General features: G+C 44.6%; 2 protein-coding genes and 2 long non-coding RNA genes across 9 annotated transcripts; 3 read left to right on the top strand and 1 right to left on the bottom strand.

The window, feature by feature from the left end:
- Positions 1–102,942: 102,942 nt before the first annotated feature.
- HSDL1 (hydroxysteroid dehydrogenase like 1) lies at positions 102,943–496,056 on the top strand. Of its 6 annotated transcripts, XM_033941274.1 has the most exons (7): positions 102,979–102,996; positions 158,859–159,087; positions 221,753–221,880; positions 222,013–222,198; positions 333,262–333,489; positions 462,629–462,682; positions 495,214–496,039. In XM_033941274.1, exons 2-7 carry the CDS (start codon positions 158,868–158,870, stop codon positions 495,301–495,303), a joined length of 906 nt encoding a protein of 301 aa, XP_033797165.1. In that variant the 5' UTR covers positions 102,979–102,996; positions 158,859–158,867; the 3' UTR covers positions 495,304–496,039. The 6 variants fall into 6 exon arrangements, with proteins under 6 accessions (XP_033797162.1, XP_033797165.1, XP_033797161.1 ...); XM_033941271.1 differs by having other exon boundaries at positions 102,943–102,996; positions 221,753–222,198; positions 462,629–462,772; positions 495,214–496,056; XM_033941270.1 differs by having other exon boundaries at positions 221,753–222,198.
- LOC117359100 lies at positions 159,768–177,039 on the bottom strand. Its single transcript, XR_004539154.1, has 4 exons — positions 176,875–177,039; positions 175,524–175,624; positions 175,342–175,432; positions 159,768–160,619 (listed from the first exon to the last, which is right to left on the bottom strand). It is a non-coding gene; the product is annotated as an uncharacterized LOC117359100 (long non-coding RNA).
- LOC117359098 lies at positions 360,237–362,500 on the top strand. The gene is made up of 2 exons (XM_033941276.1): positions 360,237–360,486; positions 361,470–362,500. Exons 1-2 carry the CDS (start codon positions 360,298–360,300, stop codon positions 362,025–362,027), a joined length of 747 nt encoding a protein of 248 aa, XP_033797167.1. The 5' UTR covers positions 360,237–360,297; the 3' UTR covers positions 362,028–362,500.
- LOC117359101 lies at positions 373,349–374,745 on the top strand. Its single transcript, XR_004539155.1, has 3 exons — positions 373,349–373,512; positions 374,048–374,283; positions 374,383–374,745. It is a non-coding gene; the product is annotated as an uncharacterized LOC117359101 (long non-coding RNA).
- Positions 496,057–569,281: the final 73,225 nt, after the last annotated feature.

Genomic DNA, 569,281 nt, shown 5'->3' with positions numbered 1-569,281 from the left:
CTTGTTTCCGGAATGGCCTGCTTTGCATCTGTAATTGACTACTGAAAATCATGAGTGTATGAACAAGTCTGATCTTCATTTGGAGTGTTATTTCCTTGCCTCTGAATACTTTGTCAAGAGCCTTCATTGAAGAGCGACAAAGTGCTATTCCGTGGAGTATTTCATCCCTGCTAGTTGTTTTCTTTGTTTACAAAGAGCTCAGGAGATTGAAATCTTGTACAACCTTTACAATTCCTGTACAATTCTGTCACCTTCAAGCTCAAAATCTTAACTCCCCTTTTATCAAGCTGTGCTAGTTTTTAGCACGGGCTGATGAGGTAAGTGCTCCAACGCTCACAGGAATTCTATGAGTGTTGTTGGACCATTTACCATGCCTGTTTGCGCTAAAAACCTCTAGCACAGCTAAAAGAGGCCCTAATGAGCATTGGTTGCATTTGCAACACTGGACTTGCTACTGCGGCTTTGTAAAAGAGCTTGTACAAATATGCATTTAGATTAATGTCTGTGTGCCTAAGTGCAAATTCCACCAGCACTCTGCCCAAACTCACCCCTGTACATACATACTGGCATGCCATGGCATGTACTTTTATGCATATAAACAGTTTATAAAATTACCATTTTAAGAGCCGGTTTTAACATGTGAAGGGCTAATTGTGAAACATTGGGCCTCGATATGCAGAGAGATTTAAGCGGCCAGAACTGGCTCCTATGAATGTGTGCAACCTACTTATTGATTCCTGCGCTTCTATAGCTCCTATTTATTACTTTATAATTACTTTACTTTATATTTACTGGAGGCCACATTACCGTTAAAGATGTTGCTAAGAGCAGAGTCAGTTCAGCGGATGGCACTAGGATGGTCTCGGGGCTCAAGGATCTATCATATGAAGAGAGGCTCTGAACAATGTGCGGTAGCGGCAAATAAGGCAAAATGAATGTTGGGCATGATTAAAGAAAGGAATCTCGAGTAGATCGGGAGAAAGTGATAATGCCGCTTTATAGGGCAATGGTCAGACCCCCACTTGGAATACTGCGTCCAACATTGGTCTCCCTACCTAAAAAAGGTATAAAACTGCTGGAGAGGGTGCAGAGACGAGCAACTAAACTAGTGAAGGGGTATGGAGAAACTGGAATATGAGGATCGACCTTAAACACTGGGATTGTTCTCCCTTGAGAAAAGGAGACTGCGTGGGGATATGATCGAGACCTTCAAAATACTGAAAGGAATCGACAAATAGAGCAGAGAAGATTATTTACATTGTCCAATTTGACACGGACAAGAGGACATGAAATGAAGCTAAGGGGGGACAAGTTCAGGACTATATCAGGAAGTTCTGCTTCACACAGAGAGTGGTTGACATCTGGAATACTCTCCCAGGGGAGATTTATTGCGGAATCGACAGTCCTAGGCTTCAAAGCAAACTAGATGCATATCTCCTTGAGAGAGGCATATAAAGATAGGGTTGGCTATAAAATAAACTTGTTAGTTCATAAAGTTTGTAAAGGTTGGTCTATTTTTAGGATTATCTTTTAATACAACTGTTTTCTTGATTTTTTTGCAGTAGCTTGTTACGCATGAAAACTGGCCCTGAAGCAGTAGACAAAAAACTTTAGGTCTACGAAACGCTGGCCACGTTGGTATCGTATGATATACGTGCGCTGCTTAAAAAATGCTAATAAAGAATTAAAAATGAAAAAATGAAAGCTAAGTACTTTCTCTATAAAAACGTTATTGTTAAGCACTTATACTTTTATCTGAATAACGATTGAGAAGTGCATAAGCTCTGTCAGTTGGGTCTTTAATGAATGAGTGTAGACACATAAGATAGTACATCAGAGGAATTATAATTATTTTTAATATGAGGATATAGGATGGTGCTTTACTAGAAAGAATAAATATAAAGAAATAAATTAGATTAAACAGTTATATTCTCTTTAAAATACTTATAGCATATTTAAAATATAGGATAGAACACACTTTGGAAGGTGACGATGATTGGAGCAAAGGAGCATGTGACCACGTTGAACTTTTCGGTCTATGAAAAACGACTGTGCGTGGGCTCCGTTACTGAGGTCTCTTCCTAAATATAGCTTAATATTCTGTGTCATACACCTTTCTCTTTTTAGATATACGGGATTATTTAGACAATAGATGGCTATAAAATAAGCCAGGTGTATACCTAGCAGGGCCTCCGCCGTGTGCGGATCGCCGGACTTGATGGACGAAGGTCTGATCCGGAGATGGCGCTTCTTATGTTCTTATGTTCTAAACTGCGGCTCTACTCTCTCGAGGAACGTAGGGAGAGGGGAGACATGATTGAGACATTTAAATACATCACCGGACGTATCGAGGTGGAAGAAGATATTTTCCTTCTCCAAGGACCCTCAGCCACAATGAGGGCATCGCTTAAACTCAGGGGCGGGAAATTTCATGGGGACACCAGAAAGTATTTCTTCACAAAAGAGTGGTTGATCATTGGAACAAACTTCCAATACAGGTAATCGAGGCCAACAGCGTGGCCAGATTTTAAAGGTTAATGGGATGCCCATGTGGGATCCTTAAGAGGTGGATGTTAAGGCTGGGTCAATTAGGAGAGGGATCTCCAGGAGAGCAGACTCAGGGGGGGTGGGTCTGTGGCAGTGGGCAGACTTGATGGGCTATGGCCCTTATCTGCCGTCATTTTTTCTATGTTTCTACTGATACCAGCTCCTATTATTACTTTATAAATATGAGTATTTTACCTCACCAAGAAAACAATTTAAAAAATATATAAATTTCTTTTCTTCTCACTACTTCCAGAATTAGTTGGGCTGCATTAGTGACTTTGAACATTTACATGACCATGGTAACTGAACATTGGGAAACATTTTTGACTTTTTGCTCTATTTCAAGTTGATATATTTGCAGTGTGCTCAGAGCACAACCGCTACCAGTTCCAGATTAGAAAATGACGCAAGGAAAAAAATTATCCTTGTCCCCATGAACTCTGTTCCTGATCCATGCTTTGAATAGTTATGATTTTATGTTGAAATCATTTTATTAAAGTATGTTTAAATCATTTTTATTGAGCATAACAAAAGCAAATGGAACAAGTGCAATAATCAGTAGCACACAAAATATAAAGCAACATAAAACAACACATCGCCAGCTCAAACATTTTTTTCAATAGCAACCACTCCACCCACTCAACGCCCAATAACACAAAGAAGAGGAGAGAGAGAAAGAAAAGAAAAAAAACCAACACCACAAAAAAGGGACATGAAATCATAATTGATTGTGGAACCTCTCATGGCTCTTAAAAGTTCAAAAGTACTCCAAGCAGTTGGGGAGAAGGAATTCAAAAAGGGACTCCAAATATGCACAAACTTCCGTCCTGGTACAGTATCCAAGTTTCTGAGTTGTGTGCGCTCCATTTTCAATAACAGGGTCACATGTTCACTCCATTGTTGAAGAGTAGGAGCATCATGCTCCAGCCATAACTACAAGATAGTCTTTTTTTCCCTTGAGTACTGCTCGTTGAAGAAAGGTGGCTAGCCTTTGGGTATGGGAACTTGTAGAGAAAAGTCATCAAACAGGATAAAAGCCTCCAAATTTATATTCATTATAATACTAGCAATGGAATATTTTGAATTCTGCTTTGCTTAATATATTTAAAGCAGTAATTATTTTATTAGTATTACTAATCCTAGTTTCTTTTGTCTAATGCATTTTAACTAGTACTGACAGGTATCTATTATTTATGAGATGGTTTATGAATTTAATTTTTATGAATGCATGGACCTGTCAGTATATTTAATTCTGTTATGATATCAACTGAGGTTTAATTTTATTTATTTGGTAAGTTTATATATTATCTAGGGTAGTTATAGAGGTTCCTGAGGTATTTCCTTTTTTACGGATGTAATTTATTATTTTAAACAATTAATTAATTGAAGTAATAATTTTACATCAAATGTACATTGAATGTGATACTACTTTAATGTCATGAATTATTTTATTTTACTGTTAGAGGGGCTAAATATTGTATACTGTTCATTTGAATATTCAATGCTTAATAACATTATTGGAATTGTATGATAGTTAAATAATTGGAAATCATAAGAACATAAGAAGTTGCCTCCACTGGGTCAGACCAGAGGTCCATCTCGCCCAGCGGTCCGCTCCCGCGGTTGGCCCATCAGGTCCACGACCTGGTGAAGTGGTTTCTGACCACTTCTATAACCTACCTCAAGTTCTATCTGTACCCCTCTATCCCCTTATCCTCCAGGAACCTATCCAAACCTTCCATTGAACCCCTGTACCGAGTTCTGGCTTATCACTTCCTCCGGAAGCGCGTTCCATGTGTCTACCACCCTCTGTGTAAAAAAGAACTTCCTAGCATTTGTTTTAAACCTTTCCCCTTTCAATTTCTCTGAGTGACCCCTAGTGCTTGTGGCTCCCCACAGTTTGAAGAATCTGTTCTTATTTACTTTCTCTATGCCCTTTAGGATTTTGAAGGTTTCTATCAATTGTCCCCTCTAAGTCTCCTCTTCTCCAGGGAGAACAGCCCCAGCATTTTTAACCTGTCAGCGTATGAAAAATTTTCCATACCTCTTATCAGTTTAGTCGCCCCTCCTCTGCACTCCCTCGAGTACCACCATGTCCTTCTTGAGGTATGGCGACCAGTATTGAACACAGTACTCCAGGTGCGGGCGCACCATTGCGCGATTACAGCGGCATGATGACCTCCTTCGTCCTGGTCGTGATACCTTTTTTGATGATGCCCAGCATTCTGTTTGCTTTCTTTGAAGCTGTCGCACACTGCGCCGATGGTTTCAGTGATGTGTCGACCATCACCCCCAGGTCCCTTTCAAGGTTACTCACCCCTGGCAGTGTTCCCCCCATTTTGTAGCTGAACATCGGGTTCTTTTTCCCTACATGCATGACCTTGCATTTCTCTACGTTAAAATTCATTTGCCACTTTTTTGCCCAGTCTTCCAGTCTCGTTAGGTCCCTTTGCAGGTCTTCACAGTCTTCCGTGTTTCTAACCCTGCTGTAGAGTTTGGTGTCATCAGCAAATTTGATAACCTCACATTTTGACCCTGTCTCCAGATCGTTAATAAATATATTGAAACAGTAGAGGTCCCAGCACTGACCCCTGTGGAACTCCGCTCATGACCCATTGCCAGTCTGAGTATTGGCCCTTTACCTCCAACCCTCTGTTTCCTGACTGCCAACCAGTGTTTGATCCAATCGATAAATATCCCCTTGCACCCCGTGGTTCCCACAGCTTTTTAAGTAGCCGCTCGTGAGGTACCTTGTCGAAGGCTTTTTGGAAGTCTAGGTAAATAATGTCTATGGATTCCCCTTATCCATCTGGCTGTTTATTCCCTCAAAGAAGTACAGCAAGTTAAATAGGGAGAATTAATTTTGGGGAAGTTTTAGGGTGCCTGGGGAGGATGGTAGTTGCTAGTCAGTATGCATGCACCCAAGTTTTTTGAGATACTTAATGGGATGGGATAGAGGAGGGATTTAGGATTCTGGCTGTGTGTAGGACAATTAATTATAATTTTGGCAAAAAGAATGTTATATTTCCATTTGTTAGTACCCATATATAAAAGGGAATGGCTTTAAAATTATACTCTTTAAACGTAAATGGACTCAATCACCCTATCAAAAGGAAAAAGGTTCTGCATGCAGATATCTAGTTTATTCAGGAAACTCATCTATCCATTGTAGAAGCGGCTGAATTGGAGGGAAGATGCGTAAATATTGTTTTTCTGCTCCAGCAGTAGGTAAAAAGGCAGGTGTGGCAATCCTGATTAATTTTGATAATTTTAGAGCTGATCCTATGCAGTGTTCCCTCTAAGCGGGCGGGTGTTGTGAGCAAACTTTTTTCACCGTGAGCCAAAAATATCGGGCGCCAGCAAGTTATGAGCCAACTCGCCCGATTCTCCTCTCGCCGCCCTGCCATCTGCCGTACGCCTCTTCCGATCGTGCGCTGTGACGAGAAACGTGTGCGCTGCGATGTAATATTTTGTGCGCCAGCGCACGCCAGCGCAGCTTAGCGGGAACACTGGTTCAAATGGTTTTATTTATTTCCCCAAATTTATTTTTGTTATACGCATTGAAAATATTTGATATTGCGTTTTAAATCAAAATCTCAATAAACTTGAAACGAGTGCCCGTGAGATTTGTGGGAGGGTTAAATACTCAAAACTTAGAAGTTTTTGCTACGCCAGCTTTCTGGTATCTTTACATACAGTGGCGTACCTAGCATATGTAACATCCGGGGCCCATCATTTTTTGGCACCCCCCCCCATCTGTAAGAAAAACATGATTTTTAGTAACAAACCACACGTCACACATGAGTACCTAGGAAAAGGCAGCATCTTACATATTGCAGTGAGCAGTACATCAATACACCCATTGTAAAACTAAACAAGCCAGACCAGCACAGATCAATCCTACACCGTCAATCCTAACAGAAAAACCATGTCTTTCGAACACACAGAACACAGAAAACACCTTCGCCTAGTAAGGAATATGTAATCACAAACTAACCCCTCCCTCTTTTACAAAACTGTAGTGTGGATTTTAGCTACGGAGGTAACAGCTCTGATGCTCATAAAATTCTGAGCATCAGAGCTGCTACCACCAAGGCTGGTGCTAAAAACGCTTCACAGTTTTGTAAAAGGGGGGATAAAATAAAAATACATAGACAAAGGTTAAATTGAACCAGCAAGAAGCTGGACTCTGCATACAATGCTTCACAGAAACAGTGACACATGTCTCCTAAAGCAATAAATAAATAGAAATTTTTTTCTACCTTTGTCTTCTGTGGTTTCTCCTTTCCTCATCTTCTTGTAACTCTCTTCCTTCCATCCACTGTCTGCCGTCTCTCTTCCCCTATTATGGCATCTTCTCTCCTTCTATGCCCCTTCCAGAAACTGTATGCCTCCCCCTTCCATCTCTCCTTTCACCCCATTGGTCTGGCATCTCTCTCCTCCCCTTCCCTCTCCCACCCCTCTCCTCATAGTTGGTATCTCCCTTCCCTGATTCTCTGGCATCTCTCTCCTTTCCTTTTTCTTCCATCTTTCGCTCCCCCTCCATGCTCTCACATCTCCCCCTTCCTTTTCCCTTAGACTGGCATACCTTCCTCCTACGCTCCAAGCCCTGGCATCTCCTTTAATTCCCTCCCTCATCTTCCTTCTCCCTCCAGCTGGGACCGCAACACTCTTCCCTGCAGCTCTGTCACTTCCCCACAATTGCCATGCTTCGGTTCCTCTTCTTCCTTCCTTCCTCCCCCCCTCCCCCGAGGGACCCTGCGGCACCATCAACTCTTACTCCCTCTAATGTCGGCCCTGCAGCTCCCGACTTCCTCGCACCTTCTCCCCTCCCCCTTTGGATCGCTATTATTTTAAATGTTATAGCCGCGGAGCTGTATCCATCAGTGGAGATGTCTAACTCGGCCTGCCCCGGAACTCTTACTGCAGCAGACGCCGTCTAGGCAGGAAAGGAAGTCACTGTTGCAGTAAGAGTTCCGGGGCAGGCCGAGGTTAGACATCTCCACTGATGGATACAGCTCCGCGGCTATAACATTTAAAATAATAGCGATCTCAAAGGGGGGAGGGGAGAAGGTGCGAGGAAGTCTGGAGCTGCAGGGCGACATTAGAGGGAGTAAGAGTGATGGTGCCGCAGGGTCCCGCGGGGGGGGGGGGGGGGGGGAGGAAGGAAGAAGGGGAACCGAAGCATGGCAATTGTGGGGAAGTGCAATCCCCCAATGCGTCCCCTTACCTTACCGACGCGTGTGTGCGCTGTGAAGAGAAACTTTGCGCTGCGATTGTAATATTTTGTGCGCGAGCGCAGGCCAACGCAGCTTAGCGGGAACAACTGATCTATGTTATATGACTTCAGGAAATGAAAGATACCCGACGCTTCTCAATCAGGCATATTTCTTTAAAAAAAAACTCCAACAAACAATTCTGTCACTGGCTATGACCTAATTGTAGCCTGAAATTTCAATGCTGTCATGGATCAAATGTAGATAAACAACCGAGTAGACAATTAAATAATAGGTCTGGACAATTTGGTACATATATGTAGATTAAAGGATATATGACAGATTTTTCATTTCAATGCTCGCGAATTTTCATTTTTGCTATCAAGTTCATAAATCATTCTCAAGGGAGGGGGAGATATTTGATGTGAGTTAGAATTTTGATGATATGTTAAGTGATGTTATAAGTATAAATGTATTGTATTATATGTTACACTTATTGTGAGCTTTAAAATGAATAAGATAATTTAAAACCAAAAAAATCATGTCTTCATACAAACAGAACACAGAAACACCTTCGCCTAGTATGGAATATGTATTCACAAACTAACCTCTCCCCCTTTTACCAAAACTGTAGCATGGTTTTTAGCCATTGTGGTAACAGCTCAGATGCTCATAGAATTCTGAGCATCAGAGCTGTTACCACCATGGCCAGCGCTAGAAAATGCTCTACAGTTTTTGTAAAATGGGGGGGGGGGATACAAATAGAAATACGTAGACAAAGGTTAAATTGAACCACCAAGAAGCTGGACTCTGCATACAATGCAAACCCACAGAAACAGTGATGAACCGTCCCCTAAAGCACAAAAAATAAATATAATTTTTTTCTACCTTTGTCTTCTCTGGTTTCTGCTCTCCTCATCTTTTTGTCATTTTCTTTCATCTGTCCATCTATGCCACTTCCAGAAACTGTAATCTTCCCCTTCTATCCCCATTTGGTCCTGGTATTCATCTTCTTCCCTTCCGCCATCAATGATCTGGCATCTCTCTCCTTCCCTCTTCTTCCCTTCCTCTCCCATGATCTGGCATTTCACTGTCTCCTCTCTTCCCCCACTTCCATCAGCATCTGCCCCCTTTCTCTCCAATTGCTCAATTCAATCCAATTCCCTCCAGTATCCTTCCCCCTTTCCATGCACACCAATTCCATCAGCATCAGCCCCCTTTCTTTCCCTCCAACTCAATTCCTTCCAGTAATCTTCCCCCTTTCCCTGCACATCAATTTCATCAACATCAGCCTCCTTTCTTTCCCTTTAACCCAATTCCATCCAGTATCCTTTCCCCTTATGTCTTCCCCCTTTCCCTGCATACCAATTCCATCAGCATCAGCCCCCTTTCTTTCCCTCCAACCCAATTCCATCCAGTATCCTTCCCCCTTATGTCTTCCCTCTTTCCGTGCACACCAATTCCATTAACATCTGCCCCCTTTCTCTCCCTCCACCACACTTTCCACACAGCAATGGAAATGCACCCCGCCAGCAACAGCAACGGGCCCCCCTAAGGCAACAGGCTCCCACCCAGCATCAATGATGACAACACGGCCCCCTGGCATCGATGGATGGTAATATGGCCTCTCCCTGGCATCAGCGTTAAGGTGGCTGGCTTAGCTCCATGAAGATCCTGCGATGAATGTGTCTGCCGGTCCATCCCCCTCTGACGTCACTTTCTTCCGGCAGACGCATTCATTGAGGGACCTTCTTGGAGCTGCGTGGCCATGTTGCCCTTTGATGCGGTAGTTGGCTGGTAACCAATGTAGACAGACGGGAGGCCAAAATTTTTGCCAAGCACCTTTAATTCAGAATTAATTAATGAGATTGGCCTATATGAGTCAACCAAAGCCGGATCCTTATCAGGCTTGGGATCAACACAATGTAGCCTGATTAATTTTTGATAATTTAGAACTGATACCTATGTTAATATGACTTCAGGAAAAGATACCCTGACGCTTCTCAATCAGGCAGATTTCTTTAAAAATTTTTATGAATTGCACGGACCTGTCATAATTTCTAGCGTGAGCTAGAAAAGTCCTGTACAGATACTACCCTAGTAAAATAAGCCTCTAAGGTTTAACAATATGATCTTGCAAAATTTTATAAAACTTGGAGGGAAAGACCATCCTGGTACCAGAGTTTTGGAACATAGGGGGATTCCTGTCAGATCTCTCTGAGAAGTAATGGGTTCATGAAGAAAATTGGCTATTCTCCTCTGAGAAATGTGGTAAGTGAAGTGACTGCAGATAAGATTCTAATTGGACTGCCTCTTGGAATAAAATGAAAATGCCAGGAAAAATCTCCATTAATGCGGCTCCCTATGTGTTACAAAAAACCCCTGATATAAAAGCCCCTTTCAAAAAGTGAGGGCCCTGCCAAGGATGTACTAAGCGAGCCAGCAGTCGACCAGAACGGTTACCATATTTTATAAAAGTGATGTCTAAAAAATTGAGTGGACCTCATTGTATGCTCATGAATCTTAACCTGAAGGGCCACTCTAGCCACCTGAAGGAATCATGATCCATCTGGGCTCCAGATGCAAACCCATTGAAGCTACACACTTCAATATTCCTATGCAGATACAACAGTTCCCTGGAACTGTTCTTTCCGTAGCCCAGCCACATACTCAATGGTTCCCATGGACTGCCTTAGCGGTTTCCCACAGCAATAGAGTAGAAGCATTATCCAACAAAAATTGTCTCCCAAAGCTTAACAATATGAGCCCGAAAATGTTGATCCCAATACAAAAACCGAGGAAATTTCCATGCCTCCAGCAGATAGAGATAGACTGAAAAGCGACAATCGCCGGGCCCGGACAGAATCCACCCAAGGGTTCTAAAAGAGCTAAGAACGAAATAGCAGAAACACTCCGACAAATTTGTGACCTATCCTTGAAAACCTGGGGAGATCCCGGAGGACTGGAAAATAGCTAACGTCACATCTATTTTTAAAAATGGATCAAGGGGTGACCCCGGGAACCTAACAGGCCGGTAAGCTTGACTTCAGTTCCGGGCAAGATGGATGGAAGCACTGATAAAGGACAGCATCTGTGAGCAATAGAACAAACGGACAACTGAAAGAGAGCCAACATGGCTTTTGCAAGGGAAGGTCGTGCCAAACAAACTTACTGCACTTCTTTGAAGAAATAAACAGCAAGATGGACAAAGGGGAACCCATAGACATCAATTTACCTGACTCTCCAAAAAAGCCTTTGACAAGGTACCCCATGAGCGACTACTTAGGAAACTGCAAAACCATGGGGTGGAAGGGGATATATACAGATGGATTAAACACTGGTTGGCAGGCAGAAAACAAAGGGTTGGAGTGAAGGGACAATACTCGGACTGGCGGAGGGTCACGAGCGGTGTTCCACAGGAGTCGGTGCTCGGACCGCTGCTGTTCAATGTGTTTATAGTCAAATATATTTTATTGAGCAAATAAGAATGAAACAGTACAAGCAACAAAGTACAAAACCAGCTCAACAGATTTTGAAATGACCCCAAAAGAACCCCCCCCACGCCCAACCCAAACCCCCTCCCCCCACCTTCCCACCCCCGGGTCCTCCTTCCAATGCACAGGAACTAATGATCAAAAGAGAATCAATACATTAAACAAAGAAAAAGGAAAATACAAAAGAAGAATCAGCAGTTAAGTATCCGGCTACGAGCCAGAGGGATCAAGGTAGTCCAAAAAGGTTCCCAAGTACTCTGAAAAGAGCGGCCCTGGCGAGAAGACAGATCTTTCACATCCCTCCTCTCCCACATCAGGAGAGAAATCATGCGACATCTCCACAGGGAATAGTCTGGAGCTTCAGCCTCAAGCCATTTCAACAATATGCATTTCAGAGCAATCAGGACAGTCCACTTGAGGAAAGTTGCAACTCCTTTAGAACGAGGGAAATAATGAGGAACAGTCCCAAACAAAAGCAGAGGTGAGCTGCGAATGGTGATGTGCCAAAGGTTCTCTACAAAAGTAAAGATAGCAGTCCAGAAAAGCTGAACCATAGGGCAGGTCCAAAACATGTGTCCCAATCCCACTTCTGGAGCCTGGCAACATAGGCAGGCAGCGTTAAGACGAAAATGGGACAAATAAGCCCGTTTAGGAGAGATGTATAAACGAAAAATCAATTTAAAATGTTGTTCCCAAAAGGTAGTAAATTTACGAAAAGCAGGCAGTCTACGGACAGCCTGGAGGAGTACATCAGAGGGCAATTCAACAGCAAGATCGCAAGACCAAGCATCTCGCAACCGAGAATGGTCAAACAAAGGGGACTCATCTTTCAAGTGGCGATGATGGAACTTGAGAGGGACTGGAAGTTGGGAACCGATGGTAAAGGCCGTGGACAACAGCTCATGACAGGAGGAGTGTAAAGAACAAGATGGTAAAGAGGAAATGTAATGGTGAATTTGCATATAAGCAAAATAGTCTTGAGGCGGGAGATCAAAGTCCTCTCGCAACTGTGCAAAGGATTTAATGGCTCCATCATCATCGACCAAATGAAATAAATAATGAATACCCCTTGTTCCCCACTGAGCAAAACTCGGCCCATCAATCCCAGGCAAGAAAGAACTATTAAAGCGGATAGGCAGTAAGGGAGAAACAGAAGGAGAGAGAGCATGAAATTTACAGACCCAATGCCAAACCTTCCTCAAGGGTAGGTGCAGTATTTTCACAGAGAGAGAGAGTCAGATTCAGGGGAAGAAATAGAGTGAAGATAGGCGCTAAAATGAGTAGAGCAAAAACAGGAAAGTTCCAAAGAAGTGTTAGTGAACACTGAAGTACCCCTGAAAAGGTCATTAATATGACGCATGCCACAACCAATGTTCAAGTATTTGAGATTCAATAAGCCCAAGCCACCCCGGTACCAAGGAGTCGCTGCCCGTTTGTAAGACAGACGAGGTCTCCGCCCTGCCCAAAGGAATCTCTGCACCAAACGTTCCAAGCGGCGTTCATCTCGGGACGTCAAATACAGAGGGAGGACCTGAAAAACATAAAGCCAACACGGGAATAGGAGCATATTATATACCCAAAAGAGGAGGGATTCCCAAAGTTGTAATTTATTCTGAAGGGCCTGGAACAGCGGTGCGACATTCAAGCTATACAAATGGGACAAATCCAGGGGAATAGTAACCCCCAAGTATCTCAAAGTGGAGTCGGCCCAGCGAAGTGGAAAATCACCCCTCCACGCAGCTCGTAACTCCGGTGGAGAAGGCAGGGCCAAGGACTTATCCAAATTGAGAGTCAAACCGAAATGAAAGCCAAACTCAGTGATGAGGTCTAAGGCCGCCGGAAGAGAATCTTCGGGTCGTGTAAGAATCAGGAACATGTCATCTGCATATGCCAGAGTCTTAAGTTCATGAGCCCCAATAGACAGTCCCCGGACCTCCACGAACCCACGAAGAGTACATAATAGGGATTCCAAGGAAAGGAGAAACAGAAGGGGGGAAAGAGGACAACCCTGCCGGGTGCCACGAAGAATAGGAAAAGAGTCCGATCGGGTCCCATTGACTAACAGAGAAGCGTGTGGATTAGAATAGAGAGTACGCACGGCATCCAAGAAGAAACCCCCCAACTCAACATGTTCCAGAGAATGAAACAAAAATGACCAATGAATGCTATCAAACGTCTTAGATGCATCAAGGCTAACAAAAAGAGTCGGAATCTTACAAGATTGGCAATGGGCGAGTGCAAGAAGAACCTTTCTGACATTACTGACAGACTGACGACCCCGGACAAAACCAACCTGGTCCTCATGAATAAGCTGAGGCAGAAGAGGAGCAAGACGATCCGCCAACATACGTGCCAAGAGTTTCAGGTCTACATTAATCAAAGAGATGGGGCGGTAAGATCCCGGCTGATCAGCCTCTTTACCAGGTTTCAACAGTAAAGTGATAAGAGCCTCATTCGCGATGCGTGGAAAGGAGCCACGAAGAATGGCTGCATTAAAATAAGCCAACAAAGGGCCGTAAAGAGTAGGAGATAGAAGCCGGTAAAAATCACCCGAAAAACCATCCGGGCCCGGGGCCCGATCTGAGCGGAGCACCTTAATGGCAATCTTCAGTTCCGCCGCCCGAAACGGACAATGAAGAGAAGACACCACCTCCGCCGGCAGACGAGGGAGACCAGAAGATTGAAGATAGTCCGTCATCATCTCCGAAGAGGCGTCATCAGGAGCTTCGTAAAGTCGATGAAAGAAATCAAAAAGTACCACCACCCTACCACTCCGAGACCGGAGAGATAAGATTGGCTTCCTACCAGTCGCAGCCGTGACCAAACGGGCCATAAGGCGGCCGGGCTTGTTCCCATAATGATGAAAGCGATAAATTATAGAAGGCCCTGCATTTTTGGGAACGAGAATGAATGAGGGAATTGAGGGCTGCTTGAGTGGAGAGATAACATTCACGAGTCTCCCGCGATGGATGGAGGGAAAAGGATCGCTTCGCCGAGCGTAAGGAACGTTCCAAAGTAACAATCCCTCGATTAATACGTCTTTTGCGAGCACACAGGAAGGAGATGATCTGGCCCCAAAGCCTCCCAAAACAAAAGGGGGTCATCTAAATGAGCAGCATTGTTGGCGGCATAGTCATCCCATTGAGTCTGCAAAAAGGTCCGAAATTCCTCATCCTGGACAAGATAAAATGGAAACCGCCAGGACGACATCCAGAGATACGTAGTATCTAGGAAAATATCTACCAAGATTGGGGCATGATCGGAGATGGACAAGGGACCAATCTCGGCCGCTTGAACAGAAGAGAACAGCGATGAAGACACAAAAATATAATCGAGTCGAGGCCAGGTACCATGGGCACGAGAAAGATGAGTATAGTCATGAACTTCAGGGTGAAAGAGACGCCATGGGTCTACAAGAGAAAGAGTATCACAAAAGTCAGAAAGGAGACGACCTTTGGCACCTAAAGAGGAAGCAGGGGATCCAGATTTATCCAAGTCGGAACGTGCCACTAAATTAAAATCACCCAGGAGAAGAGGATCCCCAGGAAAACGAGAACTTGCCAATGTTGCGGCTTGGTGCGCAACATTGGCCGCAACATTGGTAAGAAGCCGTTGTACAAAGGCTGACTCATCCGAATTAGGACCGTAGACCACCATAAGAAGATAAGAAGAGGCCCCCAAGGTAAACCATCAGGCGCCTTGTCCAGAACACAGACCCCAAGAGGCGATGATTTCCGAACCAACACAGCAATGCCACCATGGCAACCCTGGGAGGAAGCAAAATAAACTTCCCCCACCCAAGAACGACGCAATTTAAGGTGTTCCTCGTCTGTCAAGCGAGTCTCCTGTAAGCAAGCAATATCTGAATGACCGCGCTGTAAGGCAGCCAATATTTTGGACCACTTTATAGGGGACGTAATGCCGCCAACATTCCAAGAAGTGAGCCTAAAAGGGGTACTCAGGTCAGAAAATCAAAGAGAAGATACTGAAAGGAGACAGAGAAAAGCGTGAAAACTACCCCAAGGGCCCAGCCCCCCCCCCCAGAGTAGTGACAAGTAGCGGCATGAACCAACAAAAGAACAATAAGAAATTGCAATACTAAAAATAGAATAAACATACGGAAGGAGGACCCCCCACCCTCACCAACCCACCCCACCCCACCCTGAACCCCCCCCCGAACCAAACCCCCTAAGAACCCTACCAGATTGGAAAACCCAGTCCCACAAACGTGGAACAGAGATAGAGTCACGCAAAGACGCAGTCAGGGCCCCAAATCCCTCAATCCCAACCACACCACAGTCAAGCAGATCGCCACAGCCAACCTCCATACACACCGAGAGAAGCCATAGTAGAGCGAAGTCAAGAAGCAAAATGACCCCAGGGCACGGGGAGCAACTCAGCCCAATAGCCATCCGACATAAAAGGGGTCACCAAGGGGCCTCCCAGGGTGGCATACAACCCAGGCAGACACAGTGCAACCAGTCCCGCATGCGCATATGCCTAAAGAAAAGCTAACTCCAAGGTCACAAACACACAAACGCTCCCCCCACCACCCAATCCCAGCAATGCGCACCCATGCAGCACCCCAATCAAAATCTCAACCCCCACAAGTATACCCCAACCCAGACAAACCCTCGAACCAGACAGAATGCCAACTCCACACCATAGCCAAAGCACCCTTGCAACCCCCTAGGAAACACCTGTAACCAACAAGGAGATCCTGAAAAGAGTCAGGAAAATCTGAACAGGAACTGGAAAATTACAGAACATCAAATCCAGGTGTACAAACATAATGATAAACAAACTTTAGGGGAGAGCATAGAGAAGCAGCCGAAATGGGCCACAAAGCAGCCCAAACGCAGGGTGCTAGAAGTCCAAAGGACTAATAAAGCTGGAGCAAAAAGCTCGAAGATTCTAGCACTGGCCGAAGACAGAACAAAGCCACTCCACAAAGGGATATCAACGCTGTACAACCAACTCTGCTACAGGACTCAGGTGGCTGATGATGGTCCCGCCTCTCCCGGTAACAAATCTAGGTAGGCCTGGGCATCCTCCGCCATAGTATACAGTTGCCAACCGGTGGGAGTCCAAATCTTCAGTTGTGCCGGGTAGAGGAGGCTGGAACCGCTGCTTTCTATCAAAGAGAGCCGAGCACACACGGAGAAGCGCCTCCGACGTTCCTGTAGTGCAGGGGAGTAATTCTTGAACAGGCGCACAGGGGTTCCCTCATAAGAGAGGAGTGTTCCGCTTCTGACGGTACTAGCTGCATGAGTTCAGATTTCACAGCCGAATTATGAATTTTAAGAATGGTAACTCGGGCTCGTTCGCGGGTCTTCGTTGGCGCCGGCACAGGCAGTGAGCACGGTCGAGCCTCAAAGGCCCAACCCCGGCTGGAAGGGGTGGCCAACGCCAACTGGAGCCAAAACTCCAATGTAGAAAGGAGACGAGAGTCTGGAACAGCCTCAGGTAGACCAAACAGACGTATGTTATCTCTCCTCGAGCGGTTTTCAAGGTCTTCAAGTTTATCATCTTGTCTCTGGAGTTGGGCATGCAGGGAGGCCAGATCCGCAGCAGACGAGGAACACGTGTCTTCTACCCCCGAGACGCAGTGTTCCAGCTCACCCGTTGCGTCTAGTTGTTTCCCCCAAGATGGACTCAAGGTGAGGTAAGTTGGCTGGAGGAAGATCAAATCTGGAGTCCAACACTCGCACCACCGAAGCCGACAGTGCAGCGATTGTGGGCCTCCGACAGGGGGAGCGCGGAACCCAAGTCACCCTGCCGCCATCTTAGCCTCGGGCCGCGCCGACCTAGTCTCCCTGTCTTTCACAGAGCGGCTCGATTTAGTGCTTGATTTAGGGCTGGGTGTCTGCAGAAAACATTCCATACACAACCCCGAAGGTCCAGTAAAGTACAGGGCTAGCAAAGATTAGTAGATACGACACTGAGGGATTCGGGGCCTCGGAGCACGAGTGAAGCACATCTCACTCGGCTCAGCACATCACGTGACTCCGTTCAATGTGTTTATAAACGACCTGGAAACGGGGACGAAGTGTGAAGTTATAAAATTTGCAGATGATACCAAACTCTGCAGCAGGGTTAGAACCGCAGAGGAATGCAAAGACCTACAAAGGGACCTAAACAAACTGGAAGAGTGGGCAAACAAATGGCAAATGCGATTTAATATAGAGAAATGCAAGGTCGTGCATATAGGGAAAAAGAACCCGATGTTCAGCTACAAAATGGGGGGAATCGGTGCTAGGGGAAAGCAACCTTGAAAAGGACTTGGGTGTGCTAGTGGATACAACAATGAAATCAACGGCACAATGTGCAGCAGCCTCAAAGAAAGCAAATAGAATGTTGGGTATTATTAAGAAGGGTATCACAACCAGGACGAAGGAAGTCATCATGCCGCTGTATCGAGCGATAGTGCGCCCGCACCTGGAGTACTGTGTCCAGTATTGGTCGCCGTACCTCAAGAAGGACATGGCGATGCTTGAGAGGGTCCAGAGAAGAGCGACGAAAATGATAAAAGGCATGGAAAACCTTTCATATGCAGACAGGTTAGAAAGGCTGGGGCTTTTCTCCTTGGAAAAGCAGAGACTCAGAGGAGACATGATAGTGACTTTCAAGATCATGAGAGGTATCGAGAAGGTAGACAGAGATAGATTCTTCAGACTAATGGGAATCACAAGTATAAGGGGACACTCGGAGAAGCTGAAAGGGGACAGGTTTAGAACCAATGCTAGGAAGTTCTTTTTCACTCAGAGGGTGGTGGACACGTGGAACGCACTGCCGGAGGCTGTGATAGGACAGAGTACACTACAGGGTTTTAAAGAAGGATTGGATAAATTCCTGAAAGATAGGGGGATTGAGGGATACAGATAGAGGTAGAGATGGGATATAGAGAGAGTATAGATAGAGACCAAGGGGATTCAAGGGTTCAGACAATGATCACCGTACAGATCATGGGCCTGAAGGGCCACCGCAGGTGCGGACTGCTGGGCGCGATGGACCTCTGGTCTGACCTAGCAGAGGCAACTTCTTTTGTTCTCATGTTCTTACTACCAAATTGCATACCCAGATCAACGCATGGTCCGAGAGAGTGGGAGACTCTATCAAAGCTCTAGTCACACATGGGAGAAAGGAAGTGGTCACCAAGATGTAATCAATTCTAGACATAGGATGAGCCCGAGCCACATGAGTGAAATCCCTATCCAATAGATAATACAATCTCCAAACATCCACGAGATCCAAAACACTAAAAAATTGCTGGATACCTCTCACAGATCTAGCATCTCCAGATGATCCATAGCCAGGTCAAAGACCATGTTAAGGTCGCCCAAAGGTCTATCAAGACCATTTTAAGGTCGTCCAAAGGTATATCAGGGAAAGTAACTGTTGAAAAAATCTAAAGCAAAAGACATTCGGTGCATAAACAGTAGCCAGCACCAACTCCTGTCCATGGATATCAACATGAAGAAACTTGGCTGCAACAGGAATTGCTGTGTAACTGCTGAGCTCCTCCCTTGGGCATACAAACTGAATATTTATTACACTCTGATTCCCTTCAGACTGACTTTTTTAAATCTCTGATGGTCTCAGGAAAACAACAAAGCTTGGAATCTGCATTTGCTTCTCAGGGGAAAAGCAAAAGATTGAAACCAACTCTCTGACTCCTTCAAAAGTGCCTTTACCAGGTACAACTTGAACAACTGGTGGAAGGAATGAAAAATGTGCAAATGATGTTGCAGGCTAACTCTCAAAAGTTACAGGGATAACTCTTAAAGTTAACCTCACTTCAGGAAGAACTGACAAATTTAAATAAACAAATACAAATATCCAATTCCAGATTGGATAGTTCGAGCAGTGAATTTCAGCCTGTGAGACACAGCTGTCCAGTCTCTGCTGGATCATAAATCTATCATTTACCTTAACAAAACTGGAAGATTTGGAAAATCGGGAAAGAAGAGAATAATATCAGAATTCTGGGACTTCCTGAAAATATATGAGGGGCAAGGTTTCCTGAAGGACTTTATTCCCAAAGTGCTGTCTGTGAAGTTTTCCTTCCATCTCTAGAATTTGAGAGGCTTATAGAATCCCTTCCAAGAAAAATAACACTGCTACTGACCCAGACCTGTAATTTTTAAGTTACTGAGATTCACACAAGTATTTTAAAAGTAGCCAAGGAGAAAAAAGAGCATAAAGTGGCAGGATTCTAAACAGTTTTTTTCCTGATTATGCCAAGGCCACAGCTGACAAAATAAACAATTTTGGCACTTTGCCCCAGCTGAAACAAATGGGGGGGAGGGGGGGTTTGTATGGATTATTTTTCCTGCAAAGATGAAGGTCACTCACTGCAACAAAACAATATACAAAAGGATCCATTAAAGTTACATTAGTCAACATGAAGATGGAATGTCCTAAGAATAAGACCAGAGATGTGACTTTCAATAATTACTTATTTTCCTTCTTTTTTATTTTAAGTTGGCAATATTTGTTTTATATAAGTTGATTGGGGGGTTATTTGTTTGGGGTTTTTTGCTGTTTTGGTCTTAAATGGCTTAGTCAGTTGCAACTTGAATTAAGTTATTTTTACTCTCTGAATACTAAAGAACTGGACTGAACACTCTAAAGAATGACTGATTATCAGAAAGAGGCTTGGAATGCTGGGAGGTTATACCACTTACCTCTGCTATCCCTCAAACTGTTTTGTCTTGCTGCTGGATCGGTTGGTGTTCTGCTCTCCTCTGCAGGAGATTTTCATGGATTCGGATGTTCCTGGCTCAGAGATTTTTGCCCCGTGTTTTTCTATATGTTGGTGCTCTCCTTTTTTTAGGGCTGAATCTGAACACTGTGTAGACAAAACCCAGACTTAGCACAGATGATCGGGAACGATCTTCTCTTTCCTGGAATCCGTCAGCTCCAGGAGCAGCTACAGCTTCAGCTACCACGGTTTCTGCAGCAGATACCTAACCTGGAGGCTCTTTCAATACAAATCCAGCAGGGACTTTCAGGCGCAGCCTCAGCCACAGTCATTTTGGTTGCCTGGAACGCTCCCTCCACCGGGAAGCACAAACCCTGAGAGTCCACCATCTTCCACCTTCGTGCCAGAAGGGGGCAGCAGCTCTCAGCAGCATCAACTCATGCAGCAGATAATTCGGATGCTGCCATAGTGATTCTCAGGTGCAGAATCCAGAAGTACGTTCCAACAGCAGCTGATCATATGAACACCATGGCTTTAATCAACCAGGAGGCCAACCTGCAGGACCTGATAGCCACTGGTGGTGACATCAATGCAGCCATTGAGAGACTGCTAGGCTCTCAGCCTTCCTAAAGCCATAATCTGCCTCACTGGATATGCACACAACCACTTCAATCCATCTGCCAGCAGCCATTGCTTCAGCCCTTGTTGCCATATCTCTTAAGTTAAGACTGCAGTCCTGTGGGGCATCAACAGGACCAGTGGTGCTGCTCATATCACAATGATGAAGTGGAATATTTGTTACATAATGCCTGTAAAACTCTGGCAACCAAGATGAACAGAGTAGAGTTGTGGGAGGATTATTGGAGAACACATTTGGTGGTCAAGTTTAAACCAATATGGTGAAGTTGACAACTCATTGCTATTCATTTGCTGCAGCTGCATATTCAGATGTCTACCCGTATATCTGACTTGCTATGTTAAATGATTAATTTAGGCAAGAGAAGCTTATGGAAGTATGAATGGAAGAAATGGGTGGTAGTGGTAATTGGAAGGTTGGAAAATTGAATGGATAATAGGTGTACAGTTGATAGGGGCGAGTATGGATGAGGATTAACTGATTGAATGAGTAAGAGGGTTGATTATTGTCTGATTTTAATATTTTTAGTTTCCTGTACTTATATAAATTTAATAGATTTCAATTAATTAATATCAGTTTTGTTTGTACTGTCAATTTATATATTCAAGTAGGAAGGGGTGGAAAAGGATAGGGAAAAGAGATAAGAGAGAGGGAAGGAAAAACAAAACAAAACGGATAAGGGGAAAGAGGAAAAAGGGGGGGAAAAGTAAATTTTAGTAGTTCTAATTATAATTTATTTATATAAAACTGACATAATTTACTTATCTATTTTTTAAGGAAGGGGAAATAAAGAGGAGAAAGAAGGTGAAGGAAAAAGGGAAGGGGAAAGGAAAAATAAAAAATAATAAAAGTATAGTTTGGTTAGTTCCTTATGTTTTAGTGAGGTTCTACTTTTATTTATTCAAGAAGTTTGACTTATTAATTAAGGTTGATATGGGGTTGCTTAGGAATATCCTTTTTCATAGGGGCATTTTGAGCCTGTAAAGATTTAGCTACTTAAGAAGTTAATTTACATTAAATATACATTGAAGATGGTACTTAAAGATTACAATGGAATATTGTTAAACAAATCATTTTATTTATATTATATACTGTTCAGCTGTTTTGTTTTTTTAGGTTTAAAAGTATTTAAAGTGTAATTCTGACAGATAATTATAATTGAATTAATTTTATGTGTCAAATGGGGGGATTACTTGTGGTGATTTTAGTGTGCCTAGGGTCAGTTGGTGGTTGCTAGTCTTTATGGGTGCATCCAAGTTTATGCAATACTTATTGGATTGGGATTGGGGAGGGTGGAGGGGGATTTTGTTTGGATTCCTGGATGTGGGGAAAATTATTGGAATTTTCTATGTTCAAATGGAAATTAAAAGTTGGGGTTTTTTTCATATTCATACATCTTTATTGACATTTCAAACTTTTATAATGTATACAATTGAAGAATCAGAAAAACTGTATGAAAATACATTTGTATCATCACAATTATTACATTAAACAATTTTTATCCCCTTCTTATCCTAGTTAAATTAAAAGTTTATTTGGTAGTAGGTCACTATCACTTAACATGGCTTTAAAAATATTTTCACTGAATGTCAACTGGCTCAATCATCCAATTAAGAGGAAAGAAGGCTGGGGTGAATAAAAGATGTTCAGCTGCATTTAATGTAGTTTCAGCAGATCCTACATGAGCTCGGGAAAAGGTACTCTGAAGCTTTTTAATATTTATGCCCCTAATTCAAATCAGGCTGAATTTTTCAAAACTTTTCAACAGTTGATTCTCCCACTGACTTCTTCTAATTTGTTAGTAGCTGGGGACTTTAATGCTGTTATGGATCCATTGTTGGACAAACAACTTAATAAGCTAATAAAATCCATGGGTTTAGATAATTTAGTACAGTCCTGTGGTTTGAAAGATATTTGGTGAATTCTTCATTTTAATGCTCGGGAATTTTCTTTTTGCTCCCATGTACATAAATCCTTGTCAAGAATAGATTACATTTTTATTTCAGACCCATTAATTCAACAGGTTACAAAAGCCAGCATAGACCCAATTATTTTATCAGATCATGCAGGAGTTTGGATTGAATTTAAATTTGCTGAACAAGATTGTAATAGAGCTGTTTGGAGATTCAATAATACATTGCTTGCAGATTCAGACTTTCTTGAGGAATTTCAATTAAAAATAAATGAATATTTTCAACTTAATACCTCAGAGGAAATCTCTTTAGAAACATTATGAGATGCTTTCAAAGCCACTATGAGGGCAAATCATTTTGTATTCGGCACACATTAGGAAACAGCTTAAAATGGAATTTTCTGTGTTGGAACAAAATATTACGGATTTGGAGTCACAATTGGCCTCGAAATGGAAACAAATTACTTTACAGGCCCTCTTAAAAGCTAAATATAAATATAATGAGATTTCCTCTCAACTGGCTAGGAAAGATTTGTTTTCTCAGCAGGCTCTGTATTATGGAAACTCGAATAAAGTGGGAAGATTATTGGCTAATTATCTCAAAGCCACAAAAAAGAAAAGTAAAGATTGCTGCTATAAAAGATGAGAAGGGTGAAACTCATTCTCAAATTGAAATATTTTAAAACATTTTTTGAAATATTATAAAGCTTTATATTCTTCTGAGCTTTATTCAAATAAAGAACTTGAGGGTTTAGAGTTTTTAAAGTTATAAAGGGGCCAAAAAATCCCCGAGCATATAAAGGGAGATTTTGAGGAACCTATATCATTGAAAGAACTTCAGACATGCATTGAAGTCCCTTTAGAGTTGGATCCGTTCAAGGTGGTGATGGGTTCACTGTGGAGTTTTACAAATCATTCCAAATTATATTATTTCCTCATCTTTTAAATTTATCTCAGGTCAAACTAACTACCAGGTTGTATTTCGGGGTTACTATGGCAGAATCTTTAACTATTGTTTTACCGAAGCCCAAATAAAGATCCCATGTTGGTTTCAAATTACAGGATTAATGTAGATGGAAAACTTCTGGCTAAGTTATTGGCTTTATGCTTGGCCAAATGGGTTTCATTGCTCATAGACATTTATCAAACAACACAAGACTGGCTTTTCATATGTTCAATTTAACAAAAGTTATGGAAGTTCGGCCTTCTCTGTATCTTTGGATGCTAGAGAAGGCCTTTGATTGTGTGAATGGACCTTTATATATCAAGCAATGGATTGGTTTGGTATTGGTTCAGGATTTTATACAAATGATTCAAACCTTGTATAGTTCCCCTTCTGCCAGATTACATATTAATGATACTTTTTCAGAACGTTTTTCGATCTGGAGAGGGGAGTTAGGACAAGGATGTCCATTATCTCCTTTGCTTTTTGATATTGTTTTGGAACCCTTGTTATTGGCTTTCAAACAGGCAAGGGAGATTCAGGGTATTCCTTATGCAGGACGGGAATATAAGGTCTCTGCTTATGCAGATGACATTTTGCTTTATTTGAGGAATCCTGGATCTACCATCCCACATATACTAGGTTTAATGACCCGATTTAGCCAAATTTTCTGGATATTAAAATAAATTGGAGTAAATCGGATGTTCTTCTTCTAAATGTACACTGTCAAAAGGATTTATTTGACTCATTCCCTTTTCTTTAGAAAGAAGATGGTATAAATATTTAGGCATTTGGATTCAAAAAACATTGGAAGACCGATGAATGTACATGAAAATTCTTTATTGCTAAAGGTATCAGGAATGTGTGGTAATGGAACCCCTCTACATCTGTCTTGGTGGGGGAGAGTTAAATGCTGATTTTGCCTGTGGTTTGCTACAAATGGGTATTTTGCCAGTTTATTTTTTCAGGGGTCCTTTTATTAAGAATATTTGACTGTATTCTCACTACATTTATTTGGCTGGCTAAAACTGCTCGAGTTGCTTTATGTATCTTTACAAAAAACCAATTGTGGCAGGTGGGGTAAATTTCCCAAATTTTTATATGTACCATCAGGCCTATATACTGCGTCAGGGTATGTATTGGTATCCTTCCTGAGCTCATGGAACATCTCTCTGATTGGCTTTACTTAGAATGGCAACTCCTGTCTCCATTGAGATTTCTGTCATATTTTAAGTATCAAGTTACCTAGGATTTATACGGACAATAGAATTTTAGTTTCCACATGACAAACATTAAAATTTATTAATAACCTAACACCTATTCCGATTCATCAATCCACTGTGTCAGTCCTTATGGTTGAACTCCAAGATTCAAATTGGCAGGTTTAAGATCATCTGGAAGCATTGGATGCAGGCAGGTACACGTACACTGGATGATGTGTTATCAAATGGGAGGACTGCTTGAATTTTCACAATTGCAAACTATCATTTGGCATTGCAAAGTCTCAAAACTATAAGTGGTTGCAGTTGAAGCAGGCCATTCATAAGGGGTTCCATGATTGGCAAAGCTAGAAAAACTCAGGGCTCCTTTTACTAAGCCGCATTAGGGCTTTAGAATGCGGAATAGCGTGCACTACATTGCTGTGTGTGCTAGACCTAACGCCAGCATTGAGCTGCATTAGTTCTAGAAGCATAGCTCGTGGTAATTTTCCTGTGTGTGCTAAAAAACGCTATCGCACCTTAGTAAAAGAAGCCCTCAGTATAGCTTGCTGGGCATTTGCTTCCAGACAGATTACCTAGCACCTTTATGTTAATTTATTTACATAGTTTACAGGTATAATTTATGTTTACGGCAGAGACGTTTCAATACTCATCTCTCTAACTGAACGCACTTCAGAAGTGTTAAATTATATAGCTTTTATTCATAAACAAGTGGAAAATTGGACATCTACATTTAGACTGAAATTAAATCCGGGCAAATCAAAATTTATTTCTAGCTAGTCCTAATGAAAAAATTACTGAAAACAACTTTACTTCTAAATGGTCAATCTTATTCGATATCTCATATGCTGAAAATTTTAGAGGCTATTTTTAGATCGGTCCTTATCTTTTAAGGCCCTTACAGATTCTCTGGTTAAGAGATGTTTTATTGTCCTCTGGAAACTGTGTACTATTAGGAAATATTTTTGATTTTATATCATTTAAAATCCTGGTTCAATCTTCAATCCTTTCAATATTGGATTATTGTAATGTTATTTATCTGGGATTGTATAAATAACTACTAGCCGACTAAAACTCATACAAAATACAGCTATTCGTTTTCATTTTTAATCTGAAAAAACACGTTCATATCAGTGTATATAATCAAAAGCTTCACTTGCTACCATTTGAGGCTAGAGTGCTATTTAATTTGGTCTGCATTTGTTTTAAGTTTTATTTGGCTTAGCACTGGCTTACCTTGTTTCTCATTTTAGTTTTTTTTATTTCTATATGTAACCAGGGTTATAAAGTTTAAAAGTTACTTGAGTGTGAAAAACAGGGTTTTAAAGAAGATTTTAAAGGGGCTTTAAAAGCAAAGAAAATCTGGAATATAAGACCCATGGGTTTTTTCCTATTTTGAGAAGTTTGGCTTGTGTATCTTGTTTGTTTTTTTAAATTCTTTATTCATTTTTATAACTTACATCAAGTACATCAAAAAGTAACATCATTTTGACTTAAATACATCACTTAAAATTCTACAATTCTTCATATTAAATAGAATTATCCCTTTCCCTCCCATCCCTTTAATACTTCATAACGCATATACCATATAATAAAGTCCCCCCTCTCCCCACCCTATTCTTTCATTTGTACAAATCAGGGAAATAATACCTATTCATTGAAATAATTTGTTAATGGCCCCCACACATCTTGAAATTTATTAAAATTCCCTTTCTGAATAGCTAATGTTCTTTCCATTTTATAAATATGACACACTGAATTCCACCAAAAACTATAGTTTAATCTTTTCCAATTATATGTTATTTGTTGTATGGCAACTCCAGATAAAATAAGTAAGAGTGTATTAGTTTTGGAAGATATTTGGCTCTTAACATGCCAAATAATACTGTATCATACAATAGCTTGCAGACTCTCTCTTCCTGAAACCAACCTACTACTCTAACTAAAACCAAATCAATAAGAAAAACCTATCCTAAATACCAATGGATACCTAACATACTTTCTAAACTAGAAAAAAAAACCCAGATTAATTGATGTTCCCTATACATTTCCCTCCCCAAAATTTCCTATATATAATCACAAAACTCATCCTTCTTCTAAACATTTCATGCATATAAATCTTTCCCAAAATCCCAAAAATCTTTACAGAAATATTTCCCAGAAAAAGATTTCCAAGGCAGTTTCACAACTTTGCTTCACTAATAGTCTCTCACAACATTCCACAGAAATCTGTCACAGGACATTCATTAACTTCTCCAGAAATCAGCACCACAGACTTATTATAAACACAGAGACTGAAAATTTCTCCAGAAATCAGAACCAGATTTGTTACTACAGAGAATCTCTCAAAACACTTCCCAGAAGATTCTCACAGACTATTTTCTAGCATCAAATAGTTTCACAGATAAAAACAACGCTTCACATTCAGCCAGAAAGAAATGTTTTCAACCTTGGATAAATACCAGAATCTATATAATCCAACCTCAACTTCAACTAAAACTTCCAATTCCTATTCAAAATTCAATAAAATCAGCTATAATTACCTTCGAAAAAAGCCTCCCAAGCTGTCAAATCTGACAGAATGTTCAAGCATGCTGATCTCTGAGTCTGCACTAGGACAGCAAACCTGATGCAGGAATTCAGGCAACAATAATACCAAAACACTGCACCAATACAAATAGATACGTTTCCTTTGCGATTATGCCATGTACTAAGTATCAAAATGCCTAGATTATATAAGAGAATAGATTATTTGTAGACACATGGAAAACAATAAGATATGTGAGTAATCTATCACATATTCCAATTCACAAATCAACAAAATCAAACTATATGGCTGAACTCCAAGATTTCAAATTGGCAGATGTAAGGTCATCTGGAAGCATTGGATGATTGCAGGAATACGTTGTATTAGAAGATATTATTTCTAATGGTAAGCTACTTGAGTTTTCACAGTTGCAACATAAATATGGGCCTTTAGATTCAGGGGTCTCAAAGTCCCTCCTTGAGGGCGCAATCCAGTTGATGTTTTCAGGATTTCCCCAATGAATATGCATGAGAACAATGTGCATGCACTGCTTTCAATGCATATTCATTGGGGAAATCCTGAAAACCCGACTGGATTGCGGCCCTCAAGGAGGGATTTGAGATCCCTGTCTTAGATGGATGCAACTGAAGCAGGCCATTCAGTTGGGGTTCCCTGAATGGAGAAATCTTAATAATTAATACAGTTTAGAGTTCTTATGCTTTCAGGTGGATTTCCTGGGACATCAGACCGCTCAGTGGTATAAATTAATATCTGGATTTATGAATAAAAAACCAAAGACTGGTTTTAAAGACATTTGGAGCATTGAGATTAAGCATCAAATTACTGCGTCTCAAAGGCCACAAATTTGGTCTTGGAGGATGAGATGCACAATGTCTGCTTCTATGAGACAAACATGTTTTTTTCCTGTTGCATAGAGCATTCTGGACCCCTGCTTGTTTACAAAAATTAGATTGCTCTAAGTCTGATAGATTTTGGCATTGTCATCTTGAAGCAGGGACTTTAGATCATTTATTGCTCTTTTGTCCATTTATTATGGATTTTTGGAAATCAATTTGGGGCCATATTAATAGCTTATTAGAAAATCATGTGGCGTAAGAAGCCGCACCAAGCCGCACCAATGTTGCGCACCAATGTTGTACCCTTTCACAGAAAGGACAGAAAGCCTCAAATACCCTAATTTGGAAAAAAAGAACTGTACAGAGGGGAAGTAGAATTTCATTGTCTAGATTTGATATACAGCATTTGTTTATTAAATTTTATTTCTATTTTAAATTTTGAATCCTTAGTGCTTCTTTATATCTATTTTTTTTATGGTTTAACATTTTTATTTCCAGGTTATATTACATTTTATTATTACATTCATTATTATTTTTTTTATGTAATTCACTCCTTCTCCTAGGGAAAGGTATCAATTTAACCCTCGGTGTTCATGACTACAAAACAAATCTTATTTCAAGAGGGATACTTTTTACCTCAGTCTGAGAAGGAGGGGGTTACACTAAGAAAAATATTTGTAGATCTGGTTGGTTTTATTTTCCTTCAGCATGTCGTTACAAAAAAATTTTTAGATAGGACCTTAGCATTCCAAGCAGGATTAATGAATTCATGTTTGAATCTTCTTGTTTCTCCATTTCTTACTTACTATCAATTTTGAAAAGATCTTAAAATCCACTTATTTAAACAATATAATAGTGGCATACCAAGGGGGGGGGGGGGTGGGGGGAGGGCGGTCCGCCCTGGGTGCACGGCTTGGGGGGGATGCACAGCCGGCCAGGTCTGGGTCCTTCTGCCCTTCCTTTCCCCCGGCCGCACCGCTACAATCCTACCTCCCCCTGCCGACAAGAAGTCTTTCCGATGTCAATTCTGACATCGGAGAGGATGTTCCGGGCCAGCCAGGCAGTGATTGGCTGGCCCGGAACGTCCTCTCTGACATCAGAATTGACGTCGGAAAGACTTCTTGTCGGCGGGGGAGGTAGGATTGTAGCGGCACGGCCGGGGGAAAGGAAGGGGAGAGGCGCTTTTTTTCCGCGGCAGGGAGGGCAGGATGTAGGCAGGCAAGCTGGCTTTAGCGCGGCAGGAAGGGAGGGAGATAGGTAGACAGGCAGGCTGGCTTTGGAGGTGGCCAAAATCTGGAAGGTAGTGGGGGGGCATAAGGAGGCACTGGGGGCACTAAGGACACGGGACGGAGGCACTGGGGGTACTATGGACAGGAAGGAGGCATTGGGGGCACTAAGGACACAGGACAGAGGCACTGGGGGCACTATGGACACAGGAAGGAGGCACTGGGGGCACTATGGACACGGGAAGGAAGCACTGGGGCACTATGGACATGGGAAGAAGGCACTGGGGGCACTAAGATTTTGGCCTCAACACTGATTAATGATGATAGGAATCTGACTTCAAAATCACTATTACGATTTGAGCTATATGTAGCAAATCAGGCACTGGGGGCACTAAGGACATGGGAAGAAAGGAGGGAGGGCATAGAAAGGGACAATTGTTGGGCCTGAGTGCAGAAAGAAAGAAATAAAAGAAAGGATACACAGTCAATTAATAGATGTCCCCTTTTGATGAAAAAAATAAATGGTCATGTTACCTATGACTTACTTTCTCTGCAGCAGAGTCGGCAGCCGCGCTGAGGTGCAGGAAGGTCCCGCGCTGACTCTTCTGCCGGCTCTGCTCCGGAAGAAGTAAGTTACGTCAGAGGGAGTGGACCCGGTAGATGCAGTCATTGCGGGACTTTGCCACAACTCCCTGCATCTGCCGGGTCCACCCCCTCCGACGTAACTTACTTCTTCTGGAGCAGAGTCAGCAGACGAGTCATCGTGGGAATTTCCAGTATGTGGCTGCTGAGTCTGCTACAGAGCAAGTACATCGGAGTGGGGGAGAATGGCAGCCGGCATTACATTAGTGATTTTTATTCCGCTTGTACCTTGCAGTTCAAAGCGGATTACATAAGAAGAGAACTGGACATTTCCAGGAGGGTACATGACATTGGAGAATACAGATTGAGGGTATAGACTTAATAACAGAATGAGTGTATAGACATAATAACATTGGAAGATAAATCAGGTTACATTACATTACATAGCAAGTTGTCTGTTTCCATACGTTGGTAGATAGTCGGTTTCGGTAGGATGATTTAGGTTTCAGGTAGCTTTCTTGGCATTTATTTTTTAATTAAATTTTTTTGTTGTTGTTGTTTTGTTTTTCATTTTTTATTGGTCGATTGAGGGTATGGTGCCAGGGAGTGCACCGAGCCTGGTCAGTGTAAGTGGAAGAGGAGAGGGAGATTAGGAAGATTGTATATACTTTTTGAATAGCAGCGTTTTGATTTCTTTACGGAATGCTTTGAAGTCAGATGTTGAGGTTAACAATCTGGTGATGGAGGATTCGAGTTTTGCTGCATGCGTTGCTATGAGGTTATCATAAAGCTTTTTACGATGAGTGCCTTTGAGTGGTGGGTATGAGAATGGTGTTAGTGTTCTTCTTGTTCTGGGTGGAAGGTTACGGTTTAGGCAATCGTTTAGATAGGCAGGTGCAGTACCGTTGATTACTTTGAAGAGTAGACAGTATAGTTTAAATTGAATTCTGGCTCGAATCGGTAGCCAATGTGAGTCTAGGTAGGCATTGGTGATGTGGTCAAATTTTCCGAGGGAGTAGATTAGTCTGAGAGCTGTGTTCTGAACGGTCTGTAGTTTTTTGATCATGTTTGTAGGGCATGGTAGATATAGGATATTGCAGTAGTCCACAAGACCTAATACCAGGGATTGTACAATGATCCTGTGGTGTTCTTTGTCAAAGAATTTCCTTATTTTTCTTAAGTTGCGCATTGTGAAGAATGCTTTTTGGGTAGTTTTGTTGATTTGGGTCTGCATAGTGCAGCATCTGTCTATCAGTACTCCCAGGATTTTGAGGGAGGTCTGGATTGGGTATTTGGTTGCTTTAATTTCCAGGTCTGTTATGGATGGTTTTTTGTCCATTTCAAGCATTAAGAATTTGGTTTTATCTGAGTTTAGTTTTAGTTTGTGGTTTGTCATCCATTTTTCTACTTCATCCAGTATTGTTTCCAGGTGTCCTGTTGAGGTGTGGTCTTGGGTTTCGAAGGGGAGGAGAATAGTTATGTCGTCTGCGTAGCTGAATGATGTTACATTTAGGTTGTCTAGAGTGGTACCAAGGGAGGAGATGAAGAGATTGAATAGAATGGGTGATAGTGGGACTCCGCATGGATTTGACCATGGGTTAGATTTCGTATCATTTGTCTTAACTCTGTACGTTCTTGTTTTAAGGAATCCTTGGAACCAGTTGTAAACCACCCCTGAGATCCCTATTGCATCTAGTATCTGGAGTAGTATGGTATGATCAACTAGATCGAAGGCGGCAGAAAGATCTAGTTGGATAATTAGGATCCTGTGTCCTTTACTGAGGTATTGTCGGCTATGTCTAGTAGTGTTACTAGTAGTGTTTCCGTGCTGTGGTAAGATCTAAATCCTGATTGAGAGGAGTGAAGTATATTATGGTCAGCTAGGTAGTTGGTGAGGTATTGAGCCACAAGTCCTTCAATTAGCTTGACATATAATGGGATCGAAGCGATAGGTCTATAGTTGGTAGGTGTGTCTATAGGACCTTTTTGGTCTTTCAGTAGGGGTGTGATTATAATCTCTCCAAGTTCTTGTGGGAATTGGCCTTCTATGAGAGTGCTTTGTATCAATTGCTTGAGGCTGGTTTAGAATTTAGGGGAGGCATTTGTAAGTAGATACGATGGGCAGTAGTTCAAGTCGCATGAGGTGTGGCTGTATTTTTTGTATAGTCGGTTCAAATCAGGCCATTGTAGAGTTAGGAAGGCGGTCCATGTTCTGTCTGCAGTTATGGCTTCTTCCGTTGTGGGGGTTGTTATTATCTACAATCATCGTGGGACTTTGCTGCATGAAGGGAGAGAAAGGAGCAGGATTGCTGGAATGGAAGAGTGGTGGAGGGAAAGAAAGGGGGCAGGGTGGCATGGAAGGGTGGTGCTGATAGAACTGATGTACAGAGAAAGGGTAGAGACATAAGGGGGGAAGGATATTGGAGGGAGAGAAAGGGGCAGATGCTGATTGAAGAGGGTTGGATGGCGAGAGAAAGGGCAGACATTGGATGGAAGTGGGGAGCCTATGCTGGATGGAAGTGCAGATGGGAGGAAATAAGAAAACAAGAATTGTCACTGCTGAGTCAGACCAGTGGTCCATCATGTCCAGCAGTCCACTCATACGGCGGCCCTCTGGTCTAAGACCAGCACCCTAACTGAGACTAGCTCTACCAGCGCATGTTCTTGTTCAACAGAAACTTGTCTAACTTTGTCTTGAATCCTTGGAGGGTATTTCCCCTCTGGAAGAGCGTTCCAGCTTTCCACCACTCTCTGGGTGAAGAAGAACTTCCTTACGTTTGTACGGAATCTATCCCCCTTCAAGTTCAGAGAGTGCCCTCTTGTTCTCCCTACCTTGGAGAGGGTGAACAACCTGTCCTTATCTACTAAGTCTATCCCCTTCAGTACCTTGAATGTTTCGATCATGTCCCCTATCAATCTCCTCTGTTCGAGGGAGAAGAGGCCCAGTTTCTCTAATCTTTCGCTGTACGGCAGCTCCTCCAGCCCCTTAACCATCTTAGTCGCTCTTCTCTGGACCCTTTCGAGTAGTACCGTGTCCTTCTTCATGTACGGCGACCAGGTGAGGGCGTACCATGGCCCGGTACAGCAGCATGATAACCTTCTCTGATCTGTTCGTGATCCCCTTCTTTATCATTCCTAGCATTCTGTTTGCCCTTTTTGCTGCTGCTGCACATTGTGTGGACGGCTTCATCGACTTGTCGATCAGAACTCCCAAGTCCCTTTCCTGGGAGGTCTCTCCAAGTACCGCCCCGGACATCCTGTATTCGTGCATGAGATTTTTGTTACCAACATGCATCACTTTACACTTATCCATGTTGAACCTCATCTGCCCATTCCTTGAGCTTGATTATGTCACGTTGCAGATCTTCGCATTCCCCCTGCATCTTTACTACTTTGAATAACTTCGTATCATCCGCAAATTTAATCACCTCGCTCGTCATACCTAAGTCCAGAGCACCAAGCCCTGCGGCACCCCACTGGTGGAGAGATAAGGGAGCAAATGCAGGAAGGAAATGGGAGGAAAGAGGGGAGCAGACACTGGATGGAAGTGGACAGAGAGAGGAGAAGTTGGAATGGTTGGAGAAAGAGGGTACATGATGGAAGGAGGGGATAAATAAAAGGAGGGCACATGATGGGGAGAAAAGGATTGAGTTAGGGAAACACTGGAGGGGTGAGGGAAAGAGGTGGAAAGCTTTAGGTAGACAGTAAAAAAGGACATTGATCACGTAATCTAGACAGATGCAGAAAATAAACTGAAAAGGAAAATGAGGGAAAAAAGGGAAAGGGATTGCAGAGAAGAGGTGTGGGAGAGGGAAGGAGAGGAAAGAGATGCCAGACCAATGGGGTGAAAGGAGAGATGGAAGGGGGAGGCATACAGTTTCTGGAAGGGGCATAGGAGAGAAGATGCCATATAGGAGAAGAGAGACGGCAGACAGTGGATGGAAGATGAGGAAAGCAGAAACCACAGAAGACAAAGGTAGAAAAAATGTTCTATTTTCTATTTATTGCTTTAGGAGACATGTGTCACTGTTTCTGTGGTGCACTATATGCAGAGTCCAGTTTCTTACTGGTTCAATTTAACCTTTGTCTATGTATTTCTATTTTATCCCCCCTTTTACAAAACTGTGGAGCATTTTTTTAGCGCCAGCCATGGTAGCAGCTCTGATGCTCGGAATTCTATGAGTGTCAGAGCTGTTACCACCATGGCTAAAATCCACACTACAGTTTTGTAAAAGGGGGAGGGGTTAGCTTGTGATGACATATTCCATACTAGGCAAAGGTGTTTTCTGTGTATTCGAAAGATATGGTTTTTTGTTAGGATTGACTGCAGGATTGATCTGTACTAGTCTGGCTTGTTTAGTTTTATAATGGGTGTATTGATGTACTGCTCACTGCATATGTAAGATGTTGCCTTTTCCTAGGTGGCTTGTTACTAAAAATCATGTTTTTCGTACAGATGGGGGGGGGGGTCAAAAAATGATGGGCCCCGGGTGTCAGATATACTAGGTACGCCATTGCAATATAATATGCATTATTGATTTTTAAATTATCATGTAGTTATAATGTACTTTTAGGGCTCCTTTTACTAAGGTGCGCTAGCGTTTTTAGCGCATGCACAAGATTAGCGCGCACTAGCTGAAAAATTACCACCTGCTTAAAAGGAACCGGTAGTGGCTAGCGCGTGCAGCATTTTAGCGCACGCTATTCCGCATGTTAAGGCCCTTATGCACCTTTGTGAAAGGAGCCTTTAATCTTTTTATCTATACTTATTTTAGTTTATATTGTGTTTTTCTTATTCATTAGTTTTAATGCTTGTATTAGTTACTTAGAATTTTATTATGTATGATGTTATCAGTGGCGTACCTAGCATATGTGAACCAACACTTTCAATTGTCGACTGCTGTAATGTTAGGACATGAAAAGATAACGTTTTGCTGAAACACAGTGGAGCAGGTGTCACCTCGCTTTTCAATCAAAAAGAAGGAAAAAGCCTCAGAAAAGGCCCTCCCACCACCACAAAACGTGGTTAGACGGTAACCTCACAGGCAAAACCTTCAAAAATGAATTGATGCGAGCAAAGAAACTTATGCTTCACATGTGTATTAGTATAGATAGAGGATTAAAGCCACTTATCTTTAACTGATCGGCACACCGACGGAGGCCAGCGTTTCACCGACTAGCTGCATCAGGGTGTGACCCGACCGATCAGTCTGCAAAACAAAAAGAAAAAACAAAAGGAACTTGAACAGTTTCTCATTATGTTTTAGCTTCTTAGTGTTTAAATATTACCTTGTACCTTAGAAGAGCGGAAAAATCCGCTTCTGCTGAGTCCAAAAAGATGGCTTACATGGGGCGGCTCTGAACTTCTGAAATTTAAATACCCCCGGTAGGAACGTCACTACCGGAAGTGCATCAGAGAAAAGATTGGCAGCTGAGAGATGACAGATGACAACAAACCAGCAAAAACCAAAAAACAGTGATGAAATAGAACTGAAAGAAATGAAAACAAAATAAAAGCAAAAACCAAACATTCTTTATGAATGTGTTTTATCATTTAACACATTTTTAAGTTTTAATTTTTAATTTTAAATATTCGATGTTTTTATATGTTTTTTTGTGTTTTTTGTTATTTTTTGCTTTTTACCTCCATTTCTTGTGTTTTAATTTTTAGGCTTTTTAACACCTCCATTTCGTGTGTTACAATTTACAGCTTTTTTTACTGGTTGAAAAGACATAGTGAACCCAAAAAAAAAAGAGGGGGGGTCAAATGAAACGGATCTAATAAAAAGCATTCCATTCCAGTCTCTGATTTAATCCTGCAGGTTCTTCGCTATTTAACAAGTGGATCCAAAACTGTTCAGCTCGTAACAATTGAGTCGCTCGATTTGAAATGTCTTCCTTGACCTGATCGATGGCAAAGCAACGTAAATCCTCAAAATTGTGGTCATTTTCAAGACAATGTACAACAAGGGGAGCTTGCAGCTTGTTATTATAGAGACAACTTTTATGTTCAGTGATACGTCTCCTCAAAGACCGCGTGGTCTGCCCCACATATACTTTAAAACAGGGGCAGTAGATGACATATACCACGAACGTGGAAGAACAAGTGGTCAAATGCTTAGCAACTTGTATCTTACAATATTCTCCCAAGATGAATGTTGTCACCAGGATTCTGAGGAAACATTGGGAACTCATGACAGCACATTCAACACACACAAAGACTCATCTCAGGATTGCATTTACCAGACAAAAGAATCTGAAAGAACTTTTGAGTCCTGCAGACATAACTACAATTTCTCCTCAAGATGGCAGTTCTACCACGGACAAGTCAACTGGTCATTTTAAATGTGGTAAATGTTTGACTTGTGCTATTACTAGTGAGTTCAATGACAACTTTGTACATCCAGGCACAAAGAAACTATACAAACTTAAGCATTTGACCACTTTAAAACAGGGGCAGTAGATGACATATACCACGAACGTGGAAGAACAAGTGGTCAAATGCTTAAGTTTGTATAGTTTCTTTGTGCCTGGATGTACAAAGTTGTCATTGAACTCACTAGTAATAGCACAAGTCAAACATTTACCACATTTAAAATGACCAGTTGACTTGTCCGTGGTAGAACTGCCATCTTGAGGAGAAATTGTAGTTATGTCTGCAGGACTCAAAAGTTCTTTCAGATTCTTTTGTCTGGTAAATGCAATCCTGAGATGAGTCTCTGTGTGTGTTGAATGTGCTGTCATGAGTTCCCAATGTTTCCTCAGAATCCTGGTGACAACATTCATCTTGGGAGAATATTGTAAGATACAAGTTGCTAAGCATTTGACCACTTGTTCTTCCACGTTCGTGGTATATGTCATCTACTGCCCCTGTTTTAAAGTATATGTGGGGCAGACCACGCGGTCTTTGAGGAGACGTATCACTGAACATAAAAGTTGTCTCTATAATAACAAGCTGCAAGCTCCCCTTGTTGTACATTGTCTTGAAAATGACCACAATTTTGAGGATTTACGTTGCTTTGCCATCGATCAGGTCAAGGAAGACATTTCAAATCGAGCGACTCAATTGTTACGAGCTAAACAGTTTTGGATCCACTTGTTAAATAGCGAAGAACCTGCAGGATTAAATCAGAGACTGGAATGGAATGCTTTTTTATTAGATCCGTTTCATTTGACCCCCCCCCCTCTTTTTTTGGGTTCACTATGTCTTTTCAACCAGTAAAAAAAGCTGTAAATTGTAACACACGAAATGGAGGTGTTAAAAAGCCTAAAAATTAAAACACAAGAAATGGAGGTAAAAAGCAAAAAATAACAAAAAACACAAAAAAACATATAAAAACATCGAATATTTAAAATTAAAAATTAAAACTTAAAAATGTGTTAAATGATAAAACACATTCATAAAGAATGTTTGGTTTTTGCTTTTATTTTGTTTTCATTTCTTTCAGTTCTATTTCATCACTGTTTTTTGGTTTTTGCTGGTTTGTTGTCATCTGTCATCTCTCAGCTGCCAATCTTTTCTCTGATGCACTTCCGGTAGTGACGTTCCTACCGGGGGTATTTAAATTTCAGAAGTTCAGAGCCGCCCCATGTAAGCCATCTTTTTGGACTCAGCAGAAGCGGATTTTTCCGCTCTTCTAAGGTACAAGGTAATATTTAAACACTAAGAAGCTAAAACATAATGAGAAACTGTTCAAGTTCCTTTTGTTTTTTCTTTTTGTTTTGCAGACTGATCGGTCGGGTCACACCCTGATGCAGCTAGTCGGTGAAACGCTGGCCTCTGTCGGTGTGCCGATCAGTTAAAGATAAGTGGCTTTATTCCTCTATCTATACTAATACACATGTGAAGCATAAGTTTCTTTGCTCGCATCAATTCATTTTTGAAGGTTTTGCCTGTGAGGTTACCGTCTAACGACCTTGACATCCACGTTTTGTGGTGGTGGGAGGGCCTTTTCTGAGGCTTTTTCCTTCTTTTTGATTGAAAAGCGAGGTGACACCTGCTCCACTGTGTTTCAGCAAAACGTTATCTTTTCATGTCCTAACATTACAGCAGTCGACAATTGAAAGTGTTGGTTCACATACATTGGTTTTTCAATATATCTGTGTTTTCATAGCTAGTACCTAGCATATGTGACACCCGGAGCCCATCATTTTTTGACACCCCCATCTATATGAAAAATATGATTTTTAGTAACAATCCACATATCGCACAAGAGTGTACCTAGGAAAAGGCAGCATCTTAAACACTACAGTGAGCACTAGAACCAAAACTAAACCAGCAGATCCTGCAGTCAATGCCAACTGAAAACTATGTCCTTTTCATACACAAAGAACAATACATACACCCAATATGGAATAATCACAAACTACAAAATAGAAATATGTGGACAAAACCAAACCAGACTCTGCATACAATACACCATAAAAACAGTAACACATGTCCTCTAATACTGTGCAAAATATAAAGACAGTAGATACATAACAATCACCACTTTACAAATTAACAAATAAAAATAAAACAAATAATGAGGAATAGAAATCCGTAATGTAATGAGAAATAAGAAAATACCATTTTATTGGACTAATCCATTTTTCAATTAGCTTTCAGAGGCCAAATCTTTCTTCAGAACAGTACTGTTATGGCATCCTGTCCTGACCTGAGGAAAAGGGTTTAGTCCAAAAAAATTGCCTTATTTCCATTTCCTATTTATAAAATTTTATCAGTACAGTTACAATACTACTTGATTCTAAGTAAAGCAACAAAAAAATCTTTCTACCTTTTGTCGTTTCTGCTTTAATCATCTTCTCTTTGCTCTCTTCTTTCTATACAGCGTTTGTCCTCTCTCCCTTCCATGCAACCTCTGCCCTCTCTTTGCCCCTTCCACCCAGCTTGTGCCCTCTCTCTCTCTCTACCTCTTCCATCTACTGTCCATCCTCTCTCTGCCCCTTGAATCCACTTGGGGCACGCTGCTCTCGACGTTCATAGGCTCCCTGCGCTAAAAACAGCTATTGCAGTTTAGTAAAAGGGGGCCATAGTGCAAAATATAGACAGCATATATAAATTATCAAAACAGACACATTTTGATCACTAAATTGAAAATAAAATCATTTTTCCTACCTTTGGTAATTTCATCAATCTCTGGTTGCACTTTATTCTTCTGACTGTGCATCCAATATTTCTTCCCTTCTTTCAGCCTCATGTATGCTTCCTCCCCTCCAGACCTCATTCCCTCCAACTTTTTCTTTGTTTCACCCTGCCCCTTCTTTCTTTCTCTCTCCATGCCCCCTTTCTTTCTGTATGTCTTTCTCTCTCTCTCTCTGTGCCCCATTTCTTTCTTTCACCCTGCCCCTTCTTTCTTTCTCTCCATGCGCCCTTTCTTTCTGTATGTCTCTCTCTCTCTCTCTGTGCCCCATTTCTTTCTTTCTTTCACTCTGCCTCCCCCTTTCTTTTTCTCTCCATGCCCCCTTTCTTTCTGTATGTCTTTCTCTCTTTCTGTATGTCTCTCTCTCTCTGTGCCCCATTTCTTTCTTTCTTTCTTTCACCCTGCCTCCTTCTTTCTTTCTCCCTCTCCGTGCCCCATTTTTTCTTTTTCTTTGTTTCACCCTGCCCCCTTTCTTTCTGGTTCCCTGTTCCCCCCTTTCTATCTTTCTTTCTCCCTGCCCTCCCCTCCCTTCCCCATGCCACCACCATTGGGAAAATGATGCCACAGCTGCCATCAGGAACAGGCCGGTGCCGAGTTTGCCCTGCTTCTCTTCCCCGCGGGGCCGACCAACTCTCGCCGCCCGACGTCAATTCTAACATCGGAAAGGACATTCCGGGTCAGCCAGGCAGTGATTGGCTGGCCCAGAACATCCTCTCCGTCAGAATTAACGTCAGGCAGTGATAGTTGGTTGGCCCCACGGGGAAAGAGAAGCAGGGCGAACTCGGCACCAGCCTGTTCCCAATGGTGGCAGTGGCACTCAAGCAGCTAAAGAGCCGCAGTTTGCCGGCCTAGGGAGAACACTGGGGGTGGCCAGCTGTGCACCCCCTTGGGGCATGCACCCGGGGCAGACCGCCCCACCGCCCCTCCCCACCGTCCCTCCCCCTTGGTACACCACTGGATGTTATTATTATATTGCATACTGAGTACTAGTGCTGCCCGATTCAGGAAAAAAATTTTGATTCGATTCAGCCTATTGAATCTAATTTTCGATTCAATTTTCCTGCCCAATTGGGTTTTTTTTTTTTTTTTTTTCAAACATCCTGGTGGGTTTATTTTATAACCTCTTCACCCCTTTTATACTTTTCACCCCCTTTACCCTCTCCTACCCACACTGGTATTGTGGTGAAAACAAAATAAACAAACAAAAAAGACTTTTCCTCTTACTGTTAAATCCTAGACCATGTTTGCGGTCTAACACCAACTCTGGCAGGATACACATTTCAAATCTGACATGTTATAATCACAAAACAGAAAATAAAATGATTTTTTCTACCTTTTGTTGTCTGGTCATTATTCAAATCATATTGGTCCCAGGCTCTGGTTGTCTTCTGAAAACTTGCTTGCTAGGGTCTCCTTCTTTTTTCTTTCTCCGTGCTAACCATCCATCTTCCATTTCTGTCCTCCCCTTCTGTTTCCCTTCCCTCCCTGGAGGTCTGGCATCTTCCATTTTTTTCAGCTGCAGCAATGGACTCCACCATCCCCAGATTCACCATCTTTCCTTTTCTCAACTACCCTTTCATCCAGCATCTCTCCCTGCTTCCCCACCACCCCAGGGTCAACCAGCTCTCCCTTTCTCTTCCCAACTACCCTCCTATCCAGTATCTCTATCCCCCCTCGGGCTAACTTAAAACATCTCCAGGGGGCCCCACAGTCCAGGCATCTCTTCCCCTTCTGTCCCTCTCCCTCTGTTCCCCTCACCTTCCCAGTCTCTTTTCACTCTTGTTGTTCAGAGGGGCCCCAACGTGGTAGTCATTCTCACAAGCTGCCAGATCTACCCTCTCCCTGACTCAACTTCCTATTTCTGCCTGGATAGATCACAGTAGAGGTAAAGCTTCGGGGCAGCGCTGGCAGCTTGTGAGAATGGCTGTCCCGCTGGGGCCTCTCCAAACAAGTCTGGGATGGGAGGCAGAGAGATAGACGGGGAAGATATGCCCGGATAGACCGCACATTAGCCTTGGTCATGTGAGGTCCCCAAATTATTGGGGGTACTCATGCACCCACAGAGCTGGTGCCTATGTTGCCAGGTACTTGTAACCTGGGTTGGCCATTATTGGCAACAGGATACTGGGCTTGAGGGACCAGTATGGCAACTCCTATGTTTATGGCATGTAATAAGAAAGTATCAGAGCTTCCAAGTTAACCAGCTGCAGGGGGGAGATTGTAAACCAGTCCTGTCAGCTCGGGTTTAGAAATCCCTCCTCTCTGCTCTTCAGCCCATTAGCTTTGACGTCACGGCCATGCTAGAGCCTACATTCGCCCCTTCTCTTTGATCTTGTCCATGTGTTTGCAGCCCCAGACTCTAGCTTCCTTCGTGGCAGTGTAGACGTTTCCTCGCGTGCAGACACGAATGGAAGGAGTTTGGAGCAGAAGCTGAAGTTTGTCCATGAGCAGATCTGAGCCTTCCCCAGGCGTCTGCTTTCAATGAGCGGGAGGGATGGTTGGTGCGGATTTCGCCACGTCTCTACTACTACTACTACTATTTATAGTGCTGAAACACAGAGATAAAAACTTTAGGTTAGCGGCATGGGGAAGAGGGTTGAGCCCCAAATCAGCGATGCCGATTTTTTAAAAAATACAAATCGATTTGAATCGATTCACCTACAGTGAATCGGTGAATCGAATCGAATCATGAATCGGGCAGCACTACTGAGTACCTATTGTGTAAACCGCTATGAACTGCTGGTTAGGCGGTATAAAAAAATAAATAAATACATTATTAATCCTAGGGCATCAGTGTTATTATTATTCCTAGGGCATCAGGCCACCAAGTGGTACAAATTAATATCAGAATGTTTGAATAAGAAATCAAAAACAGGCTTAAAAGATATTTGGAGCATTGAGATTAAGCAGCAAATTTCTGCATCTCAATGGCCACAATTTGGACTTGGAGGATGAGATGTAAAGCGTCAGCATCTATGAGACAAACATGGTTTTTTTTGTTGCATAGAAGTTTTTGGATCCCTGTTAGATTACAAAAATTAGATAGTTCTAAGCAGGGCCGCCATCAGAAATTTCTGGGCCCCTTACTGAGCAATCCTATTGGGCCCCCCATGCACCCCTTTCCCCCCCCCCGACACGCCCTTCTTCCATGGGCCGAATACACACATACTTTTCTGCTAATGCTCCACTTAAGCCAGTCCCGTAAAATCTTCTCACGTCCATTGGGTGATTTGGCATAGAGGAGATATTCATAAAAAGATCGTCCGTCAAGATCTTTACTCATAGATTGTGCCATTTGCTTTAAATCATCTTCCATCATTAATCCAAATTGCACAATTCTTTCTCTGTCTTTGTCCTGAATGGCATCTGGCCACATTGCTGGATCCTTCCAGTCAACAAATTTATGAGCAGGCGCGGAGAACTCATTTTTAAACAAATGTAGTTTATCCTTGTACTCCTTATGTAATTTTAATCATCTATGGATATGTTTGTATGTTTATTGTTCAAATGGTTTTATTTATTTCCCCAAATTTATTTTTGTTATACGCATTGAAAATATTTGATATTGCGTTTAAATCAAAATCTCAATAAACTTGAAACTTGAAACGAGTGCCCGTGAGATTGTGGGAGGGTTAAATACTCAAAACTTAGAAGAATAACAATTTACTTAAAGTTTTTGCTACGCCAGCTTTCTGGTATCTTTACATACAGTGGCGTACGTAGCATATGTAACACATTTTTTGGCACCCCCCCATCTGTAAGAAAAACATGATTTTTAGTAACAAACCACAAGTCACACATGAGTACCTAGGAAAAGGCAGCATCTTACATATTGCAGTGAGCAGTACATCAATACACCCATTGTAAAACTAAACAAGCCAGACCAGCACAGATCAATCCTACACCGTCAATCCTAACAGAAAACCATGTCTTTCGAACACACAGAACACAGAAAACACCTTCGCCTAGTATGGAATATGTCATCACAAACTAACCCCTCACTCTTTTACAAAACTGTAGTGTGGATTTTAGCCACAGTGGTAACAGCCCTGACGCTCATAGAATTCTGAGCATCAGAGCTGCTACCACCACGGCTGGTGCTAAAAAACGCTCCAGTTTTGTAAAAGGGGGGATAAAATAGAAATACACAGTTTCAACGCTCTAGTTCAGAGGTGCCAAAACTTTTTGAGCTTGTGAGCTACTTTAAAATGACCAAGTCAAAATGATCTACCAACAATAAAATTAAAAAACACAAAGCACACTATACGCTGAGAAAATGTTAATTATCATTCCTATTCTGGGTGTTTTTCAAAGAGGTCAAGGCAGATGACTCTATGCATTGTCACCTCAGTAACAACCATACAAAAATAGACAAATTTACCCTCCATCCATTTTATTAAACCACAATAGCAGTTTTTAGCGCAGGGAGCTGCGCTGAATGCCCAGCGCTGCTCTTGACGCTCATAGGCTCCCTGCGCTAAAAACTACTATTGCGGTTTAGTAAAAGGGAACCATATTGTAAAATATAGACAACAGATATAAATTCAGAACTGTGCATAGTAAGTGAAGGGAAGTTTTCATCTCTGGGAATTTACCCAGTTAACTATTAAGTTATTTGGGCAAATTCCTTTGAAAACTGTGGTAATACTGCCTCCACTTTGCTAAATTTAAAATAAAATCATTTTTCCTACCTTGTCTGGTGATTTCATGAGTCTCTGGTTGCACTTTCTTCTTCTTCTCTCCTCCACACCTCATTCCCTCCCCCAACTTTTAATTCCTCTCTCCCTGACCTTTCTTTCTGTTTCTCTTCTTTCCTTCTGTTTCCCTGCCTGCCCCTTTTCTTTCTTTCTCCCTCCCGTTCCCCAAGCCGCTGCCATCGGGGAACAGGACCCACCAATGGATAACAGGCCCCGATGCCGACGCATGCTCTCCCTGCTTCGGGCCGATCAGTCTTCCTCTCCCCGACGTCAATTCTGCCATCGGAGAGGAAGTTCCGCCCAGCCAGGCAGCGATTGGCTGGCCCGAACTTCCTCTCCAACTGCAGAATTGACGTCGGGGAGAGGAAGACTGATCGGCCCGATAGATTAGATCGCCAAGACAAAGTGAGTCCTGGGTGATCGACTCACTTTGCCTTGGTGAGCTACTGGCGCCCCTGCCTTAGAACACTGCCTAGGACCCTGGGGGAGCCCGGGCCCCCTGTCAGCTCCGGGCCCCTGAATGCAGGACTGGTAGTACTGCCCTGATGGCGGCCCTGGTTCTAAGTCAAATAGATGCTGGCACTGTCATCTTGATATAGGGACACTGGATCATCTGCTTTTCTTTTGTCCCTTAAATTTTGGCAATCCATTTGGAGTCAAATCAATAGAATACTGGAAAATCCAGTGGCATTGACATATGATACAATGCTGTTTGGCATGTTAATGAGGACCAAGAGTCCAATAACTTTCCATAACAACAAATTACTTTTCATAATGACGGGAGTCACTATACAACTTATTTTGAAAAACTGGAAAAATTGGGATAGATTAAACTATAGTTTTTGTAAAGATTGATTATTGGATTTAGCCCTATGATTATATGTATCCAGGATGGGTGGGTGGGAGAGGGGGTTTGTAATTAAATAATTATTGGATTGCAAGGTTGTTTATCTTGTTCATTTGCATTATATTAAACTAGTATTTTAGCCCTTTACATTAACGGGTGCTAGCTGTCTGTCTTTCTTTCCCCCCCACTTCCCTGTGCAGCAGCCACAGCAGCATTCCCTCCCCCTCCATGTCCCTGTGCAGCAGTATTTCCCCCCCACCCTACTTCCCTGTACAGCAGCATTTTGATCCCCTCCCCACTTCCCTGTGCAGCAGCCACTGCAGCAGCATTCCCTTCCCCCACACCACTTCCCTGTGCAGCAGTAGCATTTCCCTTACCCCCCTTCCCTTCCTGCGGTCCCGCCCCACACACACACAGTACCCTGTGCAGCAGCAGCATTTTCCGGCCTTCCCTATGCAGAAGCAGCATTTCCCCCCCACACACACACACACTTCCCTGTGCAGCAGCAGCATTTCTCGGCCTTCCCTGTGCAGAAGCAGCATTTCCCCACCACACACACACTTCCCTGTGCAGCATCAGCATTTCCCCCACACACACACTTGCCTGTGAAGCAGCAGTATTTCCCGGCCTTCCCTGTGCAGCATCAGCATTTTCCGCTGCCCCCTTCCCAGCCGCCGCATTGAAACTAATAGAAAAGCGCTGCACCACGCTACTGCTGGCTTCGGCATCTTCTATCCACTGCGGCTAACCCTAGCTGAAACAGGAAGTAGTCAGAGAGGGCGGGCCACAGTGGACAGAAGACGGCGAGGCCAGCGTTAGCGCGGTGCAGCGCTTTTCTCCTAATTTAAAGGCGGGTGAGCCGACCAGGAGGAGGCTTTGGCGGTGGTGGTTTGGGCGGTGAGTGAGGGCGGGAGGGGGGAGTCGGCGGCTGTGCTGTCTCTCCGAGTTGTCTGGCCGCCACAGCCGCACTCCTGCTTGCCAAGGACCTACTGATCACAGATCAGAGATCACGGAAGCACGCAGGTAAGTGCGCATGCGCGGCTAGAGTTTTATTATAAAGGATGTTTTTACACTTTTAGGAAGGGTGGGTGGGGATGGGGAGGGGGTTATGTATTTATTGTATCAGAAGGAATTGAGTGCTGTCTATTGAGTTAATTGATCAATAATATGTTGCACTTTATGCTGGTTTTAAAATGAATAATGATAAAAAAAAGAAATAAGTATCTCCCCCCTGTATCCTTGACCACTTTATGCACAGTATATGGGAGATTCTTGCTAAATAAGATAGCCACCCCCATACTATGGGTTGTGCCCATGGAATAGTAGACTTTCTTAACCCAGCCCCTGCTTAATTTGTCATGTTCTGCATCTGACAAATGTGTCTGTTGGAGACAGGCAACACACATCCCTTGTTTCCTCAAAGCCTGCAAAATCTTAGACTGTTTGACCGGCGAGTTTATGCCTGCCATATTCCACGAGCACAACCGCAGAAAAGAATCACCCATAGTCAGCATGGTACAGGAACAAGAGCAGAAACAAAAGTATCCAGACAGAGGTCCACTGCCCAGCCTTCAGTGGACCTCCCTGAAACACAATCTCAAGAAAGAGACCCCAAGTACCCCACCAGAACAGTAACCAAAACCCAACACTGGAGTGCTGTACTCTCCCTAACCCAATTCCCCCTCTAAAGAAGGTTCCTCCTTCCCCCCCGCACACTCCCCACCCTCCCCCAAGAAACCCACCAAACCCACTTCACAGAGCACGTCACTATCCTTATCCTATAGTAACATTACCTTACATATACCCAGCATACCAGCAAAAATACCCAAACCTCCAAACATACAGCCAACCCCACCACTCAAACAGAGAACTAGGCAGACACATATCCAGTCAACACCACCCCTAAGGCCCACTACCCCATTAAACACCACCACGCAGCCCCACACACCATACCACCCGGCTCCTAAGGGGTTGCATCAGAGTCCACCGTGGCACCCCGCTGCCTCCCACTCTCTGCAGGGGGGACCACAATGATTCTCAAAGTGATCACAAAGAACAATGCGGTACCTAGAGAGTCAAAGGTCTGTGTGCGGCCCTCCCTCTGGATTCACAATTTGGCCGGGTAAAGTAAAGCAAACTTCACTTTGTGAGCAAACAAGGCTGAGCATATTGGAGTGAATTCCCTGCGATGCGCAGCCACTGTTGTGGAGTAAACCTGGAAGCATAGAATAGTCTTGCGCTGAGGATTGAAGGCACTGAGCCCCCCAACCCGACAGCCTGGGATGTTTGGTGACTTTGAGCCAGTCCAGCAAAGACCGAGGCATGCCTTTGAAAAGATTAATCTCAATGAGCCAAAAATTATATTGAGCTATACTTGAGGAGCCTACTAGATACTACAATTGGAGCCTTGAGATACCAGGAACCACTGGAACAAAAGTGACTGCTGTAGCATTCTCATGTGAAAGCAAGCCAAAGTTCCCAGTGGAGTCGCCACCATAGATCCTAGAACCTGTACAGAATCCTGTTGCCTCAGTCTCTGGGAAGAATCACATTCCTCTCCTAAGTGAACAACATCCCCTGATATTCCAATTAGTACAGGAGAAAAGAGCTCTTTGGAAATTTGAAGATTCACATCCAAAGAATTGAAGAAAAGAAGTTCAAATAAAAAAAATCACCCGTTTGTGTCTGACAAATTGACCTGGCTGGAAGACATCCGAATCAAGCAGTTGTCTAAGAAAGAAAGTACAGTGGTACCTCGGTTTACGAGTGCACCGGTTTGCGAGTATTTTGCAAGACGAGCAAAACATTTGCAAAATCGGTGCCTCGGAAACTGAGCATGGCTCAATTTACGAGCACCCCGCCCGCAATCTGGCACCCCCCCTTGCGATCCGGCACCCCTCTGCCTCGAACCGGCACCCCCACCCGCCACGATCCAACCCCCCCGACACGATTGGGCACCCCCCCGCCACGATCTGACTCCCCCGACATGATTGGGCACCCCCAGCCACGATCCAACCCCCCCTGACACAATTGGGCACACCCCCCGCCGCTTCTTACCCTCATCTGGGCACTCTTGAAAATCGGCAATGCTCAAGGCCTGCGAGTTCACGTTCACGTTCAGAACGTGAACTTGTAGGCCTTGAGCATGATCAGATGCTCAAGGCCCAGCAGACGAGGAGGCCGATTTTCAAGAGTGCCCAGATGAGGGTAAGAAGCGGCGGGGGGGTGCCCAATTGTGTCGGGGGGGATGTCGGATCGTGGCAGGGGGGTGCCCAATCGTGGCGGGGGGGGGGGGTCGGATCGTGGCGGGGGGGTGCCCAATCGTGGCGGGGGGATCGGATAGTGGCGGGGGGGTGCCGGTTCGTGGCGGGGGTGCCGGATCGCAGGGGGGGTGCCTGATCGCAGGGGGGGGCCTTCGAGGGGAGCAATGCCGGTACTCGGGGGGGGGGGGGGAACGCATCAAAGCGAGTTTCCATTATTTCCTATGGGGAAACTCGCTTTGATAAACGAGCATTTTGGATTACGGGCATGCTCCTGGAACGGATTATGCTCGTAATCCAAGGTACCACTGTACCTGAAACTCCTGTTTGCGCCAAAACGCCACTACTGCCCTCATTTTCAAAAATATTCATGGAGCCGTGGCTAGGCTAAATGGCATCTGCCAAAACTGATAGCGCTGCTCGATGAGAGCTAAGCGAAGATAGTACAAATTCAGTGTCCATAGGGAAATTGTAAATTTTCTCACAGTATTAAGAGGAGACTCAGTACTCATTCATTCTTCTGGAGTGAAGCATGGTCAGGCTACCATTTCAGGAGTTTCAGACCATTCTTCCGGAATGATGATAAAGGTCTTTTAGGACAGTGTTATGACAGTGGTATTTCTCTACAGCCAGGAAAGTGCATGATATTACTCAGTTGGTGAGTAAAGTAATGGTTCTACTTCAATGGGTGGAATCTCATCTTCCTCTTCATTTTACAGGACAGGAAAAGGGTTTAGATAGACTTTCTCACCACAAAATCTGAGCAAGGACTGTCGTATGTTAAAATGTACAGCGCTGTGTACGCCTTTCAGCGCTTTAGAAATAGTAAATAATAATAATAATAATAATAACAGTTTATATACCGCAATACCGTGAAGTTCTATGCGGTTTACAAAAGATTACAAGAGGTACAAAATGAGTGGCCTGAAGAGAGAAGAGAGTGCGAAATAGGTCAAGAAAACCGTTGTTGAGAGTGGAGTGCAGGTCAGTTGTCTAGGTACTTCAGGAATAGGTATGTTTTTAGGCGCTTCCTGAATTCCTCGTAATTGGAGGACGAGAGCAATTGTTTTAGGTCTTTGCCCCATAATGCTGCTTGATGTGAGAGAAGGTGTTCGTAGTGTTTTTTTTAATTTTCAACCTCTGACTGGGGGGGAAACGAAATTCAGGTGTGAGATTCTCTTGTGTTTGTTGGTGGAAAAGGTTGTTATGTATTTAGAGGTTAGACCATATAGTACTTTGAAGCAGATGCAGGTGAACTTAAACTTTACGCGTGCAACTGCCGGTAATAAGGAGTTACGTGATCTTACTTCTTTAACCCGAAGATAAGTCTGACTGCTGCATTTTGCACAAGCTGCAGACATCGCATGTTCTTTTGGGAAATTGTTAAATAGGCAATGTTGCAGTAGTCGAATTGACTTAGTACAAGGGATTGTACCAGGATTCTGAATGTTGACGTATCAAAATATGATTTAACGGATCTCAGTTTCCAGAGAGTGAAAACACCCCTACTGATTAAGGAATCCACCTGGTCTTTCATGGTTAGGCACTGATCTAGAGTTACACCCAGTATTTTCATGGTGGACTGAATAGGGTAACTAAGGTCGTTGATGCTTAGTGGGATTTTGGTGTCAAACGGGTTAGGGGAAGCAATGAAGAATTTTGTTTTTTCTGAATTTAGTTTGAGCTTGAAGTCTGTCATCCATTGTTCCATCACATTTATTGCTTCTGTTGTCTTGGGAATGGTTTCCAAGATAGAGTTAGCAAATGGGATGATGAGCGTAAAGTCATCTGCGTAACTGAATAGTTTTATCCCTAGCTGGGTGCATGCCCAGTGAGGACATGTAGACATTGAAAAGCAATGGGGATAGCGGTGACCCTTGTGGCACACTGGAAGAATTGCTCCAGGTATTGGAGAGATCGTAGTTGGGATGTAAGGAAGCCCCGAAACCAGTTTAACACCTCATCCCTGATGCCAATGGCATCCAGGCATTGAAGCAATTTCTCATGGTCTACCAGATCGAAAGCAGAGCTCATAATCGAATTGCATTGAGGCCTTGCTAAACAATAATCGCAGACAGTCTAAGATAGCCATGATTACTGTCTCCGTACTGAATAAAGGTCTAAAGCCGGATTGAGTTTCATGGAGGAGAGAGAACTGGTTGAGATATTCCATCAGTTGGGTGTGAACCAATCCCTCCATGATTTTTACAATAAGTGGGATGGATGCTATAGGTCTGTAGTTGGTTATTAGCGTTGATGGTTCTTTTCTATTTTTTAGGATTGGGGTTATAATAATAACCCCAATCCTAAAAAATAGAAAAGATGTGACCGTTGTTAGTGAGGAACTTCCCATTTTTTTAGGTTATGGGCTAGGTAGTGTAGCAATGATAATTTAAATTCTAATGGCGCTGCTTTCATAATTTCTGGGGGGCATGAGTCCAGGATGCAGTAAGATTTAGAGTATTTGTTGTATAGTTTGGTGTAGTTATTCCAGTCTAAGTCTTGAAAGGAACTCCAGATCATATCTGCTGGTATTTCGTTTCCTTGAGTGTTAGCTATTTTGTGGTTGCTGGGGACGTTTTTTAAACAATTGTTTCTTAGGTTTTTAATTTTTGAATCAAAATGCAGCGCTAGGTCATTTGCCGAGGGTAGTTTAGAGTTGTGCATGGGTATGGTGTAACGAGTAGTGTCAAATAGATTTGTGATCAGGTTGAACAGCTCCTTTGTACTGATTCCTTGAGAACTATTGCAAGATAAGTTGATTTTAGTAGAGTAGAATGCTTTACGTTTGTCTTTTATTAGTTGTTTGTAGGTTTTTATGTTGGCTCTCCATTTGTTATGGTCTGCCAATTCTCCTGTTTTTTTCCAGGTTCTTTCTAGTCGTCTAGCTAGTTGTTTTGATTTTAGAAGTTCGGTGTCAAAACCATTTGTTATATTTATTTGCATTGCTTTTGCTGTTACGTTTAGGGGCTATTTTGTCTAGCATTGATGTGCTGGTTGTTGTCCAGTGATCCCAGAAATCGACTCCTTCTGCAATTCGTATTGAGACCAGTAGTCTTCTGGATTAATGTACCCTCTTGTGTGATGCTCTCTTTTTATCATCGGACGTGTTTTAGATTTTCGGTGAGACCAGATTAATTTGAAATAGTAAGTGAAATGGTCAGACCAGATGTTGTGACACCAGGAACCTACAGGTAGAGAGATTGCAGGGTTAAGGATTTCCTTTGTAGACATAGCTACCATATCTAAATGATGGCCTTTTTCGTGTGTTTGTGTGAGTACAGGGAGGTAAGTAGTTGAGTAAGGAAAGAAAGTTTTTAAATTCTTTTGTGTCTGCATTGTTCTCTTCATCTTGGTGTATGTTTACGTCTCCTGCTATGATATTGTAGGAAGGCCCAATTGAATTGTGTAGGACAAATTCACAGAAGTCCTCTTTGGCTTTGGGCCAGCTTTTTGGTGGGACATAGAATAGTATGCAAGATAGGGATTCTTCTAGTTGATTGTTACTGATTTTACAGGCTAAGATCTCTAGTTTGTCGGTCGATTTGGAATCCACTAGTTCGAATTCAAATCCCTCTTTAAGAATAATTGCTAATCCTCCACCTTTTTTATCTGCGCGGTTTAGCGTAAGGATTTTAAAATTGTCAGGTAGGAGATCAATTATTATTGGATCATCTTCAGGCAATAGCCATGTTTCAGTTAGGAAGAGGCAGGCTATTTGCTTGCTTATGATCCAATCTTTAATTAGGAAGGCCTTATTCCGGACAGATCTTGTATTAAGATATGCACAGGGGATAGATGTGGTTGTGATAGTTTCGGTGGAGGTGGTGGTTCTGATGGGTTTTACTTCCCTTGTTCTTTTTTTAAAGGTTCGTTGGTGTCTTTTTTTATTTGAGATAACATTAATGTGATTTATGGTGTCTACCTGTGGGTTAATGATATGCGTGTCTGATAGGTCGGGGTAGTAGATTGATTGTAGTTGTGGGTAGAGTGAGTTAACATTTTTGATGCTACCATTTATTAGAAAGAATAATAGGATTAGTGGGAGATTCATGATTGTGGGATAGTGTGTTTCTTCCTGACGAGATTGTTTGGTATCGCTAAGATTTTTGGATTATACTTTGTAAGGCTGTTGGGCGGATTGATATGTTTCTTTAAGATGACCGAGGTGTATATTGTTCTTAGGATGTCCCAGTAGGTGGGCCGGGTGGATATAGTTCTTATGATGTCCTAATTACAAGCATCAATAATTGTACATTAATAATTGTGCATTCATCTAACATAGTAAATAGTAGTAGTAGTGCATTCATCTAACATAGTAAATAATAGTAGTAGTAAAATCTTCTACATCCTAGAAATTGGGAACTATTTGCTCAGGGATTCCAGCTCTTTGTATAAAGGTGAGATCTCCTAGAACTAGACTTCATGGCCTGATCTCAAAATTCAAAGCTTCCTAGCTTCTTCAGAAGATGCAGGGAGTGGCGTTGTTTCTTTCTCACCTCTGGTTTCTCTTTTTAAGTGTTTTCATCTGGCTGATGATTGGATGGATTTGCCATCTCAAGCTCGCTTTCAGGGCACAGTAATTAGAGAATTTCCAGATTGGCTGTGGCATCCTTACTATGCAGATCTAATGAGTCTTTCAACGGCTGAACTGTTGAGATTCCTGGTATCTCCAGATTTACACACCTAGAGTCTGATCAACATGGATATTCGTCCAATTATGATATTAAGACCTAGCTTTTGAAAAGTCATGGCTGATGTGTAAGGTTTATGCGAAGTAGGTTATTTCTTCTCTTCTCCAAGTGATACAGACGTCTTCACCTGTGCTTTATGCTTCCATTTGGAGGTTTTTCCTTTCTTGGGTACTTCTCAACATTGACACTCTTCCAGAGTTCTATGATTTATATTCTTTCTTTTTTAGCACAAGCGTATTGCCAAGGGCTTAGCATTCAATTCCCTTCAGCTTCAAGTGGCAATCTTAGCTTGTTATAAGGGCTAGGTATCTCGCTCTTTGCTTACTTCTCAGCTTCATGTAGTTCAGTTCCTAAAAGGAGTACAGTATATTCGTACACCTCTTAACCTTTTCCTATCGTAATAAATTTTACGTTATGCTGGTTCCAATCGTAATTATTTTAGCAAAGTTTTGTATTATTCACCGTTATCATTTACGGCTATTGTAAACATAATGTAAATAAGTCATAAGTCTGTAAATTCAAATATTTTGTATTCCTGGCTCTTTATTAGTCCATACAGACTGTTTATCCAATGTCTATGTCATTTTTGGAATGTCCCGTCATCCGGGACACACAATATGAAAAGGTTAAGATGATAGAGACTTTTAAAAGGATTCGACATAATAGAGCAAGAAACATCGTTATTCACATTGTCAAATGTGACTCGGACAAGAGGTCATGGATTGAAGCTGAGGGGCACCAGGCCCAGGACAAATATCAGGAAATTCTGCTTCGCACAACGAGTGGTGGACGCTTGGAACGCACTCCCAGAGGAGGTTGTGATGGAGACCACCATTCCGGGATTCAAGGGCAAGTTGGATGCACACCTTCTCGCAAATCACATTGAGGGATACGAGTAAACAAGGTTTCTCAACAGGGAACACCTGGCTTGGCCTCCGCTGGTGCGGGTCGCCGGACTGGATGGACCTAGGGTCTGATCCGGCGAAGCCATTTCTTATATTCTTATGTTCTCTGTCCGGAGTACAGTCTTAAGGTACTTCTTCACAGTTTACAGAAGGTTTCATTTCAACCTTGTCTTTTGAGACTCTAAAAGGCTGTGACGTTGAACACGGTGTTTCTTGTGGCCATGGCTTTAGCTCGGCGGTTTTCTGAGTTGCAGGCCTTGTACAGCAGGGATTCTTATTTCTGATTTACAAATTCTGGGGTGTCCGTTCGGACAGTACCACAATTTCTTTCTAAGGTGGTGTCATCCTTTCTTTTATGCCGCTCTCAATTTTCCTTCCTTCTTCTTGGGAGGAGGAATGGGGAGGCGAGCTTTTCATCACTGCATTTTTTAAAAGTGCGTACAATTCTTCGCAATCTGTAGGTTTCTAATGACTTTTAGTCATTTAGATCACCTCTTTTTCAAGGGATGTGACAAACGTATGGTAACGTCCAAAGTCTCCATCGCTCGAAGGGTCCAGGAGGACATTCTTTACGCTTACTTGGCGGAAGAACTTCATGACCATTCAGCCAGAGCAATGGCGGCTTCTTGGACATAGTACACAGGTTTTTTCCTTGGAGTTTTGTCATGCGGCTATTTGGTCTTCCAAGAATACTTTATCTCAGCATTACCAGTTGGATGTGGGGGTGCATGTGGAGGCAGTGTTTAGTGCTTCGGTTGTTGCGGAGGCGGCGTTTGCTTCCCACCCAGATTGAGGATTGCTTTGCTACATCCCATTGGTCTCTGGATTCATCTGCTGCTGTTGCTAAGGAATGAAAAATTATGTTCTTACCTGTTAATTTTCTTTCCTTTAGAGGCACCCTTTCTGGATATTGACTGTCGGCTTTTTCTTTTCCAACTTTCGAAGTCTGTTATTATTGATAGTTGTATTCTGTATTATTACCTTTTGACATTTGTTATGGGAAAGAAGTTTTTTATATGCTAAGCATATTGGGCAAGGAGCAATACTGAAGATGCAGGAGGTGTGCCAGCCAATAGGACCACTTGTTAATCAGTTTCTCTATCTCCACCTGCTGGTACATGTGTGCTATCCCATTGGTCTCTGGATTCATCTGCTGCATCTAAAAGAAAGATAATTAACAGGTAAGAACATAATTTTTCCTTCTCCTTCACTTGCCCCTTTAGACAGTTCTTGTTTTAATTCATACCATTAATCAATCAAAAAGCTTTTACTCTCCAGGTCCTGTAATCCAACCTGAAAGCACTACTAGGCCTACTGCTTAATTAAATTGATGTAGCAAATCCCTCCCATGAGCCCATTCAGGTTGCAAGAATATTAATTGATTTGCTACAGTTAAATTCACTGTGGCAATATATGATGACATGAGAAAAACAATTATTAAAGCAGTTACCATCCCCGTTTATAACTTCCTCAGCAATAGCTGGAATTTAACTGTCTGAGCATATGAGTTATGTCCAAGTTTCCAAGTTTATTCGACATATGATATACCGTTTATTAAGGAATACCTAAACGGTTTACAATATTAATTAAAGTATAAAATACGTTTAAAATTTAAAATAATTAGGGTTTTACGAAACAAAAGAATGGGAGAGAGAGGGTAGCAGAATAAAAATACATTGAGATAAAAATTATAGAAAACAGGAGGGAAGAGGAGGGAGGGGATTGCTTCAGGAAAGCATTTGTTGTTCTCTGCCAGAGCGGATTATGTTTACTGTGAATAAGATCTCATCTCAAGTCATGTAAGCATCCTTGAAGAGGAAGGTTTTTAATTTGGATATGAATTTGTCCAAGATGGGTTCAGATCTGTCTGATGGGAGGGCATTCCATAAAGAGGGGACAGTGACTGAAAAAATGATTTTGCGGGTTGTGTCATAGAATATTTCTCATATGGATGGAATTGCTAATAAATTTTGATTGTTGGATCAGAGAGCACGGGGAGAGGTGTAAGGGATTAGATATTTATCAATGAAGGCTGGGGTATTAGAGTCCTCATTTTCTGATGCTTGCCTGATACTGGCTTTTGTATTACAGGTAGAAGTGTTTTCCCCAAGGGTCTTAGGCCCCAATTAAGGCTAGCGATTGTCACTAAACCTATTTTTACACCCATCCGATTCACTATACGGCCCACTGCGTATTTTCCAATCTGATCCGACCCAACCCAACACATGCACATGAGTAAAACCCCATGTAAAATAGCCTGCCATATTTTTCAGCATGGTGGGGGGAGCGTCGGGTAGCAGGAGGGACTGGGCATCTTTCCTGCCATTTGTGGGTCACCGGGGGGGGGGGGGACATTTATTTTTACAGGTCTGTGTTTTTAATTCTTTTTTTTCCATGGCACAGATATTTTACATGTATTAAACATGCAAAATATCTGCCCCCCAAAAAAGAATAAAAACCAGGCAGACCTGTAAAAAATGCCCCCCCTCCGACAAACGCGCCTCCCTTGGTGACCCACAAATGGCAGGAAAATTGCCCACTCTCTCCTGCCACCCGACGCTCCCCCCACCATATGCTGAAAAATATGGCAGGCAGGATGCCCAGTCCTTCCTGCCATCAGCACCATCGTCCACTTCCTCCCCTGCCCACACCTGGCCCCCGAGCTGAAAAATATGGCAGGAGGGATGCCCACTCCCTCCTGCCATTGGCCCCTCTCCTTTTCCCCAAAACAAATGGTAGGAGGTATGCCCACTCCCTCCTGCCACTGGACAGCGGATGCCCCCTCCCCTCCCCCTCCCCATACCTTTAAGTTGGGAGCAGGAGGGGTGATCAGTCCCTCCTGCTCCTCCGGCCTCCTTCGACGCAATGCGGGCCTTAGGCCCCACCCCGGTGCATCATGTGAGGCACAGGGAGAGGTCTAAGGCCCTGATTGGCAGAGGCCTTGGGAGGGGTCTTCGGCACCTGAGCCAATCAGGGATTTCCTTGCGTTGGAGGAGGCTAGAGGAGCAGGAGGGACTGAGCACTCCTCCTGCTCCCAACCTAAAGGTACAGGGGGACAGCGGTGGGGAATGACCCAACCATGGGGGATCCCGGCAGGAGGGAGTGGGCATCTCTCCTGTTATAAATTCAGTGGGTGGGCGGGGGGATCAGTGGAAGTTCTGTGGAGGGGAGTGGGCCGATGGCAGGAGGGAGTGGGCATCCCTCCTGCCATAAGTTCAGCGGGTGAGCAACAGAAGTCCTGACAGTAGTGACAGGAGGCTGCTTCCCGTCACTACTGTCAGGGCTCTGCACCGACTCAATCGTTCACTGAGAAATTGAGTCGGGGAGTTTGCATGCAAATGATTTGCACCTCTGTGCAAATCATTTGCATGTATACTCGATAGTAAATCAATCGCTATTTAAAAATCGGCCAACAGCAATTGAATTGCTATCTTTAGCGAATCTGGGCCTTAGTTGCTTGTTCTAGCTCTGCTGCTCTCCTAGCATACAGCTCAGGTGGTTAAGGATGCCTCCTGATTGGTTGAGGTTTCTTCTGAGCTACAAGTCTGTTCAAACTGGTTTTCTGCTTGTGTTTTGGTGTAAGCTTAATGTCCTGACCCATAGGTTTGCCTTTGTCTGACCTACTAAGCTCTCCCTGTGCTGGCTTAGGGGACATTAGCCACTTGCCTAGGAACATATAAATGGGCAGAGGTCTATCATTGTCAGGGACATGTGCTTGAACATCACCTGTTTCCTCAGCAGCTGTGAGTCATAGGGTCTTCCCTGTGACAATACATGTAATGATGCTTTGGATGTTTGGAAGGGAAACTAGGCTATCTATTGATTAAGTTCAAGTTCAATTTATTTGATATACTGCTAATAAAACCAAGGTAAATCATTACATTACGTAAAATACAAAATCCCTGGTTGCTCAAAAGACAATTAAGATCTCTTGAAAAGAAATTGCGTCAAAATAAATATCGCCTACAAATTTAAAACTTTAAAAAGAACACGCTTTCTACTTCAAGATGAAAATTAATTGCACTAAAAGAAATTACTATTCTACCAAAATCTTAAAAGCAAAAAATCCTTCTATTCTCTACTCTATTTTGAAATCTATTGCCATCTATCAGAACAAGACATTAGCCTTAAAAACGGCCCAACAGCTCAAGACCTTGCTGACTATTTTTGCAAAAAAATTAGCGATATACGGAAAAAATTTGACCAAACTTCATCTGGAGATCCTACTAATACTCTAAATGACTGCCACTTATCTCTCGCTAAATGTTCCACTTTTAACCGTCCTTCATTAGCTGATATTGAGCGTCTTTTTCAAAGAGTCAATTTAAAAAGGTTCCCGAACAGAGATCATTCCTCCATCCATCTTTAAAAAAAAAATTTTCTTGTTTCGGTCCTTTTATACACTCTCTTATCCTAAATAGCCTTAACTCTGGTTCATTACCATTGTCATGGAAAACTGCCACAATTTTTCCAATAATAAAGAATCATAAATCCAGCCTTGAGGATGCCTCAAACTATCACCCCATTGCTAATATTCTAGTTTCTTCAAGCAAGTCTGCATCGGGGCTCCGTCAGAGGATGTCACCCATATGTGAGAATAGCTGCCTGCTGTCCCTGGTGTTACGGTAAGTAACTGTGCTTTTCTGTTAGTTTAGCTAAACTAACAGAAAAGCACAGTTACTTACCGTAACACCAGGGACAGCAGGCAGCTATTCTCACATATGGGTGACATCCTCTGACGGAGCCCCGATGCAGACTTGCTTGAAGAAACTAGAAGTTTCGAGTCACCCGCACTGCGCATGCGCGAGTGCCTTCTCGCCCAGCACAGGGCGCGTCTCCTCAGTTCAGATAGCTAGCAGAGAAGCCAACCAGGGGAGATAGGTGGGTTGTGAGAATAGCTGCCTGCTGTCCCTGGATAACACCTGTTACGGTAAGTAACTGTGCTTTATTCCAGGAACAGCAGGCAGGTATTCTCACATATGGGTGACCTCCAAGCTAACCAGAATGAGATGGTGGGAGTGTTGGCAATTTAGGAGAATAAATTTTGTAATACTGTTTGGCCAAACTGTCCATCCTGTCTGGAGAAAGTATCCAGACAATAGTGATAAGTGAAGGTATGAACCGACGACCAAGTAGCAGCCTTGCAAATTTCCTCAATAGGTGTAGATCTGAGGAAAGCTACTGAAGCTGCCATTGCTCTGACTTTATGGGCTGTGACTTTACTGTGAAGTGGTAATCCAGTCTGGGCATAGCAGAATGAGATACAAGCCGCCATCCAGTTGGAGATGGTGCGCTTAGAAATTGGATGTCCCAACTTATTGGGGTTGAAAGAAACAAAAGTTGAGGAGCAGTTCTGTGCGGTTTGGTGCGTTCTAAGTAGAAGGCTAAAGCACATTTACAGTCCTGAGTATGAAGAGCAGATTCTCCATGGTGAGAATGAGGCTTAGGAAAAAATACTGGAAGGACGATGGATTGGTTGAGATGAAATTCTGAGACCACTTTAGGTAGGAATTTCGGATGAGTACGAAGAACTACTTTGTCATGATGGAACACCGTTAATGGTGGGTCAGTGACTAAAGCTTGCAACTCACTGACTCGTTGAGCAGAAGTGAGAGCAATGAGAAATACCACTTTCCAAGTGAGATACTTCAGATGAGCCTTATCCATTGGTTCAAATAGAGGCTTCATGAGTTGAGTAAGGACAACATTGAGGTCCCAAACCACAGGAGGTGGTTTGAGAGGAGGTTTGACATTGAAAAGTCCTTTCATGAATCTGGAAACCACCGGATGAGCAGAGAGGGGTTTCCCTTCAATAGGCTGGTGGAAAGCCGCAATTGCACTGAGATGGACTCCTATAGATGTAGACTTGAGGCCAGAATTGGATAGGTGCAACAGGTAGTCCAAAACAGAAGATAAGGAGGAATGCTGAGGCTCCTTATGATGAGAAAAACACCATGTAGAAAATCTAGTCCATTTTTGGTGATAGCATTGTCTAGTTGTAAGCTTTCTAGAAGCTTCTAAAATGTCCCTTACAGATTGAGAAAACTGAAGAGGGGTTATGTTGAGAGGTACCAGGCTGTCAGGTGTAGAGACTGCAAGTTGGGATGAAGTAGGGATCCTTGACTCTGTGTAAGCAGAGAAGGAAAAACTGGTAGAAGGTATGGCTCCCTGCTGCTGAGTTGAAGTAGAAGGGAGTACCAGAGTTGTCTTGGCAACCGAGGAGCGATTAGAATCATGGTGGCATGATCGTTCAGAGTCTTGAGAATGAGAGGAAATGGAGGGAATGCGTAGAGGAAGAGATTCGTCCATTCCAGAAGAAAAGCATCTGCCTTGAGGCGGTGAGGAGAGTATATCCTGGAGCAGAATTGAGGCAATTTGTGGTTGTGGGGAGCTGCAAAGAGGTCTATTTGTGGAGTGCCGCACTGTAAAAAAATGTGAAGAGGCGAGGAATGGAGAGTCCATTCGTGAGGTTGCAGGAGACGAATCAAGTTGTCTGCCAAGCAATTCTTTGCCCCTTGAATGTAGATAGCTTTGAGGAAGGTGTTGTGGCAGATGGCCCAGTCCCAAACCTCCAGAGCTTCTTGACAAAGGGAGGCATTTCCTGTCCCTCCCTGCTTGTTGACATAATACATGGCGACCTGGTTGTCCGTGCGGACGAGGACTACTGTGTCGTGAAGTAGATGTTGAAAAGCATGGAGAGCTCTGAGTTCCAACTGATTGATATGACACCGACGATCTGTGCTGGTCCAGAGGCCTTGAGTATGGAGACCATCGAGATGAGCGCCCCAAGCTTAGGTCAAAGAGTCTGTTATGAGGACCTTCTGATGCGAAGGCGTTTGAAAAAGCAAGCCTCTGGAAAGATTGGAAGAAAGCATCCACCAACGGAGAGACTGCTTCAAAGAAGGAGTGACTAATGTGGCGAGAAAAAGGATCACAAACCTGCGTCCATTGAGAGGCAAGGGTCCACTGAGGAATTCTGAGGTGAAGTCTGGCAAAAGGAGTCACGTGTACTGTGGAGGCCATGTGACCCAGAAATACCATCATGTGTCTCGCTGAGATGGACGAGCGGGAAGAAACAGTGGGACAGAGTTGAAGAAGAGCTTCCAGACATTGTTGCGGAAGAAATGCTCTGAGTTGGGCAGTGTCTAGAACAGTTCCAATGAATTATAGATTCTGTGAGGGCTGAAGTTGGGATTTGGGAAAGTTGATTTCGAATCCCAAACTTTGTAGGAACCACGTAGTCCGTTGGGTCGCTACAATAACCCCTTGAGATGTGGAATCTTTGATGAGCCAGTTGTTGAGGTAAGGAAATACCTGAAGACCATGATTTCTTAGAGCTGCTGCTACCACTACCAGGCACTTGGTGAACACTCTGGGAGACGAGGCCAGGCCAAAGGGCAGAACTCTGTATTGATAATGCAGATTCCCCACCCAAAATCTGAGGTATTGACGGGAGGCCGGATGAATGGGAATGTGAGTGTAGGTCTCCTTGAGATCCAGAGAGCATAACCAGTCATTCTGCTCGAGAAGGGGATAAAGGGATGCCAGGGACAACATTCAAAACTTTTCTTTGACTAGAAATTTGTTGAGAGCCTGAGATCCAGAATGGGTCATAGATTGCCTGTCTTCTTCGGAACAAGGAAGTAACGGGAGTAAAACCCCATGTTCTGCTGTTCCAAGGGAACCAGTTCGATGGCATGGAGATGAAGCAGAGCTTGAGCTTCCTGAAGACGGATTGGAAGGATACTCTTTTGGAGGAAGCTCTGGTGGAACATGAGTGAAATGGAGAGAGTATCCTTCCTTGATGATGGTAAGCACCCAGATATCGGATGTAATTAATGTCCGTCGGTTGTAAAAATGATGGAGATGACCTCCTATAGGGGGAAAAGGGGACAGAGACAGAACAGTGGAGGTTATGCTCTGTTTTAAACAGTCAAAAAGGCTGAGAAGCCTTAGGTGCAGCAAAAGGTTGAGATTTCTGTTGCATTTGAAGTTGCTGTTTTTTCAGAGGAGGGCAAGTATAAGGAGCTGGCTTTGAAGCAAAACGCCTTTGATAGATAACATCAGGGCGTGCAGGCTTGGCAGGAGCTGGCTTTGGTTTAGGTCTGACGACTGAAGCAAATGATTTTTCATGGTCAGATAATTTTTTAGTGGCTACCTCGATTGACTCATCAAAGAGGTCGTTGCCTTGACAAGGAATGTTAGCCAGGTGGTCTTGAAGGTTAGGGTCCATGTCAATGGTACGAAGCCTTGCAAGACGACGCATAGCAAAAGAGCAAGCAGCCTAACTCAAAAGCATTGTAAGATGATTGCAGGAGATGGAGATGTAACTGAGAGAAAGAAGCAATGACTTCTTGAAACTCAAAATGCATCCATATAAGCCAAAAACTTTGGTAGAATAGAAAGAAGAAATTCAAAATAAGTGATGAAATAAAAATTATAATTGAGGACTTTAGAGGACATCATAGTATTCTGGTAGATGCGACATCCAAATTTGTCCATAGTTTTCCTCTCCCTTCCAGGAGGGACTGCGACATAGACCTTGGAAGGATGGGATCTCTTCAAGGAAGATTCAACTAGCAGGGATTGATGAGATAACTGTGAGTTGTCAAATCCCTTGCGATGCACAGTCTTATACCTCGAGCCCAATTTTCCTGAAACTGCTGGTATGGAAAAGGGAGTCTCCATGCATCGAGTAAAAGTCTGGTTCAAAAGCTTATGAAGCGGAAGCTTGAGACACTCTGCCGGAGGCTGAGGAAGGTGCATGACTTCGAGATATTCCTTAGAATAACCTATCAAATTGTACATCCAAGTCTACAGCCATCTGTTGCAGGAAAGACGAGAAAGATAGCTGATCTGGCAATGCTTTGTCTCGAGAAGGACTCGAGGACGTTGAGGCAGCATGTGTCGAAGAAGCTTCGGCATGGAAAAAAGCCTCATAGGAACCCGGTGACTTGGACGAGGCAATCGAGACCGGAATATCCTCGAGGTCCGGCATCGGAGACCTCGAATGAGGAGTCGGTGGTCTGGTCGAGGTTGGAGTAGAATAAGGCTTCGAGGAAGATGGTTTATCCTGTGAAGAACGATGCCTGGAAGAATGCCTCGATGAAGGCCTCGAACGGTGGTGAGAACTGTGTCTAGAGCCAGATCTCGAGGATCAATGAGATTTCGCCTCGGAGACGGAAGCAGCCGATGCCAATGTATGAATAGGGCTAGAGGCCATAGATCGAAGCTCCAGAGGCTTGGAGGAGGAACCTCGATGCACTCGCAAAGACTCTACTCCTTGCTGAAAGTGTGAGGATTCCTGTCGATGCATTCACAAAGAATCTACTCCTTGCTTTTCGTGCTTGGATGCCAGACCAGACACTCGCAGAGACTCTGCTCCCTGCAAAGAGTGCGACTTCGACTAGGAAATAGGAAGCGGCTCGACCTCGCGGGAGTCTGCTGAATGCCCAGGCTTGTGAGGCGTCCGCATCGGGGTTCCGTTGGATGACGTCACCCATATGTGAGAATACCTGCCTGCTTGTCCTGGGATAAGAATATTATTTGATCAATTATCAGACTTTGTCGAATCAACCAATGCTCTACATCCAAACCAGACAGGGTTTAGGAAAAACCACAACACAGAGTACTCATTTATTGGTCTAACCACAAATGTACTTTACCACCTAGACCATCATAACTCTGTCAACCTCTTTTCCTTAGATTTGTTAGCCTCATTTGACACTATTGATCATGCCTTACTTCTTGATAGACTAAAATCCATAGGTGTCTGTGATCAAATATTTGATTGGTTCAGCTCTTTTCTTTCTAATCGATCAACCATAGTTACCTTTAATGACACCGTATCAAAACCTTATACTCTTAATTATGGTATTCCTCAAGGATCCATCCTATCTCCATTATTGTTTCATATTTTTTGTCACCCCTATTAAGTCTATGTCAGTCTATAGGCTTCACTACCTTCACATACGCCGATGACATTCAACTTTCGCACCCTCTAAATCCAGAAAACAAAGAGGAAATACTTGAGATTAACAAAAAACATGAGATGATTAAAGACTGATTCCAACATGCTAGCTCTAAATATACAGAAAACAAAAGCTTTACTTTTTCCATGGAAAAAGGGAATAAGCTTGAGTGTTCCTTTCACCCTTGATAACATTCACCTGGATTTAGTAACATCTTTAAAAATACTGGGTGTCATCATTGATGATAAATTTTCTTACCACGAACATATAAGCAATACCGTCAAATTTTGTTTTTATAGACTACGAATGATTCGCTCGATGTCTAAGTTTCTTGAGCCAAAATCACTAAATATATTAATTCACTCTTTAATTATTGTGAAACTTGATTACTATAATTCATTATTAATAAATATCACACAAAAAGAAAAGGTGCGCTTTCAGATAATCCAGAATACAGCCGTTAAACTCATTTATAATGGAAAAAATATGATCATGTCACTCCTTTTCTGATTAAATCACACTGGCTCCCAATTAACCACCGTATCACTTTTAAAATTTTATTATTAGTATTTAAAACTCTTTCCACCAATGAACCACAATTTATTAATAAACGTCTTATCCCTTATAGTCCCCTCTCTGAAAGTTATCGGAACTCGACGACAAGATATGTTTTCAGTGATGGCTCCGCAACTTTGGAACACTCTGCCTCAGCATGTAAGAGAGGAAAATGATCTTAGCCTTTTTAAAAGTAAATTAAAAGAGTTTCCTTTTTAAAATGCTTTTAATCTTTAAATTATGTTCAAATTTTATACTAGTTTTCCTTCAGGTTTCTACTTTTCCCTCCCTAATGTTATATCCATTTAAGGTTCTTTTCTGTACTTTAAAGCATTGAAGTTCTATCCCTCCTTACCTGGTGTATTGATTAGTCTGTAAGTCTGTCAGTCTAACCCATCATTTTTAAATTTTAAATGGTATGTCCAAATATATGTTTTATTAATGTTGTAACTTGCTTAGTAAATCTAAATAAGCGACTCATCAAATTAAAATAAAACTTGAAACCTGACCACAATACCTTCCAGATCGATGCAGTCCATCACAATGAAATACAAGAGAAATATTATCTTCCTTACTTTCCTAAGAATTTTACAAAAAGAGATGTCTTTAATAGTTTTTTGAAATGCATACAATAAAATATAAAATATAATAATAAAAATGAGTAAAAAATAAAAGGTAGGAAACAAAATAAGACAAAACATAGACCGAGGGTAACTGGTTAAGGAACATAAGGAGAAAAAGGGATAGGTAGGTTACAATAAAAATAAAAGGCTTGGGGGAGGGGAGGAGAAGAACAATACGGTAGTGAAAGGAAACATTTTCTATCTGCCCACATGAGTCAAGAAAACTAGAATGGAAAGGTTTTGGTGTTGCAACAGATGGTTCATTGCATCAAACATTCAAAGGGTATGTTCAAAAGCAGCTAGGAGCTAAATTAGCTGCAGAGTCTGCCAAAAGTATGATCTGAAGGTTAAAAATGCTTAGATAAAGTTGATAGAGAACTTGCTAAAAGATGGAAGTCTACCCCATATGTTGTAGAAAGATTTGTCTGGGGGAACATTTCTGTGAAAACAGTGCACAGAAACCACCTGCCACAGACTGTGTTTTCACCGGCAGACACGCAGAAAAGTGGGAAAGATTTGGAGCCATGAAACTTACTAGATATTCCACACTTCATATCTGTTGTAGTTCCTTCCTATTTCTCCTACTGTAAACCGCGTCGAGCTCTACGAACGTAGAGATGATGCGATATACAAACCTAAGGATTAGATTAGATTAGATATTAGAAACAGACAGGGCACCAGGGCCAGATGACAGTTCAGAGTCCGAAGAGGTCCCAGAGTGTCAGCAAAGGTTATCACATGACCTTCTCACAGAAAAAAGCTGGGACATTTTCCTGATCACTGAGACTTCGCTGAAAGATGGAGTTAGGCTATCATGCTCTAATTAACGTGACCATTTATTTTTTTCATCCCACCCTCAATTTCTTCCATTCATTTTTCAAGGGGAATAATCAAAAGAAACGTCTAAGTCCATTTTGGCCTAAGTCGCAAGTTGCCCAAAGTCCGACATGAGAAAAAGGTCCATTTTCGAAAAATACATCCAACATATTTTTTTTTTGAAAATCATTTAACTGTACATCCAACCAGCTGATCGTCCAGACCGCTAAGTCATCCATCTTTAATGTTTATTTTATTTTTATTTTTCCTCTAACTCTACTTTTCACTTCTCTATTACCTTCCAGGTACTTTAGTTAGATTGTGAGCCTTCGGGACAGTAAGGGAATTTTTCAAGTACCTTTCTTATTTCTAATCTTAATGTATATTTTCTGTAAACCGCTTAGAACCTAATGGATGTAGCGGTATATAAGAAATAAATTACATTACATTACATTACATCTTTATACCCCATTTTTGTCCAAAAATTTGTGCAAGTCACAAACGCCACCTTTTGGGCGTGGGACGGGCCAGAAAAGTGATGGACTGGACACCCAGACATGGCAGCAAAATAGTGGGGTACCTTACAGGGCACTGCTGTGAACTTCACAAAAAGGGTACCACAGAAACATCTAACTACAGCTCCCTTATAGGTCACGGTGAGCCCCCCAAAACACCCCCAGAACCTACTAGATTCACCTATCTACCACCCCAATAGCCTTTATGGCTGCAGGAGCCACTTATATGGCAGTACAAAAGGGTTTGGGGGGGTTTTAGGGGGGTGCACATTTTTCGCCATGAATGCAGTGATTAGAGTGGCTTATGGGCCTGGGTCCTCCTCTCCATGGTTCACTAACCCACCCCCAAGACTACTTAAGCCACCTCTGTGCAGCTCTACTACGCTTTCCTATGCCAGGCTGCCAGGTTCTGATGTTCTGGAGGCAGATATGTAAAGTTGTTATTACGATTTTTAGGGGGGGGTCAGTGATCACTGGGGAAGTGTGTGGGGGTCTGTACTTTGAGTCTGAAGTGTTTATCTTATCACTTTGGATACCTTCTGTGGACTTAGACTTGGTTTTAGATGGCCTAAGTCACATTGTCCAAGTTCCCTCTAGGCAGTGTTGTAAAACCTTCGGTTATACATGTAGTACGACTAAGTATAGGATGGCCCACTTCCCACCCAAATCCCGCCCTCACCACTCCTCCTAAAATGCCTCTTTCAGCTCTGGTCGTTCAGCAGCACTGTGAAGGCCTAAGTCATTTTTAAATATGTCTAAAACCCTGTTCGATTATCGTCACTTGAACGAATTTTGTTACTGATCGTCCAAGTGCCTATTTAGGCCAGTTTTTAGACGTTTGTTTCGATTATGAGCCCCATTACATCTTATTTTCTTTCTCAAGGGACCCTCGGCCACAAGAGGGCACCCGCTCAAACTCAGGGGCGGAAAATTTCATGGCGACACCAGAAAGTATTTCTTCACAGAGAGAGTGGTTGATCATTGGAACAAGCTTCCAGTGCAGGTGATCGAGGCAGACAGCGTGCCAGACTTTAAGAATAAATGGGATACCCATGCGGGATCCCTACGAGGGTCAAGATAAGGAAATTGGGTCATTAGGGCATAGACAGGGGGTGGGTAAGCAGAGTGGGCAGACTTGATGGGCTGTAGCCCTTTTCTGCCGTCATCTTCTATGTTTCTATGTTTCTATTAATTCATAATGGTTACCATAAAATTTAAAAAAACACAAAGCACACTATATGCAGAGAAAATATTAATTATCATTTATATTTGGGGAGGTTTAAAAGATGTCAAGGCAGATGACTTTATAATATGCAGTGTCACCTCAGTAATTATAGAAAAATAGACAAATATAGTGATAAATATAGACAGCAGATATAAATTCTCAAAACTGACACATTTTAATCACTAAACTGAAAATAAAATCATTTTTCCTACCTTTGCTGTCTGGTGATTACATGAGTCTCTGGTTGTGTTTCCTTCTGACTGTGCATCCTTTCTTTCTGCACTCAGGCCCAACAATTGTCCCTTTCTATTCCCTCCCGCCTTCCTTCCTATGTCCTTAGTGCCCCTTCCTATGTCCTTAGTGGCCCCAGATCCTGTGTCAGTTCTCCGTTGTACCTTGGTCCCCCTCACTGCCTTCCAGCCTTTGTCCCACCCCTCACCCGAAGCCAACCAACCTACCTCCCTCCCTGCCGCGCTAAAGCCAGCCTGCCTCCCTCCCTCCAGCACCGAAGCCTGCCCCCCAGCACCGAAGCCTGCCCCCCAGACCGGCCCCCGCTGCTGCTTGCTGCCCGCTGAAGCCTGGCCTACCGCCGCTTCAAACTTCCTCCCCCCGGTCCGCCAACGCTGCCGCCTGCTGCAACTAAAGAAAAGGAAGGTCCAGGCGCCGGCCCACAAACCTTCTTCCCAACATCAATTCTGATGTCAGAGGAAGTTCTGGGCCAGCCAGGCAGCGAAATACATCGGGAGCTTCCCCAGCTAACTTCAATAGTGACAGCTGCAAGGGAGGGAGTTGGAGCCGGCGTGGGAGACCAACTCCGCCTCACAGCTCTTGCAGCGCAAATTTTCAAAGATCTCAATCTTCAGGGCAGCTCCACTGCTATCGGGAGCTGCCCCAGCTGATTTCAATGGCGGCAGCCGCAAGGGAGTCAGTTGGAGCTGGCGTGGAAGACAAACTCCGCCCCTCAACAGCCCTGCGGCGCTACTCTCCAAAGATTCTCCAACACCCTCCAACCAGCCTACAGGACAATCACTCTCTCCTTAGCCCCCGAGAAGAACAGAAACCCATAACAAGCAGAAGGAAAAGAAAGAACTCCCCCCAATCACCCACAATCATACTACCAGTCACCCTTATCCCAAAATGATACCCACAACACAAAAACACACACAAGCTCTCCTGCTCATTACCCTGCTCCTAACCAACTGGAGGGCGACTGCAAACATCTCCCCAATACCAATCATATCAAACACTAATGGAATCCTCCACCCAACCAGATGAACCACAATCGACAGAAACACAAACTACCAGTTCTACACTTACCACCCCACCTCACAAAAAGCAAGCAGACCACAGATACACAATCCCCACTCAAGATCACTCATCTACCTGAAAACAACTCACAGCGCTCCAATAAAATACTCCACCCTCAAATGTGCATACTTAAACATCAGGGTCATAGGCCCCAGGACAGAACTGGATAGAAGGAGAAAACCTAGACTGCCTTTTCCTCACAGAAACCTGGCTCACTTCTGAATTAGACCCCAGAATAACGGAAGTATGCCCAAAAGGATACAAGATAATAGTGGTCTGCAGAGAAAACAAAAAAGGCGGAATTGCCATCATAGCCAGAAGCACCACAGACCTAAAAATGCAAGACAAAATAACTATCCCTTACATGGATTTACTAGCATGTCAACTCTTAGGCAACTCAACTCAAAGGAACCCTAACCAGCATACTATGTTACATATCACCAGGAAACTGGAACACAGCAAAACCAAAATTTGAAGACTTTATTTACCGAAACTCACTAACAACAACGTATAATTTAATCCTAGGAGACCTAAACCTCCACCTTGAAAACCAAAACTCCAAACAAGTAGAAATCTTACTATCATACCTTGAAGCCTTAGCATACAAGATGCTAGACCCTCAAACATAAGAACATAAGAACATAAGCAGTGCCTCTGCCGGGTCAGACCACAGGTCCATCCCGCCCAGCAGTCCGCTCCCGCGGCGGCCCAAACAGGTCACGACCTGTCTGTATCACCAGAAGGGGCTCCCTTGCCACCTTGGTTTCTCATTTAAGTCCTGTCTTCCTATCGAAGTCCTAACCCTCCGGTCTTGCACATGCACGACCTGGTTTGGTTTCTATACTCATTACCTGGTTAGCTTTCTATACTTGTGTTACATCCCAGCTCCTCCCTCAGTATCCCATGATCCCTTTATCCTTCAGGAATCCGTCCAATCCCTGTTTGAATCCCTGTACCGTACTCTGCCTGATCACTTCCTCCGGTAGCGCATTCCAAGTGTCCACGACCCTTTGGGTGAAAAAAAACTTCCTTGCGTTTGTTTTGAACCTATCTCCCTTCAGTTTCTCCGAATGCCCCCTCGTACCTGTTGTCCCCTTCAGTCTGAAGAATCTGTCCCTATCCACCCTCTCTATGCCCCTCATGATCTTGAAGGTCTCTATCATATCTCCCCTGAGCCTCCTCTTTTCCAGAGAGAAGAGCCCCAGCCTATCCAACCTCTTGGCGTATGGGCAGTGTTCCAGCCCTTTTACCATTTCCGTTGCTCTCCTTTGGACTCTTTCAAGTACCGCCATGTCCTTCTTGAGGTGCGGCGACCAATACTGAACGCAGTATTCCAGATGTGGACGCACCATCGCTCGATACAATGGCATGATGACTTCCCGTGTTCTGGTTGTTATGCCCTTCTTTATGATGCCAAGCATCCTGTTGGCTTTTTTCGAGGCTGCTGCGCACTGTGCAGATGGCTTCAGTGATGCATCCACCAGCACACCCAAGTCTCTCTCAAGTCTGCTGTCTCCCAACAATACCCCCCCCCAATTTGTAGTTGAACAACGGGTTCTTTTTCCCTATATGCATGACCTTGCATTTGTCCACGTTAAAGCGCATTTGCCATTTGTTTGCCCAGCCTTCTAGCTTGTCCAGGTCTCTTTGTAGGTCCTCACACTCCTCCCTGGTCTTAACTCTGCCGCACAGTTTGGTATCGTCTGCAAATTTTATAACCTCGCACTTTGCCTCCTTTTCCAGGTCATTGATAAATATGTTAAAGAGTAACGGCCCCAGCACCGACCCCTGTGGTACACCGCTTGTGACTCCCTGCCAGTCAGAATATTGACCCTTTACTCCGACCCTCTGCAGTCTGCCCGACAACCAGTGCTTGATCCATCTGTGCACATCCCCTCCCACCCCGTGGTTCCACAGCTTCTTAAGCAGCCTTTCATGTGGCACCTTGTCGAAAGCCTTTTGAAAATCGAGGTAAATGATGTCTATGGGTTCCCCATTGTCCACCCGACTGCTTATTCCCTCAAAGAAGTACAGAAGGTTCGTTAGGCACGACCTTCCCTTACAGAATCCGTGCTGGCTTGTTCTCAATAGGTCATTCTTCTCGATGTGCTCGCAAATGCCGTCCTTGATCATAGCTTCCACCATCTTCCCTATAATTGAAGTCAGGCTCACCGGCCTGTAGTTCCCAGGGTCACCCCTCGATCCCTTCTTGAAGATAGGTGTGACATTCGCCAATTTCCAGTCCTCTGGTACCTCACCAGTTTTCAAGGATAGGTTGCAAACATGCTGGATTGTGCCCGCTATTTCTTGTCTTAGTTCCTTCAGAACCCTTGGGTGGATCCCGTCCGGGCCCGGTGATTTGCCGCATTTTAGCCTGTCTATCTGTTTGAGGACATCCTCCTTACTTACCTCTATGTGATCCAATTTTTCAGCCTGTTCCCCACTCATGAGCTCCTCTGAGTCCGGTATATTAGATGTGTCTTCGCTCGTGAAAACCGACGAGAAGAACGTGTTCTACCTCTCAGCTACCTCTTTATCCTCCTTAATCACTCCCTTCCTATCCCCATCGTCCAACGGCCCCACCTCCTCTCTCGCTGGTCGCTTTCCCTTAACGTAACTGAAGAATGCCTTGAAGTTTTTCGCCTCTCTGGCCAGCCCCTCTTCGTATTCCCTTCGCTTTTCTAACCTCCCGGTGGCATTCCTTTTGGCATTTCCTGTGCGTCTGGTGATTTTTCTCCGTTGGGTCCTTTTTCCATCTCCGGAAGGATACCTTTTTGTCCTTTATCGCCCTCTTTACTTCTGTTGACATCCAAACCGGGTCCTTTGATCGATTGTTCTTGCAGCCTTTCCTGAAACTGGGGACATACATTCTCTGCGCTTCCTGCAGGGTGTCCCTGAATAGGGTCCAGGCGCTTCCCACAGTCTCCATCCTAAAGATTTTTCTGAGATTCCTCCCCACCATTTCCCTCATAGCAACATAGTTCCCTTTCTTGAAATTCAGTGCAGTTGTTGCGGTCCTCCTTACTATGGGTGTCTCTCTTTCTATTGTGAATCTGATCGTGTTGTGATCACTATTGCCTAGTGGTCCTCCCACTTCTATCCCTCTAGCAGGCCCCCCTAATCCGTTTAGGATGAGGTCAAGAGTAGCACCCCCTCGCGTCGGTTCTTTGACTAGTTGCTCCATGAAGCAGTCCTTCACAGTTTCTACAAATCCTGTCTCCCTAGTGCAGTTGGAGTGACCCGTACTCCAGTCTATTCCCGGGTAGTTGAAGTCCCCCATCACTGTTACACTTCCAGTCCTGCATTCCTGTCTCAATTCTGCTTCCAAGTCGTGTCCGACTCCTTCTGGCGCACCAGGTGGTCGATAGTACAGCCCCAGTTTTATGCCCGCACCCTTGTTTCCGGGTAATTTGATCCATAGTGATTCCAGCCCCTCTGCCTTTGTTGCCATATCCATCCTGACCAAGTGGATAGAGTCCTTTATATATAGTGCTATGCCTCCTCCCTTCTTGTGGGTCCTGTCCCTCCTGTAAAGCTTGTACCCCGGCAGCACCACATCCCATTTATTTTCCTCTGTCCACCAGGTTTCTACAATTCCAATTATATCCAGGTCCTCCCCCTTGGCCACGACTTCTAGTTCACCCATCTTGGCCATGAGGCTTCTTGCGTTTGCGTATAAGCACCTCAGGTTCCGTCGTTTTTCATCCACCTTTGCATTTACCTGGGCCACTTGCTCTTGGAATTCGGGCATTTTTTCCGTTCCCTGTGCTTCTGCTTTGCCCTCAGCCTTTACCCTCTTAGCTTTCAGCTTCTCCACATCCCCGCCACCCCACTTCCCCGCTTTTCCTCTGGGTTTTCTAGCCCTACCGGCCCCCTCCTGGGCTATGATCCCTTGAGCCTCTGTTTGATCCCCCTCGCCTTGTGGCACCTCTATATTGCCCTCAGCTTTTGCCCTCGTGCCACCCAGTCCCCTTGTGTCTCCCAGTCCCCTTGTGTCTCCATGCCCCTTAGTCTCCTCCCAGCAAGCTCCCCTTACCTGGTGTTTCCCTCGCTGTCTGATCGTAAGATCCACCGGTCTCTCTACTTCCTCCTTGCAGTCAGCCCGTTCAGCATCTGTTCTGGATACTGTTGTCCGAAGCGTCAACATCAGATCGGCTGTCGGCTTTCCCCCTCTCCTCAGTTTAAAGCCCTCTCGATCTCCTTCCTCACATTGGCTGCCAGTAGTCTAGTTCCCGCTGTGCTCAGGTGCAGGCCGTCCCGCCGGTAGAGCTTACTCTTTCCCCAGAAGGACGTCCAGTTCCTCACAAAGTGGAAGCCCTCCTCCTGGCACCATCTCCTCAACCATGCGTTCACAGCCTGGAGGTCTGCCTGCCTCTTTGCATCTGCTCTCGGTACAGGCAGGATCTCTGAGAATGCTATCCTCCGGGTACTCCGCTTCAGCTTTCGTCCCAAGACCCTGAACTGGTCAGTCAGTGTGGCCATGCTGAAGTTCCTCCGGCTCACATCATTCGTTCCGACGTGGATTATCACCGCAGTCTCCTCTGTCTCTGCTCCGTCCAGGATCCTCTCGATCCTATCAGTGATGTCTCGTGTCTTGGCCCCCGGGAGACAAGTCACTAGCCGGTCCTCCCTTCCTCCAGCTACGTGACTATCCACCTCTCTCAAGATCGAGTCTCCCACCACAATAGCAGACTTCCCTCTCCTCAGCAACCTCTTCTGTCTCAGGTCCGTGTCCTCGGTGTAGTGCGGTGTCTCTCCCTCGGGGTCCCGGTGAGTCATGGTCTCCTCCTCTTGCGTGGTTCCTCCGCTAGGTCCTTCCCCGGTGTCACCTTGTGAGTCCTGGGTCTCATCTGCTGACATCCGTGACACACATGAAAAAGTACATCAGCTCGTCATTGCAGCCTACATGTCCCAACAACCCATACAACCAGAGATTCATACATCAAATGGAAACTGGTACCGTTCCCTCTGGTCAGACCACTATACATACTCCTTCAACATCGACTGGACCAAAAACAAAAGCAAACCAATCACACAAAAAATAACCTACACGTCACGCAAGCACATCGACCCCACCAAATTCTGGACAAGAATAGACACCATAACTCAAGACTATGACCCCAAAAATCTCATCTCACAATGGAGCCACCTAAGCAAATCTACCCTAGATGAGTTAGCCCCTGAACAAACAAAAACCAGATTTCAGAGAAAATCAGACAAATGGGTCAATAACGAACTACTCCTACTCAAAAGACAATGCAAACAACTAGAACGAAAATGGAGAAAAAGCAATCAATTACCACAAAAACAGAATGGAGAAAACTTAACCAAAAATACAAACAAAATCTGAAAGAAAAAAAGAAAGACATACTACACAAAGCAAATAGGAGAAAAATCCCAAGACACCAAAAAACTATTCCAATTACTAAACAGTCTCACAGACACCAAACCCTACCTGACCAATGATAACATCCCCCACCATCAGCCCCCTCTTAGCGACATTCTTCAAAAACAAAATTGCAAACATCAGGTCCACCTTCAAAGAAACACCTTTGCACCTGCATGAGATCAAAACATTCCCCACAGATAAAGAATCAGTTGCAGCAGACAGAACTTGGTCCTACTTCTCACTGATACAATGGGCAGACCTCAACAAACTCTATAACAAATACAGCCATGCAGCATGCGACCTCAACCATTGAAATCCGCAAGTATGCTATTTCGCACCCAGATTTTACAATGGATCCAGACTCTACTCACAGAAGGCCTCAGTGAAATCATCATCACCCCAATCCTAAAAGACACCAAAGGAACAATAGACCAACCATCCAACTACAGACCCATAGCCTCAATACCGCTCTATGTCAAGCTAATGGAAGGCCTCGTAGCCAAAGCCCTAACCTCATACCTAGAAAACCACAACTTACTCTACCCTACACAGTCCAGATTCAGAACCAACTACAGCACAGAAACCCTCCTAGGTTCTCTCATGGATACCGCTAGATAACACCTCTTCACAGGCAAAAAAATGCTGATTATTCACAGCTTTTGATCTGGTGGACCATGACATCCTTCTACAAATACTAGACTCGATAGGAATCACTGGCAAGGTACTATCATGGTTTAAATGATTTCTACAATCCAGAACCTACAGAGTCAAAACAAACAATGAAAAATCTGAACCATGGTCCAACCCATGCGGAGTACTCCAAAGATCACCTCTGTCACCCACACTATTCAACCTATACATTGCCTCCTTCAGCTTCCACCTAGATAAACTAGACTTAACCTCTTACAGCTATGCAGACGACATTACCATCCTCCTTCCTTTTGACCAACCAATACCCTCCATGGCAGACACAATACACAGAACACTCGAAATAATAGCAACATGGATGAAAGAACACAAACTAAAACTAAATCCAGAAAAAACAAACTTCATTCTACTAGAAAACAGCAAAACCACAACCATAAGAAACCTAGTCATAAACTCTATCTCATACCCCATTCAACCCACTTTAAAACTCCTGGGAGTGCTGATAGACAGACTCTGTACCATGCAGCCACAAATCAATAAAACACTAAAAAAATAATTTGCAGTTATGAGAAACCTAAGGCAAGTTCGAAAATTCTTCGACCGAAAAGTTTCAACTCGTGGTACAATCCTAGTCCTAGGACTAATAGATTATTGCAACATACTATATCTCCCATGCCCAGCAAACATGATAAAACAACTTCAAACAATACAAAACACAGCCCTAAGACTTATCTACTCGCTGAAGAAATACGACTATATCACAGAGGCATACCTCGAAACACACTGGCTCCTAGTCCAAGCAAGAGTACTCTTCAAATTCTACTGCCTACTATTTAAAGCCATAAATGGAGACTAATTCAATCCTCCTCAACCAGACACAGGAGAACCCACACACCATTCACGTAACCGCCGACAAAAAACGTCAAACGAAAGAAACTGTATGACAACCTCCTAACTATTAAAGCTGCAAAACTGGACCACCAACTCTCCAACCTACTAATCACGACCACAGACTTCAAAACCTTCAAAAAAGAAACAAAAACCCTACGATTCAAAAAATACATTAAACTAAACTAACACAACCAGACTTGACCCAAGCATCACCTGTAACACTCCCTGATCCTTCCCATCTTAATAAAGTTTCAGACTACTTCTTATGTATCTCCAATCGACCCTATACCTGTAAACTGTAATAATGTAATCCGCCTTGAACTGCGAGGTAATGGCGGAATAGAAATCACTAATGTAATGTAATGAATTGGATAAAAATTTGATAATGAGATTATAGTTTAAGAATAGAACTATGAAATTTTGTGATGATCTCGTATCAATATTTCCTGATGTTGCTAGAGCAACACAGTATCGAAGAAAATAATTTCTTAAATTAAAATCTCAGGTATTAGCTTTGAATGCTGTATTTTTCATAAAGTTTCCTTGCAAGTGCATTATTACCAGTAAATTGCAACAAAAAGAATTTATATTTTGGGATCTTTTGCACCTGCAACAATTTTTAAGTAAACAGGAACAAAACAAGGCTGAAAAATAAATGCTGATCTTTTAAAGTAAATACAGCACATATGAAGACCTAGCTCAGGTTTATTCTGTTAAATATTTTTCTTTGCAATATTATGTAAAATGTTTAGTAACTCCTCCATTATGGTGGGCTAGAAAGATTATATTGTGAGGAAAGGGTTTATTTGATTGTTATATGACTTTGTTATATTTATTCTTTACTGATCTGTTTGAAAAATTATAATTTAAAAAAAAAAAAGACCAAACAAGGAGACAACCAATGCCTTAATACTGAACTCGACAGCAAAACACTCTCAGAATACTTCACTGACAAAGTAGACAAAATACGGCCTCACCTCGACTCCACCATGCTACAGACATCATCCCCTCTTGACTCAGACAAGATAATTAAAACTACAACTGGGAACCTTATTCACTGCCACTGAAAAGTTCTCAGTCCAACCAAGAAGAGAATATGGAACCATGAAACTTACAAGTTATTCCATACTTTTCTTGACACTTTTTTTTTTCAATGACATGAAGTGTGGAATATCCTGTAAGTTTCATGGCTTCACATCTTTCTGGACTGGACTGCTGGCATTCAGGACATCACCAAAATACTAGACACTATTTGCCCTTCTGGCTCTAACCTTGAATCTTGTGGTCAGAAAAACAAAACTTAACAGTGGCTAATTTTCTGTTCTGCTGGCCACTGGCTTCCCATTCTGAAGGCTGGTACGTATACACACTTCAGTGTTACTTGTTTTCTCCATCAGCAAGACACACTGTTAGGCATTTATGCAGAGACACATGTAGCATGTTGTCAGATCCAGCACAGGGGTGCTCCGCTTTGTAATGAAAGAGCCCATCATGTGGGCCGGCATCGTGAGGATCGCGCTCATAGCAGCGTGGTGATTGCTAAGTTGCTGAATTATGTGCATAAGTAAGAGATCCTATGTGGCTTTAAGGAAAAATGAGACTCTTTGCTATACAAAGGCTCTCTGGTTAAAATATTTCAAGATTTCCCCCAGTGCTGCAAGACTGTTGTTGAAAATTTCACCTGATTTGTGCAACGCTTGCGGACAAACAAATCAGATTTATGTTTATTTATCCTGCTCTTTTGAAGGTGTTTGATGCTGGTAAATGGGTGACATGATTCTGTGGAGGCTGTCCGACTTTCTTAAATTATTTAAATGCTACAGAGTTCCAGAATGTTGGTGAGCCTAGCAGGATGTCCCCCAGGCCTCAACTGCACTTAATACTGCAAATTAATCTTCTGGATCCTAACAGCAATTCATTTAAGATATATGGGCCCAAATTCACTAAGCAAACCGATCGTGTACCGATCGGTTTGCGAGCCCTTTGCGACCAAATTTCCCTCCAATCCCATTCACTAAAGCCTGTAGCGATCCTCCCATGCAAATTAGCAAAACCCCATGCAAAATAGCCAAGCGATTGATTCACTAACAATTGCTTGGCTATTTTGAATTGAGTTTTACTATTAGCAAACCCAATTGCTGAGTTACTGTCAGGTCTGCAGATTTTTTGTTTTGGTTTTTTTATTTATCAAGTTTTCATTAACATCTACTTGTACAGAAAGATAAAGTTAAAAAGAAAAAATATTTTACCTGCAATTGGGGATTAATAATCGGAAGGAGCCATATATGCACGGAAGAGGAGAGGGACCTTGGGGTGATAGTGTCCAAGTTTCAAGTTTCAAGTTTATTAAATATTTGATTAATCGCCTATCACAATTACTAAGCGATGTACAAATAATAACATAAATTTCTAAAATGTACAAAAAATAAGAGATAAACATTAACAACAATATAAAAATCATTAAAAACAGACAAATTAACACAAGGTAATTAAAACTATAACAAGGAAAACAATGGGGTAGAGGGGGAAGAAATACAATTTATGATAGGAAAGAGAAAACGATTAAAGGTAAAATCCAAAAGGAATGGGAAAACAAATAAATTATTGGAAATAAAAATGCACAAAAGAATAAATAGAGAGCAGATAGAAAGAGCAATTAACGTTTCAATTAAATATTGAAAGCATCTTTAAAAAGAAAGCTCTTAAGTTGGCTCTTGAATTTATCCAAATTTTTCTCCTCTCTTAAATAAAGTGGGAGTGAATTCCATGTCTGTGGTGCTGTAACAGTAAAAATGTATTGTCTTCGAGTATTTATGATTTTAAGAGTAGGAATGACCAATAAAAGTTGTTCATTAGATCTTAAAATTTTAGAAGTATATGGAATTAAAGCTTTGTAAATAAAAGCTGGGGTTTTGTATAGTAACGATTTAAATGTGAGTAAGGATAACTTATATAAGATTCGGTGTGCAACTGGGAGCCAATGTGCCTTTTGGAGTAATGGAGAGACATGATCGAACTTCTTGGCCCCCATAATTAATTTAATAAGAACATAAGAACATAAGAACTGCCTTCTCCGGATCAGACCTTCGGTCCATCAAGTCCGGCGATCCGCACACGCGGAGGCCCTGCCAGGTGTACACCTGGCATAATTTATAGTCTACCATATCCTTATATGCCTCTCTTAAGGAGATATGCATCTAGTTTGCTCTTGAAGCCTAGGACGGTCGATTCCGCCATAATCTCCTCTGGGAGGGCATTCCAGGTGTCAACCACTCTCTGAGTGAAGCAGAACTTCCTGACATTAGTCCTGAACCTGTCCCCCCTTAGCTTCATTACATGTCCTCTAGTCCGTGTCAAATTGGACAATGTAAATAATCTTCTCTGCTCTATTTTGTCGATTCCTTTCAGTATTTTGAAGGTCTCGATCATATCCCCACGCAGTCTCCTTTTCTCAAGGGAGAACAATCCTAGTGTTATAAGTCTGTCCTCGTATTCCAGTTTCTCCATACCCTTCACCAGTTTGTTGCTCGTCTCTGCACCCTCTCCAGCAGTTTTATATCCTTCTTTAGGTAGGGAGACCAATGTTGGACGCAGTATTCCAAGTGTGGTCTGACCATTGCCCTATAATGCGGCATTATAACTTTCATCCGATCTACTCGAGATTCCTTTCTTTATCATGCCCAACATTCTATTTGCCCTTCTTTGCCGCTGCCGCGCATTGTGCCGACGGCTTCAGTGTCCCTATCTATCAGTACACCCAGGTCCTTTTCTTGTTCACTCTTCCCCAGAGTTGCACCTGACAATGTATAACTCGTATTCCTTATTCTTATTGCCTAAATGCATTACCTTGCATTTCTCCACATTGAACTTCATCTGCCATTTCTCCGCCCATGTTTCTAAACCGACACAAGTCGCTCTGGAGTTTCTCTCTATCCTCCTGCGATCTGATTGCCCGGCATAGTTTTGTATCGTCTGCAAACTTGATGATCTCACTGGATGTTCCTTCCTCCAGGTCATTGATATAAATATTAAAAGGATCGGCCCAAGTACCGAGCCCTGGGGTACACCACTAGTCACTTTCTCCCAGTCGGAGAACTTCCCATTTATGCCCACTCTCTGCTTTCGGTTTTCCAGCCATTTGCCTATCCATCTTTGTATATCCCCCTCTATGCCATGGCTTTGTAGTTTCCTGAGAAGTCTTTCGTGTGGAACTTTGTCGAACGCTTTCTGGAAGTCCAAGTATATTATGTCCACCGGCTTCCCACTATCAATTTGCTCGTTTACAGTCTCAAAAAATTGGAGTAAATTCGTCAAACATGAATCCATGTTGACTGGGTTTCATCAAGTCGTGTGCGTCCAAGTGCCGGACTATGCTATCCTTGATCAGTGCTTCAACCATCTTGCCAGGGACAAACGTAAGACTCACAGGTCTATAGTTGCCCGGTTCCCCTCTCGATCCTTTTTTGAAAATTGGGGTGACGTTCGCTATCCTCCAGTCATCCGGTATCTGTCCAGTTCTGATTGTCAGGTTTGCAAGTTTTTGCAATAACTCTCCGATTTCAACCTTCAGTTCCTTTAAGACTCTCGGATGAATCCCATCCGGTCCAGGGGATTTGTCACTTTTAAGTTTGTCGATCTGATAGTATATCTGGTCTAAGTCCACTTCAACTGTGGTGAGGCTGTCTTCTATTTCTCCTGCAAACACTTTCTCCGCTTCAGGTATTGTTGAGGTGTCCTCCTTCGTAAAAACGGACGCAAAGAAGGAATTTAGTTTGTCTGCGATTTGTTTATCTTCCTTGATGTACCCTTTTCTTCCCTGGTCATCCAGGGGTCCCACTGCCTCTTTTGCAGGTTTTTTCCCTTTCACGTATCTAAAGAAGGGCTTGAAGTTTTTGGCCTCCTGGGCTATTTTTTCCTCATATTCCTGTTTTTGCATCCCTCACCGCCTTGTGACATTTCTTCTGATCATCTTTATGTTTGTTCCAGGCTTCGGTTGTCTTTATGCATTTCCATTTTTTGAAAGAGTCCTTCTTTTCTTTTATGGCTTCCTTCACCTGTATGGTAAGCCATGCCGGTTCTCTTTTGCTCTTTGTTCTCCGATCTTTGGAAATCCTCCGAATGTAGAGATCTTGTGCTTCTGTGATAGTATTTTTCAGTAGGGTCCATGCCTGATCAACCGTTTCAAGTTTGTCCACCATCTTCTCGAGTCGTTTTTCTACCATGGCTCTCATGCTATCGTATTTACCCTTTTTAAAGTTCAAGGTGGTGGTTAAGGTTTTGGCATGTTTCCCTTTCCCGATGTCAAGTTTAAAGTTGATTACATTGTGATCACTCGTTCCCAGTGGAACCATGACTTCCACTTCTGTTATCGGTCCCGTGAGGCCATTTAGGACCAAGTCCAAGGTGGCGTTGCCTCTTGTCGGCTCTTTTACCATTTGTTCCAGGAAGCAATCCCTAGCACCTCCAGGAACTTGGCCTCCTTGCCGCAGTTGGAGGTTGCTAGTTTCCAGTCTATCCCTGGGAAATTGAAGTCTCCCAATATAATTATATTGCCTGTCTTGCATTCTTGTTTGATTTCCTCCATTATTTCTGAGTCAGTTTCCTCCGCCTGTCCTGGTGGACGATAGTAAAGGCCAATTTTCGTATCTGCGCCATATTGACCAGGAATTTTGATCCAGAGTGACTCAAGCTTCTCTTTCATTTCTGTTGTAACCATTTCAACAGAATCTATTCCCTCCTTAACATATAGAGCAATACCTCCACCTTTCTGCCCTACTCGATCTCTTCTATACAGTTTGTATCCCTGTAGTACTGTGTCCCATTTGTTTTCTTCATTCCACCATGTTTCTGTTATGCCAATGATATCCAATATGTCATGTCTTGCTATTGTCTCTAGTTCCCCCATTTTGTTACCTAGACTTCTAGCATTCGTATACATACATCTAAGTTCCCTTCGTGTTACCTTTTTGGACCTTCTACTCTTGGCCGTCCCTGTAGTTTCAATTACGGTATCCTTTACTGCTCCTGTGTTGTCACCCTTGTTTGCTGTGTGGTCGTCCCCTCCTATGTCTGAGTTGTCCCTTCCTGCTTTTTCTCCCTTATTGGCTGTGAGGTCGTCTTCTCTTGTGTAGGAGTAGTTGTCCTTTGCTTCTTCGTCGGGGCATCCTGCTATCCGTGCCATCTACCGGTGGTCGACTGTCGGCTTTCCCCTATCTTTCAGTTTAAAGCCTTCTCGATTGCCTTCTTCATGTTGCCTGCCAAAACTCTTGCTCCTTCCTTGTTGAGGTGTAGTCCATCCCTTCTGTAGTACTTGCTTTTTCCCCAGAACGCCGTCCAGTTGCGCACGAAGTCGAAGCCTTCTTCTTCGCACCATCGTCTCATCCAGGCGTTGATTACTTGCAATTCCCCTTGTCTCTTTCCATCCGCTCTTGGTACTGGGAGGATCTCGGAGAAGGCCACCTTCACCTCCCTGATCTTCAGTTGTCTTCCGAGTGAGCGGAGCTGGCCCTTCAGCTCTTCCCTGTCATACTTCCGCCCGCTCACATCATTTGTTCCCACGTGGATAAGTACAGCGGTGTCCTCTCCTCCTGCGCCATCTATGATCCTGGAGATCCTGTAGGTCACATCCTTCACTCTTGCTCCAGGCAGACAGGTGACGACTCTGTCCTCTCTTCCTCCTGCGGTGTGGCTGTCCACATGTCGTATAATGGAGTCGCCTACGATGATCCCCATCTTCTTTATTCGGGAGTTCCTTGGGGGGCGTAGGTCCACGTCCTTTGAGTAGGGCCAGTCTTCTTCCTCCAATGATACTCTTGAAATTGTTTCCTGTTCTTTGGGTGGGGCGATGTCTTCCTGTGCTCTCACTATTCCTCCTGGTGTGCGGTTGTCTCCTACCTCGTCTTCGGTTTCTTCTGTGTTTGCATGGGTGTCTTCTCTCCTCACATCGGTTTCCTGAGTACAGTTTTCCAGCCCTGGGATCTCTACGTGGTGCTGATGAGCTTCCTCTATGAACATTTCTAGTTCCTTGACCTCGTCGTTTGGGCTGTACTCCACTAGAATCTTCTCCTGTGCTCGGATTCTGTCTTCGAGTTCCATCACTGTTCCTTCCAATAGTCTTACCTGACATTTCAAGCTATCCATCTCCATGCACCAATTTCAAATGTATGCCTGGATCCCCGAAGGGAGGTAGTCATACATATTGCAGCCGATACAGAAGACCGGAAAGCTCACCTTCTGACTTCCTTGGGCTTCCATTTCTTGCTTCCCTTGTGTGTGCTTGTGTCCCTTGCCTGCTGCTTCCTTATGTTGCTTGCCTTGCTGTCTCTTTTGTGTGTGCTGTCTCCGCTCTACCTCACCTTGATTGTATGTGTGGGTTTGTTCCCTTGGCGTCTGTCTCTTCCTTACCTTCTGTGTTTGTCGCTTCCTTACCGTTCAGTCCTCCTCGGTGTTCTTGATAGTAGATACTCGTCCCTTGCAAGGCCCTTCGCAAAGGCGCTCTCGCTAAGGCGAGCGCCTTTACCACTCGCCTTCGCCGCGCGCCGAACGGCTGAGCGCCATTGGCTCCGCCCCCTTTTAAGGGGAAGCTACTCGGATGACGTCGGGGGTGGGCGGAGCTAACTCTCGCCGCTGCCCCAGTCGATCCTGCCTCCTCTGCTCCTGCTTTTCTTCTCCGGTTGTGTTAGTTTCCTGTTTTTGCTCCCCTGTTCTTCTCCTCTCGCTTCTCTGCCTCCTCTCTGCCTTCTACAGAGCCAAACAGCTGAGCGCCGTTGGCTCCGCCCCTTTTAAGGGGAAGCTACTCGGATGACGTCGGGGGTGGGCGGAGCTAACTCTCGCCGCTGCCCCAGTCGATCCTGCCTCCTCTGCTCCTGCTTTTCTTCTCCGGTTGTGTTAGTTTCCTGTTTTTGCTCCCCTGTTCTTCTCCTCTCGCTTCTCTGCCTCCTCTCTGCCTTCTACAGAGCCAAACGGCCAAATGGAAGCATTTTGGATAATCTGCATTCTTCTAATTTCTTTTTGAGCCATTCCCTTGAATAAAGCATTACAATAGTCAATTTTCGAAATAATCAATGAATGAATTAGTATATTTAATGATTTAGGACAAAGATCTAAAGGCGAAAAAACCAGTGCGACAAGGCGGTGGCTGCTGCCAGAAGGATGCTGGGCTGTATAAAAAGAGGCATAACCAGTACAACAAAGGTGTTGTTGCCCCTGTACAGGACGTTGGTGAGGCTCCACTTGGAGTATTGTGTTCAGTTTTGGAGACCGTATCTGGTGAAGGACACAAAAAGGCTTGAAGCGGTCCAGAGGAGGGCGACGAAAATGATAGGTTTGCGACAAAAGATGTACAAGAAGAGACTGGAAGCCCTGAATATGTATACCTTAAAGCAGCAGTTTCAAACTCGCGGCCCCCCAGGTATTATTTTGTAGCCCGCGGTCACTCTAAGCAAAGTAACAACTCAGATATGTTGCGGCACACTGGGCAGGAAGAGGCGCTCCGGCGTCAGCTGTCTTGCAATTTCCTTCCTTCTGCTTCTGGGACTCCTGCTTTCCTCTTCTCCTCCAACCAGTAGCCCACCTCCCTCTCCGCGTCGGCCAATCGGCGCCCCGCTTCCGGCGTGTGCGGTAAAGAGGGTCGGCGGCCACCATTGGAGACTCCAGTGGAGCAGCATCTGTGCCAGCGTGTGGTTTGTTTGTGTGGGAAAGGAGAGAGCGCGATAGCGGGCCTCATTCTGGGTGAGCATTAAGGGCAAGTCCCCTCCGAAGATGACGGGAACTCTGGATACATATGAATTCTTCTCTCCTCACCCCACCAGCAGCTTAGTGTGATTTTAACTTAGCCACACAGCTGCCGCTAACAGTAGTTTACACACGGTTTCATCAGGAAGCCTCGGGGCCTTTGCTAGGCCGGCTCACCTCACATCATTGAAGTGGGCCAGCCTAGCAAAGGACCCGAGGCTGCTTGATGAAACCACATGTAAATTACTACTAGCGGTAGCTGTGTGGCTAAGTTAAAATCACACAGTGAGCTGCCACTAGGCTAGAGAAGAGAGGGGTATTGCTGGAGAGGGAAGGAGGGAAGGGAGAAGGGGTACTTCTAGACATGGGGAGAGGGAGAAGTGCTGCTGGATGGAAATGAAGGAGAGTTACTGCTGGACAAGGGGAGGAGGGAAGGGAGAAGAGGTACTGCTGGATAGGGGGGAGGTCAAAGGAAGGGAGAAAAGGTGCTGCTGGACCTGGCAGAAAGGAAAAGTGCTACACATTGGAGGGGAGGGTGTGATGGTGCAAGGGGAGAGAGCATGTTGGGCTCGGGGAGGGATGCCACTTAAGGAAAGAGGCAAGACAGAGAGAGAAAGCGTGCAAGAAGTAGGAAGTGTTGGACTCATGGAGAGGGCAAGATGGATGGGGAGGGCTGAAAGGAGGGAAGAAGAAATGTTACACTACGGAAGGGGGAGAGGGTAGAGAGTGAAAAATTGGACTCAAGGAGGGAGAGAGAGAGAGATGTTGGTTGGGGAGGGAAGGAGGACCAGAAGAGAAGCATGCAGGAGGAAGAGAGAAAACAAATGCTGGACTGGTGGAGAGGGAGAAATGTTGGACTGGGAGGGGGGCCAGAAAGGAGGAAGGGAAGGGACATGGACTGCAGGGAGCAGAAAGGAGGAAGGGAAAGAGAAATGTTACACAAGGAGGGAAAGAGAGAGATGTCAGATCATGGAAATAGAGAGGGAAGGAGATAGGAAGACATGGAAAATTACATTTTGAGAAGAAAGCAGAAAATTGAATGTTAAGTTAATGCCAAAGATGGATGCAAGGCAGAAAGTGAAGACAGAGAGAAAAAGAGTCATTGGACAAGAAGGCCCTGGAAACATAGTTAAAAGCAAAGAAAAATAAAGTAAACAGACAACAAAGGTAGGGAAAATGATTTTATTTTCAATATAGTGATTGAAATGTGTCAGTTTTGAGAAAGGAAAGATGTTAAACTTTAACTGTGAGGGTCGCAGAAAAAATAGTTAATGTCTTATTAAAGAAATGACAATTTTGCATGAGGTAAAACTCTTATAAATCTTTCATTTAACAGTTAAAGGGAATATTTATAAACTATAATGAGTTACCTCATGCAAAGTTGTCATTTCTTTAATAAGACATTAACTATTTTTTCTGCGGCCCTCCATGTACCTATATATCCAAAATGTGGTCCTGCAAAGGGTTTGAGTTTGAGACCACTGCCTTAGAGGAAAGGAGGGACAGGGGAGATATGACTCAGACGACCTGGAGACGGGGACAAAATGTGAGGTTATCAAATTTGCTGATGACACCAAACTCTGCAGCAGGGTTAGAAGCACAGAAGACTGTGAAGACCTGCAAAGGGACCTAACGAGACTGGAAGAATGGGCAAAAAAGTGGCAAATGAGTTTTAATGTAGAGAAATGCAAGGTCATGCATGTAGGGAAAAAGAACCCGATGTTCAGCTACAAAATGGGGGGAATATTGCTAGGGGTGAGCAACCTTGAAAGAGACCTGGGGGTGATGGTGGACACAACATTGAAACCATCGGCGCAGTGTGCGACAGCCTCAAAGAAAGCAAACAGAATGCTGGGCATCATCAAAAAGGGTATCACAACCAGGACGAAGGAAGTCATCATGCCATTGTATTGCACAATGGTGCGCCCGCACCTGGAGTACTGTGTCCAATACTGGTCACCGTACCTCAAGAAGGACATGGCAGTAGTCGAGGGAGTCCAGAGAAGAGCGACTAAACTGATAAGAGGTATGGAAAATTTTTTATACGCTGACAGGTTAAAAATGCTGGGGCTGTTCTCCCTGGAAAAGAGGAGACTTAGAGGGGACATGATAGAAACCTTCAAAATCCTAAAGGGCATAGAGAAAGTGGATAAGGACAGATTCTTCAAACTGTGGGGAACCACAAGCACTAGGGGGTCACTCGGAGAAATTGAAAGGGGACAGGTTTAGAACCAATGCTAGGAAGTTCTTTTTTACACAGAGGGTGGTGGACACATGGAACGTGCTTCCGGAGGGTGTGATAGGCTAGAGCACTTTACAGGGGTTCAAGGAAGGTTTGGATAGGTTCCTGGAGGATAAGGGGATTGAAGGGTACAGATAAAACTAGAGGTAGGTTATAGAAGTGGTCAGAAACCACTTCACAGGTCACAGACCTGATGGGCCGCCGCGGGAGCGGACCACTGGGCGGGATAGACCTCTGGTCTGACCCAGTGGAGGCAACTTCTTATGTTCTTTCTTATGTTCAAATACTTGAAAGGTATTAATGTAGAACATAATCTTTTCCAGAGAAAGGAAAATGGTAAAACCAGAGGACATAATTTGAGGTTGAGGGGTAGTAGACTCAAGAGCAATGTAAGGAAATTCTTTATGGAGAGGGTAGTGGATGCCTGGAATGCGCTCCCGAGAGAGGTGACGGAGTTCAAAAAGAGTGGGATGAACCCAGAGGATCTAGAATCAGAAAATAATAGTAAATATTGAAGAACTAAGGCCAGTACTGGGCAGGCTTGCATATGGCAGTTTGGTGGAGGATGGCTGGGAGGGTGTAGATCAGTAGTCTAAACTCAAACCCTTTGCAGGGCCACATTTTGAATTTGTAAGTACTTGGAAGGCCTCAGAAAAAACATTTAATGTTTTATTAAGGAAATGACAATTTTGCATGAGGTACAAAAACTCTATAGTTTATAAATCTACTCCCCCCCGCATGTTTCCCCCTTCTTTGCAGCGTCCTCCAGCTTCCCTCCCTGGCCTTCCGATCTTAGTTTTAGCTAATTACTGCAGCCTGCAGAGGATCGCCAATGGTGTAACGTTCCTTGCAAGCTGCCATCAGCTTCCACAGCACGTTCCCTCTGCCGCAGTCCCCCCCCCCTCTTCTGACTTCAGGGGCAGGATCACGGCAGAGGGAACGTGCTGCTGAGAATGACGGCAGCCTGCAAGGATCGCTACAGCACCAGTGATCTTCTCTGCAGGCTGCGGTAATCATCTGAAGGTAAGAGTGGGAGGCTAGGGGGGGGGGGGAAAGCCAGAAGATGCTGCAAAGAATGGGCAGCACTAATACAGACAGTGGGCCTGGCGGGGTGCATGTGGTCCCCGGGCTGTGAGTTTGAGACCACTGGTGTAGATGAACTGGAGTGAGCTTTGACGGAGACTTCAGTAGTTGGAACCTAAGAACAGTACCGGGCAGAGCTTTGGATTTTTGCCCAGAAATAGATAAGAAGAAGAAAAAAAAAAAACCCAACAAATTTTTAGATTGAATCAGGTTGGGCAGAGTAGATGTACCATTCAGGTCTTTATCTGCCGTCATCTATTATATTACTACATAAAGCACAGTTACTTACCGTAACAGGTGTTATCCAGGGACAGCAGGCAGATATTCTTAACTGATGGGTGACGGCACCGACGGAGCCCGGTACGGACAATTTTAGAGTGATTGCACTCTAAGAACTTAGAAAGTTCTAGATATGCCGCACCACACATGCGCGAGTGCCCTCCCGCCCGACGTAGGCGCGCGGTCCCCAGTTAAGATAAGCCAGCTAAGAAGCCAACCCGGGGAGGAGGGAGGGTCTTAAAAATATCTACCTGCTGTCCCTGGATAACACCTGTTACAGTAAGTAACTGTGCTTTATCCCAGGACAAGCAGGCAGCATATTCTTAACTGATGGGTGACCTCCAAGCTAACAAAGAGGGATGGAGGGATTGTTGGCTATTAAGAAAATAAATGTTGTAAAACAGACTGACCAAAGTGCTCATCCTTTCTGGAAAATGCATCCAGACAATAATGAGACGTAAAGGTATGAACTGAGGACCAAGTAGCAGCCTTGCAGATTTCCTCAATAGGTATAGATTTGAGGAAAGCCACAGATTCTGCCATAGCTCTAACCTTATGAGCTGTGACAGAACCCTCCAGTGCCAGTCCGGTCTGAGCGTAACAGAACGAGATGCAGGCAGTAAACCAGTTAGAAAGCGTTCATTTAGACACAGGATGACCCAACTTATTGGGATCAAATGATTGAAAAAGTTAGGGAGATGATCTGTGAGGCTTGGTGCGCTCTAAACAGTAAGCTAAAGCACGCTTACAGTCCAGAGTATGCAAAGCCTGTTCTCCAGGATGAGAATGAGGTTTAGGAAAAAATACAGGTAAAACGATGGATTGGTTAATGTGAAAGTCAGAAACAACTTTAGGATGGGTACTGTGGCCGGGCCCGTCCCCGAGTAGGTGGGAAACACCGGCCCGGACCACAAGCAAGAATTTTAGTACGCCTTTTATATGGTGGTGAAAGGAAGACCCGGATACCGGATTCCTTGAAAAACAGTACCAGGTTTATTAGTGTCCCAAAGTACAAAGAAAAGAAAACAGAAGCAAAAAGAAAACATTCACCTTGGTTGGTTACAGTCCTTTGGGTGCCTCCTGCACACTATTATATTACAGTCCAGGTGTTTTACTGAGGAGCTGGATTGCACCTCCTTATCAAAAGCAAAAATACTATAACATCAAAATATTATATCAGTTCAATGCCTTCCTTGGCTCGAATCCCCACTGGGATTTATTGATCTCCCTGGATCTTAACACCTTCTGGCTTTTCTAGCTGAGCACGGCTTGCGTCAAGCCTTTTCCCCTCTCAGCTCTCTTTATCTTCTTAACACATTTTTATCACCTCATTAGCTTTGCCAGCACTGCTCGGGCTTTCGGGTGAAACAAATAAACAATGGGAGAACGTTCTTCTTGAGATTAGCTGAGGACTTTCAAATACCGTATTCCCCCAGGTCCATGTCCTCTTCACTTATATTATCACTCAGGACACTGCACATTTCCCATTCACCCTCATGGGAACTCTGGCTTAACGTTTCCTCATTTCTCCCAGGCTGTGCTTCCCATCCCCCTCTCTGCAAGTCTGCCAAAATACCTGCAGCCTTTCCCTGGGGATAATTTCCCAGCCTTTCTCTCTGGGGTTTAAGCTGCCAGTCACTGTACCTCCCAAGTGCTGTACCACCTTTCCTTAGGTGCTGGCCTCCTGCCATACGCTCATGCTAGGATTTAGGCACCCTCTGTGACCTGGAAACTCCTTGAGTGATTTGGCTTCTCTCATCAGAGACAGCTGTGTCCTCCTTCTCTCTATCTCTCCTCCTTCCTTCTCCTCCTCCTAAGTTTGCCAACTTACTTTGCCTATAAGGCAAACTCCCGGGCCTGACTCCACCCCTCTCTAAATTGGTCTCAGGTTTCTCCCTGACCTCTGGAAAGGAGTGATAGGGGCAATTCGTGGTTTTCAGAGCCTTCCCTAATTGGCTCTTCAGCTGTGCTGGGACCTGCCTTGGCTTGTATTCTTTTGGCTGAGCCAGCTGTCCTGGCTCCATGCCGGGTTTTACAGAGCCCTGTGCTGCATTCTGGGGAGTTTTAGCAGTAGTTTTCACTGTGAGAGGAGCTTCCCTGTCACAGTACGCAGAACCACCTTATCATGATGAAAAATAGTGAAAGGCGGGTCTGCCACTAGTGCATGCAACTCACTGACCCTCCTGGCAGAGGTAAGAGCAATAAGAAAAACCACTTTCCAAGTGAAGAATTTTAAATGAGTTGTGGCCATTGGTTCAAATGGAGATTTCATCAAAGAAGACAGAACTACATTAAGGTCCCAAATAACAGGAGGAGGCTTAAGAGGTGGTTTCACATTAAAAAGTCCCCTCATAAATCTAGAAACTAAAGGATGAGCAGTGAGGGATTTACCCTGAACCTGCTCATGAAAGGCATTAATCGCGCTAAGATGAACTCTGATGGAAGTAGATTTGAGACCAGAATTAGACAAGGATAATAGATAATCCAACACCAGTTCTACAGGTAAAGAAGTTGGATTATGACGATGAAGTGAACACCAGGAAGAAAACTGAGTCCACTTTTGTTGATAACATTGCAGAGTGGCCGGCTTCCTGGAAGCCTCAATAATTTGACGAACAGGTTGAGACAGAAATGTTTGAGTCGAGCTCAGCCTGAGAGAAACCAAGCTATCAGGTGTAGAGATTGGAGGTTGGGATGTAGAAGGGATTGCTGATTCTGAGTAAGCAGAGTAGGAGACACTGGAAGAAGTATGGGATCTCTAACACTGAGTTGCAGAAGAAGGGAGAACCAATGTTGCCTGGGCCATCGTGGAGCAATGAGAATCATGGTGGTTGTTTCCCTTTTGAGTTTGAACAGAGTTCTCAATATGAGAGGTAGAGGAAGAAAGGCATAGAGAAACCGATCTGTCCAATCTAGGAGAAATGCATCTGCTGCCAGACGTTGAGGTGAGTATAGTCTGAAGCAAAATTGGGATAACTGATGAATGTGAGGAGCCGCAAAAAGGTCCACCTGAGGAGTGCCCCATTGTGCAAATATGGACTGAAGAACTACAGGATCTAGCGTCCATTTGTGAGGTTGAAGAATTCTGCTGAGGTTGTCTGCCAATTAATTCAGATCGCCCTGAATATAGATCACTTTTAAGAACAGATTGCGAGCTGTCGCCCAAGACCAAATCCTTTGGGCTTCCTGACACAACAGAAACGAGCCCATCCCTCCTTGTTTGTTTGATGTAATACATTGCTACTTGATTGTCTGTGCAAAGAAGAAGAACCTGTGGACAGAGAAGATGCTGAAACGCCTTGAGTGCATAAAACATCGCTCTGAGTTCTAGGAAATTGATGTGATGTTTTCGTTCCTGAATAGTCCAAAGGCCCTGAGTTTGCAAATGGTTCATGTGTGCTCCCCAGGCATATGGGGAAGCATCTGTGGTAATAATCATGTGATGAGGCGGCAGGTGAAACAGAAGACCTCTGGAAAGATTGGATGAGTTCAACCACCATGTAGAGATTGCCAAAGAGACGATGTCACAGATATGTGTCGTGAACAATGATCTGTCACCTGGGACCACTGAGTGGCTAAGGTCCACTGAGGAATACGTAGGTGAAGACGTGCTAGTGGGGTCACATGGCCTAACAAAACCATCATCTGTCTGGCCGAGATGGTATTTAGTTGTAACACCTGCTGACATAGATGAAGGATAGTCTGAAGACGGTTGAGTGGAAGGAACGTTCTCATGAGATTGGTGTCTAGAATCGCTCCTATGAACTGAAGTCGTTGAGTGGGAATGAGATGTGACTTCGGAAAATTGATCACAAAACCTAGAATTTGAAGAAAATAAATGGTCTGACTTGTGGCCTGAGCTACTTCTTGAGACGAAGGAGCTTTGATCAACCAATCGTCTAGGTAAGGAAAAACCTGGAGACTGTGAGACCGTAGAAAAGCAGCTACCACAACTAGGCACTTTGTAAATACCCTGGGAGAAGATGCTATACCGAAGGGAAGAACCTTGTATTGGTAATGACAGTGATTGATTAGAAACCTGAGATGCCATCTGGAATTTAGGTGAACAGGGATATGGAACAGGGACAGGAAAGGATAAAGAAGCAGCAGGCTTCGGGGGCAAGAAAGAGGCCCAAGGGAGACTAACAGACCCACCAATACAAAAAGCGACAGAAGAAGTAGACAGGAAAGAGCCAAACACAGGAGAGAGCACACATAAGACAAGGGAGAGGACATCTAGTGGACTCCGAAGAAAGAGAAATGGAAGTAGCAGGAACCCGGAGGAGCTTCCCAGTGTACTGCACAGAGTGTCATATGTATGACTACCTTCCCTCGGGAAGGCAGACATACATATGCAGTCGGTGTCAGGAACTGGAAAGCCTGAAGAAGGAAGTTGGTAGACTTCAGTGCAGGGTTCAAGAGCTGGAGGGACTCCACATCTCAGAAGCACCTTTCAAGACAACGGAGGACCCCGCAGGAGAAAGCCACATCGAGGAGCAAGTAAGGGAGCTCGAAAGATTCATCGAGGAGGCCTACAGGCAGGCAAAAGAGCAGGATCATCAGCAGCACTGGAGCGAGGAAGCTACAGCTACACAAGATGGAGGACATGGGCCAACAGATGGAAGACAGGGGCCAACAGATGCCGAGGATGAAGGATCGCATGGAAGAGTCGTGCAAGCAGAGACGACGAAGACTGGCGGGTGCCCCGGAAGAGAAGGACTAAACCACACCGAGGATACAGACTTGAGACCTGTGAGGAAACTGAAGAAGGGGAAATCTGCAGTCGTCGTGGGGGACTCAATCATGAGAGAAGTGGACAGTCACGTAGCAGGAGGGAGAGAGGATCGGCTAGTGACCTGTCTCCCAGGAGCAAGAACAAAGGACATCACCGACAGAATCGAGAGGATCCTGGACGGAGCAGAAACAGAAGAGACAGCAGTGATAATCCACGTGGGAACAAATGATGTCAACAGGAGAAATTACAGCAGGACTACACTAATTGAACAGTTCAAGATCCTGGGAAGGAAACTGAAGCTGAGGACACAGAAGATAGCATTCTCAGAGATTCTGCCAGTACCGAGGGCAGACGTGAAGAGGCAGACCGAGCTACAAGCAATAAACGCATGGTTGAGGAGATGGTGCGAAGAAGAAGGATTCCTTTTTGTAAGGAACTGGACAACTTTTTGGGGGAAGAACAAGCTCTTCAGGAGGGACGGACTACACCTGAGCAAGGCAGGAACGAGACTGCTAGCAAACAACGTCAAGAGAGAAATTGAGCAGGCTTTAAACTGAGAAGAAGGGGAAAGCCGATAGTTGACCTGACGTCGACGGTTCGGACAAGAGTATCCAAAGAAGATACTGAGAGGGAAAAATGCTGGGAACAGGCAAGAGACGAACAACAGAAGCTGTTGACCAACAAAAAGGACAAACAGATAAAATTAGAGGAACAGGAGAGATCAGGAAATCAGGATGCAGACGAAAAAGATACACCAAAAAATAAGGAACAAAGGAACAGAAAAGATACACCAAAAAATGAGGAAGAAGGGAACAGAAATGAGGGACCGGCAGCCCAAATAGGGGATGGTATGGGGAGCAAAACACATGTAAAACCAGCAGAGAAAAGAAAAGACCAGGACTTAAATTGCTTGAACGCTAATGCAAGGAGCCTAAAGTCCAAAATGGGAGAATTAGAAGCCATAGCCATAAAAGAAAACCTAGACATCATTGGAATCACGGAAACATGGTGGAACGAGGATAACCAATGGGACGTAGTGCTGCCAGGGTACAAACTCTATAGAAGAGACAGGACCAACAAGAAGGGTGGAGGAATAGCACTATACATAAAAGACACCATTCCCTCGTCCGGAGTGGATATAGAACCAAAGGCGGAAGGACTGGAGTCATTATGGGTCAAATTACCAGGAAAAGGTGGCCTTGACATAAGATTGGGTCTATACTATCGTCCACCTGGACAAACGGAAGCAAACGACAAAGATCTGGCAGCAGAATTGAGGCGGGAAGGCAACAACAGGAATGTGACAGTAATGGGAGATTTCAACTACCCCGGGATAAACTGGAGTATTGGAATTTCAAACTGTGCGAGGGAAACAGAATTCTTAGAGGCTGTGAGGGACTGCTTTATGGATCAGCTTGTCAAGGAACCAACAAGAGGAGATGCCACTCTTGACCTAATCCTCAACGGAATAGGGGGACCTGCAAAAGAAGTGGAAGTAGTAGGACCACTAGGAAACAGTGATCACAACATGATCCAGTACAAATTAGGAGTAAGTACAACAAAAGGGAAAAGAACCACAGTGACAACGTTCAACTTCAAGAAAGGGAACTATGATGCAATGAGAGCAATGGTAAGAAAAAAACTTAGAAACAGCTCAAGGAAAACAGAAACTGTAGAGCAAGCCTGGTCTCTATTCAAGGGCATAGTGCAAGAAGCACAACATATGTACATCCCCATATTTAGAAAAGGGTGCAAAAAAAACCGAACAAAAGACCCCGCATGGATAAACAATGAGGTGAAGAAAGCGATAGGAGACAAAAAAAAATCATTCCAGAAATGGAAAAAGAACCAAACTGGGGAAAACTGGAATGAACACAGGAAATGCCAAAGAGAATGTCACCAAGTGGTTAGGAGAGCGAAAAGAGAATACGAAGTGAGATTGGCCAGGGAGGCAAAAAACTTCAAATCATTCTTTAGATATGTTAAGGGGAAGAAACCGGCGAGGGAGGAAGTAGGACCGTTGGATGACGGAGATAAAAAGGGAGTGATAAAGGAGCAAAAAGAGGTAGCTGACAGGTTAAACAAATTCTTCTCGTCAGTCTTCACAAGCGAGGACACATCCAATGTACCGGAACCCGACGTGATCTTCCATGGTGATCAAGAAGAATAACTGTCGGCAATAGAGGTGGGCCATGAGGATGTCCTCCAACAGATAGATAGATTGAAAAGCGACAAATCACCAGGCCCAGACGGAATCCACCCTAGGGTACTAAAAGAACTAAGAAATGAGATAGCGGGAATACTCCAACGAGTTTGCAACCTATCCTTGAAAACTGGAGAGATTCCGGAGGACTGGAAGATAGCAAATGTTACACCTATCTTTAAAAAGGGGTCAATAGGAGACCCGGGAAACTATAGGCCGGTAAGTTTGACATCGGTTCCAGGCAAGATGGTAGAAGCACTGATAAAGGACAGCATCTGTGAGCACATCGAAAAAAATGGGCTGATGAAAGCGAGCCAACATGGCTTCTGCAAGGGAAGATCGTGCCAAACAAACTTACTGCACTTCTTTGAGGGGGTAAACAGCCAGTTGGACAAAGGGGAACCTGTAGACATCATTTACCTTGACTTCCAAAAGGCCTTTGACAAGGTACCCCATGAGCGGTTACTTAGGAAGCTGTGGAACCACGGGGTGGAAGGGGACGTACACAGATGGGTCAAACACTGGTTGGCAGGCAGGAGACAGAGGGTTGGAGTGAAGGGTCACTACTCGGACTGGAGGAAAGTCACGAGCGGAGTTCCGCAGGGGTCTGTACTTGGACCGCTGCTGTTCAATGTATTTATTAATGACCTGGAAACGGGGACGAAATGTGAAGTTATAAAATTTGCGGATGACACTAAACTCTGTAGAAGGGTCAGAACTACGGAAGAGTGTGAGGACCTACAAAGGGACCTAAGCAAACTGGAGGAGTGGGCGAATAAATGGCAGATGAAATTCAATGTAGGGAAATGCAAGGTCATGCATATAGGGAGAAAGAACCCGATGTTCAGCTACCTAATGGGGGGATTAGTATTAGAGGGAAGTAACCTTGAAAGAGATTTGGGTGTACTGGTGGATACAACAATGAAGTCAACGGCGCAATGCGCAGCAGCCGCAAAGAAGGCAAACAGAATGTTGGGTATTATTAAAAATGGTATTACAACCAGAACAAAAGAAGTCATCCTGCCGTTGTATCGGGCAATGGTGCGCCCGCACCTGGATTACTGTGTTCAGTATTGGTCACCGCACCTTAAGGATATGGCAATACTTGAGAGGGTCCAGAGGAGAGCGACACGAATGATTAAGGGCATGGAAAACCTTTCATACACAGAAAGACTGGAGAAGCTGGAGCTCTTCTCCCTGGAAAAGCGGAGACTCAGAGGAGACATGATAGAGACCTACAAGATCATGAAGGGCATAGAGAGAGTGGAGAGAGACAGATTCTTCAAACTTTCAAAACATAAAAGAACAAGAGGGCATTCGGAAAAATTGGAAGGGGATAGATTCAAAACAAATGCTAGGAAGTTTTTCTTTACTCAGCGGGTGGTGGACACTTGGAATGCGCTTCCAGAGGATGTAATAGGGCAGAGTACGGTACTGGGGTTTAAGAAAGGATTGGACAATTTCTTGTTGGAAAAGGGGATAGAGGGGTATAGATAGAGGATTATTATGCAGGTCCTGGACCTGTTGGGCCGCCGCGTGAGCGGACTGCTGGACACGATGGACCTCAGGTCTGACCCAGCAGAGGCATTGCTTATGTATCTTATGTATCTTATGTAGTATATGCTTCTTTTGAGATCTAGGGAACATAGCCAGTCTCCGTGATTGAGAAGAGGATAAAGGTGGCCAAGGAGAGCATTCTGAATTTTTCCTTGACCAATTTTTCCTTGAGATTTCTGAGATCTAAAATGGGCCTGAGATCTCCGGTCTTTTTGGGAATTAGAAAGTACCGGGAATAAAATCCTTTTCCTCTCTGTGCTAAAGGAACTTCCTTGATAGCATTTAGAAGAAGAAGAGATTGTACCTCCCGTACCAAAAGAGAGGTCTGATCTGGGTTTAAAGAAGACTCTTTTGGAGGGCTGTCTGATGGAAGAGTCTGAAAATTTAGGGAATAACCGTGACGAATGATGGTGAGAACCCAACTGTCTGAGGTGATAAGCTCCTACCGTTTGAGAAAAAATTGAAGACGTCTGCCTAAGGGCTGGGGAAGAGGAGACGAACTGGGAAGACTGGTTATGTTCTGTAGAAGCATGTCAAAACGGTTGAGCAGCTGGTTTAACTGGTTGTTGTTGCTGCTGTTGAGGACCCTGATGCTGCTGCTGCTGCTGTCTTTGCCTACGAGGCTGAAAGTGAGAAGTTTGAAGAGGACGAGCAGTATAACACCTCTGATAAGAACTGTTGTTTAAAAGAACGAGAAGGTGGAGGTTTCTTTTTTTTTTTTTTTTTTTATTTATCATTTTAATACATCCTATACAAGATGTTTAAGAAATACAGAAATATATAATTCTCTTAGTCATTTTACATACCAAGAATTGAAATTTAAACATCCATATAAATCATATAATACAGTCCACAACTTGAGGAGAAGAGACAAGATGAAAGTAACACCCCTCGGGAAAGGGGAATATACAAAGGAAACAAAAAACTTTAAGAAATGGAGCAGTCAGATCTTACCTATCCAAAATAAAATTAACCGCAATATTATTAACCTGTATCATCCGGTCTGTGTAGAGATACCTTTACCTTCAAGGAAAAAACCTAATTGGGCAGGTTCAAAGAAAATATATTTACTTCCCTGATAAGAAATAAAACATTTACAAGGAAATCGCAACTGAAAACTTGCCCCCAAAGCAATCACCTTTGATCTATATAACAGAAATTCTTTCCTTCTGGACTGCGTCCACCTCGAAACATCAGGAAATATATATATCCTTTCCCCCAAATAGGAAATCTGCTTTAAATTGAAATATAATTTCGGTTTCTTTTTATTCTTAAGTAAAGTATCCCATCTAGTCTCATGGGCCGATAATTTCTGGGTAGTGGTATCCAGAGATTCTCCAAAAAGCTCATCTCCTAGGCAAGGCGCATTGGCTAATCGGTCCTGGTGATTCACATCTAGCTCAGACACCCTAAGCCAGGCTAAGCGTCTCATGGCAACAGCCATAGCATTGGCTCTGGAAGTTAGTTCAAAGGTGTCATATATAGAACGTACCAAAAATTTTCTAAGTTGAAACAAACTAGAAGTATATTGTTGCAATAGAGGAATCTTACGCTCTGGAAGATATTTTTGAAGCGAATTAAATGTTTAAGATAGAATGAAAAATGAAATGCATAATTACCAGAAAGATTGGCTAACATAGCATTTTGGTATAAACTTATCCATGGCCTTCCCTTCTCTGCCAGGAGGGACAGAAGCATATACACTAGCGCCCGCAGACTTTTTTTAAAAATTATTCATTTTCACATCAAAGATCAAAAACACTTTGATAAAGGAAACTAAATATACTCAAAGAAATTAATATCAAATCATAAATTCCTAGTACAATGATCATAGTCCATATTGGGAGAGAATAAAGCCATACACAATCAAGGGGAGTTGAATTACATAAGAACATAAGCAATGCCTCTGCTGGGTCAGACCTGAGGTCCATCGTGCCCAGCAGTCCGCTCACGCGGCGGCCCAACAGGTCCAGGACCTGTGCAGTAATCCTCTATCTATACCCCTCTATCCCCTTTTCCAACAGGAAATTGTCCAATCCTTTCTTAAACCCCAGTTCCGTACTATTACGTCCTCTGGAAGCGCATTCCAGGTGTCCACCACCCGCTGAGTAAAGAAAAACTTCCTAGCATTTGTTTTGAATCTATCCCCTTCCAATTTTTCCGAATGCCCTCTTGTTCTTATATGTTTTGAAAATTTGAAGAATCTATCTCTCTCTACTTTCTCTATGCCCTTCATGATCTTGTAGGTCTCTATCATGTCTCCTCTGAGTCTCCGCTTTTCCAGGGAGAAGAGCTCCAGCCTCTCCAATCTTTCAGTGTATGAAAGGTTTTCCATGCCCTTAATCATTCGTGTCGCTCTCCTCTGGACCCTCTCAAGTATTGCCATATCCTTCTTAAGGTACGGTGACCAATACTGAACACAGTACTCCAGGTGCGGGCGCACCATTGCCCGATACAACGGCAGGATGACTTCTTTTGTTCTGGTCGTAATACCATTTTTAATAATACCCAACATTCTGTTTGCCTTCTTCGCGGCTGCTGCGCATTGCGCCGTTGACTTCATTGTTGTATCCATCAGTACACCCAAATCTCTTTCAAGGTTACTTCCCTCTAATACTAATCCCCCCATTTGGTAGCTGAACATCGGGTTCTTTCTCCCTATATGCATGACCTTGCATTTCCCTACATTGAATTTCATCTGCCAATTATTCGCCCACTCCTCCAGTTTGTTTAGGTCCCTTTGTAGGTCCTCACACTCTTCTAACCCTTCTACAGAGTTTAGTGTCATCCGCAAATTTTATAACTTCACATTTCGTCCCCGTTTCCAGGTCATTAATAAATATATTGAACCGCAGCGGTCCAAGTACAGACCCCTGCGGAACTCTGCTCGTGACTTTCCTCCAGCCCGAGTAGTGACCCTTCACTCCAACCCTGTCTCCTGCCTGCCAACCAGTGTTTGACCCATCTGTGTACGTCCCCTTCCACCCCGTGGTTCCACAGCTTCCTAAGTAGCCGCTCATGGGGTACCTTGTCAAAGGCCTTTTGGAAGTCAAGGTAAATGATGTCTACAGGTTCCCCTTTGTCCAACTGGCTGTTTACCCCCTCAAAGAAGTGCAGTAAGTTTGTTTGGCACGATCTTCCCTTGCAGAAGCCATGTTGGCTCGCTTTCATCAGCCCATTTTTTTCGATGTGCTCACAGATGTTGTCCTTTATCAGTGCTTCTACCATCTTGCCTGGAACCGATGTCAAACTTACCGGCCTATAGTTTCCCGGGTCTCCTCTTGACCCCTTTTTAAAGATAGGTGTAACATTTGCTTTCAAAAATTCTTTTGGTTAATTACATTAAGGCCTGAGTAGTTGGAATTACAGAGGGGTCGGGAGCCTTAATGGCAGCCTTTTCTTCCAAAAAAAATTGCAGTTGTTCTGGCTCATAGAAAATGTACTTATTCGCCTGATAAGTAATACAGCATTTACAAGGAAACCTAAGTTGAAAAGTTGCTCCCAGAGCCAAAACTGGCTGATGAAATAAAATTTTTTTGCGTCTAAGCTGCGTCCACTTTGAAACATCAGGAAAAAATGCAATTTTGTGATTGTAGAATTCAACACTTTCAGTTCTATAAAAAAGACAAAGAAGAGCTTCTTTATCTTGTAAGAAAACGAAAGTCACTAACAAAGTAGCTCTCGCTGAAATTTCAATCCGTGAGGATTCCAACATCCCAGTGAGATCTAATTCTCCGGGGTGTGTAGTTAACTTATCCTTTTCCTCTTCCACTATGTTAAGGTAATATAATTTTTGCAATGGTGGCATATTAGACTCTGAAAATTTTAGAACTGAAGTCAGAAAAGAATGAAAGAGATAATATTCTGGATACAGGAAAATTAAGAAATCTCAGGTTCAAATTTCTATTAGCATTTTCTAAATTTTCAATTTTCCTGATCAATAAGTTTTTGTCTTTCATTTGAAAGATTGTTGCAAGTTTTATTTCAGAGACTGTTTTCTCTATATGATCCAATCTAGTTGATGTTGAATTTTTCCTTTACAACTTTTAATTTGAACAGCAGTTTGTTAAGTTGAAGAAATAAATTGGGAGCATACCTGATGAAGGCTCTCCATGGCTCCCCACAGCGCCTCCATATCCACCACTTCTGGCTTGATCAGGGGTTTCAGAGGCTGAAGTGGAGAAAGTACTCCATTTCCCACGCTCGTCACTCCCTGAACGCCTCCTCCTCCCTCTGCCGTTTGTTGGTAACCCGGCATAGCTCGAACAACCTCCAGGGTCAAAGATAGCACTTTCGGCTCCGACGGAGATTCATTCCCCGTCTCCCGTTGCCTCACGGGACTGCCTGACATCGTCCCGGGACGGGGGAGTGGGAATCACAGGGCCAAGCGGGCTCAGTGAAAAATCACTGCCCAGCTCCAAGGCCTGCCCCCCTCGGAGAGCGGATTCGCCCAGTCCAAAAGGTACAGCAAAAGCTGTTATTGCTGTCTGGCGTGTAACTGAAGAGGCAGAGGAAGCCGGGAGATCGCTCCTCTGTTTCCCCCTGCATTTCGGCATTCCTTCGCTGTAAAAGCTAGTAAGAAAATCTCAAAAGAATAGGAGCAAAGACGCCGAGAGAAGGGGAGTCTCTTACAGAACGTCTGTCCCTGACGCCATCTTGGCTCTACTCCCAGACTTTTTTTAAAATAGACTCAACTAAAAGAGATTCATGGGGAAGTTGAGGTTTGTCAAATCCTGGAATAGGAATAAAGTGCATCCAGCTTACGTGGAGCCCCAGGAATAGTCAAAGGAGTTTCTAGATTTTTATAGAAAGTTTCCCTCAGAATGTCATGAAGGGGTAACTTTAGAAACTCTTTGGGAGGTTGATCAAAGTCTAAAGCATCTAAAAATGCTTTTGACTTCTTTGAATCAGATTGCAACGGGATAGAGTGTCTCAGACATTTCTCTCAAAAATTTAGAGAAAGAAGTTTGTTCTGGTTTACTAACAGGTTCTTGTAAGGATGGATCTTCATCAGAAGATATGTCATCCTCTGAAACCAGAGGATCTTCAGAATCATCCCAGAGATCTGGATCACGCACCGGAGGTAAACGATCCCGAGACTCTGGTGTCGATGATTCAAAGTGAGCAGACTTTCTGAGTGACTTACCCGACCGTACTGAACCGGTACCGGGAGAAGTGTGTGAAGACGGGTGCCGGGAAGAATCTAACATCGGCATGGGAGCAGTGGACACTGAAGCAATCCTATGAAATGAAACAACCCTAGGAGTAGGTTCCACTAAATGAGACTCAGATACCCTCGGTTCAACTGATAATTCTGGCATGGACATCAAAGAGGTAGAATGATGCGGAACCGAAAGCGCTGCAGCCGATAAAATAGGCTCAACAGCAATCGGCACCGCAGGCTCAGACCGGACCGGCACTGAAACGGTCGGTGTCAAGAGCGCAGGAAGCAGTTGTTGTAACTGTTCTTTCAATTGGACTTGCAATATAGCTGCATATTCGATCATCCAATGAAGGCACCGGTACCGCTCGTTTCTTAGAAGGTACCTTCAGTGCCGCTCTGCGCTCCAGAGATGAGGAGGCCGATGATGAGGCACTCACCTCAATGGGAGCCGAGCGTTTCTGAGGACACCTCAAGGTCTGCAGGACTTGGTTCACTGCTGGTTTGACCTGAAGGCCTGCAGGGATAGGGGAAGGCTTTTTAGCCGGCTTACCTGCTAGGAGCGACAGCGAAGAAGATCCTTGCGGTGTCGATTGTGACGGTGCAGATTTTGATGTGGCAGTCGACGTCTGAGCAGATGTCGATGCACTTTCCATCTTGAAGTTGACGGTTTTTTTAAGGTACGTTTTTGAAGAGAAGCACAACGGTTGCAAGACGAAGCCCTATGATCAGGACCCAAACACTGGAGACACCAATTGTGAGGGTCTGTTTGAGAAATAGGGCGTGCACACCGCTGACACATCTTAAAACCCGATTGAGGGGGCATGAAGGGAAAAACGGCCGCCGCAAAATCGAAAGAGGAGGATTCGATGTTGCCAACAGGCCCAACCGAATAATAACTAAAAAAAAAAAACAAGAACAGAAGAAAAAAACTAGAAAAATAACGCATCGAGCGGGAAGGCAAGAAAGATTTCAATAGCCGTTGAAAAAACGTGACTTCTTAGCTCTACAGAAACTAAGAAACTGGGAACTGCGCACCTACGTCGGGCGGGAGGGCACTCTCGCATGCGTGGTGCGGCATATCTAGAACTTTCTAAGTTCTTAGAGTGCAATCACTCTAAAATTGTCCGTACCGGGTTCCGTCGGTGTCATCACCCATCAGTTAAGAATATGCTGCCTGCTTGTCCTGGGATAATATTCTCTTTGTCCTGTGACAAGTATTATCTTCTATGAACTTGAAGTATCATAACTCTTTACCGTTACTGTAATATACTCCTATCCTGAAATGTAATTCAACTGGAACTGTCCAGATATCTTCTATAATGTAATCCGCCTAGAACCGCAAGGCACAGGCGGAATAGAAATCCCTAATGTAATGTAATGTAATAATGTTCTCTTTTCACATTTCTCACAATAGTTAGACGCACAGTACTTGCACCCCGGGCCTAGTATTCTGTTCTTCAGTATGTGTCTTCAATCTCTCACAGTATCCGGCATCTCTTTTCCTTCTCTCTCCAGATTCGGTTTTCCCCAAACTTCCGTTCCGCTCTTTAATTCTCTGTTAACTTGCAGAAAGCCCTCCCGTCACTAGAGGGAAGTAATGAGTGAGCAGCACTTACCTGCTTTTGCACCTCTTTCCTTGCTGTTTTGCGTAGGTATTCGGATCCGCAGGCTCAAGTATCTCAGCAGATCCATATGGTTCATATTTCAAAAACTGAAAATTAAACGGGAGGGGAAAGAAAAACTTGCAGCCGCCGCACAAGGTAGACCTTGGTTTAGCATGGGGATGTAATGTATTTCAGCGCTGTACCGGTGATTTCGGGATTTGGAAGGGTTGGGGATGTTGGAGAAGAAAGAGATGCGATTAGCTTGGGAAAGATCAGGCAATGACAACCTGGCTGTGATTTGAAAAACTAGAATAACAAGCGCAGGACCCGAGTTCTCTGCCTGTGTTCACAAACACTATGTTATCCCTGCACTTGCATTCTCGTACAAGAGATTAACATGTGAGAGCAGACCCAATTACACTTTTAATCAGTAAGACCCTTTATTTATAAGACGTTAGTCCACTGTGACTGGAATAAGGTAGGTAGATGGGAGAGATAAAAGCAGATCTGGGGCTGGCCTTCCGCAGCCTTTCTTGCTTCTGGAACCTTGTAGAACTTCTCCCTCCCTTATGTGCTTTCTGAGCGGAGCAAACCAGCCAGGACACCTTTCCTCCCACACGTGTTTTTTTTTAAATGTTCGCCGGCGCCAGCAGCATCTTCCACCGCGCAGGTCTGGGCTCCCTTCTGAAATCATGTTCTGGTCGTGGGAGCAAGACCTGACGTCATAAGAGAGTTGCGGCCGCCTATTTTCGCTAGCAACATGGGGATGGGAGAGGCAAAGCAAGGAGGAGCTCAAGGCGGTGATGACGAACGCCAACCTCCCTCCTTACTGCGGCTGAGATTTCTCTTCTGTTTCCCCTTTTCTTACTCCCTCTGTCGTCCGGGTAATATCTTGCGTCTTCCTGCTGGAAACTGGGAAATAAAGAAGAAAGGAAACTAATACTCCCTTTTATTAAACTAGCTAGCAGTTTTTAGCATGGGAAGCTGTGCTGAATGCTCCCCACTGCTCGCGACGCTCATAAGAGTTCCTATGAGCATCCGGAGCAGCGCGAGGCTTTCAGCATGGCTCCCCGCGCTAAAACTGCTGCAGTTTAATAAAAGGAGGCCTAAGGGCTCCTTTTACAAAGGTGAGCTAGGGCCTTAACAATTGGAATAGCGAGCGCCAAATTGCACGCACTAGCCGCTACAACGTCCTTTTGAGCAGGTGGTAGATTTCCAGCTAGCGATAAAACCATTATAGCCCTAAGTGTTTTAAAGGAAAGAAAGGAAACTAAAACAGGAAAGACCAAGGGAAAAAAGGCACAGAAACTAGATCAGAGAATTAGAAAAGAGGAGCAAACATGCTGAGCTATAACAAAGCCAGAGGTACTAAAAGTTGGAAATACATTACTAGTAAATGACTGTAGAAAAAAAGACCCTCACTGTCCATCCAGTCTGCCCAACAAGATTATCAGAGCCTTGCCCACCACTCTTATGTAGGCCATGTTTAAATGCTGGTTGTGGAGTTGCCACCATGCCAACAATGATGGGGATGCTATGTGGTGTATTGTTATCAGTAGTCAATTTACCAGCCAAGATGCCTTCCCCCTGGTCTCCAAAACTTCACAGTTACCCTACTGCCAGAGTTTGGAATAATAAAATGATCAACAAACACCCTCATCTGCCTCTCACCGCAAAACCATAAAAGTCTGTCTGGCATCAGGCTCCATTCCCCCATGATAAAAGTGATAATTTAAAATATTCTGCAGCCAAGTTCAGTTTCAGGAACAGAAAGTATGTTTTTTTTTTACATAGTAGCCTAAGTCAATAGGGAAGGAGTATCCTTTATAGAACAGTGCATAGCACCAGGATCTATAAGAACATAACATAACATAAGAAGTTCCATCTCCTGATCAGACCTTTGGTCTATCAAGTCCGGTGATCCGCACACGCGGAGGCCCAGGCAGGTGTACACCTGGGGTAATTTTTAGTCACCCATATCCCTCTATGCCTCTCGTAAGGAGATGTGCATCTGGTTTGCTTTTAAATCCTAGGACAGTCGATTCCGCTATAACCTCCTCTGGGAGAGCATTCCAGGTGTCAACCACTCTTTGTGTGAAGCAGAACTTCCTGATATTTGTCCTGGACTTGTCCCCCTTTAGCTTCATTCCGTGTCCTCTTGTTCGTGTCAAATTGGACATTGTAAATAATTTTTTTTCCTGCTCTATTTTGTCGATTCCTTTCAGTATTTTGAAGGTCTCGATCATATCCCCTCGCAGTCTCCTTTTCTCAAGGGAGAACAATCCCAGTCTCTTAAGTTGTTCCTCGTATTCCAGTTTCTCCATACCTTTTACTAGCTTCGTTGCTCGTCTCTGCGTCTCTCCAGCAGTTTTATATCCTTTTTTAGGTTGGGAGACCAATGTTGGACACAGTATTCCAAGTAAAGCGGCATTATAACCCTCTCCGATCTACTCATGATTCCCTTTTATATCCTGCCTAACATTCTATTTGCTTTCTTTGACGCCACCGCACATTGTGCCGATGGTTTCAGGGTCCTAACTATCAGTACGCACAGGTCCTTTTCTTGTTTGCTCTTACCCAGAGTTGCTCCTGACATTCTATACTTGTGTTCCTTGTTCTTTCTGCCTAAATGCATTACTTTGCACTTTTCCACATTAAACTTCATCTGCCATTTCTCTGCCCATTTCTCTAATTGCACTCTGCCAAGCCCTGCACTATTACAACTGCTCCTCTAGCAGCCCGACATTTCTTATTTTATCTTAAGTTTTAACGCACCTGTTATTGTGTACTGCTCTGCTAGCTGTCTTCATATATTTGCTCCCTAAGGAGACCGACGACGACGACTCCGCCCACAAATCTTCTCCGGTAGCCTCCCCTTTAAAATCACCTTCTTTGCGGCGCACGCCTTTCGGCTGCTCCTTGTGCACGCTCCTTCATGCAGCTACTTCATAGTTCATTTCTAAACTTCCCCGACAAAGTTCCAAAGAACTTAACAGGTATACTTTTACTTCTGCTTTTAACTATCTTCATAACCTACGGTCTCAATCACGGTCCCTCTTTACCCACCTACCCCCCCCCTCTGTTTTCCCTTCCAAACCATAATACTAATCCTATGGCTTCCATCCCGGTCATATGGGGCCGTCGCCCCCCTCCCTAAACCCTTCCCCCAACTCTTTCAGGCAGTCGATCTAGATATTATACTGCTTTTCCTATTTCCTTAGTTTCTACCATCCATCCTTCTTCACCACAATACTCATCCATAATTAATGTAGATCTTCTAAACGTGCGCTCCATTAAAAATAAACACCACTTAATTCATGATTTAATCCATCAACACAACCTTCACATTCTCTGCTTAACTGAGATTTGGCTAACTCAGGGTGAAGAGGCCTATTTGACCCAAGCCTGCCCCAATAAAAGGGAGATTCCAACTTTGCTTACACAAAAAGGAAGGAGGCCTCGCAGTAATCTATCACACTACTATTAACCTCCACTCTGATCCTCTCTCCAATTACAATAACCATCTGGTTGAAACTCTTCAATTTTCTATAAAAAAAACTCCCCATCTCTTAATTTTCTTCTGACCTACCTACCCCCCCAGCCACTAAATCTTCTCTATCCAAGTTTCAAGTTTAATAAAATCTTTGATTAATCGCTTAACCACATTTCTAAGCGATGAACATTATAAAAAATTACAATCATTGGGGAACAGTACAGTACGTTAACAATTTTACATCCAAACGGACTAAAAGACATACTTAACAAACAGTAAACACAAGGAGAACAGAGGGTGAAATACAAATTTCTTAAAGAAAAGTAAGACAATCAGGGTAAAAAACGAAAGGCAGGGAAAACAAAACAAACAAAAAAAACCCCACAATAAAATAAGAATTTTTAACCAGCAGATTGTTAACTAATTATCAAAAGCATCCTTAAAAAGAAAAGTTTTAAGATTACTCTTAAATTTCTCCAGATTACGTTCTTCCCTTAAGTAAATAGGGAGAGAATTCCAAATTTGAGGAGCAGTGACTGAAAAAATGAATTGCCGTCTTGTATTAACAACCCTAAGAGACAGGATCGTCAGTAGATTTTGTTAATTGGATCTCAGTGTTCTATTTGGAATATACGGAATTAATAATTTATAAATAAAAGCTGGAGTTTTATAAAATAGGGATTTAAAAGTAAGTAAGCATAATTTATATGTTATCCGGTGAGCTATAGGTAGCCAATGCGCTTTCCTAAGAAGAGGAGTTACATGGTCAAATTTCCTAGTTTTAGTTATAAGTTTAATGGAGGCATTTTGAATAATTTGTAAACGTTTTATTTCAGTCAGAGAAATGCCCTTAAAAAGGGCATTATAATAATCAAGTTTAGAGATCACCAAAGAATGAATGAGAATATTAAGAGATTTAGAACATAAGAATTGTGAAAGTGAACGAATTTGACGCAGCCTGTAAAAGGTAGTTTTAACAATATTACTAATGTGATCATGGAAGGTCAATTTATGATCAAAGATCACCCCTAAGATTTTTGTACTGTTAACGGATTGTAGGGGGATTTTTTTTTATAGAAATAGGAGAAACAAGTTTAGTACTATCTTTCCATGGAAAAAGCATCACATTAGTTTTGTTAATATTAAGTGCCAATCTGTTGGTGTCCAACCAGTGATATATTTGATCGAGTTTTCCATTAATTTTTGAAATATCTGAGAAGTTATTAGCATCCAATGGGTGTAAGAGCTGAATATCATCAGCATAGGCAAATACGTGGAAACCTACAGATTGGCATAAGGTCAGTAATGGTGCAAGAAAAATATTGAATAACAGAGGAAAGAATAGATCCTTGAGGGACACCATACGTAGTTTGTGAGGTTTCTGACATTGAGTCTTTAAAAAAAACAGTAGAGGTTCGGTCTGTGAAGTATGATACAAACCAAGAGAGAACTTGGTCTGTAATTCCGATCGATTGAAGTCTATTAAGTAGAAGTTGGTGATCGACCGTATCAAAGGCTGCAGAAAGATCAATCGAGATTAATAATACCGATTGATGGTGATCCAAAAAATATTGTTTGGATGTGGTCATACTAATTAATGAATGTTCTGTACTGTGGTGATGTCTAAAACCGGTTTGATTTGGGTGTAACACGTTGGTTTTTTCAACAAATTCCGAAATTTGATTAAAAACTACTTTTTCCGTCAGTTTTGCTAAGAAGGGATATTAGCTATTGGTCTATAATTAGATGGTTCTTCAGGACTAATTTTTTGATCTTTAATAACAGGTCGGATGATTGATTTTTTCCATGCTTTTGGCATGAGGTTGTGACTTAGGCTTTCTTTAACTAGTGTATGAATAAAGGGGCCGAAAATCTCAAAGTAACGTTTGAAGATGAAAGGAGGGATGGCGTCTGCCTTTGTGCCCTTAATATTAATGGACTTAAGGGTGGATTCTATTTCTTTAAGATTTGGTAATTTGAATTTAGAGCATTTTGAAAATAATGATTGTGAAAAATTTTGGTCTTGTTCAGTTGTTAAATGTTGATTATTCGAGAAAGTATTTCTGATCTTATTAATTTTATCTATAAAATAATCTGCAAGTATCTGGGCAGTAGGTAAGGATTCAGCGTTTTTGGATTGTTGTTTATTTATCCACTCTTATTACTACTATTTCTGACTTCAACATTTCTTACCCTAATTCTATTATTCTTGGGGATTTCAACATACATTTCAACCTTCCTAACCATCATAGCACAGCTAAATTTCTGACTCTAATTTCTGACCTATCCCTAACCCCCCTTTTTTCCATGCCCACCCACTCTGCCGGACATACTATTGACATGATCTTCAGTCCAACAATCATTAGTCATCTTTTTCAAAACTTTCAAACACATCTTCTCCCCTGGTCTGACCACGTTCTTATTAACTTCCAAATATCTTCTCTCACTCAACCTCTCCCCCCTCAACAGAACACTTATATCACCAGAAACATCAATAAAATTACTCTGCCATATATTCAGAATTCATTCAAACTGAAACCACAAGATTTCATTAATCTTACAACAGATGAACAATATTCGCTTTGGAACACTTCAACAAAATCTCTAATAGACCTTCTTGCTCCCCCCTACAACCAAAAAAGAAACCATGGTTTAACGACAAACTTATCCTTCTCCATCGACAACTTAGTTCTATTGAGCACAAATGGCGTACTACCCGATCACATTATTCTCTAATATTATATAAAGAAAGGGCCACTCTTTACAAAATCGCCATACAAGCAGCCAAAAAAGAATACTACTCAAAATCCATAATCACAGCTCATAACTCCTCCGCACTCTTCAGTATAGTTCAATCATTATCCCCTTACTCCAAAAAGAAACCACCCTCACTATCCACACAACCATCAGCTTCTGAGCTTGCACTCTTTTTCGATAACAAAACTGAGATCCGTTCTCACCTTGGACAATCCATCCATACCCCCCCCCCCCAAGATACCTCGGATGAGTCAACTCTTCTACCTTTCAGTACCTGCACCAACTTCAAACTTCCGTCTCTGGACAACCTTCTCAAAGTTCTTCAATCTATAAATACACCAAATAACCCCACAGAGAGTATTCCCCTTCTGCTTCTGAAAATTTTTTTTTACCTTCTTCGGACTTTTCTCTTGGAAATGGTAACAAAAAGTCTCTCAGACAATTGTGTTCCTAAAGCTTGGAAATCTGCTCTTGTTCTTCCAGAATTAAAGAACCAAAACTCAGACCCAACATTGTCAGCAAATTTCCGTCCTATAGCCAACCTCCCTCTTATCTCTAAACTAACAGAGAAAATCATCTATTATCCCAGGACAAGCAGGCAGCATATTCTTAACGTATGGGTAACGTCACCGACGGAGCCCCGGTACGGACCTTTTTAACTAGAAAGTTCTAGTTGGCCGCACCGCGCATGCGCGAGTGCCTTCCCGCCCGACGGAGGAGTGCGTGGTCCCCAGTTTCTTCGTTTCCGCGGAGCGAAGAAGTCGCATGTATTTCAACGGCCGTTGAAATTATTTAGTTTGCCTTCCCACTCGCGTATTTTTTCCAAATTTATTCTTTATCCCAGGACAAGCAGGCATGATATTCTCACATGTGGGTGACGTCATCTACGGAGCCCCAGCGCGGACAGCTTTTCAAGCAAACTTGCTAGAAGTTTCAAGTTTGCACACTGCACCACGCATGTGCTAGCCTTCCTGCCACTAGAGGGCGCATCCCCACCTCGTGGTCCTCAGTTCTTTTTCATCCGCGGAGCCAGAAGCCCTGTGGAGAATTTGTGCTAATTGTGCCTTCTGTCGCCGCGGCTGTGTAGGGTTTTTCGCACGGTCGCTGCGTTTTTTCGTCTCTTTCTTACTTTGTTTCTTTCTTTTTCAAAAAAAAAAAAAAAAAAAAAAGTCTAAAATCTTTCGTATCCGTTACTACCGGGGGCTCCCGGTAGCCGTGGCCGAGGAACCTCGCTTGTTCCCGGCTCTCTTGTGGGCCCATGTCCCGGCCCGTAACGGGCTTTAAAAAGTGCGGGCGCTGTGAAAGACTCCTTTCGATTACTGACCCGCACAGGTGCTGTTTGCGGTGTTTGGGGCCCCAACACCCGACGGCATCCTGCGATAAGTGTGCCACCTTTCAGAAGCGGGCACTTAAACGCCGCAAGGCCCGCATGGCGGAACTTTTCTCTGTGGAGTCCCCGCCGGGGAAGGCCTCGAGTTCGGCCTCGGCTTCGGCCCCGGCCTTGACCTCGGCCTCGACATCGGTCTCGGCCTCAGCTTCGGGACCGTCGGCTTCGCCTCGGGCCTCGGTGCCTTCGAAGCAGCTGCCCTCTTCCAAGGCCTCGGGTAAGTCTCCGCTTCCCTCCTCAGCTCCATCCAAGAAGCCATCCTCGGGCTCGTCGGCGGGTGGGCCCGCCTCAGTGAAGCCCAAGTTGCCAGCGTCCGCTGCCCCGAGGGAATACTCGAGACCGAGGTCGCCCTCTGAGGAGCAGCGGCAGGTCTTGCCGCAGGGGATGTCAATCCCCGTGTTCCAGGAATTGCTCCGGGCGTTAATCGCCTCGGAGCTCACCGGGGCCATTGACCAGCTGCACCAGGCTTCGGCCTCGGCAGCTTCGGCTTCGGAGGCTTCGGCCCCGGTGGCCCCGCAGTTGGCGACCTCGGTCTCGGGTACCGGGGCCTCGGCTCCCGAGGCGCCCACGGCCTCGACCTCGGTGGTTCCCTCGGACCCGGCTTCGCGAGATCCGCCGGAGCGTAGTGTGCGCCCGAAGGACAAGGGGCGCCGAGTACGAAGACTTTCGTCTTCGTCCTCGGGGTCCTCGAGGGGTTCATCTCCCTCGGGCAGGTCTCGAGCGAGGCGCAGGCCGAGGAAGGCTAAGCGGTCTCGGACCTCGCCTCGGCGGCGTGGTCGCTCGTCACCGGCCGGGGGCGGTGCCTTGCAAGTTCGGGATTTGCGTGTCGATAACCCCATTTTGTTCCGGTCTCCGGCCAGGGAGAGCTCTCGGGCTTCCTCGCCCGGGCCGAAGGGGCGGGCCTCGGTGCCTCGGACCCCGGGGGGATCCCCGAGGGGTTCCTCCAGGCGCACCCGGTCTCCGACTCCGTCGAGGTCGCAGGACTGTGCCTCGTTGGGGTCGGGGTCGGGTAGGGAGCCCAGGTACTCCAACCAGGCCTCTCCCTTCGGCTCTGCCGGGAAGTCTCGGTCTCCCTCTCCTCCTGCTAAACCCTCATCCTTTACGAGGTTTGTGCAGGATATGGCTGCGGCTTTGGGTGTTGACTTGTCTGAAGGGTCCATTTACACCAAGGAGTTTTTGGAGGAGCAGGATCTTCCTGCCCCCCCCAGGGAGTCGCCGCGCCTTCCAATTAACAAGGTCCTCTGTCAGACCTTTCTGAGGAATCTTGAGGCTCCATTGACGGTCGCTGTGGTCCCCGCTAAAATGGAGTCTAAGTATCGCACCCTTCCCATCAAGGGGTTTGAGAAGGGCCAACTTTCCCATACTTCGCTCCTGGTGGAATCGGCAGTCAAGAAATCTCAGCCTTCCCGGGTCTCGGCGACGGTCCCGCCTAGTAGGGAGGGCCGGACCCTTGACAAATTTGGGCGCCGTCTCTATGCGAACTCTCTGATGGCTACCAGGGTCCTGAACTATGCCTTCTCGTACTCTTCCTTCCTCCGTACGATGGTGAAGGACCTCCCCTCCTTTCGTGAGGTGATGCCTGAGTCGCATAGGGACCGGTTCGCCACCTTTAGTTCCAACCTGACCCAGCTGCGCCTATATTTATTCCACGCGGTTTATGATGCATTTGAACTCGCCTCGAGGGTGTCCGCCTGTGCAGTGGCCATGCGCCAGCTGGCGTGGCTTCGTACCCTCGAAATGGAGTCCAATTTGCAGGAACGCCTGGCTAATTTGCCTTGCGTTGGCGTGGAATTGTTTGATGACACTTTGGATGCGGCGACGGAGCGACTTTCCAAACAGGAACGCTCCCTGGCCTCCCTGGTGAAGCCGAAGCCTAAGGCGCCTGCCCAGCGTCCCTTCAGGCAGCCTCCGAGGAGATACCCTCAGAAGTCCACACCGGCCTTCTCCTGACCGCCCCCTCGAAGACAGCCCCAGCAGAGTAGAGGCGGCCCCTCTAAACCTGCCGCGCAGGGGGCCGCCAAGGCCGCGCCGTCCTTTTGACGGGATAGGCGGTTGGGGGCGGGCCCTCACCGCAATATCGAGCCACCCCCTCCCCATCGGGGGTCGGCTGACGGCCTTTGCCGGGGCATGGTCGGCGATCACGTCGGACGCATGGGTGCTCCGGATAATCTCAGACGGCTATTCACTAAACTTCTCCTGTCCGCCTCCGGACTTGCCCCCCGGGGCTTGCCCTCCCAATCGGAACCAGCTGGCCCTTCTCCTGGAGGAAGCCAGGGCCTTGTTGAGTCTCAGAGCGGTCGAGGTGGTACCTCGAGATCAGATGGGCCTGGGGTTTTACTCCCGTTACTTTTTGGTCCCAAAAAAGACCGGGGACTTGCGCCCCATTTTGGACCTCCGGAAGCTCAACAAGTTCCTGGTCCGGGAGAAGTTCCGTATGTTATCGCTTCCGGTTCTCTACCCTCTTTTGGAGGAGGGGGATTGGATGTGCTCCCTGGACTTGAAGGAAGCTTACACCCATGTTCCGGTGCATCCCGCTTACCGCAGGTTCTTGCGTTTTCAGGTCGGGGATTTGCACCTGCAGTATCGGGTTCTTCCCTTCGGGCTGGCATCCTCCCCTCGGGTATTCACCAAGTGTATGGTGGTGGTGGCGGCGGCCCTGCGCTCGCGGGGTTTACAGGTCTTTCCCTATCTGGACGATTGGCTGATCAAAGCCCCGTCCAGGGAGGGGGTTATCTTAGCGACCCGACAGACTATCAGTCTTTTACAGGACCTGGGGTTCGAAGTGAACTTCCCAAAGTCCCAATTGCGTCCGGCGCAGTCTCTCCAGTTCATTGGAGCCGTGCTGGACACGGTTCGCCTTCGCGCTTTTCTCCCCCCGCCCCGGCGGGAGACTCTGCTTCGGTGGAGTCGCCATTGTCGAGGGCAATCGCAGGTGTCGGCCCAGCACATGATGGTTTTGCTGGGTCACATGGCGTCGACGGTTCACGTCACGCCGTTCGCTCGCTTGCACCTGAGAATCGCGCAATGGACTCTGGCGTCGCAGTGGCGCCAGGATCGCGATCCGGTGTCTTCCCGGATACCAGTAACTCCTTGTTTACGTCGATCGCTCCGTTGGTGGACCGACTCTTCCACTTTGTCAGGGGGTTTGCTGTTTCGCGTTCCTCCTCACACCAAGGTCTTGACGACGGACTCTTCCGAGTACGCGTGGGGAGCGCACCTGGACGGTCTGAGGACGCAGGGTCTGTGGTCGGTCCAGGACCGTCGGTGCCACATCAATGTGCTGGAGCTTCGCGCCATTTTTCTGGCTGCGCGAGCTTTTGTCCACCTGCTGCACGACCAGGTAGTACTCGTGCGGACGGACAATCAGGTAGCGATGTACTATGTCAACAAACAGGGGGGTACGGGCTCTTGGCCTCTATGCCGAGAGGCTCTCCGTCTTTGGGACTGGGCAATTTCCCAGAATATATTCCTACGGGCGGTCTACATTCAGGGAGAGCAGAACCAGCTGGCAGACAGACTCAGTCGTCTTCTCCAGCCGCACGAATGGTCTCTGAACTCCCGAGTACTTCGCGAGGTTTTCGACCGCTGGGGAACTCCTCAAGTGGACCTGTTTGCCTCTCCGGAGAATCGCAAGTTACCTCTCTATTGCTCTCGGATCTACACTCCGGATCGTCTCGAAGCGGATGCCTTCCTCCTCGAATGGGAGGGGAGGTTCCTTTATGCGTTTCCGCCGTTCCCTCTGATTTTGAGAACGCTGGTTCTTCTCAGATCGACCGGAGCCTCCATGATCCTCATTGCACCTCGGTGGCCAAGGCAGCCCTGGTTCTCCCTACTTCTTCAACTCAGTACCAGGGAACCTCTGCTTCTACCGGTGTTTCCCTCTCTGCTGTCTCAGAGTCGGGGTTCGCTGTTGCATCCCAATCTTCAGTCTTTACATCTGACTGCTTGGTTTCTCTCCCTCTGACTTCGTTTCCGGTCTCTCGGGCCGTGAGGGACGTTTTGGAGGCCTCGCGTAAGGTCTCGACTCGGCTTTGCTATACTCAGAAATGGACCAGGTTTACATCCTGGTGTTCTTTGAATAGTCTGCGACCAGATTCGGTGCCTGTGGCTTCGATTCTGGAATATCTTTTGCATTTGTCTGAGTCTGGCCTGAAAACGACTTCCATTCGGGTGCATCTCAGTGCCATTGCAGCATTCCATCGGCATCTTGAGGGTCGTTCTCTCTCTCTTCATCCTCTGGTGACACGTTTCATGAAGGGGCTAGTGAATATCCATCCTCCTCTGAAACCTCCTCCGGTGGTGTGGGATCTTAATGTGGTCTTGGCTCAGCTTATGAAGCCTCCCTTTGAACCCATCGACAAGTCGCATCTTAAGTTTCTTACTTGGAAAGTAGTCTTTTTGATTGCACTCACATCTGCTCGCCGAATCAGTGAGTTACAGTCTTTGGTTGCGGATCCTCCTTTCACGGTCTTTCATCATGATAAGGTGGTTCTTCGCACCCATCCCAAATTTTTACCTAAGGTTGTGTCTGATTTCCACCTCAATCAGTCTATTGTCCTTCCGGTGTTTTTTCCGAAGCCCCATTCTCATCCTGGTGAGGCGGCGCTTCATACCCTTGACTGTAAGAGGGCGTTGGCCTTTTATCTCCAACGCTCCAAGTCTTATCGGAAGGTTCCTCAATTATTTTTGTCCTTTGATCCTAATCGTTTGGGACACCCGGTTTCAAAGCGCACCTTGTCCAACTGGTTAGCTGCTTGCATTTCTTTTTGCTACGCTCAGGCTGGTCTCCCGCTTGCGGGTCGCGTTACGGGTCATAAAGTCCGGGCGATGGCAGCTTCGGTGGCTTTCCTCCGATCTACACCTATGGAGGAGATTTGTAAAGCTGCCACTTGGTCTTCGGTTCATACGTTCACCTCCCACTACTGTCTGGATACTTTGTCCAGAAGCGACGGCCGGTTTGGCCAGTCGGTGTTACGTAATTTGTTTTCATAGTTGCCATCCTCCCACCTGCCCTTTTTTGGTTGGCTTGGAGGTCACCCACATGTGAGAATATCATGCCTGCTTGTCCTGGGATAAAGCACAGTTACTTACCGTAACAGGTGTTATCCAGGGACAGCAGGCATATATTCTCACAACCCGCCCACCTCCCCGGGGATGGCTTTCTTTGCTATGTTATGGAACTGAGGACCACGAGGTGGGGATGCGCCCTCTAGTGGCAGGAAGGCTAGCACATGCGTGGTGCAGTGTGCAAACTTGAAACTTCTAGCAAGTTTGCTTGAAAAGCTGTCCGCGCTGGGGCTCCGTAGATGACGTCACCCACATGTGAGAATATATGCCTGCTGTCCCTGGATAACACCTGTTACGGTAAGTAACTGTGCTTTTTTTCCCTTTGGATTACTTTATTTTTCCTTTAAAAAAAAAAAAAAAAACCAAACTCGTCGGCTTTGATTTTGCGGAGGCCGTGTTTCCCTTCATGCCCCCTCAACCGGGTTTTAAGAAGTGCCAGCGGTGTGCACGCCCGATCTCTCTCACAGACCCGCACAATTGGTGCCTCCAGTGTCTGGGTCCAGAGCATCGGGCTGACACCTGCACCCGCTGTGCTTCGCTTAAAAAGCGCACTTTGAAAAATAGGCAGATCCAGCAAAATATTTTGTTTGGTACCGGATCTGCCATGGAACCTGCCGCGACGTCGACGGCACCCCAAAAGTCGGCACCGACGACGTCGACACCACTGGACCCTTCCTTGGGGTCGTTGGGCCCAGGTTAGCCGGCTAAGAAGCCTTCCACTTCCCTCGAGCGCCCTCCTGCCACGGTTGCAACACCGGCCCTTCCGACACCGCACCGGCCCCGCAAACGCTCTGCTCCGATCTCGGTGAGTACCTCATCATCGGCCTCCTCATCGCCGGAGCATAGAGCGGCACCTATGGTACCGAAGAAGAAAAAAACGGTATCGGTGCCTCCCCTGGATGACCGCATCTCAGCCATACTCCAAACACAGTTACAGGAGCAGCTGCAACAACAACTCCAACAACTGTTGCCGGCGTTGCTAGCACCGCACCTTCCGGTACAGGACCGGTCCGAGCCTCGCACTGTCCCATCGGTGTCGACCCCCTCGGTACCGATTAATACCTCCATGCCGGTGCTCTTGGCCGAAACACCTATAGTGCATACCCGTGCTACTGCCGACCCTGTCCGGTCCCAGGAACGACATCGGTCTTCCTCACCCGGTACCGCCTCGGTGCGCTCAGGCAAATCTCTCTCAAAGACCTGCCATGCCGAGCCCTCCACGCCGATGTCCAAACGTACGCACCCCGACATTAGGGACCCAGACTTGTGGGAAGACTCCCCTCACGGTACCGAAGAGGACGCTTCGTCAACCGACGAAGAACCCTCCATGACCGACACCGTCTCCAAACCAGAGCAATCCTCTTTCTCTAAATTCCTTAGGGAGATGTCAGCAGCTCTTTCCATCCCCTTAGAGTCCGACTCTAAGAAGTCTCAGGCTTTCCTCGATGCCCTAGACTTTGAGCAACCTCCCAAGGAATTTCTAAAGTTACCCGTCCAGGACATCTTATGGGAAACTTTCTATAAGAACTGGGAGACTCCCCTCACTGTTCCCGGAGCCCCTCGTAAATTGGATAGCTTGTACCGGGTTATCCCAATCCCAGGGTTTGACAAACCTCAATTGCCCCACGAGTCCCTCCTGGTGGAATCTACTTTGAAAAAATCTCAGGGTTCCAGTGTATATGCCTCCACCCCTCCTGGCAGAGAGGGAAAAACCATGGATAAATTTGGTAAGCGCCTTTTCCAAAATGCCATGCTAGCCAATAGAGCCAACAACTACACCTTCCACTTCTCCTTCTACATGAAGCATCTGGTGCAACAGCTCTCCTCCTTACAGAAATATCTTCCTGAACGTAAGGCCCCTCTGTTCCAGCAACAAATTTCCAGCCTCCTCCAACTCAGGAAATTTATGGTTCGCTCCATCTACGACTCATTTGAGCTGACCTCTCGCGCATCTGTTTGGCATGGCTGAGAGTCTCTGACCTAGACATTAACCACCAGGACCGCCTGGCTAACGCACCTTGTCTGGGCGATGAACTCTTCGGAGAGTCCCTGGACTCAACAACCCAGAAACTCTCAGCACATGAGACCAGATGGGACACTCTGATCAAACCTAAAAAGAAGACTCCACCTGCTCGTCCCTACAGACAACAGTCTTCTTACCAGCGTAGGTTCTCGGCCAGACCTCTCAACCCGCCTCAACAACAGTCTCGCCATCCTCGCCACCAACATCAGACTCAGGCTCGCCCACAGACTCAACCTGCCAAGCCTCCTCCTTCATCTAAGCCGTCTCAACCCTTTTGACTCTTTTCTCCAGAGCATAGCCATTCTCCCACCATCGCTGCCTCTCCCTCAACCTATCGGAGGACGTCTTCAGCTTTTCCTCAGCCGTTGGGAGGTCATCACTTCGGACCAGTGGGTCCTCAACATCATTCGCCACGGCTACTCTCTCAACTTCCAGACTCTTCCACCAGACCATCCTCCCGTAGAGTCTGCTTCTCACTCCTCCCAAACCCCCCTCCTCCTGAGGGAGGTCCAATCCTTCCTTCTCAATGCCATCGAAGAGGTGCCCTCAAACCAAAGGGGTCAGGGATTCTACTCCCGCTACTTCCTGGTTCCCAAAAAAACAGGAGACCTTCGTCCCATCCTCGATCTCAGGGACCTCAACAAGTGTCTAGTCAAAGAGAAGTTCAGAATGCTCTCCCTAGCCACGCTTTATCCTCTTCTCTCCCACCACGACTGGCTATGCTCCCTAGACCTCAAGGAGGCCTACACTCACATCCCAATCCATCCGACTTCACGTCGCTATCTACGGTTCCAGATACAGCACCATCACTATCAGTACAAAGTGCTACCCTTTGGCCTCGCATCATCACCCAGAGTGTTCACAAGTGCCTTATTGTGGTGGCGGCCTTCCTCAGGTCTCACGACTTTCAGGTGTTCCCCTACTTGGACGATTGGCTGGTGAAAGCACCTACGTCTCCGCTTGTACTACAAGCCACTCATCACACCATCTCGTTCCTCCATCTCTTGGGTTTCGAGATCAACTACCCCAAGTCGCATCTGCTTCCCACACAGCGACTTCAGTTCATTGGAGCAGTTCTCGATACCACTCTAATGAGGGCATTTCTCCCCTCCGACCGCCATCGAACTCTGCTCCACCTCTGCCGTCAGGTGCTCCTTCATCACTCCATCCCAGCTCGACAGATGATGATCCTCCTGGGCCACATGGCCTCGACGGTCCATGTACTTCCTCTGGCGCGACTCCACCTCAGGACACCTCAGTGGACTCTGGCCAACCAATGGTCACAGACCACCGATCCTCTTTCTCATCCCATCTCTGTGACATCGTCTCTTCGGCAATCTCTTCAATGGTGGTTGAACTCCTCCAATCTTTCCAGGGGTCTACTCTTTCATCTACCCTCTCACTCCATGATCATAACCACAGATGCCTCCCCTTATGCGTGGGGAGCCCACCTGGGAGATCTTCGCACCCAGGGACTCTGGACCCCTCAGGAGCGTCAGCATCACATCAATTTCCTGGAACTCAGAGCCATGTTCTATGCTCTCAAAGCCTTCCAGCACCTTCTCTACCCTCAGGTCCTTCTCCTGTGCACAGACAACCAAGTCGCCATGTACTACATAAACAAGCAAGGCGGCACCGGATCTCCCCTCCTCTGTCAGGAGGCCATCCGCATCTGGACCTGGGCCATGGCCCACAGTCTCTTCCTCAAGGCTGTCTATATCCAGGGCGAACAGAATTCCCTGGCCGACAATCTCAGCCGCATCCTTCAACCTCACGAGTGGACCCTGGACCCTCCCACGCTCCGCTCCATCTTTGCTCGCTGGGGCACTCCGCAAGTGGACCTCTTTGCAGCTCCTCACAACCATCAGCTGCCCCAGTTCTGTTCCAGACTCTTCTCCCCTCATCGTCTAGCCCCGGATGCATTCCTGCTCGACTGGGCGGATCGGTTCCTATATGCCTTTCCTCCGCTACCTCTGATGTTGCGGACGTTGTCCAAACTCCGCAGGGACAGAGCCACCATGATTCTCATCGCTCCTCGGTGGCCTCGCCAACACTGGTTCTCCCTCCTGCTTCAGCTCAACTCCAGGGAGCCCATTCCTCTTCCTGTGTTTCCTACTCTACTTACACAGGAGCATCAGTCTCTACTACATCCCAATCTGTCCTCGCTCCACCTGACAGCTTGGTTTCTCTCGGGCTGACCTCTCCAGAGAATCTGTCTCAGCCTGTCCGTCGTATTTTGGATGCTTCCAGGAAACCGGCCACCCTCCAATGTTACCATCAGAAGTGGACCCGGTTCTCCTCTTGGTGTCTCCTTTATCATCACGATCCCACCTCATTGGCGGTGGAAACTGTACTGGACTATTTGCTCTCTCTCTCCGACGCTGGCCTCAAGTCGACCTCAATCAGAGTCCACCTTAGTGCCATCACTGCGTTTCATGAGCCTATCCTCGGAAAACCTCTTACGGCTCATCCCCTGATTTCCCGGTTCATGAGAGGCCTCTTCAATGTCAAACCACCTCTGAAGCCTCCTCCAATCGTCTGGGACCTGAATGTGGTTTTATCAGCCCTCATGAAACCTCCGTTTGAGCCTCTTGCCACAACTTCACTCAAATTTCTTACATGGAAGGTGCTTTTCCTCATTGCCATCACCTCTGCCAGGAGGGTTAGTGAGCTGCATGCACTGGTTGCCGACCCACCTTTCACTGTTTTTCACCATGACAAGGTGGTTCTGCGTACCCATCCTAAATTTCTGCCTAAGGTGGTCTCGGACTTCCACCTCAACCAGTCCATTGTATTGCCTGTCTTCTTCCCTAAGCCCCATTCCCATCCTGGGGAACAGGCGTTACACACGCTGGATTGTAAGCGTGCCCTTGCATACTACCTTGACCGTACCAGGGCTCACCGCTCGTCTCCTCAGCTCTTTCTGACCTTTGATCCTAACCGTCTAGGTCGTCCTGTCTCTAAACGGACGCTTTCCAACTGGCTTGCTGCCTGCATTGTGTTCTGTTATGCTCGGGCCGGTCTCTCACTGGAAGGTGCTGTCACAGCCCACAGGGTCAGAGCTATGGCTGCTTCTGTGGCTTTCCTCCGCTCCACGCCCATCGAGGAAATCTGCAAGGCTGCCACTTGGTCCTCAGTTCACACGTTCACTACTCACTACTGTCTGGATGCCTTCTCCAGACGGGATGGACACTTCGGCCAATCTGTGTTACAAAATTTATTTTCCTAATGGCCAACCATCCCTCCTCCCTCTCTGTTAGCTTGGAGGTCACCCATACGTTAAGAATATGCTGCCTGCTTGTCCTGGGATAAAGCATAGTTACTTACCGTAACAGGTGTTATCCAGGGACAGCAGGCAGATATTCTTACGTCCCACCCTCCTCCCCGGGTTGGCTTCTTAGCTGGCTTATCTTAACTAGGGACCACGCACTCCTCTGTCGGGCGGGAAGGCACTCGCGCATGCGCGGTGTGGCCAACTAGAACTTTCTAGTTAAAAAGGTCCGTACCGGGGCTCCGTCGGTGACGTCACCCATACGTTAAGAATATCTGCCTGCTGTCCCTGGATAACACCTGTTACAGTAAGTAACTGTGCTTAATCAACTTGCCAAATTTATTGAAAAAACCAATGCCCTGCATCCACACCAAACTGGCTTTCACTCTTCTTACTCCACTGAACTATCACTATTAGGTCTTATTTCAACTGTAAACTATTTTCTAAACCACCAAAAATCTGTTCTTATTTCTTTAGACCTGTCCGCAGCTTTCGACACTATTGACCACTTTCTCCTTATCAACCGACTCTGAGACTGCAGTCTCACAGGTTCCGCTCTTTTATAGTTTATCTCATATTTTAACGAACGAAGTTTCAGAGTTCATTCGAAGAAGGAAACCTCTCTTCCTATAGCTCAAACCTACGGGGTCCCACAGGGTTCTATTCTATCTCCCCTGCTATTTAATATCTTCATGTCTCTCCTTCTTACTCTAGCCCAGTCTATAGGCTTCACAATCTATGCTTATGCGGATGACATTCAATTACTCCACCCAGTTGATACCTCAAACACCATGGAAATTCAAGCAATCAACAATAAACTAGACAAAATAAGCGACTGGCTCTACGCAAATAACTCTCCCTACCAAATAACTCTCCCTACCAAATAACTCTCCCTACCAAATAACTTTTCCCTACCAAAAAGAATGAAACAATTATTGGAAAGATTCTCATTAAAACTCATCCGGTAAAAATGGAAACCAAAATAAAATTACTTGGGGTTACCATAGACAAGGATCTAACCTTTCACGATCAAATCAATTCAGTAGTAAAAAACCTGTTTCTATAAACTTCGGCTTATAAGTTCCCCATCCTCTATCCTTGACACTGCAGCAATTATTATTCTAATTCATTCTCTAGTCATCTCTCATCTTGATTATTGCAACTCTCTTTACAACGGAATCACGGAATCCCTCAAAAAGAACTACGACGGCTATAACATACAAAACATGGCCATAAAACTTATATACAAGTTAGGGAAATATGATCATGTCACCCCTCTTCTAAAAGAAGCTCACTGGCTGCCCTTAACTCATCGCATTACATACAAAACAATCATGCTAGTTTTCAAAATCAAACTTTCCCATCAACCTCCCTTTCTACATAAACTTCTTATCCCTTTTTGCCCCTCACGGTCCCTTGGATTGGCTGACCAGAACTTGCTTTCCGTTCCTTCTATTAAGGAATTTTTCTACACCAGGAAAACCAACTTTTCTGTAGTTACCCCTACTTTATGGAACGCACTGCCATCTCAAATCCGCCACGAGAAATCAATCGATAAATTTAAGACTAAATTAAAAACATTCTTATTTCAAGATGCGTTCTCTTGCTCTTGAATATTACCTATTCTTAAACACGCCAACCGCTTTCAAGAAGCGATCCCATTCCTAATGTTTTATCCTTTCCCTCTTCATTTCCTTTCTTTTTTTTTTTTTTTTGAAACTCTTAACAACGTAACTTTTCCCTTTCCTGCTTTTTCTCTAACCATCACTATCTAGTGTATCTTGTTAAAATCTGAATGTTCACGCCCCCACTCTAAATATTACTTTTATTAGTATTACTTTTATCTTATTTTAATTTGTAAAACAGCTAGATACCTGTTGATGGTCGGTATATTAAAATTTAATAAAACTTGAAACTTGACACAAGTCGCTCTAGAGTTCCTCACTATCCTTCTGCGATCTGATTGCCCGGCATAGCTTTGTGTCGTCTGCAGACTTGATGATCTCACTTTGGGAGTGAGGATGTACACCAACAAAACTATGCTCCCTTTTGAGTTGTGTGCTAAAAGATTGTACACAGATCTTTATATTGCAAGATGTGTGTGCAAATCCAAATTGTTGCCAATTAGCACCAATAATTGATAGCATCCAATTAGTGGTGCTAACTGATTTGTTAGTCAATTTATTTGCATGTCATTTAATCGAATGCATAATTTCTAGATTTCTGAATTTTGTTAGTTGATTCCAAGGCATTAAATTTCCTTTCTGTGGGATGTGCTTACTAGCTGTAATTATTTGTATTAAGAATCTGAAAAAAATAAACTTCAACATGAACAAATTTAATATTTGAGTAACTATGTTATGGGAAAATTGCCTGAAGTGTGGCAATGATCCTGTTCTTCCTCACCCCCCTAAAAAAAAATCAAAAAAAAAATAAAAATCTGGTAACTTTAATAGTTTGTTAATGTCCTGGGTATCTTTTTGCAGGATATTTTTGTTGGGCAGATTTAGGTGACAGATGTATTATAGTTTTGGGTGGTAAAGTAAAACTTTTTAGTTTTACTTTGCATCAGTTGCACTTATATTTTTATGAGTTTATTTTTTTTGTACTGTAGCCTTTACTGCATGGGGGCCCTCACAATTGCTTGTCATCAACAGCAGATGAATCCAGAGACTGGTGGATTTATGTCCATCAACCAGCAGGGAGAGATAGAGAGCACTGAATTGACCTCGGGTATATCTTGAATGCACATCCTCCTGGCCAATTAGTATACACTTCTCCCTCCGTATTTACTGTGGTAGGGGATTAACAGACCCGCGAATAACTTTTTCATATGTTATTCGCTATTTTCTATTAGAAACCATTGTGAATTTGATGAAACCGCGAATAACATGGTGGGAGACCTGGCCTGTTCCTGAAGGAGAGGCAAAACACGGTGAAGAAAGTGCTGGGAATCAGTGATTTTCTCTGTAAACGCTTGAAATCAGTGATTTCACTATGCAAGCTGATGTAATTTGGGGGGAGAAATCAGCAAGCTAAAAACGTGAATAATCAAAACCGCGAATACGGAGGGAGAAGTGTACTCTATCTCCAGCAGGTTGAGGATGTTTTTTTTCACAGATGGATTCTACAGTGGATTTCAGCCAGGCTTGGCTGCAGCTACCAGCACCAGTTTCCTAGATCTGAAAAATGGCTGCTATTGTTCTGGTTCCTGGTTTTTGGCTCCTGAGGATGGAAGGATATTTGTTCCTGTTGCTGCGGCTTCAGTAGAGCCTAGGGGTGTTGGCCATACTGAGCCAACTTTAGGGGCAACACCTGGACCCACCCAGGTTGGAGGGTCCTTAACCATAAGAAAAAAAGCCCGACCACGGATGCCGGCACAGCACTAACACATCTTCCTTTGCCTTCAGGTAGTGCAGGAACACGTGAGTACTTAGACCTCAGTAAAGAGATATGTTCCTTGGGCTTTAGGCCTCAGTTGAGAGAAATGTTCCTGGGGCTTTAGGCCTCAGTTAATTAAAAAAAAGATTCTGGTGGCTTATGCCTAGGATGGGACGTGGCCCTGTAGCTCAGGCCTCAGTGGAGGTTGATTTCTGGGGCTGGCCTCAGTTGAGAGCTCTTCCTGTGGCCTCAGAGGTTAAGATCTTCCTGGGGCTTTAGGCCTCGGATGCTAAGATCTTCCTGTGGTTTTAGACCTCAGAGGTGTGATCTTTCTGTGGCTTTAGGCATCAGTAGTGAGATCTGGTGGCTTGGGGCCTCAGAGGTAGGTTATTCCTGTGGCTTAGGCCTCAGAGGTATGATATTCTTGCGACTTAGGCCTCAACAAGAAAAATATTCCTGCGGCTGAGGCCTCAGTTCACACGCTATTTATACTGCTTATGGCCTCTGCTGAGACATATTCCTTTGGCTTGGGGCTCAGTAGATGAAGATTCCTGTGGCTCAGTTGAGAATTATTCCTCTGGCTTAGGCCTCAGAGGTAAAGTCTGCCTGTGGCTGAGGCCGCAGATGAGGAATATTCCTGTGCCTTAGGCCTCGGAGGTGAGATCTTCCAGTGGCTTAGGCCGCATATGAGTCGGTTTCATGTGACTCAGGCCTCAGTGAAGAAATGCTCCTGTGACTTGGTCCTCAGTTCAGCAATATTCCAGGGGTCTCTGGCCTCAGTGGCAGGAGGATTCCTGAGGACTCCGGCCTCAGGGGAAGGAAGATTCCTGGGGCTCAGGCTTCGATTGAGGAATATTCCAGTGGCTCAGGCCGTAGTGGAAGGCCGATTCCTGTGGCTCAGACCACAGTGGAAGGCCGATTCCTGTGGCCCTGGTCGATGTTGAGCTGCGGGATATGAGCTGTATGGTGCCTACCTTGGGGGGGGGGAGGTTTGGGCTCCCAGGTCCCTTTTCCCCTCTCCCCCTGAAGAAGGTGGATACTTCAAATCCATAAGCTCATTTGGGCTATGGGCGTGGAGTTACAGGGATTACTGCTCTTCAGGGAGTATTTTTACTCCTTTCCTGCAAAGGGAAGGGGAAGCTGCTTCAGCTGTAATAGCAGATACCCACGGGCTTGCAGCCAGGTCGGGCAGCAGCGGGCGATAGGAGGCCCTAATGGCGGTTGTTTGAGGTCCTTCCCTCCCGCTGCGGATCGGAGGTCACTGCAGTTGCAGCTGATGTTGTCGCTGCTGTCAGTATTTCTACTCTTGGAGGAGGGACGCCGCTTCCGGCAGTACTGCCTTTGCCACCGCTAACCGGCCGACCCTAGTTGCTGCCACACGGACGGTGGGTTAACCTTGGCTGGGGAGCCATTTCACTTGTGGTCTGGTGTATCTTGTTTGGTCCCAGCCGGATCGCAGTTAAGCTATGGCTGATTGCGGGCTAGTTGATAGCTCTCGCAATTGCTCTGAGTTATTCTTTCCACTCCTGGGTTCACTCATGGCGGTTGAATAAGCTACTTCGTGTCTGAGGCTGTTACTTTTTCTCCTTGGAACGCTGGGACAGGCACTTGTCACTTCGTGGCCTGGGTACAGAGTAGTGTCTGATTTCAAGGGGATACCTTGCCTCTCCTCTGGCATTCTTGACTGGAGTCAACAGTGTGGCGTCTTGTGTCCTAGGGACTTGGTACTTGAGAGGGCTTCAGTCAGATGGGGAATCTTTATTTATCATGAGTCCAGGTTGACTGCCCTAGAACCTTCCAAGGTAAGTAGGTTTACGATGAGGCTCATGGGGTTTGCCATCAGCCAAGGACCATAGCCAGACATGTTGGTTGCATTCCACAAGAGGTTATTTGAAGCCTGGTGATTGCATTAGCAGGCTGCTTTGCACTCATATTATTAGTGGAGGAACACTATAGCTGGGGTTTTCTACAGCATGGTGCTCTTAGGCAAGGATTGCTCCTGCTCACTTGGGCTAGAGCAGGGGTGGGCAACTCCAATCCTCGAGGGCCAGAATCCAGTCGGGTTTTCAGGATTTCCCCAATGAATATTGTGGTATGCAGCCTATGCCTGCTAGGAGTGTCCCCAGAGCAGTGCACAGGTCTAACACAGGCTCTACTCGTATAGCCCGATTTAAACCACAATTTGAGTCAGTTGATGACTTTCCTTCCTTGAACTGTAGAGGGAGCAGGGAAGCAGAAATGCAAGTTTCCCATCCCCCACAGAATCCTAGGATAATTGCCCGGAAATCATTTCCACCTGAGGGTTTGGGGCGGGGCTGTAGGCTGCTTTCCCTAAGAACTAAACTGTTAGAGAGACAGAAGCAGGAGGAACAGCCAGAGGACAGGCCATAGCGCTCAGGGCTGAGAGCTCTGGATAACAGTCAACCTCCAGAATCTATGGAGCTTGCAGAAGCTGGTGAGGAAGTGCCTCTTAGTATGCTGGAGGAGTCTCAGGATATGGAGCTTGATCCTGAGACAAATGCTGAGTTGCCAGATGAGGTCCTACCCATGGAAGTATGCTGTATGAAAAGCAAGTAACTGCTTACGCTTGTGTGAGTACCTGAAGTCTGACTTGTCCAGATTGCTTACAAATATTTGATAACCCTGTGATATCTGAAGAGGGGAGAAACGCTTATAAGAACTGTGCAAGGACTTATTTTTGGTATTTGTATTTCTTGAAGTTTACCGTATTTTTTCTTTTCCCTGGTGAGGGAAGTGGACTGTTTCAGTCACTGGCAGTGGGGTTTGCCCCGTGTTCATTGTGGTGGGATAGAGGGCCTGTTATTGGCAGAATTGTTACCACACGGAGCACACTGTCTGACCAGCACTTCAGCTGCTAAGAAGGTCAGCGCGATTACACTGACTCAGGCTGAGTTTGTACAGCCCTGAAGTTTGTTTTGGTTTTTGAGATTTTTTTCTTTTTTTGCTTAGTTCATGGACTGTGGATTGAAAGTGGACTTTGCTCTGCTCAAAGAAAGATTTCCTTTGTTGAATACATTTGGACTATTTTTACCTATTTTGGGACTATTTGCCTGTACAGAAACCATCCTGACAAGGTTCCTGTTTATTTTTGATTTGAGAAAAATAAATGTCAAGTATTTTTGTGGAAGTACTTACCTGGTGTGGTGGTGTTTCTTGCTCTGAATGTTTCTTCATTTTTTTTCCTTGTGCAGTCCGCAGCGACTCACAAGAGTTCTTTTCTTGTACCGGTGACCCAAGACCCATTGCCTTGAGGTTGCCGGTTACAATATGCATTGAAAGCAGTGCATGCAAATTGATCTCATACATATTCATTGGGGAAATCCTGAAAACCTGACAGGATTCCAGCCCTCGAGGACCGGAATTGCCCACCTGGGCTAGAGGGGTTACCGTCTGTATGTTCATAGGATATGTACTCTCTGGGTGTCGTATCTCCTTAGACATGTGCTGCAGTGCATGTTTTCAGTTCACTTGTTTATTTCCCTCTCTATGTTTGGGCTGCTTTTGTAAATCCCACTAGTCTCTGGATTCATCTGCTGTTGATGACAAGGAAGGTAAAATTATGTGCTTACCTGATAATTTTCTTTCCTTTAGTCACAGTAGACGAATCCAGAGCCCCCCACCATGGTGCGGGATTTGTCGCTCTCAAGAGCAGTTTGGGCTTACCTTTAGACTGAAGTTGCAGTCTCAATTTTGATGTATCAATGATTCAGGTAGCGCATGTGACGGAAGAAGTTCCATAGGTGTCCTATGTCTCATATGTTTAATGCGGTTGATGTGATTTATGTGATTTTCTTTTATATGATTTATTTCTATTGCTTTGAGAAGACCTATACTGATTGGCCAGGAGGATGTGCATCCAAGATATATCTGAGGTCAATTCAGTGCTCTCTATCTCCCCCTGATGGTTGATGGATGTCAGTGTTCTCCCTAGTGTCTTTCAGCCAGGTGCTCCGCCCGGCTAATTTAGGTGAGCCCCCGGCTGCCTTCCTCCAATGACATGCTTCCCCTCAGGAGTAAGTAACTTTTTTTTTTCCACAACGCAGACTTTTGGGATAAGGAAACCTGCTCACCTGCCTACCGCAGCACGTCCTACTGCTGCTCCCTAATACATGCCCCCAGCTCAGATAGCATTGTGAAAAAAACACCCAACCTACATCCGTATGCAAATATACACAACCTTAGCCCGCCCTCCGCATTACATACACGCTACTCAGCTGGAGCAAACAAAGCGTTTTTGTTTGGTTTTAACCTTTCTCTGCAACCCGGCAGAGGATGGTATGCTGCGGGGATGGGTAATTTGCTGAGCAGCGCTCCCGTCCCCTTCCCTATATCCAACCCTCGTTGCTGCATGCGTGCCTCGCTGGCCGGTTTCTAACTAGACTAAGCAGAAAAGAATCCTCTAGCATGCTCAAACCCGCGGATATTCCATCACCAACTGTCCGCCTCTTCCCCTACCTCATCAGCCACGCAAAGACAGAAAGAAAGCTCTATGTCCTGCCTCCCCACCCCCGTTCAAAACAAACAAACTGCTCTCTTGGCATGCTGCTACTACTTTCTTGCCTGCCCGAACCTCCAGGGACCTAACAAAGCCTCTGAGAGAAACAGGAAGGAAACTTAAAAGCCACGCTCTCTTCTTGAGATAGATGCACAAATGAAACCCATACGGCCTAAAGAATGTCTATAAATAAATAAATATTGTAAATAGCTGTAAATAAAATGTTGAAAAGCGTGTAAAAATGGAAATTTGGCACCGCAGATTCTATTCTAAACTAGTAAAATTGTTTGGCCTTCTAGAGTAGAGAGAGAAGCATCTGGCGCGCTAAATGAGAAGAGTCTTCAAAATGCTTCCTGCAGTCACCTCTTCTTGCCCTCCCTTTTCCCTCTAACCCGCACCTCTGCTATGATGGAACCCGGCAACCGCCTTCCCCTTTCTTTGCCAAAGCACCAGCAGCTGCTGCAGGTGCCCTTCAACGCTGATGGAGGGCGAGGGTTCACTCCAGGAATAAGTAACATTTTGAAAAAAAAGTTCCATGCCGGCATTTTCTCTTATGTTACATCCCCTTCCCTCAGGGTGTCTCTCCCACATTCCCTTTGCATGACAAGGTGAGCAGTTATTGCAACACAATAAAGGGCCCTGCTTCGGGGTCTGTACGGCTGACTTGCCTATGTGGTATGGTGCCAACACTGCTCAATTCCCCCAAAGGCCTGCATGTTTCCCCTGGTCTCACCTTTAAAAGGTAATTACGGCAGCCTGCAGAGGATCGCCATGCTGTAGTGAACCTAGCAGACTGCTGGTGGCCTCCTTAGCACGTTCTCTCTGCTGTGGACTCGCCCCCTGATGTCAGAGGAAGGGCAGGACCGCAGCAGAGGGAACGTACTGCAGAGGCCGCTGGCATCCCGCTAGGTTCGCTACAGCACCAGTGATCCTCTGCAGGCTGCCATAATTACTTTTAAAGATTGGTCCTCGACAAGCGACGGTCAAAGCGCAGAAGATGACCTCTCTTGCTGGGTGCGGGAAGCAGCAGAGGTAAGCTCCGCCCATCACGAGGGCCCTGGCGGGATTGCCATAGAGATACTGGATCTGGACACCGCAGGGGGAGAGACAGAAAAAGACCTTGAGGAGTGGTGGGAATTAGACTTGAACCAAAAGACAAGGCAGATGTTAGACTAGAGGGGATAGAGAGGGGAAACATCCTGAACCGAGGAGAGAGAGAGATGCCAGGCCCTGGGGAGGGGGAAGACAAAGCGAGTGAGAGAGAAAGAAAGGCCTGGAACAAAGGTGTGAGGACTCAAAATGTTAGCAGAAGGAAGATAGAGAGATAAACCTGAAACAAAGGGGAGGCAGAAGAGAGGAGGGGGGGGGCAGATGTTGGACTTTGGAGTGTATAGAGGGAAAAAGAGAGAAAAAGACTGCAGAGAGGTGGAAAGATTCTGGACCAGGGAGGAAGGAAGGAAGGAGAGAGAGAGGCAGAGAAAGACCTGGAAGAAAGGAGAACAAATGCTGGACATAGGGGGTGGGGGTATAAGCAGAAGAAAGACAGAGAGAGGCCTAGACCAAAGGGGAAAGACAGGAGGCAGGTGCAGCCAGAAGAGACAGAGGGGGAGAGACCCTGAGGAAGAACAGAGAGATGCAAGATCATAACAGAGGAGGGAGAGGAAGACATGTTGCCAATAAGGGTGGAGGAGAGAGGAAGAAAAGTTGGACACATGGAGGTACAGAGAGAGATGTTGGTTGGGGAAAGAAATGAGGTCTGGAGGAGAGGAAGCATGCAGGAGGCAGAAAGAAAAAAATGTTGGATGCACAGTCAGAAGGAAGTCCAACCAGAAACTAATTAAATTACCAGACAACAAAGGTAGGAAAAATGATTTTCAATTTAGTGACCAAAACGCATTACTTTTTTTTCAAGGGTGGCTTAAATGCAACTGGAACACTGCCCCTAAGTGTCAAACATTAAAAAAGGAAGTCATATTGAGCATTGGAAAATAATTAATAATAAGTAACTAATAAAAATAATGCACATTTAATTTTCCCCACCAAATTGCCCTGCCCTGCCCCACCCAGCTACTTTATCCCAGGACAAGCAGGCATGATATTCTCACATGTGGGTGACGTCATCTACGGAGCCCCGATGCGGACAGCATCTCAAGCAAACTTGATTGAAGAATCAAGCTTGCTGTGCTGCACCACGCATGTGTGCCTCCTGCTCCACTAGAGGGCGCATCCCCTCCTCGTGGTCTCCAGTTCGTTTTTTCCGCAGTGCTAAGAAGCCACGTTTTTTCTTAGCTCTGCCCCAAGTGCCTTCTTACACCGCAATTTTTTATTTTTTCTTTCTTCAAAGTCGCTGTGCGTATTGTTTTTCTTTTTTCATGCTCATCGCGCTTAACGCGCTTTTTTCTCGCGATCCAGGGGCTCCCGGGTCATCGCAGCCGCGTGGCCTGATTGGCCGCGGTCGCCTGAAATTCCTATGTCCCGGCCCGTTTCGGGCTTTAAAAAGTGCACCGGGTGCGAGCGTCTTCTATCACTCACAGACCCGCATTGCTGGTGCATCCTCTGCCTGGGGGCCGACCATCCAACAGAAACTTGTCCCCGATGCGCAACCTTCCTACACCGGGCGCTCCGCCGCCGACGGGCCCGCATGGCTGAACTATTTGCTGCCGATCAACCCTCGACCTCGGCCTCGAGATCGGCCCCGGCCTCGATCTCGGCCTAGGGGACCTCGGCCCCACCTCGGGACTCGACGTCGAAGACCCCGAGCTCCCAGAAGTCTTCGGCTCCGGATAAGTCCCCTCTTCCTCAGGTTCCATTCCTCCGAAGAAGCCAACCTCGGGGACAATGGCCGGACAGGGGGGGAGTTCCCTACCCACAGCCCCGGCAAAACCCCCGAAGACCTCGGGACGTGCCTCCACCACTCGGGAATGCTCTGAATCGAGATCGCCCCCGGTGGAGTGCACCGCGGCCTCGGACATGCCGTCGATGCTGTCCGTGCCGGTATTCCAGGAACTGCTCCGAGCAATGATCACAACGGAGCTCTCCGTTGCCATGGCTCACCTTCAACCGGCCTCGACCTCGCGTGCGCCGGACCAGCCTGAGCGACGCGTCGAGACCCCTCGGGGCAAAGCGCGCCGTTTTCGCCGCCTCTCGTCTTTCTCGGACTCCTCTCCGAGGCACTCGAAGCGCACATCCCCGACGGAGCTCCGTGGGGCGAAACAAAGATCGAAGCTCCTCTCTAAAAAGGCCCGAAGTTCCCCTCCGGCCCGAGGCCGCTCCCCCTCGATTCGATCGGGGGGACCGCTACGGGTTACCGAGCTGTCTCTCACTAACCCACAGCTCTTACTGACTCCCCCTCGGTCCGGGGCTCCGGTCCGAGGCTCCAGGCTTTCGCCGAGGGAGTCCGGGGAGGGGTCCCCGATCCAACATCGATCGGTACCCCGAACTCCGGCGTCGTCCCCGAGGGGCTCCTCGAGGCGACGCAGGTCCTCGACCCCGGAGCGCTTCCATAGCATGTCCCCGGTGTCGGATCGAGGGTCCGAACGAGAACCTCGCTATTCGAGGGAGGCTTCTCCTTCCTTCTCGGCGAGACGGAGGTCTCGGTCACCGTCCCCACAAGGGGCCACGGGATCCCACCGACCTTCCTTCACGAGGTTCGTCCAGGATATGGGACGTGCCCTTGACTTGGACTTACAATCTGACTCGAGGTACTCCAAGGAATACCTGGCGGAGCTGGATAAGCCTTCCCCGCCCCGAGAGTCCCTCCGGCTGCCGTTGAACCCGGTACTCCGGCAGACCCTCATCAGGAACCTCGAGACTCCCTACATGGTGACGGCGGTCCCATCTAAAATGGAGTCTAAGTACCGAACAGTACCTTGCCTGGGGTTTGAGCAGCAACAGCTGTCTCACCAATCCCTACTGGTGGAGTCTTCTCTGAAGAAAGCTCACCCCTCTAGGGTGTCCGCGGCAGTCCCTCCTGGACGCGAAGGCCGGACACTAGACAAATTCGGACGCCGTTTGTATCAGAACTCTATGATGGCATCTAGGGTCCTGAACTACACCTTCACTTTTTCCTCCTACCTGAAACACCTCATTGGGCTACTGGCCTCTTTCTCGGGGGATCTACCTGCCCCTCGTCAAGCAGCGTTTGGCCTCCTCCTCGAGGATTTTTCCAGCCTCTGACTACACTTGTTCCATGCCGCTTACGATGGCTTTGAACTATCCTCCAGGGTCACAGCCTTCGCGGTGGCCATGCGCCGGCTGGCGTGGCTACGGCTCGTCGACATGGACCCTAACCTGCAAGATCGGTTAGCGAACCTCCCTTGCGTCGGGAAAGAACTGTTCGACGACACCATCGAGGCAGCTACAAAACGAATGTCAGAGCACGAACGTTCCTTCGCGTCTCTTGTACGGCAAAAACCTAAACCACAGGCCTCTCGCCCTTTCCGGGGATTGCCTCGCCGCTATCCCCAGAAATCTACCCTGGCCTTTTCCAGACCGCCGGCGCGACACCTCCAGGCTCACTCTAGGGCTCCACCAAAATCACAGCCCACTGCGCCTGCGAAGCCGTCTCCGTCCTTTTGACGGGATGAGTGGACGGGGGCGGACCCCCTCCGCACCTCCACCTGGCCTCCTTCCCATCGGGGGCCGCCTACGAGCCTACTACCCTCGCTGGGAAGCCATAACGTCGGACTCAAGGGTCCTTGGCGTGATCTTATCGGGATACTCGCTCAACTTTCGAGAGGTTCCTCCCGACAGCCCGCCGAGTGTGTGTCCTCCCAATCGAGCGCAGTTGTCCCTCTTCCTCTTCGAGGCACAGGACCTCCTTCGCCTGCGGGCGGTGGAACCGGTCCCCCAAAACCAAAGGGGCCAAGGATTTTACTCCCGATACTTCCTGGTACCGAAGAAGACGGGAGACCTGCGCCCGATCCTGGACTTGAGACGCCTGAACAAATTTCTGAAACGGGAAAAGTTTCGGATGCTTTCCCTTCTGATTCTTTACCCCCTGATCAAAGAGGGCGATTGGCTCTGCTCCCTCGATCTGAAGGAGGCCTACACTCATGTTCCGGTGCACCCTGCTTGTCGTAGATTCCTGCGCTTCCAGGTGGGAGATCTCCACCTACAATACCGGGTCCTCCCCTTTGGCCTATCCTCGTCTCCCCGAGTCTTCACGAAGTGCCTCGTAGTGGTCGCGGCTGCCCTGCGCTCCCAGGGCCTGCAAGTGTTCCCCTACCTGGACGATTGGTTGATCAAAGCCCCGACCAGGGAGGGGATTATCTCAGCGACCCGACAGACTATTACTTCTCTTCAGTGTCTGGGCTTCGAGATAAACTTTCCAAAATCCCAGCTATGCCCCTCTCAGTCCTTACAATTCATCGGGGCCGTGCTGGACACGGTCCGTCTTCGTTTCTTCCTCCCTCCGCAACGCCGGGAGGGGTTGGTAAATCTGAGCCGACAAGTCTCGAGATCGACCACGGTCTCGGCGCGACAAATGATGACGCTCCTCGGCCATATGGCCTCCACAGTCCACGTTACCCCGCTTGCCCACCTTCATCTGCGGTTACCACAGTGGACTTTGGCATCACAATGGCGTCAGGATCGGGACCCGATCAACCGCCACTTGACAGTGACTCCTTCCTTGCAAAGATCGCTCCATTGGTGGGCCGACTCTTCGAATCTTTCCAAGGGTTTGTTCTTTCTCGCCCCTCCACACCATAAGGTCCTAACCAAGGACTCGTCGGAGTACGCTTGGGGGGCTCACGTAGACGGTCTCCGCACTCAAGGCCTGTGGCCCACGGAAGACCGTCGCTGCCACATCAACGTGCTGGAGCTTCGGGCCATTTACCTCGCCGCGGTGGCCTTCCGACACCTGCTTCACGACCGGGTGGTTCTCGTCCGCACGGACAACCAGGGGCCATGTACTACGTAAACAAGCAAGGAGGGACGGGGTCTTGGTCCCTCTGCCTAGAGGCTTTGCGGCTCTGGGAGTGGGCGGTCTCCCAAAACATCTCCCTTCGAGCGGTTTACATCCAGGGAGAACAAAACTGCCTGGCGGACAGGCTCAGCCGCCTCCTCCAGCCACACGAGTGGTCCCTGCATTCTCAGATGCTGCAACAGGTGTTCGACACGTGGGGGACTCCACAGATAGATCTGTTTGCCTCCCCCGACAATCAAAACTGCCTCTCTTCTGTTCGAGGATATACTCCCCGGACCGTCTCGAGGCCGATGCCTTCCTCCTAGATTGGGAGGGGAAGTTCTTCTATGCGTTCCCACCGTTTCCTCTGATTCTGAGGACGCTGATTCATCTAAAATCGGTGAGGGCCACTCTGATCTTGATCGCTCCTCGATGGCCCCGCCAACCTTGGTTTTCCCTACTACTTCAACTCAGTGTCAGGGAACCTCTACCTCTGCCTGTCTTTCCCTCTCTGCTATCTCAGAGTCGGGGTTCACTGTTACATCCCAATCTTCAGTCTCTTCATCTGACTGCTTGGTTTCTTTCCCCTTGACTTCCTTCCCCGTATCTCAGTCAGTCAGGGAAGTGTTGGAGGCTTCCCGGAAAGTCTCGACTAGACTCTGCTATTCTCAAAAGTGGACTAGATTCTCATCCTGGTGCTCCACTCACCACCAGGACCCAGTGTCGGTCCCTGTGTCTTTGGTTCTGGAGTATTTGCTTCATTTATTTCACTCTGGCCTGAAGACCAATTCCATTCGAGTGCACCTTAGTGCGATTGCTGCCTTTCACCAAACCCTGGAAGGGAAGGCTCTTTCACTCCATCCCTTGGTTTCTCGTTTCATGAAGGGTCTTGTGAATGTTCACCCTCCCCTCAAACCTCCTCCTGTGGTTTGGGATCTTAATGTGGTCCTGGCTCAACTGATGAAACCCCCCTTTGAGCCTATGGATAAGTGTCATCTTAAATTTCTCACTTGGAAAGTGATCTTCCTATTCGCCCTCACGTCGGCTCGAAGAGTTAGTGAGCTGCAGGCCTTGGTGGCGGACCCACCTTTCACTGTATTCCATCATGACAAGGTGGTTCTACGCACTCACCCTAAGTTTCTACCTAAGGTGGTGTCTGATTTTCATCTCAATCAGTCCATTATTCTACCGGTGTTTTTTCCCAAGCCCCACTCTCATCCTGGAGAGGTGGCACTCCACACTCTTGATTGCAAAAGGGCGTTGGCTTTTTACCTTCAACACACTCAGTCTCATCGGAAAGTCCCCCAATTGTTTTTGTCCTTTGACCCTAACAGATTGGGGCACCCAGTTTCCAAGCGCACCCTGTCCAACTGGTTGGCTGCTTGTATTTCTTTCTGCTACGCTCAGGCTGGTCTCGCGCTGCATGGTCGTGTTACGGGACACAAAGTCCGAGCTATGGCAGCCTCGATAGCTTTCCTCAGGTCTACGCCGATTGAGGATATCTGCAAGGCTGCCACGTGGTCTTCGGTTCATACTTTCACCTCTCACTACTGCCTGGATACACTGTCCAGGAGCGATGGCCGGTTCGGCCAATCGGTGTTACGTAATCTGTTTTCTTAAAATTGCCAACTTCCCTCCACTCCTTCGTTATTAGCTTGGAGGTCACCCACATGTGAGAATATCATGCCTGCTTGTCCTGGGATAAAGCACAGTTACTTACCGTAACAGGTGTTATCCAGGGACAGCAGGCATATATTCTCACAACCTGCCCACCTCCCCGGGGTTGGCTTCTTTGCTGGATATGTGAACTGGAGACCACGAGGAGGGGATGCGCCCTCTAGTGGAGCAGGAGGCACACATGCATGGTGTAGCACAGCAAGCTTGAATCTTCAATCAAGTTTGCTTGAGATGCTGATCGCATTGGGGCTCCGTAGATGACGTCACCCACATGTGAGAATATATGCCTGCTGTCCCTGGATAACACCTGTTACGGTAAGTAATTGTGCTTTTTCATGCCATCAGGCTGGAAACAATTTCTGGGGAGAACACTGGACGTAATCCCACTAGTCTCTGGATTCATCTTCTGTGCCTAAAGGAAAGAAAATTATCAGGTAAGGACATAATTTTATCTTTTCCTGCTTAGTGCTGTGTACTGGTGGTGAGGGGAGGGTTACAGCTTCAGGGAGGTAACACTGTAACATGTAGGTTTAAGTCTTCAAGTTTTTTTTAGGGATCTAGCTCCAGACCAGTTAATAGTGTTGCCGGATTTGAATCGATTTGTTTTTGCAAAAAATCTAACTCACAGATTCGTCAGCTCTTAACGAAACTTTGCTCCAAAAAGCTGCAATTTCCTGAAACCAGAACGCCCCAGTATTACTATAATAACCTGTCCACAACTTCTGCCTCGACTTTCTAGTACAGTACTGTCAAGAGAGAGAGGGCGGATCATGTGCTGCCTCATGTGACTAAAGACCGCCTGACATTTGGTGGGCGGAGGGGAAAAGTATGGCACTGTTGGTATCCTAAGACGAAGCTCTAAAGAAATACAGAAGAACTTAGGAGCGCGAGCCATTACTCAGCCACAGCTGAAACTGGTAGAGTAGAGCGTGAGGTAGTGACGCCACCTTTGCAACTCTCGCTCTATCTGCTTTCAGCTCCCCAGAAGAAGAGACTTATTGTCGCATCTGCGCACGTACTACTCTATCATAGCTGTACAGCTCCTTGGGAAAATGAATGGCCCAGGCGAGCCAGATGCGACCCCCAGAGATCCAACTTGGAAATGGGCTTGGTCGGTGGAAGAGGTCCACAAAACCAGTCAGAATTGGTCCTTAGCGGCTGATGCTGGGGTGAACCTGTGAGATCTGGGCCCAAAGGGTGAGTCTCGGGGCACTGAGATTTGGGAGACCCTAAGGGGAGTCGTGTCTTATGTGCAAGGGTCAGAAATATTTACTTTGTATTAGTGTGAGACCAGCGTAATAAGGTCAGTGGTCTGTGATACCAAACTAAGTAATTACATTACATTAGTGATTTCTATTCCGCCATTACCTTGTGTTTCAATTATTAGGATTTTATATACCGCCTATCAAGGTTATCTAAGCGGGTTTTACAATCAGGTACTCAAGCATTTTCCCTCTCTGTCCCGGTGGGCTCACAATCTATCTAAAGTACCTGGGGCTATGGAGGATTAAGTGACTTGCCCAGGGTCACAAGGAGCAGCGCAGGGTTTGAACCCACAACCCCAGAGTACTGAGGCTGTAGATCCAACCACTGCGCCACACACTCCCCTCAAGGCGGATTACTTAAGAATTGTTATGATATTAAGAAGTACATAAGGAATAGTATGAACATTTTCTAATTTGCTAAGGAGTAGATAGTATTGCAGGTGAAGCTTGGGACATGTCTGGTTGTGTTATATTGGTTTTATGTATTTTTTGAAGAGTAGGGTTTTTGTTTCTTTTTTGAAGGTTTTGTAATATGTGGTGAAATTAGCAGATTGGTAAGTTGTCTGTCCAGTTTCACTGCTCTGGTGGCCAGTAGGTTGTCATACAGTTTTCTTCATTGACATTTTTGGTTGGCGGTGTGTGAATAGTGTGTGGGTTCTGTGTTTGGTTGAGGTGGATTGAATGTCGATTGTTCCAGTAGGTTGGTTTATAACTTTAAATAGTAGGCAGTGGAATTTGAAGTGTACTCTGGTTTGTATTGGGAGCCATTGTGAGTCTTGGTATGTCTCTGTGATGTGGTCATATTTTTTCAGTGAATAGATAAGTCTTAGGGCTGTGTTTTGTATTGTTTGTAGTTTTATCGTGGTTGCTGGGCAGGGGAGATATAGTATGTTGCAGTAGTCTATTAGGCCTGGGATTAGTGATTGTACCACGAGTTGGAATTGTTTTCTGTCGAAGAATTTTCGAACTTCTCTTAGGTTTCTCATAATTGCGAATGATGTTTTTATTATTTTTTTGATTTGTGGTTGCATGGTTTTAGCGTGGGTTGAATGGGGATGAGATCGAGTTTATTACTAGGTTTGTCAAGGTTGGGGTTTTGCTGTTTTCTAGGAGGATGAAGTTTGATTTGTCAGGGTTAAGCTTTAGTTTGTATTCTTTCATCTATGTTGCTACTGTTTCAAGTGTTCTGTGTATTGTGCCTACCACGGAGGGCGTTGGTTGGTCGAAGGGGAGGAGAATGGTGATGTCATCTGCATAGCTGTAGGAGGTTAGGCCTAGTTTGTCTAGGTAGGAGCTGAGGGAAGCAATGTATAGCTTGAAGAGTGTGGGAGACAGAGGTGATCCTTGGGGTACTCCGCAGGGGTTGGACTCTTTTTATTGGACTAACTTAACATTTTTGATTAGCTTTTGAAGGCAATACTTTTTTCTTTAGATCAGATGTGGTTTCTAATGCTGAACGTCTTTACTCTTTGCTCTCCCAAAATGATGGGGCAAATTATACCAATGGTAATGTTATAGGGCAGCACTTGTCAATCTTTGTAGGTGTGTCCCCCAGTAATGCAAAAAAAAAATAAAAATGATGTGCTTCTATGAAAGCCCATATCAGGTCTTGACGCTAAATGTGAGATTTGTGACCCTTTTCTGGTCTCTACCTACAACTTGGGAAGCTCTGGACTGGAGATTGTAGGAAATTTATTGGACAAATTAGCATCAAAGCTAAGGCTAGGGACAGCCAAGGTTTACGATTTAAAAGCAATCTCAGAAAGATCAGTCTTTATGCAAACTATAATTATGGCTAGAGATAGTACAATGCACTAACTTTGGAACATTATTCTACGCTAGTATTGAATTTCTGTAGTCAGCATTTACGAAAAAAGCCAGTCACCAAGGTTAAAATAAAACTGGATACTGGCTGGTGTTGAATAGCTGGTTTTATTGCAATAAATGGTTAGCTGTCTGAATATGGCTGCTAAGCATATACTATTTGGCTATGGCCCATGGGCCACTCAGGCACAGTGCAGATAGTACTGCAGTAGTATGAGGAAATATTTAATAGCACTATCTGGTTAATGTTGCTCAATAGGATACTTGAAGGAAACTCTTGTACAGTCTTATATGTAGATCAGCACTACTATTACTGTAATTATTTGATTTATTTTGGGAAGTCATATTGGCAGCAGTGCCTGATTGATAAGTTCAGCATAAGCATCTGCAACATTTTTATGGGGGGAGGGGGCAGGGGAAGATGGTAGATAGAGCAATGCCTCCCATCCCACCGTAAACTACACTTTTGAGCTTGGTGGAGGGGGAAGATGTACTTGGGGGAGATCATGGAGAGGGAGAGATGGACTTGAGGGAGAGGGAGAGATGGACTTGGAGGAGAAGGAAAGATAGAACTGGGGGAGTTGGTGGACTGGAGAGGGAGAGATGGGGAGAAGATGGATAGGAGAGATGAACTTGGGGAAGGGGAGATGAACTTGGAGATCATGGAGAGGAGATGGGGGAGGGATAAAAGAAATAATGGCTCTAAAAACAGGAGAGGAGAGAGATGGCGGGCAATGGGATTTAGGGCAGGAAGGAACAGAAAGGGAGAGAAGTTGGACCAAGGGATGGTGTAGAGGGGGGATAGAGATACTGGATAGGAGGGTAGTTAGAGAAAGGGAGAGCTGGTGGACCCTGGAGTGGTAGAGAAGGAGGGAGATATGCTGGACGAAAGGGTGGTTGAGAAAAGTATAGATGGTGGCTCTGGGGATGGTGGGGTCCATCGCTGCAGCTATGGGAATAGAGATGAAATAAAAGGAAAGATGCCAGACCTCCGGGAGAGGGAAGAGAAATGGAAGGGGAGGACAGAGATGGAAGATGGATCAAGTTTATTATGGATTTGATTAATCGCTTATTCAGAATTCTAAGCGATGTACAAAAACAGTAAAATTACAAGTTTCTGGGGGAAACAAACCAAATAAATACGACTAACCTGACAAAACATATAATACAATAGGAAAAAATGGGGGAAAAAATACAAGTTATTGATAGTAAATAAGACGAGTAAGGGAAAAAACAATAGGAGGGGGGAGAGCAGTGGATTTTTAAAAAAATTGGGAACTAAGATTTAATTAAGGTTCCTAATCTAGATTTCTAGCTGTCAAATGCATCTTTAAAAAGAAAGCATTTTAACTTGCTCTTAAATCTGTCTAAATTGCGTTCTTCCTGTATGTAAATAGGGAGGGAATTCCATATTTGGGGGACTGTGACAGAAAAGATGAATTGCCGCCCTATATTAATGTTTTTGAGTGAGAGAACTATTAATAGATGTTGGTCGGTAGACCTGAGTAATCTTGTAGAATTATGGGGAATCAGTATCAGTAATCTATGAATAAAGGTGGGAGTTTTATAAAGAAGAGATTTGAAAGTCAGCAGACTTAATTTATATGTTATGCGGTGAGCAACTGGGAGCCAAATGCGCTTTCTTAAGGAGAGGTGTCAATGGTTGAATTTCTTGGCTTTCCTTATGAGTTTAATTGAAGCATTTTGAATGATCTGTAATCGTCTGATTTCTTTTTGGGAAATTCCTTTAAATAGCGCATTGCAGTAGTCAATTTTTGAAATCACCAGAGAATGAATAAGTGTGTTAAGTGACTTAGGGCATAAGAATTTAGAAACTGAACAAATTTGACGTAGTCTAAAGAAGGTAGATTTAACAATGCTACTAATATGTTCATGATAAGTTAGTTTGTAATTGAAAATAACCCCTAGGATCTTAATGCTACTAATCGACTGCAGGATGGAACCCTTGATAGTAATTGGGAACATGAGCTTATGACCATCTTTCCAGGGGAAGAGCATAACATTTGATTTATTAACATTGAGAGCTAATCTATTAGCATCAAGCCATTGGTGAATCTGTTCGAGTTTCTTATTCATTGCTGTTGTTTCAAGAGGGTTATTGGAGTCTAACGGGTATAAAAGCTGAATATCATCAGCGTAAGCGAATACGTTAAAACCAATGGATTGGCAGAGAGTCATCAGGGGTGCAAGAAAAATATTACCATAGATGGTTACCACAGAGAAAGAAGAAAACGACAAATGGGCAAGAGACCCTGGCAAGCGAGTTATCAGAAGACGTTTGTTGCAGAGCCTGGGACCAACATGATTTGAATAATGACCAGACAACAAAAGGTAGAAAAAATAATTTTATTTTCTGTTTTGTGATTACAGATTTGAAATTTGTATCCTGCCAGAGCTGGTTTTAGACCGCGAACGTGAGCTAGGATTTAACAGAGAGAGGAAGTCTTTTTTGTTTGTTTATTTTGTTTACACCACAGCGCCAGTGTGGGTAGGAGAGGGCAAAGGGGGTGGAGTGGGTGAAGAGGCTATAAAATAAACTCACCAGTATGTTTGAAAAAAAACACCCAATTGGGCAGGAGAATCAAATTGAAAAATCGATTCGATAGGCTGAATTGAATTGAAATATTTTTTCCTGAATCGGGCAGGACTAGTCGTTAACATTGGAATCCCCTCCTTCACACCTTCACTTCCTATAACTCAGTTCAGGCCAGGACCAAAGACATTTACTAAAATTGTTCAAGGGTCAAGTCTGTCAAAATGACTGATGGAGTAAAAAAGTAGGAGAAAACAGGGTGATTCGTCAGTTGAGCGCAGGACAAAAGTACTCCGACAAAGACACGCCGACAAATGCGCGCAGGACATATACTGGTCCCACAGCTTTAAATCCATAATGTTAGCGCTGTGAGAGGGTGTGTGTGTGGGAACCCCCCTACATGTATAAGTCCTCGTGCTCCCTTTGGGGGGGGTGTGAGGAGGGAACCCTCCACTATAATGAAAAGCTCCCAACCACCGAAAACTGAATGGAAAACAGAAGTTTTAAGTGTACTTGGGGGAGGGGTTCCCCCTCCAAACCCCGCCCCCAGTGGGAGCGTAAGGACTTCTACATGTACTGGGGGGCTTCCCTCCCATACCCCCCTCACAGCACTAACATTATGGGTTTAAAGTGGCGGGACTGGTGGCACGCATACGTTCTGCGCTCAATTGTTGGAGCAGTTTTGTCGGCGCGCTAATGTCTGGCGCGCTTTAGTTACAGAACCGAAAACAGATACCCTCCTCCTACTAGAACACCATTTCTTTCACCATTTGGTCACTGTAGAAATACCCTTGAGAAGCCTGGCTTTCTTTGTCTCAGGTTTAAAGGATGTCTCCTGTTTTCCAAGATCAGACATAACATAAGAATAGCCATATTGGGTCAGATCAATGGCCCATCTAGCATAGTAACATAGTAAATGACGGCAGATGAAGACCCGAGTGGTCCAACCAGTCTGCACAACCATACATGCTCCATAAATTCATTTACTTTAACTTTAAATGATCCCTTTTCTTAGATATTTCTGAGCCAGAAACCCAGAGCCCTGCCCAGTAGTGTGCTTAGGTTCCATCTACTGGAGTCTCCATCGAAGCTCACTCCAGCCCATCATAACCATCCCAGCCATCCTCAACTGAATGCCCATATAAGCCTGCCCAGTACTTGCCTTAGTTCCTTCAATGTATGCCCGTTATTTTCTGATTAGAGATCCTCTGTGTTCATCCCACGCTTGTTTGAACTCTGTCATCGTCTTCTTCTCCATCACTTCCTTGGGAGTGAATTCTACGCATCAACCACCCTCTCCGTAAAGAAGAATTTCCTAACATTACTCTTGAATCTACCACCCCTCAGCCTCAAATTATGCCCTTTGGTTTTACCATTTTCCTTTCTCTGGAATAGATTTTGTTCTACGTTAATACCTTTGAAATATTAGTTGTACGTTAATACCTTTGAACGTCTGAATCATATCCTCCTGTCCCTTCTTTCCTCCTACCATTTTCGTCGCCTTCCTCTGGACTGCTTCAAGTATTTTTATGTCCTTCGCCAGATACGGTCTCCAAAATTGAACACAATACTCCAAGTGGGGTCTCACCATCGACCTATACAGGGGCATCAACACCTTCTTTCTTCTATTGGTCACGCCTCTCTCTATACAGCCTAGTATCCTTCTAGCAACAGCCACCACCTTGTCACACGGTTTCTTCACCTTTAGATCTTCAGACACTATCACCCCAAGGTTCCTCTCCCCATCCGTGCATATCAGCCTCTCACCTCCCAGCACATATGGCTTCTTCCGATTTCTAATCCCCAAATGCATTACTCTGCACTTTTTTGCATTGAATTTTAGTTAAACTAAACTAAACCTTAAGGTTGTATGCCGCATCATCTTCATAAAGATAGAGCTCGGCATGGTTTATAGGTAAATTCAATAAATGAGGAAAGGATATAATAAGAAATTAGAGGTTATGAAGAGGATAGCTAGCTTTACATTTTAAATAGATAACTTTATATTTTGGAGAAAAGCCAGGTTTTCAGATGCTTTCGGAATAATTGGAATGAGCCTAGATTCAGCAGTGGGGCAGGGAGGTTATTCCAAATCTCAGTGAATTTGAAGAAAAGGGATTTCCCTAATTTACCTGCATACATGACGCCTTTTAACGAGGGGAAAGATAGTATGAGTTTGTGGGCGGAACTGGTAATGTCAGGTCTCGAAGAATTCCAGGATAGTGGAATTAGGGGAGGAAGGATGCCATGTAGGATCTTGAATATTAGGCAGGTACATTTAAAGTGAATCTTAGAAATCACCGGAAGCCAGTGAAGTTTTGACAGAAGCGGGGAAACATGGTCAAATTTGCTTTTTGCGAAGATCAACCTAGTCGCAGTGTTCTGGATCCACTGAAGTCTTTGAAGATTTTTATTGGTTAGACTTAGATAGATGGAATTATAATAGTCTAGTCTGGAAAGAATGATTGATTGTACAAGGACAGCAAAATGTTGTTGGCGGAAGCAGAATCTCACTTTACATGTGAAGACTAAAAAACATTTTTTTACCAGAGAGTTGAAATGATCATTAAAGGAAAGTATAGAGTCAATAATGATGCCCAAAACTTTGCTTGAGAATTCGATCTGCAGTGTGGGACCAGAAGGTAATGGAATGAGCGTGGGTAACTGATCTAATTTTGGGCCAAACCAGAATAGTTTTGTTTTGGACTCATTCAGCTTCATTTGTACAGAGAAGGCCCAGGATTGGAGTTTCGTTATGCAAGCTGTTATATTTTCGGTGAGGTTAGTGAGGTTCGAATCTCGAGAAGGACAAGGATGTCATCTGCATATGTAAATAGAGTTTCAAAGGGAGATAGATGGAAGAATTTCAAAGAAGACATATAAATGTTGAAAAGAATAGGAGACAGAGGTAATTCCTGGGGAACACCACATAGCAGACTCCAAGGAGAAGACATGGTTCCCCATTCATGTTAACAGTGTAAGAGCGGTATCGTAAAAATTTTGAGAGCCAATCTAAGACTGTGGAATCAATACCTATCTCAGAAAGTTGGTAAATTAGGATATCGTGGTGGATAACATCAAAGGCCACAGATAGATCGAATTGTAGTAGGATAGCAAACTTATTACAAGACTAGCTTTATAGCCCGTTACATTAACGGGTGCTAGAATATATGTGTGTTTGTCTTTATTTCTTTCTCTCTCTGTCTCCTTAGCCACTTTTTCCTGTCCATTCTCCCTTATTTTTACCTCCCCTGTGTCCACCACCACCCCTTCACTGCTCCCCTTATCCAGCAGCAGCCCTTCTCACTTTGTTTTACCTCCCCCCTGTCCATCAGCACCTCTTCCTGCTCCCCCTGTCCAGCAGTAAGCCTCCCTTCATTTTTCCCCCGTGTCCATCATCACCTCTTCCTGCTCCCTCTGTCCAGCAGTAGGCCTCCCTTCATTTCCCCCCCTGTCCATCAGCACCTCTTCCTGCTCCCCCTGTCCAACAATAGGCCTCCATTCCTTCCCCCGTCCATCATCACCTCTTCCTGCTCCCTCTGTCCAGCAGTAGGCCTCCCTTCATTTCCCCCCCTGTCCATCAGCACCTCATCCTGTTCCCCATATCCAGCAGTAGGCCTCCCTTCATTTCCTCCCCCCCCCGTGTCCATCAGCACCTCTTCCTGCTCCCCCTGTCCAACAATAGGCCTCCATTCCTTCCCCCCCGTCCATCAGCACTTCTTCCTGCTCCCCCTGTCCAGCAGTAGGCCTTCCTTCATTCCCCCCCTGTCCATCAGCACCTCTTCCTGCTCCCCCTGTCCAGCAGTAGGCCTCCCTTCATTTTCCCCCCTGTCCATCAGCACCTCTTCCTGTTCCCCCTGTCAAGCAATAAGCCTCGCTTCCTTTCCCCCCCGTCCATCATCACCTCTTCCTGCTCTCTCTGTCCAGCAATAGGCCTCCCTTCATTTCCCCCACCCCTGTCCATCAGCACTCCTTCCTGCTCCCCCTGTCCACGGGAGTTAGTACAGGGCTGGTGTCTGCCATTCTCCCCAGAGTCCTTGCGCCCCCCCCCTTCCCTTCCCACGGACCTGACTACCTACCCGGCGATTCAAGCAGCGTGTGCACCAGTCTTCTTCACATGCTGCTTCGGGTCCTTCTACTTCCCTGATTTACTGTGGCATGCCCCTGATGACATCATCAGAGATGCGGCAGAGCAAATCAGGGAAGTAGAAGGGCCCGAAGCAGCGTGTGAAGACTGGTGCACACGCTGCTTGAATCGCCAAAGTATTCGGGTCAGCGGGAAGGGGGGTGAGCGGAAAAGGACAAGGAATCCTGTGGTCTGTAGTGGAGGGTGGGCCGGCTCCATTTCAGCCGCAGGGAAGGTTCACTGCCCCAGCTCCTTACCCGTCCGCAGCCTGGGCCAGGCCTCCCGCACTTTCTCAGCGGCCCGGCTCGCTCGGTTGTTTTTTTTTTACTCCGCTTCCTGCATTCGCTGCTCTCAGTGACGCAATAAGCGCGCATGTGCACTTGTCTTGCCACATCCCAACAGAAAAGGGATCAGGGAACACGCGAGACAATTGCGCATGCGCGGCTAGCATTTTATTATTTAAGATTGAACTTGTTGGATCTTTGAGATTAAAGAGGCCAGCAGGGATTCAGTGCTGAAATTGGGTCTAAAGCCATATTGGCAAGGTAATAGAATAGAGAATCTCTCTAAGTAAGATGAGAACCGAGTGGATATAATAGCCTTGAGCATTTTGGTCAGGCGAGGAATATTTGCTATAGGACAATAGCTGGAAGGGGAGGATGGGTCTAGATCAGCTTTTTTCAGAAGTGGGGTTAGGGCAATGTGTCCCATTTGTACAGAAAATAGGCCAGATAGTAAGGCTGAGTTGATAAGTCTGGTAAGAGATGAACTAGCTTGCGCGGGAATTTTCTCGTAAAGGCACATTTGCAGGATCTTAATTTGTGGCACAGTTTAGAGACCTGGGCTTTGGATACATGCTCAAAGACTGTCCAGGATCTGTCTACTGAGATAGGGTTACTGTCGCTGGGTACCAGAGAATTGTAAGTGACTGTTGATGGAAAATAACTTCTTATAGTAGCAACCTTTTCATTGAAGAATTTTGCTAGGTCGTCCGCTGCTAGAGAGGAGGGGAGAATAGAGGAGTCATTTTTAGAGGTTAAGGAGTGCTAGATGTTAAACAATGTGCTGCTCTGGTTATTGGATCTGGTGATTTTGACAACGTAAAAATTCTTCCTTGCTTTTTTTAATACTGTATTGCAGAACAGAGTTCTTCAACCACCGGTCCGTGGATTGGTGCCGGTCCACAGAAATTTCCACTTACATCGGGGCCCAGACAGTGCTCTTCAGCTGCCGGTCCATGGTACGATCGATGCGGCGTTGTCTTCGGGCCAGCTTTCTCTTCCCCAGTGATGCAGTGCAGAAAGCCGTGGGCATCCTGCGCCTGAACAGGAAACTTTCTCTCTGAATCGCATCGTCAGAGGGAAGGCTTCCAGATGAGGTGAGGGATGTTGCCCACGGCTTTGTGCACTGCAGCACTGAGGAAGAGTGAGCCAGCCCGAAGATAACACCGGGGGGCAGGCCAGAAGGCAAGGCACACACTTACAGATTGACTTTACTCATATTCCTCATGCCACCAGGACCCGACAGGATTATGCCCTTTTTATTGTTGACATGTTCTCCTGATGGCCTGAAGTTTTTCCCACCACAGAAGGCAGGCCTCGGAACAGGCCTCTGAAGAGAGGAGTTGGACCCATTGGGGGATGCTGGAGCTGACACTAGAGGGAGAGGTACTGGACCTATGTAGAGAGGGGAATGTAGCTGAAAGGATGAGAGAGGTGCCAGACCTGCAGCTGGGAGCTGAAGGGGGGGGGAGAGGTACTGGATTCATGGCTCAGAGCTAGAGCTAGAGGGAAAGGAGAGAGATGTTGGACCCATGGGAGGGGGGGCTAGAGGGAAGGGAGAGAAGTGCTGGATTTTTGCGGAGTATTGAGGGAAGAGAGAGAGGTACTGGACCACTTTGGGGGGAGGGGGCTGGAGGGAAGGGTAAGCTAGGTGTTCAAGCCAGAGAAGTGCTAGACCTGCAGAGAGAAGAGAAGGCAAAGAAAGATTCTGAACCAAGGGGCTGAAGGGAGTGAAATATTTAAAACAATGGAGGGGTGGAGGGAGGGAGGAAAAAGAGGGTGAGAAACACATTGATGTAAGGGTGTAAGAGGGGAGAAGCTGGACACAGGGAGATATACAAAAAGAAGGGAGATGGTGGGCATGGATGGGACACAAAGAGGAACGTTGCTTGGGGGTGGTATATGGGGTGGTAATGGGGCAGTGCCAGACATAGGAGGGTATAATGACACAGAGGAAAGATGGCTAGACATGAAGGAGAAGAGGAATGCAGAAGAGATGTTGAACTGGGGGGGGCATAGGGACACAAAGGATTGACACTGGGCATGGAGGGGACACAGAATAATATTTATGATGAAGGCAGGGAGATAGGCGGAGGGGATAGAGACACAGAATAATGTTTATGATAAAGGCAGGGAGATGGGCACAGGGAAACACTAGAAAGGAAAGTATAGCTGAAAGAGACTGGGAGATGCTGAACATGGGGAAAAACATACACACAGAGAAGGAAGATGAATGGTGAGCATGAAGAAAGATGACATGTCAAATGGTCAAGAGACTCTAGCGAGTGAGTTGAGAGTACAGAAGGAAACAGAAACCAGAGCCTGAGACTAATGTGATTTGAAGAATAAACAACAAAAGGTAAAAGGCCCAAATGAAAAGCCCACTTTTTTGAAACTGCTTTCAACTTTTAACTCCCACTCACTGCTGTCAAATACCTATACCCACTGTATCATTTTCTTTACTATTACCTCTCCTACCCTGAAATGTCCTGTCTAAATTAGATTGTAAGCTCTTCTGAGCAGGGACTGTCTATTGTATGCTAAAATGTACAACGCTGCATACACCTTTCAGCGCTATAGAAATAATAAATAGTAGTAGTAATATACTCGAATATAAACCAAGGTAACCTTTTTCCCCCAAAAAAGAAGAAAAAAAGTTTGACTCAAATATAAACTGGGGGGGGGGGGTTAATATTCAAGTGCAGTGCCTTGCTAGGCTCTGCTCCCTGTTCCCCCTCCCTCCTTGCCCTGTCAGTTTCTGCACCCAATTCCCCTCCTTCCCTGGTTCTGTACCATCCTCCCACCTTCCCAATGCCTTGCAGCCCTCCACTGGGTCTGCTGTAAGTCCTGGTGGGCCAGCAGTGGGCCAGAACAGCAGAGTTCCCTTCCGCCTCCTTTCCCAGCTGATTCTAAGAATTTTTATCCCCCTCCCACCTCCCCCACGTACCTTTAAAATCCCAGGTGGTCCAGTAGTGAACCACGGCAGGAGCAACCTTTCTTCACTCCTACTTGTGCAGAGCTACTAGCTTATTAGCTGCTGTGAGTTCATGGCAGCCAATCAGCTAGCAACTGTGCATCAGGTCTCACAGGAGACCCGGCAGAGGCCTGAAACAGGTTCAGGAAGGGAGCAGGTCAGCGCTGATCTGAATATAAATAGAGACCCCCATTTTTGGACCATTTTTTGGCCCAAAAATCTCAGTTTATATTTGAGTATATACGGTATATCAGATTTGAAATATGTATCCTGTTAGAGCTGGTGTTAGACATAACTGGGGTATATCAAATATCAGAAAGTAATAAGAGAACTAGGCATCAATTGAAATACTCAACACTATTTTCATATGCCCACAATAATCTGTAAATAGTGGTAGTGATCGTACAATGAAGTTACCAACAAGGGCCTCAAAGTCCATAAGGAGCATTCACTCTATACTGGAGACATTGTCTCCCTTAATAAGTTTGAATTATTCTCATTGGCTCCTCTAGTGGAAAAAACATGAGAAGAAAAAAAAACTCCAAATCTGGAGAAAACACTTCTCAGGTTAAAAAACCACTTAGCTTAACTAATATCAAATCCTAACAACTAGTCACAGAATACACATAAAGAGTCTTGGACCTTCTAAACAAAATAGAGTAGATCTTTGTTTTAATGTAAATAAGTTCAAAGACATCCAGTATGACTTAGCTCGCACTGCAACGGTTCCTTCACACCAACGAAACTAGTCAGTCAGTAATTGTACTTCAAGCGGTCCAAAAAATTTTGAAGCAATCATCAAAGATCCACTGTCTCTGAAATCTCAACAAGAAGCTCTGTCCAAAGCCCTTGTTTCGCACTTGCTGAGTCAGGAGAAAAGGTCTCTCTGAAAAGGAAAGCAAATTCACTGACTTTATGAATGGATGAACACACAGGGTCCAATTATATTCTTTTTCACATTTAAAGGGAACTACCAATCTCACATTGAATTATCAGGAAGCAGGCAATTGATGGTATAAACCCTTAAAAAAGTATATTCCAAAAGCAGCACAATCATTATTATTTTTTTAAAAAGCCTTCCATTCAATAGCATTATTCAAACCTAAAGGCTCTAACAGTCGTCAATTCAAAAATCAATCTGTTCATTTCTAAGCAACTGCTTGCGGATATCACCTCCTCTCATTGAAGTTTGCAGTTGTTTTAAAATAATGCATCATAAATTATCAAAAATGTGCCCATGCTTTAAACAATGTTTCACTAGCGGAGCTTCTTCCTTTCTTGTTTTAATACAGGATCTATGCTCAGTCATTCTAACTTGGAAGGGATATGAGGTTTGACCTATATAGATGAGGAAGAACAGGTAGTATTAGAGGAAGGATAGGTAGTATTAACTAATAGTTCTCTCTTATAATTGACAAGATTTCAGAGAGAGTGGATCTTTGATGATTGCTTCAAAATTCTTTTTAACTGCTTGGAGTATAATTACTGACTGACTAGTTTCGTTGGCGTGAAGGAACCGCTGGAATGCGAGCTAAGTGATACTGGATGTCTTTGAACTTATTTACGTTAAGACATAAAGATCTACTCTATTTTGTTTAGTAGATCCAAGACTCTTTATGTGTATTCTGTGACTAGTTGTTTTCAGCAATGTCACTCACAAACATATTGAACAGGATCGGCCCCAGCACCGAACCCTGAGGGACTCCACTACTCACCTTTCCTTCCTCTGAGCGACTTCCATTAACCATCACCCTCTGGCGTCTGTCCGACAGCCAGTTTCTAACCCAGTTCACCACTTTGGGTCCTAACTTCAGCCCTTCAAGTTTGTTCAATGAGGAACCGTATCAAAGGCTTTGCTGAAATCTAAGTAAATTGCATCTAACATATGTCCTCGATCCAGTTCTCTGGTCACCCAATTAAAAAATTCAATCAGGTTTGTTTGGCATGATTTACCTTTTGTAAAGCCATGTTGCCTCAGAGCCTTTAACCCATTAGATTCTAGGAAGTTCACTATGCTTTCTTTCAGCAACACTTCCATTATTTTTCCAAGAGAGGCTTAACTGCCTGTAGTTTCCCGCTTCATCCCTGTGACCACTTTTGTGAATAGGGACCACATCCGCTCTCCTCCAATCTCCAGGAACCACTCCCATCTCCAGAGATTTGTTGAATAAGTCTTTAATAGGACCCACCAGAACCTCTCTGAGCTTGCTCAGTATCCTGGGATGGATCCCGTCCGGTCCCATCACTTTGTCCACCTTCTGTTTTTCAAGTTGTTCATAAACACTTTCCTCCGTGAACAGTGCAGGGAATCTACTCCATTTTCTTGCGTTATTTTGCCAGACAATCTCGGACAATCTCGTTCCTTCTCCAGGAGTTGCGGTTGCCAGCCTTTATGCCTTCGGGTTCAAGCAAATGTGACAGGGTGTTAGAGTCACTGGATATGCGCAGGCTTTTGCAACCTGGTACTTAGATATCATGAATGAGTTTCATTTGTCCGTCATCTGTTAATGCTGTAGTTGCAACACGTATGGTCAGACCGACTTCAAAAGCCACCATTTCCAGATGGATCGGCATGGATATTTCATCTGTCTATATTAGAGATGGGCAGCAGCCTCTTTCGGTAAAGGCTTACTCCACAGGAGACGTTGCTTCCTTGTGGGCAATCTTCAGCAGTTTCCTCAGAAGAGATATGTAGAGCTGCCACTTGGTCCTCTTTACATACCTGAACGAAGTTTTACAGGATAGATGAGACAGCCAAGCCTTTGGCTATTCAGTTCTGGCAGCAAGCTCATCAGTCCCACCCTGAATTTGAGAGACTGCTCAGTTACATCCCACTTGTCCAGGAATAGAGTAATATTGTACAAGAAGGAAAGATTAGTTATCCCAGGACAAGCAGGCAGGTATTCTCACTAGTGGGTGATGTCATCCGACAGAGCCCCGATACGGACATCTTGCAAGCATGTCTTGCTTGAAGAAACTCAGAAGTTTTGAGATGCCCGCACCGCGCATGCGCCAGTGCCTTCCCGCCCGATGTACCGGGCGTGTCTCCTCAGTTCTTTTCTTTCCGCGGAGCTGAGAAGTTTCTCTTCATTCTGCGCTGACTGAATTTCAGTATATTTGCCTTCTTTATACCGCGTTTTTTGTTTCTTTGAATTTATTTCAATTTTAATTTATATTTTCTAAAAAAAAAAAAAAAAAAAAAAGTTAAAATTATTTCTTCCGGCGGTTCGGCCGGGCCGGCCTCGTGGCTTCGGCCTAGCGCCTTCGACCTTGCAGCGTCGATTTTCCGGCCTATGTCGCCATCACCGGCTAAGAGTGCAGCAAGTGCCAGCGTGCGATTTCGTTGACGGACCCGCATCGACGCTGTCTTCAGTGTCTTGGTCCAGAACACGTTCCGAAATCGTGCCGGCCTTGTTCCACGCTCACTGCGCGCTCGTTTAAACGGCTCTGCTTGCTCTGGGAGTCGATGTTTAAGATGGAGACTGCCAAGGAGCCGTCTGCTTCAACTTCTGCTGATGTTTCGCCGGTCCGTTCGAAACCTGCATCGACGACTCCTGCATCGGGCATTGTGAAGCCGGCATCGTTCACACCGACTTCAGCATCGAGTTCGACACCGGTGCCTGTCTCCGTCTCCTCGGTTCAGGTACCGCCTTCCACTGTCCCTCCGGTGGTCATTAAAGTGCCTAAAGCTAGCAAGCAGAAGCACTTGGCCACGAAGGAGCGCGAAGACCGTGCTGGAGGACCCCCTTTCGGTGCGGATCCCTCCATATCGGCTTCGCTGCGATCCCTGCTGGAAGCTCAGTTTGTCGAGCTTATGCAGTCTATGGGACCCCGGCTTATCGCCTCTATTCAGGGTGACGTCCCGGTCCCGGGGGGCGGACCGCCCCCTCCCCCTCCTCCTCGTCGTTCGATCTCACTGCTCGACGAGGAGGATCGGCGGAGAGTGGCGGAAGCCTCCAGGCGGGCTTCCCTTGGTGATATGCCGCCTTTGGAGCCCATCACGCCTCCTCGACATCAGGGTACTAGGTCGGCCCCTGATAATCGGAGTCCTGGGCATACTGCATCGCAGGAAGAGTTCTTCCGCACTCCATACCAGACCTGGGTGGCGCTGCGTGAGTCCGCCTCTTTGCCACCTCTGCGATCCACTGCATCTAGTCCTATCCATTCCTTAGAGGCTTCGGGGGATCGTGCGATGCATAGAAGATCTCGTTCCCCATCCCGTCACCGGGAGGGGCATCGTTCTCGACACTCCTCTCGACACTCCTCACGTCATTCGGAGGTGTCTCCGCAAAAGAAGATACAGCGTCTGGGATACTCCTCGTCGGATTTATCCCCGCCTGAGGGACCGGAGTATGAGGAACCATCTACCTCCTATTCTCCGTGCCGCTCCCAGCTCTCCCTGGACCCGGAGGCTTCCACTTCTTCTAGTCCGTCTCGCCGGCCGGCGCTGGCGGACCAACTGTCCTTTTCCTCCTTCCTCCGACAAATGGCGGATGACTTGGATGTGACTTTGGACACTGGTTCTCGATATTCTAAAGAGTATCTGGACACCATGCATTTGCCTCATCCTCCGGCGGAGACGCTCCGGCTTCCTCTGCATAAACTGCTGGACCAGACTTTCATGCGTTGTTTTGAGACACCATATTCCATCCCTGCAGTTCCCAGTAAGTTGGATGCTCGATACCGCATCGTCCACCACAAGGGGTTCGAGGGAGCACAACTATCTCATCAGTCCCTTCTGGTCGAGTCCTCCCTCAAGCGATCTCATCCCTCCCAAGTCTACGCCTCAGTACCACCGGGCCGAGAAGGGAGAACGATGGATAAGTTTGGTAGACGTATCTACCAGAACTCGATGATGGCGACTCGGGTGCTCAATTACAATTTCTTCTTCTCTTCATATTTGGATTTCTTCTTGCCGGTGCTCCGCAAGTTCATCCCTTTTATCGATGCTCAGGCTCGATTCGAGTTTGAAGAGGTAGTGGCGACCCTTTCCCAGTTACGCCTACAGCTGATGCAATCCTCCTACGATGCCTTGTGCGGGGGCGGATCTGTTCGATGAGTCTATCGAGACTGTTACTAAGAAGCTTTCTGATCATGAGAAGTCCTTCCAGTCTATCCTACGGCCTAAACCCAAGCCTCAACAGTCTCGCCCCACTAGGCCGCCTTTGATTTACCAGCGGCGGTATCAGCCGAGGCAAGCTCCTCCTGCGAGACAACCTGCGAAGAGACAGCCTCCCCAGAAGACTCAGCAGAAGCCTCAGATGCCGGCTGCACCCAAGGCTACTCAGCCTTTTTGACTCTATCCCAGGGAGCATAACCAACCTCGTTCTGTCTCCCCCCGTTTTTCCCATTGGGGGTCGTCTCCATCATTTTTGTCATCGATGGGAGACCATCACCACGGACCTTTGGGTCCTTACCATCGTAAGAGAGGGATACTCTCTTAATTTCCAACGGGTCCCTCCGGACCACCCGCCAAGAGATTATCCTTCAAACTTGACGCAGACCGCTCTTCTCCTTCAGGAGGCTCAGGCTCTGCTTCGGCTTCGGGCCGTCGAGCCGGTTCCTTTAGATCAGCAAAACCGGGGTACTTCCTTGTCCCGAAGAAGACGGGCGATCTGCGTCCCATTTTGGACCTTCGAGTCCTCAACAAGTTTTTGGTCAAGGAGCGGTTCCGTATGCTGACCCTTGCTTCTCTCTATCCCCTCCTCGAGCAGAACGATTGGTTATGCTCTCTGGATCTCAAGGAGGCCTACACTCACATCCCCATTCATCCGGCCTCCCGCAAGTTCCTCAGATTTCGGGTGGGACATCTGCATCTGCAGTATCGAGTGCTTCCATTCGGCCTTTCCTCGTCTCCCAGAGTCTTCACGAAGTGTCTGGTGGTGGTGGCCGCTGCACTCCGGAACATGGGTCTTCAGGTGTTTCCATACCTCGACGACTGGCTCATCAAGGCCCCGTCAGCTCCAGAGGTCATTTCGGCGACCTTGACTACCATTTGTTTCCTACAAAGCTTGGGCTTCGAGATCAACTTTCCCAAGTCACATCTTCAGCCCACCCAGTCTCTCCCCTTTATCGGGGCGGTCCTGGATACCATTCAGCTTCGAGCATTCCTTCCTCCTCAACGCATGGATGCTCTCCTTCTACTCTGCCAGTCGGTGTCTTCTCTCCAATCCATCTCAGCGAGACACATGATGGTCCTCTTGGGCCACATGGCATCTACAGTTCATGTGACGCCTTTTGCCAGACTACATCTCAGAATTCCTCAATGGACCCTGGCATCTCAGTGGACTCAGGTGTCCGACCCGTTATCCCGTCACATTGTAGTCACTCCTGCTCTACGGCAGTCTCTTCTCTGGTGGATGACCTCTTCGAATCTATCCAGAGGTTTGCTGTTTCACACTCCTCCCCACCAGAAAGTTCTCACGACCGATTCTTCGAACTATGCCTGGGGGGCTCATCTGGATGGTCTTCGCACTGAGGGGTTCTGGACCAGTGCGGAACGACTCCATCAAATCAATCTTCTGGAGCTCAGAGCCATCTTCAATGCTCTCCAAGCTTTTCAGCATCTGCTTCACGACATGGTGGTCCTTATTCGCACAGACAATCAGGTCGCCATGTATTATGTCAACAAACAAGGGGGCACGGGCTCGGCCCCTCTTTGCCAGGAAGCTCTTCGAGTCTGGGATTGGGCTGTTCGCCACAACGTCTTCCTCAAAGCTATCTACATTCAGGGGAAGGACAACGTCTTGGCAGACAAATTGAGTCGTCTTCTCCAGCCTCACGAATGGACCCTCCATTCCGACCCTCTTCATCAGATCTTTGCACGGTGGGGGACGCCTCAGATAGACCTCTTTGCGGCCCCCCACAACTTCAAACTGCCTCAGTTTTGCTCCAGGATCTACACTCCTCATCGCCTCGAGGCAGATGCCTTTCTACTGGATTGGGGGAATCGCTTCCTGTATGCGTTTCCTCCATTTCCTCTCATCCAAAAGACTCTGGTCCAGTTGAGATCAGACCATGCCACCATGATTCTGATTGCTCCTCGGTGGCCCAGACAACCTTGGTACTCCCTTCTACTTCAACTCAGCAGCAGGGAGCCAGTACTTCTTCCAGTGTTTCCTTCACTACTTACTCAACATCAAGGTTCACTACTTCATCCCAACCTGCAGTCTCTCCACCTGACAGCTTGGTTCCTCTCAACGTAACTCCTCACCAGTTCTCCCAAGCAGTGAGGGAGGTCTTGGAGGCTTCCAGGAAGCCTGCTACCCGACAATGCTATTCCCAAAAATGGACTAGATTCTCTTCCTGGTGTATTTCCAATGCCACGGAGCCTCAGCGAGCTTCCCTATCCTCTGTGTTAGACTATCTTCTACACCTGTCTCAGTCTGGTCTCAAGTCTACCTCTATACGAGTCCACCTGAGTGCTATTGCGGCTTTCCATCAGCCTCTACATGGGAAACCTTTGTCTGCTCATCCTGTGGTTTCCAGATTTATGAAAGGACTTTTTCATGTCAACCCTCCTATCAAACCTCCTCCTGTGGTTTGGGATCTCAATGTTGTCCTGTCTCATCTCATGAAGCCTCCGTTTGAACCTCTCAACAGGGCTCCACTTAAGTATCTCACCTGGAAGGTGGTTTTTCTGGTGGCCCTCACGTCTGCTCGCAGGGTCAGTGAGCTTCAGGCCTTGGTGGCGGACCCACCTTTCACAGTATTCCATCATGACAAGGTGGTCCTCCGCACTCATCCGAAATTCCTGCCTAAAGTGGTCTCTGAATTTTACCTCAACCAATCCATTGTGCTTCCAGTGTTCTTTCCAAAGCCTCATTCTCATCCTGGAGAATCAGCTCTTCATACTCTGGACTGTAAACGTGCTTTGGCTTTCTACTTGGATCGCACCAAACCACACAGAACTGCTCCTCAACTTTTCGTCTCCTTTGATCCAAACAAGTTGGGACGACCTGTATCGAAGCGCACCATCTCCAACTGGATGGCGGCTTGTATCTCTTCCTGCTATGCCCAGGCTGGATTATCCTTTCCTTGTAAGGTCACAGCCCATAAGGTCAGAGCAATGGCAGCCTCTGTTGCCTTCCTCAGATCGACACCGATTGAGGAGATTTGTAAGGCTGCCACTTGGTCCTCGGTTCATACATTCACCTCTCATTATTGTCTGGATACTTTCTCCAGACGGGATGGACAGTTTGGCCAAACAGTGTTACAAAATTTGTTCTCTTAAATTGCCATCTCTCCCACCATTCCATTGGGGTTAGCTTGGAGGTCACTCACTAGTGAGAATACCTGCCTGCTTGTCCTGGGATAAAGCAATGTTACTTACCGTAACAGTTGTTATCCAGGGACAGCAGGCAGCTATTCTCACGTCCCACCCACCTCCCCTGGGTTGGCTTCTCAGGCTAGCTACCTGAACTGAGGAGACACGCCCGGTACATCGGGCGGGAAGGCACTGGCGCATGCGCGGTGCGGGCATCTCGAAACTTCTGAGTTTCTTCAAGCAAGACATGCTTGCAAGATGTCCGTATCGGGGCTCTGTCGGATGACATCACCCACTAGTGAGAATAGCTGCCTGCTGTCCCTGGATAACAACTATTACGGTAAGTAACATTGCTGTTCTTACTTTTGCTAATCTTTCTTGTAAATCTGCATTGTATTCCTGGAACCTGCCCTGCGAGCTACTAATTTGATGATGGCTTGCCTCAATAAGTACTGGTAAGTTGTACTTCAGATTCTTTGACCAGCCTTTCCAAGATTAACATCTGTCATTATTGTGTACTTTATCCTGGGATCTTTTGTTAATATGCCCCACACTGTTCAGATTTTATGGTTTATAATGTTTAAGAAACCTGTTTGATTGTTCATGATTGATATGCAGTTTTATGCTATGAGCAGATTAGACTTGTTTCATGGGGAGTATCCCTTTTCTATGTCTGCTTTTGTACCAACTGGAAGTCAGAGGGCAGTCCTGAGATAAGAGGGAAGCATCAAAAATGTGTAAATGAAGCTTCTTACAGGAGATCTTGTGAGATGGGATAGACTACCCACTTGTCCAGGAATTACAAGAAAGAAGGTAATAATTTAATCTTTTCAAATCATTTGGCTTGGTTTTATTCAGTGGGTCACATGTGACTGTATATATTGCTTTTATGTTGTTTGGACGCTTACTAAACTACAAACTGATACATCCATTCTCCTGTTCCACAATTTTTGTTGTTTCTCTGCTTTATTTATCTTGTTGAACCCTTTGGAGTCATTGGCATACTATATCAAGGCCTAAATGGAAAGTGTTTGTAAAAACTTGGATATCTCAAGGATTTTTAAGCTGCTACCTTTTATTGTCTATATTGCTAACACTTAAGTGTTTGTCACCAATGGTTTTTTTTTCTCTTTCAGAGAACTGCTATGGCTGCAGTGGATAGTTTCTACCTCTTGTATCATGAGATATCCCGCTCCTGCAGTAGTTATATGGAGACTCTGGCTTTGGTTGGGGCCTGGTACACAGCAAAAAAGAGCATTAGCCTCATATGCGACTGTTATAGTCTGATCCGGCTGCATTTCATCCCTCGGTTGGTTAGCAAGACAGATCTCTCCAAACAGTATGGAAAATGGGCTATAATTACTGGTATGAGCCATCTGAGCTTGAATGACTGTCTAAAATGTAATTTTGTTAAGAAATTTAGGTTTATTATATTGATTGTCAATATTTTAGAAACACACTCATATGTAGACATTAATATTTGTACATATATATAGCATAGAGCAATAGTTTTCAATCCAATCCTTAGGGGCCACTTGGCCAGTTGGGTTTTCAGGATATCCATATTCTAGTGCAGTGTATCTCAAACTGTGTACCGAGGCACACTATTATGCCTCCTGAGATTCCAAGTGTGCCATGGCACACTGAAGAGAAAGAGAAGTGCCTGCCAGCTGACTTCCCTACACGGTACAGCGCCAGTGCTGCCCAATTCGCCGAAGGCTTGCATGTTTTCCCCTTCTCTCTAACATCCTCCGGCTTCCCCCCCTGACCTCCCGGTATCACCTTTAAAGCTAAAATGATTTTATTTTCAATATAGTGATTGAAATGTGTCAGTTTTGAGAATTTATATCTGCTGTGTATATTGTATGTATGTGAAAAATGAATGGAAAATATTGCATTACAGTTAGTAAAGGGAATGGGATCTGGGGAAGAGCTTGGGTGGGCCTAGGGAGGTCTGGTTGGGGTACTCAGTTGATATTTGTTAGACTTAAGAGGTACTTAGCTTGAAGTAGTTGAGAAATACTGCTGTAGGCAATCAGCTGGCACCAGTGCCTCTCCTCTCCGGCCCTCTTCCCTGCTGGCATCCCCTACTGGCGTCTCAGGGCCCATCTGAAGGGCTTCTGCACATACGTGGATGTTGATGTGATGATGTCACGCATATGACTGATGTAATTACGGTGACGTCCGTGCACTTCTGGGTGCCTCAAGCCGTGGCCACTACTTCGGCTTGAGAAAGTTTGAGAGACACTGTTCTAGTGCAATAGGTCTGTCATTCTGGACGGACAGGTAATATCCCAGTGCCCGCAAGTCATATAGAAGGAATCCACTTCGGTTTTTGTCTTGAATCCCTCCTACTTCACCAGATGACTCTGCTGTTCGCTTCAGTTTTTTCCTTCTGCACATAAGCCAGAAGGAGTGTTTCTGATCGGCTCTGCTTATTTCTATTTTTGATGTTTGTTTGTTTCATGGTCTTTTTGCTTCATTTTGGTGCTAAGAGCTTCCCTAGTCGAGGATACAGCGCTGCCTGCATGGAGGAGAAGCAGACTGAGGTTTGCAGCTGACAAGCCGATCCCTTGTGGTACCTGTTGGCCAGCCTACAGAAGCCTTTTTGTAGCTTAGGACCAGTCCCCTTGTAGCATTGCTCACCTACTGAGTTGCGGGGGATTGAGTGCAGGCTTTTAGGCTCAGTGGGGTCTCATAGCTGCCAGCTCTGTTTCACCTCCTCAATTTTCACATCTGCGGGGTCTGGAGGCTCAGTCAGATACCAGTCAGATTGGCAGTCCAAAGATTCAGTGCTGGAAGGACATTCAGTTTTGAGGCAGCGATTTCTTCTCCCAGATACAACTACCGTATTTTTCACTCCATAAGATACACTTGACCATAAGACGCACCTACCTCTAGAGGAGGAAAAACCAAGAAAAAAAAATTCTGAACCAAATCATAATTCAATGCGATTTACAAATAATGATAAAATTGGGGTAAAAAAGAAAAACACATTAATCAAACCAGATGGTTAAAACAACTTTAGACCAACCAAACACATAAGGTAAAAAATAAAAAATAAAGGGTTAAATGCAATTTATAAACAAATAAAAAGTGTGAGGTGATGACACAATAGGAAAAGGATACATGCTCAATTTTCACCTATCAGCATTACTAGTAATAATAATAATAATAACTTAGTACTCTAACACACATCCTGAATATATAAAATTTGCATAACTCAGTTAAAAGCATCCTTAAATAGCCAGCTTTTCAGGAGACTTTTAAACTTACTAAGTAATTTTTCTTCCTTATATTGATTGGGAGCAAATTCCAGATTTGAAGGGCCGTGACGAAAAAGATCATGTCTCTCCTTGAATAAATGAGTCTCGGTGAAGGGACTGAGAGGAGAGATTTCTCTTCCAATCTTAAAGATTTTGTAGGAATATAAGGGATTAGAAGCCTTTCTAAAAATGCAGGAGCTTTATTCGTTAATATATTTTTTTTTAAACATATTTTTATTGAAAGTGAAAAAGGTCACAACCAGATACAATACAAAGTCTACATCAGAAATGTAAAACACAACAACATTAACACCCCCAACCGAACCCAGCCAGGGTCTCATACGGACAAGAGAGCAAAATGGAGCAAAGCTTGGTTGTGACCTTTTTCACTTTCAATAGAAATATGTGAAAAAAAAAAAGTAATGCTATTTTATATGTACCGTATTTTCACTCATATACCGCGCACCCATGTAAAACGCGCACATGGGTATAGCGCGCGGGAAACTGTAATTTATGTAAAGAAATTTTTATATACCGCGCACACCCGTATACTGCGCATGCCACCCTGACTCTCCCGTCGCCGCCCAACTCTCCTCTGGCTGCCCCGACTCTCCTTTCGCCCGCCCCCGACTCTCCTCTGGCCGCCCCAAGTCTCCTTTCCTCCTTGAAGTCCTGTCCCCCCTTGAAGTCCTTTCTCGGGCGGGACCGCCAGAAGAGGAAGCAGTGCAGATGCAGGGCTCAGAGAAGGGGCGGACCGCTGGCAGAGGAAGCAGCAGGACAACGGTAGGCAACTTCTCCATGATGGGGGGGGTGGGGAGGCTGTGGGGGTGCGAGCGGTCCTTCGGGGTGGGGGTGCGGATGCAAATGCGAGTGCGAGCGGTCCTTCGGGGTGGGGGTGCGAGCGGTCCTGCGGGGTGAATCGGACGTCGGGGGGGGGGGGAGAACTATGTAAAAAAAAATGTGTACAATGCGCTCACGCGTAGAATGCGCATGGTTATGCACGGTTTGTAAAATCGTGTATAACGCGCGTGTTATATGCGTGAAAATACGGTAATTCTATTATTTTATATGTAATTCACATGTAACCAATGCTTTTCCTTCAGAAGGGGAGTCATAGGATCAAATTTTTTTTCTTTTTAGTAATTATTTTTATTGCTGTGTTTTGTAGGATTTGTAATCTATGTATTTCTTTTAAGGTTATTCCCTTGTACAAAGCGTTGCAGTAGTCAATTTTTGATATGACTAACGAGTTTATTAAAATGTTCAGAGATGCTTCATCCAGAAATGCGGATAGTGATCTTATTAACCTTAACCTATAGAAACAATTCCAGACAAGTGAACTTATTTGATCATGATAATTCAATTTTTGGTCCAAAAAGACCCTGAGTATCTTTACCTTGGTGACTTCTTTAAGCGTACTTTTATTGATGTTTATGCTCGCTCCTAATTTCTGTCCCTCCCTACATGGGAATAGCATAACCTCTGTTTTAGATGTGTTAAGGGTCAAGTTGTTTGTCATGTAACCATTTTAATATTTTCGACAATTTTATATTAACTGCTGAAATTTCTTCGGCTGAGCTTGGATCCCAGGGATACAAAAGTTGGACATCATCAGCGTAGGCAAATGGTGTGAACCCAATTGATTGGCTAAGGGTTAACAGAGGAGCCAAAAATACATTGAACAATAAGGGAGATAAGATTGATCCTTGCGGGATCCTAAAACTAGTTGCAATTGTATTTGAGGATGAATTATTAAATGTCACTTTTGAAGATCGTTCTTAAAAATAGGACTGAAACCTTTGGAGAACATCAGTTATTCCCAATGATCCGAGTCTACTTAGAAGAAGATGGTGGTCTATAGTGTCGAAAGCTAGTGTCAAGGGATATAAGAAGAACCGATTGGTGATGATCCCAAAAATAGAGAACAGAGGATGTCAGGCCAATTAGAGAGTGTTCGGTCGAATGATGTTGTCGAAAGCCTGTTTGATGTTTTCTCAAAAAATTCTGACACCTGATTTAAAACTATTTTTTCCATCATTTTTGCTACAAAAGGTATTTTTGCAATTGGTCGGAAATTAGGGTCGTTCAAATTCCCTTTTGGATCTTTAGTTATTGGATGAATAGTTGAATGTTTCCTTTTTTGGGGAATAATCCCTTTCTCTAAGGAGGTAGACATTATTTTTTTTTAATGTATTTACTGAAAATATTAAAGAATTTTTTCAAAATATGTAGAAGAAGTGAATCTGCATCATTACCCTTCACATTCAATGAAAGGAATAGTCTGCAAATCAGAGAGTATAAGTGGTGCAAAATGAGAACATTTTGAAATCTGAGATAGAATAATCGGGCTCCGGTGTTAAAGTGTCTGAGAATTTTTTCCTGATCCCTTGGATTTTCTCTACAAAAGAGTTAACCAGATCTTGAGCAGTTAGAGCACTAATTACACCCTGTGCTGAATGGGGTTTAAATGTCATTAAAGATTTTAAAATAGAAAATACTGTCTTACAGTGCATTCCGCAAATCGATCAAAACCGCCCTATTCGCAAAATTCATTGAATAAATCTGTCCCCTCCCTTCACTAGGACTCCCCTCCCTGTAAACGCCTTTCTTCTTCTCTCAAGATGCTCCTCATATATTCAGTTATTCGCTACCCATAGAACTCCAATCCAAATGGAAATTCTAAAGATATACTCAGATACCCATGACCCATGGATCCCAATCTATATGTAACTTTCCCCTTCTACACGATCTACACGATTGCATCATATTGCATCACATTGCATCATATCATATTGAATTATTGTATGGTACTGTATTTAATCTCAGGTACTGTATTGTACTTAGACTTATGTATTATATAGTATTCAGACTTATTATATTGTACTGTATTTAAACTAGTAGTATTGTACGGTACTATATTGTATACAGACTCATTGTATTGTATTGTATGTTGACCTACTGTATTGTATTGAGTCCGCTTGTTATTCGCTGAATGCCTTCTTACATTGTAAACCGCCTAGAAGTCACCTGACTACGGCGGTATAGAAAAATAAAGTTATTATTATTATTATTATTATTATAGAAGAATTGTTTGCTGTTTGGATGCGAGAGGCTTAATATTTTTTCTTTGTCTCGTTTATTTTATTTTTGTAATATTGTGCTTGAGTTTGGTATCTTAAGCCAGCCCGCTCCCAGCCAGCTTGCCAGCCTGCCCTAAGCCAGTCAGCCCGCCAGCCGGCCGGCCGGCCAGCCAGCCAGCCCCAGGCCAGCCAGCCCCAAACCAGCTAGCTCACCCACCAGCCAGCCCCAAACCAGCCAGCCAGCCCCAGGCCAGCCAGCCCCAAGCCAGCCAGCCTGCCTCAAGCCAGCCAGCTAACCTCAGGCCAGCCAGCTAGCTCCAGGCCAGCCAGCCAGCACCAAGCCAGCCAGCCAGCAACCTCCTGTACCTTTTTTAATCCTGTCCACCCATCCTCTGCTTATGGGTCTGTCGGCTCCAGCCCACCTCCCTTGCTTGTGGACCCAGAAGCTCCAGCCGGCTTCCTTCCCTTCCTGTCGCGGCACCTACCTTGCAGACAGTGCTCGGGGGCTCCTACTTATTTCCTGGCCAGCGGTGTAAAGATCAGCGCGGATGTCAGGAGCAAGCTTTACGCTCTCTCGCTTGGCCCCATGCTGCTTTCCGAATGGCTGCCGAAAGTTCTTGCGAGTTCCACGAGAACCTACAGCAGCCATTCGGAAAGCAGTGCAGGGCTGAGCAGGAGAGCGTAAAGCTTGTTCCTGATGTCCTGCTGCTGATCTCTGCGCCGCAGGCCAGGAAATAAGATGAAGGATACACGCTGGACCACCAGGTTAAAAAGAGGGGACAACGACAAGGGGGGACAATGATGACAGACAGACGGGCGGGGTGGGTGTTTTTTAAAAAAGGTGATGCGGTGGCGGCAGCAGGTGGGTGGGTTTAAAAAAGTGATGCGGCGGGGTAACAAAATTTGTACCTTTGCTTCATAAGACGCACTGAGATTTCTACCCACTTTGGGGGTGGGAAAAAAGTGCATCTTATGGAGCAAAAAATATGGTACCTTTGGAGCTAAGGCAAACTGCAGCACATTACCAGCACAGGTCACAGTGAGTAAGGCTATGAGGAAAATAAGGGAGTTGGGGGTTCTGTAAATGTTAAATTTAAAGGATTCTGCCTGTTCCCTGATATTCCCCCAACTTTAAAATCCTAAAATTGCTGGGTTTAAAAAAAAAAAAAAAAATTTAGTTCAGCATTTTAGAGCCGTTTGTTGACACCAGAATGCTGCCACAGTGGCCATCTTGGATTTCTCGGGGGGTTTTTCCCCAAATTTCTCCAGACGCTCCAAATCATCTCATTTTGCCTCAAAACTGGCAGGAATTGAGTCCTCAGACTATTTTGACCCTAATTCATGCCAGATTTGTGCAGGATGGGTGCCTGAAGAGTGCTCTTGCACCACATGTCAAATAACACTTGAAGGGAGGGCAAGAGTGGTCGTCTTAGCCTCCCCTTTGCTGTATAGGGCCAAAGACCAGGCAAGAAGCCTGTTGGTTGGGGCTATATTCTTTTTAGAGCCCTGGAATAGTGGTTGTCCTAAATGCAGGAGCACGGAGCCCAAGAGACGTAAGCTGGAGTCCTCTACAGGAGACTCAGCACTGCCTATAACAGCATTTTCTCCAGAATTTGTTACTTTGATATAGAAAGCTTTTCAGGACAGCTGAACTTTCAAAGGGAAATGTGACAGCGCTTCTGAAGGTGCACGAGGGGGAAAAGGGCTCCCAGGGTGTGACTGCCTCTCTGGCTTCAGCAGGCCAGGATCTAGGAGACCTTTTTCAGGAAGATTCAGAGAATGAAGGGTCTCTTACTGTGCTCTTACTGTCTCAGGGCACACCCTCACTGTCAAGAGATGCTGGGTCACAGACCAGTGCATGTACCTTAGACTTCCTGGTGGCTCTCAATCAAGTGGATGATCCCATGGTCCTCCATTTGTCCAAACCCTCAACTTTGTTGGATCTTATTTCACTGCTTTTGCATACGCTGATGATATACAGATTATTCACCCTATCGATCCTACCACCACCAAGGACATCAACACCATAAACTCAAAATTAGATAGTATCAGACATTGGCTAAGCGAAAAAATGCTCTCTCTCAGTATTTCTAAAACAAACTATCTTCTCTTTCCATGGAAAGATAATATTCAACTTGTATCTCCTTTATCCATCGAAAGCACTCCAATCAAATCAGTGAATTCAGTCAAAATCTTGGATGTAAATTAACTTATCGTCCTCAAATCGGTGCAGTAGTTAAAAATTGCTTCTATAAACTTAGAATGATTAGATCTTTAGCTAGCATCCTGGATCCTCAATCTCTAAACATATTGATTCACTCTCTCATCATATCTAAAATTGACTACTGCAACTCGTTATACAAAGGTATATGTCAGAAAGATAGTAGATGCCTTCAATTAATTGCTTCCAATACCTCACAGAATAATTTATAAAATCACTGTCCTAATATTCAAAACCCAAAAAACCAAGGAACCTGCCTTTATCCCAGGACAAGCAGGCAGGTATTCTCACTAATGGGTGACGTGATCCAACGGAGCCCTGATGCGGACGCTTCACAAGCAGTCTTGCTTGAAGAAAACTCGAAGTTTCGAGTCGCTTGCACCGCGCATGCGCAAGTGCCTTCTCGCTCGATGCACCGGGCGTGTCTCCTCAGTTCTTACTTTTCCGCAGAGCCGTCTTCAACTCTGCGCGGTTTCTTCACTTGTGCCTTCTAAATCCGCGGTTTTGGTTTTATTTGATCTTAATCACTGATTTTCGTTGTGTTTTATTGTTTAAAAAAAAAAAAATTTCTTTGTTCCGTTCGACCGGGCAGGCCACATGGCCGCAGCCCCGCGGCTTCGATCTTGCGGTGGAGCTTTTTCAGCCTATGTCCCGGCCTATCACCGGTTTTAAAAAGTGTAACAAGTGCCAGCGCGCGATTTCGCTAACAGGGATTGAGGGGTACAAATATGCAATACGGAATGCTTTAGAGTAATAGATGACTTACAGGTCATTTGACCTGGGGGGCCGCCGCGGGAGCGGACTGCTGGGCATGATGGACCTGTGGTCTGACTCAGTAGAGGCGATGCTTATGTTCTTATGACCCTCATCGATGCTGTGTTCGGTGTGTCGGGCCTGAACATCTTCCGAAATCATGCCGGCCTTGCTCCACACTCACCGCACGTGCTTTCAAGTGCCGTTGCGTCCTGTGGGAATCGCTGTTCATGGAGTCCTCGACGGAGCCGTCGAACACGAAGGGACCTTTGCCTTCGACATCATCCGCAACTCCACAGCCTACCACCTCTGCGGCGCCGAGTCTCACCAAGCCCGCCTCGTTTGTCCCGGCTCAGACTCCGGCGCCTGCTGCGATGCCTTCCTCAACCTCCTCAGGTCAGGTAGCCCAGCAGCCCATTCCCCCAGTAGTGTTAAAAGTGCCCAAGGCTTCGAAGTCCAAGCACTCACACACTGCTCCGAGGGAGCGCAAGGCCCGCGCAGGTGGTCCCATTTCAGATGCGGATCCATCCTTGCCGGCCTCGTTCCAGACCATGCTACAGAAGCAATTCATCGAGCTCTTTACCACGATCGGGCCTCAACTTCTTTCCCAAATCCAGCCTGGGCACGTGGAGGCCTCCCGCGAGGTCGAGCCCCCTCCAGTGCCTCAGCGGGGAACACACTCTCAACATGGAGCAGAGTCTCTGCGAGTGTCTAGTCTGGCAACAATGCATGCATCGCAAGGAGCAGAGTCTTTGCCCATGCCTCCACTGGAGCCGATGCACTCGATGCAAGGAGCAGAGTCTTTGCGAGTGCCCCCGTTGGAGCCGATTCACTCGATGCAAGGAGCAGAGTCTTTGCGAGTGCCTCCGTTGGAGCCGATTCACTTGATGCAAGGAGCAGAGTCTTTGCGAGTGCCTCCATTGGAACCGATCACCCTGATGGGTTTCGAGCCTTTACGGCAACCGCCCCTGCTTCAATCCACCGCTTCCAGCCCCATCCACTACCTGGGGGCCTCAGCGAAGACTTACTCGCCTCACCCATCAAGGCCGACCTCGCGGCACAGCCCGCATCGCTCCTCGAGGCACTCGTCCAGGCAGGCCTCGCCTCATCGGAAACAAGCATACCTGGAGTATTCGCCACCGACTACTACTCCACTGATGCCAGAGCTCGAGGACACAATGGGATCTCTCTCACCATCTCGATCCCTGTCCTCATTGGATCCAGAGGCATCAACCTCATCGAGCCCGTCTCGAGGCCCTGCAACAGCCGACCAACTGTCCTCCTCGTTCCTTTGACAGATGGCTGAGGACATGGACATCCCCCTGGATACGGGGTCCAAATTCTCGAAAGAATACCTGGAGACTATGTGCCTCCCTCAACCACCAGCGGAGTCCCTAAAGCTTCCCTTACACAAGCTACTGGACCAGACCTTTGCACGGTGCCTTGAGACACCTTATTCGATCCCTGCAGTGCCGGGTAAGTTGGACACCAGATACCACACTGTTCATCGCAAGGAGTTCGACGGCTCTCAGCTCTCCCACCAATCCCTGCTAGTGGAGTTCTCACTGAAGCGGTCCCACCCCTCCCAGGTCTACGCCTCCGTTCCACCTGGTAGAGAGGGAAAGACCATGGACCGGTTCGGCAAGAGAGTTTACCAGAACTCCATGATGGCCTCGAGAGTCCTGAATTACAACTTCCACTTCACAACATATTTGGAGTTCCTTCTATCCGTACTCCAGAAATTCATGCCCTACGTGAATACTGGGGCACAATTCGAGTACCAGGAGGCGCTGGCTTCGTTATCCCAGCTCCGGGTGCAGCTTATGCAGTCCTCCTACGATGCCTTTGAGCTCGTGGCTCGGGCCGCAGCATGCTCGGTGGCTATGTGCCGGTTGGCGTGGCTGAGGACAATCGACATGGACCCCAACTTCCAGGACAGGCTTGCCAATGTTCCATGCGCTGGCACTGACCTCTTTGATGAGTCCATCGAGGCTGTAACCAAGAAGCTTTCGGACCACGAGAAGTCATTCCAGTCCATCCTGCGTCCGAAGCCCAGGCCTGCTCCTTCTCGTCAATCACGCCCACTGCTGATCTACCAGCGATGTTACCCTCCGAAACAGGCTCCCCCCATCCGGTAGCCTGTGAAGAGGCAGCACCCGCAGAAGCATCAGCAAAAGCCTCAACCATCTGCTGTTCCTAAAGCTCCTCAGCCCTTTTGACTGTCTCAAAGAGAGCATAACCTCGGTCGTTCTACCTTCTTCAGCAACTCCACCTATCAGAGGTCGCACCCACCATTTTTTCCATCGATGGACGACTATCACCACCGACCTCTGGGTCCTCTCCATCGTCAAGGAGGGATACTCCCTTCAATTCCACCAGGTCCCTCCGGAACATCCTCCAAGAGAGTATCCTTCCAACTTGACGCAGACCACCCTCCTTCTTCAGGAAGCCCAGGCCTTGCTGCAGCTCGGGGCGGTCAAACCGGTCCCTCGGGACCAACAGAACAAGGGGTTTTATTCCCGGTACTTCCTTGTGCCGAAGAAGACGGGCGATCTGCTACCCATTTTGGACCTCAGGGTGCTCAACAAGTTTCTGGTCAAGGAAAATTTTCGCATGTTGACCTTGGCATCCCTGTATCCCCTCATCGAACAGAACGACTGGTTATGCTCTCTGGATCTGAAGGAGGCCTACACTCACATCCCCATTCATCCGGCCTCACGCCAATTCCTCAGATTCCGGATGGGACATCTTCATCTTCAATACCGAGTGCTTCCCTTGGCCTGGCCTCATCCCCCAGAGTCTTCACCAAGTGCCTGGTAGTGGTAGCTGCAGCACTCAGGAACCACGGCCTCCAGGTGTTCCCTTACCTGGACGACTGGCTCATCAAGGATTCCACATCTCAGGGAGTCGCCCTCGCGACCCAGAAGACAATTTGTTTTTTTGCAACATCTGGGATTCGAGATAAACTTCCCAAAATCCCACTTACAGCCCTCCCAGTCTCTCCCCTTCATCAGGGCGATCCTGGATACTACCCAACTCCGAGCGTTCGTTCCTCCCTCCCTCACGCATGGAGGCTCTTCTTCACCTCTGCCATTCAGTGTCCTCTCGCCCTTCCATCTCGGCGAGACAGATGATGGTCCTGCTAGGCCACATGGCCTCTTCAGTGCATGTGACTCTGTTTGCCAGACTTCACCTCAGGACGTCTCAGTGGTCCCAGATGTCCGACCCTCTGACTCAACACATCCAGGTCACTCCTGCTCTGCAACAGTCTCTTCGCTGGTTGATGCTATCCTCCAATCTCTCCAGAGGCTTGTTGTTCCAAACCCCCCACCATCAGAAAGTCCTCACGACCGACTTGTCGACTTATGCTTGGGGGGCTCATCTGGATGGCCTCTGCACCCAGGGTCATTGGACCAGCACGGACCGCCAGTGCCACATCAATCTCCTAGAACTCAGAGTGATCTTCAACGCTCTCCAGACCTTTCAACATCTTCTTTGCGACCAGGTTGTCCTCATTCGCACAGACAACCAGGTTGCCATGTACTATGTGAACAAGCAGGGAGGCAAGGGATCGGCCTCCCTCTGCCAGGAAGCTCTGAAAGTGTGGGATTGGGCGACTCGCAACAACACCTTTCTCAGAGCAGTCTACATTCAGGGGGCGGACAATGCCTTTTCAGACAGCTTGAGCCGTCTTCTACAACCTCACAAGTGGACCCTCAACTCCACGCCTCTTCATCACATCTTCTCCCTGTGGGGAACGCCTCAGATAGACCTCTTTGCAGCCCCCCACAACTTCAAACTGCCTCACTTCTCCACTCCCCTCAGCGCCTCGAGGCAGATGCATTCCTCCTGGACTGGACGAATCGCTTTCTATATGCATTTCCTCCATTTCCTCTCATTCAAAAGACTCTGGTCAAGCTGAAGTCAAACCATGCCACCATGATCCTGATTGCTCCACGGTGGCCCAGACAACCTTGGTACTCCCTTCTATTTCAACTCAGCAGCAGGGAGCCATATCCTCTACCAGTTTTTCCATCTCTGCTTACACAGCATCAGGAATCTCTACTTCACCCCAACCTGCAGTCCCTACACCTGACAGCTTGGTTCCTCTCAACATAACCCCTCTACAGTTCTCCCAAACTGTGAGGGATGTCTTGGAAGCTTCAAGGAAACCTGCTACCAGACAATGCTACCACCAAAAATGGACTAGATTCTCTGTTTGGTGTGTTTCTCAGCATCAGGAGCCTCAACACTCCTCCTTGCCTTCAGTTTTGGACTACCTTTTGCACCTGTCTCAGTCTGGCCTCAAGTCTTCCTCCATACGAGTCCACCTCAGTGCAATCGCTGCTTTCCATCAGCCTCTTCAAGGGAAACCTCTGTCTGCTCATCCTGTGGTTTCCAGATTCATGAAAGGACTTTTCCTTGTCAATCCTCCCCTCAAACCGCCTCCAGTGGTTTGGGACCTCAATGTTGTCCTTTCACAGCTTATGAAACCTCCATTTGAACCTCTTCACAAGGCTAATCTGAAGTACCTCACTTGGAAAGTGGTGTTTCTCACTGGCCTCACTTCTGCTCGACGAGTCAGCTCCAAGCCTTGGTGGCGGACCCACCTTTTACAGTCTTCCATCATGACAAGGTGGTTCTCTGCACCCATCCGAAATTTCTCCCGAAAGTTGTCTCGGAATTTCATCTTAACCAATCCATCGTTCTGCCAGTGTTCTTTCTGAAGCCACACTCTCACCCTGGAGAATCTGCTCTTCATACTCTGGACTATAAGCGTGCTTTGGCTTTCTACCTAGAACGCACCAAGCCTCACAGAACTGCTCCCCAACTTTTCATCTCCTTTGATCCGAATAAGTTGGGACGCCCCGTTTCCAAGCGCACCATCTCCAACTGGATGGCGGCTTGCGTCTCATTCTGCTATGCCCAGGCTGTATTGCCCCTTGACAAAAAATCACAGCCCATAAGGTCAGAGCTATGGCAGCTTCTGTAGCTTTCCTCAGATCGACACCGATTGAGGAGATTTGTAAAGCTGCCACTTGGTCCTCGGTTCATACCTTCACTTTTCACTATTGCCTGGATATTTTCTCCAGATGGGATGGACAGTTTGGCCAAACAATATTGCAAAATTTATTCTCCTAAGTTGCCAACTCTCCCACCATCCCACTATGGTTAGCTTGGAGGTAACCCATTAGTGAGAATACCTGCCTGCTTGTCCTGGGATAAAGCAATGTAACTTACCGTAACAGTTGTTATCCAGGGACAGCAGGCAGCTATTCTCACGTCCCACCCTCCTCCCCTGGGTTGGCTTCTCTGCTAGCTATCTGAACTGAGGAGACACGCCCAGTGCATCGGGCGAGAAGGCACTCGCGCATGCGCGGTGCGGGCGACTCGAAACTTCGAGTTTTCTTCAAGCAAGATTGCTTGTGAAGCGTCCGCATCGGAGCTCCGTTGGATCACGTCACTCATTAGTGAGAATAGCTGCCTGCTGTCCCTGGATAACAACTGTTACGGTAAGTAACATTGCTTTATCGATAAACTTCTCATTCCATTCGATCCTCCTAGAACCCTAAGATCCACCACCCAACATCTATTCCACGTGCCCTCATTAAAGATGATTAGCAGTTGTCGGGCTACTATTTTCTCAATTATGGCTCCCATGATCTGGAATTCACTGCCAACTAATATTAGGGCAGAGCAAAATCTGGACAAATTCAAAGGAGGATTAAAATGCTTTCATTTTCTCCATCATTGTCTGTTTTCCTTTTAATTATTGTAGTTTCCCTACTTACCTCTTGTTTAATTGTACATCAATATTATGTTATGTTTAAATTAGTCTTTTGATTGTGCTCCCTCTTTTATTATTATAAAACACTTAGAATTCATGATAGGCATTTAATCAAATTTTAATAAAACTTGGAAACTTGGATTCGCTTTGAGAGTTAAATTTGGAATCCCATCAGGTCCCCTTGGCTCCCTCCTCTATTATGAATGGAGTGAGGGCCCAGTCTTCTACATTTCCCTGGCATCTTGATGCTCCTGAAGGATCCCTTAAAGTAGCCAGGACTATGACTTGGCTGTATCTGATGGCACAAAAGTGTCATCAGCTGTTTGCTCTACCCAAGGTGGATTCCTTGATAGCGCATATTACCAAATACATGTGTACAAGGATATGCAGAATTGCAGAGTTGATGTAATTCTCAAAAGACAGTTCAAGGCTTTGTCCTTAGGAATCAATGTGGCCACAGTAGCTTCCTTTATGACCTGGGCCTGTCATACCAGGTTGCAGAGTCTTGAGCTGGTGAGCAATGAGCCTTTACCCCAGCAGAGTGGATTATGTGGCAGATACCAGTTCTCATCCTGCTTTAACCTCCTAAAAGTCACAATGACGCCAGGTCCAGAGTGGTTCCATTCAAGATAAGGGGGCAGCTCTCAGACTACATGCAGCCTGGGCACAGATATTATTGGACTGTTGGGAACTGGAAATCATTCAGAGTAGATACAAGCTCGAATTTGCCCAGCCCTTAACAGACTGGTTTGTGGACTTCCCAGCAGGGCAACCAGAAAAGACAGGTAGGGTGGAGGCTGCCAGATATTCAAGCAATAGAGCCTGTAAAGCCCGAAGATTCGGGCTTGGTCACATACTCCTTATACTTCATCGTGGTGAGTCCCTGGACATCGTCTACCTGGATTTCAGCAAAGCATTTGATAGCGTGCCACATCGCAGGTTGCTGAGCAAGATGAGTTCTTTAGGTTTGGGTGACACATTAACCAAATGGGTTGGGAACTGGCTTGGAGGTAGGCTTCAGAGGGTGGTGGTGAATGGCACCCCCTCCGAAATGTCGGAGGTGATAAGTGGAGTGCCATAAGGCTCCGTCCTGGGCCCAATCTTGTTCAACATCTATATAAGAGACTTGACAGAAGGGCTCCGAGGTAGAATAACATTATTCGCCGATGATGCCAAACTGAGCAATGTAGTGAGCAAAAGCACAACAGACAAAAAAGCAATGGCAGACGATATGGTGCATGACTTACTGCTGCTGGAGCACTAGTCTAGTTCCTGGCAACTCAGTTTCAATGCCAAAAAATGCAAAGTCATGCACCTGGGAAGCCAAAATCCATGCAAGATTTACACCCTAAATGGCGAGATCCTGACAAGAACTGAAGCAGAAAGAGACTTAGGGGTGATTGTCAGGGAAGACATGAAGTCTGCAAACCAAGTGGAGCAAGCTTCATCTAAATCAAGGCAAATCATAGGTTGCATACGCAGGAGCTTCGTCAGCCGTAAACCTGAAGTCATTATGCCACTGTATAGATCCATGGTGAGACCGCACCTGGAGTACTGTGTGCAATTCTGAAGGCCACATTACCACAAGGATGTGCTGAGACTGGAATCGTTCCAGAGAATGGCCACCAGGATGGTCTCGGGACTCAAGGAGCTCCCGAACGAGGAGCGGTTAGGGAAATTGCAACTCTACTCACTCGAGGAACGTCGAGATAGGGGAGATATGATCGAGACATTCAAGTATCTCACGGGCCGCATCGAGGTGGAAGAAGACATCTTCTTCAAGGGTCCCGCGGCAACAAGGGGGCATTCGTGGAAAATCAGGGGCGGGAAACTGCACAGTGACACTAGGAAGTTCTTCTTCACTGAAAGGGTGGTTGATCGCTGGAATAGTCTTCCACTTCAGGTTATTGAGGCCAGCAGTGTGTCAGATTTTAAGGCCAGATGGGATAGACATGTGGGATCTATCCGCAAAGATAGATAGGGAGGGTCACTGGAATGGGCAGACTTGATGGGCCGTGTCCCTTATCTGCCGTCTATTTCTATGTTTCTAAAGGCTCAAACGATTGGAGACCCGTTCTGGATCTTACATCAATGCAGTGCTCAAAGTTCCACGCTTTCACATGGAGACAGTTTGATCTGTCATAGAAGTGGTTGTGTCAGGGGAGTTCCTAGCCTCTCTGGATCTGACATTGGATTTGCATATTTCTATATTTCTGGACCACAGAAAGTTCCTAATGTTTTATGATCTGGAAAACCATTACCAGTTCTTGGCCCTCCCCTTTGGGCTAGCGACAGCGCCTCACATGTTCACCAAGGTGATGGTGGTGGTAGCTGCCCACCTCCACAGGATGGGCTTACAGGTTCATCCATACCTGGTGTGACAATCCTGCATTCCCGAGGCTTGTCACAGAGGGATATGGAAGAATTTACAAACCCCGGTGCAGAAGGGCTGTGTCTGACCCAGCGGAGGCATTGCTTATGTTTTTATGAGAGAGAGAGAGAGACACTCACAGGAGGATTGGAGATGGTAGGAAGCAGGCGAATCCTGATGCTGGAGACCAGATTGTTGAGGTAGCAGTGAGTACAGCTGCAACACAGGAGGCTGGAGGGGAAAGAAAGCACAGTTGTGAGGGATAGGAAGCACCAGTCTGGGACCGGGATAGAGAAAGAGAGACAGAGAGAGAGACACTCACAGGAGGATTGGAGATCCAAAGAGAGGGTAGGAAGCAGGCGAGTCCTGATGCTGGAGACCAGATTGTTAAGGTAGCAGTGAGTGCAGCTGCAACACAGGAGGCTGGAGGGGAAAGAAAGCACAGTTGTGAGGGATAGGAAGCACTAGTCTGGGACCGGGAGAGAGAGAGAGAGACAAACACAGGAGGATTGGAGATCCGATGAGACGGTAGGAAGCAGGCGAGTCCTGATGCTGGAAACTTGATGGCTTTATGTGAGAAAGGGTGGGGAATGGATGTGGAGGGGGAAGGAAGGAGGGGTGGGACTTGTTTTTTAAAATTTTTTTGTTTTTTTCCAGGAGGGGTATGGGCAGGAGGGGGAGTGTGGAGGGGCAAGGAAGGAGGGGTGGGTAGGGAAGAGGGTGCAGCTCCCTCAGTAACAGCGGGTGACATTCACGGGGTGGGAGGGGCACAACCAAGTTTGTCCATGATGTTCTGTAGTGCCCCTGTGATGTTCTGGACTGCTCGGACTGCATCCTGAGAGAGGTCCTGAATGGTTCCCACACCCGCATTTAGGGATGTCCTCCGCTGTTACTGAATTGGGTGGAGGATCTGTTTGTGGCAGTGTGAGCCACAATAGTGGTTGGTGCAACAGGGGTGGTTGTTGGTGAGGGGTTGGTCCTAAAATCCCGGGTGGAGCGGTGGATGGGGGTAGAAAAGGTGGGACACCGGGTGGGGCTTTGAATGGGGTGAGGGGTTGAAACAGGATAGCATGCGAGAGGAGGGGGATGCCAATATATCTGCAATTGGAAATTGCAATATATAAGAAGTTGGAAATTGAAAAGACAATTTACATAGTCAAAATATCGGAACACTTACCACTCTCCACAGAGAGCTCATTGAACTGTTCGAGAATGGGGGATGAGGGAGGGCAGCTGGAGGGATGTGGGAGGGCTGAGGGAGTACTGAGGGTGGAAGGACGATTGTGGGGGAAAATTCAAATGGTGAAACGGGGGTAGGGTGTGGGAAGGAGGGCGAACTGGGCATTGTGAATTGAAGGGGCAGGGCTGGGTTTAGGGCATTTTCTTAGGGGTTTCTTGGATGAGGGTGGTCGAGGGCATCGGTGGGGGGAAGTGGGACGGGACGGGACTGGGCGGAGGTGGAAAGGGGTTGGGAAGTGGGGCATCTGCGGGGGATAGGGGCAGCGGCAGCATCTTCTTCCTCCTCTTCACTGTCATCTGAATAAATAAATGCATGTAGTGTCAGAAGTATATGTATGGAATGAAGAACTGTTAATGCTTAAAAAAAATTATTAGTCCAAAGAGATATTATGACTGCACACCTTACACCTCACCTTTAGGTTACTGTAACATACCTGGAGTATTATCCAAATTCTGGCACACTGAACGAACCCATGTAGGATGGTGGAGCCTGAGTTCTCGCACTTTTTTTTTTCAAATCCTCCACCTATTATATAATGGACAGAAATGAGTGAGGCATTATATGTTTTGGATATGTTGAACATTATATTAAAGCAAGGGTAGGCAACTCCAATCCTTGAGAGCCGTATTCCAGTCGGGTTTTCAGGATTTCCTCAATGAATATGCATTGAAAGCAGCGCATGCAAATCGATCTCATGCATATTCATTGGGGAAATCCTGTAAACCCGACTGGAATACGGCTCTCAAAGACCGGAGTTGCCTACCCCTGTATTTAACTCAAAGAAGTAAAACATGGAGGGACATAATTATGAACTGCACAATTTTCCAGCGGGTGGATGAAGATGCAGTGCATGATTTCAATATGAACCGGACTGGAGTTACCTACCCCTGTATTTAACTCAAAGAACTAAAACATGGAGGGACACAATTATGAACTGCACAATTTTCCAGCGGGTGGATGAAGATGCTGTGCGCGATTTCAATATGAACCGGACCGGAGTTGCCTACCCCTGTATTTAACTCAAAGAAGTAAAACATGGAGGGACACAATTATAAACTGTGCAATTTTCTAGCGGGTGGATGAAGATGCAGTGCGCAATTTCATGGACTGCGGATGAAATATGCATACATATTATTGGCTTCCACGCAACAAACATGCAGATTATAAATATATATAAACCGCGCATGTATTTAATAGGTACTTACTGAGCGCGGTGTCAAGGCACTGGCATTGAACAAGCACTGGAGTTTCCTCTATGTGCTGTCCATTTGTATGATGTTTTTCCTTTTCCCCTTAATGGGGAACAGTATTTTTGCATTAAGAGAGAAGTACTCGGTCAGACGTAGTACTTCTCTCTCTGAGAAGTTGGGCTTTCGCTCACGAACTGCTTCATCGGAAGCCATCTTCTCAGTGCATCTATGATGTTTTTGCAAAGCTTATATACCACTCCCAGGACTGATTGAGAGTGAATATCGTGAGATTTCCCCTTCCTGAGCTGTTATTGGTTATCTAAAACATAAGAATTGCCGCTGCTGGGTCAGACCAGTGGTCCATCATGCCCAGCAGTCCGCTCACGCGGCTGCCCTCTGGTCAAAGACCAGCACCCTAACCGAGACTAGCCCTAACAGCGCACGTTCTTGTTCAGCAGGAACTTGTCTAACGTTATCTTGAATCCCTGGAGGGTAAACTCTTGTACAAACAAATGGGGGGCAACTTTAAATGTCCCATCCATGAACCAATGGCCATGTTGCTCCAACACCTCAAGATTTGCTTGGGTTGTGAAAATGAAAATGCGTCTTTCATCATTTTCACCAGAATCCTACAATACTAATTGTTCACCGCGTGTGGTTCTTTGCAGCTGCTTAGGAACTTGGATCTCTCTTATTGACCTGGGATTACCCATTGCTAGATGCCCTGCTTTTCTCTTTTGATTGATTGTTCTCTGCATGGATGAGTATGCAGGCAATAATGTAGCTGCTTCTAACGTTGAACCCGCTGTTGTCCCCAGAATGATCTGTCGGGGCTTTTCAACTGTGGTCACAGCTTTTTCACGTATGTCTTCCATCATTCAGCAGCTATTTTTGCGTTGTTGGGTGCATGCACATGCGCCGTTATCTCAACAGAAGATCCATCGACATGCCTTTTTCTTCTGCCTACACAGTCACGTGGAACCGTCTGCCATAACTCGGTTACGACGATAACGATGTCCTTCATGAACCCAGTGCTCTTTCCCACGCTGTGAAGTTATGGCAGTTCACTCAGAATGAACAACCCCTGAAACCATACAATCCTATATAATAAAACCCTAAGCGCACATGCGCAGTTAGGGTTTTGTGTTCCCTGCCACCGTGGTGTGTGATCCGTGGCCGTGTTCCAACCCGGTGGCAGGGAACATTCTGGCCACTCCCCTCCTCCCGCCCTCACTCACCATGGAAGCCAGGCAAGCTCTCTCCCTGCCCGCGTCCTCAGCAGGGAACACACCTCCTGCCCTCAGTCGCCGCTGCTGCTGCCGCCGATGCTGATCCTCCTCTAAAGAGCAGCCTGCGATGGTGGCCGGCTTTAGCGAATCTCGCAGGCTGCTCTCCAACCTCGGTAGCATGTTCCCTCTGACGCACGGGATCGCGTCAGAGGGAACGTGCTACCGAGTTGGAGAGCGGCCTGTGAGGTTCGCTAAAGCCGGCCACCACGATCGCAGGCTGCTTTGAAGAGGAGCAGGCCAGAAGACGCCGGGATGGAGGGAAGGTAAGTGGATCAATACCGGGGGCCAGGGGGAGAGGGAAAGGGAAAGGGGGCTGCTTTGGGGGTAGGGGTGTGCTGGAGGGGAGACAGAAGGGGCCATGGAGAGATAGGGAGAGGGAAAGGGGGCTGCTTTGGGGGGAGGAGTACTGGGGACAGACAGCTTTTCTCTGGGGGGAAGACAGAAGAGGGCCATGGAGAGACGGAGAGGGAAAGGGGCTGCTTTGGGGGGAAGGGTGTGCTTGGGGCAAACAGCTTTGCTCTGGGGGAAAGACAGAAGGGGCCATTGAGAGATAGGGAGAGGGAAAGGGGGCTGCTTTGGGGGGGAGATGTGCTGGGGACAGACAGCTTTGCTCTGGGGGGGAAGACAGAAGAGGGCCATGGAGAGACAGTTAGGGAGAGGGAAAGGGGGCTGCTTTGGGGGGGGAAGTGTGTGCTGGGGGCAGACAGCTTTGCTCGGGGAGGGGAGGGGGAAAGACAGAAGGACACAGACAGCGGCCAAGGAGAGAGAGATAAAGAAACACAGACAGACAGACATTTATTCTAGCACCTGTTAATGTAACGGGCTTAAAGACTAGTTTATAATATTATCCTATTTTGACTTACAATTGAGAACCTGTCTCCATCAAAAACACTTTGCCATCCTTGTCCAAACCACCATCCTTTCCAGACTGGACTATTGCAACTCTGTCTACCTAAGCCTAACAAAGAAAAACCTTCAAAGACTCCAGCGGATTCAAAATGCTGCTGCTAAGCTTATCTTGGCAAAAAGCAAATTCGACCACGTCTCACCACTTTTGTCCAAGCTCCACTGGTTCCCGATAATCTCCAGAGTCCACTTCAAATGTGCCTGCCTTACTTTCAAGATCCTACACGGCATTCTCCCCCCTTTTATTCCTCTTTCTTGGAATTCCTCTAACCCCAATTCCACCAGATCTACCCAAAAACTGAAACTTTCCTTTCCCTCTCGAAAAGGCGTTTCCCTTGTAGGAAAACTAGGTTCCTCCCTCCCTTTCAGAATCACTGAGCTCTGGAACAATCTTACCTCCCCTCTTAGGAATCTGAGCTCCCTCCAAATCTTCCGTAAACATCTGAAAACCTGGTTATTTTCAAAAATGTAACTCTTCCTCTCTCTGGTTACTCTGTCCTAAATTTTCTCTTCATTTTGTCTTTTCCTTTCACTGGAATTCCTTTCTACCCTAACCCTTGTTAACCGTGTCGAGCTTTGCAAATGTAGAGATGATGCGGTATACAAACCCAAGGTTTAGTTTAGTTTAGATATACAATTCTCTATAACAGTACACTACTCAAAAGAACATCATACCTGTAAGACGAAGTATATCAATGAAACCCTCAGGACTGGTACTTGACCTTTCACCCTGAACCAGTACCTGCAAGAGTTATAACATGCATATGAACTTCATGTTAGCCCCCCCCCCCCCCACCTCCAGCACACAAAAAATCTGGAAGGGTAAAATAGGTGAGGTTAGGCCATAGATATGTAGAGTTCAGCGCTATAGCACAAGACATTATACCTGCAAGGGTGCAATCCCTGGAAGGAAAACACTGAAAATGTCTATCGTCTTTTGCTTGTAGTCTGCTTCAATAGTAGATTATATGAAGTTATTACATACTTACCTTGAATATACCTCCAAGATTGAACTGCTTCACAACACTCGGGTTTCAGCATATCCCTATCCCTCAGCACATCCCTGCAAGACTAGAATTTATAAAGTTAGCACATAGATATGATAAACAGGATCCAATATGTCTGTACTTACCTTTCAAATCATACCTCCAATAGTAGAATTATGGCTTTGACAACCATCATGGATTAAAAACGTCACTATACCTAAGCACAGACGGAAGGAAGGGAGGTAGGCCCAAAAAGGGACCCACTACAATGGTAGACAATCACCCTCCTACAACTACACACCCAAGCCAAGAAGTTTAAATCAATAAGCCCCATCGTCAGCATAATGATCCTATCCTACTGTTCTGATTTAGCAAAATGAAGGATATTATGATATGAAATGAAGCTATTCATATACCTGTAAATGTGAATATCCTCTTATGAATGATACCTGCAACAGACTATGGTACCTATTTGTCTTTAAGGAATACTGATATGAAATGCCTTTATAAAACTATAAACCATAAGCATACTCAAAAATATTCAGATACTAGTCTTGCTGGCATAAGAGTTTTTACCTCATGCAAAAATGTTTCTTTACATCTTTATTACTTTTCAATTCTATAACTGCATTAAATTATACATACAATTAATATCTCAGACATCACAATCAATGAAAGAATGTTATCCCCCTCTCCCTCCCACCCAAATTTGAGAACAAGCACAAAGAGCATTAAATGATCCATAATATTAATATAATAAAACACCCTTCTCGCGCTTTTATTATGCGGGTGCAAAAATGACCAAACTTTGATCCGCGCATGTGCTCAGAGTTTTATTATTATACTCACTGTTATCTTGCGATTGTATAGTACGCATCATATATAGCTTTCAAAAGTAATGAAATGAAAATATGCCGTCCGTGTGCGCTTGTCTGCGTGCTTTTGTCTATGAACCATGAACTGAAAATATAAACATACCTGCAAATGAAGAAATTTGGAAGTAATGTTCTCACAAAAGGTGAGTAAAATCCGCACAAGACAAATATCTGTTATAGAGCAAAGTCTAGCAAAACCAGACCTTTACCTATAACGGACACAGTCAGGCTGCGAAAGGAAGGTGGGCTGTTCTGAGCACATATATAAAGAGGAAACGTAACCATAGCAACGAAAATGCATTCACGTGACTTATAGTGAAAGCACAAAGAGGCAAGGGAACCATACTGATAACGTGGTGAACATGCGCGTGCCCTCCGCCATGTGCCATTTTGAGGTGCGCCGAGTTGTCCCTGCGCTGAATTGTCTTGCGCGCTGTTATCCTTGCGCTGAATTGTAATGCGCGCTGTTATCCTTGCACTGAATTGTCTTGCACTCACTTGTCTTGGTGTTTTTGTCGGCGGGCTGTTGTCTTGCACGCATTTGACCTGCCACCCAATTGTAGAACATAAGAAGTTGCCTCCGCTGAGGCAGACCAGAGGTCCATCTCGCCCAGCGGTCCGCTCCCGCGACGGCCCATCAGACCTATTGCCTGAGCAGTGGTCCCTGACTATTTCTATAACCTACCTCTACTCCTATCTGTACCCCTCAATCCCTTTGTCCTCTAGGAACCTATCCAAACCTTCTTTGAAACCCTGTAACATGCTCCTACACCTACCACAGCCTCCGGAAGCGCATTCCATGTATCCACCACCCTCTGGGTGAAAAAGAACTTCCTAGCGTTTGTTCTAAACCTGTACCCTTTCAATTTCTCCGAGTGCCCCCTTGTACTTGTGGTTCCCCATAATTTGAAAAATCTGTCCCTGTCTACTTTTTCTATGCCCTTCAGGATCTTGAAGGTTTCTATCATGTCTCCTCTAAGTCTCCGCTTCTCCAGGGAGAACAGCCCCAACTTTTTTAGTCTGTCAGTATATGAGAGATTTTTCATACTCTTTATCAGCTTAGTTGCTCTTCTCTGGACTCCCTCAAGTACTGCCATGTCCTTCTTGAGGTATGGCGACCAGTACTGGACACAGTATTCCAAATGCGGGCGCACCATTGCACAATACAGTGGCAGGATGACTTCCTTCGTCCTGGTCGTGATACCCTTTTTAATGATACCCAATAGAGAATGACATGGTGGCGGTTTAGCCGCGGGTAACCCGCCAAAAACGGGGAATGAAAATTAGCAGCCTCTGCGGGGGACGGGGATAGAGAATGACACGGGGAGCGATCCCCGCAGGGAGCTGCGGCGTGGCTGCGGTTTGGCTGCGGGCTTTGGAGACTCCATAGCCAAATCGCCGCAGACACGGGGACAAAAGTTTTCACCGCCTGCAAAAACGGTGAAAAGATTTGTCCCCGCAGGCAAATGTACCCCCTTCTATGTACCGCTATTTACCTTGTCTTCACCGTGAGTCTTTAGTTCGGGACCGGGTGTCAGATTTTTTTCCGGCGGCCATGTTTGTCTCCGCGTGGTCTGTCTCCTCAACTCTCTAGTCTCTACCCGACTTGCATGTTGCCGCATTGACTCCGCCCCCTAATATATAGGCTCTTCATTGGTCAGTTCTTTTTGCTCAAAGAAGGGGACCAATCGCTACTGCCACACCTGATATTTAATGGGTTGTAGTGCAGCAGTAGCGATTGGATTTCGGAGCCGAGCCCAGAATTTGAATTTTGTTTGCAGTCGCTGCCTCGCTTGGATTCACTCATTTCACTTCGTCAGGTACAAGTAAGTGTTCTCTCCGGCTGATTTAGATGACCACCCAGCTAATCCTGCTGCTGCCGCCGATGCTCCTTCCCGGGCTAACTTGCCGCCGAAAATTTTGTTTGACGCCTGCCTTTTTTTGCCAGCATGCTTTTACTTGCTTCGGGCCTTCCTCGTTGCTGGGACCTGCCTACTTTCTGTTTCCGCGAAGGCAGGACCCGGCAGCGAGGAAGGCCCGAAGCAAATAAAAGCAGCAAGTTGTAAGCTTCCCTCCGGGCCGGGGCTCTATCGTGTGCGTGCCGGCTTCCCTTCTCTTCCCCCCCCCCCCGGGACGCTACTTCTGGTTTCGGAGGGAAGAGAAGGGAAGCCAACACATACACAATAAAGCCCCGGAGGGAAGCTTACAACTTGCTGCTTTTACTTGCTTCGGGCCTTCCTCGCTGCCAGGTCCTGCCTTCGCGGAAACAGAAAGGCAGGTCCCAGCAACGAGGAAGGCCCGAAGCAAGTAAAAGCAGCAAGTGTAGTGGTATACAATTTGAGAAAAAATAAAACGCACGGACATTGGACCTGATTCTGCTTGCTCTCACCACGGACACGGACCGACACGGACCTCAGATTTTTAAGGCGATACGGGTTTAGATCCGCGAGGTCCGTCAGGTCTGCGTTTTACCCCTTCCCCAACCTTTGTGCTTATTTTGGTCAGCCAGGAAGAATGAAATCAAAAAAGTTCGAGTTTAGTCAAGCTGTGATTTGAACTTTATAGGCTTTTTTTTCATCCTTTAACTGGCAGGCAGAAGAATGCTCCATTTATTAATCTTGCAAAGTCTGATACAGGAAAAGCTAGAAGTGCATCAGGATTTAAGGAGCTTGGGGTGTGCAAATCTACTTAATGCAGAGATTACAGTAAAACAAAATCACTTTTCTATTTCACTGCAGCTCTATGAGGTTCTTTTGCCCTTAGCTATAGTCAAATGATGAATAGGAATATATTTATTTCATTTAAGTTAAGGGAAAACAATATTTTTTCTGAGTATCCTTTAAATAATGGTTCACAAATTAATTCAGCCTGTTTTAAGGCTGGGTTTTGTTTTTCATATTATTGCTTCTGTTTTTATAATCCTTAAAAAATAAGGGGCAATTTTCCAAGTGGGTTCTTTCTCGTAGGCACCCTGAGACTGTACAGAGAATGCCTATTCTATAGCAGTGAATGGGCTCCCAGGTTCCATTACAGAATGGTAGCATATAGCCTTAGATTCAAGCGCCTTACAGTTAAAGCAGCCATAGAGCATGTCCACTTGTGGGAGAAATTATTTTATTTTCAGTTTAGTGATCAAAATGTGTCTGTTTTGAGAATTTATATCTGCTGTCTATATTTTGCACTATGGCCCCCTTTTACTAAATCGCAATAGCGGTTTTTAGCACAGGGAGCCTATGAGCATCGAAAGCAGTGCAGGGCATTCAGCGCATCTCCCTGCGCTAAAAACCGCTATTATGATTTAGTAAAAGGGGAGGGGGGTATATTTGTCTATTTTTGTATAGTTGTTCCTGATGTGACATTGCATAAAATCATCTGCCTTGATCTCTTTGAAAACCTGCGGAATATATATGGGGTGGGGGAAGATTAGTGATAGAAAAATTGTATGAAAAATGACTATTTTCAATTTAGTGATCAAAATGTGTCAGTTTTGAGAATTTATATCAGTTATCTATATTTTGCATTATATTTGTCTATTTTTCAATAGTTGTTTCTGAAGTGACATTGCATATTTTAGTCATCTGTCTTGACCTCTTTGAAAAATGAAACAAATATTAATTAATATTTTCTCTGCATACAGTGTGCTTTGTGTTTCTTTTAATTTTGTGGTTACCATAATGAATTAATATTATACAGTAGTGTACATGAAAAATGAATGGAAGAAATTGCATTACAATTAGTACTATTTACTATTATGATGGGGATGAGGGTCAGGGGTGGAGATTGGCCTGGGAAACTTGGTTGAGAGAAACACTGGTCTAGGTGACTATGGACTTCACTCAGTAAGGGCCCCTTTTACAAAGCCACAGTAGCGATTCTCCCTTGGCAAATGCATCAAAGTCCATTTGCTGTGGCACAATTGCACGAATGCATGCCCTTAAAAATCAGATTTCATGGTAGCAGGTTTGCATTTTAACCCACTTGTGCAGATGATTTGTTGTTCATCCACGGGTTAAAAAATAAGGACAATTAAAAGTACAGGTTGTGTTTTGTTTTTGTATAGTTAACTAAGTTGTAAAGTTGTAAAGAATGTTTCCTTTATACGTTAATAAAGATAAGTATATAAAATCATACCTGTTTGAGGCTTTTATGCATGCTGCGGTGACGGTGATGGGGCGGTGAATGGGATGGCAGTGGCAGTGACGGGGCGGTGAAAGGGATGGCGGTGACGGTGACGGGGCGGTGAAGGGAATGGCGGTGACGGGGCGGTGCAGAGGATAGTCGGCCGGGGACAGGGCGGTGACGGGGACAAATTTTTTCCCTGTGTCATTCTCTAGACGGGGACAAAGCCATCACCGCCCCGTGGAGCAGTGAATGGTCTTGTCACCGCAGTGAGGCATAAAGGATCGTGTGGTTCCCGCAGCCCCCACCCGCCCACCCACACACCGGCTCGATCGTTTAACCAGCTTCCTCTCTCCACCTCACCTTAGTTTGCCGGCTTTCTTTTTCGGCGACCGGAACGCTTTCAAAAGAGCCGCGCATGCGCGGCTGCTCAGTATTCAATCTTCAGCTCTGACCCAACCAGAAACAGGAAGTTGCAGCAGAGCAGAAGATTGAAATTTGAGCAGCCGCACATGCGCAGCTCTTTGAAAGCATGCCGGTCGCCGAAAAAGAAAACCGGCAAACTAAGGAGAGCTGGAGAGCAGTAGCGTACCAAGGGGGGGGGGTGGGAGGGGCGAAAAAGGTAATGGCGCCAGGCCTTGGAGCACCCCCGCTGACCCTCCTATCTCTACCCCCCCAAGTGAAACTTTCCGACCCTCCCAGCGAAAGCAGCAAACCTCCCTCCAGTAGCGTCGGCTTTCTCCTCCCTCTGCCGCATCACTGAAGACGTCATCAGTGACACGGCAGAGGGAGGAGAAAGCCGCGAAGGAGGTTTGCTGCTCTCGCTGGGAGGGTCGGAAAGGTTCACGGAGGGGGGGGAGATAGGAGGGTCAGCGGGGGTTCGGCTGGGAGGGGGGAGAAGCGGTCTGCCTCGTGCTCCATTACCTTCTTCGGGCAGCAGCAGCATTTACAATTCGCTGCTGTTGCCGGCTTCAGGCCTTGTTCTCTGCCGGGTCCTGCCTACTTCCTGTTTTCATGAAGACAGGACCCGACAGAGAGGAAGGCCTGAAGCGGGCAACAGCAGTGAATTGTGAATGCTGTTGCTGCCTGATGAAGTTCAGGACATCGGGGAAGGAGCAGGGAGAAATCGGTTGCTCGCTTGGGGATGAGGGTAGGGAAAGAATCGTGGAAGTGGAGAAATTGGCACGATGGCTTTGTGGGGGCTAGGGGGAGAGAGAAAGAAAGGAAAAATAAAGAGGGGGGCCAGGGGGAGAGAGAAAGAAAGGCAGAAATAAAGAGGGGTCAGGGGGAGAGAGAAAGAAAGGCAGAAATAAAGAGGGGGTCAAGGGGGAGAGAAAGAAAGGCAGAAAGAAAGAGGAGGGCCAAGGGGAGAGAGAAATAAAGAGGGAGGCCAGGGGGAGAGAGAAAGAAAGGCAGAAATAAAGAGGGGGGCCAGGGGGAGAGAGAAAGAAAGGCAGAAATAAAGAGGGGAGCCAGGGGGAGAGAGAAAGAAAGAGGGAGGGGGGGCAGGAGAAGAAAGAAGAAGGACTAGAGACTCATGAAATCACCAGACAAAAAGGTAGGAAAAATGATTTTATTTTCAACTTAGTGATCAAAATGTGTCCGTTTTGAGAATTTATATCTGCTGTCTATATTTTGCACTATGGCCCCCTTTTACTAAAACGCAATAGCGTTTTTTAGCGCAGGGAGCCTATGAGCGTCGAGAGCAGCGTGGGGCATTCAGCGCAGCTCCCTGCGCTAAAAACCGCTATCGCAGTTTAGTAAAAATGGAGGGGGAATATTTGTCTATTTTTGTATAGTTGTTACTGAGGTGACATTGCATAAAGTCATCTGCCTTGACCTCTTTGAAAACCCGCGGAATATAAATGATAATTAACATTTTCTCTGCGTACAGCGTGCTTTGTGTTTTTAAAATTTTATTGTTGGTAGATCATTTTGACTTGGCCACAAAGGTAAGGGGGAGGGAGGGAGGGGAGCTGCTGAAAGACATCTAGTAATCCTTGCAGGCTTGACTGTGCAGGGAATTATTTTTGTAAAATCATGTTTTGTTATGTGACTGGCATTATCTAGACTTTAATTTCTATGAATGAATAGAATGAAAATGATATAAAATTACTTGCTTGCGGGGACCGCGTGTTCCGGCTCACACAAGGAAGGAGGGGGTGAAAGGGAAAAAGTTTCTCTTCCTTGGAAATAGATTCTGAAGTGACCTCATCAAAGAAGAACAGCACCAAATGTACAAGAAATCCCTTAAACAATGTCAAAAGAGCCCAAAATAGAAAACTGCTACTGCCTTGAGACTCCATTATTGAAGGAATCAACTTGAAATCACAGAAGAAACAGGAAAAGGTTAAATGCCTCATGGAATCCTCAGGTACAAAACACAAACCAAATTGTGAATGAAATCAGAGCAGACAGTAAGAATTATAAAATTGATGTCATTATCCATCTGGAAAAAAAGGCGTACTAGAAATAATGCCTCAGCAATACAATTTTCAGAAGTTCTATTTGCTCATGGTAAGGGAGAAGAGAGACTGCTAGTGATGGTGGAGGGGACTGATAGAAGATATGAAAGAAGGGTGGTAGAAAGGAACAGATGGTAAAGGAGGGAGGGAAGGGTGGTGGTGGAAAGGAATAGAACAGACATTGAAAGAGGATAGAGAGGAACAGACCCTGAAAGGAAATGTGGAAGGCAGAGTGGGGAGAAGACGCTGGAAGGGAAGAAGACAGATGCCAGACTATGGGGGAGCGGAGGGAAGAAGATGGGTGCTAGACGGGGACAGTGACGGGGCGGTGAATGGGATGGCAGGGGCGGTGACGGGGCGGTGAAAGGGATGGCGGTGATGGTGACGGGGCAGTGAAGGGAACGGCGGTGACAGGGCGGTGCAGAGGATGGTGGGCCGGGGACGGTGCAGTGACGGGGACAGATTTTTTCCCCGTGTCATTCTCTACCCAACATTTTGTTTGCTTTCCTTGAGGCTGTGGCGCACTGTGCCGACGCCTTCAATGTTGTGTCTACCATCACTCCCAGGTCTCTTTCAAGGTTACTTACCCCTAGCAGTGATCCCCCCATTTTGTAAGTGAACATCGGGTTCTTTTTCCCTACATGCATGACCTTGCATTTCCCTATGTTGAAGCTCATTTGCCACTTTTTGGCCCACTCTTCCAGTGTCGTCAGATCCTTTTGGAGATCTTCGCAGTCTGCCGTGGTTTTAACCCTGCTGTATAGTTTGGTGTCATCCGCAAATTTAATGACCTCACATTTTGTTCCCGCCTCCAGGTCGTTAATGAATATATTGAACAGGAGCGGTCCCAGCACCGACCCCTGAAGTCATGATGCCGTTGTACAGATCCATGGTGAGGCCTCACTTGGAGTACTGTGTTCAGTTCTGGAGACCACACTACCGTAAGGACATACTGAGGATCGAGTCGATTCAACGAATGGCGACCAGGATGGGGCTCAAGGATCTCACATATGAAGAAAGACTAAAAAAACTGCGGCTGTACTCACTTGAGGAAAGAAGAGAATGGGGAGACATGATTGAAACGTATAAGTACATCACGGGGCTTATCAAGACGGAATAGATTATATCTTCTGTCTCATGGGACCCTCAACCACCAGAGGGCATCCACTGAAAATCAGGGGAGGGAAATTTCATATCAACTCCAGAAAGTACTTCTTCACCGAGAGAGTGGTGGATCTTTGGAATGGACTCCCACTGCAGGTGATTGAGGCCAGCAGCGTGACGGATTTTAAGAGGAAATGGGATACTCACGTGGGATCTCTAAGGGAGTGAACTCTGGGGGGCGGATAATTGGAATGAGCAGACTTGGTGGGCTATAGCCCTTTTCTGCCGTCATTTTCTATGTTTCTAACTCCACTCGTGACCCATTGCCAGTCTGAGTAATGGCCCTTTACTCCAACCCTCTGTTTCCTGTCTGCCAGCCAGTTTTTGATCCATCGGTGGACCTCCCCTTGCACTCCGTGGTTCCATAGCTTCTTAAGCAGTCTTTCGTGTGGTACCTTGTCGAAGGCTTTTTGGAAGTCAAGGTAAATGATGTCTATGGATTCCCCTTTATCCACCTGGCTGTTTACCCCCTCAAAGAAGTACAATAAGTTTGCAGAAGCCATGCTGACTCGACTTTAGCTGTCCATTGTTTTCGATGTGTTCACAGATGCTGTCCTTAATCAGCGCTTCCATCATCTTTCCCGGGACCGAGGTCAAGCTCACCGGCCTGTAGTTTCCTGGGTCACCCCTTGAACCTTTCTTGAAGATGGGCGTGACATTTGCTATTTTCCAGTCCTCCGGGATCTCTCCAGTTTTTAACGATAGGTTGCATATTTGTCGAAGTGGCTCTGCTATTTCGTTCCTTAGTTCCTTGAGTACCCTTGGGTGAATGCCGTCCGGACCTGGCGATTTGTTGCTCTTTAGCCTGTCTATCTGCCTGAGGACATTCTCTTGGCTTACCTCTAGTTGGACCAGCTTATCATCCTGATCTCCATTTACGATCTCTTCGGGTTCCGGAATGTTGGTTGTGTCTTCCCTCGTGAAGACTGACGTGAAAAACTCATTTAACTTGTCAGCTATCTCTTTTTTCTCTTTTATCACTCCCTTTCTGTCTCCATCATCCAAGGGTCCCACTTCCTCCCTTGCTGGTTGCTTCCCCTTAACGTACCTGAAGAATGATTTGAAGTTTGTTGCTTCCCCCGCCAATCTCTCTTCATATTCTCTTTTTATTTCCTAACCACTCGGTGACACTCCCTTTGGTGTTCTTTGTGCTCCTTTTGGTTGTCCTTTGTTTGGTCCTTTTTCCATTTTTTGAACGATGCTTTCTTGTCACTTATTGCCTTTTTCACTGCATTTGTTATCCACACTGGGTTTTTTGTTCTATTTTTTTTTGCACCCTTTCCTGAACTTGGGGATGCACAGGTTCTGTGCTTCATGCACAATGCCCTTGAGTAGGGTCCAGGCTTTTTCTACGGACTCCATCTTCCTTGTGTTGCTGTTGAGTTTCTTTCCCACCATTTTCCTCATGGCATCATAATTCCCTTTTTTGAAGTTGAGTGCCGTCGTTGTGGTTCTTTTCACCTTTGATAATCCAATTTCTAGCCTGCACTGGATCGTGTTGTGATCGCTGTTTCCTAGTGGGGCTAGTACCGCCACCTCCTTTGCTAAACAGAGCTCTATCTGAAATAGAAGTACAGTGGTACCTTGGTTTACGAGCATAATTCGTTCCAGAAGCATGCTCGTAATCCAAAGTACTTGTTTATCAAAGCAAAGTGCCCCATAGAAAATAGTGGCAACGTAGACGATTCGTTCCAGAACACAAAAAGTGGCCCTGGGGTCTGTACCAGGTGCTGGGTGCCAGGTGCTGCAGCGCCGTCTCCTCTGTCTGCCTCCTCCGTTCGTCATCCGCTGAAGAACCCCGCAGTGCCGCTTCGGGGGGATGCTTCTGATGTCTGGAGAACCCCACAGTGCCACTTCGGAGGGATACCTCTTTCGTCCGCCGGCCAGCCTTCCACGTCGGGTGCCTTTTGCATGTTGGAGAGCCTCTATCTGAGCCTACGCAGCCGAGTGCCGTCCCACCTGCACGTTGCGTATGACACGCACAACGTCGATGATTGACATTGTTCATGATCATACGCAACGTGCAGGTAGGATGGCACTCAGCTGCATAGGCTCAGATAGAGGCTCTCCAACATGCGGAAGGCACCCGATGTGGAAGGCTGGCTGGCGGACGGAAGAGGAATCCTCTTCCTGCAGCTGTAAGTGCTCATTTATCGGGGCAATGCTCGGTTTGCGAGACAAAAGTTTGCTGAGTGTTTTGCTCATCTTGCAAAACACTCGCAAACTGAGGTTCTACTGTATTGTATATTAGTTCAACAGTTGAAGGCTCTTTCTATATATATTTTTCCGCTAAAGTATGCAGTATAGATTTAATTTCCATGGTTTTTCAAACACCAGGTCTCATTTTACATATGCGTATTATAATCAACACCTTTTTAAATTTCATGCAGTCTTCGCAAACTCACTTTCACTCCTGTTCATTGCTACATTGAGAGCGGCGCAAACAGAGGACAGTTACAGAGGGTAAGAGCTCGCTCATGATTTCTTTAAATTGAGTTTTTTTATAGTTTTGTTTACATAGCAGCATTTTAGTTAGCTTTGCTTATACTTCCCGATCTAATACTTGCGTAGTATTGTTGGGCAAATCAAGGTGGCATCAAAATTGCATATACTGAGCTACTAATGATATCAATTAAACTGTATATGATCTGCATTCCCTCTGATGGTATCAATTTTGACCAATCATAAATTTAATTTTAATCAGCTTAATAATTATTTTTACCATTTCATGCTGCATTACCAGTATTCTCGTCATTTTCTTTTGCCGACACGACAGTCACATGGGCTAAATACAGTGGTTCTTTTTCTATATCTGTTCAGCTCTAGTATGAGTAATCAAAGTTTGTATCCTTATACAAAAAAATTCTATTTATGTTTAGACTTAATAATGATATTATCCATACTTACAATACCCTCATAAATCAGACTCAGTTCGGTACATGAATAGTTTTTTGACATCCACACTATAGCGGTTTTCCATGTAGGAGGTTGTATCATACGTCAACACACGGGCTATATTTAGCAATCAGATGACGACTTCATAGTTACATATATTCCTTTCAACCATATTTTTTGACTGGTTATGGTACAGTTTGGACCATTTATATTTTCTTTATCGTCTTCAACAGAATACTAAGGGGTCCTTTTATCAAGCTGCGGTAGGGGTTTCCAGAGCTGAAGAATGTAACAATCTACCATTTGTTACTATCTGAGAAGGCACTGCAAATCTTTTCATAATACTGACCTCGCACAACAACCCAATTGCTGTGCGAGGTCAGTATTATGAAAAGATTTGCAGTGCCTTCTCAGATAGTAACAAATGATAGATTGTTACATTCTTTAGCTATGGAAACCCCTACCGCAGCTTGATAAAAGGACCCCTTAGTATTCTGTTGAAGACGATATATAGGTTTATTAGTAATAGACAAAAGTCAGCTTTCATGGAACAACAAAGTATAGCACATTGAGCCAATGGATAACATACAGAGTACTGTTATGGATCCATCCTGAAGCTAGGCCATCCGGTATGCTACTTATATACTTTAGTTCAGTAGCCTAAAGTACCACCTAGTTACAGATTACATACTCACTTTCTATTGGGTTGACACATCTAACATATCTATTGATTGTATAGTCTGCATATTTATTTTGGAGCCATATTGAAGCATGATGTCACCTAGTGTCAAATCTGACGCCTCTCTATCTTCCCTGACAATGCATTCTTAATACTAAGTTCAATAATTTCCTAGAGTAGGCCCCCTACTTCCTGAGCTTTATTGTCCTTTGTCAGCAGTTCAGATAACTTTTTGGTAGGCCATTTTGTTTTGGTTTGTCGTCTTCTTGGAAAGTCCTGAAATATCCAAGGCTGCTACAGTCAGCAAATATCTTCTAGCTACTAGGTCAAAGATGAACCTTTTACATAAGCATATTGTCTCTTGCTGACAAGGAAATATGATTCTTCAGAAGCTTGAATTCATAAGCACAATGTCTCTCTTGAAGATATAACTTTTGGGGAGTCTCATAGGGGTCTTCACCTACATTATCATGAAGGTCTTACTTCTGATTCTTCCTCATATCTTGTCTACTGGAGCCATCTGGCAACAACAGGAGGTTGGGGAAAACTGTAAGTGAATAATTGAGCATAGCTATATATATGAACACCTTGTGCTTGAAAAGACCCACACCAATCTGGTGAGTAGGTTTAACCATCTAAGGCAGTGTCTCTCAAACTTTCTCAAGCCAGGCACACTAAAGGTAGTGGCCACGGTTCAAGGCACCTGGAAGTACGTGGACTTTACCGTGATGACATTACATGCATGCGTGACATCATCACATCGACATCCACACATGCGCAGAGGCCCACCAGATGGGCCCTGAAATGCCAGTAAGGGGTGCCAGCAGGGAAGAGGGCCAGAGAGAATGAGAGGTGCTGGTGCTGGCTGGCTGACTGCCTACAGCAGTATTTCTCAACTACTTCAAGCTAGTCATATTTTTGTGGTTATAATTGTATGCAATTATAACCACAAAAATATGTCATAAAATGTAATTCTAAACTCAAGACTCCAGACGAAAAGCAGACTATAGAAAGGAAACCAGAAAAGACCAAACCCATAGTACTAAGATCCAAATGCTAAAATCGGACATGTCCATTATGAAGAGACATGTGAATCACTGCTAATTATAACGAGTGAGTCTTTAAAATATGAGACGGTAACGGATAGCCAGACCTTGTGAACGGAAGTGACAAATACTGGAGCCAAAACCAGAGCACCGTGATGAAACTTGAATGGAAATATGGATACCTATTTATACTTTTGAGTAAAATTGCGATGCGAACATGTCATAGAAAAGAATAAATAATGTGTAAACTAAAAACCAAGAACAATATATTGTAACACCGAACTCAAAATTAATGAAATAACATGCTAAAAGAACTTAACACCCCCCTAAAATAGGGCATATACATACTTAAAATGATGGCTGGTTACAAACAGTATGCCTAGACTATATAGACCTAAACAGGGCAAAAGTAAACATATGGGAAATGAACAGCTGATAATAGAGTGTATCTTGAAAACATAAGCAGATAGTAGCTCTAAGACAAGCCGACCGGGTAGATGAAAAGTGAAACCTGGGAAAGATCTAAATTATTGTTCAAATGAGCTTCTATTAAAACCAAAGAATAAAACCACAGCACTCGAAAGTAAAAAAGGGAGAGTAAAATGGACTTACCGCAAAGGTCTCTGCACTGATGAGATAAACTCGTACGCAGAATAAATGTGAACACGTGACAGTGGGGCTATATTTGATCCATTGAAAGAGGTGCCAAAAAAGTGTCAGCAGTGGATTGAATGCACACTGAGAGGGGAGGGGCATCGGGCTGTTAAAAAATGCTCCTTTAATAAATAAATGAAAATACTGGTGAAAAACTAAATAAAAACCCAAAACCATGATAAAATGCCAAACCTGACTGCAAGTGGTAGTAAAATTAGCATAAGGCACTCGTAGTACTGTTAGTGCCAGAGCTACTTAGAATAAAGAACCGTTCTGTACATGAGAAAAAAGAAAGAAAGGTGATAAAATGTAATGTGCTGGCCCCTCACTGCACCACTTGATAAAACTAAGGAGCGATGTTCTAGAGCAGGGGTGCCCACACTTTTTGGGCTTGTGAGCTACTTTTAAAATGACCAAGTCAAAATGATTTACCAACAATAAAATAAAAAAAAAAACCACAAAGCACACTGTACGCATAGAAAATGTTAATTATCATTCCTATTCCGGGGTTTTTTCAAAGAGGTCAAAGCAGATGACTATGCACTGTCACCTCAGTAACAACCATACAAAAATAGACAAATATCCCCCTACTTTTTTACTAAACCACGATAGCAGTTTTTAGCGCAGGGAGCTGCACTGAATGCCCTGCGCTGCTCTCGACGCTCATAGGCTCCCTGCGCTAAAAAACGCTATTGTGGTTTAGTAAAAGGGGGGGGCCATAGTGCAAAATATAGACAGCAGATATAAATTCTCAAAACGGACTCATTTTGATCACTAAATTGAAAATAAAATAATTTTTCCTACCTTGTTGTCTGGTGATTTCATGAGTCTCTGGTTGCACTTTCTTCTTCTAACTGTACATCCAATCTTTCTTCCCTTCTTTCAGCCTGTATGTTTCCTCTCCTCCTGACCTCATTCCCCTCCCCCCAACTTTTTCTTCCTCTCTTCCTGCCCTTTCTTTCTTTCTCTCTTCATGCCCCCTTTCTTTTTTTGTTTCTCTTCTTTCCTTCTGTCTCCCTGCCTGCCCTCTTTCTTTCTTGCTCCTTGCCCTCCCCCAAACCACTGCCAATGCCACTGCCATTGCGGAACAGGCCCCAAAGCCGCTGCTGCCGCCCCAAGCTCTCCCTACTTCGGGCCGACCAGCATTCCTCTCCCCGATGTCAATTCTGCCGTTGGAGAAGAAGGCTGATCGGCCCAAGATCCTTATCGATTGGGGGAAAAGCTGCCGCATCCTGCCTTCGCGAAAACTGAAAGTAGGCAGGACCCGGCAGCAAGAAGAGCAAATGGTAAGCTTCACTGACCTGTCTCCCGCCTTAGCCCATAGCGAACGCATGCTTTGGGGCTCTAAAATGTGCGTGCTGGCTTCCCTTCTCTTTCCCCCCCCCCCCCCCCGGACATAACTTCCGGTTTCGGAGGGAAGAGAAGGGAAGCCGGCATGCACACGTTAGAGCCCCGGAGCATATGTTCGCTACGGGCTAAGGTGAAATCTTCAAGCCGCCTTTTTTTTTTATGATGAGCAGCGCGGCGGCAGCAGAATTTAGCTGGGCGGTCATCTAAATTACCCGGGTGGATCGCCCGGATGAAAGGCCCTAGGGAGAACACTGTTTATATTCTTATGATTTTTTAAAAGTGCCATAATGCTAATACTATAAGATCAGTTAATAGAAAGTCAATAAATAAAAAGAACTAAGAATCCAAAATAGTCTAAAATTAAGTTCATAGTACTTATCAATCTAGATCCATCGCTTCACGCAGTCGCTTCGCAAAAGCGCGAGCTAAGGTGCAAGCACCTTTGACATGTGCCTTAGACAGCGCGCCGAACGGCCGTTAGGTGCTGGAGATTTAAAGTGTCCCAGCGCTGATGTGATACAAGAGGTGGAGCAATCTCCCATACCCGATACAAATGCTGCTCAGTGCTGAGCCACCAAATTAAAGTTCAAAATGCTGTAGTGTATTGCAAATTGTGTGCCACCGCACCCTAGAGTGCCTCCTGAGATTCCAAGTGTGCTGCGGCACACTGAGGAGGAAGATAGGTGCCGGCCAGCTGATTTGCCTACAGGATGTAGTGGTGAGAGGCACATCCTATAGGGCCAGAGGTTCTCAACAAGTGATACGGTGCCAGCGCTGCTTGTCCTGTATCTCCTGGGACTCCTGCCTTCCTCGTTTTCTCTCTCCACCCCTGGACCAGCAGCGGCAGATCAGTGTGTGTTTAACTTTGCCACACTGCTGCTGTTAGCATTAGTTTAGGCGTGGTTCCATCAGGCAGTCTCAGGGCCTTTGCTAGGCTGGTTTGCTTCGATGATGCAATTTCCTCTTTCGTCAGAGGCGGGCCGACCTAGTAAAAAACCTGAGACTGCCTGATGGAACCACATCTAAACTAATGCAAGCAGCAGCTGTGTGGGGAAGTTAAAAATACAGTGAGCTGTTGCAAGAGAGAGGAGAGGTACTGCTGGACAGAGGAGAAGGGAGAAGGGGTACTGCTGGACAGGGGAGGAGGGAAAGGGAAGGGAAGAGGCACTGCTGGACATGGGGAGAGAGAGAGAGAAGCTGAAAGATAGAGGGAAGGGAAAAAGAAGGGAGAAGAGGTGCTGCTGGACCTGGCAGAAGGGGAGGGAAAGGAAAAGTGCTGCACACTGGAGGGGAGGGTAAGATGGTGCATGGGGAAAGATCATATTAGTTGTGAGTGGGGTTGGGAAGAGGGAAGGAAATAAAATTATTGCAGGAGGAGTGAGAGTGATGAGAGAGGGAGAAATGGACATGGAGTGGAGGAGAGGAGAGGGAGAAATGGTGCATGAGGAAAGAGCATGTTGGGTTGGGAAGGAGGGATGTCACTCAAGGGAAGAGGCAAGGAGAGAGAGAAAGCATGCAGGAGGCAGAAAGTGTTAAACTCATGGAGAGGGCAAGATGGATGGGGAGGGCAGGAATGAGGGAAGGAGAAATGTCACACTTGGGGAGAAGGGGGAGAGGATAGAAAGTGAAAAGTTGGACTCATGGAGAGAAGTTGGCATGTCTAAATTGGTCAAGTTATCCATTCTTTCTATTATTTTTTGTCCCCTCATATAGTGGCAGACCACCCCAGGTGCCAGCCTTAGGGGAGTACACAGCCGGCTGGATCCAGAACCTTCCAAGCTGCTCTAAATGGCACCTGCACCTCAGCACAGCTGCCGTACTTATTCTGAAGCAGAGTCAGCAGCCGCACTGAAGTGCAGGAAGGTCCCGCGATGACTGCATTTGCTGCCATGCCTCCAGAAGACGTGACGTTGGAAGGGGTGGACTGGCAGCTGCAGTCATTGCGGAACCTTGCCGCAACTCCCTGTGTCTGCCGGCTCACCCCCTCCATCTTCCAGAGGCAGAAGCAACAGAAGCAGTCATCATGGGACCTTGCTGGTTTGGAGGGAGAGAGGAGTATAGAAGGGTGGTGGAGGGAGAGAAAGGGGGCAGATGCTGATGGAATTGGTGTGCAGGGAAAGGAGAGAGAGAGACATAAGGGGGAAGGATACTGGATGGAATTGGGTTGGAGGGAAAGAAAGGGGGCAGATGCTGATGGAAGTGGGGGGAAGGGAGAGGAGAGAGTGAAATGGCAGACCATGGGGATGTGGGAGAGGGAAGGGAAGAAGAGGAGAGAGATGCCAGACCATTGAAGGAGGGAAGGGAAGAAGATGGATGCCAGAATAATAGGGGTGAAGGGAGAGATGGAAGGGGAATACAAGGAGCAAAGATGCCATATAGAAGGGGCAGAGAGAGGGTAGACAGTGGATGAAAGGAAGAGAGTGACAAGACTATGAGGAAAGCAGAAACCAGAGAAGATAATGTAGAAAAAAATTATATTTATTTTTTTGCTTTAGGGGAGATGCATCGCTGTTTCTTTGGTATTGCATTGTATGCGGAGTCCATGTCTTTCAAATACACAGAACACAGAAAACACCTTCGCCTAGTATGGAATATGTAATCACAAACTAACCTCTCTCCCTTTTACAAAACTGTAATGTGGTTTTTAGCCATGGTGGTAACAGCTCAGACTCTCATAGAATTCTAAGCAATTACCACCATGGCTGGTGCTAAAATAACGCTCTACGTTTTTCTATTTTATCCCCCCTTTTACAAAACTGTAAAGCGTTATTTTAGCACCAGCTAGGTACGCCACTGCCTTCATAGTTTATATCTAATCCACAAGCCTGCTTTTAGGACCTAGAGGGTATGTATCCCTCTGATTCATGACAATTTCACTTCTCATGTTATCTTATCCATTCTTTTTATTATACAACTGCCCAGATAAGCATCATTCTTTGACGTGATTGGACCTTGAAAATTAACGGTAACAGTGTTCTCCCCAGAAATTTTTTCCAGCCATGAAGAACATTTGCTGCATTTAGTGTGCCACAAAAAACATTTGCTCCGTTTAGTGTGCCGGAGTTAAAAAAGTTTGAGAGACGCTGCTCTAAACCATTTGAAAGAGGGCAAATATCTAATTACTAGTGTTTAAGCCCGTTACATTAACGGGTGCTAGAATAGATGTGTAGACTTTTAGCACAATAAGTCACTGAGGTGTTTCTTTCTTTCTTACTTTATGTTTTTGATCTCTCTCTCTCTGCCCCCCTTTCTTTCTGTCTCTGTCTCTTCCCTGGCCCCCTGTCTTACTGTCTCTCTCCCTGTCTGTCTGTCAGTCTTTCTTTGTTTCTGTATCTTCTCCCTTCGCGAGTGTGGGGTAGTTGTAGGCGCACATGCGCACTCCTTCCAGCCACGGACATACGGAACACGCAGGTAGGAGTGCGCATACGCCGCTTAGGGTTTTATTATCTAGTCATTAAGCCTGTTACATTAACGGGTGTTAGAATATATGTCTGTTTGTCTCCCTCCCGCTGATTCTCTCTCCCTGGCCTCCTTTCTCTGTCTGTTTTTCTGTCCCTCTCCCTGCCCCTGTGTCTTTCTTTCTTCCTGTCTCCCTCCCTCCCGCTGTCTGTCATTTTTTCCCATTTCCCTGTGCAGCAGCATTTCCATCCCACTTCCCTATGCAGCAGCAACAGCATTTCCCTCCTATCCCCCCCTTTCCTGTGCAGAAGTAGCAGCGGTATTTCCCTTCCCCTTCAGGTCCCTGTGTAGCAGTAGCAGAATTTCCCCCCACCCCCCTTTCTCTTCTCTTACCGCGATCTGGCCTGGTCCGTTCAGCCCCTCCCCCTTCTTTTACTGCATTGTCCTGCTCGATCTGGCCTGCTCCTGACCCTCCCACCGCCGACAAACCTCCCGGCTCCAGCCGCGTAGGCAGCACTTTAAACACGCTGCTTCACGGCCTTTTATTGCCGATTTCCTCTCCCGCGATGTCATCAGAGACGCAGCAGAGAAAATCGGCAGTAGAAGGGCGTGAAGCAGCGTGATTAAAGTGCTGCCTACGCTGCTGGAGCCGGGAGGTTTGTGGAGGTTCAATGGGCGGAGCGGGGCTGCTCTCCACCACTCAGTTGCTGCCACTGGAATGCAAACAGGGCCGCAAGTGTGGGGCAGTTGTAGGCGTGCATGCGCACTTCTTCCAGCCACGGACATACGGAACATGCAAGTAGAAGTGCGCATGCGCGGCTTAGGGTTTTATTATAGAGATTCACTTCTAGAATTGGATACTTCTTAAATTTAATATAAATATTATGGAACAAGTGTCAAACCTTAAGAAAGGCAGTCATATTGAGCATTGGAAAATAACTAATAATAATTAACTAATACAAATAGTACACATTTAGGGTTCCTTTTACTAAGCTGCGATAGTGGTTTTACCGCGCGCTTAACTTGCACAGAATTGCCGCACATGATGGACGCTAACGCCAACATTGAGCTGGTGTTAGTTCTAGCCGTGTAGCGGGGCAATTCTGCACACGCTAAAAAGGCTATTGCAGCTTAGTAAAAGGAGCCCTTAATTTTCCCCACCACCAAATTTCCCTGTCCCGCCCCACCCGGCTACTTTTTCATGCCACCCGGCTGGAAAAAAATTTCTGGGGAGAACACTGTATAAGAACATAAGCAGTGCCTCTTCCAGGTCAGACCAGAGGTCCATCATGCCCAGCAGTCCGCTCACGCAGCGGCCCATCAGGTCCAGGACCTGTATAGTAATCCTCTCTCCATACCCTTCTATCCCCTTTTCCTTCAGGAAATTGTCTAATCCCTTCTTGAACCCCAATACCGTACTCTGTCCTATCACACCCTCTGAGAGCACATTCCTGGTGTCCACCACCCTTTGGGTGAAGAACTTCCTAGCACTGGTTCTGAATCTGTCCCCTCTTAATTTTTCCAAATGGCCTCTCGTTCTTGAAGTTTTTGAAAGTTTGAAGAATCTGTCCCTCTCCACTTTCTCTATGCCCTTCACAATCTTGTAAGTTTCTATCATGTCCGCTTCTCCAGGGAAAAGAGCCCCAGTTTCTCCAATCTGTCAGTGTATGACAGATTTTCCATACCTTTTATCAAATGTGTCGCTCTCTTCTGAACCCTCTCGAGTATCGCCATATCGTTCTTAAGGTATGGTGACCAATGTTGGATGCAGTATTCAAGGTGCGGGCGCACCATCACCCGATACAATGGCAGGATAACTTCTTTCGTTCTGGTTGTAATACCTAGCATTCTATTCGCCTTCTTAGCAGCCGCTGCGCACTGTGCCGACGGCTTCATTGTCTTGTCCACTATTACCCCCAAGTCCCTTTCTTGGGTACTCTCACCCAATAACAGCCCTCCCATTGTATAGTTGTACTTCAGGTTTCTGTTTCCTCCATGCAAGACTTTACATTTCTCTACATTGAACTTCATCTGCCATCTCGTCGCCCACTCTCCTAGTTTGTTCAGGTCCCTTTGTAGATCTTCGCAGTCCTCTTTAGTCCTAGCCCCACTAAATAGTTTGGTGTCGTCTGCGAATTTTATTACTTCGCACTTCGTCCCTGTTTCTAGATCGTTTGCTTATATTATTATTTTTTTACTTAATTAGTGTTAGGAGTTGGTCAACTGTTTTTTGTTATCCTTTTTATATTCCTGTACACTACACAACAATTCGCCCTGCTAAGATAAGTTCACCAACAACTCTGTACTGTTATTTGTACGATTGTACCAAATCGGGCCCTTTTTTTTATACCAGTTCTGCCTGTCTCTCGCAGACTAAATAAGTCTTATACTAAAAAACAACAAGTACTGAAAAACTTGACTTACTCCTACCTTTCTACAGTTGACCCCCCTAGTTATCAAAAGTTTTGTTGGTCTTATTTAAATATACGATCCATTAGAAATAAGTCCCAGCTGATTAATGAAAGAATCTAATCTTGATTTTGTTTTATTGTCAAATATATTTTATTGAGCTCAACAAGAATACAACAGTAGTAAACAAATGCAAGAAAAACAAGCTCAAGGTATATCCAATAATCCATGATAGCAACCTGGATACACAACCCCCCAAACCATCCCTTCCCCCATCCTCCACCCCCGGTCCTCCTTCTAAGTACAACCCCAAAACAATCCAGAATGGGATACAAAGTACAAATAAAGACAATAGAACAAAATAATGGAAAACCAAAGGAAATACAATATATCAGCAATTAAGTAAACGGCTACGAGCCACTGAAGTCATAGTAGTCCAAAAGGGTTCCCAAGTACGATGAAAAAGGCGCCCTGAGATGGAAGAAAAATCTCGGACATCCCGACGTTCCCACATCAGGAGAGTAATCATCCGGCATCTCCAGATTGAGTAATCCGGCGCCTCTCCATCAAGTCATTTAAGTAAGATACATTTTAAGGCAATAAGAACTGTCCACAGGAGAATGTATGATGGTAATGGACCAAATGCGCTCCACAAAGAGAAAAACAGCATCCCAAAAAGAGCAAATAGTGGGGCAGGTCCAGAACATATGTCCCAGGCCCGCCTCAGGGGCTTGACAGCGAAGACAAGCAGCAGACTCACGAAATCCAGAGAGATAAGCTCTCTTAGGAGAAATATATAAACGAAGGACTAACTTGTAATGTTGCTCCCAAAAGGTAGTATATTTACGATAAGCAGGTAATCTGCATACAGCATGTAAAATCACATCATCAGATAAGTCCACAGCAAGATCACGAGCCCAAGCATCTCATAATTTAATATGATCAAGCAAGGGGGACTCATCCTTCAGATGATGATGGTGAAATTTAAGGGGAACAGGAAGCTGAGAACCAATTGTAAAGGCCGTGGATAACAACTCCTGCAAAATGTCGTTAAGGAGTCAGAGGTTAGAGAATTAAGGTAATGATGAATTTGCATATAAGCAAAATAATCAGCGGGCGGAAGGTCAAAGTCCTCCCTCACCTGAGCAAAGGGCCAGACCTTCCTCCCATCATCCACCAATTGAAACACATAATGAATTCCCCTTGCTTCCCACCGGGCAAAACTAGCTCCATCTATCCCAGGGAGAAATGAGCCATTAAAGCGGATAGGCAGAAAAGGAGTGACAATAGAACTAATAGAATGAAATTTACGGACCCATTGCCAAACCTTCTGGAGTGGACGTTGCAGTACCTTTCAAGAGAGAGGTTCAGGAAAGATAGAAGGAGTAGAATGAAGGTAAGCACTAAAATGAGTAGTCCGAAAACAAGAAAGTTCCATAGAAGTATTAGTAAAAGCTGAGCAATCCCTAAAAAAATCATTAATGTGGCGCATCCCACACCAATAGTTAAAAAGCGGAGATTCAACAATCCCAGGCCACCCTTATACCATGGGGCTGCCATGCACTTTTAGGGCAAACGAGCCCTTTTACCAGCCCACAGAAACTTCTGAATCAAGCGCTCCATGTGTCGTTTATCTTGAGAGGTAAGATAGAGAGGGAGCACTTGAAAAACGTATAACCAACATGGGACAACAAGCATGATATATAAGTGTACCTGTCCTAAAAGCGAGAATGGAAGACCACTCCAAAGCTGTAACTTGTTCTGAAGGGCCTGAAGCAGCAGCTCTACATTCATAGTGTATAAGCGGGATAAATCAAGCGGAATTAACACCCCTAAATACTTCAACGACGATTCTGCCCAACACAAAGGAAACGCACCCACCCATGTTGTACGAACCTCATGAAAGGAAGGTAAGGCAAGCGACCTCCAAATTAAGGGATAATCCAGAATAGAACCCAAATTCAGAGATAAGTTCTAACGCCGCCGGTAAGGAATCCGCAGGTCGAGTAAGAATCAAAAACATATCGTCAGCAAAGGCCAAAGTCTTCAGTTCCTTCCCCTCAACATTAAGGCCTCGCACCTCTTCAAACTCCCGGAGAGTGCAAAGCAGAGGTTCCAAAGAAAGAAGGAAGAGCAAAGGTGAGAGAGGGCATCCCTGTTGAGTGCCCTGAAAAATAGAAAAGGAGTCTGTACGCATTCCATTAACTAGCAGAGAGGCCCGCGGATTAGAGTACAAGGAACGAATCGCATTCAGATAAAAGCCTCCCAGCCCAACATAGGCGAGAGTGGAAAATAAAAAAGACCAATGAACACTATCAAAAGCCTTAGAGGCATCTAAGCTAACAAACAATGCTGGTATACGGTGGTATTGACAATGAGCTAAGGCAAAGAAAACTTTGTGAACATTACAGACTGATTGTCGGCCATGGACAAAGCCTACCTGATCCTCATGAATAAGCATAGGGAGATGGGGAGCAAGGCGATCTACTAAGATGCGAGAAAAAAGCTTGAGGTCAACATTAATCAAAGAAATAGGGCGATAAGAGGGAAGGAACCCTGAGTTATAGCTGCGTTAAAATAAGCCAACGAAGGTCCACAAAGAGTAGGGGATAGAATGCGATAAAACTCACCGGAAAAGCCTTTTGGGTCCTGGTCCTTTCCAGAGCGAAGCGCCTTAATCGCAGATTCCAGTTCCACCACTCGAAAGGGGCTATTAAGAGAAGACGCTACATCTTCAGGGAGGCGCGGAAGCCCAGAGGAATGAAGATAATCTGCCAACAGTTCCGGAGAAGCATCATCAGGGGCTCCATACAACTGTTGAAAAAAATCGACTAAGATCCCCGAAACTGCCGACGCCCTACCCCCACCCGGGGTCCGAAGAGTCGAAATTGGGTTTCTGCTGGTCTCAGCTGTTGCTAAACGTGCCATAAAGTGCCCAGGCTTATTACCAAAGAGATTGGACCGATGCTTGTGGTAGGCTGCCCATTTCTGAGAACATAAGTGAATAAGAGAATTGAGTAGCCCCGTTGGTTTGAGCGTCAGACTGCAGCTCTCAACTGTCGGCTCTCCCCTGCTGTAACGGGGGAGGAGTGTAGATGATGCTAGATGCCCTGCTGGAAAGGGCTCCCGATCTGGCCACTAGTGAAACTGGCAGTTGGTGCCGAGCACCGTCAGCGCTGCTCCTCCTGTAGTCCTCTCCCCTGCTGGAACAGGGGAGAGGTGTAGATGATGTTAGGTGCCCTGCTGGAAAGGGCTCCCGATCTGGCCACTAGTGAAATTGGCAGTTGGTGCTGAGCACTGACAGCGCTGTTCCTCTTGCAATTCTCTCCCCTGCTGGAACGGGGGAGGGGTGTAAATGATGCTAAGTGACCTGCTGGTAAGGGCACCCGATCTGGCCACTAGTGAAACTAGCAATTGGCACCGAGCACCGTCAGCGCTGCTCCTTTTATAGTTCTCTCCCCTGCTGGAACGGGGGAAGGGTGTAGATGATGCTAGGTGCCCTGCTGGAAAGGGCTCCCGATCTGGCCACTAGTGAAGCTGGCAGTTGGTGCCGAGCACCGTCAGCGCTGCTCCTCTTGTAATTCTCTCCCCTGCTGGAACAGGGGAGGGGTGTAGATGATGCTAGGTGCCCTGCTGGAACAGGCTCCCGATCTGGCCACTAGTGAAACTGGCAGTTGGTGCCAAGCACCGTCAGCGCTGCTCCTCTTGTAATTCTCTCCCCTGCTGGAACGGGGGAGGGGTGAAGATGATGCTAGGTGCCCTGCTGGAAAGGGCTCCCGATCTGACCACTAGTGAAACTGGCAGTTGGTGCCGAGCACCGTCAGCGCTGCTCCTCTTGTAGTTCTCTCCCCTGCTGGAATGGGGGAGGGGAGTAGATGATTCTAGGTGCCCAGCTGGAAAGGGCTCCTGATCTGGCCACTAGTGGAAACTGGCAGTTGGTGCCAAGCACCGTCAGCGCTGCTCCTCTTGTAATTCTCTCCCCTGCTGGAACGGGGGAGGGGTGAAGATGATGCTAGGTGCCCTGCTGGAAAGGGCTCCCGATCTGACCACTAGTGAAACTGGCAGTTGGTGCCAAGCACTGTCAGCGCTGCTCCTCTTGTAATTCTCTCCCCTGCTGGAACGGGGGAGGGGTGAAGATGATGCTAGGTACCCTGCTGGAAAGGGCTCCCGATCTGACCACTAGTGAAACTGGCAGTTGGTGCCGAGCACCGTCAGCGCTGCTCCTCTTGTAGTTCTCTCCCCTGCTGGAACGGGGGAGGGGAGTAGATGATGCTAGGTGCCCAGCAGGAAAGGGCTCCTGATCTGGCCACTAGTGAAACTGGCAGTTGGTGCCAAGCACCATCAGCGCTGCTCCTCTTGTAATTCTCTCCCCTGCTGGAACGGGGGAGGGGTGAAGATGATGCTAGGTGCCCTGCTGGAAAGGGCTCCCGATCTGACCACTAGTGAAACTGGCAGTTGGTACCGAGCACCGTCAGCACTGCTCCTCATGTAGTTCTCTCCCCTGCTGGAATGGGGGAGGGGTGTAGATGAAGTTAGGTGCCCTGCTGGAAAGGGCTCCCGATCTGGCCACTAGTGAAACTTTAAGTCTAATAATTGATGTTCAGAGGAGGGAGCTCAACTGCTAGGCAGCCATCCACCAAGCCTCCAAGTTCCAGAATGTGGATCTCCCACTCATAACCGGGCTAAGTGGTTGGACAAACCTGTCCATGCACCGAGAGGCCAAAATATAGCAAGGGGCAAAAAACCAAAGAAAAGGATGAGAGGTGGAAGACCTAGGGGCCCCGGAGCTCAAGCAGGACACGTCCCACCCTGCTCAGCACATCACGTGACTCCTTTGATTTTGTTTTATTTACTGAAACATGGTTGATGTCAGAGAATGCCTTCCCCCAGGTTTTAAAATCATATTCTTGGATAGAGTTTGGGGAAGAGGTGGAGGACTAGCCATTATTTTTAGAAATTCATTAAATTTTACTGTTTTAAATTCAAAATCTACTTCTGATTTAGAAGTTCTATCTTTTAAGCTAACCTCCAATCTTCTAGTGGATGCTTTAATAATCACCTTGTTCTATAGTCTTCCTAGAAAATGGAATTCAGCAAAGGATGATTTTTTTATTTTCTACTAACAAATTCAATAGCAGGCTCTACCAGTTTATTGATTGGTGATATTAATACTCATCTTGAACAAATAGATCAAACCAATATTAAAGAATTTTGTTCATTTATTTCTTCACTAGGTTATTTCAAATCAACACCAGTAAAGACTCATCAAAAAGGCCACCAGTTAGCTCTGATTACTTTTTCTTCTAAAGAACTAGTTAATCCTAAGATTCCTTGGAAATAAGCCAATTAGTCTGATTCTTTATGGTCAGACCATCGATTATGCAACATTGAATTTGATTGGCAAATAAAAAAAAGTCCAATCAAAAGCTAAAGAAAACAAAAGAAATTTCAAGCCAGTAGAGGCCTGATTAATCCTATCGAATTCTGGTCACACTATGATATAATTTCAAATCAAAATAGTGACACTGAATATGTAAATTCATGGATCGACACCAGTACCCACATTTTAAATAAAATGGCCCCTATTAAATGGAGAAGAAAGAGATATAGAAATTTAGATGGGAGGTATGATATAGATCTGCTATCTGTAAAAAGGGAACTAAGAAAATTGGAAAGACAGTGGTTAACATCGGGAAACTTGGAACATAGATTGGCTTGGAAGCAAAAATTAAATGAATATAAAAATTTGATTAAAGAGAAATGTAAAAATTTTTTATGCTCAAAAGATTGGCAATTCATCAACTAGTAGTAGAAGTCTTTTTAAACTGGTTAATGACCTCTATGATATAGAGGTGTTTACTGGTTCTACTGAAGAATCCACTCTTTCTGTGGATGTTCTGGCAGATTTTTTCAATACTAAAATACAAAACTTGAAAGACTTCTCTAGCAGCTCCCATTAACAATCATCTGTGTTTCCCTGTCCTTCAGTATTTAGAGGACCCTAGAGTTGACATGTGTTGGAACAATTTTACAGCTTTCAATTGGCAAACTTTTTGTAAGTTTTATACTAAGGGCTCCTTTTATCAAGGTGCGCTACGGGGGTTAGCGTGTCGGACATTTCATCATGCGCTAACCCCTGCGGCAAGCCAAAAAACTAACGCCTCATCAATGGAGGCGTTAGCGACTAGCACAGCAGGTGGTTGAATGCGCGGTATTCCATGCGTTAACCGCCTACCGCACCTTGATAAAAGGAGTCCTAAGTATGTCAATTCGTATTGTAGGCTTGACAGCTGTCCTCCAAACATTATGAAAGTTGCCCCTGTCACTTTCAAGGCTAAAATGTTTAATTGGGTTAATTTCTTATTATCCAATGGGACATTTCCAGAGGAATTGGATCAGATTTTGATCATACCAATTATAAAAAAAATCCTAAAGAATCTTCTACTATGGCATCTACTATAGACCCATTGCTAGTATTCCTTTGTTTACTAAATTGTTGGAGGGTCTGGTTAACGCAGAACTAACTACATATTTGGATAAGTTTAATATATTAAAGGATAATCAGGTTTTAGTACCGAAACAGTCATGGCCTCTTTGTTAGATTATCTCCATACATTATTTAGTCAAGGTACAAGTGCTTTGATTTTGCAGTTAGATCTGAGTATCTCTTTTGACCTGGTGGACCATATTATTCTTATTGACTGTTTGGAATCTATTAGTATTTCGGGAAATGTCTTAAACTGGTTTTGAGGATTCCTGGGTAAAAGATCGTACCAGGTGTTCAAGGACGATAGCCTTTCTTATCGTTGGGAAAATTTTTGTGGAGTTCCGCAAGGTTCGCCTTTGTCCCCCCACTTTGTTTAATATTTATCTTGTATCTCTGGGAAACCTCTTGCAATGTTTAAATCTTAGGTTTTATATTTACGTGGATCCTGTTAACTTGCTTGTCAGTCGAGCTTAAAAAATATTTAGCAACTATTCTGAGCCAGATTGAACTCTGGATGATTACCTTTATATTGAAATTAAATTCAGAAAAAACTAAAATTTTTTTTGCAACTCCTAAAGATAAGATCAAAGAAACAATGATATATTTGAATGGACTTGACTATACTATAGAACAGTATATAAAAATATTGGGAGTGACTATACCTTACTTTGGAACAGCATACTGATTTATTACTTAAGAAATGTTCCTCGGTGCTTTGGAAACTTTGCACCATTAAGAAATAATTCGGTGAAGCTTCATTTAATTTGTTAGTGCAGTCTTCTATTTTAAGTATCCTTCACTATTGCAATATCATCTATCTGAGTGCCAACAAAAAAAATCATTAAAAAATTGAGAGTGGTTCAAAACACTGCAGTCCAACTGATTTTTGGCCTAAAAAAATGGGAGCACATTACTCCCTATAATCAGAAACTTCACTGGTTGCCTCACTTTTTTTTGAACCATTCTAATAAGCCTACACATAGAGGGGCATAATCAAAAAAACCGTCTATGTCCCTCTTTGGCCTAAGTCCTTAAACGTTCAAAGCAGAAGCAGGGAAAATGTCCATAACCAAAACAAACGTCCTTGTTTTATGGCCTGCCTCTACTAAACGCCCAGACCACCACCACAAGTGCACCCCCACGACGTCTACACTTTTTGGCCATAATGAACCAAAAAACGCCTAAGCCCCAAACGTCCAACAGAAGGGCTTTTAGGTGAAGAAGGAGCCAGTCTTTCGCCTAAAAGCTGGATTCTGTAACCGGTGTTTGTCAAAAACAACACCGGTTACAGAATTCTCCCCCCCCCCCACAACGATCCAGGCAGGAGGGTGCCCAAGCCCTCCTGCCATGTCGAACCGTGAACCCCTCCCCCTCCCGACAACATCGGGGCAAGAGGGAGTCCATGCCCCGTTGAACCGCGACCCTCCCCGACAACATCGGGGCAAGAGGGAGCTCAAGCCCTCTTGCCCCGGCGATCTTAACCCCCCCGCCGAGTACGAGCAGGCCAGGAGGGAGCACAAGGTTGGGCTCATGTGCCTAAGGCCCCGCCCACAGGAGGGCTTGAGCTCCCTCTTGCCTCAATGTTGTCGGGGGGGGTCGCGCTTCGACGGGGCAAGAGGGCTTGAGTTCCCTCTTGCCCCAATATCATCAGGGGGGAGGGTGGTGGTGATGTATCGCAGCAGGAGAGATTGGGCATCTCTCCTGCCGTGATGGTTGCGGTGGGTAGGTTACCGGGCCGCTGAACTGATCGCACCAGCGGCCATCAGCTCAGCGGACCCTTTTTTGGCACTTAGACCTGGTTTGACTTCATCTAAGTCAAAAAGGTCTAAGTGCCGAATAAGCAACCTGTCAAATGGTTTGGTTATACCTGTTGTATGCCTAGGTGTAGGTCGGCCCACCTCCCGCCCACTGCCCGCCCTTTCCCCTCCTCTAAACACACCTCTTTTCTCTCTGTGCGTTTAAAGGCAGGGGAAAGGCCTAAGCTGTTTTTAGATACATCTAAAAACCAGCTTTGGTTATGAGTACTTGGACGATCAGGCTTTTAGCCATTTAGGACACTTTTTAGAAGTTTTTTTTTTTTTATTATGAACCCCATAGAGTTCATTTGTTTACATACCCTTCTATTAAATTATGTCATTATAAGAGGTTTCTTAAGAGAACCCTCTCTTTTCAGGCTGCTAAATTGAATGTTTGGTTTGGAAAAATCATGCTAGGAGCTTCTTATTTCTATTTTAGAAAATTATTAAAGACACAACTATTTGATAAGTTTGTATCCTAATGCACTCTTTGCCTTTAAAAATAATTATGTATTTCTTACATTTTACAATTTGATGCATTTCTATTATGAATTGTATTTTTTGCTGCATGTTCAGCTCTGTTTGTTGTGAACCGCCTAGAACCATTTCTGGTCTGGCAGTATATAAGAATAAAATTATGATTATTATTACACTGATCTAAGGGAATTAAAGTAACCATTGAAGAAGTACTGTTAACTATTAATCAAGTTACTACTTGATCAGTGAATATAAAATGCACTGTGCTTAAATCCATTTAAAGGACAGCAATGTTTGGTTCAGACTTCAGACAGAAAGACTGTGTGGCTAGAATTATTGAATAAGTCTGGTGCAGCTTACTGGAGGCTCCACAGTTAAATCTGGGTCTTGCCTCTCCCAAGCTATCTTCCTGGGTTTACACTAGGCAGCCACCTAGGAGTGCAAACAAGGGGAGAAGAAAAGGTTACAAATAGAACTGCTGGCCCAACATATTAGATCCAATCCAGGGATCCAAGAAGTGCACTTTCTTTAATACCCCACTTTTTGCAGGAGTATGTCTGAGTTTAAGACTAGCATATCCAAATCAGAGACATTGAACGTAACAGTAGCAGACCCAGAGGTCTTCCGGCTGAAACACAGCTTTCCACTCTGATGGATGACCCATTATATTCAGTATTAGGTGTTAATATTACTGCAAACATTACCAATGTGTATGAAGCTAATTTCACCACTGAATGAATTTAACAAAATGACTCCACCAAATACGCTTTTTAACGGAGATGCTTAAGGCACAAAGGGCTCCTTTTACTAAGGTGCGCTAGCAGTTTTATCACGTGCTACAATGCCGCACGCGCTAGACACTAACACCTCCATAGAGCTTGCGTTAGTATTTTTCATTTAGCGTGGGGTTTTGCGCATTAATCTTCAGCGCGTGTTAAGAAAGCTAGCACACCTTAGTAAAAGGAGCCCAAAAAGATAGTTTCACATGGAGGAAAAAAAAACCTTAGGAATAAAGAGAGCCAAATGAGCAGCTTAACTTCACAAACATCACTGGCTAAAAAAAAATTGTCCAGAATACTGTTAGAGGGAAAAAGGTCAAAGCAACCAAGTACACTTCTTCCTCCGTATTTGCGGTTTCCGGATCTGCGGATTTGCTTGTTCACGATTTTTTGGATGCTGACTCCGCCCCAAAAATTACATCATCACTAAAGTTCTTTTTCCTTTTACTGTACTGATGAAAAAGTTTATCGCTTACCATTCACTCTGAAAATCGCTGCTTCCATGCTTCCCAGTGTGCACTGAGAAAAATGCTGCTTCCCAGCATCCATAGAGAGAAAGGCATGCTTGTCTAATCCAAGCCCAGAAATCGCTGCTTGCTGCTCCAAGCCCAGAAATTGCTGCTTGCCTAATTCAAGCCCAGAAATCGTTGCTTGCTGCTCCAAGCCCTGAAAATTATTCATGGTTTCAATAATAAAAATGAAGGCTTTTTCTAAAAACCGCGAATAACATTTAAAAAGTGTGCAATTTTGTTGCTTCCCACAGGATCACTCTTTTGTGCCTTAAGCATCACCATTAAAAAAGCGTATTTGGTGGAGTTGTTTTGTTAAATTCATTCAGTGGTGTTTGTTCTTCCACTCTTTTTGTTTTGAGGCTTTAGGGCTGTTTGGGTCCTCGCGGTCCGGGCATTTCTCCCCCTAACTGGCCCATCTCCTTCACCTTCGCGGCCAACTCTATCGCTTGGTTCGTCGGCATCAGTGTTCCCAGCCCCCACCTGCCGTGCAGCTGACCCTTCAACTATGAGACAACTGACATACCTCCCTCAACAGCAGCGTCAGCAGCACTCTAAACAGACTGCTTTGCGGCCTTCTCCTGCCAGGGCCTTCCCTATGCTGTGTTGCTGATGATATAATCAGTGATGCGTCAGAGGCAATAATCAGCGGGAGAAGGCTGCAAAAGCCTGTTTAGAGTACTGACGACGCTGCTATTGAGGGAGGTTGTCAGTCATCTCGCGGTCGGCGGGGTTCGGATGGGAGGGAGAGATGGAAAGATGGGAGGGTCAGAGGGAATTCGGCTTTGCGGCGGGTGGGGGAATAGATAGATACTGCTCAAGGGTTCTACTTCAAGGGGGGATGGGAGGGAGGGATAGAAGCTGTGCAAGGGTTCTGCTTCACGGGAGATGGGAGGGAGGGATAGAAAGATGCTATGCAAGGGTTCTGCTTCATGGGGGAATGGGAGGGAGGGATAGAAAGATGCTGCAGAGGGAAGGCAGAAGGGGATGGATGAGAGGGGAGGAAAGATACTGCACATGTGGGGGAGAGAAAGGAAAGAGGAAGAATTGGGGTGGAGGAGAGGAAGGATGATTATTGTACATGAAAAAAATAAGACACCCCCCAAAAATAAGCCCTAGTGCGTTTTTTGGGCACCAAATTAATATATGACACTGTCTTATTTTGGGGGAAACACAGTATTATCATACAAGCGGTGCTCGGCCCAAAGCTCCCCCTCTGACATAGTTTCCTGTTTCCACCTTGGCGGCTCGCGTCAGAGGGAAAGCTTTGGGCCAATCACCGCTTGCAAGATAATATTTGCCGTCAATGCCGAGGCCCATTTGACAAAGAAAACATCGGAAAGGTGATCAGTGAAGGTGAGGGGGAGGGAGATGGGCCAACTAGAGGGAGAGATTAAGTGGGCAGATGCTGGAAGTGGGAAGAAGAGAGAGAGAGAGAGAAGAGGGCAGATGATGGAAGTTGGGAGAAGGGAGAGAGAGAGAGGGCAGATGATAGAAGTGGAAGAGAGAGAGAAGGGGGCAGATGGAAGTGGGAGAACTTGTGCCATCAGTGTGAGGAGCATGTGGAAATGCAGCAGAAGCGGTGAGGAGCTGTGAGGGCAGGATAACGCGATGGAATTGGAGTGGATGAAGAGAAGGGAGCAGATGATGGAAGTGAGAAGGGAGAGAGAGAAGAGGGCAGATGTTAGACGTCAGTTGAGAGAGGAGAGCAGAAGCTGAATGGAAGTGGAGAAAGAGAACACATACTGGATGGAAGGAGGGGATAAAGAAAAAGGGCATATGCTGGATCGGAAGAAGACAGTGAGATACTGGAGGGGCTCTTAGGTCAAAGACCAGTCCCCTAACTCAGACTAGCCTTACCTGCATACGTTCTGATTCAGTAGGAATTTGTCTAACTTTGTCTTGAATCCCTGGAGGGTGTTTTCCCCTATAACAGCTTCCGGAAGAGCGTTCCAGTTTTCCACCTCTCTGTATGGAATCTATCCCCTTTCAACTTTAGAGAGTGCCCTCTCATTCTCTCTACCTTGGAGAGGGTGAACAACCTGTCTTTATCTACTAAGTCTATTCCCTTCATTATCTTGAATGTTTCGATCATGTCCCCTCTCAGTCTCCTCTTTTCAAGGGAGAAGAGGCCCAGTTTCTTTAATCTCTCACTATATGGCAACTCCTCCAGCCCTTAACCATTTTAGTCGCTCTTCTCTGGACCCTTTCGAGTAATACTATGTCCTTTTTTATGTACGGCGACCAGTGTTGGATGCAGTATTCCAGGTGAAGGCGTACCATGACCTAGTACATCAGCATGATAACCTTCTCCGATCTGTTCCTGATCCCCTTCTTAATCATACCTAGCATTCTGTTCGCCCTTTTTTGCTGCCGTTTCACATTGCGCGGACGGCAACCAGTACTCCCAAGTCTCTTTCCTGGAAGGTCTCTCCAAATACTGCACCGAACATTCTGTATTAGTGTATAAGATTTTTGTTACCGACATGCATCACTTTACACTTATCCACGTTAAATCTTATTTGCCATGTCACGGCCCATTTCTCGAACGTGTTTACGTCACGTTGCAGATCTTCGCAATCCTCCTGCATCTTCACTACTCTGAATAACTTTGTATCGTCAGCAAATTAAATCACCTTACTCGTCGTACCAATTTCCAGGTCGTATATAAATATGTTGACGAGCACAGGTCTAAGCACCGAACCCTGCGACACTCCACTCGTGCCGCTCCACTCTCTGTTTCCTATTCACCAACCAGTTTTTAATTTACGTATTTCACCCTCGATTCCATGGCTCGCAATTTTTAGAAGTAGTCATTCATGCGGGACCTTGTCAAACGCCTTCTGAAACCGGGTTGCCCTTGTCTATCTGCCTCTTTACTCCCTTGAAGAAGTGCAGCAAGTTCATCAAGCAAGATCTTCCTTTGCTGAAGCCGTGCTGGCTGGTCCTCATCAGATTGTGTCCGTCAAGGTGCTCAATGATGCGGTCCTTTATCAGCGACTCTACCCTTTTTCCCGGTACCGAGGTCAGACTCACCGGTCTGTAGTTTCCCAGATCTCCCCTCAAATCTTTCTTGAAGATCAGCGTAACATTCGCCACTTTCCAGTCTTTCGGAATTCTTCCTGATTTGATCAACAGATTGGCTATTAGTTGAAGCAGTTCAGCTATAGCCCCTTTCAGTTCCTTGATTACCCTCGGATGGATGCCATCCGGTCCCAGGGATTTATCATTTTTAAGCCTATCAATCTGCCTGCATACCTCTTATAGACTGACTGTCATCCCTGTCAATTTCCCATCTTCGTTTCCTGCGTATAGCCTGTTGGCTTCCAGTATGTAGTGTATATTCTCTTCGGTAAATACAGATGCAAAAAATGTGTTCAGTTTGTCGGTGATGGCTTTGTCCTCCTTTAGCACTCCCTTTATTCCATGGTCATCCAATGGCCCCACCGCTTCCCTCGCGGGTCGTTTCCCCTTAATATATTGAAAGAACGGCTTGAAGTTTTTTGCCTCCTTGGCTATTTTTTCTTCGTAATCTCTTTTGGCCCCTCTTTTGGCACCTGTTTTGATGTTGTTTGTGCTTTTTCCAGTTTTTGTCCATTTTTGACCTTTTCCATTCCTTAAACCAGGGGTGTCACAGTCCCTCCTCGAGGGCTGCAATCCAGTCGGGTTTTCAGGATTTCCCCAATGAATATGCATGAGATCTATTTGCATGCACTACTTTCATTGTATGCTAATAAATCTCATGCATATTCATTGGGGAAATCCTGAAAACCCGACTGGATTGCGGTCCTCAAGGAGGGACTTTGACACCCCTGCCTTAAACAAAGTCTTCATGTCTCTGATTGCTTCCTTCACTGCTACAGTGAGTCACACTGGTTCCTTGTTCTTTTTCCTTTTGAATCCCTTGTTGATACGTGGTATATAGAGATTTTGCACCTCGGTGACTGTGTCATTAAAAAGGGACTATGCTTGCTCTAGTGTTTTTACAGTATTTCAAGTTTCAAGTTTATGTAGGAATTTTATAAACCGCCCAATCGATCTTCTAGGCGGTGAACATTACGTTAAAAACACGTATGGGGTAACTATACATCCGTTAAAACAATAAATATTGTTAAAAACATTTAAAAACAATACAAAACAAACAGGAACAAAAAGAAGGGTAGAACTACAATTTATCAAGTAAAAGAGAGAACATATAGGGAAAGAACAATAAGGGAGGGAATAAAATTATGTAGCCCTAAAAAGGGCATTTAGGTCTCAAAAGCATCAAGAAAAAGAAATGTTTTTAAATTTGTCTTAAAATGGTTAAGAGTTGATTCTTCACGTAAGTGGACCAGAATATTATTCCAAAGAGATGGAACGCTGACAGAGAAAATGGTAGACCTCATTGTGTTGATAATCTTCAAAGATGGAACAGATAACAGATTTTTAGAAGAAGATCTGAGAATCTTAGAACTATAGGGAATAAGAAGGTTATTAATGAATTCTGGTTGACTATTTTGTGTAGTTTTAAAGGTTAGTAAAATAATTTTATATGTGATTCTATGTTCAACCGTCAGCCAATGAGCTTTTATAAAGGAGGGGAGTAACATGGTCTAACTTCTTAGCGTTAAATATGATCTTAACTGCAGTGTTCTGTATTATTTGGAATTTTATTTCTTTTTTTAGTTATGCCCTTAGCGCATTACAATAATCAATACAGGAAATAACAAGGGAGTGGATCAAGATATTCAAGGAAGTAGGCTCTAACACTTTAGATACGGATCTAATCATTCGTAGCCGGTAAAAACGGTGTCAGGTCAAAAGCGCGCCGGGACAAAGGCGCGCGCAGACAATTGAGCGCAGCATGGAGGTGCGTGCCGAAGAAAATTACTGTTTTTAGGGGCTCCGACGGGGGGGGGGCGTGGGGGGAACCCCCCCACTTTACTTAATACAGATCGCGTCGCGTTGTGGGGGGGTTTGGGAGGTTGTAACCCCCCACATTTTACTGAAAACTTCACTTTTTCCCTATTTTTAGGGAAAAAGTTAAGTTTCCAGTAAAATGTGGGGGGTTACAACCCCCCAAACCCCCCACAACACCGCCGCGATCTGTATTAAGTAAAGTGGGGGGGCTACCCAACAAAAACCCCCGTCGGAGCCCCTAAAAACAGTAATTTTTTTTGGCACGCGCCTCCGTCTTGCGCTCAGTTGTCGGCGCGCACCTTTGTCTTCCGCGATTATGTCTATGAACCAGTAAAAACAGCGCTGAACAACTGTACTGATATTGTAGCCACACTGTAGCCCAGACCAGGGCTCTACAGCACTCCAAGTGGTTACACCTAAATAGTACACCAGCGTGTGACCCGAGATGGAGTCACCCTACAGGAACGGACTGCAATTAGGAAGGAACTCAAACTGAAAACAAAATAAAGTCCCAACAATTGAGGTTGTTAGAAAAATAGTTCAGTTTACTTATTCCTTATAATGGTAAGCAGTTCATAACTACAGCTGCTAAAAATGTCAGTAGAGCAAACATCAGCAAAGCAAAAATGCAAAAAAGGCAGGAAAATAAAGCAGCACAAAATAAAGTCAAAATGGCAGCTGAGGTTTCAGCTCTCCTCAGAGCCAGCACAAGCCTGCTCCTAAGCAAGTTGTTCAATACAGTTCAGTGCACTGGTTCCAGCAATTCACAGTGCTTGAAAGAAACAAATAAAATAAAGCCTCTGGCAACTTTATACTACTGTCAGGCAAGGAGAATGTCACAGGTTTTGCAAAATTCAAGCCACAGGACTGGCTTTCAAAATTCCACCCAAGGTGACAGCAAAACCTCTCCCCAAACTGACACTCCTAGCTTTCCAAAAACATCAAAATAGTCCAAACAGGCAAACAGTCACTTGAAATCCAAAACTCACTGTTTGCAGCTATCAGTCAGGCCCACCTGCATGGCCTCAGGAAAATTGGTATCCCCTTCAGGAAAACTCTCTTGGCATTCCATGGGCAGTTCAGCATCCAACAAAGACAGCTCCTCAGCTGGTCCTGACTCCTCCACTTCCATCGGTGTAGGGTTAGTGCACCTGCTTGGCCCAGGGAGTACCTCAGGGAGACAAGGCCTAAACCTTCTCCCTAAACAGCCTACTTGTCTGTTCTCCACTGCTGGTTTAAATACTCTGGGGCAACGCCCTACTCTAGTTGAGTCAGCAGTGTTCCAGGGGCCTCTTGGGCTCCCCCTGTGGCGACTTGGGGATAGATCACCTAATTCTTCCTCAGACAATTCAGGCTCCGTCTGGTGGTCAAAGGCGATATTGTCAGTCTCAGGAACCACCTGTACCTTCCTGATTCCTCCCCGGGATTTCATTTTTACTTTTTCCTCTGCCCTAACTGGGACCTTGGCAGGGAGAATACCTGGCTGTTCACAATATGAAGATGATAATTGAGTTTACTGTCGAAAGTGATTCCTAATAATTTTAAAAAAGACACGACTTGAAGAGATTGAGTTTTAAATGTTGGGAAAAATCCTTAATTTGGACTTTTCGATGTTCAAAGATAGCATATGTAAGTCCAACCAAGAGTTGATTTTTTTCCAATTTTTTGTTTATAAGATTTATTTCAGTTGAGTTGCTTAAGTCTATTGGATGAATTAATTGCACATCATCTGCATAGGCAAACATTGTAAAGTCAATGGATTGTCCTAATGTTAAAAGGGTGCAAGGAAAATATTAAAAAGTAAGGGTGATAAAATCGAACCCTGTGGGATACCATAATCTGTTGTAAATGAATCTGATGAAGTTTTATTAAACACTACCTTAGAGGAAATATCTGTAAAAAAGGATGAGAACCAAACCAAGACCTGGTCTGTGATTCCAATATCGTTCAGACGAGCCAGTAGGAGCTTATGGTCAATCGTATCAAATGCAGATGATAAATCTAAGGAAATAAGTAAAACAGACTGATGGTGATCGAGATGATAAAGAATTTTTGTAGTCAACCCAATAAGTAAAAATTCTGTGGAATGATGTTGACGGAACCCTGGTGTGGATGTAGTACATTTGTTTGCTCAACAAAGTATGAAATTTGGCGGAAAACCTTTTTCTGTAAGCTTATCCTTTTCTTAATCTTCTTCCCCACCATGAGTCTCATCCCTTCGTAATTCCCTTTTTGGAAGTTCAGTGCCTTGGCCATCGTTCTGGATTGATGTTTTGCCCCTGTGTCTAGGTATAAGTGGATCATTTTCTTTGGCAAGTTGTTCCAGAAAGCAATCGCCTACAGTATCCAGGAACTTGATCTCCCTACTGCAGTCAGAGGTGCCTAGGTTCCAGTCTATCCCCTGATTCTCCGTGATCACCACTATATCCAATTCATCTTCTTCCATCACAGCTTCTAGATCTAAACTCTTGTTTCCCATACTTCGAGCATTAGTATACAGTATATTGCTTTCCAGACATTGCCCCCTTTTCCCATCCATGTAGAGTTATTCAGTGATTTACTTACCTGATGGCTTATACTCACCCTGCCCCATCACTTATAGTTTAAAGACCTCTTCAGTAGATTAGCCAGCCTGCTACCAAAGACAATTCTTCCCTTCTTTGATAGATGGACACCTTGGAAAATCATCCGATGGTCCAGGTAGCCAAAACGCTATCGATGACACCATCCAAGTAGTCACGCATTTATCTCCAGGATGGATGAAAATACCACCTTCACACCTGTCTGCTTCACCTTCTCTCCCAGAGCCACAAAGTTGCTTTGGATATGTTTGCAGGGGTACCTGGCAGTATTGTTAGTGCCAACGTGGATGAGCAGCATCAGATAATATTCATCAGGCTATCTGTAACATCTTGGATTGTGGCACCGGGCAGACAGCATACCTCACGTGACATCATGTCTGTTCTGCAGATGGATGCTTCTGTACCCGTCAGAAAGAAATTGCCAACTACCACTACCTTACGCCTCCTAGTAGTCACGGATCCAGTAATTTTGGGGATTTTAAGCGTTATTCCTCTCCTTGGGATACTCTCATCTCCTCCACTTCCAGGACAGCATACCGATTCTTCAGTTCAAGGGCAGGGGGAGTCACAGTACCAATCTTGCAGTGTTCCATAATCTAAGTCCAGCTGTCTTCCCTCAGCTGTCCTCCCCCACTCCTGGAAACCTTTTGACACCTCATAAACCATTTCATCGATGTACCTCTCATTTTTATGGATTCTTCTCAATCTTGCCACCTCCTCTCTTAGTTCCTTTACTTCCTTCATGAGAGATTCAAGCTGAAGACAGCTTGCACATGGAACCACTCCCTCTGCCTGGGTAACATTTTCCATCTGCATAAAGACAGAAGTTGTAATCTGAGCAGCAGCTTTGGTGATACAATGTTTCCCAGTTATACTATGGTGCAGAAGTATTTACACTTGGAAGAATAAAGAAAGGGCAGAAAAATCCTACCAAAATAATGCCCTATTCCTGGTTGACTGAAGTGCCTATAAATCAAAAAGCTCTGCTTTAGGGTGAGCGAGAGAGCATTAAATTAACACAAGAGCCTTTCATCAACAGCTGTTTGTGCCCTTATCTGATATTAAGCCCTGAAATGCAACCTAAAACACTAATCTAAGCTAAAACACTTTTGTATTAAGCCCTAACAGAGACTCTAAAGCAGTGTATCTCAAACTGTGTGCCTGCCAGCTGACTTCCCTACGCTGCCCGATTCGCCAAAGGCCTGCATGTTTCCCCTTCTCTCTAGTGTCCTCCGGCTTCCCCCCTGGCCTGCAGAAGATCGCTGGTAGGTAAAATGATTTTATTTTCAATATAGTGATTGAAATGTTTCAGTTTTGAGAATTTATATCTGCTGTGTATATTGTGTGGAAAAAATTACATTACAAATAGTAAAGAGAATGGGATCTGAGGCAGAGCTTGGGTGGGCCTAGGGAGCTCTGTGGTTGGGGTACTCAGTTGATATTTGTTAGACTTAGGGTGTACTTAGCTTGAAGTAGTTGAGAAACACTGCTGTAAGCAATCAACTGGCGTCAGTGCCTCTCCTTCTCTCCGGCTCTCTTCCCTGCTGGCACCCCCTACTAGCATCTCAGGGCCCATCTGGAGGGCCTCTGCACATGCACGGCCGTCAATGTGATGATGTCACGCATATGCGTGATGTCATCACAGCGATATCTGCACACTTCTGGGTGCCTCAAGCAGTGGCCACTACCTTTAGTGTGTCCCAGCTCAAGAAAGTTTGAGAGACGCTGCTCTATTTTACTTTTAATTTTTTTATTGCCTAACTGATTTTGCTGAAATAAAAAAGAGAACTACAATGATATAACCTATTGAAACCCAAGTTTACCTTTCCCAGACAGTTTTTCACAGGGTTGGCAAATTTTGCTGATTGATGTACAGTGAGACCAATCCTCATTGACTTTATCTGAGTGAGAGTGAGGGAAGTACACTGCGTAGGGAGGGGGGGTTGTTTTATTGAAATGTAAATTGATATTAAGTGGTTTTTCTAATTTATATTTGGAAAATTAAATAATTTTTTTTAAATTCAGATCTCCTTGTCTCTCCCACAACTTCTATCCTCTTCAGTTCACCTGATCACCTATCTCACTATGCCCCTATTAGTTTTTATATATTTATTTTTATTTCTATCATATCCTACTCTTTATTTTCTTGTCTTCTCCTCACATGGGTACATGGGCCAACTGTACATGTTAACCAGTGAGTATGTGTGTATACAAATAGCTTTGAAGAAAACAATTTTTTTTTCTTCTCTCAAACACTTTTTTCTGGTTTTATGATTGAGTAGTCAATATTCATTTTAATGCATCTTTAAATTGCTTGCTAAAGTTTTTACTTCACTTTTCCTGTCTTTGCCAGGTGGCACAGATGGCATCGGGAAGGCTTATGCAGAAGAATTGGCAAGCCGTGATATGAATATCATCCTGATCAGCCATAACAGAGAAAAACTGGAAAATGTCACACAAGCCATTATGAAGACCTATCAGGTTGAAGCTTCTTTTATAGTAGCAGATTTCAGCAAGGGCCGGGAGGTTTACTTGCCTATTCAAAAGACCCTAAGCAGCATAGAGATTGGTATCTTAGTGAATAATGTAGATGTGTTTTATGACTATCCACAGTATTTTACCAAGATCCCTGAGGAGAAACTCTGGGATATCATCAACGTAAACATTACTGCTGCTAGTATGATGATACATATGGTGCTGCCAGGAATGGTCACTAGAAGAAAAGGAGCTATTGTCAATATATCATCTGCATCGTGCTGCAAACCCACCCCTCAGGTGGCTGCCTATTCAGCTTCAAAGGTAATGATAATGTGTGTCACATTCAAGCTGGTTTTGAAACATTTTTATTCTTATTTATCACCTTAATTTATGGAATTGGATCCTAAGAGGGTTAGACGGTATATAAATTTTTAAAATAAATAAATAAAAGGTATCATATTTGCTACTGTTTTAAGAGAAGATGAGTCACCCTTACAGGAATCTCAATAGAGAAGCACCCCTACAGGAATCTCAATAGAGAAGCAAGGAGTAAGGCACATAAACCAGGATCCACCAATGCTTTTACTCCTGGTGGAATTCTGCATTAAAAATATTCAAAATTCTGCACACAAATTTAGCAAATTCTTCAAGTTTATTTGTCAAAATTTAAACAATATTTATCCCAGGACAAGCAGGCAGCATATTCTCACTTATGAGTGACATCATCCACAGAGCCCCAGTACAGACAGCTGCAAAAGTGCATTGGCACTTCAAGAACTTTAGAAAGTTCACAACTGACCACACTGTGCATGCGCAAGTGCCTTCCCGCCCGACGTAGGTTCTTAGTTTTTCTGCGGAGCTAAGAAGTCGTGTTTTCAAACGTTCCTTTGTTTCTGCCTTTTATTCCTTTGTTTCTGCCTTTTACCTTCCTACTCGCACTTATTTTACTTTTAATTTTTTTATTCTATTATCTACTTTCTCTCATTTCTTTGTTTAAAAAAAAAAAGACTAGCTTTTTTTATTTCTTTGCCTCACTTTCCCCTCGCGGGCGTTCGGTCAGCGGGTTCTCTTCGTTCACCTCAGCCTTGGATTTAATTTTGGCTGAGACAGTCTCCCTGTCAATGTCCTGCCTATTCATGGGATTTTTAACAAGTGCAGAAGGTTCTATCAGCACTTTTTCAATCAGACGTCGACTATCAACATAGAAGATATCGACATCGGTGTCGCAGGAGTACGACAGTGTCGCAGGTCATTATGGCATCGAGACAATGCCAGCCTTACAGCGACCTTTCATGCGGCTTGCCTATCTTCCATTGAAGGTCACATCTTATCCAGATCACCCTCTTTGAGTTGAGCCGCGACACTGATGGTACTGGCAGAGAAGCCTACCAGTGTCTTTGTTTCACGAGCCACCAGCTTTCCAGCTGGTGTCGTAGGTCACTCTGTTATCGAGTCCATTCATGCCGACTACGCGACCATTCCTCTAGCGGCTCCTGCCTTCTCCACTAAGAGTTGCATCAGTCACTCTCTTTGGAATGGGCTGTGACACTGATTGTACCGGCAAAATAGCCAATGGTACTGGTGTTTTTTTTCTCTTCAAGAACAGCTTGAGCCTTTTTTTACCTGACAGCGACTATTTCAGTACCGGGCCAATCTGAACGTGACCCCATGCAGCTTTCCAATACCTTTGATGCTTCATTGATGCACTATCATGGTTCCTGGTACCAGTCATCTTGACCATCCAGTTGTGCATCGAAGCATCATTTCTCTTCTTCAAGACACTCTATGTAAACCACTTTGGGAATAAAACGGTATATAAATTTTAAAAATAAATAAATAGCAGTTCCAAGAATGTTTATTCTCCATATCCTGAGAAATGCAAGAACCCTACAGAAGCTTCGCCTTTGTCATCGGTTTGACACCATTCCAAGTGGCGTTCTTCATCAATCTTTATTGATTCTACCCTTCGATTTGATTCCAATGTGGACATTTCTCATTCTATGACAGAGGCTTCTGGTTCTCCTAAGGCACAATCTTCTTGGAAGATTCCTCCTAGAGAGACATCTTCTACTGAGAGCTTTTATTTTTGCTATATGAACACGGACTCTCCTGTCAACCTGGTTTTGTTCCTGATGTTTTTGTGCTGATTTTTTACAGTTTTTAGCTTCATCTCAGCCTTCAATGCAGCTCTTCAGGCATCACTTAACTGGTCTCCTTCACGAGCTTATCCTTCTGGACAATTAGATCTTATATTCTCCATCCAAGGTGTATACTTTAGTTCTGACAGAGGAGAGGAGCATACTATGGACAGATTTGCCACCATCTCTATCAGTATCTACTAGTGCTGCCCGATTCCGGAAAAAATATTTTTATTCAATTCGATTCAGCCTATTGAATTGATTTTTCGATTCGATTCAATTTTCCTGTCCAATTGGGTATTTTTTTTCAGACATCCTGGTGTGTTTATTTTATAGCCTCTTCACCCCTTTTATAGCCTCTTCACCCCCTTTGCTCTCTCCTACCCACACTGGCACTGTGGTGTAAACAAAATAAACAAAAAATACCTTTCCTCTCTGTTAAATCCTAGCTCATATTCATGGTTCAAATCTGACATATTGTAATCACAAAACAGAAAATAAAATTATTTTTCTACCTTTTGTTGGTCCCAGGCTCTGGTTGTCTTCTAATAACTCACTTGCCAGGGTCTCCTGCTCTTTTGTCGTTTCCTTCTTTCTCCGTGCTAACCATCCATCTTCCATCTCTGTCTTCCCCTTCCCTCCCCTGGAGGTCTGGCATCTTTCCTTTTTCATCTCCATCCCTGCAGCTGCAACGATGGACCCCCCCCCCCATCCCCAGATCCACCATCTCTCCTTTTCTCAACTACCCTTTCATCCAGCATCTCTCCCTCCTTCCCCTCCACCCCAGGGTCCACCAGTTCTCCCTTTCTCTTCCCAACTACCCTCCTATCCAGTATCTTTATCCCCCACCCCCTCTCCACACCATCCCTTGTGTCCAACTTCTCTCCCTTTCTGTTCCTTCCCTCCCTAAATCCCATTATTCACCATCTCTCTCCCAGTCAGATCCTTCATCATTTTCAAGGAAGCACGACATCCAGATTTTTACCCAGTACTCTGCTCTTTGTTTCCGTCCTGTTCTCACTGGTTTCTCTTGGTGTCTCTTTTTAACATTTCCTCTTCCCCCAACCAAACTCCAGTAGTTTCTATGACTAGCTCCCCACAGATCAATCTCTCCCCCTCCAGCCTATCCCACTCATGTGGGCCCAGCAGTTTCTCTGACTAGCTCCAGTCCCCACAGGTCAATCTCTCCCCCTCCAGCCTATCCCACTTATGTGGGCCCAGCAGTTTCTCTGACTAGCTCCAGTCCCCACAGGTCAATCTCTCTCCCTCCAGCCTGTCCCACTCATCTGGGCCCGCTCACCTGTCCAGAACTCTATTCTCCCATCCCCCGCGGGATCCTTTACTTGCTTGCTGCACTTTCACTTTTGGGGTCTTGCGGGCAGTGTGAGTGAAGCAAACACGATGCCTTCAGCAGCCCCAGAAGACTATCACTCAGCTACAGTTTCCTGTCCCTGCATAGGTGAGAATTCTCCCACAGACAATGCTCGGACTGGAAAAGCATCACGAATGGAGTGCCACAGGGTTCAGTGCTTGGACCCTTGCTCTTCAACATATTTATAAACGACCTGGAAATTGGTATGACAAGCAAAATAATTAAATTTGCGGACAATGTGAAGTTATTCAGAGTGGTTAAGACGCAGAAGGATTGCGAAGACCTGCAACGTGACATAAACATGCTTGAGAAATGGGCTGCGACATGGCAAATGAGGTTTAATGTGGATAAGTGTAAGGTGATGCATGTCAGTAACAAAAATCTTATACATGAATACAGGATGTCTGGTGCGATACTCGGAGAGACCCCCCAGGAAAGAGACCTGAGAGTACCTGTCGACAAGTCGATGAAGCCATCTGCGCAATGTGCGGCGGCTGCGAAAAGGGTGAACAGAATGTTAGGAATGATTAAAAAGAGAATCACAAGCAGATCGGAGAAGGTTATCAGGCCGTTGTACCGGGCCGTGGTATGCCCTTACCTGGAATACTACGTCCAGCACTGGTCGCCGTACATAAAGAAGGACACGGTACTACTCGAAAGGGTCCAGAGAAGAATGACTAAAATGGTTAAGGGGCTGGAGCAGTTGCTGTACAGTGACAGATTAGAGAAACTGGGCCTCTTCTCCCTTGAAAAGAGGAGGCTGAAAGGGGACATGATCGAAACATTCAAGATAATAAAGGGAATAGACTTAGTAGATAGAGACAGGTTGTTCACCCTCTCCAAAGTAGAGAGAACGAGAGGGTACTCTCTAAAGTTAAAATGGGATAGATTCCGTACAAACATAAGGAAGTTTTTCTTCATCCAGAGAGGTGGAAAACTGGAACGCTCTTCCGGAGGCTGTTATAGGGGAAAACACCCTCCAGGGATTCAAGGTAAAGTTAGACAAGTTCCTGCTGAACCAGAACGTACGCAGGTAAAGCTAGTCTCAGTTTGGGCACTGGTCTTTGACCTAAGGGCCGCCGCGTAAGCGGACTGCTGGACATGATGGACCACTGGTCTGACCTAGCAGTGGCAATTCTTATGTTCTTATTTAGATGCACAACATGGGAGTCTTTCATCCATTCGACCCCCTGACAGTTGTTGGTGGAACACTGATCTCCTCCATTAGCCACTGTTCCGCCCTACCTGAACCTGCTCCTCGCTCTTCACAGCCCACAAATTCCGACATTCCACAGTGTGTAAACTGTGCCAGGAAGCCAAAATCCCGCCCTAACACTCGAAAGGCAGCCTTCTCTGTGGTCAGACGCTGTAACAGAGGAAAAGGTTTCGGGGCTCGGTGAACACGTGCAGTGCTCTTGGGGAGATAGTAGGGTAAATAAGTACCAGATCCCGCAGGAGGGGAGGGGTGGAATAGAGCTCCGGACAGATGCGTGGGTCCTTTCATTGAAGACAACTGGCATAGCTCATGCACTTCCTGACTGACCCCCACCCGAATCGGTGAGGCGATTTTTTTTAAAAACTAATCAATTTGAATCCGTTCATCCAAAGTGAGTCGGTGAATCAATTCAAATCGCGAATCAGGCAGCACTTGTATCTACTACTGACTGGCCTCTCCGTCTTCTATCTACGATGGGGAATCTAACATGGGTGTAAAGTCTGTAAGTTAGATTCCTCCATATCTTTTTCATTATAGATTTTCAGCACACAGCTGACACAGAAGATAGTTTGGTCCGCTTATAGTACTTTTGAGTTGACGTCCATAGCTTCTTCTATGTCGGAGACCATGAGATGACTGTCACAAAAAAAAAAAAGAGTCAACCCCAATCCACTGTTCCCATGATTGGTGTTTCTGGTGCCCTTGGTCCAGATTTCAAGTTGACTCCTGATAGTGCATGTTTCCTTCGACAGGACAACTTCCTTGGCACACATTTACCATTCATAATTCACTGTGACAACTTCAGGATTCCACAATGGGGTATCGAGCCTGTAAGGTGGCTCATTTTCCTGTTGCTTTGCTACCATTCTGTCATGCTATGGCGGGAACTAACATGGGTGAAGAACCTGTAAGTTAGTTTCCCCGCCACTTCAGACCCTTCCTCTGTTTTTTCTGCAACGCAGGATCAACCAGGTGTTTTTCTTCAAACATGCTCTGTACCATCAATGTTAGTACCTTCAAACAGGCATCTATTACCCTCAAGTTTTTTGCTCCTATACCCCTTCTCTTGATTTTCACATGCCGGAGATTTGAGAGTGGAGGAGGCCAATACATCCTTTTTAGGATGTTTTTTCCATATTCTTTCAATTGTACATCAGGGGCCCATCCCCCTTTTTAGTCCATCAATAGCTCACATGTTACCCTGCGTAACTTTTTCTTCCCTCTCTGATCGCAACACCTGCTTATGCTCTCTCAATCTCATGCAGTTTTCTCTTTGACTTCTGGTGCACCCTGCATATAGAATATTACTCATATTTCTATGGGGGGGGCGTGGCCTGGATGCATAGCAGAGCAGACATGTGATCTCTGGCTCTCCTCCTCCCTGCACTTTTAGATTATTATCTACAATAATTTTTCCTCTTCAAAAATGTCAAAATCTGATTGAATTTGATGTAGTATGAAAGTGCTGTTTGATTTTATTATGATATTTTCTTGCACTTCGTATAAGTTATTATATAAAATCAATAAAAATTATAAATTGGACAGATTTTTATTTGCATGGCATCATTACCATTGAACACTTCTATTGCTCAGTCTTGCCTTCCGTTTTTAGGGTATCAAGGGGCCTAATTGTCAGCACAGTGAGGGGAAGGGAGGCCAGTCATCATCTTCAAATGTTTTTCTTCGGCGGGAAGACCCTCTTCCCTGGAGCCAGCCATCTCTCTTCAGCCTCTTAAAGGGCTTTGGGTTCCAGCTTATGACTTCATTCCTCAGCACACCTAGGGGAATGAGCCCAGTGAGATCAGCACATGTCAGAAAGCGCACCTTATAATATCTCAGCTATTCAACCCTTGCAAATCCTGTCTAATCCTACCTAAAAACACATACTTAATCTCTCACTCTTACATCTACAAACAGGTCCCACCTGACGCAAACTATGGAATCTCCTAGAAACAACCTCCTAACCTATCTGACCTTATATTTAATCTGCTCTAGACTCTGCTCTTTTAGAGCATCAGCCTTTGAACTATCCCCTCCCACCACTCCTACTACAGGCAATTAAGATTTGATAGTTTCCATCGTCCATACCTTCCCCACAATGATTGTTCAGAGCCAGGCCCTTTTCAAATTCAAGTACTACATACCACCCGCCACCTCTCCAAAACCATTCCCAAAAGACAACGCCTGTTGAAAAGCATAACACTAACAGAACCCACCCTCACACCAGCCTTATACACCATCTCATGGGCCTATCTTAACATTTTCTCCATCAGGAACAAAGCCCAATTAGTGAAAGATTGGCAAATGTAAACTGAAACCTGTCTCATATTAGACAACAACATAATTATCAATGATATCTTACCTAACGGCTACAAAATTATCCCTTTCTCCAGAAACTTTAGAAGAGGAGGTGGTATTGCCATTATCCTTAGGGATCATTTCAACTTCAAGATCATAGACTCCAAATCAATGGAAGATTTAGAAATCTTTTCCTGCGACCTCTCGAAGCATGATCTTACAAACCACCTAAACTAAACTAAACTAAACCTTAAGTTTATATACCGCATTATCTCCACGGATGTTGTGAAGCTCGGCACGGTTTACAAGAACTTAAAATATAGGAAGAGAAGGGAAAAAAAGGTTTACATGAACTTATATATAGAAGAGAAGAGTAAGGGGGGATAGAATTACATTTTACTGAAAAGCAAGGTTTTCAGTTGCTTGCGGAATAATTGGAGGGAGCCCATGTTCCGCAGCGGGGTAGTAAGGTCATTCCAAAGACCTGTGATTCTGAAGAGAAGGGATTTTCCCAGTTTGCTTGCATAGCAAATACCGTGTAGAGAGGGGAAGGATAATTTATACCTTTGGGCGAGTCTGGTAGAGTCAGGACTCGAGGAGTTATAAGATAGTGGGATTAAGGGAGGAAGGATGCCATGAATGATCTTAAAGCCAGGCAGGAGCATTTGAAATGGATTCTGGAAATCACTGGGAGCCAGTGAAGTTTGGCTAGGAGTAGGGAGACATGGTCAGACTTGCATTTTGCAAAGATCAACTTGGCTGCAGTATTCTGGATTAGCTGGAGTCTTTGAAGACTTTTTTTTGATAGCTTAAGTAGATGGCATTGCAGTAGTCTAATTTGGAGAGGATGATGGATTGGACAAGGACGGCGAAATGTTGTTGGCAAAAATAGGATCTTACTTTCCTCAGCATGTGAAGGCTGAAAAAGCATGATTTTAGCCAAGGAGTTGAGGTGGTCCTTGAGGGAGAGAGAAGAATCGATAATGATGCCAAGGATCTTGCTTGAGAACTCAAGCTGCAGTGCAGCGCTGAGGGTTGTGCGAAGAGGGTGGGCAGGTGTTCTAATTTTGGGCTGAGCCAGAGTAATTTTGTTTTTGATTCATTCAATTTCATCTGTACCGAGAAAGACCAAGAATGGAGTCTCATTATGCAAGCTGTAATGTTCTCATGGAGGTTGGTGAGGTTCTGGTCTGTCTCAAGGAGGACAAGGATGTCATCAGCGTATGTGTAGATTGTTTCAAGGAGGGATAATTGGAGGAGTTTTAGGGAGGACATATAGATGTTAAAGAGAATAGGGGATAGGGGTGATCCCTGAGGGACACCTCAAGATGGAGTCCAAGGAACGGACATGGTGCCATTTGTGTTGATAGTAGAAGAGCGAGAGCGTAGGAAGTTTGTTTTACAATCCTCCTAAGAAATGGAATAAAGTCAGTAAAGACTTCTTCGAATTTCTCCTACTAAGTGCATCCAAGGACAAAAACAATCTGTTGCTTGGTGACATCAACCTCCACCTAGAGCAATAGTAAAAGATGTATTCTCTTTCTTGACATCCCTCTCCTCCACCCATTTTAACTTAACAAATGTAACCTGGACTTACACCATCTGGTCGGACCATCTGATGGCTAACTTTCACATCCTAAGGAACAACACCCTCCCCCCCCAATAGTTACAATAAAATACAGAAAGAGAAAACCCAACCACAAGTTTCAGACCTTTAAATCCCACAGAATTCTGGTCCTACTTTGACACACTATTCAATTTTAACACTGATAAGGAGTTCAATTCTAATTGGATCAACTTTAGCAATCAATCTTTGACAAATTTGCACCCTAATGAAAGGAAAAAATGAGACAACACATAATTGATGGCTGGTACGACACAGAACTAACAACACTAAAACCAAAAGGTACAACTAGAAAGAATATGGAACAAAAAAGGATTAAAAAAAAGCGAGGAAAAAAAAACTTTGCAAATGGTCTTTAAGTTATGGTACATAAGGAACATAAGAACTGCCTTCTCCGGATCAGACCTTCGGTCCATCAAGTCCGGCGATCCGCACACGCGGAGGCCCTGCCAGGTGTACACCTGGCTTAATTTATAGTCCACCATATCCTTATATGCCTCTCTTAAGGAGATATGCATCTAGTTTGCTCTTGAAGCCTAAGACGGTCGATTCCGTCATAATCTCCTCTGGGAGGGCATAATAATTTTCCATAGGCTTCATAAATTAGATTGCAACTTTGGTCGAGGTACTTTCTAATTATATATACTGATGGGAAGGAAGGGATTTACTTTTATTATTAATTGGATTCATAGTAAAATGAATTATAGTTTCTTTAAATCAATTTTAATGAGCTATACTTAGAATGATTAAATTTTTGTGAAATCTGGTGAGTCCAGTTATGGTTTGTTGTGGTTGATATTTTGAATTGTTGCAAAATTTATGGTGGGAATTGATGCTGTGGTTCAGTGGAATGAATGAATCTATGAATGGATGACTGAATTAGAAAATGAGTGTGTCCTGATATATTAAATTTTAAAGTATTAGATAGGAATTTATTTTTTATTTTTTTTTTCATTTTCAAACATTTTTTTGAAAAATCAAAGCAGTACAAAAATGCCGAGAAAAAAAAAATTTACAGCAAGCATCATAACATATACCCCCCAACTCAAAACAGCAAACTGATAAACAAGAACTCTTCCAGTACAATGTGCAAATAAAACAACCCAAAAGAAGCCTCCACCCATCCCAACTTCCTCACCCCAGAGGCCACAATACACAATACAACAGACAGGTTAATGGATGCAACAGATGAAAACAACACTAAACAAAATCGACAAAAAGGGATTGAATGAACCTTATTCCAAAATCAAAGGGAGTGCTGTCACCAGGGTACCTAAGGGTTGGACCAGTTCTTGCTGAACCAGAACGAACGCAGGTAGGGCTTGTCTCGGTTAGGGCACAGGTCTTTGACCTGGGGGCCACCGCATGAGCGGACTGCTGAGCACGATGGATCACTGGTCTGACCCAGCAGCGGCAATTCTTATGTTCTTATAAGAAGCAAGCGTATTATGCCTCAATGCTGTCAGTTTAGACATTAATTGTAAATAATCCAAGCGAGAATATATAGTTGGCAAAACAGGGACCTTAGAACGCAACACTGTGCCAAAGTCAACCTAGCAGCCGTAAATACATAGGCCACTAACTTCTCTAATCTCTCACTGTACAGCAACTCCTCCAGTCCCTTAACCATTTTAGTCACTCTTCTCTGGACCCTCTCGAGTAGTACCGTGTCCTTCTTCATGCAAATACCTTGGGCGATAATAAATTTTAAAAACCATCATGTGATGCAATAAGAAGAGCCAAAAAAAATATATAACAATTGAGGCAAAAGCATCATTTTTGTAGCCGACACTCGACTTATCCAACTAAGATTCAATCCCTCCCATCGCTCTAAGTCATCAAACAAAGCATGCAAACGTGCCGAAAAATTATATCTAATATAAATGCGCATGATCTGCAGTGAGATTCACACCTAAATAGATAATAAAATGTGTAGCCCAGGAAAATGGAAAGCAGACTATACGCTGAATTGGCCAGTTGTCTGCAGAGTAAGATTTAAAATTTCAGACTTTTCATATTAACCACCCGAAATCCCGAAAGAGGGCCAAATGTGTCCAATTCCTGAATCACCATAGGCAAGGAACTTTCTGGGTCACACAGAAGAGTAAGATATCATCAGCGTATAGTAAGATTTTATATTGCTGGGCTCCTAAACAAATCCCCTTAATGTCCTCCCGGTGACGAATCCAACTCGCAAAAGGTTCCAAAGAAAGGGCAAACAGCAAAGGAGATAGGGCACAACCCTGATAAGTCCCACATTCCAGGGTAATAGCTGGCAACAAAGTCCCATTAAGTTTGAATCGGAGAGAAGGGAACCATACAGCAATTGAAGCCATTCATAAAAACGCTCTATAATACCCATCGGCGCAAAAAACTGCAAAAAGGTACACCCAACCTCACCCGATCGAATGCTTTTTCAGTGTCCAGAGATAAGATCAAGGCAGGGGGAGCCCTCCTGGCGCACATGCCACATCAAATGTAAACCAGATTTAATATTATCAAATGTCTGTCTTTGAGAAATAAAGCCAGCCTGATCCACGTGAACTAAGTGTGGCATATATGCCTGCAATCTTAAAGCCAAAATTTTTGTAAAGATTTTATAATCAACATTAAGCAACGAGATCGGCCTATATGCTGCACAAGAAGCCGGATCTTATAAATTAACGTCACTGCTGCAGTATGTCAAGTAGAAGGCAACGGGTGAGTCACGTCAAAATGATTAAACATACGAACTAAAACAGGTACCAAAAATTGCTGGAAAGTTTTATAAAACTGATTAGAAAAACCATCCAATCCCGGTGCAGTGTTCAAAGAGAGAGAATGAATAACCTCTTCAACCTCAACCACAGTGATAGGTCTAGAAAGATAAGCGGCTTTCCCCTCCGACAAAGAGTCCAAGGGGGCCTGAGCTAAATATGCTGCAATCTCCGGTTCCACAGAAGCCGGATCCTTTCGATAAAGATCTGTATAAAAGCCTGCCCCATATCTTATACAGAGGCACAGCTGACTCCCGCAGAATCAACAATATAAGAAATATTATGTCTAGTAGCTTGAGTTTTTAATTTATGTGCCAAAAGCTTACTACCCCTATTATTATATTCAAAATATTATTGACGCGTCTTCCGCAACGCTACCTCAATATTAGCCAATTTCTAACTCCTTCAAAATCTAAGCGTATTTTAGCTAAGTGAGCATTATCCTGGGGAGATCTTACGATGTCTCTTAACCCGAGCTTCAAAAGCCGAAAGTTTCCCGCCGCTAGCAAATTTCAGCTTTTTAGTTTTTCTTTTTTACATGGGACTGCAACACAATAACTTTCTCCCGAAGAACAGCTTTCATATCTATCGCATGACAGAATGGGATCAATATCATTAATATCATTTAATTTAAGATAATCTATATATCTTTATTCAATTGTGTCAACAGCCGAGGGGGTCTGCTAACAAACTATTATTAAAACTCCAATAAGCTGCCGGATGGGGATTGGCTAGCACTCCCTAACTGCAAATTTATAGCAGCATGGCCAAGTCAAAGTAGTAGTATGGATCTCACAATCCCGGATAAACCGACATAACGTTCCATCTCCAAACCAGTAATCAAGGCGAGAGTCCGTATCATGTACAGAAGAATGATATGTAATAGTCCCATTCCCCTGGATGTAAAAGACGCCAAATATCTTGGAGTCCCCAGTGGGTAATCAGCATATGCAGTCTCTTATTGATCAACTGCAGCAACTGAGGACTTACGAGAGAAACTATCATACAGAGGGTCCATTACCAAATTACAATCTCATCCCAACAATAAGCCCTCTATATATGGTTGAAAGAATGGGTGAAACTGGGTGAAAAATTTCCCCCTGTCCTGAATTAGGAGAATAAAAAAATTACAAGGCGTATATACCCTGATCCGCAATAGAAATGCAAAGCAGGATATAGCGCCCCTCTGTGTCATGCATCTCCTGCAACACCCGTGCCTGCACACTATTATGTATGAGAATAGCAACCCCCGTGTCTTTTTAGCCTGCTGAATTTGAGGCAAAGTAAAGATGTGAAAACCCGGGGGGGGCACAATATATGCTCATGGCGTGGCAACAGGTGAATCTCCTGCAAAAATAACAATTTGAACCTTAAGGCGCAGTCAACTCTTTATACAGGAGATGGCGCTTCATCAGGACATTAAGCCCCCGTACATTAAGGGATACAAATGTCAAGGCCCCCATACATTCACATACAAAACAAAATAGCTACCATATACATCCTCAACAGCCCTCCACAATATACCACAAAAGAGGCCCCCCCCAACAATCCCCCTCCCCCATCCCACCAAAATGCCCCACACAAGAGAGTACTAACATAAAAAAAGAGAAAAAGCACCCTCCTGCAATTCTAGAAAGGAAGGGCCCAGCTCTACACACCCTCCCAAAACTAATGAACCCTCCAGCCAAAAAGACCGGGGTGCAGGATGATACCCTCTTTGACAATCTATCAAAATCAAAACATCAACCCTCATACATCCCTAACGTAGGGCACACAGTGAAAAAGCCCTGCCAAACCAGCAGTGCACCATAAGTGCTACAGACAAAGCAAGCAATCAAATCCCCAATAAACCAGGGTCTTCAAGAGCCAGACTGTAACTGCTGTTTCGGATCCAACGATTGACGTTTCAGACGTCCACCTTCCCTTGCGAATACACTTGCACCGAGGCCTCAAGAGTCCAGGCCCACGAAGCCGAGCCTCAGAGGAAGAGGACTCTCCAAATTGTACTCCAGGAAATATCAGGGAAGCTTCTGCAGAGAGCGCACTGTACGCAAAGAACCTCCAGATAGAAAAGGAGGGCAAAGGGATGATGCCATCTATATTTAATTTTTTTATCAATTAAATAAGGGCTTCAATTCCGCCCGCCGTGGCAAGGTAACAGCAGATAAAACTTTATAAATTTCATATTCCACTGAATCCAGGTAAGTACCGGGAGAGATCTGGCCTTCTGAATAATAGCTTCCTTGATTTAAAGTTTTTAAAGCAGACCACAATATCTCAGGGCGTATTAGCCAAGGAGAAGCTAGAGGCTCTATGAGCACATTCTATATGAATGTCTGCTCAGAGCGGATTTCCAAGTCAGCAGCCAGCCATATATGCAGCAGTCTCCGGTATACCCCGAATACGTAAATTAGCCCTTCTGCTCCTATTTCCAAGATCTTCTAATTTATCATAAATATATATCTGCTGCGTTTGTAACTCTGTTGTACGAGAATCCATAGCGGTCAATGCTGCACGTTGATCCTCCAAAGAGGTTTCCCACCTCCCCCTCATGATGTCCAAAATCCACCAACTCAGCCCCTTCATATCCGTGCAAATTTATTGAAATAAGTCCCGAACTTATGACAAGGGGTCAGGCGGGAGAGCAGACAAATTGTCCGCAACAGCTGCTGTTGTAATCAAAGGCAGAAGAGCAAGCATGCCACTCCCTGAAGACGCCATTGTAGAGGCCTCCACAGTCAGCGGGCCAAATGCAAAGTCCTTCAGCATCTTGCGGGCTGAGTGAGCCATAAAGATAGCAAAATATGCTCTAGTGTTCTCCCTAGGGCCTTTTAGCTGGGCGCTCCGCCCAGCTAATTTAGATGACCCGCCCGGCTAAATTCTGCTGTTGCCCGCCGCTGCTCAACATTAAAACAACAACAACAAAAAAAACGGCTTGGAGATTTCACGCCTTAAGCCCATAGCAACTTATGCTCCAGGGCTCTAACGTGTGCTGGTTTCCCCTTCTCTTCCCTCCGAAACCGGAAGTTATGTCCGGGGGGAAAGAGAAGGGAAGCCGACATGCACATGATAGAGCCCCGAAGCATGCGTTCGCTATGGGCTAAGGCGGTAGACAGGTCAGTGAAGCTTACAATTTGCTCTTCTTGCTAGCCGGGTTCTGCCTACTTTCTGTTTTCTTGCGAAGGCAGGACCCGGCAGCATTTCTCCCAATAGGTCGATCGCAATCTTGGGCCGATCAGCCTTCCTCTCCCTGATGTCAATTCTGCCGTCGGAGAGGAAGTTCTGGCCAGCCATCGCTGTCTGGCTGGGCCGGAAACTTCCTCTCTGATGGCAGAATTGATGTCGGGAGAGAGGAATGCTTGTCAGCCCGAAGCAGGGAGAGCTTGGGGCGGCGGCGGTGGCTTTGGGGCCTGTTCCCCGATGGCAACGGCAGTGGCAGTGGCTTGGGGAGGGCAGGGAAAAAGAAAAAAGAGGGGCAGGCAGGGAAGAGCAGAAGGAGAGAAGAGAAAAAGAAAGGGGGCTGCCGAACTTATTCCGAAGCAGAGTCGGCAGCCGCACTGAAGTTGGCAGGAAGGTCCCGCGATGACTGCATTTTCCACCTCTGTCTCCGGAAGACGTAAGTAATGTCAGAAGAGTGGACCGGCAGCTGCAGTCAATTGCGGAACCTTGCCGCAACTCCCCTGCGTCTGCTGGCCCACACTCTCCAACGTCACTTATACTCTTTCAGAGGCAACAGAAGCAGTTTAGAGGGGAGAGAGGAGAATAAGGGTCAAGGTGGTATGGAAGGGTAAGTGGAGGGAGAGAAAGGGGGCAGATGCTGATGGAATTGGTGTGCAGGGAAAGGAGAGAGAGACATAAGGGGGAAGGATACTGGATGGAATTGGGTTGGAGAGAAAGAAAGGGGGCAGGATGCTGATGGAAGTGGGGGGGAAGGGAGAGGAAAGAGTGAAATGCCAGACCATGGGAGTGTGGGAGAGGGAAGGGAAGAAGAGGAGAGAGATGCCAGACCATTGGAGAGGGAAGGGAAGAAGATGGATGCCAGAATAATAGGGGTGAAGGGAGAGATGGAAGGGGGGAATAGCAAGGAGAGAAGTGCCATATAGAAGGGGCAGGAGAGAGGGTAGACAGTGGATGAAAGGAAGAGAGTGACAAGACTATGAGGAAAGCAGAAACCAGAGAAGACAATGTAGAAAAAAATTATATTTATTTTTTGCTTTAGGGAGATGCATCGCTGTTTCTTTGATGTTGCATTGTATGCAGAGTCCAGCTTCTTGGGTGGTTCAATTTAACCTTTGTCTACGTTTTTCTATTTTATCCCCCCCTTTTACAAAACTGTAGAGCGTTATTTTAGCACTGGCCATGGTGGTAATTGCTCAGAATTCTATGAGAATCTGAGCTGTTTACCACCATGGCCAAAAAACCACATTACAGTTTTGTAAAAGGGAGAGAGGTTAGTTTGTGATTACATATTCCATACTAGGCGAAGATGTTTTCTGTGTTCTGTGTGTTTGAAAGACATGGTTTTCAGTTAGGATTGACTGTGTAGATTGATCTGTACTAGTCTGGCTTGTTTAGTTTTACAATGGGTGTATTGATGTACTGCTCACTGCAGTATGTAAGATGCTGCCTTTTCCTAGGTACACTCTTGGTGATGTGTGGATTGTTACTAAAAATCATGTTTTTCATACAGATGGGGGGTGTCAAAAAAATGATGGGCCTCGGATGTCACATATGCTAGGTACACCACTGCCTTCATAGTTTATATCTAATTCACAAGCCTGCTTTTAGGACCTACAGGGTATGTATCCCTCTGATGCATGACAATTTCACTTCCCATGTTATCTTATCCATTTTTTTTTATTATACAACTGCCCAGATAAGCATCATTCTTTGACGAGGATTGGACCTTGAAAACTAAGGGCAACAGTGTTCTCCCCAGAAATTTTTTCCAGCCATGAAAAACATTTGCTGCATTTAGTGTGCCACAAAAAACATTTGCTCCATTTAGTGTGCCGGAGTAAAAGTTTGAGAGATACTAGCTCTATACATTATGAAAGAGGGCAAATATCTAATTATTCACTTCTAGAATTGGTACTTCTTAAACTTAATAAAAATATTATGAACAAGTGTCAACCTTAAGAAAGGCAGTCATATTGAGAGTGGAAAATAACTAATTAAATAATTAACTAATATAAATAGTAATAGGGCTCCTTTTACTAAGCTTGGATAGCGGTTTTACTGCGCGCTTAGCTCATACAGAATTGCCGCACATGCTAGATGCTAACGCCAGCATTGAACTGCCGTTAGTGCAAGCCATGTAGCACGGCAATTCTGCACGCGCTAAAAACACTATTGCAGCTTATTAAAAGGAGCCCTTAATTTTCCCCACCACCAAATTTCCCCGTCCCGCCCCACCCGGCTACTTTTTCATGCCACCCGGCTGGAAAAAATTTCTGGGGAGAACACTGCTCCCACGGGAAAGCAGTCAAATCGCCGTCAGTGCAGGTTGAAAACGCGATTTAGAGAGAGGTAAAAGCCAAACAAAGGATCAAGGCATATGGAGCTGAGCAGTCACCCATCGATTCAGCCCGATAACGTCACTGCCCCCCCATAGGAATTTATTTTGTTGATCAGATTGAATGGGTATGGATAGCTTATGCTATGGTTTTAGTCAATATACTATAACTGCCGGCATTAAACATCTATTTGAAATTGTAGATAATAAATTATTAATTAATCAATCACTTATACTATACTATGGTCTTCAGATCATGCCAACTACCAGCCAAAATATCTGTAGGCTTTTTATGTTTGTAGGCTTTTGTTTATTGGCGTTTTTAGTCATCATAACACCTTAATAAATAATTTACTTAAAGTGCTTTGTGCTCTGTGCAATTCATTGTGCATATCATTGAAAAACTCATTTTTAAAACATTTTTTAAAATAACATTTTAAACTGCTTTAGTACTTAGCTTAGCTTTAGTTGTATTTTTGATTGTATGTTTGAACCTCGGGTGGGACCTATAGGCTCAACAAGTTTCACCAAAGAGGCTTTTTCAAGAACAAGTCCCCCTTTTACTTTGCTCCGCAACATCCCAGTATCCTGTCTTCTATACAAAGATTCAGGTACCTTGAATGTTTCGATCGTGTCCCCTCTCAATCTCCTCTGTTCGAGAGAGAAGAGGCCCAGTTTCTCTAATCTTTCGCTGTACGGCAGCTCCTCCAGCCCCTTAACCATCTTAGTCGCTCTTCTCTGGACCCTTTCGAGTCCTTCTTCAGGTACGCGACCAGTGCTGGACGCAGTACTCCAGGTGAGGGCGTACCATGGCCCGGTACAGTGGCATGATAACCTTCTCTGATCTGTTCATGATCCCCTTCTTTATCATTCCTAGCATTCTGTTTGCCCTTTTTGCTGCCGCCGCACATTGTGTGGACGGCTTCATCGGACTTGTCCGATCAGAACTCCCAAGTCCCTTTCCTGGGAAGGTCTCTCTAAGGTACCGCCCCAGACATCCTGTATTCGTGCATGAGATTTTTGTTACCGACATGTATCACTTTACACTTATCCACGTTGAACCTCATCTGCTATGTCGATGCCCATTCCTCGAGCTTGATTATGTCACGTTGCAGATCTTCACAATCCCCCTGCGTCTTTACTACTCTGAATAACTTCGTATCATCCGCAAATTTAATCACCTCGCTCGTCGTAACCTATGTTCAGATCATTTTATAAAGATGTTAAAGAGCCAAGCACCGAGCCCTGCGGCACCCCACTGGTGACGCTCTTCCAGTCCGAGTATTGTCCATTTACCCCCACTCTCTTGTTTCCTATGCTCCAGCCAGTTTTTAATCCACGTGAGTTATTTCACCCTCAGTTCCATGGCTTGCAATTTTCCGAAGTAGTCGTTCATGCGGAACCTTGTCGAACGCCTTCTGAAAATCCAGATATACAATGTCAACTGGATTGCCCTTGTCTATCTGTCTGTTTACTCCCTCAAAAAGTGCAGCAAGTTCGTCAAACACGATCTGCCTTTGCTAAAACCGTGCTGACTGGTCCTCAACAGCCCGTTTCCGTCAAGGTGATCAATGATGCTGTCCTTTATCAGTGACTCTACCATCTTTCCCAGTACAGAGGTCAGACTCACCGGTCCTGTAGTTCCCCGGATTCCCCTCGAACCTTTCTTGAAGATTGAGTGTAACTTTCGCTACCTTCCAGTCTTCCGAAATCTTTCCCGATTTGATCGACAGATTGACTATAGTTGAAGCAGTTCAGCTATGGTCCCTTTCAGTTCTTTGATGACCCTCGGATGGATGCCATTCGGTCCCAGGGATTTATCGCTCTTAAGCCTATCAATCTGCTTACATACCTCCTCTAGACTGACCGTCAATCCTGTCAGCTTTCCGTCTTCGTTTCCAGCATATAGCCTGATGGGTTCCGGTATGCTGTGTACATCTTCTTCGGTAAATACAGATGCAAAAAAATGTGTTCAGTTTGTCAGCGATTGCTTTGTCCTCCTTTAGTGCTCCCTTTATTCCATGGTCATCCAACGGTCCCACCACTTCCTTTGCGGGTCGTTTCCCCTTAATATATCGAAAGAACGGCTTGAAGTTCTTCGCCTCCTTGGCTATTTTTTCCTCGTAGTCTCTTTTGGCCCCTTATGGCACCTGCGTTGATGTTGTTTGTGCTTGTTCCAGTTTTCATTCCGTTTTGACCTTTTCCATTCCTTAAATAAAGTTTTCTTGTCTCTGATTGCTTCCTTTACCTCTACAGTGAGCCACGCTGGTTCTTTGTTCTTTTCCTCTTGGATCCCTTGTTGATACGCGGTATATATATATTTTGTGCCTCGGTGACTGTGTCCTTAAAAAGGGACCAAGCTTGCTCTAGCGTTTTTACAGTGCTTATCCTCTTCTTAATCTTCTTCCCTACCATGAGTCTCATCCCTTCGTAATTCCCTTTTCGGAAGTTCAGTGCCATGGCTGTCGTTTTGGACCGATGTTTCTCCCCTGCGTCCTGATCAAGGCGGATTCATATTGTGATCACTGCTTCCCAGCGTCCCTTCTACTTCTACATCTTGTGCTGGTCCTCGCAGGCCATTTTAGAATTAAGTCCAGAATTGCATTTCCTCTAGTATTTTCCTTGACAAGTTGTTCAAGGAAGCAATCACCTACAGCATCCAAGAACTTGGTCTCTCTAATGCAGCCGGAGATGCCTAGATTCCAGTCTATTCCCGGATAGTTGAAGTCACCTATGATAACTGTGTTGCCTCCCTTGCAGTTGCGTTTAATCTCGTCTGTCATTTCTCCATCAATTTCTTTGGACTGCCCTGGGGGTCGGTAGTAGATGCCGATCTTCATTTCCAGGCCATTTGTTCCTGGAATTTTGACCCATAGAGACTCTAACTTATCCATCAGTTGTGCATGTTCTCTCCAGCAGATTCAATTTCCTCTTTGAACGTATATGGCAACGCCCCCACCTTTTTGAGCCACTCTGTCTCTGCGGTATAGTTTTGTATCCCGGTAGCACAGTGTCTCAGACGTTTTCCTCAGTCCACCATGTTTACGTGATGCCTATGATATCAACGTATCTTTTTGTGCTATGGCTTCTAATTCACCCATCTTATTTGTAAGGCTCCTTGCGTTTGTGTACATACACTTGAGTTTGCAGATTTTCCCTTTCTTGTATTTCCTTCCCTCTTGTGTTCTTGTCGATCTCTCTTGCCTGTAATCCGGTGAGTCTTTCCCTCTATCTTCTTGTACGGTATCCTCTGGGTATACCGGTTCCCGAACCATCGACTCTCTCTCTATATCGACTGTCGGCTTTCCCCTGCTTCCTAGTTTAAAAACTTGTCCACTTCTCTCTTGATGTTGCTTGCAAGTAGCCTTGTTCCATCTCTGCTGAGGTAGAGTCCATCCTTCCTGTAGAGCTTGCTCTTCCCCCAGAACGTTGTCCAATTGCGCACAAAGTGGAATCCTTCTTCCTCACACCAGCGCCGCATCCACGCGTTGACTGCTTGCAGCTCCATCTGCCTCTTCTCATCTGCCCTGGGTACCGGCAGGATCTCCGAGAATGCTATCCTCTGCGTTCTGATCTCCAGCTTCCTTCCTAGCATCCGGAACTGGTCCTTCAGTACTTCCCTGTTGTAGTTCCTATTGCTTACGTTGTTCGTCCCCACATGGATCACCACCACCGTATCTTCTTCTTCCACACTATTGAGGATCCTGTCTATGCGGCTCACTATGTCTTCTACCTTGGCTCCCCGGTAGGCAGGTCACCAGCCGATCAAGTCTTCCTCCTGCTATGTGGCTGTCAACTTGTCTGATGATGGAGTCGCCCACAACGATTGCTGTCCTCTCTATCTTCTCCTAATTCTCCAGCCTCAGGTCCGTGTCCCTGATGTATGTCCATCTCTCCTGCCGCAGATCTGTATCCTTCATTCTCGCTACTGTATCACCCATTTCTTACTGGTGGTTGTCTGTCGGGTGGTCCACACTCTCTGTAGGTGTCTTTTGGCAGTTCCACTGTTGCTGGTGATTTTCCACGGCCTCCCTGTATGCCTCCTCTATGAACATCTCCAGCTCTCAGACTTCTTCCTTGATGGTGTCTTCTGTCTTGTTCTCTGCTTCCTCTGTCTGGACGTTCTCTTCATCTCTGTCTCCCTCCTCTCCTGCTTGAAGTGCCTCCAGTTCCAATATTCTGCCCTCCATGAGTCTGACTTGTCTCTTCAGATTCTCCTCTTCTCCACATCGGGCGCATACTTAAGACTGCCTCCCAGAGGGGAGGTAGTCATACATATGGCAGACGATGAAGAAAACGGTAGCTCAACATCTTGCTTCCGTCTGCTGCTTCCAATTGCTGTCTGCTTGCCGGTCTGCTGCGGATGCCTTCTGGGTCTGCTGTGGTTGCGCCTGCTCTTTTATCTGCTTTTTTCCCCCTTTTGTTCTCTCTGCCTCTGTCTCTCTCTGTAGCTGCTTTCTCCTGCTCAGATCAACTCTGCTCGGTTGGCCCCTCCCTTGTAAGGCGGAGCTTCGGTGGTGGACGTCGGGGGGGTGGGTGGAGCTAACTCTCACCGATTCCCCTCTTGGTCTTCTGCCTCTGCTCTCTCTCCTGCTGTTTTATCTGCTTTTTCCCCTTTGGCTTCTCTCTCCCTCTGCCCTTTGTCTATGTAGCTGCTTTTCTCCTGCTCTCTCCTGCTCAGATCAGCTCTGCTCCGTTGGCCCCCTCCCCTTTTAAGGTGGAGCTTCCAGTGGGGACGTCGGGGGGGGGGGGTGGAGCTAACTCTCACCGATTCCCCTCTTGGTCTCCTGCCTCTGCTTCTCTCTCCTGCTGTTTTATCTGCTTTTTCCCCTTTGGCTTCTCTCTCCCTCTGCCTCTCTATGTAGCTGTTTTTCTCCTGCTCTCTCCTGCTCAGATCAGATTCAGATCAGATTCTCCTGCTTGCAGATTCAAACTTTTGAGGAAATTCAGACAAAAATGAATGAGTATTTTCAGCTCAACACCTCAGAGGAAGTCTCTTGGAGATTATATGGGATGCTTTTAAAGCTACAATAGAGAGGGCAAATAATTTCATATTCGGCGCACATTAGGAAATAACTAAAACTGGAATTTTCAAATTTGTAACAAAATATTTTGGCGTTAGAGTCACAATTGGCTTCAAAATGGGAAAAGAGTACCTAACATGCCCTTTTGAAAGCTAAATATAAATATAATGAGATTTCCTCACAATTGGCTAGGAAAGATGTTTTCTCCAGCAAGCTCAGTATGTATGAAAACTTGAATAAAGCGGAAGATTATTGGCTAATTTTTTCAAAGCTAAAAAAGAAAGTAAAGATTGTGGCCATTAAAAATGAGAAAGGTAAAACTCATTCTCAAATTGGAAATATTTTACAATTCTTGGATTATTACAAAGCTTTATATTCTTCTGAGCTTTATTCAAATAAATAAATTGAGGGATTAGAATTTTTAAAATTAATTCATGGGCCAAAAGTTCCTGAGCATATAAAAGAAAATCTTGAAGCGCCTTTATAACTTAAGGAACTCCAGACAGCTTTGAAGTCCCTCAGAGCTGGATCCACTCAAGGTGGTAATGTTTCACGGTGGAGTTTTTCATATCATTCCAAATTATACTATTACCTCATCTTCTAAATTTATATCAATCACAACTGACTAAGGGTTGTATTTCAGGTACTATGGCGGAATCTTTAACCATTGTTTTGCCAAAGTCAAATAAAGATCCCCTTTTGGTTTCGAACTACAGGCCTATTTCTTTAATTAATGTGGATGGAAAACTCCTGGCTAAGCTATTGGCTCTAAGATTAGCCAAGGCTCTCCATTATATGATCGGTATGCACCAACGGGTTTCGTTGCTCATAGACATTCTTCAAATAATACTAGATTGGCATTTCATATGCTAAATTTATCAAAAACAATGAATGATCCAGCTTTCGCTGTCTCTTTGGATGCAAAGAAGGCCTTTGATTTAGAGAGTTGTGCGGGGACAAAAATCCCACCCGTCCCCGCCAAAATCCCTCCTGTCCCCACCCATCCCCGTGAGGAATCCCTCCGTTCCCACCCGTCCCCGTGAGGAATCCCTCCGTCCCCACCCATCCCCGCATGGAATTCCCCTCCATCCCCACCCGTCCCCGCGAGGAAATCCCCTCCGTCACCACCCGTCCCCGCGAGGAATCCCCTCCGTCACCATCCTTCCCTATAAACTTCAGAAATAGTTAATTAAAGGCTCTGGTGGAGACCCATTTACAAATAAGCAAAGATACTTATTAATTTGGAAATATTAATTGGGAAGAATACATACTTTGAAAATGGTTTCTACCAGAGCCTCTAATGTAAATATAAAATAGAAAATACTCAGCTGATGAAAACCCCCAAGCTTTCAGCTGAGGACTTCCTTTGCAGTTGGCCGGGGGTCCCTTTTGCCAAGCTTGGCAGGCAGCAGTAGCGTCCCTGAGTCACAGATGCTGGCACCTCAGTGCTCATGGATGCTGCCAGCGACTGCTGCGCTTGGTGGAGGGGAGTTTCTGGCCATCTCTAGAGGAGGTCCTCTGCTGGCGGTGCTTGGGGATCCCCACCAATCACAGCAAGGGTCAACAAGTACTTCAACACTGTAGAAATAAAACCAGAAATGCATTTCCTTTTCTTTTGAACACAAAACAAAGGCATCTGCCATATACATTTCCCAAGCTAACATATTTTAGTCAATAAATTCCGTTTTTTACCTTTGTTGTCTGGAGACTTGTTTTTCCATAAAGTTGGTCCCAGTTTCTTTTTTCCGCTTTCCCATCTTCTGTAAATTCTTCTGTTGCTGTCCATTGGTTCCCCCTACCATGGTCCAGCATTTATCTCTTTCTCATCTTTCGTGCCTGCCCACCAGCCCCATGCCCAACATTTCTCCTTCTATCACCCCTCTCCAACACTATGCCACACCTCTCCCTCCATTCCCTTCACCACTGTCCAATATTCCTCCCTCTTGCATCCTTTCAATCTGTCCCATTGCCACATTTCTCACTCTCATCTTTTTTCTTCCCTATCACATTTTGTACCTTCCTCCCTACGACCAAAAATTCTCCTCTTTCTTCCATTTGCCGTGTGTACACAACCATCTCTCTTTCCCGCTCATTGACACACCCACACCCAATTCTCTCTTTCTATTCCTCCCCCACCTCAGCATCTCTTTCCCTCCCTTCCTCTCTCCCCAGTTCATGACTTTTGTGTCCAAAAATGCATTCCCTTCCACCACTTCATTCGAGTCCAGATAACAGTAGGGTTGGAGGCAGTCTGCAGCAAGCCATATGTAGCTGACCCAGAAGTCTTTCCCCCGAAGTTAGAGCTGACATCGGAGGGAAGGCTTTGCATCAGTCTGGCAGTGGCTGAGGTGTCAGGTGGGAGGGGGTAGATACTGGATGTAGGAGGTGAGAGAGGAGACAGACTGTAGATAGAAATGGGGAGGGATCAGACACACTGGATGAAAGGGGAAAGATAAGACAAGCTGGAATGCCTGGGGAGAGAGAAAAAGACAGATGATTGGATGTAAAGAAAAGGAGAGGGGAGGAAGACATTGAATGGAAAGGAGGAGAAGGGGAGGATACGGATGGAAGGGAGGAAAGAGAAAGATGGAGCAGACACTGAATAGAAGGGGGAGAAAGAGAAATGAAGCAGATGCTGGGCTGAAAGGGGGGGAAAGATGGGCAGATGCTGGATGGAAGGGGGAGAAAGAAGGGTGGATGATGGATGGGATGACAGAGGGGGCAGGAAAGGAGGAAGAGAGGAGACAGATCAGATGCTGGGCAGAAGCAGCAGACAGAGGGGCAGATGCTGGATGGAAAGAGGAGGAGGGGCAGATGCTGGATGGAAAGGGACCTCAGGTCAGCATCTGAATGGCCGTGCAAGTCTACATGAGTCCAAATGGTGCCACACACTGCTAGACCTCTCCCCCCAGTCCATTGTACTTTCTAGAAGCCAGTATTGTGGTGCAGCCTGGTCCCTGCTAGGTTTTCTCCCCCTAGATTGGGACAGACTGTGCTTTTGCCAGCAGAGGCAGAGTGGTGAGCCTGCACAATGGCGCAAACTAGCCCCCCTCCCCACCCCACCCCACCCGTGTCCTCCACCCAGAACAGGACCGAATCTGGGTTCCCAGTGGCTGAGCAGTGAGCCTACCAAGGCATCCCCTACCGAGAATGGAACCAACTCTGCATTCCCGGCCTTTGTATGAGGGAGGTCTGGTGCCCCAGGGGTGCCCACACTTTATGGGCTTGCGAGCTACTTTTATAATGACTAAGTCAAAATGATCTAACAACAATAAAATTTAAAAAAAACAAAAAGCACAATGAAAGGCAGAGAAAATGTTAATTATTCATATTCCGGGTTTTTTCAAAGAGGTCACGGCAGATGACTCTATGCAATGTCACCTTGGTAACAAAATACAAAAATAGACAAATACACCTCCTCCCTTTTTACTAAACCACAATAGTAGGTTTTAGCACAGGGAGTTACGCTGATGCCTCGCGCTGCTCTCAATGCTCATAGGCTCCCTGCGCTAAAAAACGATATTGCGGTTTAGTAAAAGGGAGCCATAGAGCAAAATATAGACAGCAGGTATAAATTCTCAAAACAGACACATTTTGATCACTAAATTGAAAATAAAATCATTTTTCCTACCTTTGCTGTTTGGTGATTTCATGAGTCTCTGGTTGCACTTTCTTCTTCTGAATGTGCATCCAATCTTTTCTTCCTTTCTTTCAGCCTCCTGTATGTTTCCTCTCCTCCAGACCTCATTCTCTCCCCCAACTTTTCTTTCTGTCTCCCTGTTCCCCCATTCTTTCTGTCTCCCTGTCTGCCCCCTTTCTTTCTTTCTCCGTGCCCTCCCCCAAGCCACTCGGTTTGCTGCCACTTGCCATCGGGGAATAGCCCCCAAGCCACCGCTGTCCCAAGCTTTCCCTGCAGAAGCGTCGCGCTGATCAGCATTCCGCTCCCTGACATCAATTCTGACGTAGGAGAGGAAGTTCCGGGCCAACAAGGCATTTTCTCCTCATTCCACCAGCCTGAGCCCCATCTCTCCTTGATCCAGCCATTTCCCTTCTGTGTTTGTCAGAATTACCATTCCACCTATTTTCCAGCATCACCCTTCTTTGTGTCATCTCACTATATCCCTATCTCACCACTTTTTCAGAATCTTCATTTGTCCTCTGTCCCTGTCTTTACCCCATGTTCACCATTTGCCCTTTCAATGTCTTTATCTCCCCCCCCCACACTTTTTCAGCATTACTTCTATGTCTCTATTTCACCTCCTCTTCATGTCCCCTCTGTATCTCTATCCTTATTCAGTAGGTCCTGCTTACCCTTTCTCTTCTTTGTGTCACTATCTCCATTTTCAGCTTTCCCCCCTTATTCCTTTGTTACTGCACCCTGTAGCCAGAATCTTTCCACCCTCCCTCCACTCCCGGCCCAGCCCAGTATGAAATATTTCCTTTTGTTTCCCTCCCCTCTCTCTTTCTCTCTCTCTTCTCCTCCCTCACCCACGAGTCCTGCATCTGGCCCTCTCCCTTCTACCTGCACCTGGCCACACCCCCCTGCTCCGCGGCTCTCTTCAGCAACTCGTCAGCAGCGGTGATCAAGACAAGCTGCCGACATCGAGGCCTTCCCTCTACGAGTCCCACCTTTGTGGAAAAAGGAAGTTGAAACAAGCGGGACTCGCAGAGGGTAGGCCCCGACATCAGAAGCTTGTGTCGATCGCTGCTGCTGAGGTTGCCGAAGAGAGCCGCGGAGCAGGGGGTGTGGCCGGAAGCAGGTAGAAGGGAGAGGGAGATAGGAAGGCTGTAGAAGCTCCGGAGCATGACACCGATCCCTCCAGGATGAATTCTTTTTCAGGCTGCTGCTGCCGCTGCCACCCCCCCCACCCCGAAATGACAAAAACAGCCTAATGCCCGCGTCAGCGTCTTTGACGTCAGGGAGAGGAAGGCTGATAGGCCCGGTAGATCGGGACGGCAACACGAGTCTATCACTGAGCCCGGGATGGCTCTGCGGTCGACTCACGTTGCCTTCCTGAACTACCGGTTGATCGCGATCGACGTGTTGGGCACCCCTGACTTAGAGCCATAGCGCACGAGACTCCCACGGGGATGAAAACAGGCCACCGGACCAATCAGCAAGCAAGGCTTTCATCTGTGTACGTGCTGAGCTCACTGCTCAGCATGGGCTATTTCCCGCCGCGATGCCGGACTTGTAAGCTGCATGCCTGCATCGCCAGAATTTAGGTAGGCTGTTTTCATCCCCGTGGGAGTCCCGTGGGCCAGGGGGCGTCCCCGTGGGAGTCCCATGGGTCAGGGGGGGAACCTGCGGGATCCCCGCGATCCCCGTTCCATGCAGACCTCTACTTTGATTGAGTGGAATGGATACTTTCATGTATCAAGCGATGGATTGGTTTGGTATTGGTTCCAGATTTATTCAAATGATTCAAACCTTGTATAGTTCCCCTTCTGCCAGGCTATATATTAATGATACATTTTCTGAATGTTTTTTGTCTGGGGAGAGGAGTTAGACAAGCATGTACCTTATCTCCATTGGGTTTTGATATTGTTCTGGAACCCTTGTTGTTGGCCATTCAGCAGGCAAAGGAGATACAGGGGATTCCTTATGCAGGTGGGAATATAAGATCTCTGCTTATGCAGATGATATCTTGCTTCATCTGAAAAATCCTGAATCTTCCATTCCGTATTTGCTGGAATTGATTGATAGATTTGGCAAATTTTCTGGATACAAAATAAATTGGAGCAAATCGGAGGTTCTTCCGTTAAGTGTACATTGTGCAAAGGGACTATTTGATCCATTCTGTCGCAACACTGCAGACCCAGACCAGGCTCTACAGCGCTCCTAGTGGCTAGACATAAAGGCCCTGATTCTACAAAGTACGTCCCGATTTTAGGCAGCTGTAGGCATCCTACAGCTGTCTAATCAGCCAATCGGGAATGCACGTTTTTTAAAAAAAATGCTCCCCAGGCAGGCCGCCCATATTGAAGGCGCCTTCGGGAGCCTAGGGAGGCCCGCAAGATGCCTAAGCTCGCCTAAAGGCCTTAGGCGAACCTAGGCGGGCCCTACGCGTCTCCCTAGTAGAGGAAGAGACGCTTAAAATGTAGGCCAGCAAAATGCTGGTCTACATTGTAAGTAGACGCGGCCGCTATACTGATCGCGACAAGGGATCTCGCTGCTGCAATAAGTATAGCGGCCGCCTGTCCCATCACCGCAGGAGGATGCCCAACTCCTCCTGACGGAACCCCGAACCCCCCTCCCCCCAAACTGGTAATCGCCGACAGGAGGATGCCCAACTCCTCCTGTCGGAACCCCGGAACCCCCTCCCCCCCAAACTGGTAATCGCCGACAGGAGGATGCCCAACTCCTCCTGACGGAACCCCCGAACCCCCCTCCCCCCAAACTGGTAATCGCCGACAGAAGGATGCCCAACTCCTCCTGTCGGAACCCCAATCGGAACCCCGAACCACGGACCCCACTCCCCCCCAAACTGGTAATCGCCGACAGGAGGATGCCCAACTCCTCCTGTCGGAACCCCGAACCCCCCCTCTCCCCCAAACTCGTAATCGCCGACAGGAGGATGCCTAACTCCTCCTGCCGGAAAGCCCGACAACCCCCCCCAAACTAATCTCCCTCCCCCAACTAACCTTTAAATGTTGGTCGGCTGGACGGGTCTTGCTGCCGTCCATCCGACAGGGCCCCGCCTCGTGGAAATTAGATGGGCCCGCCCTTCCCGGCCCATCCCCCGCTAAATCTAAGGCCTGATTGGCCCAGGCTCTAGAAGCCTGGTCCAGACCAATCAGGCCTTAGGCATAGCGGGTCCGCCCATCCCCACTAATCCTAAGGCCTGATTGGCCCAGGCTAGGCAACTGAGTTTCCAAACACTAGTCAATAATTTTCTCCCCTGAGGACTTGCTTTCCTCAGAGCTATTTTTCTCAGGATTCCCACTGCCTGCTCTCCAGCAGGTATTAATACAAAAACAATATAGTTCTCTGCTCTGGTATCCTCAAAGATCACAGTTCCCAAAACAGAAGCCTCCAGCAGCTTCAACAGCACTGCTGGGCAGTGGAGAGTGTCCAAGGTTTGCCTTTCCAAAAGCTTTACAACACAGCCTTCAAATTCCCTCCCTATGTGTTTGCAAACCTCTCCCCAAAAAGACACTTTCAGCTTCTTAAATGCCCAACCAAAAATGCAGAGTTTCAAAAACAAAATCCAAAACAAAACTCAGTCTTAGGCTGGAGTCAACTAACCCAGAAGAGGAGGTTAGAAAGATTGTAGCAAAAGAGAAGACACCAAAGACCGAAGCACAGGGAAAAGAAATGAAGACGACAAAATGCCAGGATCTAAACTGCATATATACTAATGCAAGGAGTTTAAGAAACAAAATGGGGGAGCTAGAAGCCATGGCCAATGCAGAGGACATAGACATCATTGGAATCTCTGAAACGTGGTGGAATGAGGAAAAACAAATGGGATACAGCACTGCCGGGGTACAAGCTCTATCGCCGGGATAGGTCAGGTCAGAAAGGAGGAGGAATAGCCCTATACGTAAAAGAAAGCATACAATCGACAAGAATGGACACAGCGGAGATGATCAACAAACTGGAATCGCTATGGGTTAAAATACCGGGTAGGAAAGGGCAATGAAATAAAGATGGGCCTATACTATCGTCCACCCGGGCAAACCGGAGATAGCGATAAAGAAATGGATGCCGAGATGAAGCGAGAATGCAAAAGCGGTTACACAGTTGTTATGGGAGACTTCAACTATCCTGGGATAGACTGGAGTCTTGGAAGCTCAAGATGCGCTAGGGAGACAGAATTCCTGGAGGCTATACAAGATTGCTTCATGGAGCAGCTTGTTAGAGAACCGACGAGAGGAAATTCCACTCTGGATTTAATCCTAAATGGACTAAGGGGACCTGCAAAGGAAGTGGAAGTAGTGGGATCGTTGGGAAACAGTGATCATAATATGATTAAGTTCAAGGTTGAAGTAGGCATACCGAACGGAAAGCATGTGTGGTTCGAAAAGCCAAAAGAGAGTATGAAGAGAGGCTAGCCAGGGAGACACGAAATTTCAAACCGTTCTTCAGATATGTCAGGGTATGTATTGGATCCTTCTTGAAGCCTTGGAGCCTTGGAGCATCTTTACTTAGAATGGCAACTTATGCCCTCTTTACGGTTATGTCATATATTGAGTATCAAATTACCCAGAATTTATAAGGACAATAACATTCTTTTTGCCACCTGGAAAACCTTAAAATTTATTGATAATTTAACATCTATATCAGTATAACAATCCACTTATCAATCCTTATGGTTGAACTCCAAGATTCAAATTGGTGAGTCTAAGATCCTCTGGAAACATTGGCCGCAGGCAGGTTTATGTACTTTAGATGATGTATTATCAAATGGAAAAATGCTTGATTTTGCACAACTGCAACAATCATTCGGCATTGCAAAGTCCTCAAACATATAAGTGGTTGCAGTGGAAGCAGGCCATTCATAAGGGGTTCTCTGATTGGCGCAACTTAAAAAATCAGTATAGTTTGCCGGGCCTATGCTTCCAGACAGATTTGCTAGGGCATCAGGCAGCCAAGTGGGTATAAATTAATATCTGAATAAAAAACCTAAAACTAGTTTAAGTGACATTTGGAGCATTGAGATAAAGCAACAAATTTCTGCTACTCAATGGCCACAGATTTGGACTTGGAGGATGAGTTGTAAAGCATCAGCATCTATGAGACAAACATGTTTTTTTTTGTTGCACAGAAGTTTTTGGACCCCTGTTAGATACAAAAGTTAGATAGTTCAAAATCTAATAGATGCTGGCACTGTCATCTAGACATAGGGACACTGGATCATCTGTTGTTCTATTGTCTTTTGATACTCAACTTTTGGAAATCTATATAGGGACATATTAATTTGATTCTGGAGACTGCGGTTCCGTTGTTGTATGAAGCAGTTATCTGTGAGACACTGTTATCTCCTACACCTCTAATAGATAGACATAAGAGCAGATTACTTGGTATAATGACCGGAGTAGCCATGCAAATGATGACTAAAAATTGGAAGAATTTTGACAGATTAAATTTTACCTTTTGGTAGAATTCATTATGCTTGTGTTATAAATATGAGAAAATGAATTCTGAACTAATGGGTAATAATAAGTTGTTCAAACTGATGCGGGGTCCATTGACCAATTTTATCAATCTTAATTAAATGGTTTGTTTTTCCTATTTTCGGTTTTGATTGCACATCCAGGGGAGGTTGGTGGGAGGGAGAGAAATACTATATTATAATTTTATTGAATACATTGGACTAAGGGTGTGTGTGTGGGGGGGTGTGTGAAAATGGTTTATATATATTTATTGACTGATGTATATGCTGTTTTTCAAATTACTTGTATGTATTCCTTTAGTACTGTTTTTAGACTGAAAAATTAATAAAGATATATTTAAAAAAATTTTTAAAAACACTGATAAGGAGTTCATTTTAATTGGACCAACTTTAGCAATCAAATCTTAGACAAAATTGCACCCCTAAAGAAAGGAAAAATGAGGACAACACATAATTTGATGGCTGGTAAAACACTAAAACAAAAGGCACGACAACTAGAAAGAATATGGAACAAAACAAAGAACAAAAAGGATAAAGCAATATGGAGATCTAAGATAAATAAGTACAAAAGAATCACTAAGGAAAATGTCGTACCTTCTACTCTAACAAAACAGGATCCTCCACAACTAATAGCAAAGAACTCTTCAGATTAATTAATACCCTATTTGAGATAGACCACCTCAAAAAATCCTCCTCCACCCAATACCATCTTCAGAGAACTTTGCCTCTTCAAAACAAAAATTCTCAAACATAGAACCTCCTTCCAAAACTCCCCACTAAACTTCCCCCTATCGACCACATACACACAGAAACAACCCCAGCAGACAGTTATTGGAATCACTTTGAAAGCCCCAACTGGTTCCAATTTCTCAAGCTTTACAAAAAAAATGCCAGTTCTTACTGCCTCCTAGACAACTGCCTACCATAATCATGAAATCAGCTCCCTCCTCCTTCAAGGCCATGCTCTTTGACTGGATTTCACTTCTAATGTCTAGTAGTGAATTCTGACCAACGTCTTACTGGGTCAGACCAATGGTCCATCAAGCCCAGTAGCCCGTTCTCACGGTGGCCAATCCAGATCACTAGTACCTGGCCAAAACCCAAGGTATAGCAGTATTCCATGCTACCGATACAGGACAAACAGTGACTTCCCCTGTGTCATTCTCATCAACACTCATCGTAAAAAAACATAAAGAATCCCATATCAACAGTCACCAACTACAGACCTGTAGCCAACATCCCTTTCTTTACCAAATTGATGGAAGGACTGATCAACACCGATCTGACGACCCCTACCTGGAAAAATTCTCAATACTGCACAAATATCAATCAGGATTCAGTACACACTACAGCACTGCAACAGCCATAATGGATTACCATTCCGTATACTTAACATTAGGGAACTTGGACTAGTTCTCCAATTCGACCTGAAGCAGTGTGTTCGACCTGGTAGAACAGGTACTACTAAGTTTTCTAGATGCATAGGCATCTCTGGCCACGTGTTACATTGGTTCAAAGGCTTCCTGAAAAACCGATCCTACCAAGTCATCAGTGAACAAGTCTACTCCCAATCTTGGACCAACTTGCTCCCCACTATCACCAACCCTGTTCAATCTATACATGTCTTCGCTAGGCCATGAACTATCCATACTAAATCTCCAAACATACATATACACTAATGACATCACAATCATCCCCTTCTTTACACTATCAACTGAAACCAGACACTTCATTTCATCTGTCATTGATCACGTAGAACAATGGACAAAAAACTTCAAACTAAAACTTAACCCTGAAAAAAACAAAATATTCATGGCCACCCCAATGAACAAATACAAAATACCATCAGTTAGCTTACAAGGGAGAAACTTTCCTATTAACCCCACCATAAAAATCCTAGGAGTGACCAACAACTGACCAACAACTGAAATTCTGAAATCCTAGGAGTGACCAACAACTGAAATTCGACGCCCACACCAACATCTTAGTAAAAAAAATGCTTCTGCCATTTATGGAAACTACGTACAATAAAACCATATTTCAATTTTGCATCGTTCAGACTGTTAGTACAATCATTAATCCTAAGCTCACTGGACTACTGCAACATCATTTACCTAGGATCCTACAAAAAAAACTACCAAAAGATTGAGAACAATCCAAAACACAGCCATACAACTGATTTTTACCTGAAAAAATCCGACCACATCACTCCATATTTCAAAAAATTATACTGGCTACCAGTAGAGGCCAGAATAATTTTCAAATTCAGTTGTCTATGCTTCAAAACACTATTCGGTACTGCACCCACCTACCTTCTGAAACACTTTGTTCTCCAAAACAAACTCCACCTCTCACGCAGAACACTATTATTCACCTTTCCAAATCCCAAAGGATGCCAGTTTCAAAAGATTCCTCAACAAGACACTTTCCTTCCAAGCAGGAAGGTAGAACAATGCTCTAAGTCACAGTTCTTCAACCGCCGGTCCGTGGACCGGTGTCGGTCTGCAGGAAATTTTTGCTGGTCTGCGCAGGGCCGGCAAGATCAACATCTGAAGTCTGCGCTGGGCCGGAGAGATCTTGGGGAGCCTCCGACTGTGGCTTTCTCCCCTCTCTGCAGCTCTCCTTTACTTCCCAGCGCAGCAATTCACGAAGGCAGCCTCGGGGCTTTTGCTGAGTCGCGGCTGCCTCTGATGATGCAACTTCCTCTTTCCTGAGAGGCGGCGCAACCCAACAAAGGACCCGAGGCTGCCTTCCTGAATCACTGCACTGAGAAGTAAGGAGAGCTGCTGGGAGGGGAGAAAGCCATTATTGGAGTCTGGGAAGCTGCTGGGCAAGGGGAAACAGGGACAGCTGCTACTGGAGAGGGAGAAGGAAAGATGCTGCTAGGAGGGGAGGAGGGAAAGGAATCTGGGAAGCTGCTGGGTAAGGGAAAAAAAGGACAGCTGCTACTGGACCTGGAGGGAAGGAGAAGGAGAGATGCTGCTGGGAGAGGAGGAGGGAAAGGAGTCTGGGAAGCTGCTGGGCAAGGGAAAAAAAGGGACAGCTGCTACTGGACCTGGAGGGAAAGAGAAGGAGAGATGCTGCTGGGAGGGGAAGAGGGAAAGGAGTCTGGGAAGCTGCTGGGCAAGGGAAAAAAAGGGACAGCTGCTACTGGAGAGGGAGAAGGAGAGATGCTGCTGGGAGGGGAGGAGGGAAAGGAGTCTGGGAAGCTGCTGGGCAAGGGAAAAAAAAGGGACAGCTGCTACTGGAGAGGGAGAAGGAGAGATGCTGCTGGGAGGGGAGGAGGGAAAGGAGTCTTGGAAGCTGCTGGGCAAGGGAAAAAAGGGACAGCTGCTACAGGAGAGGGAGAAGGAGAGATGCTGCTGGGAGGGGAGGAAGGGAAGAGAGTTACTGCTGGACAGGAGGAGGAAGGAAGGGAGAATGAAAAAAAGAAGGAAACAGCTGGCAGAGAGATTAGAGGAGGGGAAGGGGAGACACAGGCATGAGAAAGTAGAGAGATTGATGATAGGAAGGAGTCAGCAGAAAAATAAGCAGAGAGGGACAACGATGATAGATCTGGTGTAGGAGAGATAAAAATGAAGAGAGCAGTGAAGCTGGAATGAATCATGTAAAAAGGAGAGAGGGGGCACAAGCTGGATGGAAAGGGGAGAGGGGCATAGAAAGTAGACAGATACCATATGGAAGGGGGAGAGGACAGACAATGGATGGAAGGGGCAGATGCTGGATTGAAGAGACAGAGGGCAGACGCTGGAAGGAAGAGAGTGAAAAGAAGATTGAAAGCAGAAACCAAAGACGACAAAAGGTAGAAAAAAATAATTTTATTTCTATTTTGTGATTAGAATATATCAGATTTATTATACATAAATATCTTAGAGAGGAAAAGGTAATGACAGTCAGTTATCATTGTTCCATATATCTGTATGTTTTTCTTAAAACCAATAAAAAATTTTTGAACAAAAAAAAAAAAAAAGAATATATCAGATTTGAAATATATATCCTGCTAGAGCTGGTGTTAGACATAACTGGGGACTGCAAAACCCAGGCAGTGCTTCTTTAGCTTCCAGCTGGCTTAGGGCGCTCTCTGACCAGGGGGCAGTTGCCCTAGTTGCACTCCCCTAAACTATTCCTGTCATGTGTGACTGCAGTATTCTGTTAGCATGATATTTCTGTGTAGCATTCTGTAATAATTTGGCTTGTTCAGTTTTCTTGATAGTAGAGGGGATATATGTGAAGGGGAGGGGAGACAGGGGTTTTGTTGATCCTTGCTCTGAATTATTTGTATTTATAAAATGACAATTGTACAGAATATTGTTTCTTTTTATACTTTTATAAAATACATTCAATATAAAATCATAACTGAGGCTTGTGTGGATGGGATCAGATGATTTGTCGGGACCGAGCTCGCAAAGATGGGGAGGAAACGGGGTTTTTAAATTTTAGTCCTAGTAGTTTGCCGGTCCACAAAATAATTCTTTTTTTTCTGCCGGTCCACGGGTGTAAAAAGGTTGAAGAACACTGCTCTAAGTGACTTACTCCTTAATTCATCGTCATACCAATCATTCAGAAGATCAATGAAAACCCATTTATTCGATAAATTCATTTAAACTTTCTCAGACGATTTCCTCTATGACTACTTGCATGCTCCTGCCTTCATGCTCTTGATGTAACTTAGCTGCATTTCTGCAGCCTCTCTTGTTGTAAACCATCTTGAATGGAAAGGTATGACGAGATTTAAATAAAGCTATTGTTATTACCTATCTAATTGATTGGCTACTTCACGCTTCTTCCTCGCAAGGGGTAAGCACTAGCAGTTCAGCAAATTTTTCCTTTGACAGTTGAGCTTCGTTTCTTTTTTTCCAAACTCTCAACTCCGACCCCTTTGGGTTTTCTAATTCATCAGAGTTGTGATCGCTACTGCTCTTCTCAGTTTTTCCTCCCTCATCAAAGCCAGACCACTTTAATCCAGCTTTGTTTTACACTTTTCTCCTTCCATCCTTCTTGCCTAGGCAAATGATGGTTTTTTTCTTACCTCTCATGGCCTTCACAGTCTATGTAATCCCATCTGAGAAGTTTTTACTTGGGTCGCTTTAATGGTCCCTGGCATAACAGTGGTCCAAGCTTTTGACCATTGTCTCAACACATTTTCCAAAATCTCTGCAGTGTTGAATAAATTTTTCCCATCTCTCCAGGGGGCTTTTTTGTTCCACTCAACTTCATGTCATCCTTACACTCTTTGTTTTTCAAAGTGTTTTTTTCTATGCTCTCATGGCTTTTCAGCCTGCAGTGTCAGCTTATGTCCTTCTAGTTTGCATGGACATTTGGTTTGGCTGTATTGTATCGATTAGTACTACAGAATGGTCCCTCCTTCTTTGTCAGCAGGGCATGAAGCTCTGACACTCGGCAATTGCTCTTTGACATTTTCACAGACTCAGCAGAATTCTGCGACCTCATGAATAGACGATCAACTCTCCAGTTCTTTGTCAATCCCCTTTTTCAGTAGGGATTTCCTCATCGACCTATTTGCATCCCCTTTCAACCACAAGTCACCCTCTTCGACTCCAGGCAGTACTTTCTTCTTTGCCTGGAAGAGGACTTTTTTCTTCTGGATTGGACACATAAGTTTCTCTATGCGTTTTCCTTCCTTTTTTTCTCTCGTCCTTTCGGTTCTTGTCTGACTCAGGTAAGAGTCAGCAAAAATTAAACTTATAGCCATTGTATGTCTTGGATGACCATAGTACTTTCACCAGTATCTAGGAGTCATTTCCTTTTCCACAATTTTTTCCATTTCTTCTCATGCAAAGTTGAGCATCTTTTCTGTATTCCAAACTTTAATCTTTTCACCTTACTGCTTGGTACTATCGAGCTCAGCTCAGCTGCTCTTCCTCTTTTTCAGCCTGTCAGAATTCCTCTAGGATATTTATATACAATGTCTACTCAGCAGTGTTCTCAGCAAAATGAACTTGCTTTTCTGCTTTGTGTCACCTTCATTACTGGAATTTGGAATCCACCTCTGTTTCCTCAGTATTGGATTCTCTTTTCTTTGTCTGATTTTAGCCTCAACTCTTTTTCAATTAGAGTCCATATCAGTACTATCTATGTTTCTTATCAACCCATGGATGACACATTTCTTTCTCTTCATCCTTTGCTTTCCAGATCCATTAAGGGTTTTTGGGGGTTTTTATGGTTCAACCGCCTCGCAACCCATCTCCACTGGTTGGGATCTTTTGGTGGTCCTTGCTAAATTGATGTAGTCTCGCTTTGTATCAAATTCTTTGGCTCATCTGCAATTCCTTTCTTGGAAAGTATTCTTTCTCATTTCCCTGACTTCTGCTCGACAAGTAAGGGAGCGTCATGTGTTCGTGGGGGCCCTACCTTTTCCGGTATTCCTCTTTATAAGTTCCTCCCTCTCTTTACTCTCGATCCATCCGTTGTTCTTCCAGTATTCTTCCCTGAGCCTTATTCTCATCTTGGAGAACCAGCTCTTCACACTCTGGATTGTAAACAGGCATTGGCCTATTATCTCCACAGTACACGGCCTCAACTGTTTGTCTCCTTTGTTTCTAACAAGCTGGGACATCCTGTTTCCAAGAAAACGATTGACTACTTGCATCTCGTTCTGTTATACTCAGGCTGGGCTGCAACTACAGTCTTATCACAGCCTATTTAGTCAGAACTCTGGTAGGTTCAGTAGCTTTTTCTGTCCCTATTAATGAGATCTGTAAAGCTGCTACTTGGTCCTTGGTTCATACTTTCACCTATCATTCCTGCCTGGAATCTTTTTCCAGATGGGATGGGCACTTCGGCCAAGCAGTATTATAAAATTTGTTTTCCTAAAGGCCATCCCACCATCCCATTCTGGTTAGCTTGGAGGTCACCCATGTGTGAGAATATGCTGCCCTGTGTCCCTGGATAACACCTGTTACGGTAAAAATAGGTAAGTAACCATATTTCATTTAAAACATTCAAAATAAAATAGTTCTTTCCTACCATTGTTGTCTGGATGTTTTATTTGTCCATCAATATCATATTACTTCCAGTTTCTCTTTTCTGCTTTCCTGTCTATTATCTGTTAATTCTCCTTCAAGTAGTTGCTAACCATTTGTCTTTTCTCCTCTCTCCTATCTATTCCCTTGCTATACCTGCCTCTGACATATTAATAATTCCTTTTTAGCTCTTTTCTGCCTCTTTCTTACCTTTCTTTTCCTCTTTTTCACTTTTCAGCTTTAACTGATCTCTCATCCTTTTCCTTACCAACCCTTCCTCCCCCTCCTGACCTCTCCTTCATGGTTCTTTCTTCCTCCACCCTTATAGTCCAGCATGTGCTCTCTCTTCCTTCTCTCCCCACCCTTGTAGCCTGACTTTTGCCTGTCTTTTCTTCCCAGCTGCACTCTCCCACATGGTCCAGCATTTCTCCCACTCTCTTCCCTCACATTACCAGGCATCTCTCCATCACTCCTTTCTGCTCCTAGATCCTCCTCTGCCTCAATCTCCTGTATATCTATTCCTCCCTCTCATCCTCCCCATATCTAATATCTCTCTCCCTCCTTTGCATCCCTCTCCCCATGCAGCATTCTCTCCCTCCTTTCCACTACCATATTCAACATTTCTGTTTCTTTTCCACTGTCTACCATCTCTCTCTCTCTCTCTTCTCCTGTCTTGTGCCCTGGGTCAACCCTCTTTATTCCCCTCCATGCAGCATCCTTCCCTTCCTCCTCCCCCCCCATTATCATGTGCAAGATTTCTTTCTCTCTTCCTGTGCATCATCTCTCCCTGCCCTCCACCCTATATCTAACATTTCTCCCTCTCCCTTTTTTATGCATGTCTTCCCTCCACCATATACAGGATTTCTCCCTCTCACCTCTTTCTACCTCTTTGTTATTTCTGGTCCTTCCTCTCTTCCACCCCATGTCCATCAATTCTTCCTCTCCCCCTTGTGCAGCAGTTTTTCTTTCTTCCCTCCCATCCCCCTGTGCAGCAGATTTCCTTCTTCCCTTCCCCTCCCACATGCAGCAACTTTCTTCCTTTCCTTCCCTCCCAACCCCCTGTACACCATCATTATCCCAGGACAAGCAGGCAGGTATTCTCACTAGTGGGTGATGTCATCCGACAGAGCCACGATACGGACATCTTGCAAGCATGTCTTGCTTGAAGAAACTCAGAAGTTTCGAGATGCCCGCACCGCGCATGCGCCAGTGCCTTCCCGCCCGATGTACCGGGCGTGTCTCCTCAGTTCTTTTCTTTCCGCGGAGCTGAGAAGTTTATCTTCATTCTGCGCTGACTGAATTTCAGTTTTTTGCCTTCTTTAACCCGCGTTTTTGTTTATTTCTTTGAATTTATTTCACTTTTAATTTACTTTTCTAAAATTATTTCTTCCGGCGGTTCGGCCGGGCCGGCCTCGTGGCTGCGGCCTAGTGCCTTCGACCTTGCAGCGTCGATTTTCTGGCCTATGTCCCGACCAATCACCGGTTTTAAAAAGTGCAGCAAGTGCCAGCGTGCGATTTCGTTGACGGACCCGCATCGACGCTGCCTTCAGTGTCTTGGTCCGGAACACGTTCCGAAATCGTGCCGGCCTTGTTCCACGCTCACTGCGCGCTCGTTCAAACGGCGCTGCTTGCTCTGGGAGTCGATGTTCAAGATGGAGACTGCCAAGGACATGTCTGCTTCTACGTCTGTTGAGGTTTCGCCGGTCCATTCGAAACCTGCATCTACGACTCCTGCATCGAGCATCGTGAAGCCCGCATCGTTTGCACCGGCTTCAGCATCGAGTTCAGCATCGGCGCCTGCCTCCGTCTCCTCGGTTCAGGTACCGCCTTCCGCTGTCCCTCCCGTGGTCATCAAAGTGCCTAAAGCTAGCAAGCAGAAGCACTTGGCCACGAAGGAACGCGAAGACCGTGCAGGAGGACCCCCTTTCGGTGCGGATCCCTCCATATCGGCTTCGCTTCGATCCCTGCTAGAAGCTCAGTTTGTCGAGCTTATGCAGACTATGGGACCCCGGCTTATCGCCAACATTCAGGGTGACATTCCGGCCCCGGTTCCAGGGGGCGGTCCGCCCCCTCCCCCTCGTCGTTCGATCTCCCTGCTCGACGAGGGGGATCGGCGGAGGGCGGCGGAATCCTCCAAGAGGGCTTCCCTTCCTGATATGCCGCCTTTGGAGCCCATCACACCTCCACGACAACAGGGTACTAGGTCGGCCCCTGATAATCGGAGTCCTGGGCATACTGCATCGCAGGAGGAGTTCTTCCGCACTCCATACCAGACTTGGGTGGCGCTGCGTGAGTCCGCATCTCTGCCACCTCTGCGATCCACTGCATCTAGTCCTATCCATTCCTTTGAGACTTCGAAGGATCGATCGATACATAGAAGATCTCGTTCCCCGTCCCGTCACCGGGAGGGGCATCGATCTCGGCACTCTTCTCGACACTCCTCACGTCATTCGGAGGTGTCTCCGCAAAAGAAGATGCAGCGTTTGGGATACTCCTCGTCAGATGTATCCCAGCCGGAGGGACCAGAGTATGAGGAACCTTCTACCTCCTATTCTCCATGCCGATCTCAGCTCTCCCTGGACCCGGAGGCTTCCACTTCTTCTAGTCCGTCTCGCCAGCCGGCCTTGGCAGACCAACTGTCTTTTTCATCCTTTCTCCGACAGATGGCGGATGACTTGGATGTGACTCTGGACACTGGGTCTCGATTCTAAAGAGTATTTGGACACCATGCATTTGCCTCATCCTCCGGCGGAGGCACTTCGGCTTCCTCTGCATAAACTGCTGGACCAGACTTTCATGCGTTGTTTTGAGACACCGTATTCCATACCTGCAGTTCCCAGTAAGCTGGATGCTCGATACCGCATCGTTCACCACAAGGGGTTTGAGGGAGCTCAACTTTCTCATCAGTCCCTTCTAGTCGAGTCCTCTCTCAAGCGTTCTCATCCCTCCCAAGTCTACGCTTCCGTGCCTCCAGGCAGGGAGGGGAGAACGATGGATAAGTTTGGTAGACGTATCTATCAAAACTCGATGATGGCGACTCGAGTGCTCAATTACAACTTTTTTTTCTCTTCATACTTGGATTTCTTCTTGCCGGTGCTCCGCAAGTTCATCCCTTTCATCGATGCTCAGGCTCGTTTTCAGTTTGAAGAGGTGGTGGCGACCCTGTCCCAGTTACGACTGCAGCTGATGCAATCCTCCTATGATGCCTTCGAGCTCTCGGCACGGGCTGCGGCCTGTTCGGTCGCCATGCGTCGCCTGGCGTGGCTTCGTACCATTGATATGGATCCGAACCTCCAAGACAGACTTGCAAATGTACCTTGTGCGGGAGCGGATCTGTTCGATGAGTCTATCGAAACTGTTACTAAAAAGCTTTCGGACCATGAGAAGTCTTTTCAGTCTATTCTGCGTCCTAAGCCGAAGCCTCAGCAGTCTCGTCCCTCTAGACCGCCTCAAATCTACCAGCGGCGTTATCAACCAAGGCAGACTCCTCCTGCGAGACAGCCTGCGAAGAGACAGCCTCCCCAGAAGACTCAGCAGAAGCCTCAGATGCCGGCTGCACCAAAGGCTACTCAGCCTTTTTGACTCTCTTCCAGGGAGCATAACCGACGTTCTGTCTTCCCCTGTTTTTCCCATAGGGGGTCGTCTCCATCATTTTTGTCATCGATGGGAGTCAATCACCACGGACCTTTGGGTCCTTACCATCGTAAGAGAGGGATACTCTCTTCATTTCCAACGGGTCCCCCCGGACCACCCTCCAAGAGAGTATCCTTCCAACTTAACGCAGACCGCTCTTCTCCTCCAGGAGGCTCAGGCTTTGCTTCGGCTTCGGGCCGTCGAGCCGGTCCCGTTGGATCAGCAAAACCGAGGGTTTTACTCCAGGTACTTCCTGGTCCCGAAGAAGACGGGCGATCTGCGACCCATTTTGGACCTTCGAGTCCTCAACAAGTTTTTGGTCAAGGAGCGGTTCCGTATGCTGACCCTTGCCTCTCTCTACCCACTCCTCGAGCAGAACGATTGGTTATGCTCTCTGGACCTCAAGGAGGCCTACACTCACATTCCGATTCATCCGGCCTCCCGCAAGTTCCTCAGATTTCGGGTGGGACATCTACATCTGCAGTATCGAGTGCTTCCATTCGGCCTTTCCTCGTCGCCCAGAGTCTTCACGAAGTGTCTGGTGGTGGTGGCCGCTGCACTCCGGAACATGGGTCTCCAGGTGTTTCCATACCTCGACGACTGGCTCATCAAGGCACCGTCGGCTCCAGAGGTCGTTTCGGCGACCTTGACTACAATTTGTTTCCTGCAGAACTTGGGCTTCGAGATCAACTTTCCCAAGTCACATCTTCAGCCCACCCAGTCTCTCCCCTTTATCGGGGCTGTCCTGGATACCATCCAACTTCGAGCATTCCTTCCTCATCAACGCATGGATGCTCTCCTTCTACTCTGCCAGTCGGTGTCTTCTCGCCAATCCATCTCAGCGAGACACATGATGGTCCTCTTGGGTCACATGGCATCTACAGTTCATGTGACGCCTTTTGCCAGACTGCATCTCAGAATTCCTCAATGGACCCTGGCATCTCAGTGGACTCAGGTGTCCGACCCGTTGTCCCGTCACATTGTAGTCACTCCTGCTCTACGGCAGTCTCTTCTCTGGTGGATGACCTCTTCGAATCTATCCAGAGGTTTGCTGTTTCATTCTCCTCCCCACCAGAAAGTTCTCACGACCGATTCATCGAACTATGCATGGGGAGCTCATCTGGATGGTCTGCGCACTCAGGGGTTCTGGACCAGTGCGGAACGACTCCATCAAATCAATCTTCTGGAGCTCAGAGCCATCTTCAATGCTCTCCAAGCTTTTCAACATCTGCTTCACGACATGGTGGTCCTTATTCGCACCGACAATCAGGTCGCCATGTATTATGTCAACAAACAAGGGGGCACGGGCTCGGCCCCTCTTTGCCAGGAAGCTCTTCGAGTCTGGGATTGGGCGGTCCGCCACAACACCTTCCTCAGAGCTGTCTACATTCAGGGGAAAGACAACGTCTTGGCAGACAAATTGAGTCGTCTTCTCCAGCCTCACGAATGGACGCTCCACTCCGACCCCCTTCATCAGGTCTTTGCACAGTGGGGGACGCCTCAGATAGACCTCTTTGCAGCCCCCCACAACTTCAAACTGCCTCAGTTTTGCTCCAGGATCTACACTCCTCATCGCCTCGAGGCAGACGCCTTTCTTCTGGATTGGGGGAATCGCTTCCTATATGCGTTCCCTCCATTTCCTCTCATTCAGAAGACTCTGGTCAAGTTGAGATCAGACCATGCCACCATGATTCTGATTGCTCCTCGGTGGCCCAGACAACCTTGGTTCTCCCTTCTACTTCAACTCAGCAGCAGGGAGCCAATACTTCTTCCAGTGTTTCCTTCACTACTAACTCAACATCAAGGTTCACTACTTCATCCCAACCTGCAGTCCCTCCACCTGACAGCTTGGTTCCTTTCAACATAACTCCTCACCAGTTTTCTCAAGCAGTGAGGGAGATCTTGGAGGCTTCCAGGAAGCCTGCTACTCGACAATGCTATTCCCAAAAATGGACTAGATTCTCGTCCTGGTGTATTTCCAATGCCAACGGAACCTCAGCGAGCTTCCCTTTCTTCTGTATTGGACTATCTTCTACACCTATCTCAGTCTGGTCTCAAATCTACCTCCATACGAGTCCACCTGAGTGCTATTGCGGCTTTCCATCAGCCTCTACAGGGGAAACCTTTGTCTGCTCATCCTGTGGTTTCCAGATTTATGAAGGGTCTTTTTCATGTCAACCCTCCTATCAAACCTCCTCCTGTGGTTTGGGATCTCAATGTTGTCCTGTCTCATCTCATGAAGCCTCCGTTTGAACCTCTCAACAAGGCTCCACTTAAGTATCTCACCTGGAAGGTGGTCTTTCTGGTGGCCCCTCACGTCTGCTCGCCGGGTCAGTGAGCTTCAGGCCTAGTGGCGGATCCACCGGTTCACTGTATTCCATCATGACAAGGTGGTTCTTCGTACTCATCCGAAATTCCTGCCTAAAGGGGTCTCTGAATTTTACATCAACCAATCCATTCGTGCTTCCAGTGTTCTTTCCAAAGCCTCATTCTCATCCTGGGGAAGCTGCTTTGCACACTCTGGACTGTAAACGTGCTTTAGCTTTCTACTTGGATCGCACAAAGCCTCACAGAACTGCTCCTCAACTTTTTGTCTCCTTTGATCCAAACAAGTTGGGACGACCTGTATCGAAGCGCACCATCTCTAACTGGGATGGCGGCTTGTATCTCTTCCTGCTATGCCCAGGCTGGATTATCCTTCCCTGTAAGGTCACAGTCCATAAGGTCAGAGCAATGGCAGCCTCTGTAGCCTTCCTCAGATCGACACCGATTGAGGAGATATGTAAAGCTGCCCACTTGGTCCTCGGTTCACACATTCACCTCTCATTATTGTCTGGATACTTTCTCCAGACGGGATGGACAGTTTGGCCAAACAGTGTTACAAAATTTGTTCTCTTAAGTTGCCAACTCTCCCAACCATCCCATTGGGGTTAGCTTGGAGGTCACCCACTAGTGAGAATACCTGCCTGGCTTGTCCTGGGATAAAGCAATGTTACTTACCGTAACAGTTGTTATCCAGGGACAGCAGGCAGCTATTCTCACGTCCCACCCATCTCCCCTGGGTTGGCTTCTCAGGCTAGCTACCTGACTGAGAGGACACGACCCGGTACATCGGGCGGGAAGGCACTGGCGCATGCGCGGTGCGGGCATCTCGAAACTTCTGAGTTTCCTTCAAGCAAGACATGCTTGCAAGATGTCCGTATCGGGGCTCTGTCGGATGACATCACCCACTAGTGAGAATAGCTGCCTGCTGTCCCTGGATAACAACTGTTACGGTAAGTAACATTGCTTTCCTTCCTCCCCTATACAGCAGCTTTCCTTCTTTCCTTCCCCCCTGTGCAGTGTCTTTCTTTCCTCCCTCCCTATTTGGGGCTCTCTCTCTTGAAAGCCTCACCAGCATCAATTCCCATGTGCTGCCTGACACTAACCTTGAAGTCTCTCTGCTTCCGGGTTAACAGCAGACAGCGTATCGGAATCACTGCCAGTGCCATGACCCATTCTAGTGACACCATCAAGGATGTAGGAGATTCTGTGCAGAAAAGGGGAATTTTGTGCAACTGTGCAAATCTAGCGCAGAATTCCACCGGGAGTATGCTTTGCACTCAGACTTCTATATAAAACATGATTAGGCATCATAACTTCATCTAGAATGCCATTCCAAACCTTAAGATCTTCTCAGTCCAACTTTATTACACATATCAACTATGCTACAACTCCATTAGAATGAAAACCTTCAGTGGTCTGCCCCACACTATGGAACGCCCTAACCCTTGAACTTAGGTTTATTTATTTTAAGTATTTATATACCACCTATTAAAATTATCTAAGCAGTTTACAATCATTTTCCCTATCTGCCCTGGTGGCTCACAATCTATCTTAACAGAAAGGACTACCGGGTGAAATTGAAAGAAGCCAAGAGGGAGATACGTCTGGCGAAAGCGCAGGCAGAAGAGCAAATGGCTAAAAATGTAAAAAAAGGGAGACAAAATTTTTTTCAGATATATTACTGAAAGGAGGAAGATGAAAAAATGGAATTGCTAAACTAAAAGATTGCTATGACCCGATATGTGGAGAGTGATGAGGAAAAAAGCATACGTGCTTAACAAATACTTCTGCTCTGAGTTCACGGAAGAAAATCCTGGAGAAGGACTGAGATTGTCTGGCAAAGCTACACGGGAAAATGAAGTAGATTCTGTGCCGTTCACAGAGGAAAGTGTTTATGAACAACTTGAAAAACTGAAGGTAGACAAATAGATGGGACCAGGAAACTGAGGGAACTCAGAAAGGTTCTGGTGGATCCTATTAAAGACTTGTTCAGCAAATCTCTGGAGACGGGAGTGGTTCCTGGGGACTGGAGAAAAGCGGATGTGGTCCCTATTCACAAAAGTAGTCACAGGGATGAAGCGGGAAACTACAGGCCGGTAAACCTCACTTCAGTTGTTGGAAAAATAATGGAAGTGTTGCTGAAAGAAAGAATAGTGAACTTCCTAGAATCTAATGGGTTACAGGATCCGAGGCAACATGGCTTTATTCATTTATTTAGCCCGTCCTACCAAAGGAGCCCAGAACTTCCAAGACATGACATAGCTGACACAATTACTAAAGGTAAATCTTGTCAAACAAACCTGATTTAATTTTTTGATTGGGTGACCAGAGAGCTGGATCGAGAGTACTTATGCTAGATGTAATTTACTTAGATTTCAGCAAAGCCTTGACATGGTTCCTCATAGGAGGCTCTTGAACAAACTTGAAGGCCTGAAGTTAGGAACCAAAGTAGAGAAACTGGATTAGAAACTGTTTGATGGACAGACGCCAGAGGGTGGTGGTTAATGGAAGTCGCTCGGAGGAAAAAAAGGTGAGTGGTGGAGTCCCTCAGGGTATGGTGCTGGGGCCAATTCCTGTGCAATATTGTTTGTAATTGACATTGCTGAAGGGTTAGAAGGAAAGATTTGCCTTTTTGATGATGATACCAAGATTTGTAACAGAGTAGATACCGAGGAGGGAGGGAGTGGAAAACATGAAAAAGGATCTACAAAAGTTTGAGGAATGGTCCTAATATCTGGCAACAAAATTCAATGCAAAGAAATGCAGAGTAATCCGTTTGGGGATAAACAATCGGAAGGAGCCATATATGCTGAGAGGGGAGAGGCTGATATGCACGGAGAGGGAGAGGGGCCTTGGGGTGATAGTGTCCAAAGATCTAAAGGTGAAAAAACAGTGCGACAAGGCGGTGGCTGCTGCCAGAAGGATGCTGCTTTTATAATTGTGGGATCATGTTTTGAGTGTATGTTGAGCAGAGACTTTTGATTTTTGAAAGACTGATTAGATTGTGCAGCTCATTTGAGCAGGGGATGGTCTTCGTGACTCTGTACAGTGATGTGTATGTCTGGTAGTGCTCTAGAAATAATTAATTGCAGCCATTTGAACTAAATTGATTGATTTTCTCACCTTTCCTGGGCACTGTGACAAGGTGATTTAAAAGAACATTACTGTCCTAAATCATTCCTTTCCTTCTTGTGGGGGACTCTGTCATCATAAGCATGGATTTCTCTATCTGATAATGTAAGATTAGCTTGTAATGTTTATTTATTGTCCTCTCTAGGATCTTGAAAGGCTTGTTCTCTTCTTTTAAGCAGTCCATCTGAACTGAATTGATTTTTTTTCCCTCCTTTCCTGGGCACTGTATCTACCAGAGCACTTTTCACTCGATATCTCTGCGGATTTGCACATTTGAATTGATTGTTTAGTTTTTCCACATATTCCTAACCCAAGACTAGCAGGGGACATCTGAGGGAAAACAATTTTGTCAAAACACGGACCGTGTTGGGTCTAACGCTCCCAGGCAGACTGGGTTCCTAGAGGTTTTTATGCTAAGTTTTGTTCAATAAAGTCCATATCAGAAATATCACCTCTCCACAGTGTTGTTTTTGTTCTCTCTTGGACTTCTTCCTGATTCTACGGATCCACATTTGATAAGTGTGATTTAAAAGAACATCACTGCCCAAATCATTCCTTTCCTTCTTATGGGATGATTTATTTTTAGAACCACCAAATAGATATTCACAAAACAAAACAAACCAGAGATGATATAGACCAGGCTTCCTAGGAATTATGGAGAAAAGACCTCAGTATTTTCCAGGGATTATTGTCACTTGTAAAAACTCTATGACATAAGAACATAAGAATGGCTGCTGCTGGGTCATACCAGTGGTCCATCCTGCCCAGCAGTCTGCTCACGCGGCGGCCCCTAGGTCAAAACCAGTACTCCAAATGAGTCCAGTCTCACCAGTTTAGCATGAACTTGTCCAACTTTGTCTTGAAACCCTAGAGGGTGTTTTCCCCTATAACAGACTCCGGAAGAGCGAAGAAGAATTTCCTTACGTTTGTATGGAATCTATCCCCTTTCAACTTTAGAGAGTGTCCTCTGGTTCTCCCTACCTTAGAGAGGATGAACAGTCTGTCTTTCTCTACTAAGTCTATTCCCTTCAGTATTTTGAATGTTTTTAATCATGTCCCCTCGCAGTCTCCTCTTTTCAAGGGAGAAGAGGCCCAGCTTCTCCAATCTCTCACCGTACGGCAACTCCTCCATCCCCGTAACCATTTTAGTCTCTCTTCTCTGGACCCTTTCAAGTAGTATCATGTCCTTCTTCATGTACGGCGACCAGTGCTGGATGCAGTACTCCAGGTGATAACCTTCTCTGATCTGTTCGTGATCCTCTTCTTGATCATTCCTAGCATTCTGTTTGCCCTTCTCGCCGCCGCATCACATTGTGCAGATGGTTTCATCATTTTGTCGATCAGAACTCCCAAGTCCCTTGGGAGGTCTCTCCAAGTACCGCCCCGGACATCCTGTATTTGTTCATGAGATTTTTGTTACCGACATGCATCACTATGCACATCCACGTTGAACCTCATTTGCCATGTCGATGCCCATTTCTCGTGCTTGATTATGTCACGTTGCAGATCTTTGCAATCCCCCTGTGTCTTCACTACTGTGAATAACTTCGTATTGTCCGCAAATTTAATCACCTCACTCGTACCGAGCCCTGCGGTGATGCCCTTCCAGTCTGAGAATTGTCCATTTACCCCCACTCTCTGTTTCCTATGCTCCTGCCAGATTTTAATCCACATGAGTATTTCACCTTCGATTCCATGGTATGCAATTTTCCAAAGTAGTCGTTCATGTGGAACTTTGTCGAACACCTTCTGAAAATACAGATATACAATGTTGACCGGGTCGCCCTTGTCTATCTGCCTGTTTACTCCTTCAAAGAAGTACAGCAAGTTCGTCAGGCAAGATCTACCTTTATTGAGACCGTGCTAGCTGGTCCTCATCAGATCGTGTCTGTCAAGGTGATCAATGATGCAGTCCTTTATCAGCGCCTCTACCATCTTTCCTGGTACCGAGGCCTGTAGTTTCCCAGATCTCCTGTCAAACCTTTTTTGAAGATCGGCATAACGTTCGCCACCTTCCAGTCTTCTGGAATCTTTCCCGATCTGATCGACAGATTGGCTATTAGCTGAAGCAGTTCAGCTATAGTCCCTTTGAGTTCCTTGATGACCCTCGGATGGATGCCATCCGGTCCCGAGGATTTATTGCTCTTAAGCCTATCAATCTGCTTGCATACCTCTTCTAGACTGACTGTCAACCCTGTCAGTTTCCCTTCTTCGTTTCCAGCATATAGCCAGTTATACGGCAGCTATAGGAAAATACATCCTTGGTCTAGAAGAACTCCATTTAAATTATCAAGTTTCAAGTTTATTAAAAATTTTTAAACCTCTTAATCAGGTTTTTAAGCGGTGTACAATATAAAATTAACATAAAAACAGGTTAAAATTAGGGATACTAAACAATACCAAACTAATTAGTGAAACACATAATAAGACATATGGACTAACTTCAAACAATAGGAAAAAAGGGAAGAACTACAATCGTGAAAGAGATAGTGCAACAAAAAAGGGAAAGAACAATAGGTTAAGATAAAAAAGATGAAACTTGTTTGTTTTTCTCCTTAAGAGGACAGTTATTGTTCAAAGGCATCCTGGAACAAAAATGTTTTAAATTTTGATTTGAATTGTTTTGTTACGGTTTCACAGCGCAAATGATTGAGCAGTGAATTCCAGAGAGAAGGGCAGTGACAGCAAAATTATTGAAATGCAACGTATTAATTAATTTTAATGATTGTATGACAAGAAGATTTTGTGACATTGAATAAAGCGTTTTTGAAGGATTATAAGGAATTAAAAGTCTGTCAATGAACTCTGGTTGATTATTTAAGCGTATTGTAAAGATTAAGAGTAAGATTTTATAACTAATTCTGTGTTCAACGGTTAACCAATGTGCGTTGAACAGGAAAGGTGAAACGTGATCGAATTTCTTAGCGCCATAAATAATTTTGATAGCTGTATTCTGCACTATTTGAAGCCGTCTAATTTCTTTTTTTGTAATGCCTTTATAAAGGGCATTGCAGTAATCTATGCAAGAAATTACTAGAGAGTGGATAAGTGTATTCAAGAAATAGGAATAGGAAACCAGCACTTATCTTATTAGAGACACTCTTTCCTCTGGTATTGGAAAAATATATCTGCAGTTTCTGATACTAGTCTCCCAGTGCTGCTACAATTGTAATGCACGGGAGAGAAACAAAAAACATAGAATACCTGACAAGGCCTTGTTTTGCATTATCGTTGCATCAGGGGAAATTCTAAAAAGGAAAAAGAAAATTCAATTAATCCTCATTTAAAACATTTCATACAGCAGGTAAAACATTTTCACTTCACCTTAATTGAAAAAATGAGTTACCACTTCAAAGATTCTCTTCAAGAAAATGGCGACTCGGCATCTGGTAAGGTTTAAAAAATAAGTGATGGCGTCACCACCAACCAATAGGATTATAGAAAAGGAAAAGTAAACCAATCCAAAATCTTGAGTTGTTGTACATATTAAGGGCTTCAAAAAAAGGTGCACCATTCAACTCTGGCATTCAAACCACTAGAGGCACAAGTGTGCAATTTAAAAATCTATGTTTGTTTGCGCTGCCTCAAAAACGTTTTAAAGTCCTCTCCTTTACTTGATGGAAAAAGATGTTCTATAATCCAACATCACATCTCAGATAAAGAATGGTACAAATCCAAGCAGTGTTGCTGTTGCAACATAGGTGCTTCAACTTTATAGCATGTAAGGCAGGACCATGTTTTCCACTCCCTCCTCTTGCTATTATCCGCAAAAAGGTAAACTTTTCTTTCGAACCCCTCAGCAATGTCACTCACAAACATATTGAAGAGGATTGGCCCCAGCACCGAACCCTAAGGGTCTCCACTACTCACCTTTCCTTCCTCTGAGCGACTTCCATTAACCACCATCCTCTGGCATTTGTCTGATAGCCAGTTTCTAATCCAGTTCACCACTTTGTTCAAGAGCCTCCTATGAGGAACTGTATCAAAAGCGTTGCTGAAATCTAAGTAAATTACATCTAGCATATGTCCTCAATCCAGTTCTCTGGTCACCAAATCAAAAAATTAAATCAGGTTTGTTTGGCACGATTTACCTTTTGTAAAGCCATGTTGCCTCGGATTCTGTAACCCATTAGATTCTAGGAAGTTCACTATCCTTTCTTTCAGCAACACTTCCATTATTTTTCCAACAACCGAAGTGAAGCTTACTAGCCTGTAGTTTCCTGCTTCATCTCTGTGACCACTTTTGTGAATAGGAACCACATCCGCTCTCCTCCAGTCCCCAGGAACCATTCCCGTCTCCAGAGATTTGTTGAATAAGTCTTTAACAGGACCCGCCAGACCTCTCAGCTCCCTCAGTATCCAGGGATTGATCCCATCCGGTCCCATTGCTTTATCCACCTTTAGTTTTTCAAGTTATTCATAAACACTTTCCTCCGTGAACAGCGCAGAATCTACTCCATTTTTTTGTGTCACTTTGCCAGACAATTTCGGTCCTTCTCCAGGATTTTCTTCCATGAACACAGAAGTATTTGTTTAGTACGTTTGCTTTTTCCTCATCACTCTCCACATATTGGTTCCCAGCATCTTTTAGTATGGCAATTCCATTTTTCATCTTCCTTCTTTCACTAATATATCTGAAAAATTTTTGATCTCCCTTTTTTACATTTTTAGCCATTTGTTCTTCCGCCTGCGCTTTCGCCAGACGTCTCTCTCTTGGCTTCTTTCAGTTTCACCCGGTAGTCCTTTCTGTAATCCTCTTCTTGGGGGTTTTTATATTTTAGGAAAGCCAACAATCTTGCCTTTATTTTCTCCGCCACTAGTTTGGAGAACCATATCGGTTTCCTTTACCTCTCGTTTATATTTATTTTCTTCACGTAAAGGTCCATAGCCATTTTTATCGCTCCTTTCAGCTTAGACCACTGTTTTTCCACTATTTTTATGTACTTCCATCCTAACAGCTCTTTCTTCAGGTACTCTCCCATTTTATTAAAGTCCATATGTTTGAAATCTAGGACTTTTAGGTATCATGCGGCCACTCTCCACTTTAGCCATTATATCAAACCAAACCGTTTGATGATCGCTACTTCCCAGGTAAGCACCCACTCGAACATTACAGATACTCTCTCTATTTGTGAGGATCAGACCAAATACAGTATAATCCTGTTATAACAGACTTCAAGGGACCTGGAAAAACAGTCCGTTATATCCAGAGGTGCATTTTTTAAAACTTTATTTAGGTCAACTGAAACAACGTACGTACACCCAATGAACAACAGTCACTGCAAACATCAATAACAAAACTCAGCAAAACATTGGTATGGCCCATAATGATTGCAAAACCAGAACACTAAAAGATGGTCTAAAGCATTATGTTGCACTGTCCTGGAAACAAAAATAATCTGTAATTTTCTTCTGGGCTGCATTTCTTTCATATGTGTTAGTGATGTACACATCAAATTTTCCAACGCAATACATTAGTACGTCATCTTCAACAGCATCATTAGTGTTATGTTCAGTGTAACACTGCAGCAGTGTCAATGCCATGCTTGCTTCATGTGCAGATGGTGGAAGTTCATCTGGAGCTTCCTCATCACTGGATTCGTCACCAGTTTGTACATTATCAACACTGCCAGGCTTTGCCTTGACTTCTGCTAAAATCTCCTGATCAGTCAACATAGCAGATGTCTGCATCTGCTTATCAATGGCAAGAAATTCTTCCACAGACATACCTGTAGTCTGGTCTAAGAAATGCAATTCTATCAGCCATTCAAAAATGTTATCATAGTCATGAGCAGACAATGTTGGCGATGGGGGTGTCTCTGAACAATCTTCTCCTGTCTCTGCAGAAATGTCAGAAACAACGTTCTTGACAACTCCCACCTTCCTGAAACAATTGTTGATTGTTTTCGCTGTGATTTCATTCTCCCAGACTGATCGAGCCCATTGCAGACACTGCAGTATGTCGATTGCAAAGTTGTCCATGTCACTGTTCTCAATGGCTATGATAAGTTTATGCATAAGTCGCTTTCTGTACAGAACTTTGAAGTTCTGTATGATGGCCATGTTACAAGGCTGAAGTTGATTCGTACAGTTTGGTGGCAAGAACTCCAGCTGTATTGCTTTAAGCTGTTCAGCTACAGCTGGGCCATGTGAACTGCAGTTATCAATGATCATCAGAATGCGATGCTTTTCCTTCACAAATTTTCTGTCAAGATCTGGCTGTCATCCATGCTTTATGATTGCTTTTGTACACAACTGGCAGTGACTGCACCTTTGAAACAACATGGCTTGGCAGACTTTCGAATAGCTAGTAGTGGTAGCTTTTCAGATCCATTCATATTGGCAGCAAACAATAATAGGCACTCCTTACTTCTCTTGCCACCGTGGCAGCAGTCTCCTTTAAACGTCATTGTGCGATCCGGCAACAACTTAAAAAATAACCCAGTCTCGTCAGCATTGAAAACGTTGCTTTTGTCATATTGGTCCAGCAGCCGTGGTAGTTTGGTCTTTAGTCAGTCTGCAGCAAGTTCTTCTGGTATAGACTGATTCGCCACTCAGGACACGAGGGCATTTTTTGAACCGAACCAGCCATCCATCACTACATTTAAAGTCATCGTGTCCAAGTTGAACAGCAAGACTGACTGCTTTTGCTTTCAGAATTGGACCGGAGACTGGCGCATCAAGTGAGCGTGCTTGCTTCAACCAAAGAAAAAGGGCATCTTCAACATCATAGGTGGATTTGCTTAATTTCTTACTGCCATCTGCAAACTGCAAAGAAGTCTTGTACTTCTCCTGGCTACTCCAGTTGTTACAGATTTGCTTATAACATGGTCACATACAATATCCGCTTGTGTTTTCTTTTTACTTTCAATTAAAAGAATGATTTCACGTTTTACATCTAATGTTATAGAATAACACTTCGTAGCAGACTTCTCAGCCATTATGACTACAGTATCACAGGTACACCACGCGCCTGCATGTCCGTTATAGCCGAATGAAATTACAGCTAAAAGTGATTCTCAGGACCAAAATAGTTGTCCGGTATATCCAAAAGCCTGTTATACACGAGTCTGCTATATCCCATGATTTTCTGTATGTTTATAATGGCGCTCGGCCGGGACCAGCAGACCTCATCCGCTATATGCGAGGTTCCGTTATAAGCAAGTCCAGTATAACGGGATTATACTGTATCACTTTTTCCCTTGTGGGTTCCGTCACCATTTGTCCGTCACCTTTTGAAAGGCATCCACAATCTCCCTACTTCTTTCCGATTCTGCAGATGGAACATTCCAGTCCGCATCCACAAGATTGAAATCTCCCAACAGCAGCACCTCCTCTTTCTTTCCAAACTTTTGGATATCCACAATCAGATCCTTATCAATTTACTGTGATTGAGTCGGAGGTCTGTAGACTACACCCACGTAGATAGAAGTTCCATCTTCTCTTTTCAGAGCGATCCATATCGCTTCTTCCTTTCCCAGGTCCCTTGCATTTCAGTCCCTTGGATATTGATCTTTACATAGAGAGCTACTCTTCCACCTTTTTGATCATCTCTGTCCTTACTAAAAAGATTATATCCCAGTATGTTTGCATCCCATCCATGGGATTCACTGAACCATGTCTCTGTGATAGTGACAATATCCAGATCTGCCTCTAACATCAGGGCTTGCAGATCATGAACTTTGTTGCTTAGACTAAGAGCATTTGTGGTCATTGCTTTCAAGCTATTTTTCAGCAGTAATCTCCTTTTTCGTATAGGTTTTTGTTTCGTTTCACTTTCCGTTGCAATGCTAAGAAGTGAGTTGCTGATATTGTTTACGTTGCAATCTTTACTACCATCACATCTTGTCTTTTTGCAGGGGATGGTCTCTATAATTGTCCTTCATACATATGCCACCCCCACTTCTCTGCAAGGATTCTTTTTCCTGCTGTAGTAATATGTAGAACAAAAATAAAACCCTAGAGTAAGGGAGGTAGAAAAATCACAAAACAAGCAAAAACCTCCCAAACCCCAAGAATGGAAAATGGATAGGGGGAAGAGACAAAGACAAACAAAGAACTCGGCTAGCTTTAATATAAATTATTAGAGCGGGAGAGCCCTCAGTCACACAGCCACCACTGGGAAATCCCAGGGGAAAGGCTGTCACGGGCTTACACCCAGAAGAGTGTTAACTGTGAAACATCCCCGGGCTCTCTCCGCGTGAGTAACTAAATAAAGTGCAATAATCACGTGCAGTGTGTGAAAAAATATATATAATGAATCAAAAAAACACACTCCGGTAACTAAGTTTGAGTTTGTCTCTGTCCCCTAACCAGGGGGCCAAAAAGGAAAAACAAGTGTCCAAATCTAGCCAAGCCAGACACAATCTGGAAGTACTTAGCTTCTCCGTGTGTGAACAGCCAGCAAATGATGACTTCGTCCGACGGGACTCCGTTTCGGGGGTGCACACCCCCTTCTTCAGGAACTTGACTGCGCTGAGTCTCTCAATTCCTCCGACACAGCTTGAAGAGCAAGGTAGAAAATGGCATTCAACTGGAGAGGACGCCTCCAATTTAAACTGCAGACACAAATGTGATAGGTTAAATAAGTCAGCTGACCAAAACAGCTGACTTGCCCGATCCACGTCTATTCAGAGAAATGAAAAAAAAAAAAAAAATGAAATAAAATACGCTGGAAAAACACAAATAAAAAGAAAACTAGAAAACAGGGGAGTATCTGCCAGAACAGGGACAGCACAAGCTAAACTAAACCCCTTGATAACCTATACTAGTAGGTGTATTGCCATTCGATGTAATCATTAAGTCCACTGGGGGTCAAAGTTTGGAGTTCAAAAATCCAATACTGTTCCCTCCGTTGCAACCAAGATAATTTGTCCCCCTGGTAATCATCAAACAATTGTTCCATAATAAACCAGCGAAGATCTTGAAAAGCGTGCTTGAGCTGGATACAATGTAGAACCATGGGGGCACTCATAGATTGAGTGTTTATCCGTGACCGATGCTCAATTAAGCAGGTTCTAACGGTTCTCTGAGTCCGGCCCACATATATCATGCTGCAGGGGCATATGATGATATATACAACCCACTTGGATTTGCAAGTGGTGACTGATTTGAAGGTATAAGACTTGTTGGTTCTAGGGTGTTGCCATCTTTTGCCTTCGATGGTGGTTTTACAAATATCACAAGTGTCATTGCATTTAGAATGTTGACCATCATGGTTAGAAATCCCCCTACAAGTGGTGTAATTAGAATGAACCAGGTAATCTGACAGGTTTTTTGCACGCGAATATGCATTACGGGGAAAATCTTGAAACACCGGGTGCAACTAGAGAATATGCCAGTGCTTCCGCACACTCTGAGCGACACTGGCAGCGTGATTGGAAAACGCTAAAACACAAGTAATGCCAGTATCTTCTTGGGCTGGAACAGTAGAGAGCAACAAATCCCTGTTGGCATATAAGCTCGGGTGTAAGCGTTTTGAAGAACTCGATGTGGGTAACCCCTCTCTTTGAACCCTCGTATACAGCTTGCGGGAGAGCCCTCAGTCACACAGCCACACAGCATAAATTATTAGAGGGCTCTCCCGCTCTAATAATTTATATTAAAGCTAGCCGAGTTCTTTGTTTGTCTTTGTCTCTTCCCCCTATCCATTTTCCATTCTTGGGGTTTGGGAGGTTTTTGCTTGTTTTGTGATTTTTCTACCTCCCTTACTCTAGGGTTTCATTTTTGTTCTTTAGACTATTCTACCCATGGATCTACCGGAGTGGCAACGCACTCTTTGTTATACTGCAGACCAAGTTGTACAATATTCCAAACGCACCTCCCTGTTAGAGGGTGGACTTGCCTGTGGGCTTTTCCCAAAACAAACAGACTTGGATTAATCTTCAACGTAGTTTAATCCGCTTAGATCTCCATAGTATGTCCCTTGTAGAGTATCTTAAACATCAGTATATTCCTAGAGGACTGCAAATTCAGAAAGTTCCAGGATTATTCACAGACAGAGAATCGTTTCTCTGCAAGTGGGCATCTATTTTAAATAAGTGTTCTATTGATTTAATGATGCTTATTGTTGATACGATCCAGGAAGTGACTCAGGAAGTGTCCACCCAAGCAGAACAAGTCCACGAAGAAATTCGTAAAGAACCAGACTCTTTTCAGTCTTTACAAGACAGTTTACCAACCATTCAACAATCTTTGGACCTATTGAGAACTAAGACACGGGCATCCAAAATTTAAAAATTCCAGCGGGACGCGGACGACTATATGAAGGGCAATATTTATTCCTGGTTGATGTTTAAAGACACAACACAGAATCCAGCACAAGTTCATTCATTCACTGATCTGGATACAGGCTCCAGTATTGGAACAGAAGACCTGAGTGTTAGATCTAAGTCTCTGTTTTTTTTACCCAGGGTGGGTCGGGGCAGACAACGAAGACAAAGGGGAGGCAGGCAAAACAGCAGGGGGACCAACAGAGGACAGTATTCCAACCCGAATCAATCAACACGTCCTCAAACGAGGTCATCGGGTCCAGTCCCTCCATTGTAAATAATTTATCAGGGATTGTTCTCTCTGCGGACCAACTGGGGATGTTAAATAGGGGGCTCTCATTCGTTCCTTCTTGCCGTTATGATCCTTTCACAACACGCAGTAACATTGAACGATTTATCAGATCCTTACAAATTAAATTATTCTTTCAAAAACAGCCCCATACTGAGGATCTGTCTATTTTCAGAGCGTCGTCTAAATGGCTCCCCCCAGGTCCTTTGGACCCTGCCTTGCATACCTTCCGTGAGCTAATACTCAGGGATTTAGATATGTTAGAAAAATCCTTGATTATTAATACTCGAGGTTATTCTAATTTGACTACCTGTGAACGTACCGCCCTTACAGCTTTGAGCAAAGATACTCAGTGTGTGATTAAACCAGCTGATAAGGGCGGCTCCATCGTCATATTGAATAACCACCAGTATGTTGCAGAAATCAATAGACATTTATCTGACACGCGTTTTTATTCTGCTCTTTCAGGGGATCCTACTGATTCCCTTATTTCCACTATAGCTACTATTGTGGATAAAGCTCACGAAGAAGGTCAACTAACCAAGGCTGAGACCAAATTTCTTAAGCTATCTTCCCCCAGATGGCCCACATTCTATATAGTCCCTAAGGTCCACAAGAAGATCATGCCCCCTCCGGGGAGGCCTATAGTGTCCCTTAGTGGCACAGTCCTGGAGCCTCTATCCAGATTCATTGATTGGTTTCTCAAACCACAAGTGATCTGTGCTAGGTCTTATCTTAAAGACACTACTCATTTTTTGACCTGCATTGCCCAGATCACAGACATCCAGGACACCCATATATTAGTTACAATGGATCTCGAATCCCTTTACTCCAATATTCCTCAGTCAGCTGCTCTCGAATTGATTTCTAGAATCTTTATGCAAGAAATTCATCACGACCGGATTAGAGCAGATTTTCTTATTCAACTGGCTCAACTGGTACTAAATCATAATTATTTTCAATTTGACCAACAATTTTTTTTACAGACACATGGCGTTGCCATGGGCACGGCTGCAGCTCCAAGTATCGCCAATTTATATGTCTCCTGCTTTGAAGAGCGTTATTTGTACTCATCAGCTTGGTACCAATATATTAAAGTATGGCGCAGATTCATCGACGATGTTTTTTGTATCTGGACGGGTCCTGCAGAATTGTTACCCCATTTCCTTGATTGGCTCAACTCTTTGGACTCCAATTTGAGATTCACTATGGAGTCCAATTTGAGCCAAATATCTTTTTTGGACGTGTGGGTTAGCAAATCTGACCATATTTTAACCACCACAGTATACAGAAAGACAGTTGAGGTCAATAACTATCTAAACTACACGAGTTGCCATCCGACTAAACTCAAACAATCATTACCTATAAGCCAGTTTCTCCGTATCCGTAGGCTATGTGCGGACATCAACGAATTTCGTATTCAAGCCCGCAAGCTGTATACAAGGTTCAAAGAGAGGGGTTACCCACATCGAGTTCTTCAAAACGCTTACACCCGAGCTTTATATGCCAACAGGGATTTGTTGCTCTCTACTGTTCCAGCCCAAGAAGATACTGGCATTACTTGTGGTTTAGCGTTTTCTGATCACGCTGCCAGTGTCGCTCAGAGTGTGCGGAAGCACTGGCATTGTCAGGATAATAAAATGTAAGGATGGTCGCACCCCCACAATGTTAGGTTGGAGGGGTTATGTTTGACACGGCCTTACAATCTGCGGTCCCGAGTTCAATACCTTCACAGAAGTTTCATTAGGGATAGAATCAAATAAGAAGCACAGCCAGAGGTGATTATATAAAGAATATATTATAGAAATAGTCTTACAGAAAAGCAATATTTATAAACATTACAATTAAGCATTACAATTAAATAGAGAGCATAGCAGTTTCCCTGCCTTACAGAGTTCAGAGGCAAAGAGGGACATAGAAGCTTGCAGTTCTAGGAAGAGCCAGAGAGAGAGAAAAGGGGGATGGTCTAAGCTTCGTGTTCCATAGATAAAGGGAAGGATAGACAGAGAGAGGGAGAGCCAAGACAGAACCAGAGTGACAAGCAAAGAGCCAAGAGATAGCTAGATAGAGAGGGCCAAGACCCCTCTCCTGATAGCTTGATAGAAAAAGAGACATTGATAGCTCCATAGAAAAAGAGATAGATTGATAGAGCAGAGAGCAGGCTTGGAATCTTATTCTGACTAGAGAAAATATTGTATCTCCCAGTATCTTTCTGTTTAGAACTTGCAAACTGTTTGAAACAATGGTTAATTTAATTGACAAAGGAGGGTGTAATACCTGCAAGCATGGTGATAGGATTAGCCTCTAGCTTCTTTGTCCCATTCAAGCAGGCCATTGTCCTAAGCACCCTCTTAATCAGACATTAACACCTTTTAGCTAGTCATGTTTCAATCAGGGAAACTTAAAACCATATCAGGGAAACTTAACACAGTTTCCCTGCACTCAGGGTCTATCTGCATTCACATGCCAGAGTCAGATTGATATAATTTCCCATAGGCCTCTAGGCTGACATCTCCCATACTTTTTTTTTTTAATTATTATTCTTTGAAATGAAGGCAAGCTTGTGGTACCCTTCTTTAAACAGTCAATCTGCAATTAGCAGATGCTTCTTTTACCTCCAATATTATAGTCGCACGTCCCCTGTGCTTCAGAATCTCCAAGCTATGAAGATAAACAATTCCCATTATGAGTTCAAACCTCTGTCTTAGGTTGTATAGGCCATCATCTGGGCGGGGATCCCAGTATGCTTATATCTTACCCGTCGTTGAGCGAATGAATGGTGCATAAGGGATGCAGGAAGCTTTTTCAGGAGGTTCAGGTATAAAGGTACCAAGATGTCATAAGAGAGAGTATCTAAGTATGGGATATGGGAAAATATTATGTCTGACCCAGGTAATGGTAATGCAATAGGCCATGCCAAATTAAAACCAAATTAGAAAGTGTCAGAGAAGATACTGGAAATACATGTATAACTGCCTTAAAAGCTAGAAGGAACGTGGTATGATAAGCGTTGTAAAAAAATGTACATGTGTTTCACTTTACAGCAAAGGAAAATCATAATAATACATAGCAAAATTTGTACAATAATTAAGATAATGATAGGGTGAATTAAAACAAATACGTGGTTTGCAGTGGGCGAATACCCAAAGAAAAGTTCCCAAACTGAGACATGAGCGTCTCGTAGCAAATTTTCTACAGTTTGTGCAATCTGTCCATTTTCAAAAGTGATAGTATGATTCACTTCTTTGGAGGTTTTCTTAAGTTGTTCAATGTAAGTATGGAGTTCAGTAAAGTTCAGCAGCTTGTGGAATGTCTCGTTGCCCGTACCAAGAGGTAGTGGATGTACAGCATATGAAATAAAGTCTGGAATGTCCATAGAATAGGTTAAATAGGTGGAATTGTACAGCAAAGCGTTCTTAGGAAGGTGGCTATATCCGATGAACAGGAAACATTGTGTACAGCATGTGTGTAAAAGTCTTTGCAGTCAGGGTGCAGGAAGATGAATTAGTCCAGCAGGAACCGGCAGTCTATTTAAACTGGTGAGATGCACACTTGGGATGAAATGATGTTTGCACAGGAACTGTCAAGTCACTGGAAATTAGTGGTATTCACCCTTGAGATGAAATGATGTCTGTGCATACAGGGAGGGATTTGAAAAGAGTCCCGATATCATTCAGCAGCTGTACTCCAGTGTGATCCAAATAAGATAGAAAATGGAGGAGAAACCATGTTGCCTGTACTGAATGTAGAGAGAGAGAGAGAGACCAGGTTGCCTGTACTGAATGTGGCAACATGTAACAATATTAATGCATTTACTTGGTATAGTTATGGCAAAAGAGAGGCAATATTCAGGTACTTAAGGTTCTTAATCAGATATTCCAAAAAGATATGTTTTTATGTGCTGCATATAACTATTATGGCACTTCAGAGAGACCATAATTCTGTACAGAATGTATATATAAAAAAAATTATGTCAGAAATGTGTACTGAATCTAATGAGGATCATAGAATAAACAAGGTATAGATATAGAATAAAACCTTTTCTTAAAAATATAACCCCTAACTAAGCTACTAGTTAAAAAAAAATGGGGAAAAGAGCTCTAGAAATGGCCAATGTTATGTATCCTGGGGTACCCCCTAAACTAAAACAAATAGACGAAAGACAGACCACATGGCACAGACAACATAAAACACAAAGTATGAGGCGTAAGGCTATTCTTCCCTCTGTCAAGTGTGCAGGGCTGAATTTAACTCTGCAAATAAACACATTGTTATAGAAAAAAAAACAGCAAAAATGAACACCTGAGTAGTACAAATAATGCATATCATAACCATCTCATATTCAGAAAAGGCATAAAGCTAATATCTTCTTTGGAACGTCTTTATCTCTGCAGTGATAAAGAGGAACCTTAGAAAACATTATAAATATCTTTGTGCCAAAATTGGTCTGGGATGGCTATATCTGAACTGCTGCTAAGAAAAAGGAAAAAAAAACATTTCAAATTAGCAGCATCCTCAAGGTCACTTAGAGCAAACTTTGTCCATGTTCCATTCAGGCCGACCTTGACCACTTGTCTGCCACCTGGGTCCCACTGCACTCGGAGGAGTGGGCACTACGGTGCAGAAGTCAGGTACAGGCTAGATGTGTCTTCTTTTGTCTGCACTGTTGTATCCTGGCATTCAGAGGCAAAGGGCAAATTCCGAAAATCATTAGTCATGTCTAGGACAGAGAAAAATGCACATTTAGGGTTAAATTTCACAGTAATGTCAGAGCAAGAGGCAGCCACTGGCACTACAGGCTTTGAAATCTTAGTTAGGGCCTGAGAGTGTATAGTGAGCATAACAGAGCCCTCTGATTTAGCAAATGACCTAGTTGGAGAGCCACATGCTAAAGAGATAGGTCCACTCAGACCCCCCTCTCCTCCATCTTAGGCACCAGTTCTGTTGCTGGAGGAAGTACTGGATGCTGTGTTTGTGGTTCAGGATCTTTGCCCTCAAACAAAATTTCTGTGTACCTTTTCCCACAATCTTGTGCCCAAACAGAAACATCTGCAACCTCTGAGTGAGTTATACTACGATCATGCTTCTGCACTAGCATGCTACACTGTGTGGCTAACTGCACAGGAATAACCTCATGAACCAAAGGTTTAGAAGCATTAGGAATTCCTGTACCTAATACAAGACCAGCCACTTCAACTATTTCTTTGCCTGTATTCTCACTCATGCTGGCAGTAGTTTCTACAATGTCTTTCATTTGTTCCTTTTGTGGGATAGACACACACTTTGAAGCTTTGTCATTTAGACCCTGAATCTCACAAATTTCCATATTTTTCTGATCTCCAGTAGGAGGCGCTCTATCTTTGAAACTGATTCCAGCCCCTGTATCAATCAAAGTTAATTTATCCTGACCCTCTATAGTAGTATTAACATTGGGGCAGTCGGAAGTGTCCAATATCAAAGGTGCCACATACCTCAAGCTGAATTCTGAGTCTGACTTCTTTCCCTTATCCTGCGTCTCCAAAAGTGAGTCCACAGGTAAGTGAAAGGAGTTTGGCTGGGCTGTGAAGGCCTGAGTCACCTTGGCATTCGGACACAGAGAGTCAGGACATCCCTATGGACTAGCACTGTTTTTCCTGGCTGTCAAATCACTTTTTACCCTGTCCAATTCTATCTGCATTGTGTGACGATCCTGTTCCCATTTCATTTTCTCTTTTTGTAATGCTTCTGTCTGTGCTCTGAGCTCATGGAAAGGAATGTAAGTGGAGGCATTTCTGTAACTACCTCTGACATGCCCTCTATTTCCTGTGTGTGGTGTTTTCTTGTATTGGGGTGCTCCCTCAGCACGCCACCTTCTAGCTTCTGAGACTGAAATAATTTGAGCTGACTGGGTCTTCCACACAGACCCAATCCTGAGCAGTAAAGTGTCAAAAGGCGTAGTTTTAGGGTCCTCCGAGAACAACAGAAGGTGTTTAGTAATCTCGGGAGATAATAATTCTAATAGGAATTCTTTATGTTCTCTCTGGCCATAATCTGAGGAAATGGGCCAATGTTCATGTTCATTAAGTACCGCGTTGATTACCCACACTCTATATGCAAACTGCTCTGGTGTATCACTTGGCAGGGGTGAAAGAGTTCTAAGTACTTGCAAAGAGGTGCAGCGAAATAGTTGTTCGATGCCCATCTTTACAAACTGGTATGGATGAACAAGAGATCCAAATTTATAATAATGTGGACCCAGGGCTAGGTGCATAAGCTTATCAAAATCTGAATTGTTCCTTTTGTATTTCCCTAGACCCCAGTGAATCAGTATGTCAATAGCCCATTTGCACCATTCATTTATGTTAAAAGGCCCACTTTCTCCACTATTCTTTCAATGTCACTGTCTTTCATATGTCCCTGCAGCACTACAGTTACTGGAGCTGTGTCACTTATAGGGGTACTATTGGTATTGCTCTGGCCTGGTAATGAATTTTCCTCACTTTCGTTTGTCGGTTCTTCTTCCTGTTCTACATCTGTAGCTAGTTTACCCTTTCTCTGACCTGCTACAAACGGTTTTCTGACTACATGGATTATATGGTGATGGTGGCACAGGTGCAGATGGCAGAATAGCCTGTCCCTGTGAGGCACATTTTGACTTTAAATACTTTAATTCTGCCTTGGCCTCTTCTAATTGTTCATTTACAGTTAAAAAGGAATTTGTGGCCTGAACAATTTGGGTTCTTAGCATGGATATATTAATTTGTGCCTCATCTAAGTCTTTGGACAGCTGATGGCACTGAGTGTTCAAGTCAGTATTATCTTGTCTAAGGTTAATAAGTCCTCTACAGAGGCCTTGAATGAAAAGGCATTTTCTTTTATCTGTTTTCTTTCTAAACTCCTGAGAATGAGAAACCATTTGTTTCTGAATATCGTGCCATGTGTGTTCTAGAAAATTACCCTCATATGGACCCCCTTTCTTGTCAAAATATTTGTGTACAATATCTGTGAGTTCTTGAAAATCAAAAGGGTTCATATTTGAGGCTGCAGAAGTCTGCCTTGGTTCGTGGGCAGAGAGAATGGGCTTCTAAATGTCCCTGTCTGTGTGTAGCCTTTGAGATTGAAATGCTCCCACTTATGAAGGAGGGAGACTTTAGTTAATAGGTAGAAAAGCGAGGTAAAGCGTGTTAGGCAAGAGTCATTGGCACTTATGCCCACACTTGCCCACACTGGTTAGTTCCTGAAATTTACAGGCAGAAGTTCAGCAGGAAAAAATATAAGAAGTCTGTTAGAAGAGCAGAGGTGTCAGCTGCCAGTTCCAGTCCAGTGTGCACTGGGCCTTTCACCAGGGCAGAGACTGACAAGAAATAGAATTAAAAGCACAAGGTAAAAAAAGTAAAAGTTATTAGTACAGATGTGGCGTGTCTTAATTGAGTGACTGTTTTCACTTTGAACCCTGCTTTTCTTCAGAGCAGCTCAAATATTCTTACATGCAACACCCTAGCAAGCATATAATAGCAAATCATACAATGCAAACTGGCACAGGTAGACTACAAAGACTTTTGATAGTAAAATCTCACCAAATATAAAACCCAAAATTTTACTGAAACTTTTCACAATTGTGTCATCCAGTCTAAAACAATTTAAGGGTTCCAAAAGGACTTTTGATTTCTATCTCACTCTGTCTATCAATCAAAAATAGAAAGTCAATTGCTATATAAATTCTCACCAAGTATAAAACCCCACAATATTACTGGAACTTTTCAACAGTGTGTCATCCAGTCTAACGTACAATCAATCTAAGGGTTTTCCAAGGACTTTTGATTTCTATATCACTCTGTCTATACATAATCCTATTGCACAGTGCATAAAAGGAGGAAAAAAAAAACTTGAATTCTACTTACCCAAATGAAATCATCAGGAAGGACCGAGACAAAGCCCCCAAAATGTCAGTTTTGTTTAAAGAATATATTATATAAATAGGGGAAAAGAAAGGCAATATTTATAATCATTACAATTAAGCATTACAATTAAATAGAGAGCATAGCAGTTTCCCTGCCTTACAGAGTTCAGAGGCAAAGAGGGACATAGAAGCTTGCAGTTCTAGGAAGAGCCAGAGAGAGAGAAAAGGGGGATGGTCTAAGCTTCGTGTTCCATAGATAAAGGGAAGGATAGACAGAGAGAGGGAGAGCCAAGACAGAGCCAGAGTGCCAAGCAAAGAGCCAAGAGATAGCTAGATAGAAAGAGAGATAGAGAGGGCCAAGACCCCTCTCCTGATAGCTTGATAGAAAAAGAGACATTGATCGCTCCATAGAAAAAGAGATAGATTGATAGAGCAGAGAGCAGGCTTTTATACCTTGGAATCTTATTCTGACTAGAGAAAATATTGTATCTCCCAGTATCTTTCTGTTTAGAACTTGCAAACTGTTTGAAACAATGGTTAATTTAATTGACAAAGGAGGGTGTAATACCTGCAAGCATGGTGATGGGATTAGCCTCTAGCTTCTTTGTCCCATTCAAGCAGGCCATTGTCCTAATCACCCTCTTAATCAGACATTAACACCTTTTAGCTAGTCATGATTCAATCAGGGAAACTTAAAACCATATCAGGGAAACTTAACACAGTTTCCCTGCACTCAGGGTCTATCTGCATTCCCATGCCAGAGTCAGATTGATATAATTTCCCATAGGCCTCTAGGCTGACAGGCATATTCTCCAGTTGCACCTGGTGTTTCAAGATTTTCCCCGTATTGCATATTCGCGTGTAAAAAACCTGTCAGATTACCTGGTTCATTCTAATTACACCACTTGTAGGGGGATTTCTAACCATGATGGTCAACATTCTAAATGCAATGACACTTGTGATATTTGTAAAACCACCATCGAAGGCAAAAGATGGCAACACCCTAGAACCAACAAGTCTTATACCTTCAAATCAGTCACCACTTGCAAATCCAAGTGGGTTGTATATATCATCATATGCCCCTGCAGCATGATATATGTGGGCCGGACTCAGAGAACCGTTAGAACCCGCTTAATTGAGCATCGGTTATGGATAAACACTCAATCTATGAGTGCCCCCATGGTTCCACATTGTATCCAGCTCAAGCACGCTTTTCAAGATCTTCGCTGGTTTATTATGGAACAATTGTTTGATGATTACCAGGGGGACAAATTATCTTGGTTGCAACGGAGGGAACAGTATTGGATTTTTGAACTCCAAACTTTGACCCCCGGTGGACTTAATGATTACATCGAATGGCAATACACCTACTAGTATAGGTTATCAAGGGGTTTAGTTTAGCTTGTGCTGTCCCTGTTCTGGCAGATACTCCCCTGTTTTCTAGTTTTCTTTTTTTGGTTTTCTTTTTATTTGTGTTTTTTCCAGCGTATTTTATTTCATTTGTTTATTTTTTCATTTCTCTGAATAGACGTGGATCGGGCAAGTCAGCTGTTTTGGTCAGCTGACTTATTCAACCTATCACATTTGTGTCTGCAGTTTAAATTGGAGGCGTCCTCTCCAGTTGAGTGCCATTTTCTACCTTGCTCTTCAAGCTGTGTCGGAAGAATTGAGAGACTCAGCGCAGTCAAGTTCCTGAAGAAGGGGGTGTGCACCCCCGAAACGGAGTCCCGTTGGACGAAGTCATCATTTGCTGGCTGTTCACACACGGAGAACCTAAGTACTTCCAGATTGTGTCTGGCTTGGCTAGATTTGGACACTTGTTTTTCCTTTTTGGCCCCCTGGTTAGGGGACAGAGACAAACTCAAACTTAGTTACCGGAGTGTGTTTTTTTGATTCATTATATATATTTTTTCACACACTGCACGTGATTATTGCACTTTATTTAGTTACTCACGCGGAGAGAGCCCGGGTATGTTTCACAGTTAACACTCTTCTGGGTGTAAGCCCGTGACAGCCTTTCCCCTGGGATTTCCCAGTGGTGGCTGTGTGACTGAGGGCCCTCCCGCTCTAATAATTTATATTAAAGCTAGCCGAGTTCTTTGTTTGTCTTTGTCTCTTCCCCCTATCCATTTTCCATTCTTGGGGTTTGGGAGGTTTTTGCTTGTAGTAATATGTAGGGCAGAAAAACACAGGAGAGTCAAATCCACAAGACCAATACTCAAACACAGTAGAATGGATAAGTCCAAACAAAGACTGGTGAACTCTGGGTATTTCACAAAATTCTTTATTCTTTAATTCAATAAATATGGACTCGACATGCGCATGTTTCGGCCCAAATGGCCTGCTTCAGGAGTCTGCAAACAAATACATACATTAAAATCAAGCAATTTTAATAATATAATACACGTGAACATAAATTAAAAATAAAGAAAAATGTCATAAAATGCCAATAAAGGAAAACTCAAGACAATTGTATTAGAATATTTAAAAAGAGGACCAATTTATATCTATGGAAATATGTAAAATCACATATCATAAAAAAATATATATATATATATATACACACACACCTAATGGCCAAATAAAAAGCAACATTACTTACAAATCACATTATAATTCCATAAAAACTTTATAATCCTTAGTGACCATAAATAGATATGTATATAAAAGATATGAGTAGCAACCATATAAAAAATATATAATAATTAAATATCAGACATATAAGAAGTATATATATATATATATATATATATATATATCAATGTCTCCATACTAACCAGTTCATAAAAACTAGTATGAGATTATAATTTCACTTCTAAAAAGTCAACGAAGCATATCTCATATAAGATTAACAAAATTCAATTCATAAATAAAAACTCCACCAATTAAGTACAAAAGCAAACTATATATAATGAATTGCAGATACATAAAAAAATATATAATAAAAAAACAGTATAGACAGCATACCTCACAAGTCTGTGTGTGAATCAAAGAGAAGAAAATCCAAAAATCAATAGGCATCACACTAATAAAAAGCAAATGTTAAAAACAACCTTGTCAGCCAGAAAACAGTAGGCCTTACATTCTAGTGTATATCGATACAGATAGATTCTAGCAGAGCCCATTCCCAATTGCCAAGGCACACAGAGTGCAAATGCTAACAGAAAGGAAGGTAAACCCAATGGGTACAAAAAATGAGCAAACTACCAACCTTTAATAAAAGAAGACACCACTAAAAACAGCCCAAAGTGCATATCCAAATAAAACAAAATGAAATGAAAAAAGCAGAACAACTTACTGATGCACAGTACAGAAACTGCCAGCTCTTGCATACTTAAGGTGACCATACATCCCGTTTTGAACGGGACAGTCCCTTTTTCACATCCCCTGTCCCATTGTCCCCACTCACAGCTTCGGGACGCCCGAAATGTCCCGTTTTCAGAGAGGGCGTCCCAAAGCTGTGAGTGGGGACAACGGGACAGGGGATCGCAGCCCCTATCTCTCCCTCCCGACCCTCCCAGCGAGTTGACAACCTCCCTCCAGTAGCGTCGGCAGCCGCAGCAAGCTAAACAGGCTGCTTCGCGGCTTTCTACTACCGGTGAAGCGTCACTGATGACGTCATCAGTGACACGGCAGAGGGATTCGCGGGTAGGAGAAAGCCGCGAAGCAGCCTGTTTAGCTTGCTGCGACTGCCGACGCTACTGGAGGGAGGTTGTCAACTCGCTGGAAGGGTCGGGAGGGAGAGATAGGAGGGTCAGCAGGGGTTCGGCTGGGAGGGGGGAGAAGTGGGCTGCCTCGGTGCTCCATTACCTTCTTCAGGCAGCAGCAGCATTTACAATTTGCTGCTGTTGCCGGCTTCAGGCCTTGCTTTCTGCCGGGTCCTGCCTACTTCCTGTTTTCATGAAGACAGGACCCGACAGAGAGGAAGGCCTGAAGCCGGCAACAGCAGTGAATTGTGAATGCTGCTGCTGCCCGATGAAGTTCAGGACACCAGGCCTTGGGGTGACAAGGAGGAAAGGGAGCAGAGGGGGAGAGAATTGAAGGAAGATGAGGGTTTGGAATGAAAGGAAATGCCAGGGCTTGGAGGGAAGGAGGAAGGTATGTCAGACCAAGGGAAAAGGAAGGAGGAGATGTCAGAGCATGGAGGGGGAGGGGGAGATGCCGGGAATCAGGGAAGGGATGATGCCAGACCATGGGGGAAGAAAAGAAAGGAGAAGAGAGAGATGCCAGAGCATAAGGGAGGAGGTGGAGACAGAGAGAGAAAAACGGAAAGGTGACAGAGCTGAAATCAATCATGTACAAAGGAGAGAAGGGGCACAGGATAGATAGTTTATGGAAGGAGCATAGAAAGAGGGAAGATGCCATATGGAAGAGAGAGGGCGGACACTGGATGGAAAGAGCACAGAGAGCAGTGAATGGAAGGGGCGAGAGAGAGGGTGAACAGTAGATGGAAGGGATAGAGAGAGGGAAACAGACACTGAATGGAAGTGTGGGGGAGAGGAGGGACAGCCGCTGAATGGAAGTGTGAGGGACAGGGGGAGCAGATACTGGAAGGAAGTGAGGAGGAGAAAGAAAAAAGGGCTCATGCAGGTTTGAGGGAAGAGGATAGAGTTAGTTACTGGAAGGGGTGAGGGAAAGAGGTGGCAAGCTATAGGTAGACACAGTGAAAGAGGGAAATTGAGCACTGAATAGTAAAAAAGAATTTAGACAGAGGCAGAAAATAAATAGAGAAGGAAGACCAGGGAAGAACAGGAGGAAGAGAGTGGAGAGAGAGATGCCAGAGCAGGGGGGAAGGAGAGAAGACAGATACCAGACCTGGGAGGAAGAAAAGAGGAAGGAGACAGATACTAGATCCGAGGGGAAAAAAGGAGGAGAGAGATATGCTAAAATCTGCTAGGAGGGAAGAAGGAAAGAAGGAGAGAAAGAGGCAGAGAAAGGGAGGGTTGTAAGCACATTAGAAAGACTACAGAGAAAAAGGCTTTGACGAAAGTGGAAAGACAGGAGGCAGATGCATGACTATGGGAGGTTCAAACAGAGGGGAAGAGAGAGGGAGACCTGGCACAAAGATAGAAAGAAGAACTGACACTGAATCTGGGGAGGGTAACAGAGGGAAAGAGAGAGAGACCTGGACCCAAAGGGGATGTGGCTGGATTCTGAAAGAAATGTTGAATGCAAAAGAAAGAAAGATTGGAAGCACAGTTAGAAGGAAGTGCAACCAGAGACTCATGAAATCACCAAGTTTCAAGTTTATTAGAAATTTGATGAATCGCTTATACGTAAAATACTAAGCGAATTACATTAAGATCCAAATTTATGCATACATTAAAATACAAAAAAATGATAAGAACAAATCGAAAAAGGGGTTAGACCTATAGACCAACCTACGTAACTGGATGTGGAGGGATGACGGGATAAGGTTACAATATTAATAATTTTTTAAAAAAGGAAAACAATAAAGGGAGACACATTAGGAAGGGTATCTTTTTTCTTTTTTTTTTATGTAGGGTCTACTGCACTGTGACTATTCCATTCAGAGGGTAAAGGCATCTTTAAAAAGACAACAAAGGTAGGAAAAATGATTTTATTATCAATTTAGTGATCAAAATGTGTCTGTTTTGAGAATTTATATCTGCTGTCTATATTTTGCACTATATTTGTCTATTTTTCTATAGTTACTGAGGTGACTGCATATTTTAAAATAATCTGCCTTGACATCTTTGAAAAAACCCTGAAACTCGTAAATGATAATTAATATTTTCTCTGCATACAGTGTGCATTGTGGGTTTTTCAAATATTTTATGTTTACCGTTATGAATTAATAAGATATTGTGTATACAAGAAAATGAATGGAAGAAATTGGGGGCGGGGCTAGGGTGAGATTGGGGGCGGGACTGAATATTAATAGATGTCCCGTTTTGATGAAAAAAATAAATGGTCACATTATGCATACTGCATACGGTGAAAAAACGCTGCCGAAAACCGCCGGTTTAAAAAGGATCACACGTCACGTTTAATCCATAGTTTGCCTTGTTTATTTTTTACTTTTTAATTTCTTTCTACTTTTTTAGTTTGCCTTGTTTAATTCATATAGGTTAGCTACAATCACTTTATTTTGTAGTATTATTTTGCCTTTTCCTTGTTTGAGCATGTCATCACGTGACATGTGATCCTTTTTAAACCGGCGGTTTTCGGAAGCGTTTTTTCACCGTATGCAGTTATGCAAGAGATGGCAGTTTTTGTACCATGCATCAGTAAATTGTTTTGCTTTTTTCATTTCATTTTGTTTTATTTGGAAATGCACTTTGGGCTGTTTTTAGCGGTGTCTTTCTTCTTTTATTAAAGGTTTGTGGTTTGATCATTTTTTTGCACCTGTTGGGTTTACCTTCCTTTCTGTTAGCATTTGCACTCTCTGTGCCTTGGCAATTGGGAATGGGCTCTGCTAGAATTTGTCTGTTTGTATCGCTAGACACTAGAAAATAAATTTTGGCTGATATGGTTGTTTTTAACATTTGCTTTTTATTAGTGTGATGCCTATTGATTTTTGGATTTTCTTCTCTGATTCACACACAGACTAGTGAAGTATGCTCTATACTGCTTTTATTATTATCATATATTTTTTTATGTATCTGTAATTCATTATATATAGTTTGCTTTTGTATTAATTGGTGGAGTTTTTATTTATGAATTGAATTTTGTTAATCTTATATGAGATATGCTTCGTTGACTTTGTAGAAGTGAAATTATAATCTCATACTAGTTTTTATGAACTGGTTAATATGGAGACATACTTAATTATTATATATATATATTTTTATATGATTGCTACTCATATCTTTTATATACATATCTATTTATGGTCACTAAGAATTATAAAGTTTTTATGGAACTATAATGTGATTTGTAAGTAATGTTGCTTTTTATTTGGCCATTAGGTGTATATATATATATAGTGGTACCTTGGATTACGAGCATAATCCGTTCCAGGAGCATGCTCGTAATCCAAAATGCTCGTTTATCAAAGCGAGTTTCCCCATAGGAAATAATGGAAACGCGCTTTGATGCATTCCCCCCCCCACGAGAACCGGCATTGCTCCCCCTGAAGGTCCCCCCTGCGATCCGGCACCCCCCTGCGAACCGGCACCCCCCCGATGCTATTGGGCACACACCCCCACTACTTCTTACCCTCATCTGGGCACCGGCATGTCCTGTTCTTGGTGCCGGTACCCGAAAATCGGCCTCCTCTTCTGCTGGGCCTTGAACATCTGAGCATGCTCAAGGCCTGCGAGTTCATGTTCTGAACGGTGCCGGTGCCCAGATGAGGGTAAGAAGCGGCGGGGGGGTGCCCAATCGTGTCGGGGGGGGGTGCTGGATCGTGGCGGAGGGGGTGCCCAATCTTGTCGGGGTGGTGTCCAATCGCGTCGGGGGGTGCCGGATCGCGGGGGGGTGCCAGATTGCGGGGAGGGGGGGCACTCGTAAATTGAGCCATGCTCGGTTTCCGAGGCACCAATTTTGCAAATGTTTTGCACGTCTTACAAAACACTCGTAAACCGGTGCACTCGGAAATAGAGGTCTGCACGGGAACGGGGATCGCGGGGATCCCGCGGGTCCCGCGGGGATCCCGCGGGTTCCCCCCCTGGCCCACGGGACTCCCACGGGGACGCCCCCTGGCCCACGGGACTCCCACGGGGATGCCCCCCTGACCCACGGGACTCCCACGGGGACGCCCCCTTGCCCACGGGACTCCCACGGGGATGAAAACAACCTACCTAAATTCTGGCGATGCAAGCATGCAGCTTACAAGTCTGGCCGGCGTCGCGTCGGGAAATAGCCATGTTGAGCAGTGAGCTCAGCACGTACACAGATGAAAGCCTTGCTTGCTGATTGGTCCGGTGGCCCCGCCCCACCGTGCCGCCGGACCAATCAGCAAGCAAGGCTTTCATCTGTGTACGTGCTGAGCTCACTGCTCAGCATGGCTATTTCCCGACGCGGGCATTAGGCTGTTTTTTGTCATTTCGGGTGGGGGATGGCAGCGGCAGCAGCAGCCTGAAAAAGAAATCATCCTGGCCGGGTTCGGTGTCATGCTCCGGAGCTTCTACAGCCTTCCTATCTCCCTCTCCCTTCTACCTGCGGCTCTCTTCGGCAACTCAGCAGCAGCTTCTGACGTCGGGGCCTACCCTCTGCGAGTCCCGCTTGTTTCAACTTCCTTTTTCCACAAAGGTGGGACTCGTAGAGGGAAGGCCTCGATGTCGGCAGCTTGTCTTGATCACCGCTGCTGACGAGTTGCTTAAGAGAGCCGCGGAGCAGGGGGGTGTTGCCAGGTGCAGGTAGAAGGGAGAGGGCCAGATGCAGGACTCGTGGGTGAGGGAGGAGAAGAGAGAGGGGAGAGAAACAAAAGGAAATATTTCATACTGGGCTGGGCCGGAGTGGAGAGAGGGTGGAAAGATTCTGGCTACAGGGTGCATTAACAAAGGAAAAGGGGGGAAAGCTGAAAATGGAGATAGTGACACAAAGAAGAGAAAGGGTAAGCAGGACCTTCTGAATAAGGATAGAGATACAGAGGGGACATGAAGAGGAGGTGAAATAGAGACATAGAAGTAATGCTGAAAAAGTGTGTGTGTGGGGGGGGAGATAAAGACATTGAAAGGGCAAATGGTGAATATGGGGTAAAGACAAGGACAGAGACAAATGAAGATTCTGAAAAAGTGGTGAGATACGGATATAGGTGAGATGGACACAAAGAAGGGTGATGCTGGAAAATAGGTGGAATGGTAATTCTGACAGACACAGAAGGGAAATGCTGGATCAAGGAGAGATGGGGCTCAGGCTGGATGGAATGAGGAGAAATGCCTTGTTGGCCCGGAACTTCCTCTCCTACGTCAGAATTGACGTCAGGGAGCGGAATGCTGGTCAGCGCGACGCTTCTGCAGGGAAAGCTTGGGACGGCGGTGGCTTAGGGGCTATTCTCCGATGGCTGTGGCAGCAAACCGAGTGGCTTGGGGGAGGGCACGGAGAAAGAAAGAAAGGGGGCAGACAGAGAGACAGAAAGAAGGGGGAACAGGGAGACAGAAAGAAAAAGTTGGGGGAGAGAATGAGGTCTGGAGGAGAGGAAACATACAGGAGGCTGAAAGAAAGGAAGAAAGATTGGATGCACAGTCAGAAGAAGAAAGTGCAACCAGAGACTCATGAAATCACCAAACAGCAAAGGTAGGAAAAATGATTTTATTTTCAATTTAGTGATCAAAATGTGTCTGTTTTGAGAATTTATATCTGCTGTCTATATTTTGCACTATGGCTCCCTTTTACTAAACCGCAATATTGTTTTTTAGCGCAGGGAGCCTATGAGCATTGAGAGCAGCGCGAGGCATTCAGCGTAACTCCCTGTGCTAAAACCTACTATTGTGGTTTAGTAAAAAGGGAGGGGGTGTATTTGTCTATTTTTGTATTTTGTTACCGAGGTGACATTGCATAGAGTCATCTGCCTTGGGAAATGTATATGGCAGATATCTTTATTTTGTGTTCAAAAGAAAAGGAAATGCATTTCTGGTTTTATTTCTACAGTGTTGAAGTACTTGTTGGCCCTTGCTGTGACTGGTGGGGATCCCCAAGCACCGCCAGCAGAGGACCTCCTCTAGAGATGGTCAGAACTCCCCTCCACCAAGCGCAGCAGTCGCTGGCAGCATCCATGAGCCACTGAGGTGCCAGCATCTGTGACTCAGGGACGCTACTGCTGCCTGCCAAGCTTGGCAAAAGGGACCCCAGGCCAACTGCAAAGGAAGTCCTCAGCTGACAGTTTGTGGGTTCTCATCAGCTGAGTATTTATATTTTATATTTACATTAGAGGTTCTGGTAGAAACCCATTTACAAAGTATGTATTCTTCCCAATTAATATTTCCAAATTAATAGTCTCTTTGCTTATTTGTAAATGGGTCTCTACCAGAGCCTTTAATTCAGTAGCATAATTAAATAAAATAACTATTTCTGAAGTTTATAGGGAAGGATGGTGACGGAGGGGATTCCTCGCGGGGACGGGTGGGGACGGAGGGGATTCCTCGCGGGGACGGGTGGGGACGGAGGGGATTCCTCGCGGGGACGGGTGGGGACGGAGGGATTCCTCACGGGGACGGGTGGGGACGGAGGGATTCCTCACGGGGACGGGTGGGGATGGGTGGGATTTTGGCGGGGACGGGTGGGGACGGGTGGGATTTCTGTCCCCGCGCAACTCTCTACTCGGAAACCGAGGTACCACTGTATATATACATTTTTTTTAATGATGTGTGATTTTACATGTTTCCATAGATATAAATTGGTCCTCTTTTTTAAATATTCTTTGTTAATACAATTGTCTTGATTTTTCCTTTATTGGCGTTTTATGAGATTTTTCTTTATTTTTAATTTATGTTCACATGTGTTATATTATTAAAATTGCTTGATTTTAATGTATATATTTATGTTTATAGACTCCTGAAGCAGGCCATTTGGGCCAAAACATGTTCATGTCGAATTAAAGAATATAGAATTTTGTGAAATACCCAGAGTTCACCAGTCTTTGTTTGGACTTATCCACTCTATTGTGTTTGAGTAGTAAAATGTAGCCCATCAGTTTCTTCTTCTTCCATGTATTACCCCATCCTCCTATGTACCTGAAGCCTTCTTGATGACACCAGGCTTTGAGCCATCTATTAAAGTTCTCTGTGTTTTTTACTCTTTGCTCTCCCTTTCCATATGCAAGCAATACTTCAGAAAAAGCTACAGTCTTTACAAAAGGTTTCAAGCCCTCACCAAGCTCCTGAAAAACTTTCTGCACTGCAAGTGTGGAGTTGTTGGCCAGGTCATTGTTCCCAGATGGATAACAACATTGGTTTTTAAATCCTTAGTTTCTTCCTTAATTATAGTTAATATTTGCCTGGAACTCCTGGTAGCTGAGGATCCTAGAAGACATTTCACTATTTGGTCTCCTTGCCTTGTTTTCCAAAGTTAATGCCTCTGATGATGGAATCCCCCAACAGTAATAGTTTCTGTTTTGGGCTTTTTTATTTGTGCTTAAGGTGCACTTGTTCTCTTGAGTTACCTTCATTGGTTCCCGTACCACCTCACTTCTGTTTTCTTGAGTATCGAAGTGCACTAGTGGAGCAAAGGAATTCTGTAGAGGTAATATTTGTGAAGGTGGATGTTTCTGTGTTACATGTCGCAGTTTTCCTGAGCCTACTGTGACCCATTTATTCCTGGGTGGTTTTATTCTTTGAGGTAGAGGTGATAAGATGGTATGATTTTGTGGAGTGATGGAAGCTGCTTTAATTGTATTCAATTCCTGTTTAAGTTTGCAGAGCTCCTCCTTAATACTAGCAAGTTGAAGACAGATGGGGCAAGCCTTAAGCCTCCAAATAGTATGTCTTGGAATTAAAGCACCAGAGTGATTGCATAGAATAAAGGTCATCTTGATTGGTTGGGAAGTGAATTGATTTGAGTAATCCTGATTATTTGGTTCTCTATATATGAGCAATGATCCCTGGGGTGGGTGGGACTTTAAGTCTTTCCCTTTTTCTTATGAGGAGGAAGAGGAAATAAGATATAGCAGAGGAGAGAGAAGAGGTTTTTTGTGGGGGGTTTTAAAGTATGAAACAGGGAGGAAAAGAGAAATTAAGCAGATATAATGCTGAAAATCAGTGATAAGAGCAAAATCTAAAATTCTGAGTAAAATCTTTTAGAAGTTTTCAGGGCAGTCTTATTCTCAGATAATACAGTCACCTTAGTAGTAAATCCCAGCCACTCCCTTCTACACATAAGCAACAGACACAATGGTTGAACACTAGTATTGAGATCAGAAATACAGGCTTTATAACAGATCAGTGGCTACCCTAAAACAGGATTTAAAACAGAAATACAGGCTTTATAACTAACATGACCATTTATTTTTTTCATCAAAACGGGACATCTATTAATTTTCAGTCCTGCCCCCAATCTTGCCCTAACCCCGCCCCAGCCCCACCCTCAATTTCTTCCGTTCATTTTTCATGTACACACAATATCTTATTAATTCATAATGGTAACCTTAAAATAAAAAAAAAACACAAAGCACAATGTACGCAGAGAAAATGTTAACAATTAACCAATTTATCTACGTAACGAACCATCATTAGTCAAATTCAAACGCGGTCTGAAAAGCATTCTTTATAAAGATGCATTCAATACATAGATAGGTAATTTCAATAAACACAGTACTTATTCCCCATAGAATCAAATGAATAGGACATTAATATGAAAATTATAAGTACTTTTATAACCTTAATCCTCTTATTTCTCTCTTCTTTCAAAAGATCATTAATATTAATCTGGGTCTTTTTACATTCTTCATGTTAAAACCCATTTACTTTTAAACTGATTAATTATTCTTAACATTACCTCTTTCCTTGAAACATTTTAAAATAATTAAAGCTTTTTCTGTCAATTTATTTTCTTCATATTTTTTTCTTGATTGACCCTATCCTTGTGTACAAACCTTAAATGTTCTTTTTTCTTTTTCTTTTCTTTTATAAATTGTATTTCTTCCCTTTACCTACTTGTTCCAGTTTGTATTAATAGAACATAATGATTAGTCTGTATAATTTTGTCTCATTTGTATTTGTCATCCCTGGCTTTTATTGTACATTACAATTATGTAATACGCATTGAAATATTGGATATTGCGTAAAATCAAAATATAATAAACTTGAAACTTGAACTTAATTATAATTTATAAGTTGAGGGTTTTTTTCAAAGATGTCAAAACAGATGACTTTAAAATATGCAATGTCACCTCAGTAACTATAGAAAAATAGACAAATATAGTGCAAAATATAGACAGCAGATATAAATTCTCAAAACTGACACATTTTGATCACTAAATGGAAAAAATCATTTTTCCTACCTTTGTTGTCTGATGATTTAATGAGTCTCTGATTGCACTTCCTTCTGACTGTGCATCCAATATTTATTTATTTATTTCTCATCCAACATTTATTTCACAATCCAGCCCCATCTCCTTTGAGTCCAGGTCTCTCTCTCTATTCCCTCTGTTACCCTCCCCAGATCCAGTGTCAGTTCTCTTTGTACCTACCACCACCTTTGTTCCAAGTCTACCTCTCTCTCCCTCCTCTGTTATGATCTTCCATCTCTCTGTTCTTCCTCAGGGTCTCACCCCTTCTGTCTGCACCTCCCATAGTCCAGCATCTACCTCCTGTCTTTCCCCTTTGGTCCAGGCATTTCTCTCTCTAGTCTTTCTTCTGCTTACACCCTCCAGCCTTTCTCTGCCTCTCTGTCTCTCTCCTTCCTCCCTCCAGCCTTTCTCTGTCCCCCTCACTGTCTTCCAGCCTTTGTTCCACCCCTCCCCCGAAGCTAGCCTGCCTACCTCACTTCCTCCCTCCCTGCTGCACCAATGCCAGCCTGCCTGTCTGTCTGCCTCCCTCCCTCCAGTGCCGAAACCTGGCCTACCGCCGATTTTTCTCACAACACCCCCCCCCACCCGATCCGCCTGCTGCTGCTTCCTGCCCACCACCGCAACTGTAGGAAAGGAAGGTCCAGGCGCTGACCTACAAGCCATCTCCCGAGAAGAGGTTCTGGCTGATTGGCTGGCCCAGAACTTCCTCTCCGTTCGTTCAAAACAGGATGTATAGTCACATTATTTATAACAGATCAGAAGGCTACCCTAAAACACAGGATTTATAACAGGATTTTCCCTACTTTAGTCTCTCTGTGCCACAAGCACACAGGATTTAATTAGAGTCATACCCTTTTTCCCATGAGGAGAAAGAGGAAATAAGATATAGCAGAGCAGTGTTTTTCAACCTTTTTATACCCATGGACCGGCAGAAATAAAAGGATTATTTTGTGGACCAGCAAACTACTAAGACTGAAATTTAAAAAAAACACATTTCTGCCCCGTCTCCGCAAGCTTGGTCCCCACAAACCATCTGATCCCATCCGCACAAGCCTCAGTTATGATTTTATATTGAACGTATTCCAGTACCTCCCTTCTTTTCCCCATCTTAATCCAGCAAGATACCTTCCATCACCCTACTCCCTCCATTCATTATTCAGCATCTTCTCCTTGTCTCCCTATTCCCTCTTTACCATGTCCAGCATATCCCCTCTGTCTCCCTACTCCCTCTACCTATGTCCAACATCTTACTTGTCTTCATACTCTACCCTCCTGTTTAGCATTTTCCATGTCTCTCTGCACCCTGCAAGGTCCAGCATCTGTCTTTGTGTCCCTATTCTTCCAACTCCCACCTAGTTCCAATAACTATCCTCCCCCAAGGGGATCCACCATCTCCCTTCTGTCACACCAATCCCCTCCCCCCCCCCCGGGGTCTGCCATCCCTTCCCACAACACGTGGGAATCCAGCATCTCTTATTCCCTCCCTTTGCTGCTGGCCCCAGAGTGACTCCAGTGTCACAATGGCTGGTCTCACCATAACTGACACTAAATTGGAAGCAGCCTGGTTCTTAACAGTTTACTTACAGTTCCCTTGCCCAGAACTCTGAACGAAGATAGAAGCTGCGGGACCTTTCCTCTTGCCTGCATTGCTATTCGCTATAAGCTCTGCCGGTCTCAATCCTGCCCCTCAAACACAGGAAGTCACTTCAGAGGGGGGGCGGGATCAGGATCGGCAGAGCCTATAGTATGCATGCAAGAGGAAAAGTCCCGCGGCTTCTGTGTTTCTTTTTGCTGTCTGCAGCCGATCCTAAGCCCTGGAAGGGAAAGGGGAAGAGATGCCGACGGGAAATTTAACTGCGTCGATCTCGCCAGTCCTCTGCGGACCGGCAGGAATTTTCTGTGGACCGGCACCAGTCCGCGGACTGGCGGTTGAAGAACAGTGTAGCAGAGGACAGAGAAGGGTCTTTTTTGTGCTATTTTTTAAAAGTTTGAAACAGGGAGGAGAAGAGAAATTAAGCAGATATAATGCTGAAAATCAGTGATAAGAGCAGAATATGAAATTCTGAGTAATTTAGCTTTTAGAAGTTTTCAGGGCACTCTTATTCTCAGCACTGTCCCAAAGATAATGCAGTCACCTTAGTAGTAAATCCCAGCCCCTCCCTTCTACACCTAATCAGCAGACACTGGCTGAAAGTGATCTTGAGGCTGCCCTTTTTGTACAGCAGCATGGGTTTTTGGCACATTCAGTGCTTCAAAGAAGCAGCACAACTGCGTTTTATGTGGGCACCAAGTGGTGGATGTGGCTGGCGAGTTCACAAAATGTTCTGGCTGCTTCAAGGGGGATCTGGCTTTGAGTGTCAGCTTGTCTGGTTCCCCTTTATATGCGCACTGCTCATCAGTGGGAGGTACTGGTGATTCCTGGGCCTCACCTGTCGCCCACGCCAGAGTTTTCTCAGATGCCGGTGGTCTGGCAGATTCTGTGTTCTGGGGAGGCTGGGTTTTCTCTTGTGGCTGGGGCTGCTAGCAGTGTTTCTGTAGCAGAGGGATCGAGTTTGGCTTTGGTGCCACGTTTGATTTCAGGTGACAGTTTATCAATGGCTCTTCCCTCAGTTTTGGCAGGAAGCACGTCCATCTTGCCCACTGCCTCATTAAACCTTTCTCCTGTCTTAGAGAGGCAGGAACAGGTCTTCAATGTGTCTTCTGCTCTTGCTATGATTTATGGATTGCCGCCAGGTTGTTTAGCCCTGATTTTATGTTGGCTATGTGCTGGCGGGTGCGCAAAATGTTCTGGCTGCCTCGAAGGGGATCCGGCTTTGAGTCAGCGTGTCAGGTTCCCCTTTGTGTGCGCACTGCTCATCAGCGGGAGGCACTGGTGATGCCCGGGCTTCACCTATCGCCCACATTGTCTGTGAACAGTTATTCTTCCTGTTTTTTACTGCTGTGTTTTAGTTTTGCCACTGTGACTTTGTATTTTATTGCTGCGTCTTTGACTTTTTGGGCTGCTTAAGTTAACTTTCCAGCGTTGTTGCCTGTCTCCTCTGGATCACCACTGAAACTCCACCCCCTGGAGGAGAGGGAAGATGCTGGAGAGAAAGGGACCTCAGGTCAGCATCAGAATGGCCATTCAAGTCTACATAGGTCCAAATGCCCCCAGTCCATTGTGCCTTCTAGAAGCCAGTGTTGTGATATAGCCAGGTCCCCCTAGAATGGGACAGATCCGTGCTTTTGCCGACAGAGTGGTGAGCCAGTACGATGGCGCAATCAAACACCCCCTCTCCCCAAGTGTCCTCCACCCAGAACTGGGTTCCCAGTGGCTGAACGGTGAGCTGTGATGCAGTCCAGCCTACCGAGGCATCCCCTACTGAGAACGGAACCAACTCTGCATTCCCGGCTTTTGTATGAGGGAGGTCTGGTGCCCCAGAGAAAGGGCCCAGGTGGCATCAAGGATCGACAACATGAAAAAGTGGTCCTGGTTGCAGTCAGCATTGCTGAGGCCTCCATACTGTTTGGTGTAAGAAGACCATGTCCTGGAGTGCTTTTGCCTGTGCATGAGGGTGAGGAGACATGCAGCCATAGAGCAAACACTGGTCTCTCAGCTGCAACGCCAGAAATTAGGTAGGCCTCAGTAAATCGAATCCTGTTTCCATCCCCGTGGGAGTCCCGTGGGCCAGGGGGCGTCCCCACAGAACCCGCAGGATTCCCGCGATCCCCATTCCCGTGCAGACCTCTAGTTTGTAAGAGCATTGACTGTGAATAGAAATTCTTGCTGCTTTTGCTGCTGTGTTTTGGTTTTGCCAAGGTGACTGTATTTTATTTCTGCTTTTTTGACTCTTGGGCGGCTTAAGCTAATTTTCCAGTGTTGTTGCCTGCCTCCTCTGTATCACCACTAAACCTCCGCCCCCCTGTGACATCATAGGGGTGGGTAGGTTAAAGCCAGAAGGGCAGTGCTGTAGTTCATTGTATCTAAACTATTCTGGACGTTGCTTATAACAATATATATAGCTTATTAAAGTTAGGTTTGTTCTAATCTATAAATTTATATCTGCTAATCAATTGTTTAAATTCTTCAGTTTAAATTTACTACCTCAAATGGTTTTTCTAGATTAGGTAGGTTTTTAGTCAGTGATAGCTATGTAACTGGATTGGATTCACACTAGTTTTAAATTTCTACTTTAAACTCCATTTAAGTTTTTATAGTATTCAAAATGTATTTTGTAAAAATTATTTTACCATTACTATTTTTAAACAGACTTAAGAATGTTAATACTCTACCCTTAGAGTTATTGTCGATAGATAACTCGCCACGCAAAGCTGCTTACTTTGAGCAACAGGAGATTTCTATTTTACCCAATTATGGAGAGTCCTTTATACTTCCTATAAAAATTCACACAACCTCTTTTAGGTATACTAAGATTTTCCCTATAAGAGAGCATGTACTGAGAACAATTACTATTAATAATTCTAGTTTCCTCACTAAAGGAGTTAACTAGTATCAATTAACGCACGATCAATTAGAGGTAAAGCACAAATTATTAAGGATTGGATCACAGATCAAAATTTAACTTGTGTATTAATTTCTGAAACCTGGCTTATTGCTAATGATGATCCTGTCATTAATGACTTACTTCTGGTGCACTATAAAATTGTTCCTCTTAGTCGAAAGGACAAAAGAGGTGCCGGTATTGCCATTATATTACAAGAGAATTTTAAAGTAAAGGACTCACTGACCAAGCAAAATCTGGAAATTATTTTCTGTACCCTCAATAGAATAGACCTACAAGACTCTTTAAACTGCATCTTGTTTTATACGCCACCAGGATCATGGGCCCAAGTTAAGGAGCATTTTATGAATTTGTTTTTAATTATTCACTTACCATTCCTCAGTATTTATTATTGGGAGATATTAATTTACATTTGGAGGTTGAATCAGATCAGAATGTTGCTGATCTTATGACATTTTTATCTTCTTTGGATTTTTCTTTTCTATAACCATCACAAACTCATGTAGGAGGTCATCATTTGGACTTAGGGCTCCTTTTACGAAGCTATGTTAGCGGTTTAACGCGCATAATAGCGCGTGCTAAACTGCCGACCGCGCTAGACACTAACACCAGCATTGAGCTGGCATTAGTTCTAGCCGCGTAGTGCGGGTATACTGTGCACTAAAAAGCTGCGTGCACTAAAACCTCTAATGGGTTTAACCGCTAGCGGGGTTAACAAGCACAACTTTTCATCACGCGCTAACCCCTGCGCTGGCCAAAAAACTAACCGCCTGCTCAATAGGAGGCGGCAGCAGCTAGCGCGGCTGGCAGTTTAGCACACGCTATTACGCGTGTTAAACCACTAGTGCGGCTTAGTAAAAGGAGCCCTTAGTATCATTAGCGACCAAGTCAGGGTCCATTCCTTTAATTTCATTAAAAGAAGGCAGATGACTGCCAATACTTTGGTCAAACCATTTTATTTATTATTTTTCTTTGGGATGGACTAAAATCGAAAGTCGTACCTAAGTTGAAAAAATCTGAAATTTCTGTCAGAAAACCACCTAATGCAATTGAATTTTGACAGAGGGCTGAATTATTACCAGATGGCAATATTCATAATTTTCCACTGGACTGGAAAAAATTTTATAATAACATCCTAGATGAAACTGCTCCTAAACATACTATAAAAAGACAAGCTGATAACACAAAAAAATGGTATGACATAGAATTACTAGAGATGAAGTGTACTGTGCATCGTTTGAAAGAAAATAGATAAAATCCAAAGCAACTATAGACAAAGAACTTTGGAGGAAGAAAGTTAGAAATTATAAGTAACTATTAAGGGAGAAACATAAGCATTGCCTCTGCCGGGTCAGACCAGGGGTCCATCGTGCCCAGCAAAAGTCGGTACTACAAACATTGATGTAAATAAATTATTTCAACTAGTTAATACAGTGTTTAATGTGACTCAAAATACGCAATCCTTAGGATTACTTTTATCTACTTCAAATGATGTAGCAAATTTCTTCAGTTCCAAAGTCTTAAACCTGAGATCTTCTTGTTTACCTTGTTTGGGAATGAAATCGAGGTCCATGCAGATTTGTATTGGTCTTCATTTGAAGACCCAGATTGGGATGATTTTTCTAAACTATTCTGTAGATAAGCTAAATCATATTGTATATTAGATCCCTGGCCTTCAGATCTTATGACAGTGGCACCTTTAAGCTTTAAATTAAAATTGGCTAATTGATTCTTTGAAGGCAGGAAAATTTCCACAAGAGGAGAGTAATATAATTATTACTCCTATAATTAAGAATAAGAATGAATCTATTTCACTACCAGCCAACTATAGACCTGTGGCATCGATCCCCTTTTTTGTAAAGATTATGGAGGGTTTGGTCCAAATTCATTTGAAATATCTTGAGCAACATTCCTTGCTCCATGATTCTCAATTTGGTTTAAGAAACGGTGATAGCTAAAATGTTAGATCATCTAAATGCTCTGTTGAGCAAGGGTAACATAAGAACATAAGCATTGCCTCTGCTGGGTCAGACAAGAGGTCCCTCATGCCCAGCAGTCCGCTAACGCGGTGGCCCATCAGGTCCAGCACCTGTATAGTATTCTTCTATCTATACCCTTCTATCCCTTTTTCCTTCAGGAAATTATCTAATCCCTTCTTGAACCCCAATATCGTGCTCTGTTGTATCACACCCTCTGGAAGCACATTCCAGGTGTCCACCACCCTTTGGATGAAGAACTTCCTAGCATTGGTTCTGAATCTGTCCCCTTTTAATTTTTCTGATGGAATTATGGATGCAAGAATTTAAATTTAAATTAAATCATGATAAGACCAAATTCTTTGTTGCGTCTCCACCCAGAATTTTACATGAAACATCAATTACTATAGGCTCAACACTCTATAAGATCAATCCAATGATTAAAATATTGTGAGTTGTGTTAGATCAACACTTGACCATGAAAAAGCAAGTAGATGCTGTGGTGCAAAAGGGTTATTAACACATTGTGGAAGCTGTGTACCATAAAATCATATCTTGAGCTTCCGGCTTTTAAACTTTTAATTCAGTCGTTACTTCTAAGTCGTTACTTCAGTGTCTATTTGACATGTACCAAGAAAGAGATGGCTAGGTTTAGACTGATTCAAAATAAGGGGGTCAAATTAATTTATGGTCTAAAGAAATATGATCACGTGACTCCTTTCTTCCGTGAGTTGCATTGGCTTCCAGTGGAGGCATGTGTCTTGTTTAAGCTGGGTTGTCTCTGTTACAAAGTTGCATATGGTATTGCTCCAAGCTATATGATTGATAGATTCTCATAGCATTCTATAAACATAGGAGAGAATCACATGCATTGTTTAATTTTCCATCTGCTCAAGGTTTCTAAGAGCAAGAAATTCTTGGAACATACACTAGCATTTCAGGCTGCTTTCTATGACAGGGAATTTAGGTCACTGTTGCTTAGTGCTTGTTCTTACAAGCACTTTAGAACTCAATTGAAAACCCATCTTTTTCCAAAATATTTAGCGACCTAATTTAAATCATCCTTAGGTTATGCTATTTTTAATCTTTTGTTCACCGCATTGAACTTACGGTTATGTGATTTATAAGTACGATGTTATGTTATGTTCTTCAGCTGCCTGTGGTCTGGCAGATTCGGTGTTACGGAGCGCCGGGAAGGCTGGGGATTCCCTTGTCGCTGTGGCTATGGCTGCTAGTAATGTTTCTGTATCAGCGGGGTCAAGTTTGGCTTCAGTGCCACATTTGATTTCAGGTGACAGTTTTTGGCGGGAAGCATGTCCATCTTGCCCACTGCCTCATTAGACCTTTCTCCTGTCTTGGGCAGGAACAGGTCTTCAATGTGTCTTCTGCTCCTGCTATGATTTCTGGATTGCAACCAGGGTTGTTTAGCCCTGATTTTACGTTGGCTATGTGCAAGGCTTATTTACAGGTGGCTAGGGGGTCTTGCTTCAGTTCCGGGAGTCATGGGGTCATCTGGGGTTTTTCCCCCTGCTACAGCTGCCTCTATCTAGCCCCCTCAGCCATTATCCAAGTGGCAGCGGGTGTCTTGGGTTGAGGATTCTTTTTTGGCTAATCCATTTTCTCCAGATGAGGACTTGGATCTTGGGGAGGACCTTTCAGATCTGTTAGTGCAGGGGTGCCCAAAAGGTTGATTGTGATCAACCAGTAGATCTCGAAGGCAACGTGAGTCGATCGCAGAGCCCATCCAAAGCTCTGTGATCGACTCGTATTGCCTTCCATTCTACCTGCTTCCCAACCCTGTAAAGAGGACGCTGAAGCGCTGGGCCGACCAACGTTCCTCACTCGTCAATTCTGACGTCGGAGAGGAAGTTCTGGGCCAGCCAATTGCTGCCTGGCTGGCATAGAACTTCCTCTCCGACGTTAGAATTGACATCGGGTGGGGAAGTTTAGTCGGCCCAGCGCTTCAGTGTCCTCTTTATGGCGGCGACCTGTTCTCCGGTGGCGGTGGTTTGGGGGAGGGCAGGGAGACAGAAAGACAGACAGGGAGACAGACAGAAAGGGAGCATGGAGAGAGACAAGTAGACAGAAAGAAAGGGGGCATGGAGAGAGAAGGACAGGGAGACAGAAAGAAAGGGGGCATGGAGAGAAAAGGACAGGGAGACAGACAGAAAGGCCATGGAGAGAGAAAGGCAGGGAGACAGACAGAAAGGGCATGGAGAGAGAAAGACAGGGAGACAGAAAGAAAGGGGGGCAGGGAGACAAAGAAAGATGGCGAGAAAGAAAGAAAGGGGAGGAGGGCAGGGAGAGAGGAAGAAAAAGTTTGGGGAGGGAATGAGGTCTGGAGGAGAGGAAGCATACATTAGGCTGAAAGAAAGGAAGAAATATTGGATGCACAGTCAGAAGAAGAAAGTACAACCAGAGACTCATGAAATCACCAGACAACAAAGGGGAAAAATTATTTTATTTTCAATTTAGTGATCAAAATGTGTCCGTTTTGAGAATTTTTATCTGCTGTCTTTATTTTGCACTATGGCCCCCTTTTACTAAACCGCAATAGCGGTTTTTAGCACAGGGAGCCTATGAGCATCGAGAGCAGCGCAGGGCATTCAGCGCAGCTCCCTGTGCTAAAAACCGCTATCGTGGTTTAGTAAAAAGGGAGGGGGTATATTGTCTATTTTTTGTATAGTTGTTACTGAGATGACATTGCATAAAGTCAGCTGCCTTGACCTTTTTGAAAACCCTCAGAATATAAATGATAATTAACATTCTCTGCGTATAGTGTGCTTTGTGTTTTTTAAATTTTTATTGTTGGTAGATCATATTGACTTGGTCATTTTAAAAGTAGTTTACAAGCCCAAAAAGTGTGGGCACCCTTTTGTTAAGGGGTTAGGATGTTTTGGATGGAGACTTTTTAGAGGTGCTGGTTGGCTAGGATGCGTCTGTTATGCACAGTTTTCTTCATGAAAATTTAAAGGTAGCCTGTAAAGCTTCTTATTTAAGGATACATTCAATTTATAATCTGCTATCAATAGAAATATTTTCTGCTTTTCTCCTGGTTCCTGTTCTAACCTCCCTCTAATTGTTTTTTCCTTAAATGTTTTCTTTCCTATAAAAATAATGTATTTTCTATCTCCTTTCCTTATGTCCTAGTCAGTCTGTATAATGTTGTCAGCTTGATTGTAGTTTCTGATAACTGATTTTAATTTTTCTGTAAATTTGCTTAGTCATTTATGATTAGCGATTGAATCAAATTTTATTAAAACTTGAAACTTAACACTACTCAAGTTGCTGGACCTCAAAGTGGTAGTGCCAGTGTCCTCCTCAGAAGATTCACATCGGCAGGTATTCCATTTACTTCGTGGTGCCCAAGAAAGAGGGGTGTTTTCAGCCCATTTTGGATCTCAAAGGTGTCAACAGAGCTCTCCAGGTTCTGTCTTTTTGTATGGAAAACCTGAAATCAGAAATTCTAGCTGTCCAGCCTGGGGAATTTCTGACTTCTCTCGACCTGACAGAGGTCTATCTGTATGTTCCCATTCTTGCCTCCCATCAAAATTTCCTACGCTTTGTGATTTGTGGAGATCATTATCAATTTTGTGTGCTTCCCTTTTGTCTGGCTATGGTGCCGTGCACATTCATCAAGATTATGGTTGTAGTGGCAGAGGCCTTGTGCAAGGAGGGCATTCTGGTGCACCTCTATCTGGCCCCATGTCACATCACCGGAAATGCACTTTCTGATGATGTCACTGGAAATGGGGGCATGTTTGACCCCGGAAATACGCTTTCTGATGATGTCAACAGAAATGGGAGTGCCTACCCTACCGGAAGTGCACATTCTGATGACATAGGCGGACACAGGGTAAATGAAGCACCGGACATGCGCTTTTCTGACCACGTCAGTGGAAACAGGGTGAATAAAGTGCCAGAAATGCGCTTTTCTGATGAGACGGAAATGCATTTTCTGATGATGTTAGCGGAAACAGATTTAATCGAACCCCCGGAAATGATGTGGCCAGAAAAAAGAGTGTCTTTATTTTAACAGTTTTTTAGTTAATAATAATAATAACTTTATTTTTTGTATACCGTCACAATCTTGCGACTTCTAGGTGGTTTACAATGAAGAGAGCTGGACAATTCAGCAAATTACAGAGTACAAATAGGGAAGATGTCACTGAACAGTCAGTAATTACAGAGTACAATTAGTGAGAACACAATGTCAACATGTTGCAGTGAAGAGGGCTGGACAATCAGCGAATTCCAGAATAGAGTTGGCGAAGATATCACTGAACAGTCAGTGGAAATGGAATACAATTAGTGAGAATACACAGTATCGACATAATGTCAATAAGTTTTAGAAGGGGTATCTGACTAGCAGATAAATCTATCAAACAGAGCTGTCTTAATTTCTTTCTGAAATGCGCCGTAGGTCAACCCGGCTCTGCTGATGTAATTATCCCAGCCAGGTCTGCTGTTTGCTAGCTTGAAATTTAAAGGTTCTGTCCAGAAAGGACCTGTATTTGCAGTGATCTTTGGATAGGCAAAAAAGTACAGTTACTTACCGAAACAGGTGTTATCTAGGGACAGCAGGCAGCTATTCTCATATATGGGTGACGTCATCAGCGGAGCCCGGATGCGGAAGCTCGCAAGCAGACTTGCTTGAAGAAACTTGAAGTTTCGAGTCGACCGCACCACGCATGCGCGTGTGCCTTCCCGCCCAGCGTAGGGCGCGTCTCTTCAGTTCAGAATAGCTAGCAGAGAAGCCAACCAGGGAGATGGGTGGGTTGTGAAAATAGCTTGCCTGCAGTCCCTGGATAACACCTGTTACGGTAAGTAACTGTGCTTATATTGTAATTTTTTATAATGTACATCGCTTTGAATTAAGATAAAGCGATTAATCAAAACTGAATTAAACTTGGAAACTTGGAAACTTTATCCCAGGACAAGCAGGCAGCCTATTCTCACATGTGGGTGACCTCCAAGCTAACCAGAATGGGATGGTGGGGAGCGTTGGCAATTTAGGAGAATAAATTTTTTAATACTGTTTGGTCAAATTGTCCATCCCGTCTGTAGAAAACATCCAGACAATAGTGAGAAGTGAAAGTATGAACCGAGGACCAAGTAGCAGCCTTGCAAATTTCCTCAATAGGTGTAGATCTGAGGAAAGCTACTGAAGCTGCCATTGCTCTGACTTTATGGGCTGTGACTGTGTATGGGTAATCCAGCCTGGACATAGCAGAATGAGATACAAGCAGCCATCCAGTTGGAGATGGTACACTTAGAAATAGGATGTCCCAGCTTATTTGGATTGAAAGAGACAAAAAGTTGAGGAGCAGTTCTGTGTGGTTTGGTGCATTCCAAATAGAAGGCCAAAGCACGTTACAGTCCAGAGTATGAAGAGCTACTTCTCCAGGATGAGAATGAGGCTTTGGAAAGAACACTGGAAGAACAATGGATTGGTTGAGATGAAATTCCGAGACCACTGTAGGGAGGAATTTAGGATGAGTACGAAGAACCACCTTGTCATGATGGAATACCGTGAAAGGTGGATCAGCACTAAAGCTGCAGCTCACTGACTCTTGAGCAGAAGTGAGGGCAATGAGAAACACCACTTTCCAAGTGGAGATACTTTAGATGAGCCTTGTCAATTGGTTCAAATGGAGGCTTCATCAGTGAGCAAGGACAAACACTGAGATCCCAAACCACAGGAGGCGGTTTGAGAGGAGGTTTGACATCTGAAAAGTCCTTTCATGAATCTGGAAACCATCGGATGAGCAGAGAGGGGTTTCCCTTCGATAGGCTGATGGAATTGCACTGAGATGGACTCGGATCGATGTAGACTTGAGGCCAGAAGTCGATAGTGCAAAAGATAATCCAAAACAGAAGATAAGGAGGACTGTTGGGGCTCCTTATCATGAGAAAAAACACCACGTAGAAAATCTAGTCCATTTTTGGTGATAGCATTGTCTAGTGGTAGGTTTCCTAGAAGACTCTAAAATGTCTCTGACAGGTTGAGAAAAACTGCAGAGGAGTCATGTTGAGAGGTACCAAGCTGTCAGGTGTAGAGACTGCCGGTTGGGATGAAGCAGAGATCCCTGATTCTGTGTAAGCAGAGATGGAAAAACTAGTAGAAGGTATGGCTCCCTGCTGCTGAGTTGAAGTAGAAGGGAGTACCAAGGATGTCTCGGCCACCGAGGAGCAATCAGAATTATGGTGGCATGATCGTTCTTTAGCTTGACCAGAGTCTTGAGAATGAGAGGGAATGCATGGAATGCATAGAGGAAGAGATTCGTCCATTCCAGAAGAAAAGCATCTGCCTCGAGGCGATGAGGAGAGTATATCCTGGAACAGAACTGAGGCAGTTTGTAATTGTGGGGAGCTGCAAAGAGGTCTATCTGAATTCCCCACTGTGAAAAAATGTGATGAAGAAGCGAGGAATGGAGTGTCTATTCGTGTGGTTACAGAAGACGACTCAAGTTGTCTGCTAAGCAATTCTTTGCCTCTTGGATGTAGACAGCTTTGAGGAAGGTGTTATGGTGGATTGCCCAGTCCCAAACCTTCAGAGCTTCTTGACAAAGGGAGGCAGGTCCTGTCCCTCCCTGTTTGTTGACATAATACATGGCGATTTGGTTGTCCGTCCGAATGAAGACTACCTGGTCGTGAAGAAGATGTTGAAAGGCGTTGAGAGCCTTGAAAATCGCTCTGAGTTCCAACAGATTGATGTGACATTGATGATCCGTACTGGTCCAGTGGTCTTGTGTATGGAGACCATTGAGATGAGCGCCCCAAGCGTAGGTCAAAGAATCTGTGATGAGGACCTTGTGATGAGGGGGTGTTTTGAAAAAGCAAGCCTCTGGAGAGATTGGAAAGTAGAGAGCTGAACGGGGATGACGGGAATCCCGTGGGACCCGCGGGTTCCCCCTTTGGGTCACAGGGATCCCGTGGGGACGCCCCCTAGGGTCGCGGGGATCCTGGTGGGGAAAAGCCCTCCCTTCCTCCGACGTCAGCGCTGGCATCGGAAGACTTCCGGTCGGCTGAGTGCGGCAGGGCAGGTAGGGAGAAGGCAATGGCGAACCAAAAGGGGGGGGCGGTCCACCCCGGTTGCAGCCATGGGGGGGAGTGTGCACAGCCGGTCAGGTCCCCTTACCTTTGTGGTGCTTCCCCCGAACCGACCGACAACAGGCCCGGCCGACAAACCTCCCTGTCCTGTAGCCGCGAATCTAAATTACCTTCTTACAGCAACTTCAATACTCCAGCTGCCTGTAATAAAGGTAATTTAGATTCGCGGCTACAGGGGCAGGGAGGTTTGTCCGACCGGGCCGTTCTGTTGTCGGTCGGGTGGGGAAGCGCCACAAAGGTAAGGGGCAGGGAGGGAGAAAGGGAGTAAAGGTGGAGTGGAGAAGAAAAGACGCTTAAGGGAAATGGGTAAAACTGAGGGGATCCTGTGGAGAAAGCCCTCCCTTCCTCCGACATCAGCGCTGACATCAGGAAGACTTCCGGTCGGCTGAGTGCGGCAGGGCAGGTAGGGAGAAGGCAATGGTGAACCAAAGGGGGGGGGCGGTCCGCCCCAGTTGCAGCCATGGTGGGGAGTGTGCACAGCCAGTCAGGTCCCCTTACCATTGTGGCGCTTCCCCCGACCGACCGACAACAGGCCCCGGACGACAAACCTCCCTGCCCTGTAGCCGCGAATCTAAATTACCTTCTTACAGCAACTTCAGTACTCCAGCTGCTGTAAAAAAGGTAATTTAGATTCGCGGCTACAGGGCAGGGAGGTTTGTCCCGACCGGGCCTGTTCTGTTGTTGGTCGGGTGGGGAAACGCCACAAAGGTAAGGGGCAGGGAGGGAGGAAAAGGGAGTAAAGGTGGAGTGGAGAAGAAAAGAAAAGACGCTTAAGGGAAATAGGTAAAACTGAGGGGGGGAGAAGGCCGCTGAAAGCACTGGGGAAGACAAAGGGGTGGAGAAGGACGCTGAAAAGCACATGGGGAAGACAAAGGGGTGGGAGAAGGACGCTGAAAGGACATGGGAAGACGAGGGGAGAAGGGACGCTGAAAAGACATGGGGAAGATGGGGGGAGGACGCTGAAAGGATATGGGGAAGACAGGGGGGAGAAGGACACTGAAAAGCACATGTGGAAGGCAGAGGGGGGAGAAGGATGCTGACAGAACATGGGGAAGATGGGGGGAGAAGGACGCTGAAAGGAAATGGGAAGAGAGAGTGGGGAGAAGACGCTGGCAGGGAAGAAGGACAGAGATGTCAGACTATGGGGGGAGCGGAGGGAAGAAGATGGGGTGCCAGACCAATTTGGAAGGGGGGAGAAAGGGAGAGGCACAGTAACAGAGCAAATGGAAGACGCAGAGAGAAGAGAGACAGTGGATGGAAGGAATTGAATGAGAACATGAGGAAAGCAGAAAACCAGGCAACAAAGGTAGGAAAAGAATTCTATTCTTTTTTTTTTTTTTTGCTTCAGGATAAAGTAGTAAATTAGTTGTGTTGATAAAAATTTATAAACATTAGAGGCTCTGGTAGAAACCCGTTTACAAATTATGTATTCTTCCCAATTAATATTTCCAAATTAATAAAGTCTTTTTGCTTATTTGTAAATGGGTTTCTATCAGAGCCTTTAATTCAGTAGCATAATTAAATGAAATAACTATTTCGGTAGTTTATAGGGACGGGCGGGGACGTATTGGATTTCTCGTGGGGGACGGGCGGGGATGGAGGAGTCCTCACGGGGACGGGTGGGACTTTCACGGGGACTAGTGGGGATGGGTGGGATTTCTGTTCCCGTGCAACTCTCTAATTGGAAGAAAGCATCCACCAATGGAGAGACTGCTTCAAAGAATTAGTGACTGTTATGTGTTGAGAAAGTAGGTCGCAAACCTGCATCCATTGAGAAGCCAGGGTCCACTGAGGAATTCTGAGAAGTCTGGCAAAAGGAGTACCATCATGTGTCTCGCTGAGATGGAAAGAGCGGGAAGACACTGCATGACAGAGTTGAAGTAAAGCTTCCAGACGTTGTTGTGGAAGAAATGCTCTGAGTTGGATAGTATCCAGAATAGCTCCGATGAATTGTAGATTCTGTGAGGGCTGAAGTTGGGATTTGGAAAAGTTGATTTTCAATCCCAAACTTTGTAGGAACCAGGTAGTCTGTTGGGTCACTACAATAACCCCTTGAGATGTTTGAATCTTTGATGAGCCAGTCATCGAGGTAGGGAAATACCTGAAGACCATGGTTTCGTAGAGCTGCTGCTACCACTACCAGGCATTTGGTGAACACCCTGGGAGATGAACGCCAGGCCGAAGGCAGCACTCTGTATTGAAAATGCAGATTCCCCACCCGAAATCTGAGGTATTGACAGGAGCCTGATGAATGGGAATATGAGTGTAGACCTCCTTGAGATCAGAGAGCATAAACCAGTCCGTTCTGCTCGAGAAGGGGATAAAGGGATGCCAGGGATAACATTCGAAATTTTTCTTTGACCAAAAATTGGTTGGGAGCCATGAGATCCAGAATGGCCACAGATCGACTGTCTTCTCGGAACAGAGAAAGTAACAGGAGTAAAACCCCTGTTCTGCTGTTCCAAAGGAACTGGTTCGATGGCATGGAGACAAAGCAGAGCTTGAGCTTCCTGAAGATCGGCAGTCTGGGATGGACCTGGAAGGAATACTCTTTTGAGGAAGCTCTGGAGGAACCTGAGTGAAATGAAGAGAGTATCCTTTCCTTGATGATGATGAGCACCCAGAGGTCGGATGTAATTGTCGTCCATCAGTGGTAAAAATGATGGAGACGTCCTCCTATAGGGGGAAAAGAAGTCAGTCAGAATGGTGGAGGTTATGCTCTGTTTTAAACAGTCAAAAAGGCTAAGTACCCTTTTCAGCAGAAGGCTGAGATTTTTTTTTGCTTCTGAGGCTGCTGTTTCTTAGGAGGAGGGCGATTGTAAGGAGTCATCCTCGGAGCAAAACGCCTCTGATATATAGGAGGAGGGTGTGTAGTTTTGGCAGGAGCTGGCTTTGGCTTAGGTCTGACAATAGAAGCAAAGGATTTTTCATGTTCAGACAATTTCTTGGTGGCTGCCTCAATAGAGTCATCAAAGAGGTCATTGCCTGCACAAGGAATATTGGCCAAGCGGTCCTGAAGATTAGGGTCCATGTCAATGGTACGAAGCCAGGCAAGGCGACGCATGGCTACAGAGCAAGCAGCTGCCCGGGCAGACAACTTGAAGGCATCATAAGATAACTGAAGTAGATGTAGTCTGAGTTGTGATAAGGAAGCAATGACTTCTTGAAATTCAAAGTGTTTTTGAGTATCCAAATAACTTAAAAATTTAGGTAAAAGAGTTATGAGGAACTCAAAATCTATATATATAAAATCGAGAGGTATGTATGTTGTGATGTGTGTGTGTAGTGCCGCGATCTACGCAAAAACGGCTTGACCGATTTGAACAGAAACTTGGTATGCAGATCCCTCACTACCTGGGAATGATATGTTTCTGGGGGTCTCGCGGCCTCACCTGCACACGTGGGCGGAGGCTACAAACAGAAAAATCAGATTATCACTCCATTCATGTCAATGGAAAAAAGTAAAAAGCTGCCATTCTCAACAGTAATTCAAAAACGGCTTGACCGATTTGAACGAGACTTGGTATGCAGAATCCCTCACTACCTGGGGTGATATGTTTCTAGGGGGTCTCGCGGCCCACCTGCACACGTGGGTGGAGCTACAAACAGAAAATCAGATTTCACCCATTCATGTCATGGAAAAAAATGTAAAAAGCTGGGGCCCATTCTCACAGTAAATTCAAAAAAACGGCTTGACCAGATTAGAACGAAACATGGTATGCAGATCCTCACGTACCTGGGGTGATATGTCTGGGGTCTCGCGGCCCACAACTCTATGTTGCTTGCTCAAGGGTGGGTTCACCCAAGAATTTATATGTTCTTGCTCTAGGAGGAGTGAAACTAAAAATGTTGTTTATAATCACGTTTTGCGTTAGTTGTATTGTATTCATTTTGTCAAATATTTCACATTATAATTTGAATATTGTACTTTTTATTAAGCTGTAAAAAAATAATTTCCATTCACCACTATAAAGTATCTTTATTTGAATCCATTTACAGTGTTATTGCTATAATTAAATACCCGTGCAAACGCCGGGGCATCAGCTAGTAAGTAATAAAATGAAAATTATAATTAAGGACTTTAGAGGATATCATAGAATTTTGATAGATGCGACGTCCGAATTTGTTCCATAGTTTTCCCTTCCCTTCCAGGAGGAACAGTGGCATAAACCTTGGAAGGATGGGACCTCTTTAAGGAGGACTCCACAAGCAGGGATTGATGAGATAACTGTGAGTTGTCAAACCCTTTGCGATGGAGAGTTTTATACCTAGAGTCCAATTTGCCTGGAACAGCTGGTATGGTATAAGGAGTCTTCAGGCATCTAGCAAAAGTCTGAGACAAAAGCTTGTGAAAAGGAAGCTTAAGTGATTCTGCCAGAGGTTGAGGTAGATGCATAACTTTGAGATACTCCTTAGAGTATTTGGAACCAGCATCTAATTGAAGATCCAAGTCTACAGCCGTCTGACAAAGAAAAGATGAAAAAGATAGCTGATCCACCAATGCTTTGCCTCGAGAGGGACTCGAGGTCGTCAAGGCAGCCTGGGTCGAAGATAAAGCTTCGACAGGAAAAAGGGCATCAAAAGAATATGGAGACTTGGACGAAGCAGTCAAAACCGCTGCATCCTCGAGGTGTGGAAGTGGGGACCTCAAGCGAGGAGTCGGCGGTCTAGTCGAAGTAGGAGTAGATTGAGGCTTAGTTGAAGAGGGACGTTCTTTAGAAGAAGAACTGTGCCTGGAAGTATGCCTCGATGAAGGCCTCGATCGTCAGTGAGAACGGTGTTTGGAAGCAGATCTCAAAGATCGAGGAGACTTCGCCTCGGAGATAGAAGCAGTCGATGCCACCAAAGAGTGGATAGGATTGGAGGCTGTAGATTGAAGTTCCAGAGGCTTTATGGAGGAACCTCAATGCACTCCCAAAGACTCTGCTCCTTGTACAGAGTGTGAGGATTCTTGTCAAGGCACTTGCAAAGATTCTGCTCCTTGCTTCACGTGCTTAGGTGCCAGACCAGACACTCGCAAAGATTCTTCTCCCTGCAGAGTGTGCAAGCTCAGACTGAGGCAAAGGAAACGACTCGACCTCCCGGGAGTCTGCAGAATGCCCAGGCTGGATGAAAGGAAGAAGCTTCGGTCCCATATTAATAAGGAACTGAATGAATTGCTTCTCCAACATGGTCTGGAAAGAAGCCGGCAAGGATGGATCCGCGTCTGAAACCGGACCACCTGCTTTGGCTGGAGGTTCCACCGAGGCAGTGTAAATGTGCTTTGACTTAGAAGTCTTAGGCACCTTAAGCACCACTGCTTGAACTTTCTGCTGAGCAAACAGGGAAACAGGGGAAGATACAGCAGACATCGTCGAGGAAAGAACCGCTGCAAACGACGAAGGTTTGATGAGACTTGAGGTGGAAGCAGTAGAAGCAGGAGGAGTCTCAGTCGAAGGTGAGGTCAAGGTCGCCTTCGAAGTCAAGGGATCGGAGGAAGAATCCATCCCGAAGAGCTTCTCCACCAAAAGACGACGACTTTTAAGGGCTCGAGGTTGAAGAGTAGCACAGCGCTCACACGACTTTGGTTGATGATCCAGCCCAAGGCACTTGAGGCACCAACGGTGTGGGTCCGTGAGGGAAATTGCACGCTGGCACTGGCTACACTTCTGAAGCCCGTTACTGGCCGGGACATAGAAGGAAAAACGGCTGCCGCAAAATTGAAGCCCTTGGGCTGCGGCCGAGCGGCCTGCCCCAGCAGTCGAACGGAAGAATGAAATTTTTTTTTTTTTTTTAAATAAAAGAAATAAAGTAAAAACAGTGATTCGTGAAGAAAAATATACAAACCGCGGTTCAGAGAAGGCACGAAGTAACAAAGTTAAATGCAGAGAGTCAAAGACGGACTTCTCGGCTCCACGGAAAACTAAGAACTGAAGAGACGTGCCTTACGCTGAGCGGGAAGGCACTTGCACATGCGCGGTGCGGTTGACTCGAAACTTCTAGTTTCTTCAAGCAAGTCTGCTTGCGAGCTTCCGCATCCAGGCTCCGCTTATGACATCACCCATATGTGAGAATAGGCTGCCTGCTTGTCCTGGGATAATATTGCGATTTCTGGTTGTCCTCGTGGGATGTGCTACTCGAAATGTTGGTAAGAGATAGGTAGGGGCCATTCTCCACACCAATTTAAAGCAAGAGAATTGAATATTATCCGTGCCTCCGTTGGTAACCAGTGTAGCAGTTTGTAGTAAGGACTATGTGTTCTCTTTTTTTTAGTCCGAATATTAAGCGGACGCCGTGTTTGCACTATTTTTAATTTTTTCACACTTTACGTAAATGGATAGAATCAAAGACTGTACCAGTAGTCTGAAAGATAGAGGGTCAAAATATTTTTTGATGGTTTTTAATTTCCATAGTGCAAAGAAGCACTTTTTTGCTACCATGTTCGTGTGTTCGGTCATAGTCCAGTGACTCCTAATATTTTTATAGTTTTTTTTATTGGGTGATTGTGACCGTTTAGGTGTATTGATGTTATAGTGATTTGTCCTTGAGCTAGCCAAGAAAATTTTTGTCTTTTCAGTACTTAATTTCAATTTAAAGTTGATAGTCCATTGTTCAAGTTCAGTTATGATATTGGAAATGTGTTTTAAAGTTTCGTTGGTCGTGTTATTCAGGGGAATTAAAATAAGATAATCATCAGCATATATGTAGTATTTAGGTTTAGGTTTTGTAATAAGTGTCCTAGAGAAGAAATGTAGATATTAAATAAGGTGCCGTGATAGTGGGGAGCCTTGAGGTACTCCGAAGGGTTTTTCCAAGAGTTGGAGTATTTCTCATCGCAGATCACTTGATATGATCTTTTGGTTAAAAAACCCTGAAACCAGTTCCAAACTCTTTCCGTGAGCCCCATTGCGTCTAGACAATGTAGCATTATTTCATGATCCACTAGGTCAAACGCACTGCTAAAATCTAGTTGTAAGATCATAGCACTGGTACCTTTACTAAAGAGTCCGTATAGGTGGTTGAGGATTGACGCTAGAGACTGTCTCTGTGCTGAAACCTTTTCTGAAACCTGATTGGTGAATAAGGGGATACTCGCTATGGTCTGTAGTTGGACTTTAGTGCGATTGAGTTGTTTTGGTCTTTAGGGATGAGTGTGATCAGGATGTGTCTTATTTCCTCATGGTATGTCCCACTGATGAGTGGTTGTTATCCAGTTAAATAAATCTTTTTTGAACTCAGGTACTGCAACTTTCATGATCTTAGATGAGCATTCGTCTAGCAAGCATTTTGATTTGGAGTATTTGTTAAAACAAAGTGAGGAATTGATGCCAATTAGGGAGCTCAAAATGATCCCAGAGCATGTCCACTCTGGGTACCCTTTCCTGCGGCCTGAATTGGAATTCGAAATCAGGTGTGGGTGTAGGTATTGTTGCTCTTAAGTCTAAAATTTTTTGTTAAAGTAGCTGACAAGGGTGTCAACCGATGATATGCGTTCGTTAGATCAATGAACAAGCCGATCACAAAAGAAAAAAAAGACATTTACAAATTCTTTTCTGTTTTCTAAAACAGACCCCAGGTTTTAAGAGGAGTGCAGAAACAGCTTAGAACTGTAAAGCTGCATTTTTATTCTTTCATGATTTTTTTAACAGACTGATTCATTCTTCTTGCAGCCCCCTGATAAAGCCAAGGGAAGAGGGGGGGGGGTATGTTTAAACCTGTCTGAACATGTCCTAGCCCCTGGTGTTGTCATAGTGACGTATGCCTTAGTCTTTAACAAACAGAAATTATAAAAATTCTTAAAAAAAAAAAAGCCCACTGTCACCTAACAGCCTCAGTTAAAAGGCAGAGTTTAAGACTTTTTTAAATTTAGAGCTAGGTTAACAGAGCTGAATGGAACAGGGTAGAGAATTGTGGACTGGGTCACCGGTCAAAGCGCATATAATTACAAAGACCTATCCATTTTAAAAGAATCCATTTTAAAAGAAATAAAACAATGATGTCAGAAGTTAACAGCCAATGGCAAAGTGAGCTAGTCAGCCTTTGCCCATTACAACAATGGTTACAAATACATCTTAATGGTAATAGATATCCTGTCAAAATATGCATGGGCCGTCAGTTTAAAAACAAAAAACGGTCATTGAAGTTGCCTTTGAAACAATATTTAATTTAGGGCGTAGACCTGAAAAACTTCAAACAGACAAGGGTAAAGAATTTTTAAATATGTCTCTGAAGAATTTATTAAAACAAAAAGGTATTTGCCATTTTGTGACCCATAATGATGTTAAAGCAGCTGTAGTGGAAAGATTTAACAGGACTTTAAAATCCAAAATGTGGTGCTAATTCACAGCTCATTGGTTCATCCTTCTTGCAGCCGCTGATAGCCGAGGGAGGGAGGTGTGCTTAAACCTGTTTGAGCATGTCCCGGCCCCCCTTGTGTTGCCATAGTGACATATGACTTAGATCTTTAACAAACATCTGTTAACATCAGAAATAAAAGTTCTCACAGCTGTTAGCAACAGAAATAAAGGTTCTCAACCGTCAAACAAAATGACTGCCACAAAGGCGCATAGATTGAATTACTTTCTTAAAGACCGTGATGTAGAAAAAAGAGGGTTACTCGATGACAGAAAAGCTGTACGAATCAGACAAAGAAAACATGGACCCTTTTAACACACAGGTAGCTGAAAAAAGACCTACCAAGAGGTATCGTAACTTTCTTAAAGACTGTAATGCAGAGAAAGAGGGTTGCCTATCGGCTGAAAACCAATTGATGCGACGGCAGATACCAGGGAGCATACGCAACGAATTAACAGGTTCTGAAATACAAGAGTTTCCAGACGCCCAAAAGCTATATGATTTGGACACAGAAAATGAAGATGCAGGCTATGAACTACCAGAAGTTAATACTTTGGATATCGAATTATTATGAAGCCGCAGCTGACGCCGAAGTGACAGGCATGTTGGAAAAGCTGGATCTTCCACAGTAAGAGAGAGAGACACACATTTCATTGCCAGGGGTCGGTGTTGAAGGGTTTATGAAGCTGGATGTTTTTGTGTGTTTTAAAAAGGAAAATTTATCTCTGTGTGTGGTTTGTTTTTTTTGTAGGGTAGTGGCAGATCTTCACGATCACAGGAAACCTGCGGACAAGGTGTACATTTTTCCTCCACTGAGGCCTAAAGCCACAGGAATATTTCTCCTCCACTGAGGCCTAAAACCACAGGAACATTTCTCCTCCACTGAGGCCTAAAGACACAGGAACATTTCTCCTCCACTGAGGCCTAAAGCCACAGGAATATTTCTCCTCTGAGGCCTAAAGAAACAGGAACATTTCTCTTCCACTGAGGCCTAAAGACACAGGAACATTTCTCTTCCACTGAGGCCTAAAGACACAGAAACATTTCTACTCCAATGAGGCCTAGGCCACAGGATATTTCTCCTCTGGGGCCTAAAGCCACAAGATACATTTCTCCTCCACTGAGGCCTATGCCACAGGAATATTTCTCCTTCACTGAGGCCTAAAGCCACAGAAATATCTTTTTGAAATCCACCGTAGAATCCAGGAGCTGTGAGGAACCCTTGTAAGTCCAGAAGGCACCACATCTAGTAGAGTAAGAGACCTGGGAGGTTTCCAGGTGTTATCTTGAAGAGGGTGAGGTAGGGACGCTGGGAGGGCCCAGGTGTACCTTCAAAGCTGAAACTTGATGGATATAATCCTACTAGTTTCTGGGTTCATCTGCTGTTGATGACGAGGAATATTTTTTTTCTTTTTCTTCATTAGGTTTCCCATATTTTTTTTTCATTGTTTTCACTTTTCTTCCTGACAGTGACAATACTTGTGGTGCTTGGTTTATGTAATAACAATTGTTATTTAAAATTTTTGTTAGGATTGCAGGATCCTGAATTGGATACTTTTTAAATTTAATAAAAATGTTCTGGCACAAGTGTTGAACCTTAAAAAAGGTTGGAAAATAATCTATAATAATAAAAATGCTACGCGCGCATGCGCACTCTCGCCGCGTGTTCCCTGATCCCTGATCTGTCGGGATGTGGCGGCAAGAGTGCGCATGTGCTAGATAACACAGAGTGAGGGGCCGGGACTTAGGGGAAGGAGAAGCAGGCCCAGGATTCGGCCGGCCCCAGCCAGGCATAGACCCCCCTTCCCTGCCGCACCCAGGCCCCGGCGGTCCCGGAGTGGCGGCTGCCAGCGGAGGGCAGACGCCAAAAAGGGCTCGGCACAGTGGAAGACGGACAAACTGAAATCGGAAGCCGCTGTGGCCTAGCAGCTCCGACTACAACCTTTCCCTCCTCAACCCGCCTAAGCCGGCTCCGGCTCCCGGAGGAAAAAGCCTATGACCCCCCCTCCCCCCTCCCTCTTTTCACGGTTTGTCTACCGGCTCCTCTTCTTTGCTCTCTCACTCCACCTCTCTTCCGAGAGGGGCCGTGGCGCGCGCATGTGGAAGGAGAGGGGTCGGCTGGGGAGAGAAGCACTTAGTCCATGGGGTGGCGAATGGAGCGACGCTCCGCGGCTTGGCCGGGAAGGTTGGTTGGCGTGTATGGGAGGGGTGGGGGAGGGCCGGGGCAAGGTCTTCCTGCTAACGGGGAGTTGAATGAGAAGCGGACAGGGCAAACACTAAAGAGAATGAGCAGCAGGCTACCGTCCCTGCAGGCTCACAGGCGCGAGCGTAGTATCCTGTGTTTTTCTTTTCTTGAGTGAAGGATGTTGCAAAATAGGAGCCAGGCTGTGCATGCTGAGCACCTGACTAACGCACAAGTGGGGTTCCCCTCCCTCACACTGTGCCTAGGAAGGAGTCATTTGTATTGTGTTTAGCGCCCTCAGTTATTTTGAAATGTCGGTGCTTAGGTCAGTTTGCGTGCCTCATCTGAGTCTAAAAGCAAACTGCAGACATGACAGGACCCAGAGGAAATCAGTGAGACCCCTCCCAAGCGCCTTGCAGCGCTAATACAAAGGGAGGGCCTGTTAATGCCATTTACGTAGATAGGGGGGCAGTAAAAGGAAGGGAGGCGTACTGCTGGACAGGGGAGCAGGAAAGAGGGGTTGATGGACAGGGGAAAAGGTGCTGATGGATGGGGGGGCAGACAAAGGAAGGGAGGCATGGGTAGGGGGGAGGTAAAACAAAGGGAGAAGGGCTGCTGCTGGATAAGGGGAGCAGTGAAGGGGTGGAGGTGGACACAGGGGAGGTAAAAGGAAGGGAGAATGGACAGGGAGAGCAGGCAAGGGGTGGTGGTGGACAGCCATGGGAAAAAAAAGACAGAAATACAGAAAGTGGCTAAGGAGAGAGAGAGAGAAAAAGAAATAAAGACAGACACACACACATATATTCTAGCACCCGTTAATGTAACGGGCTATAAGACTAGTTAATGATAATAACTATAAAAATAGTACACATTTAATTTTCCCCACCACCAAAATTTCCCCGTCCCACCCGGCTATTTTTCTATGCCACCCAGCTGGAAAAAAATTTCTGGGGAGAACACTGAGCCTAGTGGATTCCCTGAAACGCTGATTCTCAAGATGTGGGAGAGTATCAGATGGTGCGCAGGCTAAGTCCAGTTGCCTTCCTGATTCTATCTGAATCCCTGCGGACATTGGGACTTGATTCCAACTCTGCAGTTCAGACGGAGTGTTCGATCATGTGTTCCACGTGCCCGTTCTCTGCTGTATTTCTGGATCGTGAGGATTCGGCAGAAATGTTCTTGGAGGTTGGGGGGCCCGTGAGGGTCCCCTGAAGTGCACTGGGGCCATGGCTAAATTGTATCCCATGGCTTCAGAATTTTCCATGCGCCTAGTCCCGTGGATGGATTTGGCGGTGGCTCAGGTCCCTAAACGTACCTTCTTGCCCTCGGATGAAGGGGTGGTCCTGACGGATATCTAGGACCATAAGCTGGATTTTGTCTTGATGCGCCTTTCTGATTCTGCTGCAACAGGGGTGTGAGCTGCAGTAGCCACTTCCTTTGTGTCCCGGCCATGTCGTACTACACCTCTATGATATTTTGACGGTTTTTGCTAAGCTGGGAGCTTATTCAGCTTCTGCTAGAAGAATGTTATGGAATCCACCAGTGTCAGGGGATTCTTCATGGCTTCTGTGAGGCAAGCTGCCATTCAAAGGTTCGCTCTTATTTGGCCAGGATGTGGATGACCTTGTGGCAAGTGTGCTTCCTGGCCCTGGTTCTCATCTGCCCAGGGGGCTGGGACAGCTGAAATTTCATCATTTCAGGAGGACCTCACAGTATGCCGGACCCTCTGCGGCGGGTCGGCATTTTGGAGCCTCCTACAGGCCTCGCTTTGCAGGTACCGCACGCTGTAGCCTCCCAACTCTTGACCTTCGGTACCTTCCAAAAGAGAATTATGACGTCAGGGCTCTGGCGAGGCCTCCCAAATCGAGGGCAGCTGTCGGCCTTCCTTCCGGAATGGCTGAAGTTAACCTCAGACCAGTGGGATCTAGAGGTACTCAGGGAATGTCTTCGACTGCAAATTCTTCCAGCCGATGGTGGACTTTTTCATGTCCTCTCCCAAGGGCAATCCGGACAAGGCCGGCAAAGTGCGCCCTCCAGTGCGCCGGTTTCTGGATTTGGCGGCTGTGGATCTGGTTCCACAGGGCATCTTGGGCTCTGTAGATACTCGATTTACTTTGTCGTGCCAAAGAAGGACTCCGTCAATTGCAGACCATTTCTGGACCTCATAGAGGTGCATGCATTCTGGCGAGTTCCACGTTTCCAGATGGTATCGATGCATGCGGGGTTACAGCGGTGGCACCCGAGGAGTTTTTTTTTTGCTTCCTTGGATCTCACGGGAGTGTATCTACACATCCCGCTTTTCCCAGAACGTCGGAGGTTCCTGCGGTTTCGTGTTCTAGGGAGGCATTTCCAGTTGGCTGTGCTCCCTTTCGGTTTTGCATCGGCGCCCAGACCCTTTACCAAGTTCATGGTGGTGGTAGCTGCCCTTCTGCGATCTCTGGTGTGTTTAGTGCATCCATACCTCGCCGACTGGTTGATCAGAGCTTCCTCTCGTGAGAGCAAGGCTACTTGGCGGTTCGCCTAGTGGTGGTCTTGGCTGGAACGTCTCCGTTGGGTGATCTTTCTGAAGAAGGTTGCATTGTGCTAATTGGAGTACCTGGGTATCTGGTTCAGCACGGGGCTGGACCAGGCATTTCTTTCAGATTCCCGGAATCTGAACCTCTGGAGTGCGATTCGGTACAAGTTGGCAGTCCCGGCTCAGCCGGCCTGGCGGTACCTGCAGGTGTTGGGTTTCATGGTAGCAGCCATGGACGTCTTCCCGTGGGTGAGAGCTCGCCTGCGTCCTCTTCAGTTTTCTCTTCTGTCAAGGTGGAATCCCCTGAGAGATGCACTGGGGATGCAGCTGCCTGGGTTGGAAGCAGCGTGCAGCAGTATGCTGTGGTGGTTGAACCCAGTCATTCTGCCCACAGGGCTTCCTTTGCAGTCTCAGATTGAGTGAGCCTGACTAGGTCAAGAGTCTCTCCAGTTGGGGGAACAGTTTGCATGTCCGTTCCCGGTACAGGGCTGCTGGACAGGTATCGGTCCTGCGTCAGAGAGAGCCGATGATTGATCGGCTGGAGCTGTGAGAGCGATCAGTTAGCTCTGCTACGGGTCCGAGTGCATCTCCACAGGATGGCTGTCCATGTGTTCTCGGCCAATGCAACAGCTGTTTGCCTATGTCTGCCGTCAGGGGGGCGTGAAGACTCCCCTGCTTGGATTGGAGGCTCGGATGCTCTTTCCATGGGCGGCACGTCATTTCTTGGCTTTCTCCACGGCTCATGTGGCCGGCGTTGACATCATTCAGGAACACTTCGTCAGTCGTCAGTCTCTGGACCTGGGAGAATGGTCCCTGTCCGGGCTGGCTTTCACTCCTTTGATCTGATGGCGTCCTAAGTGAAAAGGAAGGCAGACAGATTCTTCAGCCGCCGATGAGAGGTCGGCGGCGTCAGACTCGACGCTCTGGTTCAACCTTAGCCCACAGGGGACCTTCTGTGCATCCTTCTCCCGTGGCCCATGATAAAGCGCATTTTGCGCCGGGTATCCTCGCACAGGGGCCCGGTGATCCTTGTGGCTCTGGACTGGCCCAGACGACATTGGTACGCAGACCTTGTGAGGTTGAGCTCCGGGAGTGGTCTGCATCTTCCTCGCCATCGGCGGTTCCTCACGCAGGGTCAGTTTGCACTTCAAGATCCGGACCGCTTTGGTCCTGTGGCCTGGCACTTGAACAGGCAGCCTTGACTGCCAGGGGATTATTCCTCTGCGGTTTTCGCCACACTCGGCCTATGCGAACACCTGGGGGCGTTTTCGGCTTGGTGTGCAGGGCTCCAGATGGACCCTTTGGTTCCGTTGGTGGCTCCGGTTCTAGACTTTCCTAGAGGCTGGCCTCAGGCAGGGTCTGGCAGTCTTTTCTCTATGTGTTTAGTTTGTGGGCCTCTCCTGTTTGTGTCCCTCTTCGTTCAGAGGTTCTCTAGCTTCTTACCCAGCTGTTGTCCGGTTCTTTCTGGGGGCAGGGAGGCTGGGGTCTCCCTTATGACTGCCTTGCCCGTCGTGGAGCCTGAATTTGGTCCTAGGCTCCCTGACTTGTCCACTCAGTGAACCCCTGGATGCGATCTCTCTGAAAGATCTTATCATTAAGACCGTCTTCCTGGTGGCGATCACTTCTACACGGCGAGTGTCAGAGCTTCCGGCTTTTTCATGTAGAGATCCTTTTCTCCACGTCACGGAGTCGGCAGTGATTTTGAGGACTGTGCCTTCTTTTCTTCCAAAAGTGGTAACTTCTTTCCTTATCAACCAGGGAGTTCGGTTGCCAGCCTTTGTTCCTTTGGGTTCCACGTCTCAGGTCTGTGTTCTGCGGTCTCTGGCTATCTGGCATCTTTTGGAATACCTAGGGGTCACTACCATCTTACGTCTGTTGGCCCATCTGTATGTCCTGGCGGGCCCCGCGCATCGGGGTCGGCCTGCTTCCGAGACTTCTATTTCGCGTTGGATACGAGCGGCTATTTCTGCGGCGTGTGTGGCAGTAAAGAAGAAGCCCTCACTCTCCTGAGGAATGGCTTCCTCGTGGGCTGAGTCTCACAGTCTCGCCTGTAGAGACTTGTCAGGATGCCAGTAGGCTTCTCTTCATACCTTTTTCAGGTTTTCCAGGCTTGATGTGGCATCTACGAGTGATACAGTCTTTGGCGTTTCTGTTCTTGCGGCGGGCTCATCAGGCCCTCCCTCAGTTTTGGGGACTGCTTTGGTATGTCCCAGCCATTCAGCTGCCAGAGAGATTGTACAAGAATGAAAGATTAGGTTTCTTACCTCTGCTGTAAATATTCTCTGGCAGTTGAATGCCCGCCCATCTGTGTTTTGTCCAATTCGCAGGTCACTTATTCAGTAACTGGTAAGCTGGATTTCTGTCTTTGACCAGCCTCGCCAATTGGAAAAAAATATATATATATCATGCGTATTCCCCTTTGTTGAGTTTAAGGGTTGGTGGGGGTTCCCTGGGGGGTGCCCCTTCTGATCTTCAGGCTGTGTCAATGTTCCAGGATTTACTGGGTTTTGCAGTTTATGATATTTGCATTATCTGTTTGTTTCCATTTGGCCATTTTTGGCAGTAGTTTTTGATATGACACGATATTGAGCAGAAATTAACTGGTAGCAGGAATTCCCGTGCCCTCTCTCTCTTTTCTTCTGTTTCCTGTTGTCATAGGTCTACATGGCTTTACTACTAACTGAGCAAGAAAGGAAGCTCCCGGGCAGGTAGCCCAAAGGGGAGGGATCTTTTAGTTGCCCTGCAGCTGAAGCTAATAGAGATACAAGATCCCAGCCGTTCAGCTGCCAGAGAATATTTACAAGAAGGAAGATTAGCAGAAGTAAGAAACCTAATCTTTCATTAGTAAAATACTTGGATAAATTTAACATCTTACATGATTATCAATCAGGGTTCCATTCATGATATAATACAGAAACAGTAATAGCATCATACTAGTTTATTTAGCACTGGAACTAGTGCCCTGATCCTGCAGTTGGATCTGAGCAGCGCTTTTGCTTTAGTGGATCATGATCTACTCTTAAGCTGCTTGGACTCAATTGGGATCAGAGGTAATGTAAAAAGTTGACTTAATGGGTTCCTGAAACATAGAATATATGAAATTTTCACTGAAGACAAATATTCTTTTCCCTGGAAGAACTCATGTGGAGTTCTGCAGGGTTCTCCTTTATCTCCAACACTATTTAATATCTACTGTATTTAGTTTCCTTGGCATATTTACTTCAAAGTTTAAATGTGATGTTTTATATATATGCAGATGACATTACTATTTTGTTCCCCTGTAAGGCTGTTTCGAATGAATTGATTACTCAAATCTCTAAGGTAGAATTGTGGATGCTACAGTTCAGACGAAAGCTTAATTCTGAAAAAACTAAAGGCTCCTTTTACAAAGGTGCCCTAGCGGTTTTAGCGCGCGCTAAAACCTTGCATGTCCTAGCTGTTACCGCCTCCTTTTAAGCAGGCGGTAATTTTTCAGTTAGCGCGCACTAATCTTGTGCATGCGCTAAAAACGCTAGCGTACCTTTGTAAAAGGAGCTCTAAGTTTGTTTTGGGGGGGGGGGGGTTTTGGCTAGCCCTAATGATAAAATTCAGGAAACAACTATTCAATTGAAAGGTCAACATTTTGAGATAGTGCCAAATTTGAAAATTTTGGGAATAATTCTGGATTGTAGTTTAACTTTTTAGAAGCATACGGATTCATTAATGTAAAAAAGCTATGCAATTTTGTGGAAATTGAGGACCATTAAGAAGTATTTTGATCTAGAGCACAGTTCTTCAACCGCCGGTCCGTGGACCGGTGCTGGTCTGCAGAAAATTCCTGCCGGTCCGCGCAGGGCCGGCGAGATGGACGTTGTTAAATTTCCTGCCCTGGTGGTGTTCGCGGAAATCTTCTGTTCCTCCCAGCCTCGGGCGATCAAGACAGGCTGCCGACGTCGGGCATTCCCTCTGAGTCTCGCCTATGCGGAAACAGGAAGTTGAAACAAAATAGGCGGGACTCAGAGAGGAAAGATCCCAACGTCGGCAGCCTGTCTTGATCGCTGCCCCTGCTGAGTCGCCGAAGAGGGCTGCGGGGAAGCTGCAAGTAGAAGGGAGATGGTCAGCGTGCGCGGTGGGGGGCAGCGTGTGGATTGGGGCCATCAGCAGCGTCTGTGCTGAAAGCCTGCCCACGTGCAGAATGCGGCGGATAGGGGCCTCCGGCTCGTCTTTGGCGGCAGGGCCTGCGGTGCAAAGCTGTTTTTGCCGGCTTGGGGGGGGTGTCACGAATGTGCAGGGAGCCTTCAACAGTGGCTGTCTCCTCTCCTAGCAGCTCTGTACTTACCAGGGCAGTGATTCACTTTGGCAACTTCCCCTTTCCTCAGAGGCGGCAATGGACCCAAGGCTGCCTAAGGAAATCACTTCTGCAGGCAAGTACTGAGAGCTGCTGGAAGGAGAGAAAGCCACTGCTGGAGGCTGGGAAGCTGATGGATAAAGGGAGAGCTGCTACTGCACCTGGAGGGAGGTAGAAAGAGAGATGCTGCTGGGAGGGGAAGAGGGAAAGGGATGGGAAGAGAGCTACTGTTGGATAGGGGGGAGGAGGGAAGGGAGAAGGAAAAAAGGAAGGAAACAGCTGGCAGGGAGATTAGAGGAGTGAAAGGGGAGAGACAGGAATGGGAAAGTAGAGAGAGATTGATGCTGGAAAGGGGGTCAGCAGAGAAATGAGAGAGGGATAAAGATGCTAGATCTGGTGTAGGAGAGATAAAAATGAAGAAAGCAGTGAAGCTGGAATGAATGATGTAAAAAGGAGAGAGGAGGCACAGGCTGGATGGAAAGGGGATAGGGGCATAGAAAGAAGTCAGGAAGGGGGAGAGGTCAGACAGTGGATGGAATGGGCAGACGCTGGAAGGAAGAGTGGAAAGAAGATGAAAGCAGAGACCACAAAAGGTAGAAAAAAATCATTTTATTTCTATTTTGTCATTACAATATATCAGATTTTAAATATATATCCTGTTAGAGACATAACTGGGGACTGCAAAGCCTAACACTATTCCTGTCATGTGTTGACTGCAGTATTCTGTTAGCATGATATTTCTGTGTAGCATTCTGTAAAAATTTGGCTTGTTCAGTTTTCTTGATAGTAGAGGGGATATATGTGAAGGGGAGGGGAGACAGGGGTTTTGTTGGTCCTTGCTCTGAATATTTATATTTATAAAATGACAATTGTACAGAATATTGTTTCTTTTTATACTTTAATAAAATACGTTCAATATAAAATCATAACTGAGGCTTGTGCAGATGGGATCAGATGGTTTGTGGGGACCGAGCTTGCGGAGACGGGGCGAAAATGTGTTTTTTATTTCAATCTTAGTAGTTTGCCGGTCCACAAAATAATTCTTTTATTTCTGCCGGTCCATGGGTGTAAAAAGGTTGAAGAACACTGATCTAGAGTCCTTCCAGTTGCTGGTCCAGTCCACTGTACTGTCTACTTTGGATTATTGTAATATTGTTTATTTAGTGCTACCAAAAAAGATTTTATTAAGGCTTCGATTAGTTCAGAATGCAGCAGTTCGTTTAATCTTTGGTCTTAAGAAGTATGATCATGTTAGTCCTTTTTATGCTAGACTGCATTGGCTGGCTTTAGAGGCCAGAGTATTTTTTAAGTTTGGGTGTATCTGTTACAAGGCTCTTTTTGGTTTATTATCTTCTTATTTGATATCTTACCTGAAATTGTTTAATTCATTAAAATGTACCAGAAATTTAGGTATGTTCCTCTTCCCTACCCCAAGGGTCTGTCATTACAAGACTTTTTTGGACAGGACATTAGAATATCAGGCAGGGAAGATGACCTCCTGGATGAGTCTGCTGATTGTTCAAACCTATTCTTATCTTACATTTAGGAAATTATTGAAAACTTACCTATTTGATAAACAAGAATGTTGATATTTAAGAAGGTGTTTTTTTTATTAGGCTCTGTACTTTAAATGTACCTTATATCTGATGTTGTATTTAATGGATGTAGTAGTTATAATAGTTGTGTTTATTGAAATTGTATTTTTTTAACTTCTATGTCTCAGTTCTTCTGTTGTGAACCGCCTGGTGAGGCGGTATATAAGAATTAAATTATTATTATATAGCAGTATTTTATAGGATTCCAGTAAATTGCAGTGTTTCAGTACTATTTCAGCAATAGAAAATTCAAGTTTTCAATTAAATAGTTTTTAACTGCTTAAGTTTGGACAGGTTTTAATTTAAAAATATACTTACTTTAACATCATGACTATCTTTTTTGCCATTTTTAGGCCTATTTGGATCATTTCAGCCGAGCGCTTCAGTATGAGTACGCTTCAAAAGGAATCTTTGTTCAGAGTTTAACCCCATTTTTAGTAGCTACTAACAAGACCACATCATATGGCTTTTTATACCAGAATCGATGGATGGCACCTTCCCCTGAAACATATGCATATCATGCTGTTTCTACTCTTGGGATTTCAGCAAGGACCACTGGATATTGGTTCCATTCTATTCAGGTAACTGAAATAGTAGTACTTTTTCTTAGGTAGTGAGAATTCTGGAGTCCTTTTATATCTCCCATGCTTTCACTTCTAGATTATGATGTTTATTTTAGAACCACTATTCACCAACAAAATGAAATATCAAACCATGAATACAGTAAATACTACAGAGTACAATAAGTCAATAAAGTCATTAAAGTCAATAACACTTCTGCCCCCACTTCCCATCCAAGCTATAAATCAAAGCATTCAATAGAATATGCCCATATACCACCCCTCTTTCCCCACTACTCATTCTGTTTCAGGTGCCTCTGAGGTTCAAAATTACAAACGTGATTTGTACCAACATTCAAATGAATGCCACATTCTATTAAAGCTCCCCCATCTATTATGTTTTAAAGCGGTAAGTTTATAAAGTGTATCCCAAACAATCAGTTTATTCACCACCCATGCCCAATCTGGCAGAGCCACAGGTTCTAAGATTGTGCTACCACTGATTAGTGGTTAACAGCTGTCAACAATAGTTTAGAAAATGTCACCTCTCCCTCTTCCCAAGCAGAGTCATAATGATGTAAAAAAATCATCCCTACCGAGGAGTGTAAATCCTTCCCCAAGATCCCAGACCAGAGTTGAAAAAGATACCCAGTAAGGAACAATGATCCCACAAAGCCATCATATTCATACCAACTTCCCCAAATCCCCTCCAGCATCTCCCATCAGCACTCCCTCTTCAGTTTAGCAAAGAGCACTGGTGTAAAGTGCCAGCAAAATAAGATTTTATAGCCATTTTCCACCAATGGGGTGGCTATACCCAGGGAGGCCGTATAATGCCACATGCACTCCCACTCCTGCATTGAGATAGGCCTATCCAAATCAGCCTCCCAAGCCACCATATACTTTAAAGGATCCCCCACTCTAACATTCAAACACTAATATAATATAGATATGGCCCCTTTCTGAAAGTGGGGCCTAACAATTTTTCAAAAATCAGTCTTCCCCACAAAAGCTCCCGCAATATTCCTGATCTTGAAGTAGTATCCACCAGTTGGCCCACACAGACCAGTCCTTGCCACTCCCACTGAGAAAATATCCCCATTTACCACCTGGAACAAATTCAGCATTAAACTGGATAAGAGTAAACCAAGAGTATTTCCGCCCTTCCAAAAGAAGCCCTTGCATTGCTCACCACACTCTTAGGGTAGTAGAGGTATAGCTTCTGAGTAGCTCATAACCATACTCCTCCCCCCCCAGGGACCCCAGCCTTCTCAATCTCCACCTAAGTTGCACTGCCTGGTAATATTTCAGCAGGAAAGGGACCTACCTTCTTCCCCAGGCACAGTATGCGTCTGGGATGTCTACAAGCCCCAATCTGTCGATCAACTCAGGAAGGATTCCGGAATACTGGAAAGTGGCGAATGTTACGCCGATCTTCAAGAAGGTCAAGGGGAGATCCAGGAAACTACAGACCATTGAGTCTGACCTCGGAAAGATGGTAGAGGTGCTAATAAAGAACCGCATCATTGATGGACACAATCTGATGAGGACCAGCCAGCACGGCTTCAGCAAATGAGGATCTTGCTTGACGAACTTCCTGCACTTCGAGGGAGTAAACAGGCAGATAGACAAGGATGACCCGGTCGACATTGTATATCTGAATTTTCAGAAGGCGTTCGACAAGGTCCCGCATGAACGACTGCTTCAAAAAATTGCGAGCCATGGAATCGAGGGTGAAATACTCATGTTGATTTAAAACTGTTTGGCGGATAGGAAACAGAGAGTGGGGTTAAATGGACAATACTCAGACTGGAAAAGCGTCACACGTGGAGTGCCGCAGGGTTTGGTGCTTGGACATGTACTCTTCAATATATTTATAAAGACCTGGAAATTGGTACGACGAGAGAGGTCATTAAATTTGCAGACGATATGAAGTTATTAAGAGTAGTGAAGACACAGAAGGATTGCGAAGACCTGCAACGTGATATAAACACGCTCAAGAAATGGGCCACGACATGGCAAATTAGGTTTAATGTGGATAAGTGTAAGGTGATACATGTTGGTAACAAAAATCTTAGGCATGAATACAGGATGTCTGGTGCAGTACTCGGAGAGACCCCCCAGGAAAGTGACTGGCACCAAACCACTTGGACCGATACTCTATGGACCACTGTCTATGCAATTTCCAATTCAACTGGCAAACCAAACGCACCCCAACCAAACCCAAGGAGACAAAAAGGACTAGGAAAATGACAGCCACCAGAGGCTTGGTAAACCCAGTGGAATTCTGGTCACACTACGATATCTCGTCAGACTCAGACTCCCTCTCTGTAGACTTTTGGATCAAAATGAGCACACAAATTCTTTACAAGATGGCCCCCATCAAATTAAGAAAAACGAGAAATAAAAACCTGGACGGCTGGTTTGACGCCAAGCTAGGAACAGCAAAAAGAGAATTACGAAAATTGGAAAGACAATGGCTGAAATCAGGAGATAACAAAGAAAGAACAAATTGGAGACAAAAATTAAAAGAATACAAAAAACTTATAACTACAAAACGCACAAATTTTTACGCAAAAAAATAGACTTCGCCAACACAACACCAAGAATCTATTTAAACTAGTTAACAACCTTTACGATATACAGGCCTTTTCCCGCCCCACTCCCCACCATCAGCCGATGCACTGGCTGAATTTTTTAACCACAAAATCAATAACCTAAGATCCAACCTATCAACCTCCACAACCAACCATTTGAACTACCCAGTCGCCCAACACATTGATGAACCCAGGGTAGACATGTACTGGAATAATTTTGCTATCCCCACCTGGAATCAATTCTGCAAACTCTACTCGAAATATGCCGATTCATACCAAACATCATGAAAGTTGCTCCAATCACCTTCAAAGCCAAGTTACACGATTGGCTCTCCTCTCTATTACTGTGTGGTACAATTCCCGAGGAGTTAGGTCAGATACTAATCACACCGATTGTAAAAAATCCCAAGGAATCTATCAAGTTGACATCGAATTACAGACCCATTGCAAACATCCCCTTTTTTGTAAAGCTGATGGAAGGCTTGGTAAACTAGGATTTAGTATCGTACCTGGACAAATTCAGCATACTGCATGGCAACCAATCAGGTTTTCGTTCCGGGTTCAGCAGATAGCTTCGTTGCTGGATTCCCTCATGAACCTATTCAGCCAAGGTTCTAGTACACTAATCCTTCAGTTAAACTTGAGTAGTGCTTTCAATTTAGTCGATCATACCATCCTAATTGACTGCTAGGAGACAATTGGACTCACCGGTAATGTATTAAAATGGTTCCAAGGTTTCTTGACTAAACAATCGTATCGGGTCCATAGCGATAATAATCAATCCTCCAGCTGGGTAAACTCATGTGGAGTCCCACAGGGTTACCCCCTATCCCCCACTCTGTTCAACATTTACCTAGCCTCATTGGCAAATCTACTGCAAAAACTAAAAATCTAATTTTACATCTACGCCGATGACATCACCATAGTCCTTCTCCTAACAAGCCTGACCCTTGAGACAAGGAATCATCTAACATTTAACTTTAAATCAAATTGAACCATGGATGACTGAGTTCAAACTAAAACTCAACTCTGAAAAAAACAAATTCTTCCTGGCAAGCCCGAATGACAAAATCAAAGATACTTCAATTTCCCTGAATGGACATAACTTCCCTATAGTCGACACCATAAAAATCCTGGGAGTGACGCTGGACCGTTATCCCACTCTAGATATTCACACAGAGCAACTGATCAAAAAAGGCTTCTTGACACTGTGGAAGCTAAGATCCATCAGAAAGTTCTTTGACGCAGCATCATTCCACTTACTGGTGCAATCCTCCATTTTAAGCCTGCTCGACTATTGTAACATCATTTATCTGGGGTCTCTCAAGAATTCAAGACTCCGAATCATACAAAATTCAGCAGTGCAACTGATTTTCATTATAAAAAATGGGACCACATAACCCCCTACTATCAAAAACTCCATTGGCTGCCCCTAGAAGCAAGAGTACTGTTCAAATTTGCCTGCCTTTGTTTCAAATCCATTCTTGGTTTGGCCCCCCTATACCTGGTCTCCCATTTTAAATTGGACTATTCCACGAGGCCTACATGCAGAAAACATATGTTTAGCCACTCAATAATAAAAATCTGCCAATACAAAAGATTCCTCGACAGAATTCTTGCTTTCCAAGCAAGTTAACAGAACGGCTGGCTAGGTAACATCATCAAGCACTCCTCATCCTTCCTTAACTTCAGAAAACTAGTCAAAACCAATCTATTTAACTATTTGTAACCAAGAGCTCTTAAAGCCTTATTCTACTTGCATGTCCCCCGGTATTGTACTTACATGCAACTCTTACTCTGTCTCTCTTCCACCCCACAAATATTCATGTATTCTAAGACTTCATTGTTATTATTTTCGCTGACTGTCCAGCTCTTCTTATTGTAAACCACCTCGAACTACTTTGGCTTTGGTGGTATATAAAAATAAAATTATTATTATTACTGATCAACAAGTCAATGAAGCCATGCGCGTAATGCACGACAACGGCGAAAAGGGCAAACAGAATGCTAGGAATGATTAAGAAGGGGATCATGAACAAATCTTGCCACTGTATCGGACTATGGTACGCCCCCACCTGGAATACTGCGTCCAGCACTGGTTGCCATACATGAAGAAGGACACAGTACTACTCGAAAGGGTCCAGAGAAGAGCGACTAAAATGGTTAAGGGGCTGGAGGAGTTGACGTACAGTGAGATATTAGAGAAACTGGGCCCCTTCTCCCTTGAAAAGAGGAGACTGAGAGGAGACATGATCGAATCATTCAAGATAATGAAGGGAATAGACTTAGTAGATAAAGACAGGTTGTTCACCCTCTCCAAGGAAGAGAGAACGAGAGGGCACTCTCTAAAGTTGAAAGGGAATAGATTCTGTATGAACATAAGGAAGTTCTTCTTCATTCAGAGTGGTAGAAAACTGGAATGCTCTTCCGGAGGCTGTTATAGGGGAAAACGCCCTCCAGGGATTCAAGACAAAGTTAGACAAGTTCCTGCTGAACCAGAATGTACGCAGGTAAGGCTAGTCTCAGTTAGGGCACTGGTCTTTGACCTAAGGGCCGTCGCGGGGGTACAATAGACCACTTGTCTGATCCAGCAGCATCAATTCTTATGTTCTTATGTTCCAGTGCAATAGCTGAGACATTCTAGATCATAAGGTTATTTCCCCTTACTCGCAAGAGCTGCAGAAGAAATCCATTTCAGGATTTTCATTCTGCCTCCAGTGTACTTCACAGGCTAGTTTAGCGCCTTCTAGCAGTCTTTTCTTCTGCAAGCATGACTGCAGCTGTGTGGATTCTACTCTCCCCAGTTTATTATTTTAATTTGACATAGTTTCGTTCCTTTCACGGGTATTTTTGCATTTGAAATAGATTTGAAGCTCTGCCTGCTTGAGAATTCACAGACTTCGGTCTATAGCTGACAGGCCAATCCCTTCGGGCTACCTGTTAGCCAGTCTGCTGTGACCAGTCAGGCTCCATGCCTGCAAAGGTCCCTGTGGGTGCCGGAAAGAAAGGGGACAGGAAACCCAAAAAGGAGGTGCCCAGGGCCCAGCCCCGACATTATTTGGATTTCCCTAAGCCTGCTAGCAACCCAGAGTCAGGGGTTGGGAAAACTTTTCACAAACCTCAGGAACAAAGCAGAGCTAGGACCCAGGAGGGTAAACAAGACCTGAAAGTAAGCAGAGGTACTATTATCCAGGTCACCACCGGGGGAGCCAAAGAGAGAAGCAGCTACCTGCTGACTCAGGTAGAACAGGGTGTTCCTTCCCCTTGAAAAGCCAGCAGTACTCAACAAGCTGTTAGGCAGGATAGGGAGGAGGCTGAGGACTCTTCCTAATGAGGGCCTGCCTGGCTCAAGCAAGGGTAATGCCTGTGTGCCCATGGAGGTGGATGAAGCTGGAATCCCTCCAGAATTACAAGTAACTGATGAGGAGACTCCCATGGAGTTACAAGTGGAACTGCCTGCTGAGGAGTTGTGTGTAGCTCCAGAACCGATGGATGTAGTAGTGACAATCAGCTCTGGCTGAGCAATGATTGTGAGTTTGTTTGTTTTTTTTGACTATTTTTGGCTGGTTTCTTTTCCTGCTCCCAGTCATTTTCAAAGACTTTCTGGACTGTGCATTTGTTTGTAAAGCTAGAAGTGAGTGGGGGAGAAGTTTGCTTCCATCTGGGTGGGAGTTTTGAAAGCTGTTTATTTGTGCTTTTGAAAGGCAAACTTATGACTTCTCTTTGCCCAGCCCTGCTACATTTTAGACTGGAGGCTTTATTTTTGTGTTTGCACTAGAGATGTTGGAGTGAATAGGCATATTCTCTAGGAACTGATTTTGAATTCTGTGGACTGTGCTTACCTGAGCTCTGCTGGGGAGCAGACTTGGGGGGAAAAGAAGCTTTAGTAGATACAACAATGAAATCATCGGCACAATGTGCAGCGGCCTCAAAGAAAGCAAACAGAATCCTGGGCATCTTTAAGAAGGGTATCACAACCAGGACGAAGGAAGACATCATGCCGCTGTATCGAGCGATGGTGCGCCCACATCTGGAATACTGTGTCCAGTATTGGTCGCCGTACCTCAAGAAGGACATGGTGATACTTGAGCGGGTCCAGAGAAGAGCGAAGAAAATGATAAAGGGTATGGAAGGCTGTTCATACGCTGACAGGCTGGACAAGCTGGGGTTCTTCTCCCTGGAGAAGCGGAGACTTAGAGGAGACATGATAGAAACTTTCAAAATCATGAAAGGCATAGAGAAGGTAGACAAGGAAAGATTCTTCAGACTACGGGGAACCACAAGTACAAGGGGGCACTCGGAGAAACTGAAAGGGGACAGGTTTAGAACTAATGCTAGGAGGTTCTTCTTCACTTAGCGGGTTGTGGACACATGGAACACTCTCCCAGAGGATGTGATCGGGTAGAGTACACTACGGGGATTCAAAGAGGGATTGGATAGATTCCTGAAGGATAGGGGGATTGAGGGGTACAGATAGGGGTAGATAGGGTATAGAAGGAATATAGATAGAAAAATAAGGGGACATAGGGCTAAATCAAGAAAGCCTGACAGGTCGTGGACCTGATGGGCCGCCACGGGTGAGGACTGCTGGTTGCGATGGACCTCTGGTCTGACCCAGTGGAGACAACTTCTTATGTTCTTATAAGCAGAACTGTTGCATTAGGAGTGAAATCCTGAATGCTGCTAGAGTTTTCCTTTGGCCCTTTTGTTTTGGACATTTGTTTGTTACATTATACTTTGAGCCATTCTGACTTTAATTTTGAATAGTAAATTTTCGTTATTGCCATTCGACAACTGTGTTGGTGGTTTTTTATTTAGTTTCTTAAAATCCTGCAGGGTGACTCCTGTCTGAGTCACACGCCGGTACAATTTTGATTTGTAGCCACTGGAGGCACTGCAGAGTCCTGGCCTAGGGCTCCATTGCTGGCTACACTGCTTAGTCTTCCTTGGAGCTCAGGGCTGTCCCTGTTAAGCAAGGAGTCGAGCGTAGACTGTGTAGCGTACATAGGGGGCTCAGCGGTGTTCTGCAGCATGCTGGCTGTGTTTTTGTGCCTCTGCCCATCCAGGTGCGCATCCAATGGTCCGCAGGGATGGGGAGGCATAGTCATATAGTGGAGTCCGACTGGCAGCCCAAAGATCAGCTTGAAGAATGCATTTCTAGCAGTGTGGCAATGAATTCTGAAATGGCCATTGAAAAGGCTAGAAGCAGGTGCAGCAGATGTCTCTCTGGTATCTGTGAATATAGAGGAGCTGACAGGCTCCAACAACAATTTTTGAAGGTTTCCTTGTGTTCCTCTGTGTTCTCCCGCCTGAAATATACTATTTTTGTCATTTTAAAGTTTGGGAAGTGCATTTTTAGCACATTTTTGGTGTGAATTTGGGTCCAGGGGCCATCTTGGATTTTTAACGATTTTTTTTCAACTTTTCCCTGCTTCTCTAAAATTAAAAATTTTTGCAGGAAAACTGCTGTAAAGGAGTCCTCAGAGTGGACATGGGCAAACTACGGCCTACGGGCCATATCCGGCCTGTTTAGGTTTTTAATCCGGCCCGCAGTGTCAGAGGCGGCCATAGTTTGCCCATGTCTGCGCAGCCGAGACAGCAGAATCATCCGTCCCTCTGCTCTCTTGCTGCGCTGGTACCCGGCACCTCCGCAGCAGGAGAAGCAGCGACTTCAGCCAGTTACCTGGAATATCCACAATGCCGTTTCACACAATTAAAACGGCTTTAAAACGCACGGACAATAAGGCAGAAACCAGAAGAATTGCCCTACAACTCTCCAGCCTGCATAGTGGTACGCACCAATCAGAAGAGAGTACTCAGCGACCAATACCTAACCACGTCCAGTGCGCTCCTCAGGAAGTGAGTTACTGGGCTTTGCAAGGTCCTTGCAATGAGCAGCAGGGTGGTGGGGTCCCCGCTGCACAGTCTGTGAAGTGGGACACTCCGGTCCCAGCTGTCATGGCTCAACTCAACTCATTATAAAGGGTAAGGTAGGGTCGTTGCACAAGTCACTGGGGAGGGTGAGAGGGATAGCTCACTTAACATAAGAACATAAGCAATGCCTCTGCTGGGTCAGACCTGAGGTCCATCATGCCCAGCAGTCCGCTCACGCGGCGGCCCAACAGGTCCAGGACCTGTGCAGTAATCCTCTATCTATACCTGTCTATCCCTTTTTCTAGCAGGAAATTGTCCAATCCTTTCTTGAACCCCAGTACCGTACTCTGCCCTATTACGCTCTCTGGAAGCGCATTCCAGGTGTCCACCACACATTGGGTAAAGAAGAACTTCCTAGCATTCGTTTTGAATCTGTCCCCTTTCAACTTTTCTGAATGCTCTCTTGTTCTTTTATTATTCGAAAGTTTGAAGAATCTGTCCCTCTCTACTCTCTCTATGCCCTTCATGATCTTGTAAGTCTCTATCATATCCCCTCTAAGTCTCCTCTTCTCCAGAGAAAAGAGACCCAGTTTCTCCAATCTCTCAGCATATGAAAGGTTTTCCATCCCCTTTATCAAACGCGTCGCTCTCTGAACCCTCTCGAGTAACGCCATGTCCTTCTTAAGGTACGGCGACTCTATCCTGCCCCCCAACTTCATCTACTTCGTTGCCTGCAACTCTGTTCAATTAACACTTAACTGTATATAACTCTGTTTAATTAATACTTAACTGTATGTAACTATGTTTAAATTAATCTGAACCGCCTAGAACTCACTGGGTATGGCGGTATACAAAAATAAAGTTATTATTATTATTATTATATTGGACACAGTACTCCAGATGCGGACGCACCATCGCCCGATACAATGGCAGGATTACTTCTTTCGTTCTGATTGTAATACCCTTCTTGATTATGCTTAGCATTCTGTTTGCCTTCTTAGCGGCCGCTGCGCACTGTGCCGTCGGCTTCATTGTCATGTCCACCATTACCCCCAAGTCCCTTTCTTGGGTACTCTCATTTAATAATATCCCACTTATTTTACTGGAACGTTAAGTTCAGGTTTGTTTGACCTGTAATGGAACTACCTATATTAAGTCCTTTCTTCATAGATTCCATTTCGAAAAGCCAAAAGCTGAAAGCAATGAAATATCAGTGGAGTTTTCAGCCTTTCTTTTTATTCACTTCTCAGTAAAATGTTGTTGACTCTCAATATACTGACTTTTTTGGTCTGGATCATGAGCGTGGCTCTAGCATGGGCAGCAGAGGAATATACTTGGGAACTTTTTTATTTTTTTTTTTAAACCTGCCTAAGTCCCAATAAATATTGCAGTTCTTGTCTCGAAGCCTGTACAGATTGGTAAGACTAGCAACTCTGGAGTAAATCTCACAGTGCCTGAAGGTATTACTATCTTGGCTACAGTCCCAATTCTATAGGGGGACTATCATAATCTTGGAGGAGAGCCCAAATCTGAAATAGAGAAATATGTAGTACGGCCGCCAGTGCTGTGAAGCACTTTTAAACATCGGGACAGGCAGTCCTGCAGCTTACCGCCCAGCCAGCTGAGAGGGTCCTTCCAGGATCTTTGAATTACTACCAGCCGCGGAGAGAACTTGCCGCCAGTGCTGTGAAGCACTTTTCAACATCTGGACAGGCAGACCCGCAGCTTACCGCCCAGCCAGCTGAGAGGGTCCTTCCAGGATCTTTAAATTACTACCTAGTCGCGGAGAGAACTTGCCGCCAGTGCTGTGAAGCAGTTTTCAAAATCAGGACAGGCAGTCCCGCAGCTTAATGCCCAGCCAGCTGAGAGGGTCCTTCCAGGATCTTTAAATTACTACCTAGCCGCGGAGAGAAATCTTTAAATTACTACTTAGCTGTGGAACGCGGCCCACGATCGTGAGCCAAAGGGGCGTGGCCAAAGGGTCTAGCCCCTTTTGAGCCCAAGAGGAGCCCAAGAGGAGCAGGGAGTATCGAACTTTACCAATATGGGCAAGAGAAAGGCCAAAGTAGTACCATCAATTTTGACTACGGGCCCGATGGATCATCATCTTATGGCTCCTGTGTTGCTGTAAGAGAAAGAGCAGATAAACTCAGATACTTTAACAGCTTCACTGTCCTCTGGAGATCCTACACCCCCTCCTCAACCACCATATTTTCCAGGGTTAGAAGAGTCCCACCCAGTGAAGGAGGGAATATCTTCTTCCCCACAAATATCATTACTTTCTGGACTAGAGGATTTGGACAATTCTTGGAGGGACATAAAGAGCTGACCCGTGTGCAAATGGTCATAGGGCAAGGCTCTGAAGTCCTCCCTAAGGATAAAGAAATCACTTTAAACAATGTATGGCTAAGTATTAACAGAATAGAGTCATTACAAAAAAAGTTTTGAAATTATGCCAATTTTCTTCTGATGTTACAGTTAAAATTAATGAATATGAGGTAAAACAGCAAAAAAGTTAGAAAAATTAGATCAAGTAGTTAATACCTTACAAGTAAATGCTGTTTCCAATATTAAAGATGATATGTTGATTCACGCTAAGTTAGAAAAGTTAGAGAATTCCATAAGGGCTAAAAACCTTTGTCTATTAAATTTTCCTGTAACACATTATTTATCTTCTTTGGAACGCTCCTATTCAATATATTCATTAACGACCTGGAGGCAAGAACAAAATGTGAGGTTATTAAATTTGCGGATGATACCAAACTATATCGCAAGGTCAATAACATGGAGGACTGCGAAGATCTCCAAAAAGATCTGACAACTCTGGAAAAATGGGCCAAAAAGTGGCAAATGAGTTTCAACATAAGGAAATGCAAGGTCATGCATATAGGGAAAAAAAACCCGATGTTCACTTACAAAATGGGGGGATCACCGCTAGGGGTGAGCGACCTTGAAAGAGACCTGGGAGTGATGGTAGACACAACATTGAAGGCGTCGGCGCAGTGTGCCACGTCCTCAAGGAAAGCAAACAGAATGTTGGGTATCATTAAGAAGGGTATCACGACCAGGACAAAGGAAGTCATCCTGCCACTGTATCGTGCTATGGGGCGCCCGCACCTGGAGTACTGTGTTCAGTTCTGGTCGCCGTACCTCAAGAAGGACATAGAGGTACTTGAGAGGGTCCAGAGAAGAGCAACTAAGCTAATAAAGGGCATGGAGGACCTCTCATATACTGACAGACTGAAAAAGCTAGGACTTTTCTCCATGGAAAAGCGGAGACTTAGAGGGGACATGATAGAAACCTTCAAGATCATGAAGGGCACAGAAAAGATAGACAGGGACAGATTTTTCAAATTAAGGGGATCAATAAGTACAAGGGGGCACTCAGAGAAATTGAAAGGGTTTAGAACAAACGCCAGGAAGTTCTTTTTCACACAGAGGGTGGTGGATACATGGAACGCGCTACCAGAGGATGTGATAAGCAGCACGCTACAGGGTTCAAAGAAGCTTTGGATAGGTACTTGGAAGACAAAGGGATTGAGGGGTACAGATAAGAGTAGAGGTAGATTATAGGGATGGGATTAGAGGTAAATTACAAAATTAATCAGGGACCACTGTTCAGGCACTAGGCCTGATGGGGCGCCGTGGGAGCGGACCGCTGAGCAAGATGGACCTCTGGTCTGACTCAGCGGGGGCAACTTCTTATGTTCTTATGTACTTGAGGGATATATTGCATTATACTAAAGTGGATACTCTTGAATTAGATAACCTCTATTACATTCCAAGAGCATCTAAAAAGATACTTGAAGAAGGTGAAATGGATAAACTTGTTTCACCTGACAGTTTGAATGTATCACAATTTCTTGAATCCTCTAAAGATATAATTGATAAACGAGCAACTTTAATAGTGATCTTCAAAACAGAGTTGGAAAAACAGGCTATTTTGAAATTATATTTCTTAAGAACATAAGAAGTTGCCTCCGCTGAGGCAGACTAGAGGTCCATCTCGCCCAGCGGTCTGCTCCCGCGGCGGCCCATCAGGCCTATTGCCTGAGCAGTGGTCCCTGACTATCCCTATAACCTACCTCTACTCCTATCTGTACCCCTCAATCCCTTTGTCCTCTAGGAACCTATCCAAACCTTCTTTGAAGCCCTGTAACGTGCTCCTGCCTATCACAGCCTCCGGAAGCGTGTTCCATGTATCCACCACCCTCTGTGTAAAAAAGAACTTCCTAGCGTTTGTTCTAAACCTTTCAGTTTCTCCGAGTGCCCCCTTGTACTTGTGGTTCCCCATAATTTGAAAAATCTGTCCTTGTCTACTTTTTCTATGCTCTTCAGGATCTTGAAGGTTTCAATCATGTCTCCTCTAAGTCTCCGCTTCTCCAGGGAGAACAGCCCCAACTTTTTCAGTCTGTCAGTATATGAGAGGTTTTCCATACCCTTTACTAGCTTAGTTGCTCTTCTCTGTACTCCCTCAAGTACTGCCATGTCCTTCTTGAGGTGCGGCGACCAGTACTGGACACAGTACTCCAGATGTGGGCGCACCATTGCACGATACAGTAGCAGGATGACTTCCTTCGTCCTGGTTGTGATACCCTTCTTAATGATACCCAACATTTTGTTTGCTTTCCTTGAGGCTGCGGCGCACTGCGCCGACGCCTTCAATGTTGTGTCCACCATCACTCCCAGGTCTCTTTCCAGTTTACTTACCCCTAGCGGTGATCCCCCCATTTTGTAAGTGAATATAGGGTTCTTTTTCTCTACACGCATGACCTTGCATTTCCCTATGTTGAAGCTCATTTGCCACTTTTTGGCCCACTCTTCCAGTGTCGTCAAATCCTTTTGGAGATCTTCGTAGTCTTCCGTGGTTTTATCCCTGCTGTATAGTTTGATGTCATCCGCAAATTTAATGACCTCACATTTTGTTCCTGCCTCCAAGTAGTTAATAAATATATTGAACAGGAGCGGTCCCAGTACCGACCCCTGCGGAACTCCGCTTGTGACCCATTGCCAGTCTGAGTAATGGCCCTTTACTCCAACACGCTGTTTCCTGTCTGCCAGCCAGTTTTTGATCCATCGGTGGACCTCCCCTTGCACCCCGTGGTTCCATAGCTTCTTAAGCAGTCTTTCGTGTGGTACCTTGTCGAAGGCTTTTTGAAAGTCAAGGTAAATGATGTCTATGGATTCCCCTTTATCCACCAGGCTGTTTACTCCCTCAAAGAAGTACAATAAGTTTGTGAGGCATGACCTACCCTTGCAGAAGCCATGCTGACTTCACTTTAGCTGCCCATTGTTTTTGATGTGCTCACAGATGCTGTCCTTAATCAGTACTTCCATCATCTTTCCCGGGATCAAGGTCAAGCTCACCGGCCTGTAGTTTCCTGTGTCACCCCTTGAACCCTTCTTGAAGATGGGCGTGACATTTGCTATTTTCCAGTCCTCCGGAACCTCTCCAGTTTTTAAGGATAGGTTGCATATTTGTCGAATTGGCTCTGCTATTTCGTTCCTTAGTTCCTTGAGTACCCTTGGGTGAATGCCGTCCGGACCTGGCGATTTGTCGCTCTTTAGCCTGTCTATCTGCCTGAGGACATCCACTCGGCTCACTTCTAGTTGGACCAGTTTATCATCCTGATCTCCATTTATGATTTCTTCGGGTTCCGGAATGTTGGTTGTGTCCTCCCTCGTGAAGACTGACGTGAAGAACTCATTTAACTTGTCAGCTATCTCTTTTTCCTCTTTTACTACTCCCTTTCTGTCTCCATCATCCAAGGGTCCCACTTCCTCCCTTGCTGGTTGCTTCCCTTTAACGTACCTGAAGAATGATTTGAAGTTTGTTGCCTCCCCCGCCAGTCTCTCTTCATATTCTCTTTTTGCTTTCCTTACCACTCGGTGACACTCCCTCTGGTGTTCTTTATGCTCCTTTTGGTTGTCCTTTGTTTGGTCCTTTTTCCATTTATTGAACAATGCTTTCTTGTCACTTATCGCCGTTTTCATTGCATTTGTTATCCACACTGGATTTTTGTTCTATTTTTTTTGCACCCTTTCCTGAACTTGGGGACACACAGGTTCTGTGCTTCGTGCACCGTGCCCTTGAGTAGGGTCCAGTCTTTTTCTACGGACTCTATCTTCCTTGCGTTGCCGTTGAGTTTCTTTCCCACCATTTTCCTCATGGCATCATAATTCCCTTTTTTGAAGTTGAGTGCTGTCGTTGTGGTTCTTTTCATATTTGGTGATCCAATTTCTAGCCTGCACTGGATCATGTTGTGATCGCTGTTTCCTAGTGGGGCTAGTATCGCCTCCTCTTTTGCGGGACCCCCTAGTCCGTTGAAGATTAGATCAAGAGTGGCTTCTCCCCGTGTTGGTCCGTGACCAGCTGTTCCATGAAACAGTCCCTCGTGGCCTCCAGGAATTTGGTCTCCTTCGTGCAGTTTGAGTACCCGATACTCCAGTCTATCCCAGGGTAGTTGAAATCCCCCATCACCACCACACTTCCGCTGTTGCATACCTGCCTCAGTTCAGCCTCCAGGTCCTGATCGATTTCTTCCGATTGTCCAGGTGGGCGATAGTACAGTCCCAATTTTATGTCTGCTCCAGTTCCTCCCGGTAGCGATTCCAAGTCATCCGCCCTTACTGTTGTTTCCATCCTGGTTGAGGGTATGGAGTCTTTTATATATAGCGCTATTCCTCCACCCTTTTTGTGTGTCCTGTCCCTCCTGTAGAGTTTATACCCTGGTATGGCCACATCCCATTTATTGTCATCAGTCCACCACGTTTCTGTGACTCCAATTATGTCTAGGTCCTTCTTGCTGACTATGACTTCCAGCTCTCCCATTTTGGCCCCTAGGCTCCTAGCATTAGCGTATAGGTAATGTAAGTCCCGGTTGTTTGCCTTCCCTGCTGGTTTTTCTCGTGGTTTGGCGCTCCTGGCGACCCCCTCATGGGTTGCTAGTCCCCGAGCCTCGTCTCGGTCATCCTCTTCCTGCGTTGTGTCTATTTCATCCTCAGCCTGTTTCCCCATTTTTGGTTGCCCCTCTGGCTCCCGTTGTTCTCTGTTAATCCTGCTTGCCAGTTTCATTTGTGCCCTGGGCCCCTGCATTGCGTCCTTAGGTCCTTTTTCCAAAAATTCCCACTCAGTCCCGAGCCCTCTTTTACAGTGTCCTTGCTCAGTATCCTTATTTGATACTTTGGTCCGATGTGTCGAGGTCAGATCGATTATCGGCTTTCCCCTTCTCCTCAGTTTAAAGCCAAGTCTATGACGCTCTGGACGTTGCGTGCCAGCATCCTCGTCCCAGCCGTGCTCAGGTGCAGTCCGTCTCTCCTGTAGAGCTTGTTCTTCCCCGAGAAAGTTGTCCAGTTCCAAACAAAGTGGAAACCCTCCTCTTCGCACCATCTCCTCAGCCAACCGTTTATTGCTTGTAGTTCACTCTGCCTCCTTGCGTCCGCTCTCGGTACTGGCAGGATCTCTGAGAAGGCTATCTTCCTTGTCCTCAGTTTCAGTTTCCTCCCCAGGATCCTGAACTGGTCAGTTAGTGTAGTCCTGTTGTAGTTCCTCCTGCTGACGTCGTTGGTTCCAATGTGGATTACTACTGCTGTCTCCTCCATCTCAGTTCCCTCCAGGATCCTCTCAATTCTGTAGATGACGTCCTTCGTTCTTGCCCCCGGGAGACATGTCACTAGTCGGTCCTCTCTCCCTCCGGCTATGTGACTGTCCACTTCTCTCAGGATTGAGTCTCCCTCTACAATAGCAGATCTACCCTTTCTCAACTGTCTCTCTGGTCTCAGGTCTGTGTCAGTGGCACAGTCCGCTGGTCCTTCCTCCGGGCTCTGTTGGGTCTCCACCTCATCTGCCTGTCCAGATCCTCCGCAAGGTCCTACTCCCATGGCGTCTGGTGGTTTCTGTCATCCAACTGTTGGCTCTCTCCTGATGTGCTGGTGGTCCTGTGCCTCCACCATCCTGCAGGCCTCCTCGATGAACTTCTCGAGCTCTCTAACTTGTTCCGTGATGTGGCTTTCTCTGGTGGTGTCCTCAGTTGCCCAGCACTGCTCCTCTATGGTGCAGAGTCCCTCCAGCTCCTGGACTCTAACCTGCAGTCTCTCAACCTCCTTCTTCAAGCTATCCAGTTCCTGGCATCGACTGCATATGTATGCCTGCCTCCCGGAGGGGAGGTAGTCATACATATGACACTCAGTGCAGTATACTGGGTAGCACAGCTACCTTCAGCCTCCATTACTCCTTTCTCATTCCTATGTCCCACAGTGTGAATGGGTTGTGCCCGGCGCACAGCTAGCTAAAGAGTAGAGAGAGAAGAGAGAAATGAGTAGAGAAGAAGTACCTGTTTTGTGGCCAACGTGTGACATTTTTTCCGGATGTCTCTAGACATACTCAGTTTAAAAGGAAGCAATTCATCCAGCTAAAACCTAAGGTGGTGGCAGCTGGAGCTGCTTTCTTTCTGAAATTTCCGTGCAAGTGCTTAGTCTTGTATGGAAGTGATAAGTATATAATTTTTTGAACCAGTCCAGTTAGAAGACTTTATTAAAGGAAAATCTCTGTTGAAAGTTTAATTTTTATTATCAATAACTTTATATATATTGGAGGAGGGTGTATTATATAAATAGATTAGCCAATTACTGCCTGCAATGTTAAATAATAGATAGATTTCATTTTCTATTTAACACTGGTGACCATTATAATGTGCACTATACCAAGGTTGATTAATTTCCTTATTATTTGTTAAGTTGTATTTTATATACAGAATTTTGTGGATATTCATGAATATTTGTTATTGTAATGAATAAGCAAATAAAGAATTAAATAAAAAAAAAGAAATATGAGTATCCCCAGGATGAGTTCTCGGATCTGAAGGGTCTAAAAACCAAAGTAGCTGAATCAAGGCCCAGATTCTCAGAACTTTTAACGCGGTCTCTAAACTGGTTTCAGCCGCCCAGTCCTTCAGGGAGAAAGCCATATATCTTACAGACACTTCGTAAAAACCTAATTCTGCTACTATTTGGGTTTCTGCCAGGTACTTGTGACCTGGATTGTCACCCCCCCCCCAGTCACCCGGCCCCTTTGTCAAATTTAAGAACCCATAGTGGCCCAAGAGTCAAAAAGTTTGCCTACCCCTGTCTTAGAGTCTCCTTGTATGGATTCATACCATTTGTGAAAAATTGCCACCTTTAGAGCGTTTTTGCACCACATGCCGCATGGCACGGTTGGGGGGAGGGGGAGGTAACTACTGGTTCAGCCTCACCTTCCCAGAAGCACTCAGCTAGCCTATTGGGGTGTCCACCTTTGTTTTCGTGGCTTATGCAGCTTCGTCTGTCTGCCGCGAGAAGGACTCTCCGCAGCCTAAGAAGCACATGTCTCAGTCATCTAAGGATGATTCTATGCCTTCTCCAAATTCATGAGATTTGATAGTCCGAATTTTAATCCAGAAGTTCAGCTGCTGGGTGCTCCCCGATCACAAAAGCTATTCCTGTCTTCCTATTGCTCTCGTCTATTCTAATTTCTGTCTGCTCCTCCTCTTCCTCTCGTTTTTACTTTATATGTTTACTTTCCTTTAAATATTGTAGTTCTTCCTATTCTCCTCTTGTTTTCACTGTACGTTATGTCAGTATGTATTGTTTTTACTTAGCCCATTATATTTTATTGTACAATGCTTAGAATTTATGATTAGCGTTTTATCTAAAATTTAAATAAACTTGGAGCTCCTTTTATCAAGGTGCGCTAAAGAAATTAGCGCGCCTAGGTGCCTACGCTAGAATACCACGTGGTATGGGTCTATGGGCCGGTAGCGATGTCGCCACGTTAATGTCACTATCGCGCAGTGCACACCGCGTTAGTAAAGAGCGCACGACAAAGGCAGTATTAGCGCGCGGTAATCCAACAGCGTTCTGCCTATTCATCTTATGGGTCCAACTTTTCTCCATGTCCTGAGTACAGTAGTTTAGTGCAATCCAATACACACACACCCTTAAACAAAACTGGTAACTTTCTTTGTTGAGCATGTGGGAGCTGTGCTTCTTCCTATGGTTCCCATGAGTGTTGAGAGAAGTGGTCAGGCTACAAAAAGCACTAGTCTGCTTCTGTAAAAGGTGTGTATGGTGTTTACTCACGGAAACAACATTAACCTTAGTGCTGTCCTACTGTCACTTCATTCTCATACATTAATGTCACCACCAACCTGTGCTAGTGGTGTTTGTTTAGTGCTATTCAGGGTGCATTGTGTCCGGTGCTGCACCTGACACTCCATGAGTGTGTGGGACCATGTTGTTTGCTTATAAAAACCCTTACCATGCTTGGGGAAGAGAGCTTTGATCTCACTATGAGTAAACAATACTGTGTGCAAACACACATGTTCCCTACATAAGGCTGTATGTATAACAGCACAGTTTTACTGTACACATGGTGAGGTCAGTGGATGAGGCCACAAACTGAAACAAAAACACCTCTACCCTGGGGCTCTGTCATATGTAACTCATGAGGAATATTTCAACTGTCAATGGTCGGACGTTCTCACGGTTACCAAGGCAGCTCTCTAGTATCTTGGCAAAACCTAAAGAGGGCTATCTGGCTACCTTCTCATATCAGGATCACTGACTAGGGACTTTTTCTCCGGGAACTGAGAGCCGCTAGTACGTCACCCTGTAGGTGGACTTTTCCTCCAGGAGGCCTCTCGCTCCAAACAACATCTATGAGAAGTGAGTCTTGCAAACATTACAACTGCCTTACTGGGTCAGGTCAACTGTCTCTCTAAGGCAGTAGACTCTTTTCATGGTGTCTAATATATAATTCTTTTAAAAAAAACCTCAAAGTTAAAATGCTCCAATGAAATATCCAATGGGATTTGAACTAGGAACCTCAGAGGGTGGGAGGTGGGGTGACATCAAGTTTACCACTACACCATAGCTCCTCTACACATACACATATGACAGCATAGATGATAATGTGTGTTTCAACATTGCTACACTCTAGATTGTTCTGTGATTCTCACACTCCATGTCACAAGTGTTAGGTCCCTTAGACAAGAATGGCAGTTCAAAATGCAAAGGGGTAGTGTGGAAAAGTGCCTCTTTCCAGCACAGTAGCTTCACTTGGATGCAGAGTGACTTGAAGCCTTGCTGTCAGCTATTGGTAGATTTAAATGAACACTAGTCCAAAAAAGGTCACACATACACCCCCACACACTTCCTGTGAGCTATTGGTTGATTTAAATGAACACTAGTCCAAAAAAGGTCTCACCCCCCCTCCACACACACACACTTCCTGTTTAGCTTTAAACTTAATACAGTTGGTAGAATTCCTTTATCCCAGGACAAGCAGGCAGCATATTCTCACATGTGGGTGACGTCATCTACGGAGCCCCAGCGCGGACAGCTTTTCAAGCAAACTTGATCGACGTTTCAAGTTTGCTACACTGCACCACGCATGTGCATGCCTTCTCGCCCACTAGAGGGCGCATCCCACCTCGTGGTTCTCAGTTCAGTTTTTTCCGCGGAGCCAGAAGCCCTGTGGAAATTGAGCTCTGCTGTTTTTGCCTTCTGTCGCCGCGTCCGGTGGTTTTTGATCGGTCGCTGTACTTTACTTCATCTTTTCTTTTGTTTTGCAGTTATTGTAAAAAAAAAAAAAAAAGTTTTATTTCCGTTCGGCTCCGGGGGCTCCCGTGAGCCGCGGCCGGCCTTGCTTTCGGCCGGTTCGTTTTTCATGTCCCGTCCTTTGACGGGTTTCAAGAAGTGCACCCGGTGTGAGCGGTTACTTTCCATTACCGACCCACACCGGTGGTGCTTGCTCTGCTTAGGGCCCGAGCATCCGACTGACTCTTGCGAGCGGTGCTCCACCTTTCAGGCCAGAGCACTCCGCCGACGCCGTGCCAGGATGGCGGAACTATTCGCGGTCGATTCCGCGCTGGGGAAGGCCTCGACCTCGGCTTCGGCCCCGGCCTTGACCTCGGCCTCGGGATCTTCGGCCTCGCCACGTCCCTCGACATCGAAGCCTACTCCTTCGACTAAGCCTGCCTCGGGTAAGTCCTCTCTTCCATCCTCGACTCCAGGGTCGACGAAGAAGCCATCTTCGGGCTCCTCAACGGCAGGGGGGTCGTCCTCGGCCCCGCCCAGAACTACGGCCACTAATGCCCCGAGGGAATACTCGAGACCGAGGTCGCCCTCCAGGGAGCATCCCCCGGCCTCGGACCTGCCGACCATGGTAGGGATCCCGGCGTTCCAAGACTTGCTCCGAGCCCTGATTGCCTCGGAGCTGTCTGGGGCCATTGAGCACTTGCAGCAGGCTTCGACCTCGACTGCTCCGGCCTCGAGGGCTCCGACTTCGGCGGCCTCGGTCTCGACTCCCTCAACCTCGGGTACCGGAGCGGCACCGACCTCGGCCCCGACCTTACCCTCGACTTCGGCCTCGGGGGCCCCGCCTGAGAGAAGCGTGAGGCCCCGTGACAAGGTGCGCAGGGTACGGTGGATCTCCTCCTCCTCTTCCTCGAGGTCCTCCCGGGGCTCCTCACCCTCGGGCCGGCCTTGGGCGAGGCGTCGTCCGAGGAAGCCCAAGCGTTCGCGAGGTTCTCCTCGGCGGCATGATCGCTCCTTGCCGCTTGGGGGCGAGGCCCTGCGGGTCTCGAAGCTCCGCCTCGACAACCCGAGGCTGCTCCGTTCCCCCGCGAGAGGGGGTTCGCGTGACTCCTCATCGAAGAGGAAGGAGCGTGCCTCAGTGCCTCGTACACCTGGGACCTCTCCCAGGCGTTCTTCGAGGCGTAGACGTTCCCCGACCCCCTCGAGGCCATTGGATCTCGTCTCTTGGGACTCGGGGTCCGGTAGGCTTCCCCCTTCTGTTCGGCGGAGAGGTCGAGAACCCCATCGCCACCCGCCAGACCGTCCTCTTTTTCCGGTTTCGTGCAGGACATGGCACGTGCCTTGGGTCTGGACCTCAATATACCAAGGAGTTCCTCGAGGAGCAGGACCTTCCCACTTCCCCGAGGGAAACCCCCCGACTTCCTCTGAATAAGGTCCTTCATCAGACCTTCCTTAAGAACCTGTCTTCACCTCTTACGGTCACAGCGGTGCCGTCTAAGATGGAGTCCAAGTATAGGACGATACCACCCAAGGGATTCGATAAGGCTCAACTCTCCCACCAGTCCTTGCTTGTCGAGTCAGCGCTCAAAAAGACGCAACCCTCCAGAGTTTCTGCGGCGGTCCCGCCCGGCAGGAAGGGTCGGACCCTGGACAAGTTTGGTTGTCGCCTCTATTCGAATTCCCTCATGGCAACCAGGGTTCTCAATTATGCCTTTACATTCTCATCCTATTTACGTGGCATGGTGAAGGACCTGCCTCAGTATCGCGAGGCCATGCCGGATTCCCACAGGGAAGGGTTTGCCAAGTTTATGTCCAACCTGTCTCTATTGCGCCTGTACCTGTTTCATGCTGTGTACGACGCGTTTGAGCTGGTGTCGAGGGTGTCAGCTTTTGCTGTGGCTATGCGCCGACTAGCGTGGCTCCGCACCCTCGACATGGATTCAAACCTGCAGGAACGTCTAGCGGATTTACCTTGCGTGGGGTCCGAATTATTTGATGAATCCCTTGAGGCGGCGACCAAACGGTTGTCGGAGCAGGAGCGCTCGTTGGCCTCTTTGGTCCGTCCAAAACCTCGGGCCACGCCGCAGAAACCCTTCCGGCCTCCTCCGAGGCGTTACCCTCAGAAGTCGACGCCGGCCTTCTCTAGGCCTCCGCCACGGCGTCCGCCTCACCAGGGAAGAGGGGGACAAACGAAACCTCCGGCGCAGGGTCCGTCCAAGCCGGCGCCGTCCTTTTGACGGGCTATGCGGATGGGGCCGGCCCCCCTCCGCGCTCGCGCCGGACCCCCTTCCCATAGGGGGTCGACTCCGGTCCTTTTATGCGGCTTGGACCGAGATAACATCCGATGCTTGGGTGCTCCAGACCGTCTCCGAGGGCTATTCTCTCAACTTTTGGTCTGCGCCGCCGGAACAGTCACCGGGGGCTTGCCCATACAATCGGACCCAGCTCCCCATCCTCATGGCAGAGGCCAGGGCCTTGTTGAGGCTTCGGGCGGTGGAGCCTGTACCCCCCGATCAGCGGGGGCGGGGGTTTTACTCCCGTTACTTTTTGGTCCCAAAAAAGACCGGGGACTTGCGCCCCATTCTAGACCTCAGAAAGCTCAACAAGTTCCTGGTCCGGGAGAGGTTCCGGATGTTGTCGCTCCCGGTATTGTACCCTCTCTTGGAGGAAGGGGACTGGATGTGCTCCCTGAAGGAAGTGTATACCCATGTTCCGGTGCATCCCGCCTTCCGCAAATTCTTACGGTTTCAGGTGGGCGAGCTACACCTACAGTACCGGGTCCTCCCCTTCGGCCTGGCTTCGTCCCCTCGAGTCTTCACGAAGTGTATGGTGGTAGTCGCTGCAGCCCTGAGGTCTCGGGGGCTTCAGGTCTTCCCCTACCTGGACGATTGGCTGATCAAGGCCCCGACCAGGGAGGGGGTTATCTCAGCGACCCTACAGTCTATCGTCTTCCTTCAACGACTGGGGTTCGAAGTGAACTTTCCCAAGTCACAGTTGTGCCCGACCCAGTCTCTTCAGTTTATAGGCGCTGTGCTGGACACTGTTCGCCTCCGTTCGTTCCTCCCCTCTCCTCGTTTGGAGGCTTTGGTTCGGTTGGGTCGTCTGGTTTCTTGACTGCCTGTTGTGTCGGCTCAGCGCATGATGATGCTTCTGGGCCACATGGCGTCGACGGTCCATGTCACTCCCTTCGCCAGACTACACCTGAGAATTCCTCAGTGGACTCTGGCTTCTCAGTGGCGCCAGGATTGCGATCCAGTCTCTATGGTGACTCCTTCTTTGAGACGGTCGCTCCGTTGGTGGACCGACTCTTCGAATCTTTCCGAGGGTTTGCTCTTTCTCGTCCCTCCACATCGCAAAGTTCTGACCACAGACTCCTCGGAGTACACGTGGGGGGCCCACCTCGACGGTCTACGGACCCAGGGCCTGTGGTCCGCGGATGACCGACGCTGTCACATCAATGTGTTGGAGCTTCGTGCCATCTTTCTGGCGGCTCGAGCATTCTGCCACCTGCTCCGCGATCAGATAGTCCTCGTGCGAACGGACAACCAGGTGGCCATGTATTATGTGAACAAGCAAGGTGGGACGGGCTCTTGGTCCCTTTGCTGGGAAGCGCTGCGCCTTTGGGAATGGGCGATCTCCCAGAACATCTTCCTGCAGGCGGTCTATATCCAGGGAGAAAGAAACTGCTTGGCAGACAAACTCAGTCGGTTTCTCCAGCCGCACAAGTGGTCACTCAACTCCAGAGTCCTGCGCGAGGTCTTCGACCGCTGGGGGACTCCGCAGGTGGATCTGTTTGCCTCCCCGGAGACTCACAAACTACCCCTGTATTGTTCTCGGATGTACTCCCTGGACCGTCTCGAAGCGGATGCCTTTCTGCTCGACTGGGGAGGGAGGTTCCTTTATGCGTTTCCTCCGTTTCCTCTGATCCTGAGGACGTTGGTTTGTCTCAAATCATCCAGAGCCACTATGATTCTCATTGCTCCTCGGTGGCCTCGTCAACACTGGTTCTCCCTGCTTCTTCAACTCAGTGTCAGGGAGCCTCTGCTTCTGCCTGTGTTTCCCTCTCTGCTATCTCAGAGTCGGGGTTCACTGTTGCATCCCAATCTTCAGTCGTTACACCTGACCGCTTGGTTCCTTTCCCTTGACTGCGGTTCCGGTTTCTCAGTCGGTGAGGGAGGTTTTGGAAGCCTCGCGCAAGGTCTCGACCAGGCTTTGTTATTCCCAGAAATAGACCAGGTTTTCCTCCTGGTGTTCCTTGCGTCATCTGGATCCGGATTCGGTGCCGGTGTCTTCGGTGCTGGACTACTTGTTGCATCTGTCTAATTCGGGCCTGAATCCGTTCGGGTGCATCTCAGTGCCATTTCTGCGTTCCATCGTCACTTGGAAGGACGTTCTCTTTCGCTTCATCCTCTGGTGACTCGTTTCATGAGGGGTCTAGTTAATGTTTGTCCTCCTCTGAAACCTCCTCTCGTGGTCTGGGATTTGAATGTTGTCTTAGCTCAACTGATGAAACCCCCCTTTGAGCCTATCGACAAGTCTCTCCTAAAATTTCTTTCTTGGAAGGTGGTATTTCTGATTGCGCTCACATCTGCTCGACGGATTAGTGAGTTGCATGCTTTGGTTGCGGACCCACCTTTTACTGTGTTTCATCATGACAAGGTGGTTCTTCGCACCCATCCTAAATTTTTACCTAAGGTTGTGTCTGATTTCCACCTCAATCAGTCCATTGTTCTTCCTGTGTTCTTTCCTAAGCCCCACTCCCATCCTGGCGAGACGGTGCTCCACACGCTTGACTGTAAGAGGGCGTTGGCGTTTTATCTCCAACGTACCAGGTCTCATCGGAAGGTTCCTCAATTGTTTTTGTCCTTTGATCCTAATCGGTTAGGGCATCCTGTTACCAAGCGCACCTTGTCAAACTGGTTGGCTGCTTGTATTTCTTTTTGCTACGCTCAGGCTGGTCTTACGCTCCCGGGTCGAGTCACGGGGCATAAGGTCCGGGCGATGGCAGCTTCTGTTGCTTTCCTCCGATCTACTCGTGTGGAGGACATATGTAAAGCTGCCACTTGGTCTTCGGTTCATACGTTCACCTCCCACTACTGTCTGGATGCTTTGTCCAGAAGCGACGGTCGGTTTGGCCAGTCGGTGTTACGGAACCTGTTTTCCTAAATTGCCATCCTCCCACCTGCCCTTTTTTGGTTAGCTTGGAGGTCACCCACATGTGAGAATATGCTGCCTGCTTGTCCTGGGATAAAGCACAGTTACTTACCGTAACAGGTGTTATCCAGGGACAGCAGGCAGATATTCTCACAACCCGCCCGCCTCCCCGGGGATGGCTTCTTTGCTAGTTATGGAACTGAGGACCACGAGGTGGGATGCGCCCTCTAGTGGGCGAGAAGGCATGCACATGCGTGGTGCAGTGTAGCAAACTTGAAACTTCGATCAAGTTTGCTTGAAAAGCTGTCCGCGCTGGGGCTCCGTAGATGACGTCACCCACATGTGAGAATATCTGCCTGCTGTCCCTGGATAACACCTGTTACGGTAAGTAACTGTGCTTTCTGTTTAGTCTGAAAGTGGAAGGAGGTTATGGAACAGACAGGACAAGTATTCAGTAAGTGGAATCTGTGTGCGCACACATACACACATACACAGTTAGTAGGATTTCTTCTGCACATACAAGTTCTTCCAGAATTAATCCAGGTACCTCTCCTCCCTTGTAACCAAAAAACAAACAAACCCCAAACTGTTGTAACTTCACTGGAAATGTCCATTCAGCTCTTGTGTAATCCGCCTTGATCTGCAAAGTATAGGCAGAATAGAAGTCCCTAATGTAATGTAATGTAACATACTTACAATTCTGTGTTTCAATTTTTTTTATACTTGTAGAGATGCCACTGAAATTTAGAAAGCCCCGCTTCTCAGGGCACGGCACGGCATCAGTCCTGCCTGTTTCTGGGCTCTTCAATGGCTCATGCCTTTGAAGAGTACCAGAACAGGTGGGACCTTGTGTTCCGGCGCTACCACAAACGAGCGCAGTTATCCCGTGAGGTAGGTCCATGTGTCTGCATCTCTTTCTAAGGGCTCCTTTTACAAAGGAGTGGTAGCCTCCTATTGAGCAGGGGGTAGCGTGTGATGAAAAGTCATGTGCGTTAAAGCTGCCCTAAATACTCTCATTGCTCATCACACATGCTTCCTTACAATGAGCCTAAATCTGATCCAAAAATTGTTCCACAATATCAAATATAAACAGAGATTTTAGGGAGGTATCTATTTAGGTCAACTTGACCTGCACATATGTGTGTGTGTGTGTGTGGGGGGGGGGGGGGGGGGGCTGGCCCTGTAGCATTTCAGAAATGTCCACTGTGTCAGTGCTTTGAAAAGTGTCCTCAAAATGGTATCTGTGCATGCAATGCAAACTGCTGTGTGTGACATTATGAGGTTGCATTTCTGCATGCTCAGATGCCCTCCTGCACGATGGCTGGGGGGAGTATAAGGGTCAAGCCTGGGGGGAAGGTCTGGTATGGCACAAAGTAAAATCTGTGAACCCTAGAGAGGAGAGATCCTTCCCATCTCTGGGCTAGGCAACTTGACTAATGTGTACCTCCCCCCACCCCCAATAGTGTTTAACTCTCTGGTGCTCTAGCAGCAGCAGCCAGTTCCCTCATTAGCTATCAGGGCTTGGAGGGACATAACTGGTATGCAGAGGGGGTCGGGTGGAAGGGATATACAAAGGTGTTGAAAGTTTGCTACACAAGGGTATGGGAGAGAGCTATCCAGTCAGTCCTGTATGTGCCTGGGCATGAATGAGAGGGATGGCGATAAAGACTGTCCAGAAGGGAAGAAGATGGGTGCCAGAACAATTTGGAAGGGGGAAGAAAGGGAGAGGCACAGTAACAGAGCAAATGGAAGATGCAGAAGGAAGAGAGACAGTGGTTGGAAGGAATTGAATGAGAACATGAGGAAAGCAGAAACAAAGGTAGGAAAATAATTCTATTTCATTTTTTTTTTTTTTTGCTTCAGGATAAAGTAGTAAATTAGTTGTGTTGATAAAAATTTATAAACATTAGAGGCTCTGGTAGAAACCCGTTTACAAATTATGTATTCTTCCCAATTAATATTTCCAAATTAATAAAGTCTTTTTGCTTATTTGTAAATGGGTTTCTACCAGAGCCTTTAATTCAGTAGCATAATTAAATGAAATAACTATTTCTGAAGTTTATAGGGACGGGCAGGTACAGAGGGGATTCCTCGCGGGGATGGGTGGGGACGTAGGGGATTCCTCGCGGGGCGGGTGGGGACGGAGGGATTCCTCACGGGGACGGGTGGGACTTTGGCGGGGACGGGTGGGTTTTCTGTCCCCGCGCAACTCTCTAGTTTCAAGTTTATTAAGTTTCAAGTTTATTATAACATTTGATTAATCGCTTATTCCGAATTCTAAGCGATGTACAAAGTAATAAAATTACAAAAGTACAAAATAAGGGGAGACAAACTTAAAAGAAGTGTATGTATCATAGCTACTGATACATAATAATGATTAAAATTACAAATATAAACAACAAGTTTCGTAGCTATTAATACATAATAAATTAAGATGGACATACATTGATAAAAAAAAAAAAAGAAACAAGAGGAAAACTCGGGATGAAATACAATTTAGATATAAAAGTAGAACAATTAAGGTAAAAACAATAGGATGGGGAATAAAAAATGATAGAAGTGTTAACAAATGCCTAGAAAGGGGGGGGGGGGGTTATATATGTGGGAGAAGCTGAGATACCTGCTCCCAGTAATTCCATGAGCTGTCCCTACAATCCACACAAAGCGATTGTAAAATAGGGTGGAATGTTTCAGCCACTATCAGCAGCACATTTGTAAGTTGGGTATGGTGTTATAAGCACTCCCACCACCTGCCTACCTACATTCATAGCACACCTTCAATTTGTCTTTTGTGTACTTCAGCCACCAGAAGACAGGGCCAGCCTGGGCCAGGTGAGGAGCCAGCAGCCGGGCCTTCAGGATCCCCCAGCAGCACAGATGGGGCAGCTACTCCACCGCCAGCTGGGGCAACGCCAGCAGCCGTGGGGCAGCTTCCACAGCCGGGCCTTCTTCCACATCTGGGGCAGCTTCCACAGCCGGGCTCTCTTCTACAGCCGGGTCAGCTTCCACAGTCGGGCTCTCTTCCACAGCCGGCCCCTGTTCCACAGCCGACCCCTCTTCCATAGCCGGGGCAGCTTCCACAGCCGGGCCCTCTTCAACAGCTGGCCCCTTTTCAACAGCCGTCCCCTTTTCAACAACCGGGCCCTCTTCAGCAACTTGGGCCCCTTCAGCCTGGTGGGCTCCTTCAGCCTCTGGGACAACACGTGCACTCCTTGCTCCACCCGTTCCCCCTTGCCAAGAGCAGCACCCCCATGTGGAGGGGGAAACCCATCCTGCTGCCACTCCTCCCCTACAGCACATGTCTCCTGGGGTCCGTCAAGGGACAGCTCCCCCTTGGGGGAGCCTAGGTGGAGAATCTGAAGCTGCAGAGGAGCTAGGTGGGATGGAGGGCTGGTTCCCCATCCTCCAGGGTCAGCTGTGTGCCATCTTGAGGCACCTCCAGGCCCAGCACCTCCAGTCTGCTGGTCTGAGCGCTCAGATCCAGCAACTGGAGGTGAGCCTCAGCTCACCATGTTTTTACTGCCAATTAAATAACCTTCCCAACACAAGTTGCACTTTGCTATAGGTCACCTCTACCAGGACAGCCTACCATCTACCTAGCAGGCCTCCTCTCCCTCTCCCCCACAAACCTAGGGCTAAAGGTACACATGTCTTGCATCTAACTCTATTAAATGTAAAGCACACAAGTTGTGGTTTGTTAGGTGTTTTTATTTGTACAAAGAGACCAAGTAGGCAGCAAGAACAGTTTTTCATATGAGGAAACAATCCAAAGTCATTGCAGTTTATGGTCCGCAACAGCCAGGCACTGGTCCTACAGAAAAGAGTAGCATAAACATCCCTTTTAAAACACACATTTATGGTTTCAAAGTCTGACACACCTCACTGACATCAGAGAAAGGGCGGGACCGCCGGAAGAGGAAGCAGGGTAGACGCAGCTAAGAGAAGGGGCAGGACCGCCGGCAGAGGAAGCAGCAGGACGACGGTAGGAAACTTCTACATGATTGGGGGGGGAGGCTATGGGGGTGCGAGCGGTCCTTCGGGGTGGGGGTGCGGCTGCGGGTGCGTGTTCCAGCGCGAGCGGTCCTTCGGGGTGCAGGTGCGAGCAGTTCTGCGGGGGGGGGGGGTGAATCGGACGTCAGGGGGGAACTATGTAAAAAAAAAGGGGGATAATGCGCTCACACATATAACGCGCATGGTTATACACGGTTTGTAAAATCGTGTATAACGCGCGCGTTATATGCGTGAAAATACGGTAGTTATCCTGTGTGCATATATAGGCAACATCTCCCTCTAATTAGGGCCTCAGCTCCCTCTAATTGGGCTCAGCTACAAACAAGTCATCAGTATTTTAAGCCGACCTTTACTTCCCCCCCCTCATATAAGACAAAGCTCTCCATCTATTCTTTAGGGCAGCCCTTTTAAAATCCCTCTCCCTGTACCACTAATCATGCTCTATGTTCTGTCAAAACCAGTTCATCTAACTCACAGCCTTCCTCATGTAGGTAATGACCTTACTCCCGGAGATGTCCATACCTTCTCCATTCAGCCTTCAGTATCAGGTGTGCTGTCACATCTTCTAATAACATACATGTTGCATAGGTGTCTGTACCTTTTCAAACACATGTTATATCCTTCCATTAGTTGATAAAGCAAACACAACAGTCAAAGACAAGATGTGCATTATGATATATCATAATGCACATCTTGTCTTTGTACCTATAGGGAAGTCATGATTTCAGACAGAGCATTTAAGCATTTTCTACATACATTACTAACCACTCATGAAAGTTTCTTAAATTAAGGAGCTCATCTCCACACCTGTGTAGCTCCATTCTACTTACTATGTGAGGTGGGGGCAGGGAACCTCAGAGTGTTGCCATATTATCTGTGAAACAACCAAAAAGACATTAACACACAGTTGAAGCCGCTGAACTCAACATAGTAGCTGTATACCATAAGTCTACATAAGCACACCACATTTCTATTCACTTTAATGAACATCCTCAAGGCAGACAATACAAAGTACATTATTCCATTGTGTCAAATAGGTTTGGTTGTCCCCAAAAAATACCAAACCCCTGCATGGGAGAAAATATATTTTAGTACAGCGCACACCATATCGTTTCAGTTGAGAGAACAGTCATATCCTGCAACTTTACCTGTACGCCAACCAGCAGCATGCCCAGCCTATCTTGAATAAAAGAAGGGTAGAGGTGAGGTCTCATATATTGTGGCGCTGGCGCCTATGTCATACGCGTGTATGAGTACGTTATCAGCATGCATCGAAACAACGCACGGTATATCAGGGAAATTGTGCGCTATTTGCTGATAATATAGCATGTTGAGAGGGAAAAGAGGATGGGACGAAGAAGAAGAAGACCTGGTGTGATACAGGTGAAGCAAAACAAGTCCTTTGGATAAAGGTGAAGTAACCAGACCTCACAAGAGAAAAACCCCCTCCCCTCCCTCTTGCTCTAATAAATCAGTATATGAACTGTAAAAGATATTTCATAACCCACTTGCCAGCTGGCCTATAGTGATTGAGAAATGTTCTGTTTCTGAGTTAGCTATGGTAAGCAAAAACTTGTAAGAAACAAGACTTAAATTCCGATGCATGGCACCTGGCCGGATATTATGCAAAGAGGAACACAGCTCATGGTCAGAAAAACAGAGTACTCAAGAACATTATTTAGCAAGATATATCATGTGTTGCCACAGCAGAAAAGGAATTTTAGACTCGGAATTGCATATATGGTAAAGGGAAAAGGGCATTTGCAGGAAAAGGTTAGGCCTTACGGCAAACTGAACAGACGTATAAGATGACACAAATAGATAAGCCAATAAATGAATCTACGTATGTATTGACGTATAAGAAAAACAACCAATAAAGATGTATCATGTGATTTAGGCTAACGTGGTATTGACCACCAAAAAATGTATAAAATCAGGCCTATAAGCAGAAGTAAGCTGAACAGACATCAGAGGACCCTCAGGCCTGAGGATCACATCTGTTCCATTATATGCTGAATAATTTGAAATTGTAAGCTGTTACTGATTTGTTAATAAATGTATACCTATTGAAACCAGTATATAGTGTGTGGAGTCTCCATTACGAGGTAGGCCTAGACAGCGGCCTACTTCAATGGTGACCCACGACTGCATAGGACACGAGCCTTAAACGACCTCACTGGATTGCAGGCATGAAATCTGCTTGTCAGATTGCCTCTCCATTACTTTTGGCCAAAAGTTTGATTCTGGGTTTTATTTCTGTACTTATGCATTGTTTTAAACTGAACTTCCTTATTTTACAGAGTTGCTGTGTTGCCTGCTTTATCTTGTTCCCCTTTTTATGCCGCACTTCTCCTTCATTTCCTTTTTACACCAGCAATTGAATGTGTTCTGCCTTATACACTATTTTCTTTTTCAGCACTAATTTTTTTTTTTCCTTTTTGTTTTTACGTAGGACTCACTGGTGTCAAATTTGGATGGTCCCGGACCCTGGAGCGGTTTTTCTGCATTGCCTTGCCCGGGACCGGGTTCCCATCCTCAATTGTCCTATTGGTCCTGCGCACTCAGTTAATACAAACAGGAACCAGGGGGTAACGCAGCATAGCGTAGTATATGGACTGGCGTTAGGATAGTCAGCATAGTATAAGGACTGGCGTTAGAGTAGTCAGCATAGTATAAGGACTGGCGTTAGGATAGTCAGCATAGTATATGGACTGGCGTTAGGATAGTCAGCATAGTATATGGACTGGCGTTAGGATAGTCAGCATAGTATATGGACTGGCGTTAGGATAGTCAGCATAGTATAAGGACTGGCATTAGAGTAGTCAGTATAGTATAAGGACTGGCGTAAGAGTAGTCAGCATAGTATAAGGACTGGCGTTGGAGTAGCCAGCGTAGTATAAGGACTTGCGTTAGAGTAGCCAGCGTAGTGTAAGGACTGGCATTAAAGTAGCAAGCGTAATATAGGGACTGGCGCTGGGGTAGCAAACATAGCGTATGGGACTAGTGTTAGAGTAACCAGCATAAGATAATGCTTAGTGGGAAACGAAGCTAAGATAGCATATATAGTGGAGCAATATTTACGGCCGTTGTTACTTTATCTCTGTGTAAATCTTATGTTTACTTCTTCTCCAAACTCTTTCCTTGGTACAGACAAGTATAAGGACTTGCGTTAGAGTAGCCAGCGTAGTGTAAGGACTGGCATTAAAGTAGCAAGCGTAATATAGGGACTGGCGCTGGGGTAGCAAACATAGCGTATGGGACTAGTGTTAGAGTAACCAGCATAAGATAATGCTTAGTGGGAAACGAAGCTAAGATAGCATATATAGTGGAGCAATATTTACGGCCGTTGTTACTTTATCTCTGTGTAAATCTTATGTTTACTTCTTCTCCAAACTCTTTCCTTGGTACAGACACTGATTCAATTGCTGGTTGAATTCTTTCCTCTGCTCGGATAACGCCTGGCCTTCCATTTTTCTGTCCACAGGTTAACCATTTTGTAATATTACATTGTATAGTGACATTGTATTTTGATGCTTCTATGAATCCACTGTCTTACATTTTGATGTTTCTCTGCATCCGCATCGTTGGTGCCATGTGCAATCAGTCCCCTATGTATATCTCTGTGGTAAATAATCTCTAAATCTGACCTATTACTGTTATCTATATATATCCATTTTCTGTCAGCATGCATCTTTGTGAAACCTTCATTATCATAAGTGTTGGGGAACTGATGCCTGACTTCTTTTATCTCGTTCTTCCTAAATTTTCCTCCTGGTACCGGCTGGTGCATACTTGGTGTTCAGGCATATTTTTGAGGGCGGTCTTTAAGCCAGTAATCTCTACTGAACGCCCATGAAATATATGTCTTCAAATCTATCTTTCTCAGCCTCTCTTCTCCATGAGAGTCCTGGTATCTTTTCCCCGGGTCATTGCACATGACCTACAGGGGTTCAGGGACACACATCGTTGTTCGTCTGTGATCACGACAAGACACTGACTCATACACTAACTTTCTGTGTCAGCGTCTCACTAGTGATCTGCTCCACATCCTAATTTCTTATCTATTCCTGTAGTCTAATAAGCCTCTAAAGGGAATCCAGAGGGGAAGCGCCCCATGGCTATAAACCCCTCTTACACATACATTTTTCCATTTTTCACACCTGTTGAGCTCCATTTCAACAGCTGTGAAGAGGGGGGTGAATAAAGGTGAATAAAGGTGACATTATTTTTGTTTTTTGATCACAGATGGATTTCGCATACACTATAAACAGATTACTGGAGATCAGAGAAAGATAATGCACGAAGAAAGCAGAAACTGTATTTGCACAAGAGATAAATATATGCCCTTTTTGTCTTTATAGGTCCAGGATTTTAATATTGCCACCTATGTTTCTTTCTTTTTACTAATGACTACTTTGTTTCCTAGAGTCAGGGAAAACTGCAGTGTTCCTGTCTCGGGAAACCACATCTTGAACAGGCTTGCCCGTTATGTCTGATTTCTCCCACTACTCTTGCTGACATTAGGAATCCCCCTGTTTTATTCTTCTCTGGCTGCCAGTGCTAGCCATGATTATTTGTCTTGTGCCTCTAGCCCTAGTTTTTCTTTCTCTTGCCTGTTCCCTCGTGATTCCATCTGCCGTTGGTTTTTCACCGATCTTCTGTTAAGCCGTTGCTTAGACAATCCTGTTCCTCCTTCTGCCCCCATATTTCCTACCATTGTTGATCCGAAAGTATACACCTCTTCTCTGCATTGTGCTTTGTGTTATCTAGCCCCTTATGATGTCACCATACTGCTTGCTTATGACGTTGCTTTCCCTGACATACCATCTTGCCTTGCCAAGCTTTCTTTATTTACGCTTGATATGTTGTCTTCCTGGATTTTATTAGTGTAAGTGGTATTATCATGTGTGGTCACTATTTTGTATGGGTTTTGGCTTATTAGTTCTGCTTTTATGGGTTCATTTTGTTGCTACTGACAAGAGAGGGTCTTCTAGCCTTAGTACAGCTCTGAGTCTGCGTTTTACTGTAATATTTTCAGCTTGTCATGCTGTCTGATGGCTTCCTTTGTTCTTCCGTTTATGCATTACATTTTAGCTGTCGCTTGTGTACTGGCCTGTGTAATATATGGCACTTTATGGGAAAGCGAAAGCATTGCTCTCGTGGTTCTTGTTTCCTGTTCTTTTGTGGTCACGAACCAGAAAAAAAAAAAAAAAAAACTGGGGGGAGTGAGGGGGATGAGATTGAATGAGACTGAAAGGAGAAGTATATATTTTAACTGTGTTTCAATGTTACCATAAGATTCATTAAAACAATTATTTATTTCATATAAGTTTGCTGGATTATAAAGGATTGTTTTTGAGAAAAAGAAGAACAAAATTACAGAAAAGATTAGGATCACTATTGTTTTTATATATAAAGACAAACAGTATTGGAAAGAAGGGATAAGAGACAAATACTGGAAGTTAATAGAAAGTGTTATGTTAGATTGGCAATGAAGTGAATATATAAGCAGATTATTGAAGTTCATAGAAAGATAGTGTACGTAAATAGGAAGGATTCGTGACGAGTGATTATGTCTAACCAAATAACTGACAGGCATTAAGTATGATAACTGGCAATGTAAAAATAAACGTACCCTTTGTCTTTCTAGGTCTTGGATTTTTATTATGGGCATTTCCCATCAACTCACTTTTTCCCATTACTAACGATCATTTGTTTTCTAGAGTTAGGAAAAACTACAGTGCACTCGAAGAGAACACCTAATGCTAATACTCTAAATAGAAAAAAAATTAATTTTTATGTCGGTCCGTTTTCCAGTACATGAGTACCAATATAACGAAAGAAGATTTAATTTTTCACTACTCACCACAACGATTTCAAACCTTATTCTTTGTCTGTGATCAAAGTTTAAGAAATGAGTTATGCTTCTTCTTCCTCTTTTTCCGTTACACAAACATACCGAGCTACTTCCTGGTTGATGTGTCTATGTTTAAGGACACTGGGAAATGTAGTGCTCTATTTCTTTAACTTGAAATTATTAGTTGCTATTTTCTTTTTATTTATTTATTATTCATGTCTCTACAATAATTGGAACATATTGCATAGGGTTCTTATGATCCACTCCTATCCCAAATGGTAATATTAATTAATGTTGTGCTAACATACCGAAGTGAGAATAACTTCTGCTTTTTATTTCTTAAGCCCCAAGCCAAGTTTTTGAGTGTTCCAACAAAGAAACATATTCTATAATGTTAACCCATTAAAAGTTGTTCACTTCTTGTTAGAAAAATTATTTGTCTAGCTTTAAGCAATGTGTATTGTTCTGTTTGGTTTTTTTCCCTTAATGAAATATATTATGAGCTAAACAACTTTGCTAGATTTCCATTTATGAGTACTCAATATAATTAGCAATATAAAAGAAAAAACTATTGTTCCTTTACTTATCATAACAGTTTTGAAAAACTTCTAGCAGTCTTTCTCTCTCTGCCTTTTCTTGGAACTTGTAAAAGAAATGTTACTTCCTTTTTTTCTTATATATTCTCTGATACACGCAGGAATACTTTCTGGTTTAATACAATACAATCAGCGTTTGGCTTTATTTAAAAAAATGGTTCTAACTGTTGCTTAAGAACTTTTCTAATAAGTTGCTGAAGGAAATGTCCAGTCCTATTGATTGGAATTCAAAAATATTTTAGTTTAGGTCTTTTTGCTGATTGAATATTAGTGAAAGTCAATATTAGTGAGTCAAACAAAATTGAACCCATGATTCGATAGAATCCCATGGGAAGGACATTTCTCCCATAAATCCTATTTTATTTTAATTTTTAGGGTTTATCATCTTTATTTTAGTATGTTTCAATATAACCTATGTGTTAATATGTCTAAGGCTATAGCTTAGCCATCCTTTTGCTTGGGTTTGACTCTTTGCTAATTCATATTTATGTTTAGCATATTACTCCTGTCCTTTGAACATCATATGCCATTGTAACTATAATTCCCTTAGGCTGACAAATATAATTCAGCCATTACATATATTAGACCTTAGTCTATTTGAATTAAAGCAGATAAATTTTTGTTTTCTTTTGTATGCCATCTTTTAACGCTGTACCTATCCTGTTAGTAATATTGCTCAGGTATTGTTGGAAACAAGTTAGATGATATATACAGTACAGATATTTCTGCCTTATTAATTATGGATCACTTCACAAAGACAATTGCCTATCAGAGGAAGCTGTATGCTACATGAGAATCCGTGTTTACACCCTTTTAATTAATTAATGACTTATTTACATAATTATGGACTAATGCTATTTGAAATATCATCGATGAAAAATTTTCAGCCGTATGAAACCCTGATGACGGATGAGCTCCAAAGGAAGGATCGTGCTACCAGAGAAAGCGCCTAGACTTACCAGCAAAGACTTCCTGACTGTTGCTACCAAAGACAGGATGACCTTTATGACCTTGAACTTCTACAGCTTTAATTATGGACTTATTAATTTGCACTTTAACTCTTTTATGGACTCATGCAGTATTAGTATATATATTTTTTCATGTGTTGATAATTATTTCTAACAGCCCTATTGCAAGATTTGTGTGTTTTTCTTGATTGTGACTTTATGCATTTTCATCCTGTTTTGACTCCCACAATAGCTCCCTAGTTATTTTCCCCTCCAGTTGGATTCTTTCCATTCCCTTTCTTGCTGCTAAGCTGAAGAGAAGTGCAGTGAAGAAGAAGTAATGAGCCCAGCTGAAGGATGATGACGTAAAATTTGATGTGGTTATCTGGACTTTCACCCCTGGCGTCTGGACCCAGTCGAGTCTGCACTGATCCCAGCTATTTTGGAAGAGCATGGAAATAATCTAACTTGTTAATTTATCCCTCCATCCCTTTTGGATGTAGTATGCTCATAACAGGATGAAGCCATAAAAGGAGAATATATTAAAACGTATCAGATTAAATTATGAACCCCTGCAGATGCCTAGTTGCTCGAACTATCCCAAATGTTGAAATAGAGACCCCTATACAGACCCATACACAACATTTTTGATAATCTTGACTTGGCTGATTTTGATGTACCTCCCTATGAAACACCAATAGCTGATTTCCCCTCCTAAGAGCCACCACCACGTCAGTACTTTATTCTGATGTTTCTAACACACTAGTATAAGCTCTGCAGTCATGCCTACCTGACTTTTCCGTTGCATATTATCCTAATTATTGATCACATGTTATCACATTGTATTAATAATTTTATTGTGACATGTTATGCTGCTCTGTTCCGGGTTAGTATAGTATGGGTGGGCACTTGTCCTTTTCATTTTTACCATATACAATTTCAAATACGTGGCCCTATGCCTGTGCTGTATGATCACTGACACAATCCACCTTCTGACCAAATATCCGGATGTCAAAGCCACCTGACGGGGCTTTGAAGAGGGGATGAGAGGGAAAAGAGGATGGGACGAAGAAGAAGAAGACCTGGTGTGATACAGGTGAAGCAAAACAAGTCCTTTGGATAAAGGTGAAGTAAACAGACCTCACAAGAGAAAAACCCCCTCCCCTCCCTCTTGCTCTAATAAATCAGTATATGAACTGTAAAAGATATTTCATAACCCACTTGCCAGCTGGCCTATAGTGATTGAGAAATGTTCTGTTTCTGAGTTAGCTATGGTAAGCAAAAACTTGTAAGAAACAAGACTTAAATTCCGATGCATGGCACCTGGCCGGATATTATGCAAAGAGGAACACAGCTCATGGTCAGAAAAACAGAGTACTCAAGAACATTATTTAGCAAGATATATCATGTGTTGCCACAGCAGAAAAGGAATTTTAGACTCGGAATTGCATATATGGTAAAGGGAAAAGGGCATTTGCAGGAAAAGGTTAGGCCTTACGGCAAACTGAACAGACGTATAAGATGACACAAATAGATAAGCCAATAAATGAATCTACGTATGTATTGACGTATAAGAAAAACAACCAATAAAGATGTATCATGTGATTTAGGCTAACGTGGTATTGACCACCAAAAAATGTATAAAATCAGGCCTATAAGCAGAAGTAAGCTGAACAGACATCAGAGGACCCTCAGGCCTGAGGATCACATCTGTTCCATTATATGCTGAATAATTTGAAATTGTAAGCTGTTACTGATTTGTTAATAAATGTATACCTATTGAAACCAGTATATAGTGTGTGGAGTCTCCATTACGAGGTAGGCCTAGACAGCGGCCTACTTCAATGTTAGCCCCTTTTTAGAGATGCCTCATGAATGCACACATGTACCCATATTCCTTACTACATCTTAGGAGTGAGGTCTATCATAGAACATGTGGGTGACAACAAACATCTCACTGTAAGTCAATATGGGTACTGTGACAGAGAGGTGTCAAACTGTGGCTGGGTAGGTTAGCGAGATGACAGGCAAGGGTAGAGGACGTGGGGGGAGCCAGGCTGAGGAAGGACAGGAGAACCGTCTGCTACTCCGTATAGTCCTAGACAAATACGATCATTTATTTGGGGAGGCTAGCCACCGTATCTCCTCAGCAGCCAAAAGTCTCAGCTGGGTCAGCATACTGCAGGCTGTCAATGGCGTTGCCGTGACAGCCCGCAGTATGGAACAAATTAAACACCGTTTTCGTGACATCAAGGCCCAGGTGAGACAGAAGTCCAGGGCCATACGGCAGCATGCAGCTGCCACAGGGGGGGGGACCCCATCGGAGGTGGCGCTAAGCCCCGAGGAGGAAGAGTTAGGGGCCAGGCTGGGCCCTGTCTACCTACTGGGCCTCGGAAGCGAGTACGACACCGCTTCAGAAGGTGCAGGTAAGTGTGAGCATTCTTTCCAGTATTTTACATGCAGCATATGGAACAGCTCATTAGCAGGAGGAGCTCTATGGAAAAGTGTTACATGTGCTCAACATATATGCTTACAGATACCACAGCTTCACCCTGTATGTCCCTTGCAATCTATGGAAGTCAAGAGGGCAGATGCAAGTTTAACCCAGGTGTGTCAATGGTGGTATTTCTGCTGCCACTCCCCCCCATGCATAACCTAGGACCCATCATATTCTGTCTGAGGGTGTAGCTGTACTGTTTAGAAGCATATATGTAGAGGGCTGTGCTCATTATAATATGACTCACATAGACACAAACACCAATAACCTGCAGCACGGGGATCTATATATGTATCATACAACTTGTAAGAACAGTCATGCTATATGGCTGTCCTCACCTCTCACTCAGGAGTGGGAGGGTGGATGGGTACAATATCAGGGCCTACTTGAGAGTCACTGCTGTAGAAAGGTAGATTCAGATAATGAGGTTAATAGGCCTATTCAGGGTGGTGAAAAGGAGGGGGGTGGGAACACAGTACTAGGTGAATGAGGGTAACATTGGAGGACATGAACTGTGTAGATATTGAGGCTTTAGTGTCTTTCTTTCTAGGACCCAGCTCTGGCAGCCAGGCCTCTTCCTCCTTTTCATCAGGTGGAGCTTCTACCGCAGGTAAGATAGTGCCTGGCATAGATGGGGGGGGGGAGAGAGGGCTAACAGTGAAGGAGGAGGCAAGCTGACATGATGTTTTGGATTTCCTGTCTTTCTAGGACCCAGCTCTGACACTTAGGCCCCCTCCTGTGCGCTAACCAGACCCTCCAGTCCTGCAGGTAAGAGAGTGCATGTTATAGATGGGAGGAGCTTGGGAGAGGGGGTGAGGGTGTAACATTGAGGGAGACAATCTGATTCTCTGTGCTTTTGCTATTTCTGTCTTTGTAGGAACTGCCCCAGCCAGCCACGACCCCTCCTCAGCCACAGCCAGCACAGCCTCTAGGCCAAGTAAGAAAGGGCAGGGCCTAGATGGTGCGGTGGGGGGGGGACAGATGTCAGCAGGGCAGGAGGTGTGGAATAGGTTAGGCCAGGGGTAGGGGTGTCCTCGAGAGGCACAGCCAGGTCAGTGCATGGCAATCCATCTCATACATATACATTGTGGATATCCACACAACCTGACTTGGCTGCGCCTCTCGAGGACACCATTGCCTACTCCGGGCCTAGAAGATGTGACAGTGAGGGGAAGTGGGGGGGGGGTGGACTGACCCTGAAGGAGGAGATGATGTGACTCTGTCTCTGCATGTCGCTGAAGGCCAGCCAGCCCCGCGCCTCTGCTCAAGACAGCTCAGCTTCCAGGGCAGGTAAGAGGGGGCAGGGCCTAGATGGTGCAATGGGATGAGGGTGGAGGGGGGGGGGACAGACGTCGGCAGGGCAGGAGACGTGGCAGCAGGGGGATGAGAGGTTTCAACAAGGCACGGCGGGGGAGGCAAACTTTGAGGGGGGAGAGGATCTGACCCTCTGTCTACATGTCTTGTCTCTGTAGGTCCTGCCTCACCCAGCCATGCCCCCTCCACAGATGCAGACAGCCCAGCCTCCAGGGCAGGTAAGAGGGGGGCAGATGAGGTGAGAGGGTGGAACCACAACGGATTTCTCTCTTGGCCTAGCGGATGGGGGGTGGAGATTGACCTTGAAGGAAATGATGTGACTCTGTCTCTGCAGACCCTGCCTCGCCCAACCAACAAACTTCCTCCCTGCCATGCAGCCAGGCCTCCAGGGCAGGTAAGAGAGGGCAGATGAGGGTGGGACCACAGCGGCTTTCTCTCTTGGCCTAACAGAGAGGAGGGAGGATCTGACCCTCTGTCTCTCCATGTCCTGCAGCGCCACACCCAGCCAGGACACCACCTCCCTGCCACGCAGCCAGGCCTGTAGCCCAGGTAAGAGAGGGCCTGGCATAGATGTGAGATGGGAGGAGACAATCTGGCTGCGTTTGTTTCTTATCTGTTTTTAATAATAATAACTTTATTTTTGTATACCGCAATACCACAAACAGTTCAGAGCGGTTTACAGTGTAAGAGACTGTACATATGTAAAATAGTTAATTCTTATGCTGCAACCTATGTATAGTTTTTCTTCTAACCTTGTAATCACTGACCGCTCATTGACCTCTTATCTATTTATACACTGTAATTCGCTGATTGTACAGCTATTCTTCATTGTAAACCACCTAGAAGTCGCAAGATTATGGCGGTATAGAAAAATAAAGTTATTATTTTGTTTTATAAATCTTTATTCATTTTCTTATGTTACAACAAGTGTATCACATAAACTCATTAGAAACTTGAATATACACACTTGATTAACTCATATATTAACATCAAATTTAACATTTCTTTAGAAAATTAATATAAAGTTATATTATTATGCCAGAAATCTAAATTTATATAATTCTTATTGAATATAATAATCCCCCACCCCTCCCTCCCTCCCAATCAATAATACATAAAATCAACTTTATTGCAATTTCATTCATATATTGATATAATATGTAATAATCAAAAATAAAATCCTACCCCATTCCCCTCTAATCAAATATCTTATCATGGGAAAAGTTAATCATTCATTACAGAAATCTGTTAATGGTCCCCAGACTTTTTGAAATTTACTTACATATCCTTTTTGTGTTGCAATGGTGAGTTCCATTTTGTATATATGACATACAGAATTCCACCAGAAATTGTAATTCAACCTGTCATGCTTTTTCCAATTATATGTTATTTGTTGTATTGCTATTCCAGTTAAAATAAACAGAAGTTTGTTGTTACTTGACGAAATTTGACTTCTTGCTCTCATAGTTGTTCCAAATAAAATAGTATCATATGTCAAGGCTACCGGATTTTCTAACATCCTATTGATTTGAGGCCAAATTGATTTCCAGAATGATAAGATAAATGGACAATAGAATAAAAGGTGGTCTAATGTCCCGACTTCAACATGACAGTGCCAACATCTATTAGACTTAGAACTATCTATCTTTTGTAAACGAACAGGGGTCCAAAAACAATTCCTGGACATGAGACACCAATTAAGATCACTAGGGGCTAGGTATGGGCTCCTTTATCCGGAAGTAATAAAAGTTACAATTGCAAATAAGACTCAAAATTTTTCGGACCCTAAAAAATAAAGTTATTATTATTATTATATACAGGGAATGTATTATGCAGTTGAGAGCAATTTACAATGCAGGGGACTGTACATATTCAGCATAGGAACTCCTTGGACAGGTCTGGCCTTCCCCTCCTCTAGCAGTGAGGAGGTGGAGCAGGAGGTGGAATGTCGGCAGCTCCCACCACCCTCTCCCCCCCCTCACCACCACCACCACCACCGCAGCAGCCTGTGTGGCTGCTCTGGGTGAGCTCCAATGCCTGCATGCCCTCCAGACTCTCCATTTTGAGAGGATGGAGGCATGCGGGCAGGCAAGGGTGCTGGAGCTGGCTGGGATGAGGCAGGACGTGAGAGCTGGGATGGAGGGAATAATGGAGGGAATGAGAGCTGGGATGGAGGGAATGAGAACTGGGATGGAGGGAGTGAGGCAGGACATCAGGGAGCTCACTGCAGCAATTCTGCAGCTAGCAGAGGCCAGGGGACAGCCAGCCCCTAATCAGGGGGGCCGGGGAAGGGGGCATTCAAGGGGTCGGGGAGACCGCCAAAAGTGCCCCGATGTGGCCATTAGGGTGTTGTTTGTGTTGGGTGAAGGGGGGAGGGACACACATTGTAAATATATAAAACATTTCTTTATTGCACTATATACTGTTTCTTTGCTGTAGTCATTTTGTGATTTTTTTCAAAGTGCTAGGTAGGCACTTGAGTGTGTGTGCATCACGTATTGACCCTTAGTCCCCCCCTGCAAAAAGCTTTTGCATCCTATTGCATTGGATTCTGACAACGATGAACATGAGGTTAACTCTTAACTGCCTTACCCGTCTGGGAAATGGCTGTTCAGGCTTGTCTGATGTGGCTAACATGGTAATATCAGCGTGTATTGGTTGGAGTCAAAAAGTGTGCCCAGTGCGGTGACTACATAGCACTGCTTCTGTGGTTCTCCTCCCCCTCCCTTTTAAACCTTGGGTGACTTCCTTCCAAAAGTACAAGGAAATACATTTCTGGAGTTCATCTGACCCACAATTGGTAGAATGGTAGTCACCCACTTCCTGGGTTTGGGCACTTGCGATAATGCAATAGTTCAGAAAGGGTCTTGAGATCCGAAACCTTGAGAGTCAACTCTTGCATTGTGCCTCAGGATCTACCTGGGGTGGGTCTAACGTGCCTCCCCCAGAATTTGGTGATGTGCTCTGATGTTCATTGTTTGTAAGACGATGAACAAATTGTACCCTTCAGTGCTTGTCTTCCTCCCCCCCCCCCTCATTCCTAGCAAGCTTCTGAAACGAAGGCACGATAGACCTTCCCCCCCAGTGGGAATGTTTTCCCAGCATGTGTGCAAGACTATGACACAGTTTGAGTCTACTCCTGAAAAAGCTCCATAAGGAATATTTCCAGCTGGCACAGTGTTAACAGGTCAGACACTCCGAAGATTTGTATGAGTGTCAGAGGTGTTGACGGTGTGCCCCCACACACTCCAAAGGATTCCATTGCTTCATAAGGTGAAATATGTCTTTGCAAAGCTAGTATTGTGCTTCATTGCTCAGTAACATATATACAATGTTTGAGCTTTGATTTTAGGTAAGATGGTGGAGGGGAATTGTCAACATTTACAGATGAGAGACCACACAGAATAACATTGCAGCCATCAGCTCTTTAGGGGAATGAGCGTGCACCATGTGAGCATTCCCACTAGTTTGCAAAACACCAACTACTGCGGTCAAATTGCAACCCCTACATCTTTTGATCTACATCAGATTGAGACAGTCAGGCCTTTACTTGCATTTGGAAGTGGAAACATTTGCAGATTGCTATTTGTATGGTGTTCTCCCAAGGGGAGCTCAGAAGAGCTACTGTTTACATGGAGTGGATAATGCATGCAGCATGTCCATTTCCATGGCCCGGTGGGGGGTAATATGAAGCGAGTTTGACAAGGTGACAGGGAGCAGCATGGGTTCCAGGCTGTTGGTAGAGGCACTGCACAACGCTCCCCCCTCCCCTTCACATTTCCTCCTTGTTTCATTGTAGTAATGGGTCCATGAATGTCATCAGAAGAGAGGCTGAGAGGGATGTGAGCTGGCAAAAGCTAATGTCAAAGTGTAGAATAAGGTGTACAGCACTCTGACTGGTGTGATGAAAGGGATGGCATTGTGGTTGGCCAGAAGAAGCCACACGTCACTATGCCCCTGAGGAGTTCAATACTGTTCAAATGAAGAGACAGAATCTGGGCAGGTGAATCAGATTTAATTGTGCAATAGGATGACCATCATTGAAAGCTTCTATACGAGCCTCTGGCGAGAGGCTACACGACATGAGCTTCTGTAAAGGTGCTATGGTACATTATCTTCGGAACAGGTGTGAGGTATTACAATGCACAACCTCTATACACAAAAGCTCTGTGGTGGTCTTAGTACTGGATCATCCTACCTTTCTGCACTTTTTGATACCAAATCAGTTGGGCCTACCTCTTCGTGAGGTTGGCCATTTCCACAAATATGTAGCCCCAAAGATCAGGTTTTCTCTCTCTCTCTAGTTTGCTTTGTAAAACTTTCAGCTGTTCTTTTTGAACCTTCATTCCACCGCATGGGTGCCATTACCCAGAACATTCTTACCCTGATGCTTTGCTATTAGATGTGTTTGAAGGACTGCTCCAGAGACTTCACCACCCACAGCTGCAGGTGCAAGCTGAGGTTGCCTCACATCCGGAGACGGCTTCACCCAGGTACGTATGTCCAGACAGCACCCACATTTCCTTCTTTGTGAAGAAGAGAATGTAGTCATCTGGCTGAGAAATGTGAGAGAAAAGTTTCCACGTTGGCATTCAATGACACCACATAAACCAAATGACCATACCTTCTGGGTCTGACCTTAGGAGAGTCTTTCCTTAGAGGGGGGACAGGGGAAAAGAAAAGAAAAAGCTGCTTGTGCCCTCTGACAGAGGTTTAAGCTGCCCGGGCCGCTTTAAGCTGAAGAGAAAGCAAACAAACAATCCAGTCTCTGATGTCTCCCTGGAGGTTTGGCCTACAGCTGGTCCTTCCTCAGTCATCTCTATTTCCTGGCCCGACCGTAGCTGGGGTGAAGGGCAGTGGTGTGGCTCTCCTCCTTCAGCTTCCACCTGCCCTTTATGCTTGAAGCAGGGTACAGAATCTAGCTGCAAGGCCTGCCTCTCTCTCTCTCTCTACTGGCTTCTCAGGAGCTGCCTTTAAGTCACAGGCTCCTTTTTCACAGCTGTAAATGTCATTGGCTTAGAAAGAAAGCAGTGGTATGGAATGCGGCTGAGCCACTGGTCCATGTCCTGTTCAGCCTCCCTGTCTGGAGATTAGGCAGCAAACTCCTGAATATTGCTACTGAATTGCTCAGCTCTTCTGTTTAGGGAACGGGAGTCATTGATGCTACTCTTTTTTGGGGGGGCTGCAGGGGTAAGCCGGTGCTGGTTATAGGGTGGGACACATGGGTGTAATTTTATCTTGTAGAAACCTAGCTGCAGTGTTTTGTACAGTTTGGATCTGTGCGATCATATCGCTTGATCAACCCGGAAAGGTTGGATTGCAGTAGTCAAAGATAGTGACTACTGGGGATTAGGACTACATTGGACATTGGTCAATGAGAGAGGTAGGGTTTGATGACTTGGAACCAAGTTGAGTTTGGCCGAAGCCTCTTTAAAGATCCATAGGATCGGCGTTGTCATGTGTAGGCTGGCCTCAAGCCACACAACCGGGTATGTAACCCCCTCACCCCCCATTCTTGATCAATTCAACAGTACTGATGTTTAGTGTTCGGTAGAAACCGGGGGCTCATTTTCTTGAAAGCATCTAATGATTTCCCCTAGGCCCATCTCAATCGGGAGCATCATCTGCATATATGTCCAAAATCACATCAAAGATGAATTCAATATATCAATCGATCTCAAAAGTGCTGGCATAGGAAGCAATACCGTTCCTATCCCCCTCTTCTCATAGGATTTTTCAGCAGAACTCACACCACACTGGAGCTGCCCCCCTCCACTCCCCCAGTTTCCTAGTTATTTTCTAAGCAGCCTAGGGGAACATGAGGAACATGAGATGGCAGATCCTAGCTGTACCCCCCCCCTATCTCATCTTCTAGTTGTGCATAGCACATACCTATACTGGCTCAGGGCACAGTTTCTTTCCGGTTGCTGGAATCCCCTTGCCATTCTACTGTGCTTAGGGTTTAGGATGGAACTGATTCATCCATTCCCTAGCTCTTCCCTCGAGGGCCAACGTCTCAGCAATATGATCTTTGCAGCGACCGATAGGTGTAGGAACCCCAGTATCACATCTGGTTTACTTATACTCGTGCCGTCTGAATGCTGAGTTGTCTGTGGAATGGTGATTGGAGGTGAGGGTCATGTATGGCTGATGTTGCCGTGCTAGTTTGCCCAGTAGTTAGGATATCCACGGTTGGTTTGCTACAGGTCTGTAGTTGGAGAGGTGTTGTGACCCTTTGGTATGGATTTGACTATGGAATGTTTCTGTGTAAGTGGAACTTGTCAGGACTGTAATGAGTCATGGATGAGGGAGAGTGCTGGCGCTCTCATTGGCCGAATAAGACAGCTGTGGAGGGAGGGCCGGGCCCGGTTTCACTCTTCTCTGTAGTTTCTTTACTCATAATTCAGTGATTGTTTGAAAGTTGCCCATGATGTGTCGAGTTGATCCTTGGTATTTGTCCCTAGATGATGTCAGTTGTCCTCCTGTAGCTTTCTTCTTTTCTCAGTGAGGAGATTGCTGATATCTTCACTGGTTCGGGCGCATTCGGTGGCAATAGTGTGGAATGGCTGATGTGGGTGGAAGCTCAACCGCCGAGCTGACCTTGTTCTCCTGTAGTGAGAGGAAATAAAAGGAAGGACGTGAAGAGGATGCTGTCTTTTGAATAGAACATAATCACACGACCGTCTAGATACATGCATTGTTCCTACACCTACACGAATGAATCATTTCTATAGCGCTACCAGACTCACAAAGAGTGAGGAAACAGTCCCTGCTCAATAGAGCTTACACTTGAAACAAGGAAGACGGACAAACGAGATGTCATGGATAAAGTGAAGGGATTTCATGGGCAAAGGGTTGACGGTGAAATCCAAAGGGTTTGTTTTCTGTCTGCTTGTAAACAAGGACAAACTCAGGTAATTGATTGCAGGCATAGGGGGCGTCTGGATTAGGCAGGGGAGGGGAAGGTATACTAATATGAGCAGCGGAGCTATCAGAGAGGCATATAAGGAGAGAGAACACACTTGTAGGTGAGCAATAACAGCTTGAAGGGTATGCCGTGGTGGATAGGGAGCTGGCGAAGTAACTGAAAGAGAGGGGTGACGTGAGCATTGGGAGGTTAGTTGAAGATGAGTCAAGCGGCAGAGTCATGCACAGATTGGAAGGAGAGAAGAGGTGACCCTGAGGGATACCAGGTAGGAGTAGATGACAGTACTGTAAGTGTGAGCTTGGACACAGGAGGGGTGGAGGGTGGGTTGTGGGCCAAAGCTAGAGGTGAAATGATGAGAGAAGTGAAGGTAAAGGTTCCTGTAGTAGGATTAAAAGCCCACATACAAGGTAGCATACCTGAAAAAGCGCATCCTTGAATGCGGCCTTATGGGGGGAGACAGGCACGTCGAGATGTGAATAGGGTTGGTAATGTGGATGGGAGGCTGTGCTGACCTTGTTCCTATAGTGAGAGAGAAAAGAGTAAAGGAGCTTAATAGGAGGCCAGAAAGAGTTCACTCATAAGTGGCCACATGTGGACTTGGGTGAGTAGAAGCGCAGCCACCGAGCAGACCTTGTTCCTGTAGTGAGAGAAAACAGTGAAGAACATTAACAGGATCCCATCCTTTGAATGTAGCATCCCAGAAGAAACACAATCCAACGATCCTCGAATGTGGAATAGGTGGGGAGAAGGGGAGGGAGACAGGCCTCTAGAGACGTGGATAAGGTTGGTGAAGTGGGTGTACATGCAGCCGACGAGCTGATCTTGCTCCTGTAGTGAGAGAAAAGACCATTAAGAGGATCGCATCCTTTGAATGTTGCATCCCAGAAAGAGCATAATCCAACATCCTGGAATGTGGAGTTATGGGGAGATGGCTATTAGTATTAAAGAAGCCTTTTGAACCTACACTAGTCAAGTACATATACAGTAGATGTGTAGATATTGTCTTATCAATGTAATCAGGATATGGAGAATGTTCTCTCAGAAGCCCCGACATGCACCGGCCATGTGGACACGGGCCAATGGAACAGAGAATCATAGCTGCATTCTGTTTTCCGAGAACCTGATCTCATTCGCAGACAAAACACAGGTGAAGCATTTAGTCGTCTACGACAATTAAAACAAACAGAACTGCTACTTATCTGAATAGATGGAATGGCCCTCCAAATGCCAAATGGCTAGGTGGTGTGTGATGGCAACACCTCCGACGGATCCATCTCTCTGTAAGCAAAAAAATGAAAAAGTCATTGGAAGACCCAAAAAACCATGGGTAGGGCGTTCGACATAGTCCCCCCCCCCCTTAACTGTGGTGGAGTGGACAAGTTTCCCCTCCCTCATGTACCTTTGAAATGAACAGCTATATGCTGAGCATTCCTGATATAGTCCATTTGACCGATGGAGAACTGAACAGAAGACAACTGCTATGCTCAGATCTAACCTATGTATATGCCATCCTCCGTACTGTGGCACACCTACACATAGCGGCGCCGTGGATAGGAGGAGATCCCGGCTGTGCTTGGTGCGGAAAAGATGGGGACGACAGATGAACATGTGCTGGCTCCTTGACAAAGCTGCAGGGCCACGGTAACAACTCGGACGCTTGGTAGAATTGCTCTCGGCGCCGGAGCTGTAACCACCACGGCCAGCCCTATGGGCATGAGCTTGCCATTGTAAAAGAGAGGGCTAGTTTGTTGATACCTGCCTAGTCCCACTTGGCCCCTGCCTCCATCCCCAAAGGCATCTATGAAACTTACAGGAAAAATGTTCCTCGATGAGTCACTGCCGGACCTGCCTACCGCTGAATGGTAGCGCGAGCGGGTGCGGGCCAATATGATGGATCCGGTGGAAGATCTGGCTGGATTTCTACGGGTACACGATGCCTCACTGCGATGTGGAGTATGCAGCACGCCAGCACAATCTGGGCCACGGTATTGGGGGAGTACTGCAATGCTCCGCCGGACTGATCCAGACACCGAAACCTATTTTTGAGCACTCCGAAGGTGCGCTCGATGACCCCATGGGTGGCGATGTGGGCGTCATTGTAGGCCCTCTCCGCGGGTGTCTGGGGATCACGCAGTGGAGTAAGAAGCCATGGGAGACAGCCATATCTGGCATCACTTGGCGGAACAAAGAAGCGCACATTACCACTGTTATTAGAGGCTTTTCAGAGTTTTCATCTGCCAGAACACTTGCCTCACCCTGCTGAGGACTGTCTTAGGCCTATAGCATGTCCTTCCCTGCCCTACAAATGTAGCCAGCTCCTGACACACCTGTATTCTGGGAGCTCCCTGCTAACCGATAAACTTACAGGTGACCACATGAATAGCAAAGCCACCTCCCACCCCATTTATCTTCTGAGCAGGGACTCTGTAGGAGAGTAGCCTTGCAAAGGTCAGCATCAGACTGGGAGTGTGAACACACTCACCAGCCTGGAACAGGGTCACCTGTCGTGTAAACATGCAACAGCGGTGGGCATATTCAAACACAGCACAAATAGGACATATTTGGCCTCACTAACCAGCCCCCCGTACTAGGTAAACACCCATTGTAATGCTAGCCTAATCAAAGAGGCCATAAGTATGCACCATCCTAAGTGTGAGATTGCGTTAAACCCTTACTGCAGCTTGATAAAAGGAGCCCTTGGAATCTTCTGTTCCCCCTGCTACGTATCTCAGCGGCTAAGTGTCTTTGGTCTCTGTGCCTCCGCCTATGCTGTCTGTTCCTCCTTCCCAGAATGTTTCAGGGGTTCCAGCAGTTGATCCGGTCCTCCCTGATCCTTTATTGGACAATTTAAGCGCTCCCTTAAAAGCTTTTTATACAAGGACGCTTTCAATGCATAGAAAACATTACCTACAAGTACTAAATCCTAGTTTTTAATAAGTGTTATGTGTAGGTCGCCAAAATACTTTTTATTTTACTTTATATCCTGGATTTGAGATCCTACCATATATGTTTTATATGACCCCTCCATATGTGTTTTTTCCTTAAATGTTTCTTTTTCTTTTCTTAAAAATTGTAGTTCACCCCTTTGCCTTTTGTACCAGTTTGTAATAGAATGCCAAAATTTGTCTATATTATCTTGTTTTGTCCTCCCCAATTTGTTAATTGTTATTTTAAAAATAATTGTTACACGCATTGAAATATATGATATTGCATAGATAACAAATCCCAATAAACTTGAAACTTGACAGTGCTGCACTTCCCGGATTTGGGTGCTGGATCCACAGATCCCTTTGGGACTCCGGATCCTGGAAATGATCCGACTGTCAGGCGCTTGTTTAAATTTGATGCACTACTGGACCTAATTGCTATATCTTTTCAGGAGTTGAGCTTGGATACTCAGCCAGCTCCTTTCATTTCTTCAATTTCTGCTCCCTGGCTCTGCAGCATTTGTTCACAATCTGCGACCTTTTCTGGCATCTAGATATCAGTCATGGTTACGGAGAAGTTGGGCTCTCAGGAGGGTCCTTTACGGAATGCTCAGGCACAAGAGTGTCAGCAGCTTTTGTGGCAGTCAAAGGGGATTTCCTGGTGGCTCAGATGACCCGGCGCACCTCTCTCCCTACTGATGGGAGAGTTGTATTGAAAGCTATGCAAGACAACCAGGTGGATGTGGTTCTCTGGAAAGTTTTGTACCAGCTAATTTAGGCATTGGATCTGCAGCGCCTATGTCTTTTGTGGCACACACCTGTCTAGCTCAGCTATGAACGCCTTTTTCTCAGCTTCTGTTGCCTGGGATGAACTACATGACAGATGGCTTATATGGCCTTTTGAAGGTGCTGACAAAGGTGTCAGCGTATTTTATTTCGGTCCGCCGAATGCTCCGAGTTCAATAGTGGGCTGGTGATTCCACCTCTAAGGCAACTCTGGTGCAGCTGCCTTTTCAAGGGCAATTGTTGTTTGGCAAGGGTCTGGTTCACCTCATGACCCGAAGACCTTGTCCTATAGTAGAGCATGGCCCAAAGTTTCTGTGCATCCTCCTTTGCGTGGCTCCTGATGACATTTTTGTGACTACTGGCAAGATTCTCTGTCCTCATCGCAGAGACTTTCACAGGGTTACAGGCTACAGGTACGTTCTGTCTACCGCCACCCGTCCTATCTGACCTGTCTGTATGACCCAATGACGCCAGGGAGCTGAGGGCCCCTCTGCGGATAGGGAGTCAGTTCTCGGAGTTTCGGCCTGCCTGGATGAAAGTCCAGTGGGTCGTGGAATTTATTCAGTTGGGATACAAACTAGAATTTGCTCAGCTTCTGTCTTCTCCTGTCAGGAGCCCAGACACAGTTTGCTCAGTCCAGGTGGCTGTTCAGTGCTTGCTGGATATTCGAGCAGTAGAGCCAGTGCCAAGTGAACATTCGGGTTCAGACAGATACTCTGTTTACTTTATCGTTCCTAAGAGAGGATCAAAAGATTGAAGATCACTTCTGAATTTGCAGCACTTCCATCTGGCTCTCAAGCTTCCTTGGTTCTGGATGGTGACCATGCGGTTGGTCCTTACAACAGTGGTGCCAGGGGAATTTCATACCTCCCTGGATCTTACAGAAGTGAATTTGAACATTCCCATTTTTCCAGATCACCGCAGGTTTCTGCGGTTTCCTGTGCTGGATCAGCATTATGTTTTTTGCCCTGTCCTTGAGCTGGTGACAGCACACCGAAACCTTCACCAAAATGATGGTGATAGTAGCTGCTCCACTGAGGAAGATGGAGTTGCAAGCTAACTCTTATCTGGCCACCTGGTTGCTCAGATGCGCCCTTGGAAAAGGGGTGTACTACAGTAGTGACAGTGCTCCGCGTACTGGAAGACCTGGGCTGAATTGTCAACTTAAAAAAAAAGTGAGCCATCTGACACCCACACAGTCACTGAAATACCTGGAAGTTCTTGTCGATACAGCAGCGGGCCATGTTTATCTGCCTGAGGCTCAGAAACAGAAGTGCTGGGCAAAGATTTAGGAGATATTGAAGATGGCGGCCCCTTCAGCATGGGACGTCCTACAGGTTATGGATTCTAGGGTTACCATGGTTCCTAGGACGAAGGTGTACATGCGTCCTCTTCAGACTGCATTCCTCTCTCGCTGGGCTCCCCACTGAGATGTCTCAGACCTGAGTCTGCTGTGGACTCTGGAGGCCAAAGTGTGTATGACCTGGTAGTTTGGCCTCAATCACTCTGCTAGAACGTTCCATTAAGCATTGCTTCCTGGATTGTAGTAACCATGGATGCCAGCCTTTGTGGCTGGGAGGGACTCATTGCGGTTGTCGTCCTTTTCAGTACTGTTGGACTCTGTCACCAAAGAAGTGGTTGATCAATGATGGCAGTGGCCTCTATTAATCTTCCCTTAGCTCAGTTGACTTCTTTTCCTTTGGGCGGAACATCATTGCCTGACGCTGACGGCCAACGTTCAAGCAGACTTCCTCAGCCATCAATCTAGAGTTCCAGGTGAGTGGTGTCACACCCGCGCTCCTGTAAGGTGCAGCGAGCCCATGGGGACGTGACCAAAACCTCAGATCCCTTACTACCAAGGGACCTTTCAGGTCTTAATTCAGGCACAGTATCTGCCTAATGGGCATTCAAGGTAAAGAGTCTAAGTCAGAAATGGCGAAAACAAAACAGCTTTATTTCAGCCACTGGCCAAATAAACCAAAACACAGGCTTCAGCCTTGCAGTTCAGGATAAACTTATATTTCATGGAATTATAACAAAAAGGTTCAAACAACACAATCAGGATATTCAAGTTGGTCAGCACTGAATTGAGTACAGTCCCCTGCTTCTGGACTTTAACCAGGTAAGTCACAGGCTTTACACCCACAGTTCATACCAAAAACAAGGTCAGAGGTACTTGGTTTCTCAATGAACAGAAAAACAAACTTACAACAGACTGCTCAGTGAAGAAGGTAGAAATTTCACATGGTTTTACTGTGCTGTACCATGCATACTCTCCCTTGGAAACGTTGCTGCAGTTTCTATGCACAGCTGAGAGGGAAGGCAACGTAATTGTTCTGCTTGGTAACAATCCAGGAAACTATTCACACGTTTGCTGGTAACCCACACTTCACTGCTTTAAAGAAAGCCTCCAAATTTAGCTTTCAAGGAGAGATCATAAACTTACTTCAAAGAAGAACTATAGGTTAGCTGGCAGCTCAGAGATATAAACAGCAAACCCAACTCTTATGCTCACTGTATTTCCATGGCTATTGGCTGGGTCTCAGTTCCTACCTGGCTTTCCTGCACCTCCATGGCTTCTTCCTCCGGTTGCTCCCAAGGATTCCAGGTAAGAGACAACTCCTCTGGCTCTAACATATGCCAGTCTTTATTATCTGACTCCTCTGGGTGGAGAGAGAGTGACTGACTTTCCCCAGGTTTCCTCTCTCCTGTTTGCTTCCCTCCTCTTCCTGTTCTGAGGAGCCACTATCCTATGGAGAGCCACTCCCCCTCTGAGTAGGTGGGTGAAGGGTTTTCCACACACCAGCCTGCTCCCTATTATTACTGTCAGGATTCTTTCTAGTCCTAATTCTCCTAGGCACAGGTTGCTCAAAAGATATCAAACTTCTGACTGTGGCAGGGACAGGTTTGCACTGGGTACAGCTTTCCTGCCTAACCTTTTCCTGCCCTGCCACTTCATTGTCTGAGCAGTAGTCAGCTAGATCTGTTAATTGGCCGGCCACCTGGTCAGCTCTCCTACACCTAGGTTCAGTGTGTTTTCTCCTGATCCTTGGGGCAAAACCCAGGACATAAGAACATAAGAGGTTGCCTCCGCTGAGACAGACCATAGGTCCATCCTGCCCAGCGGTCCGCTCCCGCGGCGGCCCATCAGGCCCATTGCCTGATTAATGGTCCATACCTATCTATACCCCTCAATCCCTTTTTCTTCCAGGAATCTATCCAAGCCTTCTTTGAAGCCACTTAATGTTTTCTTGTCTACAACAGCCTCTGGAAGTGCGTTCCATGTATCCACCACCCTCTGAGTGAAGAAGAACTTCCTAGCGTTTGTTCTAAACCTGTCCCCTTTCAATTTCTTCGAGTGCCCCCTTGTACTTGTGGTGCCCCATAATTTGAAAAATCTGTCCCTGTCTACTTTTTCTATGCCCTTCAGGATCTTGAAAGTTTCTATCATGTCTCCTCTAAGTCTCCGCTTTTCCAGGGAGAAAAGTCCCAACTTCTTCAATCTGTCGGTATATGGGAGGTTTTCCATTCCCTTTATCAGTTTAGTTGCTCTTCTTTGTACTCCCTCAAGTACCGCCATGTCCTTCTTGAGGTATGGCGACCAGTACTGTACACAGTACTCCAGATGTGGCCGCACCATTGCACGATACAGCGGCATGATGACTTCCTTCGTCCTGGTCGTAATACCCTTCTTAATGATACCCAACATTCTGTTTGCTTTCCTTGAGGCCGTGGCGCATTGAGCCGATGCCTTCAGTGTTGCGTCTACCATCACCCCCAGGTCTCTCTCCAGGTTACTGACCCCTAGTGGTGTTCCCCCCATTTTGTATGTGAACATCGGGTTCTTTTTCCCGACGTGCATGACCTTGCATTTTCCTATGTTGAAGCTCATTTGCCATTTTTCGGCCCACTTTTCCAGCTGCGTTAGATCCTTTTGGAGATCTTCGCAGTCTTCCCTGGTTTGAGCCCTGCTGTATAGTTTGGTGTCATCTGCAAATTTAATGACTTCACACTTGGTTCCCGCTTCTAGGTCATTTATGTAGATATTGAACAGGAGCGGTCCCAGCACCGACCCCTGTGGAACTCCGCTCGTGACCCCTTTCCAGTCTGAGTAGTGGTCCTTCACGCCAACCCTCTGTTTCCTGTTTGCCAGCCAGTTTTTGATCCATCGGTGTACCTCCCCTTGTACCCCGTGGTTCCATATATTTTTAAGCAGTCTCTCATGTGGTACCTTGTCGAAGGCTTTTTGGAAGTCAAGGTAAATGATGTCTATAGATTCCCCTTTATCCACCTGGCTGTTCACCCCCTCAAAGAAGTACAATAAGTTTGTGAGGCATGACCTACCCTTGCAGAAGCCATGTTGACTCGGTTTTAGCTGCCCATTTTTTTCGATGTGTTCACAGATGCTGTCTTTAATCAGTGCCTCCATCATCTTACCCGGGATTGAGGTCAGGCTCACCGGCCTGTAGTTTCCTGGGTCTCCCCTTGCGCCCTTCTTGAAGATGGGCGTGACATTTGCTATTTTCCAATCCTCCGGGATCTCTCCGGTTTTTAAAGATAGGTTGCATATCTGTCGAAGTGGCTCCGCTATTTCGTCTTTTAGTTCCTTGAGTACCCTTGGGTGAATTCCGTCCGGACCTGGCGATTTGTCGCTCTTTAGTCTGTCGATCTGCTTGAGTACATCCTCCTGGCTTACCTCTAAATTGACCAGCTTATCATCTTGGTCACCTATTTTGATTTCCTCGGGTTCCGGAATGTTGGTTGTATTCTCCATCGTGAAGACTGATGTGAAGAACTCATTTAACCTGTCAGCTATCTCTTTCTCTTCTTTTACTACTCCCTTTCTGTCTCCATCATCCAATGGTCCCACTTCTTCTCTCGCCGGTTTCTTCCCCTTGACGTATCTGAAGAACGACTTGAAATTTGTTGCTTCCTCTGCCAGTCTCTCTTCGTATTCTCTTTTTGCTTTTCTAACCACCCGGTGGCACTCCTTCTGGTGTTCTTTGTGCACTTTTTGGTTCTCCTCTGTTTGGTCTTTTTTCCATTTTCTGAACGATGCTTTCTTGTTGCTTATCGCCTTCTTCACTGCATTTGTTATCCACACTGGGTTTTTTGTTCTATTTTTTTTTGCACCCTTTCCTGAACTTGGGGATGCATAGGTTTTGTGCATCGTGCACAGTCCCCTTGAGTAAGGTCCAGGCTTTTTCTACGGATTCCATCCTTCCCTATGTTGCCTTTAAGTTTCTTCACACCATTTCCCTCATGGTATCATAATTTCCTTTTTTAAAGTTGAGTGCCGTCGTTGTGGTTCTTTTCCCCTTTGAAGATCCAATTTCAAGCCTGCACTGGATTTGTTATGGGCAAAACCCGAAACGGACTTGGGTTTGTCACAGTGGACTCTAGCTCAGTAGGCATTTCAGGCACTTGGGGCAGCTCCATCTCGACCTCAGGGCCATGGCGTAAAACAAGAAGACACGACGCTTCTTCAGTCACAGTTTCGGCCCGGAAGTGAGAGACTCGATGCTCTAGAGCAGGGGTAGGGAACTCCGGTCTCCGAGAGCAAACTAGATGCACATCTCCTTATGAGAGGCATAGAAGGATATGGGTGACTAAAAATTACGCCAGGTGTACGCCTGACAGGGCCTCTGCGTGTGCGGATCGCCGGATTTGATGGACCAAAGGTCTGATCCAGAGATGGCACTTCTTATGTACTTATGAGATCCATTTGCATGCACTGCTTTCAATGCATATTCATTGGGGAAATCCTGAAAACCCGACCGGAATACTGGAATACGGCTCTTGAGGACCGGAGATCTTAAATCTATTGGAAGATTTTGCTAAGTAAGCTTCGGTTCTATATGTGAGGCATACCAGGAACTAAGGAGAATCTTCAAAGCCAAGGAAAGTAAAATATCCATGAGGAAATTATCATCAGAAAGTATGCTTTCTAATGCAAAGGATATCAACAGAAGCATTTGATATTTTAAAACTACATTGATATGGAAAATGGAGCAAATTGTATCCCATATAGAAGTCCAAAAGGAGCGAATCGCAGGACAAGAATAAAGAAGGTGTTTCAAGGAACCCACTTCAGCATGACAAGTCCAATAGTTTTTTGAGTAAGAAGGATTAATCCTATGGAATTATGCTCTGGAGAAATGAGGTTGATCGAGACGTATGGAAGGTGGATTTGAAAAAGTAAGACTAAGCCTCTTCAGGAACAGTCATTTCCAGATCTGTTTCCCAAGATGATTGTAAAGGGGATAACGGAATGGGAAGGAGGGTTTTGAGGAGCTTGTAAAAGTGGGAGGTGGCATGACCAATGGCTAGGAATTGTTTAGAAAGGGTATAGAGGGTGGGGATGGGATTGGAAACTACATTGGTAAGGCCTGATTTTTTGATGGAGGATCTTAACTGCAAGAGTTGGTAAAAGTACGAGTCAGCAAGTGAGTACATTATTTCATTGAAGGTGAGCCAAGACCCATCGGAATGACAGACACATCCGATATTCAATATTTGTTTCTTATACCAGGCAGGCCATGAAATGGTTTTTTTTTTAATCAATCAGGAGTTGTCGATTAAACCATAAGGGACAATATGCAGTTTAACCCCATGGGATATCTAGGTATGCATCAAGATCCATGAGGACCTTGTGAGTAGTCAAGAATTATAGGATTTTGAGAAATATGATGGTATGTGTGTAGCGCCCATAAGTCTAATAATGGAAAATGGATACATATAGGAGATTTCTAAATGTAGCAAGTTGGGTAGATCTGTAAAATGAGAAGAGGAAAGCCAATTCTGCACCCTGCTGTAAAATAAATGCTTTGTGTGTAACAGTGGAGGTCAGGAAAGTTGACACCACCTAAATGGTTAGGAGCTTTCAATTTTTGAAGAGAGATTCTATGTGGTTTGTCATTCCAAAGAAAGCGTAAACATTAACTTATTCTAATTGGCCTCCAGAATTGCACACAGTACTCCAGATGAGGTTCTCACAATGCCCTGTGAGCATTATGACTTCAGGCTTTCGGCTGACGAACCTTCTATTGATACAACCCAGTATCTGCCCTTGCCTTAGATGAAGCCTTCTCCACTTGATTGGCAGTTTCATGTCTGCACTGATGATTACTCCTAAATCTCGTTCCGCTGAAGTCCTAGTTAAAGTTTCTCCATTCATAGAAGTACGTCATGCATGGATTTCCGCTTCCGAGGTCATGACCTTACATTTCTTAGCATTGAAGCCTAGCTGCCAGGTTGAGGACCAACTTTCCAATGTAAGCATGGTCCTGCGTCCATATAATTCTGTAAACTGCATTCACTTACTATATTACATAGTTTGGCGTCATCGGCAAATAGTGTTATTTTACCTTGAAGCACTTGAGTCACATCCCCTATGACTATGTTGAAAAGGAGTGGACCCAGGACCGAGTCCTGCGGCACTCCACTGGTCACCTCCGATGTTTTAGGAGAGGGTACCATTAACCACCACCCCTCTGAAGTCTGCCACTCAGCCAATCATTGACACATGCAGTTAATGTCTCTCACTAACCCATCGATTCCATCTTGCTTAGCAGCCTGCAGTGTTGGACACTGTCAAAAGCTTTACTGAAGTCCAGGTACACGATGTCCAAAGACTCTCCCAAGTCCAACTTTCTTGTTACCCAGTCAAAGAAGCTGATGAGATTGGATTGGCAGGACCTACTCTTGCTGACTGGGATCCCGAAGATTCCCTTCATTCAAGATCGTGTCCAATTTGCTTTTAATTAGTGTTTCCATGAGTTTGCACACTATTGATGTGAGACTCACCGGTCTATAATTCGCAGCTTCTGCCCTGCAACCCTTTTTATGCAGAGGAACGACATTAGCTAATTTCCAGTACAGGGGAACTTTCCCCTTACTTAGGGAGAGATTGAATAGCTCAGCCAACGGTTTCGCCAGGACATCGCTCAATGCTCTGAGCAATTGTCTGGTCCCATGGCTTTGTTCACCTTGAGTCTTGCCAGTTCACTGTAAACTTCGCCTGGTGTGAACTCAAAATTCTGAAATGGGTCTTCTGTGCTTTGTGTTGCCTTCAACTGCAGACCGTGTCCCAGTGCCTCACAGGTGAAGACTGAGCAAAAGTATTCAGTAGTTCGGCTTTATCGGAATCTGCTTCCACGTAACTTCCGTCCGGTCTTCTAAGGCGTACTATCCCGCCTGTGTTCCTTTTTCTGTCACTAATATACCTGAAGAAGGATTTGTCCCCCTTTTTAATGTTTTTTGCCAGAATTTCTTCCACTCGAAGATTTGCCTCCCTAACTGCCATTTTGACCGCTGTAGACCTGGTCCTATATTCTACCTTTGCCTCTCGTTTCTTCGTGCGCTTGTAGGAGAGAAACGCTTTTTTCTTCTCCTTAATGAGGTGCGAGATCTGTGCGGTGAACCATTGGGGTTTATTGTTTCTTTGTCGTTTATTTACTGATTTTATGAAACGGCTAGTTGCTTCATGTATGGTTGATTTCAGTGTTAACCACTTAGCTTCTACTTCATCGGTCTCCGCTTGGTCCTGCAGCGTCCGATGGACGAAATTTCCCATGCGTGCAAAGTCTGTGCCCCGGAAATTGAGTACCTTTGTTTTCGTGTTTGATCTAGGGAAGCCTTTCCTAAGGTTGAACCATACTATGTTGTGGTCGCTGGAGGCTAGCGTATCTCCTACTGAGACCTCTGAGATGCTTTCCCCGTTGGTGAGTACCAGGTCGAGGATTACCTGGGCCCTAGTGGGCTCCGTTACCATTTGTTTGAGACATGCTCCTTTTATGGAGGTTAAGAGCCTCCTGCTACCACTGGTTGTCGCTGAAAATGAGTTCCAGTCTGCATCAGGCATATTGAAGTCCCTTAGCAGTACAGCTTCTCCTCGTAGAGTGATATTCTCTATGTCTTCAATTCTGCATCCATGTCTTCCAGTTGTCTTGGGGGTCTGTATACCACACCTAGATACAGGAATTTTTCTCTGCCTCTTGCCAGGTTTACCCAGAGGGAGTCCCCGGTGTACTTGACATCTGTGATCCTGGTGGTTTTGATGTCCTCTTTAATGTATAGAGCTACCCCCCCCTCCTAACCTGCCCTCTCTGTCCTGACGAAGTAGATTGTAGCCATATCCCACCCATGTGAGGCCGTGAACCAAGTTTCAGATATTGCTACCATATCTAGGTCGGCATTCCTTATTTCAGCCTCTAATTCTAGAATTTTGCTACCTAAACTGTGTGCATTGACATACATGGCCCTCCATATCTTGTGTTTGCTAAGTCCCTGTTGTCAGTTTTGTTAGTGGCCCCCCCAATGTATGGTGGTAGGGGTTAAGTGAAAGGCGTACTGACAAATGCTGGTCCCAGGTCCCAGGGAGTAGAATCAAATAATAGGCACAGCCAGAGGTGATTGCATAAAGAATATATTATAGAAATAGGCTTACAGAAAAGTAATATTTTTAAGCTTGGGGTTAGCAGGCAGCGCGTGGGGTAGGCGAGAGGTAGCTCTGCCCACCCCCAGCGCGTCAACTACTGCGCGACTCGGCTCCCCCTTATAAGGGAGAGCCGCGGAGACCGTCCCCCACACCGGAGCAAACTACCCTTGTAAGTAGTTTGCCTTTTGGGTTATTTCTGTGATTATTTCTGCGATATTGCAAGGAGGGAAGGCTTGGGGTTAGCAGGCAGCGCGGGGTAGGCGAGAGGTAGTTCCAGCGCGTCATCTACTGTGCGACTCGGCTCCCCCTTATAAGGGAGAGCCGCGGAGACCGTCCCCCACACCGGAGCAAACTTGCTGTGCAAGGCTGCCCTGTGAACTTCTAAAAGCTAAGTTACTCAGCATTTCATATTCTGCTCTTTTGACTGGTTTTCAGCATTATATCTGCTTAATTTCTCTTCTCCCTGTTTCTTACTAAAAAAATATAAAAAAGCACAAAAAAATAAATCCTTCTCTTTCCTCTGTTAAATCTTATTTCCTCTTCCTGCATTTTTGTTTAAAATACTGTGTTTTAGGTGGTATAGAGCCTATATTTCTGGTGCCTGTGGCTCAGGGTGACTAAAGTAGGGAAAATCCTGTTATAAATCCTGTGTTTTAGGGTAGCACTGATAGAACTGCAGTTTTGTTTAAAATACTGTGTTTTAGGTGGTATAGAGCCTATATTTCGGTCTTACTAGTATTCAGCCATTGTTTTCTGCTGATTAGGTGGAGAAGGGAGGGGCTCTAGTTTACTTCTAAGGTTAATTGCATTATCTTTGGGACATTGCTGTGCAAGGCTGCCCTGTGAACTTCTAAAAGCTAAGTTACTCAGCATTTCATATTCTGCTCTTTTGACTGGTTTTCAGCATTATATCTGCTTAATTTATCTTCTCCCTGTTTCTTACTAAAAAAATATAAAAAAGCACAAAAAAATAAATCCTTCTCTTTCCTCTGTTAAATCTTATTTCCTCTTCCTGCATTTTTGTTTAAAATACTGTGTTTTAGGTGGTATAGAGCCTATATTTCTGGTGCCTGTGGCTCAGGGTGACTAAAGTAGGGAAAATCCTGTTATAAATCCTGTGTTTTAGGGTAGCACTGATAGAACCTGCAGTTTTGTTTAAAATACTGTGTTTTAGGTGGTATAGAGCCTATATTTCTGCCTTACTAGTAGTCTTACTTATAGTCCCACCAACCCCAGGGACCACTATTCATATATAGAGACCCATATAATCAGGACTACTCAAATCAAGTCACTTCACAACCAATCAAGATGACCTTTATTCTATGCAATCACTGTGGTGCTTTAATTCCAAGACATACTATTTGGAGGCTTAAGGCTTGCCCCATCTGTCTTCAACTTGCCAGTATTAAGGAGGAGCTCTGCAAACTTAAACAGGAATTGAATACAATTAAAGCAGCTTCCATCACTCCACAAAATCATACCAACTTACCACCTCTACCTCAAAGAATAAAACAGCCCAGGAATAAATGGGTCACAGTAGGCTCAGGAAGACTGCGACATGTAACACAGAAACATCCACCTTCACTAATATTACCTCAAGAATTCCTTCGCTCCACTAGTGCACTGCGATACTCAGGAAAACAGAAGGGAGGTGGGACTGGAACCAATGAAGGTAACTCAAGAGAACAAGCGCACCCTAAGTACAAATAAAAAAGCCAAAAACAGAAAACTATTACTGTTGGGGGATTCCATCATCAGAGGCATTAACCTTGGAACACAGGGCGAGGAGACCAAAATAGTGAAATGTCTTCCAGGATCCTCAGCTACCAGGAGTTCCAGGCAAATACTGACTATAATTAAGGAAGAAACTAAGGATTTTAACACTGATGTTGTTATCCATCTGGGAACAAATGACCTGGCCAACAACTCCACACTTGCAGCACAGAAAGCTTTTCGGGAGCTTGGTGAGGGCGTGAAACCTTTTGTAAAGACTTTAGCTTTTTCTGAAATACTGCCTGCATATGGAAAAGGAGAGCAAAGAGGGAAAAACACAGAGGACTTTAATAGATGGCTCAGAGCCTGGTGTCATCAAGAAGGCTTCAGGTACATAGGAGGATGGGGAAATACATGGAAGGACAAGAAGCTATATTGCACTGATGGGCTACATATTACTACAGCAGGAAAAAGAAACCTTGCAGAGAAATTTAGACAATATTTTTCTAGGCATTTAAACTAGAAGGTGGGGGTGGTGTATGTACGAAGGACAATTATAGAGACCACCCCCGGCAAAAGAAAAAATGTGATAGTAGTAAAGGCTGCAACATAAGCAATATCAGCAACTCATTTCTTAGTATTGCAACGGAAAGTGAAACGACACAAAAATCCATACGAAAAAGGAGATTATCGCTGAAAAATAGCTGGAAAGCGATGACCACAAATGCTCGCAGTCTAAGCAACAAAGTTCATGATCTGCAAGCCCTGATATTAGAGGCAGATCTAGATATTGTTGCTATCACAGAGACATGGTTCAGTGAATCACATGGATGGGATGCAAACATACCGGGATATAATCTTTTTAGGAAGGACAGAGATGGTCATAAAGGTGGAGGAGTAGCTCTCTATGTAAAGATCAATATCCAAGCGACCGAAATGCAAGGGACCTGGGGAGAGGAAGAAGCAATATGGATTGCTCTGAAAAGAGAAGATGGAACTTCTATCTACGTGGGTGTAGTCTACAGACCTCCGACTCAATCGCAGCAAATTGATAAGGATCTGATTGTGGATATCCAAAAGTTTGGAAGGAAAGAGGAGGTTCTGCTGTTGGGAGATTTCAACCTGCCTGATGCGGACTGGAAAGTTCCGTCTGCGGAATCGGAAAGAAGTAGGGAGATTGTGGATGCCTTTCAAGAGGCTCTGCTCAGACAAATGGTGACGGAACCCACAAGGGAAAAAGCGATATTGGATCTGGTCCTCACAAATGGAGAGAGTATCTCTAATGTTCGAGTGGGTGCTCACCTGGGTAGTAACGATCATCAAACGGTTTGGTTTGATATAACGGCTAAAGTGGAGAGCGGCCCACGATACTTAAAGTCCTAGATTTCAAACGTACGGACTTTAATGCAATGGGAAAGTACCTGAAGAAAGAGCTGTTAGGATGGGAGGACATAAGAGAAGTGGAAAGACAGTGGTCTAAGCTGAAAGGAGCGATAAAAATGGCTACGGACCTTTATGTGAAGAAAATCAATAAAAACAAGAGAAAAAGGAAGCCGATATGGTTCTCCAACCTAGTGGCTGAGAAAATAAAGGCGAAAGAGTTGGCGTTCATGAAATATAAAAAAACCCAAGAAGAGGAGAGCAGAAAGGACTACAGGGTGAAACTGAAAGAAGCCAAGAGAGAGATACGTTTGGCGAAGGCACAGGCGGAAGAACAAATGGCTAAAAATGTAAAAAAGGGAGATAAAATTTTTTTCAGATATATTAGTGAAAGGAGGAAGATAAAAAATGGAATTGCTAGGCTAAAAGATGCTGGGAACAAATATGTGGAGAGTGATGAGGAGAAAGCAAATGTGCTAAACAAATACTTCTGCTCTGTGTTCACAGAAGAAAATCCTGGAGAAGGACCGAGATTGTCTGGCAAAGTTACACGAGAAAATGGAGTAGATTCTGTGCCGTTCACGGAGGAGGGTGTTTATGAGCAACTTGAAAAACTGAAGGTGGACAAAGCGATGGGACCAGACGGGATCCATCCCAGGATACTAAGGGAGCTCAGAGAGGTTCTGGCGAGTCCTATTAAAGACTTGTTCAACAAATCTCTGGAGACGGGAGTGATTCCTGGGGATTGGAGGAGAGCAGATGTGGTCCCTATTCATAAAAGTGGTCACAGGGATGAAGCAGGAAACTACAGGCCGGTGAGCCTTACTTCAGTTGTTGGAAAAATAATGGAAGTGTTGCTGAAAGAAAGGATAGTGTATTTCCTTGAATCTAATGGGTTACAGGATCCGAGGCAACATGGCTTTACAAAAGGTAAATCGTGTCAAACAAACCTGATTGAATTTTTTGATTGGGTGACCAGAGAGCTGGATCGAGGACATATGCTAGATGTAATTTACTTGAATTTCAGCAAAGCCTTTGATACAGTTCCTCATAGGAGGCTGTTGAACAAACTTGAAGGGCTGAAGTTAGGACCCAAAGTGGTGAACTGGGTCAGAAACTGGGTCAGAAACTGGGTCGGACAGACGCCAGAGGGTGGTGGTTAATGGAAGTTGCTCGAAGGAAGGAAAGGTGACTAGTGGAGTCCCTCAGGGTTCGGTGCTGGGGCCAATCCTGTTCAATATGTATGTAAGTGACATTGCTGAAGGGTTAGAAGGAAAAGTGTGCCTTTTTGCAGATGATACCAAGATTTGTAACAGAGTAGACACCGAAGAGGGAGTGGAGAATATGAAAAAGGATCTGCAGAAGTTAGAGGAATGGTCTAATGCCTGGCAACTAAAATTCAATGCAAAGAAATGCAGAGTAATGCATTTGGGGATTAATAATAGGAAGGAACCGTATATGCTGGGAGGAGAGAAGCTGATATGCACGGACTGGGAGAGGGACCTTGGGGTGATAGTGTCCGAAGATCTAAAGGCGAAAAAACAGTGTGACAAGGCAGTGGCTGCTGCCAGAAGGATTCTGGGCTGTATAAAGAGAGGCGTAGTCAGTAGAAGGAAGAAGGTGTTGATGCCCCTGTACAGGTCATTGGTGAGGCCCCACTTGGAGTATTGTGTTCAGTTTTGGAGACAGTATCCTGCAAAAGACGTAAGAAGACTTGAGGCGGTCCAGAGGAGGGCGACGAAAATGATAGGAGGCTTGCGCCAGAAGACGTATGAGGAGAGACTGGAAGCCCTGAATATGTATACCCTAGAGGAAAGGAGAGACAGGGGAGATATGATTCAGACATTCAAATACTTAAAGGGTATTAACGTAGAACAAAATCTTTTCCAGAGAAAGGAAAATGGTAAAACCAGAGGACATAATTTGAGGTTGAGGGGTGGTAGATTCAGGGGCAATGTTAGGAAATTCTACTTTACGGAGAGGGTGGTGGATGCCTGGAATGCGCTCCCGAGAGAGGTGGTGGAGAGTAAAACTGTGACTGAGTTCAAAGTAGTGTGGGATGAACACAGAAGATTTAGAATCAGAAAATAATATTAAATATTGAACAAGGCCAGTTACTGGGCAGACTTGCACGGTCTGTGTCTGTGTATGGCCGTTTGGTGGAGGATGGGCAGGGGAGGGCTTCAATGGCTGGGAGGGTGTAGATGGGCTGGAGTAAGTCTTAACAGAGATTTCGGCAGTTGGAACCCAAGCATAGTACCGGGTAAAGCTTTGGATTCTTGCCCAGAAATAGCTAAGAAAAAAAAAAAAAAATTTAAATTGAATCAGGTTGGGCAGACTGGATGGACCATTCGGGTCTTTATCTGCCGTCATCTACTATGTTACTATGTTACCCTTGGAAGTAGTTTGCCTTTTGGGTTATTTCTGTGATTATTTCTGCGATATTGCAAGGAGGGAAGGCTTGGGGTTAGCAGGCAGCGCGGGGTAGGTGAGAGGTAGCTCCGCCCACCCCCAGCGCGTCATCTACTGCGCGACTCGGCTCCCCCTTATAAGGGGGGGCCAACGGCGCACAACCTTTGTGAAGACGCCTTAAGAAAGAGCCAGGAAGCGAAGGAGGAGGACTCACATAACACACTGGTACAGAGGTTTTACATAAAAGGCACAGTAAGCTCGGAGGAAAAACAGGTTATGAGCACCCACGGAACCCAGATGATGCGCTTTCTGCAACGGCTGCAGTATGTATGACTACCTCCCCTCAGGGACTACGTCATACATTTGCAGTCAGTGCAGGGAGCTGGAAAGCCAGAAACAACAAGTCTGGTTGCTGGAGGGAACTGTGAAGGAACTAGAAGAACTTCTCGTCAATAAAGAGGTAAAGTGCACGCAGGAGAGGTTGCATTGTAGGAATCCTGCACTAGTGAATGGATTGAGGAATTGGAGAAATACTTCGAAGAGGCCCACCAGCAGATTGTGGAGACCCCAGGGCTTGTGATCAGCAACCAAACAGCCCAAGAGGGGGGATTAATTGATGCAGATGGAGGCACCAATCAACCATCTGAGGACGAGACACAGAAGAAAGAAGATAGACTTACACCATGGATACGGACTTAAGACCCCCGAGGAACCCCCAACTAAAGAAGATTGGGATTATAGTTGGTGACTCCATCATAAGAAATGTGGACAGCCACATTGCGGGAGGAAGAGAAGATAGGCTGGTTACCTGCCTGCCTGGTGCAAGAGTCAAGGATGTGGCTAGCAGGATCACCAGGATCATAGACGGAGCAGGAGGAAAGGATACTGCAGTGCTTATCCACGTAGGAACGAATGATGTTAGCGGACGGAAATACAACAGGGAAGGAATAAAGGACCAGCTCCGCTCCTCCTCGGAAGGCTAATGAAGGGTCAGGGAGGTGAAGGCGGCTTTCTCGGAAATCCTGCCGGTACCGAGAGTGGACGCAATGAGGCAGGATGAATTGAGGGTTGTTAACAGCTGGATGAGGCGATGGTGCGAAGAAGAGGGTTTCGACTTCATGCGAAATTGGGCAACATTCTGGGGTAGAAGCAGGTACTATAGAAAGGACGGCCTACACCTCACCAAACAGGGAGCAAGAGTCCTGGCTGAGAACATGAAGAAGTCCATTGAGAAGGCTTTAAACTGAAAATTAGGGGAGAGCCGACAGTCGACAACCCGTCGATGGCCCGGATACCAGGACAGACCGAGGAGGAAACTTTAAGCAACTACGCGATTACAGGGCAAGAACACGGTGATACAACAAGAGGCAATGAAACAGATCAAATGGATACAAAAAAAGATGTGAGGACCACTAAATCCATGAAATTAGCACAAACAGAACTTAAATGTATGTATACGAATGCCAGATGCTTAGGAAACAAAATGGACGAACTGGAAGAATTAGTAAAAAGAAATAGGAATAACAGAAACGTTGTGGAATGAAGAAAATGAATGGGACACAGCATTGCAAGGATATAAACTATACAAAAGAGATAGGATTAGGCAAAAAGGGGGAGGTATTGCCCTGTATGTCCATGAGGAAATAGAGTCTGTTAGGGATAGAGAAACAGAAGCTAATGATAAACTAGAGTCCCTCTGGATAAAGATTCCTGGACAAAAAGAAGCAGACATACGAATTGGCCTCTATTATCGACCCCCGGGACAGAGTGAGGAAACAGACAAAGAAATGATGGAGGAAATTAATAGTAGAAGTAGATCAGGAAATGTAACGATCATGGGAGACTTCAACTTTCCGGGGATAAACTGGAATTTGGGAATGTCAAGCTGCGGCAGGGAGATAAAATTCCTAGAATTGATAGGAGATTGCTTCCTTGAACAAATGGTAGGAGAACCGACAAGAGGAAACACAATCCTAGACTTGGTAATAAATGGCATTACTGGGAGGACAGCAGATGTTGAAGTTACGGCCCTGCTGGAGACAAGTGATCACAATATAATCAATTTTACCATTGGCATCGGAAGGGAGAAACCAATCAAGACTAAAGCCACGACCTTTAACTTCAAAAAAGGGAATTATGACAACATGAGAACCATGGTTAGAAAAAGGCTCAGGAAGGGCAGAACAGAAATTCAAACAGTTGAGCAAGCATGGTCTCTACTGAAAAACACCATCATAGAAGCACAGAATATCCACATACCAAAGATATCCAAAGGAAGGCGAAAAAAGAAAAAAGGAGAACCAGCTTGGTTATCCAAAGAGGTTAAGGATGCAGTAAGAGAAAAGAGGAACTCGTTCAAAAAATGGAAACGGGAAAAAAACAGCGGAGGCCTGGAACTGTCACAAAATCAATCAGAAAAAGTGTCATAAAGCGGTAAGGGATGCCAAAAAAGTCTATAAAGAAAAGATAGCGCAAGAAGCCAAAAACTTCAAGCCCTTTTTTAGATATATAAAAGGAAAAAAACCAGCAAGAGAGGCAGTGGGCCCTCTCGATGACCAAGGAAGGAAAGGGTCAATCAAAGAAGACAAACAAGTTGCCGATAAGTTAAATGCATTCTTTGCCTCTGTCTTCACAAATGAGGACACTACAACAATGCCAGACACAGGGAATATATTCACCGGAGGCATAGAGGAAAGCCTCGCAACAGTAAATGTGGAGTTGGACATGATATACTTTCAGATTGACAAACTAAAAAGTGACAAATCCCCTGGACCGGATGGAATTCACCCGAAACTATTAAAGGAACTTAAGGCAGAAATTGGCGAACTATTGCAATCCTTAGCTAACATGTCAATTAGAACCGGGCAAATACCAGAGGACTGGAAGATAGCAAATGTCATCCCAATTTTCAAAAAATGATCAAGAGGTGAACCAGGAAACTACAGACCTGTGAGCCTCACATCAGTTCCTGGGAAGATAATTGAGGCACTAATTAAAGACAACATTGTACAACACTTGGACGATCACAACCTAATAAGGGCTAGTCAACACGGCTTTAGGAAAGGGAAGTCATGTCTGACGAATCTGCTTCAATTCTTTGAGAAGGTGAACAAACATTTGGATAGTGGAGATCCAGTGGATATAGTTTACTTGGACTTCCAGAAAGCGTTTGACAAGGTTCCGCATGCAAGGCTTATGAAAAAGCTACTGAGCCATGGAATAGTAGGAGAGGTGCACGGATGGATTGGCAAATGGCTAGAGAACAGAAGGCAGAGGGTTAGCATAAATGGGCAATTTTTGGACTGGGAGAGAGTGACTAGCGGCGTACCCCAGGGTTCGGTTCTTGGGCCTATCTTGTTTAATATTTTTATAAATGACCTTGAAGAGGAAACAACATGCAATATAACAAAGTTTGCAGATGATACAAAACTATGTCGAGTGGTTAGCTCTATAGGGGACTGCGAGGATCTCCAGAAGAATCTAAACCAGCTGGAAACTTGGGCGAAAAAGTGGCAGATGAATTTTAACATAGACAAATGCAAGGTGATGCATCTGGGAAAGAAAAACAAAGAACATGAGTATAAGATGATGGGGGTGACATTAGCCAAATGTGAACAGGAAAGGGATTTGGGGGTACTGATAGACAGAACCCTAAAGCCTTCGGCTCAATGTGCAGAGGCGGCGAAGAAAGCAAATAGGATGTTGGGCATGATCAAGAAGGGGATCACGAGTAGATCGGAAGAGGTCATAATGCCACTTTACAGAGCAATGGTCAGACCTCACTTGGAATACTGTGTCCAACACTGGTCTCCATACCTTAAGAAGGATATAACTCTGCTGGAGAAGGTGCAGAGACGAGCCACGAAACTAGTCAAAGGTATGGAGAATTTGAGTTACAAAGAACGCCTCAGAAAACTGGGACTATTTGCCCTCGAAAAGAGAAGATTGAGAGGGGATTTGATAGAGACCTTTAAAATATTAAAAGGATTCAATAAAATAGACCAGGAAACAGCATTACTAACATTTTTGGAGGTGACACGCACGGGGTCATAGCCTAAAACTGAGTGGCAGCAGGTTTAGGACAAATGTTAGGAAGTTCTGTTTCACACAGCGAGTGGTTGGAGCTTGGAATGCTCTCCCGGAGGAAGTTGTGGCGGAAACTACTGTTCCGAGTTTTAAGCGCAAGTTGGATGCACACCTTCTGGTAAATTGTATTGGGGAATACGGGGTATCCCAGTCTCCAAAAAGGAGTACCTAAATGGGCCGCCGCGTGCGCGGATCACCGGACAGGATGGACCTCGGTCTGATCCGGTGAAGGCATTTCTTATGTTCTTATGTACTTAAGCATTACAATTAAGCAGAGAGCAAAGCAGTTTCCATGCCTTACAGAGTTCAGAAGGAAGCGTGAAGTTCCAGGGAAAGGCAGAGAGAAAAGGGGGATGGTCTAAGCTTCGTGTTCCATAGATAAAGGGAAGGATAGACAGAGAAAGAGAGGGAGAGCCAAGACCCTTCTCCTCCAGAGATAGATAGCTAGATTGATAGAGCAGAGAGGAGGCTTTTATACCTTGGAATCTTATTCTGTGTTTAGAAAACTATTGAGCTTCAATAGAAGTTAAATCTTCCCCTCCTTAGTAAACAGCCGAAGAATAGGCTATGGGCATATATGTATTTCCAGTCTGTCTCTGACAATAGTTTCTGATTAAGTTATCTGTGCACCTGGACCCATTGTCCTAAGCACCCTCTTAATCAGACATTAACACCTGTTAGCTAATCATGATTCAATCAGGGCTACTTAAAACAGTTTCCCTGCCCTCAGGGTCTATCTGCATTCACATGCCAGAGTCAGATTGATATAATTTCCCATAGGCCTTCGCGGACATAAGTAATGACAACTGAAAATGCTGAATGATAGCAACAGCTAGGCTGACATCTCCCATATTTTTTTTTATTTTTATTCTTTGAAATGAGGGCAAGCTTGTGGTACCCTTCTTTAAACAGCCAGTCTGCAATTAGCAGATGCTTCTTTTACCTCCAACATTATAGCCGCACGTCCCCTGTCTTGCAGAATCTCCAAGCTATGAAGATAAACAGTTCCCATTATGAGTTCAAACCTCTGTCTTAGGTTGTATAGGCCATAATCTGGGCGGGGATCCCAGTATGCTTATATCTTACCCGTCGTTGAGCGAATGAATGGTGCATAAGGGATGCAGGAAGCTTTTTCAGGAGGTTCAGGTATAAAGGTACCAAGTCCTGAGAGAGTATCTAAGTATGGGATATGGGAAAATATTATGTCTGACCCTGGTAATGGTAATGCAATAGGCCATGCCAAATTAAAACCAAATTAGAATCAAATTAGAAAGTGTCAGAGAAGATACTGGAAATACATGTATAACTGCCTTAAAAGTTAGAAGGAAGCTTTGTATGATGTGCGTTGTAAAGAAATGTACATGTGTATCACTTTACAGCAAAGGAAAATCATAATACATAGCAAAATTTGTACGATAATTAAGATAATGATAGGGTGAATTAAAACATTAAATACGTGGTTTGCAGTGGGCGAATACCCAAAGAAAAGTTCCCAAACTGAGACATGAGCGTCTCGTAGCAAATTTTCTACAGTTTGTGCAATCTGTCCATTTTCAAAAGTGATAGTATGATTCACTTCTTTGTAGGTTTTCTTGAGTTGTTCAATGTAGGCATGGTTTTCAGTAAAGTTCAGCAGCTTTTGAAATGTCTCATTCCCCATTCCAAGAGGTAGTGGATGTACACCATATGAAATAAAGTCTGGAATGTCCATAGAATAGGTTAAATAAGTGGAATTGTACAGCAAAGCGTTCTTAGGAAGGTGGCTATATCCGATGAACAGGAAACATTGTGGAAAGAATAGGTGAAAACAAAATTGTCCAGCTCCAAGGTAGTACAACATGTGTGAAGAAGTAGAGGAGTAGGAGATCTTTGCGGACAGGGAGCAGGAAGCTGAATTAGTCCAGCTGGAACCGGCAGTCTCTTTAAACTGATGAGGTTCACACTTGAAATGAAATGGTGTTTGCACAGGATCTGTCCAGTCACTGGAAACTAGTGGTGTTCACCCTTGAGATGAAATGATGTCTGTGCATACAGGGAGGGATTTGAAGAGTCCCGATATCATTCAGCAGCTGTAAGCCAGTGTGATCCAAATAAGAGATAGAAAACGAGAGAGAAACCATGTTTCCTGTACTGAATGTATATATATATAGAGAGAGAGACCAGGTTGCCTGTACTGAATGTGGCAACATGTGACAATATTAATACATTTACTTGGTATAGTTATGGTAAAAGAGAGACAATATGCAGGTACTTAAGGTTCTTAATCAGACATTCCAAAAAGATATGTTTTTGTGTGCTGCATTATGGCACTTCAGAGAGACCATAATTCTGTACTGAATGTATATGTAAACAAAATTATGTCAGAAATGTGTACTGAATCTAGTGAGGAGCATAGAATAAACACGGTATAAAGTGAAACCTTTACTTAAAAATATAACCCCTAACTAAGCTACATTTAGGATATGAAACAATAGGTAAAAAGAATATTGCGCAATTGGGCTAGTTAAAAAAAAAAATGGGGAAAAGAGCTCTAGAAATGGCCAATGTTATGTATCCTGGGGTACCCCCTAAACTAAAACAAATAGACAAAAGACAGACCACATGGCACAGACAACATAAAACACAAATTTTTAGGCGTCCATCTGTCAAGTGTTCAGGGCTGAATTTAACTCTGGAAATAAACACATTGTTATAGAAAAACACAGCAAAGATGAACACCTGAGTAGTACAAATAATGCATATCATAACCATCTCATATTCAGAAAAGGCATAAAGCTAATATCTTCTTTGGAACGTCTCTATCTCTGCAATGATAAAGAGGAACCTTGGAAAACACTAGAAATATCTTTGTACCAAAACTGGTCTGGGATGGCTATGTATATATCTGAACTGCTGCTAGGAAAAAGAAAAAACATTATAAATTGGCAGCAACCTCAAGGTCACTTAAAGCAAACTTCATCCATGTTCCATTCAAGCCGACCTGGACCACATGTCTGCCACCTGGGTCCCACTGCACTCGGAGGAATGGGCACTGCGGTGCAGAAGTCAGGTGCAGGCTAGATTTGTCTTCTTTTGTCTGCACTGTTGTGTCCTGGCATTCAGAGGCAAGGGGCAAATTCCAAAAATCATTAGTCATGTCTAGGACAGAGAAAAATGCACATGTAGGGTTAAATTTCACAGTAATGTCAGAATAAGAGGCAGCCACTGGTACTACAGGCTTTGAAATCTTAGTTAGGGCCCGAGAGTGTATAGTGAGCCTAACAGAGCCCTCTGATTTAGCAAATGACCAAGCTGGAGAGCCACATGCTAAAGAGATAGGTCCACTCAGACCCCTCTCCTCCATCTTAGGCACCAGTTCTGTTGCTGGAGGAAGTGCTGGATGCTGTGTTTGTGGTTCAGAATCTTTGGCCTCAAACAAAATTTCTGTGTACCTTTTCCCACAATCTTGTGCCCAAACTGAAACATCTGCAGCCTCTGAGTGAGTTACACTATGATCATGCTTCTGCACTAGCATGCTACACTGTGTGGCTAACTGCACAGGAATAACCTCATGAACCAAAGGTTTAGAAGCATTTAGAATTCCTGTACCCAATGCAAGACCAGCCACCTCACTTATTTCTTTGCCTGTATTCTCACTCGTGCTGGCAGTAGTTTCTACATTGTCTTTCATTTGTTCCTTTTGTGGGTTAGACACACACTTTGAAGCTTTGTCATTGAGACCCTGAATCTCACAAATTTCCATATTTTTTTGATCTCCAGTAGGAGGCGCTCTATCTGTAAAACTGATTCTGGCCCCTGTATCAATTAAAGTTAATTTATCCTGACCCTCTATGGTAGTATTAACATTGGGACGGCCGCAAGTGTCCAAAATCAAAGGTGCCACATACCTCAAGCGGAATATGAGCCTGACTTCTTTCCCTTATCCTGCGTCTCCAAAAGTGAGTCCACAGGTAAGTGAAAGGAGTCTGGCTGGGCTGTGAAGGCCTGAGTCATCTTGGCATTCGGACACAGAGAGTCAGGACATCCCTATGCACTAGCACTGTTTTTCCTGGCTGTCAAATCACTTTTTACTCTGTCCAATTCTATCTGCATTGTGTGACGATCCTGTTCCCATTTCATTTTCTCTTTTTCTAATGCTTCTGTCTGTGCTCTGAGCTCATGGAAAGGAATGTAAGTGGAGGAATTTCTGTAACTACCTCTGACATGCCCTCTATTTCCTCTAGCTTCTGAGACTGAAATAATTTGAGCTGGCTGGGTCTTCCACACAGACCCAATACTGAGCAGTAAAGTGTCAAAAGGCGTAGTTTTAGGGTCCTCCGAGAACAACAGAAGGTGTTTAGTAATCTCGGGAGATAATAATTCTAATAGGAATTCTTTATGTACTCTCTGACCATAATCTGAGGAAATGGGCCAGTGTTCATTCTCTTTAAGTACAGCGTGTATTACCCACACTCTATATGCAAATTGCTCTAGTGTATCACTTGGCAGGGGTGAAAGAGTTCTAAGTACTTGCAAAGAGGTGCAGCGAAATAGTTGTTCGATGCCCATCTTTACAAATTGGTATGGATGAACAAGAGATCCAAATTTATAATAATGTGGACCCAGGGCTAGGTGCATAAGCTTATCAAAATCTGCATTGTTCCTTTTGTATTTCCCTAAACCCCAGTGAATCAGTATGTCAGTAGCCCATTTGCACCATTCATTTATGTTAAAAGGCATAGGGCCCACTTTCTCCACTATTCTTTCAATGTCACTGTCTTTCATATGTCCCTGCAGTACTACTGTTACTGGAGCTGTGTCACTTATAGGGGTACTATTGGTATTGCTCTGGCCTGGTAATGAATTTTCCTCACTTTCGTTTGTCGGTTCTTCTTCCTGTTCTACCTCTGTAGCTAGTTTACCTTTTCGCTGGCCTGCTACAAAAACGGTTTTCTGACTACATGAATTATAAGGTGACAGTGGCAATGGTGCAGACGGCAGAATCTGTGAGGAGACAGCATTAACCTGTCCCTGAGAGGCACATTTCGACTTTAAATACTTTAATTCTGCCTTGGCCTCTTCTAATTGTTCATTTACAGCTAAAAAGGAATTTGTAGCTTGAACAATTTGGGTTCTTAGCATGGATATATTAATTTGTGCCTCATCTAAGTCTTTGGACAGCTGATGGCACTGAGGGCCTGATTCTCTAAAAGTGCGTCCCGATTTTAGGCAGCTGTAGGCGTCCTATAGCTGTCTAATCAGCCAATCGGGATGCACGTTTTTTTAAAAAAAATGCTCCCCAGGCAGGCCGCCTATATTGAAGGCGAGGCCCGCAAGACACCTAGGCCCTGATTCTGTATAGAACGCCCGGGAGAGGCGTCCTATTCAGAATCGGCCTAAACTAGACACGGCCCGCTACACTTATCGCGGCAAGGGATCTCTCTGCCGCTATAAGTATAGCGGGCCGTGGCCCCCTGACCAATTGCTGGCAGGAGGGTGCCCAAACCTCCTGCCTGAAGACGCACCCCCCCCCCCCGACACTACCGACCGCCCCCCCCACCCCCGACATTACCGATCGCTGGCAGGAGGGTGCCCAATCCCTCCTGCCCGAAGACGCACCCTCCCGACACTACCGACCGCCCCCCCCGACAATATTGGTCGCTGGCAGGAGGGTGCCCAATCCCTCCTGCCCGAAGACGCACCCTCCCGACACTACCCGACCGCCCCCCCCCCCGACAATATTGGTCGCTGGGCAGGAGAGTGCCCAATCCCTCCTGCCCGAAGACGCACCCTCCCCCCCGGCGCTAACAACCCCACTCCACCAAACCTGTTCTTACAGATGGGTCTTGCACGTCGAGCAAGCAGGCACGCCTCGTCGAAATGAGGCGGGCCCGGCCCATCCCGCCGAAGCCTAAGGCCTGATTGGCCCAGGCTCTAGAAGCCTGGACCAATCAGGCCTTAGGCATAGCGGGTGCGCCCATCCCCACTTAATCTAAGGCCTGATTGGCCAATCAGACCTTAGACTTAGTAGGGATGGGCGGACCCGGTATGCCTAAGGCCTGCCTGGGGAGCATTTTTTTTTTTAAACGTGCATCCAGATTGGCTGATTAGACAGCTGTAGGACGCCTACAGCTGCCTAAAATCGGGGCGCACTTTTAGAGAATCAGGCCCTGAGTGTTCAAGTCAGTGTTTTCTTGTCTTAGGCTAATAACTCCCCTTAATATTCCTTGAATGAAAAGGCATTTTTGTTTATTTGTTTTCTTTCTAAACTCCTGAGAATGAGAAACCATTTGTTTCTGAATATCGTGCCATGTGTTTTCTGGAAAATTACCCTCATATGGACCCCCTTTCTTGTCAAAATATTTGTGTACAATATCTGTGAGTTCTTGAAAATCAAAAGGGTTCATATTTGAGGCTGCAGAAGTCTGCCTTGGTTCGTGGGCCTTGCTCATATATTTCATGAGAGAGTATGGGCTTCTAAATGTCCCTGTCTGTGTGTAGCCTTTGAGATTGAAATGCTCCCACTTATGAAGGAGGGAGACTTTAGTTAATAGGTAGAAAATCGAGGTAAAGCGTGTTAGGCAAGAGTCATTGCCTACACTTGCCCACACTGGTTACTACCTGAAATTTACAGGCAGAAGTTTAGCAGGATAAAATATAGAAGAGCAGAGGTGTCAGCTGCCAGTTCCAGTCCAGTGTGCACTGGGCCTTTCACCAGGGCAGAGACTGACAAGAAATAGAATTAAAAGCACAAGGTAAAAAAGTAAAAGTTATTAGTACAGATGTGGCGTGTCTTAATTGAGTGACTGGTTTTAACTTTGAACCCTGCTTTTCTTCAGAGCAGCTCAAATATTCTTACATGCAACACCCTAGCAAGCATATAATAGCAAATCATACAATGCAAACTGGCACAAGTAACACTACAAAGACTTTTGATAGTAAAATCTCACCAAATATAAAACCCAAAATATTACTGAAACTTTTCACAAGTGTGTCATCCAGTCTAAAACAATTTAAGGGTTCCAAAAGGACTTTTGATTTCTATCTCACTCTGTCTATCAATCAAAAATAGAAAGTCAATTGATAAATAAAATCTCACCAAGTATAAAACCCCACAATATTACTGGAACTTTTCAACAGTGTGTCATCCAGTCTAACGTACAATCAATCTAAGGGTTTTCCAAGGACTTTTGATTTCTATATCACTCTGTCTATACATAATCCTATTGCACAGTGCATAAAAGGAGGAAAAAAAACTTGAATTCTACTTACCCAAATGAAATCATCAGGAAGGACCGACACAGGCCCCCAAAATGTCAGTTTTGTTAGTGGCCCCCCCCCCCCAATGTATGGTGGTAGGGTTTAAGTGAAAGGCATACTGACAAACGCTGGTCCCAGGTTCAGTTCCCTCACTGAAGTTTCACCAGGGAGTAGAATCAAATAATAGGCACAGCCAGAGGTGATTGCATAAAGAATATATTATAGAAATAGGCTTACAGAAAAGTAATATTTATAAGCATTACAATTAAGCATTACAATTAAGCATTACAATTAAGCAGAGAGCAAAGCAGTTTCCTTGCCTTACAGAGTTCAGAAGGAAGCGTGAAGTTCCAGGGAAAGGCAGAGAGAAAAGGGGGATGGTCTAAGCTTCGTGTTCCATAGATAAAGGGAAGGATAGACAGAGAAAGAGAGGGAGAGCCAAGACCCCTCTCCTCCAGAGATAGATAGCTAGATTGATAGATAGATTGATAGAGCAGAGAGGAGGCTTTTATACCTTGGAATCTTATTCTGTGTATAGAAAACTATTGAGCTTCAATAGAAGTTAAATCTTCCCCTCCTTAGTAAACAGCCGAAGAATAGGCTATGGGCATATATGTATTTCCAGTCTGTCTCTGACAATAGTTTCTGATTAAGTTATCTGTGCACCTGGACCCATTGTCCTAAGCACCCTCTTAATCAGACATTAACACCTTTTAGCTAGTCATGATTCAACCAGGGCTACTTAAAACAGTTTCCCTGCCCTCAGGGTCTATCTGCATTCACATGCCAGAGTCAGATTGATATAATTTTCCATAGGCCTTCGCTGACATAAGTAATGCAACTGAAAATGCTGAATGGTAGCGACAGCTAGGCTGACACCTGTGAGGCGTATCCTACCTGAGTCGGTGTGACTCCTAAAGAACTGTTTGCAATGTGGGTACTTACCTTGGACATGGAAGCGGAGTTTCGACTCACCTCATCAGGATAATTCCTTTCTGCACTAATATGTGAATGAGTACCCTCCCCCGACTTACCTGTGAAGCAGGCGGGCTAGTCGGTGTCCGAAGACGTTCTTACCCCTACTGGTCAGATGAAGTCCGTCTGGTCCCTGAAGTCCTTGTAGCGCTTCCCCATGGTTTAGGAATCCGAAGTTCATATCCCGGCACCATCCCTGTAGCCACTCGTTCGTCCTCACACAGGTTAAAGTAGTTTTAACCTGTGTGAGAATTTTGGTAGAGATCAATTGTGCAGATGATTGGATGTCTTTGTAAAATGGTAAACCTAAGTATTTTATGCCTGAAGTAACCCAAGTGAAAGGCTGGGAAGAAATGGTAAAAGGGATACATGAATCATTAAGGGGCATGATTTCAGTCTTATCCCAGTTAATCTTATAACCTGACATCATAGAGAATGAGGAGGTCAAGCGTACTAGAGAAGATAGAGAGGATTCAGGGTCAGTTAGGTATAATAAGACATTGTCAGCATAAGCCGAGATTTTAAATTCAATATTGGCAATAGTAATGCCCTTAATATCTGAAGACTGTCTAATGGCCAGAAGAAGGGGCTCAAGGGCTAAATTGAATAAAAGTGAGGACATAGGGCAACCTTGTCTTGTACCTCTATGTAATGTGAAAGGTGTAGAGGGTTCATCATTAACTATTAACTTAGCAATATGATTATTATACAGTAAAGAAACCATATGAATAAATGGCTGAGGAAGGCAAAAAGGTATCTCCACTCCACCCTCTCAGCATCAAGGTAGACAATCACAGAAGGGTGGGTGTCTGACAGGGTAGAGTGGAGCACATGGCATAAAAGTCTGGTATTGTCAGCCCTATAGCATCCCTTCAAGAACCCCACTTGGTCTCTGGATCAAACTAGACAACATTTTCTAAATGTAGAATCAAAATTTTAGCAAAAATTTTATAGTCCAGGTTCAATAAGGATATGGGACGATTGTTTTTCACCAGATGGGGATCTCTATTCGGTTTCGGCAGGACAATGATGTTCGCTTCAAGAAAACGATGCAATTTGTCCGGAGAAGCAAGTAGACCTTGATAGTAGGAAAGTAGATGTGGTGTTAGAAATAAGGAGAGCGATTTGTAAAATTCTGAGGTGAGGCCATCAGGCCCAGGTGCTTTAGCTGGAGACAACGAGGAGATGGCCTTAGCAATTTCATCAGGAGATATAGGTAGTTGTAGAGACTGTTGTTGAGGACCAGTAAGGGAAGGCAGGTTAAGTGATTGAAGAAAATCCTGGATAATAGTTTTGGATGAAGAGGATTCAGATGTATACAAGTCTTCATAGAGGGTACGAAAATCTTCTAGAATATCCTTTGTGGTTGTGTGCAAATGTCCATCAGATGATTTAATGTGGTAATCCGGTTTTTGGAATGTCTGCCTTTAAGGTAAGCAGCTAACAAATGGCCAGATTTCTTAGAAGAGGCATAATATGTGGTAGAGTGACGAAATATGGAAGCAGAAGTAAGTGAACTAAAAATTTCATGTATTGAAATTTAAGCTGTTGTAGTTTTTTGTATGAAGACTGATCATACTGGTGGTAAAGCTGAGTCTCATATGTGTGGATATCAGATTCCAACTGGTGTAAAGTAGCCTTCTTTTGCTTGAGCTGAAAGGCTGAGCAACTTATTGATTCCCCTCTTAACCATGCCTTGTATGCCTCCCAGATGATGGAGAATTCAGAAACTGAAGAGAGATTGGTGGTGAAGAAGGCTTGAGATTCCTGTTTGATGTGGGAGAAAGGATTCATCCTGAAGAAGGAAGTTAGTCATCCTCCATTGCCTGGATGTGGAGTTGGTAGACCAATTGAGGGAGCATGAGACAGCCGCGTGATCTGAGATGGTGATATCATGAATGCGTGCAGAGGAGATGATGTTCACTATGTCCTTGGAACCTAGAAAAGGAGTGATGAGGAGCAGAATAGAAATTGAAATCTTTGGTGGTGGGATGAAAAATTCTCCAAATGTCAGACCACCCATAGAGGTTCATTAAGTTGGTAACAGAGGCTCTGACTCTGAGTTTAGCAGGACAAGATGAAGATCTATCTATAAAGTGGTCCAGTGGGAAATTAAAATCCCCTGCAAAGATGGTGTCTGAAGTTAATGAGGAGTTGCAAATAGTTTGAAATGACTGAAAAAAGGAAGGGTCGTCTGCGTTAGGGGCATAGATGTTGAAAAGTTTCAGATTTTCCTTCAATAGATCCTTCAATAAAGGACCAGCGCCCATTAGGGTAAAATATATGAGAAGAAAGCTGAAAATTGAGAGATTTTTTCATCAAGGTTATGACTCCGTTCTTTTTGCCTGAAGCTGGAGCAGCAAAGCAGTGTTGTATCCATCCTCCAGATAGCTTCTGAGCTTCCTCCAAACTGAGGTGAGATTCCTGAAGTACATAAGAGCAAAAGAAAAGCCTTCACCGGATCAGACCGAGGTCCATCCAGTCCGGTGATACACACACGCGACGGCCCATTTAGGTACTCCTGATTGGAGACCCAAATATACCGTAGCCCTCAATATGATTTGCAAGAAGGTGTGCATCAAACTTGCGCTTGAATCCCAGAACAGTAATCTCTGCCACAACATCCTCCAGGAGAGCATTCCAAATTCCCCCCACGCGCTGTGTGAAAAAGAACTTCCTGATATTCGTCCTGAACCTCAGGACGAATATCAAGAAGTTCTTTTTCACACAGTGTGTGGTGGGAATTTGGAATGCTCTCCCGGAGGATGTTGTGGCAGAGATTACTGTTCTGGGATTCAAGCGCAAGTTGGATGCACACCTTCTTGCAAATCATATTGAGGGCTACGGTATATCTGGGTCTCCAATCAGTAGTACCTAAATGGGCAGCCGCGTGTGCGGATCACCGGACTGGATGGACCTCGGTCTGATCCGAGATAGATATCTGCTCCAAGATGTTTAAAATAGTGGAGTATCTTCTTCCTTTTGATAGGACTATTGACTCTTAATGTTAAGAGAGACAAGATTTATGTTAACCATGTAGGTAGGAGAAGAATGGGAAGATCCAGGTGATTAATCCTGTATATAACAAAATATGAAGAATCAAAAAGTGTTGATAACTTTACAAAACCAGGGGTGATAGTAAAGTAGAATGCTCGCTCCTCTGAAGAGGGGAGAAAAAGGGCAAATAGGAGAGGAAATAGTGATTAATGTATACAGCTCTCAGGAACAAAAAAACAAATGAAGATCCAGAAATGGGATTGCATGCTGATAAGATGTACTCAGCAAACCTCCTCAGCCCATAGACTTGCAGAAATCAAAGTTGAACACAGCCCCAAATAGCATCAAGTTGGGAAAATTGAAGTGCAGGTGATTCATGTCATAGCACCCACGTTGTCATCAAGGAATTTCTGTAGTTCCAATGGATCATCAAAGTTTTTCATCGTGTTACGATAGGTTATTCTCATTCTGGCTGGGTAAAATAACCCATATTGTGCGCCAATATTCTTAAGCTGGGGCCGCATGGATAGAAAAGCCTTTCATTTCTGTGCCGAGGATTTTGATAAGTCTGGGACAAATAAAATCCTCTTGCCTTCCATCGTCAGTGCTGGAGCGGATTTTGCAGCTTGTAGGATCTGGAGCGTTTGTGGGTATCGCAGCAATTTTAGAACAATGGGTCTCGGTGGTTTAGAAGGAGCTGGAGGGCCCGAAGGGACTCTGTGCGCTCGCTCTATCTCTAGTGGAGGTATAAACTGGAGGTTCAGGGTGCTGGGAATAAAGTATGCAAAAATGCCAGTATATCTGTTCCTTCAGTAGATTCAGGGAGCCCGATTATGCGTACATTGTTCCGGCGCATTCTGTTGGAAATGTCTTCCAAGTCATGTTGTAATGTGGACATTTTGTGGAAATCACGCTAAATTTCTAAGTACTGAGAATCATGTTCCGCGAGGCATTCTGCGAGATCGATACGAGCATTGTGTTGTTTCATCTGAGTCATGATGTTACTAATCTCGTTTTTAATATCAGCAGTGGTGGCTACATTTTCTTGCACGAGTTCTCTCAAAACTTGTAAATCATGTGAGATAGAAGCGCCGTGCTCGACGGTGTTAGATGTAGAGGCCTTGGTGGGCGACGGCGGCTCGTGTTTAGAGCGCTTAGTCGCAGTGTGTGATGAGGCAGAGCCTGTGGGGGAGGCATTTTCTGATTTATTAGATTTAGAAGACATTTCAGTGAACTTTAGCTCTAGTCACTGACATGCACAGGCGCTCTTTGGGGCTTGAAAGGAGCTTTATGAGAACATAAGAACATAAGAACATAAGCAATGCCTCTGCTGGGTCAGACCTGAGGTCCATCATGCCCAGCAGTCCGCTCACGCGGCGGCCCAACAGGTCCAGGACCTGTGCAGAAATCCTCTGGACCTGTTGAGTGGAGAAAAAGTGCTAAGCAGCCATCTTGAGATCAGTCATGTGACGTCCTTCCCTTCAGTATTTTGACTGTTTCAATCATGTCCCCTCTTTTCAAGGGAGAAGAGGCTCAGGTTCGCCAATCTCTCACTGTACAGCAACTTCTCCAGCCCCTAAACCATTTTAGTTGCTCTTCTCTGGACCCTTTCGAGTAGTACCGTGTCCTTCATGTATGGCGACCAGTGCTGGACGCATTACTCCAGGTGAGGGTGCACCATGGCCCGCTACGGCGGCATGATAATCTTCTCTGATCTGTTTGTGATCCCCTTCTTTATCATTCCTAGCATCCTGTTTGCCCTTTTCACCGCTGCCGCACATTGCGCGGTCAGCTTCATTGACTTGTCGATCAGAACTCCCAAGTCTCTTTCCTGGGAGGTCTCTCCAAGTACCACACCAGACATCCTGTATTCGTGCATGAGATTTTTGTTACCGACATGCATCACCCTACACTTATCCACGTTGTACCTCATTTGCCATGTCGATGCCAATTTCTTGAGCTTGATTATGTCATGTTGCAGATCTTCGCAATCCCCCTGTGTCTTCACTACTCTGAATAACTTTGTATCGTCTGCAAATTCAATCACCTCACTCGTACCAATGTCCAAATCATTTATAAAGATGTTGAAGAGCACGGGTCCAAGCACCGAGCCCTGCGGTACCCCACTGGTGACACTTTTCTAGTCTGAGTATTGTCCATTTACCCGCACTCTCTGTTTCCTATGCTCCAGCCAGGGTTTAATCCACGTGAGTATTTCACCCTCGATTCCATGGCTCTCAATTTTCCAAAGTAGATATTCATGTGGAACCTTGTCGAATGCCTTCTGAAAATCCAGATATACAGTGTTGACCGGGTTGCCCTTGTCTATCTGCCTGTTTACTCCCTCAAAGAAGTACAGCAAGTTTGTCAAATAAGATCTGCCTTTGCTGAAACCATGCTGGCTGGTCCTCATCAGACCGTGTCCGTCAAGGTGAACAATGATGCGGTCCTTTATCAGTGCCTCTACCATCTTTCCTGGTACCGAGGTCAGACTCACCGGTCTGTAGTTTCCCAGATCTCCCCTCGAACCTTTTTTGAAGATCGGTGTAACATTCGTTACCTTCCAGTCTTCCAGAATCTTTCCCAATTCGATTGACAGATTGGCTATTAGTTGAAACAGTTCAGCTATAGTCCCTGTAAGTTCATTGATGACCCTCGGATGGATGCCATACGGTCCTGGGGATTTATTGCTCTTAAGCCTATCGGTCTGCCTGCATACTTCTAGACTGACCGTCAACACTATCAGTTTCCCATCTTTGTTTCCAGCATATAGTTTGATGGGTATATCCTCTTTGGTAAATACAGACGCAAAAAATGTGTTCAGTTTGTCGGCGATTGCTTTGTCCTCCTTTAGCACTCCCTTTATTCCATGGTCATCCAACGGTCCCACCGCTTCCTTCGCGGGTCATTTCCCCTTAATACAGGGGTAGGGAACTCCGGTCTTCGAGAGCCATATTCCAGTCGGGTTTTCAGGATTTCCCCAATGAATATGCATTGAAAGCAGTGCATGCAAATAGATCTCATGCATATTCATTGGGGAAATCCTGAAAACCTGACTGGAATAAGGCTCTCGAGGACCGGAGTTCCCTACCCCTGCCTTAATATATCGAAAGAACGGCTTGAAGTTTTTCACCTCATTAGTTATTTTTTCCTTGTAGTCTCTTTTGGCCCCTTTTACCACCTTATGGCACCTGCGTTGATGTTGTTTGTGCTTATTCCAGTTTTCGTCTGTTCTTGACCTTTTCCATTCCTTAAAAGAAGTTTTCTTGTCTGATCGCTTCCTTCACCTCTACAGTGAGCCACGCCGGTTCCTTGGTGCCTATGACAGCATGCGTCTGGAACGAATTACGCTCACAAACCAAAGTTCCATTGTAATTCTTTCCCGCATTGGCAGGGCAGGATTAAATCTTTGAGGGCCCCTAGGCACACAAGTACACTGGGCCCCCTAGCCCCTAGAGATCTTGAGTTGCTTTACCACAGAGAAGGGAGGTGCACTGGAGCCAACAAGAGGTAGAAACAGGAAAAAGAAAAGGGCAAAAACTTTGCACCGATCCAAGCAATACACACCTATGATTTGGACTGCAAAACTCCTAGTCCATCGAGGGAGAGCTGAGCTGCAAAGTTTGCGATCGCTGCTCAGAGAAAACTTGGCACCAGCAAGCATAAGCAGGAGCACTCTGATGCAGAATAAACATCAGTGTTGTGATCGCTGCACCAAAGAGTGGGAAAAAAAGAACAGCGAGCTCAGGGTCCAAACACCAAATGGTAAATGGTCAAACTAGAGGGCATAATTTGAGATTACAGGGAGGAAGACTTAGGAGCAATGTTAGGAAATTGTTCTTCATAGAAAGGTTGGTAGATGCCTGGAATGCCCTCCCAAGAAAAGTGGTGGAGAAGAAAACGGTGATGGAATTCTAAAAAGCATGGGATAAAAATTGAGGATCTCTTATTAGAAAATGAAGTATGTAAATTAAAGAAGTTAGGCCGGTATTGGATAGACCTGCATGGTCTGTATTCCATATATGGTGATTTGGTGTAGGATGGGCATCAATGTGAACTCCACTAATATAGAACATGAGGATGTTACTGGCCAGACTTTACGGTAGATATCCTTAAACAACGGGATGGTTGGATAGGCTGGAGTGAGCTTGTTCGGCAACTTCAGCATTTGGAACCTAGGACAATACCAGACTTTACAGTCTAGGGCCCCGAAATATCAAAAAGAGGCAAGGTCTTTATCTGCCGTCATTTACTATTTTATTATGTTAAACACGATGTCCCCATCCACCACCCCGTCTGCAGCAAGCGTTGCTGTTGATCCCATGACATGATCCCCGAGCAGAGCCTCGCTTACCTGCAGCTTGCCTTGATCTCCGGGTTGTAACCAGCGAAAGGCACCACCATGGCACTGCGCCCTGTGCCACTTCCAGCCACCGCCTCCTTGTTCTCCTGCCCCACACGGCAGCCACCTCCACCACCGCTCAATTGTATTACTATTTATTATTTTTTAGTAGCACAGTGCGAGAGAGGGGATGTCACGAGTGTCATTTTTTTCCAAGGGGAAAAAGCAAAATTACAGCACGGTGGTGTACCTAACATATGTGACACCCGGGGTCCATCATTTTTTGACACCCCCCATCTGTATGAAAAACATGATTATTAGTAACAATCCACACGTCGCACAAGAGTGTACCTAGGAAAATGCAGCATCTTACATACTGCAGTGTGTAGTACAACATCAATACACTCATTGTAAAACATCAATATACTCATTGTAAAAGCCAGACTAATACAGATCATTCCTGCACAGTCAATCCTAACAGAAAACCATGTCTTTCGAAGACACAGAACACAGAAAACACCTTCGCCTAGTACGGAATATGTAATCACAAACTAACCCCTCCCCCTTTTTACAAAAACTATAGTGAGTTTTTTAGCTACAGTGGTAACGCTTAGTGAGTGGCTTAGACGCTCATAGAATTCTGAGCATCAGAGCTGTTACCACCACGGTCAGCACTAAAAAATGCTCTACAGTTTTGTAAAAGTGAAGATAAAATAGAAATATGTAGACAAAGGTTAAACTGAACCACCAAGAAGCTGGACTCTGCATACAACGCAACACCACTGAAACAGTGACGCATGTCCCTTAAAGCAAAAAAAGAAAAGAAAATCTCTGATTTCTGCTTTCTTCATCTTCTTGTCACTCTCTTCCTTTCATCCACTGTCTGCCCCTTCTATATGGCATCTCTCTATGCCCCTTCCAGAAACTGTATGCCTCCCCCTTCCATCTCTCCCTTCACCCCTATTGGTCTGCATCCATCTTTCCTTTCCTCCTCCAATGGTCTGACATCTCTCTCCTCTCCTTCCCTTCTCTCTCCCACACCCCCATAGTCTGGAATTTCACTTTCTCCTCTCCCTTCCCCCCCCCCCCACTTCCATCAGCATCTGCCCCCTTACTTTCCCTCCACCTAATTCCATCCAGTATCCTTTCCTCTTATGTCTCTCTCCCCTTTCCCTGCATACCAATTCCATCAGCATCTGCCCCCTTTCTCTCCCTCCATCACCCTTCCATACCAAGCTGCATCACCACCCTTCCATACCACCTTGCCCCCTTTCTCCCTCCACTTCCCTTCAATGCTCCTTTCTCTTTCCCTCCAAACAAATGCAAGGTCCTGCAATGATTGCAGCTGCCAGCTCTGCCCTTTGAGCTCCTTGGCAAAAGGAAGCCCAACAGCAAAAATCATTAGAACAGCTGGCGGCATCGACAATAACACGGCATCTCCCATACAGGAAAACACGGTACTTCCCTCCTCTTCAGGATCACTGAGTTGTGGAACAGCTTTACGGCCCATCTTCGGAGTTCGACCTCCCTCCAACATTTCAGAAAACACCTGAAAACCTGGCTTTTCACCAAAATGTAACCACTTCCTCCCTCTCCACTATTCTATGTACCTCCTCCGTCCTCCTCCGTCCTTGTTCACTTCACCTCTCCCTCCTTCCATTGTAGTTCCTCTTCTTTATTTTTAATCCCTGTAAACCGTGTCGAGCTCCACTTCCGTGGAGATGACGCGGTATATAAACTTAAGGTTTAGTTTAGTTTAGTTTAGTTTAGCTGTCTCTGCTCCAGGAAGGTTCCGCGATGACTGCATGTGCCGACTCTACTCCAGAAGAAGAAAGTGATGTCGGAGGGGGATGAACCAGCAGAAGCAGTCATTGCGGGACTTTTCCGGAGCAGAGCTGGCTGTGTTGCCATTGATGCTGGGGGGGCCCGCCGGAGGGGGGGGGCCGTCGCCTGTTGCCATTTGAAAAAAAAATTGGCAAGGTGAGTCGTCTGTTTGCCCTCCTTCAGCAGGCCTCCTGACAATTTCAGGCCCTAGGCACATGCCTACTGGGCCTACCCATTAATCCGGCCCTGCACATTGGTTCCATTACTAATTGCCAGAACAATTCTTGTAGCGAATCCAAGATCTCCTTGCTTCTAGACAATCCGGCAGCTGGGAAGGTCCAATCATCGTCCAGCATTTTAAAATCACCTACCAGTAATACTTTCCCTTTCCTAGCTATCTTGTGAATGTCTTCAATTAAATCTTTGTCCATTTCTTCTGACTGTGAAGGAGTCCTCTATATCATACCAAAGTAAATACATTTTCTGTTCCCTCTTTCCTGATTATCCCACAGTGCTTCCCCTACGTCTCGCAATTCTGCCACTTTAATATTCTTAACATATTTATTTATTCAATTTTCTATACCGTTCTCCCAGGGGAGCTCAGAACGGTTCACATGAGTTTATTCAGGTACTCAAGCATTTTTCCCTGTCTGTCCCGGTGGGCTCACAATCTAATGTACCTGGGGCAATTGGGGGATTAAATGACTTGCCCAGGGTCACAAGGAGCAGCATGGCTTTGAACCCACAACCTCAAGGTGCTGAAGCTGTAGCTTTAGCCACTGCGCCATACTCTCCCCTTTATATCTAACCTACTGCGTCATTCCTCCACCCTTTATACCTACCCAATCCCTCCTGAATAGATTATAGCCAAGAATAACTACATCCTAATTGTGGTTTTCCATGACCCACATGGCAGAAGGCTGGGTCTATCTTTCAGAGATATGCAGACAGATGCTCTGCACTCAGATAACAGACATGCTGGCCAAGTCAGATCCATCTGTGTGGCACATTCAAGTACTAGGCTCCATGGTAACCACTATAGACGTGGTCCCTTGGACGAAGGCTCTCCAGAATACACAATAGTCCCCACAAAAGGACTCCTTTCAAATGACTCTCCCGTGGACTCCAGAATTCTGCTGCAATATGAGTTGGTGACTCCATCCACTGTCGTTCATATGCCTCTCAGTATAGTTTTGTGGGCAATTCTCACAACGAGTGCTAGCCTATTCAGCTGGATAGGCCATTGCAATGGATGTCCAGTCCAGGAGCAGTGATTGGCCTTCCAGAGAAGACAGTCCATCAACAGACTGACACTTCAGGCCATTCAATTGACGTTACAAAAGCTGCAGAAGAGTCTGGAAGAACAGGCTGTCCAAGTCTTCTCAGACAATGCTACAGCGGTGGCATATGTTAATCACCAAGGAGGCACCAAAAGTGCACAGCTGAGCCTGGAAGCCCACTTATTGCTCCAGTAGGCAAAGCTATACCTACATAAAATCTCCGCAGTGGGAATGGACAATGTCCAGGCCAATTACATCAGCAGGCAGACCTTAGACCTGGGAGAATAGACATTATCTGCAGTAGCATTCCATTCCATCGTTCTTCAATAGGGTCAGCCAACTGTAGATCTGATGGCTACAGTGAGGAACAAGAAGGTAGACCATTTCTTTAGTCAAAGATTTGAGTCTAGAATTGAAGGTCTGGACACCCTAGTCCAGTCGTGGCCAAAGAATAAGTTCTTGTATGTTTTCTCCATGGCCCATAAGGCGCATACTTCACAGAATAACACACTAGATTGCCCATGCAGGTTGTGGTATGCAGACCTAGTGTGTCTTCAGAGGGACCAGGGTCTCAAGACTAGTTACAGCCCAATATTCTAAGGCCCAGTGGTCATAGAAGATCTGGTTCACTTTGGTCTTACAGCATGGCTGTTGAGTGCACGGCATTAGAGCACAAAGGATGTTTAGAAGTAGTTCTTGCTACTCTCCTCAGAGCCAAGAAGCCTATACTGACGCATGGGAGACGTTTCAACATTGGTGTACGAAAGAGATGGTGGAGCTGTTTAGTGCTTCGATCGCACTGATGCTAGCTTCCTCCATGCAGGTCTCAACAAAGGCCTCACAGTTGCATCACTCAGGGTCCAAGGACCTCTCGTCTTCATGGCCCATGGGTGCAAAGCTACTCTGGCTTCTCATCCAGACATAGCCAGATTCCTAAAGGAGGCATTAAGGTTCAGACCACCTGTAAAACAATCATTTCCGGCATGGAACCTAAACATGATTTTGCATGGCTTCAAGCTCCTTATGAGCCTATTCAAGGAGCATCCTTGTTGGATCTTACTGTCAAGGCTGTTTTCCTCATGGCCATTAGATCAGCAAGATGAGTCTCAGAATTGCAGGCTCTGTTGTACCCATTCTTCCTCAAGATCACAGAGGTGGGAGTTTCCTTGCACATGGTAGTTTCCTTGCGAAGGTAGTTTCGGCATTTCATATCGATCAAGAAGTAAGATTGCTAACGTTCCAGACCACGGGGGTCAAAGAAAAAGAACCAGATTCTGAGAAAGTTGTAAATAATGTAGGAAAGTCCTCCTATGTTATCTGGATGTCACCAATGGATTCCAGCTCTTTCATCTTTTATTTGTGCTCACCAGTCAAGTTAGATGCAGTAGAATGACATCTAAAGCTACCATCTCAAGCTGGATATGGATGATCATCTTGTCAGCGTATACTGCCTATGGAAAGCAATTGTTTGTCTCTTTGAAAGCACATTCCACAAGAACCATTGCTTCGTGGGTGGAAGCTCGGGTGATTTGTAGAGCAGCAACTTGGTCCACTCTATACGGTATGTTCTCCAAATTCTACAGAATGTGGCAGCAAAGGAGAACACCATCTTTGGGTCCTAGATTTCTGGGACTGCTTTTGTACCTCCCTACTGTTCTTGCTAATATATTTTATCCCAGGACAAGCAGGCAGCATATTCTCACATGTGCAGGCAGCATATTCTCACATGTATGGAGCTCCGATACGGACATTTTAAAAGTGCATTGCTACTTTAAGATTTTTTAGAAAGTTCATGATTGCCCACACCGCGTATGCGCAAGTGCCTTCCTGCCTGATGTAGGCTTGCGGTACCTCAGTTCTTCATTTTCCGCAAAGCGAAAAAGTCTTAATTTTTTTACTGTTGTCAGTTGCCGTTTGCCTGCAACATCTAATTCTGGATAATCTCAGCAATAGAAGTAACGACTTCTATGACAATTCTTATAATTTTATTAGTGGATTAATTATTAAGATAATTCTCCACCAATAAAATATATCTCCCTCAAAGAGAGGAATATGTTATAAAGACTTTTTTAATTTGGGGAATTAAGATTTGCCTGTTAAAACAGCTCTGTATAAGTATTATATATATATTTATTCAAGAACAGAAACTCAGAACATTTATAATCCAACTGAAAATTTATTTCTTACAGAACAGAATTATAAAATCAGGCAGATAGAGCAGTTACAGATGGGATCTTTGAACAAGAGAAAATGTGCCACAAGACAAGATATTACTAAAACAGAATGATTAATTTAGCTGGGTTCAAAAGTTACTAGTTGCTAGTGCTGCCTGATTCAGGAAAAAATATTTTGATTCGATTCAACCTATTGAATAGATTATTCGATTTGATTTTTCTCACAATTGGGTGTTTTTTTCCAAACATCCTGGTGAGTTTATTTTATAGCCTCTTCTTTACCCTCTCCTACCCACACTGGTGCTGTGGTGTAAACAAAATAAACAAAAAAGACTTCTTCTCTCTGTTAAATCCTAGCTCGCGTTCGTGACTTAATACCAGCTCTAGCAGGATACAAATTTCAAATCTGATACATTGTAATCACAAAACAGAAAATAAATTTTTTTTTTACCTTTTGTTATCTGGTCATTTTTCAAATCATGGTGGTCCCATTCTCTGGTTGTCTTCTGATAACTTGCTTGCCATTTGTCGTTTTCTTCTTTCTCCATGGTAACCATCCATCTTCCATTTCTGTCCTCCCCTTCCATTTCCCTTCCCTCGCCTGGAGGTCTGGCATCTTTCCTTTTTTCTGCCTCTATTCCCATAGCCGCAGCGATGGACCCCACCATATCCAGATCCACCATCTCTCCTTTTCTCAACTACCCTTTCATCCAGCATCTCTCCCTCCTTCCCCACCAGCTCTTCCTTTCTCTTTCTAACTACCCTCCTATCCAGTATCTCTATACCCCCACACACCATCCCTTGTGTCCAACTTCTCTCCCTTTCTGTTCGTTCCCTCCCTAAATCCCATTGTCTACCATCTCTCTCCCTCTCCATTATTTCTTTTATCCCCCATCTCTCCTCTCCATGATCTCCCCCTCCACCATACATCTTCCCCTTCCACCAAGTTCATTTCTCCCATCCATCTTCTCCCCATCTCTCCTCCAGTCCACCAACTTCCCCAAGTCCATTTCCCCTCTCCCTCCATCTCCCTTAATCTTGATGTTACAATGTGTTGCCGATGGCGGTAATTATTTAGCGATCCACTCCTGCCACTACTCCTTGCATCTTCTCTCCACTGCGGCCCGCCCTCAGTGAAAACTTCCTGTTTCTGCTTGAGTGGCGAATGGAGAGAAGACATCCGGAGTAGCATCAGGGTAGTGAATTGCATTCACTACTGCCGCTTTTGCCTTGCCAGGGAGGTGAGGAGAAATACTGTAAAATCTATCATTACATATTAAGGGCATGTATGTACTCAGAAGCCAAATGCTGAGCTAACAATATCTTCATGTAAGGCTATTTCTCTTTAAAGTAAAAATGATTTTACATTTGGAACTGAAAGCTCAGATCCCTTATCACGTTCAATACATGCCTCCCTTCATCTTGTTTAGTTTAATGACCTGGTAGAAAGAAAAGATGTGCATTAAAGAATCTAAACTTTTAGAAATGTCACAATTCAATTATTGTATCTCTATTATTGATCATGGAAAAGAAATGACTCTTTGTACGTTCTAAATCCAATGAAAGATATTGCAAGCATTAATTTGTGCAAAAAAGAACTACGTTAGGCTTTCATGGAGGCTGGAGTAATGAGAAGATGGTTGATTAAAAGACAAATCATGCTGGGATGAGCATTGGAGCTGCGCATTAGAGGAGAGGACAGCTCTGAGTGGACTCCACCATGTGCGGGTGAAGAAAGCGCAGTCAACCCACTCTGTGCCAGTTTGCTAGTCTTAGAGGCTCTGCAGTGGTTGGAGGGAGCTGTGTGTGGGGCGGTCCTGATCCGCTATGCAGCTGGTGGACGTTTGAATATCCATGGTCCTGCCTGTTCTCAGCTCCTTTCTGCATCGAAGGCAGAGAGCCCTGATGGTCTGTTAGTCTTTCCTTGTTCCTCCATCAGACTAGAATGAAGCTTGGGCGGGAAGGAGAGAACCTTGCTGCTGACGATCTGCACACAGAGGCCCGTTCGGGATTTCCCTCTGCCACCAGAGTCCTTGCTTCGATGTAACTTCCGGTTTTGCAAAACCGGTAGTTACATCAGAAGCAAGGACTGCGGTGGCAGAAGAAAAGCCCGAACGAGTCTCTAGCAAGGAGGCTGATGAATCGGTAAGTCCGATTTTCTTCAAAAACAGATCGATTCAAATTGATTCACCCGAAGTGAATCGGTGAATCGATTTGAATCGCGAATCGGGCAGCACTACTAGTTTCTAGTAGAAAAGTTCTTTAGTTGGAGAGACCACATGGCACGTTTCAGTGATGGGCCGAAGAGAGAGAGAGAGACATGGTTCCAGCACTTTTCATGAACACATGGTATTAGCTGGGGGCCCATGACCTGTAGAAGAGATGTTGTAGAAAGATGTGGTACATGTCCCACAGTGATCCCCAAGAGAAGAGAGAGAGCATGGGTGAATCTTCTGGTTTTATGGATGTTGGTGGATTGGAATCTGGTCCCATGAAGCACCAGAATCCAGAAGCAATAGTCTAATCCCAAGTCAGGAACTCGGGGCTATGGCTCCTCCTTGAGGCTGGCATCGTATCCCATCACAGAGCAGTATTTCAATTCCAGCTTTTAGGTGTATGTCATCATCTGATTAAATTTTGTTTGAGTGGCTTAGGTTCTGGCTCGGTAGGGTCTGATTAGATTCTCAATACCAAGTATTGTCCTTGCACAACATAGTAACATAGTAATATACATAGTAACATAGTAGATGACGGCAGATAAATACCCGAATGGTCCATCCAGTCTGCCCAACCTGATTCAATTTAAAATATTTTTTTTTTAATTTTTCTTCTTAGCTATTTCTGGGCAAGAATCCAAAGCTTTATCCGGTACTGTGCTTGGGTTCCAACTGCCGAAATCTCTGTTAAGACTTACTCCAGCCCATCTACACCCTCCCAGCCATTGAAGCCCTCCCCTGCCCATCCTCCACCAAACGGCCATACACAGACACAGACCGTGCAAGTCTGCCCAGTAACTGGCCTAGTTCAATATTTAATATTATTTTCTGATTCTAAATCTTCTGTGTTCATTCCATGCTTCTTTGAACTCAGTCACAGTCTCCACCACCTCTCGGGAGCGCATTCCAGGCATCCACTACCCTCTCCGTAAAGTAGAATTTCCTAACATTGCCCCTGAATCTACCACCCCTCAACCTCAAATTATGTCCTCTGGTTTTACCATTTTCCTTTCTCTGGAAAAGATTTTGTTCTACGTTAATACCCTTCAAGTATTTGAACGTCTGAATCATATCTCCCCTGTCTCTCCTTTTCTCTAGGGCAGGGGTGCCCACACTTTATGGGCTTGCGAGCTACTTTTATAATGACTAAGTCAAAATGATCTACCAACAATAAAATAAAAAAAAACCACAAAGCACACTGAAAGGCAGAGAAAATGTTAATTATTCATATTCCGGGTTTTTTCAAAGAGGTCACGGCAGATGACTCTATGCAATGTCACCTCAGTAACAAAATACAAAAATAGACATACACCCCCCTCCCTTTTTACTAAACCACAATAGTAGGTTTTAGCACAGGGAGTTACACTGAATGCCTCGTGCTGCTCTCAATGCTCATAGGCTCCCTGCGCTAAAAAACGCTATTGTGGTTTAGTAAAAGGGAGCCATAGTGCAAAATATAGACAGCAGATATAAATTCTCAAAACCGACACATTTTGATCACTAAATTGAAAATAAAATCATTTTTCCTACCTTTGCTGTTTGGTGATTTCATGAGTCTCTGGTTGCACTTTCTTCTTCTGACTGTGTCAGCCTAGAGGCCTCTGGGAGATTATATCAATCTGACCCTGGCATGGGAAGGCAGATAGACCCTTAGTGCAGGGAAACTGTTTTAAGTAGCCCTGATTGATATATTTTAAGTTTCAAGTAGCCCTGCTTGAATCATGGCTAGCTAAAAGGTGTTAATGTCTGATTAAGAGGGTGCTTAGGACAATGGTGCACAGATCAAGCCAGAGACTTAATCCCATCACCATGCTTACAGGTATCTCACCCTCCTTAGCAATTAAATTAACCATTGTTTCAAACAGTTTACAAATTCTAAACAGAAAGATACTGGGGCATACAGGTTTCTATATTGAGTCAAGGTATAAAAGCCTGCTCTCTGCAACACAATGCTCTCTCTCTTTTTCTATGCAGCTATCAATATCGCTCTCTTTTTCTATACTTCCCTTTATTTATCTAACACGAAGCTTCCTAGAACTACAAGCTTCTATGTCCCTCTCTGCCTCTGACCTCTGTAAGGCAGTGAGACTGCTTGCTCTCTGCTTAAGTGTAATGCTCTCTGCTTAATTGTAATGCTTATAAATATTACTTTTCTGTAAGACTATTTCTATAATATATTCTTTATGCAATCACCTCTGGTCGTGTCTATTATTCTACTTCCTGGTGAGTCATCTGTGAGGGAACTGAACCTGGGACCTGGCGTTTGTCAGTACGCCTTTCACTTAACCCCTACCACCTAATATTGTGGGGGCCACTTTCAAACTGACATTTTGGGGGCTCTGTCTCGGTCCTTCCTGATGATTTCATTTGGGTAAGTAGAATTTAAGTTTTTTTTATGCACTGTGCAATAGGATTATGTATAGACAGAGTGATATAGAAATCAAAAGTCCTTGGAAAACCCTTAGATTGATTGTACGTTAGACTGGATGACACACTGTTGAAAAGTTCCAGTAATATTGTGGGGTTTTATACTTGGTGAGATTTTATTTCAATTTTTGATTGATAGACAGAGTGAGATAGAAATCAAAAGTCCTTTTGGAACCCTTAAATTGTTTTAGACTGGATGACACAATTGTGAAAAGTTTCAGTAAAATTTTGGGTTTTATATTTGGTGAGATTTTACTATCAAAAGTCTTTGTAGTTTACCTGTGCCAGTTTGCATTGTATGATTTGCTATTATATGCTTGCTAGGGTGTTGCATGTAAGAATATTTGAGCTGCTCTGAAGAAAAGCAGGGTTCAAAGTGAAAACAGTCACTCAATTAAGACACGCCACATCTGTACTAACTTTTTTTTTACCTTGTGCTTTTAATTCTATTTCTTGTCAGTCTCTGCCCTGGTGAAAGGCCCAGTGCACACTGGACTGGAACTGGCAGCTGACTCCTCTGCTCTTCTACCAGACTTCTTATATTTTTTCCTGCTAAACTTCTGCCTGTAAATTTCAGGTAGTAACCAGTGTGGGCAAGTGTAGGCATAAGTGTATTACTTATGCCAATGACTCTTGCCTAACACGCTTTACCTCGCTTTTCTACCTATTAACTAAAGTCTCCCTCCTTCATAAGTGGGAGCATTTCAATCTCAAAGGCTACACACTGACAGGGACATTTAGAAGCCCATTCTCTCTCATGAAATATATGAGCAAGGCCCACGAACCAAGGCAGACTTCTGCAGCCTCAAATATGAACCCTTTTGATTTTCAAGAACTCACAGATATTGTACACAAATATTTTGACAAGAAAGGGGGTCCATATGAGGGTAATTTTCCAGAAAACATATGGCACGATATTCAGAAACAAATGGTTTCTCATTCTCAGGAGTTTAGAAAGAAAACAGATAAACGCAAATGCCTTTTCATTCAGGGCTTATGTAGAGGACTTATTAGCAATTTGAAATGCAAGTTTGCCTGATAAGTTTTTGATTTTATTTTAAAGATTCTCTTATGCCTCATATTTATTCCTCATATAAAAATAAATATTCCTCATACAAATATTTATACTTGATAATTTTAAAATAACAAATTCTGATGCTTTGGAATATTAGTAATGTGAAAAATGAATTTCATTTTGATCTCAAATATTTTTAAATTAAAAATAGAAAAACTTCAGCTATCTATGAGAAAGGTTCCTAAAATCATATTATTGTATAAAGAGTAAAACATATGAACATAGAAGATAAACAATCTTGTTTAATAATAGAATATTTAACTATTTCATTATTTAATTTTTATAAATTGTTTTATCATATTTAATATATTATATACAAAAATTTATATAATATGATATATTATTATATATTATTTCAATTGGAATGAATCATCCTTATAAACTTAAAAATATACAAATATGGATAAATAATCTTTATATATTTTAAGAATGATCAAAGTTTTTCATATATTCCTTTGATTTAAGAAAAAAAAAAAAAATCTATTGATATAAAAAAAAAATTTCTGGTAGTAATTTAGATAAATTTATTAATAGCTTGGGGGAGTTATCTAAATCTAACCTCAATCTGCGTATCCAAGTTTTCGTAATTAATAGGGGAGGGATGGGAGGGAATGGAGGGGAGTTATATAAGGAAAGGATGGGTATAGGGGAGGGAAAGGATATAAAATATTTAAATTATTGGGAAAATTTTTTTCTTAAAAATATTTATTGTTTAACATATGAAAAATTTAAAAAGATAAATGGATCTTAAAATAATGTCTTTGAATGTTAATGGTCTAAATCATATGATAAAAAGGAAAAAAGCATTATCATTTTTAAAGAGGCAAAATACAGATATATGCTTTATACAAGAGACCCACCTTTCATATATTGAATCTAATAAGCTGGAAGGAGGTTGGGTCAAACATTGTTTTTTCTCACCAGCTATAGGGAAAAAAGCGGGTGTTGCTATTCTAGTAAATAAAAAATGCTCTGCTTCATTCAAACTAAAAGCTTCAGATATACATGGAAGATGGGTAATTGTGGAAATGAATATGGGAAATACTACCATGACTTTGTTTAATATATACGCCCCTAATTCGAACCAAAACGAATTCTTTAAAACTCTTCAACAACTGATCTTACCACTGGCTACTTCAAATCTTATAGTAGCAGGGGATTTCAATGCTGTAATGGATCCTTTATTAGATAAAAACCCAAGTAGAGTTATGAAATCTATGGGATTAGAAAATTTGATTCAATCTTGCGATTTAGCAGATATCTGGCGAATACTTCATTTTGATGGTCGGGAATTTTCTTTCTGTTCTCATGTTCATAATTCTTTTTCAAGAATAGATTATATTTTTACTTCAAATCATCTAGCACATCAGGTGACACAGGCTGCCATTGATCCTATTATTTTATCTCATCATGGTGGAGTATGGATCAAAATTAAAATCATAGATCAAAATAATAATAGACCAATTTGGAAGTTGGATAATACATTGTTGGCTGATCCAATTTTTTGTGAAAATCTTCTAACAAAAATGAAATAATTTTTTCAAATGAATGATAAAGATGAGATTAATAGAGAAATTCTATGGGATGCATTTAAGGCATCAATTAGAGGACAAATAATTTCTTATTCGGCTTTTCTTAAAAAACAGATTAAAAAAACAATTTTTAATCTTAGAAAAAGAGATTAAAAATTTAGAATCAAAACATAGAAAAATGGGAATATTCTATTCAACAAGAATTATTAAAACTAAAAGGTAAATATAATGAGATCTCATCTAAGATGATTAGGAAAGATTTATTTTCTCAGCAAACGTTGTATTATGGTAACTCAAATAAGTCGGGAAGAATATTGGCAAACTATCTTAAAGCAAAAAAAAAGGAAAACAAAATTAATTGCTATAAAAGATGAAAATGGTGACACATTTACACAAATTGAACCTATTTTAAAACAATTCCTAAAATTTTATAGATCTCTTTATTCTTCCGAGACTTATATAAATAAAGAAAAAGATGGTTTAGAATTTTTGAAAATGTTAGAGGGTCCAAAAATTCCTGAACATATAAAACGAAGTTTAGAAGAACCAATATCACTAAAAGAATTAGGAACAGCTTTGAAATCCCTTAGAGTTGGATCCGCTCCAGGTGGTGATGGATATACAGTTGAGTTCTATAAAACATTTCAAAATTTTTTATTACCCTATTTATTAAATATTTATCAACATCAACTTAATAAAGGTTGTATTAACGGCACTATATCAGAATCTTTAACTATTGTTTTGCCAAAACCTAATAAAGATCCCACTTTGGTCTCAAACTATAGGCCAATATCTTTAATAAATGTAGATGGAAAATTATTAGCAAAAATACTTGCGTTAAGATTAGCTAATGCTCTCCCCCATATTATAGGTATGCAACAAACAGGATTCGTTGCTCAAAGACATTCATCTCACAATACCAGATTAACATTCCATATGTTATATTTAACAAAGAAAATGAATGAACCTACCTTTGCTGTTTCATTGGATGCAGAAAAGGCTTTTGATAGAGTAGAATGGCCTTTTATGTATCAGGCAATGGAATGGTTTGGTATAGGTCCTGGATTCATACAAATGATACAAACATTGTACAGCTCCCCCTCTGCTAGATTATATATTAATAACACGTTTTCAGAAAAATTTAATCTACAGAGAGGAGTTAGACAAGAATGTCCCTTATCTCCTTTGCTGTTTGATATTGTTTTAGAACCCTTAATATTAGCTATCCAACAAGACAGAGAATATAAAATATCTGCTTATGCAGACGATTTACTATTATATTTGAGGAAACCAGAATCCACCATTCCATATCTACTTGAACTGATTGAGAAATTTGGAAGCTTTTCAGGGTATAAAATTAACTGGAATAAATCAGAGATTCTTCCACTAAATATACATTGTACAAAAGGTTTATTTGATACATTCTCTTTTGTTTGGAAGGAAGAGACTATTAAATATCTTGGAATTTTGATTACAAAAACAGTAGATGAAACAATGAAAATTAATGAAAAATGTTTATTACAAAAAGTGACAGAAATGTGTGAGCAATGGAATCCTTTACATCTATCTTGGTGGGGAAGAGTACAAACCATTAAAATGATGATTTTGCCTGTAGTTTGCTACCAAATGGGGATGATACCAGCTTTCTTTCAAGAATCTTTTTATACAAAATTAAATAGGATATTGACAAAATTTATTTGACTTGATAAAAAACCAAGAATTGCTCTAGTGTCGTTGCAAAAACCAATTAAGGAGGGAGGGGTAAATTTTCCCAACTTTTATAGGTATCATCAAGCCTATATTTTATGTCATGGTATGCATTGGATCCTCCCAGAGCCCACTGATAATATTCCAGACTGGTTCTGGCTCGAATGGAGGCTTATATTTCCACTACGTCTTAATCACGTAATTAGTATCAAAATGCCAAGGTTATACAAAGATCATAAAATATTTATGGATACCTGGAAAACTCTAAGATACATAAGTAATCTAACTCATATTCCAATTAGTAAATCAACTACTCAAACGATATGGCTAAACCCCAAGATCAAAATTGGCGGATTTAAAGTCATCTGGAAACACTGGATGATATCAGGTATTCGTATTTTGGATGATGTAATTAAAAATGATAAGTTGCTGGAGTTTTCACAATTGCAACATAAATTTGGTCTTAATAAAACACAATATTTTAAATGGTTGCAATTGAAGCAGTCTATTCAGGTAGGGTTCCCTGAATGGAAAAACCTTACCAAATATCACAGTTTGGAATTCTTGTGTTTCCAGATGGACTCAATAGGACATAAAGCCGCACAGTGGTATAAAATAATATCCGGATTTATAAATAAAAAACCAAAAAACGGTCTTAGAGACATTTGGAGCATTGAGATAAAGCAACAAATTAGTGCATCTCAATGGCCACGACTTTGGTCTTGGAGGTTAAAATGTACGGTGTCAGCATCTATGAGACAAACTTGGTTTTTTCTTCTACATAGAGCTTTTTGGACCCCTGTTCGATTACAAAAAATAGATAGCTCAAGATCTAATAGATGCTGGCACTGTCATATTGAAGTTGGGACATTAGACCATCTTTTATTTTTTTGTCCATTTATCTTATCATTCTGGAAATCAATTTGGCCCCAAATTAATAGGATGTTAGAAAATCCGGTAGCCTTGACATATGATACTATATTATTTGGAACAACCATGAGAGCAAGAAGTCAAATTTCATCAAGTAATAACAAACTTCTATTTATTTTAACTGGAATAGCAATACAACAAATCACATTCAATTGGAAACAACATGACAGATTAAACTATATTTTCTGGTGGAATTCGGTATGCCACATATACAAAATGGAACTCGCTATTGCAACACAAAAAGGATATATGAATAAATTTCAAAAAATATGGGGACCATTAACAGATTTTTGTAATGAATGATTAACTTTTCCCATGATAAGAAATTTGATTAGAGGGGAATGGGGTGGGATTTTATTTTTGACTCTTACATACTATATCAATAATTGAATGAATTTACAATAAAGTTGATTTTAAATATTATTGAGTGGGAGGGAGGGAGGGATGGGGAATTACTATATTCAATAGGAATTATATAAATTTAGATTTCTTGAATAATATTATAACTTTATATAATATTAATTTTCTAAAGAAATGTTAAATTTGATGTTAATATGTGAGTTTATCAAGTGTGTATATTCAAGTTTCTAATAAGTTTATTTGAAACACTTGTTGTAACATAAGAAAATGAATAAAAATTTATAAAACAAAAAAAAACTTTAAATCACTTCATTTGAATTAGGTTTCTGAACTTTAATTATGCTTTTGCATAATTCAATAGGCTTATTATGATATTGTGTTAATAACTGTATTTTCTTTATCATTGTCTTCATACATTGTTCACAGAAAATATTTTGTTTATCCTGTATTTTAAATTTTATTTCATATGACTGTATTTCCATACACAGTGGCAGCTTCTAAGCTGTTACACAGTGCCACAATATTGTTTAATTGGGTTTAACAGCTGATATCATCAGTCCTTTTAATGATTTTAATTTAAATTTAGTGCATTATCTGCACATGAGTTACATTTCCATATTAAGCATATATTTGGTTTTCTTAACACTGTGCATTATTTTGCACTTTATTGATTTAATTCCAGATTTCTATAACATAACACTTTTGAGCATAGGGACCAATTAAATTAGGTAATACTGAGGTTCTCTTTATCTTAGGGAAATCTAGGGTTCTATTTTTCTTTAGCTATACTTTCTCTAAATTTTTGACCTTTTTTAACTTCAAAAGTACTGGAATTTCATGAATACCTCTATGAATAAAACAACAGACGTCTCTGCTCTAGGACTGTACTTGCACCTAGAGCAGACCCTGTCTAGAATGGTAAGTTTCCTGTATGGTTTAGTTTAGACAGCAACTTACATAAATGTACACTTGAATGGGTTTTATCTAGGATAGTGGATGGGATTTGCTTGCATTCTCACCAGAGAATTCAAGTAAGCTTTGGGTAGGATCTTCTAGGCATCTGCCTTTGCAGGCCTAGGTAGTACATTTTTCTGGCTTTTGCTATCTAATTGGCATTAAAAGAATATACTTGCACAGACACACACTGATCCATAAGAAGAACCGTACCCAAAGTAAACCCCAGCGCCACAGATAAGACCACGAGCTCAATTCTGAATATTACTTCATAAATTCAGTAATATTCAAGAGGGGATTGAGGAGTAGTGGCTCGTGGCCAGCAGGGGGTGCTGTTTATGGGACGATAATGGAATGGATGTCGGAGCATGATAGTGCAGTATTTTTGTGAAGTTTTTCTACAAAAGCGCCAGTTTTTCATATGACTCTGGGTAATTCTAGTTAGAGACAATTAAGTGTCAGTTAAGTACCACGCCCAAATAGAAGCGTACGGAAAAACAGGTGAATAAAAATTTAAATATAATGTAGCTAAGGCCAGAGAAAAATATACTAAGGATTAATATAAGGGAAAGCATAATAATATCTGTTTATGTACTTTGCTGTTGAGCCAAATTGTGGTGGAAATCATGATTACATGGAATCCAGTTTGGGTTCTCTGTTTGGACACCATCTTGTGCCAGTGAATAGTTTTCTGTCTTCTTTGTCCTCTCTGAGTTTTCCTGCTCCCAGCCTCGTAGTGTTAATTAACACCAGCTGTGCTTGCTTTAGACTGGTAAAGAAGGATCACGTGTCCTAAACTAAGATATAAAATGCATTAAGTATGAATGGTTGAGTTATGAATGGAATGAATGGGGCCCCTGGAGTGATTTGTGTGACTGGAATGATGGCTGTGACTGTGTTGAACAAAAGGAATAAGTTTTGAAAAACATATTTTATATATTTTAAACCTGAAGAAACACTAAGGAAAAATCCTGAGCACAACATCTGGAAATAATTAGAGTCAGTCTCCAGCATAGGAAGGGGGGGCATTGGAAGCCCATGCTTATCACTGTGTGTAACATGAAGCTGTCAGCTTTCCTCTTCCAGACTAAAGTTACTGTCAATTTAGGGAGAGGTTGAGAATTTCTCAGCACCCTGTTAATAATTGTAGAATTCTTTTGCATAATGTTATAATGTTAATTCAGAAATCAAAAGTAATTTTCTGAAACTTTGTCTAACTTGGAAACATGGAGGAATGTTTCCTTTGTCCAACTTTTAAGACCACCACTTTGGTGAATTGTTATTCGTTGGTATACTGATGATGTCACTGAGCCAAAAGTTATATAATAGAATGAAATGAGATATGAGACCGAGACCGTTGTGAGAAGGCCAGTATTTGGCACCTCTGACGATCTCCCATTAGCGCAACCGTAAGCATTAATTATGCTGATGCTTTTGATCTAATAATGGAAAAATAGAAACAATAATTCAATAAATCTTGGTTATAATTTTTAAAACCTGCGCTGGTGTCATTTTGCATGTATAATTATTTTCAAACCTGAAGCTTTCACAAATGGCGTCAATGACCCTTGCTCAGAACTAAAGCACCAAAATGATTACTGAATGAAATTCATCTTGATTGGTTGGAATTGGGATTGACTTAGACTTCTTGATTATTGAGCTGTCTATATATGAGTTGCAAACCCTGAGATGGGTGTGGTGTGGAGTAAAGTCCCAATGAGTCAGCAAGATCCCATCAGCAGTTCTATGAGGGCCTAGCAATTGAGACAGTATGATACAAATTCTGCTGGAATCTAACTTTTTTCCCTTTTTTAAAATTCTAAATATTCCCAATAAATCTAGTTAGCAGTTTCTGTGCTATAATCTCCAACTACAGATTAAACTTTAAAGTTGCTTTCTGTTCTGAATGGCAATGTAAAATAAATCTTGCCGGCAGTAGTGAATTTCTGAAGTGTTTATCCCCTCTAATGACAGAGCTAATCAGAAAAAGAAGAGAGAGAAAAAGGAGGGAAGGATTTTTTGTTTTGTTTTTAGGTGGGGGAAGGGGGTTCAGTTAGAAAACAGAGGAGTTACACCACACTATAGACAAAGTCATTTAAGTTTAAGTCCCAATAATTAAATAAATAATAAAGTCTGTGCTCAGGTCTAGAGAAACACAGTTTTAAATCTCAAAATTAAATCTAACTTGACTTCTGAGAGACAGCCATTTGCCTTCAGAGTGTTAAATACACCTATTCAGGGGATGACAAAGAAAAGGCTAGGAGCAGCTCAGACTAATCAACAAAGTAACAGTATGACATTGCTGAAGGGTTAGAAGGAAAAGTGTGCCTTTTTGCAGATGATACCAAGATTTGTAACAAAGTAGACACTGAAGAGGGAGTGGAAAATATGAAAAAGGATCTGCAAAAGTTAGAGGAATGGTCTAATGCCTGGCAACTAAAATTCAATGCAAATAAATGCAGTGTAATGCATTTGTGGATTAATAATAGGAAGGAACCGTATATGCTGGGAGGAGAGAAGCTGATATGCACGGACGGGGAGAGGGACCTTAGGGTTATAGTGTCCGAAGATCTAAAGGCGAAAAAACAGTGTGACAAGGCAGTGGCTGCTGCCAGAAGGATGCTGGGCTGTATAAAGAGAGGCGTAGTCAGTAGAAGGAAGAAAGTGTTGATGCCCTGTACAGGTCATTGGTGAGGCCCTACTTGGAGTATTGTGTTCAGTTTTGGAGACCGTATCTGGCGAAAGACGTAAGAAGACTTGAGGCGGTCCAGAGGAGGGCGACGAAAATGATAGGAGGCTTGCGCCAGAAGACGTATGAGGAGAGACTGGAAGCCCTGAATATGTATACCCTAGAGCAGGGGTGCCCAACGCGTCAATCATGATCGACCGGTAGCTCAGGAAGGCAACGTGAGTCGATCGCAGAGCCCATCCTGGGCTCTGTGATAGACTCGTGTTGCCGTCCCGATCTACCGAGCCTATCAGCCTTCCTCTCCCCGACGTCAAAGATGCCGACGCCGGGCATTAGGCTGTTTTGTCATTTCGGGGGGGGGGGGGGCGTGGCGGCGGCAGCAGCAACAGCCTGAAAAAGAAATCATCCTGGCCCGGATCGGTATCATACTCCGGAACTTCTACCTCTTCCAGCAGCCCTCTCCCTTCTACCTGCTTCCGGCCACACCCCCTGCTCTGCGGCTCTCTTTGGCAACTCAGCAGCAGCGATCAACACAAGCTTCTGACGTCAGGGCCTACCCTCTGCGAGTCCCGCTTGTTTCAACTTCCTTTTTCCACAAAGGCGGGGACTCGTAGAGGGAAGGCCTCGATGTCGGCAGCTTGGCTTGATCACCGCTGCTGACGAGTTGCTTAAGAGAGCCGCGGAGCAGGGGGGTTTTGCCAGGTGCAGGTAGAAGGGAGAGGGCCAGATGCAGGACTCGTGGGTGAGGGAGCAGAAGAGAGAGAGAAAGAGAGAAGGGAGGGAAACAAAAGGAAATATTTCATACTGGGCTGGACCGGAGTGGAGGGAGGGTGGAAAGATTCTGGCTACAGGATGCATTAACAAAGGAAAAGGGGGGAAAGCTGAAAATGGAGATAGTGACACAAAGAAGAGAAAGAGTAAGCAGGACCTACTGAATAAGGATAGAGATACAGAGGGGACATGAAGAGGAGGTGAAATAGAGACATAGAAGTAATGCTGAAAAAGTGTGTGGGGGGGGAGATAAAGACATTGAAAGGGCAAATGGTGAACATGGGGTAAAGACAAGGACAGAGACAAATGAAGATTCTGAAAAAGTGGTGAGATAGGGATATAGGTGAGATGGACACAAAGAAGGGTGATGCTGGAAAATAGGTGGAATGGTAATTCTGACAGACACAGAAGGGAAATGCTGGATCAAGGAGAGATGGGGCTCAGGCTGGATGGAATGAGGAGAAAAGCCTTGTTGGCCTGGAACTTCCTCTCCTACGTCAGAATTGACGTCAGGGAGCGGAATGCCGGTCAGCGCGACACTTCTGCAGGGAAAGCTTGGGACGGCGGTGGCTTGGGGGCTGTTCCCCGATGGCGGTGGCAGCAAACCAAGTGGCTTGGGGGAGGGCACGGAGAAAGAAAGAAAGGGGGCAGACAGGGAGACAGAAAGAAAAAGTTGGGGGAGAGAATGAGGTCTGGAGGAGAGGAAACATACAGGAGGCTGAAAGAAAGGAAGAAAGATTGGATGCACAGTCTGTCAGTTTGAAAGTGGCCCCCACAATATTAGGTGGTAGGGGTTAAGTGAAAGGCGTACTGACAAACGCCAGGTCCCAGGTTCAGTTCCCTCAGAGATGACTCACCAGGAAGTAGAATAATAGACACGACCAGAGGTGATTGCATAAAGAATATATTATAGAAATAGTCTTACAGAAAAGTAATATTTATAAGCATTACAATTAAGCAGAGAGCATTACACTTAAGCAGAGAGCAAGCAGTCTCACTGCCTTACAGAGGTCAGAGGCAGAGAGGGACATAGAAGCTTGTAGTTCTAGGAAGCTTCGTGTTAGATAAATAAAGGGAAGTATAGAAAAAGATGAGCGATATTGATAGCTGCATAGAAAAAGAGAGAGAGCATTGTGTTGCAGAGAGCAGGCTTTTATACCTTGACTCAATATAGAAACCTGTATGCCCCAGTATCTTTCTGTTTAGAATTTGTAAACTGTTTGAAACAATGGTTAATTTAATTGCTAAGTAGGGTGAGATACCTGTAAGCATGGTGATGTGATTATGTCTCTGGCTTGATCTGTGCACCATTGTCCTAAGCACCCTCTTAATCAGACATTAACACCTTTTAGCTAGCCATGATTCAAGCAGGGCTACTTGAAACTTAAAATATATCAATCAGGGCTACTTAAAACAGTTTCCCTGCACTAAGGGTCTATCTGCCTTCCCATGCCAGGGTCAGATTGATATAATCTCCCAGAGGCCTCTAGGCTGACATCTCCCATAATTTTTTTATTTTTATTCTTTGAAATGAGGGCAAGCTTGTGGTACCCTGGCTTACCTCCAACAGTACGTCCCCTGTCTTGCAGAATCTCCAAGCTATGAAGATAGGTTGTAAACAGTTCCCATTACGAGTTCAAACCTCTGTCTTAGGTCGTATAGGCCATAATCTGGGCGGGGATCCCAGTATGCCTATATCTTACCCGTCGTTGAGCGAATGAACCGTGCATAATGGATGAAGCTTTTTCAGGAGGTTCAGGTATAAAGGTACCAAGATGTCATAAGAGAGAGTATCTAAGTATGGGATATGGGATAATATTATATCTGACCCTGGTAATGGTAATGCAATAGGCCATGCCAAATTAAAACCAAAATAGAACCAAATTAGCAAGTGTCAGAAAAGATACTGGAAATACATGTATAACTGCCTTAAAAGTTAGAGGGAAGCTTGTATGATAAGCGTTGTAAAGAAATGTACATGTGTTTCACTTTACAGCAAAGAAAAATCATAATAATACATAACAAAATTTGTACAATAATTAAGATAATGATAGGGTGAATTAAAACATTAAATACGTGGTTTGCAGTGGGCGAATACCCAAAGAAAAGTTCCCAAACGGAGACATGAGCGTCTCGTAGCAAATTTTCTACAGTTTGTGCAATCTGTCCATTTTAAAAAGTGATAGTATGAATCACTTCTTTGGAAGTTTTCTTAAGTTGTTCAATGTAAGTATGGCGTTCAGTAAAGTTCAGCAGCATGTGGAATGTCTCATTCCCCATACCAAGAGGTAGTGGATACACAGCATATGAAGTAAAGTCTGGAATGTCCATAGAATAGGTTAAATAGGTGGCATTGTACAGCAAAGCGTTCTTAGGAAGGTGGCTATATCCGATGAACAGGAAACATTGTGTACAGCATGTGTGGAAAAGTCTTTGCAGTCAGGGTGCATGAAGATGAATTAGTCTAGCAGGAACCGGCAGTCTCTTTAAACTGATGAGGTTCACACTTGAAATGAAAGGATGTTTGCACAGGATCTGATGTTTGCACAGGATCAGTCAAGTCACTGGAAACTGGTGGTGTTCGCCCTTGAGATGAAATGATGTCTGTGCATACAGGGAGGGATTTGAAAAGAATCCCGATATCATTCAGCAGCTGTACTCCAGTGTGATCCAAATAAGAGATAGAAAATGGAAGAGAAAACATGTTGCCTGTACTGAATGTAGAGAGAGAGAAACCAGGTTGCCTGTACTGAATGCATAGAGAGAGAGAGAGAGAGACTAGTTGCCTGTACTGAATGTGGCAACATGTAACAATATTAATGCATTTACTTGTTTTAGTTATGGCAAAAGACAGACAATATTCAAGTACTTAAGGTTCTTAATCAGACATTCCAAAAATATATGTTTTTATGTGCTGCATATAACTATTATGGCACTTCAGAGAGACCATAATTCTGTACTGAATGTATATATAAAAAAAATTTGTCAGAAATGTGTACTGAATCTAATGAGAAGCATAGAATAAACACGGTATAAAGTGAAACCTTTACTTAAAATATAACCCCTAACTAAGCTAAATTTAGGATATAAAAAGAAACATTGCGCAATTGGGCTAGTTAAAAAAAATTGGGGAAAAGAGCTCTAGAAATGGCCAATGTTATGTATCCTGGGGTACCCCCTAAACTAAAACAAATAGACAAAAGACAGACCACATAGCACAGACAACATAAAACACAAATTTTGAGGCGTCGGCATTGTTCTTCCATCTGTCAAGTGTTCAGGGCTGAATTTAACTATGCAAATAAACACATTGTTATAGAAAAACACAGCAAAGATAATGCATATCATAACCATCTCATATTCAGAAAAGGCATAAAGCTAATATCTTCTTTGGAACATCTTTATCTCTGCAGTGATAAAGAGGAACCTTGGAAAACACTAGAAATATCTTTGTGCCAAAATTGGTCTGGGATGGCTATATCCGAACTGCTGCTAGGAAAAAGAAAAAAACATTTTAAATTAGCAGCAACCTAACAAAGGTCTTTTGTATATATTTTCTAATGTAACGTGTTTGAAACGCATTATAATGTATTTGAAACGCAAGTTTGGCTGGAAGCACCGCCTCTTACAGGAAATCGCTCGATTAAACCAATCATATTATGTTGTTCTCTTTTCTTTATAAGTATTATTGTGATTGAAGGATGGTTTTCTATTCCCTTCCATTCTCCGCCCCTAACATTTTCTAACCAATCAGCACATCCCTTAGTCTTTTGTCAAAGAGAAAATCATCCTTCGTCACCATTTCAAGACGGATCTCTGTCTATTTCACAATCTTGCATGTAAGTCTGTTCTATTTAAAAATTCTAGAATTGAATCATGTGGATTTCTTCAGATTTTTATTTCTTCTTTGCTTCCTATTGAGAACGTTGCATGCTGTTCAAATTTTTAATTCGATCCTCGTGCAGTTTTTCCGTTGCCCTGAAAGTTTTTAATCTTCAACCGATGTTTTCAAAATTTCTTCCATATTGAAAGTTTCATCAACCATACAAAGTATTCATAAGTTTATAATTATTATAAGATAGTCATCAAATGTCTTTAAGTTGTCATTTGTTGATCATGTTGATCCAGAAATTCCTGTAGTTTTTTGGGGTCCATAAAGTTTTGAGTTTTGTTAGCGATAGTAACTTTCATTACCGCTGGGTAAAGGAGCCCAAACCTAGCTCCTAAAGATCTCAGTTGGGGTCTCATGTCCAGGAATTGTTTTCTTTTTGATGCCGTTTCTTTTGCAAAATCTGGGACAATATGTATTTTTGAGTCTTGACACTTGAGATTTTTGTTCTCCTTGGCTAGTTGACATATTTCTATTGCTTGTTGATGCCTTAAAAGTTTAAATATTAAAGTCCTCGGACCCGTTTGAGTATTATTTCTTTGTGTTGGAATCCTGTGTACTCTTTCGATTTCTAACTCTGTTTTAAATTTTAGTGGCAATACTTTAGGTAGAAATTTTTCCAGAAAGGCAATCGGATCGTTTTTTTCCACTCCTTCCGGTAGTCCGATAATTCTTAAATTATTCCTTCGTTCACGATTCCGGCTATCTTCAAGATTTCTTTTAATTTCTGTTACCTCTTTCCATATGATTTTGCTGTGTCTCATATCTATGTTTAGTTGCTCTGAATTATCCTCCAATGTAGTAATTCTGTTTCTGTCATGTCCACTCTTTTAGTAAGGATTGCTGCTTCTTCTATCGCTTTTGTAGTTTTTTGTTACTATCTAAGACAATTTCTTTTATTTGTCTCAGTTCTTCCATAACGTCGGGATTTTTTTCTGATGGCAGTGGTACTTTAGAGGGTGTTCCCGGCTCTGGTTTCGATCTCTTGTTGCTTCCTGTTCCAGATATTCCGGCTCCCAAATCAGCTTTATTTTGTTTACTAGAAGCCATGTTTTGATATATTTTAGTACTTTCTTTTTAAAATATATATATTTTTTTGGTAGTATTCTTATATATATAGCTTGTCTGTGCGGAGCTACTCTCTCACCCAACCATCAGAGTTCGCGTCCAAGCCACGCCCCCCGAAGTGATTTAAAGTAACGTGGTTTAAGATAGTCTTTTTTTCTTTCAAAATTTTTTATGAGTCCAGAAATGTCTTTTGCAAATAGTTTTAGCAACTTGTAAGGTCGGAATCTCTAAATTAATTTCAGTGAAATTTAAATCATGGCTTTAAAAAGTTCATGCTGCAACGTTTTCAGAATTCAAGCTTGGCTTTTCTGTAACTATGGAACTGTTTGTGTTCTGTCTTTCTTTCCTTTGTCCGAGGGACACACCCGTACTGTTACAACTGAAAAAAAGCATATCTAATTAGTTGAACACAGACAAAGGAACACTGAAATTCCTGCCGAAAATTCAGCTTCGGAATTTTTCTCTGTGTTCTCCACAGCTCTAGTGGTGGAATGTGGTACTGCTGGTCTGTGTAAATCCTGGACGGAAAGCACATGTTCATTAAAAAAGAACAAAGAAAAGAAACACATGAAACGTTTTCCCCCTCTGCAAACAGTGCTAGTTCTTGCATCGCAGAGTCTGTGTTGAATTGTTGAAAAGATTCAAAGGAAGTTTCTTAACTGAAACACAAAACACACAGATTAAATAGACTTTTTTCAGGGTCCTGTGGTACCAAATATGGCCACAGGAAAATTTAAACATGCAGATCCATTCTCTACATGGTAAAATTAGACTTTCTTTTTCCTAACATCAGGGAATTATTCTCAATCCATATTCTTTATTAGGTTCCTATCCTGAAGAGCTTACTAGTAAAAATTAAGCAAAATTCAATTCCAAATTCATCCACTTACATAAAAGTGTATTATAATTATTAATTTCCGTTAACAAGGTTAACAAGCCCTTAGTTTCATGCTTATTTTAATTTTCAAAAACATATAGGTACTTAACCTCTATTTTTGTTAATCTTTTTATTTTAAACTTCCCAAATTTAATTTTGAAAATGCATTTAAATTTAATTACTCCCTAATCATACATTTTGGGCAATGCACAATTTTAAAAATACTTTATAAACCATGCAGGGGCACAAAAATTCATATTCAAAACTAATTTGAAACACTGAGATAAAACTACAAAGGCAGGAATTTTTTTTTCTCATGCACTGCTTTGCTTGCTCACAAAAACAATCTTTCTTGTAAGCATGGTATCTGTTTTTTGGAATAAATCTTTTTCTTTTCCACAAAATTATCCTTTCACTGTTGAATACATTCCCAAGTCCAGCAGAATTCTTTCTTTTCTCCCATCTTCCCTATTGAACTCCTCCATAGCAGGTCCCTTACAATCAGGGAATTAACACATTTCACAAGCTTTCTTTCCACATTCCTGTACATTCGTTCTACAGACTATCTCCCCTGCTTTGAAACCGCCAGACATTTAACTTTCTTTTCCTTTTCACTTAACCATCTCGTTTAAATATCACTTTCTGATGCCTTCTGACTCTACATTTCTTTTTCTTTCAACACTCTTACAACTTTTAAAAATATGTGGCATTCACTCTTTATTCTTACTGGGATGCAAACCCACATGGTCTTCTAAACACTAAAAAAGTTCAGCAAAGGTATCTCTATTGTTCTCAACACAGCAAGAATCACTTAGCTATCTGATCTCCCACTACGCTGATCTCAGCGTACAGAAGCCCCTTTTTTTTTTCTTAAATCAACATATTCAACTTCTCGACATCAAAACAATTGAATTACATGCTCGTGCTTTACTAACCCAAATTAGAAATTCACAAGAAACTTTTCATCAACATACCGGCTGATCGGAACTCCAAACAGCATGCATTTCCCTATTATAGGCTGGTAAAGTTTGATCAGAGACCACATTGAATCCCCCTCTGGATCCTGTTATTCACACATCCTTAATTATAAATTCCTATGCTAGCTAATAGTTAAAACAGAATTTTAAATTGATACCTGTGTTTGAAAAATCGTAGAATTGCAGACAAAGAACCTCCATGCTGTGAAATTTCCCTCCCCCTTCCTTCCTCCCCCTGTTCCTGGTAGGGAACAAAGGAGAAGCTCAAAAAGCCCGCCTTCCAGCTCACGTGACAGGCACTGAAATGCATGGAGGGAGGAAAAGGTGGGGGTGAAAATCCCCCATTTGCAGCCCGCTCTTTCAAACAAAGGAACAGAATTTCCTTTGTTTGAAAGAGCGAGAGGACTCTTTGTTTGAAAGAGGCGAGAGGACTTTATTACTCTAATGAGACACCATTAACTTTTCTTTTGCAAAGACCAAAAAAGTTAATTCAGAGAGACAAAGAGACAGAGAGACAGAAACTGGAGTTTAGAAAGACAAAGCTACAAGTTAGCTTTACTTCAGACAGCACTGAAAATGCACTGAGGGAGAAGACGGAGGAGGGGTGACTAGCGAGGGGAAACTTTTTTCTACACAAAGTCAGATTAAAACGGACAGTTTTCTTTTTCACAGAGAGGAAAAATTTAGTTCAGAGACAAAGCTTAGACACACAGCAGGGAAGGACACAATTTTTTTCTTCTCTTCATACTCAGTAACTTCTATTATCTTAATTCAGACAAGCAAAAACTTGCCGGCTTTCTCACATTCACAGAGGAGACCTGCTCTCTACTGGGCACTTTTACCTTAAATTTTTTTTTTTCTTTCAGACAGGCACTGCTCAGTTTAAAAGCCAGATGGGAAAATGCCATCTTTTCACAGAGGAACCAGCAATGTGGACCATCAGCTAAAAAAGCTACAAGCCACCTTTGCTGTTCTACTGGGCTGTTACATTCTTTCTGTGTTACTTTTATTTCTAATTTTTTCTTTTTCTTTTTCCATTAACATTTAATTTCCACTAACTTCACACCCCTCTACCCACAAATTTATACAATTATGTACAGATATATACAAACCTGTTCCTTATTGTTAAATGATTTTTATTTTTTATTTTTTATTTTATTATTTTTTTATTTTCTTTAAACAGGCGTATACTCACAATTTTTCCATTTTTCCGGGTCCCGTTTTGTCTCTAATGTCCGCCATATTCCTGCGCAGCCAGTCAACCTGTCATCTAATGATAACGTGACTAACACTTTTGTTTCACAACCATGCAAAATCTCTATTCCCTAGAGTTTCTATGAATAACCTATAAGCTTTTTCAAGGCGTCAAATTAGATCCGAGTCACAGCACCAATTGAGCAAGGGACGTCATTTGTGAAAGCTTCAGGTTTGAAAATAATTATACATGCAAAATGACACCAGCGCAAGGTTTTTAAAAATTATAACCAAGATTTATTGATTATTGTTTCTATTTTTCCATTATTAGATCAAAAGCATCAGCATAATTAATGCTTACGGTTGCGCTAATGGGAGATCGTCAGAGGTGCCAAATACTGGCCTTCTCACAACGGTCTCGGTCTCATATCTCATTTCATTCTATTATATAACTTTTGGCTCAGTGACATCATCAGTATACCAACGTAATAACAATTCACCAAAGAGGTGGTCTTAAAAGTTGGACAAAGGAAACATTCCTCCATGTTTCCAAGTTAGACAAAGTTTCAGAAATTACTTTTGATTTCTGAATTAACATTATAACATTATGCAAAAGAATTCTACAATTATTAACAGGGTGCTGAGAAATTCTCAACCTCTCCCTAAATTGACAGTAACTTTAGTCTGGAAGAGAAAAGCTGACAGCTTCATGTTACACACAGTGATAAGCATGGGCTTCCAATGCCCCCCCCCCCTTCCTATGCTGGAGACTGACTCTAATTATTTCCAGATGTTGTGCTCAGGATTTTTCCTTAGTGTTTCTTCAGGTTTAAAAATATGTAAAATATGTTTTTCAAAACTTATTCCTTTTGTTCAAACACAGTCACAGCATCATTCCAGTCACACAAATCACTCCAGGGGCCCCATTCATTCCATTCATAACTCAGCCATTCATACTTAATGCATTTTATATCTTAGTTTAGGACACGTGATCCTTCTTTACCAGTCTAAAGCAAGCACAGCTGGTGTTAATTAACACCACGAGGCTGGGAGCGGGAAAACTCAGAGAGGACAAAGAAGACAGAAAACTATTCACTGGCACAAGATGGTGTCCAAACAGAGAACCCAAACTGGATTCCATGTAATCATGTAATCATGATTTCCACCATGATTTGGCTCAACAGCAAAGTACATAAACAGATATTATTATGCTTTCCCTTATATTAATCCTTAGTATATTTTTCTCTGGCCTTAGCTGCATTATATTTAAATTTTTATTCACCTGTTTTTCCGTACGCTTCTATTTGGGCGTGGTCCTTAACTGACACAGAATTGTCCTCTAACTAGAATTACCCAGAATCATATGAAAAACTGGCGCTTTTGTAGAAAAACTTCACAAAAATACTGCACTATCATGCTCCGACATCCATTCCATTATCGTCCCATAAACAGCACCCCCTGCTGGCCACGAGCCACTACTCCTCAGTTCCCAGGCACACCACCTGGAGACTCAAGGCTTGCCCCATCTGTCTTCAACTGTAAACTTAAGCAAGAATTGGAGAAAATTAAAGCAGCTACAATCACCGCACACAAATATAGCAGTTTACCACCACTCCCCCAAATAATAAAACCCCAGGAATACGTGGATCACAGTAGGCTCAGGTGTGGCATGTGACTGAAACATCCACCTTCACAATTGTTGCCTCTAAAGAATTTCTATGCTCCATTAGAGCTTTGTGATGAAGATAAAGGAGGAATTAGAACCAGTGAAGATAACTTATTAAGAAAAACACCCCCAAAGCACATATAAAAAAGCTCAAACCAGAAAAATATTATTGCTAAGGGGATTCTATCATCAGAAGGATTAACCTTGGAACATAGGACAAGGAACTCAAAGAAGTGAAATGCCTTCCAGGATCTTCAGCTACCAGGCAAGCCAGATAAATACTGACTGTAATTAGGGAAGAAGGAAAGATTTTGGAACCCTGATGTTGTTATCCACCTCAGAGCAAATGACCTAGCCAACAATAACCTACCTGCAGCACAAAACGCTTTTCGAGAGCTGGGGAGGGGTTAGAACCTTTTGTAAAGACTAGCTTTTTCATAAGTACTGCCTACTTATGGAAAGGGTGAGGAATGAGTAAAAAACACAGAACTTCAATAGGTAGCTCAAAGCTTGGTGTCATCAAGAAGGCTTTATGTACATAGGGCAATATATAGAAAACAAGAGACTATATTGTAATGATGGGCTGCACCTTACCATAGCAGGAAAAAGAATCCTAGCTGAGAAATTCAGGTAATATGTTTCTAGGCATTTAAACTAGAAGGTGGGAGTGGCATAAGTATCGAGATTACTTCCGGTGGCCACCCCCAGCAAAAGACAAGATTTGATAATAAAGATAGCAATAAAAAACAACAATATTAGTGATGCAACAGGAAATAAGCTGAAATTAAAAACTATACAAAATATGAGATTGCTTTCTAGCTACTATTCCGCAGCAATGACCAGAAGCACTCACAGTCCAAGCAACAAAAATCAGGATCTGCAAGCCCTGATGTTAGAGGCAGACTTGGATATTGCTGCTGTCACAGAGACATGGTTCAGTGATGCCGGGCTATAATCTTTTTAGGAAGGAAAGAGATGGTTGAAAAGGAGTGGCTCTCTATGTAAAGACAGATATCCATTGACTGAAATGCAGGGGGGCTGGGGAAAGGAAGAAGCAAATTGACAAAGATCTGATTACAGATATACAAAAGTTGGGACAGAAAGGAGAGGTGCTTTGCAGGGTGATTTCAACCTGCTGGATGCAGACTGGAAAGAAGTAGAAAGATTGTGGATGCCTTTCAAGGGGCTCTGCTCAGGCAAATGGCAACGGAAACCCATGAGGGAACAAGCAATATGGATCTGGTGCTCAGATATGGTAAAAGTGTCTCTAATATCTGAGTGGGGGCCCACCTGGAAAGCCGTGATCATCATACAGTTTGGTTTGATATAAACTCAAAGTCCTGGATTTTGAATGCTCGGACTTTAGTAGCATGGGAGAGTACCTGAAGAAAGAGCTGTTTGGATGGGGAGTTGGAAAACAGTGGTCCAAGTTGAAAGGTGCAATAAATAGAGATACTGACCTTTATGTGAAGAAAATAAATAAAAACGAGAAAAAGGAAATCCGATATGGTTCTGCAAACTAGTGACAGAAAAAATAAAGGCAAAAGAATTGTTCATGAAATATTAAAAAAATAAAGGCAAAAGAATTGTTCATGAAATATAAAAAAACTCAAGAAGAGGATTACAGAAAATAATATCAGATAAAACTGAAAGAAGTCAAGAGAGAGATACATCTGGCGAAAGCGGAAGAGCAAATGGCTATAAATATAAGAAAGGGAAACAAAAAATTTTTCAGGTATATTAGTGAAAGGAGGAAGACAAAAAATTGAATTATGAAACTGAAAGAACCGCTATGATGAGGAAAAAGAAAATGTGCTAAACAAATACTTCTGTTCAGTGTTCATAGAAGAAAAACCTGGAGCAGGACCACAATTGGTCAGCAAAGTTACACCTGAGAATGGTGGATACTGCACCGTTCACCGAATAAAGTGTTTATGAACAACTTGAAAAACTGAAGGTGGACAAAGCTATGGGATCAGATGGGATCCATCCCAGGATATTGAGGGAGCTCCAAGAGGTTCTGGCAGGTCCTCTTAAAGATTTGTTCAATAAATCTTTAGAGACTGGAGAGGTTCCACAGGACTGAAGAGTGAATGGGGTCCCTCTTCACAAAAGTGGTTGCAGAAGTGAAGCGGGAAACTACAGGCCAGTAAGTCTCACTTCAGTTATTGGAAAAACAATGGAAACGTTGCTGAAGGAAAGGATAGTGAAATTCTTAGAATCTAATGGATTACAAAATCTGAGGCAACATGGGTTTACTGAAGGTAAATTGTGCCAAATGAATTTGGTTGAATTCTTTGACTGAGTGACCAGATAATTGGATCGAGGATATGCACTAGATGTAATTTACTTAAATTTCAGCAAAGCCTTTCACACAGTTCTTCATAGGAAGCCCTTAAATAAACTCCATGGGCCCAAAGTGGTGAACTGATTAGAAACTGGTTGACGGACAGACGCCAGAGGATGATAGTAAATGGAATTCACTAAGAGGAAGGTCAGGTGAGTAGTGGAGTGCTTCAAGGAATCAGTTGCTAGGACTGATTTTGTTCAATTTGTGAACGACATTGCTGAAGGGTTATTTATTTTAAAAATGTATATACTGTTTTAAAACTAAACAGTTTACAAGATTTACATACACAACATTTAAAAATGGACACAGTAAAATGAATGAATAATTAAAAAAACATATGGTAAAATAAACATGTAAACAATCTTCAAGAGATATAATGTGGGTAAAAAGATCATGGTTAGTTCATCAACTTTGTCAGAAATACCTTAAAAAAGGCATCAACAAATAGCTGCGTCTAGTAATTTTCTAAAGCTACCCTTTTCACAGCAATTTCGTATCTGCCACACTAAGGAATTCCATAACTTAACTCCTTTGCAACAGAAGGTCATTTTGCTACTCTGAACAAGTCTTGGGTTCAAAGACATTGTCAGTAGTGCTAAGTTCTCAGAAAGCATAGATCTTTTGGTATATGTTATGCCAGGGGTAACTGAAACTCAGTATACTACGTGACATGTCTCCTCAAGTCTGCTTATCTGCTATCCTGACCTCTTGACCACTGTGACCTGGGTGTTGCCAAAACAAAAAAAACAGTAAAACCATGTTAACCTGGTTTCTGCAACAAGCCTGCTTATCTGCTATCCTGACCTCTTGACTACTGACCTGGGTGTGGCCAAAACAAAGAACAGTACCAGGTGTGCCTGAGTCGTAGTGAAGGCTGGTTACTGTAGGAACTCAGCCTGTATAATTATGAACTCAGCAATTTTCACCCTATATAAGAACCGGGACTTTCTCCAGAATCAAAATCAATCTTGTTGCAACTATGGGGAAGTCCTGCGATCCACCCCATCTATCAATCGAAAGGAATTCCCAATTGGGAAGAAGGTGATGCCTGTGATCATGGTGAAGTTATTCTATTATTATTATATTCATATATATATATACAGTGGTACCTTGGATTACGAGCATAATCCATTCCAGGAGCATGCTCGTAATCCAAAATGCTCGTTTATCAAAGCGAGTTTCCCCATAGGAAATAATGGAAACTCACTTTGATGCGTTCCCCCCCCCCCCCCCCCGAGAACCGGCATTGCTCCCCCTCGAAGGCCCCCCCTGCGATCCGGCACACCCCCCCCCGACGCGATTGGGCATCCCCCCGCCACGATCCGGCACCCCCCCTGATATGATTGGTCACCCCCCCGCCGTTTCTTACCCTCATCTGGGCACCCCGAAGATCGGCCTCCTCGTCTGCTGGGCCTTGAGCATCTGCCCATGCTCAAGGCCTGCGAGTTCTCGTTCAGAACGTGTCCATGAGAAATAAAATTAGCAGGTATGCTGCACCGGCATACAAACAGGTAATTATGACTTTGTTGATCAATCAAACAGACAGGACTGTTTTGGAAGTCTTGGAAGCGGTCCGACAGTTAGGACTGGGGACCTCAAAATATTTTTGATAAAAAGAGTGAAGAACAATCCAATTCAAATTAGGCTAATCGGGTGTTTTGGAGGGATATATTTTTGGCCTTATTAAAAGAAGGGGTAAAAAGGAAAGAAATAGATGGAAAGATACAGGGATGTTAAATGGGCGAAAGGATGCTGAAAGGTGATAGAGAAAGTTAAACAGAAGATTGTAAACTTCCCTTCTCCCCAAAGTAAAAAACAAACTCAGGTCGTTATTGGCCTTTTTGAATTCTGGAGGCAACATATTCCACATCTGGGGTGACATAAGGTGTAGACTGGACAATAAAGACCTAAATAATGTATAAAGTTTTGTTAGATAATCTAAGTAAGTTGTATTCCAAGTGATTTTGAAAATGTATCTTTTACCTCAAAACCTAACATTGTGAACCACTGGACCTTCACTTAAACCTCTCTTGTATTTTTTATAGATTAAAATGTCCCTGCTTGCATTCTCTTATGATTGTGTGACAGAGCCCAGAAATGGAAAAAGATAGACAGGAGACCGGCAAAACTATAGAGCAATTAACTTAAGTTTCTCTCTCTTTCTTTTAGACAAGTACTGTGACCTGATATTGGGAATCCAATGGATACCAAATTTGTTTACAGATTAAATTCAACACTGAATCCATGCTGATGGAAGAAAACATGCTGGAGCTCTGTGTTTGTCTGTTTCTGTTATGTGGTACCTGTGCTGTGTCGTCTGTTTTAGCTTATGGGAGTACCCCAAAAAACATTACACATTGGCCATTTCCAGAGTTTTTCCCACCCCTTCTGGGGTACCATGTCCCCTTCTAAAAAAGATTCTCACATACAAGAAAGTTTCTTATGAAAACCATGCTCACAATGATTTTATGCTATGGCTCTCACAGTCCAATTATAACTTAGGGGTTATATTATAGGAAAAAAACCATAGAAAGCTTTATACTTGGTAAAATTGTGCTCACTGGTATTTGATATTTGTTAAATAAAAAAATGGTCTCTTTATTTAACCTACCAGGTATAAACAGTATAAACATCTCTGACATATTACCATCAGTACGTGTCTATGGTTTCTCTTAAGTGACATATTAATTGTGTCCAGAACATAAAAAGGTGTCTTTTCTGAATGTCCTACTGAAGTGCATTAGTGTTATTTCTCTTGTTCTCCTTTTTCTTTTTCCTATCTTCTCTTTTATCACTAATAGTGTTTGTTGTAACTAAAGCATTGAAGCCACACAGTCATGATGAAATATTTTCCTTGGAAAATCATGTACTGGAAAATGTTATTCCATATAGACTTTCATTCCTTTGCGATAGAATTGGTCAGCTCTGCTCTCTTATTCTTATGATTTGGCTAACTTGCTGGGTTAAGAGAAAATTTCACCAGATCAAAAATATGACGGCATGCAACCAGACATACAGTGCCGTGACATGACGCTATTATGTGGCACCAACTTGGGAATAGGAGTGAGCCTATATCCTGCTGCTTTACACTAGGGCTGGTCTCTGGGGGTAGTGCACTTGACTCTTATGTGAGTGAAGGCATGTGAGTGGTATAGCAAGCCTATTGAAACGAGCATAGCCAGACCCTAACCAAAGCTGCCAACGAAAACTGAATACCAGATGACTGCAGTGATTGATGGTGAATATGGAGCTATCCTAAATATATATAAGCCAGGGGTGTCCAACCTGCGGCCCGAGGGCCACATGCGGCCCCATGAAGTATTTTATGCGGCCCTGGTCGAGGGCAATGCAGTGTTTACCTCTGCTGCCCCCGGGTGTTTATCGTCTTGCCGGCTCCCTCCTCTGTCTTGCTGCAGCGTTTGCGCGTTTGTGTGGCCCCAGAAACATTTTTTCAGCCAGTGCAGCCCAGGGAAGCCAAAAGGTTGGACACCCCTGATGTAAACCATGAGTAGGAGCATAAATATAATATTAATACTAGCTTTATAGCCAGTTACATTAACGGGTGCTAGAATATATGTGTGTGTGTCTGTCTTTATTTCTTTCTCTGTCTCCTTAGCCGCTTTCTATATTTCTGTCTTTCTTTCTTTTGGCTGTCTACCACCACCCCTTGCGTGTTCCCCCTGTCCATTCTCCCTTCCTTTTACCTCCCCTGTGTCCACCACCACCACCCCTTCACTGCTTCCCTTATCCAGCAGCAGTCCTTCTCCCTCTGTTTTAACTCTCCCCTGTCCATCAGCACCTATTCCTGCTCCCCCTGTCCAGCAGTAGGCCTCCCTTCCCCCCCATCCATCAGCACCTCTTCCTGCTCCCCCTGTCCAGCAGTAGGCCTCTCTTCCTTTTTTCCCCCCCTGTCCATCAGCACCCCTTCCTAATCATCCTGTCCAGCAGGCCTCCCTTCCTTTTTTCCCCCCTGGCCATCAGTACCTCTTCCTGCTCCCTCTGTCCAGCAGTAGGCCTCCCTTCCTTTCCCCCCCTGTTCATCAGCACCTCTTCCTGCTCCCCCTGTCCAGCAGTAGGCCTCCCTTCCTTTCCCCCCGTCCATCAGCACCTCTTCCTGATCCCCCTGTCCAGCAGGCCTCTCTTCCTTTTTTTCCCCCCTCCATCAGTACTTCTTCCTGCTACCCCTGTCCAGCAGTAGGCCTCCCTTCCTTTCCCCCCTATCCATCAGCACCTCTTCCTGCTCCCCCTGTCTAGCAGTAGGCCTCTCTTCCTTTCCCCTCCATCAGACCAGAATCTCCCCTCTGTCTATCCCCCCATCAGTCCAGCATCTCCCCTTTCTCTAGCCCCCCAACAGTCCAGCATCTCCCTTCTCTCTATCTCCCATCAATTCAGCATCTCCCCTCTATCTCCTGTCAGCCGCTGCCGTTCGCCATCTCGTTGAGCCGCTGCCGACAGGCGGGGTCCAGCTCCGGCGCATCGCTCGCGCACAGCAGCGGGAGCAGCGCCACCAGCAGCAGCACCGCCATTGCCACTTCCAGACACTGAAGGAGCCCCCGCGCCTGCACATCACCCAGGCATGGGTAGGTGAACGGCAGTTGATTGCAGAGCAAGCGAGGCCAGCTTTACAGCCCTTCTCGAGGGGGAGGGACAGGCTGGTGAGGAGCTTCGGGGGCTGCTGCTGTTAGCCCCGGCAGAGATGGAGCAGCCAAGCTGAGCTGGCAGCAGAGCCCTTGTGTGTCCCCCCCTCCCCGGTGCCAGCGCTGCTCTCCCTCTCAGCGGGCTGGGCCAGACCGCGGCTACTTCGCTCCGGAGCTCAGCAGTGGGGCGGTAAGCGGGCGCAGGGGGATCGGGGCCATGCTGCCAGCAGGACAGCCCCAGCCCTCTCCCTCCTCCCCTCGCGGAGCGCGCATGCGCACTCGCCTTGGCACATCCCGACAGATCAGATCTCAGGGAACACGCTGCGAGAGTGCGCATGCGCGCTTAGCATATTATTATTATAGATGATTATTAATTTCCATGATTCCTGATACTTAACGCTTTCAAGTAAAATGCTTCATTAGTAAGAAATATTAGAGATTGCAAAAATACCAGTTTAGAACATAAGGAAATAATTTATGAATGGAAAATTAATTTTCCTATTTTATCTAAATGTAGAACCCGAAGATGGCTGGATACATTAGGGGGGGCGGGAACTACATTAGGTATTGTAAATACTATTGATTCTGAAATATTGGCTGGCAAACAGGCATCTTTTGGCTCAGGAGTAGCAGATATATTTAGATGGGAAAGTAAAATGGATGCCAAATACTGTACATAATCATGAATTAACCCTATAATACGATCAGTTAATGTTACATGTTGTTAATGATACTATATTACAGCAATATACTTTAGATAGTAATGTTTCATCAGCCTTACATTGGACTATTTGTGAGATTCGTGTTTTGTCTTTTATACAACAAAGAATTAACTTTATCCTGCAGTTATAATTTTAGATAGAACATAGTGGAATTTTGATATAAAACAATGTTCTGATTTCTCATGTGAAGGGTTGCTTACGTTATTTGATATAAGGAACTCTACAATAACATGTCCTTTTACTGTGATGCCTTTAGTATTGAGACCCCAATTATGATTTCCCATTTACCAGGGAACAGAACAAAACTTATGTGTTAAAAAATTTTAAATTATTTGTTAACATTTCTTAATTGTGGGTTTACCTATTGTATATACAAACGGACACGCTCTCCCTCTTTTCGGATTACCTCTTATTCGGAGGTGCAGACTTGAGGATCCAGGGGTGGACTGTTATGCCTATGGCCAGGGGGTAACTGAAGCTCAGCATACTACGTGACGTCTCTCCTCAATTCTGCTTATCTGCTATCCTAATCTCTTGACCACTGTGACCTGGGTGTTGCCAAAACAAAGAAAAAAAGAACAGTAAAACCAGGTTAACCAGGTGTCGTAGTGAAGAAAGCTGGTTTCTGCAACAAGTCTACTTATCTGCTATCCTGACCTCTTGACCACTGTGACCTGGGTGTGGCCAAAACAAAGGACAAAAGAACAGTACCAGGTGTGCCTGAGTCGTAGTGAAGGCTGGTTACTGCAGGAACTCAGCCTGTATAATTATGAACTCAGCAGTTTTCACCCTATATAAGAACCGGGACTTTTCCCCAGAATCAGAATCCATCTTGTTGCAACTACGAGGAAGTCCTGCGATCCACCCCCATCTATCAATCGAAAGGGATTCCCGATTGGGAAGAAGGGTGATGCCTGTGATCACTATGAAGTTATTCTATTATTATTATATTCATATAAATATAATAAAGGGTTAGTATCTATGCATTTATAGTGTCTGTGTGGTTTTCTGAGTGTCACTGATCATCCCATCTGAAAGAAATAAGTGGCGGAACTTTTAAGCAATTCTGGAAAGTTACCATACATAAGTTGATGGCAAATCATCACAACTTTATATTGAACTCTGAAGACGACTAGAAGTCAATGCAATTTTTTCAAATATGGTGAGATATGGTCAAATTTGGACAAACCCATTATAAGATGTGCCTATGCATTTTGTGTAACCTGCAATGCTCTGCTTAGAAGGTAAGGTTAGCCTTTTTGTGGATGATACCAAGATTTGTAACAGAGTGGACACTCCAGAGGGAGTAGAAAACATGATAAAGGATCTGCAAAATTTAGAATAGTCTAGTGTTGCAACTAAAATTAAATGCAAAGTACAGAGTGATGCATTTGGAGGGTAGAAATCTGAGGGATCCGTATGTACTAGGAGGTGAGAGGCTGATGAGCACAGATGGAGAAAGGGGGTGATTGTGTCTGAGGATCTAAAGGCATCTAAACAGTGTGATAAGGCAGTGGCTGTAGCCAGAAGGATGTTAGGCTATATAGAAGCAGGAAGATGCTGTTGCCCCTCTATAGGTCATTGGTGAAGCCACACTTGGGAGTATTGTGCTCAGTTTTGGAGGCTGTATCTGGTGAAGGATATAAAAAGACTCTGGAGAAGAGGAGGTACAGGGTGATATGATACAGACATTTAAATACTTGAAAGGTAATTATATAGAACCAGATCTTTTCCAGAGAAGAAAAAAATGGTAAAACTAGAAGGCATAACTTGAGGTTGCAGGGAGGAAGACTTAGAGCAATGTTAGGAAAGTCTTCTTCATGGAGAGGATGGTAGATGCCTGGGATGCCCTCCTGAGTGAAGTGGTGGAGAGGAAAATGTTGATGGAATTCAAAAAAGCATGGGATAAAAATAGAGAATCTCTAATTACAAAATGAAGAATGTAAATTAAAGAACTAAGACCTTCATGATCTATGTCCCATATATGGTGATTCAGTGTAGGATGGGCATCAATGGGAACTCCACTAATTTGTAACATGAGGATGTTACTGGCCAGATTTAACAGTAGATGTCCTGAAAATAACGGGATGGTTGGATAGGCTGGAGTGAGCTTGGACGGCAACTTCAGCATTTGGGGTCTAGGACAATACCAGTCTATGGCCCAGAAATATCAGAGACAAGTTAATTTAATCATTTTTTTTTAATGGGTATAACTTATGGGCAGACTGGATGGACCGTTCAAGTCTTTATCTGCCGTCATCAGTGTATGTGAAATGTAGGAACTGAACCAAGATAAGAAGAGGAGCGAGAAAAATATTTTTTAAAACACTGGTGAACCTTGGGGAACGACTAATGGAAGTAAAAAGGATTCTGATGTAGTGTTTTGGAGGATAACTTTGTGTGATCTATTGAAAAGGTATGAATTAATTTCTATGGGCAGTTTATAACAAGACTAATGAATTTTGGATTTGCTTTGTACCACTGAGCCAGTAATCATTGACAGTTCATCAGTTCTGTAATTTTGCCTGTCTTGATAACTGATATCTCTCAAATACAACTCATATTTAATGAGATCCCTGACAGTTGGTAGTTTTCTACCTGACAGTTGGTAGTTTTCTACCTGATCCACCAAATGATGTAAATGAGTCCAAACTTGCAGTCTTGTGTTTCTTATGGACATTTTTAATACAGGTAGTCCCTGAGTTACAGATGTCTGACTTAAGAATGTGGTAGTGGCTTCATTTGAGTTCTCTGAGCAGTATTTCCAGTGGCATAGGTTCCTACACTTCGCCTACAGCAAATTGGAAATGATGCAAGGCCATTTGTGTGTGTGGCCAGGATATGTGTGGTTGTGCATGCTGTATCTTAGAGCAGTGGTCCCCAACCCTGTCCTGGAGGACCACCAGACAAGTTGGGTTTTTGGGATAGCCCTAATGAATATGCATGGGACAGATTTGCATGCCTGTCACCCCCATTATATTGAAATCTCTCATTAGGGCTATCCCAAAAACCCAACTGGCCTGGTGGTCCTCCAGGACAGGGTTGGGGGACCACTGTCTTAGAGGGAACACTGTTAGGGGCAATTGGCCCTTTTGTCAGCTGGGAGCAGAGGTAAGCAGCAAGAATCTTAAAATCTACAAGTTCTGAGTTACATACAAATCCAACTTAAGAACAGTTTTTAAAACATAGCTCGTTCTTAACCCAGGGACTGCCTGTATTAGATTATCACTATGGCAGTGGTCTCAAACTAAAACCCTTTGCAGGGCCACATTTTGGATTTGTAGGTACTTGGAGGGCCGCAGAAAAAATAGTTAAGGTCTTATTAAAGAAACTAGTCTTTAAGCCTATTACATTAACGGGTGCTAGAATAGATGTGTCTGTCTTTCTCTCTCCTTGGCCACTTTCTGTCTTTCTTTCTGTCTCTCTCTTTTTGGCGGCTGTCTGTCTTTCTGTCTCTCTCTTTCCTCGGCTGTCCACCACCACTCCTTGCCTGCTCTCCCTGTCCAGCAGTAGCATTTTCTTTCTGTCTCTGTTTCTCTCTATCTCTCTCTTTCTTTGCTTCTTTCTGTCTCTCTGTCTCTCCTTGGCCCCTGTATCTGTCTGTCTTTCTTTCTTTCTGTCTCTCTCCATGGCCGCTGTCTGTCTTTCTTTCTTTCTTTCTATCTCCTTGGCTGCTGTTTGTCTTTCTTTCTGTCTCTCTCCTTGGCCACTTTCTGTCTGTCTTTATTTTTGATCTCTCTCCTTGGCCACTATCTGTCATTCTTTCTTTCTGTCTCTCTCCTTGGCCACTTTCTGTCTGTCTTTATTTTTGATCTCTCTCCTTGGCCACTATCTGTCTGTCATTCTTTCTGTCTCTCTCCCTCCCGCTGTCCCACTGTCCTGTTCTTTCTATCTCCCTCCCGGTGTCTCTTTTTTTCTGTCTCTCTGGCCCACTGTCTGTCTGTCATTCTTTCTGTCTGTGTCTCTCCCTTGCCCCCTGTCTTTCTTTCTCTCTCTCTCCTTGGCTGCTATCTGTCTCTCTTTTCCCCCTGTCTGTCTGTCTTTCTTTTTGTCTCTCTCTCTCCCTGGCCCCCTGCCTGCCTGTCTCTCTGTGGCCCCCTTCTGTCTCCCCCAGAGCAAACCAAGATTGCTGCCTGCCCCAGCACACCCCTCCCCCAAAGCAGCCCCATTTCCCTCCCCTACACTTCCCTGTGCAGCAGTAGCAACATTTTTCCACTTCCTTTACATTGTGTAATTCTTACCAGTATGGGAGGACTCATTCATTCGACTAAACACCTCTTCTGACAGCCTGTTCGCCTCGTCCAGGCCGAAGGACACCCTCCTGCCGTTGCCCTCACCGGCACCTCTCACTGCCGCCACACTGCAGGAGACAAACTGCTGCTCAAACCACTGCATGCACCACAAATTGAACATGGCCACGGAGGCACAAATCATGGAGGCAGGGATCACGCCATTGTAAGTGCGCATACGCGCTTAGGGTTTTATTATAGAGGATGACAATTTTGCATGAAGTAAAACTCTTTATAGTTTATAAATCTTTAACTTTTAAAGGAAAGATTTATAAACTATAAAGAGTTTTACCTCATGCAAAATTGTCATTTCTTTAATAAGACATTAACTATTTTTTCTGCGGCCCTCACAGCAGCCATCTTTCCTTTCTCAGAACTGATATTCACTATATTGAATCACTATATTGAAAATAAAATCATTTTCCCTACCTTTGTTTTCTGGTGACTTCATTTTTCTGTGCTTCTAACTGTTTCCAGGGCCTTCTTGTCCTTTGTTTTTTTTCTCCATCTTCATGTTCTATCTTGCATCCATCTTTGGCATTAACTTAACATTCAATTTTTCCATTTTTGCTTTCTTCTCAAAATCTACTTTTCCATGTCTTCCCTTCCCTTCCTATCTCTCTCACCTTCGCTCCCTATTTCCATGGTCTGACATTTCTCTCCTTCATTTCTCACCCTCCTTCCTTCCCTCCCCCATGCCCTGACATCTCTCTCTCCCCCTCTGATCTGGTATCTCCTTCTTTCTTTTCTCTCCCTCAGACTTGGCATCTCTCATTCCTCTCCTCTCCCTTGTCTTTCTCCCTCCTTCCCTCTCCCCAATTGGGTGCAGCAACAGCATTTCTCTTTCTCTTCCCCCTTCCTCCCTCATGCAGCAGCAGCAAGAGCAGCGTTTCTTTTCCTCCCTCCTTCCCTGGACATGATCGAGAGTCGGCTCCCTTGCTGTGTTCTTTTTTCTATTCAAAGCTGCGGATGCATGCCTGTGTCTGAAGCCTTCTCTCTGACGTGACATCAGAGAGGCTTCTGACACAGGCGCGGATCACGCTAGGAGCTGCCACCCGCAGCTTTGAATGGAAAAAAGACCGCAGCAAGGGAGCCGACTCTCAATCTTCGCATCCAGAGCGCAAATAGTACCCGGGGGGCCGCAAGTTTGAGACCACTGCACTATGGTAACACTATGTTGAAAACCTGTGAATGAGAAAGAAAATCTAATGTGTTAGTGTCAATATAGGTAAGAACATAAGCAATGCCTCTGCTGGGTCAGACCTGAGGTCCATCGTGCCCAGCAGTCTGCTCACGCGGCGGCCCAACAGATTCAGGACCTGTGCAGTAATCTATCCATACCCCTCTATCCCCTTTTCCAACAGGAAATTGTCCAATTCTTTCTTAAATCCCAGTACCGTACTCTGCCCTATTACATCTTATGGAAGTGCATTCCAGGTGTCCACCACACGTTGGGTAAAGAAGAACTTCCTAGCATTCGTTTTGAATCTGTCCCCTTTCAACTTTTCCGAATGCCCTCTTGTTCTTTTATTTTTTGAAAGTTTGAAGAATCTGGTCCTCTCTACTCTCTCTATACCCTTCATGATCTTGTAAGTCTCTATCATATCCCCTCTAAGGTAAAGAGAAATTGATAGTTGAGGCACAAAAAACATTAATATGCAGAGCAAACATATAAAAACTTATCAGAGCACTTAAACATATTTCAGTAATTTGTACATTTTTGCATAATTTCTTAGAAACTCCAGATAGGTAGGTAACATATTACACAAAATATAAAGCTAGTTGATTTTCCACATGAAACTGTACTATTCTTTTTACTAATGCTTTTTAAAATTGAAAGATTCTAATTTGCCAATAACAGATTTTAAAAAATTAGTCTAACATATTATCTCTCTTTTATTCTCTAGTTTCTTTTAGCACGGTGCACGCCAGAATGGCTTTGGATTTTGATTACTCAAAAGGTGAATGCTTCTCTTCGTCGGAAGGCCTTGTTTCACACCCCTGGAAAAGAGCTGAGATCCTGGAACGCTGGAACAAACTTTTCTTGATTAGTATGTTGTCCCATATATTAATTAATATATTAATATTGTCCCATATATTAGTTAGATCCCTATATGTTTTGCTTCCTGAATGTTAACAAAACATGAATATACTATGAGAAATGTAACTAGTAGATAAGGTCAGGCAGTTAGGGCCTGATTCTCCAAAGTGCGTCCCGATTTTAGGCAGCTGTAGGCGTCCTACAGCTGTCTAATCAGCTAATCGAGATGCACGTTTAAAAAAGAAAAAATGCTCCCCAGGCAGGCCTGAAGGCGCCTCCGGAGCCTAGGGAGACCCGCAAGACGCCTAAGCTCGCCTAAGGGCCTTAGGCGGGCCTTAGGCGAACCTAGGCGGCCCTACGCGTCTCCCTAGTAGAGGAAGAAACGCTTAAAATGTAGGCCAGCAAAATGCTGGTCTACATTGTAAGTAGACACGGCCGCTATACTTATTGTGGCAAGGGATCTCTCTGCCGCTATAAGTATAGCGGGCCGCGGCCTGTCCGATCGCTGGCAGGAGGGTGCCCAAACCCTCCTGCCAGAAGATGCCCCCCCCCGACACTACCGACCGCCCCCCCGACATTACCGATCTCCCTCCCACCCCGACACTACCAATCGCTGGCAGGAGGATGCCCAATCCCTCCTGCCCGAATACGCACCCTCCCCCCCGGCGCAAACAACCCCCAAACCTCCACCCCACCAAACTAACCTTTTCTTAAGGCCAGATGGGGCTTGCCTGTCCAGCCGGCAGGCACGCCTCGTCGAAATCAGGCCTTAGACTTCAGCGGGATGGGCCAGGAAGGGGCAGGCCCGCCTCATTTCGACGAGGCGTGCCTGCCGGCTGGACGGGCAAGACCCATCTGGCCTTAAGAAAAGGTTAGTTTGGTGGGGTGGAGGTTTGGGGGTTGTTAGCGCTGGGGGGGGGAGGGTGCATCTTCGGGCAGGAGGGATTGGGCACCCTCCTGCCAGCGATCGATATTGTCGGGGGGGGGGGGAGGGTGCGTCTTCGGGCAGGAGGGATTGGGCACCCTCCTGCCAGCAATCAATATTGTCGGGGGGGGGAGGGTGCGTCTTCGGGCAGGAGGGATTGGGCACCCTCCTGCCAGCGATCGGACAGGGGGCCGCGGCCCGCTATACTTATAGCAGCAGAGAGATCCCTTGCCGCGATAAGTGTAGCGGGCCGTGTCTAATCTAACCCGATTCTCTAACCAGCGTCTGTAACATGGACGCCGGTTACAGAATCGGGGTTTTAGTGTAGGCCGATTCTGAATAGGACACCTCTCCCGGGCGTCCTATACAGAATCAGGGCCTAGGTGTTTTGCGGGCCTCGCATTCAATATAGGCGGCCTGCCTGGGGAGCATTTTTTTTTAAAAACATGCATCCCGATTGGCTGATTAGACAGCTGTAGGACACCTACAGCTGACTAAAATCGGGACGCACTTTGGAGAATCAGGCCCTTATTGTACAATAACTCTGGAGCCTACACAGTAGGGTTATCAATCTTTTCCAGCCTTAAAATATAGGGAACTTACATCCAATTTCTAGCCCCTCCCTCTGTGGTCATCTCCTGTTACCCCTGGATTTCCAGTTTCATTTCCTACAACCTTGCTGTAGAGGCTTATCTTATCTGCTCATGCTTTATTTTTGCACTATTGCTGCGGATTAACCCTGCGGGAACATCGCAGACTTTTCTATCTAAAATTGTCTGCATCCGGGGGATTCCCTGCTGCTGCAGTAAATCCCCTGGACAGCCTATAGGTCAGATTGGGTCTCTGGGATCAGGAGCCATCTCACCCCGGGTTTGTCCGCTAAAGGATAGAGCACAGACTGCACGGTTCCATGGAAGTGTGTCCAGAACGGGACCAGACCGCGTGTGTTCCCTAATTGCCCTGAGAGGTCCTGGTAGTGAGTTGACAGGAAAGGTGAGGTGGTCAGAAGACCTGGAATCCAGTTTTCTCAGCACCTGAGGAACTGATCTCCTGTGTTCAGCTTGCTTGCCATTACTTTCTATTGCAGCACATGCCACTGTGAGTATCTGTGTGCGTGCCGGTTTTGCTATTTTGGGCTTTGCTGGTTTTGCTATTTTGGGTTTTGCTATTTCAAACCCCCCACAAACATACCTGTAAAATCGCATAAATCACCATTTTTCCGGGTTCCCTGTGATTTTCCCAGGTCATTTTAGGCCAAAATTGGCACCCGTAGCTGCCATCTTGGATTTTCTTGAAAACTTTAAAAATATATTTTTTGGCCATAGGAGCTTTGTTTTTGCTTTGTTTTTGGCCTCCTCAGGATAGGATGGCTTAGATTAATGCCTTAATTGCAGCGGATGGCAAGCGGATTTACAGCTGTGCATCACGTGCACCGCAGGCAGCGAGGGTGAGGCATGTGTAGATTCCGCACATACCTCCTCCGGAGAGGCCCCCCTTGCCCCCACTTCTGCCGGAGACACAAATTGCACGTTCAATTTCCCTAAAAAGGGTGCAAAGGGCACTTCGGCAAAACACAAGCACAGCTCCGGGGTGAAGTCTCATAAATCATCTAAGCACTCTAAAACTGATACACGCAGAGTGGCTCTTGCAGACAGTGACTTCTTTCCCCCAGAATTTGTGGATTTGATGCATAAGGCTTTCTGGTTTTAAAAAGGCCATGCCTGTTTCTCCCTCTCAGAATACAGCTCAGCAGATGGGGTCTGCTCATTCTCTGAATTCCAGCATGTCTCTCTGTTTTCTCTTAGGGACCCCAGCAAGCAGGTGGGTGGTTCCCGCCATTGCTTTTGCTATGATTTCTGTCCCTTTGCTATCACAGTGTTCCTCGGTAGCGGCAGCCATTGTGGCTAATCTTATGGATCTTCGTGATCCTAATGCAAGTGGGTTCCATGATATGGGTGATGACCCGGCAGTGCGCAGGCTATTTAACACTAGCCACCTGGTGGACATTACTTCTGAGTCCCTCAGAGAGTTGGACCTGAGTGATCAGCGTCCGCTGTCCACTTTCTGGACATCTGGACTTGGCTAGGATCCTTTCAGAAGTCTGGGAGTCCCCAGAAGGTCCCCTTAAATGCGCTAGGGCCATGGCATGGTTGTATCCCATGGCCCCGGAGTTCACCAAATGCCTGGCTCTGCCGAAAGTGGATTTGGCTGTGGTGCAAGTCACTAAACGCACTTCCTTGCCCTCTAATGGGGTAGTCCTCAAAGATGTTCAGGACAAGCAAGTGGATTTCATCCTCAAACACCTTTTTTAATTCTGCAGCGGCGGGGATGAGAGCTACAGCGGCCACCTTCTTTGTCACCCGTGCATATCACTTTAAGCTATGCCATGATCCCAAGGATGTAGTCCTCTGGGATCTAGATTTCCTGGTCTCCGGATTAACTTTGTCGGATGCCCTCTATGATATGATTTTGCTTGAAGCTTATTCAGTGTCGGTCTGGCGAATGCTTTGGATTTGTCAGTGGTCAGGTGATTCTTCCTCCAAAGCCATGCTGAGCAGATTGTCCTTTTAAAGATTTGCTCTTGTTTAGCCAGGGTCTGGATGACCTCATGGCCAGTGTTCAGGACCGTAAGCCACAGGTGCTGCCAGGTTCTAAGCCTCGCCCAGCCCGGGGTTCAGGACAGCCAAATTTTCATCCTTACTTGTGCTTTCATCAGTACGCTGGGCCCTTGGCGGTGGATCAACGGTTCGGAGCTCCATCTCCACCCATCTTCGTCAGAATCCTTTCCGTCCCCACCCATCCCCGTCAGAATCCCCTCCATCCCCACCTGTCCCCATGAGGAATCCTCTCCGAAAACCCGCCCATCCCCGCTTAAAAAAGTGCATCATAGAATATGAGCACTTTAAATAATAAATATCAATCTAAAATGAACAAATTAGAGCAATAGAAAAAGATATATAGAAGGCTAAACCATCGTATCTACCAAAATATATACAAAATATTTCATCGGGAAACTTAATGTGTTACACAATGAATTTAAAAACTTAATTAATGATAATAAATATTAATCTGATGAAAGGTAAAAAGCATGATAACAGATTTTGGTACAATTCATATATAAAACAACCATGAAATCAATATGAAATAAATAGCATATTAAAGCTCAAATTTGAATTAGACAGAATAATAACCAATATTAAAATGCTAATGATTGCTTTAAAATAATGCTAATGATTGCTTTAAAAATATCAAGACATGGTGTGACAAAATACAATGCAAAATAAGAACTTAATACAAAAGACCATCTCATCAAAAGTCATAATATATCAACATGCAATACAGAATAAAAGCTTAATAAATACAATAAACCATCTCATCAAGAAGTTAATGTAGCAGGGGGTGCATGATAGGGGGAAAGAGAAAGACAAAACAGTCCTATGAAATCACGTTTGTATAGAGAACATAAGATGGCATTAGAGGAACATGATGCAGACGAGAGGAAAAGGCTGAGTGAAGTGGGATATAGAATATAGAATAGGCTATAGAAAAACAAGAGAAATAACATGAAACCATAGGACTGGCTAAAACCAAAAGAAATAGAGAACCTAAGGCCATGGGACTAATGAGCCTAAGGGAGAATGTAGCTGGTTAAAAAAAATGAAATAAAACTTGAAATAAAAATCAGAATTAAAGCGTTGAATATCCGTAAAAGACTATTAAGCCTCGTGTAGCGTGCTGGAAAGTCCCGCACATCTTTAATCAAAAACGGCTATAATAGCAAAAGCCACACGATGAACCACCTGATATACCTGGGGATATGTAGGTGCTAAAGTAACAAAAAAATATAGAAAAAATGTAAAAATAAGGGTAATGATAATATAAGTAAACAATGTAATTAAGCCAAAGAGGAACGGATGGCCTTAATAATTGAAAAGAAGAAAAGAGAAGGAAGACACCAAATAGCCAATATAGAAACCACCGTATAAAGCCAACATAGCCGTATAAATAGCCAACATAGAAACCGCAGTATAAAAGACACAAACTAAAACCATAGTTGTTATGCATCAAAATAATCTTATGGGTAACAGACTGACTAGATGAAGTTAATGGCATAGAAAGACCCCATATAAAGCAGAAGAAGCAGTGGTGTACCAAGGGGGGGCCGGGGGGCGGTCCACCCGGGTGCACGCCCCAAGGGGGTTCACAGCTGGCCACCCTCCAGTGTTCTCCCTAGGCCGGCAAACTGCGGCTCGCGAGCCACATGCGGCTCTTTAGCCACTTGAGTTCCACCAGCGCTGAGTTCTCCCTTCTTCTCTTCCCTGGGGGCTGACCAACTATTGCCGCCCGACGTCAATTCTGACGTCGGAAAGGACGTTCTGGGCCAGCCAATCACTGCCTTGCTGGCCCGGAACATCCTCTCTGACATTAGAATTGACGTCGAGCAGCGAGAGTTGGTTGGCCCCACGGGGAAAAGAAGCAGGGCGAACTCAGCGCTGGCCTGTTCCAGATGGCAGCAGTGGCAGTCTATTACCCGGCGGTGATGGCATTTTTCCAATGGCGGTGGCATGGGGGAGTGGAGGGGAGGGAGAAAGAAAAAAGAAAGGGGGCAGGGTGAAACAAAGAAATGGGGCACAGAGAGAGAGAGAGAAAAACATACAGAAAGAAAGGGAGCATGGAGAGAGAAAGAAAGAAGGCCAGGGTGAAACAAAGAAAGAAAGAAAAAGAAATGGGGCACAGAGAGAGAGAAAGACATACAGAAAGAAAGGGGGCATGGAGAGAGAAAGAAATAAGGGAGCAGGGTGAAACAAAGAAAAAGTTGGGGGAGGGAGTGAGGAAGCATACAGGAGTCTGAAAGAAGGGAAGAAATATTGGATGCACAGTCAGGAGAATAAAGTGCAACCAGAGACTGATGAAATTACCAAACAAAGGTAGGAAAAATTATTTTATTTTCAATTTAGTGATCAAAATGTGTCCATTTTGAGAATTTATATATGCTGAATATATTTTGCACTATGACCCCCTTTTACTAAACCGCAATAGCGGTTTTTAGCGCAGGGAGCCTATGAGCGTCGAGAACAGCGTGGGGCATTCAGTGCAGCTCTCTGCGCTAAAAACCGCTATCGTGGTTTAGTAAAAAGAGAGGGGGTATATTTGTCTATTTTTGTATAATTGTTACTGAGGTGACATTGCATAAAGTCATCTGCCTTGACCTCTTTGAAAACCCGAGGAATATAAATGATAATTAACATTTTCTCTGCGTACAATGTGCTTTGCGTTTTTAAAATTTTATTGTTAGTTGATCATTTTGACTTGGCCACGAAGGTAAGAGGGAGGGAGGGAGGGAAGCTGCTGAAAGACATCTAGTAATCCTTGCAGGCTTGACTATGCAGGGAATTATTTTTGTAAAATGTTTTGTTATGTGACTGGCATTATTTAGACTTTAATTTCTATGAATGAATAGAATGAAAATGATATAAAATTACTTACTTGTTTTTATGTGCGTGCACTGAAGGAAAGTGGAGAGAGAGTGGGCTGAAGGGAAATTGGGAAGAGAGAATGGGGAGAAGACGCTGATTTATAAATTGACAATTGTACAGAATATTGTTTCTTTTTATACTTTAATATAATAAGTTCAATATAAAACAATTCAAGGCTTGTGTGGATGGAATCAGGTGGTCTGACTGGGAGGGGACGGAGACAAATTTTTTCCCCCTGTCATTCTCTAGGCTCTGTCATGAATCGATTTTGACTACGTGCGGACGGGTTGATGTAGCCATCGTAGCGAAAGCGGGCATGGGGGTATGGCTCTCAAAAAAAAAATCTTAATCGAACTGCTGATTTTGGCTCTTTTGACTGAGTTTGCCTACGATTGCCCTAGGGCCTTTTAGCCGGGTGCTGTGCCCGGTAATTTAGATGATTGCCCAGCTGCCATCTATTGCGAATCTTGCCCTGCTCAACATTTTTTTTAAAAAAAACAACCCCACCTCTAACCGGATTGGCGATTTTCCACCTTGGCCCGTAGCGAACTTATGCTTCGGGGCTTTAAGGTGTGTGTGCCAGTTTCTCTTCCCTCCGAAACCGGAAGTTATGTTCTGGGGGAGGAGAAGAGAAGTAGACATGCACACGTTTGAGCCCTAGAGCATGAGTTCGCTAGGGCTAAGGTCAGCGACGGAGGGAAACTAAGGGAGACAGGTCAGTGACGGAGGGAAGTTAAAACTTGTCTTGCTGCTCTTCTTTGCTTCGGACCTTCCTGGCTGCCAGGTCCTCAAAGCACTGTTCCCTCTAAGCTGAGCAGGAGTCCTCCACCCACAGTCTCACCAATAGAGGGTGCTGTTTTACTGTCACATTTTTCAATTGTGAGGGACATGCAAGTTCTGCAGGACTCCAGGGAACATACCTGTCCTTAGCGACTGAAAATATTCCACCCCCTAGTGGTAGCAATGCAGCTGGAGGACACCTGCTCAGCTTAGAGGGAACACTGTAAAATTGTGCCTACTTTCTGTTTCCACTAAGGCGGGACTCGGCAACGAGGAAGGCCCAAAGCAAGGAAGAGAAGCAAGAGGTCAGCGATGGAGGGACGCTTGAGACTCTGCCGATGGGAAGAGAAATGCTGCTGCTGCTGCACCCAATTGGGGAGAAGGAACACCAGGGAAGGGAGAGGAAAGAGATGCCAAGACCGTGGAAGGAAAGGAAAGGAACTACCAGCCCATGGAGGGGGGAGAGATGTCAGGGGGGAGGGGGAGGAGGCAAACGCCAGACCAGGTGGAAGGAAGGAGAGAAAGGAAGGAGAAGAGATGCTAGATAATGGAGTGGGAGGGGGAGACGGAAGGAGAGGAGAGAGATGCCAGGGCATGGGGGAAGGAAGAGAAACTAAAGGAGACAAAATTCCAGACCAGAGGGAAAGAAAGGAGGAAGATGCCAGGGCATGGGGAGAGAAGGGAAGGAGATAGAGATGGTAGACATGGGGTGGAGTGGGAAGGAAAGGAGAAGAGAGAGATGCCAGAGCATAGGGGAGGGGGTGAAGCCAAAATGAATCATGTACAAAGGAGAGGAAGGATATACAGGATATACAGTTTATTGAAGGGACATAGAAAGAGAGAAGATGCCAAATGGAACAGAGAGAGGATGGACAGTGAATGCAAGAGGTAGAGAGAGGGTGGACAGTAGATGGAAGGGGTAGAGAGAGAGAGAGGACACAAGCTGGGTGGTAGGGGCAAAGAGAGAGAAGATGTTGCATGGAAGGGAGAGAGGACAAATGCTGTATAGAAAGAAGAGAGCAAAGAGAAGATGATTAAAGCAGAAACGACAAAAGATCGAAAGATTTTTTTGTTGCTTTACTGTATTGATAAAATTTTATAAATAGGAAATGGAAATAAGGCAGTTTTTTGGACTAAACCCTTTTCCTCAGGTCAAGACAATACTGTTCTGAAGAAAGATTTGGCCTCTGAAAGCTAATTGAAAAATGGATTAGTCCAATAAAATTGTATTTTCTTATTTCTCATTATTTGTTTTATTTTTATTTGTTGATTTGTAAAGTGGTGATTGTTATGTTATCAGTTTTTTCAAATTTACACCTACTGACTTTATATTTTGCACAGTATTAGAGGACATGTGTCACTTTTTGTGGTGTTGTGGTATTGCATTGTATGCAGAGTCTGGTTTCTTGGTGGTTCAGTTTAACTTTTGTCTACATATATCTATTTTTAGTTTGTGATTATTCCATATTGGGCGAGGATGTATCTCTGTTATGTGTGTATGAAAAGGACATAGTTTTCAGTTGGCATTGACTACAGGATCAATTGACTGTGCGGGATCTGGCTTTAGTTTTACAATGTATGTGTTGTTGTTCTAGTGCTCACTGCAGTGTTTAAGATGCTGCCTTTTCCTAGGTACACTCTTGTGCGATATGTGGATTGTTACTAAAAATCATATTTTTCATATAGATGGGGGGTGTAAAAAAATGATGGGCCCTGGGTGTGTCACATATGCTAGGTACACCACTGAGAAGAAGACTTACCAAACAGCCAGTGATAACTGGAGACAGGCAAAATATCACAAAAAAATGCTATGAAAGAATCACCTTGCACGTGCCACCACCCGACCAACCAGCAGCAATGCAGTGAATTCAGCACGTAGGCACACTGAGCACCTACATGCTGAGCTCATTGCTCAGAATGGCTGTTCCTGCCGCGGCGCTGGACCGGTCTCATCATCTTGAAAATTAGGTAGGCCTCAGAATGGTTCCATCCCCTTGGGAGTCCCGTCGGCCTGGGAGGGGTCCCTGTAGGAGTCCTGTTGATCTTGGGGGATCCCCCTGGGACTCACAGAATTCCCTCGATCTCCATTCCCGTGCAAACCTCTAATCCAGACCTCACCTTGGAAGTCTGGCCCAGCAGCAGTCTTCTGACAAACGTCCTCCTGCTAAGAAGCAGTTCTGGAGCCTCTCCCTCAGGTCAGGGGGTGACTTTTGACCTCCCTACAGAGTGGCAGAGGGTGACCAGACCAGTGGGTCCTTAAAGTTCTCAGAGAAGATCTCAGACTGGAGTTTTACTAACATCCATCAGATTTCTTCCTAGCTTCACCCACAGGACATCCAGATGTGTGTGTGGGCCACTGGCAGCAAGAGTCAGTTCTAGAGGATGGCTTGGGCTCAGGGAGATACTTCATCATGCCAAAGAAAGGCTTCAAAGATTGCAGACCTAGCCTGGATTTAAAGGCAGTGAATGTTTTCCTGTGAGTTCCGCATTTCTGGATGGAAACAGTGCGTTTGGTTGTAGCGGCAGTGGTACATGGGGAGTTCTTGGCTTCCTTGGATCTCACAGAAGCGTACCTCCACATACCAATCTTTCAGGAACACAGGAGATTTCTGCGGTTCCATGTACACTTCAAGTTTGCGGCTCTGCCCTTTGGTCTGGTCTCAGTGCCCAGAACCTTCAAGATCATGGTGGTGGTAGCTGCACACCTGCACTCACAGGGTATCCTAGTCCCTTTGTACCGGGATGACTAGCTGTTCAGAGCCTCCTTTCTGACAGGACAGTTCATCAAGTGATGCAACTGCTGGGGTGTCTTGGCTGAGTGATCAACCTGAAGAATAACAACCTCATGCCAACACAGGAATTGGAGTACCTGGGAGTCTGGTTTCACACGGCCAGGAACCAGGTGTTCCTCCTGGATTCCAGGAAGATTAATTACTGCCAGGTGTGATCCCGGAGGATTGGAAGATAGCCGACAATACGCCCAATCTTTAAAAAGATGCCTTGCAAGGTGCCTCGAGGTCATCTTCTTCCCCTCGAGGTCAATCTTCCTTGGAGCAGATATTTTTTTCTTCTTTCCTACGTCAAATGAGTAAGGACCTCAATATTACTTTGGACTCTGATTGCAATTACTCTACGAATTACTCTGCAATTACAGCTACTAAACGATTGTCTGAACATGAGAAATCGTTTGCTTCCATCATTTGTCCTAAGCCTAAGCCTTCTACCTTTTAAGGCTTCCGGCCTTTTCCATTTTACCAGAGGTGTTTTCCACAGAGAGCATCTCTGTATACACCAGTGCCTCCTAAAAAAACTACAACAGCAGCAAATGCAGCAAAAACCTCAGACTCCTGCTGCGCCTAAGGCCCCTCAACCTTTTTGACCATCGTTCTACCTCTTTCCTCTGCCCTTCCCATTGGAGGTCGTCTCCATCATGTTTACCTCCGCTGGGAAGGATACTCTTCAATTCCTCCAAATTCTACCAGAGAGATTCCAAGGGATTCCAAAAGAGTATCCTTCAAATCCTTCAAAGACCACCCTTCTTCAGGAAGACCAGCTCTGCTTCATCTCCGTGCCATCGAGGAAGTTCCCTTGGAACAGCAGAGCAGGGGGTTTTACTCCCGTTACTTTCTAGTTCCTAAGAAGACGCCCTATCTTGAATCTCAGAGCGCTCAACAGATTTTTAGTCAAAGAAAAATTCTGCATGTTAACTTTGGCATCCCCTTCTAGATCAGAACGATTGGTTATGTTCTCTACATCTCAAAGAGATCCCCATTCATCCAGCCTCTCAACAGTTCCTTAGATTTCGGTTAGGAAATCTGCATTTCCAATACAGAGTGTTACCCTTCGGCCTGGCATCATCTCCAAGATTCTTCACCAAGTGCCTAGTTTTAGTAGCAGCAGCTCTGCGGAACCATTAGTCTACAGTTATTCCCGTACCTGGACAACTTGCTCATCAAAGATTCAACATCCCAAGGGGTTATTCTAAGTGACCCAATGGATTATTTGGTTCCTTCAAAGTTTGGGGTTCAAAATCAACTTTCCCAAATCCCATCTACAGCCCTCTCAAACTCTACAGTTCATCAGAGCTGTCTTGGTCACTGTACAACTCAGAGCATTCCTTCCTCGGCAGCATCAAGATGCTCTCATTCACCTTTCTCACAAAGTGTCATCCCTCACTACACTGTCAGCAAGACACATCATGGTTCTCCTAGGTCACATGGCTTCTAAAGTTCACGTGACTCCTTTTGCCAGACGTCACCTCAGAATTCCTCAGTGGACCCTGACATCTCAGTGGGTGCAGGCTTGCGACCCAGTCTCTCAACACATCAGAGTGACTCCTTCATTGAGACAGTCTCTCCACTGGTGGATGATCTCTTCCAATCTCTCCAGAGGTTTATTGTTTCAAACACCTCCTCATCAGAAGGTCCTCACGACAGATTCTTCAACCTACGCTTGGGGAGCTCATCTCGATGGTCTCCGTACTCGAGGCCATTGGTCCAGCACAGATCATCAGTGTCACATCATTCTGTTGGAACTCAGAGCAATTTTCAATGCTCTCAAAGCTTTTCAGCTTTGAGATTCTCGACCAAATAGTCCTCATTCGGACAGTCAACAAGCAGAGAGGAACAAGATCTCTCCCTCTTTGCCAGGAAGCTCTGAAGGTTTGGAATTGGGCAATCCTTCACAACACCTTCCTGAAAGCTGTCTACATTCAAGGAGAGAAAAATTGTCTGGTGGACAAAGTGAGTTGTCTTCTACAACCTCATGAATAGACACTCAATTCCTCATCTCTTCAACACATTTTTTTCTCAGTGGGGAACTCCTCAGATAGATCTCTTCGTGTCTCCCCACAACAACAAACTGCCTCAGTTCTGCTCCAGGATATACTCCTCTCACCGACTGGAGGCAAATGCTTTTCTACTGGAAAGGACGAATCAGTTTCTCTACGCGTTCCCTCCATTCCCTCTCATACTCAAGACACTTGTCAAACTCAAACAGGACCATGCCACAATGATTCTCATAGCTCCTTGGTGGCCCAGGCAACCTTGGTACTCCCTTCTACTTCAACTCAGCAGCAGGGAGCCACTACTTCTATCAGTTTTTCCCTCTCTGCTTACACCGAGTCTCTGCTTACGTCATCTCAACCTGCAGTCTCTACACCTGGCAACTTGGTACCTCTCAACTTAACTGCCATTCTACAGTTTTCTAAATCTATATAGGACATTTTAGAGGCTTCTAGGAAGCCTACCATTAGGCAATGCTACAATCAGAAATGGACTAGATTTTCTGCTTGGTGCACCATTCATCACAAGGAGCCTCCTTGTCTTCAGTTTTGGATTATCTGTTCCATTTGTCTTAATCAGGCCTCAAATCCATATCCATTCAAGTCCATCTCAGTGCAATTGCTGCTTTTCATCAGCCTATCGAAGGGAAACTCCTTTCTGCTCATCCTGTGGTTTCCAGATTTATGAAAGGTCTTTTCAATGTCAAACCATCTCAAACCTCCTCCAGTGGTTTGGGATCTCAATGTTGTTCTTGCTCATTTTCTAAAAATGGGACATTTCGGCATCCTGAAGCTGTGTTTGGGGACAAGGAGCAGGGGAGCCCAAAAGGTTGATTGGAGCCCGGGATTTCTCCCTGCTGGTGCAAGCATTTGGCTTCGAGGGCAGAGAGAGAATGCGCGGGGACCTTGAGTCGATCTCTCTCCTCAGTTCCCCCCTCCCCTGAGAGGACCGCCCCGCCCCCTCACTCCCTAGGGCCCTGGTCTAGTGTTCGTCCTGGTGGCTTAGGCCACGGTGTGAGGGCCCCCCATCTACACGTTGAATGTGAGCGGCCCAGGCTTTGGTAGCCCTCGCCCTCTGGCGCAGCAATCGGCATGTGGAGTCAGTGGACAAACAGCACTGCTCCCTGCAGCCACAGCCTAGAGGAGCTGCTGCTCGACGCCAACCAGCTGCGGGAGCTGCCCAAGGTAAGGGAGGGAGGGGGTTACCGATGCAAATTAGGAAAAAATTAGGAAAGATGGCTCTGGGCTAAGATGCAACAGTCAGGGGAGAGATTTGTGGTTCCTGACATTCTGTTTCTCTCCATTCATCTCTGGGATGCGTTTCAGTGCATTTGATTGTTCAGTTTGAGCAGATATAAAACTTGATTATCTGAACTGCCACATAAAATCAGTCCGTGACTAGGAACATAGAGAAAACAAATTGGGATCAGAGGGCAATATGAATAATAGTGTTAAGGAAACTGCTGACTGAGGTGATGTGGCAGTGAAGACACTCTAGATCAGCAAATTTGGGTTTTATTGTAGTGACACTAGAATTAGTCAGGAAATGCAAGCTTGCCTCAAAAAATTCAGGGTTTACTCAACTGGTATTGCTTTGTTCCACTACCTTTTAATCTGTTGAACTAGTTCTCTACTTTTGACTTCTTGCTCTTTTTACTGAGGTGGGTGGGTTTACAAGGGTGGAGGGAAGGATGACATTCAAACAGATTTTTCCTTTTGGTTTTATTATGTAGAAGCTTTAAACAAAATGAAGCCAGTTAAGATCTTCTGAAATCTGGTTCAATTCACACTCTGATCCATATGTTGATTTGATACACCCAACTAAGCGCTTTAATATTAGAGTGTTCTTATGAGTTTGTGGTTTCCAGATGATTTGTGTATGGTTGTGCTTTGTGGGTTTTTTTATTTTATGGTTACCATTAGGAATTAATAAGATATTATGTGTACATGAAAATGAATGGAATAAATTGGGGCCCGGGCTAGGGTGGGATTGGGGGCGGGACTGAAAATTAGTAGATGTCCCGTTTTGAGGAAAAAAATAAATGGTCACGTTAAACATAACCTACTAGTTTGGACCCTTCTAGTAGGATTCAAAGAAAAGAAATTAACAGACAAGCAGAAATTCTCCTGAAAATGGTTTTGCTTTTGGTGCTGCACACATTAAAGAACATAAGCAATGCCTCTGCTGGGTCAGACCTGAGGTCCATCGTGCCCAGCAGTTTGCTCACGCAGCGGCCCCAACAGGTCCAGGACCTGTGCAGTAATCCTCTATCTATACCCCTCTATCCCCTTTTCCAGCAGGAAATTGTCCAATCCTTTCTTAAACCCCAGTACCGTACTTTGCCCTATTACGTCCTCTGGAAGCGCATTCCAGGTGTGCACCACACGTTGAGTAAAGAAGAACTTCCTAGCATTCGTTTTGAATCTGTCCCCTTTGAACTTTTCCGAATGCCCTCTTGTTCTTTTTAACTTCTTCCAGAGAGCATCAGGACATTCCTGTAACAGCACCTGACTTCCTGTTGTGCTGAGCAGGGGATTGAAACACTTCTGAAAGGAACATATTCTCCTTATATAGTGAGAAATGCTCACTACAAGAACTCAGGACAGACTCGGTGGAGCAGAGAAATTATTTTATTATTTGCTCTTGCAAGTGGGTATCCACCCACACCAGCAGAGTAGGCACACAGAGCTTGGTGCAATCCTTCATTATATACTTAGGGCTCCTTTTACAAAGGTGCGCTATGGTTATTAGCGCGTGCTAACCACATGCTAAATGCATGTTATCCTATGGACGCATTAGCATTTAGCGTGCGTGTTGTTTTAGTGTACGCTAAATACACGCTAAAATGCTTAGCACGCCTTTGTAAAAGGACCTCTTAGTTCATACATTTCTTAGTACCTCCTGCCTACCTGTTCATTGCCTGGTTCATACTTCTGTTTTCCATGCCCCTGTTTACTTCTCCTATTACCCTTATTTCTCAGACCTCCATTCCCCATATATGGTTATTATCCAGCCCTGTACCAGAACCAGAATGGAATTGTCCAGATCAGAATGATGTGCACTAAAAAAGTGTCCTCCAATTCATCTGATTCATCTTCATATGAAGATCTTTATTCCTCCAATAACACAATAATACATTCAACAACTCGGTAAGAGTTAGCAGCGTTCCCACGTGATATGACACTTCTTTTATGGCTGATCTTTGGTCAAATCTATTTGAATGGCAGCCTGTGAATATCATCATTCGTGACTTTTAAGACTCCTGAGGCAGGCCTGTTGGCCGAAACATGTACATGTCGAGTCATTGAGTCGTTGAATGTATTGTTGTGTCATTGGAGGAATAAAGATCTTCATATTATCAGATGAATTGGAGAACACTATTTTAGTACACATCATTCTGATCTGGACAATTCCATTCTGGTTCTGGTACATTTGTGTTTGTGGTTTTGTTTTCCCCTGTTTTTTTCTTCTATTATCCAGCCCTCTCATCACAGGCTCAACTTTCATGCTATGTGCTGTGTCCTTCTACGTACAGAGCCCTTCAATAAGTTATTGTCAATAAGTTATGCTGAGACAGCACATTATGGAACTGTGTCCTCTCATGTCCCTCCCCTCTTCCTTCCTCAACAATTTTCCAATTCTGTACTTTTTCTGCAGACCTCTGCAGTTTGCAATAATTAACACTGGTTTATTCACACATTATTAATGCATCAATGCGTTTAGCTGTGTATGTGTTATGTTATCTATTCCCTAAGTTATGTGTTAATACCTTTCTCTTTCTCTCACCCTACCATCTCTATATTACATTACATTACAATACATTACATTACAGATTTCTATTCCACTTGTACCTTGCGGTTCCAAGCGGATTACATTGGAAGATAACTGGAAGTTACATTACATTGGGAGATAGCTGGACATTTCCAGGAAGTTACATTACATTGGAAGATAGCTGGACATTTCCAAGTTACATTACATTGGAAGATAGCTGGACATTTCCATGAAATTACATTACATTAGAAGATAGTTGGTTTCAAGTTACATAGTGAGGTTTCAGGTTATTTTGTGACATAGAGAAGAAGATTCCAGCATGATGGGATTCATGTTAGGTTAGGTTAACCGAATATGTTTTTTGAATAGTAATGTTTTTATTTCTTTTCGGAATGCTTTAAAGTCTGTTGTTGTAGTCAATAGGTTGGATATGGAGGGGTCAAGTTTCGCTGCTTTAGTAGCTAGGAGGCTGTCGTATAGTTTTTTGCGTTGGGTACCTTTGAGTGGTGGTAGGTGCAGTTCCGTTTATTACTTTCTATAATAGAACAAATAATTTGAATTGGATTCTGGCTTTTATGGGTAGCCAGTGTGAATCTAGTGGTGATGTGGTCAAATTTTCCGAGTGAATAGATTAGTCTGAGAGCTGTGTTCTGAACGGACTGTAGTTGTTTAATTAAGTTTGTTGGACAAGGTAGAGGATGTTGCAGTAGTCCACTAGTCCTAGTACAAGGGATTGGACTATGATCCTGTATTGTTCTTTGTTGAAGAATTTTCTTATTTTTCGTAGGTTACGCATGGTGAAGTATGCTTTTTGTGTTGTTTTGTTGATTTGAGTCTGCATTGTGCAGCATCTATCTATCAATACTCCAAGGATTTTAAGAGATGTCTGTATTGGATATTTAGTTACATTTATTTCCAATTCTGTTATGGAAGGGTTTTTGTCCTTCTCAAGTAGTAAGAATTTTGTTTTATCCGAGTTAAACTTCAATTTGTGGTTTGTCATCCATTTTTCCACTGCTTTCAGAGTTGTTTCCAGGTGTCCTGTTGAGTTGGGGTCTTGGTTATCGAAGGGGAGAAGAATGGTTATGTCGTCTGCTTAACTGAATGATATTACATTTAGGGTATCTAGAGTGGTACCAAGGGAGGATATGAATAGATTGAAGAGGATGGGCGATAGTGGTGACCCTTGTGGGACTTCACAGGGGTTAGACCATGGGGCTGATTTGAGATCGTTTGACTTTACTCTATAGGTTCTTGTTTTAAGGAATCCTTGGATCCAGTTGTATACCCCACCTGAGATCCCTATGGCGTCTATTATCTGGAGTAGTATGGTATGATCTACTAGGTCAAATGCAGCAGAAAGATCTAGTTGGATAATTAGTATCCTACTTCCTTTACTGAGGTATTGTCATGCTATATCCAGTAGCGTTGCTAGTAATGTCTCTGTGCTATAGTTTGTTCTGAATCCTGATTGTGAGGGATGGAGTAAGTTATGTATTATTACAACTTGCAATAATTAATATCTTGTACACTTCCCCTTTATTCTGGGCCCAGTGGAGGTTATGCATCCTTTGCCGCCAGGCACTGTAGGAAGCCTCAGATGATTTAAGTCTTAACTCCTCCCTCTGTTAGCATATCCTGGAGCATGCCCCTAGGACACCAGCCTTGCTTTCTACAAGCCAGCCTGTAGGAGCTTATCTCTTCTACTCATGTTTCTTTTGCTAGTTTTCAGTATTTTTTTAGTATTTCCTTCACGGGTTTACTCTCGTGTTGTCGAGGTTCTCTGCGGAGACATCCTTGTGGCGGGAGAACGCAGACTGTTGGAGAACTTCTGCTTCTAGTGGGTTTCCTGCACTGCAGTAAGCCCCCTGGACAAACTCATAAGTCTTCCAAGCACTCTAAGTCTGGGGCGCACAGGGTGGCTCTTGCTGCATGAGATCTTTTCCCCCGAATACTTAGTTAAGAAGTCCATGCCTATGGTCACCCCACCAACATCTGGGCTGTCTGTGTGGATTACGTCTCCGCTGGACCTGAGTCTTATGCTTTATTCCCCAGTGGGGACCGCGGAGTGGAAAAGGGCGATGCCCATGAGTACATCGGGCAATTTCTCGATCCCTCTGCTTTCGCAGGGAGGTTCAGCGGCATCTACAGATATGGCAAATTTGGTGGAGCTCTGCAATCAGAATCCGTGTGGGTCCCAGGACCTGGCTGACAATCCCACAGTATGAAGGTTCTCATCTGGAGAACCTCATTACAGAGGCCGCTAACTGCAACAACCTGGACCTTTATTGCTTGGATGTGCCACTCCAGACTATGCCACGATTCTGACACTGGTGATGCGTGATTTGGACTTTCTCATCTCTGGGGTGGATTATATGGTCGATGCTTTATATGACATATTGAAAGTTTTCATCAAGCTGGGTGTCCACCAGGAGGATGCTGTGGATCAGGCAGTGGTCTGGGGACTCCTCTAAGGCCACCTTGAGAAAGTTGCCCTCTAAGGGGACAGCTTCTGTTTGGCCAAGGTCTGAATGACCTTATGGCAAGTGTACAGGACCGCAAACCCAAGGCTTTGCCCAGGAATAGGTTACATCTCATCAGGAGTTCATCCAGCAGCCTCCCCCTAAGAAACAGTTCTGACACCAGGCCCAAAACCCCTGTCCCGCGAATTGAGGGGCAGCTGTCGGCTTTCCTGACGGAATGGGAGACGGTCATATCTGACCGCTGGGTCTTGGAGGTTTCCACGACAGGCTCAAATTGGAGCTTCTCCATCCTCTCTCCAAGTACATAAGAAAATAAGAATTGCCGCTGCTGGATCAGACCAGTGGTCCATCGTGCCCAGCAATCCGCTCATGCAGCGGCCCCCAGATCAAAGACCAGCCTCACCTACATATGTTCCAGTTTAGCAGGAACTTGTCCAACTTTGTCTTGAATCCCTGGAGGGTGTTTTCCCCTATGACAGACTCCAAAAGAGCGTTCCAATTTTCTACCACTCTGGGTGAAGAAGAACTTCCTTACGTTTGTACGGAATCTATCCCCTTTCAACTTTAGAGAGTGGTCTCTCGTTCTCCCTACCTCTTTATCTGCTAAGTCTATTCCCTTCAGTATTTTGAATGTTTTGCTCATGTCCCCTCTCAGTCTCTTCTTTTCAAGGGAGAAGAGGCCCAGTTTCTCCAATCTTTCAAAGTATGGCAACTCCTCCAGCCCCTTAACTATTTTAGTCGCTCTTCTCTAGACCCTTTTGAGTAGTACCGCGTGTCCTTCATGTATGGCGACCATTACTGGATGCAGTACTCCAGGTGAGGGTGCACCATGGCCCGGTATAGCGGTGTGATAACCTTCTCTGATCTGTTCGTGATCCCCTTCTTTATCATTCCTAGCATTCTCTTTGCTCTTTTCGCCGCCGCACATTGCATGGACAGCTTCATCGACTTGTCGATCAGAATTCCCAAGTATCTTTCCTGGGAGGTCTCTCCAAGTACCTCCCCGGACATCCTGTATTCATGCATAAGATTTTTGTTACCGACATGCATCACTTTGCACTTATCCACGTTGAACCTCATTTGCTATGTCAATGCCCATTTTTTGAGCTTGATTATGTTAATTTAGATCTTTGCAATCCCCCGTGTCTTCACTACTCTGAATAACTTTATATCGTCCACAAATTTAATCACCTCACTCATCGTACCAATGTCCAGATCATTTATAAAGATGTTGAAGAAAACAGGTCCAATCACCGAGCCCTGCGGCACCCCACTGGTGATGCTTTTCCAGTCCGAGTATTGACCATTTTCCCCCACTCTGTTTCCTATGCTCCAGCCAGTTTTTAATCCACGCAAGTATTTCATCCTCGATTCCATGGCTCGCAATTTTCCTAAGTAGTCGTTCATGTGGAACCTTGTCGAACGCCTTCTGAAAATCCAGATATACAATGTCAACCGGGTCGCCCTTATCTATCTGCCTATTTACTCCCTCGAAGAAGTGCAGCAAGTTCATCAAACAAGATCTGCCTTTGCTGAAACCGTGCTGGCTGGTTCTCATCAGACCGTGTCCGTCAAGGTGATCTTTTATCAGCGCCTCTACCATCTTTCCCGGTACTGTAGTTTCCTGGATCTCCCCGCGAACCTTTTTTGAAGATTGGCGTAACATTCGCCACATTCCAAGTCTTCTGGAATCTTTCCCGTTAGTTGAAGCAGTTCAGCTATAGTCCCTTTCAGTTCCTTGATGACCCTCGATGGATGCCATCCTGTCATGGGGATTTATCGCTCTTAAGCCTATCGATCTGCCTGCATATCAATTCTAGGCTGACCGTCAAACCTTCGTTTCCAGCATATAGCCTGGTAGCTAGTCTTTTTTATTCAGCATATGAGCCGGATAAGTATGCTGTGTATATCCTCTTTCGGTAAATAGAGATGCAAAAAATGTGTTCAGTTTGTCGGTGATTGCTTTGTCCTCCTTTAGCACGGTCGCAGGTCGTTTCCCCTATAATATATCAAAAGAACGGCTTGAAGTTTTTTGCCTCCCTTGGCTATTTTTTCCTTGTAGTCTCTTTTGACCCCTTTTACCACCTTATGGCACCTGCGTTGATGTTTGTTTGTGCTTATTCCAGTTTTCGTCCGTCCATTCCTTAAATGAAGTTTTCTTATCTCTGATCACTTCCTTCACCTCATACAGTGAGCCACGCCGGTTCTTTGTTCTTTTCCTGTTGGATCCCTTGTTGTTATGTGATTTATATAGATTTTGCACCTCGGTGACTGTATGTCCTTAAAAAAGGGCTAAGCTTGCTCTAGCATTTTTACAGTGCTTATCCTCTTAATCTTCTTCCCCACTATGAGTCTCTATTCCTTCGTACTTCCCTTTTCGGAAGTTCAGTGCTTTGGTCATCGTTCTGGACCGATATTTTGCCCCTGCGTCCAGGTCGACAGCGGATCATGTTGTGATCACTGTTTCCCCAGCGTCCCTTCTATTTCTACTCCTTGTGCCAGTCCTCGCAGTCCATTTAGAATTAAGTCCAGAATTGCATTTCCTCTTGTATTTTCCTTGACAAGTTGTTCCAGGAAGCAATTTGCCTACAGTATCTAAGAACTTGGTCTCCCTAGCGCAGTGCCAGGAGGTGCCTAGGTTAAAGTCTATCCCCGGATAGTTGAAGTCACACCCATGATTAACTGTGTTGCCTCCCTTGCAGTTGCGTTTAATCTCGTCCGTCATTTCTCTCTGGGGGTCGGTAGTAGATGCCGATCTTCATTTCCAAGCCATTTGTTCCCGGAATTTTGATCCATAGAGACTCTACTTATCCGTACTGTTGTGGTGTGTTCTCTCCCAGTAGATTCAATTCCCTCTTTGAAGTATATGGCAATGCCCCCACCTTTTTGAGTCACTCAGTCTCTGCGGTATAGTTTGTATCCCGGTAGCTCATGTGTCCCAGATGTTTTTCCTCAGTCCACCATAGTTTCTGTGATGCCGATGGATGTCCACGTTGTGCCATAGCTTTCTAATTCACCCATCTTATTCCTTAGGCTCCCTGCAGAGAAGGGCTCTTTGGGTGCAGGCCACGGTCCACTGACTGTTGTATCTTGCAGCAATCGAGCCCGTGCCAGAAGGCAACTTGGGCTTCATGAGATACTCAATATACTTCATTGTTCCAAAGGTTGGAGACCGATCCTGGATCTTGAAGAGGGTCAATGTGGCACTGAAGGTCCCTGCTTCTGCATGGAGACGGTGCGTTTTGTCATTGCTTCAGTGGTGCCTAGTGGAGTTTCTGTCCTCCCTGGTTCTCATGGAGGTAGATCTTCAAATCCCCATTTTTCCGGCGCACAGGAAAGTTCTTGCAATTTCACATCCTGGAGCAAGCACTTATCATGTTTGTGGCTCTTCCCTTCGGATTGGCGACGGCACCCAGGACCTTCAGTAGTAGTGGCAGACGCATCTCCACTCTCTGGGTGTCCTGATCCATCCATATATGGATGATTGGCAGATTAGGGTCATCCCTCTCGGGCCAAGGGAAATCCAGGTGGTTCAGCAGGTGGTTCACTTGCAGTGTTTGGGCTGGGTGATCAACCTTCAAGAAGAGTCACTTGGAGCCCACCCAGGATTTGGATTACCTGGCGGTCTGCTTTCACACAGAACACAGCAAAATGTTCCTTCCCATATCCCATCAAAAGAAGATTCGGAAAGTCAATCAGAGACCTTATGGCCACTCAGACCCCGATGGCCTGGCAGTATGTCCAGGTCCTGGAGCTTCATGAGGCGATGATCGATGTAGTTCCATGGGTAGTCCCTTGCAGGAGGCTTTGTTGTCCCAATGGAATCCACAGTGGGGCCCATTGCTTGCCCAAGCAGCAGCATGGTGTGGTGGTTGCATCCCCTGTCTTCCACTCTGGATTTTGGATTGGGCAACTCTGTCAATGGACACAGTCTGTTCTGTTGCAGGGCTGGTGGGCACCCTCGGAGCACAAGTGGTCAATCAATCGCCTGGAACTGAGGGCGATTCATCTGGCCCTCTTGCATTTCCAGGGCCGTCTCCATCATCAAGCTGTCCAAGTGTTCCCAGTCAATGCCAAGGCAGTGGCTTACTTCAACCAGCAGGAAGGCACGAGGAGTCTCTCTCTAAGCGTGGAGACTCGGTTGCTCTTTTGCTGGGCGGAAAGACACCTGGTAGCGCTTTCCGCGGCTCGTATGATGGCGTGAACAGCTTTCAGGCAAACTTCTTCAATCGCCAGACACTGGACCCCAGAGAGTGGACTCTCTCCCAGGGAGCATTTGAGTGCATAGTGCTCTATTAAGGGGCACCAGTGTTCGACTTATGGTGACCACAGCGCACAAGAAGGCCGATTGGTTCTACAGTCATCGTTGAGGCCAGCAGTGACGGCCTGGGTGCACTGGTGCAGTCCTGGCCACAGGAGGGCCTTCTTTATGCCTTCCCTCCGTGGCCCATGATAAGGCAACTGTTGCATCGCATAGCAGAACACGTGGGGCTGGTGATCTTGGTGGCTCCCGATTGGCTGAGACGACCACAACTCCAGAGTTGGCCGGAGGGCTGTGGTTGCTCTGCCACTCTCATCTACTTACACAAAGGCCGATTGCTCTGCAGGACCCGAACCACTTTCTTCATAAGGCATGGCTCTTAAGCGTGTAGCCTTGTCGGCCCAGGACTATTCTACTGCGGGGATAGCTACGTTACTTCACAGCAAACGGAAGTCCACGGTGGCAACCTAGGCAAAAACTTTGCGGTGCTACTACCCCTGGTGCACCAGTCATCAGGAGGATCCTCCTTCTCCCTCTGTTCCTAGGGTCCTGGAGTTTCTGCAGCATGGCCTGAGAAAGGGACTTGCAGTGGCTTCCCTACGGGTTCAGATTGCAGCTCTGTCCTGCCTGGGCCCTATTGCCTTGAGGGGATCTTTGGCAGTTCATCCGGACGTGGTCCGTTATCTACGGGACGCAGTTCGTCTGAGGCCTCCTTGTGCCTCCCTTATCCGACATGGAATCTGAATCTTGTTCTCCGCTCCCTGGCTCACCTGCCTTATGAGCATCTGAAGCAGGCGTCCTTGATGGACTTCACTATCAAGACTGTATTCCTTGTGGCTGTTACGTCAGCTCGGAGAGTTTCGGAGCTTCAAGCTCTTTCTTGTCGGGATCCTTTCTTGTTCCCGGGTACCGCAGTGTTCTTGCATACGCTTCCTTCCTTCTGTCTAAAAGTTGTTTCTATTTTCCATGTGCATCAGGAAGTTCGACTTCCAGCATTTGTTCCAGGACCAGGTGCTGTGGTCTCTGGATGTGCGCAAGCTTTTGCTGCAGTATTTGGAGGTCACTGAGTTTTGTGTCTCAGAGTTTTGTGTCTCAGTTTTGTGTTTATCTTGATGGGTCCTGCCCGCAAGGGCAAGCCTGCCTCTAAGGCTACCATTTCAAGATGGATTCGAGCGGCTTTTCTGCTGTTTATGTAGCGTCAGGAAAGAAGCCTCCCTCAGGGTGTGGGCTCATTCTACCAGAGGGGTTTCCTCCTCCTGGGTTAAGTCTTCAGCGGTGTCTCCAGATGAGATATACAGGGCGTACACATCTTCACCAAGTTTTACAGGCTTGATGTGACGGCCAAGCAGGATGCTGCTTTTGGTGCCTCGGTGTTGGCAGCATGCTTATCAGTCCTACCCTGATGTTTTCAGGACTGCTCTGTTATGTCCCACTTGTCCCGGAATAAAGTGGGATTGTACAAGAATGAAAGATTAAGTTCTTACCTTTGCTAATCTTTCTTGTAAAATCCTCCCTTTATTTTGGGACCCCTGATTCGCTGATCGTTCTGGTAAGCTAGATTGAAGTTTCCAACCAGCCTTTATATGAGTGCCAACTGACTGGACTTAGCACTAAATTGGGGGGGGTCCCTGGTTTAGTGCTCCCTTCTGACAGTGCAGGCTATGTCTCCCTATAGCACTGTTTTTGTTGTTCAGGTTTCTAATGTTTCATAACCTGTTGTCTAGTTTTCATTGTTGCTGTTTTGCATATGTTACTATGAGTAGAATTAATTTGTTTGGCGGGGAGTTCCCCATTTCCCTCTCTCTCTTATTATCTTATATAGATGTTCCTGGCTGCTTGAAGACTGACTGGTGTCCAAGTGACATGCTCCAGGATATGCTAGTTGGCGGCAAAGGATGCATAAACCCCACTAGTCCCAGAATAAAGGGAGGATTTACAAGAAAGAAGATTAACAAAGGTAAGAACCTAATCTTTTGATACTAAATGTTAGAAAAACTTTATTAATATATATATATATATACACAGTATATACACTTAAAAAGTTATTTCATTTCTCACAACATGCATCAAGTCCTAAGTTACAAAGAATGAAGATCTAATTTAAAAGTTAATTTCTTTTACCATTATATATTTCTCTTATCATTATATATTTATTTGTGTTGTGATCTGCCTCTAAATCTAAGCAGAATATAATAAAACATCCATAAAAAGTAAAACAAAATACAGCCGAAAATAGTGCTATATAGCATCCTCATTTCCATCTGCATTGAGGAGCAAGGCTGGGCCCAAGAACCAAACAACTCCAGATTTTCTGCATAGTGGACTAAAGAAATCTATTTGAAATTGATACTCTAAAATTTCTCTTTAGTTCTTGTCCTCAGAGTATGGCCTTGAAAATGTTAAAATTTTCCAGAGACTTCCACCAGTGCCCATATAATAGCTCTTTGTTACTGCATATTTCCACATAACCCATTTAACAAAATTGATGTCTTAGGTGTTGACAACTTACCGCATATACTCAAATATAAACCAGGATTTTGGGGCCAAAAGATTGGCCCAAAAATGGGGGTCCCAGTTTATATTCGGGCCAGCGCCTCCCTCCCAAACATATTGCAGGCTACCACCAGGCTCTGCCCCCTGCCCCCTCCCTGCCCTGTCCATTGTACCTGCTTTGTCGATCCCTGGTGATCCAGTAGTGTAGTGAGAATTCACAGGAGCCAGTCAGGAAGCTGCTCAGCACCGAGCAGCAGTGCCAAAGTGTGCTCCTGCTTGTACCACTCAGCAGCTGTAGAAAATAGAACTCACAGCAGCCATGACAGCGACTGACCGGGTTAGTAGCGGGGCAGGAGAGCGGAAAGCTCACTCCTGCCTCCACCAGGGATCGGCAGAGCAGGTATGACAGACAGGGCAGGGAGGGGGGCTGTGTGCAGTGCCTGGAAGGGAGGGAGGGGGCTGGATGCAGGGCTTGACAGGGAGGGGTCTAGGTGAAGAGCCTGACAGGGAAGGGAGCTGAGTGCAGTGCCTGACAGGTAGGGGGCTGGGTGCAGAGCCTGACAGGGGATGGAGGGAAGGGATCTGAGTGCAATGCCTGGTAGGGAGGGGGCTGGATGCAGAGCCTGACAGGGAATGGAGGGAAGGCAGCTGAGTGCGGAGCCTGATAGGGCTTGGAGGGAAGGTGGCTGGGTACACACCCTAACAGGGGAGGGATGGAGCACTGGGTGCAGATCTGGGCAGGGCACTTGAATATTAAGTCGCCCGACTTATATTTGAGTCAACTATTTATCCTCCTTATGGGAAGGTAAATGGGGTTTTCGACTTATATTCGGATCAACTTATATTCGAGTATATATGGCAGTGTTCTCCCCAGAAATTTTTTCCAGCCGGGTGGCATGAAAAAGTAGCCGGGTGGGCGGGGTGGGGAAATTTGGTAGTGGGGAAAATTAAATGTATACTATTTTTATTAGTTAATTATTATTATTTTCCAATGCTCGATATGACTTCCTTTTTTAAGGTTTGACACTTTACTAAATTTAAGAAGTATCCAATTCTAGAAGTGAATAATTAGATATTCACCCTCTTTCAAATAGTATAGAGGTTTAAAAAAGGGAAATGTGTTAATGAAGTCATTAGGTTCAATCTAACCATTTATTTCTGCATGAATTTAAACAACTAAAAAAAAAAAGATAAATATAGCTCATCCAGTCATACAAGAAATGGCTGTACAACACCTCTAATAATGTTTTGATCACTAGGTTCCTTCCTGAGGTCTCACTGAGGATATGAAATAGATGCTATCCCCACTTCCAGACCTCTTCCACATAATTTATGCAGAGGTGTTACTGAGCCTTGAAGGGCACCTGTGTGATTGATCTTTATCTGCTTCTTTTTTATTTTGCTATACTGCAAAATAAGAGCTAGGGCAAAATAGTATAGGTAAAGATGCAGGTAATAATTAGCAATGTATAAAAAATATTTTATTTTTATTTGCTTATAATGTCATTTGAAAGCTGCTTGATGATAATACAACTTTAATTTAATTCTTTATAATGGGTGTGTCTGTGTGTTGGGGGGACAACACCTATGTCAACAGTAAAGTTAGAATAGGGTCATTAAATCCAATGGTGTACCTAGTATATATGACAGCCAGTGCTAATCATTTTTTTAACAAACCCTCCTCTATATAAAAAAAGATATTTTTTAGTAATAATCCATGAGTCACACAATAAGGGTGCATCTAGGAAAAGGCAGCATCTTAAACACTGCAGTGAGCACGATAGCACCAACACACGCATTGTAAAACTAAACAAACCAGATCCTACACAGTCAATTGATCCCGTAGTCGAAGCTAACAGAAAACCATGTCCTTTTCATACACACAGAACACAGATACACCCTCGCCCAATATGGAATAATCACAAACTAAAAATAGAAATATGTAGACAAAAGTTAAACTGAACAAAGAAACCAGACTCTACATACAATGCAACACCATAGAAACAGTGACACATGTCCCCTAATACTGTGCAAAATATAAAGACAGTAGATGTAAATTTGAAAAAAACTTCTACATAACAGTCACCACTTTACAAATTAACAAATAGAAATAAAATAATGAGAAATATGAAAATACCATTTTATTGGACTAATCCATTTTTCAATTAGCTTTCAGAGGCCAAATCTTTCTTCAAGACAGTACAGTATACAGCTGTTATGGTATCCTGTCCTGATCTGAGGAAAGGGGTTTATTCCCCCCCCCAAAATTGCCTTATTTCCATTTCCTATTGATAAATTTTAATCAATACAGTTACAATACTACTTGATTCTACGTAAAGCAACAAAAATATTTTTTTTCTACCTTTTGTCGTTTCTGCTTTAGTCATCTTCTCTTCACTCTCTTCTTTCTATTTAGCATTTGTCCTCGCTCACTTCCATGCAACATCTGTCCTCTCTCTTTGCCTCTTCCACCCTGCCTCTGCCCTCTCTCTACCCCTTCCATCTACTGTCCACCCTATCTCTGCCCCTTGCATCCACTGTCCACCCTTTCTGCCTTTTCCATCCAGTGTCTGCCCTCTCTCTGTTCCATATGGTATCTTCCCTCTTTCTATGTCCCTTCAATAAACTCTATATCCTGTACCCTTTCTCTTCTTTGTACATGATTTATTTCAGCTTCAACCCCTCTCCATTTTTTGTCTCCACCCTTCCCCTATGTTCTGGCATCTCTCTCTTCTCCTTTCCTTCCTTCCTTCCTTCCCACTCCACCCCATGGTCTGACATCTCTATCTCCTTCCCTTCTCTCCCCCCTCTCCAGTATCTGCCTCCTGTCTTTCCCCTTTGGTCCAGGCTTCTCTCTTTCTCTCCGTCTTTCTTCTGTGAGGAGATCATATTGATCTTGAACACTGAATAATTCTTCCACATTCTCCATATCACTGTACTGTAGTCTGGTCCAGCAGACTGCTTTGGCACTATTACATGGGTAATAGTAAATTCATTATGCATCAGCTTTCCACACAGAATGCCACAAGTCTCTATTTCTTGTGCTGTGTTTACATCTGCCAGCAGCAGAAACTTGTGAGACAGATCCCTTGGCAATACTACACTTTGGAGCCCTTTGACCATCTGGTTCTGTATGGCTGCAGGCTTTAAAGCTCTGTTTACTGGAGGAGACTGTCCAGCATACATAGTTGCATCGTTCTTAAGGATCTGATCAGAGATTACATTAGACAAGGTAGTATTTTTAGGCATGGAAAAACAGGACATGTTCTCCTCAATCTGCTCAGATGCCCTTTAATGTTCATCTGATCTCGGGCTAAATCTTGCCTCCTGAGCTGATCTTCAAAGGAGAGCGGAGTGAGAGCCATATCGGCAGTGAGATCCGTTTTGGGCAGCATGTTGTGCAGGGCTGGACTAAGGCAAGTTGTAAGCTTCCTTCTATCGCTGACCTAACTTCCATAAGTCAGCAACGGAGGGAAGCTTACAACTCGCTGCTCTCGCTTGCTTCGGGCCTTCCTCATTGCCGGGACCTGCCTTCACGGAAACAGAAAGTAGGCAGGACCCAATGTTCCCTCTAAGGATTGATGAGGTGTGTGCAAAAAAAAATATGCATGAGCGACAAGTTACAATATTCCAAAAACTTATGTGCAGCGGCACGGAGGACGCATTTTTAAACAAATGTAGTTTATCCATTGTACTCCTTATGTATTTTTAATCATCTATGGATAGTTTGTATGTTTATTGTTCAAATTGGTTTTTATTTATTTCCCAAAATTTATTTTTGTTATCACATTGAAAATATTTGATATTGCGTTTAAATCAAAATCTCAATAAACTTGAAACGAGTGCCCATGAGATTGTGGGAAGGGTAAATACTCAAAACTTAGAAGAATAACAATTTACTTAAAGTTTTTGCTTTGCCAGCTTTCTGGTATCTTTACATAATGCAGTGGTGTACCTAGCATATGTAACACCCGGGGCCCATCATTTTTTGGGCACCCCCCCCCCCCATCTGTACGAAAAACATGATTTTTAGTAACAAGCCACACGTCACACATGAGTACCTAGGAAAAGGCATCATCTTACATATTGCAGTGAACAGTACATCAATACACCCATTGTAAAACTAAACAAGCCAGACCAGCACAGATCAATCCTACACCGTACAATCCTAACAGAAAACTATGTCTTTCGAACACACAGAACACACCTTCGCCTAGTATGGAATATGTAATCACAAACTAACCCCTCCCTCTTTTACAAAACTGTAGTGTGGATTTTAGCTACGGAGGTAACAGCTCTGATGCTCATAAAATTCTGAGCATCAGAGCTGCTACCACCACGGCTGGTACTAAAAAATGCTTCACAGTTTTGTAAAAGGGGGGATAAAATAAAAAATACATAGACAAAGGTTAAATTGAACCAGCAATGAAGCTGGACTCTGCATACAATGCTTCACCAGAAACAGTGACATATGTCTCCTAAAGCAATAAATAAATTAGAAATTTTTTTCTACCTTTGTCTTCTGTGGTTTCTGCTTTCCTCATCTTCTTGTAACTCTCTTCCTTCCATCCATCCACTGTCTGCCGTCTCTCTTCCCCTATATGGCATCTTCTCTCCTCTATGCCCCTTCCAGAAACTGTATGCCTCCCCCTTCCATCTCTCCTTTACACCCCCATTGGGTCTCATCCTCGCCTTCCCTACTCCCACACCTCGTCCTCATGCAATCCCTTTCCCTTTTTTCCCTCATTTCCCTTTTCAATTTATTTTCTGCATCTGTCCTAGATTATGTTCTTACTACCCTCTCATCAATGTCCTTTTTATTACTGTCTACCTAAAGCTTGCCACCTCTTTCCCTCACCCCTCCAGTGTTTCCCTAACTCAATCCTTTTCTCCCCATCATGTGTCCCTCCTTTTATTGATCCCCTCCTTCCATCAATGTACCCTCTTTCTCCAACCCCTTCCTTCTAGTACCTTCTCCTCTCTCTGTCCACTTATCATCCAGCATCTGCTCCCCTCTTTCTCTCCTCCCATTTCCTTCTGGCATTTGCTCCCTTATCTCTCCCATCTGCACTTCCATCCAGCATAGGCTCCCCACTACCATCCAATGTCTGCCCTTTCTCCCTCCATCCACCCCTCTTCAATCAGCATCTTCCCCCTTTCTTTCCCTCCAATATCCTTCCCCCTTATGTCTCTCCCCTTTCTCTGTAGATCAATTCCATCAGCACCACCCTTCCATACCACCCTGCCCCCTTTCTTTCCCTCCACCACTTTTCCATTCCAGCAGTCCTGCTCCTTTCTCTCCCTTCATGCAGCAAGGTCCCGCGATGATTGTAGCTGCCTGCTGCCAATCCACCCCACTCTGATGTACTTGCTCTAGAGCGGACTCAGCAGCCCCATGCTGGAAGGGCCCGCGATGACTCGTCTGCCCCATGCTGGAAGGGCCCGCGATGACTCGTCTGCTGGCTCTGCTCTGGAAGAAGTAAGTTACGTTGGAGGGGGTGAACCCGGCAGACGCAGGGAGTTGCGGCAAAGTCCCGCAATGACTGCGTCTGCCGGGTCCACCCCCTCCGACGTAACTTACTTCTTCCAGAGCAGAGCCAGCAGACGAGTCATCGCGGGACCTTCCTGCACCTTAGCGCGGATGCTGACTCTGCTAAAGAGAAAGTAAGTCAGTGGTAACGTGACCATTTATTTTTTTCATCAAAAGGGGACATCTATTAATTGACTGTGTATCCTTTCTTTCTTTCTGCACTCAGGCCCAACAATTGTCCCTTTCTATTCCCTCCCTCCTTCCTTCCCATGTCCTTAGTGCCACCAGTGCCTCCTTCCCGTGTCCATAGTGCCCCCAGTGCCTCCTTTCCATGTCCTTTGTGCCCCCAGTGCCTCCTTCTTATGTCCCCCCACTGCCTTCCAGATTTTGCCCACCCCCAAAGCACTGGCTTTTTTTCTCTCTGTCACCACCGCATCCCCTATGCTCTGGCATCTCTCTCTTCTCCTTTCTTTCCTTTGCACCCCATAGTCTGGTATCTCCCCTTCCCTGATTCTCTGGCATCTCTCTCCTTTCCTTTTCTTCCATCTTTCGCTCCCCCTCCATGCTCTCACATCTCCCCCTTCCTTTTCCCTTAGTCTGGCATACCTTCCTCCTACCCTCCAAGCCTCCATCTCCTTTCATTCCCTCCCTCATCTTCCTTCTCTCTCCAGCTGGGTACCGCAACACTCTTCCCTGCAGCTCTGGACTTCCCCACAATTGCCATGCTTCGGTTCCTCTTCTTCCTTCCTCCCCCCCCCCCCCCCCCCGCGGGACCCTGCGGCACCATCAACTCTTACTCCCTCTAACGTCGGCCCTGCAGCCCCCCCCCCCCCCCTTCGGATCGCTATTATTTTAAATGTTATAGCGGCAGCGCTGTATCCATCAGTGGAGACGTCTAACCTCGGCCTGCCCCGGAACTCTTACTACAGCAGCCGCCCATCTAGGCAGGAACAGGAAGTCACTGTTGCAGTAAGAGTTCCGGGGCAGGCCGAGGTTAGACGTCTCCACTGATGGATACAGCGCCGCCGCTATAACATTTAAAATAATAGCGATCCGAAGGGGGGGCAGGTGTGGGGAAGTCCGGAGCTGCAGGGCCGGCGTTACACCAATGAGACCAAGGGGCGGACCGCCCCCCACTTAATACGCCACTGATTGCGGGGATCATGAAAGGAGTCGCCACTGCTGCATCTTAGGCGAGCAGGGCAAACCGCCACCGCCGCCGCTTCCTCTCACCTCCGCTCGAGTGAGCGACACCAGAAGAAGCATGAGCGACGCCACTGAAAATAGTGAGCGATCGCTCATGCGCTCACCTTAGAGGGAACACTGGGCAGGACCCGGCAGTGAGGAAAGCCCGAAGCAATCAAGAGCAAGTTGTAAGCTGACCTGTCTCCTATAGCGAACCCATGCTCCGGGGCGTGTGCATGCCGACTTCCCTTCTCTTCCCCCCTCGGGACGTGACTTCCGGTTTCGGAGAGAAGCGGCATTCACATATTAGAGCCCCGGAGCATGGGTTCAAGTTGCTTGCTGGCGTTAAAAACTAAAAAAAAAAAAAAAAATAAGTCAGGCTCCTGCGATTCAAGCTGTGCCGAGTCAGCCCGGTAAATCTCCAAACCGGTGAGAAGGTTTTTTTTTTTTTTAATGTTGAGCAGAAGGCAGCAGCAGCAGCAGGATTGCCATCGAGATTACAGCCGGGCGCTCATCTAAATTAGCTGGGCGGAGCGCCCGGCTGAAAGGCCCTGGGGAGAACACTGTATGGTAGTTTCCTTTTCAAAACATCAAATGGGAAATATAGCTTATTAGAATTTGTGAACCCTTCATTTTACATGATCTTTTGCTTGTTTTTATTTGTATGTCTTTATATTCAAAAACAGAATTGAGCTTCCTTGACATAATCTTGTCTACAAAAATGTCATTAGGAAATTTAACTGTTATTTCTCAAATTTTCAGGTGATGCAGAATAACCACATAGCATCTGTTACCCTTTATGGACCTCCTAGGCCTGGTAACCAAGTCAGAACATCTGATCTTGCCCAGTGAACATTGCCTTCGAAATCATCCATTCAAAATGCTACATATTTAGTACAGTGTGCCTTGATCTGCTGTCAATTATCTGTGAGAAAGCATGGTATATAGTAATTCCACATTGGGTACAATGTGGAGAAAGTGATTTCTTCTCTGCTTTTCACCATGAGGCATCGATGGGAGGGAATTTAATGCATTACTGTGCTTGCATTGTTATTTTCTTCCTCTCCCTTTTGCCCTGGACCTTCGCTGAGTCAGGAAGGAATGCAGGCACCCACTTAAACAATGACTGCGTTGTTTTAGAAGCACAAACGTTTTAAGCTCTTGAGCTATCTGAAAGCAGGTGTTTGTGTGCTAGTGTTATTGTATTGTTAGTCGTCTTTTAAGGAAAGAGTAATTATGTATGTAATTATGTATGTAATTACGTATTCTGTACACATCAATATTTTTGTGGTTTAGGGCATCTTACCAAGAGTGACAAAGTGTTACCTATGTCCATGATTTCAAGCACCACATTTTGATGTAATTTTAAACAAGCAAGTAGGAAGTGCATAACATTGGCTGTAATATTTGCATTGCATATACTTAAAAAACTCGATAGACAATATATTGGCTGAGGAGCATCTGTGTACTGAATAAAAATGGGTTGTGATATGCCATACATAAGGTGTATTGTATATTGTGAAATGGAAACACCATCCCTGATTCACTGCTACTTGATGCTGAAGCTATTTTTTTTCTCTTACATCTGGCTTATTTTAAATTTTCTTCTGGGTTAGAAGGCAAAAATAACTGGTAATGAGTTACTACTACTACGTATCATTTCTGTAGTGCTGATAGACTTACACAGCTCTACATTAAAACATTCAAGAGAAAGTCCCTGCTCAGTAGAGCTTACAATCTAATCAGACAGACAAACAGGACAAGTAAGAGGTTAGGGAGTTTCTCAGGCATGGGTGCTTTACAAGCGAGTGGGGTTTAGGAGTTAAAAACAACCTTGAAAAAAATGGGCTTTTAGCCTGGATTTTGAATACTGCTAGGGACAAAGCTTGATGCACTGACCCAGGCAGTTTGTTAATTAGAATTGTCATAGCTCATTTGTGCAGTTCATGATGCAGTTGCTAACTAAGTAAAGGGTAATTAGAGATGCATCTTCTCCAGTGGAGTTTTTATCCTAAATGTGTTAAGGCAGAAAACTATGACTTAGGGGTCCTTTTATCAAGCTGTGTAATACCACGCGTTAAACCGCCTGCCGCGCTAGCCGCTAATGCCTGCATTGAGCAGGCGTTAGTTTTTTAGCTGGCCATGGGGGTTAGCACATGATGAAATGTCCGACGTGCTAACCCTGCTAGCGCAGCTTGGTAAAAGGACCCCTTAGGGGCCCTTTACTAAGCTGTGTTAAAAAAAATGAGCTTAGTACTGTACATCTTTATACAGGAATTTCCCACTCTCTAAGACCATTTATAGTATGGCCGTGAAAAAGGGCTTTTTACCATTTGTTCAATACATGGCCTTGCGCTGCTGATAGCATTAGTATGTGATCATTAAAAAAAAATTGCTGCAGGGGCACATACTACCCCCTATTTAGAAGCTCCTGCATTATGGTCACACTAATTATAGTAACATATAACACAGTAATATAGTAAATGATGGTAGATAAAGACCCAAATGGTCCATCCAGTCTGCCCAACCATACATGCTCCATAAATTAATCATTTAATTTAAATGGTCCTTTTGCTTAAATGTTTCTGGGCAAGAAACCCACAGTCCTGCCTGGTAGTGTACTTAGGTTCTTTCTACTGAAGTCTCTGTCAAAGCTCACTCCAGCCCATTTTAACCATCCCAGTCATCGAAGCCCTCCCCAACCCGTCCTCAACTTTAAATTTTCTTCTGGGTCAGCTATGCAGACGACATCACCATACTCCTCCCCTTCGACCCATCAGAGACCACCACCACAACAAAGCTGGAAACAACCTTAGATACAGTAGAAAAATGGATGATGGATCACAAACTAAAACTAAACTCAGAAAAAACAAAATTCCTTTTGCTCGAAAAGGCCCAAACTCTACCATCACTGAACTGAAAATCAATAATACCAAATACCCAATACAACCCGAACTAAAACTCCTAGGAGTTACGATAGACAGATGTTGCACAATGCAGTCCCAAATCAACAAGACGACCCAGAAAGCTTTTCTAACTATGAGAAATCTACGTAAAATCAGAAAATTCTTCAACCAAGCACAATTCAGACTAATCGTCCAGTCCCTAGTCTTAGGTCTGCTGGATTATTGCAACTCCCTATATCTTCCTTGTCCAGCCACTATGATAAAACAACTCCAGACCATACAAAACACCTCCCTCAGACTGATCTACTCACTTAGAAAATATGATCACTTAACAACTGCCTTCTTAGACTCTCACTGGCTACCCATACAAGCACGAATTCAATTCAAATTCCACTGCCTAGTATTCAAAGCGTTACACGGCTCTTCCCCCTCCTATCTAAACAACCGCTTAAACCAGATCTCCACCACAAGACACAGAAGAACCTCGAACCCTTTTGCCTTCCCCCCACTCAAAGGCACACAACGCAAGAAAATGTTTGACAACCTTCTGGCAACACAAGCAGCAAAACTCAACCATTCCATATCCAATCTGCTGACAATATCAGACAACTTCAAAACATTCCGAAAAGAAATCAAAACCCTGCTTTTCAAAAAATTCATCCAAATATCTTAACCCCTCTTCCCTTCCTCCAGAAGATTCACCTATCTCCAGATAATTCTCCCCAAAATTACCCACCTAAACACCTTCCAAGTAAACAAACCCTTAAAATAGATTGTAATCTTACCTACTCTAACTGTATTCCATTTGTCTTTATCACACAGTTCTGCACTGTCAGTTTAATATCCATCCTGTAAGTTCCCATAGGATTCTATCCAGCTATCTCCCCTATGTTTTAAAAAAAAAAAAAAAAATTGTATCTTCACTGGAAAATGTCCAGACAAATCTTTTGTAATCCGCCTTGAACTGCAAGGTATAGGCGGAATAGAAATCCGCAATGTAATGTAATAGAAATCCGCAATGTAATGTACATTAACAGCACCTATATTACCCATTAATCATTTCTACAGAGGTGCCTAATGGTGCTTAAGGTCACTTCCAGCTAAAACCACACCTACTGCGACCTTAAAAACGCCACTAGGTACCTCTGTAGACGCTGTTTTGGTGCTATTTTGGTAGGTAACTTGAGTATTTAATTAGTTTTAAACAACATGATCAATTACCATGCCGATTAAAACCAATTAAATCGATTAAGTTAGGTGGCAGTACAGTGCCTACTACTGCCTAACTTACGGCACCATTTAAAGAATCTGGCCTTTAGTACATGCCAGATGGCAAAACTAATGTGGAACACTTTAGCACATCCCACATTATGCCATTTTAAATGACTGTTCTCAAATCACAGTGTACAGAGGCAAAGGTGTAGGAGCTGAAGAACTCATTGACACATTTCTCTTTATGAACTGGTGGTAAGGGGGAAATTTGGTCAGTTGAAATGATCACATCAGCAATTTACAAAACAATAAAGATGCACATATGTTTAGGTGATCTGAATAAGTATTGTGTTCACTCTGGCAATCATTTACAGTAATTTGCAACTTTTGGCGTGAGATTAACGTTATCTTTCCAGCTTTTTTTTGTTACAATTTTTTCTTTTCCTCCTTTTTTACCATGGACCCCTGATGAAGGTTGTCCGAAACACGGATAAGGTGCTGGTGCTGGTGCTGGGTCCCTCGCTTGGTAAAAGGTTTTTAGATATGATTTATTTGTCACAATAAAATTTGCCTGCATCGTGTACAAGCCTGCAGTTTTGGTTTGTTTGCTCTGGTTGGTTTCTTACTGCAGACGAAGTTGGACCCCTTGTCTTCTCTGGTTTTGTTGCTGTTCACTATACAGACTCATTTGAATTAAAGAACTTGGTAGGGACTTATTTATTAGAACAGAGGTTTGTTTTTTTAAAAAAAGAAAGAAATCCACTTAGGAACATTTCGTGTTTATTTTTAGGATTTAGATCATGCCTTTTCAGTAGTAATTCAAGGTCCTTTTACAAAGCTGCGGCAAAAAGGGGTTTTAACATATCCTTACACGTGTCTTTCTCAGGCGCTAAGGCTATTTTTACCACAGTTGTAAAATGATTTTTAAATTTTTTTATTAATAGCCATTCGTTAAGGTTGACAGCACACAGCCATTTTTTAAAATTGCCCCATGAGCACTTAATTGCAATCCATTTTTTATAGGCAGTAAGGCTCACGCAGTATCTGTGCGCTAACTAGTTAGAATGCAGTAATATAGATGTGCTTAGTGCAGTTACTCCCACTCTCCACCCCTGACATGCCCTCTCAAAAAAGTATATTTTAGTGTGCGCACATTTGGAACTTTATACTCCATTTTTTTTTTTTTGCTGTGTTACATATTGGCAGAGCAGGGTCCTCCCCAGCTTACAAACTTACCAAAGATCATACATATACTGTAAAGGCCCAGGGCCCTTACAGTACTTCCCCCAGCTCGACACCTGAGGGTGCTTGGACATTTTGGGGAATGGGTAAAGCTTCAGTCGAGTGGGGGGGCACCCGCTCTACCCATTCCCCAAAATGTCCAAGCACCCATTTCCAGATAACTCTCAACCATCTAAAAGTGCTACCTTTGTAACCATTGGTAGTCTAGGGTGGTCTTCATGCATAGTTGCTCTTGCCCAGACTGGCACTAACCGTAAAATGGTAAGAGGTCATGTTTCCTTTTGCAGAAACATGACCCTTAGTAATACTAATGACATTTTGTGTTCAGCAAGAACGACTGTGATTCACCCTGTCTGAAGACATCCCCATCCCAGATCACCAATAGTTACAAAGATAGTACTTTTAGGGGATCGCGGACTAGCTGGGAAGGTATAGGGATTGTATTTTATTGGTAAATCCTTTGTAGCTGACTGGTCGATCCCACTGGGTACCTGTTAGCCAGCCTGTATAGTTTTCTCTGGAGCTCAGGGCCATCCCTTAAGTGGTTTCACCTCCTGTTAAGCAGGGGTCAAGTGCAGGCTGTTGGGCACCCTTAAAAAACTCAGCGGTTTTTCACAGGGTGCCGGCTGTGTCTTCTCACCTCTGCTTCACCACCTCACCTTCTCACCTCCACCTGTCCAGGGGTGGAGATAAAGTCAGAAGCATTCCCAGCATTGAGGCAGTGAATTTTTCATCCAGCTTCTGTGAGACAGCTGAGGCAGGCTGCAGCATAGATCTTCTGTCAGGTCACAGTGAGTACAGGCTGTCAGCCTATGAGATGAATCAGGGGAGATTGGAAAAGTGAGGTTTTGAATGTTCCCCTTCCTGAAAAATCGCCATTTTGGCATGATTTTGATGTGAATTTTTTTATGGTGGATTTTTAGCAAGCTTTTTTCTAAAGCTCCCTGCTTCTCCAAAACTGCAAATTTTGCCTGGAACAGAACTTGCTGGGATGGAGTCTTTGGGCTCTCCTCTTGTGGATTTTTGCCAGGATTGCACAAATTTAGTACTTTTAGAGCATCCTTGTGACACATGGTGCAGCTGGGAAAGGTGGCAGTGTAGGGCAGGTGACCAAACACTCAGCTAACCCGGCAAGGCAGCCTTCTTTGCTTTCAGGACTTGGCATGGCTGGTAGTTCCGTTCGCTCAGCTGTGGATCCTCTGCAGCCAAAGAAACGCAAATTTAAGTCATCTAAGGGTGACTCTACACCGCAGGAGCTGGACAATTTTTCAGACTTTATGAAATTTTTGTAGTCTGAGTTTCAGAACAGGCATTCACTCCCTGAGCAGTCCCAATCCACCTCCATGGCATCTCTTAGTGGCGTTGTATCTTTGGACATGTCTTCACCTTAGCCTGCTGCTGCTTTGGTACTGCTTGACCCTGATCTGGGGGACCCTGATGCTCTGGGAAGTGCTGTACTTGAAAACAAGAGATCAGCAGAGTCCTGCGCTTATTTAAATTTGCAGCTCTACCAAACCTTATTTCTGAGTCTTTGCAAAAGTTGAACTTATGTCACTCAGCCAGTTCCATCCACTTCTTCCTCCTGGCTTTGTGATGTGTGCTTGCAGTCTGCTATCTTTCCCTAGTACCCTGATATTAGCGTTCTGGTCTCAAAGCAGTTTGACTCTCCGGAGGGTGCTCTTAAAATTGTTAGAGCTATGTCACGTTTGTATCCCCGGCACAGGAATGTCAGCAACTTTTGGTTCAGCCCAGGGTGGATTCTTTGGTGGCATAGGTGACTAAACGCACCTCTCTACCCAGTGAAGGTGATGTGGTGCTAAAGGATATGCAGGACCACTGTGTGGATGTGGTCCTCAGGAAACTCTGACACAGCTGCTTTAGGCGTCAAAGCTGCTTCAGCAATGTCTTTTGTCGCACGCGTCTGTCTCTCAACTGCGCACACAAGAGTGAGGCAGTGGATCCCCCTTCCTTAACTTCTTTTGGCTAGGACAGATTATATGGCTGATGTATTGTATGATCTTATGTGAGTTTTGGCAAAGGCATCAGCGTACTCCATCTTTGCCCGCAGAATGCTCTGGATCAATGATTCCACTTCCAGGATTACTTTGGCTAGAGTGCCTTTGAAGGGTCAAAGGTCTGGACGACCTCATGGATTCTCTGATGGACCGTTGCCCTAAGACTCTTTTTGATAGCAGACCAAGACTCTCCAGGGGTTCTGGTCACTCTAATTTCTGTGGCTCCCAGTGATCCTGACCATATGCAAGTGCCATGTCATAGAGATTTTCACAGGGCTTCTGACAATATGCTGGCTAAAGGCATTCTCAGCCTTTCACCTCCCGTTCATTCGCTCAATGATGGGTAAGATATAGCATACTGTACAACCTAAGACAGAGGTCTGAACTCATAATGGGAACTGTTTATCTTCATAGCTTGGAGATTCTGCAGGACAGGGGACGTGCTGCTATAATGTTGGAGGTAAGCGAGGCATCTGTAAAATGCAGACTGGCTGTTTATAGAAGGGTACCACAAGCTTGCCTTCATTTTAAAGAATAAAAATAAAAATAAACAAAGTATGGGAGATGTCAGCATAGCTATTGCTGGCAAACAGAATTTTCAGTTGGCATAACTAATGTCAGCAAAGGCCTATGGGAAATTATCTGGCTCTGGAATGTTGATGCAGAATTCTGTGCTCCTGCACAGAATTCACATACATTAAGCATCCAGGAAGACGGTGAAGTAAAGGCTGCTTTGTTTACCTCATTGGAATAACTACAAGACGGCATTGTATCTTCCAAAACAGACAATATTCGTTTATTGTTAGTATAAAAACTTACAGTATTACAGCAGCAGAGACATATCAGAAAAATGTATTGTCAGTTCAGAATATGCAATGGAGAGAAGAACTTGCACCCATATGCTTAGCAGGGGGCTAGCAGATCCCCGTAGCATAAGTAAGTGAATCTCTCAGGCTTTACCTAGAATGCACGTGTTTTTTATACAGAGCAATTCTTCCTTTGTTCCAAAAAGTCCATCCCCTAATTCTGGTTATGTAATTCCCTATTGGTACATAAAATAATGTATACCTAACTCTTCCTCTCAGTCCACGCCTCTCTCACCTCCATCCCCCCTCCCCAGTAGGGGGGGGGGGCTGGCAGAAACAGAGAACTCTTGGTGAACTTTCTTTCTCCAGCGCTAAGATCTTTATCACTTTGTAGATGCTAATTAGTGGTTTTACAATTCTGTGCATCTTCAGGATGGTGTCCTTGTATGCTGAAAGTTGGCAAAGGTGACCTTTCGACAATCCAGCTGCTTGGTTATCATAACTTGGTTCAGAGACAGGGAGAAAATGTTTTGGTACCAAGTTCTCTCATCTCGCTACACCCACATCGTCCTGCAGGGATCCTTGCTCATTATAAAATTTTATGGCTTTCCAGGGTGCCTGGCATATGAAGTCATACAGCACTGATAACAGTTCAGCAGAACCTTGGAGAAATATCCTCCCAGCAGGGAATGGAGACAAAAAAGTTAGCATTGCAAAGGTTGCAGGTGTTTACAGACAGCAAGGTACAGGCTGGGCCTGGCTATGGGAAAATATAGGTCTGTAGTGTCCAGCATACACAAGTGAGGCCAGTATGTCCAGTTGAATCATCTGTATGTCCAGGTTATCCATGTCAACGATTTCAAGTAGTCCTGATTAAATCATGATTAGCTAAAAGGTGTTAATGTCTCATTAAGAGGGTGCTTAGGACAATGGGTCCAGGTGCACAGATAACTAAGATTAATCAGAAACTATTATCAGAGGTATACTGGAAATTACATTTGATTGCAAGCCTATTACTATGTTTATTCTGTATTTTAAAATAAGTCTCAAAACAACTATAAAAGCCCCCTCACACTCTACCTGAAGCATGGGACATCATCCTCCCCACCTTCTGTTTTTCTCTCTTTGTGTGTTCTCTCTCATTCACAAGAACACAGAAGCAGTCTCTGTACAGCTCCTAAAACCCCTCCTCAAGAGACATATCTAGAATATCTCTCCTTCCACGCTCATGCTGTGCATTTATGATGTAATTTTCATGACATAAGAGGGGATTGAAAGGACACATTTAAAAGGACACACATATCTTATGTCTTCTGTCTTTGTGCTGGGGGGGCTCAAACACAGACACAGTTTTGTATTTATTCTGCTGATGTTCTGAGACAGGGCCATTTAATCTTGTTAATGAAGTTAGCTGTTTGAGACAATGGAGGTTCAACCCCCCACTGCCATGTACCGGTTGAGAGAGATAAGGGAAGCTTTAACACCTTTAGATTTAGACAATGAAGCACATATCCTGCTCACCCCCCTCTCTTGTCCAACCCCCTTTTTCTGTGTTGGTTACCACTGACCAAGATATAAAAATATACCAAGATATAAAAATACCAAGATATAAAAATATACCAAGATATTTATACCAAGATATAAAAATGGATGTAAACTAATAAAATACAGGCAATCTCTTTAGGACACTGTCTGCGTATCTTTCTTTCTAAGGGGAATGCCTCCGGATATCTGTACCAAGAAAGGGTGTGGGCAGGGCAGTTTTGGGAGCAAGAAACGGACTCCGTTTGCTTCAGACAGGTTTAGAAAAAATAATATGAAGTGCAAAAGGAAAATACTTAGAGAGTGTTCAGTCCTTTTCTAGTAATTAGTAATGCCGTGGGGAGAGCAACTCAAATCAAGCTGCCATTCCTTGTAGGCACTCTAGCGCCCCCCCCCCCCCCACACACACACACACAGTTTGGTGTGTTTTTAAGCATTGCTACAGGTGCCTCTACTTCACATGTATTGGGTGGCTCTCATTGCTTGGGTACTAACTTCAGCTGGAGCTAAAGAGCCCAGTGAAGTGCAAGAGAAAAAATTGGAGTGGATTTCTTCTGTAGATGCACACGGCTATAGGGATATTGCCCATCTGTCTTGAATGTCTTACCTATTTACTGGAAAAGAGGTTACTAGGGTAAGTACACAATCTCTTTTTATACTAATTTTTTTATACTTTGGGCTCCTTTTTACTAAGGTGCGATAGTCATTTTAGCGTGCGTTAAACGCTAATGCATCCATAGACTATAATGAATGTGTTAAAGTTTAGCGTGCGCTAAAATGGCTATTGTGCCATAGAATAGACGTCTTTATTTTTTATTTATTCAACAAATAATTACAAGTTAAACCACTTGTTCAAAAAATTCAGTGCCTAATCTAGACATAATTCTTAAAAATATAAAGTAAGCCATTGATAATAAAAACTAAGGCACTTTCTCAGACCACAACTATAGAGTATAGGAGAAGTAAAGGAAAGATTTAGGAAAATCATATTTCTAAAGTAAAACATCTTTGCTAACAAAGACGATATAACCTCAACCTTATATCATTATTTCTCCATTTTGAACTTCTTGAGATCCAAAAAAGGACCTCAGATGTTCAGGCTGGAAAATGACATATTTCAGACCCAAATATTTAATGACACATTTATATGGATATGCCAATAAATATATATCTCCTAGTTTCCTTGTCTCCTCTCTCATAAGAACATAAGACCATCAAACCCAGTAGCCAATCCAGATCACTAGTACCTGGCCAAAACCTAAGGTGTAGCAATATTCCATGTTCCCAATGCAGGACAAGCAGTGGCTTCCCCCTTGTCTTTCTCAATAACAGACTATGGACTTTTCCTCCAGGAACTTGTCCAAACCTTTCTTAAAACCAGCTAACCGCTCTTACCACATCCTCTGGCAAAGCGTTCCAGAGCTTAACTATTCTCCCAGTGAAAAAAATTTCCTCCTATTGGTTTTAAAAGTATTTCCTTGTAGCTTCATTGAGTGTCCCCTAATCTTTGTAATTTTTGACAGAGCGAAAAATCGATCCACTTGTACCCATTCTACTCCACTCAGGATTTTGTAGACTTCAATCATATCTCCTCTTAGCTATCTCTTTTCCAAGCTGAAGAGCCCTAACCATTTTAGTCTTTCCTCATACGAGAGGAGTTCCATCCCCTTTACCATCTTGGTCGCTCTTCTTTGAACCTTTCCTAGCACCACTATATCTTTCTTGAGATAAGGAGACCAGAACTTAACGCAATACTCCAAATGAGGTCGCACTATGGAGCGATACAGGGGCATTATGGCATTCTTAGTCTTGTTAACCATCACTTTTTAAATAATTCCCAGCATCCTGTTTGCTTTTTTGGCCGCCACCGCACATTGGGCGGAAGGTTTCATCGTATTGTCTACAATGACACCCAGATCCTTTTCTTGGGCACTAACCCTCAAGGTGGACCCTAGCATCCGGTAGGTTGAGGTTATTCTTCCCAATGTGTATCACTTTGCATTTGCCCACATTAAATTTCATCTGCCACTTGGACATCCAGTCTTCCAATTTCCTAAGGTCTGCCTGCAATTTTTCACAATCTGTATGCATTTTAACAACTTTGAACAGTTTAGTGTTATCTGCAAATTTAATCACCTCACTCGTCATTCCAATTTCCAGATCATTTATAAATAAGATAAATATCACCGGTCCCTGTACAGACCCCTGCAGCACTACACTGTTTTCTCTCCTCCATTGAGAAAAATGACCATTTAACCCTACCTTATGTTTTCTATCCGATAACCAATTCTTAATCCACAACTGAACTTTGCTGCCTATCCCATGACACTTCAATTTTCTCAGGAGCCTCTCGTTAAGAAATTTACCAAAAGCTTTCTGAAAATCTAGATACACTATATCAACTGGCTCACCTTTATCCACATGTTCACACCTTCAAAGAAGTCAAGCAAATTTGTGAGGCAAGGGACTTAAACAAATTAGAAGAATGGGCGGCGAAATGGCAGATGAAGTTCAACATTGAGAAATGTAAAGTATTACATGTGGGGAGCAGAAACTCGGGGTACAACTATAAAATGGAAGGGATGTTATTGAATAAGAGTACCCAGGAAAGGGACTTGGGGGTAATGGTGGACATGACAATGAAGCCGTCGGCACAATGTGCAGCGGCCGCTAAGAGAGCGAATAGAATGCTTGGTATAATCAAAAAGGGTATTACAGCCAGAACGAAAGAAGTTATCCTGCCGTTGTATCGGGCGATGGTGCGCCCGCATTTGGAGTACTGCGTCCAATATTGGTCGCCGTATCTTAAGAAGGATATGGCATTAGTCGAGAGAGTTCAAAGGAGAGCAACACGTCTGATAATAGGTATGGAAAACCTGTCATATTCTGAGAGATTGGAGAAGCTGGGTCTCTTTTCCCTGGAGAAGAGGAGACTTAGAGGGGATATGATAGACTTACAAGATCATGAAGGGCATAGAGAGAGTAGAGAGGGACAGATTCTTCAAACTTTCGAAAAATAAGAGAACAAGAGAACATTCGGAAAAGTTGAAAGGGGACAGATTCAAAACAAATGCTAGGAAGTTCTTCTTTACCCAACGTGTGGTGGACACCTGGAATGCGCTTCCAGAGGACGTTATAAGGCAGAGTACGGTACTGGGGTTCAAGAAAGGATTGGACAAATTCCTACTGGAAATGGGAATAGAGGGGTACAGATAAAAGATTACTGCACAGGTCCTGGACCTGTTGGGCCGCCGCGTGAGCGGACTGCTGGGCACGATGGACCTCGGGTCTGACCCAGCAGAGGCATTTCTTATGTTCCCTCAGCTGAACTCATGCTGACTCCTTGTAACTTCATCATGTTTGTCTACGTGTTCCGCAATTTTATTTTTTTATAATCATTTCTACTATTTTGCCCAGCACCGAAGTGAGGCTTACCAGTCTGTAATTTCCCAGATCTCTCCTGGAACACTTTTTAAAAATCAGCGTAACATTGGCCACCCTCCAATCTCCAATTTGAGCAACAGGTTACAGATCACTAACAGCAGGTCTGCAAGTTCATGTTTGAGTTCTTTTACTAAGGTCCTGGGATGTATACCATCTGGTCCTGGCGATTTGTCACTTTTTAACTTGTCGATTTGGCTCAGTACATCTTCCAGATTCACCGAGATTTCTTTCAGTTCCTCCGCATCATCACCCTTGAAAACCATTTCTGGTTCAGGTAAAGACCGAAGCAAAAAATTAATTCAGTCTTTCCTTCCTGAGCACTCCTTGGCCATCCAACGGTCCCACAGATTCCCTCTCAGGTTTTTTGCTTCTGATGTACTTAAAAAAATTGCTGAGTTTTTGCCTCTTTTGCAAGTTTATCTTCATATTCTTTCTTAGCTGCTTTATCAATGCTTTGCATTTAACATGCCAGTGCTTGTGATCCTTTTTCCATTCTTTAAAGGAATTTTTTGGCTCTAATAGCCTCTTTCACTTCAGCTTTTAACCATGCCGGCTCTCGTTTCCTATTCTTTCCACCGTTGCTGATACATGGTCTGGGCTTCTACGACGGTATTTTTAAATAACATCCATGCCTGGTTTACAGTCCTAACCTTTGCAACCAATCCTTTTAGCTTCTTTTTAACCATTTTCCTCATTTTATCATAGTTGCCCTTTTGAAAATTAAATGCCCCTACAGTAGATTGCTTTTGCGATGTTACTCCCGGTATCAGCTCAAATTCGATCATGTTATGATCATTGTTTCCCAGCGGACCCAACACAGTTAACTCCCATACTATGTCTTACATTCCACTAAGGAACAAATCTAAACTAGGAATTGTCTTTTTCTCTCTTGCGTTGATTTTGTCACATCCAGGTATAACCACATCCTCTGCCCACAGTAAAGTGAGAGAGCATTTTTAAAGTATATCCTCATAATTTTTATATTTTTCCATTAAATTTTATAGATTTTTTAAAGAATATACAATATGATAACCATAACATGAACAAAGGGTCAATGAGATTCCAGATACAGAACATAGAAAATTCAGTATACACCATATATACAATATACATTACCCAAATGTATATTTAAATTCACAGTATATATGAAACAATAAATTTTATGCACTAACAGTAATTTTATGTTGCATGATTGGGAAGTGATTGCAAATAGATTTGCAGTGCAGACCATTGTTTATGAAAGGAGATTATAGTGCCAAATTTTTTAGCAAGGACTAACTCTTATCTATTATGTAAAACTGATTGCCACCAATGGTGAGAAGAGAGAAGTTGAGAAGATTTCCAATGTGAGAGAATGTTTTTTAGCGCTATGGCAAGGAAAATATCAAAACGTTTGACATGGTATTCTAATAGCGATATTCTAGGAGCATGAGATTTAAATATTATTATGGAAAGAGAAATTTCAGTTGGTATATTAAAAATGTTTTGAATATCCCAAATTTATTGCCAAAATTATTGGGCATAAGTATATTTATAAATCATATGCAAAAGTGAGCCAACTGCCTGTCCACAGATCCAACAACTATTAGTAGGTAGAAGACCTGCTAAAGAGAGTTTATGAGAGTCCATACAGCTTTGTGGTAGAAGAAAAACATGGACTGGGACATATTAGCTGAAGCCAATGGCCTCAAAGTTTTGCTCCATAATTGAGACCAGTCTTTCTTTTCCAGTGATGTTACAATCTATTTCCCCAAATGTGTTGCAAGCTGCTAATGGTGGCTTCACAAATGGGCAATAGTATTTTGTAAAGGGCTGAGGCTGTATGTCCATTCTATAGGATGAGGAATGGCTTTAGTTGGAATCACAGGGATAGCCCTATGGAAGGTATTTATGTGTAAATCATTTTTATTAGAAGCAGGACTCAGCAATAAACAACAGAAACAATGCAACTAGAAATATGACATGTTCTACAGACCAACTGCAAACCAACCCCAAACTAACCCCCCACCCTCCCCACCTCCCTCCCACCCCTAAAGCAGCAGCAGCAACTAAACTAGACAAAGAAAACAATATCTTGGGGAAGGAAAACAAGTGATTAAAGGAGTCCCAAAGTTGGCGTTGAACATATGGTGTAAATGTGATACTAAAGGGCTGCCAACATTGACGGAACAACCGTCAAGTCAGCAATGTCTCTCCTCTCCAGCAACATTTGTTGTAGCATCAAAGATCTCCACTGAGAAGTGGTAGGAGGCTGGGATGAAAGCCACTGTGTCAGTATACATTTCCATCCCAACAACACAGTCTTCTGAAGAAAAGCTGAACATCCCGGTTGCGGAGGATGGAAACGGATCTGTAGAAAATTTGGATGCAGTCGCCAGGAGCAGTCCCAGAGATGCGCTACAGATGACACCAGTTGGACCCAGAAGCGAGATATAATAATAATAATAATAATAACTTTATTCTTATATACCGCCAACAATCTTGCGACTTCTAGGCGGTTTACAATGAAGATAAATTGCACAGACATCGAATTACAGAGTGTAGCGGTGAATATCTGATAGTAGCAACAATAAAAATAATAACAGTTTATATATTGCAGGACCGTGAAGTTCCATGCGGTTTACAATGAATTAGAAAAATTCCATAAATTGTGAGGAACATTCATAGTTAGAGATTAGAGGTTAACAGTTTACAAGATCTAAATTGGGGAGGGATTGCGATGGGGGCTATTGTTCTGATTCGTTACCTAGGTATTTCGAGAACAGGTATGTTTTTAGGTGTTTCCTAAATTCACCATAATTGTTTGAGTGTGTAATTAGTTTTTCCAAGTCTTTGCCCCATAAGGCTGCTTGGTATGATAGAAGTTGTTGATGGTATCTCTTATATTTGCATCCTCTGGCTGGTGGGGAAACGAATTTCTGGTGTGCTCTTCTCTCATGTCTTTTGGTTGGGAATGAGAAGAGATCTGTTATATATTTAGGGGCTAGACCGGATAATACCTTGAAGCAGAGACATCCCAGTTTGAACTTCGTACGTGCCTCCATTGGCAGCCAATGCAGGAGTCGGTAGGAAGGGGTTATATGATCGGACTTTTTCAGTCTGAAGATCAACCTGACTGCTGCGTTTTGGATCAGTTGAAGTCTCTGCATTTGCTTCCGGGTGATTGCCAGATGGGTAATGTTGCAATAATCAAGGTGGCTTAGTATTAGGGATTGTACCAGAATTCTGAATGCTGAAGCGTCGAAGTATGCTTTAATGGACCTAAGTTTCCAGAGAGTAAAAAACCCCTTTCTGACTAGGGAGTCCACATGGTCTTTCATAGTTAGACCTTGATCCAGTATTACCCCCAGCACCTTCATTGTAGGTTGAATAGGGTAGTTAAGATTGTTAATGCGTAGTGGTGTTGTGGTGATAGGTGGGTGTGGCGAGGCTATGAAGAATTTAGTTTTATCTGAATTAAGCTTCAGTTTGAATTCTGTGGTCCATTGTTCCATCAGGTTTAGCGCTTCTGTTGCCGTGGGGATGATTTCGGAGGGTGACGTATTAAACGGGATAATGATTGTGAAGTCATCCGCATAACTGAATACTTTTATACCCCGTTGGGCCAGCTGCATGCCTAGTGATGATATATAGACGTTAAAGAGTAGTGGGGATAATGGAGACCCCTGTGGAACGCCTGATGGGTTTCTCCATGTTTTAGAGAGGTTGCAGTTGAAGCGTACTTGATAGGTGCGGGTCGTAAGGAATCCTCGGAACCAGTCGAATACCTCACCTCCGATGCCGATTGCGTCTAAACATTGTAGCAATTTTTTGTGATCCACCAGGTCGAAGGCCGAGCTCATGTCAAATTGCATGATTAAGGCATTGTGGCCCTTGCTGAATAAGTTGCGTAAGTATTCTAGGGTCGCTGCAATCGCCGTCTCAGTGCTAAACAGAGGTCTGAAGCCAGACTAGTAGTGAGAACTGATCAAGGTAGTTCATCAATTGGGTATGTACTAAACCTTCCATTATTTTTACGAAGAATGGAATGGATGCTACCGGTCTATAGTTGGTTACAGATGTTAGGGATTGTTTACGATTTTTTGGAATTGGGGTGATTATAATGTGACCGTTATTCGTTAGGAATTTTCCGTTTTTGAATTTATTGGTCAGATAACTCCACAGTGTTAGTTTAAAGTCTAATGGGGCTGTTTTCATAATGTTGGGGGGACAGGGATCTAGAATGCAGTGTGATTTAGTGTACTTGTTATAGAGTTTTATGAAGTTATTCCATTCTAGATCCTGAAAGGAGGTCCAAAACATATCCACAGGTATTTCGTTTTCATGTATGTTGGCTATTTGATGTGCAGGTATGTTGTTTGTTGGGCAATTGTTCCTTAGGTTCTTAATTTTTGAGTCAAAGTGTTGAACTAGATCGTCTGCTGATGGAAGTTTTATGTCATACATGGATTGATTGTGGCGTGTGGTGTCGAATAAATTTGTAACCAGGTTGAACAGTTCTTTAGTGTTGAATCCTTTTGAACTCATATTGGATGTATGAATTTTGGATGAGTAGAATGTTTTTCTTTTATCAGTTGTTTGTAGTCCTTTATGTTGGATCTCCAATTGTTCCGGTCTAATATTTCTCCTGTTTTATTCCAGATCCTTTCTAGTCGTCTTACTGATTGTTTCATGTTTAATAGTTCGGAGTCGAACCATTTATTATATTTATTTGAGCGGTTTGTTCTGTTTCGTTTAGGGGCTATTTTATCTAGGATGGATGTGCTTGTTTTCGTCCACTGTTCCCAGAACTCATCCCCTTCATTTATTTCCTCACGCGATTCGTAATGTGCCCAGTATTCCTCTGGGTTGATGTGGCCCCTTGTGAGATGTTCTTTTTTTATCTTTGGGTGAGTTTTTTCTTTTGGTTGATTCCAGATTAAGTTAAAGTAGTAGGTGAAATGATCGGACCAGATGTCGTGGTACCAGATACCGTCGGATATAGAAATAGAGGGATTCAGGATCTCTTTTGAGGACATAGCTACCAAATCTAGCTGATGGCCTTTTTCATGAGTTTGTGTGGATGAAGGGAGATTGTAGTTGAGTGAGGATAGGAAGTTTTTAAGATCTTTCGTGTCAGGATTGTCCTCATTCTCTAAGTGTATGTTTACATCTCCTGCTATAATATTGTAAGACAGAGTAATTGAATTATGTAGAATGAATTCGTAGAAATCCTCTCTGGCCTTTGACCAGCTTTTTGGCGGGACATAAAATAGAATACAGGAGAGGTATTCTTCTAGATTCTTATTACTAATTTTGCATGCTAGTATTTCTAATTGGTTGGTTATCTTGGATTCTACTAATTCAAGTTCAAGTTCTTCCTTAAGGATGACTGCCAGTCCTCCCCCTCTTCTGTCTTCGCGGTTTAACATGCAAATTTTATAGTTATCTGGCATTAGGTCGTTTAGTATTGGATCTTCTTCGGACAGTAGCCATGTTTCTGTTAGAAAGAGGCAGGCTAACTGCTTGTTGATGATCCAATCTTTGATTAAGAAAGCCTTGTTCCTTACTGATCTAGTGTTGAGGTAGGCGCAGGGAACAGAGGTAGTGGTGATGGGTAAGGCGAATGTAGTGGTTTTGATTGGTTTTATTTCCCTTGTTCTTTTTTTGGTGGTACGATGTGGTCTACCATTACTTGTGATTATTTTGATATGATTTACTCTTTCTTCCTGTTGGTGTGACAGGGTAATGAACGGAGTGAAGTTTTGGATAGAGCGAGATAACGTCCCTAACGTTATTGCTTAATAAATAGATCAATAGGATCAATAAGAGCTTCATGTTTGCTGGTTGTTGTTATTGGTGCTAATCTTTGAAAAAGGTCGGCTTTTCTGTGTCTGGAGGGGGGCGGAGCAGGGCTCCCACGCTCCTCTCCTTGCTGCAGAAGGACCGGCAAAAGAGGCAGGTTCCTCCGGTGCTAATCTTTGAAAAAGGTCGGCTTTTCTGTGTCTGGAGGGGGGCGGAGCAGGGCTCCCACGCTCCTCTCCTTGCTGCAGAAGGGCCGGCGAAAGAGGCAGGTTCCTCCGGTGCTAATCTTTGAAAAAGGTCGGCTTTTCTGTGTCTTGAGGGGGGCGGAGCAGGGCTCCCACGCTCCTCTCCTTGCTGCAGAAGGGCCGGCGAAAGAGGCAGGTTCCTCCGGTGCTAATCTTTGAAAAAGGTCGGCTTTTCTGTGTCTGGAGGGGGGCGGAGCAGGGCTCCCACGCTCCTCTCCTTGCTGCAGAAGGGCCGGCGAAAGAGGCAGGTTCCTCCGGTGCTAATCTTTGAAAAAGGTCGGCTTTTCTGTGTCTGGAGGGGGGCGGAGCAGGGCTCCCACGCTCCTCTCCTTGCTGCAGAAGGGCCGGCGAAAGAGGCAGGTTCCTCCGGTGCTAATCTTTGAAAAAGGTCGGCTTTTCTGTGTCTGGAGGGAGGCGGAGCAGGACTCCCACGCTCCTCTCTTTGCTGCAGAAGGGCCGGCGAAAGAGGCAGGTTCCTCCGGTGCTAATATTTGAAAAAGGTCGGCTTTTCTGTATCTGGAGGGGGGCGGAGCAGGGCTCCCACGCTCCTCTCTTTGCTGCAGAAGTGCCGGCGAAAGAGGCAGGTTCCTCCGGTGCTAATCTTTGAAAAAGGTCGGCTTTTCTGTGTCTGGAGGGGGGCGGAGCAGGGCTCCCACGCTCCTCTCCTTGCTGCAGAAGGGCCGGTGAAAGAGGCAGGTTCCTCCGGTGCTAATCTTTGAAGAAGGTCGGCTTTTCTGTGTCTTGAGGGGGGCGGAGCAGGGCTCCCACGCTCCTCTCCTTGCTGCAGAAGGGCCGGCGAAAGAGGCAGGTTCCTCCGGTGCTAATCTTTGAAAAAGGTCGGCTTTTCTGTGTCTGGAGGGGGGCGGAGCAGGGCTCCCACGCTCCTCTCCTTGCTGAAGAAGGGCCGGCGAAAGAGGCAGGTTCCTCCGGTGCTAATCTTTGAAAAAGGTCGGCTTTTCTGTGTCTGGAGGGGGGCGGAGCAGGGCTCCCACGCTCCTCTCCTTGCTGCAGAAGGGCCGACGAAAGAGGCAGGTTCCTCCGGTGCTAATATTTGAAAAAGGTCGGCTTTTCTGTGTCTGGAGGGGGGCGGAGCAGGGCTCCCACGCTCCTCTCTTTGCTGCAGAAGGGCCGGCGAAAGAGGCATGGTCCTCTGGTGCTAATCTTTGAAAAAGGTCGGCTTTTCTGTGTCTGGAGGGGGGCGGAGCAGGGCTCCCACGCTCCTCTCCTTGCTGCAGAAGGGCTGGCGAAAGAGGCAGGTTCCTCCGGTGCTAATCTTTGAAAAAGGTCGGCTTTTCTGTGTCTGGAGGGGGGCGGAGCAGGGCTCCCACACTCCTCTCCTTGCTGCAGAAGGGCCGGCGAAAGAGGCAGGTTCCTCCGGTGCTATAAAAGTACACGTTGCCAGTTAGAAAGTTGGGCAGGGGCAGCCGGGCTGAAAGTTGAGGAGCAGCACCCGAAGGCAGAGGGCTGCTCCCGAAGAAATCCGGTGAAGTTAGCAGGGGATTCGGGGGCGGAGCAGGGCTCCCACGCTGCCCGAAGATTGCTGGGCTGAGAGTGAGGAGCTCTCACGCGGCCCGAAGTTCCTTCCTGCGGCAGGAGAACAGTTTTTTCGTTGGGGCAGCTCCCGGTTTCAGTGGGGGCTGCCCTGAAGAGAAGAGCTGTGTGAGCTGCTCTGCAGAGGGCTTCGGGAGGCGGAGCTGGACTCCCACGCGGCCCGAAGTTCCTTCCTGCGGCAGGAGAACAGTTTTTTCGTTGGGGCAGCTCCCGGTTTCAGTGGGGGCTGCCCTGAAGAGAAGAGCTGTGTGAGCTGCTCTGCAGGGGGCTTCGGGAGGCGGAGCTGGACTCCCACGCGGCCCGAAGTTCCTTCCTGCGGCAGGAGAACAGTTTTTTCATTGGGGCAGCTCCCAGTTTCAGTGGGGGCTGCCCTGAAGAGAAGAGCTGTGTGAGCTGCTCTGCAGGGGGCTTCGGGAGGTGGAGCTGGACTCCCACGCGGCCCTAAGTTCCTTCCTGCGGCAGGAGAACAGTTTTTTCATTGGGGCAGCTCCCGGTTTCAGTGGGGGCTGCCCTGAAGAGAAGAGCTGTGTGAGCTGCTCTGCAGGGGGCTTCGGGAGGCGGAGCTGGACTCCCACGCGGCCCGAAGTTCCTTCCTGCGGCAGGAGAACAGTTTTTTCGTTGGGGCAGCTCCCAGCTCCCAAGCGGGCAAGTCAAGAACATATGACCAAGAGAGGCCTGAGATTGATTGCATTTACCACAACAATGTCCCGCACTGATTCCCATCTTGAAGGCTCTGCTAGGCACATAAAAAGCTCGTAAGAGAAACTTATAATTCCACTCCTTCTCAACTATAGACAAATTGGATTTATTGCCTGTGCGAACCATCTCATCAGTAATGGGAATCTGTAGATTAGCAGTCCATTTCTGAGCCAGGGCAGCGTAATCCAGGTCACCCGAAAGCTCCTGTAAGAACTTATGATAAAATTTGAGAGGTATCGGCTCCTGAGCCGTGAGACAAACCACCTCCTGTAGCTGTTCCCGAATGTCCTCCTTCAACGCACCTAGGGTCAAGGCCATCAAATAGTGCTGGAGTTGTCTATAGGCCAACCAATCCGCAGGGAGCAGGTGGAATGTCATTTGGAGTTCTGCAAACGAAAGAGGCAGGCCTTCCAATGTCACAGCTTGAGATACATATTGAAGTCCACCTTGCGACCAACGCTGGAACGATGGAGAATCCAGGCCAGGCAGAAAGTCCCCATTACCCAATATGGGCAGGCAAGGCGTACACCTAGGTGAGATCTTTAATAGTCTTCATACCATCTTCCAAGCCCTGCGCATGGCAGGCAAGAAAGGGTCTGACTGCAACTGAGGTAAATCAGGCAATTTAGAAACATGAAGAAGATAGCTAAAGTGGTAGGGACTATAATGAAAACACTCAATCTCAGGCAAAAAAAGCCAAGTAGAGTTACAGAACCAGTCATGGATGTGACGCAGTTGACAAGCAAGGTTAAACCTAGAAATACTCAACAAGCCCAACCCCCCTTGATCTTTAGGAAGCATCAGTGTAGATAACGATATCCTAGCCCTTTTACCCTGCCACAAATAAGCAGAAAGTTGAGACCAGTGTTTTGATAAATGCTGTGGTGTTAACATTAAAGGAAGTGTTTGTAATAAGTAAAGCCATTGCGGAATGACCATCATGTTATAGAGGGCAATGCGACCAGAGAGGGAGAGAGGGTATGCTCGCCAGTTGCATAAGGTGACTGCAGTGCGATGGAGCAAGGGCAATACATTTATATTTTATAGGCTAAGGAAAAACCCTACTCCAGGACTCCCGCACCTCTGACAAAGTAGGGAGTGCCAGAGACTTCTGCCTATTCAAGATCAAGCCTGAGTAAATGTGAAACTCATTGAGTAATTCCAACGCTCGAAGTAACGAGCGCTGCGGAGTACCCAAAGTGAGCAAAAGGTCATCTGCAAAAGCCAGCATACGCAACTGTGAAATGCCCTCAGGTAATCCTGTTATCTCATCATATCTCTGGAGCGTGCACAAAAAAGGGTGTAAATATAAAAGGAAAAGAAGAGGGGACATCGGACACCCCAGCCAAGTACCTCTGCCAATGGGGAACGAAGAAGTCCACACCCCATTTACCATCACCGATGCATTAGGCCCCGTGTAAAGAGCCTGCAGAGAAGCGAGATACCCTCCCTGAATCCCCATATACTGTAATACCTGAAATAAGTAATGCCAATTAACCTTGTCAAAAGCTTTGGCTGCATCAAGCCCCACAAGTAGACCAGGAAGCCGCATCCGCTGAGCAAAAGAACTCTCTGAACATTAAGAACAGAGTGACGATTCCGAACAAAACCCACCTGCTCAGGAACAATAAGAGCAGGCAACAAGGGGGCTAACCGATCAGCCAATATACGAGCAAATATTTTAATATCAACATTTAATAACGATATTGGCCGATAGGATTCTAAATCGGTTGGCGGCTTGGAGGGTTTAGGTATTAAGGAAATCAAGGCTTCGTTGGCGTAACAAGGGAGTGTCCGCTGCACCTGGATGGCCTTATAATATTCCAAAAGGGAGCCCCCAATGGAAAGAGACAAGATCTTATAAAACTCAGGGGAATAGCCATCAGGCCCTGGTGCAGTACAGGACCTCTGTTTCTTGATAGCTTGCAGCACTTCCTGCAATTGCAAGGGCCCATCCAAGAGGGATATCTGAGCGACTGTCAGTTTGGGCATACCAGCGTCTTCCAGATAGTCACACACATCTGGTCCTGTGTAAAGACCGGGAGACGCATAGAAGGCCTCAAAATAACGGTAAAAGGTAGCAGAAATATCCGCCGGAGACGTCAAAATCTTATCCGGGCTCTCATGGATCATGGAGATGTATCGGGACCCCTTCCAACTCCTAGTGATGGACACCAACAGCTTCTCCGCCCTATTACCATATTTGTAAAATTTAAATTTACGGTAAAACAGCAATTTTTTTGTGCGTTCATGAATGAGTGAGTTGAGGGCTACTAGTACTGTCTGATAAGCCTCCCTATTAGCAGCCGTGGGGTGGTGCAGTAATACACCTTTCAAAAATACCAATTGTTGTTCTAGAGCCACTATGCAACTTGCTATACGTCGAGTACGCTTGGCTACATAAGCCCCCCACGTAAAACCACGTCCCAGAACAAAGCAAGCTGCTCCAAATGCTGGGAATTAAAGTGACAATAGTTTTCCCACTTGCCCAACAAAAACTGTTGAAAATGAGCATCTTGATGTAAATAGGAGGGGAATCTCCAACCCGCCCCTGGATCCACAGGCCCACCCACCGCAATATCAAGCCAGATCATATTATGATCAGACACTTCCAAGGGGCCTATGGTTGCCTCAGTGACCCTAGAGAACAAGGACTCCGATAGTAAAATATAATCAATCCTAGAAAATGATCCATGGGCTTGGGATTGGTGAGTAAAATCCTTCTCTGTGGGATGAAGCAACCGCCAAGGATCAACCAATCCAAGGGCACGGCAGAGATAGGGAATCCCTCTTGTCTGCTTCGGAGAGGACACCCCTGAGGAACCAGAGCGGTCCAGGGCAGGATCCAATACCTGGTTCAAGTCGCCAACTAATAATAAAGGGCAATCCGAGTCTTGCAAACAAATATTAACCAGATTTTGAAAATAGGCGTGCTTATAAGTATTAGGGCCATATCCCACCAAGAGACAGAAGGGCCCTCCGGGCCCTGAGGATCTCGCCGTTGGACCTGAATATCACATGCCAAGCCCTTTCGAATAAGGATAGCAACCCCCGCCTTTTTCTCCGGGGAAAAGGCATAATGTAAGTCCCCTACCCAACCCCTCTGGAGCTTTTTATGTTCCTGGTCAGTAAGCCGAGTCTCCTGGAGACAAGCAATTGGGACAGGATCTTAGTGCGCTTAACCGGGGACGTAACTCCCAATACATTCCAAGAAATTATTCGAATTGTGCGATCACCCACAAGGCACCCCACTACTGATCCAAAAGCATATCAACCGCTGAGAAACAATGGTCTCTGGGCGCCCAGCCTCACCCCAAGACCCAGTGCACTCAAACCAGACACTCCATACTCTCATCCCCACACAAGCATACACAAGAGACAAAGCAAAAATCAAAACATGGTACAATAATAGTGCTGCTGCCACTTCCCAGAAACTAATCCCCCCAACCCCAACATTCAACCCCATATATCCCCGCCATAACGGATATAAACAGGTCACAGAAAGACACTAAACTCAGGGCCGCCCTGGCCAACCAGAAATAATAGCCCCTTAATGCAATACAGGACTAATAACCCCTCAGTGCAATAAGTCTATAAAGACAGACTGTTACTAAAGAACACACAATTCCAAACAGTAAGACCTAACTGTTACCCCAGAGGCCGGGCCACTTATGGTCTGTATAAAATCAGCAGCTGCCTCCGGGGACTGGAATGATTTCCAGACACCATTATGGTGGACCCGAAGCAAAGCTGGATAATTGAATTGGAAACCTCTGTTTGATATCCGCAAGCTTGGTGCATAAAGGATAGTAAGGCTTCCTCTTTTCTTGTAAAGCAACAGAGAAATCTTGGCTAATGCGGACAGGCGCTCCATTATATTGTAGTACATCCCGCTTGGCCCGATATTGTTGTAAAAGTTCCACCTTATAACGAAAATTTAACAGTTTTAGAATGACTACCCGCGGGCGCGTTTCCAAGCCCACTCGGGATCCCAGGCAGTGAGCCTGTTCCAATCGCAGTGGGCCCAGGGAGGAGGGTAAAGGCAGTTCTTCTTGGAGCCAACGCTCCAAAACATCCAGCAAAAGGCATAATACGCAAGTTGGAGCGTAGCGATCGATTTTCCAGATCGTCAAGTTTCTCCAACTGGGTATGTACTTGGGCCTGGAGCGCGGTCAAAGCAGTCGCCAGAGTCGCCGATGAGTCCTCAAGCATCGAGTCTCACTGCTCTAACTCTGTGGTACGCACCGCTGCCGCAGACAAGATATTCTCGATGTTAGAGATTTGAGAAGAGTGTTGCTCCATTTTCAGTCCCAAGACTTGCGCAATCGCCTCTTTGATGTCACACAAAGCTGTCTCAGTAAGATGCGAGATCGCGCTGCAGGGCTCACCACCATCTTGCCCTCAGAAGGCCGCACACGCTCGCGATCTTTTTGAGCAGGTTTAGATGTCATGGTGTCCTGGGAATGGGTAATGTACCTGTCCATATATTGAGGAGCCCGTTGATGCACAACGCGAGCGTCGGTAAGCTAAATAGTCCCGTAAGTGAGTGAAAGTTAGCAGGGCGGCCCTGGAGCAATCAAGAAAGCATCCTTACTCGCTCATAGCTTCACGTGACCTATGGAAGGTATTTAGAAGATTTTTGTGCATAAGGCAATGGTGTAGTTACCTCGAAGACAAAGACCTGAACATCAAACCCACCAAGGATTAGTGCGCAGGAAAACGAGATCTCTTCTGGAACACAGTGTCTGAGTCTCTAACCCCCCACCCCCGACGAGCAACCCAACATCAATGCTGAATAGCTGGAACAAAACCATAACCAACACCCTTGATGCCATAACCCCCTTCCATCCATGCAAAATAAAACCAAATTGGACCTCGCCCTGGTTCATGGATTCATTCAGAGAAGACAAACAACTGTGCAGGCAACTGGAGAGGAAATGGAGAAAAAGCAATGTGCAGGAGCACAAAACACAATGAAGAGCAGCAATAAATAAATACAAGCACAACATATCTGAGGCTAAGAAAAACCATTATGCCAGTACCAAAACAACTGACAATAAAAAAACTAACATTCCCACCGATCCAAGAATCTACCACACCAACAAAATATCAGCACAAGACCTAGCGGATGTCTTCCTCAATAAAATAAAATCAGTCCAAGCAGATGTTGCAAAGACAACCACCCCAAGTACTCCCCAATTTAACACTCCTGAGTACTACTCTGAACCCATCAAAGCAGACCAAAGCTGGACCTCTTTCATCAACCTCTCCATCACCGATACCAAAAAACTTATATCAAAACTATCTACACGCAGCAGCCCCACATACCTCCTCTTAGCCGCTCCCCACCATATCATTGCCTGGCTCACCAACCTCCTAAATAGCTCCCTAAATCAGAGCCAATTACCCAAAGAAATGGGTAAAATCGCTCTCACTCCCATACCGAAAACATCACATGCAGACCTCTCCACAGCCTCAAACTACAGGCCCATTGCTGGCATTCCTATTCTTACCCAAATTCTTGAAACCCATGTAAGCAAACAACTAGCTTCATACATTTAGCAACATTCTTGCCTTCACCCAGATCTAGAAAACAACACAGCATAAAGCTCCTCATCATCATTCTAATCACTAAAATCAAACAACTACTAAGCACGGGCCGACAAGCAATACTCTTTCAGTTTGACATTTTCATGGCCTTCGACTCTATGGACCACCAATTGCTCCTAACCAAACTATCAGAAATTGGAATAACAGGGATAAGAACATAAGAACATAAGAAATGCCTTCACCGGATCAGACCGAGGTCCATCTAGTCCGGTGCTCCGCACACGCGGCAGCCCATTTAGGTACTCCTTTCTGGAGACCCGACTTTACCGTATCCCTCAATATGATATGCAAGAAGGTGTGCATCCAACCTGCGCTTGAATCCCAGTACAGTAGTCTCCGCCACAACCTCCTCCGGGAGTGCATTCCAAGCACCCACCACTCGCTGTGTGAAACAGAACTTCCTGACATTTATCCTGAACCTGCTGCCGCTCAGTTTCAGGCTATGTCCTCTTGTCCGTGTCACATCAAAGAATGTTAGCAATGCTGCTTCTTGGTCTATTATATCAAATCCTTTTAATATTTTAAAAGTCTCTATCAAATCCCCTCTCAGTCTTCTCTTCTCGAGGGTAAACAATCCCAGTTTCCTGAGTCATTCTTTGTAGCTCAAATGCTCCATTCCTTTGACAAGTTTCGTGGCTCGCCTCTGCACTTTCTCCAACAGAGTTATATCCCTCTTGAGGTATGGAGACCAGTGTTGGACACAATATTCTAAGTGCGGTCTGACCATTGTTCTATAAAGTGGCATTATGACATCTTCCGATCTACTCGTGATCCCCTTCTTCAAATTATGCCTAACATAATTTGCCTAACATAATTTGCTTTCTTCGCCGCCGCCGCACATTGTACCGATGGCTTTAGGGTATTGTCAATCAGTACCCCCAAATCCTTTTCTTGTTCGCATTTTACTAATGTCACCCCCAACATCTTATACTCGTGTTCTTTGTTTTTCCTTCCTAGATGCATCACCTTGCATTTGATTATGTTAAAGTTCATCTGCCACTTTGTCACCCACGTTTCCAGCTGGTTCAAATCTTTCTGCGGAAATAGTTCACCGACTTCCTATAGAACCGTGAATACACAGTCAAAAAGGGCGGTGAGATTTCCAACACCTGGAAGGCATTCTGTGGCGTTCTACAAGGCTCTCCACTATCCCACATCCTTTTTAACTTATTTATGAGCTCACTCGGACACATCAAGTTAAAAGATGAAGCCATACTGTCCTATGCAGATGACATCCTCCTCATTCCCATAACCAACAGCCAGACAAACACTACCGAAAAAATCTCAAACATGGTAAAAATACAAACCTGGGTAACAAACTAAAACTTAACACCACCAAAACCAAAGCCATCTGCTTCCACGCTGCTCAACAGAATGCTCTGACGAACATCACCCTTCAATCTGGCACCACCCTCACGGAGAAATCTTCTAAAGTGCTTGGCTGCATCCTAGATGACACACTCACGATGGAACCTCAAATCTCCAAATCTCCTCTGGAAAAAGACCATCTTCACTATGTGACAACTAAGACTCACTAAAGCCATACTTTCATCAACATCATTTTGCTCTGATCGTCCAGATGATGGTTTTGCCACAACTGGATTACTGTAACTCTGCTTACTTGTGCATCAACCCCACCCTAATCCACAGACTGCAGCTCACCAGCAAAGATATACAAGTTGAAGATATATAATTTTCAACTTAAAGAAATATGATTCAATCTCAGCTTTCATCAAACAATTACACTGGTTACCTATCCCATTGTGGATAAACTTCAAAATATCATGCATCTTACACCACATACTCCATGGAGATTCAGCCGCCCCTCTTACCCATCTATTTTCAATGGCCTCTAGGAAAATCCTTAACAGAATTCAACTAAACATGCCGCCCACAAAAAAATTTTCAATACATCCAAATTTTCCATTCCATGCTAACTTTCCTGGGCATAAAAACTTGAAATGAACTCCCAGAAACAATCAGAATGGAAATAAGCTACACCCGATTCTGAAAAAAGTTGAAAACAATTGTTTCTTTCAATCTACCATCCTACAATTTAGACCTCTCCTTCAAGTCCTTTCTCTGCCCCTTTCTAAACCCTGCCCCCTCTCACCCCTTCTCTCTGTAAGTCGCCTAGAGCCTGCTCAATTAGGGGAGATCTTTCTCTTTGATAGTCAGGGCTTCTTAGGTGAACCCAGAAAAACCAAGAAGAGCAGATCCACCAGGAGACAGGAAAGTGTAGAAATGTGATACCTACAAACAAGGTCAAGGAGTTAGAGAATGAGGTCCTAGACAAGTTTGACATATTTTCCCAAGAACAAAAACAAGATCCCTCTTTACAAAGTTTATGGAGGAGGAAGTAGGAACCAAAGACTTCTTTCCCAAATTTTTGATATCCTCGAGTGATTCGAGACAGGGTCACAGAGGAGGAAAAGAAACAAGTCAGAATCCCCAAAGTATTTAGAAACCTCCTCTTAGTAATGGCCCACTCTATTTCATTTGCAAGGGAGCTGGTGGTAGATGCATGGAAGTGTTTCCCAGTAGAGGTGATGGAGACAAAGTCTTTGTCTGAGTTCAAGTAAGCATGGGACAGGCACATGGTATCTCTTAGGGAAAGAACGAGATAGTGGATGAGCAGACTGGGTAGGATATTTGGTTTTTATCTGCCTTCATGTTTATATGATTCTATATATTGGCAGGCCATTTAGCTGATGCAGGGACTTTAGAACAGATAACGGCCTGGTTTTTCTGACTGGTATCTTTCAAGACATATGAGCCTATTGCCATTCTTGTCCGGCATGCCAGAAGGTGCTCTTTGGAGTTCCAAAAAAGCCCCACTGTTCTCTTTACCACCTATGGAAAATCTACTGGAGAGGAGGGTAGCTGTGGACCAGTTTGTTTGTTTATTAGTATTTATATACCGCTCTTTGTTACAACTTCAGTTTAAAAGAAAAGAATGCCAAAATTTAAGTATAGGTAAAAGAAAGAGAAAAAAATATCATTTAGTTGGTTGTAGAAAGCGAAAAAAATGATCATTTAGTTGTTGTATGATCCAATGCCCAAATAAAAATTAAAAACCATATAAATATATAAAAATCAAAACTAAGAAGAAAATACCAATCCAAATAAATAAATTTTTAAGGAATCTCAAAATTTGGACTAGGTAGGCTCACAGCGAAGTTCATTTGGCAGGGAGTTACATAAATATAGAACTGATGCAAAATAAAGCAGAGTTTTGAGTAGTAATGTCAATCAGTTTAAAGTTGATGAATGCAAAGTGCGAACAGGTTTATACAGAACAAGTAATTTTGCAAGATAATCAGGCTGCCTACTGGTTAGTACTTTAAATGCCAAAGTTAATGCTTTATGCATCAGCCTATATTTTATCAGAAGTCAGTGATATTCCATGAACAATGGAGTGACAAAATCATACATCAGAGCATTTGTAAAAACTCTAATGGCAGTATTTTGAACTGTCTGCAATTTCTTAAGAGAAACTTGAGGAAGTCCTCTATGGTGGCAGGTCAATGAACCGTCCTGTATAGATATAGTAATCTAATTTTGAGGTGACCATTGTGTAAACAAAAGATTTGCAACAAGAAGTGTCTATATATGAACGTATTGAGTGAATCATGCATAAGGAAACAAGATCTAACTACCGAAACCAACTGTGGATGAAATGTCAATGCTGAATCTAAGTACTTCAAAGAATTTTGAAGTTGTTTAGACTGAGATCACAAAAGTGGGGATACTGTCAGAGATTGTGAAGAACCTGTAGTAGTAGTAATGCTGTAGTTTACTGAGGATTTAGAATTAGTTTATTTTGTGAGATCCATCTATCTGTCATATCTAAACATGCCTGCAAAGTTTTTAAATCTGGGGTTTTTTTTCAGATTTTGAGAAGATACCAATAAAATGTCATCAGCATAAATATAACAAAAATAGATGGAGCACTGGTAATATATATAACGTGATTTAAATCAAGGGAAAAAAGACCTCAAAATACCCCTAAAGTGTGATCAATAAAGTCACAAATATTTTGGGGTTAGGTATCATCACCGGTCAAAAACCCTTGAAGTATTTTTAATATTTTTACTTTTAATTGATTTTTAATGTTTTAAAATATTTTTTCTATTAATATAAATATAGTGTATATCTTTTTTATATATTTGCAATTTCTTTCTCTGAACAAATGAGCATATACATGACTAGCAACTATTGGTTCAATACCAAAATAATCATCATGCTTATATTTGAATAATAATAAGCACTTATCTTTGAAAACCCAACGGGGGCCCAGTCCGTTTCGCACTGATGGGCTTCTTCAGGGGTAATGAAAAGGCTTGTTAGATTGCCAGTTAGATTTCAACTTTGCTCAAAGATCAGTAGTGAGACTTTCATCGACTCCTCACCGAATTTTCATTACCCCTGAAGAAGCCCATCAGTGCGAAACGGACTGGGCCCCCGTTGGGTTTTCAAAGATAAGTGCTTATTATTATTCAAATATAAGCATGATGATTATTTTGGTATTGAACCAATAGTTGCTAGTCATGTATATGCTCATTTGTTCAGAGAAAGAAATTGCAAATATATAAAAAAGATATACACTATATTTATATTAATAGAAAAAATATTTTAAAACATTAAAAATCAATTAAAAGTAAAAATATTAAAAATACTTCAAGGGTTTTTGACCGGTGATGATACCTAACCCCAAAATATTTGTGACTTTATTGATCACACTTTAGGGGTATTTTGAGGTCTTTTTTCCCTTGATTTAAATCACGTTATATACATTACCAGTGCTCCATCTATTTTTGTTATATTATATGATTATTTGGACACTACTTTGTTTTCCATTCTTCCATTCAGTTAATCAGCATAAATATAACATTTAATCTGATGTTCCTGAATTCTCAAAACGAGGGGGCTTAAGAATATATTGAATAACAAGAGTGATAACATAGACCCTTGTGGAACGCCACAGGAAAGGTAACAAGGTGATGAACAAGAGGCACCAAATGAAACTTAAATGTTCTGTCTTTTAAGAAAGATTCAAACCAACTGAGTACAGTTGCTATTGGCTATCAATATCTATTTGTCATGATTGACTATGCTACCCGATATCTATGGGCCGTCCCATTGGAAAAGACATCTGCGTCCACTATTTGCCATTAAAAGTCATACAGGAGAAGTCATACAGAAGAAACCCTATAGGCTACCTGAAGCCAAGAAAACAGGTAGCAAGTGCTGGATAAGCAAGATTTTATCCTGAAGAATTAGAGAGAGAGTAAAGCTACTGTGAAGTGCTGGCAAGCTTAATTAAGTTGCTGATTGCACCTGAGGAGAAGTGCAATCTAAGGCAAAAGTGCATCTGGCTGCTAAGAGCAGATCTGGAATGGCAAGAAGCCTGGCAAGCCATGCAAGCAGAATCCTCTGAAGGTAGAGGATTATCAGCCCATTGAAGGGATAGCCAAAACATTTAAATATAGGTAAAAGAAAGAGAGTGAAGAGAAAAAAAAAATTATCAATTACTTGCTGTATGATCCAGTGCCCAAATAAAAATTAAAAACCATATAAATATATAAAAATCATAACTAAGAAGAAAATGCCAATCCAAATAAATACATTTTTTAAAAAGGAAGTCTCCAAGAGGGAGCAAGTCAAGTGATCTACAACAGTCAGTGGACTTAAAGAGGTTAAACAGTGGCGTACCAAGGGGGGGGGGCGGTCCGCCCCGGGTGCAAGCCCCGAGGTGGTGCACAGCTGGCCACCCACCGGGGAATAGGCTGCCGCCGGGGAAAGGCTTCCACTGCCGTCATCAGGAACAAGCCGACCGAGTTCTCCCTTCTTTTCTTCCCTGCGGGGCCGACCAACTCTCGCCGCCCGACGTCAATTCTGACATCAGAGAGGACATTCTGGGCCAGCCAATCGCTGCCTGGTTGCCCGGAACGTCCTCTCCGACGTTAGAATTGACGTCGGGCGGCGAGAATTGGTCGGGCCCGCAGGGAAGAGAAGCAGGGCGAACTCGGAGCCGGCCTGTTCCTGAGGCGGCAGTGGCAGCATTTTCCCAAAGGCGGTGGCATGAGGGAGGGGAGGGAGAAAGAAAGAAACGGGGGGGACAGGGAGCCAGAAAGAAAGGGGGGCAGGATGAAAGAAAGAGAAAAAAAAAAGGGGCACGGAGAGAGAGAGAGAAAGAAAGAGGGCATGGAGAGAGAAAGAAAAAAGGGGGCAGGGTGAAATAAAGAAAAAGTTTGTGGAGGGAATGAGGTCTGGAGGAGAAGAAGCAAACAGGAGACTGAAAGAAGGGAAGAAATATTATATGCTCAGTCAGAAGAATAAAGTGAACCAGAGACTGATGAAATTACCAAACAAAGGTAGGAAAAATGATTTTATTTTCAATTTAGTGATCAAAATGTGTCCGTTTTGAGAATTTATATATGCTGTCTATATTTTGCACTATGGCCCCCTTTTACTAAACCTCAATAGTGGTTTTTAGTGCAGGAAGCCTATGAGCGTTGAGAGCAGCGTGGGGCATTCAGTGCAGCTCCCTGCGCTAAAAACCGCTATCACGGTTTAGTAAAAAGGGAGGGGGTATATTTGTCTATTTTTGTATAGTTGTTACTGAGGTGACATTGCATAAAGTCATCTGCCGTGACCTCTTTGAAAACCCGAAGAATATAAATGATAATTAACATTTTCTCTGCGTACAGTGTGCTTTGTGTTTTTAAAATTTTATTGTTGGTAGATCATTTTGACTTGGCCACGAAGGTAAGGGGGAGGGAGGGAGGGGAGCTGCTGAAAGTCATCTAGTAATCCTTGCAGGCTTGACTGTGCAGGGAATTATTTTTGTAAAATCATGTTTTGTTATGTGACTGGCATTATTTAGACTTTAATTTCTATGAATGAATAGAATGAAAATGATATAAAACTACTTGCTTGTTTTTATGTGCGTGCGCTGAAGGAAAGTGGAGAGAGAGTGGGCTGAGGACGCTGAAGGGAAATGGGGAAGAGAGAGTGGGGAGAAGACGCTGAATTATAAATTGACAATTGTACAGAATATTGTTTCTTTTTATACTTTAATATAATAAGTTCAATATAAAACATTTCAAGGCTTGTGTGGATGGAATCAAGTGGTTTGAGGGGATGGGGACCGAGCTTACAGGGATTAGTCCAATAAAATGGTATTTTCTTATTTCTCATTATTTGTTTTATTTTTATTTGTTAATTTGTAAAGTGGTGATTGTTATGTATCAGTTTTTTCAAATTTACATCTACTGTCTTTATACTTTGCACAGTATTAGAGGACATGTATTACTGTTTTTGTGGTGTTGTAGTGTTGCATTGTATGCAGAGTCTGGTTTCTTGGCGGTTTAATTTAACTTTTGTCTACATATTTCTGTTTTTAGTTTGTGATTATTCCATATTGGGCGAGGGTGTATATGTCTGTGTGTATGAAAGGGACATGGCTTTCTGATAGCATCGACTGTACAGGATCAATTGACTGTGCAGGATCTGGCTTGTTTAGTTTTACAATGTATGTGTTGGTGTTCTAGTGCAGTGTTCTTCAACCACTGGTCCGCAGAAATTTTCTGCTGGTCCACAGGGCTGGCACGTCCATCGGGCAGAAGACAGTGTTCTTCAGCCGCCAGTCCACGGTGCGATTAACGCGGCATCTTCAGGCCGGCTCCCTGAGTGCTGCAGTGCACAAAGCCATGGGAAAAGGCTCCTATGCGTGTCCTGCACCTGAACCGGAAGCCTCCTCTCTAATGTCGCAACAGCAGAGGGAAGGCTTTCAGATGAGGCGCAGGATGCACGCGAGGAGCCACTGCCCACAGCTTTGTGCACTGTAGCACTCAGGGAGCTGGCCCGAAGATGCCATGTTAATCGCACTGTGGACTGGCCCGAAGATAACACCGGTGGGCAGGCCAGAAGGCAAGGCACAGCATGGAGGAAGAGAGACAACAGCGGTAGGGGAAATGCTTTATTTTTTATTTAGTGATTGATTTACATCTGCTGTCTGTTCAAGAAGAAATATATTTGTTTCTTTTCCTCTGGGGTTGTATTGCTTGCAGAGTCTTGCATCTTAGGGTTTATTTGTAAATATTAGTACTTTTAGTTTTTGGCCCTGCATGGGGTTATCTGTTTTCTGGTAGGAATGAATGTTGAAAAGCATACAGTGTGCTTTGTGTATTTTAATTTTGTGGTTAACCATTATGTGTTGTTAATACAATTATGTTGTGTGTGTGTGTATATATATGAAAAATGGATGGAAAAAATAGTGTTATAATTAGTACTATTATGGGGAGCGGGCTCTGGGGCGGAGATTGGGTGGAGATAGGCACGACTTAGCCCAGTGTTCTTAAACTGCTGGTCTGCGGACCGATGCTGGTCCAAAAAATAATTATTTTATTTCTGCCAGTCCATAGGTGTCAAAAGGTTGAAGAACACTGTTCTAGTGCTCACTGCAGTGTTTAAGATGCCTTTTCCTAAGTACACTCTTGTGCGATATGTGGATTGTTACTAAAAATCATATTTTTCATATAGATGGGGGGGGTGTCAAAAAATGATGGTCCCTGGGTGTCACATATGCTAGGTACGCCACTGAGGTTAAGTACCCTGATAAAACAGGAAACCAGAACCACAGCCGAAGAATGTGATCTATGGGGAAATTGCTGAGGTGTAACCCAAGCCCTGAAGCCCCAGGGAAGAAAGAACAGTGGTAGAAGAGTCAGATGGGTGTTCCACTATGATGATAATTTCTGGACTCAACCAAAGACCTAGCTAGCTAGAGGAGGCAGATTGCTACATCAAGAAGATAGAACAGGAAATAGGACTAGCTACTAAACTGGTAGCTAAGTTAAAGGAGGAGTAGAAGACTCTCCAGAAGCAGCTTGTGGAGGCACAGGACCAGTGGCAGTTGCACAGATACTGTGGGCAACTTAAAGAGAGTAATGATGAAGGTCACGTGATGCTGTGAGCTGAACGGCTGTGTTTCCGTTCGGCTCCGGAGCCCTGCGCTTCATACCGCCAAACTCTGACCATCGGCACGAACGTTTTTGACTCCCCCTTGCCTGCGGACGAAGCGCTCCTTGCATGGACAGGTTTTTTGCCCACTCGTCGTCTCAAATGGCTTCAAAATCAACGAAGAAAGACCGGGAGAAGGTGCGGCCCAGCGAAGAAAAAATGGCGGCCACACCTCGAGGGGACGCTCCGGCAACGGCGTTCACTTCCGATATGATCGCGGAGTTGCAACAGGTGATATTACAGGCTTTGGGACCGCGAATGGAAACAATATCAACTCAGTTAACTAAATTGGAATCCTTATTGGAGGACAATGCCAAGCGAGTGACAGAGCTGGAGGGACGGGTTTCAGCAGTGGAGGACGGGACAACGGCGAGGGACTCTGCGGTGTCCACCCTGACCACACAGCTTCGATTTTGTCAAGACAAAATTGAAGATTTGGAAAACAGGTCTCGTCGGGGAAACCTGCGTTTCATCGGCTTACCGGAGACCATATCAGATGCGGGGCTTCTTTCGGTGGTGGAATCATGGCTGGCAAGTGAGCTTCCTATGCCGTCCTCCCTGGGCCCAGCTCGTTTTGAGTGTGTACATCGAGTGGGACCTCGTCCAGGAAAAGATCAGAGACCCAGAGTTGTAATTGGTAAACTTCACAACTACAGACATAAAGTAGAGCTGCTGCGGGCATTTCGCTCCAAAAGAGAGCCTCTGACATATGAAACTTTACCAGTACGTATAGGTCAGGATTATTCTGCAGCACTGACTGAAAAGCGTAAGATTTTTCATCCTCTCTGCTCTAAATTAGTGGACCAAAAGAGGAGGTTTATGTTTCTTTATCCAGCAGTCCTCAAGATACATCATAATGGAAAGTGGCATGTATTTGATTCCGCAGATTTAGCGGGAGAGTTTATTAACCGTTCTGACTTCCCTTCGGGAGCCACTTGACTAGCATGACTTGCTGTTGCTGTATAACTGGTATTGGGGGTCTCTCCTTTGTGTTCAGAGTTGAATGTTATAAAGTGCACTAATTTTACCAAGATTATAGAAGGCAGGGTTCTGATAGCCTCTAAGATGTGATCTGCTTTCCTGGAACCTGGAGGGTTTTAGGTCAATGCAATTTCTAGAAGATTGGGGATTGGGGATTGGGGGGGGTAAGGGAGGGTAAAGGGGAGGGGGGTGGGTTAGGTAGGGACGGAGGGATTTGGGGGTTTGCAGATGAGAAATTGGGATCACCTTTATTCTTTTATGTTTTTCCTTCCAGTGTATTCTCTAAGAGTGTTACATATACATCCTTCTGTTTGGCAGTACTACCTGGTTTACATGCTAATTCTCTCTGGTATGGCTGGGAGCCGGGGGGAATGGGTAGGAGGAATGGTGCAATGTATAATCTGACTGTTTCCACGTGAGTTCTAAATTTTTTCGTATTTTATCCTGGAATGTTTGTGGGATTACCTCTCCTATAAAGCGCAGTAAAATCCTACAGCGTCTCCAACACCACAAAGCTGATTTGGCCTGCCTCCAGGAGACCAGACTTTCGGGTGCTGAACACGCTAAGCTCCTGCGCAGTTGGGTGGGACAGGTCTGTTATTCCTCTTCCTCTACTGGGAAGGCGGGTGTGGTTCTGCTAGTTAGACGGGGATTTCCGGGGAAAGTAGAACAAATTTACCAGGATACTTTGGGAGGACATTACTATGTAAGGTTACCATGTCAGGTTCTATATTTAACTTGCTCATGATTTATGCTCCCAATCAATATGATCACACATTTTTTACCACGTTGGCGGGGCTTGGTATTCGGGACCCTAATAACCCTTTGATACTTTTGGGTGATTTTAACCAGGTATTAGACCCTAGCGTTGATAGAACGGGCCCGGGTCCATCTCAGTCATTTGGCCCTACTAAAGGTATGCCCTACTTATGTGATACTTTAGATCTTATTGATCCTTGGCGTACGTTGCACCCTACGGACCGGGATTTTACACATCAATCTCACGCACACCACACATTTTCTCGCATAGATTACATATTGACATCGTCTGTTTATTTACCAAAAATACAGGCTTCAGAGGTGGGTCCTCTTTCTGTGTCTGATCACTGTCCTATTTGGCTTGACATACTGACTGGGGTTGACTCAGTGTCTGGGGGAACTTGGAGGTTTCCGTCCTATTTATTCAAAAATTTACATTTTCAGAAATATCTTACACAGAAATGGGACGACTACATGGCTTTCAATTCTCAGCATCTGGAACAACCATTATTATTTTGGGAGGCGGCTAAATCAGTGCTTAGGGGGGATATTATTTCTTATGTTAGTGCACACAGGAAACGGCTCTCTCAGGGAATATTACATTTGGAGAATGAATACAAGCGTCTAAAGAGGGCTCATAAGAACATAAGAACATAAGCAATGCCTCTGCCGGGTCAGACCCGAGGTCCATCGTGCCCAGCAGTCCGCTCACGTGGCGGCCCAACAGGTCCAGGACCTGTGCAGTAATCCTCTATCTATACCCCTCTATCCCCTTTTCCAACAGGAAATTGTCCAATCCTTTCTTAAACCCCAGTACCGTACTCTGCCCTATTACGTCCTCTGGAAGCGCATTCCAGGTATCCACCACCCGCTGAGTAAAGAAAAACTTCCTAGCATTTGTTTTGAATCTATCCCCTTCCAATTTTTCCGAATGCCCTCTTGTTCTTTTATGTTTTGAAAATTTGAAGAATCTATCTCTCTACTTTCTCTATGCCCTTCATGATCTTGTAGGTTTCTATCATGTCTCCTCTGAGTCTCCGCTTTTCCAGGGAGAAGAGCTCCAGCCTCTCCAATCTTTCAGTGTATGAAAGGTTTTCCATGCCCTTAATCATTCGTGTCGCTCTCCTCTGGACCCTCTCAAGTATTGCCATATCCTTCTTAAGGTATGGTGACCAATACTGAACACAGTACTCCAGGTGCGGGCGCACCATTGCCCGATACAACGGCAGGATGACTTCTTTTGTTCTGGTCGTAATACCATTTTTAATAATACCCAACATTCTGTTTGCCTTCTTCGCGGCTGCTGCGCATTGCGCCGTTGACTTCATTGTTGTATCCACCAGTACACCCAAATCTCTTTCAAGGTTACTTTCCTCTAATACTAATCCCCCCATTTGGTAGCTGAACATCGGGTTTTTTCTCCCTATATGCATGACTTTGCATTTCCCTACATTGAATTTCATCTGCCATTTATTCGCCCACTCCTCCAGTTTGTTTAGGTCCCTTTGTAGGTCCTCACACTCTTCCGTAGTTCTAACCCTTCTACAGAGTTTAGTGTCGTCCGCAAATTTTATAACTTCACAATTTGTCCCCGTTTCCAGGTCATTTATAAATATATTGAACAGCAGCGGTCCAAGTACAGACCCCTGCAGAACTCCGCTCGTGACTTTCCTCCAGCCTGAGTAGTGACCCTTCACTCCAACCCTCTGTCTCCTGCCTGCCAACCAGTGTTTGATCCATCTGTGTACGTCCCCTTCCACCCCGTGGTTCCACAGCTTCCTAAGTAGCCGCTCATGGGGTACCTTGTCAAAGGCCTTTTGGAAGTCAAGGTAAATGATGTCTACAGGTTCCCCTTTGTCCAACTGGCTGTTTACCTCCTCAAAGAAGTGCAGTAAGTTTGTTTGGCACGATCTTCCCTTGCAGAAGCCATGTTGGCTCGCTTTCATCAGCCCATTTTTTTCGATGTGCTCACAGATGCTGTCCTTTATCAGTGCTTCCACCATCTTGCCCGGAACCGATGTCAAACTTACCGGCCTATAGTTTCCCGGGTCTCCTCTTGACCCCTTTTTAAAGATAGGTGTAACATTTGCTATCTTCCAGTCCTCCGGAATCTCTCCAGTTTTCAAGGATAGGTTGCAAACTCGTTGGAGTATTCCCGCTATCTCATTTCTTAATTCTTTTAGTACCCTAGGGTGGATTCCGTCCGGGCCTGGGGATTTGTCGCTTTTCAATCTATCTATCTGTTGGAGGACCTCCTCATGGCTCACCTCTATTGCTGACAGTTTTTCTTCTTGGTCACCATGGAAGATCACGTCAGGTTCCGGTACACTGGATGTGTCCTCGCTTGTGAAGACTGATGAGAAGAATTTGTTTAACCTGTCGGCTACCTCTTTTTGCTCCTTTATCACTCCCTTTTTGTCTCCATCATCCAACGGTCCTACTTCCTCCCTCGCTGGTTTCTTCCCCTTAACATATCTGAAGAATGATTTGAAGTTTTTTGCCTCCCTGGCCAGTCTCTCTTCGTATTCTCTTTTCGCTCTCCTAACCACTTGATGACATTCTCTTTGGCGTTTCCTGTGTTTATTCCAGTTTTCCCCAGTTTGGTCCTTTTTCCATTTCCGGAATGATTTTTTCTTGTCTCCTATCGCTTTCTTCACCTCATTGTTTATCCATGCAGGGTCTTTTGTTCGGTTTTTTTTTGCACCCTTTTCTAAATCTGGGGATGTACATATGTTGTGCTTCTTGCACTGTGCCCTTGAATAGAGACCAGGCTTGCTCTACAGTTTCTGTTTTCCTTGAGCTGTTTCTAAGTTTTTTTCTTACCATTGCTCTCATAGCATCATAGTTCCCTTTCTTGAAGTTGAACGTTGTCACTGTGGTTCTCTTCCCTTTTGCTGTACTTACTCCTAATTTGTACTGGATCATGTTGTGATCGCTGTTTCCTAGTGGTCCTACTACTTCCACTTCTTTTGCAGGTCCCCCTATTCCGTTGAGGATTAGGTCAAGAGTGGCATATCCTCTTGTTGGTTCCTTGACAAGCTGATCCATAAAGCAGTCCCTCACAGCCTCTAAGAATTCTGTTTCCCTCGCACAGTTTGAGTTTCCAATATTCCAGTTTATTCCGGGGTAGTTAAAATCTCCCATTACTGTCACATTCCTGTTGTTGCCTTCCCGCCTCAATTCTGCTGCCAGATCTTTGTCGTTTGCTTCCGTTTGTCCAGGTGGACGATAGTATAGACCCAATCTTATGTCAAGGCCACTTTTTCCTGGTAATTTTACCCATATTGACTCCAGTCCTTCCGCCTTTGGTTCTATATCCACCCCGGACGAGGGAATGGAGTCTTTTATGTATAGTGCTATTCCTCCACCCTTCTTGTGGGTCCTGTCTCTTCTATAGAGTTTGTACCCTGGCAGCACTACGTCCCATTGGTTATCCTCATTCCACCATGTTTCCGTGATTCCAATGATGTCTAGGTTTTCTTTTTTGGCTATGGCTTCTAATTCTCCCATTTTGGTTTTTAGGCTCCTTGCATTAGCGTACAAGCAATTTAAGTCCTGGTCTTTTCTTTTCTCTGCTGGTTTTACATGTGTTTTGCTCCTCTTACCATCTCCTAGTTGGGCTGCCAGTCCCTCATTTCTGTTCCTTTCTTCCTCATTTTTTGGTGTATCTATTCTGTTCCTTTCTTTCTCATTTTTTGGTGTATCTTTTTCATCTGCAACCTGATTTCCTGATCTCTCCTGTTCCTCTAATTTTATCTGTTTGCCCTTTTTGTTGGTCAACAGCTTCTGTTGTTCGTCTCTTGCCTGTTCCCAGCATTTTTCCCGCTCAGTATCTTCTTTGGATACTCTTGTCCAAACCTTCGACGTCAGGTCGACTATCGGCTTTCCCCTTCTTCTCAGTTTAAAGCCTGCTCAATTCCTCTCTTGACGTTGTTTGCTAGCAGTCTCGTTCCTGCCTTGCTCAGGTGTAGTCCGTCCCTCCTGAAGAGCTTGTTCTTCCCCCAAAAAGTTGTCCAGTTTCTTACAAAAAGGAATCCTTCTTCTTCGCACCATCTCCTCAACCAAGCGTTTATTGCTTGTAGCTCGGTCTGCCTCTTCACGTCTGCCCTCGGTACTGGCAGAATCTCTGAGAATGCTATCTTCTGTGTCCTCAGCTTCAGTTTCCTTCCTAGGATCTTGAACTGTTCAATTAGCGTAGTCCTGCTGTAATTTCTCCTGTTGACATCATTTGTTCCCACGTGGATTATCACTGCTGTCTCTTCTGTTTCCGCGCCATCTAGGATCCTCTCGATTCTGTCGGTGATGTCCTTCGTTCTTGCTCCTGGGAGACAGGTCACTAGCCGATCCTCTCTCCCTCCTGCTACGTGACTGTCCACTTCTCTCAGGATTGAGTCTCCCACAACGACTGCAGATTTCTCCTTCTTCAGCTTCCTCACTGGTCTCAAATCTGTATCCTCTGCGTGGTTCAGTCCTTCTCTTCCAGGGTCCCCGCCAGTCTTCGCCCTCTCTGCTTGCATGAATCTTCCATGTGATCCTTCATCCTCGGCGTCCGTTGGCCCCTGTCTTCCATCTGTTGGCCCATGTCCTCCATCTTGTGTAGCCGTAGCTTCCTCGCTCCAGCGCTGCTGATGATCCTGCTCTTCTACCTGCCTGTAGGCCTCCTCGATGAATCTTTCGAGCTCCCTTACTTGCTCCTTGATGTGGCTTTCTCCTGCAGGGTCTTCAGTTGTCTCGAAAGGTGCTTCTGAGATGTGGAGTCCCTCCAGCTCTTGAACCCTGCACTGCAGTCGACCAACTTCCTTCTTCAGGCTTTCCAGTTCCTGACACCGACTGCATATGTATGCCTGCCTTCCCGAGGGAAGGTAGTCATACATATGACACTCTGTGCAGTACACTGGGAAGCTCCTCCGGGTTCCTGCTGCTTCCATTTCTCTTTCTTCGGAGTCCACTAGATGTCCTCTCCCTTCTCTTATGTCTCTATGTGTGCGGGCGCTGTGCTCTCTCCTGTGCTTGGCTCTTTCCTGTCTACTTCTTCTGCCGCTTTTTGTCTTGGTGGGTCTGTTATCCTCCCTTGGGCCTCTTTCTTGTCCCCGAAGCCTGCTGCTTCTTTATCCTTCCCTGTCTTGTGTGTGTCTTATTGTGTGTTTTCTTCTTGTGCGTGTGCTCTCCCTACATGCGTGCTCGCTTCTTCCTTACCTGGTGTTCTGGAGTCCTTTGCTGTCTTTGCTCGTCCCTTCTCAAGGCCCTTCGCAAAGGCGCTCTCGCTAAGGCGAGCGCCTTTGCCGCTCACCTTCGCCGCGCGCCGAACGGCTGCGCGCCGTTGGCTCCCTTCCTGTTAAGGGGGAGTCAGGGCGATGACGCTGATGACGTGGAGGGGGTGGGCGGAGCTTCCTCTCGCCGCTACCCGCTCCTCTTTGCCGCTACTGACCCTGCAAAAAAGAAGAAAAAGAAAAACAACTCCTCCGGCTTCTCCCACCGGCTGCTCTCTCCTGCCTCCGCTCCTCACCTCGCGGTCGTGCAGTGGTCTCTCGCGCCCTGGCTCCCTTCCTGTTAAGGGGGAGTCAGGGCGATGACGCTGATGACGTGGAGGGGGTGGGCGGAGCTTCCTCTCGCCGCTACCCGCTCCTCTTTGCCGCTACTGACCCTGCAAAAAAGAAGAAAAAGAAAAACAACTCCTCCGGCTTCTCCCACCGGCTGCTCTCTCCTGCCTCCGCTCCTCACCTCGCTGTCGTGCAGTGGTCTCTCGCGCCCTGGCTCCCTTCCTGTTAAGGGGGAGTCAGGGCGATGACGCTGATGACGTGGAGGGGGTGGGCGGAGCTTCCTCTCGCCGCTACCCGCTCCTCTTTGCCGCTACTGACCCTGCAAAAAAGAAGAAAAAGAAAACAACTCCTCCGGCTTCTCCCACTGGCTGCTCTCTCCTGCCTCCGCTCCTCACCTCGCGGTCGTGCAGGCTCATATTGCACATCCGTCCCAGCGGTCGCAGGAGGCTTTGGCGGCGTCACAGCATGCTTTAAATACTTTATTACATGAACGCACTCAACATTATTTTCATTATTGCAGGTTTAAATTTTACAGATTTGGGAATAGAGCAGGGCGTCTGTTATCAACTTTGACCAAACCCAGCTGTCCCAATCGTCACATTTCCCGTATTCTACTCAGTTCGGGTAGGGTACTTACTACCACACCCGACATTGTGGATAGTTTTTTACAGTACTACAAAGATTTTTATGCCTCTAGAGAGGGTCGGGGGGGCCCAGCAGTGGAGGATTACTTGATGGATGCAGGGGTGCCCAGATTAACCTCACCAGAACGTTTACAACTGAATCGTCCCATTCAGGGTAAGGAGTTACAGGGAGTGGTGAAACAGCTTAAGGGGGGTACATCGCCGGGTCCAGATGGTTTTTCCCCAGAGTTCTATAAACTTCTCTTTCCTTCTCTTTGCGGACCTCTGGAGGCATACTATAACGCTGCTCTGGAAGGCGGCTCATTCCCACAGGGGTCCAATCATGCCTTTATAACTCTAATACCTAAACCGGGCAAACCCGACACAGACGTTGAATCATACAGACCAATATCTTTAATCAATGTGGATATTAAAATATTAGACAAAATACTGGCTAATAGATTAGCTACTTTGTTGCCCAGACTGATAGTTCCGGAACAAGTTGGTTTCGTACAACATCGTCATTCAGTTCTTAATGTTCGCAGATTACTCACAGCAATACAGTGTTCCAGACTCTGCTTCTCCGGGTATATTGGTGGGATTGGATGCAGCCAAGGCCTTTGATCAGGTTGATTGGGAGTACCTTTTCAATGTGTTAACATACATGGGCTTTGACGGGTGGTTCCTAGATATGCTTCATTTGTTATATAATGATCCCACGGCTTGTATTTTGGTTAATGGTACACGTTCCCCAATATTCCCAATAGCACGAGGGACGAGACAGGGCAGCCCGCTTTCCCCACTCCTTTTCTTACTGTACTTAGACCCCTTCTTGCGTACTATAATGCAGGATGATATATTAACAGGGCTGCCGGAAGGGGATTCCTATCTACGAGTCCTGGCTTATGCGGATGACCTTTTATTGACATTGGGATCTCCTGAGACATCTCTCCCTAGGGCCCTAGAGTTGTTGGATGAATTCAGTATGTATTCGGGAATGATATTAAACAAATCAAAATCTATGGTGCTGCCTTTGACTTTGGAGGTGCAGACGCAATGGCAGGGTACATTTCCCCTTGTTTGGGCGTCGAGTCACCTTAAATATCTGGGTATTATTATTTCACCTGATCCTGAAGACTTGTATACACTTAACATAAACCCTCTGGTTGCTACCACGGTTCAAAAACTTGAGAACTGGAGGGTTTATCCACTCTCTTTAATGGGTAAAATAGCATTGTATAATATGGTTCTGGTGCCTCAATGGCTCTATGTACTTCAAATGATCCCTGTTTTATTGACTGCTCGGCATGATAAACAACTTGGGAGAAGTTTACAACGCTTTCTGTGGAATGGGAAGAGAGCACGAATATCATTGTCTGGATTGGCACGTCCTAGAGACCGTGGTGGTTTTGGTCTCCGTAGTCTCCGCCTGTTGTCTTGGGCATGTCAGATGAGACACTTGAATGACTGGTTCAGGGGCACAAGTTATTTCTCGGCAACCTCTCAGGAACTATTATTGTGTTCTCCATATCATTTTAGCTATCTACTACATGTATCTCATTTGCCACGGAAATCTAATTCTGCAAGAGACTTGTTTTTAATGCCTTTACGACGTCTCTGGAAAATACTATGCCAGCAACTTCATATCTCTTTTAAGGCGACTCCTTACCTGCCTCTGTGTGGCAATGGTGCCTTTACAGCGGGACTGGACCCGGTGTCCTCCACAATATGGAACTCACAACCTAATCAATATGTGTTTCAACTGGTCCACTCTTCGGGTGCTCTGAAGACATTTGAGGAACTGCAGTGTGATAATGGTTGGCGATCCACTGATTGGCTTTCTTACCTTCAACTATCCTCTTATGTGACTTCTTTGCCCCGTGACGCTATCACTGACCGCTGTATGGAGTCCCTTTCGGATGCGTTAAGTTTAACGGCTCACGTACAGATTCCATTACGATTTCATCACCGTCACCTTCAGGAACAATTGGGCGAGCCCCCTTATGATACAATTGCTCTTAAATGGACACAGGAACTTTCCTGCGAGGTGACTCCCTGCATGATACGTAGGGGCACCTTTCGGGCGGCTCGGGTGACACATTGTGTGACACTGTTTGAAATGGATTACAAATTTCTACATCGGCTCTACAGATCTACCTCCTACCAGTTTCGTGCAAAAATGTGCACGTCTGACAACTGCCTTAAATGTTCTCACTCTCCATCTACATTGGGCCATCAGTTCTGGACATGCTCTAAGATCTCTACTTTTTGGCAGCAGCTTTGTGCTCATATCCAAGCCATGTGGAATTACAAATTTACATTGAACCCGGTGCTGTTGTTTACATTGAATCACATTCCTTTGTCTGCACCGAAGGGATTTCGTAGTTTCCTGTCTAGAGCGGTGTTGTTAGGGAAGAAGGCAATATTACTCTGCTGGATCTCTGCAGCTTCTCCGACCCTGTCCCAGTGGAGAACATTGATGATTCACCAAGCCTCTATGGAGAGACTTTGCTTTACTTCCTTGGACTCTGTACAGGGCAGATTATTTTGCATGCGCTGGACACACTTTTGTGACACGTTAACGCATAGAGCTCGTAGCCACTTATTGAATATCTGAGCTTCTTGTGGGGAATACACTGGAATGGGCTTTAAGTTTTTCTTCTGGTTTGGTTCAGGTTGGGGAAGGGGGATGGGGGGGTGGGGGGGGTTTCAGATGACAGGGGAAGTTGTGAAGTGTACTGGTACTCATTCTTTCTCATGTACACCTTGTATTCTGGAAAGTTTGTACTTTATTCCGATAATGCAATAAAATATATTCTGCAAAAAAAAAAAAAAAGAGAGTAATGATTTGTTGCAAGATACAGAAGCAGTGAACATAGCGCTCAGGGAAACCCTAGCCCAAAGGGATTAGGAAATCACCAGCCAGATAACCCTAATGGGAGTATCCCTGGAAAAGCTGACAGCAGAGCTGCAAAAGAGGGTAGTTCTAAAGAATACCATACAGACACTGCATGGCCAGTTGGCTCAAAGCCCAGCACAGATGAATATTACTGTGAAGTACAGAGATAACGGAGAATCCATGAGCTTTGTGCTGGGGTTCACCCATAGCCTGTACAAGAAGTGCAAGGTAAAGAGGAGCAAGTAGCAGAAGCACAGGTGGCTATCCCAGAATATACACTGCCAGACCCAGCATCAAGGATACACAGACGAAGAGGAACAGCCAGAGCATTCTTTGCTCAAGCCGTTATCAGGCAGCAGGACAGTGATTGCCTCAGGGAACAGAAGAACTGGATTCAGAAGGAGCCAATATATCCCAGGTGAGGGTGGCTTGAGAACAGACAAGATGGTCTGTGAAAATGGCAACAGAGTGCCGGGAATCAGAGGAAGCAAGTCCCAAGAGGCTGATTAATAGTCAAGACCAAAGATTGCAAGACCATTGGTGTGATGGAGCCTAATGGCTGTTGTGCTTACCGTGCCATTCACTTGAATATGCGTGAGGAATGGAGTATAACAGATGGTGTTGTGGTGGTCCTGGAGATTTCTAATAGTGGGTAGGGTCCTAGGTGCCCTGGGGGTGTTTTACCCTTTGTCTTTAAGAATGGAGCTCCTGGCAGTAGCAGGCACTAGGGTTGAGCTGAGGGGGAGGGTATGTTAGAGATTCAGGGATTTTCCCTCACTGAAGCTGCAGATATAACCCTGGGCAGCAGGGGGCAGTAGACAAATCTGAAGAAACTACCCACCCCAAAATGCACCTAGCTTTCCATCTCAGTGCTGAAACCCCGCTGTGCTGAGAAAGAGGGCCAGGACTCAGGCAGAGAGGAGTACTTCAGCTCTAGACTGGACTCATTAGAGCAGAGGGCCTTGGAAATTGAGAGAGAGACTTCCCTAGTTGGGGGCTGAAGCAAAGCCCTGGGAAGAAGTGGAGAGAGATAGTCCAGGTGAGATGGTTACCAGTGGCTTGGCTAAGGTAACTACACACTCAATCTAAAAATTGGGAGTTTAATCTTCAAAAACTTCAAGCCTCAATAATATACTATGAATTTCTAAAAATAGAGGATCAGTTTATCAAATCAAAATATATTATAACTAAATAACAGTGCTCAGTGAAAAAGCCAACGGACTTTAAATGTGAAAGCAGCAGACGCTGTCAGCCCAGACTTTATGACATCATAGCACCCTCCTCCCTACCTAATTTTTATCCTTACTTCAATACTAATTTCAGATAATAAGGTGTCTTAAATGACTGTCTATAACAATGGTAATAGAAAAGATGAAAAAAGTAAGATGTACTTATCTTACTGGCTGGTTTTCACTTGGTCTGCTGCTTATAATACTCCACGTCCTCAACATGCAAATTATGCTCCCAGTGATATGTGTTATCCCAAAAAAATCTTTAAAACTCAAACCACAAAAAAACTTGTGTCCATTCACTCAATAATATCCATATAACAAAACATTGATCCGTCGCTGTATAAAAATTATAGTCTTCCAAACTTCCTCAACACAGTAGTGTTTCTCTTGACGTTTGCTTCTTCAGGAGGAAGGAAAAATCAATGCTGTTGAAAAATGGAGTATAATTTATCTTCAACATTTAATATTAAATATCACAACTAATTTAAATGTCTTATATGATCAAGTAACTCACATTATTTAGCATTTTGAACAGCTTCTCAATGAAGTGGAATCACTTCCAGAACCCCACTGACAAACCAACTGCTTCAGGATGCCATTAGCTAAAATTTATCTTCAACTCTCTGAACTACTTAAAGGGCATATAACTGATGATGTTATTTAAACGGATTGGCTAAGCTAGCATTCATGCCATAGGCCACTCTTATTTCTTTATTTAACCCTAGAGGGGATACTTCCATTTAAAGATAAATCTCTGTTCATAGTTTAATAGTTGACGAGATATAATATTTCCCTGGGCATTATGGAATTGTTTCAATACTACAATTTTTAAATCTGATATACGATGATGTTTAGCATATCAGTGCTCAACAAGTGGTGCCTCCTCTCTCTTAGGGCTAGATTCACTAAGCAAACCGATCGTGTACTGATCGTGCAAGACCTTTGTGACTTGATTTCCCTCCGACCCAATTCACTAACCTGTGTAGCAATCTGATCCCGATCCTCCCATGCAAATTAGTAAAACCCCATGCAAAATAGGCAAGCGATTGATTCACTAACAATTGCTTGGCTATTTTGAATCGGGTTTTACTATTGTTAAACCCGACTGCTGCAGACCTGTCGGTAACTGAGTTACTGACAAGTCTGCAGGTTTTTTGACAAGCCTGCCTGTCTTTTTTATTCATTTTTTTTTCCAAGGCAGATATTTTGCATGTGTTATACAAGCAAAATATTTGCCCTATACACGCAAAATATCTGACAAGCAGACCTGTAAAAAACCGGCTGAGGGCCCCCCCTGACAAACGCGATCCCCCGGCAACCCACAAATAGCAGGAGGGATACCCACTCCTTCCTGCCACCACCCGATGCTACCCTCCCCACCCGTATGAATATGGCAGGAGGGATGCCAACTCTCCTACCACCAACCAACTCACCCACTGACTGGCCTGACTCACCCTCCTGACTGGCCTCAGTCCCTCCTACTCCTCCAGACTCCAGCGACGCGTCTGCCCTGCCCCAGTGCATCATGTGATGCACAGGGAGGAGCATAAGGCCCTGATTGGCTCAGGCACCTCAGGCTCCTCCCCCCTTGGGAGGGACCTGAGGCACCTGAGCCAATCAGGGACTTCCTTAGGTTGGGGGGGTGGGAGGCCCTCCTGCTCTCAACTTTTTGGTATGGACGGCGTCGAGTCGGGCCGGGGGTGGGCCATGCCGGTTTCAGGAGGGAGGCCTATGGAGCAGGAGGGACTCAGCACCCCCCTCTCAAATTTTAACTATGGGGGTGTCGGGGTGGGCCGTACCGGTTTGGAGTTGTGCTGTGCTGGTTGGGAGGCTTTTTTTATAGGCCTAATAATTTGCAGCATATTAAAAAAAAAAAAGCAAGCCGGCAGAAACCCTGACAGCAGTGATAGGAGGCTGCTTCTCCTGTCACTACTGTCAGGGTCTGCACATGCTTAAGGATCGCTCTCTAGTGATCCATGCCATGGGTGAGAGGCATGTCAACGGTCATCCCCATTTGCATGCATGCCTTTTGTGAATTCATCGGCCTACATGCAATCGGGAACAGATCGGACACGGTATCGGGGGTTAGTGAATCTAGCCCTTAGTTCTTGAACAGCTTAGATGTTCGGCTATTCTAATCTTTACCACCTGCTGGGTTTGTCCAATGTACACTTCTCCCTCCGTATTCACAGTTTCAGCATTCGCGGTTTCGATTATTTGCGGTTTTTAGCTTGCTGGCTCTTCCCCCCCAAATTGTCAGCTTGCATAGAGAAATCACTGATTCCAAGTATGTACAGAAAAAAATCGCTGATTCCTAGCACTTTCTTCACCGTGTTTTGCCTCCCCTTCAGGAACAGGCCAGGTCTCCCACCATGTTATTTGCGGTTTCACCATATTCACGATGGTTTTTAATATAAAACAGTGAATAACATTTGAAAAAAGTTATTTGCGGGTCTGTTAATCCCCTATCACAGCAAATATAGAGGGAGAAGTGTAGAACAGCCTGCATGGACAGATAATGGCATAGATCACTTGTACCGAGGTACAATCAGTATGCCCAAATAATTCAAAACACTGACCAGTTTGTAGGGTATACGAACAATAAACACACTGTCCACAGGGGTAATGACCTCGATTCTCTACATACTGTACTCTTATAGGTTTGACCCTCTTTACCAATTCATCTACATTCTTTCATTGCTTATAGGCTCGGGCAGATGAGCAGGAGAAGTAGGGAGCCAAGGAAGGAGAGAGGCAGCTAGCAGAGGGAGAAAGGCAAAGGAGAAAGTAATCAGAGAGGAGCAGAGGGCAGAGAGAGAGCTAGGGGAGGCGGCGAGAGTTAGCTCCGCCCCCCCACCCCTCGACATCATCCACCGGGCTCTGACTAATAAGGGGAGGAGCCAATGGCGCTTAGGTGAGCGTTAAAGGTGCTCGCCTTAGCGAGAGTGCCTTTGTGAAGGGCTTTGAGAAGGGACCAACCACCGTTGAAAGAGAAGCAGAAGGAGGCCAAAGCACACAACCAGGAACAGGGGACACAGCAGACACAAAGGACAGCCAGCAGACGCAGAAGACATCCACATAAGACCGGCAAGTAGACATAAATGAAAGCAGCACACAGAAGCAGGGAGTTGAGCTAGAGAGTTGCGCGGGGACAGAAATCCCACCCGTCCCCACCCGTCCCCGTGAGGAATCCCACCCGTCCTCACCCGTCCCCGTGAGGAATCCCTCCGTCCCCACCCGTCCCCGCGAGGAATCCCCTCCGTCCCCACCCGTCCCCGCGAGGAATCCCCTCCGTCCCCGCCCGTCCATATAAACTTCAGAAATAGTTATTTCATTTAATTATGCTACTGAATTAAAGGCTCTGGTAGAAACCATTTACAAATAAGCAAAAAGACTTTATTAATTTGAAAATATTAATTGGGAAGAATACATACTTTGCAAATGGGTTTCTACCAAAGCCTCTAATGTTTATAAATTTTTATCAACACAACTAATATACTACTTTATCCTGAAGCAAAATAAAAAAAAAAGAAATATAATTCTTTTCCTACCTTTGTTGCCTGGTTTCTGCTTTCCTCATGTTCTCATTCAATTCCTTCCATCCACTGTCTCTCTTCCTTCTGCATCTTCCATTTGCTCTGTTACTGTGCCTCTCCCTTTCTTCCCCCTTCCAAATTGGTCTGGCACCCATCTTCTTCTCTCCGCTCCCCCCATAGTTTGGCATCTGTCTTCTTCCCTGCCAGCGTCTTCTCCCTACTCTCTCTTCCCCATTTCCTTTCAGCGTCCTTCTCCCCCATCTTCCCCATGTCCTGTCAGCGTCCTTCTCCCCCCTCTGTCTTCCACATGTGCTTTCAGTGTCCTTCTCCCCCCTCTGCTTCCCCATGTCCTTTCAGCGTCCTTCTCCCTCTCTGTCTTCCCCATGGCCTTTCAGCGTCCTTCTCCACTCCCCCCCCGTCTTCCCCATGTCCTTTCAGCGTCCTTCTCCACCCCTTTGACTTCCCCATGTGCTTTCAGCATCCTTCTCCCCCCTCTGTCTTCCACAAGTGCTTTCAGAGTCCTTCCCCCCCCCCCGCCCTTCCCATGGCCTTTCAGCGTCCTTCTCCACCCCTTTTTCTTCCCCATGTCCTTTCAGCGTCCTTCTCCACCCCTTTGTCTTCCCCATGTGCTTTCAGCATCCTTCTCCCCCCTCTGTCTTCCACAAGTGCTTTCAGAGTCCTTCCCCCCCCCCCCGCCCTTCCCATGGCCTTTCAGCGTCCTTCTCCACCCCTTTATCTTCCCCATGTCCTTTCAGCGTCCTTCTCCACCCCTTTGTCTTCCCCATGTGCTTTCAGCCTCCTTCTCCCCCCTCTGTCTTCCACAAGTGCTTTCAGAGTCCTCCCCCCCCCCCCGCCCTTCCCATGGCCTTTCAGCGTCCTTCTCCACCCCTTTGTATTCCCCTATGTGCTTTCAGCGTCCTTCTCCCTCCTCTGTCTTCAAGTGCTTTCAGCGTCCTTCTCCCCCCCTCCTTCTCTACCGCCCCGGGTGCAGCACAGCCGGCCAGGTCCCCTTACTTTTGTGGCACTTCCCCGACCGACCGACAACAGCCCCGGTCCGACAAACCTCCCTGCCCTTAACTGCGAATCTAAATTACCTTATTACAGCTGCTGTAAGAAGATAATTTAGATTCGCGGCTACAGGGCAGGGAGGATTGTCGGACCGGGGCTGTTGTCGGTCGGTCGGGGAAGTGCCACAAAAGTAAGGGGACCTGGCCGGCTGTGCTGCAACCGGGGCGGGGTGTGGCGGGGCGGACCGCCCCGTCCCTTGGTAGCCACTCGAACCGCGAGGCTACTCTCCTCCTTGCAGCACAGAGCCAAACGGAAGTCTTCCCGACTCAGTCGCGCGGCTCTTCTCTCTACCTTGTCTGCTTGCAGCACAGAGCCGAACGGAAGTCTTCCCGACGTCAGCGCTGACGTCGGAGGGAGGGAGGGCTTTAAGCTTTAAGCCCTCCCTCCCTCCGACGTCAGCGCTGACGTCGGGAAGACTTCCGTTCGGCTCTGTGCTGCAAGCAGACAAGGTAGAGAGAAGAGCCGCGCGACTGAGTACATCCAGCCCCGCAGGAACCCCTCGACCCTCAGAGGCGTCCCCACGGGATCCCCGCGACCCTAGGGGGCGTCCCCACGGGATCCCCGCGACCCTAGGGGCGTCCCCACGGGATCCCCGTGACCCAAAGGGGGAACCCGCGGGATGCCCGCGGGTCCCGCGGGATTCCCGTTGTCCCCGTTCCCGTGCAGCTCTCTAAGTTGAGCTTCCCAGTTTTCTGCATCATCTGCCATATGTATGACTACCTCCCCTCTGGGAGGCAGTCTTACGTATGCACTCGATGCGGAGAACCTGATGAAGCAAGTCAGACTCCTGGAGGGCAGAATACTGGAACTCGAGGCACTTCAAGCAATGGAGGAGGAAGACAGAGATGCAGAGACACAGAGATGCAGAGAACTCCAAGCAGTGGAGGAGGAAGATAGAGATGCAGAGAACAGAGACCGAGATAGAGAACACCATCGAGGAAGCAGTCCGAGAGCTGGAGAAGTTCATAGAGGAGGCGTACAGAGAGGCCGTGGAAAATCACCAGTGGAACTGCCGAGACTCATCTGCAGAGAGTGTGGACCACCCGACCGACACCCACCACCTCAGCAGAGATGGAACAAGGCTACTTGCAAGCAACATCAAGAGAGAAGTTGAGAAGTTTTTAAACTAGAAAGAAGGGGAAAATCGACAGTTGACTGAGAGAGAGTCGATGGTTCAGGAACCGGTATACCCGGAGGATACCGTGCAGGATGATAGAGGGGAGGACTCATCAGAGGATAGAGGAGAGGACTCGCTGGATCACAGCAAGACAGACTGAAAGAGAAACAAGAGGGAAGGAAATGCAAGAAAAGAACAGGCCGCAAACTCAAGTGTATGTTTACGAACGCAAAGCCTAGGGAATAAGATGGTCGAATTAGAAGCTATGGCACAAAAAGATAACGTGGACAGCATCGGCATCACGGAAACATGTTGGACTGAGGAAAACGTCTGGGACACTGTGCTACCGGGATACAAACTATACCGCAGAGACAGAGTGGCTCAAAAAGGTGGGTGCGTTGCCATATACGTCAAAGAGGGAATCAAATCTACTGGAGAGACTACACCACAACTGGCGGATAAGTTAGACTCTCTATGGGTCAAAATTCCGGGAACAAATGGACTGGAAATGAAGATTGGCATCTATTACCGACCCCCAGGGCAGTCAGAAGAAATTGATGGAGAAATGATAGACGAGATTAAATGCAACTGCAAGGGAGGCAACGCAGTTATCTTGGGTGACTTCAACTATCCGGGGATAGACTGGAATCTAGGTACCTCCAGCTGCGCTAGGGAGACCAAGTTCCTGTATGCTGTAGGCGACTGCTTCATGGAACAGCTTGTAAAGGAAAATACAAGAGGAAACGCAGGGCTCGGTGCTTGGACCCATTCTCTTCAACATCTTTATAAATGATCTGGACATTGGTACGATGAGTGAGGTGATTACGTTTTCGGACGATACAAAGTTTTTCAGAGTAGTGAAGACACAGGGGGATTGCGAAGATCTACAAAGTGACATAATCAAGCTCGAGAAATGGGCAGCGACATGGCAAATGAGGCTCAATGTGAATAAGTCAAAGTGATGCATGTCAGTAACAAAAATCTCATGCACGAATACAGGATGTCTGGGGTGGTACTTGGAGAGACCTCCTAGACTTGGGAGTTCTGATAGACAAGTCAATGAAGCCATCTGCACAATGTGCTGCGGCAACAAAAAGGGCAAACAGAATGCTAGGAATGATAAAGGGGATTGCGAACAGATCGGAGAAGGTTTTCATGCCATTTTACCGGGCCATGGTGCGTCCTCACCTGGAGTACTGGTTGCCGTACATGAAGAAAGACACGGTACTATTCGAAAGGGTCCAGAGAAGAGCGACTAAAATAGTTAAGGGGCTGGAGGAGTTGCCGTACAGTGAGAGATTAGAGAAACTGGGCCTCTTCTCCCTTGAAAGGAGACTGAGAGGAGACATGATTGAAACGTTCAAGATAATGAAGGGAATAGACTTAGTAGATAAAGACAGACTGTTCACACTCTCCAAGGTAGGGAGAACGAGAGGGCCCTCTCTAAAGTTGAAAGGGGATAGATTCTGTACAAACGTAAGGAAGTTCTTCTTCACCCAGAGAGTGGTGGAGAGCTGGAACGCTCTTCCGGAGTCTGTTGTAGGGGAAAACACCCTCCAGGGTTTCAAAACTAAGCTGGACAAGTTCCTGTTAAACTGGGACGTACACAAGTGAGGCTGGACTCATTTTAGAGCACTGTTCTTTGACTCTGGAGCTACCGCATGAGCGGACTGCTTGGCACAATGGACCACTGGTCTGACCCAGCAGTGGCAATTCTTATGTTCTTATAGGCAAATCTAGGCAATTCGGTGAACTCTGGATGAAATTGCAGTATCTCCCAATGTTGCTGAATAACTCTCCGCAATTGTACAACTTCAGAAGAAAACAGGAGAACACACGTAATAGTCCTCACTTGATTTTGCTTAGAGTTACTAGCTAGCCAATCCTGAAAAAAATCGGTACTTGTGCAAGGGAAAATCAGGACGACAAGCAAATAAGTAAAAACCTGCGAGCCACCATCTTCAATTTGTCCTCCAGGAAGTTAACATTGGCAAAGCTGTCTGTGCTAGAATTTGGACTTTCATTTGTACCTACTCTGATGTACGATCCCTGGGTTCATCTGCATTGATTTTATCTGGGTCATCTGCATTGATTTTATCATGCATTAAAACTAAGATTGTATTGTTCCGGAACTTTGAGGCTTGGTGGATGGCTGCCTAGCAGTTGAGCTCCCTCCTCTGAACATCAATTATTAGACTTAAAGATTTCACTATTGGCCAGATCGGGAGCCCTTTCCAGCAGGGCACCTAACATCATCTACACCCCTCCCCCATTCCAGCAGGGGAGAGAACTACACGAGGAGCAGTGCTGACGGTGCTCGGTTCCAACTGCCAGTTTCACTAGTGGTCAGATCGGGAGCCCTTTCCAGCAGGGCACCTAGCATCATCTTCACCCTCCCCCGTTCCAGCAGGGGAGAGAATTACAAGAGAAGCAGCGCTGACGGTGCTCGGTACCAACTGCCAGTTTCACTAGTGGCCAGATCGGGAGCCCTTTCCAGCAGGGCACCTAGCACCATCTACACCCCTCCCCCGTTCCAGCAGGGGAGAGAATTACAAGAGGAGCAGTACTGACGGTGCTCTGCACCAACTGCCAGTTTCACTAGTGGCCAGATCGGGAGCCCTTTCCAGCAGGGCACCTAGCATCATCTACACCTCTCCCCCGTTCCAGCAGGGGAGAGAACTACAGGAGGAGCAGCGCTGATGGTGCTCGGCACCAACTGCCAGTTTCACTAGTGGCCAGATCGGGAGCTCTTTCCAGCAGGGCATCTAGCATCATCTACATCCCTCCGCCGTTTCAGCAGGGGAGAGCCGTCAGTTGAGAGCTGCAGTCTGACGCTCAAACCAACGGGGCTCCTTTCTGACTAACTCACCACCCTCCCCCTCCTTGGCTTATCGAGATCCACTGGGGGCCAAATTTTATTACTGTCTATACTCTTAGTTTAGCTCCATATTTTTTACTATTGTCCATGCCTAACTTAGTTGCCTAAGTTTATTACTGTCTGTGCTTTTGTTCAGTGCCAAACTGTATTACTGCCAAAGGTTTCGCCTTTCTTCCCTACTCTTGACTATGCACTCAGCCAGCCTAATTAAGTCTCCTGCCCCTTCCTTAGCTAACACTAATCCCTCCCTGCTGCAGACTTTCACACACCAATCATCCGGCCCTAACCCCGCCATGAATCCTTTCTTCTGGTTCCTTCTCCTCCTATTCTGCTCACCTCTCTATTCTTCCCTCTGTCTGATACCCCCCTCCCCCAACCTACTCGACCCACCAAACACCAATAATATTTTCCCTGGCCTCAGAATCCCCACGCTGATACGCACCAGAATTCCCCCTTTCAAGAAAAATCTCCGAAAAATCAACCTAAATTCACTAAAGCCCCTGCCCCCAGTCAATCTTTCCAATGCTGTCTCTGACTCTCTCACCCCAGTCCCGACTCTTTATTGCAATGCCAGATCAGCATGCAATAAGACCCAAATCTTGAAGGACCTTCTAGATGAGTTCGACCCTGGATTCCTGTGCATCACAGAATCATGGATCGCCAAAGATTATCTTTTTACACAAAACGAACTCCTCCCCCATGGTTATCAAGGCCTCTTCTCCCCCAGATCCAACCGAAAAGGAAGTGGACTGGCACTGCTCTACAAATCTTTCTTTGACGTTCAGCTCCTCGAGAAGGGCACTCACGCCTCTCTAGAATATATGCTTGTCTCTGTCAATGATGAACTCCGCACTCACCCATTACTATACCGCCCACCCACCCTTTGGAACAACTCCTCCAATCTCGTCTTTGAGGCTATAACAAACGCCTTTCTTAAATTTCAAAGACTGTTGGTGATATTAATCTCCACCTTGATGACACCAACAGCAAGGACATGATCAAATTTAACAACTTCCTTACCTCTCTAGGTTTCCCCTCACCTACCTCTTCTCCAACCCACGAAAAAGGACATACACTAGACTTCACCACTTTCCTCGACCTTACTGCCTTCAAAACTTCAACCGATGACACCCGTTGGGAACAAGTCGCTTGGTCTGACCACTTCTTAGGGGCTACTTGCCTCCCCATTTTCATGTCACACCTTGAACCCCCATCCCATTCCTTCCATTCAATAACCTTCCACAAGAAAATTTCGAGTAATCTTTTCTGGTCCAAATTTCTCAACCAACTCTCCTCCAATCCTAAGCCTACAGACTCTGAATCCTGCTGGTGCAATTGGATCTCCCTCTCCGAATCCCTCGCTCCAATATCCACAAAAACCATCTCCTACCCCCGAAAGGCCCCTTGGTATCTACCGCTCCATAGAGAGCTGAAACAGAAATGTCGCACTTTGGAGCGCAAATGGAAAAAATCTAAATCCCCCTCAGATAGACAGACCTGGAGGGTCAATATTAAACTTTACAATTCATTACTAAAAAAAGCCAAGAAGAATTTCTTCGGAGATAAAATCTCCAGATCCAACAACCAGATCAGTGTGTTGTTTAACATTTGACGCTCCTTAACTACAAAAAAGGATTCATCCTTGCTCCCCTCGTCTCTATCAGCAGATGCCCTTGCAAAATTCTTCAATGAAAAGGTTACCACCCTAAGATGCTCCTTCCCGCCTACAGTCTCCTACAACTCCCTAATCTCTACTGACCTCAACCCTTCCCTACCTGTCTCCAATCCCATTCCAGCCAACAGATCCTGGACCATTTTTGAGCTTGTTTCCGAATTGCAAGTCTCCAAACTCTGCCTCAAACTAAAAACTTGCAAATGTACCTTGGATCCTTTCCCCTCCTACCTATTCGAGAATATCTCTACACAGGCCATCGCTTCCTTCACCAAACTTATAAACGCTGCTCTAACATCGGGCCTTTTCTCCTCCGAAATGGGACATATTTCACTAACCCCTCTACTGAAAAAGACCGACTTTGACCCCTCTATTCCCTCCAATTACCGTCCAATAGCAAATATCCCTCTCCTAACCAAGATGTTAGAATCCATCATATCCACTCAACTCTCATCCTACCTAGAAAGATTCTCTATTCTCCTACCCCACCAATTCGGCTTCAGACCCAACTTCAGCACCGAATCCATAGGGATAGCCTCACTAATCTCTAAGGTATAACAACTTCATTCTCGCAACAAATAAGCTGTACTTCTACAGTTCGACCTCTCCGCAGCTTTCGACGTCGTCCATCATGATATCCTAATCTTCCAACTCTCTGAAATAGGCATAAGTTCCACAGTCCTAGACTGGTTCTCAAAATTCCTACGCTTACGCTCCTACACCGTTAACATAAACGGTACCTCATCCCCTCCCTGGAAGCCGATATTTGGAGTCCCGCAAGGCTCACCCCTCTCTCCTATCCTTTTCAATATTTACATGTCCTCTTTGAAACTCCTTCATCTATCCCCCCTGGAAACTCTCTACACCTATGCTGACGATATCCTCATCCTCCTTGAGACCGACTCGAACCTCACTAACCTCACTGAGAACATATCTGCATGTATTCAAATATATTTTATTGAGCTCAACAAAAGCATCAACATAATACAAAGCAAGAACACTTAAGCTCAACATTTTAAGAAACAAAACCCATCCCTACATAAAACCCCCCACCTTCAATCCTGGGCACATTCTGTACAAATGAAATTGAACGAGTCCAAAACAAAACTACTTTGGCTCGGCCCAATATTAGGTCATTTACCCACCTCCATCCCATTATCTTCCGGCTCCACTCTTCAGCTTGAGTTTTCAAGCAAAGTCCTTGGCATCATCATAGACTCCTCTCCTTCAATGACCACCTCAACTTCTTGGTAAAAAAATGCTTCTTTAGTCTTCATATGCTGAGGAAAGTGAGATCGTACTTTCATCATTCTCACTTCGTCGTCCTTGTTCAATCCACCTTCCTCTCTAGACTGGATTATTGCAACTCCATCTATTTAAACCTAACTAAAAAAAAACTCCATAGACTTCAGCTAATCCAGAACGCTGCGGCCAAGCTTATTTTCGCTAAAGGCAAGTTCGACCACGTCTCCCCACTCCTGTCCAAACTTCACTGGCTCCCAGTTCACTCCAGAGTCCTCTTTAAATGTGCCTGTTTAGCTTTCAAGATCCTACATGGCATCCTCCCTCCCGTTATCCCACTCTTCTGGAACTCCTCTAACCCTAATTCCACTAGATCCTCCCAAAAACTGAAGCTATCATTCCCCTCTGCAAAAGGTATATCCTGCGTAGGAAAACTAGGAACATCCCTCCCCTTTAGAACCACAGAACTCTGGAACAACCTCACATCCCCGCTCAGAATCTCAAGCTCCCTCCAATCCTTCCGCAAACACCTGAAAACTTGGCTCTTTTCAAAAATCTAACACCTCCCGCTTTTTGGTACCCTGTCCCTCTTTATCTTCCTAGCTACTTTCCTATAACCCTTCATTGTAGCTCCTTTTCAACCTAACCCTGTAAACCATGCAGAGCTCTATGCTTGTGGAGATGGCACGGTATACAAACCTAAGGTTTAGTTTAGTTTAGTATTTTGGCATAGAGAAAGAACATTAGTCCAATGAAACAGCTTCAGAAACTTTTCTATCCACCCACAGAGTACATTCTTCTTGGACGAACCCAGGACCCACTGTATAGTATGATAGCAGCCTTTGAAAACAAGGTGTTATAGAATTTGATTAAAATTGAGTGTCAACAAAATTCAGAGAGTGTCAACAAAATATTTCAAAAGTTCATAAATTGTCTCTTGACAATGAATGTAGATGGTAGTATTATCCTTAGAGCCGACAAAGGAGGTGGGGTAGTAGTACAGGATAAAACAGCTTACTTAAATGAAGGATATAGACAGTTGAATGACACTACAACTTATGAAGTTCTTGGTGAGGATCCTACTGCTTTATTTCAAGAACAAGTATGTGAATTACTGACTAAAGCGAATAAGCAAGGGACTCTCTCTTATAAAGAATTTAATTACCTGTACAACAGATACCCTAACATCCCATATATGTATTTCCTTCCAAAAATACATAAATCGACTACTATGCCGCCTGCTAGACCTCTGGAGGGTCATAATTTTTAAAAAAACGTCTAAGTCCCCTTTTGGCCTAAGGCCCTAAACATTGAAAGTAGAAGCAAGGAAAATATCCATTATCAAAAAACATGTCCAAAAGGAGGGTTTTTAAAAAAAATAATGGCCTGCCTCTATGTTCAGCTGTTTAAACAGTCAGACCACCACTACATCTAAACGTACACCATATAATCAACCTATAAAAAGCCTAAATCCCAAATGTCCAAAACAAGGGCTTTTAGGCGAAGGAGTGGCCAGTCCTTCACCTAAAAGCTGGATTCTGTAACTGGTGTCTGTCAAAAAGAACACCAATTACAGAATCCCCCTATCCCAGCAACGATCAGGCCAGGAGGGAGCCCAAGCCCTCCTAGCCTGGCGACACCCTGGCCGATCCGATCGGGCAAGGAGGGAGCCCAACCCCTCCTGCCCAGGCGACCCCCCCCCCCCCCAAACACACTCGATCCAGGCAGGAGGGAACCCAACCCCTCCTGCCCAGGTGAACCCCTACCCCCACCCCACTAAAATACGGGCAGGAGAGATCCCAGGCCCTCCTGCCCTCGATGCACCCCCTCCCACGATTGCCCCCCGAATGGCCCCCTCACCTGCCAACCCACGAGACCTCCCCCACCAACCCCCCACTCCCAATCCCCCCCGTACCTGTAAAATTCATTGGCCGGACTGACGGGTCCTGTCCAGATCAAGTGTGTGGGGGGTCACCTGGGCAGGAGGGGTTGGGCTTCTTCCTGCCTGGATCGTTTCAGCGGGGTGGGCAGTCACCAGGCCAAGAGGGCTTGGGCTCCCTCCTGGCCCAATCGCTGTTGGCGTGGTGGGGGGGGTCGCCTAAGCAGAAGGGCTTGGGCTCCCTCCTGCCCGGATTGTTGTCAGAGGGGTGTCGCGAGGCAGGAGGGGTTGTGCTCCTTCCTGCCCAGATTGTGTCAGGGGAGGGGTGGATCTCTGCAGGAGCGATGCCTCATCTCTCCTGCTGCTTTAGCGATCCCAAGTGCCGCGTTTGGTGGCACTTGGTGGTATCGCTATTGCGGCAGGGGAGATGAGGCATCTCTCCTACCACGATGGTTGCGTTGGGGGGGTGGTTAGGTTGCCGGGTCACTGAGCTGATCGTGCCAGCTGCCATCAGTTCAACGGGCCCTTTTTCGGCACTTATACCTGTTTTGACTTGGTCTAAGTCAAAACATATAAGTGCCTCCTAGGCAACCTGTCAAAAGGTTTGGTTATACCTGCTGTATGACTAAGTGTAGGTCGGCTCACCTCCCGCCCTTTCCTCTCCTCTAAAAACGCCTCTTTTCGCTCTATGCATTTAGAGGCAGGGGAAAGGCCTAAGCTGGTTTTAGATACGTCTAGGCCACTTTTTAGAAGTTTTTTTTATTTTTGATTGAGCCCCATTGAGCAATTCATTGTTTGAGCCGTTTTCCCAGTATCTGGATTATTTCTTGAAACCTTTTATGTGTTCCAGTCCCTGTTATGTAAGAGACTCGATGGATTTTCTGCACAAATTACAAGATGTGTCTGCCATGATTGATGTTAATGACAAAATATGGCTAGTAGCATTAGATATTACATCGTTGTATACTAGCATTCCCCAGGAAGAAGTGATGCAGGATTTGATGAAATCTGCCTCTGTGAGGTGCAAAAAAGATCTTCTTATGCATATGGCCAATTTTGTTTCTTCTTCAATTTTGTCATTAAACATAACTATTTTGTATTTGATAACCAATTCTTTTTTTTAAATATCTTTATTCATTTTAAAGCCAAAAATAAGTACAGCATATTTTACAGACATTTTATACTTTAACAATCCTTAACTTCTATCAAATTATATTTATGACAAATACATATATCATCCCCATCTTTATACATATCCAACAATTGCATTCTAATTAAAAGTATCTCCCATCCACCCACCCACCCACCCTGGACGTGTATGATCAAAGGGCAAAATCAACAATCATTCCTTACAGAATTCTGTCAATGGCTCCCAAACATCCATAAATTTCTTATAATGTTCCTGTTGTATGGCCATCATACGTTCCATTTTAAAAATGTGGCATAGAGATTCCCACAGAAAGTATAATTTAACCAATCCCAGTTTTTCCAAATAAGTTATATGGCAATCCCTGTCATAATACAGAGAAGTTTATTATTATGGTTTATTATACTTGGCTTTTGGCCCTCATTAATGTGCTAAATAGCACAATATCGCACATCAATGCCACTGGATTTTCCAATAATTTATTCACTTGATCCCAAATAGATCTCCAAAATTTAAATATCAATGGACAATAGAACAGTAAATGATCCAATGTCCCTACCTCGAGATGACAGTGCTGCCAGCATCTATTAGACTTAGAACTAACCAACTTCTGTAAATAAACAGGGGTCCAAAAAGCTCTGTATAACAAGGAAAACCATGTTTATTTCAAGGATGCAGATGCCATATATCTCAACCTCCAAAGTCCAAATTTGTGGCCATTGAGACGCAGAAATCTGCTGCTTTATCTCAATGCTCCAAATGTCATGAAGACCGTTTTCTTCTGAAGCTCTACAATTGTGGAGAACTATTCAGTGACATTGGTAGATACTGCAATTTCATTAAGAGTTCACTGAATTGCCTAGATTTGCCTATAAGTGAGGAAAGAATATAGATGAATTGGTAAAGAGGGTCAAACCTATAAGAGTACAGTATGTAGAGAATCGAGGCCATTACCCCTGTGGACAGTGTGTTTATTGTTCATATGCCCTACAAACTAGGTCAGTGCTCATACTGGTCAGTGTTTTGAATTATTTGGGTGGGCTGTTCTAAATTGGACAAACCCAGCGGGTGGTAAAGATAGAATAGCAGAACATCTAAGCTGTTTAAGAACTAAACATTATCATATATCAGATTAAAAATTTGTAGTATTGAAACAATTCCACAATGCCTAGGGAGGTAATATATCTCGTCAACTATTAAACTGTGAACAGAGATTTATCTTTAAATGGAAGACAGTATTCCCTCTAGGGTTAAATAAAGAAATAGAGTGGCCTATGGCATGAATGCTAGCTTATCCAATCCATTTAAATAATAATAATAACAACAGTTTATATAGATTTACAGTTTATATAGGTTTACAAAGATTAAAAGATGGTACAAATAGATTGAACTTAACAGGGTGGAAGCTAGTGATTAACAGCTCAAGGAATCAGTTATTGAGGAGAAAGAGTTGTACGGGTCAGCTGCCTAGATATTTCAGGAACAGATATGTTTTTAGGCGTTTCCTGAATTCCCCATAAGTAGTAGGCGTAAGCAATTGTTCTAGATCTTTACCCCATAATGCTGCCTGATGTGAGAATAGGTGTTGATTGTGTCTTTTGAGTTTACATCCTCTAACTGGAGGAGAAACGAAGTTCAAATGTGAACTTCTCTTATGTGTGTTGGCTGAGAAGGAGAAAAGGTCAGTTATGTATTTAGGGGCTAGACCATAAAGTACTTTAAAGCAGAAATAGGCGAACTTAAACTTTACGCGTGCCTCCATTGGTAGCCAATGCAGCTGCTGGTAGTAAGGTGTCACATGATCAAACTTCTTCAGCTCGAAAATCAGTTTGACCGCTGCATTTTGCACTAATTGTAATCTTTTGGGAAATTGCTAAATAGGCGATGTTACAGTAATCAAGTTGACTCAGTACGAGGGATTGTACCAGGATTCTAAATGCTGGCATATCATGGTTTTACACCCAATGCTGGCATATCTAGTGTTACACCCAATACCTTCATAGTAGACTGAATAGGATAACTAAGTTTATTGATGCATAGCGGTGTTTTGGTGTCAAGCGGGTGTGGCGAAGCTACAAAAAATTTTTTTTTTTTCTGAATTAAGTTTCAGTTTGAATTCAGTCATCAAATTTAGTGCTTCTGATGCCTTGGGAGTAATTTCCGAGAGAAAGTTAGTAAATGGAATGATGATCGTAAAGTCATCTGCATAACTGAATAATTTTATCCCCCAGCTGGGTCAATTGCGCAACATTGAAAAGCAATGGGGATAGTGGTGATCCTTGTGGTACGCCAGATGGATTGCTCTAGGTATTGGAGAGATCGTAATTGAAATGTATGGGACATAAGGAAGTCCAACACCTCTTCCCTAATACCAATTGCATCTAAGCATTGTAGCATTTTTTCATGGTCAACTAGGTCAAAGGCAGAGCTCATATCAAATTGCATGATCTTTTAAGTTGATTCAGTGTGATAGCTGAAGGCATCCTGAAGCAATTGGTTCGTAAGTGGGTTCTGGAGGTGATTCCAGTTCATTGAGAAGCTGTTCAAAATGCTAAAGAATGTGAGTTACTTGATCATAAGACATTTAAATTAGTTGTGATATTTAAAATGAAATGTTGAAGATAAATTATACTCCATTTTTCAACAGCGTTGATTTTTCCTTCCTCCTGAAGAAGCAAAAAGAACATAAGAACATAAGAATTTGCCTCCGCTGGGTCAGACCAGAGGTCCATCCCGCCCAGCGGTCCGCTCCCGCGGCGGCCCTCCAGGCCCATCACCTGTGCAATGGTCCCTGACTATTCCTATAACCTACCTCAACTCCTATCTGTACCCCCTCAATCCCCTTATCCTCTAGTAACCTATCCAAACCTTCTTTGAAGCCCTGTAACGTGCTCTGGCCTATCACGGCCTCCGGAAGCGCGTTCCATGTGTCCACCACCCTCTGGGTGAAAAAGAACTTCCTAGCGTTTGTTCTAAACCTGCCCCCTTTTAATTTCTCCGAGTGCCCCCTTGTACTTGTGGGGCACTGTGGCCCCCTTGTACTTGTGGGTACCTATCACTGTGCCCCCACAGTGTGAAGAATCTGTCCCTGTCTATCTTTTCTATGCCCTTCAGGATTTTGAAGGTTTCTATCATGTCTCCTCTAAGTCTCCGCTTTTCCAGGGAGAATAGCCCCAGCTTTTTCAACCTGTCAGCATATGAGAAGTTTTCCATACTCTTTATCAGTTTAGTCACTCTTCTCTGGACTCCCTCAAGTATTGCCATGTCCTTCTTGAGGTACGGCGACCAGTACTGGACACAGTACTCCAGATGCGGGCGCACCATTGCACAATACAGTGGCAAGATGACTTCCTTCGTCCTGGCCGTGATACCCTTCTTAATGATACCCAACGTTTGGTTTGCTTTCCTTGATGCCGTCGTGCATTGTGCCGACGCCTTCAATATTGTGTCTACCATCACCCCCAGGTCTCTTTCAAGATTACTTACCCCTAATAGTGATCCCCCCATTTTGTAGCTGAACATCGGGTTCTTTTTCCCTACATGTGTAACCTTGCATTTTTCTATGTTAAAGCTCATCTGCCACCTTTCTGCCCACTCTTCCAGTATCATTAGGTCCCTTTGCAGGTCCTCGCAGTCTTCCGCGGTCCTAACCCTGCTGCAGAGTTTGGTGCCATCCGCAAATTTTATAACCTCACATTTTGTTCCCGCCTCCAGGTCATTAATAAATATATTGAACAGTAGCGGTCCCAGCACCGACCCCTGCGGGACTCTGCTCGTGACCCATAGCCAGTCTGAGTAGTGGCCCTTTACTCCAACCCTCTGTTTCCTGCCTGCCAGCCAGTTTTTGATCCATCGGTGGACATTCCCTTGCACCCCGTGGTTCCACAGCTTCTTAAGCAGCCATTCGTGGGGTACCTTGTCTAAGGCTTTTTGGAAGTTAAGGTAAATGATGTCTATGGATTCCCCTTTATCCATCTGACTGTTTATTCCCTCAAAGAAGTACAGTGAGTTTGTGAGGCACAACCTTCCCTTGCAGAAGCCATGCTGGCTCGCCTTCAGTTGTCCATTGTTTTCTATGTGTTCACAGATGTTGTCCTTAATCAGTGCTTCCATCATCTTTCCCGGAAACAAGGTCAAGCTCACCGGCCTGTAGTTTCCTGGGTCACCCCTTGAACCCTTTTTAAAGATGGGCGTGACATTTGCTATTTTCCAGTCCTCCGGTATCTCCCCAGTTTTTAAGGATAGGTTACATATTTGGCGAAGTGGTTCCGCTATTTCGTTCCTTAGCTCTTTGAGTACCCTTGGGTGGATGCCGTCCGGACCCGGTGATTTGTCGCTCTTTAGTCTGTCTATCTGTCGGAGGACATCCTCTTGTCTTATCTCTAGTTGGACCAGCTTTTCATCCTGATCCCCATTTATGATCTCCTCGGGTTCTGGAATATTTGATGTGTCCTCTCTCGTGAAGACCGACGAGAAGAACTTATTTAACCTGTCCGCTATCTCTTTTTCCTCCTTTACCACTCCCTTCTTGTCTCCATCATCCAATGGTCCCACTTCTTCCCTGGCCGGTTGCTTCCCCTTTATGTACCTGAAGAACGATTTGAAGTTTGTTGCTTCCCCCGCCAGTCTCTCCTCATATTCTCTTTTTGCTTTCCTAACCACTCAGCGACATTCTCTTTGGTGTCTTTTGTGTTCCATTTGGTTGTCCTTTGTTTGGTCCTTTTTCCATTTTCTGAAAGATGTTTTTTTATCACTTATCGCTTTTTTCACTGCATTTGTTATCCACACTGGGTTTTTTGTTCGATTCTTTTTGCACCCTTTCCTGAACCTGGGGACGTACAGGTTCTGTGCCTTTTGCACCGTTCCTTTGAGTAGGGACCAGGCTTTTTCTACGGTCTCCATCTTCCCTGAGTTGTCGCTGAGTTTCTTTCCCACCATTTTCCTCATGGCTTCATAATTCCCTTTTCTGAAATTGAGTGCTGTTGTTGTGGTTCTTTGATGACCCACTTTCTAGCTTGCATTGGATCAAGAGAAACACATACTGTATTGAGGAAGTTTGAAGGACTATAATTTTTATACAGCAATGGATCAATGTTTTGTTATATGGTTATTATTGAGTGAATGGACACTAGTTTTTTGTGATTTGAGTTTTAAAGATTTTTTTGGATAACACATATAACTGGAAGCATAATTTACATATTGAGGACATCAGACTAAGTGAAAACCAGCCAGCAAAATAAGAACATATGAACATAAGAGATGCCGCTGCTGGGTCAGACCAGTGGTCCATCATGCCCAGCAGTCCGCTCATGCAGCGGCCCTTTTGGTCAAAAACCAGTGCCCTAACTGAGACCAGCCCTACTAGCGCACGTCCTTGTTCAGTAGGAACTTGTCTAACTTTGTCTTGAATCCCTGGAGGGTGTTTTCCCCTATGAAAGCATCTGGGAGAGCGTTCCAGTTTTCCACCACTCTCTGTGTGAAGAAGAACTTCCTTACATTTGTACGGAATCTATCCCCTTTCAACTTTAAAGAGTGCCCTCTCGTTCTCCCTACCTTGGAGAGGGTGAACAACCTGTCCTTATCTACTAAGTCTATCCCCTTCAGTATCTTGAATGTTTCGATCATGTTCCCTCTCAATCTCCTCTGTTCGAGGGACAAGAGGCCCAGTTTCTCTAATCTGTCGCTACGGAAGCTCCTCCAACCCCTTAACCATCTTAGTCACTCTTCTCTGGACCCTTTCGAGTAGTACCGTGTCCTTCTTCATGTACGGCGACCTGTCCTGGACGCAGTACTCCAGGTGAGGGCGCACCATGGCTCGGTACAGCGGCATGATAACCTTCTCCAATCTGTTCGTGATCCCCTTCTTTATCATTCCTAGCATTCTGTTCGCACTTTTCGCCGCCACTGCACATTGCGTAGACGGCTTCATCGACCTGTCGATCAGAAGTCCCAAGTCCCTTTCCTGGGAGGTCTCTTCCAGTACCGCCCTGGACATCCTGTACTCTTGCTTGAGATTTTTGTTATAACATGCATCACTTTACACTTATCCACGTTGAATCTCATCTGCCATGTCGATTCCCATTCCTCGAGCCTGATTATGTCACGTTGTAGATCTTTGCAATCCCCCTGCATCTTCACTACTCTGAATAGCTTCGTGTCGTCCGTAAATTTAATCACCTCGCTCGTCGTACCTATGTCCAGATCATTTATAAAGATGTTGAAGAGTATGGGTCCAAGCACCGAGCCCTAAGGCACCCCACTGGTGACGCTCTTCCAGTCCGAGTACTGCCCATTTACCCCCACTCTCTGTTTCCTATGCTCCAGCCAGTTTTTAATGCACGTGAGTATTTCTCCCTCGATTCCATGGCTCACAATTTTCTGAAATAGTCATTCATGCGGAACCTTGTTGAACACCTTCTGAAAGTCCAGATACACAATGTCGACCGGGTCGCCCTTGTCTATCTGCCTGTTTACTCCCTTGAAGAAGTGCAGCAAGTTTGTCAAGCAAGATCTGCCTTTGCTGAAACCGTGCTGGCTGGTTCTCATCAGACCGTGTCCGTCAAGGTGATCAATGATGCGGTCCTTTATCAGCGCCTCTACCATCTTTTCTGATACCGAGGTCAGACTCACTGGCCTGTAGTTTTCCGGATCTCCCCTCGAACCTTTTTTGAAGATCGGCGTAACATTCGCCACCTTCCAGTCCTCCGGAATCTTTCCTGTAGGCAGCTATGATCCCTTTCAGTTCCTTGATGACCCTCAGATGGATGCCATCTGGTCCCGGGGATTTATTGCTCATTAGCCTATCAATCTTCCTGAATACCTCTTCTAGACTGACTGTCAACCCTGTCAGTTTCCCATTTTCACTTCCAGCATATAGCCTGATGGGTTCCAGTATGCTGTGTATATCCTCTTTGGTAAATACAGATGCAAAAAATGTGTTCAGTCTATCAGTGATTTCTTTGTCCTCCTTTAGCGCTCCCTTTATTCCTTGGTCATTCAACGGTCCCACCGCTTCCTTCACGGGTCGTTTTCCTATAATATATCAAAAGAACGGCTTGAAGTTTTATGCCTCCGTGGCTATTTTTTCCTCATAGTCTCTTTTTGCCACTTTTACCGCCTTATGGCACTTGCGTTGGGGTTGTTTGTGCTTATACCAGTTTTCATCCATTTTTTATCTTTTCCATTCCTTAAACAAGGTTTTTTTGTCTTTGATCGCTTCCTTAACCTCTAATGTGAGCCATGCCGGTTCTTAATTCTTTTTCCTCTTTGATTCCTTGATGATACGTGGTATGTATACATTTTGCGCCTCAGTGACCGTATCCTTAAAAAGATACCAAGCATGCTCCAGCGTTCTTATAGTGTTTATCCTCTTCTTAATTTTCTTCCCCACCATGCGTCTCATCTTTTTGTAGTTTCCTTTTCGGAAGTTTAGGGCCATGGCCATAGTTCTGGACTGATGTTTTGCCCCTATTTCCAGGTTGAAGCGTATCATATTGTGATCGCTGCTTCTCAGAGTCCCTTCTACTTCTACATCCTGTGCCGGTCCTCGCAGTCAATTTAGAACTAAGTCCAGAATTGCATTTCCTCTTGTGTTTTCCTTGACAAGTTGTTCCAGGAAGCAATCGCCTACAGTTTCCAGGAACTTGGTCTCTCTAGTGCAGCCGGAGGTGCCTAGGTTCCATTCCATCCCCAGATAGTTGAAATCGCCCATGATAACTGCGTTGCCTCCCTTGCAGGTGCATTTAATCTCATGGATATACAAATTCACTTCTTATATCACATGTAAGAAATAGACTTTTTGTAAGTATACCACGCCTCAGAGACCAAGTATAAAGGCACACATTGGCTAAATACTTAGTTTGGTCTTGGTATCAATCATAGGCAAGTGGTAATTTGAGGTATTTCATATCCTTTCAATTCTTAATTTATAATTTTAATTTTAATTCTTCTTCTTTTTTGATTTTGTCAGTTTTTAAACTAGATGTATAAACATCTTTGCCATCAAATACTATGAAAAATATATGAATCAAAGATAGTGCATAAACTCAAAGAAAGCACTTATCTCAAAAGCAGTTCACACTGTGTAGATCCCAACGGGGCCACCGTTTCACCTGAAGTGGCTTCGTCAGGGGAACGTGATGAACAGTGTCTAAAATAAGCAACAAAAGTTACATTTAGTATAGTATTTGAGTACATTCAAATCTTAGGCTTTAAAGTTAAACATGTTCAAATCCTAGCAAACTTACGGAGCCGACGTTGATTCAGCATGTATTTTTCAAGAAATGGCGTCGGTAAAAACCAACGCTGAACTATTTAAAGGGATTTTGCTCAGCTGTCGGTACTACGTGAAGAACGTCAAAAAACGTGATAACGTGATGACGTTCGTGAAGCTGACATCGTAGGAAAGTACAAAAAAAAATTTTTTATCTTCAACCTGAATAGGTCAAATTCAAAGTATGATCAAAATATGAAGAATGTGAAAAATGTAAATCAAATTGATAAACAAAACATGTTGATTTAATAGTACGCTGTCCAATCTATTTTGTCGTTTAGTCCTAAAGGATGTATTGATTGTAAAGTAAATATCCAAAATGTTTCTCTGCGTTTAAGCATAGTGACTCTGTCGCCTCCTCTCCTATTCTTATTTATAACATCTATTATAAAACCTTTAAGGTTGTGAAAGGAGTGGGATGCATCTTTACAATGCTGAACTAATGGTTCTTTGAGTTGACATCTCTTGATGTTAGATTTATGTTCGGCAAGTCTTGTTTTAAACGGTCTGGTAGTCATGCCTACATAGATTTTTTGACAGGGACAAATGATCACATAAACTACATGGTCTGTTTGGCAGGTACTAAAATGTTTAATTTTATAGCTCATATTATTGCGAGGATTGATGAATTCTTTTGTTACCATAGAAAAATCACAGTATATGCAGTGACCGCATTTGAAATGTCCATGTATGTTGTGCATGCTACTTCTTACATATTCACTGTTGCTACTGAAAAATTCCTTAAGGTTTTTTCCTCTTGAGTAAGCAAACCTGAGTCTGGTATTGCTAAAACTCGGGAGAGATTGAACAATAGCCCAGTGTTTTTTTATAATTTTAGTTAGCTGAAAACTATTAGATGAATGTTTTAACACAAAAGTTGTACATGGATCATCTGCAGTGGTGCTTGTGGTGTGATCATTCAATAATAGGTCTCTATTATTATATTTGGCCCTTCTATATGCATTCTTGATAATATGTGAAGGATACCCTCTGGCTTTTAGTTTTTTGCTCAGAGATTTTGCTTGGATTTTAAATTCAGATTGCAATGTGCAATTACGTCGTAAACGGAGCATTTGTGAGAAGGGAAGACTGTTCTTCAAATGTTTCGGGTGACAACTTGAGTATTCTAAGAAAGTATTTTTGGTTAAAGGTTTCTCATATGTGCGTGTAATGAACGCTTGATGTTCAATGGTAACCTCAATGTCCAAATAATGTATTCGTATTGAAGAATATGTGTAAGTGAATTGAATGTGATTGTCACATGAATTTAGCCATTCTACAAATGCTTTTAGTTGACTTTCTGAGCCTCTCCATAGGAGAAAAACATCATCGATGTATCTCCACCAAATGAAGATGAGAGATTCAAACGGGGAATGTTTTACCCATTGTTGTTCAAATGCTATCATGAAAAGATTAGCGACCGAGGGGGCAAATGCCGCCCCCATAGCCACTCCTTGTATTTGTTTGAAAAGGTTCCCTTCAAACTCAAAGAAATTTTCTCGCATGGCTAACATAGTCAAGGAGATAAGGAAATCAGTAGGAACTAATTGTGGTTTTGGTTGTGAATCCAATACTTCTTTGATAACATCAATAGCATCTTGTTGTGGGATAGACGTATATAATGATGATACATCCAATGTGACCATTATAAAGGGTCCTTCTTTTAGATCTATATTATCTAATTTATGTAAAAAATCTTTAGAGTCTTTAATATATGAATTGCATTTTGGAACTTCATGTTTTATAAATTGATCTACGTATCTTGATAGAGGTTCCAAGACAGACCCACGAGTCGAAGTAATGGGTCTAAAAGGTGGATCTATTGCATTCTTATGTATTTTTGGTAAGAAGTAAATGATTGCAGTCATTGGATGCTTGGTATTTAAAAATCTGTAATCACGATTAGTAATGAAACCCAATTTTAATGCCGAGTCTGTGATTTTCCTAATTGAATTTTGAAGTCTTTTAGTCGGATCTAATTTGATTTGCACATACGCTTGAGTGTCGTGAAGATGTTCAAGAGCCTTGGTAATGTACACTGACTTATCTTGAACTACGATTGCACCTCCTTTGTCAGCTGACTTAATAATGATGTTTTTATTACTTTGTAGATTGATTAATGATTGGGGTTGATCTTTCGATAAATTGGACTTAAATTTATGTATTTTTGAATTGTGAAATATTTTTTGAGAGTCTTGGCGTACTAATTCTTTAAATACATTTAAAGTAGGGTCTACGGGTCCAATTGGTTTCCACGTAGATTTTGGAGCAATCATTGTCCTGTCTACAAAATCAGTTTTAGTTGCAAAGAATAACTTAACTTCCAAGAGTCTGAAGAACCTTTCTAAATCAATATTAAATTGAAATTCATTATTAGGTACCGTTGGTACAAAGGACAGACCTCGATTTAATAATTCAATATCAGCGCTTTCTAAATTCTGTTGGGAGAGATTAATTGTTACTGTTGGTTGAGTTGCTGTTGTGATCTCGTCCATGGTTTGCCTCTGGCTTGCGTTCTGCCTCGTCTGCTTTTTCGAATTTGAAACCCTCCTCGTGCGCCTAAAAAAGTCTTTGATGGATTTGAACTACCTGAGGAACTAAGGTTACTAGAGGATGAACTAGAGTCTTCTGCATTAATAGTGCTTACTGTTTTTGATGTTTCATTCGTGGTCATCCAATGATAAACCTTATTATTGAGATAGTCTTTTTCGTCCCTATAAAATTTTTTCAGTTTGAATTTTTTAATATTGTCTTTGAATTTGTCCAAATTTTCATTAGTTTTAATCAGTTGACTCTGATAACTTTCTATCATTTGAGTAGATTTAAGGATACTAATAGTTTTTTCTACTTCTATTTTGAAGTGTTCTACTTGTTGTTTGCTTTTTTCTATGATCAAAAGCATTAAATCAAATGAACATTTATTCAAAATCATGTTCCATTTCTTTAAGAAATCAGTGTCTTCTTTGAAATTTTGAGGTTCTTTGTTCATACGTAGACCTCTTGGTATTCGTTCACATTTGCAGTATTCAACTAATATTCCACTATTAAGCTCAGTTTTAATGATTTTCTTATTTAAATTGAAGAAAAGTCCCCAATCTGTATTGAAATTGTCTGTACCGGTTGAACTAATTTCAAACTGTGAGGGTACATTGAGTATTGATTCAATTTGTTCTACATTGAATCCAAACGTCGTGTTCCAGTTGCTTGAGGTCATATTAGTAAGGTATGGAGAAAAATCCATAAAGCAATTACTAAAGAAGTGTGAAAACCAAATGGATATACAAATTCACTTCTTATATCACATGTAAGAAATAGACTTTTTGTAAGTATACCACGCCTCAGAGACCAAGTATAAAGGCACACATTGCTAAATACTTAGTTTGGTCTTGGTATCAATCATAGGCAAGTGGTAATTTGAGGTATTTCATATCCTTTCAATTCTTAATTTATAATTTTAATTTTAATTCTTCTTTTTTGATTTTGTCAAAGTTTTTAAACTAGATGTATAAACATCTTTGCCATCAAATACTATGAAAAATATATGAATCAAAGATAGTGCATAAACTCAAAGAAAGCACTTATCTCAAAAGCAGTTCACACTGTGTAGATCCCAACGGGGCCACCGTTTCACCTGAAGTGGCTTCGTCAGGGGAACGTGATGAACAGTGTCTAAAATAAGCAACAAAAGTTACATTTAGTATAGTATTTGAGTACATTCAAATGTTAGGCTTTAAAGTTAAACATGTTCAAATCCTAGCAAACTTACGGAGCCGACGTTGATTCAGCATGTATTTTTCAAGAAATGGCGTCGGTAAAAACCAACGCTGAACTATTTAAAGGGATTTTGCTCAGCTGTCGGTACTACGTGAAGAACGTCAAAAAACGTGATAACGTGATGACAT

The sequence above is a fragment of the Geotrypetes seraphini genome, chromosome 4 (genome assembly GCF_902459505.1).
Source record: "Geotrypetes seraphini chromosome 4, aGeoSer1.1, whole genome shotgun sequence".
Lineage (NCBI taxonomy): Eukaryota > Metazoa > Chordata > Amphibia > Gymnophiona > Dermophiidae > Geotrypetes > Geotrypetes seraphini.
This window is presented reverse-complemented; position numbering and strand designations above follow the sequence as displayed.

Coding starts and splice junctions, on each gene's coding strand:
- LOC117359098 (XM_033941276.1), top strand. CDS start 360,298: ATGTGCCTGGGCATGAATGAGAGGGATGGCGATAAAGACTGTCCAGAA. Junction 360,487..361,469: donor TGAGGAAAGCAGAAACAAAG/GTAGGAAAATAA, acceptor TGTGTACTTCAG/CCACCAGAAGACAGGGCCAG.
- HSDL1 (XM_033941271.1), top strand. CDS start 102,946: ATGAGTGAGCAGCACTTACCTGCTTTTGCACCTCTTTCCTTGCTGTTT. Junction 159,088..221,752: donor AAAATGGGCTATAATTACTG/GTATGAGCCATC, acceptor TGTCTTTGCCAG/GTGGCACAGATGGCATCGGG. Junction 222,199..333,261: donor CTGCCTATTCAGCTTCAAAG/GTAATGATAATG, acceptor TGCCATTTTTAG/GCCTATTTGGATCATTTCAG.